Source organism: Idiotropiscis lumnitzeri, chromosome 3 (assembly GCF_059441095.1).
Source record: "Idiotropiscis lumnitzeri isolate Australia: NSW breed Sydney's pygmy pipehorse chromosome 3, RoL_Ilum_1.0, whole genome shotgun sequence".
In the NCBI taxonomy this organism is placed as follows: domain Eukaryota; kingdom Metazoa; phylum Chordata; class Actinopteri; order Syngnathiformes; family Syngnathidae; genus Idiotropiscis; species Idiotropiscis lumnitzeri.
The window spans coordinates 16417077-16991436 of record NC_142393.1 but is presented as its reverse complement, the minus strand read 5'-3'; the positions used below and the strand labels follow the sequence as shown (position 1 = coordinate 16991436).

Here is a 574360-nt window from a genome sequence, read left to right as displayed (position 1 = left end):
CAAGGGTGAAGCTGCATTTCAGGGATGGAGTGGCCGAAGGCAGCTGACAGGATTCAGAAGCGATGCGCAATTAGTCATTTCTATTTGACAAGTCACCTCTTGATTTTTAAAATTTGACAGTACATTCCATTAAATAAAAATTCAAATCGATAACAGTTTGTATTAGAGTAATATTTTATTACAATCATATCATCACGACGCGCCGGGCAATGGGTGACCGGGCCTACCCACCAAGATGCTTGAGGCAGGGATTTCTAAAAATAAATCTTTAATTAGTATTATTAGATTTTATCATGGTAGCTACTTTTGTGCTGTGAAATACTAATGTTGAGTTGCATATCATTAAATTATAAAGAATATATAAAATGTTGTACTGTAAATTACGAAAGCCGAGGACACTGAGGTAGATTGGCACTTTGGGCAGTTGTCACATCAAAAATAAATAAAAGCTTATCTTGCTTAGTATGTAAGAAAAAACACGATCACTCGTAGCCAAAATTAATGTGCAACTAGTAAATTTGGAGAAAAAAAAGTTTAGTCTGGAATAGGGGTTTAAACAGATTAAACTTAATTCAATGAATTTTAATGAGAACATTTTCTTTGGTTAATGAAGATTTTTGTTTGAGAAGTCTCGCAACGAATCAAGCTTATGAACCGAGATTCCGCTGTCTATATGAATTGTCAAATGAGTTTGACAGATTTCCAGCACATTTTTAACAAGCTATTTGTATTTAAAAAAGAGCACATGAATAAATGAAAATAAAACTTGAAGTACGGTTAAAAAATACATTTTTATAAATCAACGAGTTAGCTATATTCTCTTTACGCATAAACTCAGTCTATTTGGGATTTTACATCTTAACGCAGTGATTCTCAAACACTCAAGCGTGTCATGAGAGATCATCAAGGGTGGCATGGTAAATTATCCAAATTCACTCATTTAAAATTTACAAATCTGTTTGTTCTACATCGCATGTATAGCGATGAGCAAAATGCTCTTCAATTAGATGGAAGGACGTACAATAAACTTTTGTATCCACCGGTTGCCATTCATACCACAGAATATGTCGTGGAGGCAATTTGAGTAAAACAGAGACAACATCGTCGTTATTTCTCAAGTTGTACTTTTTGTGTTGCTTTTGTTAGATGTCCTACCATCAAGTTTTTCTAATGCAAAATCTGTACCACAGCTCAAAGTAACCATAGAATGCATATAATATTCACACACCTGTGTGTGGAGGTGGCGAGATGAGAGGAGAGTTTCAGATATTATAACTCGCGACTCCTAATCCATCAGGTCATTATGACGGGATAATTTGTGACCTGACCACCGGGCCTCTTAATTACAACAGAAAACCTCCCTGCCACTGGAACAAAAGGCCTCTGATTTTCTCGCTGACAAGTGACATGCATTAGTCAACTGGTGTGTGAGCTCTGGCTGTGGAGATCATTATCGACCTCACATCTCACCGCTTCCATTCTGCATGAAGCACACTGAAAATAACACACACTGGTTGTCGTGCACATTCCCTGTGTCGCATGGATAGAGTGTGAACGCTGCGGTTAATGAGCGCTTATTGTCAGCGAGTTGTTCTGTTTGTTCAGAAGCATGAGGTTCGTCTCCTCCTTGGGCTGATACCAAGCCCAAAGTGTCCACTTTGATTATGCAAGCATATTGATTAGCACCGTGCAAACAAATATACTGGATTAGCAGTGTTGCTAAAGTGAAAGGTCAACATCAAGTCTTCATTTGAAGTGATATACCTCCCAATAAAACGCCCCCTATGTCATCAAAGTTCATGGTGAACATGCAGGTATTGTTAATTAGCTCCACTGTCTGGAAAGAATGTGGTGGTGCATGTCACGTATGTATGTATGTATGTATGTGTATATATATATATATATATATATATATATATATATATTATTTTTTTATTTTTTTTTATTTGGTGCCTCTAAAACCAATTTGCCACTGTGTATTGCATACGGTTGGACCAATAAGTCTGGGAGAAGCTCAACAAGCACATTTCATCAGTAAGAATGCAATATTGCATTTTCTCTTATCAGGCATGTAACTGAGTGTCACTTAATTAAATATTCGTCTGCATCATGTCAAAACCATGAGCAATGAAATGAAAGCAAAGTCCATCAGGGCAACATTTGCTGTGAAATGTGTTCACTCAGATATTATACTCTGAATGGTCAATGCAAACAGTTATTCTTTGAGAAGCTCTCATCACGCCATGCAGGTGATCCTAGCGTAAAACGCACTGATAAGAGTGTTTTCAGCCAAAAACGAATAGAAGCTGTCAGTAACAGTGGAAACATAAGACGGCTGCCTTCTGAATTAAGCGGGCCTACTGTTAGTATAAGTCTATGGTGTAGGCAGGCAGATAACTACTTGGTTGTTTTGTTTTCCACTTAATATGTGGACAAGCATTCCAGAAATCCAGCTATTTGTTTTAAAACATTATTTTCCGTAGTATGCCCACTTAAATACATTGGAGTCAATTAACAAAGATTGAGGGCAATAGTTTGACCTTGGAACCAACAATTCAAAACTTAAAACAGATGGCCAAGCAACATCAAAGATTGTGTTCGTGCTTACAGGTTTCATTGATGTATTAACTTTCTGGATTACTGTATAATATTCTGATATCTGTTATTTTGTGTATGAGAAGGCCGCGTCAGTTGAGTAGTGCGTAACGTCATTGAGTGGGGACGGGATAGGTTTGGGAAGATTGGCTCGGGCAGTTAGTTTGAATGTGGAGCGTGTGTCAGCGCTATCAGCAGCTCCCGTGTAAATACGTTTTATTCGCTGTCGTTTTGGTTATTAAAACAAACAGATTGCATTATCGACAGTTTGCATCCTTGACCATTGGGACAGGCATTACAATATGCTGTGAGACAGAACCTGTCTCTGTTTCTGCAATTAGTGCTGAATTGGAGGGCCAACATTTGTTGGCTTTGCGACGCACACAATATTTGTAACAATCGTCTATGGCAGTGAAGACTAGCTCTCACCTGCCTTATTTCCACCTGACTCATTTTGTTTAGTATTGATGGCAAAAACGTGACATAGGCCTCTTTAACTTAAAAAAAAAAGCCGAGATGCCTTACCTTGTGACAGTGTTGCCATCTTGTGTCTTTACTCTACGATCATTCGACGGAGAGGATACTAAATTTTGCAAGTGACGCGAGAAACGGGTGGTTGGCTACTGCGATACGTCAGCGCGATCACCATATTGGATGTGGAAGGTCTGACACAAACTAAAGCAAGTGATGAACTTCATAAAGTGACACAACAGAAAGTGCAAGTTAATGCCTCCCGTTCTCCTACTCACACCATTAGTAATATTGTTGTTAAATAAATAAAAACATCGTACATGGATAATTTTTAAATCAAATTATCATGAATGTTTATTCGTTATATTTTAAGGATAGGCGTAACTAGTAAACAAATGTATTTTGTGAGTTAAGTCCGTTTTCATTAATGATTAAAGCTAAGAATGCTTTTAACGGTTACTGTGCTCATTTCAATATTTCATATTCAAAACCTTTTTCATTGTTGTTTAAATGCATACAAGGGAATGTAGAGCACTTTCATTGCATTTTCAACGAGTCCAATTGCTCTGTCTCACAATGTCATACTACAGTATTTCGTGAATTCATTATCCTATCTATGAAAGGTAATTCCACGCGATCTCTTCATGGCTGACGTCTTGACAAAAGACTACCACAAGATGGTAGACAGACGTATGATCAGTCAAGAGCGCCACATCTTATACATGTCTACGTCACCGATAGAATCGATTCAATGTACCGCTAATGTAGTATTTTACTTCGACCACGAGATGTCAGTGTAATGTCATTTAAATTTAAACACCAACCCCGGTGGACAGCGCACTGAAAACGCCAAGGCCACGCAGTTTTCAATTGTATACAAGGCATATTGTAATGTAAATAGTAATGCTGCGCTATCTCTTATTTTATTATATATTTCTTTTATTCTGGAAACAAACTTTGAAATTATGTACTAAGTCACAGGGTGCGTTATCGTCGTTCCTGATATGACCTACTTTCCAGTCATGTATGAATTACGACGTAGCTTTTATAATAATAATCCGGTGTATTGTTAAAACAGACATAACATCACTGTACAGTCAAATTATAGAACATCTACAGTGCTGGACAAATGTATTCGACCACCAGCAAATATAAGGTTGTGTTTGTTCAGCCACCCAATTCAGCAGCATCAGTGATTACCAAAATCCTTATGCCTCTGCAATGGTTAATTTAACAGCGCTCTTTAACCCAAATTATCTTTTATAGGTGCAATGGTATTATTGTCCTGTATTTTTAAATTCGTTTCACAATTATAGTTATTTACTTTACATTCCTGAACAGAAAAAAACGGTTTAGTGATTGAATGAGACTGACTGACGTCTCAAGTGTTTTCCTCAATAATCTCTTCCCTTATCGCTGCAGTTTGCGCAAGCCTCGCCCCACTTCTACTTTCCCGTCGTCTCATTGGATAATTTGTGCGCAGAGCGTACCGTTTCATTGGATAGTTTGAGCAGGCGACGAACGTAGATTGGTTAAAAATAGTTAGACTTGACCAGGGCTAAAAATAGCCTGGTATATAAAAGCCGCGTTCGCTAGTTTGTGGAGCCGCACACACCTCACGGGTAGGAGGAGGTGAAGGAAGAGCAGCGAGCTAAGCAAGAAGAGAGGGCGAGGCGTTTTCAGAACGAGACGGAAAAAAGAGAGTTCTTCATTATTGCTCTCTGTTTCAATCGCAGCTTGAGTGTTAGCCTCTTGGGCGTTGTGGTGCTTTTTCACTGTGTCTGACCACCGCTTTGGGTGGAGGAGGCAGTGTGACGATCTTCCTTCCGGCCTGTGGCTTCGCTCAGTCATTTTCCATAAGTACAACAGTAACAATGAGACGAGCAAAGGGGAGGCTTTAGTGTCATCGTAATATATTGTGATGGTTTTTAGTGTGTTTTAATTGATAGTGGACTATGTGGTTGCAAGTTCACCATTGAAACGCTGAGGGTGCTTTATGAATGATCATTATTCAGCAGAGTCACAGTGGCGTTTTTTATATGAGAAAGGGTGGGGTACGAAGCACTTTTAGATTTAGATCACACTTGTGGAAAACTTTTAAAATATACTCAGTTTTACTGTCATGTATATCGAGAAGAGATTGAGGGTACCAAGAAAACGAGCCACTGCATTAAAGAAGATATATGGGCTATAATACTGCAGTGAGCAGAGGCACAGCAACAGGGTGAGGCAACGTTTGCGGCAGTTTTTTTTAGTCTTCTCAAATGGAAAAAAAATAAATAGTCCGGTCCTTGCTTGTACCCAGTATTGATCATTAAAAAGATATTAATGATGTGTCTAGGTTCCGGGTGCCATTTCTGTATTTAACACATATAAGGTTCACCGTATTATTGGGCCCAAGCATGGTAAAACATGGTTGCGAAAAAATACAGGTAGCATGCATGCACGCTAAAACGTACACTAGCATTCGTGCAAGTGTTTGTTTTTAAATAGGCAACAGAAGCAAAACTGAGTTTGGTTGTACTTTTTTTGAAGCATTTAACACAACAGGTTCCCTCTCATCACTGTCAGTCAATGCGGAATTTCAGAACAGTGCAAGTAGACGCATTAGCGGCTAACGGTTAGCACAAGCATCCGCAATCCATTCACGAATTGTGGCGTAACTCACCTGGCGCTGCCTCGTCTTAGTAAAGTTGTGTTTGCCATGTGTCATCCATTGCTCGCAATGCCCTGTTAACGCTGATGTCCCACGGTTGGAGTCCCTTCATCAAGCTTTACGGAATGATGGCGAGCTCAGAATTCATTTGCTGGGGTACAGTTCCTACTTGGGGCGTCTCCTTTAGCGTCCTCATTCACATACGCATGCTGTCCTCAAGTCACGTCCGTCTTTCCTCTATATAAGCAGTGTGTCAGCACGCAATGTCGAGCAGAGCGCTCAAGAAAGTCACAACAACATTTACAGATTTTGGAACTCTGTGCACACATACGGGGTGCCGCATTAGTAGGCGCCCCGTCTACTGCGGAAAAAAATTATGAATGGAAAACTCAGAATAGGAAATTACTCCAATAATACAATCAGGACTATCAGACAGTTTATTATGGTTTGTAATATGGTACAATATTTTTGAGTCAACGCGCCAATTCTCTTTGCTGCCTACATATTTTTAAAGGAAAGCACATTCTCCAGGTGTCATCAAATCTGTTTGCATCTCCACTTGACCATGATGCCCCAGGCAAGTGGTTCCTTCCAACGTAACACCATACTTTGTTGCACACTCCCTGCCGTTTATGAATATGACCGTGCTAAATGTCCCACCATCCCACTCAGGAGAAAATTGGCTCTCCGATGCATCCCACACAAGCCCTCTCTGCTGCACAGGCATCAGTAAAGAGTGTGAAGCTGCTGCTGCTGTTGTTTCTGCTGCTGCTGCTTCAGCCGCTGCCAAGAGGGCTTGGTGTAGTATTATGCTCTCTAGGCAGAAATCATCTCACCCTGGTTTGAATAAAGCATCCACTGTGTTGACTATGAATGAGAAACTCCACTTCAAAAATGACTACACTTGGCTAGCAGGGACTTCTATTTTAAAATTGTATACAGTAGGAAACCGAGGTCACCATGACAACGGACCGCTGCAGCAAAATGGAGAATGTGTAATGTAATACTGCATCTCCAAGGCACAGTAACATGGTAAGCTAACATTATAATGTGTTTATTTTAGTCATGTCTAGTGTGTCCTTAAAACGTTACAAATTTGACGCAGCTTGAAACCAACAGTGGGTATTTTTTCTCTAGCAAAGTCACATGTACAATTAAGTCATAAATCATAGGTCTTAACTGTAAAGCTTCAAGCAAATCCCTGTATTTAAAATACATGCTTCAAAAAAGGTAATGTGCCTTGCAACCCAGTGCAGTGAAAATGTTTTACTAGGTCATTGCTTTTAAATTAAATTAAATTAAAAACACTTTATTAGGCTACAAGGGGCAATTCAACCGCTGATTCTACTGGCCAGTAAAGTGCTCTGAGCTGAATGCTAAAGTGCTATGTGGAATTAGTCAATTTCAGTTGGGACAAGTAAGCGTCATTGTTCAAGTGCTTGATTGCTCTGGGGACAAAAGCGTTCTACAACATGTACGTCGGATGGCTGCAATCTGATGGGAGTCATTTTGAAAAAAAAAAAAGAGGGGGTCATGCAGGATTCTGTGAGCCAAGAGGAGTTGAAGGTTTGTTGGTTGCAAAAAGCAGACAGAGACTGAGCTGTAATAGGGTGTCCAATCATTTTGTAGAAGACTTTGATGATACTAAATAGGTGAGTATTCTTGCGCTCCATAATATTGTCCGCATAATGGTCCATTAAATACGGTACACATGATCTGTGTGCTTTCCTTCTTTCTTTCGGGCACCTGAATAGTGGTTATACGGTGAATGTGGTGTTTTTAGATGTCATAACAAAGCAAATTACATCCACATATTATTAAAACTCATTCAATCCATAAAACATACATATACGTTTTCAAAAACAGTCCTTGCCTCCCGAAGACGTATCTATACGCCTTTTTTTTTTATTGTGTTTTTTTCGTCATAGCTCTCATTTTTTATAGCATAGAACACAATATTCTGTTGGCCTCATAAAATCAGTCAAAATCCAGAAAACCGCTGGAATTGAGGGGTTCCTCGAGTGAAAATCTCTGGGATTAAATGAGTTAACAACATTTAGAGAGAGACAATAAAAAGGATCGCTGTTGGCCAATCCTTGAGGTTCAGATATGAAAAAGTGGTATCAAGCCATCCCGAATTAAATTTTCTTAAATGGTTTTGAAAAACAGCCCAGTATTAACTATTGCTTTGCATAATCATAATAAACCTTAATCATGGAATCTTTCACCAGATCTGGTTAGCTAAATGTGACATTAACGTCACTTACCTGTCTTTGTGGGTTTTACTACACAGCGGGGGTCTTCAATCCTGTTCCAAGAGAGCCGGTGTCTTGCTGGTGGATTGTTGTTAAGATTCTGCAGACCTGTCTGATAATCTGATCATTTTGAATCAGGTGTGTTGCAGCAGGGTACGATGGAAAACAGGAAAGACAACGGTTCTCGAGGACCAAGAGTGAGGACACCTGCTATAGAGTGAAGGATAATCTTTGAGTGCAAACATAGCAAATTGAAGATTCCTATTTCCTTATTTTATCAAATACATAACATCCGTGTCCGAATATCCAACTCTTTCCCTTAGCTTCTCCCACAGCCCCCCACACACATTTCCTGGTCGCAATGCATTGTGGTCTATATTATGTCAATGCTCGTTATTTTTCCTAGTGCTTTGTAAATGTTCAAATTTACAGAGGCATGGTTTATCAAGTTATGCAGTGCAAATTAAGTATTTCATAAATTTTAGCTAAACAAGTTAAAAGTGCTAAAATCAGCGATTTAAATTCAAATTGAGTCAGATGAGACTCGAGTCCCCCACCTGATTCTTAGTCAACAAGTGCACCTGGTTTGCCAGTGGGATAAACTGATTATAAATCCCAAGTTATTCTTTGGTACGACCACAAATTCTTCGTAGCAACAAGTAGGAAGCCTTTTCCAATTAATGTACAATTAGAAATTCAGCCCATAACAGCTGCATTGTCAGCTGCTACTTTACCAAGAGAAAAAAATAAAAGTATAATCATACCTAATATACAGCGTAGTTCTAGCTGCGAACGACTCTCTGGATGTGGCAGGTGATCAGATTTATACTGAGAGGATGTTTAAAGTGTCCATATGGGGAAATAAAAGGGCTCAGTTTGAAGTCACTCATAAATGTTTTTAAACCCCGTCAAGTTACACCATTGATCCAAAATAAATACGTTGCCTCTGGTGAGGCTCTCTTTAGGCATCTTTAGTTAGCGTTCAGAGTCCACGGGGAATGTTAACAATACCACCGCCGCTTCATAAAACCTCTCATCCATCACACTCGCGTGTGCATCGATTTACTTTTAAGAGCTCTGCCCATCTCCGACTCAGAACAACAAAAAGAGCTGGGTGTTATAGAAAGTAATTTATTACACAAACCAAAGCTAGTTTACAAATACAGTTTCCAGTCCTGCGTGTGTATAGTTTAGTATGAACAAACCCATAATTCATATTTACAGACATTGCATACAGCTTGGTTTACCTGTTCTGACTTCAGCATCCAAAGTGTAAGATTTAAACATTCATTAAAAGAAGAAATAAAAATCATTTTTACATTACAAGGAGGCATTTTTGCACTCTCAATTTCATGTTTCGGATTCGAAAACACATCTTAATCCAGGGTCCAAGTATTAAAATGGCCTCTCTCCTGATTGCCGAAAACATTATTTGGTGGGACTGATTGACAGGTCGTAATCACCAATAATAAAGCCAGGTAAAGCAAGCAAAAATAGCAGTCTGATCTTGTTCTGCCTGATTTTTCTTCTTATTTTTTAATACTGACAGACAACAATACATTTAAAAAATAAAAGCAGGAAATAAAGTGTAACCCAACACTACAAGAGTAAGTTTCTGGAGCAAACTCATCCCAGTAGGCCAAGAAGAGGAACTAGAGGGGTTCTTTAATTTGAGCAAAAACTGACAGGCCACCAACGGCATTTTTTACCGTAATCAAATACCACTAATAGCAAGCAATTAACCAGGTTGTGAATTGTTTTTTTTTTTCTAGATAATGCTGAAGAACACCCTTCGTTCTATTTCCTCAAAAAGGCTGACATGCAGTTTTGTGGGTCGGCAGTTACCAACACTTAAATTATAAGGCAGAGTCAATTGTTAAACATCCTTCTCTGAAGCCTCTTTTACATAGAGAACTTACAAAACAGACGCATCTGAGCTGTAACATAAGGTGGAGCATTAAGCCCATACTGCCACATATTTGTGTGTGTGAGTGTGTTTTTGTTTTTTTTAACAGCAATGTGGCCTTCTACAATTGGACAATTGCTTCGTAACAACGTCAAGTCGGATGAATAAGAAATACTTGACAGTCGCAATAGCTTTCATCACCACATGGCAGGACTAATGAGTGCGCAGTGTTAACGTTTAGCGTGGTCCTGTCTCGGTTACAACCTCTGTAGGCAGAATCCCACATTTAACAGGCTGTGTAAAAGGGGCTTCAGATTCTGTTTAAGTCTACACACCCCACCCCACCCAAATAAAACAGAATTTAAAAACGATTATCCTCCTGGATCCAGAGATTAGTGGTGGCGTGCATGTAAACATAATACTTCCTCTCCTCTTTCTCTGTCCTGGTCTACAACCAGGAGAAGAACAGCACCAGCAGTCGCAAGCGTGGGGGAGGAATGGGGAGAAGACGAGAAGAGTTTGGCTGGCTTGAAAATCCTTCCACAGGGCCTTTTATTTTTTTTACTGGTTTTGTCATTTTTAGAAGCCTTGATATTTTTGTTGGTGGGGCTGTGCGTGTTAAAGTAGTAATTGCCGTAATCATCCTACAAGTAGTTTAAATGGTAACAGGGGGGAATGGTCAGTCAATTGTAACGCAGTACAGTACAATAATAGAGCATTGCCAGTGAGGTGAGGGCTGAGTGCATGTTCAGGCCGAGAGTCTGTAAGCACAGGATTAACCTCAGACAGACCTTCCTCACTTGAGGCTGTACATGTGAGCGCAAAACATAAGACCCTCACATCTGAAGTGAAGGGGGGTCAGATAGGGTGCACACAGGAGCAAAATGTTTCCAGACACCAGCTTACGTGTTGACTTGTATTCGAACTGTAGGCAGATCTGCATTTGACCCAAGTGAGAGATTTGGTATACAGCCTCATCACAGGGCAAATTCACTTTCCTGCAACTGCACAATCGGGTTACCTAGTCCACAGGCAGACATTATTAACTGTACTTACTGTGCCCTGACCCGTCAAGTCATCCAGGGAGGAAACTAACGTTGCCATCCAAACATAACAGTCAGCGGAAAGTTCCGCCCGCTACAAATAATCATGGATGGCTAGTTTTGAATCTAGGGCTAGGATCTCTTAATGACCTTCAGTGTTGGCCGGGGTCGAGGCAGGGACAAGCTGTATCGGGCTTTTTTTTGATAGCGTTAAACTCCCACCAAATTAAGAGTCAAATGGTTTACAAAGGTCATTATTTGCCCACATTCAATCCCTCTTCATCAAAGCTTCCCAAACAAAAGCCCCATGGTAAATTCAGTCCGACAAACAGCCATTTCATAGCGGTAGTCATTAACTGCAGTCTTTTCCTGCCCTTCCTCCCACCTATATGTCCTCTACTAATTCTTCCATCCCTCCTGCGCCCTGGCCACAGGTACAACAGGCCAGGTGCAAACAGTCCCACAATAACTGCCATGTTACAGCAGTACACATTTATTGCTCTTCTTTCCGCGGCGAGCTTGGAGCGCCGCCCTAGTGGCCATCTCAAACACCTCCCGCACACCGTCCTTGGTCTTTGCAGAGCATTCCATGTAGCCGAACGCGGCGATCCGGCCGGCCATTTCCCTACCCTCCTCAGATTTCACGGGCTCCTGTTGGATGAAAAGTTAATCAATACCTCATCTTACTTATTCAGTGGAAATTTGGTTACAAATGCGCCTTTTTATGCACAATTTGAGTTCCGCACAAATTTTCTTAGAAAATTGTAATTCTTCTCGCGCATCATTCGTGAGAGAGCATAAGTGAGACAATTAATGAATTAATGGGCCATCACCGATCTCAAAAACAAGTTTTCCCATTAAGGTCAATCATCGTCGTTTGTATGAGAGTCATAACCGTCCATTATTTTAAATATTTAAATATACACAGAATATTTTAAATGATATTTACATACTATTTAATCATGAAAGATGATGCACTGATGGCTTGCGTGATATGACGACTTAATGACCAATGTTTTTCTGGGAAATGTATACATTTAAGATGTATTTTCCAAACTCCAACTCCAAACTTGACTAGCTTTAGCTTACTCTACGGTAGGTCACAGAAGATTAAGTACCTGCTTCATTTTAGCCAGCTCCCGACGCGTGTGCTCATCGTTGCGCAAGTCTTTTTTGTTTCCGACCAGGATGATGGGAACATTGGGACAGAAGTGTTTTACCTCTGGTGTCCACTTCTCTGGAATGTTTTCTGTGTGACAAGGAGTATGAAATCATTCGTCAACACATTTATCAAGACACATTTCTTGACTATCTGAAATCAGGTTTTCCGGATATCAGATAAACCAGACAAAGGGAAAGAAATAGCTTTCATATTTGTATTGGGTGAAACCAAGCGACCGGTGAAACAGTTTTCAGTTTAGGCTGTTTGCATTCGCTGTACCACCAAAATCAAAATATAACACACCACAGTTTATGCTAATCTGTTTGTGAACACGACGACGATCATGTCTCTGGGGGTACATATGGGGTACAGCAAAGCTTCTTGAGCTTACGTGAACATAGATGTTTGTCATAAAAATACGGTTCCAAAATGGCAGCAATGTAGTGCATCAGGTCTTTTATCATCATAGTACTCACGCCTTGGTTTTATTACCAGCATATCAGGTAATTGACATCTTCTACTCTGTTAATCATGTTTATGGATGACACTTAAATTATCCAGCAATTTCATCAACTGATTTTAGATTAACCTATTTCCATAACATGAGGAAAGAGGCGTTGATAATCCTAAAAGCAGAAAGTGCATTGTGTGTAATTTTGGAGCAGGATTGCCTGCTGAAGCTTGTGCTGCAGCTATTAGCTCTAGGAGTTACTCAATGGGCGGAATTAATAACTGTCTGTTTTTTTGTTTTTTTAACTAAGTCACCCCAGAAAGTACTTATTAGGCTTTACGCAATCAAGGTTTTTGGAGAAAATGGAGCAGTATAGTATATAATTAAACAACTTGTATAGTTACTTAACACTCGACACTCGCCATAGAGAAAATGTGTTGGGGGAAGGAAAAAAAAAAACATTCAATAAAACAACACCTCCTTCTCTGACAGTAATGAAAAAAAGGGGTTAGTTCAGCTCTCAACAAGTCTATACACTGACTGACCAACTATGCTAAGTAGCCCACACCCACCTGACTGTGTTGTACAAGTCCGGGTGCCAACAGACCGCAAAGACTATTTTGTCCTACATCGCTTGTCCACTTTTTTACCTGACGTGTTTGTGTCGAAGAATCACAATCGCAAAGTCGTTTGGCTCCTGTGGAGTTGAACGAATTCGGCCCCATCCGTGCAACTATATTGACTTTATATGTAATCACGTCACCCGAATAGCTGAACTCATGTTCGGTCCGACCGCAGTATAACACAAATTCGTAACTAGTTCTTTTCTTGATGATTTCGGATGATCAATAAAAAGTCTACCTATGTTGCTCATCAAAAGGGCTCGATAGGAGAAGAGAATTAGAAAATGGATAGCTGTGAATGGTGGTGTTTGCGCTCACCCAAGCTGTCAGGGCTGTCTATGGAAAAGCACATGAGAATGACATCAGTGTCTGGATAAGAGAGTGGTCTGAGCCTATCATAGTCCTCTTGACCGGCTGTGTCCCACAGAGCCAGCTCCACCTGAAACACACACCACACATTTACAAATGGTCATTTTGATTTGATTTTCCAGACCCGATGATTACTAAAGAAGACTTGATGTGCGTGGGACTGCATGACAATACAATTATACAATAAGAATAGCGCCGACTGCTGTATCTCGACAATTCACATTGGAAGTAAACAGTTCCGTTTTGTTTACAACACGCGTTACACTTGCACAAGTGCCCAAAAGTGGCATACCATCAGTGAGTGCGATCTCTTACCTGTTTGCAATCCACTTCTATGTCGGCCACGTAGTTCTCAAACACAGTGGGGACATACACCTCGGGGAACTGGTCCTTGCTAAAGACAATCAGAAGGCAGGTCTTCCCACAAGCTCCATCGCCAACTATCACCAGCTTCTTACGGATGGCTGCCATCCCTAAAGGAGGAGGTGAAAAGAAGTACCAATAAATTAAAACAATACTGAAAGTGCTACTATAAGATCCAATTTAACAATCTCATGTGCAGCAATTACTTCATGCCGCATACTGTGAAATATTGGCAGGAAAACGAGAACGCAAAGAAGAGGGGTACCACAAAAAAAAAAAAAAAAAAAAAAAAACAACAATCACAATTCAGAACAAGTTCCAGTAACTGCGGAAGTAAGCTTGCTCAATAGAGTAAAGGGAAGTTATTGGGAAACAAAAATGTAGACAAAGGGGAAATGAAGATCGGAGTAAATGTGCGTTATTTTTTCTGTTGAACTCAATAATAATAATCATAATAATTTGCCCTTTATTAGTCCCACAATGGGGAAATTTGAGATTCGAACCCAGGCCTCCTGGGGAGACTGGGTCCTGAACGCGGCGCCTTAGACCACTCGGCCATCACTCGAATCAATTGGTACGATTATCTAAGGTTAATTAAAGAAAATAGTTGCACTAACACAGACGAAACATCATCATCAACGCACAGAAGAAATTCCAGTTACGTTCTTCCTGCCAGTCTGAGAAAACACATAGCAACACAGGCAAACGTGTAGAGAAATCGAGTTACAGCTTGACACAGCCTTCATTCTGGTGTGTCACAGATCTTTAACTGCAAACTAACTCCAATAAATATATTTTGAATAAATGCCTCTCTGATGGTGGCTATCAAAATGACACATTATTACCTTACAAAAGGCAGAATATTTAATGTAGCTTGTTAACATTTTGTGAGCGTGTTCATTATGTTGTTGCTGGTCGGCGTATCAGTTAGATATTCTAATCTTAGAATTACCCTTAAAAACAATTCACTACTGGACACGCGAAGCGCCTTGCATAGGCCTGCAAAAGCGTTACAGTTGATGCATAATCTAAGTAGGACAGTGCTGTCAAAAATATTACAGCATTCCCTCGATGACTTGAACAAGAAGAAAGGAGCGAAAAAAATGGGCCAGTGGCAGCCTGGAGGCATGTGCGTGGTCAATATATAACCCGCCACTAGGTAAAAAGTCTTGATAACAATGTGACCACCCTTTCGACAAATGCCGCCTCGCTGATGAACGGTGGGTCATTACAGACACTAATGGCTGCTCCAGCACTGATAAAAAAGCCCACGAGTATTGATCCAATGCGCACCACAAAGCATGCAGAAGGTGAATGGATATCAATGTGGGTACCCACTTATTAATAAGTGTGGCTTTTGTTCAAATAGAACAAGGACCGGAAGAGGAAAAGACCAGCAGAAAAAGGGAGACACATTAAAGAAAGGCGACACAACAGGAAAATCCCCATTAACATAACATAGAAGATTGTTGTGTCTGAACTCAAAAGCCATTTCCTTCTACTGCAATGATTTCAATCTTATCAACAAATTCGGAGCAACTTCAGTTTGAAAAATAAAAGGGAGAAAAAAAAATCAGGTCAAATTACGCACGGCTGACAAAGACCCGTCAAATCCAAATGCAAAACGAATTAAACATTTAACATTGAACCAGGCTGTTGTAGGTAACAGGATGATGAGCGCATGCGTTCATTCCAGGGAATTTTGTTGGTGATTAACAATGGCCAGAAGAATTTCAAGATTAACTGCGTGCCATGTCAGTTGACGAGCGTGATGTGACGAAACCCCTAGGAATACTGCTCTCTCTCAATTTAGCCAAGCAGTCAGCATTGAAATGTCAATTCACTGTAAATCTTGTTACTGACAAGTTGAATGGTTGAAGATGATTGCTAATGAGATGTTGGCTATTGATCTATCAGTGTCATTTTATTCCATTACGTTCAAGGTTAAACTGGCTGAAACCACCGATAAAAAGGCAGCCTTTAGCCTTTCCGTGTCTTGTTTGTATGATTACAAACATTCAAGATGGTGGCGGATTTAAGGAATATTATTAATGAAACTGAATGTTAATTGACTCACCCACCTCACATCTGTTCAACTTGCTGCATGTGAAGAATGCTGTTGCATATGAATTGAGCAGGTGAGCCAAAATGCACCGCTTCACTCCAAATGGATGCTCATTGTAATTAGCAAAGAGCAGTGTGGAAAAACATCCTCGGCAGTAGCGGACATCGACTTTAGCCTTAGCAGGATCTGGCAGCAAGTCAAAGCGTTGTCACTGCTTCATGCAAGTGGAGTTGGCAGTGCATTTTCATTTCTGTTGTTATGCATCTTACATTGAGGCAGTCCAGTTAATGTGGATTAGGCATTTCCAGGTTGGTCCTTTGACTGAATTTCCTCAATTTCCAAAAATACATATTGAGCACTATATTGTTCTTTTGGGATTGTGATTATAAAGGGAAGGAGAATTTCTCTGAATGTTTCAGAATTGCCGCCACAGCATTGATGTATCTCATCTTCTCTCACTTAAGTGTTGTTGTTTCGACCAGCAACTCTCAAAGTGTGGTACATGTACCACTTTCTCGAGTTGAATCAGTGACTATCTTCATATACAGTCAATAAATCTTTCAGAACCAGAATACTGGCAGTATTCAGGTTGCGTGAGATCACATAAACATGTGCAAAATCCAGAATATGCTTATATTTGGGTTTTCAAAAACCAGAATTTTAATTTTAAGCATATCCTTGTCTTAAAAGTTTGCACTGTGGGGTTCACAATAGAACAAAAAAATACAATACAATTCAAATCCACAGCTGAAATAAATATTTAATATACTAAATGACTTTATAAGCACGTCATCCTGGCTGACGCAACCGATTAATTTCGTGATTTTAGGTGTGTGTGCTGACAGTGTTACTTTTTGCTGTATATTATTTTATCAAGCCAATTATTCATTTACAGTACCCACTAATTTATATGTTCATACCTGATTGCGCTGCGCTTAAATGCGGTTCCTGTCAGACTTCTGTGAAAAGTGTACTCCACACAAATGTACTTTTTCTGGGGTTTGGCGACAACATTATCTTAGCTTTTAGCTTTGGCTTCTTGCGCAGTGTCGGCGGTGGTGGTACTCCTAGTACGCCTTTGGTAATAATAATGCTTATTGGAAGTTATTTGCCGCTATGGAGGTGTGGGTTAGTTACTTAGGGAAGAGGAAATGCACTGCGGGAGGATGTTTAGCCACGCAAGCTAGCAAGCGCAGTTTGTAGCATGTGCAAATAAACATGCCACTGAGCAGCATATGGAAGTGCCTCATATTCCTTCACTTTACATTGGGTTAGCCATGTTGCTACGAATGTAGCATCCGAAAGTTTCACTCTTTAGTCATGACTAACCAATTTCCAGTAAGTGCAACCATTACATTAATGTAAAAGTTTGTTTTTTTCTTGGTTTGAGTGACTACGCCAGGAGACTGGAGAGGGATGGCAGTAATGATGTTGCAACATCCCAATCCGTAAGCCACATATGTACATAAGGTCCTCCGTTTGCAGTAGAACCCAACACTGCTTCATGCAAGTGTTTGGGTTTGAGTCACGCGCAATAAACTAGTTTGCGGAGCAGTGTGAGAATATGTTGTCAGGCAGCACAAGAGCGAACGCTCAGTTACCCCAGTGCATACCGTTTTTCATTTGATTAACATTTACAATCAAGCCATTATAAGCATACAACTACGTTTGCATATCTTAATGTCAGACTTCGGCACGTTCAGAATTGCGTACAAATTCAGGGTATGTGCCACGATTGGAATTCAACCATGTCAAAAAGAATCTGAATCATCTTCATTGGCCAAGTATGCAAAGCACACAAGGAATTTTTCTCCGGCAGTATGAGCTACACTAGTATTACAGTATCAGGCAACTACGATAAAGACATGGAAAAATAAAATAAAGCGAGCATCCCCTGCATTAAATATTCTCACAAGGACGAATTTCCTCAACACACACCATATGTTACATGCCTGATCTACAAAATAAAGTACTTCAATATATTTGTCGAAATTGGATAGTTAAAGGGGAAGTCTTGCAATAATATTTTCTATGTCCCCCCACCAGTCTTAGCACAGTACTCTGATTAATATTGCATGACTGGGATATGAATTTAAGCAAGGGGGAAAAAAATAACACTTATTATCAATCTTCAGGGGCAGCAATTTTGCCCACTGCTGCCACAAGCAGTCAACTAAAACGGACGACACAGTGCCCAGGAGCTTGTCATGGCGCACATATTTTCTGGATTTGGTCATGTGCGGCCACTATTCCGCTGCTGCTGGTGCATGCATGAATGGATTAAGGATAGCGGTGATTGGGCGAGCCGAAGCTAGCGACATGAGGCTAATTCCAATTCATACTTCTTTATCCAGACAAGCGTAAACCGGTCATGTTTTTTTCCCCCCCTTGCATCATCCCAAGTTCACAACATCCTGTTTCAGCCAGGAGAGTTGTTTCGGAAATAAAAGACTTTCAGTCCCAAACCGGGAAAATGCACTTTTTGACTATTTTCAGCATTTGATTTCCGAGGGACTTCGAAATGTTTACTTGCCCCATCAGGCGGGTGTATGAATGTAGGTACTGGACGAATACAGAAGCACACTGGCACCGCACCACAGTGGACGACGAAATGTCCAGTGGAAAGAAGTCAATGATACTGTGATAAAGCATCACATAAGATGTCCTATCACAGTTTTATTTTATAACATCTCAAGAAATAGTGTTGAATTTCATTTTAGTCACTTTATTCAGTTGACACAGAGGTAATATAGCACCTGTACTGCGACCAGACTCTACATTTCTCCTCACCTCTAAAGTATGCCTTTAACATAGACCCTTGTGTTCAGATTGAGATACCACATAACTGAAATGTCATGTGTTACAGGCTATATTAAAATGAAATGTGTGGCAAGACAGCTAGAAATACATGCTGTTGGATGTTAAAATGTCAGTTATGACCAGTAGTAACTGTGTTACAGTGAATGAAATGTGTGCCATGTTTATGGAAGATTGTGTTTTGGAACGTTTTATAAAAAATAAACCAATTTCCATAAAAAAAAAAAACATCAAAATTGCAAAGTGGCATTGTCAGATTACTCAAATGTAAGTAGGCCTGAAAAATAGTGATCATCCCTTGTCATAACGGCCCAAACCGCCCTAGCACAGAGAGACAATTGTGTGTCCTTCCAACCACAGCTTCCCTGTAAAACCAGTGTTTTTAAAGGATCCTGCCACTGGGTGGGTCACCAGAAAGATGGCGTCATCTCAGAGGCAACAGATGGCTAGTGTGTCCGCAGTGGAATAACTTGTAACATATCAAATGGAAAAAAAATAATAAATCACAAAAACCCACGTTTGACGTATGATTGAAGGCAATCAAGGGAAACCAGGAAAATGTAAGCGTTACATTTAAAATGGCTCGACGTTAGGTATTTTAAAATAAATAGAGCTCCGTATTCAATAATGTACAGCGGTGAACCCCCCAAAAAGAAGACGAAATAATACGAATTTGTGGTTTGTTTGATTGCGAGCCGGTTTTGTGAAAAGTCAACGAGCCGTCTGGTCAGCCAAGGCAAGTCGAGAAGCCAGCCTCTTTGTTAGACTGCAGCCGTTTCGACAATCTAGGCTAACTGTCAATATTTCCATCTTAACACGAAATTGAATACGAGACCGTATTAGTGAAGCCGCTCTTGTGAAATTTGGCTGTGTTATTTACACCAATTAGGATTTCTACAACCAAATTAGAGTAGCTTTCAACCTGAGCTCAACTGTCTGGAAAGTGCGGAAGCGGCATTCAGCAATGGAGGTCGTTGTGGGTGGGGGGAGGGGGGATGCTTACGAAGCGAACATCGGCTAACGGAGTCAGCTTTATTAGACTAGCGCAACTTTAACACCACCTCTGTAGGCTTCAAGACAGAGGAACACATGATAAACATCGCTCCGTATTAGAGTGAAAGTACATAAAGTTAAGTTTTACCTGCGGTGCGTATGACTGGCAAGACCAGACAGTTGTGCTTGTTTGACGGGGAAGAGTCACTCGACGTTGGTCCCACCACTCCAGCCAGTCAGCGTACTACAACCGTACAATGCAACGCTTCACGGGAGCGCGCGGGCGAGGTTGGGAGGGGGAGGGGCGTCCGGCTCAAAAGCCACACCTGCCCGAGCACGTCAACGATGATCATGACAACGCGCGCACACGTTTAATAACGCTGCTGCGGGTATGTGAACGATTCCTTGAGCACCAATATATTCGTTAATGTTAAGGAAACATATCATATACCCAACTGGCACACGTGCTTAATTTTAAACGAATCACATTTTATGCACGTGATTTATTATATTGTACCGCTAGTCATGTACCCCGTCATGGAGCTCCAATTCGGATATGTCAACTTGGTGTGGAGTGGTTGTCTGAGCTAACCACCCCATCCAGTGGACAATTTGGGCAATTGCTTAAAAAAGAAAAAGTTAAGAACACGAGAAGTACATTTTCCTCTCACCCTTTATTACCATTAAATAAGTTACGAATACTCTTGCTTAAATGCATTAATTTCCATGATCTAATTTTTTTTTGTCTTTTTCTGGGTGATTCAGCTGGGCCGTTGCCTTAGCGTCTAGCGCCCTCGATTGACGAGCTACCACTGGTCAGCACACACCTACCACAGTTCAAAGCAGAATAAATTTTTATAACTAATTCAGATATTCTATTATGCTTTTCCCCACAGGCACATGGCATTCAGTGCAATCATCAAGTGGATAAAACAGCACAACAGTGACATTATATAGACGTGGACGTCCCTCAAAAACTCAGGGAAAGATGAGAAGAAAACTGGAAAATGAGCTTGCCACTAGGCCTACAGCGACATTGAAGGAGCTGCAGGAATTTCGAGCAGCTTGCTAAATAGAAAAAAAAAACAATACCAGGATGGGGAAAAAAAGAACCTGAGTAGTAAGTCAGGGGAGAAGGAAAATATTGTTACTACTTTACTAATATCACAAGGCCTGACATTTCTACATTCTACATGAGGTGCAATTGTGGCTTCGTAATAAAGTGTGCTAGAGTACAAGACAGTCCTGCCAGCAGTCCAGACTTGTGTCCCACTGAAAATGTGTGGCACATTATGATGACAGAGACACTGGACTGTTGATCAAGTGAAGTTGAACATTAAACACATTTTCTCGGTACTGTATTCAATTGAAAATGGGTTGGAAGGGATTTGCAAACTTCTTCTAGGGGTTTGTGCAATCGTTTTCTAATTGTATGAATAAATATTTGTACACTATAACGGCAAAGTGTGCAACTGATCCCTTCACAGATGATGCATCATATGGAGATCCCGTCTTAAATGGGAGTGGGGTGCAAAAGCAGGCAGTTAAAAAAAAAAAAAGGAAAAAAAACTTGAAGGGCCTTCTTTGACAACATGGTACAGCACATAATCATTCACCTCCATCGTGTTAATGTACGGGTATCCGTATGATTAACATAAACAACTATAAAATCATGTCTCTGTGCTGCTGTTGATGATCCAGCATCAAACATTGAATAAAATAATGCGGTAAACAGAACTTGATTTTGCCCATTTTTATTATTTTTTTTATATATATATATAACCAATGCAACAGTGTTGGCATTAAATGGTCATCTGTATAACAATTGGGGTATTTTATCTTTAACATTAAAAAAAAAAAAAAGGAAGATAACAGTTTGGTTTTCAGTAAAGAAAAACCCTTCATCCCACAGAAGCATAAATGACAAAATAATTGGAGCAGAACCGTTTTCCATTCAGGGCAATGTCCTGTTTTATAAACGTTTTCAAAATGTATGAAAAAATATGATGGTATAATCAAACACATTTAGTTCATAACTTATCATTTTGTCATTCCACCACCGCAAGTTGCGCACAGGGCTGGATTAAATGCTCACAAGCGGTCTTACTTTCCCCACCCTGTTCATGAGACAATTTTGGTGTCCCCCTATGCTCCTTGACGCAAATACATTTCCATCAGTCCAAATATATCAGGTTTTTTTTCTCAGTGTTTTACCCCCAAAATTTAATTTGGAATCGGTTGGACTTTGATCAAGAGTCCGCTATTAAAATCAAAACAAAGACACATACACACAAACGGATCCTCTCACACACAAGCTAAATGGACACAAAAGCATTTGAAATTGAGGTAATCGCCTAATATGTCAGGAATCATTATCTGTCCAACGCAATGATTTTTTTGGACTTCTTTCTTTTCAAAGACAGCATGTGTATACCGCAAGTTATTTTCTTTTGCCCATCTGTCAACTTCCAGGCGGATCAAATTGTTAGGGGCAAAAAAGATGAAAAAACAAAAAACTGTATTTGAATACAACAGTGGTTCCATAACCATTGTTTATATTTGCAGTTGCCCTTATTTGTTTCCATTTTAGTTCAACATCCATGAAACACAGCAATCCTTTTCATCAAATCGGACACATCAACCACATTTTCACACAATTTCTTCCTCGGTGTTTGTATCATTTGCACCGTGTTTCCTTGTTGTGTCTAATTCAATTTGCTTGCAATAATCAGACCTTTAGCCTCACAAATTTAATCCTACACTTTATCAATGGGCAATTTTAGAATTGCATATTGCTCCTCCCCCAAAAAAACAAACAATGCTGACTACCATTGCAGGTGTCCTCGGTTTATGTAGACATTTTACCCTCGGTACAATCAGGTAGGGAGAGACTATCGATACCAAACCAAAATCATCAGCAATAGTTGGAACAGTTATTGCTAACTCTTAAACAGTGAGTCAAATAGGACATGATTAGACGCCGAGTCATCCTAAAAATATCAGCCAGATCAGAGGTTATCGCAAGACATCCACAATCTGTGTCTGGAAAATTGTGTAAAGTGTTGAACAAATCTAGGGAGGGGAAAAACACAAATAAGCAGTTCTCAGTTTGACGATAGTCACAACTGGAAACCAGACCAGAATCACTATTCACAGCTGGCACTTTACTGTTAAATCCCAAAGATTTCGATTTCCCATTGCCGATCTGCCGGAACGTCTCTTCCGTCTCGAGCAACTTGTGGTGACACAACCTTTTCTGTACTTCACCTCTTCCTTATCGTGTTACCAAAGCAAAACCTTGAGAGAAAAGTGTATACAGAGTCTGTCTGGGAAGCGAGTCTGTCATCAACACACATTCTCTTGGCAAAAATCTGTGGCTGCTGTGGAAAAAAAAAATACATCCAAATTGCCATTTATTTAAAAATCAAAAACAAACAAACAAAAAAAAAGCACAGAGCTGTGGACACCGCCCAGCTCAGTTGGAATTAAATCAGGATGCAAGAGAAATGGCTGCTTAACTTGCACCTGCACGCAAGAAAGAAGCAAAGGCTCGACTGACGACACTGAGCACATCCGACACGTGCAAAGTGAAGAGACACACTAAAGCCACGTTCTGACTCGACGGTGACATTAACGGAGTGTAGGAACAGGTCCACCATCTTCCATCACTCAAGTTAGTACGCCTGCAAGCGACATGCTCATCGCGTCTATTAAATAGGTTACGATCGAGAGGGTGCGTCCTCAAAGCTGATGATGCTCGACTCCGGGTTGGCTTGTGCTCCGCCGCTCTGCATTGAGGATGACAAAGTGGCGCCCCCCGTTGCTGGTCGGGGCATTGAGGAGGGAGGGTCACGGGGGAGGAGTGGCTGCGTGTCGGTCCGGATCTCATCTACCTCGTCATCTTCCTCGTCATCCATGCTGGGCCAAGCTGACTGGTCCTCCACACGCTTTAAACGCTCATTCAGAGCCTTGAGGGCCAGTTGTCTGCAGGGGAGAAGGAAAAGATCGTTACTACTTTAGAAATACCACAAGGCCTGACAGTAAAGGCCTCCCAAGTCATTTTTTTGCTTGTTTTGGAGTTGCCTGCAATGTGTCATCCACACATTATTAACACAACAGATAGTACACTTTACATTATTTTTCCAATGATTTGTCGAGAACGTAATATTGCGCATTAATGTAAGAATCCCACATGAGGGTTGTATTGCATTCTATTCTATTTTAATGTTTTCTTTGCCTCATTTACTGCCATTGATGGCTAAAGACGTCCAAGATCCTTTTTTTTCCCACTTGGCTGGTAGTGAATGAGTTAATTTCGGAACAAACACGGACAACCTACATATTAGCAAAGTCAACTTTGTGTAGAATAATAATTTGTGGCAAAAATCAGCCTTCTCTTTACCCAAAATAAAAGACAATGACATTCAGAAATCTCACCCCCCCTAAAAATATTTTGTCAAATAAATAAAATATTTTTAAACAGTCAAATGAGCATAATTCATATTCATTATCATTGTGAGCATTAAGGGACCAAAATAGTTATTTTAATCCATCCACCCATCCATTATCTGTACCGCTTCTCCTCACTAGGGTCGCGGGGATGCTGAACCTATCCCAGCAGTCTTCGGGCAGTAGGCGGAGTACCCTAAATTGGTTGCCAGCCATTCACAGGGCACACAAAGACAAACAGCCATCGGCACGCACAATCATACCTAGGTCCAATTTAGAGCATCCAATCAACCGTGCGTGTTTTTGTATGTGTGCGGAAACCGGAGTACCCATAGAAAACCCACCTAGGTACAGGGAGGACATGCAAACTCCACACAGGAAGGCCGGAGTTGGAATCGACCCCACGACCTCTGAACTGTGAGGTGCACATGCTAACAAGTCGACCATCGTGCCGCTCTTATTAAATCAGCTACCTAAACTTTGTTTTACCAAATATTGGACACCATCACAAAAATCCATCTGTCGGGGATTGTTTTTAGTAAATAATTTGTTGAGAAATTGTTCTGTTCCTGAAAAAATATGAGATGAACACAGTTGGCTAATTTTTCCTCTTGACTCACCTTCTTCTCTCTGCATCTTGCGGGTCCGTTCCTGGCAGGCTGATTGTGATTGACGACGGCGCCCCCACATCGTACCTCTTCACCATCTTCCTGCACACCTTCACCTTCACCAGGGTGGTGTGGACCAAAGCCGCCAGCAGACCCACCGCTGGCTGCAGCGCCTCAGGGAAGAAACTCGCAAAGGCAAAGTGGTCTGACATGTCGCCACGGCCCCTGCTGTGTCTCTGGTAGAAGCGCAGGTATACCCAACCGGATAGGGCGCCATAACTGAATGCGGCCAGGGGGGCGGAGCTCACCAACAACCCTGAGAGGCGCAGCAAGGCCAGGAGAAGGAGGACCAAAGCTGGAGCTGCTTTGAGTCTTACCTAGCAATTAGAGGAGAGAGGGTTTAATTCTTGAAGGGCAAATTGTTCGGGAAGTGCTTGACAATAATTAATATTATGAATTCAATAGAGTTAGCTGTATTTTGACAATGAAATACCACAACTTAATGACAATGAACCCCTGCCTATTCCCTAATCTTATCCGCATTTCACTTTTGTCACAGTTCATGCTGTGTAACATATTTGCTGAAAGATGTATTTTCGGTTCATGACACATTTTTATTTCAGCTCTTTCTGTAATGCCCTAACACAGTACAAAGCTATAGACCTGGCCCTGAACTAAAGTTCGCGGACTAAATCCATAGCAAACACTACAATGTTAGCATACCATAAAGGACATCGTGTTAATGTGATTGTTACAAATTTACATCAAACACACACCGTAACCTGTGTGTGCTAACGACAGCTAGCTTCCAGATAGGACTGAATGCGTCAGAAATGGAAAAAAAAAGAAAGAAAAACATCAGCCACAACGTGCTTCCTTTGTCAATTATCAAGAATTCCCGCTGTGCTGCCACAAAAGGGAGGTTTGCATCTCAAGTTTTTGTGGTTGAAATGTGCCGTAATTTTAAGACTTTGTCGCTAACACCAGGCAGCCATGACGTTCCTTAACCACAACGCTTCCGTTCACACCACGGATGTGCGACCTAAACTAGCATACAGCCAGTGGGGAAAAGCGCGAGATGAGGTTGTTTCAAGAGAAAATCAATGCGCCAAATAAATAAATATATAAATAAACGACTAGTCGACTACTTGTCGACGATTTGGATTGGCAAAGTCACCGGACGATTTGGATCGGCAATGTCACCGTGATTAGTCGACTAATATAGACAGCCCTATTCTCATGATAGACACGCTTCTTCCAACTAACAAGTGCATACCAGATATTGTTAGCCTTACCTGTGGAACTCGGAGGACTGTTGTATCCCCCATGGTCTGCTTCAGTGCAACCAGTACGCCTCCCAAGAAGCCAGCCACTCCATGGACCCGGACTTCAAACAGGAAGTCCAGGTTGAAGGTGGTCACATAGGTGAGGAGGTAAGAGAGGCCTGCTAGAAGGCCTACAGATACATTTACCACGGCAAAGAAGATCAACAGTTCCAGGGCGCCCCACAAAGGCTCCAGCAGGCGACCACAGGACATCACGGTCCCAACATTGGCCACCACGCCCCATGCGTGCTGCTCCACAATCCCATGGGTGACCAGTGTCCACACCCAGAAGTTAGGAGGGAAAAGATAACCCGGGGTAACTCCCAGTGCATATGACGTGTCCACGGCCCAGGAGAGCAGGTAGAGGAGAACCACAAGCGCACTGATGGCTTTCACGACCACACTGGTGCTTGCTAGTGCAGCCAGAAAGTGCTGTCTTGCCACAGGCAGGTAACGATTCATGACGAGAAAGATCCCTCCAGAGTACGAACAGTTCTCAGACCAAGTGAAGTCGTTTTGAGGTTAATAGCAGGCCAGAGAGGTGACACTTAAAGCCACAAGCCTCATTTCTCTGGGAGCGACCTTAGAAGATAACTTCGAAAAGGCCGATGAGAGGATTTCATTACGTTCAACCGAAACACGGCACTCACTTAAAATCCGGGAATGGAGGAAATTAACGACACAAGAGATGAAGCGTCCGAAAACAATGCGAAAAAGCTGTAAGATAGATCTGGTGATTTGCTTATAAACGCGTTTACCTTCTGCCGAGGGAGAAATACGGTGAATGAGTCATTAACGTAGTGGCAAGAGCAACGTCTTTCAATATTAACGGACAAAGTGTTCCAAAGTCCCAGACTGTTGCGCTATCTTGTTCCAGTTAGCGTGTCAACACGGGTGAGCTAATGTTAGCTGGCTGGCTAACCAAAGACGCTGTGAGATGGCGTGTGCCCGCCATGGAGAAGCACAAAAACATCTTAGCTACCTTTTGATATGAGTCAGATCTCTCGCACTTTAACCTGGTCAACAAATCCCGTCCATAGAGGTCCAGTCGTGCCCCTGCACTTGTCCTCGGTACCCGGTGGCTTCTACTGGACCAGTCCGAGGATTTCCTGTAGCCAGCAACAGGCCTTCTTCTAAACAACCCCGGATGCGTTTGACAATCAGCGCCAGTGGTCAATATTAGCTAGTTAACAGCCAATATATTCTTGTCTGTTTAGTTCGTTTAAATCTCCTTTGTCCCCTGGAATGCTGGTAGAAATACAAATATTAGCATGAAGTACGCCCCCTGTCATAAACCCGACTCAACATCAGACATACGCCGCCTGCCAGGCTGCCACCACCATCTGCACCAGGGGAAAAAGCGTCAAGTCACGTAACTTTTTTTTTTAAACAGGAGCATGCTGGGAAACTGAGTTCATTTGTCACAAAGGTTTACCACAACGATTCCCAGGAATTTGCCCGTTAAAATGGGTTTTCAAATTTGAATAAATTAATCAAACAAGTAGTAAAATATGACAAAATAGTACCGCGGCATGCTTGTAAATAGTGATGCTTGAAAGTCGATCTTTATTTGGTATTTGCTTTGTCATGAATGTGTTGCATAGCAGCTCGTGAACGTATTCCGTTACCCTTGTGGGACTAAAGCAGTTGAAGAGCATTGGCAACTGCGTCGTCCTTTAAATACAATCGAGGACGTTACAAGACTCACACGATTCCATACGTAGTCGTGAAAGTCAAATGAAAACAAATCCTCAAAACTTGTTTCGGACGATGAATTACATTGCTTCGAGATAGTGTTTCCGAGTTTGTATCGTCCTGTTAATATCACGTGACCGGTAACGTCGGCAGCGTCATAAGTCACAAAACGCTTTGATGGTTGTCAGTGGTTTCAAAGGTTGCTTTGCTGATACAAATTATACAAAACAATACAAGTTTATTTATATAGCGCATTTCACAACAGCTGGAGCTGTAACAAAGTGCTTTCCATATGGTGTAATATAAATTAATAAAATTATTAAAAAAATGTATGACCAATATAGTATTATAATTTAAGAAGTATACATTTGTAATCCTTCTATACAGATAGTTTACATGCATGTTAATTCAAATATAAGGCCTTCATCACAAGAGTATTATACTGTATTAACTTTTTTTCCTATTATATATACTTGCATTATGTAATAACATAATATACACTATTTAAAAAAATCCCTAAACCGAGTTACAACTTCTGTAGATAATTATACTGTATCATCTTTTTTTTCTATTACATTAACTTGCATAATATGCACTACTTAATAAAAATATCCATAAACCGACAGTTATTACTTCTGTCGATATTAAACGGCTCTAATATCTGTAACAAGGGGTGCCTAGAAGTGTAAATTATTTCAAGGACTACTGTATAACCCAAAATAACAAAAATGCCCATTTTTTAAAACAGCATGAATATGTAAAGTTTAAAAGGTGGGAGAAACACGTGTTTACTAATAAAATGAGAAAGCACCATTTGGAACACAATTCTTTTATTGTCAAACTTCTGAAAACAAGTGAACAAAGAACTTGTCTACTCAGAGCACTGTAATTTAAGGTCATACACTCAGTCCATGGATTCACTACGCATCAGAGTTTGACCTTAGTCAGTCCTCCAGGACCAGTTTCAATCTTCTCACTGCGAATGGAATTCAGACAGACAACTCTGCTCATTGCACTTGTTTAATTCAATTAAATAAATATGCAAATTCAAGTTAAAAACGTTGTAAAATAAGTCAGTTGGTGCAGCAAATGTCAAGTTGCCATCCAAACTTTTTGCCATCAATCATTTCTGTTGCATAAACAAAAAAAGAAATAGAAATCACTTCTAACAATAATCAAGCAATCTTTCTGAATAATTAACTGTGGTTTGTGCTTTTGTGTAATGCAATCAAATGTATCCCCTTTTTGTGATACCCAATTGTGAGCAGATATTTACTACAGACCTTTCATGAAGGAATCTGTCATCAAATAGATCAAAAGATTTCATATTAAATGACAATGAACGAAAGCAAGCCCGATGACCAGTTATCCAAATTCACCTAATTTAAGAGATGATTTGTGTAACTGCCATGGAAGATAATCGTTGTAACTTTCTTTAACACTCTCCTGGCTATTAGTGATTGGTTGGTCCACAGATGTAAAAGCTGCATCCTAAATCTGATCTGCAACAGAGTGTCAGTGTTTTTTTGTTGTGTTTATTTTTTGGGAGGGGAAACCAAATGCTTTTTCCATTTTTAATAACAACAAAAGTTATACGACTGTACAAATTTAAAAAAATACAAAAAGATATTAAAAAGAATACAAATGAATAAATATTCATTGTAATAAATAACCATGGTAAATTCAAACATTGTCCAAAGAAAAATCAAACAGGTAAACTCGCAATTTCAGAATAAAGCACAAAACAATTCTCTTTCACAATTATTCTCTGCCTACGGATGTGAAGAGTTTGTTTCACATGACAAACTGAGCTGCTGGTTTTGAAAGCTCTTAGACATTGTCACATAAGCATGATGTCCACGCACACATGATTACATTATGGTCAACAGGATCAGCATAGGGATCGCAGCTCCAAGAGGAGCTTTTTTTCCCCTCTCCCTTGTCTACACGTAAATGTCTCGTAGTGCTGCATTAACTGAATAGTCAAACTATCAGATGGGCCTGTTCACTATTTATACAGCGTGTTTCCACAAATAGCAGCCAGGGCTGTTCATTTACTCAACAGCAGATGAGGGGAGGCCTTTGTTTGTACAAAATAATTTCTGGAATAATTTGACACAATATTATCAGTACCGGTAAATATTTAACATGCAACACAACTGCAGACAGTTCACCTATGTGCTTCTGTTTTGGTTAGCAACATACATACAAAGCAGTTCACCCTTTAATGTGAAGAGATAATAAGAGTTAATGCCATAGGGATGGCCATTATTTGAGGAAACACGGTAGTTGTAATTTTTGGTCACCAAAGACACAATCCCTCTACGATTGAGGTTTTAAATGTGCCGTTTTTGGCAAAGCTCTCGCCCCCAAATGTTTTCGATAAAGACCTCAGGTCAAATAAATGAGGTGCAATTAACACTGAAAAACCAGCAGAGCAAATGTTGGAACATCAACAAACCAAATCTTTTTTTTCTTACACATTTCAAATGGCAAAAAAACAGACACAGACAACAACACTAAAACTGAAACTAAGGTGTGCTCACCTTGATTCCTGTTGGCATGTACAAATACAGTATATAGGCTTGAGTGTTTTGCATCATTTGTCACTAGGCTACAGTAAGACTGTGGGTGAGATTTTATCAACTCTCTGTGCATTTCCTGTCTCACAGTTCACATTCAGAAAGATAAGCAGTAAAAGGCATTTTCCATTGGTGGTTGTTTCTCCGCTACAAACAGAGCACAGTTTTTTCCTCATTTTCTCATGGCTGTTTTTAGGCAAAGGTAAAATACAAAAAAATGCAGAAAAACTGATATTCCCATGTCACATGCCTCAGGAGTCTTTTATAAAGGCCTAGTTAGAAGGCAAATGATTAAGCATACATTCTGTTTAAGAGTTTTAAGGTTTGAACAGTTTTACCTTATCGTCCTGCGTTTCGATTTCCTTCCAAGAACAAAAAGATACAATGCTCCTCACCCGGTAAAGAAGTTCAAAATGCTTCAAAAAAGTTCTGCTTTAACATTTGTTGAAGAAATATTCAGTAGCAAGATTGGATGTGACAAACAATGGTAGGGATGAGCACATTTGTAACAGGATTAGAGTACTTCTCTGGAAATGTTCTAATTGCGTCCTTCCAGCCAGCAACTTATTAGGCAGAATGCTGCTACTGAAGAGTTGAAACATAGCAGAAGGTCTGTGTAGATGTGACGTCAAGCTCCACCTCTTTAGACACCAAAATCTAGTTGAGACTGAAGCAACAGTGCCCCTGCTGACTGCAGTCAAGTCGTTGACTCCCTTAAGTTTCAACAGGTTCAAGGCATGATCATCATTCCCACAATCAATGAAATTCTTAACTATTCTATGATTCCCATCACTCGAGACTGATACAGACATAACAACCCTTGCTACCAGTTAGCGTATCGAACAATTCCCCCCTTGGCAAATCTGCCATTTCGATTTCTCTCGGCAAAGAACATCTAGAGGCCATTTCAGTCACTGCAGTCTTTTTTTGTCCAGTGGTTTCATTTCAAAGGCAGAAGCCCGAAGCTTTATGATTTCAATTTTCCGTCATGTAAAAGATTTATCTTCTTGTTGTAACTTCAGAGATTGAGCATCAAGACATAAAACTCTGTGGAGTCGGCACAAACGGGGGACACGTCGTTCATGCCACGCCATGTTTGTTGTCCCTCGTCGGATCATGTGAATCCTATTGCGAACAAATCAAACCACGCCTCATTGTTTTCAATGGCTGTTGACCTCAATGACTTCCTCATAGTCATCCGAGCTGCCAGGGCTGCTGACATTACTGCCATTGACGATTGCTCTGGCCCTCTGGTCCTCAGAGTGTGCCGACGGGGATATGGATGAAGGGGAAGATGAGGATGAGCAGGATGAGCTGGAGCCAGCGGTTGAGGTGTATTGTGAGAGAAAGCTTGCTCCAGCTGGACCAGGAGTGGCCGCTGGACCGGGAAGCCCACCAGAGATCATTGAGCCTCGATACAAGCTGGCCAGAGATTGACTATAAGAGAGGGCGAAGCTTGGTGGCAGCATCCCCGCCATGCCTGCCAGGCTGGGGCTCAGCATGAATGGCGGCAGGCTGCCTGGAGCCAAAGTAGAAGTATTTGATGCAGAGGAGGGCTGCGATGTGGAAGATGAGACATCAGTGGTAGTAGAAGTGGACAGCGCCGAGGAGGAGGATGACGAGTAGGTGGGGACTGCGCCTAAACCAAACAGCTTCGGCATGAAACTCGGTTCGCCTAATGCACTATGAGAAGGGTTGAAAAAAGGCGGGCCTGCCCCCATATAGAGCGGGTGTCCCAGTGAGCCACCCGGCATGGCGGGGTTGAAGCCCTGAGGGAGGCCGTAGCCCCCTGTGTAGGCGAAACCCTGGGAGGCTAAAGGGGCTGTGGAGTGTTTGCCAGCAGCTGGCTGCTTTCTAGGCCGCTCATCCAGCAATGGGGTGGAGGCTTTGCGCTTGGAGATGATTCTCAAGTCTTGTGCAGCTCTGGCGTCCATATTGTGCTGGATGACATTCGCCCTGTTGGCCTCAAGGTGGCACACATTTCCGCTGCCACTGTTGCTTTGGGCCAGTTTAGCTAAAGGCAGTTGGTCCATTTTGCTGCCGTCCTCCCTTACGGGCTGCGTCCCCTCATCTGCAGCATAGCGCTGCAACTCATTGATTATCTCTGGGCTGTCGGGGGAAAGGGAGCGGGGCAAACTGTTGGGCGTGACTGGCTGTTGTTGGTCCGGCGATGGACAACCGTCACTACCGGTGGCTGGCTGCTCCTCAACGGATCCTTGGGGGTCTGAAGAGAAAAAAATTCAATTAGCTGAAGAGAAATAATCCCATTTTAATTTGGACAACACCAACATGACATCTGTTAAATGACTGGGAGAATGGCAAAACTAAGCTCTTAATGCCTAAAAATGAGGAACATTTAGAATGGTTCCAAGGAAAATAACATAAGATCAAGAAATGACACCAGAGTCACATTTTGTTTTATAGTACAGTTTTGCCTATTAGAAATGTAGCGTTGAGTTATTCCATGTCAAATAAATCTTCCAACCTTTGTGTGGTGTTGCAGTATTCTCATCTGGCATCTTAGGCTTGTTAGCTGCTCTGATAGCAAAGATTCGTCCATCTGATGTCCTGATGTAGGTCCCTGAAATCAACAAAACCAATAGTTGCCCGTCAAGTTGACGAAATTCTACCCAAATATCAACCTCAAGTGCTAAAACATAAATTCCGAGTGTTACCTTTGGTGCCTCTAATGACATGGATGCTCTCTCCTGCTGTGATTCTGGCCTTGACATCTGTTGAGCTGGTGGTGCCTGGAATCACCATATCTACAGACAAACAATATACAATATTTACAACTATGTGTATTTCGTGGAGGAAAAACTATAATGTCCCTCAGTAACAAGCAGATCTCCGCCATCGCTTAGCAAAATTCTTGCAGTGTTAACATGCTACTTTTCAATGATGTTTTGATGTTTTTATATAAGCTAATAAACCCAGCTAAACAAAAATGAGGTTGACACAACTTCCTATTTTATGCATTGCAATTGGGCTGAAAAAGGAGTCGAATCAGAACAAATAGAAAAGAAAAATCATCTACACACATTACGTCTTGCCTACCTGTAGTGGTGATGATCTTCTGCACAAACACTCCAGCTTTTTGCAAGCAGTTGACAGGAAAGCCTCCAAGGCTAGACGCCGATGAGTCTTTGGAAGTCGGAGCCGAATCTGCAGATACCTGGCCAGGTATGGCGGGAACTGGAGCAGACTGGACTGGTCGGACATTGGCCACCATTTTCTCCTCAGTGTGAGGTGGTCGCCTAAGAATAGTATTGATTTAATTTCACGGTTTGACAATGACAAAAAAAAATTCACATGTATTGCTCCAGGGACAGACCTTTTTTTAAATATTATTCTAAAGATATGTGCATCAGTTAGGATGACGAGTTTAAATTAAAAATCATTTTGATTATGGGCCACTTTGCTATTTGGACAGCTTTTTAATCAGTTGTGAATATCCAGAATTACAAACCAGTTTCTCTGGCTGAAGGCGGGGATGTTGGTGAGGCTTTGGTCACTGGCTGGGTAGTAGTGAGCGTAGGAGGGGCGAGTGTAGGGCACAGATGCCCTCTTCTCTTCCTCATAACCTTTTTTTGCAGCCTTCTTCTCAGCGGTGCTCAGCTTCAACTCTCTGCGGTCCATGAGCAGAGACTCATGAGGGAAGGGTTGCTGGAATGAATTAGAGAAATTGAGGTAAGATGTGTAATGAGGGTTATTTATTATTAACTGTAAATTTGCACGAGTTTGGACTTGTTCACACACAATTAAAATCAAAATTGGGATATAAAGAATATACCCTCTGAAACGATTACATTGTGCTATTTTAATAATTTCCTTTCAGGGGTAGAATTTAATGTCATCTTTACCACTAAAGATGTAGCCAAAATTAGCAGAGTTGGATAAAAAAAAAAATTAAGGTTGTTCATCTACCTTGGTAATGAGGTGTGGAAAGAGGCACAGCGCCTTCCCGAGGACACAATCCATGTTGTCCCGAGGTTGAAGCTGCTGTACTTGGCAGAGCTTTGGCTGCTCTTCTGCAAAGTGAAGAAGAGATTCCACTTCCCTCCTGGTGAAGGTCAGCACAGGGTTCAGATCATCCACCACACGGTCTGAATGATGGAGGAGGACAGTTAAAATGATGAAAGTGGAAAAAATAACTATTTATTATTATAACACATTTCACATGAGACTGTCGCTGTTCTGTTGATCTTTTGTTTGGCTAGATTACTGCATACAAATTTAAAAAAACTTACCGGACATGCCCTGTTTGGAGATCTGGCGGTCATATATTTTCTTCTCAAGCGTGAAATCACACACCAGCCTGTAGACGTGACACTGCTTCCTCTGACCATAGCGGTAGACACGGCAAACGGCCTGAGCATCATGGCACGGGTTCCAGGAGGCATCAAAAACCACCACACGGTTTGCTCCGATCAAGTTCACGCCCAGACAACCTGCCCTGAAACCCCGTAAAGGTGCGTAGTCCAGTTATTCAGACCTTAACACTCCATATAAGCATCACTCTGTATGAAAGTGTGCGTGTGTCTGTGTGTTACCTGGTTGACAACAGGAAGAGCCATGCTGAGGTGTTGTTGGGATCGTTGAACTGGTTAATTAATCTTTCACGCTCTGAGGTGGTTGTACTTCCATCCAGTCCTTTAAACATCACACAGCCAGAACGTAGATTTAAAACAACTCATACTGTACTTTATTATAGGATTCCTTAATATTGCTTTTTTTATGTTGGTCACTTTCAATCGAAATATACCCTTTTGCTCTTTCACATCTTATACAAAATCCAAACAAAACTCTACGCATGGTGTTGAGAAAAGTGCATTTTTGCATTTGATATTGTGGGAGGAATGAATGAACGATCTAGATGAGGTGATCCAAATTAGGCCTGCCTGTAAAGAACCAGAAGGTGGCAGTGCTCATTACAAGTACACGAAGGACAACGGCATGCATTAAAATTTAGTGCATGATTTGAGTATAAGAGCCAGAATTCTTTCTAATAACCAAAATGTAGCTCTCACACCGAAACATCAGCGTTTCATTCAAAATAAACTGCTCACTCTTCTGGTAAATATTACTCCAAAGTCCCAGACACTGAGCACAAACAGTATTAAAACAACACCACTCACTGTAATAGTGGCGATTTCGGACCCAGTTTTGGCTTGCTGTGTCTTTGCTGGAGGTGTTGGGAGAACGCGGTACTGGCCTCTTTGCCAAAAAATCCTCAATCACGGTTAGAGTTGACAAACTCTGACTGCAGGACACAGAAATGAAAGACTCGGTTATAACATCTGTACAAGGGACAAACACTTCAAGCATTCAAAATGTCATTTTCAGAGATTTATTCTTCAGCCTTTTACCTGAAAACAAGAAGTTTATCCCCTTTTGCGACACTCTCCTCAATCAGGTGGAAGAGCAGCACCATTTTTGCAGAATTCTCCAGGACGCCGGGCTTGTAATCACACATTATGTCCTTCGCCTGTGGGAGCGTTTAAGAGTCATTACATATTATTTATGAATTGTCAGTTAAGCAACTACGATTTGCTTTAAATGTTTGTTGCCATGAGACTGATTAGAGCTTGAGCAAACATGGTGATCAAAACTCATACAGTACAGTGAAACCTCGGATGACAACTGATTCTGAGGTTGTACTCGTTAGAATTAGAGTAAAATGTTGAGGGGACGCTCAGTCACACAAAAGCCCCCTCCGAAAATCATAAATGGAGCAACAAAACATGACATGCTGATGTCTCCAACTTACTTTCTGGGGCTCTGTGGGCAAATAGGTCATTTATTTTTAGCCCTAGCAAAACTTTTGAGGTTTTTGCTACCATGCACGTACACATGGGATTATGTAAAAATGACCTCATTTTTAAAATGTTTTTAACAACAACAAAAAAGGAATGCTGATTATCTAACAATTACATACTTTAATCTAAAAAAAGATAATTGTTATAAAAGATGCGGCCTCAAGGAAAAAACAAACAAAAAAAACAAACAATTCTGATGCCCATTTAGGACCTTACCCATTCATATGTGATGACCTGATTGGCCCTCTCCTGCAAATGATTGAGACTCAGTCCCCCAATTGGGTTCGGGTTTTCTAAAGGTTTTGGCTTCTGATTGTTGGCTGCAGTGGGACATCGTGTAGGTGCAGCAGAGGTTATATCGTCAAGGTCAGAGTCCTGGTCACTGGCCAGGTTTTCCTTCTGTAAGGCCTCATAGAGCACATCTGGATGGTTCCAAATCTTAAAAAGGAGGGTGAAGAAGAAGCACAGAGTAAAACGACTTCATCAGACATGCACAGGTTATTTATATTCCATTTTTCTCTCATGTGACCTCATTTAGTTTGAGGGTGATCCTTAAGCATACAATTGAAATGATATAGTTGATATTCATTTTCACCATTAACAAAAGTACATAGAGTAATATACACGACTGGCTTAAGACCCAAAGTTCCTGGAACATTAATTTCTTGGCTCCTGTAGATACTGTAACAAAAATATTCCAATCAGGTATGTGTTGCTCTGAAGACGCATTCTCCAAAGTTCCTGGAACTCTCTAAATTACAAACCCCACTTAGCATGGTCAGCCTCCAAAAGTTGCTAGCTGGAGCACATTTGGTTTCTAGGCACTCTAAACTATGCGTGAAAACGTCTTTTGCCTCACCTTGCAGCATACGCAGAAGGCTTTGAGCGGGTTGAGGCTGAGCCAGCCTGTGTTTCCCGCTTCTCTGAAGCGGTTCATGAACTCCGTGTAGAGCGCCCTTTGCAGTGGAGACAAACGCACCAGGATCACATGCTCCTCCTTAGAGGGCAGCTGGTCCTTCAGCACATCATGGCCTCGTCTAAAACGCAAGAGTCAGAATATGTTCTTTTTAAAAGGAAATGTACTTTGAGATCTGACTTTCTGTCAGTTCTTTTTATGATATTAAATTGGATTCAGTTTGATGCCAGCACATTGATGGTCGCATTAAAAAATAGCGACGCTAACTAAGTTGGAGATAACCTCGGTGCAACCAACATGTGCTCATTTTTATCGGAACATTGGACCCAATCATAGCAGTTGTTCTGCACCCACGGAATCAGCTATCTATGGATTTGTTTTCAAATATTTAGAAAAATTACGTATTTTCGGGTGGGGAGCCAACCCTCAATTCTGTGGGAAATGCTTATAGGGCGGTTTACCAGTTTCTTATTTATTTTTTTTTCAATAAAATGGGAGGGTTTAAAAAAAGTCAACATTTCTTTCAATGCATTTATAACTCTTCATCATTTCTACGCATATTTTCACTTTTGGGCCGATTACTAAGCGAATAGAGGGGGTCCACTGTATACGTGGGGGTGCAACATTTGGAAAAATTGCGTGAAATGGAAATATATGGGTACTGTATGGGAGGTCTGTGCGAGTGACTAAATTTTATTTAAACAAGGCCCTTGGGAGTGGTCCTGATGGGGAATGTGATTATTTTATTCACTGTTCATTTTTCAACGAAATAAATTGATTAAAGCTCACAACTGTCACTTTGTCATTTCCTGTTGTATATTTTTATTTCTGTGAAACTTCCATTGGAGCGTTTCTAGCAAATTTGGAAAAATTCAAACAATAATTAGTTCCAACAAGGGAATCCAATTGTAAAAAAGAATTGTTGTCGGAAGGTCCCCCCCCCCCCCTCTCTCAATGTTTGTTTACTAAGTGAGTTTGACAAATCTCATAGTGCCTGTGTGACTATTCAGGCATGGCAGCTATCTCACCTCTGCACGAAGCCCTCCAGCAGGCTGTGCAGCACGTGGCTCCTGTACCTCATCAACTGGATGTCCTGGGGTGTGCTGTCCACGCACTGTCCGTTCAGAATGGGACGCTCAAACATGTTGCTGAATTCTTGCCGTGAACCTGAAATATAGACATACATTCTGAAAAACGTTTTGCGGATCCACTCTGAATAACAACCCCAAGAATACGCAACAGAAATACAATAATAAAATAATTGATTTACCGAGGAAGTCAGGCCGAACAAAGTCAACCATGCACCAGTACTCCATCAGATTGTTCTGTAGTGGATATCCTGTCAAGACCACACGGCGCTTAGTTCGGATGTTCTTCAGGGCCAGAGAGGTGCTGGCGTGGCAGTTTTTAATGCGATGGCCCTCATCACAAATCACCACGTCAGGACCAGGCCTGGCCACGGCTCTCTCGATAGCTGGAGGAAGAGAATTTCCAATTTGAAATCATTTTATTTGATTCCGCCTCTTCATCCGCTCCCCGTTTCACCTCCCCCACCTATGAGCAACTTCTGTTGCCGGACCTCCTCATCCAGGTCATTTGCGACAGACCCCGCGGCTTTCTTGCTCTTCTTCTTCCTCCCAGACACAAAGTTCTTCTTGAGCGACAAGAGGCGGTACATCTCATAGCCCATCAGCAGAACACCCCCATCCTGGGCCCAGTTCTCCACCACCTTGGCCCTCGATGTCGTGTTTCTGGGTAAGCACAGCAAATACCGGACTTCTTTATTGCATATTGCCTTAAAACAACACCATATTCAACATTCAAATGTGGACCAAAGGTTAATGGTAGAGGAAATAAATATATGACACTGCACACGCAAGAAAAAGTCAACTTTCACCTCCCCCGACCATATACACACACACACACACCAAGAATATGTGAGCACATACACACACACACACACAATGGAAACAGCTGTACACTGTGGTAGCATCAGATGGCAGGCCAAAGGTTTGGTAACACATTCCATGCTTTTCTTTCACATTCTGCACTCGGCTCCTGACTCACTTGTGTTCGTCGTTGAGGATGTGAACCTTGAAGTTGCGAGGTCTCAACAGACGATGGTCGCTATCGGGGGGCAAGGCCTCGGCCTGTGGGACCCACATGTTAAACTCGGCCAGCCAGTTCTGCAATGTGTTCACCTGTGGGAGAAAACATGCAAGGTTGGGTGTTACATCCAGCGCAGCTTTTTGTTTCGTCCAATTAGCTTTTGCCCTCATCAGGTATTGTACATTCTTTCTGTTCCCACACCCTTTGAAGGAATGTGAGAACATACGACTTGACTCATCTATTTTTCCGCAGAAATGCTGCAGATGAAGTTTAAACCTGAATCTTAGTCATGAATTAATGGATGGATGGATGTACGATTCATTCAATATTTAAAAACTGACTCCAGAAGGTGCTTACAGGTACGATGGCGAGAACAGTGTGGGCCTTCGTATATCTGAAGAGAACGTCGATGAAGGAGATGACCTGCAGAGTTTTGCCCAGGCCCATGCTGTGGGCCAGGATGCAGCCGAAGCCGCTGCTGCTGCCAAAACGCTCCACCGACTCCACCAAGTTGTCGTACAGGAAACGAATTCCACCGATCTGAGGTGAATAACACAAACCTGAGTCGGGCTTTCCTTAGAATTCAAAAATCCAAAGTAGGGTATCAATTGGTACCTGATGAGGTTTCACTGCTCGCGCCAGCTGAGGTGACAGGAAAATATCTTTGTCTGTTGCCGGATGGTTCAAGTTGACCAGCACCCGTCCTTGGTCATCCGGGTGATTGAAGTCGTCGTTGACGTGCATGCCACTTTGCTCACGCTCTATATCATGGTGGGCGGAGTCTCTACCGATAGTGTTGTCCTCACTCTGGCTCAGATTATTCGCACCTACAAAGGAGACGGAGAGAGCCGTGAGGGAGCGAAGAAAATCTGTTCTCACTGGAATTTTGTCGGAAATTGCATGAACGGTTGAGCACTGGATTTATTTCTGAAGACGTTCTGAAGTACAAATATATGGCGATACTACATGGAGAGAGTGAAGGTTTTATTGCAAACTCAAGATAAAAAGCTTGACACAATGTTACCTTGATTTACATCTAAAACTAACTATAATAACAATTCTAATTAAATGTGAGGGCAATTATGTAACATGATTGAGCACATATCAGGAGTACCCCTAAGAACAGTAATTAGGTAAGGGAGACGACGATAACGTTGTTGTGCGTGGAGATGGGTGCGTTTGCGTGGCTACAAGATCGACATCCCCACTTAAAGAGGAAGAAGAAAAAGAACATGAAATTATTGGTATTACACAAGCTGGCAGCCTGTGAGGGCACGACGGGAAGAGGAGATGTGTGTGAGTGTGTGTCAGTATGTTAGTGTGTGTACAAAAATAAGGGCGAGCGAGAGGGCCGAGATGAAGCGAGAGAACTCGCTTATATAACTGCAATGAATGTCTGGTTATACAAGTAGGATTAGAGTAGCGGGGGGAGACTGGTTATGCAACCTTAACTAGAAATGTCACTGTGCCACGGTGGTGCGCTGCGCGTGGGGGTGTGCGTGCGTGTGTGTGCGGCTCTCCCTTTTCTGGCTCCCAACTGGGATTAGCCAGCTTTATTGCTCTGATCTACTCCTCCTATAACATCCTCCTTTAAACACTGCCCCTTCCCCTTTGTTCCTGTTGTCTTTTCTGGTTCCTAAAAACACAATTTATCTGTGTGCCACTCTCAAACTGAGTGTGCGCTAAAGTGTGTGCACATGTGCCTGTGAAATAGTGACTTTGAAAATGCGGCAAGTGTACAAAATGTACCTTGCGGACATTTGGAATAACTTCTGATGTACCGTAGTACATATGATTTCCAAGATTTCCAAAGCAAGAGCTGCATCAAATATTCACTCACTCTTTACAGAGACAATGACATTGAGAGATTTTTAATTTCAACAGTGTCCTCAGTATACTATACTGCATGGAACCAATTGAGGTATCAAAAAAGTAAAAAAAAAAGCTACAACTACAACTTATCACAAAAAAGGAATATAATCCTTGTACAACACGAACATTTGATGCAACTTTTATCAAAGTGGTCATAGTGATGTGCGCAGAAAATGTCTGCTACAATGTTAAACTTAACACAAAAAAATATTAATGTGTGCCATTAAAATGTATAAGCAAGTTATTGTGCTCAGGCTGTCACCTCTAAGGTCATTATTCTATTAAAATGTATTTGTTCAAAGGTCATTCTAGCGTCTTCATTCGCACTGAAACAACTAGATATGTTTTGCAGACTCCTATCATGTTTGTTATGCTGTGCAAAGCAATCATCTGGCCAGGCATTTCAACAATCAGCATCCGGCCCATTAAAGGATTTAAGGCGCGACAAGCATGTGCAAGATTCACATCTATCCAGTCGGAGGGATAACGTCCCAGCTGGGTGCTCCCCGCAGCTCATTCTGACCTTCTACAAGCACCTGACCTACTAGCCCACTTAACAGTCTAAGGACAAAGTGCAAAAGGTCCTTGAGGCCAACTGTCGTCGCTCAAGCTACTCCAGCAGCCTGGAATTGAAAATTTTACTGTATTTGGGGATGAGCTATGATTGAGTAAGATTCTTCACCAAGCAACTTAGCTCCCTCTCATGTCATTATAATGCTTTATTTGCGTGTCGTGCGGCGGTCCGCTCGAACGCGAGTTGAGCTATCCTCATGACGTGATTACATAAAGTCAATGAAGGCCGGCGAAAGTCACGATTGACACGTTTGAGGCGATGCGATGCGAGTGGGTGAGCTCATTCGCTCAATTTGATTAATTTAAGAGTAACACAACACAACGTATTGCGACAATTAACATGTCGACAATGTAATTACTATGCCACACACACACTGTATACACAGCATGGTAAAATAATAGTACAAAATAATCATGGGGCACTTCCAATACTGGTTTGTGACAACATTATTGTAAAAGCTCTACATGTTAACCAAATTTAAAGTCATAACAAATCGTCAGGTAACATCAAATTCATTTATATCGATTCATACCCGGTGTGCATCTCGCATAAAACACAGTTTGATACACATTACGATACATAACGTGCGATCGATACGATACATTTTAAAAATATAAAGATTCAATTCAGTTCAGATAAATTAAAATACATTTTCTGATTCTAATGGATTTTCCTGACGCAAATTGTGTAAAAAAAATAAAATAAATTGGGGATATATATATTACATATAGATTTTGGAATTACTTGTATTATTAGTCCCCAGTGACAGGCTGGCAACCTGTCTAGGGTCGACCACACCTCTCACTCAAAGTCAGCTGAGAACGTCTCGAGCTCACCTGCAGCCGTAATGAACACATCCGCGATAGCTGGACGGATAGTAATGCGGGTACAGAAAAGTAGTGGTAGCTGAGCAGTCCCGAAAGAGGGCCAGTTCCCTTTCACACTCTGCGCATGCGTGTGTGTCTCGCTGACCTGCTTTGTGTGTGCGCTCAGTGTTGGAGGCACGTATGTTGGTCTTGATGTCCTGACATGCGCCAGTGCTACTGGACTCCAAGCAGATGACGTCCTGTCTCAACTCCTGCTGCGACACTGATGATGATGATGACACATGCTTTGTTACATCACCTGAACAAAAGGATTGGCAAAAAAAAGCGCAATAGATCAATGCTTTGTATTCACATTCTTACCCAAATGTGGTCACACTTCAAAGCTTGTATGGATAATAAAATGGTGGTCGTCCATTTATGTGTAAGTTTGGTTACTGGCAATGCGAGTACTGAACATGAATGGATATAAGATTCCGGCCGAAGACACACCAGTTTGGTATTCAGGCAGCAGCGGTATGGGGAAATCTTGCTTTCTCTGGTCATCCAGGCGTCGTCTTCTCTGTAGCTCCTCCTGCTGAGCACTTTTGGTGACTGCTTCCAGCTGCTGTTCCCTCAGTAACTTCCTACGATAACAAAAGCGGAACTCAATGAGACCTTCGCCTTCAGCATTTGTCACCCAAAAATAAAATCAAAGGTGCAGTCAGAATCAGAATGCCCTTTATTGTCATTGTACTCAGTGTACAACGAGATTGGAGAGCTCCTCTCTCCAGTGGAAATATAATTTAAATTAAATGTAATGAAATATATCAATTAAATTAATTAAATTATATATATATATATATATATATATATATATATATATAGATATAAATATATATATATAGTATAATTAAATAAGAAATACATCTGAAATAAAATTAATTAAAAAACATGTTGCAGTTCTACAAGGCAAAGGTAGTCTCGCAATCTGGATTACATTGAGATGAAACTTGATTGGATGATTAACAGACATTAAATATGAGTTGCATGTCTTTCGTGGACCATGGAAACAAACAGAATGAAACCCTTGAAGTTGTTGAATGAATTTGTCGCATAATTTTTTTCCCCCTTAATACCAAAGTGTACAACCGCAGGAGACACAATGTTCAAATATTCAAGCCCAAAAATAAAGTCTCAATCAAATCAGGTACATCTCTGGAATCGAATTTGCTTACCGAATGTTACGTCTCATGTGCGAGGGTTTGGAGCTCCTCTTTCTATTTCCTGTCAGAGTGGAGGGCGGGGTTGACCTTTGGCCAGAGACCCCAGAGTGGGGTCTCGAAGCAGGCTGTGAGGAGGGAGCGTTGGCTGGCGTCCCCCCTGAAGGTGAGGTAGACGGTGGAGGGGTACGCTGCCATGTCGCCGTGTCGCCTCCCTGAGCCTCATTCTCTGAGCTGAAGGAGGCGCAGTGGGACTGATCTGAGGAACAAAAGGGGGACCACAGTTAAACATCTCTCAAGAGCATTCCCAAATGCTGTTCTCAGTATCAGTCGAGGCCACACACAGTCCTGAGACACAACATGAGTTGTATTTGTCAATTCTGTAAGCATTGTCAGATATGAGGAGGGCGTTCAAACATTAAAAGAGACTGGTTTGAATTTGAAAATAAATGCCAATTGTAGGCTAATTGAGCTCATGTTTTTTGTATTTATTTATTTTTGAAAGTATACAGGGACAGTGCATATTAATCAAACAGTTTCGCGAAAATATGCCAGATTATAGCCAATGGCTAATTTGCATCCGTTGTCCCTGTGGCAGGTTGATATTAGACTATACAATAGAAGACATAACATTAAACATTGACGCATTTCTGACATTTTTGCTTGGTGATGTCCCGTGAGGTTTTTCTAATAGATAAAATGGATGTCTTGGCATAATCAAGATTGGGATATCCCTCGTTGAGCACTCAAGTTTGTGTTTGCATTAATAAAGTCTGTTGCCAAGATCCTCACAATTGTTTAACACTCACAGTGACACACCCATTAATCAAAGCTCAGAAAAAAAGATATGAATCGTCAGAACATTTCCAAGTCAGTTGTGCCGATCCACCCGAAGCATGCAGTCAGATTTCAAAAACAGACTAAAAGCTTTTTTTTTTTTTTCCCATGCGTGATTGTTTTTGCTTCTACCTCCAACCCACCTGGAATCGATTTTCGCTTTACTTTTTCAGCGCTCGCATTTTGCTACACTCCTCCCTTTTCAGTTGGTCTTCCAGAGACACACTGTACCAGATCTCGGCTTTATGTAAGCGCGGGATCATAAATATGGACGGATTACGAAATGAAAAACAGGAAATATACACAAGAACAAGCTGTGCCCGGAATCTGCCAGGGATGACGGCACAAAATGATGTTGTGCTGCCAATACAAACAGTGTTGTTCGTCATGGCAACTTTGGATGTTTATAACACTTGGTATATTCAGTTACGGGGAGGATATATCCACATGATGATAAGAACGTGTGCAGACACTCCGTGGCAAGCTGCCTTGGAAAACAATTAGCACAAAACACATATACTGTCCATGATACATAATCAAACAGAATGCGGGCGCTTAAATAACGGCGGTCTGTCTCAGTGATGTGTGTGCGTGCGCGCATGCAGGGGGAAATGCGAATATATGCAGGCACTAGAATTTCAAACCAATTCATTAGAGAAATCCCTGTTGATAGGAAGCAAAATAAAGTAATATCAACATTAAAGTATTTTTCGACTGAATTTAATAGTGGTGATATTGAGGTTGAAATGTTTCTGTCCCGGCTGTTCTGCATAATAAAGTCAAGAGTATGATTGTGAGTACAACATGCATTGTTTAAGCTTTACTATTCATTAACAGCGGTTAATTTATTTCCACACTTGTATTAGATTTATGATTAAATGTGACTGAAAACATTGCCTGTAAACTATAGCAGTTTTATCATGACATCAGATAGATTTGGGATTTTGCGGGTGGAGAAATGCGTGACATTACTTCAGAACATGTTCTTCAAATGACAGTTACAAGTACGCTCGGAGTGGGAATGAAAGATGAGACCGCTCTTTGTGTGCACTCCGATATCGTTTCAGCAAAGGACACAGGTTTTGTTATCTCAGTCTGAGATATGGCAAAGACATAATGCGTCAGCATAAACATATCGCGCACACATTACAACGCTCTGTCAGCCCCTTGTTCCATCCTTCAGTAAAAAAATCTCTCTCTCTCTCTCTCTCTCTCTCTCTCTCTCTCTCTCTCTCTATATCTATATATATCTATATCTATATATATATCTATATATATATATATATCTATATATATATCTATATATATATATATCTATATATATATATATATAAATTAAACATCCCAGTTTTCCTGTGATGATGCGCGATGTACTTAGAGGAAACGTTACAGTTTGGTCCGCAGCTTCATCACAGGGGAGGGGTGAGGTATATGTTTAGGGTTTACGTAACTTCTCGGTAGAGGGTTGAAGAACACAAAACCACAAGTTGTGCTCTTTATGTACACATGTGTCAAACAAGTGGCTTTCACTCAAAATTGTCGGCGGAGATTGAGGGGTGTCGAGCGCTGCACTTTTTATTTCCTCGGTGGACAAAAGCTGTTGCCTTTCAAAAGCACTATTTGATTGAAACAGTTCATGTTGTGTGCATTCGCAGAAGAGATGAGTACAGATTGTAATCTGCACTGGGAGTTTCCCGAGCTGCTTCAAAAGCAGTGGAATACATACTGTGACGGGAGCGTTTGCAACCGGCTTCTTACATAACATTGAATCACAAACACATGAAAGCACTTCTTGCCATTTTTAAACGCTCCAATGTGGTTTGTTTGAAAGTTGCAACTTTCCTTTATTGTGTTATTATTTATTTTGTTTCTGCATCAATACAAGAGCATGTTTGTCTGTTTTGATGGGAAAACCCTCCACAATGTGCCAGCTGATGGTACTCTACTCCAGTCCTCGAGGTGACAGCAATGTGCATTAAAATACTATGCGTCAACTTCCACATGCAGCAGCATGTTTGTTACAACAGTTCAATATGCTGGTTCTGGAGGGTCACTGCCCCAATTGGGCGCAATCCAAGGAGGTTTTACCATCAATCCATTTTCTATAGCACTGATCCAATTCTGGGTCGCAGTGAGCCGGAGCCTTTGCCAGCTGACTCTGGGTGAAAGGCGGACTACAGTTTGGACTGCTTGCCTGGGAACATAACGAGACAAATAACCCACGCTACTTACACAGAAGTTGTCACTATGTCAGTCGCTAAAACCTTAGTGGGAAAAGTAGTTTTTAAAATTTTTTTTTTATCTTGACCAAAATTGTACTGGTTCCAAACTGTAACAAAAATGGCAATCAATACATAACTTCAAGTGAGATAGCACAAATCTACTTGATGAACATTAAGGGTTTCTTGAAAGATGCTATGTAAATATAACTTACAAAAAAAAGGTTAACAAGTGAAATCCAAATTAAGCAACAATAGGTACTAAATGAAGCTTAAAAACAGCAACTTCACTATCATGTGGACTGGCTTACAACAAGCTAAGGTGACCCCACATCACTACTTTAGTGGTCTGTAATATTAGACAAGCCAGGACATCTCTTATGTCACCACATGGAGGTCTTCAGCTTTTTGTGCACGCTTACAAATGATCGTTTATTCAAGATATCAGGTTGTCATGATCTTGTCTTTATCACTAAACAAATGTAAGTTAACCCTTGTGCCTCTACCAAAGCAGTTTAGAAGGATATTTCATTCAACTCCGATTAGACCAAACAAAAAGCCCAAACGATCCTGTACTAGTTCTTTAAATGTTTACGTTTTTTTAAACCAAGGTAATCCGGGTTGACAGGAGCCATTAGATAGACTTATTTAATAATCTCCTTGCAATCGTAGTCTTGATTCCACCCATTGAAACTATTACACAAAGTACCCTCAGGCCCCTCTTCTAACTTCCTCTCCAAAGAAAGTCGTCTCCTATTTTCTCACGAATCTCCACTTTCTCATAAGTGATGCAATACGTGGACGGTTGATTTATCTTTTTCTCAACTGCCTTTGCATAGGCAGATAATAACAGCTATTTACTAAAAATTTTTTTTTATAAATAAAATAAAACAAAAAAAAATAAACAAAACCCAGTCATTCGAAGAAGAGGAAAGGGAAATGACTGGCATAAAATACTGTAACTGGAAAATTTTTGCAATAATCAAAGTTCAATAGTTTGGTTCCAGATTGTTGGATGTAACTTGCATACTCAGATCTGTGTAATATTTATAACCAAGTAATAATCTACCAAATCATTTCCTGACTATTATGTTTAGTTCTTGGATTAAAAAAAAAAGGTACTTGTCCTTGTCCAGTTAATTCAACATACATTGTGTAACACCTGCAGAAACACTTCGGATTTGCACATCTAGTTGGACGAGCCTGCTCCAATTACAATATTTGCCAGTTTGCTGTAACGTAACATTCTAATCTCGTTTTTTTTTTTTTGTCCTCGTCTTCACTTTATGTCTATTCATCATTCCTCATTAACGCTTTGATGTTTGCATGAGGGATCAGACATCCCTTTTTTTTAAATCCAGTAAGGAGTTGGATAGACCTCTTATTTTCTGTACACTTCATCCATAATGTTGCATCTTATTAAGACATGTTGGGCAATTGTATGCTTTACTGTTCCCGGCAGGATCCATAAATACCATACAACTGAATGGTTTGAAGGAATATGAATAGAATATGAATTATGTGCTCCCTCTTACGAGTACCACTCAGAGTCAAGCAGCCGCGTTTTGAACCAACAGGAGACATGTCAGAAGAGCTTCATTCTGCATGTTAAGAGTGCATCTTCCAACTTCTTTCAAAATGCATGATTGGGCAGATTCAAGTCCATTACAGACTGCTCATACAGACCGACGTCATATTGTTAAAACTCGTCAACGTGTCATGACAAGGCATCGGTTCACAGATGAATGTGAAGGTGCTGAAGACGCCACTGTCTCCAGAGACGGCTTCACACATGAGGATGGCCTTTTGAACTTTGCGTCCTTACTGGCATTTGCGCATACATACTGTCTCACAAGTTTCAGACAGAACGGTACTCTCTTAACGCCAGCGACGCCAAGGTGGACGTGAGAGGGTGCTTATATAACTGTTGCCTGTGGCTGTTACACAACCACCGCGTTCACAAGAACTGTATGCGCATACACACACACACGCACACCATCCTGACTTTTGACACAATAAAACAGTGGCACATACTGCATGTGAGTGTGTCTTAATGTGTTCTCTTTCACACTCTTCTGTTGAAAAGTTGTCATCCAAGTCAGACTTATTTGTTGCGGTTGTTCTAAGAAGTGGATCATTTAAATTAGTAAAAAAAACAAACAAACAACAACAACGGTAAAACTAATGTTGTAAACTTGACGCACAGAGTTGCAAGGCGCTTTTAACAGAACAGGACAGGAGGCGGTTATTACTGAGACGATGACAACCACTTAACGCAATTTTAAAAAGCCTTTTAAAAATGACCTGACCCGTCAACACGGAGGTCCACAAGGGAAGTTATGTTTCTGTTTCCAACACCGTTCTTGTAAATCTGGCAAACTCCCCAATCACTACAGCAGTTATGATAAGGGAAAAAGCAATGAGCTTCGCATTAGGACTCAAGGCTACCCTTGAATTGTGTCATTTTCACCCCAAAATTTGAGACGTTTGAATACGTTTAGAATCTAGTCATGCGATGCGAGACTAGTAAATCTCTAGATTTTGTATTTTATTTTATTCCTAATATTTTTTGTTGCTGACAAAACTCTGCTCCACACGTGTGGCCATTTGACAGTATCGTGAAACTGGAAATGTGAATATTTACTTCGCAAGTTGATTTTCAGTGCATTTCCCTAAAACATGCTCATTGCAAAAATAAGTTACTGTATCGACGTTGCTTATACAATACAACCGTTGCAACGGACGCTAACCTCAGTAGTTGTCCAATTTGCATAGACCTGTTTTGTTAAAAATAGATCACGCTAATAAACTGTTGCCAAAGAAAGCCTGCCAGCCACAAACGTATGTTAGTCTGCACATTAATTTCCACCTATTAAACCGTCTAGTCAGCTCATTGTTTCTTGTTTTAATATGTATTTTTAATCATGTATTATTCATGGCTCTTAGACCTTTGACTTGGAACAGAGTTTAGGAAAGATTAAACCACAGTCATTAGCTTTTGGTACGTATGAAAGCGTTTTCTCTGATGGCAGTTGGAACGGCTTGGGGTGGGAACGTGTCTGCAACATTCTAATCAATGACAGCTTAATAAATTTGTGATTTTTAGTGAATTAAATTCATGAACTAACATGAGGTGTCGTGTTGTTGTTCGCGCACAATTGTATACGATAAAATAAGACAATGCCAACTTTATGCGCTGTTTGTTAATCAAAGCATAATTTTTGATTCCCTTAAAAGCAGTGTTTAAGGAGACAGCTACAAAAAATAGCACATAATGGATACATAAACGGGGAAGAAAATTCTAATGTGCGCTGGAAAGAAAGTGATCTGGAGTCTGTGCAGCACTGTGATTGGCCAGTCTGTAAAATCATGCTCTTGGACATACCAAGATAAAATGGGTTACGTAACTTGCCTTACGAAAGACAAAAAAAAATGCACACGCTCAAACAGACGCACACACGCACACACACAAACAAACACTTGTATAACTGCCTTTGCTCAATGAGGTATTAATTCTGCTTTTATTAGCGTGTAAGCAGGTGAGTTAAGAAATCCTCTAGCCGGGATGCATGGGTGAAGAGGCACCAGAGATTTCAACAAGAAACTCAAAACCGGAAAACGACAGAAAGACCACACGTGCACACGCGTGACAGTGTGATAGGGAGCAGGTGAAGTGAGTTGGAGCCGATTGTAGGCCAGTATGTCAGTGCTGCTGTAGGGGAGGAAGAGGAGGATGAGAGCGAGTGAGATGAGAGAATCATAGACATGCAATGCGCACACTACAATACTCAAATTAAAAGGACATTCGGGGTACCAGCAGCTGTATGATGGCAGAATGCATCTACCGCGGTGAAGTCTCATGAAAGCAGTCAGACTTCATGTGCTCCCTGCATTCAACTCAGACCGTCGCGCTGTTTTACGAATAGGACAACTTGTTCCTTCTCGGCATGCTGCAGCCAATTACAGCCAAGCTGTGTCAGAAGTGCAGCACAGATATCTCGGCGCCGCCGTTAAAAGCTCCATTTCGAACTGTGAATATTTCTTAGCCTCATACACACTTTATTATTAATGGGCAACTGCAACACACACACACACAAGTGAAAGAAAACACACACATCATCCACAATAGGTGTAAGGAGAACAGGGTGTTCTTTCATCCTTTCCTCAATACCACACACGGCGCATTAGAAACAACACTGCGGTAGACAAATGTGATTTTTATTTATTTATTTGTAAATGTAGACTTAGCGCTTGTAATTATTTCAACAAAAGGAATTGTGTGCTACATTCAGGTCAACATGAGTGACACAGTGTACAAAACAAAACGCCATTAAGTGGTCCTGAACAAAAAGTAACTTTGTATGAAGCGGAATTTCCCAAACTTGGGCTGCTCTCTATTGGGTCGAGTAAAATGCAGTTCTAATACCACATCATAGATTACAACATAGGAGCACGCTGAACAGTTTAATGTAGCATAACGCAGCATATTACATCCCATCATCCCGGATATCGTATCAAACCACACCCTATTACACCACATCATATCATACCATATTAGATCATACCAACACAATTCCATATAATATAATCCGTGAATGTCAATGCAGGTGCAATGCATGATGTATCGTTCCGTAAGTGTTAAAATTGAGCAGAAACAGGCCTGGAAAGGGGTCGACAGTACTGCAAGTGGGTAGCACGGTTGCCGACTGGTTAACACGTCAGCCTCACAATTCGGAGCTTCGGGATTGCGTCTCAACATTCCTGTGAGTTTGCATGTAGCAGGTTGTCCCTTTGTTTGTGTGGCTTTCCTCAGTCTTGTCCCACATCACAAAACCATGCAATTTAGGTTTTGTTGAACTCTTGAATTTGTCCATAGGTGGGACTGTGTGTAAACGGTTTTAAATTGAAAATGACTTGTCAATAATAATAATAATAATAATATTGCCTTTATTAGTCCCACAATGGGGAAATTCGAGATTCGAACCCAGGCCTCTTGGGGAGACTGGGACCGGAACGCGGCGCCTTAGACCACTCGGCCATCCTGGCAGCCTAATAAAGAGACATGCATCGTTGCTTTACGAAAATCCAACTGTTAAGATCTGTGAAAGCTTTTCACAAAAATGACTCTCTTTATTCATCCAAAGTAGACTTGGGCGCCCGCCGCGTGCACGCTTACCCCGCTAACCCACTGGTCTGATGAACCATGTTTTCCTGCCTTCAAAGGCGCACATTTCCAGCATGGCCCAAGCAAGCTCACAACAGCCAATCACACGCAGGCATTGCTTAAAGTAACCCTAGAAACAGCCAATCAGATCGTGGCTGTGAGAGGACAACTCGGGAGAGCCAGCCGGGTGCACGTGGGACGAGCATAAAAATCATCCGAGTAAAAAATGCCTGAAGAGGGGATAAAAAAGGAGTGTGGAGGCACTGACGAGAAAAGGAAATTGAGAGAGGGAAGGGTAAGAAGAAAAAGGTGACAGGGACGTTGAATGTTTAAGTAGATATGGATCCAGTGTTACACAACACTGTTAAGTAACTTCACGATCGTCAGCCAATTACCAAAGCATACTCTTCAGACTGCTGAGATTTTGAGGCTCTCTGTACCTGAGTGGGTTTCCCTCACCAAAACCCCTCGCAAAATACTGACATTTTTCTTGTCCCATGATAGCATTCAGATACAGCTGAGTTGCATTTGAGAAAAAAGCCTTTCAAAGTCCAAACCGGTTCGCTCATTCTGTCTTTTCAATCATTCCATAAATGCAAAATCTCATTTACCCTTCAATACTTTTCCCCTCACAAACTTGCTCCATCCCAGTCTTGCGACAAGAGTGTGACGTTCGAGTCACCTACCTGTGAACGACTCGGCTTCGTCCAGGAGCAGCATGACTTTGGAGTGAAGAAAAGGGCTGCTCTGCTCTTTGTGGCTCTTCGCCTCCTCTCCTACTTCGCTCTCTAACTCCTGCTTTAAATGCCTTGACCTGCTACCCTACAGACACAGCTAGAAGCCTTAAGAAAGTCCACAGGAGGCGTGGATGTCTGTCCGTCAGCTTGTTTTACACGGAGCCTTTCGAGAGCACTACTGCCACAGTGACTGACTGACTCACTGACTACTGGCTGGCCCACTCTGTGTGCGGCTTTCAATAACAATGTCAATATGAGGCAGAGACAGGAAGGAGGGCTGGCAGCTGAAAAACTTACATAACCCCCTCATGCTGGAGGCGGGGCCCAGTTAGGGGGGACTACTACGGCTGACCGCACATCACTCTGACCTGCCACACACCCCGAGACAGAAGGAGACGCCCACACATTCAAGTCTCTTCTTGAAAGAAAGGGTTTCGTACAAAACGCAACACTGTTTTTAGTAGAAAAAGGACATACAAGGAGTTTCAGGTTTGCTTGAAAGAATTTATAGAAGTGTAAGGAAGTAATTTCCCCCCTGTTTCATGAGTGTTTTAAATATACTGTATATATATATATATATATATATATATATGTATATATATATATATATAAAACAAACTCAAAAACATTTCAAAATGTATGCTGCTTCATTGGAAAGCAACAAGCACAAGACTTGTGGCTTGTGTAATGAAACTGTGATTTCTCTTGTTTTCATTTATTAGTGTGAAAGGGCTTCAAATAAAATAAAAATATGCTTTTTAAAATACAGTTTTGACCATTGGCCACAAATTCGCAATGCACATAACCACCACGCACAGGACTGGAGTACACCAGAATTTGGAGCTGTTCCAATTTGCATACTTAAAAAAAAATCATTAAAAAATGTATTAATTATTTCACCTTTATCCTGGTAAGGCAACTGATAAAAAAAATCTAATTAGAAATTCCGACCGGGCTGAAGAGTAAATATTTAATTTTGCGTACTGCACCCACAGTGTACACTTACAGTGTATGTAATGTATTGTTGTTAAGGCTTGGGGGATTGGTGGTCAGTTGGTTGGTGATTGATGCCCTGTGTAACTGGAATATTAAAACAAAAAAAAACATGGCTTACCACTGTGACATGTTGTAATTTGGAAAAATAAAGACTATTTTTATGACAGCCATGATTGTTTTTTGGTCTGACTCACGTGTTTTTTTCCTAGAATTTTGTCACATTCCTAGAAATGAGACCAACCATAATAATAACAATGCTTAGTTTGAGTACTTCCTACTGAATTCTACGGTAAGAATCGCATGCAGAAACAGAAACAGAAGCAAACAAAAACACTTGACTTCAGTCTTTCTTCAATTCCGCAAGATTGCACTTTGCTATGTGCGCACACAAGTGTGCAGTGTAACATGCAGCTTTACATATTTAACTGCAGGAGATAAGTGTTCTGTGGGCCAACATTAGCCTATTATATAAAAAATAAATAAATAAATATGCCACAATCGTAAACGTAAGGTCTTGCATTAAGCCACTTTTGCTTTTCACTCAGAAACGAATGAAGGCAGGTTATTGTTGCAACTGCCTGTGCTTTTACACAACAACACAGCATCTTACGATTGGACAACAGGATATGTGATGTCAGCAGCCGTACCTGGGGGGAAGCATCAAATACGGACGTTAATTGTGACGCTCAACGTAGCAGGAGAATCAAACGTGAATCGTCACCGCCATTCTGAGAGTCCCCATTTACACACGTGTGATGCAGGCTCAGTACTTTCCTCCAAAGGCAGAAAAGTTTAAGAAAGGTTTTGTCCCCACTACATTCCATGTTAGTGGCGTTTATACAGAACAGTGACCCACTAAAGGTGGTTAATTCAGGGCTCCTGACAAATAGGTTGTGTGTACTCTGCTGTTCTGATTATGTGAAGAAGTGACACGATCTCGTATGGTAAACAGAATGTACATAACTCTGGTTTTAGTGTGATGACAGTTAATATGTCCGTCACTTATTAATAATGTCACAGTTACAAAACACTTAATTGAGGCAATTGGTAAAACTTTCTTGATTTTGTTAGGTAGATTAACTCAAACATCTTTTTGGAACAAGGGCATCTATTCCGTAACAAGGCTTATGAAACCTCTGAAGTGCACTCAGTTAAGAGGTGGCACTGCACCACATTTGGGTCAGGGTGACAAACCCATCCTGCTATTCCACCTTCAACTCACGAGCAAACATAAATTGACAAGAAGATAACAGAAGAGATTAAGGGAGAGAAGGTAAGAAACAAAACAAAAGCCAGTGAAGACTCAATAAACCCGTTCTGAAAATGACACCTCCTCACCCATATCATGTGGTTTCAACTACTCAGACAAATCCATGCTTCTTCCACTTCTACTCCACACACTCTAGTTCCGTACATTCATGAGCTCGGACGGGGGTTACAAGTGTTTCCAGCCCCAAGCCTCTACCGGCAGTATTGCCACCAGGCAGAAGGCCATTGGGACAATTACAAAACCATCGGTCGCTGAAAGCGGCCCGGGCCTGCCGCGTGCAGGAAACCTCCCAGCTGGCTTCCTCCTCCTGCTGCTGCTCCCCCTACTCCCCGCCCAACGGCATACTGATACAGGGATGTGATGTCAGCAAACCACACCCACTCCAGAGACTGCCTTAGGTAACAAGGTTAAGGGTTCAAATGGGAACAGACACACACATTATATATACATATATACTAGTGCTGTCAAGTGATGAATTTCTTTTTAAGTAATTAATCACGAAAAAATCCATGATTAATCGGATTAATCACATTTTTCAACTACTATTTTTCGCAAAGCTAGTAACAGATATTTAATTGAATAATATCTTGAAATTGATGCAAAATCACCAAATATGAAGTATATTTAATTCAAAGACTGTTCTAATAGCGTTCTTTGATTCTTGAATACGATCTAAATGGAGACATGTTTACAGGCATTTCTCTCCGAAACATTTCTCAAAACTGCCTACAAACACCACACTCCAGCAGTGTTGGTTTGCAAGGCCCAGTGCTAACTTGATAACAGTGCTTGTTTTGTTCTGAGACATGCTGAAGATAAACAGCTGAAATTGCACAATGTTTGTAAAGTATGCAAATTATTTTTAAGTAAATCAAAGTAAGTTAACCGAGTTAAAATATTGAACTGAGTTAAAAAAATTTGGATTAATCACCTGAGTTAACGCTTTAATATATATATATATATATATATATACAAACACACGCACACACAAAGCGTATTGCAGTAGGGGGGAGGGGCCGCCAAGCCAGAAAGTGGAGGAAGAGGCGGTGACAACAGCAAAGTGAAGGGGGGTCGGAATGGCTGGTAAGTCATTACAGCGCACATGTTCACCTTTGCCACACTAGCACAATTATATAGCCCCGCCTCCACGAGGAAGGAGTGCTCACATTTCAATTTATGACAGCACACAAGAGATATGCACCCACACAATGAGCACATGTAACAATCTTTCGACTAACTAATAGTCAATTCCTTTCAAAAAGGGATTCATCTTTTGCCACAAAATGCCTAAACTGACTTAAATAAGGCTTTGCAAAGGACATTTCTTTTGGGTTTGGGCAGGAATGAAGGGGTGAATTTCGCTCGGTGCAGTGCAGGCCTCAGCAGACGCCAAATGGAATGGAAAGGAAAGGAGTTCACAAAAAAAAAAAAAAAAAAGCATATGGAGCGTTGTGTTTATGTTCGTTTGTTCGAGGTTACTGCTTGGTTCTTGGCGGATGGATACCAGAAGGGAGGTGAAATTATTATTATTCTGTGGAGGTGGGGTTTTCCGCTGGCACCACATTGTAGTCATACATGTCATAATGGTTGTGGGGAGAGAGTTTTTTTCCACACAATCATTCTTACATTATTTATTACATTAATTATTACAATATTATATAATATGTTATATAAATGTATATAACTTGTTATACTGTTACTTAATACTATGCCCGAAAAGTAAATGAATTGTTTCATGATGGACTTTGCATTACATAATTTCAAACGTAAGAGATGTGGAAATTTTGTTTTACAAAATGACCACATCAAATCTGAACAAAACTAATAAATGAGTCAAGGGTGAAAGATTACCATCTGATATTAAACCAACCAGCATGACAGTGATAAGTGTGACTCAATAGTAAGCATAACTGTTGATTTGATAACCGCTCTGACTGCAGCTCACACTCAAACGAACACACGCACACAGCGTGACCTGGTAGTCTGGTGTGCCAGTATGTAGACCAACTGGTGTTACTGTATCACCTCCCACTCAGCACTCAGTGCAGCTCCTTATCAACATGCATCCAGTACATCCCCTTCCAAAATTACCGGAACAGTAACGCCAACTCCAGGATCCGACACGCAACTTGGAAGACCGCATTATTAGTAACAAAACATACAGTTCCATAAATAAAGTCGGTCAGCAACTTAAACGGGACATATTTTCATTCACATTCTTAGCCAGAAATGCATTCAAGCATGTGACCCACTGTCATCTTATTGATACCTCGATACTAAATCTAGTGAAGATATTGAATTATTTTGGTCTCAATACTTTTCAGTCTCGCAGCCTGATTCAAACTAGATCGTCACGCACGCTCTTTCCAATGCTGTCGCTGCGAACAGAAACATGCGGGAAACACAGAGAAGCTGCAGTAGCTTTGAATGACTTCACCACAAGCCTCCAACCATCTTTGACGGGCAAAACCAAACCTTATCAAGCTAAAATGGCATCATCAGTGCCTGGAGGTGCTTCACAAACCATTGAACTTGATCATACAAAATGTAAAAGCGCTGTCCGGACGTACTGTACTTCGAGAACGAGGCTGGCGACTTGGGAAAGCGCACAAACTTTAAGATTTACACTTTATTTTTTGTAGTTCATTATTTTCATGGTGATAATACAGGGGTGGGCAAACCTTGAATTGGTGCCAGACCAGGAGCAGAGGGATGGAGTGTTTTGGTAACCTTGCCTCAGAGAAAAAAAATGTTGAATTTTAAATGAAAATGAACAAAAGCATTACAACAAAATATCTGTCTTTGACACACCAGAGTAGTTAGAAAATAAAACATTAACAAGCTTTAATCATTTAATTTTTTTCAAGTTTGGCGGGCCAGATTAAAAGGTTTAACGGGCCGCATTTGGCCCCCAGGCCGTAGTTTGCCCACACCTGCTTGAATATGTGCTTTTTGCACAAGTCGGATATGACTTACACAATGTATTAAAATCATTCGTGTTCTCAGTGCTTTCTAATTTTTCAGTTGTCTCCTGAAGTGTGTTGATTATTTGTTATCGGTATATTGGTTGGTGGGTTGTTGATTCACATAAATGTTCTGCATATTTTAAGAAATTTTACATCGTGTCATCTTTTACCCTTTTTGTTCCTTATTCTCCTATAATTAAATAGTTTAACTGAAATTGTGTTCCAGAACATTTTTGTACATGAGCTAATGTTTACAAAAATCTAACCAGTTAAAATTCTAATTGTTTGCACTTCTACAAAGATATGGCCAATGTTTGTGTAATGCCTTTGATTGAGTTTCCATCTTTTTTCAACCTCACAACTTGTCTTAACCTACCTGCCGGGTTTTCATTTTGGTTACACATCAAACCAGAATAGTCACAAGCAAAACTCAAACCGTTAACTGAGCGGAGAAATTCGGCACGATTTATTGTTTGAATAATCAATGTAATATGAAAAATCAATTCATGTTAAGGGGAAGTAAGAGTTACATTCTCACCCCTTGATTGATTGATTAGGCTGATAAGATCAACGTTTGCTCCTCCCGTAACTCCTTCAAGAAAACATCAAGATCAGTTTTGCGTTAAAGACCGAATGTGAAGCGAGTCCAAAGTGATAAGTTGTTAGAGACTGCACAGAAGTCGCGACTTCGCAAAACCAACAGGTGTATATGACATGGTGGGAGGAAAACATGTTATGTTCACTCACTCAGAATGCAAAAAACAGAGAGATGCTGTTCACGCCTACACACTGGGAGGGGAGCAACACGCTAATTAGCACACTCACCTCCTGCTGGGGTGTGTGCGTGTGTGTGTGTATGTAAGGACCTTACGAAAGAAATGACTAACCCTTGTGGAAACTGTGCCAAGAACCCGTGACACGCACCAAGCTCACGCACACACACACGTACACGATGTTCGCATGTACACGCAGTTCGACCTATCGATAGCAGTGATCCTAAAATGTTCTCATCCTAGGATCTAAATTGCGACCTACTTTCATCGAGGTAATAACAAAAAAACTTTGAAAACACGTACGGTGTGTGATACGTATAAACAAAACTACACATGGTTTCATGTTTAAAGTGTCTCAAAGTGAGGATGAAATCCATCCATCCATTATCTCTACTAATTCTCCTCACTAGGGTCGCGGGGAGTGCTGGAGCCGATCCCAGCTTTCTTCGGGTTGACAATCATATCTCGGGACAATTTAGAGTGCTCAACCAACTAATTGTTTGAAAAACACATCTAAGTCGTGAATATAAAACAATCAGATAAAAAATGATAAACGCGCGGGCACCTGAGCGTGCCTTTTTCTGCCACGTGACTACGTATTCTTACGCCATTCGGCAAACTAGTCCGTTGTCTGCCATTCGACACGGATGTAAATATAATAATATTTTACTAGCTTTCGGCTACCTACCCAAAATACCCAATCTTTGAGATATTCAAGGTAACATTAACATATCAATGTAATGCTTTTTTTTGTAATGAACATTTGCAACCAGCGACAAGAGTGAGTGAGTCCAACATTGGTGAAATTAATACGCAAGACTTGCTACTGGTGCAAATAAAGATGGCTAACTTGCTTTAGGTATGCGTGTACAATTTCAGAGTTAGCATTATTCGACAGATTCCAGTGATATAAGGATTTTTTCCTGTGACAAAGATGAAGAAAGTTATGACTATTAACAAGACAATGCAAAACGCACCAATTCCGGCCAGCGACTTCATGGAAAAGTCAATCGGGGGATGAGATTTTATCTATGACCCGTTTTGAAGAATGCGAGTTTCAAACTTTCATAACTTTCGTAATCTTTTCCCCGCTTTTACAGGACAGCTATAATTGGAAATCTTACTAAATACAGAAACAAACCACAAGTAACAACCGTGGTAATCTTAACTAGTTCATCAAGTAATTACAGTCACTGTGATGCAATAGGCAAATCTCAGCAGGGAAAAAAATCATAACTGGAAAAGTACAACAAAAATTAAATTTCAACCTTTTTTTTCTTTTCAGCATACAATAATCTGAAAGCCTCATTTTAGTCCGGTAATATATTGGACAACTGTTAAGTAATATGAACGTTGTAAAATACAGCAAATAAGGCAATGGTAAGTTCCAATGCACCAATTGAGTATCACAGACCAGTATAATGTACAAATATCAAGTGCATGTGCATCTTTTCTGACTTATTATCGTTCTCATAGTATGATTTATAACTTCATTTTTGTCCCCATTATTTTTTTTTTTTTTTACTGTTCTCAATTGTACATTGTGCGTGTTAAATTCATTTGAATCAATCTTAAAAACAAACAAACTCTAATTCCTATTCTTGCTGGAATCAAAAACATTTCACAAAGAGGATGAGAGATATGAGCGTATCGTGAAGGTGAAAGGACTAAAAGGGGAACAAAATGGGATGGCGAACCAAGGAGAAGAACTTTGATTGGGGGTGGCATCCTGGTGAGCCGTCATGGCAACGGCCGGACTAATGCAGGCGACGATGGCGGGTGGCGATGATGTCACAAGAGGAAAAATAGATGTGCCACGTCACCAAGGAGGAAAATACAAACGAGATCTCAAACATACTAACACTCTCGACTCACGAAGGCAGTGCTTCTCAATTATTTTCAGTTACACCCCCCCAGTGGCAAGCAGAAAACAATTCGCGCCCCCACCACACCACTCACTCTGTGCCCATCAACACTTAGTTTCCCCCATTGCCTAAAAAAAAAAAAAAAAAGAGAAGAAAATTACAATTCATACATTTTTATGAAGAAGGAAATTATTTTTACTTACTTAAATTGTCATGCGGAAAACTTTTGTACAAAACCTTTCTTCTGATTTTCTTTCTAATTAAAACTGATCAACAATTTACTACAGATTTTTTGTTAAATCAAAGATGCAAGTAACCTTTTCTAGATAAATTGTTTGCACTGATTTCATATCTTGTTTTTTTCCCACTTGCACGTGAGGTTTTCATAATTAGAACATGTAATATATCTAACAATATTTCTGAATAAAGGGTGAGGTTCAGCATGGGGGATTTTTTTTTTTTTAATATCATAGCTATAAATGACAACATATGGTAAATGGTATTGAGCAAGCTTTCTAGGTCAAAATGAAAAACAACAAAAAAACTTAAAATGTCTCAATAACCTGCTAGAATTTTATATGTAGTATTTTAATAAGTGTCCAAAATACATTTTGGGACACATGAAATCTATTTGTGATTTAATTCGCTGTTGTCAAATGTTATTTTGGTAGTAATGACGTCCAAAACATCAACCTGATTTTCCTCAAGAATCAACCTGGTCCACTAAGCACACATCACGAGTGAGACGAGAGAGGGCAGCTTTCCAACACCCTGGCAGTTCGTCACTCCTCGCCCAAGGGGTGAGTTCCCCAGAAAATTGAAGGAATGAAATGTGGTACACTTTGCTCATAGGACACCTTGTGAACCTCATGTGTCCCTCAAACATATACTTGGCTTTTACGTAGGATCTCTACTAGCAGAAAGAACGGCATCAGCAACCTCATATCCCGCAAGTGACTTGAACAGCATTTAGGCCTCAACCGCCTGCACACTCACTTGCAGGGTCAGTTATGCAAAGTGTTGCACAACTGCCGAGGTAAAATGTTTTATAAGCAAAAAGTGTCAAGATAGATACAACTCCAACCATTTTTTGTTACATGATTAATCACATTTCAAGGGTGGTGGCTTATCTACTTGTAATCTGGGGCAAAAAAAACAAAACAATATTAAGTCATCACCGAATGAACTTCTGTTCATTGATGGGGGATAAATTCGAGTCTCAGCGCTATAAGAGAATTTATCAGAGCTGATTTGAATTGAATTTTCAGAATGGAGTTGGAACTGGTCCTATCATATAGTTGTCGTCAGAGAGGAATGTTGGGATGGCACAAGTGTGAAAGGTACGTATGGGCTACATTTGAGCAGACGTCCAGATGTTTGCGTGAGGATGCAGGGAATATTTGGGCGGCTAATGAGCATTAAATTCAACATTTAAGCAGTTAGTCAATACTCCGTCTTAGCAACAAATGAAAGGGACTTTGCAAACTTGGATGTTACACCTGAGAGCCCAACTAGCTTAGCTTTACATGGGATGAGGTTGGTATAACATGACGGGGATGGATTTAGAAATGGGACCAAAGAGGGGGAAAAAAAACCCCATCCTGGATTCTACTATTGCCAGTGTACGGTATAAGTGGACTACATTTACCATTTGGAATCAAATTAAATTTTTCATTTTTTTTAGACTATGACGTGCTTTTCAGCAAAAGTGCTATTAGTAACTCATTCAGGACTCATTGATTAATGTCAAAACGAACAGCGAATGCAGATTTTGGGGCAACTCCAAGCTCGACTAAATAAATAAATAAATAAATAAATAAATTTCTTTCAACAATATTGTACTTTTATGATCAGCGCTTTGTTTCAGTTGAGGTCATTTTTTAAAGCGCTCTATCAAAAAAGTTGAGTTGATTTGAGTTGATATGTGTTCGCTACGTGCCTTTAAGAGGGGACTGGCGTGATGGTGTCGGATGTGGGCAAGACTGCATGCGAGTGTCTGAGTCTGGGATTATATTTGCTCACGGTCCACAGCAAAATTTGAGAGTAAAATATTCAGAATTAAATTGAGTGTAAAATTTACTCTGAGACTTCAACTTTATTGTTTACTGGGGCCAAATATAGTCTTCTTAACGGTAAAATGTACTCTACGAATGTTGCAGTGTGTTCTACAGGCATTTAATAAATATTTTTGATAATACGTCACAACTGTGACTCTCCTTTACCACATGCTAGCGTATAACAATAATTATAGCTATAATATAGCACAAGGTGAAGCTCCAAAATGTACTTTGTACCAAAACAAAGTAACCCATGACTGATACAAAGAAAATGGATCCTTGCAAAGAAATGCCCGGATTTTAACCCCCATTGTTGGGTGAGAGTGTAAAAAAAACATGAAAACCTATTTTAATTCTAAATAAATGCAGACAGAAGATGCAGTCAAATGCAAAATAATATCTAATGTCAAAATTCCAAATTTGACCAAAATTTTGAAAATCTGCCACTGAAATTAAAAAAAAAACAAAAAACACGCAAGCAGCCACACATCCAACAAACCGAATGAACCGTAGCAAGGTTCTCTTCAACTATTAGCAGGCCCGGACATAAACATGACTCATCTAATAGAAGCAATGGATGATTCATTGATTTATGCAACACGTTGCGAAGAAGACGAGTTTCTTTGAGATGGGTAGCAAAGTCGAGGTTTGCTTGCAAGCATTTCAATCTATCCAACTAAGATTTGCTTAATTAGGGGTGCGTGGGTGCAATTGAATTGGGTTCTCAGGTGCAGTTTGCAGGTGCTTGGATCCCATGCAACTTCAAACTTGCTGCTGAGGTTTTTCAAAAGTCATACAAAACTTCAAACAGCTGCCGTCATACATGAGAGCAGGGCGTATCTCTCGGGAAAAACTCAGTTCAGACAGCACCCAAAGGGTGAACTTTGTGCGAGTGGTTCATTTTCAAAGAATTCACTTGAAGACAGTAGACTCGCATTCAAAGCACTTAAACACAACCAGACATTCTATCACTGGTCATCCAAGTTAACCTTTGACCCATTTAACATCTTTTTACACAGGTGTGACAATTAAGTTTGTCATCAAGTGAGACTCTGCTTCTGCTATATTGAATATTATTCTAAAAAAAATGATATTAATTTCTCTGTTCTGGCTTCTTAATTCGGCATGGTGGCCGACTGGTTAGCACGATTGGCCCCACAGTGAGAGTCAGCATCGGGCGTGGGTTGAATCCCGGCTCCGGCCATCCTGTGTGGAGTTTGCATGTTCTCCCCGTGCCTGCGTGGGTTTCCTCCGGTTTCCTCCCACATTCCAAAAACATGAATGGCAGGTCGATTGGACACTCTAAATTGCCCCTATGAGTGTGAGCACGGATGGTTGTTCGTCTCTGTGTGCCCTGCAATTGGCTGGCAACCAGTTCAGGATGTCTGCCGCCTACTACCTGAAGATAGCTGGGATAGGCTCCGGCACCCCCCGCGACCCTAGTGAGGAGAAGCGATACAAAAGATGGACGGCTTCTCAATTGACAATGTAACATACCCTCGTCATGATGGATCATTCGCAAACTAACCCGATTAACTGGTAACAGATAGCTGCCCATTAGCACTTGTTACCAGCTAGGTACAGTGGGTGCCCAACTGAAGATAAATGTTTGTGATATGTGTATTTCAAATAAATGACAGAATGTATGCATCCCTGAGTCAAAAATGCCTAATAGGAAAGCAGTACTTGGTATTTTTTACAGCTTGCAAAGCAGCAACATAAATGGCAAGCCAGCATCCTTGCAATCATGGTACATTTATTAAAACTCAATCTGTAGAGTATTTATTTTCAAAGGTAATGTAATGCGAGTATGTAAGGACATTGAAGTGTGTAGGTTTTAGTCAGTTTGACCCTGGAATATATATTTTTTTACATTGCCATTCTTCACATTACACAGGAAGTGAAGCAGCATCTATGAAATTATGTCTTTTCACGGTAACTGGCTTTTAATGAAGAGGGGGGAAAAAAAATCAGTTTTTCCAGCTTTGTTGTTACTTGACCAATAGTTTAAATATGTTGAAAATGTCAGTAATCACTTGTACTCACCAGATATCTCACCGTCTTCATCATCATCTTCATTGTCCTCTGCCTCTTCGTCAGTGATGTAGCAAATTTCTGTTTGTTCTCTGGACCCATTCAGCTGCTGCTGTTCCTCTTCATCGGACATCCTGTTGTGCTACCTCAGCATCGCCGCAAGATGCCTGAAAGAAGGCAGCATGTGATTGGACGTCTGTTTGTATCCATCCATCCAGATATCAAATATGATGAACAGTTTTCTGCACCCAAGCTGCCCAGTGATTGGGCATAATGGAGGCAAGGTGCTCTCAAGAGTTTTTCGGGCACTTTAAAAGCTCTCTCAGCTGAAGGATAATGACACTCTCAGGCTTTTCTCAATAGTGTGGTTGTAATCTTTGTTTGAGAGCAAAAACAAGAGTCCATGACAATGATCTATAAAAAATATATACACACTAGGATGCTCAAGAAGGTTTCATACCAAGGAAGACAATGTTGTGCTGTCTAATGTGTGTTTTGCCTCAAAAGTGGCAATGAACAAATATGTCTGATGTTCATCATAAAAGGTCACAACTAAAACAATATTTCACCAGCAGAAATCATCCTGCTCATGTTTTGTTTGTGTGGCTGCTAGGTGTTACTCAAAGGTCAAGACACCGGATTAAAAAAAACAACAAAAAAACAAAAAACAAACTTACATTCGGCTCTTTGCTTCCTGCCATCCTTTTGTAAATACATGAAAAAAATGCCAACAAATTAGTATGTAGCTACCACTTCATATGCTAGATAGGAATTTCCCCATTGCAAGATTATCTTTACTACTTAATCTACTGCAGTTAAAAAAGGAACAGACTTAAAAAAACGAGAAAAAAAAACACTCCCATTAATATGTGGGACAAAGACAAAGCTGTATCACCTGCCAACATACCTTTCATCAAATTACACAACCAATTACACAACTGGAAATGAGATGGAAATGTATTTTTTTTAACCACCTTCATGAATCCAAACCAACTAGACAATCCAGATCCCTTTTAATCCAAGGGTTGAACCATATGAGATGCTTTTATATAATAACATACCAAGTAATTGTCTAGCATGTGGTAGGTGTGCAATAAATGTCATAATGCTGTCATTAGACAAGTGAAAATCCCTGGCTGAACCAAACGTGGGCAGCACAGTGGATTGGTCGAGGTTCGTAGCTTCAAGCCAAGCCTACTGCACTCCCCGTAAATGACGAATGTCACATTTTTTACATTTGTAAAAAAACAAAATAATAAATGAATAAATAAGTAAAATGACTTGTATGTAAATATTTAGAGGCAAATACACGCTGGTTTGGCACAAGTCTAAAATTCAACATAAGTGTAAAAAAAGGTTTTGATTGGCGGGCCACAATGTGTTCTAAAATTTGACAGAGGGGCCAGACCAGGAGCAGATGGATGGAATGTTTTGGTAACCTCACCTCATCGGAGAAAAAAAATATATTTAATTTTAAATGAAAGTGAACAAAAGCATTACAACAAAATATATATGTCTTTGAAAAACCACAGTATTTAGAAAATAAATCATTAACAAGATTTATTAATTTAATTATTTTCAAGTTCAGCGGGCCAGATTAATACATTTAATGGACCTCATGTGGCCCCCGGGCCATAGTTTGCCCATGCCTGTTCTAGATGAACAGAGTGAGCATAGATTCTAGAGCTAATACTAGAGCTAGCATCAGCACTAGCATTACGATAGTTCGTGTCAGTAAGTAGTAAAGAGGAGTCGGACACTAAAATATTAATCAAACGACCATGTCCTGGAAAGGGACAATGACTTTTATTCAATCGAAATTAGATTATTAACTTTTTATTATTAACTTTTATTTTTTTCCCATTGTGTCCATCTCATTGATTTTGCAGAGTTTATTTATACAGGAACTAAAAATGGGATATAAGACCACATCCGTGTAAAATTCAATTCTTCTCTACCTCCATTTGGTGTTGGCCCCCACAAAGAACAAACTTTGAAGATGCAATGCTGCTACAGACTAAGAAGTACAGTTGGGAAGAACACACACGCACAACTTTAAATCATCTTTATGTGTTCTTATGTAACATAAGTATGGTTGGGAAGGCTTTGAAGAAAAGGACTTTTGCGTGCCTCCAACTCCTACAACAACATGCATGTGCATATTTGTCATGCTGAAACATAAAATTAACTATTAGCTATTTGGACAGGGAATTCAACATTAAAGTTTTCCAGTTGACAGGCTGTGTTTTTGTGAAGTGCAAAAAGAGTGCCAAGAATCAATTATTGCAGGAAATGCCAGTAAGTTGTGCGAGACCGTGTTTTTCTCTGGCACTTTGGTAACGCTTGATGCAAAAGTTGAATATAGAGCAGAAGTTTGCGGAGTTAAGCGAACTGACGTTCCAAGGAAATAAGAGCTTTGTGTTTTCATTTGTACGACTATTATAAATGTTAGGAAAATAAGAAACCTAATTATGCTGCATGCATCACAGAAGTTCACACACCGTTTTTACATTTTACTAATGATGCTCATTTTTTTTGTGATTTGATGATAAACCAACAACAGCAACAACAATTCAATTCACACCAACGTTTGAAACAAATCTGGGAAAGCATGAACAGACATTCACATACTGCCAAGCGAAGGCTGAAAAAAAATCGGAGCCAATCGGAGCCTCAAGAAAGCCAGAATAAAACCTGGCAATTTAAACTTGTTTTTCACCCATAACGTGGATGGAAAATGAAACCAAAGTAAAACAACTTACCATCCACTCATGGTGTATACCGTTGGTCCTCATGAGGATTGCGAGGCAGCTGGAGCCTACACCAGCTGACTTGGGGTAAGAGGTGGGAGTTGGTCTGTTCAGCTGCCAATCGTAGGGCACATACTGCTCACACTCACATTCACACCTTTGGAAAATCCAACTCATCGTCTCCAATGAACCTAACATGAATGTATTTTGCGGAAGTCAGCGTACCAAGAGCGAATTCGCCAACTCCACACAGGAAGGCCTGAACCGAGTATAAAACCCAGGACCTCTTGACTGTGAGCCAGAGGTATGAACCACCAGAGCACCATGCTGCTATAAAACTTGGCTAGTGGACATTTGCCCAGTGAGGATAAATAAAGTTTTCCGAACCATCCAAATAAGGTATTCTAGGAACTTGAGGGTGCATCCAGAGTTTTGTGGTTCAGACTGCGAGTTAATACGGACGACGTCACAGTAGCAAGACTACAGAGCGACAAGATTAAGAGAAGTGGGGGCAGGGTTTTGATGGAGAAGCTGGGGTGAGGGAGGGACACTCTGGTCTGTCTGTCTGCTGTCCTAAAAAACAAACAAACAAACGAAAAAAAACACCCTGCCATGGGAAAGTGGGGGAGGTGCTGGTCAACCACAAATAGATGGTTTTTAGTCAATAGTACGAGTCGACCCTGGCAGCTGACTTTATGATGAGGTTGTAAATATTCCATTTGGCTGACATTACAACTACAATACAAAACCTGGATGAGAATTGGATTGTACACTGAGTGAAATTTGAAATAAAAATGAAATGTTAATTAAAATGATTTCCAGAAGATGTGTTAAGCCGTTTCGTTTTACTCAATATTGGGAACATAATCATTTCTACCTTTTTTTTTTGTAAAATTTGAGGCGGCATGTTCACTTTTCGCAACACATCGTGAAGTATCAGTGGTGCTGCCGAAGTGATTGACATGAGAACTTCCGAGACTGAAATGCTGACCAATCCCGGGACATACTTTGTATATACAAACATGCTCACGAATCCAAAATCGGCATTCTTTAAATATTGCAAGATTTGCTCCAGTTCATTTTATTATGCTTGTCTACAATTGACGACAGAACACGTATGGAGTTTTGAAATTACAGAAACATTTTGTAACACACATTCCTGTTAAACATTGATGCTCTACAATGTAGTTGAGATGATAAAAATGTTCCTACTTAAGTTATTATTGAAGTCCTCTGAGCAAACAAGGTAAACACATGAAAGAGAAAGTGGGGAGGGAAATAAAAGAAATGATTAAGGGGGGGGTGTGAACACAGCTGCTTGCATAAGACTGCTTACATAAGATCTGGCTAATAATGTCACTGTTCAGCTTACTAGAAAATAAAGTTATATAAAGGTGTGTGTCAAGCTACAAGGATGTGCCACACAAGTAACCGTCGACCATGCATGTCCTCATTTTATTCAGTTTTCCTTCCTGTCGCATCCCAAGGTGGCCACGTCAAAAGTACCAGGAAACATCTCGTTAAAAATTATAGTCACGAAAGAAATTTCACCTCCCACCCCCACCCCACTCATGGCAAAAACCTCCTAAGTTTGAATTGGTGCTCATGAAATGCATTGTATAACAAGGCCTGATGTGATAGGTTGGCTTACAACTTTCAAATCACATCCCCTGGCTTGTGTAAGAGAATTACACAATAGTGAATCCCTGCTATTGTCGATGCACACATGATTGCGAGATAGATCCAAAGTGAATTATTTCTGTAAAAATGTGCATACGACAGAGAAAGTGACGCTCACAAATGCTGTGTTGAGTATTAGCCTGGGAATAAGGAGTTGCATCATCCTATCGAAGACTTTGTAGAGTGAAAAGGAAATTGTGATACCTTACACTATGAGTGTCACCAAAAGTTACTTTTGTCCTCAGCACAATATTTATGCAATTGCGCTGATTTAAATTTCAACCTTCTTTCTGCATCACAAAAGCTCGTTTTTCCGCTCACAAAAACACTCTCAGATTTTCATGCTTGGTTATTGCATTAACCCAGATGATCATTTTTACCAGGTGAACAGTAGCCCCCAACTTAAAAGTTTCGGAGCGCTGGAAGAAGAATATTTAGGGGTACACATAAACTACTGAAGTAAATTGTGTCATTTCATGCAATTTTCACTGGATTACCGAAAAATACTTGCAGAAATTATGTTTTCAATTCCTACTTTATTGTGCAAGTGTCGACACAACATAAACCCCTCGTAAAAGTCATACAACTTAAATACCAGAGCTGGGGAACTTGAGCTATAGGACACGATTTGCTATTTTTAGGCCTTCCGACTTGCTTGCTTGCCAAAAACTCGGGAACGACTTCACTTGACATCTAAATGACTCCACTTGACTTGACAAATCATCTTGTTTCTAGTTTGAAAATCTGCATTTTAACACAACTTGCTTTTTTAGGAAGGAAAGCAAATAGGAAGGATTTCGTTTCATTCTTGCCAACCTGGCAACCCAATCATTGGTGTGAAATGGCGACACAAACACCGACAGCATTGGAGCAACTCTGAGGATCATTATTTTGAATTAAAGTATTATTTTGTGATGACGGCAATAATAGGATGGCACACGTCCAACTTCATTTGTTATTACAAAACCCCCAGACAGCTAAGCTAATGTTACAGTTTAGCTAGTGATAGGAACACTGGTTTGGGACCAGTAAAAGTGGAACAGCTAAGTAAGGCAATTATGGTCTGGGAGGGTTTGTAAAAACTACCGGATCCTCCCCATCCCTTTTATTTAATAAGGGGAAGCGATGTGCACTTTGAAAGTCGCTTCTATTCACCGATACAGACGGATGAATGCAAAAGAAGCCAAACGACGTTCTGCTAGCAGTCAACTGTGTGGCAAAAATAAGATGTGGAGACATTTTTGGATTCAATAATGGATTAGACACCATGGATACTTGAAACTACACCATTCAATACAGTTCTCGTTATTCAAGCATAGACATCAATACATAGAGTCCATACATGGGGAACTTTTCTGGCATAGATTGCGTGCAGAGTACTTTTCTTGTCGTGAGCATGTCCGCCACATTTGATGTGGCAGCATGCCTGTAAACTAATTCACCTCATCTTCAAAAGTGACATGCTATAAAGCACACAAAGTTAATGACTTTCCTTCACCCTTTTACACATGCTAGATTTGAGTAGCACTTTTTAAATCTTTATACTTGTTCCCTCTCACATTCAGCGTATTTCAGTATCCATCTCCATTCACCACATAAACTGTGTGCCACTCATCTAAATGTTAGTATAAAAAAAATAAAATGCATTCATGTAAATTTACAGTAAGCGTAGACATTCATTTCATTAGTTGTTGATATCCATCACTCTCTTGAATCTTCTAAAATCTAAAATAATTGTTCAATGTCACATTGCTTGAAGGAGATGGAAAATATTGAAATACACAAGGGTTCCCACCAAGCACTAAGATTTAGCTCTGGACTTTCAAATTATGTTTAAATGTGACCAACAAACAACAAGCATCCTTCCGACTTTTTCCAAAACACAAATTTAATTAAAAAATAAATAAATAAATAAAGTTTTTTTTTAAAAAACAAAACTATTTTATTCCATTTATTATTATTATTATTATTATTATTATTTTGCCTGAGGACTTTCCTGTAGTTGTTAAGTTAGGGTAGAAAATAAGAGTATATAAGTAAGAAATCAGCAAACCAAACTGTTGTAAAACGGCACCACCCAACTTTACAGTTGAAAATGGATTATGTGTTATAACGTACGTGTCAGCACATTTGTCTATATTAGTCCAAAGCCACGCTAAAAGTACCTGACCTAGAAAATGTGAATAAACCCACAGCCTGCTGTGTCTATTTTGAAACCACAGACAGCCCTTTAAATACTTTTACCTTGGAACCTGTAAGACGTACACATTCATGTCGGATTAACCTCCATTAAAGAATAAGGAACATGCACGCGAACATGCACGTGCACACACGTGACTTGGATCAGTCAAAAACGCTGACCGGCATTGACTTGCTTCAGAGGATATTTTTAAATAGATGATCAACTCAAGCGTCTTCTAATCTAATCCACACAAATGCCACGTTTATGTGGCAAAATAAACCAACGGTTCTGGCTCCCTTTATATACAGCAAAGATGCTGATTCATTATGATTCGACTTTCATTACAATGCCCAAAATTAGGTCAACACACCGTGTTGAGTTTCAGTCCAAAAATCTGCATTGTGAAAGTTAACAATGAGCAGCAGGTAAAGTCACGCACCCTGAGTCAACCCTCCAAGGCCATTCGGAAGTGGGGGAGGGCTCAGAAGTCATTGAAGTAAAATGCTCTGATTGGACTCTTCTGGCAGCACTCCAGCCAATCACTGATGACTCTAAGGGTTCATGGAGGTTGTTTGGGGTCGTAAAGGGACACAAGTAGGGGAAGGGTCTCCTATAGGTGTTTATTAACCCTAGAAGGAGCAACTGGTCCTTCCTGCGGCCACAAAGTGAGTGAAACAACCAATATGAAATATTACAGAAAAAGAGAAAATGAACTATAACTGAGGAAAGAAGTCATTTCCCTCTAGTGCAACGAAACAAATTTGACAGTTTTTTTTTTAATTTCTTCTTCAAATTGAACCTACACTGGAGATGCAATTACCCAAGCGACACAAACAGGGTGTGAAAATAAAATCATGGCGTTGATGCTACGTTACTTAATCTTTACTTAACTAATAATGACGTTCTTCAATTTCCCTGTCGAACAAGTCTTTTGCCACTCACTGCTCAGACCTTCTTCCCTCTCATGCCAAAAAAAACACTTTACATAATTTAAATCAGTCTGACCTTTTTTTTTGACCGAGACGCTGCTAACTTTATCTTTTGTACTCATCATTTAGCCTTATCATAACCAAAAATATCCAGTTTTATATTGTGGCGTCGAGCTGCAGCACGCTTGACTTTGCGTGTGTGCGTGCGTGAGTGTGTGGTGAATGACTTGAGTGATTTATTCAAACATTAGTTGTGCCTCTATTTGAGTCTGGCAACTGTGCCCGCTTCAAGTGGCTTTTAAATTGGCAAACGTTACTACTCAGGTCACAGTTCATAAACTACTTTTACATGCGTACAAAAAAAAATCATAAGTTTAGTACAATACCTATATATAAAAAAATGGGAAAAAAAAGGTACAATAAAGAATTGGATTTAAATAGTAGATTACGTTAACATCATTCCAATCATTTTCTATCGCGCCTGTTATCTAATGTCAGGTTATTATTAAAATTCGTCAGGCATTTGCAGTTGGAGTGCGCAAACGTGAAGGCGTGGCAGGCTGCCTGAAGACAGAAATGCAGAAATGTGTCTGCATGGCGGTGAACAACTGTTTGAAAAGCATTTGAGAGCGAAAAAAAAAATCTTGTGTTGAGTTTATGGAGCATAGGGAATGAATGTCATAAAAGTTATGCACCGATGCATTAAGATCATCTTTCTGTCGTTTATTGGACGACAAACGCCCACCATTGCTGGTAATGGACGACAGGAGCGCAAGTCCAGCCATGGGGTGAAATCCCCTCATGGACTTGTATACAAGAACAAAAAGTTAAAGTTCCTCTCGCTCTTGAGTGTCCCTCGACCTCATCAGTTGTCGTAGCCAGAGCAACCGATCATCTGCCCATCCTGTGTCGCGTTGCAGTGTCATACATCATTATATGATGTAATCTAAGTAGCACTCCTAGCCATTCCCTCAATTTCTCTCTACCCATCCCAAAATACAAAAAAAACACTCCTCATCCCCTGAACAAAGCCTTGTTTGTTATAAAGTACAAGAATATAGAAATAATACAAACTAATAACATACAAATGAGCTCCTCCCAGTGTATCATTTTATCTCAGTTGCTAAATCGTAATAGAAAAATATCCGTCAGCACTCAGCATCATCACGTCCCTCTTGTTGTTTTAAATCAGAAAGTGGTCCCACATTCTAAGATCTGACTTCACAATGCTTCTTTATGTTCAACATCTCACGAATTGCCTCCATGAAAATGAAGCGACACCTCCAACATTCAGTCTAATGAATCTGCTAGATATCATTGTGCCAATGAAATGTCACCCAACGTCAGCCGCAATCGAGCTTTGACATCCTTCTTCCATCTCTCCTGTGCCATTGTCGGCGCGTGCTTCGGGTAGTCAGCCACCTGCTGAGCTTTTTAACAGGAACACACTCGAGTGATTGAGGAAGAGGCGAGGTATCCGCTGAACGCCCGCATGTCATTTATTTGAGTTTAAAGCCAAATTTAGTTTCAACAAAGACTGCAGAGCGTCTGGCCCAATGAAAGGATGCCAAAAAGTACATAAATCAGAGGTTTTGGTAACCTTTAAAACTTCTGACAACAAAAGCAACAACTTATAAAAAGCATTATAACTTCCACAGGTGAGCCTAATTTTGACTTTTCTTAAAATTTTGACGGCACATCCAACTGCTGGTTGTTTTTTCAGTACTTTTCGCACAACTTGCTGGATTTCAATTGTGAATTTTACAACACTCTAGCACGTTTGCACAGCTGAAGCAATGTTTCACATTGAAATGAATGGAATGTTAAGTTTTGCATTCCATCCCCAGGGCAAAGTTACGTTTACCTTGGTCAGAAACAACAAGATTTCAGGTCTGCTGATAAACTTCACATCCTGGTGTGCTAACTGTGACACTCACCAAAATAAAAGACTTTCAGAAAAGGCAACGTCATGTCATCATCCACACCGCTAATCCTGTATAGGGTCACGGGAGCCTATCTAGCTGAAGCCAGGCGAGATGCGGGCTACACCCCAAACTGGTCCCCAGCCAGTCACAGACACCGACACAGAGTGGAAACCGATCCCACGCTGCCTGCACACAAGTCACGCGAGTGTACCACTACACCATCAGTGGCTCATATATGACAATTATTACCACAATTAACAGTTGTTTTCACAACCTCTTCTATAATTTCAGGTACTTGTTTGTTTGCTGATTTACAGCCAAACAAAGCAAAGACTACCTACGGTGCAAAACACATGGAGGTAATGATGTTTCGAAGGTTCCATTGTATACATACATTTGTATTATTTACAATATACTAAGCAATTAATGCACAATTTAATTAGATAAATTAATTGAAAACCAAAACGGAAAAGGTACATTTTAATCTGCAAATTTTAGGTGAAGAAACAGCTAAATTAATGCAAAAAAAAAAAAGTACACTCGAAGATGTAACAAAGTGGACCTCATGTAACCCTCAGGCCATATTTGAAAACCCTCGAGTTAGTCATGCATGTTTTTGGAAAGTGTCAGGAAGCCAGAGAACCCAAACGTAAGAACAGGAGAAGCAAACTCCACCCTGGAAGGACGGAGCATAGTTTTAAAGCCCAAACTTCAGAATAGTGAGGCAGACCTGAAAAAACACTAGCGCTCTGTCCTGCTCTCCACATACATCATCCATAATGAAATTGAAAAATCACACGGCATAAGGTTTTGCTTTAAACGGAAGAGTTAATGCAAACTGAAACGAAACTGGAAAGCGCTCGTCCAATGTTCGCTGTGCACTCAGTTGGCAACATGCCGAAAAAGTTTGACCCAAATTTAAGTTGAGTCGGGGAAAAAGTCATCAATGTTATTCAATTAATAGCAACACGAGGGATCCAACGTAGACTTGTACCTCATTTTGTTGGGCCCTCAGGAGCCTGTTAGGTAATATGGCAGACATTACTAAAGGGAGGCGATAAAAACGGCGCACACACAAGCGTGTTATGAAAAAAAAAAAAAAAGCTTACAAACAGAGAAATAGATAAAGAAAAAGAAAAGCAGCGTGCTCGCTTGTTTCATAACCCAAAAGGGAAGCTGCATCATTGCACCGCGGACTGAGGGCGCCGAGGTGGCAGCCGCTATTGTCTGCAACCTAAAAGACTCCCCAGTCCACACAACCGCGCGCACACGCGCAGACAAAACAAGCCGAATAGAAGTGCTTGCATACGGGGAAACGTCTCTCACCTGCCCTCCCGCTGCTGGTCTGCTGCAATTCTGCTCCAAACAAAAGACGAGCACACAAAGAAGGGCGTGCAAGTGTAACGACATGCAGATCTGGGAGGCTTGTGGGCTTTCAGTCATTCATCAGTTTGTTGTTACCAGAAGAGGCAGGGCAGCCCTCGTCCTCCCTGCCCTGCACTCAATCACCGGGACGAAAGTTCCGGAAGTGCACGAGCAACCAAAGACCAGCACCGAAGCCACATGGTGACATGCTTCCGTTACTTTTATTGGCCGAATGTGACTATTGTTAGTTACCATACTGAATCTCATTTTCGATCTTATTCACAATTGTGCGTGCGTGTTCAGAAATAAGGACAAGTAAATGTTCGATTTGGATTAATTTAGTTTATCACCGTGTTTCCATTTTTTTAAAGTATTTTCATGCCATTTATTTTCAAGGAGAGAGTTTTCCACGGGCAGCATGGAAAACTAGTGGTTATCACGTCCGCCTCAGGTTTTGAGGTTCAGGGTTCAAATCTCAGCTCAGGCCTTCCTGTGCATTTTGCATGGTCTCCCACTTATCTTATCTCTCCGATTTCTCCCTCAATCGTGGCACGGCTGCGAGCAAGCCTGTTCGGAAATCTGTGTCTCATTTGGGATGGCGAGCAATTACTTTAATCATAAATTATGTATTGTTGATATTGTATTTAACTATTTACAAAGTGGACTAATGCCCTCGCATGGCCAGAAACGTTTACGCAGGCAGATGGCTCTGACGTCATACCGTACAGCTCACACACTCGAGTGGGCATAGATGTGGTTTTCTATGACTAAACAGCATCCACCCACCGACCCATCTTGTTACTAGGGTCATGGATTAGTTGGATGCTACCCTATCTAACTTTGGGAACGAGGCAGTGTAGTGTCAGTGCCAGTCTAGAGGAACCTTGGACACTACATGAGTAGGTATTATTTACATACGCTGCTTTACTGTCATTTATTATCTTTTTTTTTTTATCCCTGACTGCAGCAAAAAATACACAATAGAGCGAAATAAGCTTGTGACCGCACCCTGACTCACCCTACCTGTAGATTGTAGGTACTTGTCACAGGGTTACATGCTTTTTATTGTAAACGTATTTTGTAGGTGCAAGTGTAACATTTGTGATCTAAATCTCAAGATAAAAAACACACCATTGGGATGAGATGACTGGCATCCCAGCAAACTGCAAGAGACTCGACAATAAACAAATAGTGCAGTAGAAGCCCTGGACTGCACTTGAATCGAAAATACTGGAACAGGTTTCACCTTTGTCGAGCTTCCACTTACTGCTCTAGCATTCAGACATCGCCATCTAGTGGACAAAATGTGTACAGTTACTTACATAACAGAGTCTCGGAACATTTGAACGAGACAAGTGTGACCAAGGACATATTGCTTTTTATTTGTGTTTTGTTTTGCGGTTTATGATTTTTATAACTAGATACATACTTTTTTTTTCTCAGTGACAAAATATGTACAGTAAATGGGCTAACCGCCTCAGTAGTTATACATTCTTATTGTTGCCACAGTCACATGGTGTCCAAATGGGATTTTCAACATGTTACTGTGGCAGCTGCCTCACAGTCTGGATTTCAGCTCTGGCCACCCTGTGTGGATTTTACTTGTTGTCCCTGTGCTTTTCTTTTTTTCCGGGTGCTCCGACTTCCTCTCACATCCCCAAAACACAATTAAACACGACATTGTCCATTAGTCTGAACGTGAGTGCGAAAACCTGTTTATGAGGCCTGTGACTGACTGATGACCACTCGAGGTTCTGTTGCTGCCATTCTCCACCCACATCCTGTACTGTAGGCCTACATTCATAATTCTATTCCGATTGAATCCCAATAGTACACACACACTCAACTAATTGATATAGTTCATAATTGTTGTCCTGTCTTTTGTTGCAGTTGATTTGCCATCTGCAGCTATACTCTCTACTTCTCTCCCAACTGTCTGTTATTCTTTTTTCATTTGTTTCTGACGTTCAACTCGCTATCAAAGCAGTACATCTAAACCAATAGATTTATATCATAGTGTCCCTGCAACCAGACCCTCAAGAGCAGAAAATAGCATTAAATGACAGAGCAGATTAAGTATGGATGTTTTCCTATCCGAACGCTGTGTTATTGATTAGATATCTGTGGAGCAACAGAAGAGATGGACGCCACTGGCTGCTCAGGAAATTGAAAGCGTTCAGGTTTAGACTGGCTTCTGTATTTCCTCATCTTTTATGTCTGCCTTTATCCGTCTTGCGATAGCTAAAGGAGAAATTTAAAAATCGAGCTGAACCACGTGTACATGCCAACGCTTGGTTCACAGTATTGCTACCTCCAACCAAATCCTTCATTCATCATGTGTGTGTGCAGCTAACATGAACTCATCCTGGGCCCTGACCATGCTTTGAATAATGATGACTGAATGCAATTCAAATGCAAGGAACATGAAATGACTAAAATTCAAACTGTGTAAACCACGTTTATGCACTAGATGGTGCCAATCAGCCTCAAAGGCCACATCATTACATCTATCCATCTAATTAATTCACAGGATTGATCCATGTGTATTTAAAAAAAAAAGTGAATTCAAGTTGAAATTTGCCATTCAATGGTTAAATGGCCAGAACTCACTGAAGTTGAAAGAGTCTGCATCAAAGCTTTTCTTGATGGTCTCTTCTTTCTGTACTTGCTTCCCGTAGTTCTAGTTTCTATCACCAGGAGAGCACAGAGGTGGAAAGACAGCATAATGTTGTCTTGGGCTTTATGGTAACATTACACAATCTCTGTGCGTAAGGGAAACAAAAGTCCAACGGTTCCATGCAGTTAAAGGCCAAGACATGAGATGTTACTCTTACTGTCCTTATTAGCGCTTCAGTGCCGCTTCAGTGAAACACTGACTGATCTGGGTCATGGGAGTCATCCCCTGACAAGAATTCAGAGAGCTATTAAATGGAAAAAAAATGACACCATCGTTTTTTGACAAGAATGAAAGTAATGGGCCCAAGTCATTGTTGCCAAGCACGGTTAAGTGAGGAGAGGTTTAAATGTAGAACCACTGCTTGTTTCATACAAGCACATTCAACATGTTTTATTGGAAGTTGAAGTTTTGAATTGCATAACAGCTGGAATTGCAATATTGCCACATTCTGTGATGTCACGATATGTCGAATTTTGGTAATCTGGGTCGCTAACTAGTCCTGCATCTTAGAAACTAGCCCTCTTGTAGCACTTTGATCATGCTAAAGAGTGTAATTATATATTGAAGTCCAAAGCAACCAAGAAGTCGCCTCTGTTCGACTCAATCAGAACACACATGAGACTATTTTTACAATTTTTTTTAAATAGTGAGTTATGCTGAGAAACAGATGTGGTGGAAATAATACAAACATGTTGCGGAAACAACTACACTATGCTTGAATTTCAGAAAAAAAAAATATTTTTGATTATAAAGATTGAAATGCATCAAATCAAATCATCTCATTGATATAGACCAGGCGTGGGCAAACTATGGTCCGGGGGCCACATGCGGCCCGCGAAACAACTCTAGTGTGAAACAAATGATCACATTCAAATGTATCGAATGTCAAATTTAAATATACCTGCTGCATTCTGCTATAACCGCTTCAAACAACAAGGCAGATGTAGGAATAATTTTTACATTTTGAATTATATTCAATATTTACTGTAAGTTATGTGTTCTGTTGTATTATTTCATGTTAACTGTTCTACAAAGCGCTTTGTTACAGTTGCAGCTATTGTGAAAGCGTCAAATAAATAACCATGCAGTGTAATGAATTTGTAACAAATATAATGTACTGGATTAATATTTAATTTTGTGATTCTTTTCTTTTGAGTATGATAACCAGACTTCCACGAGTGCACGACTCATACTACACTATGAGAATCACTGATTTAGGGTTTTTACTCATTATTTTTGCAATTTGGGATGGAAGGATGGAAAAATTGGTACATTTTCTTCTATTTTATGTTTAATTTTTACGTAAGAAATCCGACTAAATTGAGCACACACTCATGTTTTTTTTCCAATGATTGTTGCTCCATCACAGTTACATCAGACCAAACTTTTATCCTCATACATGATACGTGTTTCCCTACTTCACTTTAATTTTTTAAAAATCTCTCTTTCCTTCAATTTCATAGCTTCAGCCCTCAGTTCTTTCACCCGTGTCTTATTGTAGTTGAATAAAGTTTTATACTTTCGTCTGCTGCTGCCAGCCAGCAAAAGCGCTCCTTTGAGGCGTGGACACAATGCCGACAAGAACAGAATCTTTCACATCACACATTGCTGTAATTAATTTTGCATTTGGGTGGTGAAACACTGGAGATTAACTCCTTTGTGGAGAGCTGTTTGAAGGACACAAAGGCTGACACTTTTTGGGGGGGGGTCGAGATTTCCTGTGCCGCAACTGGTCAAATAGGATCTATCGTTAATTAAATGTCAACTTCATTAAGACATATCGAGAAGGTCGACATGAAAAGAGAATTAAATAAAGGTTCAAATTAGGTTCTGGTATTTTGGATATAGTGATTTCTCCTTTGATAATTTAGTTTTTGAAAGGCTTTATTTTCTTGCATTGCAGAGGAAACAGAGCCATTTTTTTTTACTTTAGATTCAATATTGCATTTGAAGAACTCTCCATTTGCATGCATTTAAAAGTTTGAAAAGGTATTTTTCTTGAACAAAGAGGAAAAATTTGAATTCGTAGTAAACTCAAAGAAAAGGACGTGACCAGTGAAAGTGCTGATGAGGTCGCTGCGAACCATCAGTCATTCAATTAAGCATTTACAATTGACCAACAGTGTTTTATGTCGCTCAGAGTGAAGTGGAAGGCTGGCACGTTGCTCATTTTTAATCTCTTTAAGTAATCGGCCCTGCAGGCGGGTCAATGAGTCCATCATGTCAAAGTGATTGACTCTACTAATAATGCCCAGGTGAGAGGTACGCTTGAGCCTTCAAGGTTGTATCAGAAAATGCCTGCGAGATTCCACCATGATCAGTTCTTTCAACATTTCAAGCTGCAGAAATGCAGCTTGGCTATTGTGTGAATTGAAGATCTGACCCTGACATTTTGAAGCCACAAAGAAGACATTGTATGCATTGTATGATTTCTGTTACGTGAGAAGCGGAATTTGGACCTAGAAGCAGACATGATGCACATGACAGCCGAGCCAACTTAAGCTAGTTTTTAACAAGTTGCCATTTAAAAAAATAAAATAATTGATGAAAGAGGGAAACTCTTTTGTGTGCAGTTTTATCTTTATCAAAACAAGCATTTTATATAGCTGTCATTTAGAAAAATAATGTTTACTTTTCTATCAAAGTATATTTTCACAGCCTACACATTTTATTTATTTTTGTTTTTATTTTTCCTGGAGTACAGGTGTCGAATCAGTATAGTCTACTTAATTTTTTTCTTTTTTTTATCTTTCTTTTCTAAGTATCTACACTTGTACTAAACATAGTAAAATATGTGTTCACCGAGTAGCCAATAGCCACCTCTCGTTTCGTCTAACATGTAATTCAAGTCCAATTGCGCACTCCTGCGCCGCCTGTTGGTTTGATTCCCCCCAGCTTGGACGGCCTAAGCGCGCTCCCGTCACACGTCAGAACCCAGCCTACTGGTGCTGAGGCTGACGGGGAGGAGGAGGAGGATGAAGACGATGGCGGTGATACAGGAGCAACGCTGAGTTCGCTCTCCCTCTTCTCTCCCCCCCACCCCTTTTTTTTTACCCCCGTCCATTCCAGTTTGGACCACATCAATTGAAAGGGCATCCTCCGACACAGAAACAGAGGCAGTTCGGACCGATCGGACGCGGTACCGCTCTTCACCGCCCCCCTGTCTCCTGAGCCGAGACCGAGATGGGGAACGAGGCGAGCATGGAGGGAGGCGGGCAGCCCGGAGAGGCCGGGATGATGGGCTCCGTGATGCCCGGAGGACCCGCGACGGGAGGGCCGGGAGGACAGCACGTGAAACCTGTCAATGGCTCGGCTGCCGGCGGAGGAATGGGAATCGGAGGCCCCGGGATGGGGATGACGAGGTAGGGCCAGCGGTTCTGCTAAATAGGTGCCTGACGTGTGTTTTGGGACGAGTGAAGAATGCATGTACTAAGTGGAAGGTTCCATGAGGAGGAAATCCTTGTTTAGGGTGAGAGTTACCATGGTGGAACTACCTGCCACCCCACCCCTAAAGAAAAAAAAAAACATTAAACCATACATTTGACATTGAATGAAAGCGTTTCCAATGGCAGCCACCACCCGAACTCCAACATTTGCCGTCGTATTCGGCAGTGTCATGTGCTGCGATGGTAGTATTTCCCCACTTGCGTGGTGCGTTGCACGGACTTGGCGTGACGAGCTGCAGAAAAACGATCGCGCGCGCTCGTGTAAGCGACCGCGCTTACTCACGCGCACGCACAGGCGAACCTCCGTGTTTGTCGTCTCCGACAAAATGCAGCATTCGCGCACGTCACTCATAAAATTATGTTTTGTGTAGTTGTTTTATTCTCGGGGTGATGGACACGTGATTCTCGTGTCGCGTGTGCGTGTGCATGTGCGCGCGCATGCTTCACGGGGCTTGCCTTGAATACGTGGGCGTGTGTTTAAGGATGTGTGTCATAGTGGTACTATTATGTTCGGGGTTAGAACCGCTAGGTTGGCTTGCACATTCTGCCAGCCTGCATGACTGATAAAGGATTTTGCAGCTCTGCGCATTTCATATATATTTGACATAATGCCCAAGCAAGCATTCACAGAAATGTATAGTAAGGTGCAATTAAAAAAACAAAAAACTCGCTGTTACACAATCAAGCTGACAATGTGCGGAAATAATTTCAGCAACAGGACAAGCATACAGTCGAGTCATGTTACACATAGGGCACGCCGTGTGCACGTTTGATTGACACTCCTCGAGAGACATATAAGAGTGACAACATGGCATATCAATCATTATATAACATAGAGACTCAGAGGAGGCATGATGACAGCTTAAGCTGCCTTCTAAAAACCGACAGCTCCGCCGAGTCATTTCAGACTGTGTTGCTTCTATATCAAATGTGTTGGAATAAAGGTTTGTGTAGCGTGCACCGCATCACATTAAGTATTGATATCGCTGGAATAAGAAGCCATGTGAACAGAATGATCACGTGCATATCGTGTTTGTCTATACAGCCCCCTCCCCTCTTCGTCTATCGTTTGCAATGCCTGCACAATCAACTCTTCCTCCCTCTCTCCATTTGAGTACCCTTTTGGAGAGAGGATGCTTAAATGTACGCTTCTGTTCTTCTTTTTTTCCATCACTCCACTCATATCCTCCCAGCTACAGTACATTTGTGTGGCCATAGAATAGGAGTATGAGATGGAAAGAGAATTATGTCGCTATTGTACTTTAGCCTATCAATCCACCCATTCATATATTTTTTTTGAATAGCCTTTTCCTCATAATGGTCACATTGAGAGCTGGAGCCAATTCCAGCTGAGTTTGGGCAATAAGTACCTGGACTGGACACCCGAGACCGGTTGCTCCAACTGTCATTACCCTCTGACCCGCATTTCACACAAAGTCGCGACCCACTTTTCTAGATGTTAACAATAAATAAATTGTATTGTTTGAAAAATAGACATCTGGGATAGGCTCCAGCAACCCCGCGACCCTCATGGGGAGAAGCGAATCCGATAATGGATGGATGTTTGGAAAATAGTCTTGAAAAATGTTTTCTGTCAGCATAACTACAAAACAGGTATTTATGTTCAGAGTGGATTTTAGTGCACACAAACACAAACCAGCTGTGTGAGGTTTTGGTGGATAGAGGGGGGGGGGGGACGCAAATGCAGGGAAGCGAGGCAAGGGCTAACTTATAGGGTATTTAATTGAAGAAAACTAAAAGGCAAACAAGAAACTCGGATATAAAAAAAACCCATCAAAGTACAAAACAACCTGGATAAAGTGATAAAATAACTCCAACCAGACTATGAAAACTAAAACACAGTGAGGAACAGACAACTTGTCAGGTGACATTGACAACTGAACCAACAAGAACTAAAAGGAAACAAGAAACTAAATACAAAAAAATTGACGAGACAACAAGGAACACCTGGACAAGACACAAAGGGTTGGAGGGAGCTGATTGGTCAACACAGCTGGACACAATAAGCATGACGAGACAGACGACGCATAGGAACGCAAGGCACAATATGAAACCCAAATCAACAAAAGCGATCATGACAAATTGAGAATCACACTTTTAGAGTCTTCGATGAATCTAACGTGATCCAGGAAGCTTGAGTACCCCGAGAAAAAAAAAACATGTACAACCAGTACACCAAAAGTAACAGAAATGGCAATGCGCCACAAACGGCTCTATGTGCAATAGAACCCCGTTGCCACTGTGTCAGACTGCAATGTGCATAGCCTCACTTCCTCCGCACCGCTGATTGTCAACCAATCACAAGCACCCTGTAAGTGACTCCACCTCTCTGCCACATTATGGGGCATGTGCAGTCCAAAGTGCAAAGATGTAAAAATGGAGGGGAGCGATGGAGATATAAAGAGAGCAGAAAGGGAACACAGGAAAAAGGGGAATGATGCTATCGAATGGACCGCTTTCTAAAGTTCAAAGAACAAGAGGAAGGTGAGTGGAAGGAACAGATTGATGTAAAGGCCATTCATTAAAAAAAAAAAAAAACGTATCATTGTAACCATTGAAAATAAAGTCTGACAAACTGTCGGGAAAATAAATATCACCCACATTGCCAATGGATGCACTGAAGTACATTTTGATGTCTAATAACACTATAGTTTTGTCTTTTTTATGTTGCGCAATTGTCTGGCGACCAGGCCTGGTTGCTCTCGCCTCAAGTCACCTGGGATAGGCTCTAGCTGCTAGAGTCTAGCACGTCCACCAGCCTAGTGAGGAGAAAAAGTCTTGAAGATAAGATTAGATTTCAACAGAATAAAGTCTCAAACGCTGTTATGTAATTTTTCATAAAGTCAAGTCATGTTTATTTGTGGAGTCCTTCCTCACAGAAGCGACTCAAAGGAGTTCACAAGCCCACAGTTGAGAGATATGAACAACATCACCTGATCGAAACATTTTTGAAACAGAAATCCACTCGACAAACATACTTGACATTCTTGGCCCAAAACACATGATAAAATCGCCTATACGCAATAATGTACTGCGATTTATTTTTTTTAGAGCATTGACATATTTTATGTATGAACGATAATGGATTAAAATGAGCACTTTATTATTACACACAAACGGAAATGACTTTCACCTGCTGCACTATGTCGTGACCTGTTCCTACTCTCATTCGAGTAAAATTTGGACACAGTACGTATATGTGAATAAAGCAGTAATTTTGGTCTCATTTCTTTTTCCTTACCCATCTACATATTCAAAATGAAATGAGCTAATCAATCAGTAGTGATTTGGGCAGAACCGAAATGTGCACAAAAGCGCAAAACAATTGAGCCCTAATTTATTGCAAAAAGGGAGCTGTGTCTGCTATAAATACATAAAAGGCACACAGAAAGAATACGAGTAGAATGTGTGAAGTCCGGATTGGTGTAGGGAGAAAATGAAGAAGGGAATGAAGAGCAATGATGTCCAGATGGCTCAATGAAAAGGACTTCGAGGGAGAGAGAGAGAGAGGAGAGGGAAAGCACATATGGAGCAGAACATTCGCTTGCTGTAGCGTCACGTGTTCATGTTCCTTCTGACTCAACTCGCACATGCCAAGCTGGTTCATGTGTACTTTTGTTGTGTGTATTCATGTATGCCCGTATGTGAGCTACTGTATATGGATGACCATCTCACTAATGTGCCAACAAATTTCCTTTAAAAAAAGAAAGGGAAAAAAACAGTCAGTCATAAGCGATAAGACTCAAATTCGCCATACTACATGGTGACATGGCACAAAACAAAAGGTGAGATTTTTGGCAAGTCACATCAGCTGTATGTTTATTGATGCACAATTGAAGGAAAAGAACAAAATGTCTACTCTTAAGGCTCATTTACATTCTGGGGCTGTTATGCTACTTCTGGCACAAATGGGATGTCGCTGGAAATAAAATTCTATATTTTAAATATAAACTCAATCATACAAATTATATGACAAATTTGCCGCTCAATGTTAGCGCTTCATAAAATCGCATTATGGGGTGACAGAGGGTTGCCGTGGATGAAAAAGATGGAAGCTTGAGAGACTAGTTTACTTCTTGTGCATTGCCACCGTGCCTTTTGCAATGCTGCACTCACAATACATACTATAACAATACATACTATATAGTAATAACATAATAATGACATAATATCAATGTTTTGGTTTAAGGGTTACATGGGCAAATTGCACATTCAAAAATTATGTCTAAAAACGGTGGTGCAGCAAAAAAATTAAATGGAAAATATGCCAAACTAATTGAACACATACCATGCAAAAAATGTCAATACTGTAACACAATACTATGCCTTGATATAGTATGGTACAAAATTGCAGTTGCAAATAGAAAACGCTTCACAGTAGTCCCTTGACGCTGGCTGTATTTGTGCACCGTATACAGTACACAAGTATCAATGAAAATCAACCAATTATGTTATGTAATACGTAAAAAAACATAATACGCACCTAAAACACTCTACCTTTTGGTCACAAGTGACAAGTACCGTTGTATCTTCAAATCACCAAACGCCGAACTGGCACAATGTAAAGTGAGAGCAGAGTGACACTTGTGCTTGCATGAAAGGCATCTTCTGTCGGCATTCTATAGGCACCTTCCTCTCTCCTGTCAGCTCCTCTTTTGCAGTTGTTGGGCTTTAGGATTAAGCCCATTGATTCAGTGGAGTCCATCATTCAATGTCATTGACAGGCATAGAAGCCAAAAATTATTTTTTTTACCTGGGCTGGCAGGGAATGACAGCGAGTGACTTTCAATAGTGAGCCACTGAAAAAAAAATTGTGATCCAAACAAAAATATCACAAGAAGTGTGAATTCTGTCATAATGATGATGACTATATTGGGAAAAAAAATACTTACCCATTGTGAAATCTGAGACTCTTGAATGAACGCAAAGCAGATATTGTCCCAAAAAGTTGTGATTGTATGAATGGCAACGGGTGGATACAAAAGCTTATTGTACCTTCTCCCATCGAAGGAATGAGCATTAAATTGTTTTCCTTTCAAGATACGTCGCTGGCAGTTGTAATTTATAAATTTTATTTTTCAGACATTTAAGTTGGATTATTTCCCGCTGGACCGTTAGTGATGTATGATGTGTGCAACCTGGTTCGGATTGATTGCTACAAAAAATGCTTGGGGCTAAAAGTGATTTACTAGGAGGGGAAAAAATAGTACAGCATATTTTAAATTGAAATAAAGCTTAGCCATTGGCCTAAGTGCAAACCCCACGACCCTAACTGAAAAAAAAAAACAAATAAAAATGAATACTGTATTATAAATTGAAAGAAAAAAAATTGAATTCCCAACCCTAACACAACATTTGTTTTGGTATTTTCTGCCATTGGCGTTTTTTAATTATTATTTTTTTTAATATAGATAAGTGTATATAATAAATATACAGTATTATTTCTCCCATGTGCTGTGCTGTCCCACATTGTCAGTCCAGCTGGTGAGGATAATGCAACTTTAAGATGATTTTCCAATGAGCGCACACACACATTGGAGGCTCACACACACCTGACAGGCTTTGTTTCAGCTCAGCTGCCTTTTCATTTTGAATGTCTAGTTCTACCGGTTAACAGTAGAACGGTCATCTGTCAGACCGTGCTAGCTAACAATGGCTAACTGCTAGCATGAGGAGCCTGTCAAGAAACACAAAGGAAGTCGTGCCACAGCTTTGAGACGTGACTGAGAATGAGAGCGTTTTGCTTTTATAAATAGACGATTGTTGAAAACTGAGAGGCAGCAAAATAAAAGCTAAGAAGCTGTGAAGATGATACAATTCAATTTCCATATACTTGTGAAGCTGTACCGCACAACAAATGTGTGGACTATTTCCCTTGTCATCAAGATTGTTGGGAATGAGGTTGGGTCTTCCCCATTGACGCTTTGCCTGTTCATTAAACTATACATTAATTGAATGTGACACCGCAACACAAAATTAAACTCCTAATTTAAAATGCTCGTTATTTTTACCATATGGAACTATTCCATCGCCCTCGTGTTCCCACGCTTTTGCACTGAATCCTGACCATGTCATGTTGACAGGTGCTATTTCAGTGCAATTATGTCGTTTGTGATTTTCTTTCCCTGCTTTACCTCAGAAAATGAACATTAGAGTGTGTTCAATTAGTCATTAGAGTGAAGTGTGTCAACTTCCCGTGACTTCCATGTTGGTTTTCAGAAGCCATTATGCTGTACTTGGCTATTTTTCTCCCCCGCTGCTGTTGTGAAGGTCATGCCGTGTTTTCTCATTATGTTGTCGACCAGAATTTGCCGCGTGTTCACATGCATGTTCGCTTTTGTTATTGCTCGGAAGCTACACAACCAACATCTCTGCTGTACTGCTTGTTGTGGTGACTCCCATTAGCCCGTAGTCTTGTATTGGTGAAGCACTTTGACGAATGAGTTTCAGACTCATCTATTTGCTTTTCCACAACATTACACTCATCTACCGCCCTGTCTGTCTCTTGTCCCTCACTGTGGTTTGCTCAAAGACGGTGGTAAAACCATCCACCGACCTCATCATCTCAATCATTTTAAAGCCACATGTCATACCTTGTATGCAATATCTTGCAGGATGAAATACAGTAAAACATTTTCTGTTCAGTTCATTTTCTCTTCTTTTGATCCTAATCAAGAAATACCCAACCCAAAATATATTTTTTCCGATTAAATCAGAAATTTAATGGATGACAATGATAAACATAGTTTCTCATTAAACATGTTATTTTTGTTAAAGATCTTCTAAATACTGTTTTATAAGTGTACTTATGTTTCATAACAGAATATTAAAAAAGATAAATGATTTTGATCATTACAACTGCTATTAATCTCAGGACAATGTGGCATAAAATTTATACTGTGAGGTATTTGAATGCATTTGTTTGTTATGCACGCTAGTATTTGAATTGTGCGTATTTTTAGTTAGATATTTTAATATATTTTAAACACACTGCATGCAAATTTTTAGGAGGTAATAAAGTAAACGCGATTGATGCAATGCTGTATGGAGCAGTGGAGTGTGGCTTCAAAACTACCATGTTTTCGGCTCATCCTAGCATAACATCGACACTTGAAGCGATACAATCCACGTAATTAATGGCCATACATGGCTTGCATGCCAAAATAACCCTGCAAGAAAAAATAGAAAAACAACCTCCTTGAGTTAGAAGCGCACAATGAAAGCTCAAACTGAGGTCAATGACAACAACAAAGAGTATTTGTGAGCACTTTGAGTTGGTCCCATAGCAGCGGAGTGACACTTCCCTCTCACAATTTCCTTTACTGTGGAAGGATTGGCACCTCCAAAGACACACAAATGGAAAGTTATTGTAGTCGGCATGGCATTGAGGGACAAAAGAGGATTTTTCAAAAATAGGTCATTTTGTCAAATGTGCTCAAAGGTTTGGGCTACGAAAATATGTCTTTCAATGTCTCCCAAGAGGGAGTGCAGCTTCATGCCGACTTGTCCGATTGTGTTAAAATGATTGACAATTCAATTCTGGTCTAACGCACACATCAATGCAAAACATCCCCCATTAAAATTAAAGAGTGAACGTGTGACTAATTTTATTTGAATGCCATAGCATAAAAATACCAAGTACTTGTTGGAGAGATACTAGTTTACTACTGGTGAGGTGCTGTCGAGCAAGGCAGCGTCCCCCCTGCCCAATTCAAAAGGTGCACCTCTGTTTGCACCCCTTCCACGCTGACATCTCTCCTTGCATGCCTTCATGAGTGTGATTTGGCTATCCGTGGCGTGTGCAGCACAAACTAAATTTATACAATCTCCCCTTGAGGAATTAAGATGAGTATAATCATAAAAACATGTAATTAAAAGGAAATGAAAGCAGAGACGCCAACCCCTATCATGGCGTCTCTGGGACACTGTAAATATTTTGTCCGAAAAATTTTGATTTGGTTAGGAACACTTGCATCTCAGCCAAAACAAATACACACCACATGAAAGACTCCAAAACAACACTAATATACTTAGTATGAAGTACTAAATGGCCATATGATGTACGTATGCTGACGTAAAATTCCAACACAATTTTAGCAAAGGCCCAAGTGGTGCCTTGGACAAAATTTTACATCCCGATATAGGTCATTTTATATCCTGATGTACAGTACCTGTATTTCCCAAAATATACTTTCTGGAAATTAATTACATTAAATGAGTGGCTATTTTCTCTGACCTTTTATTCATATATTTATAAATGCACGTTTAATGTAGAAGAAAGAAAGATAAAAGTCCAGTAAAACAAGAGTGGGAAAAAAACTATCTGATGGAACAACCACTTTTCAATCGTGTACACTGTTGTTGTGTTTGTTGTAATGTTTCCGTAAAGTAGTACCATTGCAGCCCGGCCCGGAAATATACTGGCCGTTTAGGAACATTCCCCAATTTTCTTGACATTCCCGATGGCCATCCTGACCATGAAAACAGCTAATGTTATTCAAGCGTAGACATCGATACACAGAGTCCAATTAGATGCGGATGAGTTTGAGAACCCCAACATGAATGAATCTCTCGGTCTCACAGACGGCAATCGTATTGCTCCACACTGTAACAATGGCAACGCGCCTCCAGAAATAGCTCACAATAGGCTAGTACGACTACATTTCCCATGATTCTTAGGCACAGAAGCAGGAAGGAGTCTTAGTTCCTGTATGGCGAAAAACATTTGATAGACTCTTGTTAATGATTAAATACGGATAAGAATGACAACGCAAATGTAATCGGAAGAAATTAGAATAAAAAATGACAAACTGAAAAGCCGACATTCAGCCATACAGTTCAAGGCGCACAGTGAATTCTTGAGAAAATGAAAGGATTTTAAGTGTGCCTTATGGTCCCCAAAAATACGGTAATTTAAGTGTAGACATTCATTTTAGTTATGTTTTCATTTAGTAAAATTAAATTCTTTTTTATTTAATTTTTAGAGAGTAAAGTTATATTCCATCCCAACAGATCCATTTGCTGACCCCATAAGAGGGGTCATCAACCTTTTTAAAGCTGAGAGCTCTCTCTTTGCTCTTGGTTAATGTGAAGGGCTACCAGTTTGATAAGCACACCTTCAATATTGTTATTACTGTGTTATTATTAGTTATTACTTATATTGATTTACATGAAGACACTGATCATGTTCATTATTTCTCTCAATAATTAGAAAACAGATAAATATGAATCTGCAATACTTTGTGTACATCTCTGCCAGTAGTCAAATAATCACTTCTACAGCATTCCTAGGAAATCACAATGTCCCATTAGTGGTGAGGTATTTTTAGAACGGCCCCAATGGCTACGTGTGAAGTCCATATTGGTGACCCCTCCCATATACTGACTAGCGTTAGTTGTTGAAGTTGCGCGTTTGTTCGTTCTTACCTTATCTGCAAGCCTTGCGGCACTGTTGTGCGTCCGTGTTTTTTTTTTTTTTTTTTTTTTTTTTTTCTCCGTGAGGGTGAGGGGGGACTGCGGCTCCGTCTGTTTGCTTGTCTCTGATTCTGTTTGACATCCTCGATCACACTTATAGAGAACAAAGAATGGAGGAGAGTAGTAACACTAACTGAAAAGTAGGCTGGTATCATTTCTGCACTCTATTTTTCTAGTTAAGTACATTACAGAGGATGAACATTTTAAACTTACTGAATGGGGACGTTTGCAGATTTGATCGTTGCCTCACATCACTAATCCCTCCCACCTCGAGAATCTTTCCAATACAGCGACCCTCACACACATTCTCAAACAAAAAGAATTGCTGCGGCTTATATACGGGTGCGCTTTAAAATACGGTATATGTTCTGAATAAAAGTGTGTCTGAAAGTTAACTTCATTAAAATAAATGACCAGTTGCCTCAGTGCATTTGTTGCAAAAATATTATTTTGTGCTTACTACCAATCAAACATATTCGGATGGCGATGTGGGCTAGAAATAAAAGACTTGTCAGCTTCGGTGTTAACAACGGTGACCCTGTCAGAATCTCACTTGTGCCTGTGTGTAGCATAGAAATGATGTTCTCGACTCCAATTGGCTATTGCTGACAAAGGACGAACTGGGCCCACGTGGGTGAGCTTAAAATACTGATTGGACTCACGATGCCCACCTCTGGGGGAGAGTATGCCCCCAGGTGGAACTGGATCAAGTGTCTAAGGCGAGGGAAGCCTGGGCTTCCCTGCTTAAGCTGCTGCCCCCCCGCGACTCAACCTTGGATAAGCGTAAGAGAATGGATGGCTGGACACTCAATGTGACGATGCACGGTGGCATAGAATGACAGCGATGTTGGTTTGCAAGTGTGGTGTTGCATGCCAACCGTAATCATTATTTCAGACCATGCTTCTCTTCACTCTGCTGCACTTCACTGAGATCATTTTCACACCTGCCTCCATGCCGTCAGGGCTTTTCATTTCAGGGTCCAAGGCGGTTGAGTCACTCCGCTCGTGCCCGTCTGGCTCATTCATTTTCTGTGAAAGGACGGCGAGCAAAATTGTCAGCCTGTTTGTTTGCGTTGTAAATCATCAGGCTGCAGTCAAATGCACAAATGTTGTTTTCCCAGGTAATGTAATTGCTGCCTGGATGAATGCTTGAGATGAATGTCCATGTATTATATGCAACTTCTGGTAGTTGGATCTTTTACAATGCATTTTTTCACCATTATGATTCAGAAGCTATACAGACTGAATGACCAAATGATCCTGCAAGTGCTGTTTCTATTTACTTTTCCATTTTGCCCTTTAGATTTAATTTACAGTGAGGAATGATTAAGTTTTACAATTTAGTGTTTTTTTTGGGGGGGGGGCAGTAACTTATACTTCAAGACATCATCAGCCTTTAGTTTTTCATTCAAAATGTAATTCTGTTTACCCATGTTGTGAAAACCATATACCTCTAACTAGTGATGGGTAAATGAAGCTTCAAATCTGCTTCATGAACCAGTTGTAGTATTTTTGAACTCCAGTAGATGGCACTCTCTGTTCAACATTGGGCTGAAAACACACTGACTTGCTGAGTTTTAAACCCTTTATTTAAACCAACAGTGCCATCTGTAGGACTCAAAAATACAATAACTGGTTCATGAAGCAAATTTGAAGCTTCATTTTCCCCATCACTACCTCTAAGTTTCACGCTTTAGCAAATAGTGGAGATGAAAACACCAAGCGATAAAGAAAATGCTGAGCATAAATTGCAGTCTAACTGAGCTCGTGGGTTGAGTTTTCTTTCTTATGGTATTTTGCTAGAGTTTGCGCAGGTAGAATTGCGCGGAACATGTCATTTGCGCCTTTGTGCGGCATTGTGGAATGGAAGTAGTCTTTTCCAGGCCGATCCTAGCTACATCACTCATTTGCATCAAAACTGGGGCTGTCGGAGGTGCAGTGTGCACTAGTATGCCGTGCTTGACATTGCGGGAACAGAAATAGACTCGCTGTGTGCTCCGTGCATGACATTGGCAGGTAAACTGCAAGGGGATGATGTTGTCGGTCCGGGGAGACCGCTTTGCACCAGCACGACCGTGCATCTTTATGTGAACCCCCCGCGGGTCAATAAAATTATAATTAGCTAGATGAATTGATCAATGAATTGATTTGTACAATGATTCAGAGGGATTGTCTCACCTGTGTGTCATATTCATGAATGAATACCATGACGTCCACACACGTTCAAAGAGCGCCAAATTTATTTGCCTGTGCATTGATCATCCATCCATTATCTGTACCGCTTCTCCTCACAAGGTTTGCGGTGGGTGCTGGAGCCTATCCCAGCTATCTTCGGCAGTAGGAGGGGGACACCCTAAACTGGTTGCCAGCCAATCGCAGGGCACACAGATGAACAACCAGCCGCACTCACACTCACACATCTGGGGGCAATTTAGAGTGTCCATTCAACCTGACATGCATGTTTTTTGGAATATGGGAGTACCCGGAGGAAACCCACGCAGGTATGGGGAGAACATGCAAACGCCACACAGGAAGGCCGGACCCGGAATCGAACGCACGACCTTCGCATTGTGAGGCCATCGTGCTTGCGCATTGATCAAATACACCAAAAATATGCTTTACACAGTCTGTGCTGCGAGTTAGATTGTGATACATCTTCAATGATCACTGCAAAGGTTTTAGAGTTTGAGAGGTGCAGTGTCACTACATTGAAGAAAGGCATACTGTCGACTCGATGTATAAAATTGTATCACAGACCTGAGACAAATGCAAGATTGACATTCATACATGGATTATTTCCTCCTTGGCTGTGTAACTACAGGCCAGAAGATGAATCAGCTGAAGCAGCAAAGTGAGATGGAGAAGATCAATTCAAGCAGCTGCGACGCCACTAAAGCAGATAAACATCTTGCTCATTTCCTCTCCCATTTTATACACATAGAAAAGGACAGCAAAGAGGACATCATTGTGTTTGTATGCTCACAACGAACTTGTAGCCGCTCTGAAAGCTGTGAACACAATGAAGCTCCATTGCCAAAACAATAACGACAGAATCTTTGCTCTTTGATCAGCTGTTGTATTGGATCGCACAAGGCTAGTTTTTTCCCCAATGAAAAAAAAAAATTATATATATATATATATATATATATATATATATATATATATATATATATATATATATATATATGTATGTGTGTGTGTGTGCGTGTGTGTGTGTAGCCTGTTCTGCTCCACTTTAATTGCTTGGTGCCTGTGGTTGTTTTGTTTTCCTTACCCAGCTTTCATGAGCACCCTGGACTAATTATTTTATTTTTTTTTTTCCTATACTGTCTCTGTCAGTCTGGTTGTAAGAAGATAATGGGATTGGCTACCAAACATTGACATTTTGGAATCATAATTGCTTATTCGCCCAGTGCTATGTTAAATGAATCAGTTTCCCATTCCGTTACAGAACAAACTCGAAAAAGGATTACTGCACACACATATACACACGCACACCACAGACAAACCCGAGTCTGTATGCTCTACACATTTAGTTTTAAGTCAACCACTGTGGTTTGCACTCGCACAATACATGAATGACTTTCTGGGCCCTGTTTTAATTCTCACCGCAAGTCGAGCGCAAAGTGCTGTCTAACTGTATGCAAGGATCGAGATTTCTTTCTTTTGGTGTTTTCCTAGACTTTGCACGAGCAGTAACAGGGCATGTGCGCTGTTTTGCCTTGTATGGAACTTTTTCTGGCCAATCGTGGCGGCACCCCTCTTTTGCCGTTTGGAGCGGAATCACGCCCGTGTATGCCATGCTTGCGGGAACAGATATAGACTCGCTGGAGTTTGTGCATGACATTGGCAAGTAAATTGCAAGATCTACTATTACATATGATGCACTCAGCCGTGAATGTGATGTGGGCAATTGCAGACGGCCTTGCACCTGTATGACCATACGTCCATGTATGACCCCACCCAGCCAAATCCCTGCTTCTAATTTGTGTCTTCTTTTTCTTCCTTTCTTACAGGGGACCAATGGGACAAATGGGTAGTCCGAAGCCTGGCATGCAACATGGAGTTCAAGGGGGAGGACCGATGGGAGGAATGGGTAGCATAGGAAGTGGGATGGGCGGAGGAATGGGAGGAGGCTTGGCCACTGGAGGTGGAATAGGCTCCCGAAGTGGCGAGCCCTATCGCCTGGCCACCCATGACACTCCAACCTCCCCCCGTCACATGCAGTCAGGCCAAGGGTCCGGCACAGGACAGGGCTCAGGCCACGGGATGAGTCACAGTCCAGCTGGCACCGGCATGGGAAGCCATGCAGGGCAGAGTCCCGGCCAGCATGCCTCTCGACGAAACCTGCAAGTCGACTTCAACGGTTCGGGCCGCTCCAGGACGGGCCGATCCCCCTCGGTGTCACCGGACCGCGGCATGACACCCACCTCACCCTACTCGGTGCCGCAGATCGCGCCCATGCCAAAGAGCAAACTGTGTCCGGTGTGCACCACCACAGAGCTCTCCAATCCACCAGCTGTGCCCAACTACAACATCTGCACCCAGTGTAAGGCCACTGTGTGTAACCAGTGTGGATTCAACCCCAACCCACACCTCACTGAGGTAGGCCTCGTGTATTTGTGACTTGTCGTGGTGTTTCAGAATGTGAAGTAAAATTGGGCAATTTGTCATAATAATAACAATAATAATAATCATAATAGTAAATAAAAAATATAAAAATGTATTATTATTATCCATCCAGCCAACATCCAAACCACTTCTCCTCACGATTATTATTATTATTCAAATCTACTGATTGGTCATAGTGTCATTCGGATCGAGTCATTACTGTCATATGACCTGATCTGGAGTTGTGTTGTGCTGGTTTACGTTACAGGAAATTTGATAAAAGCTTTCAGCATCTTTGTCATAGTAAAGACCCCACTTCTAATCTAATAAGTGCTACTTGCACCCATAAGCCGTCACGTCACCGCATCAGATAGCATTTAGCAGAGGCGAGTGATGCCAATTAGGGGGATCAGCCAGAGATTACACTTGTTTTAATTATGTCAGAATGCAGTTTATTAGTGACATGGGTCGCTTTTTGACCTGGAATTGTAGTTAAATACGTTATAGACAGACATGCGTGTATTACAGTTTTACATATGGAGGTTAACAACGACAATTTTGTCCACCATCAATATGAAACATTTTTGGAGCTCAACTGTGTTTTCCAGGATGCACTTGCGTCTTGTGAAACAGATGAACTACATGAACCCATTTCCATCATTGGGTGCTGCTTTTGTCAATTTATCACTTTAAATGGAGAACATTTTGCAAGAGATGCAGCTCGTATGAATTTGGATGAGGAAAACTGAAACACCCACACACGCTGATGCATTTGCGTTTCTCTTTTTTTATTGTTATTGAAAAATGACCCCTGGGAAAGATGCTTAAAAACCTTATCAGTAGAAGCTAGTCATTGAATAACTAACAGCTGGAAATGTGTGGGTGTTAACACTTTTCACTGGGAAAAGCATAGGTGCTTGAACGCCCACATACAAACGGGTGCGATGCCTCTGCATTTACCGTTTGATATTGATACTGTCACTATTCAACGTCCAATATATATGTGCAGCTGGACATAATGATGAGTTTGTAGGTTGTAATGTATTGGTGTAATTTTTAATGCTGTATTGTGATTTACAGAACAATGAACACCTACTGGCAAATATTTTATAGTTGGCCAGTATTTGAGACATGATTGTTTTTAGCTTTTCGATTGTATTCCTTAACTCATTCAATCCATTAGACGTACATATATGTTTTAAAAAATGTAGTGCCTGCCTCCCAAAGACGTATTTATGCGTCTCAGCCTTTTTTTTTTTTTTTTTTTGCGTCATAACTACGTGTTTTTATAGCATTAGAACACAGTATTTTGTTGGCCTCGCAAAATCAGTCAAAATCCAGAAAAACGCGGGAATTGAGGCGTTTCCTCTCGTGAAAAATTCTGGCATTAAATGAGTTAAGTAAAATTTGCAAAGTGACTATGGACATAATATAAAACTGTTAGATAAAAAAAAAACACTCCTGTAAAATGTTCAGGTTTATTAAAGACACTTAATTGTCCATAGGTGTGAACATGAGAGTGGGAGGTTGTCTGACTGTGATTGAGTGCACACCGCTTCCTGCCCATAGTCGGCTGTGCTTACCTTTAGCTCCCACATGACCCCTGATTAGGACAAGCGCAAAAGACAATTGATAGATGGGGAGATAACACAGAGCTACAAATTGTGTTTTAATGAGAGATGCAAGTGAACTTAATTCGATTGTTTTATTTTTGCGTTAATTTGGAATTGGCCCTGATTTTTTGTCTTTCACATTAGGTTTCTATAATAATAATAATAATAATAATAATAATAATAATAGAATTTTCTGTAACAGCGTAAATTACTGTTATAAATTACGATGCATGGTAAAATTCATATTGCACAAGCTTTTATACGTTAAACTAAAAAAAATCTAAGTTAAAAACTTGATGAGCAAGAACAAAGTAAAGCCATTTTTTAAATCCGTGTCAAAAATATATTTAGGGACACATAAAGACATTATTAAAATGTGCTTTTTGGAATTAAAAAGTAGAAGCACCACCACAAAGCAAATACATTACCTGTTTGAAATAATCACACATTAATTAGATATGCACATACACTTGGTCGTTTTTAATTCCACTTTAAATGCATTGTGCTAAAAGTATTGCGCTTATTTACAGGATATGCAAGATTTGCATGAACTACAGTCTCGACATTTTACCCAGGGATGCTGTCAGTGCTTTGTTTCCGATATTAGGTTTGACATTTGTATTTTTGTTCAGAAATGAATCTGAGCAAAAGTGAATAGTTACAACCAGGAGATTTAAGTTTGACTTCTCACTGAGCAGCATGTAAATGGAGTCGGTAATAAACGGAGCACTCACTCTGTATAAGCTAAATTGTGACCAAAGAACACTTTGAACCAGAGATGGGAAACACATTAGCAGCCTGTGGTGGTAATGCAAACTGATGACATTACATTTGTGTGTGTCTTGGGCAGCCATCGTCTTGCTGGGGAATATTAGACCCATTCCAGCAGTGAAGTCATCCCAGCAAAAATCTTGGCTGCTTTTAACCAAAGTGCCTTAAGTGTATGGAAATGGAAAGTTTGTGGATGTAGTGTTACAATAAATAAAGCATTACATGCACCCAAAAAGCACACAGACCTCCTCCAAGGCTTTATGACACTATATTCAAAAAGCAACAAAATTGTCAAATAAATACATTTTAATCAAATACAAATTGTTGACATTAGAAGGGGTGTTTTTCAAATTCAAAAACATTCTGGTTAAAGAAAAAATGTGTATCCGAACCGAAAAACTAAAGATTTGACGAACACAATTAGTAATCAAATCATGTATTATTTTTCCTGTGCAAAAGGGCTCTCTCACATAAAAAAGCAGTTTGGCACTCACAGGCTCACATGTCCACACATTTTTTTCCACAATATTTTTTCATATTTAATACTTTTCCCAGTTTAACAGGGATTTACAGTTGCCCTCCCCGGGTCTGCAATAAATACCACCCCCTCCCTCGCTATTTGCAAGTAATTGACGCCTACCCTTAAAAAATGTAATAGAATTTAAAACTAACCTTCGAACATTACTCTTACAAATACATTAACTTGGAGCCGAGTTGATTTAAAATAAAATGCTACGAAAGTGCACATGAACATGCAATGCAGCAAAGACTCTCCATGACTTCAATATGTCTTCACTCCGCTCCGATTTACAAAGCTTGGCTCTCCGTCCAGAAGCATCATTGCACCATACTTCCTTTGACCGACTACTTTCCTAATTAGGCAGCGCCTTGGCACCATCTGGTGGCATTTCAGAAATGGCACCAAAAATATTTTTTTGTGACTCATGCATGAAAAGGCTAAAGAAAATGCCGAAAGTGCCTGGGTTGTGCAGTACATACTGTTTGTGTTGCAAAAAAGAGACAATAGAAGTGTCTGAACATTCTGCGTGGCATTATCCATATTATATGACGCATTCTGACTCCATAGACAGAAATGGTTAAAATGAGCTAAAAGCAAAGAAAAATGGAATGAAATATCATTGTAATGCCATTTGTAAAGAAAAAAATGCAGCAACTCTGAAAGCATTCTTGCCATAAATCTGCTTCTGCTCTAAAACGATGCTAAAAAGCACAAACTAAATTTGGCCTTTGTGTCAATAAAGAAATGATAAAGACGATGATGCGGTCGTATCATTTGTTGCCATTTCCGACATAACTCTGTCTCTCGCTCTCACTGCCGTTTGTCATCAGACTCTTTTGCCAGCACGTCTTCTTCCCTGCAGCCTGTTTGTTGTTCAACACACTGCATGCTAATTTTAGACTCAGTGAGCACACATGGCTGCTGACAGAAATGTGTGTCTGTGTGTGTGTGCTATGCGTGAAAGAAGGGAGAGAAAAGAAGGGATTAATTGGTTTGCGCACAGAAATCTGCAGATTGAGCTTTCACTGCCTTATGTTCAAATTTGTGATTTCATTTTAACAGCAACAGTCGATGGAGCTAGCTGTAGTGCAGAGAGGAAATGGCCATCCTTAAACTGTTCCCATTAAATTGTACAATTATGCCGAAATTAATCTAAAATTGAACAATTAAGATTGGGGGATCAATAATCCAACCCCCCCATCGACTAATGAATTGATTAAGCGCCGTGATGTCTACGGCCATTTGTCACGTATCAACCTCTTAAAGGTATCATTTCTGATATAATTTGCTTTGCTATGACTGTATATTGCAGTTAAAGTCAACTAACACATGTGTAGGAAAACTACAGCCCGGGGGCCACATGCGGGCCCGTTAAACGTTTTAATCTGGCCCACCAAACTTGAAAAAAATTAAATGAATAAACCTTGTTAATGTTTTATTTTCTAAATACTGTGGTGTGTCAAAGACAGATATTTTGTTGTAATGCTTTTCTTCATTTTCATTTAATATTAAATGTATTTTTTTTTTCTCTGATGAGGTGATGTTACCAAAACACTCCATCCATCTGCTCCTGGTCCGGCCCCTCTGTCACATTGTGGCCCACCAATCAAAAAGTTTGCCCACCCCTGATCTCACATATTTTACATTTTTGAGTTGAATGTTTGTTTTTAGATATGAAAAGAAACTGTTTTATAATACAAATGAGGGAAAAAGTTCTTTGCCTTTTTTCTATTCTTTTGATTTTTTCTGGTCTAAAAAATTATCCGATCCTTGACTCGAAACTGTAATAAAAAGTGTTTAGATCCATGGCCCCTCTTGTGACAAGTGGTCCCCATCTTCATCATGAAAAAAAAAAAAATAATAATTAAAAAAAAAACAATGTGGCACAAGCTCTTCACATGTCTCTCAAATCCCCCAGAACAAGTACATTCCCGAAAAAATTATTAACTGCTAAAGTGTATGTGTTTTTACTCTTCACACTGCTTTTCTCCCCATGATCTAACATTTGTACGAGATAAGTCAAGGCAAGTGTCAACCTCTACCTCTCGGAACAATACAGAGCATTGCTCATTTGTCAAAATGTCAAAACATACTTTGTATCTTCAGTCTATGAGTGGGGCTACACTCACTAAAACCTAAAGGGGGCACTACATTAATGCTTATTGGCCCATCCGCTCTGCTTTCCTCAAGTACGCTATTAGGGTGCCCTCATGGCTCTTTATCATGATCTTCTGACTTCTTCTCCTTTCACTTATCTTCACGCCCTTCCTCGCACCCTCACTGCTTTTTCAAACTAGCCTCCGAGCTGTGTGCCAGAGATGGGGGAGGAGGATTTATCTTTCCTCTTGCATGGAGAGGATCAGGTTTATTCTGGGAAAGTAGGATGAGATGGAAGGTAAGGTGGGGGGGGGAGTGGAGTGCGAAGATGGGGAGAAGGTGAGGTAGACGAGGGCTCTCTCCTCACATGCATTAACTACGAAAAGTTCCTCTAGTCAAGCAGGACAAACCTGGACGCACACACACACACCTACAGACACACACGTACACGAATACACAAAGACTAGAAGAAACATCCATGTCATGCGTCGTTATACATGCACTTTGACAAACACACAAACATGCGTTGACTCGAACACATCCACATGTAGTGGATGCAGCTGCAAGCCCAGCAGTTCAAGCGCGGGAATTCCTAATGAGGCGTTTTAAAAAATGATGAATGCATTCTGCTGGCACTCGCATGGCTACAGATGGGAGGATGGCGCTCGGGCTTGGAGCCAGGCTGCAGCTAGACCATGAAAAAACGAAAATACAGATCATGTGACTAATAAACGGAACTACTTTGATTGTGCTCAAGTTTACTGTAAAAGTGATACATAAAACAAAAGAGAATTAAACAATGCAGATTTCAAAATGTTCAAATCAACCTTATGTGTAGTGTATAGCATGAAATGCCATAGACGGTTAAACAAAAACGTAATTTGCATTGATGTTACGGATCAGAAGCTTTCAAACAACTGCTAATTTGACACACACTGAACTGAAAAGCAACACATGCAAAAAGAACCCACAACATCAACCACAATGATGTCGTCCCCTCTGGTCTGTGGGAGCAACGACTATTACTGGAGTTTAGTTTGGAACCGTCTCTTCCTCTTCCTCTTGCTGTTCTCATTAATTGTAATTTTTTTTTCTATTCAAGTAGAGTCAAGTCAAATAGATATTTTCCGCCATTAATCACAGAGACATCTCAAAGGCGTCAGATACCCACCGTTGACAAATATTAACAACATCATCGGGTCTTAACTCACAACAGAGCAAGAAAAAAAAAAAAATGTAAACACTTTACACTAACTACTTTTAAGAATCCCTCCGTTACCGCTTATCCTCTAATAGTGTATTTATTTATTTTTACAAAAATGTTATTCCTAACTGCACCCAATGCAAATTTATAAAGAGGACTCCCACTTTTTAGCTATTTTGCAACCTTCGTCACAGATTTTTTGGGGGGGATTTTTTTTCCATTTGTAAGAAAAAAAATGAATGTTGCTTTTGATCCACTTCACCAAATATCATTTAAACAATCATCTTTTGAAAACATTCCAATATCTGCAGTATACTTAATGCTTGGCTAAGTATTGGAATTGAACCTGCATTGGCAGGCAAGGTACCTAAATATAGTGAAAATGAATTCCTCCATGGAGACATGTCACCAGAGAAGCAAAAAGTCCTTAATCGATAAAAATGACTTGCCAATCCCAAAACGCAACCTATTGCCAACATCACAGGTAAAAACAATAATGTGGGGCTGATCACACATCACAGCACACGGGGGACATGAAGGTGGCAACGAGCAGCGCAAGAGAAGCTGCGGGGAGGATTTCCAAAGGTTGGCTGGCTGCTGCCCCAGTGCGATAACGTGCTGTTTTGACTGAGCTGTGCAAACAGCTCTGCACTGGACGGCAGATGTCTTATCTCCTATTTTCCTTCAACCACACTACAGGCAGGTGGAGGCTGCTGGAGCCAAAGGCAGGAAACAACAGTAGTGAGCTAATAACACCCGTTAGCATTTGAACAAATAAAACAGAAAGAAATGTATAACCACACATGTGCTGAGCACCTGAACACGGCACGCCATGTCGGGAACAAAACAGACTTGGACTAATAACGGCGATGAGATAGCTAGCTAGCATGAACGGACGTTAGAGAGCTGATTCGCTAATACAAAAAGGCCTGGCTAATGACTTCAGTTGTAATCGATAACCAGATAAGAAGGACGGAACAATATTAATTATTACACTATTAAGCATTTACCAAATTAGGAATTAACTATGATATAATTAAAGTTACTAAATGCCCCTAATGTCAGTCACACAGATAGATGAACAAAGACCCATTAGTTTTAGTAATGAAATAATTTTCTGATGACTAAAGTAAAATTTTAGATTTTATAATTTACCAGGGCACAATGACCTCGAAAAAAATCTGTCACAGCACACTCGCAGTACAGTGGTTGAGTAAGACAGTTCTGGATTATTAAATACATATTGTTTAGATTATTAAAAATAAAAACTTATATTGAGGAAGAGCAATAAATATGGTGGAGGAAAAGAACCAATAGACGTTACAGGTTGAGCGCTCAACAAAATTATTAGCCCACCTATCAAAAAAGGCTCATGAATTGCTTTACTGCAGACACATTTAATGAATTTAATATTTTAAGGATAAGTCAAATCCCCCAAAAATACTGCCTTTACCAGTCTAAACATGGCAGTCTGTTCATTATTGCGTTTATGGAATATGATGTGGCAATTTTGTCACTTTCTGTCAACTGAAAATGACATCACAGTTGCTCAGGGCTCAGATAATGACCAATCACGCTCACTGGACACAGTATCAATCAGAATTCTGTGTTTCCATGAGTGGCCATTTTACAAACCTATCACTTGTTCTGTTCTCTCTGATTTACCACAGCATGTTTTGGTTTGCATTTACATGTAGCATTTTTCACATTCAAAGTGCCGTCAATCCAGCCCAAAATGCATTTGTCTATTCACAGTTTGCATGTCCACTCCCACTGATTGTGTGCGCATGCGGTTGGCAGGGGAGGCTGCGATCACACTGGGTTTGTTCCAAAGTGCTGAGACAGATTTTAATTAGGAAACGAGATGGCGAGATCCTAATCAATACCATTGAACCATTTGAGGTTGTACAGTGGACAGAGCGTGCGTGTTTGCGCGTAAGTCACTGTAGATGACGTGTATAACGGAGATGGGCATCCATTCATATCGTTTGTCATCGTTAAGTTTGTGGGTGAGCTGGAGCATATGCTGTGTGTGAACTTTGTGCGTGGGGTGGGCTACACCCTGAACTAATCATTATCACCTGTGGATAATTCACAGGATTTCGAGTCTTCGATAGTCATCAGTCACCATACTTCCTGATCGGAAGTATGTGTACAAATGCGGAGTAAAAAAAAATAAAAAGAAGCGATTGGTTGGTGCCAATATCATTTCCCATTTCATTCTGCTTTGCAAGCTAGTGAAGGTGCACGCACACCTGATATTGTGTGTGTGATCGTGTCATTGGCTCCTGCTGCTCGCTATTGAGGAGAGGGAAGATGGAGAGAGTGTTGCGCACACAGCTGGAGAGTGCAGCACCTGCGAGGCGCCAATTATGCTTCATTGATCGCACTTTGCCTTGCTATTATTTCAGCTATCATTTCCACGATGTGTGTGAATGTGCGTCAGGCAGCAAAGTTCACAAACATCCCAGTGTGTTTCACACATTCGAATGTGAACACACACGACTTGCAAAATCCATTTCTGTGTCTCATTATGATCGGTGTTCAATTGCTGAATGGACGTAGAAAAATGCTGGTCTGCAGTGTTTTCACCTCATCAAGGGGGTTGATGCTCTCACATAAAATTAGATGAGGGTGACTAATATATATGTGTATTGTCATAACTAGCAAGTCAATATCTGCGCTTTGTTAGATGAAAGGTTCAAGGGACGTCCTTCCAGCGTGTGGAATATTGATCAGTGCATTAGTGTGGGGCCAGTAAGACAAACTGTTCTCTTGCTGGAGTCATTCTGCATAAGAGCCTCCACTCAATGACTTCTGTCATGCACTCTCCCCGGTAGATGTACTGCATAGACAGCGTATCACAAAAGTGAGCACACCCCTCGCATCAGCCAGGTATTATTTTTATTATTAAATGTTTATTTTTGCTATAATTTTAATATTATTATTATTATTTTACTTTTTTTTTTTACTTGGTTGTTCTTTCAAGTTATATTTATAGTTTGGTTTTGGTCATTGAATGAATATGAGGAATTGAAATCAATTAATAATTTCGTTAATTAATCATGATTGCAACATCTGGAGAAAACAAATTGTGATTACTGTAATAATTTTTCCTTACCTTAATAAATATGCTTCAAAAAGGATTCTCATGAAAAAAGGTGAAAGTCTTCCGAAATGTAACACACACCTTTACATGCACTTTTCCCACAGTAATTAATATATTCCACATATTATATAGTGCATAACAATACCTCAGTCAGAGATTCAAAAAGTAAAAAATAAAATAAATAAAAAATTAAATAAGTTAAACGTGTGAACTAATTCAAGTCCTTGTCAGTCGTCTCCACATTTCTCTGCCTGTTTGTCGTCCTGAGCTCAAAAGTAATACCCAGTACTTTGATTGACAGGTCTATTAATGTAAAGGCTGTGCCCGTGTCTCCAGGTGGAGGTGACGTGCAGTGCACAACATGTGGCCAATTGCGAGTGTGGGTGCTTGAGTGTTTGTCATGCATACCGTGCGTGGGCGTGCATGCATGTGCGTGCAGTCCAGGCTCAGATTTGTACAGCATGTAACGGGCTATCGTGTTACGCTCTGGATTGCCACACTCGACCACAAACAGCTTTAACGGACGCGTTTACTTTACAATACGACACACTGAATCTTGCTTAAACCGCACCAGCCTCTTTGAACGTGAAGATAATGGAGCATTCTTTCTCCGGGCATTCCTTCTTCAGCAACCTGAACATATTCAGGGCTTGAACCAGAAAGCATATAATGCATGTGTAATGTATTTATACATAAAATCTGCAGTTTAACTTCATCTTTGTAAATCTGTGAAAAAGGTGTGATTTATTTAAAAAGTTCAGAAAATGCCATCATTTTTAGCTAGGCAAAATAGTTTTTAAATCACGTTTGGATTTTAATTATAGGTTGCAAACAACTTTATTAATACGGAGCAGTGAACTGTGCGTTTGGAGCAGTTGGGATTACTCACAATCACGTAACAATAATAGAAATTATCCATACTAGATATCAACACAATATAACAGCACACAATAGTGCCACAGACATCCTCTGGAACAGTTCAGAGTCAATATTTAGATATTACATGACAAAAACAGGGCAGGAAAATACGGACCTTATTTCAAGTCAGCTTCTGGAGCTGGCCCTTTGAAGCAAACATAAAAATCTGATTGCTTGCTGATATCGCTCAAGTTACATTGGCAGCACTGCTGATTCTGAAGGCCATGGCTAAAAATGCATCAGCAGCATACGCGTACTAAAAGCAGGGCAGCAAAGAGGAATGCGAGGAAATGAAGAGAATAACCCGTTAAATTATTGACATTTCATGGAACAAATATTATAATTTAGGTTGAACATGTGGGTAGGTGCTTGTGAGAAGGTCTTGCCAACCCCATTTGCACCCTTTGGAATTTAACATTTAAATTCAAGTTCCACCACATAACTATAGGGGGCGCCACGCAGCAGATCAAATTTAAAGCGAGCACAACCCAAGTTAGAAGACGCTCCGGTCATGTCCGCTTTGTGTCAGGCTGAGCAAACGTCAGGGAGCCCTGACATGTGTTATACATGAAATGGTGACGGGGACATTCTTGTATTGATTAAACGAGACCCTTATTTCCATTTAGAGTGCTAAGATCATCAAATTCACGTGGCTTGGCTTGGTCGAACGAACGAGGGAACCACCGCAGGATGGTTTTCATGTATGAGGAGCCATTAAAATGTGCTGAGGTGTCCTTGAAGTAAATGATTTATCATACAAATAGGACCACTACGTTTTAACAGGCATTGGACACCTTCCAGCATGTATGGCCCTTTAGAGTAAGTTAATTTCATGCTTGCTCAAAAATACACACCTCAGTGGTGCACGTAAGAGCTGCTGTGGAATTGTATGTAGAACTTGCTTTTCATGTTTGTGATGTGCCTCGTGGTTAAGGTTCAGTGTGTGTTCGCGTGTACATAACATTCTCACACTTGCAGTATTACTTCTACGCTCACCTTTAAATTGAAAAGATGAGATGTGGTCACTTTCTCCTGGCACGGGGGTGTCTGTAAAAGGGAACATCAACTTTAAATTAGGGCACAAGTGATTGCACTTGAGGCAGCATTAGAGGGTAAGCATAAATATAAAGGGCAAAGGGTCATAAAACAAAATGGAAATATGTCCAATTATTGTCACGTATTTACTGTTTTAAATTACTTAAATATAATGACATCATTCTTTGTATTAATTTTCATTAACAATGTTTCACAATCACTGTGGAACGTCTCAGGTTAAACACAAGCCGATTTTAATATAAAAATAGAATGAACCTTTATTTTAAAAAAGGCATTTTAAAAGTCATATGATAAAATTTGGGGTCACTGACGGCGTACTTGTGCACTTGCCTGATCTGTGCGCGGGCAGTGTAGGATTGGTCCCCACTAAGTGATGGTGTCTGTGTGTACCCTGCGACTGGTTGGTGACCAGTTCAGGGTGGAGTGCGTCTTTCGCCTGTAGTCTCGCTCGGTACTCATTGGTTTTCATTTGATTGTTTTATATTTATGACCTACACATATTTTTCATACAAATATATGTAATTATGACTTCATTTCCGCTTCCTTGTAGCCTAGTAATAGATGACAGCACGTTTTGATTTACATACAACTTGAGGTTACGTCGCCACCATAGGAATGTGGAAGGCAAAGAAAAAGTAAAACACACATGCAGAGGTAATCCTTTGATGCTTGCCTAACAGAGCTTCTTTTCATGTAGAAAGTGGTTCAACCGCTCAAGTGTTATGCAACTTTAGATGTTGTACAATGTTGGACTTTTCCCTATCTGGTGAGACATTCAGGGTCCATTTTGAAAAGGGAGCTCCTGGTGGGTTGGCACCAATGGTGTAATGTTTCATAACTGCAGCGACGCAACGTAGCAGTTGGCCTACATTGCTTTTCTACTTTGCATTTGCATCGATACTTGACATGACTTTCATTAGTCTATTGCCATTTGGTTAGCACTGATCAGGAAACGCGAGTTTAATTCGAGAAAATGGCTTCAAAAGAGTGAGAATAGAAGTTGTGAATTTGCCTCCATTGTGATGCGTCGGCTCTTCCATTGGCTCTTCCTCCATCCACCTCCTGTACGCTGCATATCCTTTTGTGTCTGCAGGTTAATTAATGACAAATTGGATTATAGAGTCTCGCTGAACTCTGCGCCATGGAACGTACACTCAGCCTCCGACCCCCATTCTCTGTTGGGACTCCACGATATTGCGTTCACTATTCTGACAGATATGCCAAAGCACACTTTCATTAATTAATTTGTTAGCAATACTGTGAATCTGTGGAAAGAGCATCGCTGCGAAGAAGGTGCGCGCATGTGTGCGTGCGCGTGTAAGTGTGTGTGCATGTCGGGGTGTGCATGTTTGTGTCACCCCTTTAATTTTGGCTACTTGGTCTTTGTTTTTGCTTGGGTGTGGCTAAAATGGAACAGAGTGACACATTTAGGTGTTGGACACAAGTTGCCTCTTCCCCACTATTTAAGAATTTGAGCCCCCCCCCCTAAACACACACACACACACACACACCTTTTTTTATCCAGTGCAGCTTGTTTAGTTATTGTTATCTATTAGCTCAGGAGCTAGCTAAAGGCTAGCTCCTCTCGTCTTGGTATACAAAGTCCCTCCACGACCCAATGAGATATATTCGAGTCAATGGAGGCTTTAAACAAGGTGTGGGCAAAATATGGCCCGGGGCCAAATATGGCCCGTTAAATGTTTTAATCCGGCCCACCGAACTCGCAAAAAAATTCAAGGAAAAAACCTTGTTCATGTTTTATTTTCTAAATACTGTGGTTTTTCAAAGACATATATATTGTTGTAAGGGTTTTGTTCACGTTCATTTAAAATGTGTTTTTTTTTTCCTCTGAGGTGAGGTTACCAAAACACTCCATCCATCTGCTCGTGGTCCGGCCCCTCTGTCAAATTTTAGAACCCATTGTGGCCCGCCATTCAAAATGTTTGCCCACCGCTGCTTTAAACAGATAGATTTCCACCGCTCAAGTATGTCAGGATGTGTAGACAAAAGAAAGATGCAAGAACAATTGCCTGTAGCATCCATTTCCCAGCGTGGCGTTCTCATCATATTTTTACTCTTTCTGCAGTATCATCACACACACAAAACACAGGAAGTAACCACAGTAAATAACTGGAGGCTTAGTTGAATTCAAACTTTTGAATTCAAAGTTTAGATGTCCAATTGTCTGATGGCTCGTGTGATATGCTACCATCTTGAAGGGTGAAATTGTTGCACAATTTTTGATAAGATCATTTTATTGAAAATCCAAATAATGTTATTTTAGGAGTGTTTATAGAGGTTCCACTGCATTAGAATGAATACAGGCGGATACTATGATTACATGGAATTTTTTTTTTGCAGTGAGGGAGTCCTGATAGGGTTTTATGTCCCTGTGGGAAACCCATCACAGTTAGTCCAGGATTATGTGGTTTTGGAACAGAAGTGATAGTCTTTGGGGCCCGGCTGTTAATGAAGCGCGACTTGATTCGACCACAACCAGATTAACTAACTGCTGAGTCGATTGCCTCCGAGGTTTACTTTCTCCTCATCCCGCATCCCGGGCTGTGTTTGCCATTCCTTCAAGAGCACAATGCCATGGTGGTTATACAGTATTAGTAATGTAATTCGGAATCAAGTTATTTTCCGTCCTATCTACAAATCCTCCTCCTCAACATAGCAGATGCCGCTACAGCAAAGAAAAAAAATGACTTTCAAATCATCGTCCTCTTTAGCTTTTTAAGGACCAGAACCTGATCAGTGAGCGCAAGAGGAGGAAGATAAACAGCACACGGGAAAAAAAAGTAAATGATATGGCTGTAGATGGCTACAGAAGATTAAAGTAAAGACGCCAGATGTATCGAAAAGTGAAGACTCCAGAGATTGATCATGATAAATGCTTAAAAAGAAGATGGGAAAAATCACTCAACTTTTCAATTCACTACATTTTCATGGTAATGAGAGAGAAAACGTTCATGTTTGTATTGAATTATTTTTTTTCCATTTCATTTTTCATTTATATGCTTGATGGGAATCAATTTGTCTCTCTTTCACACAATTATAAAGAATTTCATCAAACCATCATTCAATGTCAAGTTTATGCGTCACCAGCCCTTAGATAATAAGATCCAAAATAATGTTCATGATTCTGTAATGATTGATACAACAGTACGAAGACGCTCCATAAACCAATTATTAAGATGAAATATCGTGAAAATGGTAAAAATGTGCAGCGTTGGCTAGAATTAAATAATTAAAAAATAAAAAAAAATACATCATCTGATGTTTTGAACCGGTCCAATAAGTTCAGTTCAGTTTTTTTCCCCCTCCTTTATTTCAATTATCATTATTTTCCGATATAATACGAGTTAGTCTGGGGTTCCCAACCTGAGAGAGAGCTAACTCGTTAGTTACCCCACTTAGCTGTATTGCACTGGAGAGGGGAGCTCTCTAATCTCGTTGCACACTTGAGTACAATGACAATAAAGAGATTTCTGATTTTAGAAACCATTGTGGCCCAGCAATCAAAAGGTTTGCCCACCCCTGGATTAGAGGGAGTGCTACTCGATACGACCCGAATCACAGACTGCTGCAATACAGTTCCACCCTACAATAAACCACAACTATAATAATAAGCATATCGGTACAGTAAATGACGCATTATTTTTTTTTTTGCAAAGTTAGCATCTTGGTACGACACTAGCACTGGACGCAATTTGATTTGTAGACACCTTCTATATCATCCTCTCAAAGTGAATGATTGTGCTGGAGCAACACTGTGGGGGAGATTCGCTAGTGGAGGGTGGGTGTAAGATTGCTGTATATTTGCGCACTGCATTGTGGGAACGAAAGGGGATGGGAGCAACGTGAAGAGATTTACAGTGCTGTGCTCAAGCTGCAGAGATGCTAAAATCGCAGTCTGTATGGTGGCGGAGAGTTAGCGGCTGATGCAAAGCGTTGAGGATAGACGGAACACGAGCAGCTCGACATATTTTACATTGGAGGTATTCCACAGGGGAGGTTTTTTTCCAAAGTCAAAAGACATGAGCAAGGGGAAACCAGGTCTTTAATTAAGCCTCAGCTATCATCTGGAGGAAGAGGAGAGGTGATGTTGAGGGATTTTGAAGGGTGAGGCTCATTTCATAATCGTTCTCATTATATCTGGTCAGGTCTCGTTTATAACTTCCTGTGTGTGTGCCCATATGGATTTAAAATTGTTCTCAGCCAAGTTGCTATGATCTCTCGACAGCCACCTACGGCCGAGCTCAGCCTCAAATTCCGGTCAAAACTGTTTTCTGTGTTGTCGTTTTTTACAGAAATGTGTTCATTATGTGAAGTTGTCCAATTATCTGCTAGGCATTGAATTAATATGCTGTCGTCTCCTTGTGGTTTATGTTGAAGAGGATGTGTATAAGAGCCTGCGGTGGTAGTCATCATCATGTGATAAGTCTTGTGATAGTTTATATATTTTCTGTCCATCTTAGTAGACCCCCAACTACTATATCTCTTTTGTATAGCACATACAGGTTATTTGTAAATTGACTGGCTGAAATTGCCTTTGGTTAGCCGGTGGAGAATATAATTAACAGGATTTCACTGTGTAAGCAGCAGGAAAATGGTATACTTATTGCATCAGACGAGAAGCTTTATGTGTCCAACTGAATTTATAAAAACAACAAGACCAATCTCTTCCTTTCACTTCCTTTGTAAACATAGCACCAACATTTAATAGTAAATGTTTTCAGTGCAGTACGTATACCAATGCCTTTTTGTATTTTACCAAGTGAACTCAATTGCAGTAAAAACTAATGGATCAAAAGTCGAATAACTGAGAAGTTAAAATATCATTTTTGCATTCCATTTGCAGGTCCAGGAATGGCTTTGTCTTAACTGTCAGATGCAGAGAGCCCTTGGCATTGATATGACCACACCTCGTTCTAAGAGTCAGCAACAGATCCACTCGCCGTCCCACCAAGCGAAACCTCTCGTCCAGCCTCAGCAGACTACACCTCAGCCAACACAGCCGACGACTGCAGCACAGCCCAAACCTTTGGCACATAGCCAGCCCACCCAGCAACAGCAGCAGCAGCAGCAGCAACAACCGCAGAATCAACTCTATGGCCAGAATCAGTCCTACTCTCAGTCACAGCCATATCCACAGTCCCAAGCATACCCACAGTCACAGACATATTCCCAGTCCCAGTCATACCCGGCATCCCAGCAGTATCCTCAATCCCAGCAATATCCCCAGGCCCAGGAACATCCCCAATCCCAACAGCACCCCCAATCCCAACAGTATCCCCATTCCCAACAGTATCCCGAGTCCCAGCAGTATCCCCATTCGCAGCAGTACCCTCATTCCCAACAGTACCCCCAGTCCCAGCAGCATCCGCAGTCCCAGCAGTACCCTCAGTCTCAGCAGTATCCCCAGTCTCAACAGTACCATCATTCCCAGCAGCATCCGCACCCCCAGCAATATCCCCAGTCTCAACAGTATTCTCAGGCTCAGCAGCAGCCATACCAACAGTCCCAATCCGGACCCCAGGCTCAGCAGCAGCCTTACCAACAGTCCCAATCCGGACCCCAGGCTCAGCAGCAGCCTTACCAACAGTCCCAAACCGGACCCCAGGCTCAGCAGCAGCCTTACCAACAGTCCCAATCTGGACCCCAGGCTCAGCAGCAGCCTTATAAACAGTCCCTGTCTGGACCCCAGGCTCAGCAACAGCCTTACCAACAGGCCCAGTCCGGACCCCAGGCTCAGCAGCAGCCTTATCAACAGTCCCAATCCGGACCCCAGGCTCAGCAGCAGTCTTACCCAGGATCCCAGTTCGGACCCCAGGGTCAGCAGCAGCAGTCTTATCCACAGTCGCAGTCTGGACCCCTGGGTCAGCAATATCCTCAGACTCAACAGTATCCGCAGGCTCAGCAGCAGCCTTATCCACAGTCTCAGACAGGGCCCCAGACACAGCCTCATAGTTCACAAGGCTTACACAGTCACACATCTACCAGTGGCCCACAGAGCCAGACAGGTCCCTCCCATCAGGGTATGAGGCCTGACTCATATTCCCAGAAAGGTCCAAGAGCTGCGGGAGGTCCTGCGGGAGGTCCAGCAGGGGGCCCCAACCAGCCTGGTGGTCCAAGGATCCCCCACCCTGGTGCTGTACCCCTCCCTGGCTTGACAAAAGCACCTTCTCAACCAGATTTGGGTCGTGGCTCTCCCATGCACCAATCTATGGCACGGCACCATGACCACACCAGAAGCGCTGGCTCCTCTCCAGCTCACAAGACCCAGCCCCATCCTCCAGCCCAGGATGGATTGACCAAGCTATTTGGCTTTGGAGCTTCCTTGCTCAACCAAGCCAGTACTTTAATCAATGTAGACCCTTTGCCCACCTCTTCCACTCATTCCACTCCTGCTCGAGGCAAGGTGGTGTTCAGTAATGCGACCCCTGACAACAAGCAGCCACAACAAGGGGTCTCAGGTGCCAAACCATTTGGCATGGGGGGTTCTCATGGACCGACTCCAATGGGTAGTCCTCATGCACCAAATCAAATGGGCGGCCCCCATGCACCTAGCCAAATGGGGGGTTCGCACGCAGCGAGCCAGGTGGTCGGGCCGCATGCGTCAAAACCACAGCAGCAGACTGGACCCCAACAACAAGGAATGCCACAACAGCAGTCGTCCTCCCTTCCGCAAAAAGATCCACAGCAACTTCAAGGGCAGCAACACCGACAAATGCCGTCACAAGTGCAGAAGGCGGAGCTAAAGCAAGAGCCTGCGACCGCTCCCAGTGCAGCTCCGGAGCCAGTGAAGCCCAAAGTGAACTGTCCTCTGTGTAAAACAGAACTGAACATTGGCTCCGACCCACCTAACTACAACTCCTGTACACAGTGCCACACTCAAGTGTGCAACTTGTGCGGCTTCAACCCTACACCACATTTGGTTGAGGTAAGGACTGCGACACATGAATGCAATACAGCCTGCACAAAACATCCCATACACATCCCATTTGTGGTTGAAAAGGAAACGGGGAAGTAGCAAAGAAAGCAAAGGGCTACTCAAGAAAGGATGCATTCATTAAGAAAATGAAAGGCCAACATCAGCAAAAGGGTGCACCCGCAGTGTGCTATCATCAACTGAAAAAGAAAATGACTCTAAATTGAGAGAGGAAGCGTGTAACTCGTGCAGACAGGCAGATTGAAAACGACTCGTTTGCTTTGAGGCAGCATGATGCCTTCAGGGTCTTCGGGGAATACAGTTGGTCGTGTTACTGTACTGTGTCACTGCATGAAGATAGACCTTAAGAGAATGCATGGAGTTATATTTAGCCACTACTGCTGGCTGCTAATGTTATTTAGACCGGGAAAATGGTGTGCATCTGTGTGTGTCGTGTGTGCGTTCGTGTGCGTTGTATATACTGAAGAAATAGAACGAGAAGGCAGACAGCAGCTGAATGTCACAGAATTAAACTCAATTTGAGAATAAATCATCTCCTCATTGTCATTGCTCCCACGAACTCCTTTTAATATTACTTCTACTCTTCTCTGTATTTCTTCTTGATTATTTAGACCAATGCAAATGTTATTCCAAAAAGAAAAGTAACACAAAGGTCACTGGTAATTGACACAGTTCTTCCTATTTCATTTAGGATAGGGACCACCTGTGTCTTCGGACATGACCTTTGCTGTAGATAATTAGAGAAATTATATTTAAGACACAAATCTACACATGGTAGTCAAAACTGTCTAAGATAGACAGTAGCAGCATATAAGGGATGGAAAATGATTTGCATTCATTCAAAAAAAAAAAATGGTCATCAGTAAAAAAACTATAACTCTCAAAGATGACAGTGCAGAAGACTGGCAGTTTGCAAAAGACAAGAACACCGTGTGACAGCGAAACACGAAGGGTTGCACTTGATTTCTCAATAATTGATGCCGGTTTTTAAAATATAAATAGTGGGAAAGAGTAAATATTTAATAGGTGGTGGTGTCTCTCCCGAAACAGCAAAGTGAAGAGTCACCGGGTTTACTGTGTTTCGTTTGGCCGGCTTTTTCGACCTTATTCCTGACTGTAGAGTGTTTTTAGCTGTCTTATGCACTCAAACATGTAAAAAAAAAAAAAAAATTCTACTAACTTTATGGATGAGCCAAAAAGAAGACAGGATTCATTTCATTTTTGTAAACAAAACACTGCAAAAAGTATTTGCCCAAAAATAATTCATGACCTTTCATGGCACAATTCAGCGCAAGTGTAGATGCTGAAGAGATGTCAATGGAAAGATGAGTATAGATGATGACGCACACACACGCATGCGCACCCCCACACACACGCCGCATAAGCAGGTATTGGTGACTGACTGAATGAGGCCATTTGTACGGGCCGGTCTGTCTCTCCGGCTTTCACAGCTGCTGCTGGTGCCGTTTTACCGATTATTCCTGCACCAGCTCTACCTGGATGCATTCTCAATGCACGTGAACTGTATGCGACATATCTTCTCATTATTTTTGAGTGGCTGTTAAATTAAATGGAGACCAATGAATAGCATGTGGAGGCCTGTGAAGGAGTCCTGCATGGGTCAAATTTTCAAGAACCCTTCGGCCTCGTCAGGGAAAAACTATCCACAGGGGAATTCCTACACCCCGGTTCTTGAAATGTTTACAGGTGGTATTGTGTCCATCTTGATACATTTGATTTGTCTTTGAGTATTTAATATAATGAATAGGAAATACAAAAAATTGTGGACAAGCAGAACGGTAGACGGTGGATCGTACCTCCGTGTCCCGTGGAATCGGGAAGTCAGTCGCCCTTTATGAGATAAATGGTTATAAAACAGTGACAACCTCTCCTTTCCCGGAAGAGTTGCCTATTCTAAAACCTAAATTAATTAATCAGTGTCATCTGTTTCATCAGAACAGCTAATATGTGTGTGTCAGTGTGCAGCGAAAGCAGCCGCACAAGAACAAATCACGGAAGTCACTATAAAGAAGGATATTCCTTCACTACGCTGCACTTCTGGACTTCCGTCTTGGTTTTTGAGAGCATCTCTTTGGATTTAAAGTAGCCGAAGATGTGCAACTTTGACATGGGTCCAAATTAAAAACACTGAACAAAAAAAATAAAGTATCGCTTTTAACTTGAGGTAGACGTTTCAAGTCGGAATGCAGTGAATCACGCTCCTACATTTAGAAAGAAACTAGAAGAAAAAAAACAAGCAGGAGCAAGAGCAGGAACCTGCTCCTAATGGACCCAACCTTCGCTCCACTACTTCAGGACATCTTGCGGCAATTAATAATACAACGACTCCACATTCTTTCCTCTGCTTCCTTGCAACTCAACTTAACTCAACTTTATTTTAGAAAACTTAAAAAGCAAAAACAACAACCACAACTTATTACGGTACATCAGGATTGAACATAAAGCAGAATGCGATGCTCAATTTGTAATTTTGCAATTCAAGCAAGCATGGCGTCGCTCACGTTTGCTGCGGCTGACCGTAACGTAACACACACTTTTTCTTGCTATCATACAACCACTAGACATCGCATCGTTCTCTCTGCTCCGCTCTCGCATCCGTTCTCACACACATGCAAGTGCACACGTGCATACGCATGCAAGCACACACACACATGCTATGATGAGCATTGAGCCATCGGTGACACTAATATGACCAAAACAGGAAAATAAAGCAGATACAAGACGGGAAGACGCTGAAGTTTGAAAAAAGATGAGGGAGAGCTGACACTGTATCGTTTTAAAATCAAGCTCCAGATTCCTTTTCTGTGCCAATGTTATCGTTGCCTTGTTGATCAAACTAACAAACTCCAAATAAGAATATACAAAAATACATGATTATATATTTGAACGTCTCCGATCACTAGCCGCTCGTGACTGCAATGTTGATTACTCTCAACTTCCCGTCATGCGGATCATGCACTAGGTTACCTCAATCATTCCCTTTAAATTTTTTAAATTATTTTTTTAAATAAATACTTTTTTGTGAACCTGACACTGACAGGGTGCTCTAAAATGAAAAACAGGTTTCAAACTGGAAATTTTCCAACTTATACGTCACAACTCTTCTCTGAATATCTTTCTTTGCTATAATTATTTTTAATTCTATTTTTATTCCACAAATCCCCTTTTCTGCTGCCTGTTTTTGATTTCACTTCTTTCAAGAAAAGTTCACCCATACAGTCTTCCTTTCAATTGTTGCTTTTTTTCATTCCACATTAAGACTTTATACAATAGCTACTTTTCGTTGTTGTTGTTTTCTTACAAGTGATGTAGTCATCACACTCCCAGCAGTGACACAACAAAGACCCAACAGAGCAGTGGCAGATTAATTTCAGATTAAAGATCAATCATTTAACATTTTGAATGCCGTTTCGTGCTAGTTTAGGGAAACAGAGAAGTACAATTTGGTCCTGCTAACCTCAGTCTCTCACGTCACTTATGTAAATTTCTTTCCGCACTCTCAGATCCGTTGCACTATAAGTTCAAATATTTAGCATGCGTATGACGTCTGGAATTGCGTGCAAAGCCTACGTCTCAGACCTGCTCCTGCAGATGACGTGCACATGAGCAATGCACTTTATTTATTTAACGTTAGTGCTGAGCGCAAAATGTCATTTCAGGCGGCTCAAATGAGACACAAGATGGTTAAGATAAGCATTACTTGGATCGTTAAACAAAAAACAAAAAAATTGCAATATTTTAATGGTAAGTAGCAAATCCTTAAACTGGAATCTCAAGTGGACTGGGAACCAATGCAAATCGGTGAAATATCATCTTTTCTTGTCCTTGACAGAAGTCGAGCTTGCAGCATTCAGTACTAGCTGCAGGCGAAGACCACAGAGCAAAACGTTACAATAATTGAGGCGTGAAGTAACAAACGCATGGATTATTATTTCTGCATCACTAGTAGATGGAATTGTCTGAATTTTAGTGGTTTTGCAGAAAAAAACCCCACAGCTTTAATAATAGTCTTAATGTGCACTTGAAGACAGCGTTGAGTGAAATATAACAGAGAGTTTTTGTTGAACCACTTTATCGAGCGTCAGGGTGGGCTCCTTAACTAGGTGCCGATGACAAGCGGGGCCAATGATTGAGTTAAGAAGCAAAAAATTTAAAGACATCCATTGTTTAAATCTCCGCATTACATTCCAGCAATTATGCGAGTTTTTTATTTTCATTTTTTTCTTATCTTCAGCATAAAAGTGAAAATTAATGTTATATTTACGAATAATGTCACCAAGTGGAAGCATGTATATACTAAACAATAGAGGTCCAGGTACCCATGCCTGCGGGCCTCCACATGTAACATTGCACAGTTCAGAAGTCGCGTTATTATCGATTATTAGCAGCCATGTCATCATTAAACTGTTGCGCTTTGACTTCAAGAATTTTTGCAATATAGAGGACATTTGAAACTGATCTACAATTACTGAGAAACTCTGGGTTGAGGTTTGGTCGCTTAAATAGAGGTTGAACAACAGTGGTCTTAAAAGCTGCTGGTTCTGTGCCAGAGGTGAGTGATAAGGTAATGATATTTAAGATGGAGGGTCCTAAAGTTGTTTAACGAGTTTGGAAGCGGGTCGAGCACGCAAGTTGTCAGTTTTGTTTGGGTTTTGAGAGAACCTTTTTTAAAATGAGTTTGAGTTGTCAGACAATTATCTGCCGTAATACCCCTGTTAACGTCTGCAATCACGGAAGTCATATATTGAGGAATACCGCCATGGTCACGCCAGACATACGATTCCCAATTTCCCTTGATCATTAGTTACTTGTTTAATGAAGTTATGTTTAAGATATGTTTATGAATCACAGTTGTTATCATCATGTCATGTCATGACTTTTCTTAAAAAGGCTTTCTTCTGGCTTCTGATAGGTTAAAAGGCAGCCTTACCTTAGTGGAAAGTTAGAGTTACTTGTTTTAATTTTTTTTGTTATATCCATTGCCTGAAAACTTATTTGCATGTGGAAAATCATTTGAATAAAAAAAGTTATATACAGATTTTTTTTTGGTATAATCATATCAAAAATGTTTTCCAAACCTAAAAGGAACACTGAGACTTTTCTTCTTAACAAATTTTACATGCAAAACATGTACTTGAATGCATGAGCAGCTGCACTTTTGTCTATCAGAACAGGAGACGTCGTAAAAAGCTCTACAAGGTAAACAAAAACAGTTCATGGTGGCTCAAGGGCCAAAATGCACTTTCTGTGAATACGATGTGCGATGGCGAGTGTGTGCGTGCAGCAGCACCTCGAAGATGTCTACTTTTAATGTCCCACTTTTCCTCATTTCTCACCCTCCTCGTCATTTTCACTTTAAGTGGGTCACGGAGGAGAGATACCTTGGGCTATGTAGCTGATTACATGCAACACACACACACACACACACGCACACCCCCCCCCCCACAGAAATGGCAGCTCCCCACAAGAACACCTGATGTCTGATTCTGAGACAGTTGAATCCTAAAGGTGAAGGGACCATGCTGCCGAGGAATGTACTGTAGGGAATTCCCTCAATGGGAATTCTGAGGCATAAGAACTCTTTTTTTTTTTTTTTAAATGCCTGCGGTTGTTGAGTAGCCTTGACTTCATCCAATAAATGCTGATTCAGGATGCTTAATTAATCTCCTGTTTATTGGCTTTAAACTAACAGCATCCTGTAATTGCAACTGCAAATCCTGTGGGAAGAACATTAAGGTGACCCAAAATAGGTTACCGCCACCGTGGAGGATGAGCAAGTTCAAAATAAAAGCCGAATAAATACATATATATTTTGTAGAGATCATCCATAATATAGCAGAGGGATGTTTGCGTGATTTTGCCATTCAGCGAACAGCCGATATTGCCATTTACTTCCATTCATATATTCAAATAGTAGTTTGTGGATTGAACTCTACATAAGTAAAAATAAATAAATGAGGACAAATTAGAAAGACGGATCATGGGTGGGAAGGTGGACGGGAAGCTGGTGAGTCTAATCATTCCCATTCATTACATTCACTGCAACATCATGTACTTTTAATATTAGCAACAATATAGCCAATGTTATGAAATTATGTATATATATATATATATATATATATATATATAGTATGAATTGAACCATCAACTTAAACAGTTTCCCTGGCTGTGCTTTAACGCATGCCAAATCAACAGGTGGGCTCTAATTTTAAGGCCTGAAATTTGAACTGAAATTCCCAACTATTAATGACTAACTTAAAACTTTGCCCTGAATAGATGAAATAAAAATCTGGCCTGTAATCTATTCTCCACAAGTGCGTAATATCATTCAGCTACTCCACAGGGTCACCTTGCTCAGTGCCATCTCTTGGAAGACTTTGATGGCCACACTATTTTTTTTTATTTATTTATTTATTTTTTTGGGGTGATTTGCCTTGCTCAATGGCACGGCGAAGGTCAGAAACCAACTCTGGGTAGTTAATTTTCACAATGAGCTTAATATTATGCCATAAAAATTAAACAGACAGCTAATTAACACTACCAGGTTAATGAATCACTTTGTCATACCAAACAAACATGTAGTCAGAGTTTGGTGTAGGGAACCCTTTGCACTTTTAATGTTCTCTATCAGCAGGTTAGATAAAATTGTTTCAAGGAAGTTCTCGATTTGAATTTCAGGCAGGCTATGTAGCAAATTCAGCAGCTGGGGTGACTTCAAGCACCTCACTAAGCACTGTACTAAATTGTGCTTTAAAAAGAAAAAGGGACTGTGGTCTTTTGTGTCTCTGCCCCCACACAGCCTCTTCCTGTCTCCCTGCGGGTGTTCATATCAAAGAGCAACACACTGATCTGTCTTTATTCTTCTCAAAGCGGCATTGAAAGGCGGATGAATTATGTGAGTCATAACTGAAATTCTGCGTGCGTGTGTCTAAAAGGCTTCACCCATGTAGTACGTCATGCCACAAATAGGAAGCCTGATCTTTAAGTGAAAATGCACTCACAGTGGCTGACTCACAACAACGAATGAAAACGGTAAATGAGTCATGAAATCTGGCAAACAACTTAAATGTTACCCTTTCTGGTGAGAAATGGAAGTTTTAAGTGAAATTTACATACCGCGCTTATAGAATTGTAGTTTCTCCCTCTTGTAAAGATGAAAAATTTTGCTGCTCATGTTTCTACAGTGCTAATCCAGTTGTGTAGGTGCAGCTCCAACTGCTCAGCTGCTCCCACTTGCCTCTGATTAGCTGGACTGTCCCAAGGAAAAGCACAAAAACTGCCACGTTTTTCCTTGCATTAATGGCAGACATTTACCAGCCGCCTTGATGACATGGCTGCCATTTGCTTTTGTCTAAATACCTCAAAGATTAAGAATTACAGTATACGTTTCACTGCCTAATTTTGGCGTGTTGAAATTAGCGGCGTGCTGCCTGGCCTAAAGAAGCTTTGAGACTGATGACATAAGCGAGCACCTATAGAGGAGTAAAGATGGGATTTTCCCTCATCGGGGAAGTACTTCTTCACCAGGTCACCAAATTGCACTTCAGTAAAGTGCAAACTAATGTTAGTGAAAGCTAACTTGAAGCTCTGCTGACCTTTTGACTTTGCTTCTGTGGAGTCCAATGTCATGAATTCCTCGACTGCTTGAAAATGTTGCATCATATTCTGCCAAGTCACAGGCAGAAAAAAATCTGTATTAGTACGCTTTTATGTAAATTAGCATCACTGTTACCTCAAATTTTTGCTCACAGGCATTTTCAGAAACAGTCAGATGACTAAATATTCACGTGGTAATTTAGTTTCACACATTATGGGTGGGGAGACTTGAGACCCATTTGGAAACAAGCAATGTAAAAGTCAGTTCTCTATACTATGTTCCAAAGTCCAATAAAATGAAAAGTCACAAAAATCAATCGTCTTGACCAAAAGGTTTTCAATTATTTTTAATCATATCATATCTGTCAAGATATCGCCTTGCGGCGATGAGGAGGTGGACCCAAAAGGCGAGGAGGCAGGAGGTGGATAGGGTTAAGGGAATTTATTGCCACTCTCAGCAGGGACAAACAACGGGGCGTGGACAAATCAACAACAAAAGGCAACAAAAACGAGACGGGAACGAACCAGGCGGACAGGGAATGATGACACGAGCAATAACAGGAACGAAACGCGAGTTGTGAGAGTCCGTGGTGCAGCAACAGGGAGCCAAACAGGATAATGACCCGACACTGGGTTGAGGGCATGGGAGGTATAAATAGTCCGGTAATCAGGGGAGCAGATGGGGAGCAGGTGTGTGATCGTGAACTGGGAACAGGTGCGTGGCTGGTGAGAATGAAAACAATAACACAAAGCACATGGCAGGGAGGTGACGAAAACAATAACAAAAGACACATGGCAGGGAGGTGACGAAAACAATAACAAAAGGCTGTCATGCCCGACGCGTATCATGACAGTACCCCCCCTCAAGGGACGGATTCCAGCCGTCCCCAAGAATAACAAAAAAGAAAAAACCATGTCCCAAAAACAAGGGTGGGCGGAAGGGGTCGGGAGGTGGGTCAACGACCCGTGATCGAGGCCGGTCTGGCGGATGCCCGGGGGGCCAGACCAGCGAGTCCTTTCGTGGCCCTTCAGGGGGCCGTGCGGGTGGCCAGACCAGTGCGTCCCGATGGGGCCATTCAGGCGGACGTCCGGGACGACCCGAACTCCACCTTGAGTCCGCTGATGGGGCTGAGACGAGGGGCGGCGGCGGGACGCTGGGTGCTGCAGAGGACGGAGCTTGGACCGGCGTTGAGGCGGGCGCAGCCGAGGCAGGAACTTGGAGCGATGGCGGGACGTCGGACGCCGCCGAGACGGAGACGAGGCATGGTGGAACGCCGGACCCCGCCGGAGCCGGGACGAGACGTGGCGGTGGGACGTCGACCGCCGTCGAGGCAGGCACTTGGTGCGGCGGCTGGTCGTCGAACCCCGCCGAGACCGGAACATGGAGCGGCGGCTGGTCGTCGAACCCCGCCGAGACAGGAACGTGGAGCGGCGGCGGCGGCTGGTCGTCGAACCACTCCGAGACAGGAACGTGGAGCGGCGGCTGGTCCTCGAACCCCGCCGAGACAGGAACGTGGAGCGGCGGCTGGTCCTCGAACCCCGCCGAGACAGGAACGTGGAGCGGCGGCTGGTCCTCGAACCCCGCCGAGACAGGAACGTGGAGCGGCGGCTGGTCCTCGAACCCCGCCGAGACAGGAACGTGGAGCGGCGGCTGGTCCTCGAACCCCGCCGAGACAGGAACGTGGAGCGGCGGCTGGTCCTCGAACCCCGCCGAGACCGGAACGTGGAGCGGCGGCTGGTCGTCGAACCCCGCCGAGACAGGAACGTGGCATGGCGGCTGGTCCTCGAACCCTGCAGAGACAGGAAAGTGGAGCGGCGGCTGGTTGTCAAGCCCCGCCGGGACAGGAACGTGGAGTGGTGGCGGTTCGTCGGATGCCGCCGAGGCAAGGGCGGCAGGCGGCGGCTGGTCATCGTCCACCGCCGAGGCAGGAATCTGGATCTGTAGTGGATCGTCGGACGCCGGGGGCCGGCCGCACCAGAGGCCGGGACTTGGAGCAGCGGCGGGCCAGGTGCAGCGGGGACAGTGACTGGTAGCGGACGCAGGACGTGCTCCGCCGGAACAGGGACTGGTGGCGGACGCAGAGCATGCTCCGCCGGAGCCCGGACTGGTGGCGGACGCAGAACGTGCTCCGCCAGAACAGGGACTTGTGGCGGACGCGTGGCGTGCTCCGCCGGAACAGAGACTTGTGGCGGACGCAGGGCGTGCTCCGCCGGAACAGGGACCTGTGGCGGACGCCTGGAGTGCTCCGCCGGAACAGGGGCTGGTGGCGGACGCAGGACGTGCCCCGCCAGAACAGGGACTTGTGGCGGACGCAGGACGTGCTCCGCCGGAACAGGGACTGGTGGCGGGCGCAGGGCGTGCTCCGCCGGACCAGGGACTTGTGGCGGGCGCAGGGCGTGCTCCGCCGGAACAGGGACTTGTGGCGGACGCAGGACGTGCTCCGCCAGAACAGGAACTTGTGGCGGACGCAGGGCGTGCTCCGCCGGAACAGGGACTGGTGGCGGGCGCAGGGCGTGCTCCGCCGGAACAGGGACTTGTGGCGGACGCAGGGCGTGCTCCGCCGGAACAGGGGCTGGTGGCGGACGCAGGACGTGCTCCGCCAGAACAGGGACTTGTGGCGGACGCACGGCGTGCTCCGCCGGAACAGGGACTTGTAGCGGACGCACGACGTGCTCCGCCGGAACAGGGACTTGTGACGCTGGCGAGGCGCCGGAGGGGGGGTCAGCAGCTCTCGGGAGGCCAGAACGGGCCCCCCCAGCTTGGGGTGAGCCGGGACGGGGCGTATCAACTGGCGGGGAGCCGGAACGGGGTTCAGCAGCTGGCAGGAAGTCCGGACGGGACTCAACAGCTGGGGAGGAGCCGGAACAGGACTCATCTGCTGGCGGGGAGCCGGCACTTGACTCATCCGCTGGCGTGGAGCCGGAACGGGGCTCGGCAGCTGGCGGGGAGCCAGGAAGGGGCTCGGCAGCTGGCGGGGAGCCGGAACGGGGCTCGGCAGCTAGCGGGGAGCCGGAACGGGGCTCGGCAGCTAGCGGGGAGCCGAGACGGGGCTCAGCAGCGGGCAGAGCGCCGGGACGGGGCTCGGCAGCTGGCGGGGAGCCGGGAAGGGGCTCGGCAGCTGGCGGGGAGCCGGGAAGGGGCTCGGCAGCTGGCGGGGAGCCGGGAAGGGGCTCGGCAGCTGGCGGGGAGCCGGGATGGGACGCTGCGGCTGGGGGGCAGCCGGGAAGGGACGCTGCGGCTGGCGGGGAGCCGGGAAGGGACTCAGCCGCTGGCGGGCAGCCGGGAAGGGACGCTGCGGCTGGCGGGCAGCCGGGAAGGGACGCTGCGGCTGGCGGGGAGCCGGGAAGGGACTCAGCAGCTGGCGGGGAGCCGTGGCAGGGCTCAGCAGCTGGCAGGGAGTCGGGACGGGACTCAACAGCTGGCGGAGAGCCGGGACAGGGCTCAGCAGCTGGCGGGGAACCGGGACGGGTCTCAGCAGCTGGCAGGGAGTCGGGACGGGACTCAACAGCTGGCGGGGAGCCGGAACGGGGCTCATCAGCTGTCGAGGAGCCGGGACGGGGCTCAGCAGCTGGCGGGGAGTCGGAGTGGGGCTCTGGAGGCAGCGTCTGATGAGGGACCGGCACTGGAGGCTGCATGGTGTGGGCAGCTGACGGGGAGGCTACGTGGGTGGTTGCAGCTGGCATGGAGGCGTGAACCTTTTCAGCCTGCTTTAGGTCAGCCAGCTGTGCCTGCAGCGAATAATACTGCCTCATGCTCTCCACCGTCTGATCCTCCAGCGCCGCGATCTGAGCGGTCAGCTCCTGGAGAGTCTCCCGGGGTGGTGCCTCGGCGGCGCCCTTCCCCGCTATTGAGGCCACCCGCTCCGCTATCTGGGCCAGTTTTTCACTCAGCTCAGTGCGGCGGGAGTCCATCAGGTAGGCGACCCTTGCGAGCTCGTCCTCGTAAGCGGGGTAAGCTGGTAACGAGGCAGACGTGGCGCTGAGCTGTTCGGCGGGTTGGTGGGGGGGGTCCGTGCGGCGGTGTCCATGACGCCGCCGCGAGCCCCTCGCTGGGTCCTTTTTTCGTGGTCGGGTCATTCTGTCAAGATATCGCCTTGCGGCGATGAGGAGGTGGACCCAAAAGGCGAGGAGGCAGGAGGTGGATAGGGTTAAGGGAATTTATTGCCACTCTCAGCAGGGACAAACAACGGGGCGTGGACAAATCAACAACAAAAGGCAACAAAAACGAGACGGGAACGAACCAGGCGGACAGGGAATGATGACACGAGCAATAACAGGAACGAAACGCGAGTTGTGAGAGTCCGTGGTGCAGCAACAGGGAGCCAAACAGGATAATGACCCGACACTGGGTTGAGGGCATGGGAGGTATAAATAGTCCGGTAATCAGGGGAGCAGATGGGGAGCAGGTGTGTGATCGTGAACTGGGAACAGGTGCGTGGCTGGTGAGAATGAAAACAATAACACAAAGCACATGGCAGGGAGGTGACGAAAACAATAACAAAAGACACATGGCAGGGAGGTGACGAAAACAATAACAAAAGGCTGTCATGCCCGACGCGTATCATGACAATATCCTTAATTTGTCAAGCCAATTATATTTATCTGCCGGCAAGCTGCTTCTACTTCCTCATGGTGGCGCACAGCGTCCAGCATGAACACCATTTAATACGGTAAATTACCAAATATGGTTCCACAAACATTTTTGTCTTGACGTAGTTTTTAATCTGCTAGTACTGCATTGCTATGCAAGGCTGTTATGGTCACAAGGAGCACCTTTAGGGGAATACTTTGCAAATGTCAGTTGACTATACATGTAAAAACAACAACAAAAAAAAGATCTGGAACGGACTCACACTGACAGTCTGACAATGTTGTCAGTGGTTGCCAGGACGAATGCTGCCAGACTGTCTGCCAATCACCTGTCAGAACCTTTCACACTGGGTATAAATGACATTGCTGTCACACGCACACACACACACACCCACACACACACACACACAACTCCGAGAGGAAAGCATATGTTCATGTAGAGAAAACTAACATGCTGAATGGTCATACACACACACACACACACACTTGTGACAAATTTCTTTCCTTCTTTTTTTTACCCATCAGTGATTCTCATTTGTAGTATCTTTTGTATTATGCGGGCTCCCTCTAGTGGTATGAAAAAGAATCACTGAATTAAATGTGCAAAACTGTGGATAACAATAACATTAACTATACTTTTTAGGAGCAAGACATGTTCCTCGTTTTAGATGAGCTCTTGGGCCTAATACGCTCGTCAATTTTATTGCTGGTGATCATACGAGTACTTGTAGAGCCATGTCATTTCTGTGGTGTATGTTTCTACTGGGTAAATGCCACCCATTTGTTTCTCTCATCACTAAATTTGTCGGCAGCCGGCGGCCATGGAGGGAGACGAGATGGAAAGTGCAGTATTGAGAAACGAGAGAAATCAAGCGGATGACTCACACGATGACTCGACTGGGAGACACGGAGCAAATCTGATAGAGCGAGCTTCACGAATTAGGCAGTGAGTGAACGGCACAGAAAAGTTCAGAGGTCTGGCAGCGAGGGATCACTCATGAAAGAGAGAGAGAGAGATATGAACTTCAGGGGTATACCTATCTATTTCTACAATCTACTTCCTGTGTTTTTAGCTAGCTCCCTGTTGCTGCTATTTTTTGGAGTGAATGATTCATATGCTCGCTTACTGCAACAACTAAGTGTTGCTTCAATTGCTTTGATGTCCATTGACATACAATACAGTATAATGTATGGTGATATGAATATTAAAATCTCTAGCATCACCACAAAAATATTCTAACGTCTAGCCATCCATTGTCCCGTTCAGGGATGACGGGGAAAGGTGGTCAGACAACCATTCACAGTCTCATTCAAATAGTCACAGAGTAGGAAATGAACCCAAGTTGCTTACACAGAAGTCACGCAAGTGAACCGCTGCACTATCAGCAACAACATCTTATTGGCAATCTTTTCTTTTGACCTCCAAGTTTCAATTTCAATTAAATTTCCTGGATATAAACTTTATGTTCTGCGCAGGAAATGCTTAAAGTAAAATGTTGACATCTGCCTGACTGTAATACAACTCTATTAGAGTAAAACTACTCACCCTTTGAAGACGCCTGACTTAGATTTGATGGGAATTGCTACTTTTTAAAAGTGCATGTTTGTAGGCAGGCAGTGTAAGAACACACATTGAGCTAACATATTCTTGTTAAGAAATGTTTTGGGTTGACTTCCCCTTTAAGGTCAAATTATGTTTAAAAAAAAGATCAAAACAAACAAAAATCATTCATTGGTTTTGTACAATATTTACCTAAAAAAAAAAAAAAAATTCAAAAGTTTGTGGAGGACGGTTTCAAAGGCCAAGCAGGAATGTTTTAACTACTAAATGTGGAATGATAAATCAATTTTCTCTTTCTCCCATTTACACAAAATAAAACCAAAGATCAAAATTGTATCGTTAGCAAATAGGAACTTCTTTTCTCTGAGTAATCACCCAAACTAAACATAATGGTCTTTATTTTCACGACGGGTATGAATTTTACATAACGCGCAGTGCAACTTGTGCACCGAGTTGGTTTATAGACGATGTTGGCAATTTCTCAGACGAGCACAGGTTGGCAGACCAATGAGAGGGAAACCCGTGCAGCTTTATTGGTGGTTATAGCTTACTTTAATCATGGCCAGTCAAATAGGCTCCTTCCATTCCCTTTAAATGCTGCACCACAGGAGTCTCAAAATGGCGGAAGACAGCTTTTTTAAACCTTGCCCAGTGGAATGATTAATAAAAACACAATCCAATAATGCAGAAGGTTTGATTCCCATTCTTCACGTATTTATAAACGGAATACATCGCCTTAAACCTGCTGTCTTGGCACTTAGACGTGGTCTGAGCAGGTGTAAGGTTTCGAATGACTTTCTGCCACCCAATATCCCGTACGAAAGGCGCATCTCCAAAACACTCCTTCGATTGCGCCAGCCCTTCCAGTTTGGCAGAGAATGGTCTGCCAATTTGCAAACATGCGCAGAAATCCTTGCGCTGACTTGAAAATCTAAATCTGCCGACCAAATGCACTGTCTTCGAAAAACACACCCAATGGGTGAATTGTCAATAAGGTAACAACTGAAAATATGTCATATTGACGTCCATTTTTCAACTCGTCTGAGTGCCATTTAAATTTTGGAATGGGGACATCTATGATTGTAACTTTATCCTTATTTATTTTGGAAGTCGCTTGTTTAATGCACTCTCAACCAATTATAACATCCCCAAAAGACAATTAGATTAATTTGCATTTGATAAAGCAGCACCAAGTCCAACATGTTTCCCCAAAGTTTCAATAAAGTTGCAACAATAAGAAGTCCAGCCTACATGCAGGAGGAATATACTATTTAATCTTTTGAGTAAAGCATATTGAAAACAAATATGTGAGCTTGTTGTATTTTCCAGGTGGCAAAAGGGGCTGCTTTACTTACACTGCAATTCATTTGAAACAGGCAACTAATCTGTCCTGCAACAATCAGTACACAAGCACGAGAAATAATTAGGGGCAAAGTCAATGATCAATCATGCACACACTTCCTTCCATAGTTATTCAGAGTGACAAATTGAAGCAAACGCAACCCTGAGAGAGCAAGGTTGAAAAAAAAAAAGAACAAAAGGAAATATGAGAGGTGGCGGGAGTGACTGATGCTGAAAGCTACAAATAGAGCGGGCATCTCTTTTTTTAATTGAACCTTACGATGATGCGGGGGGAGCGGTTTGATGATAAATTCAATTGACTTCAGCTATTTGACTTTTATTAATTCATTCATTGTGCATGTCTGCACATATTGTGTCTTCAAAACAAAGAGAAGTGTATATAATTGAAGGGTCTCGCTTGCATCAAATCGAACCAAAAGTACATCCGGACAGGATATGTACAGCGAAATACAACCCATGACTATGCATGATCACACAGACTTCACTGGTTTGCCTCTCATTGGTGTTTTCCAGCCCTTTGGGGATGGGGGGGGGGGGGGGTGTATAAATGTGTGTCTATGAGTGTGTGTGTGTAAGTGTAGAACTAGAAAAATCCAGCTGCAGCCAGAAGCCCGGGGTTTGTATTCTACTGCTGTTCTCATCATCATCATCTCTCTCTCTCTCGCTCGCTCGCTCTCTCTCACTCTCTCTCTTTCTCGCTCGCTCTCGCTTTCTCTTGCTCTCTGTGTGCAACTCCTTATTTGGATTTTACTTCCAGCTTGACACCTGCTTCATAAAAATTCACACACACACACACATTTACACAACTTGTATTATCAATGAGATATTTACCTCCGTGTACATTCTATGCTCACTCATCCAATGCCGAACTACAGGCCAGTTCAATCTAAGAAAAGTGCAGCTGTCCTACTCTGCCTTAGACGCGATAGCTCCAGCAGTGTATTGCCTCTGTCCATGGTGCTGATGCGTGCTTGCGCAAATGATTGGACTTCGCACAGAAAGTAATGTCATACATACTTTGCAAATATCGAAAATATATGAAAATAAGCATGTACATTGCATTCTCTGTTTATGTTCTGGATACTGTATAGGATGGCCGAGTGGTCTAAGGCGCCGCGTTCAGGACCCAGTCTCCACAGGAGGCCTGGGTTCGAATCTCGAATTTCCCCATTGTGGGACTAATAAAGGGAATATTATTAAATTCATATAATAATAATAATATTATTATTATTATTATTATATGAATTTTCATCGTATATTCATTTTGATTGAAAATTCAAATTATATGTGAGGGTCATTCATTCAAACTACATTGTATATCAAAACTAATGGGCGTTTATTTAAATTTTTTTTAATTATTTAATCAATTACAGAAGAGAGGAATAGCAGAGACATCAGACTCACAGTTTTGATGTTGAGGGTTGGAATTTGGGCTCAGGCCTTCTGTAGTGTTTGTATGTTCTTGCCGTGCCTGAGTGGGTGTTCTCAGGGTACTCTGGCTTCCTCCCAGGTTCCCAAAATACCCATGATGGGACCATTATAGACTCTCAGTTGTCCTTAGGTATGAATGCTTGTTTGTTTATATGTCCCTGCTATTGGCTGGCATCCTGTCCTCCTGCTCAATGTCATCTGGGAAAGGCTTCAGCTCACCTGCAACCCGAATGAGCATAAAAAAAACATGGATCGGAGAAAAATAAATTACCACTTGCATGCATTTTTATTAATTGGTCATTTTTAGGTATAAAGATACTCTTTATTGATCCCAGAGGGTTATTTTTTGTGACTAATTAATTTGTGAATTGTGCATAGTTGACTTTATCAACTGCAGGACTTCTTCATGTTAAATTAAAAAGCGTCCCTACAATCCCACATTTACCACAACTTGGGCGGTGTGCTAATTTTGAAAATTTCAAAAAGTAAAAAGTTGCTGCTCCTTGGGCATTTTTATTGAATCCATTCTGTCATTCTAGGATTTGGACAAAGAAAAGCTCTTCTTGTCTCTTGGCTTTGCTTTGAACAAACATCAATTTCCTATAAATGAGTGACGTCTTGAGCCGCAAGTGAGCTAACGACTCTCGTAGCATCAAAGTTAATCCATCATCTTTTTTAGCGAGCCTTTCGCTTGCTGTCTAATCAAATAAACATTGCACACATTGCCCCAACACAGACTGTCAGCGTGTTTGTTATGGAGAAGAGAAACAGAAATTTCTGAGCAAACATGAAAAGCGTATCGCAGCAGGAGCCGCTGCACCTGTCAAAGTGTGGCTTGAGCCACCTACAGTATTCATTGTGGAGCGTTATATTTAGGGACAGCAGCACAATTCTCCTCGTCCACTGCTCAAATTACCATATTCTTGAGTGCGCACGGGCGTCCACTTTATTATTTGAATGCTGTCTGGAGCAGAGTATTTCTTTGGGAACAATGGATCACAATTACCCTCAAAAGGTTGTTTTTTTTTTTTTAAGTGGACCAGGCTGCATTATACTTAGCACTGTTTTGGGACTTTTACTATTCACCACTATTCCACCATTGTAGATTATGATGACACTCATGTTGCCATTTCTTGATTGTTATACCAGATGTGGAAATTTAGTTTATCACGCTGTCTTTGTGTCATACTTAATTGTGGTTGTTGTTAGAATAGAATTTTAATTTATCTTTATTGCAAAAAAAAAAAAAAATGGTGCAGCCTCGATTTCTTTACAGCTGTGCTGCGCACCTGTGAAAATAATTTGAAAAGAGTTTTGTTTCCCCTGCAAACTAAAAATACCTAGAGTACACCAGCAGTAGTAGAAACCATTTGTTATCTATTTCAGCCTTCTTGGAATTCAACTAGATTAGATTCCATCTCAAAATGACGGCGCTCTAGTGGGCACTAATCAATAAAGTGAGAGTGTTTAGCTGAAGGGTTGATGGTAGAGTCAAGAGAAGTATATACTGTCGTGGGTAATACATTGCACATTATGTATGCCTTTATGTTCATCCATATCCACAGTATTCAGCCTTTTATTTTGAATGTCACTGCATAATTTTTTTGTTTTTCTTCTTCTTTTCCGTTGTGTGTCATTTTATGTCCCGCCTTCCCCATCTCATCTCATCTTTGACCGCTCACCTCAATTCCCGCCTGTGTCGTCACAAACCATGAATGATGTTCAATGTGATTGTATACACACCGGTCCATGGACTCGGACAACTACCTTGCGGATTTGCTGGTGCAGCTAAATCACACCAGCAGCTTTTCTACGTTTGGATGATGAAAAAAGTCTGAGCAATGAGTTTGTCATTTTGACATACGAGTGGAAGTATTTCTGCTATGCCCTCAGGAAATACCCGTGCAATAATATTAGCTCAAACTAAGGGCTGCCAAAATGATTTATGTTAATTTTCTTCAGTATTATGATTATCATAAATTTTTATCAGTTCATTTATACACACCTTTGATTTAAGCCAGTGCTCCTCAAATAGAGGGGCGAGCCCCCCTGGGCGGCGGGGGGAGCGCGGTGAAAAGATGATGGGGGGGGGTGAACCAGAGGAACATGTTTTTTTTCCGCAGTACTACAATAAAGTGTAATTGTACATCCACTCCAGTAGTTGGCAGTGGCGTTCTCCTTATCCATTGTGCGCAGCGAGTATTAACTCTACAGTGTAGCTTTGTTTTGCAACGAAAATGCTATTATTTATATTTGTGGCAGAGAGTGGGTGGTGCTGGGGGGGCGCAATTTGTTTTCTTCTTGCCAGGGGTGCGTAACAGAAAATAATTGAGAAGCACTGATCTAGGCATATTTAGGGGTACACACTGAAATATATGATCCAGGTGTGAAGCGAAACCACGTTATCCACTATTAAGCTCCGCTTCCAGTTCCTAAGTGCTTTGCTCACCTTGACCTGCCTTAAGACAAAAGCAAATCAGTTTATTCTTACGTCAGGTTAATGTCTATCAATTCTCTTCTCGTTCGACACATTTCAAGGGATTGCGAGGGGCTGCTCTGATTGGCAGAGGATCAAGTCAACATCCTTTTTTTAAATGTGCCCGGCTGAGCTTGCTTGCAACTGTCTGCAAAAATACCACAACTTAGTCTTTTCCGCCCCGGCACAAATTTAGGTCACGCCTTGAGCCAGACTTGCATTGGGCACGAAAGTAGATCACTGTGTGCTTCATTCTAGCTCGTAAAAACATTTTATTTAGCCATATGCTTCGCATTCTCGTGGCCCACTTGGATATGTACTTTGCATCTCTGTGTGGTGCAAAGTTATCAAATGAACAAACAATCACAAAATAGATCGATGATTACACTTTGTATACTAAGTCAGCCTGTTTCCATGAGCATTTTGTGGGATTTTGTACAAAATATACTGACATTTTCAGTAAAATGACACTTTGTTAATTATTGAACTTCACATTTTGTATTCAACAAAACACTGAGACAAAACAACTGTTTGGATCAAGCATTTTATATCCTTTTATACTATTGTACTATACTATAACTTGAGTCACACAACAAGAACTGAACTGTAGTGCATTTCTTCAACATCTGGATATGGCCAAACTTCCCTAAACAAGCAAATGAAACCACTGAATAGTGAATGCTGAATGACCCAGATGTCGTTTGGCTGCAGCAGTTGCAAAAAGAAAGTGGGCTCATGTGTGGAGGCTGAATCAGCACACTGAGTTGGGTGTCAGGGTTACACACACGCATGCGTGCTCGCTTACAGAAGAGCGGGAGAGAGCTCAGACCTAGTAGCAAAACACTGGCGTCATGAGTCACACTGTGAAGGGCAGATGACACTGGATGATGGAGTCAAATGAGGACGTCTGACGAATAAATATGTCTACACAGACACTTATATCACAATCTCAAGAGAAAGTGGTTCATATACATGTATCGTACGATATAAAAGACACTGCCAAGGGAAGAGTAGACACCGTGAGAACAGGATAATCTAACAAGAATATTGGTGCGGGTAAAAAAATGTATTGTGGCTCTCTTGTGAAAATCTTACAGTGGCTAAAAACGGTAAAACATGGAGTGAGAGGAAGAGCTATCCTGGAAAGATCCCCTGTTAATTATAACACTTGACGCATTGAGACATTCCCGCTGAATGGAAAAAGTGCGGAATTTCTACACACACTACACACAAAGGGCCCCAAAGCAGCTTCTCAACTAGAAGTGCCAGTTTCATGAAGCAGAACTAATTCACTGCTCATTTTTGTTCCTCCGCCTCCGCTCTGTCCTTCTCTCCACTGTTCCTGTTCACATCTTTTCTCTCCACTAATTCCTTATCTTCTATGCTGTCTCCTCTGATCATGCTTCCTTCACATTCCTCACCCAATATTCCATAGCCACCATCCACCTCAAATTTACCCCCAATGTCTAACCTCCACAGCTTCACTCTCTTCTCTGCTATCTGAACTTCATCCTTTTCTTGACTGACGAGCTCCTCATCTGCAAGTATTGCGGAAGGCTTTGCCCTAAATGCTCACACATGACACAGGAAAATTGAATAGAACTAATTAAATGCAGATTTCCTCCAATGCAGGAAAAATATTTGGTGCGATACCGCATCATGTTAAAATAAGTAATGTTACACTTTCAAATGGATTATTTTTCTTTTTCCTGTTTTATGGTTGTGCAGTGGTGCGTTGAAGACAAATTTTTGTTGTTTGTTTGGAGGCTACTTGGACAGACGAGGGACTCGCAGAGTAAATACATTCCTGGAGCCACACCTCTAGCTGAGATTTTACAGCTTCTTCTGGGCACTTGTACCAGCTGTCCACAAAATTGAGTGAAATAAGTAAAGTATTGTAGTTTCGAGACACACATTTTCTTTCCAAATCTCTATGATTAATGGGATTAGGAAGGTATAAACAAGCCATGATGCCATCTAAGATTCACAATTCAAAGTTCTCCATATGTTAGACAAGAGACAACCCCTATATCTTCATCTTCACTGATGCCAGCCATCATCACAACTTCATTTGGATTTTTCAGCCTCTCTCCTCTCGTCTGTCTCATCACTTCCAAGCCTCAAAGGGGGAGTAGCAGCAGTAATGCTTCCTGCTCTTCAAAGTCCACACTTCAGCACTTCAAAGGATGCCGTCTCTCTCAGCCTTGCACCAAGGCTAATACTCTAATACCCGGCGGGGCATATACGGCAAGGCAAGAACTTCAATTTGGTCAACTATTTTCTGTTGCTGTCCCTACAAAGCTCATTTCAGGGGTAGCCCTGTGGATAAATAAAACTGGACTGATGTCAAGTCAGAAGAACAGAAGTTGTTGTTACATTTTGAGACGAAAGTACATGAAATCATTCAAGTTATTCAGGATTCACACGGGATGTCTTATTACCTGATTGGTCGAGGTCACCGTAGAGGAAATTTTACTAGCATGGTTGCCTCAGAATGCGCGGTGGCCGGCAACAATTACCCGCTTAATTTCAATGGAGCTAACAACGAAGGTAAATGGCAGACACGAGATGTCCATGTATGGGGAACTAACCAATTAGAGGAAATCTATTTTCCATATCAAATTAAGAAGCTCAGCAACCCAATTTGAGCAAATCTCATATTAAATATTAATGAGAAAATGTCTCATTTAAAAATCACTCACGTTCATGACCATTGACCGGCTCATTTCCAACATCAATGATCTTGCAAACCGATAAAAGGATGTCAAAGATTGCAAAAAAATGCTTCCGATACCTGCATAAAGCTTGTGACCCACTTTCATTACAAAATGAGATTGTACTGTTGACGACAGATTAAGGCAATTTTGCGGAATTTAGGATAAAATTGTGGGTGAGTGCTTCTGACGGCGACGGCTCATCAATGATGTTTACACTCGTAACATGAAACCACATCACAAAAAAATGATATTCTTCATTGCGTAAAGTTACCAGATGTTTGCCCTTGATTTTCATCGCCTGAACACACAAGCTGGTGCTCTTTGACTTCCCAGAAAGGTTAAATTCCAGTCGGGAAGACTTTTCCCCATCATTGCTAATATTAAAGTCAAGCTCTCTGCACTTTACACTTCACCCACACTCGTGGTATCTTTTTCCTTTTCCGTGCCATGACATGTGTGCTTGAGCACCTGCCCTACTTATTAACTCCACTTCAAGAGAGATAAACTTGCAGACTTACAATTCTGAGCATTACAGTATGAAAAAGTAACTCATTGTTACATTACTATATACAAACCAAACAGAAACTTATATTATTCGGCGAACCAGCGTGGCTTAGAATTCTACCTTCATAAATATATGTCGGTGGTATTAAGTTAACAATGTGTGAATTATTGAGGGTGGTCTGGGACACAAATTTGCGTTTTGTTGTTGTTGTTTGCTGCTCTATGAGTTTATGGAGGTGTAAATAATATTGCGACCGGTGAGTATATGTAATAAAAGTCGCAGATGGTTTTCCTCAAGTAGTGCTTTAGCATTCCAACCATATACTGAATGATTGGGGAAAGGGAAAGGTGATGATGTGGTTGCGAACCATGCTGACATTCTCCATGCTGGTCAAGTTAGCCTTTAAAAGTAAAAACTTGCTGACACACGCACACACGCAAACACACGCATGCGCTCACCCCTTGATTACCCTTATTGTGAGTTCAAACTGTCTTGAAGCAACTTTGGCACCGTAATAATCAGTAGCTGCCTGATGCCCACTTTAGCTGCAGCTCTAGTTTCTTCCTCCACTTGCTTCAGCCTCAGCAGGGAGGCACATTCTTTGAGGCAAGTGTTCAATTATTGTGTGTATGTGTGTGTGCATGCCTCACATGTACGTGTGCGATCACTCACTCGACTCTCATTGCACCTTTTAGCCTCCTCCTCTACTCCCCAGCCTCCCTGTGCTTGTCATCACTCACTTCTTGGTTAGCATTCAGCTGGACAGGCTTCCTCCATTTTGCATTGAGAGAAATATGCATGTGTGAATGTGTGTGCGTGCACGTAAGCATGAGTGTACAGTGCAGGAGAGTGCAGCCTAAAGCAACAGCTAGGATGAGGGAGATGTATGCTCAAGCAGAACAATGCAATTCTGGGTAAAAATAGCACTCACACAGTCAAAAGAAAAAAAAAAGGAGACCAGAGAGTGTGAGAGGGCTTGAAGAGAGAACGCAGAGGATGGAATGAAAGCGGTGATCATGCTCACAAGTGTGAAAAACGGAGGAAATTGCTTGCTGAGTTCTAATGAAGTTATTTAGCATAAAAGGTCGGAACAAACAAAGCCAATGTGACAAAGAGCAGCATTGTATTTTTGGATGGAATCCAAATCAAGAAAATAAGGTATACTAATGGTTTGACATGAGTGATGTCTCTGACATCAATGAGAGGGGACCATCGACAGTCACGTGAGGAAAAATGGTCATATGACATTTTGAATTTGGACCATCATCATGCTTATATTACTTGAGATTGTGATATATATATTGACTATGGGACTGTGAATATGAATAATGTCTAAAAAAAAAAAAAAAGGATTTTAGGCAATGGCACACAAATGCGAACAAAAAAATCCATTATTGTAAATATATTCAACAAAGCGATGATTTCAAAGTTTGTTGACTACAAATGTCATGATTTGTGCTGTCTTTCAGAAAAACGAGTGGCTATGTCTCAACTGCCAAACCCAGCGGCTGATGTCCGGAGGAGGTCTTGATGACCCTCCTCTCCCGGTTCCTCACCCGTCCCCAAAACATCAGCCCTCTGGGTCACCACGCCACCAGGTACCAGCCAGTCAACAAAGTCCTCTCCACAAAGCCACCAACCAGCAAGGGTCCAAGCCAGCCCAGCCACAGACACAGAAACCGCAGTCGGGAACAGGAGGAAGTGAACAGTTCGGGCCGAATGCTGCCAAGCTGCCGACAGACACCAAGAACACGATATCAGCTACATCAACTGGACCAACAGCAGAGACCCAGAAGAAGATGAAAGCCACTGACGAAAAGCTCAAGATGGAGCCTGAAAGCCAAACTGCCAAAGACAGCAAAACTGCACTCAAGAAAGGAGATCAAATCACACCAATCAAGGAAATTAAGAAGTCTAGGCATTATGATGTAAGTAACAGTAGTATTGATTACAGTGCATTGTAACAGTTGACCCTTCCGCATTCTCATTTCTTCATATCTACCCAATGCAAATCTTCGTCTTGTGTTTGTTTGTGACTTTGAATCAAAGGGAAGAAATTACTTCAGGAGAGAGACAACAATGCAACTTTGGCCTTTCATTGATATAACGTTGCGGCTAGTCAAGGCCAGTCCTACATTTTTCATTGAAAAACTATTGCGTGAACAACGCCCAAGAATACAGTACTTCTAATTCTCACAATTCTTGACGTTATTTGTCTTTGTGTGAATTGAAGGTTGCAACAGTTACTTCATCCTTCACTAATGAGTGTCTGTAGCTGTTTATTAAGCAAGCTATTGATTTCCTTTATGGCGGAATGCTGACATTGCCAAACACAGCAAAGCAGTCATGGACTATCTTTTGGATGGCGACTGAATGGGGCTTTTCTTACTTGGCTGCAGCCAACTTTGCAGCAGATATATGTTTATTTGATATACTTGAGTACATACACAACATTAAATCACTGAAGCATTTCACTGAAATAATGCAGCTGTGGGTGCTTTTGAAATGCAAGAAATTGGCAATTTAATGTTAGCAAACAGGTCAAATGAAAGATTCTCTAATGCACTGTTAAAGAGTTATTTCAACACATTAACAAGTAAGAGGTGGAATGACTATTATTACTCACCTCATGTATTACATTTCTGTTAGTAAAGTGTTCAACAATTTCAAACCTGTTTTTCCCGTCATGACTTGACATTTCCAGACCGTTGTATTTTCTGGAAATATTGGAAGGTCCATTAAACACTGAAAAATGACAGTAGTAGAATTACTATGATGTGTAGACACCATATAAAATGACAAAAAAAATGTGATTCATTATACACAATCATGTAATTCACACCATTTAATTGTTAATAGGTTTGCATCATTTGCTAATAAGATTTGCATCATCCTATTTTCTGTATTTTTCATTGTTTCAATCTTTTTGCATTTTTTTACACCAGGTTAGTTGCTCCAAGACTTCTTTGATTTGGCATGCTAATAATAAGCCACTGGTGAATTTTGATTTGTATTTACATTTATGTTGCATTTTTTCACTGCAGTCATATTTGGACCTTGAACTTAACTGAATCAAGATCCCGTTTATTTTTCTTGTTCAAACTCAAGTATGCATGCATCTGTTAAATATGGATGTTATAAATAGTAATTTAAAATGATTTTTTACACCTCATATTGATTTTTGTTAGGTCCTGTTTATTAATTTGGTAATTTCATAGTCATGAAAAATTATGGTTTTGGAGATGCAAGGATGCAATAGCAATACATTTTTCGTTAAGCTAGGCCGTTTTTGAGGCCATAAAATAAAGTTGATATCTTAACGTTAAATGTCAATAAATCTTGGTCTTGTGATGCAAATATCTGTTTTTAATATAATTACAATCTCTTGACAAATAACTTGAGAATTCTATGTTTGTAGACGAGTTTTAGAATTGGATCCAATAACATTTGTTACTGTCATGACAATCGTGAGGATAAGCGGCTCAGAAAATGTATGGCAGGATGGTGACATATAGTGCATGCAAAGCGTAGCCCGTTGAGACCTTAAAGGCTTCTTTTTTGTCTCTCTCTTTAGGAAACAAAAAACAGCACACATGACTTGTCACGCAGCCCACAGAGCCTCAGTGATACTGGTTACTCCTCTGACGGCATCTCCAGCTCCCACAGCGAAATCACTGGACTAATTCAAGAGGAGGAGATGAAACTGAGTGAGAGGGGCATCAGCGGACGGGGTTCCCCACCAAGCCCTTCAGAAATTACCAAACTGGAAAGCTCCATGAGGCCTTTGCTAGAGAAGAGCCTTTCCGAAGACAAAGTGGACAGAAAAGGAAGGAAGCACCGGGATAGAGACTTGGATGACAGAGGCAAGCAGCGCCCACGCTCTTTGTCAATCCCACCAGATGCATATGACTCGGATGAGGAACTTGAAGACATAATGGAAGAAGAAGAAGATGGCGGAGACTGGGAGGGTAAACGGAAAGAAGGGAAGGAGGAGAAGAAGGAAAAGAAGAAGAAGGAAAAGGAAGTTGAGCCCACAGAGATGACAGATGAAGAGTTCATGAGGAGACAGATAATGGAGATGAGCGCTGATGAAGGTAATGATGAGGAGGAAGAGATGGAGGAAGACGAAGATGAGGAAGATGAAGGCTACGGCTATGAGCGAAAGAAAAGCCATCATAAGCACATCATATCTGACACGGGAAAAGAGAAACGGCGCCTACAGCACCACTCTAGCAGTTTTGAGGAGGAAACAAAAAGCTCCACTGATGTTTACAAAAGTTCGGTGGAAGAGGGTGAGGAAGATCTGATGTCTCAAGGTGGTCTGAGGCGCTTTAAAACCATTGAACTCAATAACACCAACAGCTACAGCCGAGACATCGAGCTCAGTAACGAAAATGACTTGAGCCTTGATCGAGAACCCGAACTGGAGATGGAAAGTCTGACCGGCTCTCCTGAAGAGCGCTCTCGAGGAGACTACTCTTCCACTCTTCCACCAACATCCGCATCCTCTTACGGCTCAGGTCAGTCTCCCACATCCATTTCATCAATGGAAGAGGACAGTGACAGCAGCCCTAGCAGGAGACAAAGGTTGGAAGAGGCTAAGCAACAAAGAAAAGCACGCCATCGTTCTCATGGCCCTCTCCTTCCTACAATTGAAGACTCATCAGAAGAAGATGAACTGAGAGAGGAAGAGGAACTCCTGAGAGAACAGGAGAAGATGAGAGAGGTTGAACAACAAAGAATCAGAAGCACGGCACGCAAGACCAAGCGAGATAAAGAGGAGCTGAGGGCTCAACGACGTAGAGAACGATCCAAGACGCCACCCAGTAATCTTTCACCCATTGAAGATGCGTCTCCGACGGAGGAGCTGAGACAAGCTGCTGAAATGGAAGAACTCCATCGTTCCTCTGCCTCTGAATACTCCCCTCAGAGTCTGGATTCGGAAGCAGAGGGCTATGAGTCCAAACTTTACAAGTCAGGCAGTGAGTACAACCTTCCTACCTTTATGTCCCTTTACTCACCAATTGAGAAATCATCAATCACAACCACAATAGCGCCATCAAGCACTTCCAAGCCATTAAAGAGTGCTGAGGAGGTTTATGAGGAGATGATGAGGAAAGCAGAGATGCTTCAAAAGCAACAGAAACAGCAGCAGCAGCCTCCCGTCAGACATGGTCAGTACTACGAAGAAGACATTAATGGACAAGGTTATGATGACGAGTATGAATACGAACAAGATCAAACTGGATATGACAATGATGCAGTTGAGATGGAAGCTGATATTTATGAGGAGATTCGACAAACATCTCAGAACATCACAAAGATGCAGCAGGCCACTGATGAGCAAGTAGACATCGACAACTCGTACCCAGACAAGCAATTTCTCGACACGGGTTCTGCCTTTGCAAAACTCCTGGAGCAAAGCAATGCCCTTTTGACTACAGGAACCAGTCCGACCCAGATATCCGCTCCTGTCTCTTATGCTGAAACGGGAGGACGCATCCCTGATGTTAGAGTAACTCAACACTTTGTTTCAAAGGACAGACACAAAGACAAATTAAAAAACCAAACGGGCAAAAATGGAATAACACCAACAGTAGCTGCCACCACAATAGCAGCTTACGGAGTTTATGCCAGAGATGCTGTAACAATTTCTCAAACAAGTACTGGCAACACTATAACATCCACACAGTCTTCTATGTATAGCAGACACACAAGTCCGGCTACATCTTCAGCTACAGTCTCAAGTGTATGCAGCAAGATTGCGGAGATTACCCAAGCCTATAGTCAAAGAGAGGTAATCACCAGAAGAGTAGGGGAATCTCGAGGTGTAACGGGTCGAGATAGCCCAACAGCTGCTAATGAGCGAATCAATGAGCCACGCTCTCCTAAGTATACAACTTATTACAGAAGCACCAGTCCTCCACTCTCCCCATCCCCACCACCACAAAGTCCAACCCGCTCCCCCTCCAGGAGGGCTACAGCTGAGTTCTCCACACAGACTTTCAATTCAGCCCTACGAATGGACTCGGGAGGTTCCGGGCCTTCATCCCCAGTGATGGCTCAGGGAACCCAAACTTCTCATAGATCAGTCTCCCCTCGGCTCTACCGGCAACAGTCATCACAGGATGTGCCATACTCTCCACCTGCAAGTCCAGCTCGTCCAATGACTGTCAACACGGCTACGTCCCCTCTGTCTTCACCCACACGTTTTAGCCGTCAATCTACATTTGATTCTTATTCACCATGTGGTAGCCCTCCAGATACGCCACCTTACCAACATTCACCAACACGTAGCTTCTATAGAACACAAAGAATAGAAAAGGTAAATGTTGGAACAAGTATGGTTACCACGGCCAGTATTTATACAAGAGGGTCCATATCTATGGATAATATTTCCCTCTGTCGCATATCTACAGTCCCAGGCACTTCTAGGGTAGAGCAAGGCCGTATGATACAAGGTGGAAGTGTCGTGGACCTCAGGACAGCCACCAAAACTGCTCCAATCATTATGACGGATCAAGGAATGGATCTCACCTCTCTAGCCACTGAAAGCAGAAAATACCACGGTGGATCCGAAGGAAACAGACAGTCAACAATTGTACAGCCACTGATAATGAACCTGAATGCCCAGGAGACCATCACACCAACCACTGTAAGTGTAACTGTGGCGGCTTCCATGTTTATGTCCCAGCCCAGACAACCAATGGTCTATGGCGATCCCTATCAAAATAGAGTTGATTTAGGTCAAGGCATGGGTTCAGCTGTGTGTTTTACACAAAACAAGCCCCCTGTATCACCTCCAATCGACCCATCAATTCCAAAAATTGATGCGAAACTTGAAGACCTCAGTATTCAACAGAAAGAACTACAAAAACAGCAAGAGAAGTTGCAAATGCAGCAAGAGCTTCTGGAACAGCAGTTACAGCAACATCACCATATGCAACAACAACAGCAACAGGCATCTGTTTTATCGAGGTACAACCTTTCTGGCCAGGTCTCACCCGTGCTGAAAAAAGATTTGCTGGTCAGCCAGACCAGCACTGCCTCTGCTGTTGTCAGTGCTGTATCGCAAGTCATAAACCCTGAGATATATGGCACTGGGCCCATTGAGCTGAAAGGAAAGCCCAGTCCTCCCGGTATACTTACAGGTGGGAAAACACCACATAGTATGGTAGTACAGATAGATGGTGGGCAAGAGCAGCTCAGGGCAGTGACCCAGCTTATAACAGTGGAGGAAGGACAGGATGCTGCAGATCTCTCAGGAGGCCAGATTAAAGCTGACAACCAACCAGCTTGCTGCGATGTTGTATACAGACTTCCTTTTGGTGGAAGCTGTGTTGGTGCTTCAGAGAAAGAGGGTATAAGGCCTCCTTCCGCTCCACCCCTTTCCTATGATTCTGATCAAGAGAGACAGCCTAGAGGATATCGTGAATATCCAATGGAAGGACAAAAGTCCTACACATTGCCTTATCCTGGTCGGCTTCAACCCTCAATGTCTGATACAAACCTGGCTGAGGCAGGGCTACAATCCTACCATTCAAAACTAGAACCACATCAAGCCCAAGGAGAACTTGCGATGGATCTAAATGCTGTCAAACATGGTTATGGGGGGTATATTGGGATGCAGTATGGCTCATACACAGATTTGCGTCATGGTGGAGAACTCCCTGCCCCAACATTGCCGATACGGCGATACAATTCCTTGTCTAACATCAATTCGGACTATGGCTACTCTGCTCGCGACATTGCCAATTTCCAGGAAGCTAATTTAGCTCAGTACAGCGCCACAACTGCCAGAGAGATTAGTCGAATGTGTGCTGCACTCAATTCAATGGATCGCTATGGCAGCAACCCAGAGCTGGTGCAGTTTGGGAGTCTGGGGAGAGGAACCAACCCAGCAACCTCAAGGCTATCAGCTGGCCTTGCCTTGAGACAAAATCTGCTTTTTGGATTGGATGGGAAGCCATTATCGCACAACCAAGCACTTACTAACCTCATCAATGCCAGACAGGCCAGTCTGAGAGCCATGTATCCTGCAGCCATTCGCTCCTCAGATGGGATGATCTACTCCACCATTCAGACACCCATTGCCTCTACCTTACCAATCACAACTCAGCCTGCTTCTGTTCTTCGACCACTACTGAGAGGAGTTTACAGGCCTTACCCGGCCCCAAACATGACACCTGTGCCCCTATCTAGTCTCACCAGATTACCAGGGACTCCCAGAATGTCTTTATCTGGACAAGCTCCAATCCGTTACCCTGGGCCTGGTCTTCTCCAGACGACATCAACCTCTGCCACTATTGCTGATGCAATAACAACCTTAGCACCAGCGAGTGCCCCAGTATCTGTTCCCATGGCTACCCCTTCTACAGTCCAAGATGAACCAGTTTACCTTGGTAGAGGGGCTGCTGTAACCTCTTCATCTGTCGAGGTCACATCTGCTGACCCACAGCAACAACCACTAAACATGTCCCAAGCGCACCTGAACAGTCAACAACAACAGACACAAGCAACAACTGCTCAATGTTACACAACGGTCGGCCCTCCAGATTCCTCTACCAGTTTACCAGTAGCAGGGGGTCTACCTGCCTTCCCCCCACCTGGTGCTGTACACAAAGAGGGTGAAACTGAGGCTGAGAGGCTGCATCGGCAGCAGGAGCAGCTTCTGCAGATGGAACGGGAGCGCGTAGAGCTGGAGAAACTCCGGCAAGTTCGTCTCCAAGAAGAGCTGGAACGAGAAAGGATTGAGCTGAAGTTTCACAGAGAGAAGGAGCATATTCTGGTGCAGAGAGAATTACAGGAGCTGCAGAACATCAAGGAACAGGTATAAGGAAAAACAGGGAGCAGAATACATTGCAGGTGTATTGTGTTTGAAAGTTGTGTTTTTTGTTTTGCGATGTTTATAATTAAGTTTATTCAAAGGTCGTGTTTTTTGTTTTGCGATGTTTTTAATTACGTTTTTTAAGTCCATGCCACAGTACTCCATTGCATTCTAAGGTACTGTAATGTTTGTTTGCATGCAAAAAGTTAAAATATAAAGTCCCATATATATTGTCGTGTTTGTACCTTTCGGTGCGATGGCGATGTGTGGGTAGACAGAGTCACATGACAAGGAATCTTCTCAATTTTTTATATAACAGTCTCGCGATCATAAACGGTAGTCATAACATCGCGTTGCATTCACTGACCAAACATGGGCAGGGAAAAACCAAAGCACAATAGCACTGCATAGTCCTAGGCCCGTTAACAAGTTAACTGCACTACAATATATATATATATATATTATTATTTATTTTTTTTTCACAAACACCCTGATAAAAACTTTTCATTTTTACTCTGTGAAAAATGGCAATAGAATCAATATTTATTTGCAATCAATTCAAAGTCTATTAAATTGATTGCAAATAAATATTGATTGTGAAGGACTTCACATTGTTGTTCAATCAAATTATTATTACATTACACTGTTGAAATTTCATATCCTCTGTATGATTTACAATTCTCTGAACGTGTCAATGCATATGCACTAGCTTGCATGTCTAAATATGTGTGATGTGAAATGGATGTCTGTTTTTTTTTGTTTTTAAAGTTGTCCATGTGCTATAAAATCATTAATTTTGACCATGGGAAAAAAACAGACACTGGTGAAATTGTAAAATGTCTTAAATGTCACTAAATAACTGCCTTTATTACCTCCCACTAAGCTTATTACTCTGCATTCAAAGTTAACTGAAGAGCTAACTTAATTGTCTTCTTTTTTGATAGAACAAGCAGTTGAAAATCTTTCAAGTTAACTCTGTTAAACAGGTGTGGAAGCTTTGTTTGATACAAAAATCAGCAAGAGAATGTTTCTGCATCCCATAGCCTCCAGCAGCAGCAAAAATCCAAGCAATTTTATTTGCAATGGTCTGTCATTTATGCAATCAAGAAACTCCATTAAATATTTTCTTACAAGCATTACATGACTGGCACTCGCACTTACCTACAGATGCTGTTTAGGCCTGTTCTAACCCATCCAAACCTTGACTGCTTTTCGCTATAGTCTTTTTCAAACATTGTTTTATTTCATTCTTTTCTGATTAACCTCTCTCCATCACATCATTATCACACAACTGTCGTTCATAAGTACTTGTCAAATACTTTTGCTTCCCGCCCATGTATGATTGCTGCTGTTTCTACAATTTAGGTTCTACAACAGCAGCAACAAGAACGAGAGAAACAACTTGTTGTCCAGAGGGAGCAGCTAGCCCAGCAAAAGTCCCAGCTTGACCAGATCCAGTCTTTACAACAACAGCTCCAGCAGCAGCTTGTAGAACAAAAGCGGCAGAAAACAGCTGCTGCAGTCCAAAACTTGCAGGTGAAGTTCAACAACTTTGCAGAGTTACTTGAAGAACGCTCAATGAGAATTCTCATTTGTATCGCAACACTTCACTGCAACCTGTCCTGACCTTGTGAGCAAAGTCTGTGGGCATTGTGAGCCATGCATAAAGTGATGGCAAATGCCCACAATTGATTTCCTGTTGCAGATGGACGTGAATGGACAGCCTCTACATCCTTATACTGACCATCAAATTGGATCCCGCTCCCTCCCCAACTCCTCCTCAGAGATGTGTCTGAGGAGCCATGAGGATCAAGTTGAGAACCAGTGCAACATGAGAAAACACAGCTCCATGACCAGGCTGAGCAGAGACAGCTTGGACGGAGAAGGTGTTGTCTTCCACGTTTCCCCTCGCAGGAATGTGGACAGTTGTGTGCAGACAGATGATGAAGATGGGGAGGAGAGGTATATATGTCTGTGTGCTGTTCCTCACAACTACAGTTTGGATGATAAAAGTTTTTGTTTTTTTTCTCGCACTATGGAGGACTAGTAGCAGCCTCGTTGTAACTCCCTAGCACTACCTCCGTTGTCGTGGTAACAAAAGTTGGCTCAGTTGTAGAGAAGGGTTAAGGTGCTTGGTGAGCAGTGCTTAATTTGCATGTGGCAGGACGGGTTAAGTAAAACAGGTTGAGCGAAGAGGATTAAAAAAAAAAAAACGGGTGTAGAATGTTCCATTAGGCTTGATCCTTGGGGTATTCTGATGACAGACACCAAGGAACTGTCTCAAATAAAACCCAACTAAGCTTGATGAATTCTTCTCTCCTTCACAAGGTACATGATGCGTCATCGAACGAGGCGGCGCGGTCGCAGCGTGGACTGCTCAGTTCAAACAGATGATGATGAGGACAAGGCTGAAACAGGGCAGCCTGTCCGTCGAAGACGCTCTCGTTACTCTCGACATTCGGAATCCAGCGCCGCTGGCAGCGGAGCTGCCACGAGCACGGCTGCTGCTGACACGAAAACCAGCACCTCTAAGATGGTATCCTCCAGCATAGCCATCCAAACCATCAGGGAAATGTCCTGCCAAACCGAGGTGGAGCACCTCGGAAGAGTTTCCCCTGCAATCCACGTGACATTGCCAGACCCAAATAAAGTAGAGATCGTGCACTACATCTCGGGACCCGAACGGACAAAAAAGGGACAGTCGCTAGCATGCCAGACTGACCCAGAAGCTCAGTCACAAGGTGTTGTCGCACCCCAGCTCAGTATACCAACCACAGTGAGCCCGTATTCTTCCTCCACCAACAACAGCGGAACTCAACAATCTGGTTCCACTGACGTTTCAACACAGCAGCGCCAGCAGCAGCATATCACAGCGAATGCAGCCAAGTTTGAGCGCCGACGCCCTGACCCGCTCGACATAAACTACCAGCCCCATAACCACCTACACAATGAGTCCATCTCTAGCATCATCCGGCAGCAGCAGACAGTCCCAAAATCCCCACAGGTCCTCTACTCACCTGTCTCCCCGGTGTCACCTCATCGCCTGTTGGAGAATTCACTGTCAAGTGAGAGGCTGAACAAGGCCCATGTCACGCCTCAGCAGAAAGCATACACCGCGGAGTCCCCCCAGCGACATCCCTCCATGCCCAGACCAATCAAGACCACTCAAAGGTCCATGTCAGACCCCAAATCTCTTAGTCCCACTACTGATGAGCACACCAAGGCTCGGCTGTCCCTCTATCAACAACAAGCACTTCAGAACCAGGTGAAGTCACTCTCATTATGGTTAAAATAATGATGTCGGAATTTCAGACAATGCATGAAGTATAATGTATTTTACAGGGTTGTCGTTTTCTTGCACAATTCAAATGGAACAGATTAGGCCAGATATCACAATTTTCCATTATTTAGTTTTTGGATTAGAAAAAGTTTGGGTGTTTTTATATGGTATTAATCCAAAGGTCTTCATCTAATTCTGATAAAAACAAAAAATACACACATTTAAAACTCTAATTCTACCAGGTATCAACCTAAGATCACCATGTCATGTGGTTTACCGGTAAAAATCATGAAACAATATTTCCAGGAATAAAGTAGGTAGGTATAAATAAGATTTATCTTGTCGCATCAGAAGTAAATTAGGCATTGGCATTTGATGGGACTTCACCATTCAAAGCATTATTCGGATGATATTTCATTGGAGCAAGTCAGGTTGATATAATGGATTCCACAGAAAAGACCATTTATATGACAAAGTCTTTAGTACCCTTAATTTCCCTAAGAGAAGCAAGGAAGCCTAAGAAATTTGAGCTAATCTCTGACAGAGGACAAATTACAGAATGAGGTTCTGACAGCATTTTACAAAAAGGCTTCAATTATCTTGATAATCCTAATGAAACAGCAGTCAGTTTAAAAGATGTTTAATAGCTTCAGCTTTTAACTGATTGGATGGAAACATAAATATTGAAATGGGGGGGAAAACACATTGGTACAAAGAGTTATAGATCTCAAATTTTTCAATTTGAAAAAAAAATCATTCAGGCGTTCTGGATCACAGAATGATTTGTAATAGTACAATACAATACAACTTTATTTGGATAGCACATTTCATAACAGCTGCAGGTGTCACAATAATAAAGTAGTATATTATGACACAACAAAGAAAAATAAGTTTGGGCAGTTGCAGCTGTTAAATGTGATGAAAAGGGTTCTAAGAGAACTACACTGTTGCTAGGATTGTTTGATTTTCTTACTAAAAATGTTTAGACTTCCATAAAGATATTACCCAATGTAATGCTATATGGCAACTGCTGCTCGTCACTACTTTACTGTCATTATAACATTCCAGCTTTATCATTTGCAATGATACCTTTATTCTGGTAACATTATATCTTTTCTCACATCTTCTAACGCAACCCCCTTGTCTTTTCTTGTTGTCCTTGTCACCTTGTCTGTATGTCTCCCTTGTCTCCTTATATTTATTTCCCTGAACTTATTCTTCGAGTTTCCCTTCTTCCTGTACATGTGAAATCGGTTTCCCCAATTCTAATCTATCATACCATTGTAATCCATATTCCTCTAACACTCCCATTTTTATTCATTTTCTTTCTTCGTTTTCTTGGCATGCTGTTGCTACAACCCTGAACTGCGTCACATTGTTTATTTTCTGCTTCTAATTTGATCCTTTGATCCACTTGATCTCCGAATATGTTTTGCCCTATTTATCTCTTACTAAATGTAAAAAAAACTCACACCCTTTTATTCTTCCATTTTACACCTCCTTTTTGTGTTTTGTTGTCTTTGTCTACCCCATATTGTACTGCTCTTCCACCCCACCCTCTCTCTCGTCCTACAGCTGGCAGCCCTTCATCAGAGCTCGCTGCTCCGTAAGGTCAAGAGAACCCTGCCCAGCCCTCCTCCAGAAGAGACCACTACATCAGTTCATCTGCCTCTGATGACACCTGCCCTCCAACAGGTCTACTTGCCATCCGTGCCCAGCCTCAAGCCCAGCTCCAGGTGTGGCCTAGCCGCCAAAGCCAGCCTTCTCAAAGACCTCACCCATGAGCTGAAGGCAGTGGAGCAAGAATCGACAAAGCTGAGAAAGCAGCAAGCTGAACTGGAGGAGGAGGAGAAGGAGATTGACGCGAAGCTGAGATACCTCGAGCTGGGGATCCACCAAAGGAAAGAGACATTGGTGAAGGAGAGAGAGAGGAGGGATATTGCTTATCTGAGGTGTATGGGTGATGCTCGGGACTATATGTCTGATAGTGAGTTAAACAACCTACGTTTGGCAGCTGCAGCTGCATCACATGAGACCAATGGACTATTGACAACAAGACCAAGTACTGCTCCTCTCAGCCAGTTCAGCAATGATCTGAACACAGCAGCTCAGTACACCCCTACATCGTCTTTCCACTCTCAATACCCCCACAGCCAACCAGCAGCACCAACTCAATCAAGTTTACCCTTCCAGTCCTCAACATTCAACCAGGCTCCTTATCCAACAGTGTCTCAGTCCCAGGCCTTACCACAGCCAGCTCCCCTCCAGAGTCATGTTCACCCTTCGGGACCATCCTACCAATCTCAAACTTCATACTCTTCCCAAACCTACCCCCAAACTCAACCCCCATACCCACAAACAGACATAGGGTTGCCAGGCGCACCGCAACCTCAGCCCCAACCAGGGCACACAGGTTTTGGGCCTGCCCCACCCGGTCAACCTCCATACCCCACCCACAGCTCACCTTATCCCAGTGCTGTGTCCTCTTACCCCGGCCAGAGTGTCCCTTACCCTGGGCAACCTCAAACCGATATTTTGACAGTACATCAAGGAAGGCCCAGGCAAACATCGCTGGCTGATCTGGAGCACAAGATGCCCACCAATTATGAGACGATCAGCAACCCGACAGTCGTGGTTACCACCACGGCACAAGACAGCACCTATTCCAGTTCAGCTGCCTCATTTGGTCAATACACTGGAACAACAACAATGGCCAACTATGGACCCTATGGCTCAGCAACTGTGTCCAGTAGTTACGGTGGGTTTTCAACCATTCCACCTAGCACTTATGGACAGTATACATCAACCGCAGTTAATTCGTATGGCCAGTACACTACAACCACTGCTAACACATATGGCTACACAACAACAACAGCCAGCTCATATGGACAGTACACGTCGACAGTTTCCAATGCCTATGGCCATGGTGTGGATAGTCCCTCCACCTACAGTACAGCAGATGGCATATACGGGGCACCTGGTTTAGAACAAAACATCCCAAGGAACTACATGATGATAGATGATGTTAGTGAGCTGACGGCAAAAAACGGGCTGGGCACGACAACAGGGGACATGATGCATCACAGCGGCACGGGGCGTTACCCTGGCGACACCCATGGTCACAGCAGCACCATTGGCAGCACGACGCGTGGGGGAACTGGCAGCACCATGTACAGCAGGGCACCTGAGGAGGAGGCAGCGATGCAGGAAGAATTGTACGACCACCATGGCAGGGGTAAGAGCAGCTACAGGCACGGACCTCTAGGGGGCAGCAGCAGCGTGAGCACTAGCATGGGTGGGGGATCCCCCTATTACTATGACTACGACTACAAACATGGCAGCTTCCGATCTGGGGTGCAGAAATCGTCGTCCCCCAGAAGCCTTTTGGCTCCTGCTGTCATGTCCACCAAACGCAGCAAGCACAGGAAACTGGGCAGCATGGAGCAGAAAATCTCAAAATTTTCCCCCATTGAGGAGGCTCGGGATGTAGAGGCAGACCTGGCCACTTATGCTTCAGCAGCTGGTGGAGGTTACGCCTCCTCCCACATCCGCGGACGTCAGCTAATCGAAGACTATGGCTTCAAGAGGAGTACTTACGACACTGGCAGTGGCATCACCCATAGCGGTCGATACTTTGGCTCGATGGGAGAGGACGACGACCGGATTTACTACTCTTCCACTGGCCGCTCACGCTCCACTGGCTATGGCATGGACAAGATCACAGCCAGAGACTACTCTGGGTACCGCAGCAGATCCTATGAGAGGGATGACCGCTCCTACCGATCTGGCTATAGTCGGGGACGTCACCCAACCAGGCAGTACTCTGAAGAGGAGAGCCCGCTCAGTCCCCTGGGGAGATTCATGGGCTCCGGGCGATCATCAAGCTTAGGTCCCGACCCATATGACAGTCGCAGCAGTAAATACCATTACTATTATGGCCAATATGGTTCCAGTCACTCTCTGCCAGATGTGCAAGACCACATACGGGACCTACCCCGGACCCATGTCTACAAGTCGGATGATACATACATAATAGACGATTATCATTGTGCTGTGTCAGACAGTGAAGGTAATTGTGGGAGCTGAATGCCCTCGGTCTCACTACCTACTACTGCCCCCACCATTTATCTAAACGTCCCCCACCCAACCAATGGATAGGCTTAGAAAAGAGAAAGAGAAGAAAATGAGGCAGAGCTAGCTGTTGCATGCCAATGTTTTCTTCTTCCCGAGAGTCACTTGGAGCTCTCATTTCAGTGGACTGCTGTCTGTCTGTCTGCCTGCCTGTCCGTCCCTCCGCCTGTTCGTCTGGTCATCTGTTTGTCCAGTACACGCATGGTTCTCCGGCGTGGTCGTTTTCTTCGTTCGCACAACTCTGATTCCCTTGGAAGGTCTTCTTTGCACGCCACCAATGCAAATTGTTTTACAGGGTTTTATCGTAACCTAGTGTTTGTCTTTTGCATTGATATTTTATATGTTTTCATTTCTGAATTCTGATTGCACTGCAAAATAGTCTATCATCTTGGAAGGACAACCTCCGCCAAATGTAAATGTTGCATACTCAGGACACAATTTTTACCCAACATGATTGGCTAATCCTTGGTAATAAAAAGATAACGCCTTCATAGTTTTCACAGTGGACGTTTTTGCAGTGTTTATTTTATCTTCTGTAGTTACAGTCTGTACTGTGAAAGTGAAGTGAATTGTACTCTGCATGGGTATAAATGTAGTATTTTGATTTACTGTCTTCTCCTTCTTATACTTTTCTTTGGCATGTGGGTGGTCTTCCTTCTTTTTCTCAGCCTGCATGCCGCTGTCTCCAAACGACATGGAGATTGACTGTGATCTGCTTTCGGTTTCCAAAGCCTACCATCTGGGCCAGGAAGAAACAGACTGGTTTGAGAAGCCACGTTCCAGTTCTCGACACTACGGCAGCAGCCACTCTTCTGGAAGGAGTCGCCATGGTGTAAAACACACCTATCACGATTATGATGAGCCACCTGAGGAGGACCTCTGGCCTCAGGATGAGTACAGCCATGGAGGCCGACACGCTACGTCCACCCGTGACCACCGGCATCATGGCAGCTCAAGTCGGCACTCATCGTCTTCACGTCATTCAGATGAACCGAGGACCTCTAGGTCATCTAAGGGCCACCCAAAAGACCCGTCCATGCGGCACGACCCTTCAGGGCGGTCTTCATCTTCGGGAAGACGTGGCGATTCAAGGTCTGGAGCGTACCACTCATCGGACTACTCTCGGGATCCGTCAGGCCACCATCATGGTCAGAGATCTTCGAGGCAAGGGGATCCGCATCGCTCATCACGCAGCAAGTCTCAGCAACAAGTCGACATGCAAGGCCAGCCACCAGGTATATGGGGGGGTTGTGTAACCTTTACCTACTCTCTTTTCGAAAAGCGTTTCTCAGAAGAAAATTTCAGCGCTCCATTTTTAGCGTGAAATGTTTGCTAACATGTCTCTCTCAAAAAGGTTCTGAGTTTCAATCATGACTTGGACTTTTCAGTGTTTTCATGTTATCACCTATGCTTTTGAGGATTTTCTCAAAGATCGTACAGATAATGGTGGATGGATATTCCAATGAGCTACGTTAATATAAAAGTCTATAAATTATCCATAATTGTAAATGTGAGTGTTTGTTAATCTTTAATGTTTTATTTGGGTGCAGTTTGACTTTCTTTTGCAATCAAATGTCTCCATGGGGATCAACAGTTTTTAATTAAATCTATCGACCGTAACCTGTTGGAGGAATGTTTTCCCTGAGGGCATCACTGAGCCTGTATTCTTAGTCATGTTCTCGTTATAGCTCAGATTTTTCCTCATTCTCATTTTTCATGTATTTTCGTCTTCCACGGCTGCTGCTTTTGTTTGCTGCAGTGGTTTGCAATATAAAAACAAAATTCACTTTGAATCAATCAGGAATTGGCTTCAGTGAAACACATTGATTAAAATGAAACATGAGGCTTATCAGGTCTGATTTCCTTTTTTCAAATAAAACATCTAGGTACTTCCAGGTCTGGCTCTTCTTCAAGGGGACAGGGCCCTGCAGGTGGTCCAACAGGATCTGGACGACAAGTTGGCCAGGTTTCCCAGAACGACAGTGTCCCGGGACAGAGGACGCAGCTCCAACAGCAAGCACAGACTTCAACGGCAAGGCCGGGGCAGCAAGGGCCCCCAACGACCACTGGTGCTCAACAACAGCCCCCAGCCCAAGGGCAAAACATGGGGGTGGGCCAGGGCCAGGCCAAACCTGGCCAAATGGGAGCAGTGGGTGGACCTATGGGACAAGCCAGGCAGACAGGTCCCACGGGAACAACAGCAGCCCCCATGGTGAGTACAAATCAATATACTATATTAGTTGACTCCAGTCCACACACAAAAATATTCACATTTACACCACCTTTATATGGAGGACCAAAACTGCTAAAATAAAAAATAAATAAAAGTGAAAATAAAAACCCATATAAAAAATATAAAAGAAAAAGAAAAATACATTCATATGTAATAATATTTATGTATTTATTTTTGTCTTTATTTCCATATTTATTTTGCTATTTATTTTCAAATATTTTTGTATATATTTTTACTATTATTTTGTAATATATATTTTTGTTTGTTCTTATTTCCATATTTTTTCCATTAATTTTATTAATAACATTTTTTTATTTTCTTTTATTATTTTTTTTTATTTTGGCAGTTTCGGTCCTGGTCCTCCTGCACTGCAGAAGTAAATGTTATTCAAATGAGGGGGCGGTCCTAAGTGAGCCTTGGATTGAATTACTCGCCTATTTGTTGAACAACATTTCAGTGCAAAAATCTAATAGGCATGTCTTGCTTGCTGGCAAGCCACAGCAAGAGCTTAACACCACCCAACTCTCAATGGTGGAATATATGTTTTTTATTGTGGATGTTCATGTGGGTGGGCGGCAGAGGGTCGCAACGGCGGTTCAGTCACGGAAGGTAGGGTGCGTATAAATACATATCAATTTTTGCATTTTATCCACAGCGGAACTTGAATCATGACCCTTTTGTTTCAAAGCCCAAGTATGAGTTACTGCCCCCCAGCATAAAGTCAATATTGTATAATATGTTAAGTATTAGTGCAGTACAGTGAAATAAGATATCAGAAGGGCTGCGTTAAACTGCTATGTCAGGGCAGCCTGGAAAATGTGACAATACACAACACCAACAGATCTCATGACTCAGCAGACATTTTTCTGCTTTGACTTCACCTTCCATTCGCTTTCGTGGCTGTCACAACACAAGAGCCAAACAAGCAGCTTTGACTGTCATCTTCCTTCTGTCTCTTTCCACTATCTTCTTTGTTTGCATCTCTCCCCTTCTTCTCTTATCTCTCTGCTTCATCGGCCTGTGCCTGTCAAGGAGTCGATAGGTTTGAACCTGGCTGCTCTCTGCCAGCATGGTGCATATGGGAGCTGCACTATCGAGACAAAAGTCTTGACACACTGGAAATCAATTAGTTTGTCGGAAATCACTTATGTACTCCTTGACTTTGAATGTTTTTATTCAATGAAGTCATTTTGGATATGCGCCAATATGGACAAGGTCGTTCCCGCGCCAGTTCACAAAATGAGGGCCTGCTTGAATGAGTTTGGTGTGGAAAAACTTGACTTGAACCCTGACCTTTAATCCCATCAAACAGCCTTTTAAATGTTCCTCTGGAGGAATGAACAAGGAGCTGTTAATAGCTTCAATTTCCACCTCCTGTTGGGTGTAATGTTCTGACGGTACTTGGGTCCATATGGCGGCCGATATTTATCCCCTGCTGTTTTCAGCGGTGTTGCCATGTGATGAACTCTTTCTTTTGTTTTCTCTCCGCAGGCCAAGATTGAGACACCTCCAGTGACAGCCATCGGAGCAAAGGCGGCACCTGTCATGGCCTCAAAAGGAGCTCAACCGCCACTCACGGGCATAGGTGATGTACACACACACACACACACACACACACATTAACATGCTGCAGATTAATGCGGTCGAGATCAGTCTGTGAATAGTGCCATTCATCGTTTCTCTTTGTCATGAACTTATCAATCAAGAATTTAAATATAATTTGTGTAAGTAATGTTCATTGTATGTTATTCTGTATACTTATATGCTTTTCATCCTGGGAATCTGGTTGACGTCTGATTTGGAAGCAAATCTTGCCATAGTTAAATCGCTGAAAATTGTCAAACTGTCACCATCATAAAGCCTGAACTGCACATTGAATTGAAAGTTAAACAGTAGGACAAAATAACTCTTTGTCAAAGGCCGGGTGCATACGCACCAATTTTAACATCTCAAGTGATTTTTAAAATGTGAGAGACCTCACTAATTATGAAGATTGCTCTTGTGGTGTCCACGACATACCATGCATACAAAATAGATCAGACTCAGACCATGATCAATCTACTTCCCCAAACTAGATGTCTGTCATATTTCCTCAACTGACCCGTGAGAGGCATCCAGGCTGCCAGCAAATAAAAAAGAAAAGAAAAAGTGGAAGAAGATGAAGTAGTAGAAACTAGGAAAACAGTCTATGAAAATTCTTTGTGGTTGCAAACTTTTTCTTGTCATTTTTAATGTGGTAGATGACGTGAGAGACACGTTATACAAACACCCAACTCGTATACTTGTGTCGCTTCTTAATTGCTCTGTTTCACGTCAAAATCACAAAGTCTCTTTGTTGACCATACACACATACGGATTTGCAATCGGAAATATTGAACAGCTTTAAACTCTACCATTAACAGTCGACCATCATGAAGGAAAAATCACTTAAAAATCACCACTACACCACAGCAGAATCAATTCGGTGACTCTTTCAGAGACATTTGATAATCAGCCCTTTACTGACTTTATTTGGAAAAGGCTCAAATTTGGCCTGATTATTGGTATGTAACCCACTCTAAGTTTGATAACAAAGTGACAATGGGAATAATGACTTACTCATCATCCTCCATGTGTCGCTTTCTTCTTCATCTTGATCTTCCGGCAGGCTCTAAAGCTGCTCCGAGGCCCGGCGGCATCGGCAGTGCGGCAGCAGGTCAGCCGGGCATGGAGGGAGACGGCATGTTGTCCAAGATCCTGCCAGGAGGAGCTGCCGAGCAGGCTGGAAAACTAGGAGAAGGTATCCTAACTAATTCATTGCATTCTAACTCATTCATAGGCATTTGATTTGATGTCATCACTAAGTGTTCATTAAATGTTTCTTTAATCATCAGTTTAACCTATATTGTCTTCTATTATTCCCAGCTATATCCGGATTTGGCAAGAAGTTCACCTCTTTCTTCTAAAGTGCTAAATTTAAGGTGTGTATAGTTGTTTTCCCTAATTTCTTGCATGTGCACTGTTATTGGTGTTAATGCAAGGTAGTCTTTTAATCCTGTTTTGTAGGATTGTTGTTTACCCTCTGAAAATTATAATTAATGAATTCATAAATAATTGAAACTCACCCACATGCAGTATTCTTGCACTGATCTAAATCGGGAATTTCCAACCGCAGTGCTATAGCACATTCGTGTGTCATGAGAGACCATCATGTATGACGCAGCAATCGTTTTTATTTACTAGAAAACAATTAAGTAAATTTGTGCCAGTGTTGTTTTTGGCAGCCATTTTAGATTTAGTCTTTTGCAAGAAAATGCTTATTAGTTTTCGTCACATTTAGTCATTCCTATTCATGATAGTTTTAGTCTAGATTTAGTCGACGAAAACTCAAAAAGATTTAAGTCTAGTTTTAGTTGACGGAAACTCCAAAAAAAGTCTTACTTTAGTTTTCGTAAATTTAGTCGACAAAAACTCAAAAAGGTTTTAGTCCGTTTTATATAAAAATAGGCATACAAGGTTTCCACCCAATAGCAAAGACCCACTACTAAAGATTATGCATAACAGATAAAATTGGTAACAGTGGAATCAATGCTCATTGCGCCAAAATAAGCCGAACACCAAAACATTTGATTTGGCATTATTTCACTTAAAGCAACATAAATAAATTAAAAACGTGTTAACAACATAGACTTGTAGTAGACTTGTTCTAATACAGTAGCACAAGTACAAACTCTATCAAACATATTCCTTCTTTACTAGTAACAGCTTGCTATTATCAGAACCAAGCCTACCGAGTGTCACTGTCTCCATGTACCGTCAAACGAAAGCGTGTCAGTGTGTGCGAGCGGAGACAAACGACCACAGACGAGTCCGTGTTTTGTTGTGCCGATGCAAGGGACAGTGCACCTGCGGCGCATGCGCCCCGCGTGTTGCCCCGGTGGTGGGCGTGGCAAACGAGGATAGGTTGCGCTAGCATTGCATTTTTGCGAGGCGGATTCTAAGTACAATAGGAAAGGATGTCATTAAATTTGAACGTCTGACGGACCACACGCGAACAATTTCGTCCCGTCTCGTCAACGAAAATGTATTTATGGCACGTCATGTTTTCGTCATCAACGAGCCACGTTTAGCTCGTCATCTTCTCTGTATCGCCAAGAAAAAAAAGGGGGCGTTAACGAAATATATCATCATCGTCATCGTTGACAAAAACAACACTGATTGGTGCTCGGTCGTACTGATCCAAATCGACTCATACCAAAAATAAATCGTGACTTCAGAACCAGTTCTTTTTTTTCTCACCTGAAATATGTGTCAGTAAAGGAAACTCTCTTCAAAGAAAACAAAGTCAAAAGTGTTACAGCAAATGAGATATGATTAAAATAACAAAAACTACTCTTAAACAGTGCACACTTATTACAGTTATAAGAAGATGCCATATTGCAAGTCTGAAATGTGTACCAAAAACTCAAAATAGGACACAGTAGCTCTAAAAAGTCTTCTGTTGGCTGGAGGTCTCGCGGGGTGTTGTGTGGATGGTTTCCTCTTGTAGGCAGCAGAGGATCTTGAGACGGTTTCAGACAGTGTTCTCCCAAAGGACTGTGTGAGCGTTGTTTCACTGAGGCGATGTCGTGCATTTGTTCTCCTGTGTCATACTGCCTTGCACTAGTAGAAAACTTACTGTCACGAAAAAAAAAGACACCCTCTCACTCACACATATATTTGCACCTTTCTTTCTGGTCGGGCAGTATCGCGAGGTGCACTAATGGATTCCTCAAATTCAAGGTACCACTGTAATTGTCTTAATTAAACATTAACTGTCACGAGCGGGCGAGGGTAGTAGAGCAGAGCAGAGAAGCAACAAAACCTGAGGCTTCGAAGTCAAGCAAATCAGACTTGAATTATTTTGATCTCTTTTACTAATGCCTTCAGTGACCAAGCTCAGGGTGGGCAAAGTTTGGTCACATACAAACCACTTTGGTTTTTAAATAAATGGTAAATCAATGATCACTGTATAAATATATCAACAAGTTCACTTGTTTTACATGTTTTACATTTGTATTTTTTTTAACTTAATCAACAATTGATCTGGTCCATTTGTTAATTTTAAAAGTCATGTTTTTCCAACTTGATCCACATGTCCACGGACGCCAATAACATTATTTTAAGGTATCGTTACTCGTACAGGCTGCTGATACCAGACACAGATACTTGGGCAAACAAATTCTGACATAAAAAAAATTGACATTCCGCTTTTGTGCCTTTGCAGGACTATGTAAAAACTCAAAGCCATGAGACCTCGTACCAGACAAACCTGCAACGTTCCTCTTGTTCTTCATTCCCTGGCAGAGAGAAAGAGAAGGAGCGGGCAAAGTGGAGAATCAAGCATGCAAGTGAGTACTTGACTTTATTTAAATTGGATCCAGGCTTTTAGGGATTGTACATTTGGCGAGGGCACAAGGTTTAAAGCCGTTCACAGTTGTCTACATTCCTGTGTCAAACTACAAAATGGTTCAAGTCATGTATGCGGTTTGGGGGTGCTGGTTCTGTCTTATGTACAGTGCACTTCGTAATTTCTGGCACCCCTGGTTAAAATGTGTTCAAATAAATTCAATGGTTATTGTAGAAGAATTCTTTCATATTGAAAATCGTAGAAATGGTTCACCAGACACAGAATCAAGCTTCTGGCACGGCCATCTCTGTCCCCAGACCTCAACCCCCCCCCTTAAAAAGAAACCTGTGGAGTAATCTAAAGAGGAGTGGTCGAAGTTCCCTGTGAAACATTATTGGAGAAGATGCTGTTTTGTTGGCAAAAGTGGCTTGTACAAAGTATTATGGTGCTAATAATTGTGGCATACAGGTTTTGATGTTTCACAATGTTATTCTAAAAGTGGGCTATTTTGAATTCATGGTTGGATTTTCCTCTTTTTAAATAAAATATTTAGAAAAAAAATAATTTATTAGAAGCCAAAGGAAAAAAATTACCAAGGGGTGCCAATAATTATGGAAGGCTGAGTATGTCTTGTCAGCATAATTACTGGTAGAGTTGAGTCAGAGTGTGTGACAAAGCGGGCAACCTTGCATTTTTTTTACAATCCCTCTAAGTATTTCTTTTAAACTGACAAGCAAAAAAAAAAAACAGTGACTCTATGTGGTGTCTGGAAACATTGTGCCTTCCTCCAGAGCGGGAGCTGTTTGTGCTTACGTTTTATAATGTATATCAGGCAAATTGTGACATCACAAATGATTGACTTGGTTGTTTAATTTCAGACTTTACGCATGAACAGGCAGCCAACGATTCTGATGCAAACAAGACAATTTTCAATATAGCCCGTTTTAATGAATTTGGTCGCAATGCTTCACTTTGAGCCTCTCTTGTTTGAAATGTGATGCCTTTGGACATCAGTCAGTGCCTTTTTGAGTTGAAAACAGACTCAAGGCTTATTTTTGGATATTTAAAAGGATGATAGCTATTCCTGGCTTGCGCCAAAGATAGACGGCCTCAAACTGTCCTGGTCTATTTGCCTGGAGAAAACATAACTACTTTTCTTAAAGCAAAAAAAAGCTTAAGCGTACATTATACTCATTATACTAAATATTTGTTCATAACAAGCACAATCACAATCACAAACCTATTGTTGAATTAATATTTCCTTGTCAATCTTTTGAAATGCATAATTTTAATACAGCGCTTAGTTTGGACCTCATTTAATTGTGTGAGTGAGAAATTGTAACCTCACAAAGTTAACGTCTTTGAAGTTGAGCCTGAATTTTGCCACGTGCCAGTTCTATTGCAGCAAAAATTCAATCGAGACGATTCCATCCTGAATTTACTGCACTCACTACAATGTCATGTTTGAAACTCACATACCATCTAGTGGCCAACTTTTGTTTGCACAAATGTGTTTCTGTGCGAATACAATGTGATCTTCTAATCAGACTTGTAAGTACGTACGGTGAATGTGAAAAGTCTGCAGAGCACTGATTAGAGTTCAGAAGTTCTAGTAGGCTTTTCATCAGTTTTGGAAGGATGTCCAGCTTTTCCAAAAACTTTTTGAACAGGGGGTGTGTAGACTTTTGCATACACTGTATGAAATATAGCAGCATAAACAAGGTTTGAACTCGTAGTAAAATAAATGCCATATGCTTTACAATGAGGCAGAAGAATCATATTTTTTCCCAGCCCACCAATTCAAAAATGTATTGATAATGAATATGTTCTCGAATAAAAAAATATTTATGTTGCTCATAAATCACTGTACACCTCCTATAGTTCACATACTGTAGAGTAAGACAACAAAACTGCTAAACTTTTGTTTTAAACTGGAGCAGATTTCATGACATTTCAAATGAAACAAACAAAATGCCAACTACAAGCAGAAAATTCTCCAAAAGATTTTCAAATAAAAAAATATATATATTTTCTTCATTAAGGTCACGAGGGACCTGGAGCCTGACCCAGCTGACTGGCACAAGCCCGTCACAGGGCAAATATCAACTAACAATCATTCACACCTCGGAACAATTCAGTCTCAGTGAACTGAACACGCATGTTTTTGGAATTTGGGAGGAAGCTGGCGAAAAGTTATGCAAAAACAGGGGGAACAAAGAAATCCCCACATGAAGGCAGGAGCTGAGATTTGAACTCTGAACCTCAGAACTTGCTCACCGTGTTTCCCTTTGCCTAAATGACTTCTGCTTTTCCACAGATCATTCCAGGCGTCTAATCATCAATACACAAGCTCACCTTGTCTTCAGCTAACTGGTGGCAGAAGGATTATGTAAAACCAGTCAATCGCGTGTATCCGACACTGCAGCAAGCATGCCGAGGGAACGTGCAAAGTATGCAGACGACTACGACTGGGGGACTTTGGCATGCTTGGTTCTCATCCAAGAATCTTCGCTCCACTTCCTCTTCCTCTCTTCTCAAGAATTAGGAAGCAAAAGGGACGTCGAAAAATTGCAGTGCAGGTTTTTCTGGTACCGACCACCTCCTTGTTTCTTCACCTGCCCAGTTAACGGAAACGCATCACTGACGAACGTTAACGACGACGTTATGCAGGCGATCTCTTTCTCTCTACATTCCAGATTGTGACTCCTCTTCCACACTTGGTCCAATTCTGTTTTGTAATTCCCACCCCAACGTTCCTCAATTTGTCTTTCAAGAAGTCTATAGTGGAGAGGGGTGAGGGGGCAAATTTGGAATGCATGGAACTTTCTATCCAAGACCTTTACACTGTTGGTCATCATTAAGCAGAGGCCATAAAGACGCAGGCAAATGCATCGGAGCTCGACTACACAAACAAGAACAAAATGGAAATGGGATCCAAAAAAAAAAAAAAAAATCAGTTTGTATTCAGATGGAAGCTGTTTGGTTTTCAGCCATTTGGAAGCCATTAAGACATTTTCTGTCAGTTCTGTCCTACATTTCCCATGTTTGAGTTTTTAGTTGTTTTCAGTTGCCAGCACAGCCTTAATTATTTATTTATAATTTATTTTAAAGTGAAAGCGGACAATTTTTTTTTTTTTATATAACATCCGAGAACACACTTTATTCGCGTATTTCTGTCCGCTGACAGTGCGATTAATTTTATTTTTGAATCATCATTTTTTTTTTCTATTTATGTTGCCAAGCTCCCTTTGTTTATTTATTTATTTTGGTTAACACTCACAGAGTTATGAACTATATCAAAGCAATAGAATTAAGGGAGCGGAGACGGTCAAGAGCACAACGGTGTGTCATTTGAAAAAGTAGAAATGTGTTGCCTCCGTCTGTCTAAATTATCAGTGATGTGACGCTCACCAATCGGCATAATAGGAAACGTAACACCACCCCCCCCCATTCCCCATCCCTTAACTTCAACCTCTCAGTGTTTTGCTACAGCTGTGGCTCACTAATACGGTCCAACGACCTGCAACCAATCACGGTGGGACATCTCTAGCCACGAGTCACTGATGCGACCCAGAGCACTGCAGGCCAGCAGAGAGGCAGTGAAGAAGCAGACCCCGGACTTGGGGTCACTTTGGGACAATACCCCCCCCCTCACACACCCACTCTCCCACCTCCTCCCGAGCCCAGAACTCGCACTTGATCAGTATGCATCAGCATGTGTCTTCACTCAAGCCGAATGTGTACAGCGCACATGAAAGCACATTTCAAAAGGGTGTCAAAAAGGAAGGAACCAAAAATCACTTTTTTTTTTTTTTCATTTTCTATCACACCCTGACCTACAACCTCTCTCAGTTGTCATGGAAACTACTCAGGTCAGTGCGCTCCCTCCCTGCTGATGACGCTCCTGCAGTGCATTGTGGGATCCGTGCTTTGCCTATACGCCACACGACAGCAACAACAAACGTACTGTCGAGGCCTAACGTGACGAGCAGAAACCGACACTTGTGTTGTATATTGTCCGTGTGAACGCTCGCCGGGGACCTTCGCATGCTGCCCGGTGTTGACAAAAGAAAAAAAAAAAAAAAAAAAAACCTCAAATCACCTCTATATTGTTCTGTTCCTAAAATTTGTATGTATGTGTGTATGAATGTGGCACTTCTGTTCGTATGTATCCGCCAATGATGAACATCAAAAGAAAAACTGTTCAATCGCCACATGTACGGAATGGGGCTAAAAGGAACGGCGACCTCTCATCTCCACTCGTTCTATGCAATGAATCCCATTTGGTAAGAGTACAAATATAAGCAAGACAAGTGGGCAACAAAAAAAAAAAAAAAATCAACATTCTAGCCAAACGCAAGGATTTTGCCATGATTATTGAATAATAGCGACAATGCTTATTTTACTAGGTGTGTTGAGCTGGGATGGGTTCAAATTGACCCCGAGGATACAAAAATGAATTTAAAGGTAACAGAAGGGTGGGGGGAGTGGGGCTATAGAACACATGTACGCGCATTAGCGGTGGACCCGGATCAATCATTACTGGTAATGTTGCTTCAAGTCTGGCGTGACTTGGCTGAGGTATGTTTTCCATAACGGGTAGCTGGTAAGGTTGAGGTCGAAAAAAAAAAATAGAGCGAGAAAGGCAAAGCTGTTTGCAGAACATGCGGTCATTTGCAGAAAAAGAAGAAGAAAATTGAGAGGTTTACTCCAGAGATATCAGAGATATATCAAGAAATTCATATATATTGAGAGATTCTATAAAGATTACGTACGGTATATTCCCAAATGGCTGCTCAGAGGTGAAAAAGAAAGGTTCATCGCATTTGTTTTCTTCTTTTCCGATGACAAAACATGATGATACCAGAAATGTTAATGTTCCTTAATAAGCCCAACAAAAATTGTTTAGTATCTCGTTATACTAACTCAACTGCCAATTATGTACAGTATACGTTGTTTTCACACAAGCGGAGGATTCAAACCAAAACATTTGAACTTCAAAATGAGCACGTTTGACCCGTAACATAGCAGGAGGCTTAAATGTGTTATGTTAAGAACACAATTGCTATTTTTGTTGAGAGTACAAATCCGTCATTTTAAAGAAGTCTATATTTTGTGGGATATGAATGAGATTATTTATTTAAGAATTTATTTTATGATAAATGAAGGGGACGTTGCACGATTGGGGATTTCAGGAAAGAGGACATTGAATGCTTAGGTTAAAATAAATGTGATCGAGTTGAAAACAAGATTCCCTATACAACTGAATGAAGGTGAAATGTTAAATATTCAAATTGAAATGAATCTCAGTTATAGTGACTTTATTCAGTTTGTCAAAAGTCATCACATAACCGATATTCTGAACATTTGAAAACACATCGATTTTCACGTGTCTTTTCAGGAATCAATAGCTCCTAATTTGGCCAGCGTTCACATTTGCTTGTCTCAATCAGCCACTCCAGGTGACTTAAATATGCATTGCAGCAAGGGCTTTTATTCTACAGTGTAATAGTCATCGAAGAAAGCCATTGACGCAGTTGTGCTGTCTGTCTGCACTCTGTAGGTGTCTTGTCTATTTCTAGGAACGTAATAGACTCAAGTCGAAAGTGAAAATCACCAGACCACGGCATGTTTGAAGCACAAATGTAGACAACCAGACACAAATATTGCAGTTGATTCACAGTTTGACATTAAATTTAAAAAGGATCAAAAAATCTCCACAACCACGTTAACTCTGTTTTCTGCGCAAAATGAATAAATCGAACGGAAAACCGTTTGGAGTGTTTGTTACACTTTGAAGTGGTGAGCGGTCACTAACAACTTTTTTTATTTGTAATATTGTCTCTGGATAGCCTCAGCAATAAGTGAGCAGTTTTACATACAATGCATTTTAAAATAATGTTTACATTATTCCATTTTTTTAATTACCTTTCATTTTCATGATTTTACAGCCATGAAAAAGACTAAGGTAAAAGTTCCGCATTTAACAGTTTTTACCGATAGGTTTGCAGCCATGGAAAAATACAGATGTTATAAATGTCGCTCAGAGATTTTTTTTTTCCCAGTCTGTGTGAGTGGTCCAAATGTTTTTACAGTAGTACATAGGGCAGCATGACAAGAGAGAGATCTTAAAATATACTACATAATATAAATAAAGATATTTATGAAGAGATGTTTTAGGTGAGCAGGAGTCGAACCGAGACAAACTAAGACAAGCTATAAAATCGTATGGGAGGTTTCTTTTGTTTGTTAGTCCATATAAAGAATCATAAGTAAAATGGCATGCATGAATTGTCACCTGCCCCCCCAAAAAAATCCAAAAAGAGTCCACCCAACCCGCTTCCCTTGACTTTTTGAGCCTCGTCGACATTCCACCTCACGAGCTGCCATATTTTTTTTGGTTTGTTCCCAGTGTAAATAGCAGATGAGAGCCAGTCCACTTGACACAAAAATGGCTGTCGCGACATGTTTTTTTTCAACATGTAAATGTCAGCAATGATAACACAAGCGGGCACGAGTGGGGGGCCTTTTTGCACTCCACATGGCAACAAAAGATGGAGCGTATGCAAACCTGAGCCTCCTTATAGCCAAACGTGCGCTTTAATTGTGTATGAAAACAACTTCAACAAAGAGAGCTGACGATCAGTTAAATGACAAAAGACTAACATTTGCATCGTGTGTATGTGTGTGGCTGGCTCGTGCCGACTTTTTATTATCATTTGGAAGAAAAAAAAACTTGGAGTCTGATATGGAAAAAGAAAAACATATTGGTCTGTGTAGAGTTTCTATAAATGTTGTGTTTGTAAAATGAGATGTCATTCAAAACAAAAGGTGGGTTACTTTTTCTGGTTTCCATGTAAATTATGGGGGTGGGCAGATGATATTTGGAGGGGAAATGGACAATAAGTGTAAAAATCATAATTATATTTAAAAAAAAAAATGAGAAAAAAAGTAATGAAGAAATGATGAAAAAAAAGAGCCTCCTAATAACAACAACGTTCACTGTTGTAAGTGCAATGAGCTAAACTTCCTGTTCTCCCCATTGTAAAACCTTGTGTATGTTTCCGTGTGTTCCTCCTGTAAATGGGTGTAGTAAACCTGGTGCATCATGCCATGTAATGTGATGAATGACAAATTATGACCTTAAAATCCATTTCAATCAGGAAAAATAAAATACAAATACATACGAAACTGTTGTGGACATTTGATTTTGCATGTTGTTTTGTAATCACCACTGATTCAGGTTTTGAAGAAAGAACAACGTGGCTTCACATGAAAGAGTCCGAGTCGTATAGACTGGCCTGCCAGCAGTTTCTGACCTGTCTCCCATTGAAAATGTGTGATGCATTATGAAGCGCCAAATATAAAAACAGACTTGAGCAACTGTGACGGAGCAGCTCCGTCAATAAGGACAGCACAGCACAGCATGGTCCCGGAGACACAAGTGCGCACACGCATGCACCGCACATTCCCATACTGATGCATTCAATCCCATCCCGTGTAATACATACGCACCCACCTGGCACCACTTCAATACCACGTCAGTCACAGTTTTAATAGAGCGACCGAGGGTGCACACTTGGTAGTTTTATTATGAATGGAAGCATACATGGACACATACACGCGCGCATGTTCAATTGAACACTCACCAGTCACGAGACGCGGCAGATAACAGCCACGACATAGAGGAAGACCAAACCGCGGGGGAGCTTCCGCGTTTCTAAATATGTTTGTTTCGCGCAACAATTATGTCAGCTGATGCCCAAGGGGAGGGGCGAATCGTATATATAGTAAGTTGTTTGGAAAGAGAGGAAAGGAGAGGTGCTGCAGTGCAGGTAGTACTGGAGAGCGAGACAGTGACGCATTTTGCAACGTAGCTGATATGGTAGTTGTGGTTGAACTCCATTCAGTGGTTTTGTAAATATATAGATAGACACCCTTATTTTTGTAAATTACTATATTGTCACTTTTTGGTAGTGATGGGTAGATGAGGCATCCTGTATCGTTTCGACACAGTGACACAATGTATTGACACTGTGTTGACACTGTGTTGCTGAATACTGACACCTGGTGGACTTGCAGGAAACATTTGACAGGGTCATCTGACACTGATCTGTCAAACTAATTTTATCCAATTCCATTGATTAGCGACATGATGTGTTTTTATATATCCTATTTCTTATTACTTTCCATCGCACTAATTATTCTCTTATCTAATTTATATATTTAACTGAATTATTGTTGTATTGCACGGGAGAGGGGAGCTCTCTAATCTCGTTGCACACTTGAGTACAATGACAAAGGGATTTCTGATTCTGATTAGGCATTTGCTTTCACATTATTGTTACATACACGCAATTTCATAAAAAAAATCTTTGATATTCGAGACGCAGTTGATAAATTAAGAGAACATCTGTCTGAATGCCCAAGTAAAAGTGTTGTGAATGACAATGGACTCATTGTAATTAAAGATTTTTATTCCAAAAAATTAGTGTCTCCAGCGTTTTGTTATTCAGTCTATTTCTTTTTTTGAGGCAATTTCCCCCGCCTTTGAGAAGATCCTCTCACAAGGCACTGAAGAGGCCGGTGTGCACAACGCCTGTGTGGCTAATATAAATCGGTGAGGGAACGTTGCCTCCATGGACTTCCAGTATAAGAGCGAGTCTTCCGTCCGTGCAACGTGTCCTGCTGACATATAGCGCTGCACCTCTGAGTGCGCATCAACAGTGACGTCTTCCATCTTGCGGATCTTTAACGCAAAGTAACGCGCCAATAACTCGATGCTTGTTTTGAGCGTCCATCCTGTTGACAGATGCGCTTCCTTATGAACACAGTGTGGCGCGCGACCACTGTGTCGACACGATTCTGGTAGTGGTCACGTGACTTTCTCAAAGCAGTACGCGCACCGACACGGGGTTTGCCCTGGAAGCTCGGCGCGCGCATCGACGCCTCGGTGTCGTTGGACCCATCACTACTTTTTGGGTTTTTGGACTTTTGGGGGACTTTTCACTGTGTTGCACTTTGGGAGGGCTGCACAATAAACATCACTGTTGCACATATTCTGGCTACGCCATTTGTTTTGGAGGAGGTCGAAAAGGAACCCGCGAGAGCAACCCAAGTTATACGTCAAGCAAGAATGGGAAATAATTCAGGTTTTGGTTCATTTGGCGCTTCAACATTTAGTGAGCTCAGTTCTCAAAAGAAAAGTTTATGTAAAACAGTTGTAAACAGGTTCCTGTGATAGGTTTTCTGGAACATTTTTTGTGCATCAAGTAAAATAAAATAGAATATTATTTTTTAAAAAAAACTGTTTTCAACATTATATATCTTGTGTTTGCAGTATATCAATTTGGATATGAGTTGAATGGGAATTGCAAACAAGTGTATTGTGTTGTTATTGAAATATGGCGCAACAACTTCTTTGAAATTGGGGTTTGTGAAACAGACAGTTGTGAATTTGCCTTTTACATCATTGGTCCTATTCATGTGACCAACAAACAAACAAACAATTGTTTTAACTGTGTGTGGGGGGGGGAGTGTGTGTGTGTGGTTTATTAACTCATTCAATACCATTGACGGATAAATACGTCAAAATCCATTTTTTTTACTGGGCTGGTTGTGAATGAGTTAAGGACTGCTCACCCTGATAGTAAAAGGGCACAGGGGCCATTTGATGTTTTGCAACAACAGTCGTATTACAATCAAAATGTCTTTATGATTCTGATATAGGACCACTCGACTCTAATTAGTTTATATTTGACACGATGTCTTGCTGAGGCAGCAGAAGTCATCGTCATGCCATCTATAGGGTACTCAAAGCAGCCACAGCGATCCTTAAATGAAACAATGGTCTTACAGCGAAGACCTGTACAGTGTTTTGATGTGTACGCCACATCACCCCGTCTTGCTGAGGTCGCTGAAGTCAAGTCCATTCGACAGTTGAGCAGCCACAATCAAAACCTATTTTAGCAATACAGCAAAGAAAGGCCTCTAGATTTTGTTTTATACTTGACATGTCTTGCTGAGGCAGCGCAAGTCAATCACACTCATGCAGTCCATTCGGAACTCACACTCATTTATCATAGATTTATTGGATGGTTTTATTGGACCAATTAAATTGCTCTTTATGGAGCATATCATAGTTTTGATTAACTTATGGTCCAAGAGAACTTATGAAATATCACAACAGTATCATTGGAAGATGTTCGCAAGGGAAAAAGATGAGTTCTTTTACAAAAGGCATTAAATCAATTTTGATTGCTGTGAGAAAAATCTACCCAAACCTGTAAATTTCACAAATAATTTTATTCTAGTTCATAAGCTCAGTCCGAACATCCATCCATTATGTTCCGCTTCTCACAAGGATCGCGGGCGTGCTTGCGGGTAGTAGGCAGGCTACCACGAAGGTTGGAGCTGGAATCAATCCGTGCACCTCTGAAATGTGAGACCATTGTGGTAACCAGTATTTCCTGTGCCGCCCCAGTCTAAACATGTTCAATTACAGTTAAAAATAGTTAAAAAAAAAAAAAGGCACGCTATTTAATTTTGTATAACCTAGACATATACTGTGCAGAAATGTTTCAAATATTTAAAAATCAATCTCTAAAGAATAGTCTGCACCTATTTAATTTAAATCTGAAAAATAAATATTGTCTTTAAAAATGCCTAGAAAGTATTCTTTACTCTTTTTCCATTCAAAATTTTGTTTAAAAAAAAGAAAATGAGTAACCATCCAAAACTGAAATTAAGGATTTTATTAGTAGACATTCTCCTGTCCAAGACTATCAAGCTGTCCACAGTAAGCCTATACCGTCCCCCACCACAAAATAAAACATCTGGTGGTATGGTCTCACCAAAGAAAATGCTTTAAATACTATAAAAATAAATCAATTGCACAAAATAATGTGTCATTCATTTTGCGTGTGATTACTTCTGTGTAACACTTGTACACAAACAACAACAACCACATACATAGTCCAAGAGGAGGAGGCTAAAATTCAACAGAAGAATGTCGGGAGAAATAACAAAAACAAACAAAAACTGGATTTGACCTTAAAGGGGCCTGCTTGTTGGAATTCTTAATAAATGAGAGCATTGTACCGTTTTGTGTTTCATACAAATCTTTTGCATCTCAACACTGTGCCCCACATTAGTGTTTTGTCTACACATCACATAGGTTTTTCGAAAAAAAAAATAATAAAATTGTTGGCAGATGTAACAGGCACAGAGACAACAATTATAAATAAGTCCAAAGGTTGTATATGGTTAAGTGCTTTAAAAAAAAAAAAAAAAAAAAAGAATCGAGGCAAGCTATTGGGGGGAAATGGCCAAGTTTGACCACCATTCAACAGAATTCATTTGTATGCTTTTTACAATCTGCAATTGTCAAACAAAAACATCTGCAGTCCAAATATTTTCTTGATTGAGCCGTTTGGAATTTCTGCACTATTACTACAACAGTCAGCACGATAGCTGAGGTTTTTTTTTTTCTCTCACAACATTCAAGAGGAATGTAAAATAAAAACTCAATGTGCTGGTCTGCTGCAAAGCTGATCTAAATGTCGAGAATATTAACAAGGAATGTCACATTACCTTCACCTGATTGGAGTTTTTCTCTTAGTCATGTTACGATGACAATCATAAGTGTCTTTACATATCAATACAGTCACAATTTTTTTTTTTTTACACTGGAATGATTCTGGGATTTTTCAAATCGTCAACATCGTAAACATTCAGTCAGGTGTGTTTTCTTTACAGTATGGTAAACCAAGGATATATTTTACCAACACTTTCTTCTCATCATTCTGTTGTTCAAGCCCATACAAAATGTTGCATTAATGACTAAAACTACACACATTCCATCATGGGCTGTTCAGATAGTGACAGATGGAAGAAACAATAATGAGACATTTACAGGTCACACAACTAAAGTTGATGTCAAATCCTTGATGGGGAAGAAGCGAGCGAGTCAAGATGAGGCAACTGTTCATGAGGCCTCTGTAAGTCTTTCCTATCTGTGCTGAATGTGTGCAATTGTGAAGGGTTAAGTTTTTAAGGGTGTCTGTCCCTCCAAGTTATGACAAGGCGTGTGGAAGAGCTAGAAGGGGAACAGGGTGAAGGCGAGTGGTCTCATCAGTAGATATCAGGCAGGTCTTGGTAGTTCCTACTGAAGTAACCACCAGAGTAGTTCCAGTCCTGGGAGCCAGTGCATGGGTTGGTGCCCATTTGGAACCACCTTTAAAAAAAGAAAATAAAAAAATTACTAGAATAGCAGTTGACTTAAGGGGAAGTGCTGCAGCGCTTGAGAAAAATAATGTATATCGACAGTTTGTGATTGGTAGCAAGTAACAGGCTGCTTCTGCACAATTTAAAAAAAAAAAAAAAAAAAAAAAAAAAAGAATTGGTGCCGTCTAGAATCACAATTTCGATCAAAAAATTATAAATTGTTAAACTTTAGTCAGCACTTCCGAATATGGGCACACTGGCATTACATGTTTTTGTTTTTTTTAGAAAATTTCACAAAGATGGTGGCTACATGTGACATTGCTCGTTAGAGAGAAGAAAAGAGTGTCAGACAGACCGTGAGCGTTAGAGAAAGACAGCGAGTGTGTGCAAGCCAAGTCTAGCGAGAGCTCAACTAACCTCGTCGACCACTCCTCTTCATGCTTGGCTCTCTGCTTTCTGGCTGCTCGCTGTTTCTCTTCCAGCCTCTCCTTCTCCTGGCTTGCTTCCTCTGCAAAACCACAGCAGGCACAATGTGAAGCCTTTTGTGTCATTGACATGAGGCGGTTCCGGAGACAAACAGCAGATGGCGACAGCGTTTCATTATCTTAATCTCGTCCATCTTTTTCTAGTGCTTGTCTTCAAGAGGGTGGCAGGGGTGCTGGAGTCTATCGTAACTGATTTATGACTGTTGCATTTGGACATAAATCAATTAACCAATTCTGATTGTTTTTAAAATGTGGGAGGAAGCCGGAGTACCCGCAGACAACACATATAAGCACAGGAAGAACATGCAAACTCCACAAAGGAAGGCTGAAGCAAAGTTTCCAAACCAGAGTTATTTATTTTTGGTAAAATAACGGTAAACAGATGCCTCCTAAAAACACAAAGTCATTACCCATTTTGCCATTCTCCATGGCTCTGATGTCAGGTCTGAAGCGACAGTCCGTCGGGGCCAGCATGGCCTCCAAGCCTGGCTCCAGCTCATTGAGAGACATTGCAAAGTTGGTGAAGTTGTACATCTGAACATAGACAAGTACAAAGAATCTGGTCAGATTATGTGCAGATTGCTGCCTTTGTACAATGCCTGCTTTGTTTTTTTTGTTTTTTTCCCCCATGCCTGAGCTGAGTGAGCCGGTCTAGGATCTATCCTCCAGAGAAGAGTACTTCCCGGTATGACTGACACCGTCTCTTGGACCTCTGGCATATCATCAGCATCGTCGTTCTCCGATCCTTCTGGCTCCTCCTGGGGTGGATTGAGAAATCACATGATTAATCCCCACATTACACGTTCTACCGAGAATGTGCTAATGAGGAAGGCTGCATCAACACAAAACAAGAGACTGAGCACACGATCAATCAATTTACATGCTTGTGCTTCTTGTTGTCTCCTTTCTTCTCAGCCTTCTTGTGAGCCTCGTAAGACTGAGGATCAATACTCCACATGCACTCTGTCCACTTCCCATAGATGACACAAAGCTTCTTCTTACTGCACAATAACAAATACAAGACCAGAGGAGTTTCGGATTACAAAGGAAGATTTCTTGGAAAATTTACCACAATATTAGAAATCCCACTATGGGTGACAAAGTAACACAATTCTGAAGGCTAACCTTTTATCCTGGATGTATCCCTCCACTTTGTGCAGCTCTTTGCCGAACATCCCACAAGGCTTGAAATTCAACACACACTTGTCTCCAGTGCTGTGTAGACAAGAGTGTAAGCACTTAACAGCTCCATAAACTACGGTAAACTGGATCTGACCTAAATATTAAACATTGTCCTTTCACACACACCAAAAAAAAGAACAAAAAATACAATATATGCGCCAATATACAAAAAATGATTGTGATGCCCTGAAAAGCATGCATGTCACAAAGATGAACTTGATTGCAATATATTACTCTAACGATGCAGAGCTTTGAACCGTTTATGCAATCCTGGGATTACAAATTGTTTGATTAGAAGGAATTGAATTGACTTCAATTGTTTGAGAAGCATTTTGGATGGGATGTTTGCACAGCTTTTCCCATTTGGTATCGTCAATTCAGCAGGAACGACATGCCAACAAAGACGAAGATGAACGACTACATCTGTCTGCTTATCACAAGAATAACAAAGTGCGAAAATGGTGAGAAAAGTTTACCTGTGGTTGACTATTTCTACTAAGCCATACTGCTCAATCCAAAGTTTGCCCAGGATGATGTTGTGCACACAGCAGTGAGGGTTACTCCATGTGTATGCCTCATTGTGCCTTGGATAGAGAAGACATAACAGACAAACGTGAAGAAGGCATAACCTCTGCATCAAAATGGCAAAAGTTTGACTTACTTAAGTAGCTCAAGAGTGATGGTCCCTTTGGGCTCTGCCTCAACACTCTTGCCCCAGAATTTGAGTTTGGGGTATATGGAGCCATGGAATACAAAGTCTCCTGCCAGGCTCTCAGCATGGAAGGCACTCAACGGGGGATGATGGGATACCTGCTCTGCGATCAGCCGGAAGCCCTGCTCCTCTCTGAAGAGACACGGAGGAGCAGGAATGAGGAATATATAACGTTCAATATACACATGTGAAGACGTGCGCATGTGTGTGGGTGTGTACCTGGTGAGTTCATAAGTCTCCCCAAGTAGAGGGTTGAAGGGTTTTCCAGTTCGCTCCCACTGAGACGCAACCGCTGACACGGCAAATGCAGCGACGGCCTGAAGGAGCAATTACAGACAGCATGAGTGTGTTTGCTTTTTCATGTTCACGTCACTCACGTAAATGCTTTCCCAAGGGATTTGGCTCTCAGGTCTCAGGATTTAGTTGAGCTTGCAACAAAAACAGACTTATTTTACATTTAACTTTAATTCATCTGTTTTCAAATGATGTGTACATTTTATGATTATGGTGCTCTTTTAAGATGAATATGCAACTTTTTAACATGCATCACAACTGCCAATGTGTGCCACCTGGAATCAAGATTCAGAGAACCAGGGATGATTCCAAGAAAAGTTTACAAACAAAATAGAAAATTGAATGCTCAACAAATACTCACACTTCACAGATGACAGTTTACAATCATGTGTAAATATGAAGGTGGCGACTGCAGCACTTATGTACTGACGCTGTGTGCTGAAGTGCATGAGGCAAAAAAAATAAATTGATTATGAAGATAGCGCTAGGTTTGCATTTTTGCTTCACAAGAGGTGGCTCATTTATGTTTGATTTTAATTTCATGGACATGAGATGGACTTAAATAGACATTGCACATCTCATTTATATAATGAAAAAATGCGTGCTATCATAATTTTCGATCTCCAAAGTTTTTTTGCGGCTCTTCGTGTTCTTGTTTTGTGGGAGATGGTCCAAAGGGCCATTTAAGTAATAGTATCTGCTAACTTTTTTTTGTTGTTGTATTTTTGAAAGCGCCACGAATATTCACGATCACGGTTTTTGGAAAAACAAATTCCCTCAAAAAAAAAAAAAAAATTAAGTAGGAAAAATAGCATACAAAAACCTGCAAAACAGCGCGGTAAAACTGATATAGATGACGTTATGGTCACAAATAAAAACTTGTGAGCACACTGTATGCCGTTTTCCACACATTAAAACCTAGTATGTTTTGTTGTACAAAAACCAAATAAAACAAAACATGGATCAAGAATTTCATCAGACTTCTCACCCATTTTAATATCCCCGTTAAAAGCAACCAAGCTGTACCGTCTCATGTAAATGAGGACACGATTTGTAATGTGTTATTGTCCGTGCCGCCAATTCAATGTCCTCAAGGAGTCTCAGTGTCTAACCTGCATGCGCTCTATGGAGTCAGACAATGAGCAGGCTCTGTTGATGAGGTAAGTGTGTTCCATGTATTCTGTGATTCTCTGCAGGAAGCTGAGGGGCTCGTTGAAGACAACAGGCATTGTGATCTTGGAGAGTTCCTGAAAAAGGAGAAGACAAGTTTGTAGACGCAACTAACTTGCTATTTGCCCTTCAAATGTCTAGTGCAAATCATTTGGCTCGAATGACGCTTTAATACGGGTTCAATGTGTAGCTTTGCTGTTGCTGTAGTTTTCAACATTTGTATTTAGAGTACTTCTTCACACTGACAGATGACAATTTGCGACCTAACAAGTGAGTGCCAAACCGTGTGTGAAAAGTTAAGTTCCTCTGACTGGGTTAATTGTCAGCAAATTACTTCTCGTGCAGTCAGAATTTTGAAATAAATGGCAATATAGTGAAATAAGCAGCATATACAGTAGATGTAGTGAGATGGGCTCAATTCACATCCTTACCATTCCGATGCATTTCTTAAGGATACTCCAGACACTAATAGTGTTTCTGGAAAACATTGGTGCAGGTAATGTTGTCCTAGAGCGAACAAAAGAGAAATGAAATGATTATTGGTGAGTTGGGACAAAACAGATTGAAAAGATTTACCACTTGGGATCTAATCAGCATGTATAATCATTTTATAATTATAACATGTTTGAAATTATTTTTAACTGTGTGTGCAGAATATCTTGCTTTAAACAACAAAAACTAAATTTCAATAATATGTTTCTTTAAAGAAAAAAACAATTTCAAAAACAATGTAGCTTTATTAATGGAGATCGACGTGAGGGGAGATCGGACACTGGGAGCGGTGGCTAAAAAACAGCCCAAACTCAAATTTAATGAATGAACTAACATGAACACGTCACTGGGGCAGTGTTTGCTGTCCCCGATACCCACATAGATTTTGTGAATACATTATGCAATCTCTTATTGCATAATAAGGAGGATGTTAATTTTTAGGAATAAAAACACAGTTGGGCTCAATCGAATTGATAAAAATGTCTTTCCAGTCCAATGGCAAAGTTCGAGACAACAAAAGTCCAGTACTTCCCAATTTATTTTACCCTAGAAAAAGAAAGTTAACAAATTGCTCAACAAAAATGCACCTGAAGTACATGTTTCCATGCACATGCAGCAAAGACGCTCTTAACTTCTACAAACAGCCCAAGCAATTCGTTTCTAGACTGGATTTTGCGCCATCTCAAAGTTACAGAAAGAGCACCAAAAACAACCAAATTTAAAAACAAATACAAATATGAATAGCTCGTAGGTTAGTGTACATGAGCAAATGTATCTGATTGAGCATGCACAGGTGTGAAGAAACCATCGGTACAAAGGTTGGAGATAAGCAGAACATGTTGTCCAACTGGTCCGCTATCAGAAAAAGGAAGATTATTTGTCTATTAGGCGAAAAAGGAAATGGAACTGTGGACCACAACATCTACCTGCTGCTGTATTTTGGTATCTCTGGACTGAGACAGACTAGAATTAGAACAAGTGTGAACCTACACGCCTATCCATCCACCTATCCATCCTGGCCTGGTTGCAAGTCAAGTGCAAGTACAGGCCTACTCTCAAGCATCACAAAATCATCAATATCCAATCAAAGTGAATGAACAATTACTTCCTTAAAAAAAACTTTATCTTGACGTTTTTAATGTATCTTTAGCTAATTGTAACCATGTCCTAAATAGAAAGTAAAACTTGTTTGAGGGCGTGACTCATTTCTGGTGGAGTTGGATCAGCGACAAATACAGTAGCTAAATACACAAGCATTGTGTGTAAGATGTTGCAGGAATGCAGCAGTACCTGTGTTTCTTGACACCGTTCTCCTGAGGCTTTGATCCGTTGTTCTTGCTGCTATCAAACACCATTGCATCTTTGTAACTGGACTCCGACACCCCTTCATATGACTCATCCGAATCCAAGCCTGTGAAGCAGAGCACATGAGCCAGTTTTGCATTTTAAACACCTGTGAAAATATAATAACATGAGAGCAAAAAAAAAACCAAACATAAACATTAACCTGTAACGGCGTCGTAGAACTCATCCTCATTGCTCATCTTCTGAAGTCAACGCTGACAAAATCTGGCTGTTGACTGGTCAACGTCTAACACATGTTCCCTCTGATGACAACCTCGGAGTTCTTCTGGACAGAATTCTGTCGGTCAAAGTTCCTACTGGATGGTCACCACAGCAACAGCACAGTATTTGTGCTTGGTGTCCACCAAATGCTTTGGATGGAAGAACGGAGCCAGCAAATGCTATTTGACAAATACAAAAAAAAACTGGACGTTAGCTAATTATCAAGTTATTGTCCACATTGTGAGTCTTTTTGATGATGCAAATTAAAAATGTAGTGAAAGCAACATGGAGAAAGAAAATCTCTGATTTGACTAATTTCATAAGAGGAAGGAAGGAATCTTAATTTGTTTTATATTGACTCAAAATTATACACCATTTTTTTTTCATAGGATTTTCACAATTTGTCTTGATGGAACTTATTAAAAATGTCTGACATAGGCCAAGACAATCATAAAAAAATAAATAAATAAAAGCAGTTTTTCATCAAAAGGAATTGTCACACACATATCAATAGGTTTCAATGTATATATTTGTGCTTGTGTGGATAACAAACACTTTTTAACGCTCGACCAAGTTGATGTGCTTGAGTTATACTTGAAAGGTGCACTCAGCTGTTTGCTGTTGTATTGCAGCTGCAATTTTTTTTTCCATAATTCTAAAGTTACCAGTGCTGTTTTGTAATATTATTACTCACTTGTTTAAGCAGAAAATGTCATCCGGTTTACATTCTTGTGGTCAATCAGACAAGAGTGTCATGTCACATGGTTTGTTGTGACACACTTTGGTACACTTGGAATTTGTACGTTGACACCAACTGAAACTAACTGGACTCCTTACAAATCTGTCAACTGATTTGGACCTGAGGAGACCGAGACTGAGAGCATCTCACTTTTTTTAGGGTTTTGTGTTAATTAAAATTGGCCCTGCTTTCTGCTATTTACATATCCTAACATGCCAACAGTGTATATGCTTGCTGGTGGTTTATTGTTGAACTCAACACTTGCTGAATCGCTTCATGTGCACCTCAACATTTTATGGTGTGCATTTATTTTCGCCATGATCATCATTTCGATAACTGGGATATTTTGGTCACTATAATCAGGATATATTAACTGTAACGTTTCATCTCCATGTCAATCACATTCTCCCTACTTTAAGCATAATGCTCAATAGGACAAAAAAAAAAAAAAAGGCAGCATGACATTTGTATTGTGGCACAGCTCACCTGGTAAATACAAGAAATATTGACTGATACGCTGAATCATCTTTTGCCACAGATTAGAAAATGTTCTGGTACTGGTGACGCTCAAATATCGGATACATTTTAAGTCATATGATGCTTCCTTATTACTGTTAAAGAGGAGAATTCTTCATCTGATGATTCGTGTTTTGCCTAACTTTCACAGATAAACTTTGTACGGAACCTCTCTGACCACATGTTATGGTGATTGTAAAATAACGTCAATATTGTTAATTGTAATAGACAAAAGACGGGCACAAAAAGTTATCATGAGGACAAAAAAACATATTCTGGGCTGTTGATTACTAACCTAAATGACCATGACAGGATGTTCTCTCCCTTATGAAATAAATAAACAGTGTGAATGATTGTCTTGTAAAACACTTTGTGAAGTGGAAAAGTGAATAAGGTTTAACCTCAAATAGAACCCTCAAGAGACGTTATGAATGAAAAGTGATTAACACCAGGGCGCCCAAGGTTAGTCGACTAATCATGACGACCAGATACATTGACGGCTAATGTAATAGTCAATGTCATCAAGATCATTTTTGCAGTTTTGTTTTTGCTCTCAAAACAGCCTTGTCGCTTCATGTTCCTGCTGTCTGTCTATAATGCACATGCGCAGGAGTGGTCATCCATGTTAAAAACAGAAGAACCAACTAAAAATTCCAATAAATCCAGTACAGACCAAACTAGGCTTCTCTCTGTGCTGTTTAAAAAAACAAAACCAAAAAAAGTCGGCAAAAAGACGAGAGAATCAAGACACAGACAACTAAAAGAGGTACTTGAGCCAATCGTTCTTTCCTCACATGCACGCGCCGACAAACGAAGAAACGTACCACAAGTCCATCTCACATGGGCAACAAAATCACAAGATTTGTGAGGAGACAATTTAAATGTCAGTAGCCCACAAATTTTGTATGCTAGCCAGAACAAATGGCGTGGCCAAGTCTGGTCCTTGAGATCCCTTATCCAGTCGGTTTTAGATACCTGATTCAAGTCAGGATCAGTACCAGCCGTTTTCAAACCTTGCTAATGAGCTCATCATTTGAATCAAGTGTGTCGGAATCGGGATGCACCTAAAACATGCCGGATAAGGGCTCTTGAGGATTGGACTTGGGCGCCCCTGCAGTACGACATCAGGTCTTGAACCCATGATCAAGAGACTAATTGACTTGTAATTTTGGAAGACCTTTATAATCAAGAGTAAACTGGTACTTTGTGTTCAGAAAAAATCATGCAAAGATTTTGCCATGTTCCTTATCAATTTGTATATGTGGAAATAAAATATAGGAATAATTAACTTTACTCCCTTTTTAAATACACAGTCCAATTGCTACTCGATGTCAGAAAAAAGCAAAGGTATATAAGAGTTTAACTCACATGATGTGGTTTGTTAGGCAAGTTTCAAACGTAATTAGATAAAACTCCAAGCACATCCTTCCTTCCGGAAGGAACCGTGAGTTACAACCTGCATTGAACAATGAACTAATTTTGCTCAGGGTCAAAAAAGGCTGGGAAAAACACAAGAAGCAGGTTTTGTGGTCACTTTTTAAATACTATTTCAGGGAAAATTCAGATGACGGGAATTACTCCTAGATGGACTTTTTACGGAGTATGACTAAATGCTTCAAAGTAGCTCAGGGGTTTAGTCAAGTTACTTCCTTTGGCTAAAGTCATGAGTGTTACTCAGAAGGACATCCATTCATTTCGAAAAATGATGCTTACGCACACGCACGCACGCTCACACATTCGGATAGCCTCACAGAACACACTAAGTACAGAACAAGTTGGCACATACCTGCTCAAAGGTTGTAAGGAGGATTTGTTGTAGTAACAGGATTTGTGGAGATATGTAATTGGACTCAATAATCATTTATATTCAAGTAGTACAATTTAGCAGAGTGACGAAATTCTGAAACATGCAGAATACCAGTGACTAAAATGTGCTTTTCGTTCTAGAACAAAACTTTTTGGAAAAGCAAATTTCAATAAAACATTATCAATGTTGATTGAACCAGCGCAAGATTAAAGCCAGACATCCTTCAATCACAGACGCCTTTCACAACAAAAGTTGACTGGCTGAATAGATTTGATATAACATACGACATGGACTTCAGTCACACACATTCCCATTAGGCGCTGCAACATTCATATCAAATCTGTTGAAATGTAGCCTTGAGTGTGTCTGCAATTGCAAAATGTCAGCAGAATTTTAACCACGTCAACAATAATCTAAGAATAAACGCTGCACTCGAGCAGCAACCAGAGATCCAAGAACAAAGATACAATATAGAAATATATCATTCAATCACAGGGCACATGTCGAAAAAGAAATTCCCACTCACACCGACAGCCAATTAAGAGTCTTACATGAATCTTATTTGCTTATTTTTGGAATGTGGGAGGAAGTCAGAATGCTCAACTTTAGACCATTATACCGGACTTTTGTCCGGAATCTGCGGGACATGCAGTATACTGACCAATGACAATAATGTGTTATGATGATCAAGGTTCGAAATTTCATTCACAATTTGTTAGTTAAAAAAAATAAATAAAAATAATTCAATTTGCACCTCAAGCCGATATATTAAAAAAGCAAAACTACAAACGGGCATTGTTTCTAAATTATCCTTCTTGCAGGCAATAATTTGACAAAAAAAGAGCAAATAGTAGGACAGATACGGCAAAACATACAAAAACAATTTACATAAAAAGTGGGACAACTAGTTACAAACTTAATTGCTTCCATGAGCCTGTTTGTTACTGGAAACGTTCACAAATCAAGGTCATCGTTCCCATTGAAATGAATGCTTATGCAATTAATGTGTTTTTTTTAACTAATGAGTGGTCAAAAATACACATGATGCAATATATAAACAAGTGGAAACACTCACTATAAATAAATAAAACATTTAAAAAACATAACTACTTATTGCTCATTAACTTGATATGGCGAAGATCAGATTCAAGTGTTTTTTTATGTCTTTCTTTTTTAATTTATTGGTTGATCTTGGCATACCAATTCAGCGAAACTCGTCTTTTCTGGTCGAAAAATCTTTATGTGGGATGTCACACTGTCATAGAAAGATTCATTTTCTACAAATTTCTTTTGACCATTTTAATAATTTGATTGTCTCGCTCACGTTGTCACCAAGTGCTTTCTCGTTTTTGTCTAATAAAAATCACAACACCACATACATAGTCGAGTTACAAAATGCGAGAGATACAGCACAGATCTTTCTGGTCTTTTTATGACAAGCGCTTCCAATAAAACTCCCTTTAGCAGTTTCCTTTCTCTTAAAATCCATTCAGATTGTTTAGCGCTTTATTTAGATGGTTGAGAAAAGTTCAACGTGTATATCAACGCGGGACCGGCTTCTGTATTCATTCAACGAGACCACTGCTGGCATCTGTGACTGGGTGAACGTATGTTACGTAGGTGAAATTTCTGTCAAGCGACAACTAGTAGGGATGGGAATTTGACGTGAATACATGGATTGACCATTTGTTCTCTAAATAAAAAATGATGCTACATTCCAATGAATAACGTACTTTAAATATACTTTTGGGGCCGGGGTAGGAAATGAAATAATTTCAGACATCACAAACGAAACAGCATTTTTTAATTAGAAGATCATGAATTTGGAGGTGGAACTTCTGCCTACATAAGCAACAGCGTCAGCCACACAAATTTTTAGATCACAGCAATGGTTTATGCACGTTGCCAGTGATGGTTACCCAGCGGAAGAAAAATTACAACATTGATCCATCCGCTCGTCCATGCCAAGATTGTTGGTAGATCGAAAATAGAGGTTCGGTAACTTTTCGACAAACGTTTTGTACATAACACGAATTGTACGAAAAAAGGAGCATTCGTAACACAAGGTTCTACTCTAACTTTATAGAGGTGTGGTGCCAAGACCAATGAATAACCCACTTGTTTAAAATGTGGATAACAGCAGAGAGCAGATACATAAATTTATTTTAAACCCGTGGCATTACCGGATTGTTCCAGTGCCCGTTCCACAGCACCATCCACACATAACAGATGCAATAGCAAGAACAAGCTTCTAGAAATATCAACCCATCGTGCAGTGATGGATCTCTGACGTACTGTGAACCACCTAAGCGTGCAAACCAATGTGGTTCCTGAGGGGCAGATTTAGATTTTGATTGGAGGTATTCACAAATTGAGCAGGCATGGCAGCATTGCTGAGGCAGTTAAATTCCATGGGAGGTAACTTTACCCCAACACGGCGCTTTGAGATAAGAACAGCAAGATGTTCCCACGCGGATCTGCGCAAATCTGCATAAATCAATAGTACATACTGTCCCATTTCTAACTTGGGTGAGCTCCACGGCTTTATCTTACACTTGACGTTGATCGGATCAAAATGGAACCTTATATGTGTTGGGATCTGCCGACGTGAGTGTCATCATTCGATTTAGCAACAGTAGGCATTGCTACCCCTTTTCAGTGTTGCCTAAGAGCCCCCAAAAAAACTGTCCCAAATGCTGAGTTGGCTGCTATACCTAGCACGTATTGTACAACAATTGATCTGGCAAACACATCACTATTCTGAACAAACTGCAGTCGTCAACGTGAAACCAAATCCCGGCAAAAAACGTAAAGCTTTATTTCTCGTCATAACGACACAAGACACCGAAATGTCCGATCCAATGGTGACAGGACATCCTACTGACAGCTAGCCTTCATGTTAGCGTTGCGGCTAAAACTGAGAAGAGCTACCTAGCACAGAAGCCCCTCCATGAGACAACAGTCACTAAAATGTTCAGCCATTAGGGAAATAGGAACATAGCAAAGAGACACCATGAAAACATGTCTTACCTGGATAGCGTGGGCAGCGAAAACGGTGTGATAAGTTCAGAAAAAGAACTTGCAGTGGAGCTTTTGGGTTTGACACAGAAGCGGAAGTAGCTAAACTGAAGGGATGGGGAAGGAAGAATGACTGACATAATTGACAGCCAATCAAATGTGAGGGTGGGAGTACATTGTCCAATGACAATGCATGTCGTCGGCAAGAACGTTTCGAAGGGGGCGGGGTCAGCACAGTAATGTGGTGCAATATACAGTGACCAGGAGGGTACTAACCAACTCGAAGACGTTCTGTAGGGGATAATCAATATTCCAAATGATTTTTATCCCTAAAAGGAGAAGATGTACACTAGCCTTTCTAGTTGACATAATTGTTATTGTATACAGCGTTGTACGGAGTACAAATACTTCGTTACCAGTGTTCAATGGACATGTTTCTACCAAAATGTAATGCATTACATAACATCGTACCTCTTACTGAACAAAAATGATTTTTTTTAACTATACTGTAGCTGATAAAGTTAACTCGTAATGAGGATATTTAGCTATATAGTTTAGGCTATAATATTACATGTTTCGACTCGATGGTGGGAGTCTATCTTTGATCTATATTTGTATCAATTAAATTGATTTTTTAATATAATTATTAGAACTTTTTTTGTGCCACCCGGAGGTTTTTGTAGTTCAATCTCAGGCTTTAATGTTGTGTACAGTAAAGGAAATACAAACAGCGTTTTTCTTTCAACAACTGTTATATAATAACCATTAGAGTGCGATGAGAATACATGAAAGGAGAACAGAGAATGTGATGGACAGAACATTAGGCGACAAAAGAGGAATAAATGGCCCCTATTCAGCTCCATGCAGAGACTCACACAGACAAAGAGGGAGTCGCACACATTACATACAGATGCTTACACAAGCATGCACGATACACAAACACGGGTTGTACTGAAAGAACCTGCCTCAGAATAGAAATGACAACTATTCTTTGCATCATGAGTATTATCAGGAGTGACAACTAGCAGGTTTTAAGCACCTGTCTTTATATATTTGTTTGAATGTGCCTCTTAAGTGTGCCTCTTGAATATTACAGTGATTTGAAAAGCAAACCCTTTCGTCTGTAGCATATACAAATAAGTTCAAATTCATTTACTCACTGTTAATATTGAAGATCCACTGTTAATATTGAAGATCTAATATTCACCACAAGATGGAACCACAGCGGACAACACTGGCTCCAGACAAGTAATTACCCAACTACTGTGCCCCAAGTTAGGGTGTCATGAGAGGTGATCAGGTGTGTCACAGAACATTATCCAATTTCACTTGATTTCATTTAGTTACAACAAATAATGTATATTTCTTCATTTTTTTCAGGGAAAACAATTAAATATTTGTCCACTAGATGGTAGAAGATAACTTGTGCAGCCCAGTGTTGTCATTCATTCAACAGAATAATAGAATAGCTTTGTTTTCAACTAAACATGCTCAAGACAACTCCACCTTGGAATTGTTATAGGGCTACTTCAGGAAAATTAATTACAGTATTATACTTTTGGATGTGAATAACAATGTTGGTTCAGAAAAATGCCTTGGATTAAAAATCTAATTGTAACAATAAAGGCAACCTCCCTAACTCATCCTGACCCTAACAACAACCCTATACTTTAATGGAAAAAAATTGAAGCACTAAAAGCACTAAAACAAGAGAGTAAGAGAGAGAGAGAGTGCGCATGACTGGACCGAGTCACCGATCCTGCAACACTGTCACCAACACACAAACTAGTCAACCCCCTCCAAAGCCTTGAACTCTGGAATTTGTACCACTGCATGTAATATTTTTCTGACTCAAATGGTAGGAGGCCGTACTCCCATCATGCTTTGAAGACACTTATTTTCCCACGGGTATATAGATGTTATCTGGGTCCGGAATTGGTGGCTGAAATAAATCCGAAACACCCTGTGACCCTGGTTACATCACAAAAGATGTGACCACGTTACACCACAAATTGTTTTTTAGAATACTAAAATTATATACAGTAATGCAATACTTCCATTACTGGTGACTGTTGATACAATTTCTGGTGATTTATTTTTTTTGGGTGGGAGGGAGCAACGAGTACAGTTGTATATTCAAAAGACAGGATTTTAATGAGAGCAACATCTGACGACACATGACACACATGGATTATTACACAAGAGAAACGTTTATCCTAAGAATAGTTGTTTAGACCAAATAAATGTCAATCCCTCAAATTTTATAGACTTTGTGTACAGCACAATGGCCAGATAATTCATAGCGTGCCTTCTTGAGATGCAGCATTCCCAAGTTCCTCTAATCTTAACTCATTTACAGCCATTGACAGCTAAAGACGTCAATGATCCATTTTTTTTTTTTACTCGGCTGTTGGTGAATAAATTGCCTGCAAATAACGGCCAATCTAAGTCTTCAACAGCACTGTGAATTCTAAATGCTTTTCAAAAAGCCTCTGATAACACAAATGAAGTATATGATACTTTCAAAAACTGTTCAAAATAAATTTGGTGTTCCGCCATAAGCATATGGATCACCATTACATCCGTTAGCCAAAGGCTGAGCTGCACTGAATTTGTCTACGAGTAAATTAGTGGCTAAAATGCGAGGCCGCTACACTTTCTGTTGCTTAGCTTTCATGCGGGTACACCTCAGTTTTGTTGCATGAAAATTCAAGTTCGAATACATGTCATTTTTAACTAGCTGTCCTCGGCAGCCAAAATGGATACACGACCCAATTTTTTTTGTCCCTTAGTTGAGAATCATTGGTATGCAAGTGTCAGATCATGTGGAAAAACTTAAAGATTGATTTCATATTATCATCTGGAAATCATCAAACCCAACCCTTACCTACCTACTCAAACTCTAAGCCTAACCCACCCTAGAGCGCACCTGGTATTCCTCTGCAATCAGACAGAATCCCCTCAGTATCTATACGGTATATAGGCCATCATCTGCATCACCAAGGGAGGGAGCACTGAGTACAAACTTGTGTTTCCAGATAAAGCAGGCCTCATGAGACTCATCCATCTTGTGGGAGACCCATTCTCCATGAGTCACATAGACAGCTTCAGAACCCCTTGGATTTCTCTCAAAGGGAAAAAGGCGGTGCAGATGTTCAATCTGCTCCAACAACAATGCAATTAGAGGGGAAAATTATTGTCGTATGTTAATTTGCAGCAATAATTAATACATAAAAGTAACAAATTGCAAAGATGCATTGTAAATCTGAGGGACATTTTAGGGTCTGTAGAAAAAATCCCAAGAGAACAAGTCATCAAAATGACCATTTTCTAAGCCATTTATCATCACGAACGTCCTACTATATTTACTATGTCACAAGATGGATGAAAGTCGTTTCTGTCGCCACTAATTCCGTCTGTGTTTGAAAGTTTCTGTCGTTCATCATTCACACGAGGTCTTGGACTGATGGGATACAGTAAGTCAATTGCATGATTGCTTGACTGCAATTAAAGTGTAGAATGTTTTTAGTTTTCAAAGTTCATTCATTTGAAAAAAAAGACACCATTAATATCAGTAATAAAAAATCGTTAATCAAGCTCAGATGTTGCTTTTTACTTAGACATGTTCCTCCTTGATTGTGCGCGATGGGCATTGTTCTGGATGATAAATATGGCCACCCCTGACCACCCCTCATTGAGGTGTTGTGTCACCCTGGCCTCCCCACTGAAAATGTTCTGGCTACACCCCTGGCCAGTATGTACCATGTTTGCTGTTTCTGGTCGACCCATGGCAAAACCTTTGCTATGCATTATGGCATTGTTAGTCTTTGTGTCCTCCGTATTGTCCAATGTATTGTCCAGCAGTAAATTACACATGATATGCCTCGTTGGACCCATCATGAACCCATGTGTTGAAAATGTTGCTGAAAAGTGAAAGATATCAATATAGAGGTGTATTTTTCAGCTGTCATGTGCTTTTCCAGCAAAATTAATGAATTACTACTAATCAAGCCACACATCTAAAATTAAAGCCATCCTTTTTCCAAACCAAACACTTTGTTTCCCAGTCAGCCAACGTCATGGGTGGGTTGCATCAGGAAGGGCAACAGCGTAAAAACTATGCCAAACAGGTCATGCGAGTAACTGACTGTTGTGACTAAGTGACTCAGACTAAAGTCTTACAACGACAACATGTCAAGCACTTTTTGAGTCCTTCCTGTGATAAGTGTTCTTGAAAAACAGTTCACTTAGAACTAAACTTTGACTAAAGTGTGACTTACGTAATTACAAAATTTACCACTGAAGCATTATTGTAATTTGCACATATTTCTCTGCTGCATTTCAAGAACCACAATAATTGAATATTTCTGTCGCTTTTACCTTGCAGTCACCATCGCAATAATAAGTAGTCAAGTGGGTGGTAAAAACTGTCATTATTCTCACATCACTTTTATTATTGCCCATAAAATGAACTTCAAATCTTAGACAAGAGACAGAAATGAGAGTCAACCTTTAATCACATTGATGTAGCAGAGAAGGTGTTACATGATTTAAGGATGGAATATGTTGAGTATGCCAGATGCCTGGTGTGAAAATATTGTGCTACTCTAGCTCGTAGATGTTATGGGAACTGTCATTTATATATTTTTTCATCCCATGTTGTGTCAAAGTGTTGGTGAAAATGTGCAACACAAGACAAAGTGCAGCAGGCCTAGACTTTGACCGGTTGATTAAATGGCGTGTCACGATACTTTTATTCTCAATGATGTATCATGATACGTCATCCAAAGAGAACGGCAACCGCTGACTGCTTCTCTGTCTCAGAGTAGTTTATCACCATCGGAATGACTGCCGGTGCAAGTCTGACAACCAGATATTTGCGTTATCACATGGACTTGGTGCTTGGTGTTTGATGGCATGCTGACCACTCGCAACAGGAAGTAGTTGAATTAATCATGGCAGCGGAGGGTTTGGGTGTCCAAGTATGTGTACTACAGACATATTTAGCAGTAAGATAAGTTTTATTTAAAGGCAATTTCAATTTCATAAACTAAATTGTTCATGTATGAACGTGTGTCAATTTGTGAAATAATTCATAAATGTGTAATTCTATCTATCTATCTATCTATCTATCTATCTATCTATCTATCTATCTATCTATCTATCTATCTATCTATCTATCTATCTATCTATCTATCTATCTATCTATCTATCTATCTATCTATCTATCTATCTATCTATCTATCTATCTTTCTGTAGAGTCTCATAATCTTCTCCAGGTGGCGAAAGAGAGCTACAGAAATTTCCACAGAGTCGACTATCGTTACATTACCCTCAAGAGTATGTTCATTTCTAATACAAAAAAGGAATATTACTTTCGGATTTTTTGGGGGGAGATTTTTAATACAATCAACATTATTATTATTATTATTATTATTATTATTATTATTATTATTATTATTATTATTATTATTATTATTATTATTATTATTATTATTATTATTATTATTATTATTATACAAAATAACACTTGTAAGTGCTTTCTCATCTCGGAAACATTTTAACAATAACAAAATAGAACGTCCAAACACGAATTTTAACACGAATTTGTTGATTTGACTATTTGACGATTGATTTGTTACCATATATATTTTTGTGAGGTTAAAATAAAACAACAAGAAGCACCGTCAATATGCGCAGGTGTGGGATTTTTTTCACCTTGTATGCATTGTTGTTGTCGAAGCGTGTCTTTCCCTCCTGGCGCACGACCCGTTATGTGGGCGGGGAGACAAGGCGACTTCTCCGCCTCGGATTCTTCTCGCACAACTCGCGCTGGAAGGCAGACGCCGGAGGACTACAACCGCTGCGGTTTTGAAGGAATTGCATCTTTATATACGTAAAACCTTTAGATAATTTTAAGCATTACTAAACAAATAGAAGATTGCAAGATTGAAATGTGATTTTTTTATAATCTGATCCTCTCGCGTGTATTTTTCTATTTTGCTTCGCCGCGTGAGCTTTTCCCTGTAGCCACAGCGAGGATCTCGCTTCTTTTGTCTGTGCGCTGTTGTCTATTCATTTCAGTTGAACTTCTGCTTCCCACGGTGGAAAACAACCCTAAACAACAAGAGCTTTCATTTCTGTTTTCCGGGTTCGCTTCCAACGGAATGAATGACAAAGTCAAAGGAGGTTGATGTTCACAACAGCCCGGCTCATCTCTCCTTCGCCTCGCCAAAGGAACGGAGACTCCATCTCCGGCAGAAGATGGAAAGCGGAGGCGGGGGGGAGAGCTCGGACGGCGGACAGGCGCAGCACGCGGAGCTGCCTGCGCTACTATTAGCCCAAGGGGGAAAAAAGAAAATTAATCGGGCTCCGTCTCCGGCCAGACCAAAGGATGTACCCGGGTGGTCCCTCACGAAGATTCGCGGTGGTATTGGAGCCCCCAGCCTGAGCGTGAAGCCGGGAGCAATCCACCTGGGGAGCCGCATTTCCAGGCGAAGCCCCATTGGAGGTCTAGGTGGAAAAGACGTTAAAGCCGATAAAAGTGGTCAGAAACCGGCGGGCAGGTCGCCCGCTTCCCCCGCCAACGCGGCGTCCAAAAACTCGACTGCCAAGATGGCCAAAAGTAGCAGCGGTGCACGCAGGAGGGTGTCAGACGCCAGCATAGGATCGGACGACCTGTCCAAGGATTCCGGTTGCGCCCCTGGGAAGCTTTCCCCCACCGACAGCAGCTCCGAATTGTCTGACTGCGCCTCCGAGGAGCACAAACTCTCGTCAGACGCCCCCAGCAGTGACGCCGAGTCGAGGAGCAGCCGAGGTGGCGAGAACCGGAATGGAACTAACCAACACAAAGCCACTGCGAAAAGCTCCACAGAGAAGGGCAATAAGGACCGACTGTCCATTGGTGTTGATCCCGGCGACGAGAGCGTGTCTCCGGCTGAGGAACGCTCGGTCACCTCGGTGGACAGCCGGATGCCAGCCAGCACATCTCTGGCCTTCTCTGACCTCACTGAGGAGTTTGTGGATGGTATGCACGAGGAGTTTGTGAGGGAAATCGAGGAGCTCCGATCTGAGAATGATTACCTCAAAGTAAGTCACCGACTGTTAATCTGAGTTTGTTTGTTCATTTGTTGATATGGGGATTGCTTAATGTTGCTGACCAGGTTTATTTTAGCAGATGATCTTCATAAAAAGCAGCAGCATGCAATTTCCATTTTCATCACAAGGGTGCTGCTAGAGATACTGTATTAGAGCTCATCGCATAATATCATACATTGGTCATTTTGTATTATTGGCCTGTCCGTTATAAGAGATCCACACATTTATTCTGGCTTTTTTCAGGGACTTCCCTAATGTGATTGTAGGATTCAAGTTACCGTTGACTCAGACATGTGTCTTCTGTTTGGATGCAACCCAAGGCTGATGACTACACATACCAGAGCATTACTGTTTTGAGTAGTAGCACGTGAACAAACGTTGTAGATATGGAGCTGCTTTGAATGTCATTTGCATCCAGATCAAAGAGCATTTCTGTTGACCTCCAAAAGTAGTGATTTGCCACACGCCTTATTTTACACTGGATTCTATATTATTTAATAACTGGATGATAAATCACGTGTCTAATTTCAACTAAGATGTACTCATAATAGCATATTAAGGGCATCATGCTTAAGCAGAGTTTCATTCAGATATCCAAAACTCCCAGACATCAGCAAAAATCCAACATCAGTATTAGTATCGTTGAGACACAACAACAATCAGTTACATCAGGCACCTGCTATGTCTGATCGGAGGAAGGTGATTGACCCAACTACATGTATGTAGTTGAGTAATGGCAACAGTGTTTTATGTAACCATTTTGAATATGAATTAACGGGAAAGAGAGGAGTCGATTTCTGTTGTAGTTTGTGTGCCCTATTTGCTTTACATAGGCTCGTAATCACACATTCACACATTTATTCATACACCAACGTGTGGCTGCTGGCGTGCAAGTTGCTGCCAGATCCACTGGGAGCAAATTAGGGTTCAGTGTCTTTCCCAACAACACTTTGACAGCAGACAATTGGAGCCACCAAACCTCCGTTGGCCGGATGAACAATGAGCTAGAGCAGCCTCCAGTTTTTAGAACTGATTATTGATCAATCGTGACTTGAAGCAATGAGGTAAAAGCTGCGCAGAACCTGTCCCAACTCTAATTTGTGTCTGAAGAAATATGACATGTCGTCAGCGAAATTCTGAGCTACATAAACGTGGACCTCTCCTAAGGTACAATCGCTCCGATGAAAATGAGTCTGGCACAGCCTTGGAGCAGGAGTTCAGAACATTCAGCGAAAGAGTTTTAATTCCCATTAGAAATAATAATGAATAAATCGGTTCATTTATCCAAATTAATGTGATATAGTTGAAATTGTCTTGAAACCTATTAAATGGGAAAACAAAAAAAAGGTACTGGATTTTGTGTTGCACATGATTAAAATGTGTTGAACCGATATGAATAATTTGTTCATTTTTTTTTTTTAGGAAAACATGAGAAAACGACGTTGTTTTACCACATTTGAATCATGTGCGAGTGATGTTCATGTTCAATATTAGTAAATCCAAAGGATCTTTTTTTTTTTTTTGTCAGTGAACATGTATTTAGTGTTCCATGACCTTAATTTATTTATATATATTTATATAATTAATGAGTTTCTCGACCTTTCAAAAAACAACCTAGATCTTGGAAGCAATATGCGATTCATGCATTAGCCGCCCCACCCCCCCAAAAAAGCCTCATGGCAACTGTTGTTGCAGCTGTGAGGAACACCTGCTTGGCGCAAATGAACTGAGCATCAAAACCAGAGGCCTTGGATAGAATATTTATGCTATGCGTTGCTATCCCATTAAAAACATAGTCTTGTTTACTTGTAGGCGCCATAAAATCTGTATACATTCCACATGCTGACATAATAACCTCCTAAATATTTTTATTACAACGTTTCGCATAAAATCTAAAGGCTCTTTTCTCAATTTTTACATTGTAACATTATAGAGGACTGTAAATAATTTAATAATCGATGTATAATGTAATAATGTAATGATCAAATGTCTTGCTTGCGAATTGGTTCTTTTTACAGTGTAACACATTCGACATTAACATAAAGCAGCAACATGAAAAGAACATTTCCCCTTCGGCTTTGAAACTGGATAAAATGTGTCTAGAAAAGACTTGACAGAAGCGCAAACTGACACAATCCAAAATTTGGGAATCTTTACTCTGAAAGCATGACTTAATGAGACAAAAATGTTTTTTCCTCCGTGTGTACCAGCAGAACAATTACAGCAAATGTTGCTCCGCTCTAATTTTGAACGCAAGACTGCAATCTTGGCTTTGATTGGTTCATTTTCTTCTCCTGACTTACTCGCTGATCACATGACTGAGGAAACCTCATCCCTGTTGTTCTTTCTAGTTAGCTCTGAAAAGCGGGTCAGTGGAGCATTTCTCTCTCAGCACATTAACTTGTGATTCCCCAGCTCCGTGGCCTCACATCTTCGTTCTCTGTGGTCGTGTTTTCGCCACCTCACTGTCTGCACGTGTTTCATGCTCTGTTTTCCTCACCTTTTCCCCTTTTCCGTTACTGTTTATCCTTCCTATTCCCCGCCTACTATTTCCTGTTTTCGCCTTTAATTCACTTCTTCCTCTCAGTTTTTTCCAAATGGGTTGCGCTTTAGTCAGTGTGGCGCCAATTGATTCACAATAGCACCCGTCATCCCTCAGGCGCAAACTCCTGCATTCAAGTTTCTCTACAGTTTTAGCTCTGCAGCACTTCGAAAAAGTGTGAGGCCACCAAGTATTGAGGATGCAAGGCTAATGATGACAACAAAAAACACACACGCTATCGTTAGTTTACACCATTGTGCCTCAGCTTTGGATGCAGCAGAATCATACTCCACATCCCACATTCTCCACTTTGCTGCAGTACGTTGTTTTTTTTTTTTTTTAGCCAGCATCAGTCCTTCCTAATAAAATGTGTCTCCTTACCATATCTATTTGGTATATGCTGAGAATCAGAGCCTCCTTCTCCCCCTTAATTGTTTTTTTTAGTTAGCATGTGTTGAGCCTACAGATTTATTCAAGGTGCCATTTTATTTGTCATTTTCCATCGTATTATTTTGAAGTGGACTGCCCACACAGCACAGAGTAGAACTCAGTTCATACCAATCGGTACTGTGCAGTCGCCAAGTAAAACCAGAGTGGTTGCAGTATTTATTTGCAAAGTAAGGTCAGAGAATCATTTTTTCTTTTTTAATTTTCCTGTACGTATTCTAAAAAAATAAATAAATGGTGGCCTCAGACATGCACAACCTGGATGTCTTAAAGCATCAAGCTATTATTCCCACGGTGAGTCCATAAAATCCACCTAGTGATGGTGTCACAAGAGTCAAAAACGCAAACTGATCCAAATCTAAACATGTCTAGACAATATATCAGATGAGCTTTTAATTTGTTACAGTATCTTGAATCTGAGGTAACTGTTCGAGTTGCACTTTAATGTTGATGACCTAACTTCCCTCAACCTCATTATTTATATTCGAAAAGTGCCGACACACCCTGCCCAGAGCGGCTCTGTCTTTATATCTGATGATACACACACACAGACACACACAAAAAAAATGTTTTTGTTGCTGTGGTTGGATTTTAGTAGCTGTTGACCCACATTTTCCAATGTAGTGAATGATGACAGCACTATTACTACTGTAGACAATCATCTTTTTTTTTTGGCCACATACACACTGTGGGAAACACTCGACTAGTTTAACGGTGTCCCATAAACGCAAGTAACCCAATCGCTGTTGGAGCCAGGCACGCAATTTTAAACACAGTGGCCTGATATGATTAATGCTTTTCCACTGAAATGAATAATTCATTCCTATTATGTCCACGAATGTTCTCGTCTTGTCCACCCTCTGTCACATTTTATTTCATATCTAGTTTCCAGTGGAAATTCCAATCTGCTTTTCTTTGCTCTTACAGTAATTGATGCTGAAAAGATTACATTTCCCAACAGGGACTGTAAGAGTATTCCCAAATAGTATCCAATAAACTTTCGCTGACCTTTTACCTCCTTACTGGAAAGTGGAAATGCAGAAAAATCGATAAAAGAGCTCACCAAACTATCCTATGCACGTTTTTGTTACTTGAGCCAAATCATCTCTTTTATATGGCGAGTGGGAATATTACATAAACATGTACACTACGATAAAATTGCCCAGAGGTGTGAATGTGAGTGTTCTTTTCAGTATGTGCCCTCAGATAGCTCCAAATGTGTTGGCATTGGAAAAGGTTAAACAGGAGAAAATGTTGTGTTTCCAGGATGAGATGGAAGAGTTGAGATCCGAGATGCTGGAGATGAGGGACATGTACATGGAGGACGACGTCTACCAGCTGCAGGAACTGCGCCAACAGCTGGAGCAGGTGTGTATGCGTATGTGTGCGTCTGTGTGTGTGTGTGCAGGCAGGCATGACTAAATGAGAGCTCAGCCGCTCACTGAACCTCATTTTCTTTGTTCACTTACTTTGGAAACATAGGGGTGAATCGGAGAGTGCTGCAATATGCTTTTAAGCCGGGTGTATACAGTGGAAGCTCTAATTCAGTTTCAATATTTTCAGGAAAAAAATACCACATAGGTACCATGTATATGACATTGGGACAGTGACAATTTTTGTGATTTCGGAAGGTATATTTCTCGTTCAAGTTCAAAAGTATTAGATTGTATTCAATTTGTCCCTCATAATGACGTTCTGCTTTAAATTTTATTGCAATCTACTGACGACTTTCTGAAATTGTCTCTTTTACAAAATAATTCTGATAATGAGTGTGTCTTTGATGGGCAGGCGAACAAGACCTGCCGCATTTTGCAATACCGGCTGAGGAAGTCAGAGCGGCGCTCCATTCGAGTGGCCCAAACGGGGCAAGTGGATGGCGAACTGATCCGAACACTGGAGCAAGACGTCAAAGTAAGTGTTTGCTGCCAATTTTTGATTCATTCACTGAACATTTCCCAAGAGTGTTCCAATTCAGATCAGCAATACAAGTTATCCTTCAGAACTTTTGACAAATGTAATGCACAATTAGATATAAAACAGAATCAAATCAACTGCTTGGTTGAAACAAAGCTTCTCCCCAAATTCAAGAGTTTTGTTGCTCAGAACCATTGTCCACCTACTTGAACTTTGTCCAATGGTGCTTTGATAACCCGTCAAGCATAGCAAATGTCCAGTTGTTAACAAACTGTAATGTAGTATCCTCAAATAACCTTCGTCACGGATGACCTAGTTCTTCCACAGTTTAAAAGCTGTGGTGAGGTCACGATTCAAAACCTCCCCTAAAATTACTCGGTTTGATTGTCAGGCAGCCGCAAAGGACAGTGAACCACACTCTTCTGTTAAACTGACCTCAATGACATGCACATGCACACTATTACACACTTATGCACTCTCACACAACACACACACACACATGCAGAAATTTATAGCTTGAAATAAAGCACATACGAAGATAAAGGTATAGCGCACGGATATGTGTTTGTCTGTTTGCATGTGCGCGTTTGTGTATCTAACCCTGGAATGTGGATAGACCTCATCAGACTCCCCCCAACATTTTCCAAGTAATGGAGAACAAAGAAAGTTCTATACTCTAAGAGATAGTTTGTGTGTAGGCCGCACGTGGGTTTGTGTGATATCACGTCAAACCCGCCCTCTCCGCTTGCCTTTTCTGTCTGCGGCTCAGCTGCTGTCTCACCATCTGGTTGTCCTGAAAAAAGGAAAGATGGAAAGAGGAAGTGGAAGAGATGAGTGTACATCCTGTGTGTGAAGGGGGGAAAAAAAGCAAAGGGTGACTGTTTGAAAATTCAAATTAGCCACTCAGAGCGAGGGATGAAGTAGGGTGGTGGGTGGAGGAGTAAAAAGAGGAGGGAGGAAGAAAGATCGAGGGATTATCTGACTTTAATGGTGTTGATTTGAAACACGATCTGACTGTCAAGAAAAATAGACGGCTTGTTAATACCATGAAGATAAGAAGAATATGATTTTGTTTGTGCTTTTTAAATTTTCATGTGTACGCAACATGCAAAACAGTATAACAGACTTTTCGGGAAAACTGGCCAGTGTGAATACTTTCCTTAACTGTGTCTGATTCCCATATTTCACAATTAACTTTTTTCTCATGGTGCTTTTCCCACAAATTAATTTCTTCTGGGAAAGTGTATAAAAAATGTAAATACAGTGATGTGGACTGATGTGTGAGAACTTTTTCATTAAAGGGGAAGTCAACCCCAAAAGATTCTTTACGAGAATGTGTTTTATGCAGGCCCACTTGTCGAAACACGGCATTCTCGTTAATAGCGTGTTTGTGGAATATTGGTTAAGCAGTAAAATCTTCCGTTTTTTGTCCATCTCTCATTTTCAGTTGACAGAAGTGACAAAATGGCTGCCGCCTGAGATGGACAAAAATGGAGGAATTTTGTTGCTAACTCATATTCCACATATGGATTATTAATCATAATTCTGTGTTTAAACTAGTGCAGGTGCATATAGAACGCATTATTAGAACGTTTTTTTTGGGGTGTAGACTTAAACATGTACATATAGGCAGCTTTAGTTGGAGCAGCAGTGGCCTGCAGTAGAAAATACACATCATGGGTGAAAAACGACACTGGTGGGAGATACACGCTGACATCGCTGTGTGTCCCTCAACAACACATGAGTGATTGTCGCCCTGCTGCCAGGGGCGAACGCTGGCCGCGGTCAAGTTACACTGCATTGTATTGTGTGTGTCTGTGTGGGCGTGGGTGTGTGTGTGTGTGCGCGTATGTGTGTGTGTGTGCGTATGCGCGTGTGTGTGTGCGGGGGTGTGCACGTGTGTGTGCGCGTTTTTACTTGTCGTAGTCTTCAGGTAGCAATGTCATTTGCCTTACAGACACTTGCCTCTCATCACTGACGCTGTAAATGGAAAACTGGCAACACAGATTAAACTATTGCAAGGTCAGCTAAGCTATTGGCAGAATGTCTGTCAAGAATAGGAATTGCATTTCCATTTCATAAAATGAATTAAACAACAACAAGAATTACAATTTCAAAAATTGTATGTATTTATATACAGAATCACAAAAAAAGAAATCCCTAAACAAAACTGACATGCAACAAGGCAGCCTTGCAGTTTGCACAATAAATAGGCAGGAACATTAATCCTGCCAGGCGGAGTGTCGGCTATGATGTGACGCAAAACGCTCAGAGTATCTCGAAAAATAAAATACGGTTGTACTTTCTGGCCGATTCCTCGTGATGTATAATTACCAAAACGAACCCATTGCTTATTGGATTTATCGCTCGGCCAGTTAATTTGCCCCCAACATTTTTTCACATGCTACATTTTCCTGTACATTCAGCGTTCCAACACTATCAAAAATATTAAAACTATATCCGAATCCACCGATACCGAACTGTGACTGGGCAGGGGTCCACTGTACTATTTTGACATTACGTACCATTCCCTACTAAATCATTGCTGGGTGTGCTTTCCAATTAAAATGAAGTATTGAGGCACAATATTGGTGCTGTTGTACAGTCCAGTAAGCATTTTGCTTCGTCGTGGAACTTGACCTTGACTTCGTCAGCTCCACAATACTGAGCTGATCTGCTTAACAAAATTGGCTTAACTCCTGTTTATGCTTGAAGGGACTGAGTTGATAACACACACATGCACACACAAGCTCCCTTCCACCATCTTACTATTCATTTCTTGAGCCTAGCAGAGTGTGAAAAAACGTACGATAGATGCAATACGTACTTTAGATGTAGTCAGGCGACCGTTATTTTTAAACACATCACATGTCCGTTTGTTTTATAATGCGTGTCAGTGTCAGGCGCCATGTGACTTGGCAAGTGTGTTCCCAGAACAAAACAGAATCTCCTTGACATCATTTCCTGTCCCACTCACACACTGCTCTCATTCCCACAGACAGCTGCACACATCTGGACACATATACTGGATATAGACACAGGATGTAGCTCGTTACGCTGCTCATGAAGTCAACGCAGTGCAACATTTCAGAGAGTATGTATTTTAATATTCACATTGAAGCTGTCAACGATATTTTTTTATTTCCTTCGTATGTAGGCGTACCTATTATAAGGTTTGACATTGACGGTGGGCCGCTGGTACTTGGCTGGTCTGACACTGCGGTGGGCCACTTGTCTCACCCTGACTGGGCCAATACATGAATAAATATGATGAAGTCAACACATTCTTTTTACCGTAAATATTATAAATAGGGTTTGATCCTTGTTAAATCAATCAAGCACGTTGTTTGTGCATGTCAGGTTAACATTTCTCAATCATCAGTCAGAATAGGCGCACACGAAGCTTAATTAGGCAAATGCTGTTGGTGGCTGTTGAGGCTGCTGCAGAAACCCACTCCAAGTGAAATAATCTGGACTCAATATATGTACGAAACCATGTTCTAATTTAATTAAAGCATCATGTTTTCGCTGACTTGAAAATCTTCTTGTAATGATTCATTCTGTAAATAAAACTGTCACTATAATATTGTATATTAGATTAGCAATAAATTAAAAAATACATTAAACATCAAAACATAAAAAAATAAAATAAGATCTAACTTTGACACTCAAAAGTATTCACAGAGGAGTTAATTAGTTATAAATGAGCTATAAATATGAAATAATAATTCAACCTTATTATACTGTCATACCAGTACTTATTCTGACAGAACCATTACAACTTGGCTCACGGTTGCCCCACAGGGCCACCACTCAAAAAGGCTCAATAATGTTGGACTAAGAAATGTTGCGACCATTGAATGCTGTATATCAGGGGTGGGCAAACTTTTTGATTGGCGGGCCACAATGGGTTCTAAAATTTGACAGAGCGGCTGGACAAGGAGCCGTTGGATGGAGTGTTATGGTAACCTCACCTCATCGGAGAAAAAAAATACATTTAATTTTAAATGAAAGTGAGCAAAAGCATTACAACAATATGTATGTCTTTGGAAAAAACACAGTTTTTGGAAAATAAACAAGGTTTATTCATGCAATTTATTTCTAGTTTGGCGGGCCGGATTATTACATTTAATGGGCCGCATGTGCCCCCTGGGCCGTAGTTTGCCCACGCCTGCTGTATATAAATCATCATTGTGTGAATGAATGAATGAATGAAGTCACAGTTTTCTTCTTGAGACTCATTTACATACTTTCCCTATCCGCGTCCTCCTCATTTCTGTGGCTACTTTTTTCACTTTGTCCACACTAACCAGTCCCATGTCAGAGCATAAGAACTGCATATCCATAGATGAATAATATATAAATTAAAGGCAGTTCTAACTGAAGAGCCTCACCTCTTTACGTTTTTACTTTATGAGTGTTTGCAAGTACACCAATGCAGGAAGTAAAGCTTCAACATGCCTGTCAGACCTCCTGACAACAGAAAATGTTGTTCAAGTCGATAATGAGTTGCCTCTACTAGCAGTTATGAAATTAGTCATTTATTATTTGCCGTAAAGAGGATTTCTCTGGCATTGCATTCCCATTTGGGGTGTAGCAAAACATGCATAGGATTGTGAGTATTCATCACATTTTGTCAACCAGAGGATAGATGGATCAGAGGAACAGCTGTCGTGCCAGCGTCTCACTCTCTCTTTCACACATAATGGTTTTATATATAGACTTGGAGCAGATTAGTCATGATGTAACATCCTCCAAAAGGGTGTTGAGAGGACTTTGTGTTGGCCGGATGTCAAAAAGGTCAACTACCGTCACCGCTGAACATAAACACCAGAGCCGCCAATGAAACCTGGCTGTAAAACCCACAGTAGATTCGCGTGCGGTGACATTTACTGTGCAAACGCTAGGTGAGTTTTAGTGTGCACTTGACGGTAACGGCAGGTGCAAGTTTGTAAAAATATCTGTTTTCTGTGTTAGGTGCTCACTGAGCTGAAGGTGAACAATACTTGTGGTCTTGCTTGAATTCTTAATTGTACTTTAGGGTGCGGTTGGGATTCAGTGTTATTTTGCTTTATGAATTCTTACCTAAAGTATGATATGAACAGGAAAATTACCTACCAAAGTCTTAATGTTTATTTTCACAGGAAATGTTGCTATTATCAAATTGTGCATTTCTATGTTGTTGAGTATACTGCAGTTAGAAGAGAGAGAAAGAAATACAAGTAGAAAGAAGACTGACATCGTTTTCATATAAAACCCCGATTGGAGTGAAAAGTGAGTTGAGGTTTGAGCTACAAAGAGCTTTGCTGTAGTCATAGCACAAAAAAAAGCAACAATGATGCAATTCGTGGCACACGCTGGATACTGAATTACACCAACAGAAACCAAGGAAAAATATCTACACTGTCAGCCCATCGAAAACCCAAAATATCCACATCCATTCTCCAAGCAGTCATTATTTCACACGGATCATTAATGTTTCATCATCTTTTTGGGGCGAAGCCTACACTTAAGACTTCTTCGGGTTTTGTGGTAGAATTGTTGTTGATTTATTTTTTTTTGCCAGCTCAATAAATTTTCCTGCCTGCAACACATTAAAGCTTCTAGACGATTTTTTTTCTTGGCTCTTCCTATCCATTGCCATCCCCCAAGAACCCCCCAAAAAAATCAACCTAATTCCAGACACGCACATGTACACACACACACACACTCACACTCGCACTCGCACACGCCACAGGGCAAACAGCTTTCTCGGTCAACAAATGGCAGTTAGCCATCTTGTCGTCGACACTACACAATGTGTGTGTCTAACAAACAAAACTTTATTGTTTTATTTTATGTTTTTGTCCCACCAGTTATCCTTCAAGTTCTGGTACAATTAAGCCTCATTTCTATTTACAGTATCAAATCTACTCTACTAATTCTTCGTGGGTCCCAAAAAAGGAAACCCAGTTCTAAAACGTGTCTTAAATATTTTAGAGGCCAATGATTGGTTCGAGACAATCGTCTTCAATGACAAAGAGAGGAAAAAGAATTGCCTCCAATGACGAACAAAAAGGTGTTACATTGTTTTTTTGTCAGGAGTTATAGCTCTATGGTCGCTGTAACATGATGTTATTACCGAGCTGGGGAGAGGCTCCCGAGTCGCGGCAGTGGCATTGGAGACCGAGCTGAATAGATACCGTCGGTGGATGCTGGGTAGACGATGTCTATTTTCCCTTCCCCCTTGACTTCAGTCACGCACTCACTTGCTCAAACGCACTCACACACTAAATTACTAAATTCAACATGCTCCTTTCTCATCAGGAGCCTTAGTGAATGCTAATTAAATCCTATAGTAAATCTCCAATAGATGTAAATTCCATCACATTCACTTGAACACGAGGAACAAAACGGCATTTACTGATACTTGATAGCTCACAAAAGAGAAAATTCTTCGAGTGAAGAGAGAAGGAAGAAAATAGGACAATGAAATGGCTAATGAATGCGCCATTGTCATAAATACATAAAACTCTGCCAATTTGTCAATTTGATTCTATTGAGTGTATAATGCACCAAGAAAAATAATACTGTGCAACTTTTTGACCTTTTGCCACATTTTAGGCTTCAAGAATAAAGATATAAAATTGGATTTTTGGGGGGTTGAAGAACCAATACCAAGTAGGACACAATTATAAAGTGGAGTGAAATTCATAAGATTTTTTAAACAATTTTTTGTTTCGAAAGAACAAACTCATTCGAGAATTCCCCTGACGATTTGGGAATGATCCGATGTTGATCTAAATGACTGCTGACGATAAATAGACTCCACCTGCGTGTAATCTTGTCCCAGTATAAATATACTTGATCGTCTCAGAGGTCCCTAAAAGAATATTTTGAAGCAAACAGCATCAAGACGACAGAGGAACATGCCAGGTAAGGGGATAAAGTTGTGGAGAATTAAGCAAGATTAGGATATGAAAATATTTCACGAGCTTTAACATCTCACGGTGCAACGTTCAATCAATCAAATTGAAATGGGAAGAGTATAGACCACTGCAGACACAGCAAAACCCGACATCCTTGTAAACCTTCAGCCCAGACAAGGAGAGCACTAATAAGAGATGCAGCCAAGATGCCCATGATCACATTGGATGAACTGCCGAGATCCCCGGCCAAGTTGGGGACATAAATGTAACACTGGATATTAGCTTTGAAAATTAAAAATTGCTGTTGATATTGAAAGGTTATAGTATGACTGCGAATATGTGCATTGCAATCAAACACAAGAAATTAAATTGAGAGAAACTGAAAAAAAAAATGTTTACAAACACGTTTAGTATTTTAATACACACAAACACACACATACACAGCTTCCATCATAGAGGACATTTACCTTGGCCTGGCCTTCCATTAAACTTGAAAAGGTCCCCTCCATCACCAGGGGCCTTAATGATTTATGCCACCATGGCCTACGGGTACCGATCTGCTCTCAGTTGTACCTTACTGTGTTTATAGATGTATGCCCTCTGAAACACACACCCACACCAGCCTTGTGCGATCACCCGAGAAAGGACATTTATCTGCAAAAAGGCTGTAAACCTTATCACCGAGCCACAGACCAATAATGCAACCTAGCTAATCACAGCCCAGCACAGAACAGCTGTTATTGCTGGCAATCTTAGCCAGCTAAGCTAACGAAACTCGCTAGTGTATGTGGTTGCAAATCTTGAGGCCTGTTTCTTTTTGATTTTTAATTATGTACATTAAGTAGTACAGCTAGTCATCTTCACAGGAACAGTGTTACATCTCAGGGGGCGACCATTTTCCCACTTGCTGCGAACTGAAAATGACAGCACAGTTGCTCAGGGCTCAGCTAACGACCAACAGCTTCAGAAAACAGGTGTATATATGTAGATATTATTTTCTTTTTTAAGAGGTTTTTGGGGTATGGTGGGAGTTGTTTTTTTTGTATTTATTTATTTTTAAACGAATCAAAAGGCTAGGCAGTCGTCCACCCTTGCTGTACATATGGCATTGGTTCAACAATCATTCTTGTTGTAAACAGAAATGAGATACGACGTGGCATTTTTCATTAGCAATTACACCTGTGAATTTACAAAGCTATTTAACTGTATTTGCATTTTCAAATTGCAGAAAAACTAGTGACTGGCTGTCGGTCACCTATGAGAATTCGCTGTAAAACCTGCACACGCTTCAACAGTTCAGTGTGCGTTCGCCCGCATGGCTCAGAGTCCGCTGGACCTCTGTGACCTCAGCTTCACCTTAAAACTAAAGAAGCTCACTGCCACTCGCACACTTAATCAGCACTCACAGGCTTAGACAAGGAACGATGGTGAAGCCTGCATGCGCACACAACAGGACTGCGTGTGATGGACGAGTTCAGGGTGCCATTGTTTTGTGCGGGTGGTCAATTGGAGTATTGTGGCTCTCAGCTGCACACTTGCACTGGTTTACAACCCTTCATACAGTGACATACACATGTGCGTTCAACACACAGCAAGTTATTGTAGCTGCATGCTGAGATATTGGGCGAGCAGTGAGACACAAAATACTTGTCAAATGGGCACACATACACAAACAAAAACGATACAATACAGTTCACTCAGTACAAATTTGAAAACTTTTGTTGCTATTTGTGGACAGACGTAATAATGTTGAGCACCAAGTATACGGAAATCAAATTCATTCATTCATTTTTAAAGCTAATGGCTTTTACACAGTCTTACACAAGTCATTTTTTTCCACATGAGGGATTTAAATAAATGTTTAACTGTTTTGTTTTGCTTTTGATGGTTACAATCAAATAGTTGTCTGAAATTAGATTAATATTATTCTCTTTTTGTTTGCATATGTATTGCTTTGAATTTCATTTGACAAAATGACGAGCTTAAATGTCTTTAAACCCGATATCCTATCACGTAGAACATCGGGCACCCGACCGTAACTGACTGACTGACTTGACTTAACACTGTTTCTCTACTTTCTCCGTACAGTTGTGCTTTTTTCATATCTGACATCAACTTGACTATATTGCTCCACAGTTTTAGCCCTATGGAAAATATTATCAATATTCACTAAGGATCGTATTTGAATGGAGGATTTTTTTTTTCCCAGACCTAACATGAATTGAGTATTGAAAAAAGTAATGAGAATTGACTCAAAATAGAGGGTCAAATATCTGCAAGGATGAACTGGATCCCCAAATATTTAGTCTTTATTTCTAATCACCACAGTGTGTAACAAATACATGTTCACAAAAAGCCAAGAAAAAAAGCCCCAAATCCCACGACTGAGTTAAACCCTTGTTGTACATCTCACACTTCTTTCTCTCAGGTGGCGAAGGATGTGTCCATCCGTCTGCACAGTCAACTAGACAGCGGGGAGAAGAAGAGGGCCCGTCTGGAGGAGGAGAATGAGGAGCTCAGAGTGCGACTCCAGGATCTGGAGGTTGCCAGACAAGTCCTGCAGCAGGAGATTGACAAGGTAGGCCTCAATTATTCACCGTGGTCGCAACTAGCATTTGCAAAGCCTTCAAAGAGAGATTCTAGGATTTATTTCATTAAGCAAAGGGTAGAAGAGATCAAATACGTTTGTGTATGTGACGTGACAGTGGCTATAACCAAAAAAAAAAAAAGTTTTAGTCAGCCTCTTGTTGAGGCTCTTTTCTTTTATTTGATGCCTCACAAGTGACCAAATAAAACCTGGCGTTTAAAAGGAAAGGCACAATTTGATCCCCTCGCCAAGTGAAGTGAAAACTAAATTGGGCAAACAAATTAAATGACAAAATGTTTTTTGGTGTTTGTTCAGTGCTTCAAAAGTGTCACCCCTGCTGGGGTCATTCAAAGCATGCTGATCAGGCTTCTTTGTCTGTTTTCCTCCATGTTGGATTGGGCTCTCAGAGTTCTGGTCCTGGCCCAAGACCTGATGTGTGTCACGGCGGTAGCTGGCAGTGGATCGCGTCTGTGTTCCCTCAATAAAATTGGTTGTTTGTGGATGTCTGAGAGGGGGGCTCAGTGTTTTCCATCAGCCAACTATCGATTGACCGTTTGCCTGATCTCGCTGTGCTGTTGGAGGGGAGACAGAAAACTCCCATGTTGTCCTCTTCCGTCACTAATTAGATAGACCTGCGGGGGTGCATGTGTTGTACTTGACAAGTTAGTCAATTTTCCTTCCAATCGTTTGTTAATAGAAGATGATGAGCAAAATACTGCATTCCCCACTGCATCTTCATTTGGAGGCGGACGCTTGACTTTAATGCGGCTTTACTGCCGATTGATTCAATTTGCCTTTATGCCCCAGGAGGTCGGTTAAGTGAATGGAAGTGTTTTGGTTTTTTTCTCTGATGCAGATTGCCACGTTTTTGTTTTGTTTCTGATTGCTTTCAGTTTGTCTGCTTGCGTGTAACTTCCGGGCTACTTTTTGACATATCAATCAATGTGTTTGTTTTTTTATGCGTTGTTTTATATGGAATACGATCATGGGGCACTCATCACTTCGGTTGGCATCACACCAGGGGCTATAACGTTTGTTCCGATGTGTGCTTTTCTCAGCGCTCATGCGGCCGCTGAAGGATTTGAGGCTATTTGAAAATTCTCTGACTTGCTGACCTGGCTTCATGTTTGGCTGTGTTGTGATGAACTACGCCAACCCCGCTGAAAATTCTTCACATTGCAGATATGATTAAGGGAACTTAGCGTGCGCTCTTACTCACACTGGAATGCCTCGCACATCTGTATCTCGCCTTGGGTGGTATGAACAGAATTCAAGAACGGGTTATGGTCAACTATGGTCATGGAACAATTCAAGTTTTTTTCTGAATGCTTAAACTCTTAACAGTGATTCTTGTAGCACAATCTGGAAAAGTATTGATATCTGTCGCAAAACCACTCACAGTTTGCAAAAGCACAAACACTGCTTGGTAATTTTGGAAAATACACTTTGAATGCCAAGCAGTTTTTTTTGCAGAACTGCAAACACAATTAATTGTTCACACTTAATTTCCCAAATGATCAACGCTGTCCTTGCGAAACGATTCACATTTATGGTTTCTATTTACACCATTCTGCCAACTGACCGGCGACCCCATCACAGAAGAAAAACGTTTTTGAAATTAGTTCACTTTGTAATCAGCCACAGAATAATGAATGAATGCGCACAAGTCGAACCTAATTGTTTGGCACAAGAATACAATTGCTATAAAAAGGAAGGTTTTGAAGAGTTCGGCAAGACTTATGTGCTTTTGAAAGAGAACCATGATGTTTTCTTTTTTTTTTTTTTAAAGTAGTGAAACATTTTCTTATTTGTTTACCAATAAAAGCCAAAGGACGATTCCATTTCCAGGTTCAGAAACCGATGTGCTATTTAAAGACACAAGTCCACAGTCTGACCGAAAGACATTCAAAGAGAACAATTCAGGCTGTGCTGATTCAAAATAGTGATCTGTACCGTTTGATCATCATTGTGTAAGTAAGGTAAGGCACACTATGTCCTCGGCACCCACGGCAGTCACAGCATTTCAGGCCACCGTGGACACGGCAGCTTTGCAGTAAACCTACAATATTATAATATCCTATATCATAGTAATGTGTGGTTTTCCTTCACATCTATTTTCTTCCCTCTGATTTCATTTGAATTGTGTCCTAAATTTGCTTTTGAATTGAGGCCCCAAGTAATGCTGATGTGAGCATCTCTTTCCACGCTCCCTTCTCACACTTTTTCATCTCTCTGGCCTCTAACACCCCCCCCCACACCTCCTAAATCTCTGTTTCTTCATGAGTCTCCAAAATCTTCTATCCATTCCAGCTGTTTGACATTGGAAGGCAGCAAGGTCACGTGTAATTGAGGGAAGGTTATAGAGTGGAGGAGGAGAGATGAGACAAAGAGGGTGTCTGCAGTTTTTTGAGGCTAAAGATGCTCCAGGGGAGTGCATCTTCTGAGAATGTTTCATCATTTGAAGGTGAAGCAGCTTGACTGAAGTAAGAGATTGATTGATAGTGTGGAGGAGAGAAAGATGGTCCTGGGGGAGATAATGAGGCTGAGTTTGGGGGATTTGCGCTAGAGACATGCAGGGGGTGATTTGGCAAGGAAATGACTGTTCACGTGCTTCACCAACATAAACAGAACTCTCTATTGCGAGTACAGTGGACCTTGGAAATCAATTGGAATCCGTGGCAGGAGGAATTTTAAATGGATTTGCACAGAAAATGGGAATCAAATTAACTTGGGATGGTGATAGAGAAATTAATTGTTTTATTTTTCATTCTGTTTTGATTAATGAATTAATTGACAACTAATCAATGAATCAAAATGAAATGTCCTTTCTCTTTGTAAATAATTCTCAACATTTTTGCAGATCTTCTGACATGTTACGGACCAAACCAGTGAAGCTTTATTAATGTTTGTGGATTTTCTGCACCCTTAATTTGAAATGTCTTGCTTTTGAAGTTAATGAACCTGTTTTTCAAAATCAAATTCATTGATTCATCGACCCAATATTTGACATATTAGTCAATGATTAAAAGAATCTTTAGTTCCACTCCATTCCTTTCAATCTCATGGGATATGTCGTGCTGTTGTATACAACTGATTCGAGTGACACTATTGTGTCCTGTGTCGTGAAACCTTTTGTATATAGTGCCACAGAAAGCTTGACTTGCCACTCCTCAGCCTCAAGGTAACCATACACAATGCAGTAGTAGAGAAGTGGAGCGCTATCATCTAGACGGATGGGTGTATGGGTAGGGGGACGACATACAACCGCTCGATTGGCTGGCTGAAGTGGAAGAGCACCTCCAAGAAAGGAGTTGAAAATTGAGACAAGGTTGGAAACAAAGAGAAAGACATTATTTGGTGCAGGGACGGGAGACAAAAGGGGGCTGTACCAGGTGGGTTCTTGGCAGGAGGGCTGAATGATTTTAATAGGAATAATAATCCTTGATGATTAGAGAGAAAATGCGGCATATCATTTAAGGATTTTTTTCCATCCACTCTTTCTCACTCTCTCTCTGCATATGATCACCATAACTTAGCTGAAGGTCATTGAAGAAGCGTCATCCTCTGTGTGTCCTTGCATATGTGAGTGTGTGTGTCTTTGTATGTTTGTGTGTGCGTGGGTGAGAAAGCATGCATGTGGATTTAAGAAAAATCCATAGATGATGAGAAGGTCATCTTGTCCACTTGGGAAAATCACGGTATTGCCGCATTCTCTCACCATATTCCAATAATGTAACGGCCAAGAGCATTTGTGACTGATGCATCTCACTTTCTTCTCCAATCACTCCTTGTTTAAGTCAGACACAAAAAGCCCAAGGAAAAAGCAAACCATTTATGCGGTTAATTCTTTGAAACTGTCTTAAAAGAGGACTAGTTAATTGTTGTTGTTTTTTTTTCTCTGGAAAAAGTAACCTTGGAAAAGGATGGCTAATATGGCACACTGACATCTTGCATTACACCACCCATCGCCATTTAAAACAAATTTGTCTCTGAGTTCATTCTTGGATGCACTCTTATGGAGTCTTACAAAGTTGCTCATGTCTTGACCAGGCAGCTTTATCTGGAGCTTGCTTGTTTATGGGTGAGTTAGTTTTGTGTTTTGGAAATATTTCTCTTCAACCTCACCCTTTAGAATAGACTGTCACCTAGAAAGTGCGGAACCGATTTGAAAACTTCTTTTAAGCTGCTCGGATGAGCTTGATTGGTTTTCAGGGTGTGCCTTTGCACTAGGTGAATTGCCAGGTGTATGCATTTCTTATTTAAAGTGCATCTCAGCAACTTTCTTATTCCAGAAGGAAACTGCTCCTTGGTATTTCTGACCGACAGGAAGTGCTGCCTATTGTTTCGCAGCGGGTAGAGGGATGTTGGGAGAAGGTAGCTACAGACTTTGCCGTGCGCTTTTACATGATGTGATTGTGTTGATTGAATAGATGTTTGGTGGGCATGTGTTAATGAATCCAAGAATAACCCTGACAAATATTCAGACCACTTGTTTGTTTTTTCCTCTTTTTTCCGTTAACATTATTGGGTCTGCAGTAAGCAGGTCATGACACAAGTCAATTAAATCTCTGCGTTCTCTTCAGAGGCACGTTTGTTGTTAAATGGGTCAACGCATCAAAGCAGCTGAACTTAAACTGGTTTAGAGTGAGTGATTGATTAGATTAAAGGAGGTCCAATCAGAACGGAATCATGTGGCGTCAAAGTACTATAGTCCACTTTGCACCAAGTGAAATATAGATCATTATCACATGAAGACATTTTCTAGAACCCAACCGATATTGATTTCTTTTTTTTTTTTTTAGTTTAATGCCATTTTTGGCCAGAAAAAAATACGGAAGACCTATTATTCTGCCAAATAATATAAAAAAAAAAGTTCAATGCAAATAAATGACATTTACACATTTTAACAGGCATCAATTATATGCGTATTTTCGCTATTCACGAGTCGGCCTAGTACTTATTTTCATATTTAATGCATTTATGTCTAATTTATGTTGCACTGTTTTTGATTTTTTTATTTTTTATTTTTAACAAATCGTAAATTTACATTCTGTATAATATAGTTCAATTCCTTGCACAACTTGCATTGCTGATCCACACTAGGTTGTGGTATAGATTTATGTGTAATAAATAACGAGAGTACTTTTTCTCATGTACAACTGCTGTAAAGTAGCGTACATAAAGGTAAAACCAGTCGGTAAACATCGACCATTTGGCTGATTATTTTGCCCCCCCCCAAAAAAACAAAAAACAAAGAATTGGCGCCTGGTTTACTGCATGGCCTTTTAGTGGGGAATTAAAATACACAATCACAGGTTTATGTAATTATACTGATGTATGATATTGTGAAATCTGGGAACGTTTTAACTTAAACACACACACATGCACGCACACCCCTACACACGCACACACACACACACACACATACATTAATTGATAATGCACCCATTAAGATGTGATTGAGTGCAGATTACCTCACCTGTGGGAAGACAGATGGGCTCACTTAAAAGCTTCCACACTGCTCCCCTTATGGACTTATTGTGTCTGCTGGGCACACACACACGCACACACGCACACCCTAAAATGGGTTTAGCACACTTTACAGTACACTCCCTGTGTGTGAATAAAGTGATGGTCTCTTGATTGGGGTAATTATAGCCAGTATAGATCCAATTTATCCCCCTTAAGACTTCATATTGTGCCTTAGTGCTGTTGTCGTGCGTGAAATTTTGTCTTTTTGGTTTACGGAAATTTGACTGAGTCAGCACTCGACTAATCGATGTGCTATTTGCACATGACATTAATCAACGGGGTCGGTGACATGCATGTGCTGTAAATGGCATGTTCTGGAAAGGACATGATGACAGTCACTGTAGTGATTTTTTTCGGTACGGTACATCACATACAATATACACGTACAGATCTCTTTCACGCCCCCTCCCGCTTTTTGTGTGCAGACCCGGATAAAGTTGCTTAATTGCTTTTACGCAATAGCTTTATGTCATCACTGTTGGTGTTTAACAACAGAGGCCGATTTGTGTGGTTGTGGTGCTGCTTTCTCAGTGCCGCTAAACTAAGGATGATAATGCCAAAGCTGTGACTACATTTGCTGTATTTAAAAGGACAAGAGTGCTCTCTAATGTCAAGGATTCAGACCTTATAAGTGCGAGCCATAATGTGGTTCGGTGGCCAAGTGGTGGCCGTGCATGTGTTGCGCCTAATGGATCTTCATCAATTTGCAGTATAAGAATGTTTCTGGAGAATAAGCCTTTTGCAAAGCCTGGCAAGCTCAGTAGATACAATGCAGTGGAAGAGGAGCATAATTATGAAGGTACGATTTGGTGGAGGTGAAAAATGCTCAGTGTAAAATAAAGTGATACATCCCATCATTACCTTATTATTTATCATTTACAGAATGTGTGTACACTTGATTATTTGAGTTACAGCAGATAAATATAAAAACATTTGAAAGAGAAATTTAACATGAGCAATTGACTGACTTTTTTATAGGCTGTGGATGAAAAGATCCAAAAGTCCAATTATTGACGAAGATGTACCGTTGATGGATGAAGGCTCTTGTATTAGTTCTATATTGACTTTTCAAATGTCCGTCTGTCCACACTGCATTTGTTTTCCTCCCTTTTCAGTGTCTTGTGTTCCTCTTTTGTTTCCAGTCTCCCTCCTTGTTCTCTCTTATTCGCTCTTGTCGTCTTTCCCCAACTCTCCCGTCACCCCTCCCCCTCTTTTATTTTGCTCCCATCTCCTCCCCTCACTGCTGCCCTCTTCCTCGCTTCAAAAGAAAGCTGTGTGACATCATCAACACGCGTCCGTCCCTTTTCAGCAAGAGGAAGTGGAGACGTGGAAAACGAGGAGCTGGCACCTCCGGCTAATGCATGTCTGGCAGCTTCCCAGTTACTAAGACTACACCTACGGTGTCATGTGTGTGTTGCTATGGTTACCCTGCATTGTGATGTCCCACAGCAGCTGTCAGGGGGAGCGCTCGGGACTGTAAAATGATTGCTTATGCTCTTTTGGTGCGAAGTTAATCAAATTTTAAGTGAAGTCATATATCATCGTGAATTTACTTTTTAGTCAAATGAGTTCGGTTTATATTGTCCCATTGGCTCAATGAAAAGGCGGGACTTATAGACCAGCAAAGGGCAGCCCAGTCGCTGGTGTGTTCCAATGGCCTCATCATGCATAATTTCAAATTTAAATGCAATTTTGCATAATTCAGCATCCCCTTTATAATTTCTGTGGGGGTTTGGTAGATTAAATTGATGTTGTGTTTGCCACTTGTTTCGCCGTTAGCTATTTTTCAGCCAAAACCAGATGTGTTTATTGAGTTTTGGTTGTTAGTTAGCGCGATGGATGATGGGCCAATGAAGAAGCCACAAAATACTAAAAGGCGCTGACTCAGAAATGTGAACGAGATCTAGTTCTTCGTATACCTCACTGTCCAAAATCTAACCAAGCAGCACACCTGCGGGAAGTAAAAGTAGACGACAAAATGGCTTTGAGACCCAAGTAGGTGGAGCTTGTGAACGTCACATGACCCAACCCAGAAAACAGGTGAACCTGGACACTCGTTACCTCCACCCTTTGGCACCGTGATGTCATTTTCAGTCAACAGCGAGCGGCAGTACAAGGCAAAATGGCCGCTCCCTTGAACGGATTAAAGATTAAAACAGGTGGATTTTTCTGCGTAATCCATTTGCCACAAACGCAATAGTAATCCAAATACCATGTTTAGACTTGTGGGAGCACAAAGAACATATTATTGTAAAGATAATTTTTGACTTGACTTCCTGTTAGATTTGCTCTAATATCATCAGAGCAGAAGAAAAAGAAAAAGGCAAACACTACTATCGTTTATCATGAGTTTCTGGGAAAATATCGTTACAGGTTCTCATTCCTATACTTTTGTAGGTCCCAAACTTGTCCCTATTTTTTTTCCATGTAGTCCATCCGACAGCCTATCGTTCTATGTCCTAAATGTGTCTATCTACCTTGTAGGATTCCATTTGTTTCCTAATTGTTAAATTATGTAACATGGACAGAAAGAAACACACTGCTCTGTCCATGCCCCTCGTCCTCTCTTTCCGTGCTCTAACTCTCATGTCACGGATGACCAGATTATATGAAAGATGCTGAGTGGTACAGACAGTCCACTCTGATTGGATCAGGACGAAGAGCGAATGCTGGAACATTTATGGTGGATTTTTCTGTTAGGATTTGACAGTAGTCAGCAGAATATCCCAAAAATTATTCTGGACATTTGCTTGTCTCTTTTGCACAAACTCTGAAAAAGGTCTAATATGACACAGCACTTTTTTTTTGTGAAATGAAATACTTACACTATCTTTATTTTGTTCGGAATAGTAGTTTTGTTTTAACATCGAATAAAATATATTCCAGCAGTTAAATGTTCTTGAAAAAAAGGTTATTATCGTCGCAATTGACATTTACAGTATACAGAGATAGTGTGTGAGGTGTGTTGTCGATTTGCTCAGTTGAGTGGATGACTCTCTAATCCTGCAGTAAAAGAGATTTATATCCTTTCGCATGCTGGTGGAGGACATTACTGGACCATGACCACAGGTCAATTCCACCGGGATCACATTTTTAATAGTGAGACAAACTGAGATTTTAGCATTCCCACTCTGACTTTTTTTTAGGTGGACCAAAGTGATCATGATAAGAAAACTTGAAAGTCCCTGATTAAAAATGGATGGCTTGACACAAACCAAGTGGCACTCACGAGTTGTAACTGGGTCTAACGAGAATATAGTGGTTCGTGGCGGAAAAATGTTTTGCATTGAAAGATGAATAAATATCACTTTTCCTTTTCTAAATAATACATCCTATTATTCTCACAGGAAATTGTTAGAAATTGAGACTCACGTTTAATTTTTATATATTTTTTTCCTTGATTTATTGATTTTAGTTTTTCCATCTCATCTTCAGACCAAACAGTAGCTACTTCTTCTACGCTGATAATGTAAAATATTTATTTTGTCCTTTGTAGTCAAACATGATTCACCAAGTAGACAGACGACACTCTTACTTGTGCTTAATTATGCTGCTTACGTATTCAGAAGCTGTCAGTTGAGGTGCATTGTGACCATGCATGGCTAAGTTCGTTCAGAAACATTGTTACCTTTTTTTTCCCTTTGTTGCTTTTGAACAATCTCTTTTTGTTGGATGGGGAAAAACATTGTTGTGCGTATGTGTTATTGTCCCGCAGAAGAATGCGCTTGTAACTATTAAGAGCCACAAAATGTGTCTGTTAGTGTTTCTATTTAATCAAGGATGTTTTATGTGTCCCACTTTTGCAGTCTTTTCAGCAGACAGCATGTCAATACTCTGGCCCGTTGAAAGCACATTAAGTTGATTTATGCACAAACGCTCCGGTGTTGTTTTGCGTGTGGTTGCGGGCCAGCATTTGTGTTATTTTGACTCTCTGCATTTGGGCCGCAGCTAGACTCTAAGTAGGTCGGCTCAGGTCAAAGTGAGTCGTGTGTGCAACGTTTGATTTCACTCACAATTTTGATGTCATTCTCTCTTAGAGTCGGGAAAGGACTTGCCAAAAGATTAGTTGTCATTTTCATTCAGAACTACAACAGCTTTCAAATATCCAATCAGACTCAAGACATGTTGTGAAATGTGAAATAAAGTGAAGGAAAGGAAGACGGATGGCAACTATTAAAGGGACATAAACGAAGGCTAGTCCTACCTAAGCTGCACTGTTTCCTTCACAACCTGGGCCAGTGGTAACCACTGCCACACACCGCAAAGATGGGGTTGGCAGGAAAAATTAAGACAAATGCAGAAAGATTCACTCTAATTCAATTACTCATTGTTGGACAATGTATCGACATTGCGACTTACCCCATTATCTCTCACCGTGCAGCTTGGACCAGCATATAGTAACAATCCTGCAGCTGTCTGCGCTTTTGCAACAATATCAAATTTTCAGCGTAATTTTCAACAAACTGGAAACGTGTGCTTGCTTCAAGATGCTTGTCACTCTTATTAAATATGCATTTGTAGGTGAAACAAATCCATGATACACTACACCTGCCAGAAATGAACCAAACATTGGACACTAAACACCAAAACCTTCTGCCAAACCACTTAATAAAAATATGCTAGCTGAATTCTGACATATAATGCGAAACGCCATAGATGGGCTAGCAACAAATAACATCAATGTTATGGTAATTATAAAGCTTGCAGCAACTGAGCTTTAACACAATTAGGGCTGCCCCCGGGCTCCTGAGCCGCATTAATATATGTTTATTATTGCACAATCGCTATCCTGTGATACAACTATTATTGTCTGCAGTCTTATAATAATATCAAAGTATATATTGTAGATATTATTAAGGAGATATTCAGTGATTCCCGCTATATAATCGAATATACAGTGTTGAACAAATGTTTTAGCCCATCCGTCATGACGAGACCATCAGGCATCAGCAAGTGCTTAATTTGAGTCAGCTCAGGTAATCACACACATGACAGTAATTAACACAACTGGACGCTATATTGATCTCTGGTGGTGGTAGCATTTCTTGAAATTAAAGTCTCACGTCTCATAAACGCCAACGCGGGGAGTTATTTCTGTATATTTGCCTTGCTACTCGGAATCAACCTGCCAAAGCTCCTCTTGCATTGTCTATTGCCAGAAATTATGCTATGATTTATAGTTTACACCCTGTAGAAAAACAACTGGATGCTCCCTATTAAGCCTGTCGCTTCAGCTTAATTAGTATGGGAACGAACAGCATGCTCTTCCCATCGTTTCCCATAAAGCTGCCGAAGGACCCTTTGAACGAGGCATACGTGTGCCTGCGTATGTAGCGTTTGATCGGAAACAGCTCAAACACGCCCCCAAAGGTTGGCAGTGGCCTGTCAAGGCGGTCAGAGGCGCCCTTTGTTCTGCTCTCACATCATAACGTCCGACAGAAGCAGCATCTTAACAGATTGTCGTTTACAGTTTAATGGAGCACTTGGTGAATTGCAATGTCATGGATGAATTGAGTGGATGCATGGTAACATTTTGAGTGGATGCTAAAAGACGTCACTGTGGGCTAATCAGAACAAAATTGGAGCTATTACTTTTTAACATAATGTGGGAAATAGATTCAGGTTAATAAAAATGTATTATTAATTAATATACCTAAAACCAGTGACACAAAACAGAATGCACTACTTCACTGCAATCGGCAGAGGCGCTCTTAATTGATATGACATTGGCCCCAATGAAGTGATGAATATCAGATTGTGCACAACCACAGACGCATTCGCGCTTCCACGGAGCAGATGGACATTCTATGGTGTCGGAAATGCTTTTGTGGGGTGCCGATGTCTTCCCTCACGTATGGTTTGTTGGCAGCTCATGTGTCTGGCGTGATAAGAGTGGGAGTGGAGGATGATGGAAAGCATTGCAAGACAATGTTCTATTAACCACGAGAATTGAGTTGGAAATGGAAATCATATAAAAGATGTTATATTATCTTTTGCAGCAACATGAGCAGCACTGTTTACACACAAAACCACTTTGAAAACAATTTTACCATAATATGTAAGTGTTTTGTTATAACAGGGTAGTAATTGCTTTTGTATTTTCATACTCCTGTTAACTTGTCAGATGTAGGTAGTTGACATGTATGCCCATAGAAGGACATCCTTCCCAATTTATGTTCTGGATTACTTTATGAGGGCTTGATTATTCTAAGTTCTCTGTATTATGTTTCATGACGAGCGCAACAAGCTGTAGCCTACTAACCACGCCCCGTTGATCCTTCTATAATGCATCCTTTCCCTCGCCTTCCTCTCCCATCTCATTACACCCTTGCTTTTTGTCCTTCCATGTTTTTTCATTAATATGCTGCCGTTGGGTGGTTTAATGTCAGGTTTCTGATGCCGTCACCATGGCAACGTATGTGGAGCACGGCTGCTGGGGGTTTAAATGGACGCCGTTTCACACTTCCTACTCACGCATTCATTTAATTTACTTTCCTTGAGCTCATTCCTATAATTATGTATATTTTGTATATCAGAAAATATAGTAAAAGAAAAAAAAAACGAAAGACATTAAATGTAACATGTCAGCCCCACGTCTTGTCTAATAATTATATTTTTGCATAATAACACATTATGCTCTGCTTATGGCGGCATGGTGGGCGACTGGTTTGCACGATGGCCTCACAGTGCTGAGGTAGTGGAATTGAATCCGGCTCCGGCCTTCCTGTTTGGAGTTTGCATGTAATCCCCGTGTCTGCGTGGGTTTTCTGTGGGTACTCCGGTTTCCTCCCACATTCCAATGACATGCATGGTGGGTTGATTGAACACTCTAAATTGGCCGTAGGCCTGAGTGTGGGCGCGTATGGTTGTTTGTGTATGTGTGCTCTGTGATTGGCTGGCAACCAGTTCAGGGTGTACCCCGCCTACTGCCCGAAGACAGCTGGGATAAACTCCAGTGCCCCTGTGACCCTTGTGAGGAGTAGCGGCACAAATAATTGATGGATGCTCTCCTTGTTAAAACATGTGGGGATCACTGCAAACATTTAAGCTTCCAATAAGATCAACCAAAAATAAAATGTCTGAGCACATGATGAGAAACTGTGAAATCGGTTGACAAGTACTGAATATAATAAATATCAAGAACAGGTAGTATAACAAGAGAAGTGTGTGGTGGCAGGCTCTTGCTTTGAAATGTGTAGTGCCGCCACCTCCTGGGCTGGAGTGGAATAGCATCTAATGGCCTACTATGATTTCTTTATAAAACAACAAACCTTGGCGGAGGTGTTTGCCTTTTTCATTTTCAGACTGGCCACATTGCTAAATATCAAATATGATATCTAGGCCAACATTTAATTAAATCCAAAGTCATTAGGCCACTGAGACCCTGTGTAACTCTTTGCAGAACCAAGCAAACAAACTCAAATGTGTTGGTTTAGTGGACTAAACTTCCCTGCAGTGAACATCAAAATGCAATCGGACCCCGAGGTGGATAGAATAACGGCATTCTGACTCCTCATTAGCTGCCCTTATTTGTTTTGTTGGCCTAATAGCCGTACAGTAGAGGTTCACACACGAGCAAGCAAAAATCATTCACATTAAGTCTGTGTATATGAGAGACATCTTATGGAAGACACAGAGAGTATTCCGATCAATATGCAATGTCTGTTGTGGGCATGACGGTTCATTTGTGCAAGGTCACTTACTAACACAGTGCCTTATTAAGAAGTGTCTGGCGGCACACACGCATGCACACACGCAGAAGCATGTCGCTAATAAAAGTGGTTGAAAGTGAGTCGAGCTATGCTAACAAAGACCTGCAACTACTCGCGCCTCATCCTTTCTTTTGTCCCCCTCTTCCTCACCTTGCATCCTTTGTTCTGTCTCATGCTCTATTGACTCTCATTTATGTCTTTTGTTCATATTTGAGTGCTGTGGTTCTTGTGAAAGATTAAAAAAATACAATTGTGATAAGTACTGATGGTGGAAAGAGAGAAGGGACATTTAAAGGGAAACTAAAACAGACAGGATAGATGTTATGTCTGGGCGCGTGCATGCCATGTATGTCATACATGCTGTGTGGAGTGTGGGCCATGACTTTGCTTCAGAGATGTGGAGGCAGCCTAATCGATATGTTACATTATCCCATCATTTACAGTATGGTAGGTGGGTAGATACTGTAGATACTACAATAGGACTGTAATGTAAGTCTGCATATTAGGAAAGCAAAAAATATAATTGCATTGAAAAGCTTTGGAATTTCATTGGGGTTGCACTAGATCTTTGAAAGTAATATCAGTCTCAGTGAGAGAAATGAACAAACAAGTTTAAAAATAAAGCTACTTTCTTGGGGTCTTAGCCCTAAGGGTTTCTTCCTTCTACCAAATGTATAATATTGTCACTATAGGTGACATGGTTACATTTTCCAGTGAAATTGTAATTGCGGTTTCTTTAAATGGAAAGACTGAAGTGCAAAAAGTATATGTTTAAAAAAAAAAACTATCTCTGCCTTCAAATTTTGCACTGTGTGTATTTTCGCCGATGGGCAAAGTGGCATTTGCGCTGTTGTGGGTGAGAACACAGTTGACTTTCTTCCAAGCCAATAGTAGCTCTCATTGGCTTTAAATTCAATGCTGGCGAGGCATGGGGGAAGCTGAAACTGACTCTCGTCACGAAATTCTGCATTTCCTTGTGTCTGGGTATGTCCCAAGTTTTGATCCCGTTACACAGCATAGAGTGGTCTTCCAAATTTTGGCACCTTGTAATAAATCTTACAGCATGCCAACCTACAACGTACGAGTGAAAATGCAATGTAGGCTCTAATGTCCAATCCGATCGCTCTAATGTCATCCCCCAGTGGCAGATTTAGGCATGTACGACATATGCAGCCACATAGCACGGCATTGCTCGCCTGCCCCTGCCTCCAAAAAAGGTGCTCCCTGATTTAATTTTCTCCTGCACAAAGGCTGTGAAACATTGGAATTTGTGCTGGTAATTTGCGCCCCCTAGTGGATGTGCCCTGAAGGAGTTTAACATTTGTTGACCCAGTCTCCTCCAATCAGTCTTTCATAAACACTCAGGTGTTACTTACAAATTAGAATAATGGTTATCTAAACTTGAGGCGTAGTTTACATCAGAACATCCCTTCAGGGTACACTGCTGTATTGACAGCATGACAAAGCAATTTGACTGTGTTATCTGTACACAAATAACCGCGATCCATCATCCAAGCCGCTTATTCTCATGAGGGTCACGGGCGTGCTGAAGCCTATCCCGGCTGTCTTCTGGCAGTAGGGGGGTACACCTCGAACTGGTTGCCAGCCAATCACAGAGCACAAAGGGACATATTTGCATGGATTGTGGGGACTGGAGAGTTCTATTATATGCTGTTATGTGTTGAGTAGCAATAATTAAATTGTTTCTGGCGTTTTGGCTTGGAACTGCATCTGCAGGAAGTAGAATGTCCTAGTAGACAATCAGACTTTGTTGACAGTGGGGGGGGGGGCTGTTTATTGCCCACTAAAGCACAAGTAGGTTGTTCTCCCACTGTAAGCGGCATGCATGCACACGAATAAGCAGAACCAACGTGGTTTGCTGCGAATAGTGCTGCTGTTGCTTAGCAAGCTACAGCAGAGGCAACAAGCATGACACTGAATTTGCATGCAAGCAATGAAGCGTAACCTTACTGACAGACTACCCACAGATGCTTTAAAGTCTTGTCAAGTCCTATCAAGTCTTGAAACGTGCTGACAATTTGTGCTTTTGAAATTGTTCTGAAATGAAGAGTTCGCCTGTAACCAATAGGAATCTCTGCAAACATGTTTGTTAGATAGCGGATTAACATTAGGCGTCGTGATGTCCTACTGTTCTGTTATATTAAAATGTTGTTTATCGCCTCACACCTTATTAACACGATAAAGAGCAATAAGCATTTTTTGGGATGGGCACGTACCGATCATGTATCGGTATATCAGGTCAATTTCGCCCTTATTATAAGGTATCCGGTACTCGTGAAGGCAACCGATACCAAGCCGCCCTGTTGTGGCCGTTTCATTATAAGAAACAAAATTGCATGCATGGTTGACCAAGTTTTTCCAATTAAACTGCATCCATGTCAATCCTCTCATATGCTCATTAGGATGCAATTTCTGCAAGAATGGTCATAAGGTATATATTAATATTATAATGAACTTAAACATCACTATTTTATGTTAAAAAAAAACTAATGTCATGGTTTGTTTGAAAATAAAATCAAATAGAAGCAGCGCAGCATAAATCAAACAAATGTGACAGTTAAATATGACACACATTTAACTACCAGTATCACTAGCACACATATATGACAAGGATTAATGTCCGTAAATGCGATTCATTCATCGAGTGGCTTTACCATCATTACTATAGACATGACATCTCCATGAGTATTGTTTCTGAATCCCATGAGAGGAATCATGAAGCAAGAAGTGAACAAGAATAAAAGAAAAATATTCATCGTTTGTCTGCCCTTATTAATGAAATGAATCACAAATCGGTTGTCCTTTGTTAGCAGCCCTGGTGAACTAATTGAGTTCTTAACCTCTCTCATCGCCTCTGCCTTTCTCTGCGCTTCCATCCCATCCGTGTTGCGCACAGGCCGAAAATGATGGTGACACAATTTGCACACAATTGGTTATGCAACATGTTGTGAGTCGCGCTGTGCAGACTGCGCAGCGACAAGGTACGGCACTTAGCATCCACTTTTCTGACATAAATCCACACAGTCTCGGTACAAATGTTCACTCCTGATTTACCTGGTTGCCATCTGATCTTTTTATTGCGCTCAGATGAAAAAAATATGTAAAATATTCCCAAGAAATCCTCACCAAAGCTTATCCCAGCTGACTAGACAGAGGCGGACCTGGGCCCAAAATACTTTGAACTAAACTACCAAAACAAAACCAAAAACAGCTTTAAATATCTCTCAACAAGCAAAATTTCTACTTAGCGACACGACTTCATCTCCTACTGTTACGGGACTGTTAGTCCAGTGGGATACTCATAACCATAAACAGTTGTACTGTGATGACGCATGGCCAAATAGCATAAGAGAGCACCCAAGAACTGCTGGGAACTAAAAAAAAAAAAAAAAAAGGAAAAAAAATGTTAACTGGTAGTGTGTAAACGAAGCTGTCTTCATCACTTGTAGCGTAACCGCAGAACTGAAGGCAACGCGAGAACCAGCATGTGGCCGCCACTTACTAAATGTGTGTTTGTGCATTCCTGTGTGATGAATAATTAATTAAAAAAAGGCTAATAAAAATTGGAAGATCAGTGCCCAAACTGAAAATGATCTTGAATGAGATGAGGAAAGACCAGAGAAAAATGGGGATGATCTCCAAAAATGACACCTACATGGACTAAATATGTACGTGGGTAAAAGCTGAAGGAATAGGTGTATAAAAATACATCACATACAATTTAGCAAATATGAAGATATTCATATATTTTTTATATGGTAAAAGATGTGCCATAGAACATCTCATACAAAATTCAAAAGCGTCCGGTCTCTTAAAGCACCCGGATAAAATATTTTAATGACTGACTATCTACAATTTAATTCCCTATGAAAATATTAATATGCACACACGCTTTAGTTTCTGCTGCTGCACCAATTGCCCATACATGAATATTACATGATTTGCACATTCTTTGAACATGTTCTATATTTACATGTAATGTATGTAAAACTTTGCACAGTACAGTATATTGCATCTCAAATTTCCCCATTGTGGGACTAATAAAGGACATCTTTATCTTTATAATCCCTTTGAGTGCATCATAATTCTCCTTTCAAATCTTACCACTGCCAAACAATCAGGTATTCTCACAACCTCGCAAAGTTGTGCCCCACATTATCATTTGTGAGTGTCATGATATTCATTTCTTTGGATTTCTTTTCTCAAAGAGCTCAGCTTACTAGACTCGCTGCTTGAAAGTCAAAAACCGATGCGTGACATTTGGTGGGTGATGCCAGTCTTGTGTCGAGTAATGTGCCCTTCCGCTGCTCAACCGATCGAGGACTTCCGACTTCTGTTCAACTTTGAGCCACAATCGATGATTCCATTTACAGGCAGGCTTATTGATGAGCCATTTAAGTGCCATAAACTCTCTGTGCTGTGATAAATATATCGCAAAGTGGATTTGGGGGCACAGAGAGCCAGAGAACTTTGGAGAAAGGATCAGACGGGAAGGGCAGTGCAATGTGAAAATGAAAAGGTCAGCGGTGTTGCCAAAACAGTAATGACGGGTTAAGGAGAAATGAACCATCACAATGGGCAGAGAATGAGCAGCGAAGAGGGAATGGGTGGAGCTCATCAGATTTGTGGAAAAGAAAAGCATAAACAAGGCAATGCCTTAAATGCTGACAATGTAAAAGTCACACTCCTCTAACAATTATTAATCATTTTAGAAAACGCATAAGATTGCAAAAAAAATCACCTCTCATTCTTTTTTTTCAGTCATCCCCTTCCTTCCCTCCCACCATGCTCCTCTATTGTTGTTGTCCACTGCAGAGTAGCTTGTTTCCATGGAAACACACAGAGCCATGATAAACTCGCTTGGCAGCGTGTGCGTGTAGGCGCGCGTGTGGGTGTCGGTGTCGGTGTCTGCGTGTGTGTGCGTGCGTGCGTGTGCGTGTGTGTGTGTGTGCTGGAGTGAATACGAGATGATGATTTATGAGTGTGTAATATGCTGAGCAGACACAGGCTGGTGTCTCGTGAGCAGAGTAGTTCATTAGCAACGAGAACCAGATTTTTGTTGGATTTCATCAACTGCCTTTGATGTGCAATCTTTGTTGTTGTCGTATTTAATCCTTCTTCTCCTCTCCCTACTTCAAACTGTGTTAAAGCAGCGATCCAGAGGGAGGCAACTGCAATACAGCTGCAGTTCCTCCTGCTTGTGTTGTGTCATGTTATTGCTTCTAACAGTGTTGCCCTGGTGATAAACACCACCGTGGCGATGATTCTATGCATAGCAATGACGGCGGCGGCAGTGTTTGTGTTTTTGTGGCGGTGTGTTTGACTTTAACAATAAATCACTTTTTGGTAAGAGTATTTTTTTATTATTTTAAAAATATGCAATTTGATCAGTTATGTGGTGTAATTGGTTTTTGGTGCATTGGGGCCAAGTAGGACAGTGAACCAAATGAGGCTGTCGGGACAAAAGCGCCCTTGTTCTGTGTTTTGCATTACCACCACCTACAGGACTGGAGTGGAACAGTCTTGTATTCATTATGTTGTTCACGTCGTGACTTTTCACCGAGACGAGTCAGATGTTCAAAATACTGAACATTGCTGTTCATGTACAAACACATAGTCCGAGGTCTGAATGTAATTTTACCACTCTCACAAATGTGTTCCAGAACTCACAGAAGAAAAGAGGAGTGCGACCCAACAACAAGCCTGACAAGAAGCTCACCACACAGGTAGCAGGCACAAACACACTAAGACGGACATACTGCTGTTTAAACACTCAATAAACTAAATGGAGCAGGAAGACGGGCTGATTTATCGGCATGACATGAGAAGGCATGGATTGTCAATCAGTCATTCCCAGCTTTTATTTAACCGAAAATAAAACCCATACGGACTGAGGTCTCTTTTTCAAGGGTGATCATGCCAAGGAAGTGGAGAACAATTTATTACAAAGACGTCATAACAATAAAAAAATATAATGAATGATTGAAAGAGAACAGTGGACACAAACCGAAAAGTATACATTAAAGACAACAATTACAATCAGTCTGTGTGTAAAGATTATATTTATAGATATTCCCAGCAAACTTGGAGCAGATACTTTTTAACATGAAAGCTCATCAGGAATAGCCATATAAAATTAGACCGGTGCTCCAGCCCGCATGTAGCAAGTGATGACCGACCAACTAAGGAGGAAAGATTATGCCATAGATGCTGAGTTTGTAATAAATCTCAGGGTCGAGCAATGGGACACGGAAATCTCTGTGCTAAGTCATCATCAGCCATTTGTGACAGACACAGGGCCATGACCGGCTGTTTATGGGAAGAAGGAGAAAAGCTTGATGTTACAAAGAGACCAAGGGTGAAATTGAATTTCTTGATGAATTCCTTGACATGGTATTTAAAATCTCAATTGTTGTCCAGCCAAACGGAGAGATAGTGTTACGTCTCAACAAACCCAATGAATACTACTAATAAAATAATATAATAATAACAGAGCTTACTGCAAAGTAAATAAAATCAGACGAATGAAATGGAAACGAAAGGAGTGCAAAACTATCATCATCAACATAAATATGGAACTGCATGTGATTTGATATAACACCTTTTTTTGTAATTTAAATATAAAAGAAAGAAGTCGTCCTAAAATTGCACACTGTGAAATGAAGTCATTTTGTCATCAAAAGAAAATGTGGCATCAAGTTGTCAGAAAAATAGTAAGCCATTAATACATTACATTTGAGCTGGACTATTTCCCAGCCGCATGTGGATGAAAATAGCACAGGCCACTGCTTTTAATTTTAAATTCATATCCTTGGACTGATGAATTAAGCACGCCACAAAATATAGTGAACAAGCTGTCGCAATGTCTCCTGTGTTCTTTATTGTGTTTACTAAATCTCTGCCAATTTCCTGTCATTTGCCTTGTCTATGCAAGTATTTTTGCATAATTTTGGCCCACTCATTTTTTTACGGTTTTTTTTTATGGCTGAGATAAAACCAGCATTTAACGGAGATACAGACTTTACATGTAAAGACTAGAAGGAGTTGATCTCATTGGCTGTTCTCATAGACTTCTTATCCCAAGCACGGACCATAAATGGTCGTGAATGTGCTGGCCCACATCTCACTTTATGTGTTTGGAAACGCTTCACAGGCTGCAAAGCCAATACAGCCACAGTGTTGCCAGGGAGGTGTGGCTGAACCAGGTCACCTTGGGTCAAGATAAAAATGTTTCTGCATACGACAGTGGTGCTTCAAAGTTGACTTTCCAAATTCAAATTTGCATTGCGAGCAATTATTTTTGGAATCAGACTGAAATGCGCATAACAATCCAAATCAAGGAACTATCTGTAAAATTGCAGCTTGTAAAAATAATGTGATTTTAATTAAAGAGAGTCTCTTCAGACTTTCAAAAGAATTGGTATTGGACGTTTTTCAAGTGTTTGATCGATAAAGAAAAAGCTGCAGCAAGCAGCTGGGCCTTTGGGATTGAGTGCTCACTTTGTTGTGCTTGTCTTTTTCTTCCATCATCACAGGAGGACAGCTCAGACCTGAAGTGTCAGCTCCACTTCGCCAAGGAGGAATCGGCCCTGATGTGCAAGAAGCTGACCAAATTGGTGAAGGACAGCGAGGCTATGAAGGAGGAGCTGGCCAAATATAGGTCCCTTTACGGGGATGTTGATGCCTCCATCACGGTAGAAGAGGTATTTTTTACTTATATTCTCTTTTTTTAGGAAAAGAGAGATTTTGATCTATTTTTTCAAATGTATTTTACAGTATATATTAACTTGAGTTTTGATCAAATATTCTGAATGTTCATATTTGGGAAAAAAAATGACATAACCCTTTCACAAGGTCAGTTGATGAGCTCACTTTATTTGACTCGGGTCAGGTTGCCGACTCCCCCCACACCCGCGAGGCAGAGGTCAGAGTTCACCTGAAGCTTGTGGAAGAGGAAGCTAACCTGCTGAGTCGGCGAATTGTCGAGCTGGAGGTGGAGAACAGAGGTCTCCGAGCTGAGATGGACGATATGAAAGGGCCTCAAGGTAGCACTTGGTCCTACTTTCTTTTTGTAATTTGGTTTATATGCTCTTAATTCATTTACCGCCACTGACGACGAAAGACGTCTGTTTTTTTTTTTTTTACTCTGCTGGTAGTGAATGAGTTAAATTCCGCTTTCCAAAATGAACAATTATTTTTTTAAAATGACACCTAATCCATAAAGCTGTTATTCAGTAAATGATACAATACAATGTCTACTATACATGTGAATGTGGAAAAAAAAAATTATCTTGCTTGCACTTATGTCTTACACAAGAACACTCTTTTTGAATTGCATCTGAAAACTTCCATTTTCATACCGAGACTATTTTTGCTCCCTCACTGTTGCGTAACATCACTCCTGTTTTCTTTAGATGGGCCTCAAGAATTTAGTGGCATTGGAGGTGGTCCAGGGACAAGACCCGTCGTCGGTGTCGGCGCTTCATCTGAAAACGTCATGGAGCTTCAAAGACACCTCCAGTTTGTGGAGGAGGAGGCGGAGCTCCTGAGGAGGTCCCTGATGGAGATGGAAGAGCAGAACAAGCTCCTGATGAATGAAATCAATCGCTATAAATCTGAGTTGCCGCCGCCTACGGCGCCCCTTGCTTCCGGCTCGGTGACGTCGGAAAGGATGCTTCTCGATGGATCGCTTCACTCCGCGCAGGAAGGAGCTGTGCTCATCAGCCCAGATGTGTCCCCCCAGGAGGAAGAACTTCGAGTAGCACGTCTTCAGATCGGAGAGCTAGGCGGGAAGGTGAAGAAGCTGCAGTACGAGAACCGAGTGCTCCTGTCCAACTTGCAGCGCTGTGATCTTGCTTCTTACCAGCCTCCCGCCTCCTCCTCATCTTTAAGAGTGAGTCTGGAGACGGACGAAGAGGCTGGAGATTCAGCCGAGTGTCTCCCGACAAGGTAGAGTCAAAGTGACATGTATTTGAGTCTTTGAGTTTTGATTCTATTAAGTATTAGCATGTAGCAGTAATTGCAAATAATTTTTATTGCCCTTTTTGGGGCCCAAAAAAAAATGATTTTTTTTTTTAAATATGCTGAATATTTTAAAATATTTTTTTTAAAAAGTCATCAACCGTCCTTTTGCTCACTTGTCCTCTGTGTAAAAAAGCCAAAGAAAAAGCCAACTGTTACGGTTCCACTGTAAATCAAATTATTTTCAAAAAATACTGTTTGATGGAGTTCCCTTCTTTCTTTTTCCATCAGTTCACCACAGCGCAAAGAGCCATTAGGAGTGGAGAACGCCTCACTGGAGAGTACTGAACAAAACAACAAAACGGACAAAGCTGCCGGGCCAAAAGCCTCAACGTTCGGCCTCCTCGGGCTGAAGGAGCATGATGCTTTGCTCGCCATGAGGGACCAGGCTCGCCTGATTTCCACGGCGATACAGCTCCTCACCGCCCCGGAGTCCAACTGCCTACCGTCCTCGCCGTCCATCTATCACAACGTTTGCAGCAACGAGGCGGCAGAATCTTGTGACCTGGAGAAAGCGCAGTCTCACTGCCAGGTGCATCTGTTTTTTTTTGTTGTTCCACTGTAGTTTGCTTTTGTGTAAACCAAGAGGAAAAAAATCAATTCCTCCAGGCATTGAAATTGAAAATACAAAACCAGAGACACATTTTTACAATTACAGTCGTACCAAAATCACTAATGGTTTGCTCATCACTTTTGACACCATCTCTTTTGGGAAAACCTTGCCACAACTGTGTGACCCAAGTAATGAAATGAGAATTACTCGAAGGACAACGCTTGATGCCTGCAAATCGCTACATGTCCATCACATTGCAGTAATAGTTTCACACTCTTATGATGTCAACATTAACTGCCATTGTCAAATTTACCATGCCCACAGTGAAACATAAAATTGAATCCAAACCACTTTATGGAAACATGTCTTTTGATTAACAACATTTTGAGCTTCACACATAGTTATCTGTATAATTCGGTCTATTCAACCAGATTTATTAACTAAAAAAAAAAAATAAATCCAATTTTCCCCTCACAGAAACTGGATCATTTTGTTTTCTGCAGCCCCTTGTTCATTCTAAATATATCATATATCACATATCTGACTTGGCTTGCATAACAAATAATGTCATTTACATTCTGTGTTCCCAAAAGATCTCCGAGCTTTCCGACCTGGCTGACCGGCCTCTCGTTGGCGCTTTGACCAGCAGGCTCCAGGCCCTGCACAGCCAGCTGCAGGTCTTCGTGGAGCGTGTCGACAGCCTGGGTAAATCCTCACTTGGCGAGGGTCAGTCTTCCTTGACCTCGTCAGTCAACGTGTTATCCTGCGCTGAAGACCGGCATGATGCGCTCAAGACTGCAGAAGAGAAGGTACAACACATGATGTTCACGCCTTGTCATCATTTCTTTTCATTCTGTTTATTTTCTTGTTTTTTTTTTAAGCTTTTTTTCAGTTATTTTCTTTTTCCTGCACTCTGCTAATCCTACTTTCTGGGTTTAGTTGACCATTCCCAATCCCATCGTTCTTGAACTGGATTTACAATGCATGTTCAAATCTGACTCGATATCATGAAAACATTTTTTTTTTAGGATTTACCAATGTCCTAAAAAAAAAAAAAGATTTGTAAAGATCAGGAAAAAAAAGTCAGAATTGAGCTGCTACTGTAAGCCTCCCTCTGTGGCCTTTGCATGCAGTTGGATCAACGTTCTCACCCAATTGTGGACACTGCTGTGGGCCTCAAATGGAGCCTGGTTGTTCTTGCATGAAGTTGCTTTCATTTCTATTCTCGTAGTCTGAATTTGGGATTTAGGATTTTTATTATTTTGTAATTATAGTAATATAGGAATGTGTTGTCTATGAATATTGTACTCTACATGTTTCAGAGCCCTATAAAATCAACTAATGTACTGTGTGTGGCACTTAAAAAATAGACGTCAACTTCTTATAACGCATCCTGATCTGTTGCTGTTAAATGTCATTTAAAAATAGATGTAAATTCATGATAAGATTAACTGCTGTTTCTCTATTATTGTTACACATCTCCTCCGATCTCCAAAACAACTTTTCAGGAAACCCCAAAAAACAGCACGACTGTTGAGTCATTAATACTGCATTGTCAAAGATAGCAAGGAATTTTCAACTGTTTTGACAATAATTTATTTAAAAAAAATATTGGATCCACATGAGGACTAACCAATATTATATAATTGTGGAAAATATTAAATTCTCTGAATTTTGACATGGATGATTTTGTCCCAACGCCAATGATTTGTTAAGTGATGCATTCAGGGGACTTTGATCGTGTTAATAACATACAAATTTAATTATCAATTACCCGTACACTACATTTTTTTCTCTCTGACATCAAAACAATCCAGAAATATCCCATTTTTGTGCAGCGTTTTGTTGTATTTTCGGACTTTTTTTAAAATACAGTACCTTGGCGGGGAGAGTGCATGAAATTTGCTCAAAAACATTCACTTAATCACATTTCTATTTCACCTTCTTAATTGTGTTATAATATCCAGCAAAGTGAAATCATTTTAGACTCCATTAGAGGCCAATTCTGAGTCCAAACACCCCTGCCCTCCCTTTTTCTTCCTTTTCTCCCTTCTTCCTATTGTCTTTTCTCTGCATGGGCACCATAACACGTTGTCTTTCACGCCCCGCATTGCCCTTATTTTAAATCCCTCCCTCTGTGTCATTTTTCATGCCCCTTTTCATCTTTATCACACCTCACATCTCGTTTCCCCGTCTTGTTCAAACGCTTCGTGTTGTGTCCCTCGCTTTGACCTTTCACTCGTTCGCCTTCTCTCGCTGTCCTCTCTTTCTCCCTCTTCTGTGCTCTTCTGTGTCTGTATCGTCTCCCTCAGCCTTTCATTATCTCCTCTGTTTTGCTTTTCTTTTTTTTCTCCACTCTTTCCTTCTCTTCTCTGACCAAGCTCTTTTTCCTCTACATCCTTTTTTTTGTCATGTAAAAGCCACCAATTGTTATTTTTGTGTTTGTCGAGTATATGCATTTTTTTTAATCATTTGTCCCATTGTTCCTTTTTTTTAAAAATTGTTTTGTCTTGCTTTTTCACCTCACCTTTCCTTCTGTTATTTATGATTTCATCGTTCGTATGTTTGTTTTTCATTTCTTTCTCCATTGACTTGCCCACGCGTGAATGCAGCAGCCTGATTGTAGGGACCAGTTGCAGCCAGGGTTCAAAGGCGAAACAGAGGGGAGCGCTCATGCGGACGATGACAAGAAAAGAAAAAAGCACATTGAGCGAGCCGAAGAGGATGAGGAGGAGACTCAAGATGCACTGGTAAGTAACACAACAATATGATTTAGCACCGGACTCTTGTTGTGCTTGTACTTTTGCCTCTTTCACACTGCCTTTGTGCAAAATTGTGCAAAATCAGATGCATAACAGCAGCGCTGGTCTGACTTTCACTGAGTGAAAAGCACTGAACCAGAGGCGTTCCCAGGCCAGTAAGGAGAGCGAGTGCTCTATTTTCATGAACGGTCAAAGTTCTATGCTGAGCACAGCAGCGATGGTGCTACATTCTGGCTAAGAGGTGTTACAGCCCTGTCAGAAATATGTGTATTTGATATTCTAAAATGTATTCATAAATTATTTTCTAAATTATTTCTCAATCGACAGCCACCACACGTCCGTGGAATTCGGTCTGCCTGCACTCCGAACACATTCACCAAAATCACGTTAGACATACCCTGATGTGGTCTGAGCAGGTGTAGGTTTAGATTGACTTTCTGTCACCAAATTGTGACTCCACCAGCCGCGTCTCTAACGACACTTCATCAACATCTGCTGCACCGGCACTCACAGCTTGACGGAGTCCGCTCTGCCAAATGGGCAAGCAAGCTTTGTGCTGGCACAAGCATTTGTGCCCTGCCGCAAATGTGCTGTCTATGAAAATATGCCCTGATAACCTCATCAGGGAGGCGTCCAAAATGAACGCCTGAGCCACCTCATCTGGGTTCTCTTGATGCGGTGCAAAGTCTCTACTCTCATTCCCTCCCCCCAGATGACTGAGCTTCTCATCTTTGCTCTAGAGTAGAACTTGGAATCCTTCTGAATGAAATAATTTCGGCCTCTTGTATTTGCGATGTATTTATTGTGGTCACAACTCACAGTTTGTGGACACAGGAGCTTAACCGGTAAATCGATAGCTTTCCTTCGGCTCGTTTCCTTCATCACCTTGAGGGACCAATGCAGAGTTTACATCACTACAGACGCTACACCATTGCACTTGTTGGTCTCCTAATAATCATAATCGATTTTACTGCAGGGGTCACCAACCTTTTAAAAGCGGAAAACTACTTCTTGGCTAATGATGAGTGGGAAGTGCTGTCAGTTTGACACACTTTTAAAATAACAAATTTGCGCAGATTTCATTTATTATGTTATTCATATATTTTTATTTAGACGTGAGCAAAATTGTCTCACTTGGCTAAGTCGACCACAAAATTGGGTTGTCACAAAAAATTATGCCTTGAAATGATGATGATTATCTGAGCAATCGCAGGACTAATCGGTATGATTTAAAAATTTTTAAAAGATTTATAATTAATTAAATAATAATTAATGACAGTTATTTCTGTTAATGATTTCTCACAATGATAAATACCAATATGCAAAAATTTTTCTGTAAATGTTTATATTTTCAGATTTAATTGTAATTTATATAAAGTTCCTAGAAAATCACAATGCCCCTTCGCTGGTGAGCTATTTTTGGAACAGGCCTGCTGGGCAAATCATATGCTACGGCATTGGTGACCTCTGTTGTTCTGTATTTATAATGCATTTTGCAAAGTGCACAAGCTCCGCTCCACTCCCGCGTACAAGTCCCCAATAGCCTTGAACCTGAAGCGCCTCACAAAATAGATGCATAATTAATTACTTATCCTGTCATTTATAAATGTTGTATTTTGCTGAAGTTGAATCGGTGTATCACATTTGAAGATTGCAATGTTTTGAAAGTTGAGTTACTCCGACATCTTCCCGCCTCTGATGCTGCCAGCCCATTCGGAGGTTGACCGCCTATTGTAGCCATGTGCCATCAATTCAACTCACCACATCAGAGAGAAATGCACAAATACAAGCAACTCCTTTGACAAATTATCAATCGCACTGACATTTTTATTTTGCATCCTCCAGCTTTCTCACAAGACAGCATGATGGGAAAAAGCCAGCTTTGATGGGCAGTGTGGAAGGGGCTTTCGATCGCTGTTTATGTCCAATGTACTCTTCCTAGCGAGGGGCAATGACAGCAGTACAACACGAGATCAAAAAGATGTCTCGTTCTTTTTCAGAACAATATGTACTGGAAAGATGAAATTAGGTTTCTTTAGTTGTATGACAAAGTGAACAACCGCTCGTGTACCCTTGGCTTTGACCTTACAGATTTATCATTATATTTATTATTATTTATTTATTCGTTATTATGACATGTTTATTGTATTATTTTGAGTCTTTTTGGTTATTTCCATCATTCCATAAATTTTCTATTCCGATTTTACGGTCACGGGTGTGCTGAAGCCTATCCCAGCTGTCATTTGGCGGAGAGAGAGTACACCTTAGACCTATCGCCGGCCCATGGCAGGGTGCATACAGATTAACAACTCCTCACACTCACATTCACAGCTGAGGACAATTTAGAGTCCTCATGTTTTTGGCGCAAACCCAAAACTCACGCACGCACTAGGAGATCATGCAAGCTTGAGCCCCCAACCTCGGCACTACGGGGCAGACATGCGAACCACTCATTAGCACTTAGTGGTAGTTATGAATCATGTATGTGGCATGTCACTTTCAGAGGGTTCATTACTTGTTCCTCACACTCTCCTGTTGCTTCCTCCACGTGTCTATTCATTCCCCTTTGTTGCTTATCTGTCACCCTGTTTGCTTCTTTGTTCACTCCCATCATGCATCATTCTTGATTTCCCTCTAAACTCACTTCTTCCTTAAATCTGTCCAGTTCAGTGATTTCCGTGCCAAGCCGCGCGAGGCAGATGATTCCGCTCAAGCAGAGCTGGAAAAGGAGACGGATGCTCAGAGAGAAATGACACTGAAATTCTCACAGGTCAGTCATGTGTCACATAGTCACACGCTGATAAATAATTCACTGTCACGCTAAAGTGGCACTCAGACCTCCACCACGGCCAAATAACGTATCACTATTAAATTATGCGTCTTAACTGAATTTTGTCCAAATGTCAAATTCATTTTGTGCGTTCTTGGCAGTAGATGACCACAATGTATCCGATCATCATGATGTAATTGTTCGCAGTGCCGTTTGTGTGCATGCAACATGGATGTTGTTCAACAAAACAAATATTTTCTAATAAGTTCAGTTAACGACAGAATCTGATCTTTTGTCATGAAAAAGGTTCCAGATAGCTTTGAAAATCTTTGTCAATCCTTCAGCTCCACGAGGAGCAGCAGAAGGCTCTGCTGCGCCGGGACTTCCAGCTGCAGAGTTTAGGCCTCCAGGCTCGGCTTCAGCACAAGTTATGGGGCCAAGAGAGGACATTGTTGGTGCAGGAGTCGCAACACCTCAAACAAGCGCTGTTGCTGCTCAGCCTCAAGCTACGCTGCTTCCTCAAACACTGGCGACTCGGCTGCAAGAAGGACACGGAGTGGAAAGACATCCTGGAGGTACAAACTTGGGATTCTTCCGATCACATGCCACAAAAATAAAGACTGCACATTTTATGTCATTGTATGCCGAGGTAAACGATCCTGCTCTGTGTTTGGTTATCTAGATGAACAACCTAAAGGACCTCTACCTTTTATTGGAGGGGGATAACCTGACAAGCCCCGTGCACTTAGGCGGAAAAAAGGCCGATGGCGACGAACAAGAACTTGGCCCAACAATCAAAGTTGGTTGCACGTATGCAGAAACACATGCTTTCTTTTTTTCCAACACAAACTCTCAACATAGATTCATTTTTCACTCTTTAGTTGAGCGCTGTGAGCAGCACTCTGGCGGACCTGAAGGTAGCGCTGCAGGACCTGAGTGGCGAGTTGCGGCAGGAGCGGCAAGGCTCCCAGGAACTCACCCAACAGTTTGCGAAGGCCAAGGCATCATGGGAAGTGGAGAGAACCGAACTTAAAAGCCTCATCACTCAGGTGGGCAAGAGGAAGTGCTGATTATAACTCTTCATAGGGGTGTTAAAAAAGAAAAGGGCGGAGGGAAAAAATCACTTTAAAAGGGGGTAATGTGTATCGAAAAACTGTGTTATCTAGTAAAATGAAACCTCTGCTAAGAAGAAATATCTTAAAATAATTTTTAAAAATCAGAATGACTGATTGATTGATACATTATTAGAACATTATAGTCTCAAATTACAGCTTCCAAAATGCCGCTTCAAATAAATGAGCACCTCTTCAACACTCTGTTGTTGTTGTTGCAGCTGCTGTTGTTCACCCTTGCGTGTGAGCTTTAGTTGAATAAATAACACAAATTGAATTTGAGCTAAAAGGCGAGTAGCGTGTCGCTTCTCATAAACCAAAACATTGGAGTTGTTCATTTAAATGGCCTCTCTTGTTTACAGCTGGGCAGTGTTTGCATGAGGTGCTTCATTAGGCCGCCTTCAACATGAACAAATCACGCTCCGTCCCCACAGGGTTTTGTTTGTCTACATGTTCTCTGTGATTTGCAGGCGATCCCACCTCATTCTCAACACATCTTTAAAATTCTGTGATTTTTTTATTTAATTTTATTTATTTATTATTATTTTTCTTTTTACTAGCTTGAGACCAAAGCAGCCAAAGCTGCTTCTCTGTCCTCTGCCGACGCAATGGACCCACCTGACCTGAAGGTGGCACTAAAGAGGGAGCGTGAGGAACACCAGCACCTTCTGGCTGATTCCTACGCAGCTGTGATGGACTTGACCAAACAGGTAGATGTGTTTGAATGTTACCTAGATTAAACACAGTCGGTATTATTATGTCGCTCAATGATCCTCTTCTTTTTTTTTCTCTGTCCTGACAGCTTCAAATCGGGGAGAGGAACTGGGGCCGGGAGAAGCTGGAGATGTTGGAGCGGTTCAGCCAGGAAAGAGCTCAGTGGGAGCAGAAGCTGAGAGAGACCAAGGTATGCGTGCATTTGTGTGTGTGTGTGTGCATGTGGAAGAAAAATTCGAAGATAAGGGTGTATGCCTCCAGATGATGGAAGTGCATGATAGCATGCTTCCGTGATAAGCGTTTCAGAATGAGAATCAGAAGGCCCTTTATTGTCATTGTACTCGGTGTGCAACGAGATTAGATTTCCTTGGCAGTCGTTTCATCAGATGTGTTTCTGTTATGGTTCACTTCATTTCCCTGGTATATTTGATGTTTTATTATCTGAAAAAGACACTATTAGAGAGTCCTATGACTCCTTAATTAGCCTCACACTGCGACATCACTTTTAACAACTTTCATTCTTACACAGGAATTTTCAACGAGTCAATTAATTAATGGTTTATTATTCTGTAAATTGTGTGAACTGATTTAGTGGGAGCGTTTTGGGAAAGGCCCTTTTCTATTCATGCCTAGCAAAGCTCCGTGGATGTAAACTAGAAGTACCAGTTGGTTATAATGTTAAAACTAATTTCTGTGATCTGAAAAGCCACATCTTGATTGGCGTGCTTATAAAGAAAAACAAAAGGCCACATGTCAAGATGCAGACTTGTATTCCTGCCAATTCTGCTGTCCTTGACACAATTTTTGGATCTGAACACTGAATAAAAATTAAATAGAGCGACTGAAAACATTTAGGTTTGACAGCAAAAGATTTCACCGATAATTTCCAGGCATTTCCATCTGGATCAGAAACACATTTTAATCTAATAATTCATGTGTGCAAAAGCACTGGTGAATGTGACGCACGTGTGTGCTTTATTTCCAAGGTGTGTCCCTATTGCATTTATTGTTCAAACAATAGAATTTGATGATGTGACGATTTAAGGAGATGAAAAATGAATCGGAGGCATTGCACAATTATCGATTATAGCCCGTGCAAACGATTGAAGTGTTTTGAAGAAGAAAGAAATCATCGGACAGCCGTTGAAGACAAAAACATTTTAAGAGCTAATGAAGCCCCAAAGCAATTTGTGCGTATAACTTATTTAACGCCGTGCAAGCGATTGCAAACATGTGGCACAGTCTATCTTGTTAAGTCCTCAAAAGTTTATTTGAAATAATTCATCCTCAATTAATATATCACAATGTAAAATAAAAATATTGTTATTGGCTGGTCTAACGGCAGTAAAAAAATAAAAAAAATAAATAAATAATGGCAGTGAGATGCCAATGATGCATCGTGTTTTTCTTTGGTATTTCATTTTTCTCGATATTATTTGGAAAAGTATGGACCGGATCTATCATGCGAAACAGCAAAAAAAAAAAGGGGGGGGGGGTCTGTGGCAGCTAAGCGAAATAAAAGCAAAGTTGTAAGACGTCTTTAACAGTTTCTGCTGACTTTAGACAAGATGAGGGCCACCCTAAACTGGTTGCCAGCCCATCACAGCATTCAAATATCATTTCTTACAGTTTTTATTGAAGCCGCTGTCTTTTCCCCATTATGTCCACAGTCAAAGTCTTCAGGCGCTGAGTCATCTGCAGACACACTTTTCACCAATGGAACAGGATCACCAAGGTAAATACTCGGTCGTAACAATGCACGGAGAGTCTTTATGAGCATTACATTTCAATTACTACAATCTGTTTTTATGTATAGAACCAAATCCACACCAGACCTCGGTGGCCCAGACTTCCGAACCACAGCTGACCTGAAGGGCTTGGTCCACTTCCAAGCCCCGCCTCCTTTGATTTGTCCGCAGCTGAGTGCCACCAATAAGAAGAATTGGACCTGTCTCACTGATGAGGTTAATAATAACACGATTTTTCCTGGTGCTTTCACATCTCAAAGTTATTTTGCATAACCTGTGCAATGTGAACACAAAATGGGTGAGGTTGACTTTTGTGGTTTTATTAGATGTGAATAAGACTTCAACCTTTTTCAAATGAAATTGTTACATGATGAATCCAAAAAGAAGCCTGTTTTTTTGTTGGTTTACTTCAGTTCAATTGTTGAAAAAAAAAACTGTCTCTTTTAGCTGTGCAAATGGTCCATTCATCAGCGTTTGGCATATAAACCGAATCGAGGTCTCCTCAGATGGTCGCTTGATCTAAAGTAGACCAGAACGAGAGTATTTTGAGCCGTTTAGCTTTTACACGTGTATATTCCAGTATGTAAATTAAAGGTTGCAAATTTGGAGGTCCAACTAATCACATCCCCTGATATGGATCTTGTCAGACTCCAGCTGTTGGAGAAACCTGTAAAACGTGGGATGGCCCCAGCGCTAGTGTCTCCTGCGGCAACTTAATGGGGTCCCAACCCGATCTGGAATCCGTCCAGCGGAGCCACACAGCTCCAGAAAGCACCGGGATCCGGATGTATTACAGCCCCCCCGCTGTCCGACGCAAGGAGCCCCAATGGAGTAAGCGCGAGGCCAACGGGAGCTCTGCCCTCGGGCTGAGTGTCTCTGAGGCAGGCCCGGCTGAGCTCCAGCAGCCCTCGTCTTGCTTTTCATCATCTTATGAGCAGTGGCTGAGCTCGCTATCCAAGCAGCATCGCGAGCTGCTGGAGAGCAGGAGCGCATGTTCTGCCGTTTCTGTCACCGCCGCGGTCGACAATGGCTCGACTAACGGCGTGGCCGATGGGATGACCTCATCTGCGTTCCACAATTTGGAAATGGGGGAGATTTCAGCCAACTTGAGTGATGACATGAAGGAGATGACCAACTGTGTGCGCCAAGCCATTCGCTCCTCATCCCTGGAGAGGAAATCTAGCAAGGAACATGTGAGTCAACTCATTTCTACCCTATTTGAATATTACCTATGTTATTGTAGCATTTATGACACTTATTGTTTAAGGTTTTTAAACACACTTTAAAATAATGCAAACACATTGAAAAAAAATTTAGAGAACAGCAATGGATAAGACAAAAATATTGTTCAAATAGTGTACTTATTCCTCTAGATTTACAGTCAATAAATCCCATTTTTTCTCACAAAACTCAATTTATGAACTCACAATCTAAATTAACAGTCATGCAGCAAGTGCTTACTGTTGGCATAAAATGCAGGATGGGAGCAGGTTGAGATGTTAAATAATGTTTCTGATCACTTCAGCAAAAAATGAGGCTGTTCTTAAAACACAATTTTGTCTTCCTTCAAATTTTGTGTGCTGCCACCGAGTGGGCAAAAGTTGAAGTTATAGCTGGAAAAAATATCCTTTCAATTCATCTAGTAATAGACAATATAATTGACAGAATAATTCATCATCAAAAAATAATTAGTTGCAGCCCGAGATGAGATGATTGTAATGAAAAGTAAAACTGGATTAAGATTTTAGAATCCCCTCTTACTCTTTGCCTTCCTTTTTGCAGGCGGTGGGCATGTCCACCAGGTCCACGCAAACAGCTGCGCAATGCGTCAGCATCGGGCTTCAAACTGACAACCTCACCAGCGGCAGGAGCGCAGGTTTGCACGCCAAAGCCTGGTCACCCCGGCCCTCATCCACAACCACTTCACCGCTAGCGTCAGCCCGAACGAGACAGATATCAACGTCTCTCGATAAAGTTCACAGCCGAATCGATAGACCCTGTTGCTCACCCAAGTTTGGATCCCCAAAGCTCCAGCGCCGCGTGTCCTCAGGTATTTCCACTTTTTGATAAGAGTTGCATACTGTTGTCATGTTTCCTGTGACTATCAACTTTGTTTATTAAAAAAAGTATGATCCATCTTGCTTGTTTTCAGGCTCCACCTCCAGACTGGACGGGACTCCTTCATCTCGAGAGCGCAGCCTGTGGAGCCTCCAGCAGAGACCCATCGGTGGGGGTGGAGGCTCAGCCTGGGCCCGATCAACCACCACCAGGGACAGCCCTGTGCTGAGCGGTCTCACCGACGGTCTCTCCAGCCTCTTCAGTGTGGTGGAACATTCGGGAAGCACTGAGACACTCTGGAGAGGCGACGGAGGTCAAATATGCTTTTTTGACTCGAACCACAGTGATATGCATAATTAATTAGTCTAAAAAGAAAGCGGTGTTCCACAGGGATATGTTGTGAGGGCTCATACACTCTTCATCCATTACTTCCAAACTACAAATATCATGATCAAGTTTGTGAATGATAAGCAACCAATGCTCTAATTAAGGGGATAAAAAAAGACAAATGATGCTGATGTACGAAATTGTACACATCCTATTTTTTTTTTATTTAAACTCGGTTGAGGTAAAAAATAAAATTTCATTCAAGAAGGATCTAATCAAGACTAAGAGTAAAGAGCGACAAATCACCAAACAAATTAACAAAATATAATAAGATTTATTCTTTTTCACCAACTTGTCAGTCATAACTCATGAAGCTCAATTTGTTTTTAGGTGCCAGTCCTTCGCGACACCCTCACGCCGCAGGGAAACCCTCCTGCGCATCAGTCTGTGCATCGGAACCAAACGCTCAGCGCTTGGGAGGCTTCGTCCAAGAGTTCTTACAGAATGTGTGCAGCGGCCGGAGTCAAGGAGGCGTCACCATGCCGACAGACAGAATGCAAAGAGACTCCCTGATTGGAGGAGGCATGAACTGCGTGGATGAGCTCAAGCAAGAATGTCTGCCAGCTGCCGTAGGAGGTCTCGGCGCCTTGGCTGGACTGTGTGGCGGCAATGACAACCTGACCAAGATTGTTAACAAGCGCTTCATGAGACAGACGGCTGGCGATGAGATGGTCAGTATCATGGGAGGAGGAGGGAAGGACGGGATGGGCAGCGCTGGCTCTGCAGTTTCTGGGACAGAGGTGAAGGCTTTGGTTTGAACCACTTTAACAGTTTTAATATTTGCTCAAAGCATGCTACAGTGTGAAACTGAATACATTTTGGGGACTTTCAATTGGGTTAATTGTATTTTGCACAACAGACTATGACAGTTTGATATACATTTTTGTGTGATTTAATAACAACGACTGCATGTGAAATCTGTGTGCACAAGCTCCTGTTGTTCCATATTGAACCAATAGAGGGCAGCACAATAACAGAAACTGTAGTTGTCCAAGGTCTATGTAATTTTTTTTTTCCTTTCAGAGTTACAACTGATGGACTCTTGCATTGGGTTGTGAATGACAGATGTTGTTTTTATGTCTCAGGACGCACCCTGTGACTGCATTGCCCCGTCCAGTTGTCACACACGACCTTCTAGAGGCTCTCGCTCCTCGCCAGGACAGTGCAAACACCGCCCACATGAGTCTTCGGCCTCCGCTGAGGAGAAGGGAGACACTTTGACAGAGTGACATCACTGCTTCTGCCGGACACGCACGCACACACTTGATTCCTCGCAAACACTGCACACCACTGCCATGCCAACACATTCACTCCCATCTCCTAACCATGCCACATACGTGCACTGCCAAACAAAACAACATACACACTGTTCAGCACGCAAACAAACACATATTCAGGTCACATTTTTCAGTGTCAGTAGTTCTTGGGCCAGGAGGATGGGCCAACACACCCGTGTAACAGTCACACTACTACCAGCAGGACCTTCTGATAAATACCACAGTGGACCTAATGAACCCCTCAACCTCAGTTTCACGTTTCATGTTACACCACGTAGTCTTGGGGCACCGAAACAAAATATGTAGTCCCCCCCGCCCCCCACTTGCATGTGTTGCTTTGTGTGAAATAAACAGAGAGGAGACCTTTTCATGCCCAAAAGGTATTGCTCTCACTACTTAAGGCGACCCATTTGTAAAAATCCTAACATTTGAAGATCACAATGACAATACTTGGAATCCCAGGACCTTTCCTCCAAGCATGGGACCGTTGTGTTATGTAATAATTATGTCTTTGGAGATTGTAAGCAAAAACAACATCAGCTGTTAACTGCAAGAGATGTTTTGTTTTGTCTAATGTTACCACAGGTGAAGTGCCTGTTCAATTTCTTTACTGATGTCAAAACTCCAGCCAAGACGATGACAGTAATGCAGCCGCATTTTGCCAATTGTTGCTTAAGTGTAACCTCATGGGACATTCATTGGATAATACATTCATAAATCCGCTGCAGTGATTTGGTGTAAGGTTTATAAAACTGAATTGTCATGAAAACATTACGCCTTTTTCACATGATGTCAGACAATCTCCGCTGCATTTATTTTCTCAGAGTAAAGATATTCGCCGATAAGTAAATTGAAGGGGACATATTATGGAAAAATGTACTTTTTAATCGACTGCCAACAAATAACGTGGGTCTCTGGACAGGCTACAAACAACTTAAGTATGAAATTAATTACATTATTTGTTTGCTGCATTTTTCCCAATATGTGTCTGTAAACAGGTCTTAAAAATTGACAAGTGTGCTATACTTTGGCAGCTTGGTGATGAAGTGCTGCCTACATGAGTGAAAATACAGCCCATCCTAGAATGTCCGCTCGCCATTTTTCTTCACACTCTGGGCTAGTAGTAAGCATTCACCTCACTTCAAGTCTGCAGCTCCACCCCTTGTTGTCATGGTGACGAAAGCTGTACTCTGCAGTGGCCCAACGATATAGGCGGCTGGGGGAACTTTGGTTTACCTTCATGAGACAGAACCTACTCTGATATCTACTAGAGTCGATGATGAGATTAATTCTTTTTCCATGTATCCTGTATCCTCAATTTTTCAGAATACCTTTTTAATAATGACACCTGGGAAACGCTTTAAATTCTTGTTGGCTTTGGGGGAAGCATAATTTGTCTCTTTTACTAGTAACAAGTGCATGCCTACCTTAAACTGTAAAGGTATTTATTCCTTTAGTTACTGGACGAGAAAAACTGTCATTTTTATTATTTCGTATTAACAATAGTCGTATAAAAGGTGAAGTGAGGATGTGGCACTGGGGAGAATGAATTTGCTTCCAAAAAAGGAAAATAAATTGGAAAAAAACTAAAATACTCATTGAAAACAAAATACTAAACCTGCATTTTTTGCTTTAAGATCAATAAAATTAAAAATGCTAAAATTCGAATTAGCCTCTATCAAAAATACTCTAGTCCAACTTTAATAAAAAGGCCTTTCTGTCAAACAAATTCAGCAAAAAGCGTTCATGTTGAGGCATATATTCATACTGTCACTTTATTTCCCTTAATCTTCTTTTTCTTCTCTCATATACTAACAGTGTTGCGAGAGAGCATACAATTTATAAAATAACTAAAAAAGAAAATATGGACTGCAAAATATTTTACTTCAAAATACTTTACTGTACGTATTGTATCATCTCCATTGTGAAGATCAGCTGATAATATAATTGAAGTGCCTGTCACGTTGGCAGCAGACTTCATGTTGGGAAAAAAAACAAAAACCTGCAGGCCTTTTATTTCAATGACCAAGATTGTTTTTATGCACAAAAAAGCTACACTAAAGTACTGTATGTACCACAGTTGAGGGACAACAAGCAAATGGTTTACAGGATTAGGATAGAGTATTTCTAGTACACATTTTCTACCAATTATTTGTGGAAATAAATTATTTTTATTTAGTTTCTTTTTTATATATATATATATATATTATCTCTATATACAGTTTATGGGTGGCTGGTATACTATCTGGTTCTTTATATACATTATTCATCCACTTTTTGTAATTGGCCATTATTCTTCAAAGGAAAGTTTCATATCAAATTCCACCTTAGCAAATGGCGGTGCTTGGATGAATATTTAATTTAAGTACAATTAAAATACTCTTTAGTGGGATTGTTGCTAATAATGATACAGTGTTTGTTGTATGTGCTTCAGTTGCATCGCATACTTAGGAAACACATTTCGCCTTATTACACACCTTTTGCAATGTTGTCGTGCGAAAAAGACAGAAAAATAAAATGGCAAAAAAAAATACATGCTAAAAATGTTTTAATTTTTCTTTCTTATTCTAATAAATGGAACGACATGAACTGTTGGCATCAATATGCGCTACTGTTCCATTACACCATGAAGCCATTTTTATTCGTTCCGAGCAGTTTGGAAATGGTTGTGAATAACTCAACTGACTCATTCAATCAAGTGTCATCATCTTTCATTTTATAGATAATACATCCTTTTGCAAGACTCACATTTGCCCGTTGTTGAGAAAACGACCTAAAGTTTTTGTCTTCATTACATCTATCGGCAGTATGTACAATAACTTTTTAGCTGCTCATAGTATTAGCTAATATTTAGGTGTATATACCTTAAAGATTGATTGTAAATTAGCTAGAAATCTTTTGCTTGACTTTTTGAAGTAATGCCTCACGAAAAAGGACAATGCAATGAAAGCTACATTAAAGGGAAAAAAAGGAAAACAATCCCAGTGTATTGTAGCCTCAGTAGATGATTTTGTTGTTTTGAGAAAAGCTGAATGTCGACAGCTGATCTACAGAAGATGCAGGTCGCTGTGGAAATATGTAGCTGTCTCCCTTTACTGAACACACTTGAGCATTTCCTCTGTACATAGAATATACCGATTTTGAAGCGGATGAAAAAAAAAAAAAACACGCACACACAATAATAAAAAAAAAAAAAAATGGACCAGTCATCCCAAGAGGGCTTTTAAAGTTTTTTTTCTGTATTTTTTAAACCAATGTAGCTTGTATTCTAACTGCCCACTGTGTTTTGTCATAGAATTCACAAATAAATGTTTGAATTTATTCAAGCTGTCTTCTTTTGTTTAAATAAATGTCCTTATGCCAATATTGAAATCATGGCTGACTGCATGTGTCAATAAAAGTTAGAAGGGTACACACACATTTGCTTACATTTTTAAATAACCAACCAGTTCTATGTAACTTTAGTGCTCGAAAACAATCCCTTCCAGAAGTAACCACCAGAAAATTGTCACCGTGCTTTCCCCATTAACTGAGAAACAGGCTGCTGAATATACACTATTTAAAAACGATAAATTACTTTATTTCCCCCCACAAAAAGAAAACTCCACCAGTGAACTTAAAAAAAGCAAACATTGTTGACTGTAACGTGCAAGAGTAATGAAATCTATTCAGTACATTAAAACTTGTAAACATACAACAAATATATTTTTTCACAGTTAAATCTTGACCATATTCACAGTGTCGGAAAAAAACAAACAAGCAAGCACGATTTAGCTACAAAATTTCATCGGGCTACATGATGCTACTTGTGGGTTTTGGGTGCTACATTGACGAACACGACTGAATCCTAATCAAATTGGACTCCATGAAATAAAACCAGTCTTTCAATCTCAAAGTAAATTCAAAGTGAGGTCCGCGATACATTTCACAACACAACAGTAGTACACAATATTGCACAAGCCAGTCAGCATCCAGAGTAATAATCTTTCAACAGAAGACAAAACATGCATAAATATTCATAGTGTGCCAATATGAATTATTTAAGATAACCGGTCAAGACTGGTCTCAATAGTGTGGTTCTATTCACAAGGCCGCAGCAGCAGCAGGAGCAGCAAGTGGCTGAATAAAATCAAAATAAATATGCCTATAATGCAGGGGTGTCCAAATTCCAGCTAGCAAGCCCAAAGACGGTTTTTAGCAGCCGGCAAAATATATAGTGGCACCTTGACTAACCAATGGCCCAACTGATGGCGTTAAAATCCACCGCGTGGCCAAAGACTGAACATCTGAGTGTACATTAGGCACTCTGCCACGAGATGACTTCACAAAACTCTGCTATCGGTTATGTCAAAGTAATTCTCGGGGTAGAGATAAAACAAATTTGAGCTTTCTGTTCAACACTAAAGAAAGAGAGTAGAAAAAAATAAAACTATACTATTCAAGATTAAATTATGCCAACTGACACATTTGTAAAAAAAGAGACTTGAAAAGACTTGTAACTGTATCTCAGGTCGACCACATTCTCAAAGACCTGGAAGTGGATTTTTTAATCTTCTGCTGTTTCTAAATGTCTCTTTCTGACTCAAAGCGTTATTGTTCTTATTGGTTATGTTTTATTTTCAATTTGCATTTAAAGTCATGGGTTGTGTTGTTGCCTAATGGCCAGGACTCCCCTTGAGAGAGATCAGCGGCTCTCATCCATGGGATTTTCCTGTTTAAAAAAATTAAATGCAGTACAAATAACGTTGTGGCTTGTGCTTTCTGAGTTTTTGTGCAACTATTTAAAAATTTTAATTTATATTTTATAATATATTACAGTGCAATACTGTACATTGCCTTTTTTTCCCTCATAAAATGACATTAAACATGTTTTAGATGTTTTTTAGGGAGTTGGCGTAATGAATTCATTGCATTTCCATTCATTTGAATTGGAAACGTTGATTTACATACTCTAAGAAGACAAAAGGAAGACTTTTTGCTTCATCACCAGGTTCAAATGGATATAAAAAGTCTTCACACCCCGAAGCCATGTATTTGTTACATTCAAAAATTAGACCAAGATAAATTCATTTCATCACTTGAAAATATTTTTCTCTAATTGAGTTGTGCAGGTTGTGGATCATACTAATCGCGGAAAAAGTTATGAAATGATTTAGCATGGCATTTGAATAGGGGTGTGTTGACTTTTAATACACACCTAATAATATATATTGCCAATCTTTATCTGCACTGATGGATTATTTTTTGCATGTTAAAAAAATGAATGGCGCAATGTCAAAGTGGCGCTTGTATATTTGAATTTTTCTGTAAGCGGTTCATAGAAGAAAAAGTTTAGACACCCCTGCTGTAACACAAAATGTGCAAGACAAAACAAAATAACGTTCAAGCAGCCTCCATCTATTTACTGGGGGTGATCTTGTGGAGTCCTGGCCAGGCGAGGATGTAGTAACGAGGCAAGGTGCCCTCCATGAGCCTTTCCATCCACAAGCCCAAGCGGTCCAGCTTGTGGTGGATCTGCAGGGTGGACGTGCTGCGAGAGCGAGTCGATTTGCGTGGAGGGTGATCGTCACGCGACGTCGCCCTCGACCTCCTCGCCGACGTGGCCGATTCGTCCTCCGACGTTTTGCTGTCCGGGTCTTCGCCGGTGTAGACGGGCTTAAACAGACAGAAGTACTTTTTGTGGCCGTTGAGTGCCAGCACGTAGCCGGTGTAGTCCATGCTGGCGTTGGCTTCGTCGTCCTCGCATGCGAAGATTTGTGCACCGTCTTGTGCGCGTTCTAGCAGCGTGCGCATCCACTCGCTATGCTTGTCCGTATTCAGGAAGGAGAAATGCAGTGTCAGGCTCCTACAACATTGCAAAGAATCCAATTTCATGATCGGTTAGATGTGAGGACATTGGTCAAAGTTTTTACAAACAGATGAATGCGTTGCAACTGGCATGATGACAAGTCAGTGGCGGCGTCTGTGCTTCGTGTCTATTGAAAGCCAGCACATTAGAATTTTCTTCTGAGACAAAAACACCCACAAATACTTCCAGATAATATGTGAGATTGAGAAAAGAAAGAAAGAAAGAAAGACAGAACGAACGACACAATAAATGAATGAATCAAATCAAATTCCACGGACAAAAAATGACGGCTGCAACATACCCCGTGAAAGAGTAGACCTCTTTGGCAAACTTGCTGAGCAGAATGTTCTTGGAGGCATCCGTGAGCACGAGAACAATGTTCATGTGTCCCGGCCTTAGTCTCACCAGGTTGCTGATGTAGGTGATGTCTGTCAACTCGGTCACCTCCACAAAGTTCTTCTTGGGAGGCCGACTAAGAGAGAAATCATAGCTAATGGGCATCTTGCACTGGCTTTGAACATTTGTAAATCCAAATGAATATATATTACCTTGACGGACCACCACTACCTGGCGATCCGTTTTCCGTTTTTGATCCATCTTTAGCTTTTGTTTTGGGGGAGTTTTCGTCACTTGAGTCACTGAAGACACCCAAAAATAGAGAACATGATCCAGGGTGAGTCTTTGGGGAGTCACTGGTGTGGATCAGATTTGGGAGCAGAAACGAGCTCACCTGAATGCTTGGACGACCACAGTTCCAAACAGGATGAATAAGGCAGAAAAGATGAGGGAAAGCAAAGGCATCATCTCTCGCCTGCAAATTACCAGAGAGTCAAATAAACAAAAATAGGCGGTTTGGCATATAAATGGATACTAGATATAAACGACATCTGCTGTTTCTTTAAAGTACTAAAACATTTTGTTTTCTGATGACACAACATGATAAGGTCCCAAAGTAAATCTCGAGCAGCTTCTGACTCCTGTGGAAAATGTATTCAAATTGTTAAAGGAAATGGTTTGACACAAACAAATTGTCTCTGAATTTATATAAGACAAAGTTTCTAATCTTTGGCACGAGTAAAATTCAACACCAAGTCAAAATTATAGTTAATTATGCTGGAAAACAAAAATGGAAAATGATAAATGTGAAAGGATTTCCGAAAAGCATACAATAATCAACGTTGGCACACGATTCGGAAGATGTTTGAAATCATGTTATAATTTAAAAGGCCCAAGTGATTTAAAGAAATTCAAAATAAGAAAAGGTGGGTCTCTATTAAAGATGTTAATCTATGGAATAATTATTAGAATGAATTGACGGCGTAAATTCAATTATCATATGAATATCATATATAAGTCTTATAAGTATGGAACCGTAATTGTACCCCGTTGTAAAAAGTTTGAAAAACATCTACCCACCAGTTGTTGTGCAGAATATCATCCATGACTTCAGAGAGGTAATCATAAAATGCATAGATCCATTGGATAACAAAGATCTACAGAGAGAAAATAATCAGCGCTCAGTTCGCGACCAAAAATGCTTTCAACAAATTTCACAATCTCGGCTGATTTGGGCAGCCAAACAATTTCCCGGCTGAAGAGCATACGGATGCAAACTCATTGTTGAGCTCAGGCAGCATGGCGTCATGGATCAGAATGGACGGGTCCTTCTGGAGTAGCTCCAACTCCTCCACAAGGCGCTGCTTGTCTTCTTCACTGCCATTCCACGGAGTCACTGGCTTGAAAAAGGCCTTCCCGGCAGCATTGCGCCTCTCTAGGATCACCACCTGCAGAATAGGTACGCACGCACACACACACACATTTCAATATTAATATAATCTCATTCTAAAACGCCCATATAAATTGTGATCATAAATCATAAATCGGGAATCGTGGATGGGCAGAAGAAAACGGACTGGCCATCTGGAAGGCTACGTCGATTCACCGACAAGAATTGTTGAGTGGGTCATTTAGTGGACTTTCTGGATGGAAGATGAGGAGATAAGTACGGTGACAAACCTGCGGTGGCAGTGATGTTTTTGTGCTGTCCTTGCTGCTCATCAGGATGTTACAAAGCGGTTGCTGTAGTTGCTGGTAGACATAAGCAAATCGCACAACTTCCTTCGTGTTGCTGGAGGCGAAAGACAGAAAGGCTTGGTTCCGCAAAGAAAAGCTCTCGTCGTTGCCTGTAATGAGCAGCACGCAGTACCTGGCGGGAGGAGAAACAGCGGTGATGAAGCATACAGTTTGAGTGATTTCAAGGTGCAGACGAACGCGAGCCGTCTTACTTTCTTCGTCTGTGGAACTGCTTGACAGGACAGAGCTCATCGAAGAGCTTCTGATTCACCAGCCTCGGCGCCAGAAGAAATTTGTTGTTTGACATGAACTCGTCGATAATCTGCTTTTTCATTCCTTTCGTCTGCAAAGAATGAGAGCCGTATTTTATCGCTTGCTTCATTCCAAAAAGCGTCTTTATTTCGTTACAGTCTTTCACCTGTAAGATGTCAGCGGGGTTGTCTGTGTTCTCTTTGAAAACAAGCATGGTCGGGGCGTAGCTGTTGATATTAAACTGTCTCTGCAGATTGACTGTCTCCGAAAGGCCCTGGTCCACATAGCCGAACTGCATGTAGTCCTTGTACGCAAAAGCAGTCAGCTGTGAAAAGGGAGAGATTAAAACCATGGAAAACATTTGGGCCGTGAATGGAATTATGACGTGAGTCCCAGACTCACTTTATAAAGTAAGGGAACAACAGGCACTTGGTCAAACAGGAGCACGTGTGGCTTGTTGATTTGGTGCCAACTGTTCAAAAACTGCTTGTCATTCTTGTCGCTGACCTGACAAGATAAATTATGATTTCATATGAGCGCTGCTATTGGTATTCACATTGTTATCCGAAAATGGAGATACTTACCCACTCCACAAGTCTTTGTGGAAGAAGGTCTTCCACAAACTGCCTCAGGTGCTCCTTTGCTACGGCGTAATGGAAGAACGTCACTTTGCCATTGATGACGCCGAGTATGGATGGCGTGCGGTGAGCGCCGAGGTGATTGGCTAACCGTCTCTCATAGCCAACATCCACCACACCGATTCCGACGCCTGCGCAAATGAGATGTACGCCCCTTTTGACTTTCACCATTGACCTCAAAATCTCACAGCTGCTAAATATTACGTCGAGTTCCAAACCTAGCGTCTCCATTTCCTGCACCACCTCTTTCCACACAGGCTCGATGTGGATGCAGTTGAAGCACCAGTCGGAGGTGATCTTGATCAGGTACGGTTTCCTGAAGCTGTCGGGTACCACATCGTTGACATACTGGTTAAAGTGCAGCGAGTACTTGCTGTCGGAAAAGTCACGGTGGTTCTTGCTGCTGAAAGGGAAGTTGAAGAAGGACTCTTCGAAGTTGAAGTTGTTGTGGCGGTGACCACTATAGCGGCCGCTGCCATACGGCTGGGTGTCATCTGTCTGTCCGTAGCGGTCGTAATTGGCACGTTTGTCCTCACTGGATAGAATCTAAATGATGGGCAAAACATGACTATTTTCATTTTTTTTTCCTGCGACAAGAACTCTCAGTGATAGCGAGAAAACTCTCAAAAACACACATAGCCGTGTTTTTTTTTTTTAAATACTAATCAATGTGCGGTCATTTAGATTGACTTTTGACCTTCAATTGCACATGACTAACCTCATATGATTTGGTAATCCTTATAAACATATCCTCAGCTCCTGGATTTTTGTTTTTGTCAGGATGCCTTGAGAAGAACATATATATGAGACAGCTGTCAGCAACCCAATACTGCATTTGTGTTAAAGATACTCACCATTCTCGAGCGAGACGCTTGTAAACTTTCTTAATCTCAACCTGGCTTGCGCCTCGAGTGACGCCCAAGGTTTTGTAAGGGTCCAGCTCTGGTCCAGCATGAGTCGCTCCAAGCTCCAGCACAAAGACTACCACCATGACAGCCAATGGCAGAGACATCTTTAGTTCTGCCATCACTGTTACCTTAACAACATAAGAGTACCTGTCACCATCAACTGTTGCATCTCGGGATTTTGCAATTTAAATATCAAGACATACTGGGTTGCCAAACGTGCGTTCATTGTGGTCGTAGAATCACTCAGAGGGGGCTCTCAAGGGAGGGGATTATAACTGTTCTTAATGTTTAATTGCAAGGATGTAGCAGTATGCCAAAAATCATGATTTGGTATTTCAAGTAATTTTGAACATAGATCGAAGACAAATTATGGCGCTAGAATTTACAGATTAATCACACATTTTCAAATTATATTACAGAACATCTGGATATGAACTAACGCACGCGAATAGATACATCGGCCATCTGTATGGCAGCAGGCAAGACAACAAAAATATATTTTATACAAACAATATGTCACCGTATGCGCTGCCACTGTGTCACCATACTACGGTATTGGTTTACTACCGAATGCAAAATGCGCAAGCAGATAATTTGATACTGAGAGTGTTCTAATCGCACTGCTACAAAAACGGTCAGTTTCGCTGCAAATACAAAAGTCAGGCACCTCAAACAGCTGCAGTTAACCGGCACTACGCCACATTTTTACGGGCAGGTGTTGATGTTCGGCTTGGTCTTGGAGACTGATCGACGAAAATCACAAGGTGTGTTCGGCAGCATCTCCTCGCTCCTCCAGTGTACGGTTACATCTACGAATTGGCGATAAATCTAATGTACTGTTAGGAGGTTGAGTATTTCAAGGAAACAGCTCCGCGTTATGTACGTGTGATGAGTTTAGAAGTCATTGCTGCCCGACTTTTAATGTAAGCGCAGTGTATTGCTTGACGAACAGTGATTTTCTACATTTCGCTGGCATTTAAACAAATCAAGCGCACCTTTTTTTCGCAACGTCTGTTTCTAGCTGGCCAATCACAAACAAGAGTGATGTAAACAAGGAAGTTACGATGGTAATCCACGATAAACAAAATCACCAAAATGCGTGTATTTTACAATCCGACTTGACGTGGAAAGATGTTGAGATTGACTTGTTAAACAATAATTGGGGGGAAAGAATTAATATTATAACATTGCGGCGCCGATTACAGGCAGAAATCGCGCCAACCATGTTAAATCTGCCGGGAAATACTCAGAAGAAGAAGAACGATGGCGCCACCCATGGTGGTGACGTCATCCACAAAAACAAACTGAAGACCAGGAAATACAGTAGGATCCCTGGTCGGCGCTACACGCTATCTCATTTCACTTATTTATTTTCATCACAGCTTTTGTGGCAGCCGTTTAGTAATTAATGGAGAATGGAGGACGGTCACAAGGAGATTCTTCAGCGCTACAGGATAAATATTGTCACGAGTTTGGAGCCATCGAGTGTCTATGACCGCTTGCTTCAGAAAGGGGTTTTCACTCCAGATATGATCGAGAAAATAAAGGTAGGATGGCATTGTAGTTGCCACGATTGGTGACTATCAGTGATTCTTCAATTGAGGGGGGGCAAGGTTGTGGGCGGTTTGGCGGGCCAGGTCATCACGTCAATCTCACGGTTCTGAGGTTCTGGATTCGAATGTCGGTTCGAGTCTTCTCGTAAGTGAATGTTTTGGACATGCTTGATTGCTTCCAGCAACATCCCAAAACATGCATATTTGGTTAGCTGATTGCTCAAAAGTGTGAATGTAATTGTCATGTGAGCCACTGAGTACTGAGAAAATACTAATAAAAATCTTCTGTTTCTCAAGTAAAGTAATTTCACCGAATACAAATAATAAAACATAAAAAAAATAATTTGGTATATTTGACAAAATAATAGTTTTCCGAAGTTAGATTCCACCGAGCTACAAACACGGAAGCGTGACGTCATTCCAAGATAACTCTGGCAGAGCTCAGCATTGAAAGTGTATTAAGCCAGTCACAAATTGACTTACAAAGCGAAATATCAAACGTATCTGAGGGGATCCATGTATTTGAAGAATTGGAGGAAGACGAGCTTGTTGGAATTATGTTCGTTGTACCATACATGAGCGAGCCAGATGCTCAGGAGACCGAAAATATTGTGCAGTGTCAAATCAACCCCTCCAAATCTCAGTTCTTTATACAATAGTATGTGCCCTGTGATTTCGTGGCAACTAGTCCACGGTATGCCCCTCTTCTCGCCCAATGTCAGTTGGGATATGCTACACCTCACCTTTAAAAATAACAAGCACTAAAGACAATACAATACAACTTTATTTATGCAGTGCATTTAATTAGATGAATGTAAGAAAAAGGATGAGAGTTGTATTTACTCAAGTTAATCAATATATCTCAATAGAGCTCAGGAACAAGACGAGACCAAGCCAGGCAGCTGACGCGGGACCTGGCGACCCGTGGGAGTTGGGCCTTCCCTCTCTTTCTGGAATGTCTTCAGGATTCAGAGCAGCACAGTTTGGCTGAACTCCTCCGAAGTGGAGCACCTGCACTTCATGGGTCAATGTCCAACCGCATTTTGCCTGTTGTCCGGACTATTCCAGTTTGTAAGTGCACGTGTTACTCATATACAGTACATTAACTTACTGTATGTTTAGTCATGTTTATGACCTGAGCACGAGCATATTCATTGTCTTTGCTTTTTGATACAATTAATAAAACCTGTATTTGTTTTAATTGATTTTTTAATTTTGATAAAGATAATTTTTAGTTTTCTACATGAAGCCTATCCAGTTTAAGTATTCATTTTTAAACATTCCATATCAAATTAAATGCAAATGTCCTCATTGTGGGACTCAAAAAGGCCATCTTTATGCCTTTTCTTTTTTTGGCACGCCTGATATTATGCTCAATGCTAGTTCATGAGTCTGACGCAATGGAAATCTGATCTCCGAATCTATGCATCAAATACATGGAAAGAGTTACAATTAAAGCATTCTAAACCATAAACTTTCTCCTTCAGAGCATGTGTTTAAAAAAATATTTCGACTTGTATCTTGTGCAGCCTCTGCAGTAGATTTCCAGAAGGAAATAAAGGCTGCCCCTCTACATCCAATCCAGACTCCCACTCCATGTAAGATAGCGTATGTGTGTTTGCTCCTAAGCTTGTGTGATTTTCTTATTAATCGAACATGAGCGGTTGCTTTTGCCACAGTACCTGATGCGGAGAACCTACAAGCTCAGACTCGTGTCAGAATGCGCATGCAAGGCCGGACACGGCGGGACAGCCTTCAGGTAAGCACCATTTAGATGTTAGGCACTTGAATGAATTAAGGGGTTTGTAAACTATGCATTTCCATGTTAACGAGCACCAGATTTAATTTTTTTTCACCTGGCCCATCTATCTGTTTTAAAAATCAGACATTGCCTCTTAGCGTAGGTTTGACCACGCCTGCTCTTAATAGTTCTTTTATTGAAGCAAACATCCTGATGTTGTCCTTTAGTTTAGTATATGATCATCTGCAGCCACTCATGCTTAATACAGTTTGGGTATTGCGTATTAGATTATGAAGTGGAAAAGTTCTGCTGAATTTTGCTGGAATACATTCTAATGGGAATTTTAATGGTGGAATTTTGGAAATATTCCAAATTGGAAATTTTCTATGGTTAGGGATATGATATTTGGGGGTCATCTACTTAAAAGGTATCATATTCAAGCATAAAGCTAAACATCCCAAAAAATAGATAGCACTCCTTGAATATATGTTCATTTATCCATTTTCCTTCACTTCACTCGAGCGGTGCCATATTTGAAGCTTGCTCGGCAATCCCACACACACACAAAATAAAAACGTAAAAAAATCCACCATGCAAGCGGCTCATACATGTGGTCACTCTCATAACTCAAGATATTGCTATAATTGCATGAACTTTGGTTGTTTTTGTTAGGATCATGCTAAAATGTATTTCATTTTTAAATTAATTAAATTTCCCTGTTAAGAGCCAAGGGGCCAACCTTCAAATTTGTAAATTCCTGGTTTACTCACACTTTTATATTTAGTTTCATGACGCGAGGCTTAAGTCATATTGTGACCAGCCAGCGTGAAAACATTCATTGTCCTGTCGTATATAATTTCCCCTTGCATGCCAGGGCTACAAAATGGATGCCAGGCCGTGCGGACACTGCCTCATTGTCAACAACGTGGATTTCGAGCCACAGAGCGAGCTGGGTAATCGCACAGGCTCCAACATCGACTGCGACAGGTTGGAGAGACGATTCAAAGCGCTCAACTTTCTCGTGGAAGTGAGGACAAACCTCAAGCAACGAGTAAGACTCCCTTTTTGTTGGTGCTTGTTTCTGAACTAGTGGCTCTTGATACTAACAGTTGTCTCTACGTCCCAGCGGCTCAAACATGAATTATCCGATTTGTCGAAGAAAGACCATTCGCCATACGACTGCTGCGTGGTTATCATTCTGTCTCATGGGACAGAGGTAAGATGCTTTTGTATTCATAAAATAAGATAACGTCACTATGGTTATGTTATGACTACTATATGGATTTTTACTAGGGCTGTCAAAATTAAAGCATTTACTCAGGTGATTAATCAAAAAATTTTTAACTCAGTTTGATTTACTTAAAAAATAATTTGCATACTTTGCAAATATTGTGCCATATTAGCTGTCTTTAGCATGAACAAAACACTGTTTTTAAGTTACCACTGGGCCTTGCAAACCAACACTGCTGGAGTGTGGCGCTTGTGGGCAGTTTTGAAAAATGTTTCGAAGAAAAATGCATGTAAAGATGTCTCCATTTCGATCGTATTCAAGAATCAAAGAAAGCTTTTAGAACAGTCTTTGAATTAAATGTACTTCATATTGGGTGATTTTGCATCAATTCCAAGATAATGTTCAAGTAAATATCTGTTACAAGCTTCGCAAAAAAATAGTAGTTGAAAAATGTGATTAATCGTGATTAATTATGGAATTTCTTTTGTGATTAATTAGTTAAAAAATTAATCACTTGACAGCACTAATTTTTACTATTAGAATAAAATACAATATGTGCTCCAGTCACTTCAGTTGTCCCCATTTTGCTTTTGGTTGACTTGTCACACCCAAATGAGTGCTATGAATCTGTCATGAATATGCCTTGATTGCAGGTGAGTCACAGCCGCTTCCCCGGTGCGGTTTATGGTGTAGACGGCCAGTATGTTCCAGTGCAGCACATCACAAACTACCTCAACGGGAAACACTGTCCCTCCCTGCAGGGGAAACCAAAGCTTTTCTTCATCCAGGCCTGTGGAGGAGGTAACTAACAGTGAATTTTGGCTCCTTTGGCAGCGCTGGTAGTAAGAGCAAAGATTTATTTCTCTGTCATTGAGATGAAAGAGACAGCGGGTTTGAGGTACCGTCTGATGAGGCGGAAGCGTCCAGTGGCGCAGGTGATGACCAGACAGACGCCATCCCTGCGTCATCCAGCAGCGACTCACTGAGCACTTCTGACGAACCTGACGCCGGTGCCACACTGCCCACCCCGAGTGACATTCTTGTGTCCTACTCTACTTTTCCAGGTGCGCTCCATTACAGAGTTTAGAATGAGTCAAAATTTTGTGTAGCCTTTCTAGTCCACCCAGTGGAAGTTAGTGCACCTCGAGGGCATTTATTTGACCTCCACCATAGAGGTTATAATTTCATCTGTATTGGAGCATTTACGAATAAGCAGGGTAAAAATATTGACATTTAACTGGAACTCCACACCATTCTAATGTTTTCATGACCGATTGACACCACACAGGTTACGTTTCTTGGAGGGACACTCAGTCAGGTTCTTGGTACATTGAGACGCTGGACCGCATCCTTGAGGAAAATGCTGCCACTGAGGATTTGGTCACCATGTTAACGATGGTGAGCTTTTCTTCTCAGTATAGCCGTAGCCGTATTTTTAAATAAATGGAATAAATAAAGTCATTATTCTATTATGTATACGCACATGTATTTATATTTGTTATTGTTTGTTTCTAGGTTAATGATGACGTCTCCCAGAACTCTGCAAAAGGCATATATAAGCAAATGCCAGGTTCCTTTAATTTCCTTCGTAAACGTCTTTACTTTCAAACCTCAACAGTGAGACAAACTTCCTCTTAACGAGATAAAATATTACTGTACATGTTAAAGACAGTAATGTCTCGGGATAGCGGATGGATGGAATAATTGTCCATGTATTTTGCGTACCGGTGTGTTTCGACTGCAGATGGCAGTAATTCCTTGGGTCTTAATATAATTGTAGATTATCTTTTGTGAATTTGTACATTTTTGTATAATTTTTCATTTCTTTTTAGGTTTTTATAAAACATTTTTAGACTGGGAGAAATTTGTACAATATAAAAATTTGCCTCAGGTTAGTCCAACGCCTTATGTCGTTATTCGGAAGTAACATTTGGATTTCAGTGTCAGCATCTCCGTTAAAACAGGTGCTTTTTAAATATGAACACATTTTTCTGACAGATCTGGAATGTTTTTGTTTCTGTCCTGTTTGGTTTGATATTTCTTTGATTTGTTTTTCAAATAAAAACTCTCAAATGGTAACTGAATGATGGTGTTAAATGCTTAATTGTATCCCATTAATTGTAAACGCACAAATAAGTTCAACTAAATAAATGTCTACTTCATCAACGCTTCAAGCTCACGTCGCACTGATCGACTCAGCAATCAAAAGAAATCATCAATCATAAAATCAACCTCAGACTACAGCGAGTGTCTTTTTCCCCATTGTGGGACTAATAAAGGACATCTTTATCTTTACCTTGACCTTAGCTTACGGTAAACTGACACCCACCCGTTTCCGTGTTTGCTCTTATCTTCAAAGTAGTTGCAGGAAATCTCCAATTACTCTCTTGTATATTTTAAATTGTCATGTCAGAGTGATAAAACATGAGGTTGTCATTCTTTTGTCTCTTACACATGCATCCTTAATATAAATTCGATCCCATTGCCCAAATAAACCCAAAAAATATAGAGCGAGATACATTATAAATATAATTTGAAAACAAAGTAAAATTATTGCCAAATATCGTACCTTATTTTTTACCTATATTTTACCACAAAGTTGAAAAAATTGTCAATAGTTTGAATCCCCTTCATGCATGTGATTTGTATTCCAAATTATTCAGCATGGACAGCTTTTGTTCATTTTCAGTGATTTACACTAGATTTTTTTTTTTTAATGATCAAAAATTATATTAGATTCTATAGCATCCTTAAATTGGTGGGTACAGATGGCAATAACGTTACTTTTGTCCCTAATTACTTCAAACACATTGTTCCGAATTATGCACAACTTCGAACTTGCATTTCTTTCGTTAAATCAAGATGATTTAAAAAACAAACCAACATTCTATTTCAACCAAAAGCAACTATTAGGGGTGGAGCCCCTCTTAAATATCATGCTGATTTCATGCACTTACACGACTTGGCACCTACCCACCGCTACCAAAAACGGGTTAAATAACCATTATATTACTGTGATTAACATTTAACTGTCTGCAAACATGAAAGCAGTTACTAGTGTTTTTAGTCTTAATTCACATGCTTAACACGTTAAAATGCTTAATCTATCGTAGTCGTTTTTAGTGCCCCCCTTCCCTTCTCATGCGATATAAAATTACATTTTACTGCGTAGGGTATGCAGCAGACTTGTAGCAGTAAGAAACTGTTGAACCGGTCTGGCAGCGTTTGTCTTTGTAAAAACGCTCATGATAGTCAGCTGTGCATGTTTACCTAATTTCATGGCCAGTTTGAGTTCAGTGAGGAAACTATTTTAATTGTGTAACTCTTGAGTTCATTTTTCCTGATGTCACAACTGCCAATCATCAGGCCTACCAGTCAACACTCGGAAATTACATTGTGTGCTTTCTGTACACTGCATCAACATGATGGATTTTTGGTAGAGTTTTTCTAGTAAATGGCTGACAACAGCAAATTAGCATGTTGGCTACTGAACAGGTAATGCAAGTTTCTCATCTCAGCTGACTCCTTCCACCCGAATGCTGTAATAAGGAAAAGGAATGATGATGCTATGTTGTTGATGGCTGTTGTTTTATCTTGCTCTTCACCATCATTCCTGTTTTGCAACTCAGTCTGGTTTTGGAAATTCATTGCGTTCCTTCATCACAAATGATTCTCACAGTGGATATTTTAATCGATGGGGAAAACATTTAAAACACGATTGTTGTCATTTTCATTATGCAATTTATTATTGAAATCAAAAGAGGTTAAAAAAAAAGTTTGTTTCTCATTTCTTGATAATATTTATTTCTGGTGCACACGACTCAAACAAGACTTATTTTCTTACAAAGTGTTGCAATAAAACATACGAACACACAAATTTGTGCAGCGGTTATTGTAAAAATGTCTTTTTGAAACATGAAAATCTTCACAGTATTGCAGAAAATCTCCAATTCCTCTTGTATATTTAATATTGTCAAGTCAGGGTGATAAAACATGACGTTGTCATTTTTTTGTCTATTACACATGCATCTTGAAAATAAATGAGATCACTTAACTACTGTGCTGCCCCAATGAAACAAAAAATCTATATATAGAGAGAAATTGTGAATATAATTTGAAAACAAAGTAAAATTTATTCACCAAAATTTGAAATTTTAGTCAGATTTTACCAAGAATCCTGGAATTTGTTTGAACTTATTTGGCACTGCTCAAAAAGTCTAAATTTCAGCATTTTTTCTGGAGGAGTGATTTTTTTGTTTATTTGTTTATTTAATTTGTTTGTCATTGCATGCTCCTTGGTTGACAGATTGTTGGATTGCCTTGTAGTTCTGATTCAACTGAGCCATTCACGTTTGCTTGTGAGTGTTGAATATGTTAGTCAGTAATGAGGTAATGTAATGAAATCAGGTGAATTCAAAATATCAATTGATTCATTCTATATAACTATTAACTTGAGAAATCATTTATTAGGTCTTTCTCTTGACAAAGAAGAAAAAAAGCTTTGCTCATTTACGAGGATGTCATTTAAATCATTGAACAAATAATCATGCCGCTGCATTGCACTCATCTTTGCTGTCCTCTGAGCAACTCCATCCACCGTTTGAGCCCGGCAGCCGCCAAAGGATTCTCCTACTTAGGCATTTGTCAAGTCAAGAGTTTAAACTTGTGGTGCCAAGTCGTGCATTTCTCTGCAAACAGGTAACTTGGCCATAAAATCCAAAGTTCATTATTATTTGCTAAAAATCAATAAAGTTTATCACTTTGAATATTAAATATCTTGTCTTTGTCGTGTATTCAATTAAATACAGATTTTCTGTTTTTATTTGCATTTTACATGTCCCAACTTCAATGGAATTGCGGTTGCAAATGAGGTCAAGACATTAAAATCTTCTTTGTTCGTCTGGATCTTTTTCCATCCTGAAAGTGTGAAGAATTAACGGAGGTTTACAATGCTTTGTAATGGTGTGGCCTCTAAATTCTATTTTTGTTAGTGCTCCTGGCCCTGCACCTTGAGCTCCTCCCTTTTTGTGTGTGTAACCGCACGTGTAACTAACCTTCAGGGCTGACGAGACTGAGGTGCTGGGACCAGGAGCAAGCACTTCCCATAAAGAGTACTTAAACTGGGCCTTGGCTCCATTTCGTTGTTAGATCAACTCTCTCACTTACACGCTTGTACATCCAGCCAGTTTGTGTTGTATCCTAGACAAGTGATTTAGAAGACTGACCTTGCTTTGTTCCACAGATCGTCTGTACTCTGCTCATTGCCCGTATCACCTGGGACTGCTCTCACTGGACTGCCAACATTTGCTGCAACTTTTAATAAATAAAACCATGACCTTTTTTTTGCTAACCCATCTCCCTCTTTGCTCCTGGGTCCTCCACACACCCAGCAACCTAACAATTATAGCAGTTAAACCATGCACAAATTGCACCTGTCAGCTGAAAGCCTTTTAAACAATACCTACAAGTTTTAAAGTGTACTTTAGGGACACACCTATGGACTGTCATACATACCAATTGTCGTCTGGTAGCGTCTTGGTGTTTTTTTTGTTTTTTTTACACTTGGTTTTCAGATGACTTGGGTGGCTTAACTTTCGTGAAAGAATAAAACCTTTGTTTCACTTTCCTTTCACAATCAACATTTCAAAGAGAAAATGAGGAATGAAAACAACTAACCCTCACCATGGAGACAACAAAACAACTCCACAGATTTAAAACAGAACGTTGTGCAAGGGCAAATGAGATTTGATGCAAACATTGTATAATGCGATTTTTCTTTGTAGATTATTTATGATAAATACCACGTTTCACAATAGAAACAAACAGTCACTAAACTAGCAAAGCAGCACATGCGATCAATGGGAATTGGTCTAATAAAAAAAAAATCTGGTGTTTCAGAAAATATGAATGTCACTTTCTGAAAAGGAAGACTTTCTTTTACGGTATCTTCCAGACTTACATCATGAGTTCAGAAGCAAGTCTGTAATCTCACAATGTAACCTATTGTTCAAACTTCTTTTCCGGCATTAAGGGTTAAAGACTTTTCGCCGTTATTTGTGGTGGGGGTTGAGGACGTGTAGCAATCTCGATTAGAAAAAATAGCCTTGTAACATTTGCTGTCGAAAAAAAAAATAGGAGGGGGCGTGGCTTTTTCCTTACCAGTTTGGGTGGAAGCCTAGACGTTATTATCAATACAATTAAGTCATCCTCCGTTGAACATTCTGCTAAAGACCGGATCGTGTGAAACATGCCCTCCTGTTTCAGACTCAGCTCAGCATTGTGTAAGTATTGACTTTTGAAACAAATCTGTTCCCAAGTCACCTGTTGACTTCAAGAAGAAGAAACAAGACTTTGTGCATTGCTGACAAAAGTTTGGGTTGTTGATCGCTTGCTCTTTTTATAGTCCTAAAAAGAAATCTCTATCTATCTATCTATCTATCTATCTATCTATCTATCTATCTATCTATCTATCTATCTATCTATCTATCTATCTATCTATCTATCTATCTATCTATCTATCCATCTATCTATCTATCTATCTATCTATCTATCTATCTATCTATCTATCTATCTATCTATCTATCTATCTATCTATCTATCTATCTATCTATCTATCAGCAAAGGAGAAGTAAGGGTATTGAATGAATTTGGATAATTCCGGTTCCAATTCTGTATCTTTGATAATCCGATTCCAAACAAAAAAAAAAAAATCGTCTGAACTTCTCTGTTCTTTAATTTCATAAACTTTTTACTGTTTGTGAACTTACACTGAGTTACTCAAAATGCAGTGTGTGTGTGGATATAAATAAATATATATATATATATATATATATATATATATATATAGGGCTGTCAAAATTAAAGCATTAACTCAGGTGATTAATCCCAAAAATTTTAACTCAGTTAAATATTTTAACTCAGTCTGATTTACTTAAAAAATAATTTGCATACTTTGCAAATATTGTGTGCTATATTAGCTGTCGAACAAAACACTGTGTTTAAGTTACCACTGGGCCTTGCAAACCAACACTGCTGGAGTGTGGCGCTTGTGGGCAGTTTTGAGAAATGTTTCAAAAATAAATGTCTGCAAAGATGTCTCCATTTAGTTCATATTCAAGAATCCAAGAAAGCTATTAGAACAGTCTTTGAATTAAATATACTTCATATTTGGTGATTTTGCATCAATTCTAAGATATTATTCAAGTAAATATCTGTTATAAGCTTCGCAAAAAATAGTAGTTGAAAAATTTGATTAATCATGATTAATCATGGAATTTTTGGTGATTAATTAGTTAAAAAAATTAATCACTTGACATCACTAATATATATATATATATATATATATATATATATATATATATCAAATGTTATATTAATCACTATTTTTTTAAGCTTGTAACATTCACTTTTGCTTACAATAGCTTTCTTTAATTCTTGAATATGATCTAAGCGGCGTCATCTTTACAGGCATTCTTAGAAAAATGCATCATAACGGTGGGCGACTCGTTAGCACGAAGGCCTCACAGTGCAGAGCTGCATGGTACGATTCCAGCTACGGCCTTCCTGTGTGGAGTTTGCATGTTCTCCCCATGTTTGCGTGGGTTTCCTCCGGGTACTCCGGTTTCCTCCCACATTCCAAAAACATGCATTGCAGGTTTATTGGACACTCTAAATTGCCCCTTGGTGCGAGTGTGAACGCGGATGGTTGTTTGTCTACCTGTGCCCTGCGATTGGATGGCAACTAGTTCATGGTGTACCCCGCCGAATGCCCGAAGATAGCTGGGATAGGCTCCAGCACCCCCCGCGACCCTAGTGAGGAGAAGCGGTATAGATGATGGATGAATGGATGGATGTATATGTAGGGGGGATATTTCTCATTTAAAGTAGGTGTGGCAAGTGGTCTCTTATTTCCTAATATCTCCAAAATTAATAGATAAAAAAGAAAATTTCTAATTTCAGTTTCCTGAACAAAAAATACATAAGCTGAATCTTTTCATCCTTAAAGGAAAAATGTCTTTAGTGTCGTGTAGATAAGATTTAATGTAGTCTTGAGTGTAGCTAAAGTCCAAAAGTCTTTGAATTACACATTTAAAACGTGAATAAAAACAAAAGCCTAATGTTTTTATTTTGTTTAAGTGCCGAAAAGTGTATTAAGGAAAAAAAAAGCTCACTGAATGCTCGGTCAGGAAATTGCCAGCTCAATATTGCACAGGGTGGTATGAACGCAATACCTAACAGTAACAAGATGAATGAAGTAATCCAGAGAGGAAAAAAAAGTCAACGACATGTTGGGTTGCATACGGGTTCAGGCGTACTTCATGTGTGTCTCGTCAGCTGTGAATAATAAAAATGTTCTATCAATTCTAGATCGGAAATAATCCGCATTCCAAAATGAATTCATGTCTGTCTATTCATCTGCTGTGTCTAAATTGATGCTTGTTTTCCAGGGCTGATAACGACATGTTTTCTGCTCTTAGAAGGTGACTATCAAAATTCATGTCCAACATATACAGTATATTTTGCTCTTTCTTAAACTCCTGTTCATACAATCATTTTGGTTTCCTCAGTTGTGTCAGCAGAGCGAGTGACCACTTGTGATACTGACCCTTTGAACACCCATCTCCTACACTGTGGTAAAACTTCAGCCTTTCGAAAATAGTATTTCAATCCTAAACCTACACTGACTGAAATAACTTGAAGGTGTTTTATTTCTCAAAGGGAACCTTGCATTTAACAATTAAAAAGTTCAAGTGAAAGCTTTGCATTGCATGCATTGGACATCATTTTCAATGTCATCGAATTCATGATTGCTGTGTCTTTCTCTTGCCATGGGACAGAAAATGGAGTCATCAGTGTGCAGGAGTCTTTTTTCGGTCGTTCAAACCCACTGGTTTGCAATGAGGGCGATGTTTTGCAACAGCTGGCTGACACGCAGTGTGTTTACCAAGGCACTACGGAGAAGATGAGCACAAGGTATGCATTGTGCTTATTTGAAAGTGTTATTTGGTAAAATGGTTTAAAAGTGGATGAATGCAATGGTATCACAATTATATAACATTTGGCATCTGACATGGAGAGTGATTGTGTGACAGTATATTTTTTAGTAAGCACTGTAGACACACAAACCCAAAATAATATATGCAGCATCAACATGTTGGTTAGCACGTCTCAGATTCAGGCTTCCAATCTCTCCTCAGGTGTGGTGAGTGTGCGCTTGAATGTATGCTTACATTTCATGCCTCCAGCCATATCAAATCTTCTATTTGAATCATATATGATTCAACTATGTATTGTTTCCTCCCAAACTCCAAAGACATGAATCATAGCTACTCTAAATTGACCTTAGGTATGAGTGTGCGAGCAAATGGTTGTTTGTCTTGCAATTGGCTGGCAACCAGTTCAGGGTGTACCCTGCCTACCGCCCGAAGACGACTGGGATAGGCTCCAGACCACACCCGCGAATCTTGTGACGAGGACAGGAACAGATGATGGATGAGAAAATGGTTCAAAGGCCTGGTGCTTTTATTTTGGCTTAATTTTATGATGATGATGATTATTTAAAGTATATCAATGTAGTGGTTTGGACTGGTTCACATTTGTGCCTCACAGTGCATAGTTATTCATATACTTTACACAAATTGCGTTATTACAACTGACTGCCTTTTTTTACCGACTCATGCATTTATTATAATGTCTGCAGATGCAACGGGAAAAAAACATGTCTCGTGAACACTGGGGTTTTCCGCACTCCCGATCCCTGTTATGGAACTCTTAAATATTTGGAGACCAATTTCACCTGCTTTCCTGCAGGTACGTCACGTGCAAGATTATTTATGAAATAAAGACTGCATCATTTCTTATCTAATGTTTTTTATTTACTCCAAACAGTTACTGTAGTGACGTGTGAGGCATCTCTGGCACGTTTGTTTTGTGGTGAGATGAACCTTTTTTTTCCCGTGACACATTCCTGGCATGACAAACATTACATAATGTGGTTTATTATTAATAGTCTTGAATAATTCTTTGCATTTTGACAAAACAAATTTACATCACCAACCTTATTTATCTCATCTTGATGCCAGATGCAGGACAAGTTATTTCCGTCTACGGTGCTGACTATGGACGCCGCGACCGAACCACATGCGCATATAAAAGGCCTGCGATTCAAATACAAAATGTTGACTGCCTGCACCCAACTGAGCTTGTCGCCAGCAGGTATGTCGGCACACCTAGAAAGAATCAGCTCATACCGTCTCATAGCTGTGTGGCATTTTCTTAGGCCTATTATTTTTCTGGGCACTCCATTTTCTCCATTTGGGGGCGCGACAATTTTTATGAATAAAAATGAAAAAATGAAGCTTCAAATTTGCTTCATGAACCAGTTGTTGTGTGTTTTTAGTCTTGTTTATGGCACTGTTGGTTTGAATCATATGTGTCAAACTCAAGGCCCGGGGGCCAGATCTGGCCCGCAACCTCATTTTATGTGGCGCGCAAAGGGCAAATCATCTGCATCAACTTCCTGTTTCGAGCATATTTTCTTCACTTTTAACAACACTGAGATATGAGATATTGCCATTTATTTGTTACCAATCCTCCCCTTTTAAAATAAATTGAAAAATTGTTGAACAATTGCTTACTAGCTTCTGATTTCAAAACTGGCTTTCCAATCAATTTATATGGGTTCACAGTCATACTCTGAGGGAAACCACAACTACGATGTGGCCCGTCCACAAAAATGAGTTTCACACCCCTGGTTTAAATAAAGGGTTTAAAAAATGGCAAGTCAGTGTGTGTTCAGCACAATGTTGAACAAAGAGTGCCATCAACTGGAGTCCAAAAATACTGCAACTGGTTCATGTAGCAGATTTGAAGCTTCATTTACCCATCACTACCGTAGGTTCAAGGCCGGAACCGTACCAAGATCGTGGCCGGAGGACGGGGGGACTGACTGGCAAAAAAGGGTCAAGTGCCCAGCTCTGTAAACATGCAAGATAACATCTTTTTCATTTCTGGCCGATCAAGGATGCTTGGATTGTGATCTGTTTATGCTTGAGCGCTTTATTCACACAGCTGAATAAAAATCAAATTAAGCAATAATTTTTACTCAGGCATGAGCAAATACGAAGAGGTCATTCTCACCCCTGAACTGGATAAGCACAATAAAATAGATCGATGGAAAGCCTTTTCTCCATGAAACTCTCTACAAGGACAATTACATTTATCTAAAGGTGCAGACTGACAAATCGCTTGTTGCCCTCCTGGCCTGCTTGTATTGGGACCAAGTGGGGGCAGTTGCACACCAGATGCAGGAAAAGCAACGACAATGAAATATTTCCTACTTGTGGCAGTTGGTAGTTTCTTTATAATCCACATTACTTCTTGAACTCGAACTGTAGTTTCCTGACAGACTCACATTTTGGGTTTACTATTATTTGTTTGAATGGCAATATTAAGGACTGGCTTCCTCAAAATGACAGTTTGGGAGTTATTAATTGTTTTTTTTTTCAGCACAGTAATAAGACACTTTCTTCTGCATTCATAGGTGCAATGGAGAAAATGAGTGTACGATTTCAGCCAGCAACAGCGTGTTTGGAGACCCCTGTGTAGGCACATACAAGTACTTGGAGATTGCTTATACGTGCATATGTAAGTAATCACTTCTCTATTTAGCACATCCAACTAATTTTTGATGAAGGAGAAGAAACCAATGCAATATTGATATATTTTCTTGATTTACAATTGCAATCAATATTTTTCAACTATCAATGCAGATTTCATTTATTGTAATGTGTTGACATTTTTTAGTTGTGACGTAAGGTTGTACAGTACTTAAAAGTGGCCATAGATGGAAGATTTGTACATTTTGCAAATGTATAAAATGGGGTGGCGCAGCGACCGACTGGTTAGCACAATGGCCTTGCAGTTCAGCGGTGCAGGGTTCGGTTCCGGTATTCCTGTGTGGAGTTTGCGTGTTCTCCCCGTGTCAGCGTGAATTTTCTCCGGTTACTCCGGTTTCCAAAAACATGCACGGTAGGTTAATTGAACACTCCAAATGGTCCCTAGGTGTGATTGTGAGTGGCAATGGTTGTCCTGGTGTGCCCGACGGGATACTTTAGAAATGAGCAGGGTTGGAAAATTTGCAGTGCAACTATATATAATAATTCTTAAAGGATATTCGTAAAAAATAATTGCATGTATTTATTTATGCATGAAGTTATCCAAAAGCGGGACGGAACAAAAACCCACAAAAATATCTTTGAACATATTTTGCTTGCATTAACTGAGTGACAAATTTGTGCTTTTTTGCAGATCCTGAGATTGAATCCTCGTAAGGCGCACATAGTTCAACATTCTAAACAAACATGGACTACTGCCACATTTCCCGTGTGTTGCTTAGTCAATTTCTTTCTGTATTTGCAATATGTTGCTCTGCTTATTTAAATTATATCTAATCTTAATTGTAAGCGCAAATTAAGTGAGTGCCAGTGGAAAAAAAAGTGCAAAAGTGTTTGAATCAGCTGTGTTGCAGCAGGGAGAGATGGAAAACCTGCAGGACACCGGCCCCGCAGGAACAGGATTGAGGACCCCTGGACAAAAGGGTCAAGTGCCCAGCTCTGTCAACATACAAGACAATTGTGGGGCACCCCCTGAGAAATATAAAATAAAACAAAAGCAAAACTGGTTGTTCGGGGTAAAGGCTCCCCCTGGAGGAAGGGACGGGCAACACCTAGACACGCTTCTTCCAATCACAATTCTAACATTGGCCACCAGTGATTGGCGTAGCAAAGAAGATTCCCTGGATCATTTGTCTCCCGCAAAAATACACACAAGAGGAAAGCGTGACTAAGATTGGGGAAGTAAACTTTAATATGGAGCTTTTGACCTTCTCCCCGCCTCAATTAAAGATAAAGTGCAATCACCACTTCAGTGTTATATCTTTATATTTTCACATTGTGTAATTTACAAAATGGTACAATATGTATACTTCAGTGCCAGCTAGAGGTGAACTAATAGAATGCATCGAGATCAAAGCAAGCGCACAATGGTGCTCTAGAGAGACACTTAACATCCACAATTTGGCAGAGGGGCCAGCAAAATATCAATTTCTAGGATTCTTTAAAGTGCGGTCAATTTGTTACAAATTGCTGAATTCATGTTAAGGAACTATCACCAAGTTTCTCCTTGGGGTGTTTGTAGCAGAAAACATGGCAACCGCCTGTTAGGTACATGTGACCCATGCAACTTAGTTCAGCTACAAAAAAATAATTGACATTGATGCGATAACATTTGGCATTGGAAACCAGTTAGACGCCATCCCTTTAACCACACCAAGTAAAATAGAATATATTTGGGGCCCTGAACGCATTTATTCTCAATTTGGGGAGAGAAAAGAAAAATTGACATGACGGAACAGAGTTGGTAACTGGATATCAAAATTAGTTTAAATGCCACAAGCTAAGACATTCTAAAATATGCTATTAGCTTAACGGTAACACTGGTACCAGGTTCCTCAATTTAATTTTATTCCTTGCCTGTACTCAATGGAAAATTCTTTGGATCAAGGCACTTAAGTTATATGGGGTTTTGTACACTTCAGTCTCTGAAAGATAAGTAGTTTTAGTCCAACATCTAACAAAGTTGAAAATTGCAAGCTTTGTGAAAACCTCCCATTTCAGCCGTACACAGTAGAAAACAAGCAACTTCTGTTAATTAATGGTGCACACCTTAAGGTCAAGCAAAGGCTAGAGAAAAATAGTCAGTTAATATGGAAGAAAGTTTTATTTTAATACAATTACTCCATAAATATGGCAATACTGCTCATACACCATAAGGATGGCCCTGAGGATCTGCAAAGAAAACATTCAGTTAATAAAAAGGTGTACATATGCATTCTACAATTATGAAAAAAATAAAAAACCTTTACTAGTCATCTTAAAAAAAAAAAAAAAAGCCCCCTCCTCCCCACATTGCAAAACGTCAGCCTTTTATACAATTATATAACGCACACTGTTAATGCTGGAGCAGTAAAAAAAATAAATTAAAACAGATACCAGAAGAACAGCGAGAGTCTCGTGTTGAGCCGAAAGTATAAATGTGGCTTTAAACAGTTTTGAAAGTGGACAGGGTTTTCGAAGCAATTAATGCTGCCAAGTTAAAAATTACAGGTTTAGCACCCTTGAATGCAGCTAAAATAAACGCATTTCCGACAATAGGGACCACTTACATTGACACGTGTAAGAAATGACCAAGTACTTGTAGATTCTTATACAAGGGTCTCCAAACATTGAGTTGGTGGCTGCGATCCAACAGTCAACTTTTCCATTGCACCTATAAGTGTGGGGGGAAAAAGTTTTTAATGAAAAAAATAAATGTATATATTTTGAGAATGTACCTTTTGGCAACAAGGTCAGTTGAGTGCACGCAGTCGACATTTTTTAGATGATGAGGTGCCCTTCTAAACGAACACGTGGTCACGTCAGTGCGGCCGTAGTCTGCACGGTAGACTGAAATGGTGCGTCCTAAACCTGGTACCAAGATGACAGAAATAAATTTAGTTATTCAAATTCACAGTCAAAACACATTAATAGCACAGAGTTGAATCCTTAGACCCTGGATTAAAAAAAAAAAACACGCTGGCAGGGGTGACTTTAAAGGGAACACATTGTAGCAGGTGCGGGAGTCCAGTCACAGAAAGAAACGCTTGCATTGTTAGTTGAGAAATTTTCTTTTGTGTATATGCATGATGCAGTTAAAGAAAAAAACAAATCTTACCACAATACAAGTGTGCGACTGACCCCTCACATGCCACCAGAGTAACTGTTGAGTAAAAAGAAAAATTAGTTCGAGAATGCGACAAATTATTTACAGTACATAGGAGACATACTTGCTGGCAAGCAGGTGAAGTCGGTCTGCAGATATTTTAAGGTGCCAACACAGGGATCAGGTGTGCGGAAATCACTCACGCTCACTTCACATGATTTCTTGCCATTGCAACTGCGGAAAAATGTCATGACTCGGCATTAAAGAAAATAGTGTCAGGCCTTTCAAAAGTCATGACAGAAGGGCAAACCTCATGTCACATCCTCAGTGAGGGGAGTGATTTGAGATTAGCCTATACATCTTGAGTTTTAATATTGACATGTTTACTCATCCAATTAGGTTAAAGTGATGTTTAACAGTGCATGGACTGCTTAGGAGCGTCAGCAAAATGTGCGTGTGTGGGGGGGGGGGGGTCACATTTCTGTTGAGCGATTAAGTTCTTAACTTGAACCCAATGTGCGTACCTTGTCTTAATGGTCTCCTCAGCATTTGGCTGAGTGCACTTTGTGTTACTTAGCTCCTTCTGAGGTCTGCCATCAGAGCAGATCTTTGAGTCTGTGCGACCATACAACGAATTCTGCACTTGAATTATGCCGTAATCTGTCACACACAAAGAGGAGAGAGAGAGAGATAGCCATCAACATGGAAGTGTACTCAAGTTGCAGTCAAAATTATTCAAGCCTGATTGAAATTATTTATCATGTGCAACAAAGTCCAGGTTGACCTGAACAATATTAAAATGCATGATTCTCTTTGGGGAGACAAAATGTTATGTCAGTGACTGCTTCATTAAGACAGGTTTAAGTCTTACCACAGTCTAAGCGATGGACTTGCCAGTGGTTAAAATCACAGGTGGTCACTTGGTCTGCAGACTCAACAACTGAAAAAAAATACAAATATAAAATGTTTTGTGCGAAGAGGTCTTTGAGAAAATAGTTATTATCGCATATTGGACATAAACTTTGATAGTTACCGGTTGCGAGGAGCAAACATGTGGCTGTCAGCACTAGAGCACAAACACCAGGTTTGATAAATAAGGGACATTTTTGGCAGTTTAACATTTCATTCCGTTTCTTTTTTTGTTCAAAGTGGTTTGTCAATGACAACACACAGGTACACATCATTAGTCGGAGCTAGTTTTGAGAGGAAAGTTAAATCAAGCACATACAATAAACTCACCATTACGACTACAGCAGTCAAAAAACAATGTCATTGAAACACTCAACTATTTTAAAGTAAATACTCACGCATCGCTGCAGTAAGTCGGAAGGAGTAGATAGCCATCTTCTACACGACCCAGTCTGCGACACTTGTACGACTGTCAGAGGATCTCTCGTGTTTATAGTGACTTGCAAGGCTTCCACCCACTCTGCAAATCAAAAGCCACGCCTCCCAAATCGTTCTCAGGGTCCGGCTGCAGCTGGGGCGTTCGCGTCCGTCAAAAACTTGAACACTCACTAATGGCCTCATTAATGGCTGCAGCTGGACCATAGCGTTATCTTCAGCAGTCTGTCTAATTGGGAACGTTATTTAGACGGGGTGAGGGAGTGACCACTTCGAGAATCCAACTCCTTTGCCCCCTGAACCTCAACACACCAAAACTTTTGCAGCCATTAAAGCAAATTCAATTAGCCTGTACCATGTCGTTACACGTTTTTCCGAGCTGTGCTAAAGCTACCACCACACAGAAAGCAGAGGAGCGAAACAAGTTGTTAATAAAAATAATTGTTAATAATTTTTTGTGAACGTCTTCAAGAAAAACAGGACAGAAACAATATAATTTGATTCAAAAAGCTCAACTATGAAGGGTACACTTTTAATGGGATATTTCATCTGTCATATATATTTTGGAGTGTTTGGCACAAACCTGTCACAATCAGGCACCACGCCCACGAAACATATTTCAAAAGTATTGCAGAATAAATGATTTACAAATAGATATAAACTGTTACAATTCATTTTAGTTCTAATCTAATTTTTATCATTAATCAAATGTCTATGACAGGATTACAATAAACAGGGCTGAAAAACAATGCCAATGTAAGAATTTTGCTCAAGTTCATGCTAGCTGTCTTAGCCGCTTTGCTAATCGCTCAAGAACAAACTTAGCTATTTCATTGAAGAAAAAAAAAAAGGATATGTGATTTCCTGGTAATACGAGTAACAAGGTTGCTTTGGTTTGAGAAAGACTCCGTCTCGGCTGCAAATCTAATACTGAATATAAAAAATAATCACAACGCTGTACTTAATTGATTGGTCAATATAGATGAATGGATGGATGGATAGAAAGATAGATAAATAGACAGAGGTGGTGGATAAACATCAGAAGATAGCAGTCATATTCATTTTCAACTTTATTCTTCTTTTCTCACCGATCTTCAGCACACACACACACACACACACGCAGTCCTCATTCAGCAATCACAGCCGTTAGTCACACACAAGCTGTCACATTAAGCCCAACATATCACAAGGTTTTCAAAGTGGATTGTAAATACCACCTACCCTTTTGCAAACCCTTTATCATAAGCAAAACTGTTGAGAAAATAGAGATCTTCGAAGTGCTTGTGGATAATAACACTTGTTGGCACTGGCTTGAAATTGGTCAATTTACGTGCCCTAGTTTTTTGTTTTTGCCAAATAGATGCTTCCCAGAATGCAAACAATGCATCGCCACACAGCGCCGAGGCATTTCGCCGAATAACCCAACAAATATGGCAGTTGAGCAGCTCACCGGACAATAAGAAATGCAGTACAATGGCGACTGGCGACTCGTGGTTCTCTGAATGACGTAATTCCCGAAGAATACCGGAGATTGGCGAACAAAAGCATTTTCGTTGTTAGGGCGTTGCTATGGGTCTCAATATGAATCTAGGATGTTTGCCTTAAAAAAAAAAACTAATGTGGATATTCTTAAAATACATTTATCACTCAAATTATTTAAGCAATCATCTTGACTCAGGCATGAGCAAGAAATTATAACGAGGCAGGCACCCTTAAGACACAGCACGATGACACAATGGAGTTTTTAGAAAACAATGTTTTAATAAACAGAATGCACTTGGTCCTGATCTGCAATGGCCCATGAGGGGAAAAAAAAAAAAATGCACGATTGATATCTTGATTAGACACAAAACTCGATGCCTGCTCCTCAGCCGCAGCCAGAGGTTCCACTTGAACACACAATTCTAATAGCACCCGCCTCTGATTAGTGTGGTAAAGAAGATTCCCTGGATCATGTTTGTCACCCCTACTACCCTCCCCAAAAACACAGGAAAATGAGTACGATTTAGGAAGGAGACTTTAATAGGAATTATCCTTCTCCCCTAGTCACTTGAAGTTCAGGGGCAATCAGCACTCTTTGTGTGATCTCATTTTCACATGCGCTTAAAAAGGTACAATAAGTGTATTTTAGCACCAGCTATAGTTGAATAGCTTGCTATGAGATCAGCTTAAAGTGCAAGCATTTTGACGCACGCACACTACAGCGCCCCAGAAAGACACTTCAAGACTTCCACAATTTTTTCAGCAGATGTGCAAGCAAATTATCCTTATAGTATTCTCATTAGTACATTCAATTTGTTGCATATGCCATAGTCTTGTTAAGTAACCATGCATTTCCTGTGGGTATCCATGGCACAAAGACTGCAGGGAAACATGGCAGCCTCCTGTTGGGGAGGTGTGCCCCATGTAATATGTACTTCACCGACATTTTGGGGGTTATATTGATGCTATAACGTTTTTGCATTGAAATAACAGTTTAACATTAAGACACCGTCCCTTTGAAATGTGGTGATCAGAACAGATTACATCTCCATTAGGTGTGGGGGGGCTAAAGTCAGTTTAACAGGTTTCTCAATTTAATTTTATCCTCGGCCTGAACTCAATGATAAAGTGTCAATCAAGGTATTTAAGTCATATGGGGTGTTTGTACACGTTTGGGTCTCCGAAATAGTTATAGTACAACAGCTAACAAAATTGAAAATGCCAAGCGCTGTGAGTGCCAAGTTAAAACATTCAACCATGGAACTCCAACTTCAATTAACGGCAGACATCTTGAGGTCAGCAAAGGTTACAGAAAGTTGACGCCACCCAATATTCGAAGTAAGTTTTATTTTTCATTTGAATACAAAGACTCCATAAATATGGCAGTACTTCTCATACACCATAGGGATGAACCTCAGGATCTGCAAAAAACAGTCAGTTAATGCAAACTAGTAAAAATGTGTACTTTATATGCATTCATACAATTAGGTGCACAGGGCTTTCCTTACAATCAATGGTGTGGAGTTAAACATTACAGGGTTAGGACCCTTGAATGCAGCTAAAATAAACGCATTTCCTACAATAGGGACCACTTACATTGACACGTGTAAGAAATCATTAAGTACTTGTAGATGTTTTTACAAGGGTCTCCAAACAGCGAGTTGGTGGCTGTGATCCAACAGTCGACTTTTCCATTGCACCTACGAGTGTGAGGGAAATAAAATTCTTATAAGACTACAAATATATATTGTGTTACTGTACCTTTTGGCAACAAGGTCAGTTGAGTGCACACAGTCGACATTTTTTAGATGATTAGGTGCCCTTCTGAACGAACACGTGGTCATGTCACTGCGGCCGTAGTCTGCACGGTAGACTGAAATGGTGTGTCCTAAACCTGGTATCAAGATGACAGAAATAAATTTAGTGATTCAAATTCACAGTCAAAACACATTAATAGCACAGAGTTGAAGCCTTAGACCCTGGATTTAAAAAAAAATCAATTGATAAAAAAAAAAATAAAAAAAAGGACAAAGTGTCCAGTCCACAGAGAATGCTGTTCATCACTGCAGTTCCAGAATGAAAAACTAGACTAGAACAGGCCAAGACGTGCCTAGTGGTAGCCATGTTGGCAGGGGTGACTTATAAGGGAACACATTGTAGCAGGTGCAAGAGTCCAGTCAGAATGAAAAGCTTGCATTATGTTGATTGAGAAATTTTCTTATGTATATGAATGATGCAGTTAAAAAGAAAAAAAAAAAAAAAAATCTTACCACAATACAAGTGTGCAACTGACCCCTCACATGCCACCAGAGTAACTGTTGAGTAAATAGAAAATTAGTAGGAACCCTTCAATTTATTAACAGTAAATGGGAGACGTACTTGCTGGCAAGCAGGTAAAGTTGGTCTGCAGATATTTTAAGGTGCCAACACAGGGATCAGGTGTGCGGAAATCACTCATGCTCACTTCACATGATTTCTTGCCATTGCAACTGCGGACAAATTTCATGACTCGGCATTAAAGAAAATAGTGTCAGGCCTTTCAAAAGTCATGACAGAAGGGCAAACCTCATGTCACACCCTCAGCGAGGGGAGTGATTTGAGATTAGCATATACATCTTTAGTTTTAATATTGACATGTTTACTCATCCAATTAGGTTAAAGTGATGGTTTACAGTGCTTGTAGAGCAATCAGCAAAATTTTGTGGGATAAAAAAATAAGTCACATTTCTGTTGAGAAAATCAGTTCTTAACTTGAGCCCAATGCGTACCTTGTCTTGATGGTCTCCATGGCATTTGGCTGAGTGCACTTTGTGTTACTTAGCTCCTTCTGAGGTCTGCCATCAGAGCAGATCTTTGAGTCTGTGCGACCATACAACGAATTCTGCACTTGAATTATGCCATAATCTGTCACACACAAAGTGGAGAGAGAGAGAGCCAGCCATCAACATGGAAGTGTACTCGAGTTGCAGTCAAAATTATTCAAGCCTGATTGAAATTATTTATCATGCGCAACAAAGTCCAGGTTGACCTGAACAATATTAAAATGCATGATTCTCTTTGGGGAGACAAAATGTTATGTCAGTGACTGCTTCATTAAGACAGGTTTAAGTCTTACCACAATTTAAGCGATGGACTTGCCAGTGGTTAAAATCACAGCTGGTCACCTGGTTTGCAGACTCAACAACTGAAAAAAAAAAAAAGATAGATACAATGTTTTGGGCGAAGAGGTCTTTGAGAAAATCGTTATTAGCGCATATTGGACATAAACTTTGATAGTTACCGGTTGCGAGGAGCAAACATGTGGCTGTCAGCACTAGAACACAAACACCAGGTTTTATATATAAAGGGACATTTTTGGCAGTGTAACATTTCATTCCGTTTCTTTTTTTGTGCAAAGTGGTTTGTCAATGACAACACACAGGTACACATCATTAGTCGGAGCTAGTTTTGAGAGGAAAGTTAAATCAAGCACATACAATAAACTCACCATTACGACTACAGCAGTCAAAAAACAATGTCATTGAAACACTCAACTATTTTAAAGTAAATACTCACGCATCGCTGCAGTAAGTCGGGAGGAGTCGATAGCCATCTTCTACACGGCCCAGTCTGCGACACTTGTACGACTGTCAGAGGATCTCTCGTGTTTATAGTGACTTGCAAGGCTTCCACCCACTCTGCAAATCAAAAGCCACGCCTCCCAAATCATTCTCAGGGTCCGGCTGCAGCTGGGGCGTTCGCGTCCGTCAAAAACGTGAACACTCACTAATGGCCTCATTAATGGCTGCAGCTGGACCATAGCGGTCTCTTCAGCAGTCTGTCTAATTGGAAACGTTATTTAGATGGGGTGAGGGAGTGACCACTTCGAGGATCCAACTCCTTTGCCCCCTGAACCTCAACACACCAAAACTTTTGCAGCCATTAAAGCAAATTCAATTAACCTGTACCATGTCGTTACACGTTTTTCCGAGCTGTACTAAAGCTACCACCACACAGAAAGCAGAGGAGCGAAACAAGTTGTTAATAATAATAATTGTTAATAATTTTTTGTGAACGTCTTCAAGAAAAACAGGTCAGAAACAATATAATTTGATTCAAAAAGCTCAACTATGAAGGGTACACTTTTAATGGGATATTTCACCTGTCATATATATTTTGGTGTGTTTGCTCAAGTTCATGCTAGCTGTCTTAGCCGCTTTGCTAGTTGCTTAAGAACAAACTTAGCTATTTCATTGAAGAAAAAAAAAAGATATGTGATTTCCTGGTAATACGAGTAACAAGGTTGCTTTGGTTTGAGTAAGACTCAGTCCCGGCTGCAAATATAATACGAAATATAAAAAATAATCACAATGCAGTACTTAACTGATTGGTCAATATAGATGAATGGATGGATGGATGGATGGATAGATAGATAAATAGACAGATAGAGGTGGTGGATAAACATCAGAAGATAGCAGTCATATTCATTTTCAACTTTATTCCTCTTTTCTCACCGATCTTCAGCACACACACACACACACACACACCCACACCCCTCCACACACACCCCCACACACCCGCATGCACACACACAGTCCTCATTCAGCGATCACAGCCGTCAGTCATACACAAGCTGTCACATTAAGCGCAACATATCACAAGGTTTTCAAAATGGATTGTAAATACCACCTACCCTTTTGCAAACCCTTTATCATAAGCAAAACTGTTGAGAAAATAGAGATCTTCGAAGTGCTTGTGGATAATAACACTTGTTGACACTGGCTTGAAATTGGTCGATTTACGTGCCCTAGTTTTTTGTTTTTGCCACTCAAATAGATGCTTCCCAGAATGCAAACAATGCATCGCCACACAGCGCCGAGGCATTTCGCCAAATAACCCAACAACAATGGCAGTTGAGCAGCTCACCGGACAATAAGAAATGCAGTACAATGGCAACTGGCCACTCGTGGTTCTCTGAATGACGTAATTCCCGAAGAATACCGGAGATTGGCGAACAAAAGCATTTTCGTTGTTAGGGCGTTGCTATGGGTCTCAATATGAATCTAGGATGTTTGCCTTAAAAAAAAAACTAATGTGGATATTCTTAAAATACATTTATCACTCAAATTATTTAAGCAATCATCTTGACTCAGGCATGAGCAAGAAATTATAACGAGGCAGGCACCCTTAAGACACAGCACGATGACACAATGGAGTTTTTAGAAAATGTTTTAATAAACAGAACGCACTTGGTCCTGATCTGCAATGGCCCATGAGGGGAAAAAAAAAAAAATGCACGATTGATATCTTGATTAGACACAAAACTCGATGCCTGCTCCTCAGCCGCAGCCAGAGGTTCCACTTGAACACACAATTCTAATAGCACCCGCCTCTGATTAGTGTGGTAAAGAAGATTCCCTGGATCATGTTTGTCACCCCTACTACCCTCCCCAAAAACACAGGAAAATGAGTACGATTTAGGAAGGAGACTTTAATATGAAGGAATTATCCTTCTCCCCTAGTCACTTGAAGTTCAGGGGCAATCAGCACTCTTTGTGTGATCTCATTTTCACATGCGCTTAAAAAGGTACAATAAGTGTATTTTAGCACCACCTATAGTTGAATAGCTTGCTATGAGATCAGCTTAAAGTGCAAGCATTTTGACGCACGCACACTACAGCGCCCCAGAAAGACACTTCAAGACTACCACAATTTTTTCAGCAGATGTGCAAGCAAATTATCCTTATAGTATTCTCATTAGTACATTCAATTTGTTGCATATGCCATAGTCTTGTTAAGTAACCATGCATTGACTGTGGGGATCCATAGCAGAAAGACTGCAGGGAAACATGGCAGCCTCCTGTTGGGGAGGTGTGCCCCATGTTACATGTACTTCACCTATATTTCGGTGGTTATATTGATGCTATAACGTTTTTGCATTGAAATAACAGTTAAACATTAAGACACCATCCCTTTGAAATGTGGTGATCAGAACAGATTACATTTCCATTAGGTGTGGGGGGGCTAAAGTCAGTTTAACAGGTTTCTCAATTTAATTTTATCCTCGGCCTGAACTCAATGATAAAGTGTCAATCAAGGTATTTAAGTCATATGGGGTGTTTGTACACGTTTGGGTCTCCGAAATAGTTATAGTACAACAGCTAACAAAATTGAAAATGCCAAGCGCTGTGAGTGCCAAGTTAAAACATTCAACCATGGAACTCCAACTTCAATTAACGGCAGACATCTTGAGGTCAGCAAAGGTTACAGAAAGTTGACGCCACCCAATATTCGAAGTAAGTTTTATTTTTCATTTGAATACAAAGACTCCATAAATATGGCAGTACTTCTCATACACCATAGGGATGAACCTCAGGATCTGCAAAAAACAGTCAGTTAATGCAAACTAGTAAAAATGTGTACTTTATATGCATTCATACAATTAGGTGCACAGGGCTTTCCTTACAATCAATAGTGTGGAGTTAAACATTACAGGGTTAGGACCCTTGAATGCAGCTAAAATAAACGCATTTCCTATAATAGGGACCACTTACATTGACACGTGTAAGAAATCATTAAGTACTTGTAGATGTTTTTACAAGGGTCTCCAAACAGCGAGTTGGTGGCTGTGATCCAACAGTCGACTTTTCCATTGCACCTACGAGTGTGAGGGAAAAAAGAATTCTTAAAAGAACACAAATATATATTGTGTTACTGTACCTTTTGGCAACAAGGTCAGTTGAGTGCACGCAGTCGACATTTTTTAGATGATTAGGTGCCCTTCTGAACGAACAAGTGGTCGTGTCACTGCGGCCGTAGTCTGCACGGTAGACTGAAATGGTGTGTCCTAAACCTGGTATCAAGATGACAGAAATAAATTTATTCAAATTCACAGTCAAAACACATTAATAGCACAGAGTTTAAGCCTTAGACCCTGGATTTAAAAAAAATCAATTGATAAAAAAAAAAAGGACAAAGTGTCCAGTCCACAGAGAATGCTGTTCATCACTGCTGTTCCAGAATGAAAAACTAGACTAGAACAGGCCAAGACGTGCCTAGTGGTAGCCATGTTGGCAGGGGTGACTTTAAAGGGAACACATTGTAGCAGGTGCAAGAGTCCAGTCAGAATGAAAAGCTTGCATTATGTTGATTGAGAAATTTTCTTATGTATATGCATGATGATGCAGTTAAGAGAAAAAATAAATCTTACCACAATACAAGTGTGCAACTGACCCCTCACATGCCACCAGAGTAACTGTTGAGTAAATAGAAAATTAGTAGGAACCCTTCAATTTATTAACAGTAAATGGGAGACGTACTTGCTGGCAAGCAGGTAAAGTTGGTCTGCAGATATTTTAAGGTGCCAACACAGGGATCAGGTGTGCGGAAATCACTCATGCTCACTTCACATGATTTCTTGCCATTGCGGAAAAATGTCATGACTCGGCATTAATATAGTGTCAGGCCTTTCAAAAGTCATGACAGAAGGACAAACTTCATGTCACATCCTCAGTGAGGGGAGCGATTTGAGATGCGCCTATACATATTAAGTTTTAATATTGACACATTTACTCATCCAATGAGGTTAAAGTGATGTTTTACAGTGCATGGACTGCTTAGGAGCGTCAGCAAAATGTGCGTGTGTGTGTGTATGTGTGTATGTGTGTGGGGGGGGGGGGGGAGTCACATTTCTGTTGAGTGATTAAGTTCTTAACTTGAGCCCAATGCGTACCTTGTCTTGATGGTCTCCATGGCATTTGGCTGAGTGCACTTTGTGTTACTTAGCTCCTTCTGAAGTCTGCCATCCGAGCAGATCTTTGAGTCTGTGCGACCATACAACGAATTCTGCACTTGAATTATGCCGTAATCTGTCACACACAAAGAGGAGAGAGAGAGATAGCCATCAACATGGAAGTGTACTCGAGTTGCAGTCAAAATTATTAAAGTCAAATTGAAATTATTTATCATGTGCAACAAAGTCCAGGTTGACCTGAACAATATTAAAATGCATGATTCTCTTTGGGGAGACAAAATGTTATGTCAGTGACTGCTTCATTAAGACAGGTTTAAGTCTTACCACAGTTTAAGCGATGGACTTGCCAGTGGTTAAAATCACAGCTGGTCACCTGGTTTGCAGACTCAACTGCAAAAAAAAATTTTTTTTTAAATAAAAAGGTTTGGTGCGAAGAGGTCTTTGAGAAATCGGAATTAGCGCATATTGGACATAAACTTTGATAGTTACCGGCTGCGAGGAGCAAACATGTGGCTGTCAGCACTAGAACACAAACACCAGGTTTGATAAATAAGGGAAATTTTTTGGCAGTTTACCATTTCATTCAGTTTCTTTTTTTTTTGTGCAAAGTGGTTTGTCAATGACAACACACAGGTACACATCATTAGTCGGAGCTAGTTTTGAGAGGAAAGTTAAATCAAGCACATACAATAAAATCACCATTACGACTACAGCAGTCAAAAAACAATGTCATTGAAACACTCAACTATTTTAAAGTAAATACTCACGCATCGCTGCAGTAAGTCGGAAGGAGTAGATAGCCATCTTCTACACGGCCCAGTCTGCGACACTTGTACGACTGTCAGAGGATCTCTCGAGTTTATAGTGACTTGCAAGGCTTCCACCCACTCTGCAAATCAAAAGCCACGCCTCCAAAATCGTTCTCAGGGTCCGGCTGCAGCTGGGGCGTTCGCGTCCGTCAAAAACTTGAACACTCACTAATGGCCTCATTAATGGCTGCAGCTGGACCATAGCGGTATCTTCAGCAGTCTGTCTAATTGGGAACGTTATTTAGACGGGGTGAGGGAGTGACCACTTCGAGAATCCAACTCCTTTGCCCCCTGAACCTCAACACACCAAAACTTTTGCAGCCATTAAAGCAAATTCAATTAACCTGTACCATGTCGTTACACGTTTTTCCGAGCTGTGCTAAAGCTACCACCACACAGAAAGCAGAGGAGCGAAACAAGTTGTTAATAATAATAATTGTTAATAATTTTTTGTGAACGTCTTCAAGAAAAACAGGTCAGAAACAATATAATTTGATTCAAAAAGCTCCACTATGAAGGGTAGACTTTTAATGGGATATTTCACCTGTCATATATATTTTGGAGTGTTTGGCACAAACCTGTCACAATCAGGCACCACGCCCACGAAACATATTTCAAAAGTATTGCAGAATAAATGATTTACAAATAGATATAAACTGTTACAATTCATTTTAGTTCTAATCTAATTTTTATCATTAATCAAATGTCTATGACAGGATTACAATAAACAGGGCTGAAAAACAATGCGAATGTAAGAATTTTGCTCAAGTTCATGCTAGCTGTCTTAGCCGCTTTGCTAATCGCTCAAGAACAAACTTAGCTATTTCATTGAAGAAAAAAAAAAGGATATGTGATTTCCTGGTAATACGAGTAACAAGGTTGCTTTGGTTTGAGTAAGACTCCGTCTCGGCTGCAAATATAATACTGAATATAAAAAATAATCACAACGCTGTACTTAATTGATTGGTCAATATAGATGAATGGATGGATGGATAGAAAGATAGATAAATAGACAGAGGTGGTGGATAAACATCAGAAGATAGCAGTCATATTCATTTTCAACTTTATTCTTCTTTTCTCACCGATCTTCAGCACATACACACACACACACACGCAGTCCTCATTCAGCAATCACAGCCGTTAGTCACACACAAGCTGTCACATTAAGCCCAACATATCACAAGGTTTTCAAAGTGGATTGTAAATACCACCTACCCTTTTGCAAACCCTTTATCATAAGCAAAACTGTTGAGAAAATAGAGATCTTCGAAGTGCTTGTGGATAATAACACTTGTTGGCACTGGCTTGAAATTGGTCAATTTACGTGCCCTAGTTTTTTGTTTTTGCCAAATAGATGCTTCCCAGAATGCAAACAATGCATCGCCACACAGCGCCGAGGCATTTCGCCGAATAACCCAACAAATATGGCAGTTGAGCAGCTCACCGGACAATAAGAAATGCAGTACAATGGCGACTGGCGACTCGTGGTTCTCTGAATGACGTAATTCCCGAAGAATACCGGAGATTGGCAAACAAAAGCATTTTCGTTGTTAGGGCGTTGCTATGGGTCTCAATATGAAGCTAGGATGTTTGCCTTAAAAAAAAACTAACGTGGATATTCTTAAAATACATTTATCACTCAAATTATTTAAGCAATCATCTTGACTCAGGCATGAGCAAGAAATTATAACGAGGCAGGCACCCTTAAGACACAGCACGATGACACAATGGAGTTTTTAGAAAATGTTTTAATAAACAGAATGCACTTGGTCCTGATCTGCAATGGCCCATTAGGGGAAAAAAACAAAAAAATGCACGATTGATATCTTGATTAGACACAAAACTCGATGCCTGCTCCTCAGCCGCAGCCAGAAGTTCCACTTATACACACAATTTTAAGAGCACCCGCCTCTGATTAGTGTGGAAAAGAAGATTCCTGGATCATGTTTGTCACCCCTACTATCCTCCCCAAAAACACAGGAAAATGAGTACGATTTAGGAAGGAGACTTTAATAGGAATTATCCTTCTCCCCTAGTCACTTGAAGTTCAGGGGCAATCAGCACTCTTTGTGTGATCTCATTTTCACATGCACTTAAAAAGGTACAATGAGTGTATTTTAGCGCCAGCTATTGTTTAATAGCTTGCAATGAGATGAGCTTAAAGTGCAAGCATTTTGACGCACGGACACTACAGCGCCCCAGAAAGACACTTCAAGACATCCACAATTTTTTCAGCAGATGTGCAAGCAAATTATCCTTATAGTATTCTCATTAGTACATTCAATTTGTTGCATATGCCATAGTCTTGTTAAGTAACCATGCATTTCCTGTGGGTATCCATGGCACAAAGACTGCAGGGAAACATGGCAGCCTCCTGTTGGGGAGGTGTGCCCCATGTAATATGTACTTCACCGACATTTTGGGGGTTATATTGATGCTATAACGTTTTTGCATTGAAATAACAGTTTAACATTAAGACACCATCCCTTTGAAATGTGGTGATCAGAACAGATTACATCTCCATTAGGTGTGGGGGGGCTTTAGTCAGTTTAACAGGTTTCTCAATTTAATTTTATCCTCAGCCTGAACTCAAAGGTAAAGTGTCAATCAAGGCATTTAAGTCATATGGGGTGTTTGTACACTTTTGGGTCTCCGAAATAGTTCTAGTACAACAGCTAACAAAATTGAAAATGCCAAGCGCTGTGAGTGCCAAGTTAAAACACATTCAACCATGGAAATCCAACTTCAATAAACGGCTGACATCTTGAGGTCAGCAAAGGTTACAGAAAGTTGACTCCACCCAATATTTTAAGAAAGTTTTTTATTTTTCATTTGAATACAAAGACTCCATAAATATGGCAGTACTTCTCATACACCATAGGGATGAACCTCAGGATCTGCAAAAAACAGTCAGTTAATGCAAACTAGTAAAAATGTGTACTTTTGATGCATTCATACAATTAGGTGCACAGGGCTTTCCTTACAATCAATGGTGTGGAGTTAAACATTACAGGTTTAGGACCCTTGAATGCAGCTAAAATAAACACATTTCCTACAATAGGGACCACTTACATTGACACGTGTAAGAAATCATTAAGTACTTGTAGATTTTTTGACAAGGGTCTCCAAACAGCGAGTTGGTGGCTGTGATCCAACAGTCGACTTTGCCATTGCACCTACGAGTGTGAGGGAAAAAAAGAATTCTTAAAAGAACACAAATATATATTGTGTTACTGTACCTTTTGGCAACAAGGTCAGTTGAGTGCACGCAGTCGACATTTTTTAGATGATTAGGTGCCCTTCTGAACGAACACGTGGTCATGTCACTGCGGCCGTAGTCTGCACGGTAGACTGAAATGGTGCGTCCTAAACCTGGTATCAAGATGACAGAAATAAATTTAGTGATTCAAATTCACAGTCAAAACACATTAATAGCACAGTTGAAGCCATAGACCCTGGATTTAAAAAAAAAAAAAAAAAAAAAAAAAAAAAAAACAATTGATAAAAAAAAGGACAAAGTGTCCAGTCCACAGAGAATGCTGTTCATCACTGCTGTTCCAGAATGAAAAACTAGACTAGAACAGGCCAAGACGTGCCTAGTGGTAGCCATGTTGGCCGGGGTGACTTTAAAGGGAACACATTGTAGCAGGTGCAAGAGTCCAGTCAGAATGAAAAGCTTGCATTATGTTGATTGAGAAATTTTCTTATGTATATGCATGATGCAGTTAAGAGAAAAAATAAATCTTACCACAATACAAGTGTGCAACTGACCCCTCACATGCCACCAGAGTAACTGTTGAGTAAATAGAAAATTAGTAGGAACCCTTCAATTTATTAACAGTAAATGGGAGACGTACTTGCTGGCAAGCAGGTAAAGTTGGTCTGCAGATATTTTAAGGTGCCAACACAGGGATCAGGTGTGCGGAAATCACTCACGCTCACTTCACATGATTTCTTGCCATTGCAACTGCGGACAAATTTCATGACTCGGCATTTAAGAAAATAGTATCAGGCCTTTCAAAAGTCATGACAGAAGGGCAAACCTCATGTCACACCCTCAGCGAGGGGAGTGATTTGAGATTAGCATATACATCTTGAGTTTTAATATTGACATGTTTACTCATCCAATTAGGTTAAAGTGATGGTTTACGGTGCTTGTTGAGCAATCAGCAAAATTTTGTGGGATAAAAAAATAAGTCACATTTCTGTTGAGAAAATCAGTTCTTAACTTGAGCCCAATGCGTACCTTGTCTTGATGGTCTCCATGGCATTTGGCTGAGTGCACTTTGTGTTACTTAGCTCCTTCTGAGGTCTGCCATCAGAGCAGATCTTTGAGTCTGTGCGACCATACAACGAATTCTGCACTTGAATTATGCCATAATCTGTCACACACAAAGAGGAGAGAGAGAGAGCGAGAGCCTGCCATCAACATGGAAGTGTACTCGAGTTGCAGTCAAAATTATTAAAGCCTGATTGAAATTATTTAGCATGTGCAACAAAGTCCAGGTTGACCTGAACAATATTAAAATGCATGATTCTCTTTGGGGAGACAAATTGTTATGTCAGTGACTGCTTCATTAAGACAGGTTTAAGTCTTACCACAGTTTAAGCGATGGACTTGCCAGTGGTTAAAATCACAGCTGGTCACCTGGTTTGCAGACTCAACAACTGCAAAAAAAAAAAAAATAGATACAATGTTTTGGGCGAAGAGGTCTTTGAGAAAATCGTTATTAGCGCATATTGGACATAAACTTTGATAGTTACCGGTTGCGAGGAGCAAACATGTGGCTGTCAGCACTAGAACACAAACACCAGGTTTGATAAATAAGGGACATTTTTGGCAGTTTAACATTTCATTCCGTTTCTTTTTTTGTGCAAAGTGGTTTGTCAATGACAACACACAGGTACACATCATTAGTCGGAGCTAGTTTTGAGAGGAAAGTTAAATCAAGCACATACAATAAACTCACCATTACGACTACAGCAGTCAAAAAACAATGTCATTGAAACACTCAACTATTTTTAAAGTAAATACTCACGCATAGCTGCAGTAAGTCGGAAGGAGTAGATCGCCATCTTCTACACGGCCTAGTCTGCGACACTTGTACGACTGTCAGAGGATCTCTCGTGTTTATAGTGACTTGCAAGGCTTCCACCCACTCTGCAAATCAAAAGCCACGCCTCCCAAATCGTTCTCAGGGTCCGGCTGCAGCTGGGGTGTTCGCGTCCGTCAAAAACGTGAACACTCATTAATGGCCTCATTAATGGCTGCAGCTGGACCATAGCGGTCTCTTCAGCAGTCTGTCTAATTGGAAACGTTATTTAGATGGGGTGAGGGAGTGACCACTTCGAGAATCCAGCTCCTTTGCCTCCTGAACCTCAACACACCAAAACGTTTGCAGCCATTAAAGCGAATTCAATTAGCCTGTACCATGTCGTTACACGTTTTTCCGAGCTGTGCTAAAGCTACCACCACACAGAAAGCAGAGGAGCGAAACAAGTTGTTAATAATAATAATTGTTAATATTTTCTTGTGAACGTCTTCAAGAAAAACAGGTCAGAAACAATATAATTTGATTCAAAAAGCTCAACTATGAAGGGTAGACTTTTAATGGGATATTTCACCTGTCATATATATTTTGGAGTGTTTGGCACAAACCTGTCACAATCAGGCACCACGCCCACGAAACATATTTCAAAAGTATTGCAGAATAAATGATTTACAAATAGATATAAACTGTTACAATTAATTTTAGTTCTAATCTAATTTTTATCATTAATCAAATGTCTATGACAGGATTACAATAAACAGGCTGAAAAACAATGCCAATGTAAAAACTTTGCTCAAGTTCATGCTAGCTGTCTTAGCCGCTTTGCTAGTTGCTTAAGAACAAACTTAGCTATTTCATTGAAGAAAAAAAAAGATATGTGATTTCCTGGTAATACGAGTAACAAGGTTGCTTTGGTTTGAGTAAGACTCAGTCCCGGCTGCAAATATAATACGAAATATAAAAAATAATCACAACGCTGTACTTAATTGATTGGTCAATATAGATGAATGGATGGATGGATAGATAGATAAATAGACAGATAGAGGTGGTGGATAAACATCAGAAGATAGCAGTCATATTCATTTTCAACTTTATTCCTCTTTTCTCACCGATCTTCAGCACACACACACACACACACACACACACGCAGTCCTCATTCAGCGATCACAGCCGTCAGTCATACACAAGCTGTCACATTAAGCCCAACATATCACAAGGTTTTCAAAGTGGATTGTAAATACCACCTACCCTTTTGCAAACCCTTTATCATAAGCAAAACTGTTGAGAAAATAGAGATCTTCGAAGTGCTTGTGGATAATAACACTTGTTGACACTGGCTTGAAATTAGTCCATTTATGTGCCCTAGTTTTTTGTTTTTGCCACTCAAATAGATGCTTCCCAGAATGCAAACAATGCATCGCCACACAACGCCGAGGCATTTCGCCGAATAACCAAAACAAATATGGCAGTTGAGCAGCTCACCGGACAATAAGAAATGCAGTACAATGGCAACTGGCGACTCGTGGTTCTCTGAATGACGTAATTCCCGAAGAATACCGGAGATTGGCGAACAAAATCATCTTCGTTGTTAGGGCGTTGCTATGGGTCTCAATATGAATCTAGGATGTTTGCGTTAAAAAAAAAACTAACGTGGATATTCTTAAAATACATTTTTTACTCAAATTATTTAAGCAATTATATTGACTCAGGCATGAGCAAGAAATTACGAGGCAGGCACCCTTAAGACACAGCACGATGACACAATGGAGTTTTAAGAAAGCAATGTTTTAATAAACAGAATGCACTTGGTCCTGCTCTGCAATGGCCCATGAGGGAAAAACAAAAAAAAATCTTGATTAAACAAAACTCCATGCCTGCTCCTCAGCCGCAGCCAGAGGTTCCACTTAAACACAATTCTAATTCTAACAGCACCCGCCTCTGATTAGTGTGGCAAAGAAGATTCCCTGGATCTTTTGTCTCCCCCACAAAAACACAGAAAATGAGTATGATTTAGGAAGCAGACTTTAATAAGCAATTATCTTTCTCCCCTCCTCGCTTGAAGTGCAGGGGCAATCAGCACTCATTTTGTGATCTCATATTTTCACATGCATATAAGGATGGACAATTAGTGTATTTTAGTGCTAGCAAGTTTTGGATAGATTGCAATGAGATCAGCTAAAGTGCAAGCATTTTGACACGCACACTACAGCCCCCTAGAAAGACACTTCAAGACATCCACAATTTTTTCAGCAGATGTGCAAGCAAATTATCCTTATAGTATTCTCATTAGTGCATTCAATTTGTTGCATATGCCATAGTCTTGATAAGTAACCATGCATTGACTGTGGGGATCCATAGCAGAAAGACTGCAGGGAAACATGGCAGCCTCCTGTTGGGGAGGTGTGCCCCATGTTACATGTACTTCACCTATATTTCGGTTTTTATATTGATGCTATAACGTTTTTGCATTTAAACAACAGTTTAACATTAAGACACCGTCCCTTTGAAATGTGGTGATCAGAACAGATTACATCTTTATTAGGTGTGGGGGGGGAGCTAAAGTCAGTTTAACAGGTTTCTCAATTTAATTTTATCCTCAGCCTGAACTCAAAGGTAAAGTGTCAATCAAGGCATTTAAGTCATATGGGGTGTTTGTACACGTTTGGGTCTCCGAAATAGTTATAGTACAACAGCTAACAAAATTGAAAATGCCAAGCGCTGTGAGTGCCAAGTTAAAACATTCAACCATGGAACTCCAACTTCAATTAACGGCAGACATCTTGAGGTCAGCAAAGGTTACAGAAAGTTGACGCCACCTAATATTCAAAGTAAGTTTTATTTTTCATTTGAATACAAAGACTCCATAAATATGGCAGTACTTCTCATACACCATAGGGATGAACCTCAGGATCTGCAAAAAACAGTCAGTTAATGCAAACTAGTAAAAATGTGTACGTTTGATGCATTCATACAATTAGGTGCACAGGGCTTTCCTTACAATCAATGGTGTGGAGTTAAACATTACAGGGTTAGGACCCTTGAATGCAGCTAAAATAAACGCATTTCCTACAATAGGGACCACTTACATTGACACGTGTAAGAAATCATTAAGTACTTGTAGATGTTTTTACAAGGGTCTCCAAACAGCGAGTTGGTGGCTGTGATCCAACAGTCGACTTTGCCATTGCACCTACGAGTGTGAGGGAAAAAAAAAGAATTCTTAAAAGAACACAAATATATTGTGTTACTGTACCTTTTGGCAACAAGGTCAGTTGAGTGCACGCAGTCGACATTTTTTAGATGATTAGGTGCCCTTCTGAACGAACACGTGGTCATGTCACTGCGGCCGTAGTCTGCACGGTAGACTGAAATGGTGTGTCCTAAACCTGGTATCAAGATGACAGAAATAAATTTAGTTATTCAAATTCACAGTCAAAACACATTAATAGCACAGAGTTGAATCCTTAGACCCTGGATTAAAAAAAAAAACAGCACGTTGGCAGGGGTGACTTTAAAGGGAACACGTAGCAGGTGCGGGAGTCCAGTCAGAATGAAAAGCTTGCATTATGTTGATTGAGAAATTTTATGTATATGCATGATGATGCAGTTAAGAGGAAAAAAAATAAATCTTACCACAATACAAGTGTGCAACTGACCCCTCACATGCCACCAGAGTAACTGTTGAGTAAAAAGAAAATTAGTTCGAGAATGCGACAAATTATTTACAGTACATAGGAGACATACTTGCTGGCAAGCAGGTGAAGTTGGTCTGCAGATATTTTAAGGTGCCAACACAGGGATCAGGTGTGCGGAAATCACTCACGCTCACTTCACATGATTTCTTGCCATTGCAACTGCGGACAAATTTCATGACTCGGCATTAAAGAAAATAGTGTCAGGCCTTTCAAAAGTCATGACAGAAGGACAAACCTCATGTCACATCCTCAGTGAGGGGAGCGATTTGAGATGCGCCTATACATATTAAGTTTTAATATTGACACATTTACTCATCCAATGAGGTTAAAGTGATGGTTTACGGTGCTGGTAGAGCAATCAGCAAAATTTTGTGGGATAAAAAAAAAGAAGTCACATTTCTGTTGAGAAAATCAGTTCTTAACTTGAGCCCAATGCGTACCTTGTCTTGATGGTCTCCATGGCATTTGGCTGAGTGCACTTTGTGTTACTTAGCTCCTTCTCAGGTCTGCCGTCAGCGCAGATCTTAGAGTGTTTGCGACCATACAACGAATTCTGCACTTGGATTATGCCATGATCTGCCACACCGAGATAGCCATCAACATTGAAGTGTACGCTAGTTGCAGTCAAAACTATTTCATGTGCAACAAACTTCAGGTTGAACTGAAAATTAATCTTAAAATGCATGATTCTCTTTGAGTAGTCAAAATATAAAGTCAGTGACTGCATCATTAAGACAGGTTTAAGTCTTACCACAGTTTAAGCGATGCACTTGCCAGTGGTTAAAATCACAGGTGGTCACTTGATTTGCAGAATCAACAACTGAAAATAAAAAAAGGTTTGTATATAGACATCTATGAGAAAACAGAATTGCATATTGTATATGAACTTTGATAGTCACCGGCTGTGAAGAGCGAACATGTTGCCGTCAGCACTAGAACACAAACATCAGTTTGGATAAATAATAATTTTTGACAGTGTAACATTAGATACTGGTCTTTTGGTGCAAGGAGGTTTGTCAATGACAAAACACAAGTACATATCTTTAAAGTGAACTCATTCATTCATTCGCAGTCAACAACCAATGTCATTGGAACAATCAACAGTTCAAAAGCAACTACTCACGCATCGCTGCGGTGAGCCAGGAGACGCAGGTAGCCATCTTCTACACGACGTAGTCTGTGACACTTATAGGATTGCTAGAAGACCTCTCGTATTTATAGTGACTTGCAAGGCTGCCACCCACTCCGCAAATCAAAAGCCACGCCTCCCACATCGTTCTAATGGTCCGGCTGCAGCAGGTGGGGTGTTCGTGTCCGTCAAAAACGGGAACGCCCATTTGTGACTGCAGCTGGAGCGTATAGATATCTTCAGAAGTCTAATTGGCAACGTAATTTAGACGGGGCGGGGGCGTGACCTCTTCGAGAATCTAACTCCTCTGCCCCCCTAAACCCTCCCATCCCCAAACTTTTGCAGCCATTAAAGCAAATTCAATGAGCCTGTACCATGTTGATACACGTTTTTCCGAGCTACACTGAAGACACCACCACACAGAGAGCAGAGGAGCGAAAAAAGTTGTTAATTATAAAAATTGTTAATATTTTTTGTTAACCTTCAAGAAAAACAGGTCAGAAACCATATCTTTTGATTCCACCAGCTCAACCTTTTTTTCATGCAAATACTTTTCAAAATCCCTCCAGAAACCTAGGTGACACAGGGCAAAAAACTAAATGAATGTGGAATTGTCTCTGACTCAGTCCCACACTCGGTACATTTATCATCTAAGTCAGTGAACTTGGAATTTGTGTTGTTGCAAGGGCAAATGTAGTGTTGATGTATTTTTTTTCCAAGTACAGCATTTAAAGTTGACGATCTCTTATTTTACTTTAAACGGGGCATAACCACGTTTTATGCCAGTTTCTATCATCTAATTCGCCGTTCCATCAGAATTTTTTTTGAGCAGAAATACATGTTGATCTATATATTTTTAAGGCAAATATTTCCAATTAAGGGACACTGAACCAAATACTTATCATATTTTATTCATTTATGATTTCATTTCAGGGTAAGAACTGAATGATCTGTTTAACTAAGGATGCACAGTAGTTGAGTTTTGCAGAGTTGGCCAGCATTTTTTTTTGCCAAAATATGACTTGAACCATGATTTTAGGCTGTTACTTTGGCTGCCACTTTTGTGTTATATGCTGTAAAATAGACGTAACCAATTAAATACTGTTCAAAACATTTAATCAGACTGAAACTGTGAGGAGGCGTGGCTATTGATTACTGGATTGGATGGAAGCCTTGCAATAATTATAAAATAACCAGCAGCTCCTCCTGTCCACGGTTAGTGTTACGGACTGGCTCGTGCAGAAACCATGTCTCCTGGCTTAAAACTAGTGATGGGTAGATGAGGCATCCTGTATCGTTTCGACACAGTGACACAATGTATTGACACTGTGTTGACACTGTGTTGCTGAATACTGACACCTGGTGGACTTGCAGGAAACATTTGACAGGATCATCTGACACTGATCTGTCAAACTAATTTTATCCAATTCCATTGATTAGCGACATGATGTGTTTTTATATATCCTATTTCGTATTACTTTCCATCGCACTAATTATTCTCTTATTCATCTAATTTATATATTTAACTGAATTATTGTTGTATTGCACGGGAGAGGGGAGCTCTCTAATCTTATTGCACACTTGAGTACAATGACAAATTGATTTCTGATTCTGATTAGGCATTTGCTTTCACATTATTTTTACATACACGCAATTTCATAAAATAAATCTTTGATATTCGAGACGCAGTTGATAAATTAAGTGAACATCTGTCTGAATGCCCAAGTAAAAGTGTTGTGAATGACAATGGACCCATTGTAATTAAAGATTTTTATTTAAAAAAAATTAGTTTCTCCAGCGTTTTGTTATTCAGTCTTTTTCTTTTTTTGAGGCAATTTCCCCCGCCTTTGAGAAGATCCTCTCACAAAGCCGGTGTGCACAACGCCTGTGTGGCTAATATAAATAGGTGAGGGAACGTTGCCTCCATGGACTTCCAGTATAAGAGCGAGTCTTCCGTCCGTGCAACGTGTCCTGCTGACATGTAGCGCTGCACCTCTGAGTGCGCATCAACAGTGACGTCTTCCATTTTGCGGATTTTTAACGCAAAGTAACGCGCCAATAACTCGCTGCTTGTTTTGAGCGTCCATCCTGTTGACAGATGCGCTTCCTTATTAACACAGTTTGGCGCGCGACCGCTGTGTCGACACGATTCTGGTAGTGGTCACGTGACTTTCTTAAAGCGGCACGCGCACCGACACGGGGTTTGCCCTGGAAGCTCGGCGCGCGCATCGACGCCTCAGTGTCGCTGGACCATCACTACTTGTGGGTGAGTTGGGTTGCTTGCCATTTGCCACCTTAATTTTGCCTCATTACAATAACATGGAAATTGTTTCACAAGAGTTTTCCCTCGCAAGTTATCACTTATTCGCAATGTATGTGCCTCACCAGACAATTAACTGCCAACCCTTGCAGTTAAAAGGCATATTTTGGGTCCTTAGCTCCTCGATGGCAATGAATGAGTTTTATGAACACCACAGTGTGAAAGAAATGCACCAAATCAAATCTAGGAAGTTACTCTTTTTTTATACGGGCCTAAACACCCATGCACACAGTAATTGTGTCCCGTCCGTTATTTGTAAACACCATCTTCCACAAAAGAAATAATATTAGAGTATAAATATGGCCACTCTGCTGATGTAAAGTGTTTTTTTATTTGTGCAGTGCTGACAGCAATGTGTTTGCTTCTCACAGAAGGTGACTATCAAATTTTATGACCAACATAGCTTAGCCTACATTCCCTGAACAGCCTGTTCATGCATTCACATTGGTTTTTGCAGTTGATTCTACAAAGCAAGTGATCACCTGCGATTGGTATCCCTCGTACGCCCATCACCTGGCGTGTGGTAAGACTGCAGCCTTAAAGGGTGCATTTCAATTGTAAGACCTGAACAATAGTATGACTTTGTAAATAAAATCTCACATTTTAAAGTAAGCCAGGTCAACCCAAAGCTTGCTAAATCACAGAATTAATTTGCAATGGCTTCGCTTGGGTGCTACTTGAGGACAGTTTAATGTTACTTGCTGTCTCTCCCATACAGATTAAGGTGCAGCAGGCTTTGCACGGGCGCGCAAGTTCGCGAATTTGCGCCGAGGGCAAATCCCAAAAGGAACTAGCTAACGTAAGGTGTGCTCGGCTGAACACCCTGGAGAAACTCAAGACAAGGTTTATTTGGGGAGCGTTACATTAACATGCTTGTATTGGCCTAAAGGTGGATGTGTTTAACAGGATTTTGTGTCGATTAATAAGTTCAAAATCATGTTTGCAACATGACAGACAGTGTGGATGAGCAGAAAATGGTCTGAAATCACCAACGTGGTAATGGCGTATAAAAATTGAGTATGTAAGATGGGGTCGGTGCTTCTCGTGAGGCCTTTTAACGGAGTGCTGTTTCCTGCGTCTCTCTGAGTAATGCTATTTGTCTACAGTTGCAATGGAAAGAGTGTGTGTGAAGTGACCATCAATGATTTCCGCATCCCTGTGCCGACACCTTCAAATACTTGGAGACCAACTTCACCTGCGTCCATGCAAGTATGTCACCTGCGTGCCATAAAGAGTGGGTTTCATACCTAATCATTTTCATTTACTCAACAATTAGTGCTGTCGTGTGTGAAACATCAGAGGCACAATTGTATTGTGGTGAGAATGAACTTTATTTTAATTCCCATTATTCTCGGGTCATCCATATATTTTGCCTCATTACATCTCAATTACCTTTCATTGTGATGGCAGGTGCAGATCGTGTTATTTTCGTCTATGGACGCCGCGACCAGACGACGTGCACAAAAAACAGTCTCCAAAAGAGACACTAAATACCCAATGTCTGCACCCAACTGACATTGTTGCCACAAGGTATGGTTGGACATGTAGAAAGAAATGGCATCTTGTTTTCATCCAAATTGTAGCCGGTAAGATATTTTAGGAGCAGTTGCAGAATGTGGTTAGAACATCTGTTTCACTGCGTGGGCTTCGCTGAGCACTCAAGTTTGAAGACCAAATTGTGAAAATGTAAATGGATGTCTGTGCCCTTTAATTGACCCAATTCATGACGTAACTTTCTGTGTCAGCCAATAGATTCTGGTCTTTACTGTGTAGCATTTGCCACTTTCTAACACAAACCTGTAGGAGTGGAGGAAAATATTGGTCGTTTAATTTTTGCAATACTAATGGCCACTGTGTTTTGGAATACCCATTAAATTATTTGTAGCAAAACAATTGGCATCCATTCCTTAAATGCAATGGGAAACAGCTGTAGGATCACAGCCTGCAATGAAATATTTGGAGACCCCTGTGAAGGCACCTACAAGTACTTGGAAGTTGGTTACACGTGTCACTGTAAGTAGCTGCTTTTATTAGCAAAATGTTGAATAGAGTGCAACCGTTTCAAGATTTTTCTGTATACGATCATCCAACCCATTTGCTAAGCTTGACATTTTTTTTCCCTCATCCAGATCCTGGTCTGCTTCCCTAAAATGCTCTGGAAATTAGTGGCATTATGTCCAGCTGTTTCAACAATCTGAAATGATGCCAGTTGAGTCAGTGCCAGTCCGCCAAGTTTTCAAAAGGGATTTTTTTTTCTTCTTTGCCTCAATAAAAATACTTGGATGCAAGGCTTGTCAAGAGACTTATTACCACATCAATACTGTTAAGCAACACAGATCATTTGATGCTTAATCCACTCCTTTGAGCTATCAAAATTTTGCATTGTTTCATGAAGCTCTATGCATGTTTCGTATTGACGGTGCTAAACTTTCTCAAATTTACAGCAATATTCCAAATTTTAAAAAAAAGGTGACAACTTTTGTGTCTACGTTTTTTTTTTGCTAATTACGTTTGCAGCCTTTCCCACAAAACTCAACATTAAGTATACTAAACTGATCTATGAAGTTTCTACTGAATAACTGGAATCAGTATGTAAACGAGAACACCTGTCAATGTAAAGTAAACAGTGCGTTTTAGCCTAAATCAAGCATGGCGTCAGCATGTCTATAGGCACATTTGGGGAAGGGTATGAAAAGTAATTCTATAATTCGATTATGAAGGTCCCAGTGACCCCTCACCTATAAATGGAAACCGAAACTGCTGAGAATATCTAAACTGGAGTACTTTATTATATTAAACTTTCACCACAAGGGAGTTTAATTCCAGATGATTAGCATTTCTTACAATCTTGGCCTTAGCATTTAGAATAAAATTGGCCCATGAGCCAGGAAGGTTAAAAGGTTTATCTATTGACAATTTTGAAGCATGTGTGCAAAGTGTAAGATGGAAACAAGTAATTGAGCTTGCCTTGTATACAAACTTCAAAGCTTTTGTATCTTCAGTAGTACATTGACATTAATATTAGTAATAGTAAATGTAAATGTATGATGACAATTTCAGGCTTTAACTTTCAAATGTATTTATTTTTTGCCAATGTTCTGCTTCATTTTTAGAGATCAACCCTCGTGGAAAAACGGGGCATTACAGTACTACCAAATGACTGTCACATTGGCGATGTCTCTGGAGAGGTCTGTCTTGGATGGGTAGACCACCTTCAGGTTCCCGTCCTGGTCGACAGTTCGGACCTGCTGGATGATCAATTCACTGCTGGCGTCCATGCTGGCTGTCTGGCCCGATGGGGCGTCCCCTTCTCCGTCAGATCCCGCTTCCTCTTGATGTTCAACCGTAAACTTGTTCAGCTCTGCCATTTTCTGCAAGGAAGTGGGAACGGGCAAACTGAGGTCAGTCCTGCTTTGACCTTTAAGAGTAAGAATGCTATATGCTATAAGCGCTTACTGCAATCAGAGTGTCCATAACATCTTTACAGGTCTGCAGGCTGTTGGCACTAGTCACTTCCAAAAACAACTCTTTGGTCGTCTTCTTGATCTGTTGAAAGACAATCAGTAAGTTATGTAGGGCGTACTCCCCCCACATAAGGTCATTTTAACCATGCTGGACTATATCATTTTTCAAATGGCCGAGTGCGAGTAAGCCCTTTAAAAACATTTGTAAACCCTACCCAAATGATGGTATGATTGTTTTATAGGAATCACACACCTTGGTTTTCTCACTGTTCGTGATAGGCGGGAAAGAGATCACGTGACCCTCTGCATCCACAATGCAGGGATATAGCGCTTTTCCTTGCAGAAGCTGCAGATATCTAGAACAAAGTGGAAAGCATGCACTTTATACATTTACACTTTATTAAGAAACAAGGATGTGACATCTCAGTCATACTTGTGATTTTAGAGGAAAATACAAACTGTAAGAGGATAACAAATATTTTTAAATATGCTTATAGTAGATAAAAAAGCTTACTCACCCCAATAATGTCAAGTTACTGTGGAAAAAAACTCTAAGCTGTATAACTCAATTGAAATATTGAAATATAAGAAAGTATTAGAGGAGGTAAAAAAAACTAAATAATTGAGGTGTTTGCACAAGTGTACACACCCTCTTCGAATTGTGATAAGCCGGTTTTAGTGTAAACCAATCAAATTAGGAACTCACATTAAATAAAAGGCAACAAACAACGGCCTCCGTTTTGTCCCTCTGATTCAAAACATCTCAGTAGTTTATCTTTACTTCCCCTCTCGAAAAGATTCATTTTTTGCCAATTAGGTTATGCACCTTATATTTCACATTAATGATGAGAAAGGTTTTGAAATTATTTATGTCGGCTTTTAAGATTCACTGGATTACAACACTTCATTGCAATTTGCAGTTCTTTCGTAGACTTAAATTCTTTCCCCAACAGATGGAAATAGGGTGATGAACTTTCAAAACTTACTTGTGAAGACCGGTGACGTTCTGCCTCTTCTTCTGTTTCCTCAGATCGTCAGCCTCCAGTTGAAGATGTTTTATCAGCTCGACGGCTGTCATCTCCCTCCGACCCAGCGGCACGATCTAACGAGGCAGGAAAAACTATTTTGGTGAGTTTCTGCTCATCAGAATTGGACAGGGTTCAATGTTCGCGTACTTTGAGCTGCGTGGGAGGTTTTGCATCATACGCCAGTGGACCTTTGAGAAGCTGTGCATCATGAGTGGCGATGGTTGCAATGGTCCTCTTTCCACATATGTCCTCGTGAAGTTTTGTCTTGGGGGTAAAACCAAAAAATTAAAGGGGTTGACACATTTTGTTTTTTTCTATTTCATGAGTGGTAGTGACTAGACTAGAAATTCCCCTTCTACACAGCTTGTCCTCATTAGGGCCATGGGTAAAATGGAGCCTTTCCCGACTGTTTTTTGACTAGAGGCATCAACCAATCAAACAGGTCACATGTGGACAAACAGATCTGTAAATCAATGGCTGATTTAAAGCAGGGGTCACTAACATTTTTGAAACTGAGAGCTACTTAGACTGATTAATGTATTCCTCCATCAGAGGAAAATGAGAAATGAGAACAGGACGTATAGAAAATGGATGGATGTGCTCAACTTGTTTAATTTTTTTACAGAAACCTGCTTCGACAGAAAACTAATTGGAACTGAATTTGATTGCACAATTAGGTGGCTGGCAATGCCTGCCTCGACCTACCTGCGCCACCAGAAACCGCTTGAGAGAATTCCCATGCTTCAGGATCATGCCTCTGACCACACAGCACACCAAGTAAGGCCGTACATCTTTCACCTCGGCGCTCACTTTGACCGCGAGCGCCTCAGGAGCGTCGGAAACATGGAGAACCCTCACCACCGTCTTGTTGATTTCTTCTAACTCGTCTTGTTCTTCCTCCCTCTTCTTCTTTTGCTTCTTCTTCCTGTCATTTACACACCGCCCCCCTTCTACGTCACCTCTCTCCTCTCCCTGCCTTCCTTTCCCTCTGAGGTAGTCCAGAATGGACTTTGTCTGGCAGCCATTCACCATCTTCTCGAGGCGCTTGTCATTCAGCTTGTTGCCTTTGAAGTTAATCTCCTTTAGCTTGGGGCAATAGCTCAGACTGGACGGGATGTCGCTCAGCTGGTTGTTGGAGAGGTCTAGCACCTGGCGGATACAAATAGAATCACATCAAGGTCACAGATTGATTTTAGCAATTTGAAATAAAAGAGCAACTTCACCATGCTGGTAGGAATTGCACTGGAGAATTCTCATGCCACTATTAATTTACAACAAACTCAATGGTCACGCAATACTCTTACTGTAATATTGTGACTGCTATATTCTTCTAACATTGCATGACCTCTTTTTGATACTTTTTTCTTGTAATATTATGATTTACTTCTGATACTGTTACTGCTTTTTCCTCCTAAAATAATGACTTTTGCTTACAAAATCTTTTCATAAAGCATTGGCATTGTCCCCTGCAATGCAAGGAATTTATCCTCATAAAAAAATTTTGGGGGAAAAAAATTACTGAAATTATTGTTGTGAACTTCACTTTTTCAGTTTCCAACATCACTTGAAGATAAAATAATGGCTTTTCTTGTCCTTTACGATTTTTATAAGATGAAAAATAATTACTGCATATAAATATTAATTTTAAAAAGATAATGAATATATTAAATAGGTTTTCCCTTCTCCCTAGAAGAAGAATGTGAGGCAGTGATAACAACGCAGGGGATGTACGATGTTCCGTTTTCATCTTAATCTTATGGAGGCCACTATCTGTGTTATTCCTTCAAACTATTTTGGCCTGTCAGAATTATTATTACTAGTGCGATTCTTTACTTTTGCCACTAGTAGTGGGAAAAGCGTCAGCTAGTTCCTGGAGTTTAAGATGGATATCAATGATATCAAATAACTGCTTTCCATGAATCTCGAGATCTTTGACTCTTCTGTCACGGATCTATACACACATACTGTATTAACCAACCGATATTATTGTGATCGCGACAACTTTCAGTGTTTCACCTTCAGTGCTGCCAACTTTTGGATATCCGTGCTGAGCTCCACGATGGCATTGTCCGAGGCCACCAGAGTGCTGAGTAGATCCAACCGCTCCGAGTAGAGATCGCTCGGAAAGCCGGTGATGCGGTTCTTGGACATGTTGACGATGGAAAGCTTGGCGCAGTGGCTCAGTCCGTCCGGAAGAGCCTGCAAGTGATTACAGCTCACGTTCAAAGTGGTTAGCTCGCGTAGCTGCGTGATCCCATCCGGTAAAAGGCCGAGATTGTTAGCGGACAGGTCCAGAACTTTGAGGGACTTGAGGCTGCTGATGACATCTGGGATACATGCGAGTTTATTCCTGCACAGGATGAGACTCTGAAGGTTTGTCAGATGCTGGATGTCCTCGTGGAGCTCTGTCAAACTCGGGCACTGGCTTACCTCCAGGTAATTGAGCAACGTAAGGGAATAAATGGCAGACGGAAGTCCCCCGTGAGATGAAATTTTCGCGTTGGCTGTGGTACCTTGCAAAACCAGTTCACGTCTCTTTTCTACAGCTGCTTTCTCCACTTCTGGCCATGTTTTCGTGTCATCCATGTTGGTGATTCGACTGCTGCTAGCAAAAGAACAAGGAAATACATTGCTTCCGTTTAAAGCCTTCGGAATAAAAGAAAAAACTTCTGCTCATACTGATACAATCTAGTTCCAATTTGCGCCCTTCAACGGCCACACGGAGGATCAAAATATATAAAATATAACGACGGGCATGTTTATCTTGTTTAATCAATAGTGGGTAAATGTCGGATTCATTCAACTTCCCGACAGTCCACTTTGTTTACCTTTATTATGAAAGTTTAAATTTAGTATCCGGTTTACACTCGTTTAGTTAAGACGAAGACTGCAGGAAGTTACGATCGCCGATTCAGTATAAAACGACATTGACCACCTTGCATTGCGGTGCTACCGCTGTGTCATTGCGCATGCCCGCGCAGTTTATAGCTGAGTGGTGATGGGAATGAGACGCTTGTCTGAACTGTCAACGTTACGGTGATGTTCACGGTAAGCCTTATTTGAACCAACCAAATCTTACCTCTTCTGTCTTACAACTGTTTTAAACGTAAAACAGTCATACCGAAAGACATAAGTTAGTGTAATTGGTTAGAGTTGGCCAAAACAACGTCACAACACAGCTCAGCCATGTTGGTCTATGGAGTAGTTAACAGTTGGTAAATCCCCTTCTGCGCCCGCCCATCATGTAAATCAGCGTGGAGAAACAATTGTCCCACTCAACAAGTAATTCTATTTCATTAACACGTTCGGTCCCACCATTAAAAACATCTCGGACATGATTAGGCAGAGTGTTTCAGAGAGGGAATCCGTCTGCAGTGCGTTGATGTAGTCTAGTACATAGTGTATAGGTATGTGCGTAATATTCCAAAGATTTAATCGATATACATGAAGCCGGTATTATTAGACAAATCTTTTAAGGACGATTTCAGTGATAGGGGGATAATATTTTTGTGACTACGTTCAAGAAAGTTATTAGTTTAAAAGCCGGAATGCGCCAATTTCTGGCAAGCGTCTAAGTGCAAAGTGGGGAACATGCTTTTTTTCCGCCGTACTACAATAAAGTGTAATTGCACATCCACTCCAGTAGTTGGCAATGGCGCTCTCCTTGCACATTGTGCGCAGTGGGTATTAAATCTACGGTGTAGGTTTGTTTTGCAACAAAAATGCTATTTTTTATAGTTGTGGCGGAGAGTGGGTGGTGGTGGGGGGGTCGTGAATTGTTTTCTTCTTGCTGGGGGAGGGTTAACAGAAAATAATTAAGAAGCAGTGAGTTAGCTAAACAAAATTACTATCCACCTCTTTCCTACCAAGTCATACATACAGTTTGATTCTGAAGTAGTCTATTGCCGGGTTACACACGCGACAGAGGCTGGGCGTGTTTGTGTCAGTCATCAGTGAAGCTATTTCCAGTGTTGAACCACTAGATGGCAGACTATGCCCGTGAGTACAATGTTACTGCAGGGAAGGCATGTAAAAAAAAAAAAAGACTCTACAATGTTTTCGCAGTCAGCACCTCCATGCTTACGCAGAAGAGAACAGTGGTCTTTCCTTTGAAAAGAACCCATCACAACCCATCCATGCGTAGTTGACCCGCTTAGAGACGATTACAGGGACGGACGAAAACCCACTTCCGTCCTTGCTTATTCCTCCATCCCCAAAAATGGGCATCCGTCCGTGACAGAATGAAATGACCATCTCTGCTCATTACTGCTGTCAAGAAATGTATAAAATAGTTTAGTATGAAGAGCTGGCTTGAGAGTACAAGGCCCAATCATTAAATTGGTGCAGAAAGTTGAGTGTCATTATTTTATTGACTTAAAACAGCTACCCTGATATAATGTGTCGTCACTAAAAATAAATGTTTCATCTCCATTACATGTGTTATCTGTCTTGTTTGCATTTTTGCAGTATATGGTTGAAGAATGTCCAGGAAGATAAGATTTATTGTACTCAGTTCTTCCAGTCATGAGGACAACTTCGATGCTCAGGAGCTCATTGTCCATGCACCCACTGTCAGTGGTTGGAGATCAAGCAGGTAGTACATCAACACACCACTGACGGTACATCTTTAGAGGTCTGCTCTCAACTCTCAGTTTACATATCAGGATTACTAAAAGTACAAATGAAAAAAATAAATGCTATTGACCTGGATTGTATTTGCATCTTATTTTATCCTGTCCAGACATCCAAGCAGTGTCTTGACACTTAACACATTTTCCTGCTTCTCTTTATTCCTGATTTCTTTATTAGCTCCCGATGATTGTTAATGTGCAGGGAAAACCTCAAGACATGTTAGTACTGTAATTTTAGCCACACTTCTCTAGAGTTGGATAGTATCATTGTTGAATTCTGTAATATGAATAGAGAACCTTTTTCGCTTGCTAAATAAGGTTTGTGTACTGCGGAACTTTAAATGAGACATATGCGTGTTTTCAGTCCCTATGTTTTTATCAGATCGTACTGGCACTGCTGTTATCTTAATCCGTGCAAACTTTGCATCTTTACTTACCTTTTGGCTTAGGAATTATAGTGCTTCTGTGGAGTCACTGAAAATGGTGGCTCTTCGTCCAGAGGCTAAGTCACAGGTGGAGAAAATGTGTAAGGGATGGGGTATGTAAATGAGCTGAATTCTGAATCAAAATTCAGAAAAGCTCACTTACGGACAGATTTCCGGTACTAGGCAGACATTTAAAAAATGTGTTTGGCTGAGGTGTACAATAACACAAAATCTCTATTAAATAATAACATGCACACATAACCAAAAATCTTTTTTTTCTTGTTTTGGAATGACATAACAGTTTGATTTGGCTTGTTTCATGGGTCAAATGTCATGCAATTGTTCCGCAGGAAGTGTAGCTACCCGCAGCACATCACCCTACAGCTGGTGGAAAGAAGTCGGGTGAAGAAGCTGCAGCTACTGGCCCACCACTACCTGATCCCATCTAAGGTGGAGTTCCACATGGGAGACAGTCCTCCTGATCCTAGCACACCAATGTTCATTGGCCAGCTTCACAAGCTTGGGTGAGACTACTGAAGAAACTTATAAGATCATTTTTAGTTGAAGAAATATATTATACTAATACACTATGTCTAAAGAAGGCATGACTGGTAAAATAGAGTTATAGGATGACCGATTAGGTGATGATGCGATTACCGGATCTTCAACATAAACGCAGCAGAACTATTCATTTCATGTCAGAAATATTCATTTCGCAGTTGTCTATAACTTTGTTTCACATCACAAAATCGATTTCACAATAGAGATACAACTCTGACGCCCTCTCCACAGCTACGTGTCTCTTTCGGACAACGAAAAGACCGGCTTCAGAGCTCGGGAGCTGAAGTCCGTCCATGTGGATGCGGTCGGAACATACCTGAGGATAACATTCCACAGGAATCATGTTAACCGTCACAATCGTTACAATCAGGTACCATTTCTACGGCAAGTTCTGAACTTGATAGCTGTGTGGTTGAAAGCATAAATCATCTTACCTTAGGTGAATATTTGTAGATTACGCCTCACACATATTAATTTGGGATTTCAGGTTGCTTTGGTGGCCCTTAATGTGCTGGGTGAGCCCCTGGATGGGAGCACCTCTTTCACCATTGTAAGTAGCATCGGTTATTGAACTTATATTTGTACAACCGTGGGTGGCGCTGGTGCCATATAACACAGGGATCTTGCAGATTCTTATAAAGTCTTAAAAGTCATTGAATTCATGAATTTAGAAAGAAACACTTAATTGGCAATCATGTCTTGAATCCAGTTTCCAAAACTCTTTCAACAATTTTAACACATTGTAAATGTATTTTATAATTGTAAATAATCTTAAATCTTTGGAAATAAATAAACAAAAAAATAATTTATCAAATGACTTTCATGTTAGCGTCACTCAATTGTGACCGCAGAGCAAACAAAAATGTAATGTAGTTGAGACTCTTAAGAGCGGATGCATGTTAAGCATGTACTTTATTAGCTTGCGACCACATGGGACATTGTGAAGTTGGTCTGAAATTTAATTTCAAATGGAAATTAAAAAAAAAAAATTAACTTGCTTTAAATTGCAGGAACCCTGTAACATCCTTGTGAAGTTTATTTTTGTTTATTTATGTTTTTTTTTTAATTATTATTATTTATTTATTTATTTTTTTTAACTCCCGTTGTTAATTGAAGACTAAATTATAGTAGTTCAGCGTGAATGATTGCTTGTCCATATGTGTGCCCCGGTCCATAGAGTACCACGGTTTTAAGGCAGTCAGCCTCACATCCGCTACCCATGTGAGGAATATCTGTATTGAAACTGTTTGGATGGAACATGTTTTTGACCTGCAGCAGTAAACCATTAACAAATAGTAGTAGGGGTGTCCATATCTACAATATATTTGAATGATGGATGTGACAAGAATGTAGTAATGAGATACAAGGGGAAGTTCGGACGCAATCACACAGGAGCGAGGCCTTTAGTTAGTCCATGTAATTAGATAGGCCTGCAGACAGATAACTTCTGAGGTAGGGACAACACCTTTAAACACAAAGACACTGCCACACTCCCGCACAGATTCCAGTGAACAGACAGTGCTTTGTTTTTCTTGCTAATCTCACAAAGGACCTCCACCTCAGAACTGAACCCACCTGGAGGGGTTCTGTTGCTTATGTGTATCTCTTCTGTGGTCTTAAATTTATGGGACTGATGCTGTATGTGCACAGTGATATTTGTCTTCATAGCATCAATGAATATTGCATATTGGCAATGACTGCAACTATTTATTCATTTGAAATAAGATTAACAAAGAAACGTGGGCTGTCAAACTCATCCGGAGTGCCTTTTAACATGGCCGAGCTCGCAGGGTAAAAGCACTCTTGCAATTTGTAGGTAAAAACGTAACTAATTCCCATCACATATTTTATTTTTTTGCTGTTGATGACGCATATAATTGTGTCAAAATTATGTGTGCACGAGCATGTGTGTGTATGTATGTGTTACCCACGCGAGGGGGATTGAAGCTTCTTCTTTCTTTCTGTCATAACACACACTGGTCACTCGGAAAGATTCGAAAAACTTTATGAAGACAGAAAAACAAATTTCCCTCTTTTCTCTCGATGAAGTTATCTATCTTATTCATCCATCCATGTCTGTAGCATCGTGATAAATGGTTAGCACGGCTGCCTCACAGTTCTTGTACTCTGAATGTGAATTACGGGTGCTCAAGCTTCCTCCGGTATTCCAACACCATGCAACTTAAACAACCATAAAACAAAGAAGCCCAGACAAATATGTAAAAATATATATCATGCATTTTTTTGTGTTTGGCTTATTGGGTTGATAAATGAAACATTGCTGAATAGATTAATTATATACCCCATTAGAGAAGCTAATATGATGAAATAAATAGCATGAGTCAAAAGCAGCCAGCTGATGAGGAAGTATAACTAGGGCATTTCTGTCACACTTAGCAGTGCACACGGCATGAGATACAAAGACGTCAACATCCATTTCAGCAACTGGAATCTCTACCTTTGGCCAAAGTCATATTGAATATACCTTCTGTAACAAGCGCTCCCACCATATCTTATATATTTACTAGGTGACGCTGACTTTGTTGCAATGGACAGTCTTACCTTTTCATTGTGGAATATTATGAAATTTTACAATGATACATTTTGTGGAGAGTACAATTTTATCTTTTCTTTGATGTTAATGTATTCCATTTTTTAGTATTTTTAACAGATACTTAATTTTGTGGGTCATTTTCAAGCCATTAATGTCAGAAGACAACGTTTATGCGATTTGTCCATCTGTTTACCCCCAGCCAAGCGGAGTGCAGCTGATCGAACACTACCTCAACGGCACCCAGCTGGAAGCCGGCTTGGATGCGACCCTCGCAGGGTGAGACTCGGCCATTGAACCCCGGTGTCATTGTCTCGTGACAATAATACTGCACAGCAAATAGACAAGACAACCAATAAGGCATTTAAGGTCACTTGCATTTGAAGCAGGTGGTCAGAGCAGAACAGATGTTTTACAGCAGTGCCATGGCCAACTTTACATCATATTACCATGGAGCTCAACTTGCACTTCCTTAAAAAATACTTTGCTTGCTTTGATCTTCTGCATTGACTCCACTGAGTCTATTGAAAGGAGCCGCTTCCATTGGCCGGGAAGCTAGTTGACTGTGTTCACACCCACAACGATGCAAAGCAGTCTTTCTAATTGTGCTCATCTGCAAAAATGCCATAGAAATGAAAGCTCCACCCATGTGCACGATTAGACTGAGCTTTGCACTATACTTGCTCTGGGCACAAAAATAGAGACAGATTTGTGTTTATTCCTTGAATCCAGAAAATACGACACCACATCTCCCTTGGATGACCTGGCCTTCGACATGTACCAGGACCCTGAAGTGGCCGGTATCATCCGCCAACTGGATCAAAAAAAGCAGGATATGATTCACCAGGAGAGATTTGAGCAGGCCAGGTATCTGAAGCAGGCCATTGCTGATCTTCAAAAGGTAGTGTTGATGCTTTTCCAGGATATTGTGTGCCTGGAAGATTTTTCATGTGCAAAAAAAAAAAAAACACACATCCTAAATCAAGAAAGTCAGCCAACAATATGTTGCGGCTTATTGTTCATTGTGTGCAACCCACCAAGGGCTGAATTATATTGCATTTGCAATAGAATCGCAATTTTAAAAAATTCAATTTCATAATCCTTAAAGCTGCAATTTAAATGCTCATAGAGACGTATAACACTGAGGAGCCAAGGGTAGGATGGAAGCAGGCAGTTATAGATCTAATTAAAGCCTGTTTCATAGGTGCGTCTAAATATTGGTCAGTTTGCAGTCTAATGAGACTTTGCGATGAATATCTAACATGTATGATCTAGTTTGGCTCACCAGGTTAAAAAAAACATCACGTACTGTCAAAGTGATGCGTGTGTGGGAGTGGGGAACTGTTTGTGTGTGCGAGTGTGTGGCTGATAAATATGAGCGCATGTGCTAATAGATGTTTAACATTATGTGAGCAATCCCAGCTGTCTGATGTGTGTCGCACATGTGAAATGAAATAAAAGTGCCCACTTGGATTGATGAGTAGATATGTTTGCTGCTTAACAAAGGTGACCTAACAACACATCGTCTGGTCAAAAGTTTTGAAAATGGAAGCACCCTTCTAAGTTGTGCTATATTTTGTGGAGAAATAAATCTGTATTTGGCCATATGTTGCGTCGTCTGATGTCATGAATTAAAATGAATATAGACTAAATGATTATTGCTAGTCAATTATTCTACGAGGCGCATCCGCCGCTTGTAATGCATGCTGCTGTTTTTTTTAATTGCAAAATTTGATGTCATATTAGCTGGTATAATCTTACTTTCCCTTCAATTTAGCATGTGTGATTTTACTGACTGGAGAGAGACAAATTGTATTTTTCCGATATGATATGTATATTAATTTATCAATAAGTTCATCGTTTAAGAAGTGGAGTCGACTTGTTTTTAGATATTCCATATGTTGAAGTTGTAAAGCCACAGATTTGTTTGTTTTATTGTTATAATCTGCGCTATAGTCTGTTTGATTTCTTATTCATTTCGGACATGTCAAAGTATTTAGTAAGTCTCGACCTGCAATTGTCTTTCATATTAATGTTTCATTTGCATTTCATCTTAATAGCCTATTATCTATAATAGACTTGATATTGCTTTTTATTTTCATAAATATTATTTACTTGCTTTGTTTAAAAAAATACTTGAAAAAGAGCTTGGAAAAATAATTGCATAGATCGCAATCGCAATTTTTAGGAAAAGTATAGCTATTACTTAAATCAATTTCCATAATTGTTAAGCCCTAACTCCACCCTTAAAAAAAGAAAAAAAAAACACTTCAGCATTTATTGAACATTACTTGTTAAACGTTGCTCAGATTGCCATTACTGACTCGTTTGTATACAGTGTTGCCATGCACACCATGAATTCTAAAAGAGCTCAACAGCTGCGCAGACTGTCAGGTTCGTGTCCTTCCCTCCGTCTTCTTACTCAACCACACAGCTTTCTGTAACCAAATAGCAGCCACACTTGCCTTGTCAGCCGCACAGCTGTCAAAGCTGTTGCCATGGTAATCTGTGTGTATAGTTTGTGCGTAAAACAAAGCTTGCCATTAACTTCATTGTGGAGGTCCTCAACAGAAAAGCATTTTGCCGGTCAGATTGCTGCGAAGAGATGTTGCCAGGCTTAATTAGCCACAATGTTATGTCCAAGCAAATGGATTTTAACTTTGTGCTGTCCCCAAGAAAACTGGTTCAAGATAAAAACATCAGTAGTTTTGTAGCCCTGTTTGACATCCTGATGTGAACTCTGCTCGTTCTGGACAGGCTGGTGAGCATTTGGCAAAGTTTGACGTGGAGAAGCAATGTGCGATGGAAAAGGAGGAATATGACCTGGCCAAGAAAAAAAAGGAGGAAATGGATGCGTACCGGAGAAGTGTCTATCAGCAATTGGAGGTCCACAACCTTTTTGATCTAGCAATGGTCAGTCACCAAACATAAACATTGGTTCTTGAGCCGCTATTTTGTTGGAGGGTGAAATCATTTTGTAAAGTCACTTCTGCTCTTTTGCTTTATCTCAAGATCACAAGTGCATCGGAATCGTGTCCATCCGAGGAGGTTTCATCTCCTCTTTGTTCTTCAACCCACCCCTCACTCCCCACCAAGCCCTTTGACACGAAAAGGAAAGAGAAACCTCTTTCAAAAACTCCACATGGCCATCTGCCAGACTCTGACACATTTTTACCTAAATGCAGCAACCCACCTGACTCACCTTGCGCCTCGTCCGAGCTCCCAAAAAAAGATGTAAGTGCCGAATTTCGTAGCTGGGAAAAAACAGCACTTTGCAAACAGTCTCAGTTTCAGGTCTATCTTTTATTGACCATAAATGTCTCTCGCCACCTGGCAGTTTTGGAGATGCAGTAGAACCTCGAAGGGCAAACACAATTCTTTATGGTGCCTTGGTTGTCCTCCAGTTTCAAATGTAGACATTTTCCTGTATAAAACAATTAATATTCAAATGTAAAACGAACTAAACGTGGGGACCCATAACTTTGGTGGTGGGCTGTGACGTTTGCATGGTGAACCATGTACTCTTTGACATCAATTTAATTCGACAGCAGGTGGCAGTGCTGCTTAGAACTTTTTTTCTAAATGGCCATATTTTGAGTCATGTGAAAGGATTTAAGAATATGGCTTATGTACCCAAGGGGAGGAGGGTTTTGGTGAAGTCGAATGAAGGAAATATTTGTTTCCTCTCAAGAGGTCTTCATATCAGTTTGAATAATTTAAAAACTTTTAGTAGCATATCGGATATGTCTTATCCGTAGTCAACTGATCTAATCCACTTGAGGCCAGGTACATAAATGAGTACGTTTCGGCATTGTAAAGATATTTTCAATCGCCAGCACGTGTCAATAAAGGGCAAAATAGCTGCCCCCTGAAATACAAGAGAAAACTGGTGGATTTTTTTCCATGTACCACATATGCAATATTAATCAAAATACCTTGTTTCGACTTAGTGGGAGCACATAGAACATATTAGACAATTTTTGACAATCATGTCTGTGGGTAAAGCCGATGCCTCCCCGAGTCATGAGCCGTAAACTGGGACGTAAATGGAACGTAGCCAATTACAAAAGCAACCTGACTGATGTAGAAGAAGACTGAAATGTCCGACCCGATTTTCAATTTCCGTTTTCTTGGTTAAATGTGGATTATCCAGGCTGTAAGAAGTATTTTCTTGTCAACAATGCAATTTTTTAACGCTCCCACTTCTGGTCCCCTTCAGAAAAACTCAGGTAACCTCGTCGGATATCATGGAGCCTGATCTTATTTTTTGAGCGATCACGTGTGATCACACCAAATTTCTGCCTCACATGACACCACACTCAGTACAATCATATCTTTTACATCTTTTAGCTTTGTCTGTCATAGATAAGAGTCTTGTGAGATTTGAAAAATCCTTGTGTATGTGTGTGTGCACCTTTGGAGGCATGCAGGAAGATTATCCGTGGTGGGATTCTTTTTACATTTTACTCGCTACCTCCTGAGACCAGCCCCACTGCAGGTTTAAGTTTCTCTATTTAATTAAAAGTTTGCAACAGGTGACTGACTCCGGCAGTTGCCAATGTAGCTTTAAGACCTATCTTTGAGCCGGCATTAGGCAGCCGACTGCCATTTGGCCCTGCGCGCGAAGCGCAACAGGAATTACTGGGTGATACTTGGGCCGGGCGATTATGGGAACTATATTAATCACGCTTATGATGATTGATATTAAAATCAACAACCAAAACTCATACGCAAAACTCTCATCATACACACTCTTATCTCTGCACATTGAACACTTTATTCTTGAACACTATTCTTTTTGTTGTCAAGAACCAAATCACCTTGTAAATATGTGCAATTCAAGCCGCTTGCATTTTCATTCCGCTATATGCATCTTTGTGCACATTCAAGGCATGAATAAGTGTCTCCCTCTCAGTGGGTAGCACACCCGCCCTCAGACACTGGGGACTTGGAATCAAATCCCAGTAGAGCGAACGCTGTTACGCTATTCAGTTTCCCAGCCACTGTCGTAAGTGGGTTGCGTCACGAAGGCGTAAAAACTGTGCCACATCTTCTGCGATGAACTCGCTATGGCATCCCCTTCCTTAAGAGGAAAAAGCCGAATGCCAAACAACATCAGTCAAGTAACGTAACCACTGTTGTTAGTAAAAAATAAAATCTCTCAAACACAATGTTTATGATAATGCTGGGCAAAATCATTGGGGCACTGCTGGAGAATTACTGTTTTTTTTTGTTTTGTTTTTAAATAATGTCCTTATTCCCTGAAACAATTTAGAGGTTCTATTGTTTTTTTCATGGTTAAAGAAACTAACAGCAAAACCAACAAATCTAAGAATGCACAATATATCACAGTATTCTCTGCTGCTGTCCATTTCAATAAATTTCTCTTCCTAGTTTAGCAGTGTGCCTTATGATGAGAGGTACCCGCCAGCCCCGTGGAGAAAGGACCAGGCAGTGGAGGCCGTACAAAGCCCTGCAATGGAGCGGCCTGTCCTACTTGACACCCAAAGTAGTCCGCTTAGTCCTGAGGTGGGCACAGATCCAGAGCCCCTATCGGAAAAGGCTCAGAGAGAGGCTGGCCATGTAATAGAGGTGTATGGTGAGAGTCTGGTAAGAAACAAAAAAGGGGAGAAACTGCACCCACTGCAAAGTGATTGAATAGGAAAAACGATGAGCTCAAAAGTGAAGAATATGATGTCTATGTGCATCAAATCATTTAATGTCCTTGATTGCTCCTTTCCAGGTTGCAAGGGCATATTCTAAATCCTGGTCAAATAGAGAGGATGCCCTCCTGGCGGTGCACAAGAAGCTCTTGGAAGTGCCCTCCACCACTACCAAAGAGGAGCTGAGAAGCATGATAAGAGCTGCAGTCTTCTTGGTCAAGAGGGCCCTCCTAGAGAAAGTTTCGCCTGTAACTCTTTTTCTTTCTTGTCGTTGTTTTTTTTGTCAATTCCACCAAGGCTTCTACCAGTAGCAAAAGTTATTGTCAAAATATGTTCTCTGGAGCCCCGTTACAAGCAGAATTTATGCTCCTGGTTTTAAAGCATAACCTCTCACACACACGGAACAGTGTTTTCTCTGTATCGTCTGGGATCCCAACCTCCTCTCTCAGCGCTTGCTTCCTCTGTCCATCACAAAGATATCCTTGTAACATCTCTCTCTGGTCTGGATCAACAATAATTCTCAAGGTTGTTAATTTGTTACTTGAACCGTCAAAAACGTAAATACATTCATTCATACTATTCAATTTCCAATAAGGTGTTAACATATGTGCCTAAATAGATGTTATAGTGAAGTCAACCTTGTCTTGTCTTATGAGATCATATAACTGCACCCAGGTTTTGTAAATACTTTGTAATTCCCGGAACTCTTTTTTTTTTTAAATTAGTATTTATTTGGTTTTTATTTTACATTATATATATAAACAGCTAAGGCAGCTGGGGCCAGATTTTTATTTGCAATGCCAAGCTGACTTCAGAGTAAACATTACAGAATATAATCAAATGCAAATAAATACATAAACTGTACCACGTCATTATGGATGTATTAGAATTCACAGTAAACACAAAAAAATCACTAAGAATAACTTGCTTTTTGCCTGGAATTAGCTTCCATTTTGTTGTTAGGATAAAATGGTTATGTTGATATTTTGGCAAACATAAATCCCGCTGCAAAAGGATGACAACTCACTCAGTCAAAAAAAGCTGATTGTCTTCTGCCTCAACTTAGGTTTTCCAAGCCTCCTTGAAGTTGCTGTTCTTCATGTTGAGCCAGCTGATCCCAGATCTGGGCAGAGTTGAGGTGACCCACTGTTTGGAGAACACTTGGCCCACCCTACTGGCTAGGACTGGAGACCTGACCAACCACCTGCGCGTCACTGCCACAGCCTGTATCCAGGTATTGTATTCCTAACACAGCTGTAAAATCATGCATCTGCCATCTGAATACTTAGTATTAGCATTATAAGAAAAGCACTTATTAAAGTTCCGCCAGGAAGGATAGCAAAGTTTTATGAGAGCAAAACAGGTGTCGCATGTCATGAGCTAAAGCCTAAGCACCCACGACCACTGAAAATAAAGTCCAACCACAAGCAGTGGTGTATGAAACTCTTGTTAACGTAAGGCATTTTAACGTCTTTTCCTATCCTCTGTTACTTGATTGAATTTTAAATGTAGTTTGCAACAAAACTTCATTTGTAAGCGATGTTTTTGTAAGTGGCATAAATCTGCATGGTGTGAGAGCGCAACATTGCACTCCAGAAGTTGGATGTTGGTAGTATCGCAGTTGAGTGCAGACCTGCGGATCTTGAAGAAGGTGGGCTGTGCTGTTGTGGGGATGGTCTCAGAGGACTTAAATATTGGCCAATCTAGGCATCTCCTTTCATTCCCTTGAAATGCTGCACGCTGGTCTCAACATAACGGAACCACAGCTATGCCGTCTCTTTGTCATAAACATTATCCTCAATAAGTTAGGTGCGTTTCCCGTGTTTCCACATTCCAGTCACTTGATAATATGGCACAGCTGAGTTTTTCCATCTTCCATGTCGCTAATTATACACATGACTTTATTGCCAGCCAGGTTGTGTTGACGGATAAATGACAATGCGTAACTGCCCCCGGATATGACTTAACATTGGCTTGAAGTGCATTGTCTTTCTTGTTTGCTGTTTAGGAAATTGCTGTCCTAAAGGATGTTCGGGTCTTGCACTTTATCCCTGTTGAGCTGGTGAAGCCTTTCAAATCCAACTTCCCCACTCGTCTTGCGCGGAGTCGGGCCGAACTGCTTGAAAGTGTCCTGGTGGAGTTGGGTACAGACAACTCTGGATTTACCGTGGACAATGTAATGATGGTAAAGGACTTTAATTGGTTGATTAAGTGCCCCTTTTTTAAAAAAAATTTCATTGTTTTTTTTTTTTTTCTGCAGTACACTGGCAACCTTTTATTAAGCTCTTGTATTATAGTCTTGCACATAGCAGAGACCGAGCTTTGGCTGGTCGTATTTCTGCTATACAATACATATATTTATATGAATTAAAATTTTGGGGTCGAACTGTTCATTTTTCTAACCTTTACAAAAGCTTTTACACAAATCAATTAAATGATAAAAAATAATAATTACACATGTTAGAAGCCATATGCAGTCTGCAGACACAAATGAATATGTCTGTATATTAGTTCATGTTTGTCTAATTTTCCATCTCTTTTGGCTCATTTGGAATGACTATCTGAGAATGGAATTTGATCATCTTTGTTTTTGCTGACGTCATCTACTTTAGCCAAATACGTATCGCTCAGCTCCAGTCATTTTCATCCCCTTAGTTTAAAGCACTGAGCTAATATCCATGTCCAAAATGTTCGCTTGTTAACCACAGTGGACAAGCCAGTGCCTGCCTGTTTTTTTTTTACTTTATGACCTGTCAGCCCCTTTAGCCCTCTTCCTCAATCTTTTATCAGTGAGGGCAAATTGTTAGGTTTGCCTCTAACCTTTCCTCACAGGTGCCCTTTGTTTGCATGTTTGCACATGCTTGCTCGTTGCCTTTGTGTGGAACGCCTTACAAATTTGCTTGGGAAACACTTCCAGTCACGGTTGAGCTGTGACGTGTCGGGGGGTTGCTTTCCTTTGCTCATGTCACATTAAACAGTTCAACTAGCAACTTTCTGATATGGTCTGTGGTAAGACTAAGAATTCTTCATAGAAATTACTTTTTTAATCTCACAGCTATACCAGAAACAGTTGAATCAAATAAAACATAAACAACACTAACAGTGCTTAGGTTCATATCAAAACCAAACACAATCCTCTCGCACTATCACTTCCAATGTTATTACTTTCAACTTTATTTTGTACGTACGGTGCTTTCTCAAATGTTTAGTGCTCAAAACCGTCCGAGCAAGGCAACGCGCAAAACGCTTGTTTAAATATAGCGGTCTCCAATCGTTGCCAATAGCACACACAATCTGTACAGTAAATGAACATGCAATTCGGCATGCGCTTTTATGGATCTTAGTAAAACATCCCAATCGTATTGGATCCCACCCAACATGCCTATAGCGTGTGCAGTCTTTTTAGCGTGTGCGTGCAATTTAGTGCTTGCTGTACTGTATGTCATCTCAGTAAATCAGGATCATAGACATTTGAAGTGTGTCTGTGTGATAAAATGATCATCAATAATTATTTGCTAATCTTTTTATAGGCTGCTGGGTATTGTTTGTCCAGTCTTAGCATGTTAAGTTTGCTAGTTAACTATTTCTGGTTATAATGATAATAATGGCCATTGAAACCACAAATTGTATAAGAATATTAAGTTGCAGGAACTTGCTTCTACTAAATGCAATAAAACCTTAATTAATTTCATTGTTATTAAAAAAATAAATAACTTTGTTGGAACATATCATTAGATAAAAACACTCTTTTGCACAGCACTTTAATCTATATATATGTTATGTGCACATACCACAGGCCTATGCAGCTAGGACTTGAATTTGATAGCCCAAGAGTGTCAGGACAGGGATGCTTTGAACATTTTTTCCTTTTCCCACTACTGTTACCTGGGTGATCTGCCTGGTGAAATTCTGTAAGAACTCAGCTTAGGGGCCCACTATATAACAAAGTATGGGAATTGAGACGAGTTGCGGTAATGGGCGGATGGGGGGGGCACTTCTGCGTCATAGCCGACGTGTACGTGAGCAAGGCATGGAACCCGTAATTGCTTGATGGTATTTATGTACATCTCTCCCTTGAAGCACCATATTACTTACTGGTCAGTTTAATCAATGATAGTTTAAAATCGGAATTTGTTAAATCTTACTGGTAGAATTTATTCTTATTCTTCTTGTTGTATCATCGATGATATGTTCCAGCTCGGTGACCCTCAAAAGGATAAATGCGAGACAAATGACTTGATGAATGTTCTATTGTTGTCACTGGCGGCAATTATGCCCTTCTAGAAAATGTATGAGGTCGTGGGACAAAATTCAATTATTACTTTGTTAATTAAAAAAATAATTTAATCAGTCAATTTTTGTACGGAGTCTCAATTACACAATTAACTAAAATTTGAGACTTGGAGCCAGGCCCTCTCCCAGGTCACACTGAAAATCAAAATACAGAAGATCAACAAACACACTTCTGATTTATGTTTTTCAGTTCTGTATGGCAGCCTTGGAGCATGGTGCGTCTGCTGTTCGAAAGCTGGCTGTGCGCATCATCTTCTTCATGTACAAGCAGGACAGTTCGGCTGTTCTCAGCTTCTTTCCACCCCAGAATGCTGCTCGTAAGAACTTCCTTCACAAAACCTTATTTGATGGCTTTGCCAAGATCGACGGAAAGCTGGTGGAACCGCAGGCAAGACTTTCAATCTATTTTTACGGGGTGTTCTGATCAGGGTTTTATGTTGCCAATTCTGTCACTGATCTTCCATTAATGAGATCAACCGATCCAGATCATATGGATAAATTGCCCATTTCTAAATATTACAGCTGTTAACCAATGATTATTTTAATAATCAATTATTTTCTCAATCATTTTTTTCAACTAAGTGAATTATATATAAAATTTAAAAAAAAAACGTTTGAGCCAAATTCACATCATTTTATTACACAAAAACAACACATAAAGAAGCTGTCCGATTAGGATCGGTGACTGATCGATTGGCGCACCACAAATTTTTACTTATGCTGTACTTATAACAGGTATAACAACAAATTATTGCATAACTTCGAACTGTTACTCAGTATGCTGTTTGTTAAAAGGTTGGAAGCTGTTCAAGTGTAATTATTAAATGGGATGTCACTTGTATAGCGCTTTTCTACCTTTGGTACTCAAAGCTCTTGGTAGTTTTTGCATCAAACCGCTGGCCTTAGGGTGTGACGAGGGCTGTGACGATTTTGTAAAAAAAATAATTCCTGCACATTGAACAATTTAATTTTTGAACACTCTATTCTATTTGTCAAGTACAAATGACTGTAAATATGTGAAACTGAATCCTCTTGCATTTTCATTCTGCTGCATCCACACCTTTGATACCTCACATTTTTGTATACATTGAAGTCTTGAAAAACATTAGCTTTAGCTCTTTATCAGATTTATTTTATCTTGTCTTGGGACTTAGTGGGCTAACCGGGGATCTCAGGGATTTTATTTCATGCCATGTCTTGTGGAAATGTGTGTTTGTACAACAACAAAAACATATTTTTATCATTACATTTTGAGGAAAGTAACATTCCTTGAACTCAAGTTTGAATGGAATGTTCAAGGACAAGGAAAAAAATAAATGAATAAGAACGTAAATAAGCGTATACTAGAATGATAGCAATTGGAACAAATGAAACCGGCTGTTGGGCGGCATGGTGACCGACTAGTTACCACGATGGCCTCACAGTGCAGAGGTTGTAGGTTGGATTCCGGCCTTACTTTGTGGACTTTGCATGTTCTCCCCGTGCCTGCATGGGTTTCCTCCGGGTACTCCGGTTTCCTCCCACATTCCAAAAACATGCAAGGCAGGTTGATTGGACACTCTAAATTGCCCTTAGGTATGAGTGTGAGCGCGTTTGTCTTTGTGTGCCCTGCGCTTGGCTGGCAACCAGTTCAGTGTGTACCCCGCTTACTGCCCGAAGATTGCTGGGATAGGCTGCAGCACCCCCCGCGACCCGAGTGTGGACAAGCGGTAGAGATAATGAATGGATGGAAACCGGCTGTTCCTGTGCATTTTGGCCTCTTAGGGGCAGTATGGTGCTGTACGTGGATAAAGTACACACTTTGAATGAGAACAGAATAAGTTGAGTAATATAACTCGTTTTTCACGTTTTCAACAAACACTAGGAAACCGTCTTACCCTGAATTAAGTCACCAAACAAACACAAGTTAGACTTGACATAGACAATGAGCCAGCAAAGACTGTAAGAAAAGAAACTAAATACAAAGAGAGGACACAACGAGGAACAACGAAACAAGACAGAAAGTGTATAGGGGGAGTTAGGAGGAGCTAATTGGATAACACAAGTGATTGGGTTAACAAGCAAAGGTGGACGAAGCCTACTTTACTTGGACAAAGATGGCAAACAACAGCAGTTCGATGTGACAGAGACAAGTTACCAACAAAAGCGAACGGTGAAAGATGACCGAGTCTACGTAAAGAAGTATACAGCGAACGAAGTGGCGAGAAAGGCAGGGAGTGAAGTGACTTGGCTACAGGTTCAGAATGGTTTGACTTGGAAAACATGGCATTACGGAAGGAATCTACGTCGGCCACCCCACGGAGGTCCCGTGTAAATGGCCAACCGGGAACCCAATTAAGAGTCTGAAGGGTTCAGCGGTAGACACTAAGGGTACAGGTTCGGAATGTTCGAAAAAGCAAGATTACGGGAAGAACCAGAACCTTTCCTTGGGCGCCAACGTTTGCCACACCACAGAGGTCCCGTGTAAATGGCCAATCTGTCGGCCACATAAGGGTCTGAAGAGAAGGAATCTGGGGTGTACATGAAGTGATCATCAATAGAACTTGACAAAAACTGACTAGGGTTTGAATAATGACTGGGAAAGGGAAGGGTCACAACACACATCAATACTAGTTTTACACCCTGATCAAATAATCACCATTCAAGAAACTATTGCTGGTAGACTGTTATATAGCTTTATTTAAAATCCAATACTTAATACATACGATGTAGTCTCCATACATGTTGGATGACCGACCTACTGGGAGATTTTACTGTAATTCTTGTGAGTCACCCAGTGACTAAGCGTAATTTGCACCAGAATCATCCGAAAGCTAGCCCTCCCATTACCTAATTGGCACACGGTTGCGCCTCAGTCATAATACAACCTTGACGCTCGCCTGCTCCAACAGTTCACAAAGCTTCAAGATGGTAGCACACTTATAATGCAAGTAAAAGTAAACACGGATGAACACGCAATGTGAATGTGACGTACTGACGTGGTCACTAATTTATCCGGCCTATTATGTTTGGTGGTCCACAGGATGGGCAGAAGGAGAAGGAGGAGATCCACTCCCTGCAGGAGCAGCTAGCAGCCTTAAGGGACTTGACAGTAGGTGGAGTTGTCATCAGACCGCAATGACATCACACCTTTGTAGAGGCTTCATATTAACATTTATGATTCCACTTGACTCTGTCGGCTCTTTTACAAATATGACTTGTGCACTGTATTCTAACAAAAGAGGGAAATGGACGCATTCAGTCGTCAACCAAACAACTGCTTATATCAAAATCTTGTTTTGAATTCTGACCACATGTGTGTCTCTTTTGTCCAAGGAGAGAGAGAGTAAAAGTACCAAAGGACAAATGGCCAAGAAAGAAGTTCCCAAAGTTGAGAGGGGTTCTCAGAAGACTGGTAAACAAAGTATGTCAAGCCAGATCCGCTTCTGTTTCTGAGACTGCGTGCAAAATATATAAATGTTTTCATTTGACATCATTTGAATGTTCACTTCAATCTCAGGGGTTGAAAGAACTTCAAGTATCGCTGTCCTGTTGTAAGTGACATATTTCGTCTTGGATTTTCAGCAGTTCTAAAATTGTCTCAGAACAAGACAATACCTACTGTAGAAGTCCAGCAATCTATCACATACCTGGATAAGTAAGTAGCTTGTATTTAGTTGTTAGCCTCTTTAGCTGACGCTTATTAACATTTTAATTTGCAATACAGTACCGTAGATATTCCAGATTTTTGGCCGTTTTATTCTAAAACTTCCGTTGACTTTTTTTCAGCTTGTGTATATTCTGTGGCAAAACTGATGATTCTTTCACTGAAGATGGATTAGACCTTCACTACTGGAAATACTGTCCCATGCTGCGTCGCTGTGATGAATGCAGACAGGTAAAGTGACACATGAACAAAAAGTAGGACTTTGTTTAAATTGGTCTTGTTGCCTTCACAGGTAGTGGAGATCTCCAGCTTCACAGAGCACCTACTTAACGAATGTGAAAGTAGGTCCAAGTTCAGCCAGTGCCTGCGCTGCTCTGAGGCAGTGGCCATTGATGAACTGCCTCGACACATCCAGGGAACCACTTGCAAACGTGAGCCTCCCATTGGATGAATGACTGGTTGAGTGGGTGGAATGATGATTTTTAGATTAGCGTAATGTCTAAGCTTCAGGTGACTAATATGGTTCTATACTTCATTTGTCCATCCATTTTCTTTATTTTGTATCCTCATTAAAGTCGTGGCTAATTGCAGGGCACAAATAGACACGTAACTTTCTGTTCAGAGAGAATTGCACAGGTTAGGCCGGACGTATCATTATATTCTCCGACGGGGTAGCGGTTCGGCAATGTTCTTGCTTTGCAATGAAGCAACTTGCTTCTGCTTTTATAATTCGTCTTCATGAAAACCATCCCAATAAAAATGTTAAAGGAAGATAGCAAAATGATGGCCTCCACCTCTCTTATTGGTGTTTGGCAGTGCAATGTTTTGAAGTTAACGGTTGTGACGAGAATGAGATGTTTCTTCTGAGTAATGCTTTGACGCATTTTTGATCACATGTATAAAGTAATCTTTCAAAGACATGCACACACATAGAAAAACAACTTTAGGTGTCTTTAGCTGCTTGTTTAGATAGCCCCACCCCTTTAGGTTGAAGACACCCATGTTCAGGGACTTCTGGAAATTAATAAAAGGGAGGCAACGGAGAGATCTGATCAGAACGCAAAGAGACAAGCTTTCGATTCAGTCTTTCTCTTCGTTCTCCTTGCAAGCCAAATTTTGAGCGTCTTTCTCTTCAATGATGGTGTGTTTATGAAATGTCACATTGGCGAACCTGACACTTGGTCATTTTAGAACTTTCCCCTGCTTCATCTGATGGACTGTTTGGATAGTGAGAAAATACGAAAATAAATTGGATTAGATGTAGGAATCTGAAAATCTTAATATATGCATTTTAAAAAAAGGTCAGAAAACACCAAATGGGTGAATGTGGCTAAGTGATCTGATTTTGTGCTTCAGCTATTCCAAAATTAATTTATCTGGCTGCTGCTCCATTAAACATTTTACCACCAATGCTTCAGACAATTAGAGTTCTAGATTTTAAAACTGTTGCTGTCAAAGAGGTCTAGCCTCAGCTTTATTGCTTCTTACTGGATATGCTTCTACTGTTCTTAAAATAAAAACTTAGACTTTGAAAGACTGTTCGTCTGAAACCCAAACCTAATGTCAGTATTGATAATTGACAAGTGTGAGTTTTTTCGGTTTGACTTTGCTGTGTCAAAAAAGGCCATTATTCTTGACATGGTCATATTTTCTGAAATACGACCTGATGAATTGGATCCATTGTTGGAACAAAGCCAAGATTTTAAACTCCTGTCTTTCCTTTCACATTTTCATTTCCTCAGCAGTGTTTTGGGGATGTTCTCTATACCTGTAAGATAGCTTATAGGTGTCGCATTTCTGTTTCAGCCCCCATTTCAGGCAAACGCTGCAACCATTGCCCTTTGTGTCACACCAACTTTTCACCAGGAGAAGAGGTAAGCTTGAATTCACACATTTAGCATTTCCCCTCTACCATCAAACCAACACAGAAACAAATGAGTGTGGGGTGTAAAAGTAAAACAATGCAATTGATGACCCTTCTAAAGACTTCAAAAGAGGAGAGTTCTTTGTTTCTTGCTATGCTTCTTCATTCTTCCGCTAAGTTCAAGTCATTGCAAAAGGAAGTCCGAGGGGCGAAATCCCCGCACCATCTTTAATGCCGTTCAATAAAAGTAGCATAGACATCATGGAAATAATACTTGATTTTGTACAGGTAGATTATGTGCGCATACAACAATGGCACAAATGATTTACCCTTAAACTGAGATACGGAGTTGCAACTCAAGACTCCAAATAGGGGTAAAATATTTATGACTCAATGGAGTCGTGTACACATCCCTTTGTGAGCTCATTAAGATCAAGTCTGAGAGTGCTGAGGTTTTTGTATGCACAATGACTTTTGTTTTGTCTTCATCGTACTATTTCGACCTTTCTGTTAAAATATTTTTTGTTTAACAAAGCAGCAGTTGTGTATGTGGCTTGAAACTGGCTCAGCCCTAATCTATTATCCAACCCGTTTTATTATCGTTGATTGCTTACAAGCAGAATTTGGTCCGGGTGACTTGGCACAATTTGTGTAAATGTACTTTGCTGTGATCTCACTCAAAACGAAGACATGACATGCAGCTTCTTAATGCAAACACACCCTTCAAAATTGCTGGAGGGGGAAAAAAAACATTACGAGAAAGTCACGCTCTGGCTGCCAGAGCTCTGAACAGATACTATGAAAGGCTGCAGTGTTGTAGAAGGAAGGAGGGCGGCCATTCCGCCGTTGACTGGACCTACAGTTGCCCATTGCCGTCCCCGATTGAAGGCCCTCCCAGGGCAGGACTGAACTTACTGAGCTACTTTTGTACCTGTTACAGGCTTGGAAGGCTCACCTCACGGGCAGTGAGGGCTGCAAACAAAACTCACGCAGGGTCGCGGTGTCCCACAGAACCCAGCCGGCACAAGGTGAAGCATTCATACCACCTTGTCCACAGCACAGCACAGCACCCTTTGAAAGCGCATTAAAAAGTGCAACTTTTCCCAATTTGGTTTCCTAATCTAGGAGACAAGATGTACTTTGATAGCTATTAGAATACATTATTTATGTTGTATATTTTTTTAAATGTGTGAAATTTTACTTCCCATTCCTTGTTATGTAATCACAGTTGTCTGTCCAAAAAACAATGCATGGTGAAGAGCTCTTGTTGTTGCACATAACTCTAACAAAATGAACACGTCAACAATTTGCAGATCTTTTTGGATGTTCAAAGGAATTTGAAATAATTGTGCTGACATACTGTCGGCGTGACTTCCTGGGCCACAGTTGGTTTAAATTGGTTGTGCTCTTTCACAAATAGCTCTGGAAATAAATCGGTTTGGATTAAATTGTGTGTTCAAATTTTTAGTTCCAAGAAACCACGCTTCCAAATCATTTAAGCTGCATACTTTAGCTATACAAGTCCAGCATTACAACCCATATAGGGTGGTCGTACTACTGTTTGGGAAGCCTTTCAATGGAGCATTTTACTTGAAAGAGGAATCATTTGCATTTTTGTCACAATTTAAAACAGTTAGTAGTTTCTGAATGTCTTTTACATGCTTTCCCCAAAATACCTCAAAATAATGAATCGTCACCTATTTTCCAGTATTTTCCCTTACCCTCTAGTGGCGTTTAGATCAGGGGATGTTGTTATTATCTGCCGCTGCCTTGTGAAGCACTTTATGGTGATTAAGGGCTATAAAAATCAATTTGACTTGCCAGGGGCAAGTATGACTGACTGTGCAAGGTAGTGGCTAATTGTAAAGTCTAAAAAGGTGAATGCAAAGTGTGAAACACACTCTGTCCCCACAAAGGCAGCATTTTTATTTTAAACTCGTTGAGTCCGCTTTTTATCATTGAGCTGCTGAATTACACTTGTCAGTGAGTTTACAGGCCTTTGTATATACAAACACTACTGTGAGGTCACAATTCGGCACAAATAAGCATCGTTAGCTCCCAGGCACATTTTAGGAGACTACATGTAAATTTTCCATTCATACGTCCTCTTCAAGTGCACAATCCTGGTGTTCATGTTTATTACTCACTGAGCCTAAAGATGTATTTCTTTGTTTTCCTTCAAAACACAGGAACTCGCCAAATTCTAAATGACATCAGCATGTTTATACTCTTGTTATGGGAGCTGCTTTGTTTTGGTAATAAATGGAATACTAGACAAGCGTTTTACAAGTTGTGTATCTCTCCGTTTGTTTCCAGGTAGGGCTGTCGCTGGCACTAAGGTCGCGCACACCTGGTCGGTGGGAATCCGAGGTAGAGCCAGGCCTTTGGGAAGAGGCAGTCGGATCGCTTCTCTGGCACCCGCGGCTAGAGGACATACACCTGGGAAGCGGTGATAGCTGAAGAAGAAAATTGTTGTTAGGGAACAACCGTATCACTGAAAACGTCATGGTCCTACTTGTCACTGCAGAGGCACTTTTGGAAAATTCCATTTAAGTGTTATGCCATATGATTTTATCACCCTCCAGTTTGTGTGAGTTGTGATTATCATATATTGAGAAGCTTTACTAAATTCAAACGGCTAATGAATTTTAAGATGGTATCTCACTGAGCGGCCAAGGCGTGTGAATGAAACTAATTTGGGTTTTTTGTAAGTGTTGATTCTACTTGGTTGTAAAGATGGCAACGATGAGAACTGTTTGCTCTGCTCAGTGAGATCCCATCTTAAATGAGGAGCTGTCCTGCTGGTCGTTGCGACAGTGAAAAAATGGTCATGCAGAATTCAAGTTAGAGACCTTTCGTCAAAACTTGAGCAAGGGTCAACCGTAAAAAATGGCTCAGTTTGTTCACATACTCTGCACAGTTGACACCAAAATGATTCTATCCTGATCACTTTTTTTTTTCATTTAAAATGTATCATTTTGGTGAAAATTACACAAAAAGGTAGCACAAGACTTTTACAACGTTCTACTAGATTCAGACTACGTTTTGAAAACGATTCATATCCTTAATGCTAATGAATAGACGTTATGAAACAGAATAAAAGCAGAGGAGCCATTTCATGACAAACTCACTCTGGTAGATAATTGAGTGAGGTTACACTGTTGAAGTATGGCAAATAGAACCATCCGTGTCTGGCGTACACCGAGATAACCTCCGATGACATCATCCGAGTTTATTTTGTCAGTCCTCCTACTACAAGGGTCACAGATGCTACTATACAGCTGTTGACCTACTGTATGCTCTGGTGTTCTCTGCGGCGAGCGCATACACAAGAAATCTCTCTTTAGGCAACACGGTGTTGCGACATTAAGTTGACTGTGCCAGATGAGCATTTTAGCAACTCTTTGCACCATTGCTAAAGCTTTTGATGATGTCAATGTAGAGGTCTGAATAGTTTCATGTATACTCTTAGGTCCATAAAAATTGTGGAATGGACACAATCTTCAACTTTTTGGCGCTAAACAGCACCGCATTGGATTTGCAATGATACAGACGAGCTGTGCTTGTAACTACGGACTTTCATCTTTCATTTGAAGGAATTTACATCCAAATCAGGGGAGCAGTGTTGAAAATGCAACGGTTATACGTATATTGCTTGGAGCATAAGTGAAATGGATGCCCGCTCAAATTCAGGTCAGGTGACTGACTTGGTATAATTTAATGCCCTTCAATTAAAGCTGAAAGTCTACAGTTAAAAATCATCTTGTTTATTTCAAATCTGTTTTGGTGTGTTTAGAGTAAAAAGGAGTATTTTGTCCATGTCCCAATTTTTCTGGACCTAATGGTGAGTATGTAACAATTGTAATGTAGCTTTTATACCATGTACATCATCACGACAATGAATATTTTTCTCAGCAAAAGGTATCTGCATGTATTTAATTAAATGTACATTTCTAACCGGGTTTGACATACTTTATGACTGTGTATCCCAAACAGTTTTTTTTTTATTCATGTACAAACAAATTAACTTTTAATAGAGATGAACATACCTGTAGTTTTTATTTACACTCTAAAACAAACAAAAAAGGCAAAATTTCAGTTGCTTTAGGTTCTTTTTACCCTGATTTTGTTGATACTGCACTATGTTACAAATGTAAGGCACAAACAGCTACAACTGATTTGACTCTTGATCCATGAGGCTCAAATTGGAAATGGCACTGAGAATTGCACCGTAGACCTGGAAAGTGGTAGTTTCCCAAAAGCTAAGAGGACTCCAAACTGGACAGATTCACTGTAGAAATGCTTTCATTCATGGATTCATGTCATATTGAGACTCTCTGTGCACAAACCAGTTCTTCATTGTGCACGAGACTCCACATCTTGAGAAGCTCCTGGGCGCTGAGTTTGTGCACCACAATGAGATTCTTGTAAAAGCACGGCTCGCTGTTCATGGGGCTCACCCGGCGCCTGGTAATTCCGAAGGTCCTAAAGCCAGAGTGCATCTCCGGGCTCAGGCGGAGCCTCTGCAGACACATGCCCAAAAACACGTCATCAATGGGGTACAGCTCCAGGTCCTCGGAGACCACGAAAAGCCTCCTGGCCACCTGGGAGGACATGAGGAACCCCCCTCCTCCCACATAAGGAGGGTATGGCTTATCAAAGAGCTCCCTCGGGATGTAGTATTTACTCTGTCTGTTACGGATGGGAATGGCCTTTGAGATGGTGTCCCCTACAAACAGGTTGGTCACCTTGTGCTCCTCCACCTTGAAGTTGATGAGGTCCAGTAGGTTGTTGGTGTTCACAAACACATCGTCATCCCCTTTGAATATAAACTGCACGTCCGGGCAGTAGATGTCAAACCATTTGAGAAAGTTGACCTCTTTCAGGGTCAAGTTGAAGAAAGTGTCCATGAAGTCCCACTGCAAGATGTCCCCGTAGATCTGGTCTTCATACTCGATCAACTTCTGCAGGTTCTTTGTGTCTTTGCCAACGGAAGGACTCCCCAAAAGAAAAAGGGTCTTTATACTCTTCCCATCCGCAGTGAGCTCCCTTCCCCAGGTTTTGCGCACTGCCTCGCGTCGATCGTGCTGCTCAATGACGGACTTGACCACCATGAGGAGATGCACCCCTCCGTTCGTGGCCGCGCACTTCTCCGGGTGATTGATGATCATTGGGAAGTACCTGCAGTGCCGGTGCAGGACGAACTGGTGAAACCTCGGGTCCAACCTCCGAAACCAGTCCTTCGTTTTCACCGCGGCGTCCTCGCTGCAGTTAAGCACCTGCGCGTCCCAGAAAGGAGCGCTCCGGTTGGAGAGCCGCTCCGTCGCATCCTTCTGGCTCGTAAAAGTGGGCTTGTTGCCTTTCTTCGACCAGAAACACTCCCTGCACCAGCCGGCATACGTGTCGATGGTGTCCTTCTCGGGGACTTTGAGCTTGTGAATCAAGAGGAGGGAGGCGAAGAACAGAGAGAGGCTCAGAAGGGGCTTCAGCAGACCGAACCGCTTTCTCCGGAAAAACTGCTCCATGGTGCTTAGTGCTGTGAACCGCGGATCTCCAGCGCTTCACAATTGACCGCCATCGTAGTACCCCCCTCAACTTTGCGTGTCTCGTCTCCAGCACGTCATCTCTTATGATCCCCCATGGCCGCTTTGCAGACGCTTAACAGGATGCGCTGGCCCCGATGTGGCCCCGAGGCTCTTTTTGGCCATGGTGTCGCTGAAGTGGAGACGCTGGTCGGCTGTCGAGAGTGGGCAGATGCCGTGGGCTACGTCACTTGGGTCCCAAACTTCTCTACTATGGGCTGCGAACACCCTCGCGCACACACGTAGACACACCCACGCTCTACTCACTCTCCTCCTCCTTCCAAATATATCCTCCCCTTCCTCAGCATTACTTTTTGGTAACAGGTGTCAACGACAGGTTTATTGTGTACACTGAGAAAAACCTAAAGAAAAGTCCACATTTGGTATTGGACTTATTTTGTATAGTTATTTTCCCTAGCTATCAACTAAGTAAACAGTTGACTTGAAATTTAGCTTTGACTTCTGCCAATTTGCATGACTATGAATGATGTCTTTGCTGCTGTAGCCTATATTCATAGTTGTATCTCTGGCATTCCGCATTATTTGCACAAATTAATTGAATTGATCCGTAATAGCCAATTGCATTATTGCACATTTCATATTTCTAATTACTTTTATGTGTCGTGTATGTGCATCAAATATTTATTTTGTTAGGCCAGTGTCTTTTTGCAAAAGTACAAGAGTGACTTGAACTATCAAAGACAAATTCATTGTGTGCTATGCTTGCATTCCAGACATTATCCTATTCCTGATAATTAGTGCTACTGAAAGGCTACCGTGTTTTTCCGTTTACTCTATACAAATATATTTATACAATATACACGTTTACACTAAACTATCTTGAACAGATCTGATACCAGCAACGGGAATGTTTAGCTGTAAGTAATGAAAACAATAAAAGTGATATTAAAGACAGAAAATTCATTTTGTTTGGAATACATTGCTAATAAAAATGCATTTCACCGCAAAACCTGCTTTCAATCATCAACGAACAAGGAGTCAGACTTCTATTGAGATGATTTTTAGACTATCTCTGGCGTACTCTAGCGGGCATAATGTAAAATTACAACAATTTGGAACGTTTCTTTCTCGGACCCGTAAATCGCCAACCAGTGGAGTCCGGACGCTATTGAAAGAAAATGTAACGCAGTGAAAGCTACATTTATGTTCGATCCTTATGTAATGCTAATTTTTTGTCATTCAGATAATTGGGGATTTTAATTTAACCTATTCAAACTTTTTTCAAAGTTTTATTTTTGTTAAATACTTACCAGATATTTAGCCATCCCAATTTGCCCTTGACCAATGACAGATCACGTTAATGACTTAAATTGTCATCATCTTTTTGTCTTTTCATAAAACGTTTTCAAAATGCGTTGTTTTTTTCGCCTCGGACTGATTCATGCAACTCCAGAACTTTTGCGGACCCGGTGCTATATATAGTTTAATAACTGAAGAGATGAGAGAAAATAAGAAGTGCTCCTCTACTCCGAGCACACACACGTATATAAACTCTACACATACATAATAGTGCAAGAACTAATTTTGTAATTTTTTTGGGGCAATAATAAACTCACTCAAAAGTTTAATATTATTGATGTTTGTCCTACATATCGTTCCAAAAATTATGCCTATACTCACGTTGTAGTATGGGACAGTATAAGAACCAGTATACGCGCAACTGAGACATGTCTAAACTCTAGTGGTGATTGGTGGTATTACCACTTAAAAGTAGTCAACTCTCATGCATATTCAAGCCCAGTTTGCCACCTGCGGGTTTTTTTCAATAAACTTTCATGTTATGAATGTTTTCCCATTTTCCAGTGGAAAAAAATATGTTTTTGGGATAAATTAATCGAAGCTCTCCTCAAGAGTGTGGTTTGGCCAGTTCCCCATCCCTGTTCTTTTTTTTTCAGATTTTTTTTAATATTGCAAACTGCAGACAATACAACAATTTGTGAAATGTAAAAAACAGTATAGGAAGTTGAACAATTAGTCAAGATAATAATCAAAAATAGAGTGGAAATGAATAAAAATAAAGATTAAATAAATATACAGACAGAAGAAAGTTAGGGAACAACATGCTCGGGGCAAAAAGCAAACAACAAAATTATATAGCCCATCCCAGTTCTGAGAAACAAGCGTTCGTTTTCAATGACGTAATCACGTCAGCGTCTAACGTCATCACGCTATGTCCAAAACGTGAACCCCAGCTGCAGTAAATACTCGAGGGCCGAGGCGTTGACAAGCGAAGGTTTTGCGCGGACAACTATCAGAGACAGAGCCGGAAAAAAACAATAACGTCACTTTGGGAAGACGTTATCGGTCGGATGTAAAGCCAAAGTCGTAACCATTTTAGATAGCGGAAGTCGTTCCAATCGATGATGCACAAGGTAAGTGTCACTGCTTCCTTTTAGCAGCAATAGCATGTATTGTAAATAAAACGCGTAAATCGTCTCTGGGATTCAGCACAGTTTAAATCCCGTTTTAGCTTTGAGCTAATTTCATGACATTGCGTTGACATGAAATGTTTTTCAGCAATGAACGTGAAGTCTACTTTCTGGACTACACTGTTCCTAATGTAAACGCGTTAAATTTTGGCCGTTGTTTGCCATTTCCGGCCAGTTTAGTTGAGGGGGCAAGAAAAAAAACTGCACAGTTCAGTCAGCTTGATGTGAGCTCATCTTGGTCACGTGACCAGCAGTCCCACTGTATTGCCACAGCCACACGTTGAATCCAAATGCATGGTATTGCAATTGATTTTTATTTTATATCAGGGATGAGATACAAAGATAGTGTACTGATCAGGACAGCTACGGGACGGTGCTTTAGTAATGATAAATTCATTAACGACGCAAGCTAAATAACCAACTGATGATCAACTCCGAACGTATGCTTTTATTACAGATGCCTGGTCAACTCAACGACTTAAAGCACAGAAAGAGGAAGACCATCTCCGAGGCCACACACACTCAAAAGGTTGGTTTACCAGGCACACTTACTTCTTACTTCATGTTCCTGTCGGCTCTGCAGTCGTCAGTAAATCAGTTGGAGGAATCTCATCAACAAATTGTGACACTGAGTTGTCAGTAGGTGATCAGTTTACACCAAATTCAAAATGGAAAATGATGCTGGCAGAAATATTCCCTCTAATTTTCCATGTGTCTGAGCACCACGAGGCACGGTTCGTACTATCAGATGTAGATGTTATGAAAAAAAATCAAACAACCTATATATCAAAATAGAGAAGATCATTGATTAGAGATTTGTGACAGAAATAAAATCAGCCCTGGATTTTACTTTTTACTTTTGTTTCAATTCAATTAATAGTTCAGCTCTACTTTCAGGTCAGACCTTGATTTCTCAGCTGTTGAAAAAAAAAATGTCTCTGCTGATTGTGCCAACACTCAAAGCCTGGTCTTTTATCTGGGTTCAAGGGTTCTTCCACAAGGAGGAAATGTGTGAAAAGTCAGAAGACGCACTCTACAGCAGAGAGCACCTCAGCCGGTGGTGCTAACAGCAAAGCGGACGGTGACATGGAGAGGCTGTCTCGTATCAGCTGCGAGTGCCTCCAGCTCGCAGGCAGGCGGCGGTGCTCAGCATCTCCTCTGCTGGACGGTCAAGAGGGAAAAGAGAACGCGCTCACTTGCGCATGGTACGATGTACAAGACAGGCCTGAGCCTGAGGACATGGATTGTGAAGAAACAGACAAAAACATGTTCCCGGATGACGACAGCAACCAGATCCTTCCTGTGGAGCAGTTCTTTGGAAATCTGGATGCTATACAGGTAAACCATTGATGTGATGTGGAGATGTTGCCTAAATTACCATAAAATGTCTTTCACCTGGCAGGATTTTCCTCAGAGAACATTATCAACTTCTTCCCGGCACCACAAACCACACAGAAGGCGGCATTACTTTGCTCGAGAGGACAGCGATGAGGCTGACGAGGAGGCAGGACTCGAGTGCGCGCAGAAAGAGGACGGTGGCACTTTGTGAAGAGACACACCCCCGATTGACTTTTCAGCACTTAGCAAAAGCAGCCAAAAGAAATGTATTTCGTCCACTCTCCTGTCACAAGTAAAAGGTAATTTGAGCTCTTTTTTTTTTGGTACTGCAGCTGACATTTTGAGGGAAGCTCCCACTTTGACACTCAAGTATGAAGCGCTAGCCTTTTATTAGCGCTGTTGAACAGGTTGATCGGCGAACCGACCTCAAGACAAGCCAGCATTGCTTGAATAACTTTAAAAGCCTGCTGTCGATAGAAACAAAGTTGCCCTGATCATCAAGAAGTCACTGGTGATCACTGAGATGTTATTTGTGAATATTGAGCATGAAAGGATTTTGCCGTGGCATATCAAGGGCAGTTTTTTATTGATGCCATGAACACACCCGAACATGGTCACTCAGTCAGTGGCCACATTAGTTTCCACTTGATGACATCCATGACTGGAGTTGTCGCAACAATTCTACCTTTACGAATATTCTGATAATGATCAGTTTTGATTGACACTGGTACTACTTTTACAACATATTTATTGTATCACCTTAGTTTATAAGATTGTTTATTTTCTTGACTCCATGAGGGTGCAAAATTAGATCATCAGAATAAATATGCAGGGGACTCTCTTATTGTAGTTTTTTGCCATTCATGAATTCACCAGTTTGCAAAATACTGTCTGCAGTATTGTATATTTGTCTTGTAGTGACGCTTTAATTGAGACAAACAATGGTAACTGTCAGATTTAAACAGTAACAAGCAGACGATTTATTTTAGTCAGCGGGAGCGGCATTATAATATTGTTGCAACCATGTTTGCAGCAGCTGCTTAGGTTAATGATCATTTGTGACAACTCGGGTTAAATACGAGATTAAAACCAAAGGAATCCATATTGGTGACGCCCTAGCCAACGTATGTACACAACTTCGGCTAACGAAGCAGTTGCTTTTCCTACCAGCACAAGCCGTCCATGGATTGTCTTACCATGAATTCATAAATATTACTTAACGTGTTATTTTGAAAACCAGATGTGCTAGAAAAAAAAAATAGTCCAGATTCGAAATCAGTGCAAAAATTAATCTAGAAACGTTTACTTGTATTTAAAAAAAGAAATAAAGATTGGAAACATTTTTTTTTTTTTTACCAGTGTAATAATCACTTTTAGAGAAGCGTCAATTCTTTGTGGAAATATGCAATTTTTAGGTTAACTTTGGTCCAAATTTCAACAATCCATTACTATCCCTCTCATAGTGTCAATCCAAATTGAGCGTTATTCTTTTGATACATCTTTTTTATTGGATCTCACTAGATTGTGTGGTTTTACAGAATGAATTGCCAATATGGCTACTGCGCTGAGTTTACTGTATTTTTGTCTGCCAAGTTTGCGTTGAACCTTAATGCAGTGCTGGATTGAAGAAATACTCCCATAGCGTCCATGTAATTCTTTTACTGTTGTTCCCCATAATTCATCTATCCATCCATTATCCAAGCCGCTGATCCTCAACTCTGTAATTAATTAGCTAGGGAAGTACGCGTCCACAACGGCGCCGTGTGAATGTTGACATTATACTTATTCAGGTTTTCTAACGTAAAAATGCACATTATTCAAATGAAGAACTTACTGAAGGTGCTATTTTTAAGAAGCTGCCGTGCCAAGGAACTGAAAAAGTTATACATTGAGACTGCAGTCTTTAGAAGCAATGAGATTATGCCTTTATTTTACACCAGCGGCCAAACTGAGATTGTTAAAGATATAATACGGGATGATGCAATTTGAACGCAGCACCATTTCCAAGTATACAGATTGCACACTATGAATTAATAGAAAATGAATATTTAATTTTTGAAATTGATTTGGATTGTCGTGTACATTTTCCTTTCATGTAATAATGTAGGCAGCTTTAACACTGTACATCTGTGTGTATATGTTTCTATATATAAACAGATAAAATCAAACATCTTAAGGTTGCTAATTATACACTGTTGTGTGTTGTCACATTTTCAAAGTACACTTAAAACAAAAATAGCAAACTTCTGATCCAGCTGTGAGCTGCATAGCTGTTGCAAGATAATATGTGTAGCGCAGATTGATCAAAAAAAAATATGTATTTTTTATTTTTTTTTTACTTCATGCCTTATTCATGCTGAATGCTTTTCATATTGTACTATGCAACTTTCAGACTGAGTGATTGTCTCAAACTCACAAGTCCTTATAAGCATTTAATGCAGTAAACATTGCCATGCCAAAACTAACAACAAACGGGTGTTTCATGTTTTTTTGCTTCTTTTGAAGTGGCTGCAAGTGACGTCTTGTTATTTTTTGGGAAAAAGCGGAGTAGGTGATAACATTGATTTAAAAACAGGCCATCTTGTTTATTAAAAATGTTAAATTCATTTCATGCGTATCTTCTTCCCCCGGTACTTTCTTTTAAAAATCTTGTTTGGGTCACAGAGCAGGTTGTGGGCGCCCTTCTTGTGGCAGACGATGTGGACCAGTTTCAGGTTGTCCCGTGTAAACAACAATCTGTAGAAGTAGGTCAAATTGATGTCCTCGCTTGTGTGATTCTGCAGCGCTTCCAGTAGAGCAGGAATGATGGTACGCTTCTTTTCAATCCTGCATAACCAAAAGGTGAATATTTTTTTCCCCCTCAATTTTATTTGTGTTAATAAATAATAAAGATGTAGGTTAATAAGTTAAAGAAAATGCAAAATTTCAAAACCCTTTTTGATATAAAATAGTGCAAATTACTTCAAATTTAACTAGTTAATGTTGAGCATCAGTTATAAACACAAAAGAAATGATTAATTATTATATTCCCAAGGACTATAAATCCAATGTATCCCGCTTCATATCAATATTATCATTGCTTCCAGACAGCCTGTGAACACTGCACACACATTTATATTGTCTTGACATGTCTTCAGCTCTCTGGGTGGAAATAATGCAAATGTATCGTCAGTTCAGTTAAAATGTCAAACCTGTGGTCTAGATTCCAAGTGCTGAACACGATGCGGCTCTCTCTGCTGCCGTACGGGTTGATGGAGTGAAGCGACGCACACTTTGTCTGGTCAAAAGCGCCCTGGGGATGCAAAGTGTTACAAGAGGCGTTTCAGAAATTCTGCCTTTCCACAGATGACAACGCTCAGCTCGGTACCTGGCATGTGAACCAGCCCTCTTGGGTACACAGGCGATGTGTCTCCTTTTGCGTGCGGTCAAAATAGCAGCCGTTGTATTTGTCCGACTTCAGCATCTTCGAGATGCTCCCCGACGCTTGCAAACTCTCTCCTCGGACTTTGGCTTTCTGCACGGATTTAGTGGCTTCATCCAACTGTTGACAGATGAGAAACTCTTATTGTGAGGTGGCAAACGCTGGAGCCGTCAAATGCTTTGAGGCTTGACCTCTTTCATGTAGTTTCTTATCCTGCTTTCACAGGTGTACTTCAAGTAGGCAGACTTGGTCTTGAAGCGAGAATCCACACCTTTAGTGGAAAACACAATTGAGGTGACTAAAGATAATCAGATGAACATTTTTTTTTTTAAAGAATATTTCATTTACATTGTGGCGTTATTACAGGGTTTCTACATTTTAATAAATTTCAGACTTAGCAATGTCCCATATTGTCTACAGTTGCCACATTACAAAAATGACGTTACCATGGGAGTCATTCGGTAAATCATTCTTTACAAGAATGTTACCGTAATTAAACAATCATGAAATTCAATTTATCGTGTTGACATTCAAGAGTTTTGAAAACATGATTTAAGACAACGCCTTGTTTTTAGATTCATGGATTCATTGTTTTTTAAGACTTTTAATTAAGAATATGTGGGAACGTTGGAAGAAAAAAAAAATCAAATTTTCTAATCAAATGACTTTTGTAGTTGTGCAAAATAATGATAATTTAATTGGCGATTATTGGTAACGGTGTTGACCCATAAACATTTTTATTGTAACAAAAGAAAAATAAGAGTTGGCCAGAAGCAAACTGTTGAGATGCCACATCTGCAATGCACGTCTTTTGATTAATTACCCCGCAATGGTAAACAATGCTAAGCATATTATGTTGATTTTGTCTTTAGTTTTCCCTGATTCACGTAACTCCAAAGTAGATGACTTGAATTTCCATGACATGGTATGGGAAATTTGTAAAGGAAAAAAGTAGTCCTCACCTCTAAACCAGTCTTCATCCTCATCTCTGCTCTCCAACTCAGATCTATCCTCCAAGTTCTGGAGGAGGTCGTTCAAGATTTTCCGCCTCTTGGGAGACTCCTCACCTTTGAGGAGGCTCTTCGCCGCTTTGACAAGGCCTGTGGTGTGCTGATCGGAGCTCAGTAACTGGGCAATGTCGCACATAGCTGATGAGAGAGGTGTTAAGATGTCACTCATCACGTTTCACAACTAATGGAGGTCTAACGAAGCCCCAGTCACCTTTCACTTACCTCCGCCCCATGTCTGATCTTTGGTGAGGAGAACAAGTTCTGTATTGTCAGGCAAAGTTGTGAAAAATCCATTTGTCACCTTTGTACCGTCTGTATACAAACAAACATGTGCACCAGAATGTGGCAACTGCAAAAAAAAAAAAAAAATACAGAACATGGAAATCACGGTTGAATTCTTTCTCCCAATTTAACTGAGCAGGTGGTATTCTGCTAGCGATCACATACGAGGTTACGAACGGCACGCAATGACGTAGTGGATATGTGAATGTGACAAGAATGTAGTGGGTATATGCCACAGACTTTTGGTAAAACGGACTGACATTTTTAGGCACCCTACTTCCGGCTAGTCTCAATTATGAAGGTCAGTAAGAATGCTTGTGCGTTAGTGTTGACCATGCCTCACCTCACGGCCGAGCATTATACATCCAACACTTATCTGTACGGTTTCTCCTCACATGGGTCGCGGGGATCTCTGGAGTCTATCACAGCTCTCCTCGGGTTGTAGGCGGGGTACACCCTGAACTGGTTGCCAGCCAATCACAGGGCACACGTAGACAAACAAATGCGCTCACACTCATACCTAGGGGCAATTTAGAGTGTCCAATCAACCTGCCATGCATGTTTTTGGAATGTGGGAGGAAACCAGCGACACGGGGAGAACATGCGAATTCCATACTGGAAAGCCGGGCCTCCGGGCCGGAATCGGAATCGAACCCACGACCTCTGCACTGTGAGGCCATCGTGCTAACCAGTCCCCTACCGTCCCGATTCTATGTCTTCCGGAAATACTCCTGCTACTGTTTTTTGTTTGTACCTGAAGTCCTGCCTCTGCTGTGGACAGACCCCGTTACTTCTGTAGTTGCAGTTTGCAGATCAATTAGTGTCGAGAACACAAATATTTACCGTTTATGACTCAATTGTTTTCGTGCGTTAGTGACAGAATACTAAGGTTTGGATTTACGTATAATGTATTCGTCCGTCGCAAACGGAGGAGCCACCCGATTATGAAGAGAAAACTACAATTTGAGTTAATGCATGCGTGTATTTTAGTTCATAATGTTCAACTTAGGACAATCTATTTATTGGTAGCATCATGAGTGCAAGTGTGTGGCGTTTTCAGGTGTTCACAGTGACAACTTCTTATTCACTCCGAGAGGAAAATTGTCTTTACAAATACTTATGATTGCCACGTGCATAGTTTGTTAAACGGGCAAAGGTATGATTAAAATGAAACAAACGACGCTATACACAAGTTTAAAACGAAACCCAAAGAAAATTACGAACCTCTAATAAGTTGCAACCCTTTTTAAGCAATTCTTTTACGTCGCTAGCTGCAACTCCGTACTTCCTATTATCGTGTAGGCTCCTGATTTTAAAAGGTCTGATTTTCTCGAAAAGCCCAAACATTTGGCTGCTAATGTGCGCGTCTTTTTGTCCACAAGTACTCGCATTCCCCTGAACTGGTCTTCAAGCCGTTTGTGCGGAAACAAGTGAATGTCCTAGAGAAGGCTTCGGAGCCGAATTGTACGTCGCTCTATCCGCCATGTTCTATGTGGCAACGTTTTACCCAAAGCCAATTGCATTGTATTTGGCCATTACCATTTTGCGATCCGAATCTCATAACTTTGTGATTAATACAACAAATGTATTATGAACATTTAATGTCCTCTAGTAATTGGTGAATTCATGTAGATCCGTGGGGGGAAACTTATCAGAGCCAAACACGTATATACAACAAATCCAATGCCCATATCTGCATTTGAGATTTGGTTATTGACCCGGATATATATATATCATTCATATCTAAGATCCCGGTGAAAATTAATGAATGTGAAGCGCTTTGAATGCCTTAACAGGTGGTAACGCGCTATACAATTGAAAGACCATTTACCAGGACCACTTATGATATTCAGACAGTGCAAATACATACGTTCGTTTACTGCAACATTCGCCACATCCAATATGGCAAACGCACTGACGTTAACCAACTCATGATGGGTTATTCTACATAACTCTACTGGCTCCGCCCACGACTTGTTTGAATTTCCGGCTTCACGGTAACTATCCCAAGATACATTGGGTTGTTGTACAGGATAAGCGGTGTGGATAATGACATGACATGACATTGGGTTGTGTCGTCTCTCTTTCTGTCTTGTCAAATAATATATATTTTTAAAAAAAAATAATTTTTAATCGCTTCGTTTTGGAAATAACTTGAAAATTATATACTGCGCAAAAAATGCAAGACTACGTTTGATATGAAACATGACTTCATTCGAATCAAAAGATAATAATTAAAAAATAAATGAAACAGTGTACTTGGGGCGGACATTAGGACCATGCCTCTCACCCAGCAGGCATCCCGTTTGGGGGCGTATTCATGTGAATGTTTGTTGGTGCGAATTTGTGATTGTGCATTATTCTGTTGTTGGCAGTCTTGGAATAAAGACGTGTTCACAGTCAGTCGTGTGTGCTCATTTCAACTGCCACATACTAACTTTATTTTTTGTGGAAAGTTTCTAAAGCCAACACCATTATTTAACTTATTTTGGATTGACTTTAATACTTATTAGAGGGTCATTGATGGTGTAGTGGTACATCCTCCTGATTTGTGTGCGGGCAGCGTGAGATCGGTTCCGACTCGGTGACCGCGTCTATGTTGCCCTGTGACTTGGCTGGCGACCTCTTCAGCGTGTAGTGCGGCATTCGCCCGTATTCAGCTGGGATAAGCAGTGTGGATAATGACATGACATATAAGAGGGAATTCGATTTAAAAAATATATTCAGAAATCTTTGAAAACTAAGTGTCACGGATATTCTCGTTTGCAATGTGAATTATTACTAATTATTATTTTCTTTGTTTAGTATGTTTTATCTTTTAATTCACATACAACACGTAAATTGGATCGACGGAGATTGTACAAATCAAAACAAAAAATTTTCTTGTTCTGAATTATTAACATCACCTATTTACCAAGAAAATGTGCACTAATAAATTACTACTATGAATACATTATATAACTATACTACACTACTAGTACCAAAAGAACCAATGATGACGATAATTCCTAGAAATAAATAAATGAAATAAACTATCACTAATATAACATAAACTAACAAAAACTAAATCTTATGGGAAAGAGATTTGCCACAAAAAACAATGCCAAATCGTATTGCCTGTCGGTTGCCAGCATGACCACTTGAATTGGAGCGAAATTTAACAACGTGATTATTACCATAGCAACCGACGCTACGCGATAGGCGACGCCAAGTACGAGGTGTGGCAAACACACATCCATCACCAAAATTCGTTCTTTGTAACACTCAGCTATTAAATAGATCCATATCTTTTTTACATATTACGTCTTACTCTTAATCTTTAGTTTATACGTTGTCGTCGTGACTATAAATCGTAGTGTAACGTTTGATTTAATTGCTAACCCCCGTGCACAAAATGGTACGTCCCCATTTTAACATGGCGGCCCGCCTATGGCTGCTTGGTTGAATACTGGCCGCGATTGTTTTAAATAAACGTGTTCTTCCTGAGTCTCCTCCACCCCAAGTCTCTGTTGACTGGACATTTGTTAGTTTTGTAGGTGTGCAGAAAACGAGGACATGCTAAAATGTGATCCATAAAAATATTTAACGGGACAGTGTAGCTTACATGCTACGAGTATGGTAAAAACAGAGGACTCGTCGTCTATGGCAGACAGCTGGAGAGACGTGTTTGAGATGGGGCGTTTGATTCCCCCGCCCGGGCAGATGGTGCGCCAGGCTTTGGACAGCCACCTCACTCAGTCCCGCGGCATTCAACTCACCCTCAGTCGGCTCACGGCGGCGCATCTACCCAAGGTGACAAGACTCACTGCTAACACTAGCTAGCTCGCTCCAGATGTAGTGGCTGCCGCTGTAGTTGGGATGTGGTAAAACAAATGAGGTGATTACATTAAAACAAATAATAGATCAATAAAATTATTAGGGTCGCAAATGTTGGGTAGTGGAGCAACACAATCGTGGCAATGAAAGATCATTTGGACAACTGAGGTATTGCCCTGGTGGGAAGTAACAAAGTACAGATCGTGCAAAACTTGAATTGAAGGCAGTCTCATTTAAAGATGATAATAATTAACTCACACGTACGCAGTAACTAATCAATGTTCTCAATTTAATTGATAATCCAGTCATCCTAACCACCTACTTCCAAAAGAATTCCCCAATTTTAAATACATGTTTTTAACAAATAAATAATTTTTCTTTAACATGTTTCCCAACCTTTATTATTATTTTTATTTTATTTTATTATTATTGTTATTATTTTAGCCAGGACGTCCATTTACATTAGAAAAAAACTAAAGGGACACCACCAAAACAAATATCCAGGCTTGTTTAAGTGAAAACAAAGTTGATTTATAGCTTTGTTTTCGTATAAATGGCAAAAGGTGGTTGCATAAATTTATTGTACCTCCAGGCATCTAATAGAAGAGTCACATTAAGATCATTGTAAAGTTTTCAAAATCGGTATTGTAATGTAATTGACACTAAAAATACTTTTTACTTTTGATCTCATGTACATTATAGACCAGGCGTGGGCAAACTACGACCCGGGGGTCACATGCGGCCCATTAAACGTTTTAATCCGGCCCTCCGAACGTGAAAATAATTAAATGAATAAACCTTGTTAATGTTTTATTTTCTAAATACTGTGGTTTTTCAAAGACATATCTAATGTTGTAATGTGTTTGTTCACTTTCATTTAAAAAAAAAAAATAAAAAAAAAAAATATTTTTTTTTTCTCAGATGAGGTGAGATTACCAAAACACTCCATTCATCTGCTCCTGGTCCGGCCTCTCTGTCAAAATTTAGAACCCATTGTGGCCCGCCAATCAAAAAGTTTGCCCACCCCTGTTGTAGAGTGTACTACCTAACATATAATTAAGTACGGGAGTTAAATCAGTACTTTAACTTTTACTAATCATTTGTTTTTTGCACAAGAAAAAAAAGTGCTTTCACTAAAGTTCAGTTTGAGTACTTTTGCTCACCCTGCTTGTCACTTTTCTGGTTCATTGTACAGTTGTTTTGTCTGGTGAGTAGCTGTTCATCCAAGGATGAATTAAAATTTGGTCAAAATACAGTCAAAATCCAAGATGTCATTATCAACATAAAGTAAAAATTCACATCATGTAATATTTGGGCCAAACAGGGCTGTGCAATAGGATCTCAAAGTAAACTTGCAGATATTTTTTCACAAAATCAAATTTTAATTAATTTCCTCCCTTTACCTCTTGAAAAAACACAGTGACAATGCCATCGTTAAAACCCGTGTCTGCTCTGTCATGGTCTTTTTGGATGTAGATTCGTACAAATGAGGCAAAGTCACCTCAGCATAGCTTAAACGGTTTCCCACATGCTGCTAAATGGCTGCTTTAGCAACATAGACATGGACACTTAGAGAGTTGGGAAATATTCAGCACAAAGTGACCCTGATTGCCTCCCACCTAGCTCATTTTTTTGTTATATGCAAAACAAAGCTGTTATGTGCTTTGTTGCATTAATCAAAAGAAAAAAAAGTCGCTAGCACTGACTGCTTCTCTTAATTGGCCCCTCTCTGTTCACTCAAATTGATCCCCTAATCCAATCTCAGTGAACTCTTCCACTTTGTACAAAATGCGCACAATGAGAATCTGCAGCTTAATCAGGATCTGATCCATTTTGCGAACTTTGGCAGCAATTTTAAAAACAATTTAACGATTTGTCGGGTATTTGCAGTACCGCTACACAAATTTGGGGTCTTCCGCCCTCACAGGAGACGCCAGAGGCTGAATCAGATGTCACCTACCAGCTGCGAGTGACATTCTTTGACAGAAATCACCAGTACTTCTTTGGGAGAACATGGAGGAGCAGCCCACAGAAGATGAAAAACAATAAGATGACGCTCAATGAGGTAATGTTTGTTTGATTTATTGGACTGGAAAATTTGAGTACTTGACTGCTCTTGACATGCACGCACACAAATAAAAGAAATACAATCACGGTACTCAATCAGCCAGAACCAAAATTAAACTGTGCAGTTGTCCTGACGATAGTCGTTATCTTCTCCGACGGAACCAATGTCTAAGGATTATTGTTCCATTTCACCTTTATTTGTTTTGAACATCTACTCAGCTCAACTTACGCAAAAAATTGTTCTACTGGTTAGGACGTCTCATTATCCTGATTAAGGATAATGTGAAATGAGTTTGAACTGATATTTCTAAAATAGGCAATTTCTGTTGGGGTCACCAATTACTTTTTTTTTTTTTTTTTTTAAATTGTACTTTGTGCATTGACTAGCTGGACCACTTGAAGCACATAATCATATGCAGCGCGAGAGCTGTATACAATATTCTGCCGTTGCAAAAGTGATTTCTGTCCAGTTTTAATTGACAATGTCAATGAAGTATTTGTGTTTATTGTGGTTGTTTGTTGCAGTGGCGTAGATGGTAGTTACGATTGGTCTGCTAATCAGAAATGTACAAAGTGGCATATCGCACCAGCAAACAGCTGCTACTATATAACCATCATTTGCTTACGGCTAGAATTATTCAAGGTATGTACAAATTAATAAATTAAATTCTGGGCTTTATAGACAACGCTCTCATTATGATGCAAGAGAGAAAACTACAACCACAGTGATGAACATTGTTAATTGAATACCGCTCTGATAATCAATACGAAACATGATCACCTTGCAGAATATTTGACACAGCTCTTGTATTGGATGTCATTGGTGGGTGCGCAATTAATTTAAATGATTTACTGCTGATGTACTGTCTTAAGCCAGTAAACATTTATCTACACGAGCATCTGCAATCATCATACATTTAATGAGACATGCAGCACATGTTTTGTCTCATTACTTAGATATGATTAATGGTCCTCATCATAGTTGAGGTCAGCTATTTATCATAATATGTCCTTGTTACCGGAATTGTGTTGGGCGGAGGGCAACACAATTCCTTAGTTTGGTTTAGCCTTTTATTAGCTTTGAAGTTTGATCCACCTCTACAATATGATGAGATCCCATACAAGAGTTGTATCAAGCATTCTGTCTGATTATAACGTAAGTGAATTTGAGCATCACGGTCAAGTCATTCTAGCCCCCCGTCACATATGCGAATGTATTGAGATGGCATATCTGAAATGTGGTTTGATGAAAAGAGCACTGCTGAGCTCCTACAAAGAGTCCCGCTTGAATGGAAATAATATGCGGGGTAGTGCCTGGTTGTTAAATATGTGTCACACAATTTCTAAGTACTGTATACAATTCTTAGGCTGAATGATCATCGGATCTGACGAACACTCTGAGGCCTTTCGCTTATCTAGCATAATCATCATCACCTGCTTATAAGACCCGCAGCAAGCGTCTGGATTCTATTATGTGTCTAGGGATGATCGTAATAATAGAAACAGATCGTAACCTATTGGGATGATAAAGTGGGCTGGGCCCGCCTTTGTTGTGCAGCAAGAACACCTTCCCAACTGGTCTTTATGAGGGGAAAATTGCCGTTTGATATCCAAATATTATTAAAAGGGAACCTCTCACAGTCAGCTGTGATGGATTGCTTTTAATATTGGGAGAAAGGCAAACGAGAGACTGCGAAGGAAAATGTCTTAAGAGTGAGGATTTCTATTGCGTTTCTTGTCAAGCCTGGATGTTTGACGCTTTTGCTTGGTAAGAGGCCGTTTTATATGCAAGGCTGCATTTGAGGAAATTTCACAAGTCCCTTTACCCCTTTAACAATCATTCTTACTCAATCTTTGTGTTTTATTTGACTCTCCATAAATATGGTTTTGTGATGATAATAAGTACAACAAAAGGAATGATTTGCAAGCACACGGATGAGACGGAAACAGGATTTCAAGATATTTAGAAAGAGTTTTCTATTACAATTAATCCCTTAATTAATGGCAATTGATCTTTAAAATAATTTGATTTTTTTCTCTGAAAAGTTGACTCCTCTCCGTCTTTCTAATCATAACAGCATCAATAAACAGCATCATATTTTATCTATAAGTAAAAATATTGGATATACAGGTAAATGACAAATGATCCTTTGAGTTTGTCAGGAAATCCACCAAATATTAACAACATGTAAAAGACTAAACAGCAGAGGGCAATGTTGTTCCTGAAATGGCACAGAATGGCTCGAGTGAGAGCAAGAGGCCCAAAAGAAATGTGACGCTTTTCATACTATCTTTCACTGTGATCGCCTCATTTAACTGTCTTCACATGGAGGATCTGCTGATTTCTTCTCTGACCTGCGACATTGTCAGGCCGGCAGCCAAATTGTGCTACTGTCGCTGTAAACTTTGTTTTTATTGTTTTCCAAATGCTATTCGATATGAACTAAATAGAGAAAAAAAAATAATGGATGGATGTAAGGCATGTACATGTTTGTACCATTTTTCAAACCTTCGGCACACTCCCTAAAATGAACAGTGACAAGAACATATATTGGTCCGATTGGCTGCAAAATTCAACCACGCTTGTCAACAAAAGCCCCTAAACACGGCAGCATTGTTTGTTATTGTACACAGTTTTCCCCCCTCGCTTGTGTTTGGGGAACAAAATAGCTGATCCGTGCATTACACTTGGGTACTGAGTGGAGTGCGACTGTATTGTACCTTAGAGGCAAAGCTTGCCTCACAAAATGGGACTCCAAAGAACCCCAACAATGATTTACTGTTGTCAAGCCTTCTCTCACTGTGTCTTAAATGTACCATAAAAGTCTTTACTATTTCCTCAAACAGCCACGCGTTACGGCACAAAAATGCCTGATGTCCTTCCTCCACTCAATTGCTGTTTTTACACAGTTCTCATTCCTTTGTTGAATTAATTATAAGGATGGTTATTTGAAAACATTGTAATCTTAATTAAACAAAAGAAAACAAGAAGCGCGGCAGAATGGAAGAGCACGACAGTTAAATACATCAACAAACTGGAAGAGAATAAATCAACGGCAGCCAATTGATTCTTGCAACCCTTGCTATGGACGTACCGAGTTGTAGACTTATTAGTGAGTTTGAATGCAATTAATTTGGCTGTCTGTTGTTTGCCGCCAATTGTGAAATCCATTCACTTGCTTAGCTTAAAGGCGGAAAAAAAGAACTCATTTTTAATGTCCATCTCTAATTCACGGTGTCGTGACGTCGCAAAATTTGGCTAAAAAAAGAGTGCATACATTAATCATCGTCCAATTTTTCTGCCTTTGTTTAAAAAAAGGCATTCTCATGAGAATAAACCACTTTTGCAGTTAAGACGGTTCAGACTTTGTTGCAATAATGAAGTGGAGGCGCACAATAGCATTGCAAATTGGACCTGTCGGTGAATTTTTTTTTTTTTCCTATAAAAGTGAAAGTCCACAAAGCATAATACAGGCGAAGAAAAACTGCTCTCCTGACTCTGGCGCATTTTGTTGCTGTTCTCAAAGATGACTGTTTTGCCTTTTTGATTGCGAGCGTGCATGAATCACATCTGCTCAGCACCCACAATGGAGCCAGCGATGCCCTTTTCCCCCAAGTGCTAACACGAGAGGTGAGATTGATTTCTTTTCAACGCTTCCAATCACAAAAGACATTTCGAAGAGTCCTTTTGTATTTCTGTATATAATCTTGGTGTCCTAAATGACTAAATGCAAGAGAACAACTTGGAATTGAAGCGGTGTTTTCTTCCATCTATCCACCCATTTTTTTTTCCCGCTTGTGCTGGTGAGCTGGAGTCTATCCCAGCTGACTTTGGGACAGGGGTGCTGCACACCCCGGAACCCAGACTGGTCACTAGTAATCTCAAATACACTTCGAAAAGTGACAAGCAGGGTGAGCAAAAGTACTCAAACTGAACTTTAGGAAACGCACTTTTTTTTCTTGTGCAAAAAAAAAAAAAAGATTAGTAAAAGTACTGATTTAACTCCCGTACTTAATTATATGTTAGGTAGTACACTCTACAACAGGGGTGGGCAAACTTTTTGATTGGCGGGCCACAATGGGTTCTAAATTTTGACAGAGAGGCCGGACCAGGAGCAGATGGATGGAGTATTTTGGTAATCTCACCTCATCTGAGAAAAAAAAAAAAAAAATTTAAATGAAAATGAACAAAAGCATTACAACAAAATATCTGTCTTTGACACACCTCAGAAAATAAAACATTAACAAGGTTTATTAATTTTTTTTTCAACTTCAGCGGGTCGGATTAAAACGTTAATGGGCTGCATGTGGCCCCCGGGCTGTAGTTTGCTCACGCCTGCTCTAAAGGAATATTTTCTGTCATTTATTACATATTTTTTTACATGAGATTTTATTTTAAATCAAACATGGATGTAAATTTAAATTCCACAGCAAAAAAAAAAAAAGCCCAATGAATAAAATGTGTTCTAGTCATGGTTGTGTATTATTAACTCTAATTGGCTTCCTGAATTGGTCCGTTAGAGTTTGTTTGATTTTTGTAGCATGAATTGTGATCCAGCTCTGTGTAAAAGTGAAGATTGAAAAAATGTCTTCCGAGTTTGCCCCTATTACAGTCCACTTGCATTGGGCACAATTCGGTTGGTGATCCAGCAAATATGAAGAAAAAAGTTAGCTTTTGCGTGGCATTTCGCTGCTCATTTTTTAATCCAACATTTCGGAGGCATTGTGTAGCTCTACTCAATCAAATTCATTTTTTTCTTTCCTGGTGTTACCCTGAATAAGTTAACTGTTTTACATATTTACATATACATATAAGTTTACATATTTCACATAAGCAATTTGATTTTATCACACTTGATTTGAAATTTGAAAATGTTGTATGACAGACCATGCACGAGATTATGTTATCTCTTTGCAGCATTTTTTTTTTTTTTTTACCCATTTCCGCAAGTCAGGACAAATGTTTGTGCTCAGCCAATGTTATTGGGCTCACATTGTGAACCACGCACGGTGAATGTATTTGCACTTGCATTGCTGTGTTTGCCGTATATGGATGATGGTGTTGATTGTATCCGTCTATGGAGGTCTTGACAACATTTAGCCTCTTTCAGCAATTCTACAGACACACATTTTTGTTATTCATAGCTTTTTGACATTATTTTTTTTCTCTGTACCTATTTCACCTTTCAGATATTGTGCACAACCATAAACTATAGAAATGTGTTTATGTGTAAACATTTTGTATGAATAAGATGTTATTTATTGAGATGCAATTCTTCTTATAGTTAGAGAAATGACGGCGAGATGACTAAGGAATTGGTAATTGTTTTTCCCCACATTTGGTGCAGAATACTGCGACCGAGTGTAGCCATGCAAAGCCATCACTAATTAGTAGTGGGGGAAATCAGTTTAAAGTATCAGCCGGCGAAGTGTTGACATTAAAAGAAGAAGCAATGATGAGAGCTCTGAAACCAGTTATGCCCCTCCTATTGTGTTCATTTGTTTGCAAGTCTCATTGTGACTGATGCAATAGTGGCCTCTGCTTCTCTTGAGTTTTTCGTTGTGCTATTTTGAGGCAAGTGAAGCCTATCCGAGTCGTGCTGAAACTGTGCGGTAGTGACTCTTCATTTTTTTTGATTCTCAAAAGTCCTTTAAAATTATTTGGGATATTGCTTTGAAATAGATAAAAAGGGCTTTTAATTGATTTTTTTTGTGTGTGAGGCATCCTGCAATCATGTTCTTGGAAAAATGTAAAAAATATAGAAATTCACACATATTGCTCTGTTAGTGATTTTTTGTCGGTTGGCAGCTCTGCTTTTGGCAGGAGGCAGGTGCAGGGAGTGAAGTTGGAGCTACATTCAAATCTTGCAAGCAGTTGAGGTAAAGGTCTGTTGTGGTGCCAAGACTGACCTTTGAGTGGTAGCATGGTGCTACTGGGTTCTGGTCACCCTGTAGATACAAATGAGAAGACTAGTAGAGTAGAAGAAGAAATAGAAGAAGCAAGAACAACTGTTATCTGATAACCACACTGCATTTGCAACCTCTTCTCCGTATAATTTTTATTGTGGTGAATCGCCAGGATTTTTTCTCTCCTCGGGTTAAAGTGGGGGTTGACAGATACATAAGGGGGCTGAGAGAACATAAGTATTTTTTAGAATATCAAATAAAATGTTGGAGGGGCTGAACTGGGGCTACCCAAATTTCTGACACGACTAAAGCATTTTAAAATATATTTTTAAAAATCTTTTTCTTGCACTGTACTTTCTTCATGTTTCATGTCATGTCAATTTTTGTACGCTATGTTTTATTTCCGCATTTTTTTTTAAATGACATTACTTTTTTCATCTTTAAATACTTTTAAATGGCGTACTTATGCACAATATAAATAAAGTTGCCTCTACCCTGCTTTGCCCATTTAAGATGTATTTAAAGCATTTTTTAAAATTCAATATTGACAGTTTCTTTTGAAATGTTTGAGACATTAAAAAATGTTTTATTCCAATGTACGAGTTAAAATGAATTGATTTATATTATGTAATCAAGCCAATTTAATTATTTGAAATTACACAGTAAAATTTGTAGAGTTCTAAAAACAGTAAAAATTGTGAGTAAAATATTCAGCGTAAAATCCTGTGTAAAATTTACTCTGACAATTTTTGATGTAAGGTACACATAGGCTTAGTTATGTCGTCTACATGTCAACCCTTCCATTTAATGACAATGGATTGGATTAGACATCAGTGCAATGAGGCTTGTGTGTCAGAACACCTTGAAAGTTTGAAGAAAATCAGTTGTGAATTGTTTGCAAGTGTTGTCAAGAAAGTCCAATAGAAGTGGTGGAGTGCGGCCAAATCCTCGCTTTTCGGGGATTACAATTCAGAAACGGCACCAACCGTATAAAAGCAGCCAGTTGACTTGCCATCTGGTATGAAAGCTCATTAGCCCAAAACGACCTTAGAGGAGTCATGCTTTAAACTGCTAAGTGCGCCGATAGATGACCAGCAGTGCACCCGTCCGTATTGAGTGTTGTGTTTTTGTATCTTCTGTTCTTTCACAAGGTGCGACACTCCCTTCAGTAAATGTAGCGAGCCCATGAAATCCTCTGTGTGAAAAAGCCAAATGATTGATGGACAAAGGAGCCGCTATGGCAGCACAGAGAGGCTTTCCGGGTACCTCTGTGCTTAATTCCTTCTCCCAACTGGCATGCCACACACACAGCGCGAACGAGAGAGAGAGAGAGTTATACGCTTCAATTATACATGGGGATGGTGGGGGCGAAGTCTGCGAGGGCTGCTGGAGAACTGATCAATATTTCAGCTCCAAAGGGACAAAACATCTAGCGGAGCAGCTGCTGCTTAACAGCTTTACACTTTGGAGTGGCACACCCTGCACCATGCAGCTATACGCTGAGAATTGAAGAGAATTCAACGGAGCTCATGGCCAGATGTTATAGTTAGAGTGGGGGAGACATGAGTGAAGGTGTTTGAGATGTTTGTCCCTCCTAAGAACAATGATGCTATCATTGTGTGAAAGACAGGAACGGCGTTTGTTTTGCTTGTGAGAACACGGTAAAAGTACAAAAGTAGCAAGATGCGCAACGACAACAGCAGGCACAGAAACGGGCAAGTCTGCTCTCACAATTCAATATTTTTTTTCAAATTGATTTTGTTTTGTCTGTTTTTTTGAAGTGCTCTACAAATAAAGTTGAGTTGATTTGTTTTGGATTGTTGGTTTGTGTGTTTTGTACAAACTCGGTTCTAATGTCGTGGTGAAGACTCTTTGCGCAAGAATTTTGTAGGATTAGTACATGAATGACATTTTTGGGGTTGGCGGGGATTATAAATGATCGAACGACTTGACTGTTTGAAAATGATGGCAACATATATCATTCTCTTTGGCAGAGTGGCTGTTGCATCTGTTTTTATGGGTGCATGCATATTGCAGGAAAATAGTGTAATAACACAACATTATGTACAGTATGGTATATTACTCCTCATGACACCCGTTGACATTTTTTTCTTTTTCTTTTTGTATCTTGCGCATTCAATATATGTCCTTTACTACAGAGTTTAATTCCAAAATGTAGACCAATGTCTTCTACAGCAGCTGTATCCCTTTTTATTTACAGTGTAGGGTTTGTTGGAACTGTGTTCATTTAACAATATGTTAATTATTGCTGTTGTACAGATTAGTAGAACTGGTAGCTCTGTCTATTTTGTCTTCCTCATTTATTTAGAGGAGGGAGTCCAAAATTGTAGGAACGGTTAGTATGATGGATTTAGGTCAAATTTTGAATGATTTGACTTCAGAAGCATTCAACTTCAGATTTCGACTGGCCTTTGCTGCTATTTACAATCGCTTCAATGTCAACTTTTTGAGGCTGAAAATTTCCAGTGTTTCTCTTATCCTCTAAAAACCTTTCAGATTGTTGTTCTCCTCATGCATTCCCACTGCACTCACACACACACACACACACACAACCACACACAGAGCCTGCGGACTGACTGTGGGGCATTTCAGACCAACTAAATGTCAGGAGACCAAAACCTGAGACTTTTTTTTTACCAAGTGAGAACTGCAGTCTGTAGTTGGCTAAACCCTCAATGTTTCATTAAGTTGCATATGTTGTCTTTTTCTGGCCACCATGTGCAGCACTGTGCACACCAGAGGATGTAGAAATGTGTAGAATGGGAACCTGCGTCAGTGATGGCAACTATAAGTTTACTCTGTGACTGGTGCAAGGTAGCCTCGGGGAAATATTCTAATCTGTATGGCTTTCTTGTTTACTCGTCTCTACTTCAGAATGGATGGTGTTGTGATCTGTGGTGTAGTGCCTGTCAGGACTTCTGTAAGTCAAGTGTCTCACATTCCTTCTGGACTTTCAGTTTCCTTAATCATTTGTTTCTCCAAGTCACTTTTAGAGCCATCATCCATCTTTATTTGTGTCTATCTGTCCATTTGAATTCTGCTTGGCTCTGCATTCGTTTCAATTATGCGCTTAGTTCATTTGCTGATTACTTGCTTTTGATCTTACAGGGTGAAAACTGGCCGCTACGACTAATTTTATTCATCTATGATCTTTCATTGCCTAACAAACCTTGTTTCCAGTAGGGAGCGTTTGACTTGTTTGCTCGGGAGGGTCACTTGAACAGTAATTTGTAATTTGGTGCCCACATTTCCTAAAGAGAGGTTTAATCTTAAAAAAAAAGAAAGACAATACTTCTCATTTCCGTATTGTATTTTCAAATCAGATTTACAAAGCTTGAAACACAGCAATGGGATACTGGCAAAAATACACGCGGTCAGCTGAAAAACATGGTCGCTGTCAACTGAAAAGTATTGACTGACGTTAATCAGTTAATTGCCCATGCAATCACTTACTATTTGTGTTATAATATGGCCCACCTAAAGCATTTTGAGCCTGACCCATTGCAGGCACCACAAATGCCCAAACCTCAAATATCGTGTTTAAAACATGCCTCAACACGAAAGTATGATTAGCGTGAAGTTTTACACAAAAGTCCAGCTCAAAAAACATCTCAGGAATTTTCTAATCTAGTTTTGGAATTCATAATTTTTGAAACAGTCAACATTACACAGAAACCTATAAACAATCATAACTTTTTTTATTTGCTCATGCCACAAATGTTTTAAAAGGCACTTGAATAGCTAAGTCATTTCAGCATTTAAAGCTTTCTGTCCTTGCTGGGTATAAATTGACACCCTCCTCTTTCCTTGGAGTGATTTCATATACAGGTAATTGGCCTGTGAATTCAGTAATTGCTGGAGTCATCTTGTCTTTGGATGACAGATCAGTTTCTCCTTGTCCCCCCATGTGGTCTGTAAATCGTTTCCCTCCTTTCTTGATCCATAACTCATGCGAGAAGACATGCACACATTCATTGTTTTTTTCTCCAAGAAAGTAATCATTATGTCTGTAAATGAAGAAACTGTTAAGCGCTTTGAGTACTTGAAGTAAAAAAGAAGACACAAGTAAAAAGCCCCTTATTATTGCTAGAGAAAAATTTTTTATACCCATTTTTTTGGTTGATAGACTTTCTCTCTTCATTCATTCATTCATCCATCCATCCATCCATCCATCCTTTCATTCATTCATTCATTCAGTCCTTTGATCTCTGATCCAATTAAATAGACAGCAAATTCCTGAATTTCCTATGGTGATATATAAGCTGTTTTCTGTATGCCTGAGATAGTAGAGTGGTCGCCTCTCATCCCCGTAGTTGTGGGTTCAATCCCCGGCCTTTGTTTTGTGACCATGTCCAAGCGTCCTTGAGCAAGATGCTGAAGGCCCAGTTTCTCCTGATGCTGCGTCATCAGGTGAATGAGGACTCAGCGTGAAGTGCTTTGATTGTCCTGTAGTTGGAGACGCAGTACAAGTGAAAGCCTATTTACCGATCGAATGCATTTTTCATTATTTCCATATGAGATCCTGAAATAAAACTTAACACTGTACGAAAGTGTTAGCATGCAAACAGAGGAGAAAGGAGCGAGGGCGGAAGAACGTGAAATTAGGGGAATGAGATGAGCCCCTAATCAATGGAGTTCTCTCAAAGTTCTCTTGGGAGTCCGTCAGTGACAGAATGAGGATGTCTCGCCGCAAGACACTTCTTTGCGTGCTGCGCAACAGTAACTTCTTTGCGCATGAGGAGATAAATGATCACATTTTTAAATAAGTGAGGCAGAAACTCCTGTCCAACTACTTTGCACGGCAGCCACCGCTGTTTATTCGTCAGGTTTTTTGCTGTTTGTGATGCCATGGCGACGGTCGAGATGCGTCAACAAATATTCGCGTTCATTTCCCTTTGCATTTGTAACGGCGATACACAGCAACCGTCTTGTCAAGGCGATCTCTTTTCTTGCGAAATCGAAAGTGTTTCCACATAAACTAATGTATAGCTTCATTTTAAAGTCGCCTTTTCCTCGTCGACATCCATGTAAAAGTTGATTAAAAATATCATTCCAACCTGAATGAAAAATAAAAGGATTATGTTTTTTTTTAGTATGATGTTATTTCATTAATTATATCGAAACAATTAATAATTTCTGAAAATGATGTTGTGCCGATGTGAGACATAAGCTAGTCCGCCGTTTACCGATGTAGCTGGATCGCAGTGCAAACTCCTTCGATTAAATAGATGACTCGTTACATCGCTATACAGAACTATAAGCACTCAATACACACCTGCACAAAATTGTTGTTATAAACAGGTAAAAACGCTGAATGGCCCCTGAAATGACTTGAAACCAATTTTCCAAAATGCATATTGATGGGGCAAGCTTCTGTGGCCAATGTCATTTGCAGAGATGAAACCAAAGTGGAGCTTTTTGGCAAGTCAGATCAGCTCTGTGTTGACAGTCGCAAACATGAAACAAGGTTGGTTATGTGCGCTTGGTCGCATCCGGCACACAGTGTCTTGGATACAAACAAATTGGGTGCAAACAAATTGTAAGACTTAACAAGGCATTCTGGAGCAAAATGTTCTCGCTGTTCAGTGCCAGAAAACTTCTGCCGTCTCAGCAGCAGGTGATGTGCCCGCCAATTGGGAAACGCCGAAACCTGCAGTCAGTCGAGTGGAAGCGGAAGTATTTTGTTTATGACGAGTCAGGCCAAATTCAGTTTGATTGCAAATAAAAATCTCAATTTTTTTTATTTTTCATTTTTAGCCACCTCAACTTCAATACCCCCCCCATTTCTTATTACTTTTGTCATTTCAAAAGACTGTTATGTATTTTTTGTACATCAAGAATTGTGTCAATTTTTGTAATATTTGCTTTCCCAACCCATACCACTTATTGGTTCTCCCATCCATAAGATTTGAGTTGCAGTCATTTTAAAAAAAGTTCCTGTAATTTCCTTTATCCTTCATCCACACAACTCGTTCTCCAACCCAAGAATTTCACTCAATAAACTGCTGAGTTTGTGTCAATGAAATTACTTTCTTTTTACGTTATTTGCTGGCAATGCATGCCAAAACTCTTATGAATGCTCCACGGCTGAAAGTCCTCTGGAGTGAAAATCCTTGCATGTCTTCATTGAACTTTTTGTCTTTTAATAGCTAAATCTCAGGGCGTAGTCACGTGGAAGTTAACAGTGAAGTGGGAGTTTGCAGATACTCTGAATAAGCTTACATAATTCATCAAAGCTGAATTGTGTTTTTCCCCTATCAATGCTGCAAAACATCAGGCTTTAATATTAGACAAACACTTGCTTGTACAACCTGAGAAAGTCCCTGAAAATGTGTAATGTACCGTAGTTGTCATAACTGCAACCTCAGAGGCCAAAATATTCCTGTGATTGATTTATTTTCTGCAGCTCTTCAGTAATCGTATTTATAACCAACCGGTCGGAAAGTGGTGGTTTTTGATGGCATTTTTTTTCTCTGTTAAACAGAAATTGAGCAAGTTCTCCATGGGACTTATTTCGCCCACTCTCATTTCTGTTTTCTTTCTCTTTGCCAGAAATAGCAGGAGAATCAATTTGGGAATGTATCAAAACAGTGAGGGAGATGAAAAAGAAATTGGACCTTTTCACTGTAAAGAATCTGTCAGGAACAATGTCCACATCTGGATTACACTGAGTCTCTGGACTCTGGTCTGTGACTACAATGCAATTTTCCTGGTGAAACGGCAAATGACAGTGCACTGTATTTGTAAAGGTTCAACAGAAGTTCAGTCAAAGATACGGCATCTGGTTAGGGAAGGAAATTGCAAGTCTTTGAGCGGTTGGTTGTGTATAATACAAAGTACAAATAATACAGATGATAGTTATACATTCTGCATTGTTTGGATTCTTGCAATATATGTCCATTCAAGTGGGAGTGACCGTTCTACCTTAATGTGGAGAAGCAACATGAATTTACGCAGGACGGACTGAACCAGAATCTGAAAACATCTCTAAACATAAAAATGTATTTAAAGTATTTTAACGCAATGATATAGAACATGCATGCAAGATTTGGTTTCTCAATCAAAATGGATACCATAGCACAGCTCTGTGGTGACTGCTCATTGGATGTAAAGGTCCACCAGGGTGAATTGCATTATGGAAATGAAACAATCTTATTTATAGTTTTGAAGAATAACACATTACACAGGGGGCAATATCAAATGGGTTATTTGTGAATTTCATATTCAGGACTTGCTGCATATGAATGAGTGAGATTCTGTGCTGTCGGTCAGTCTATTATTTTCAGTTTGAATGAGAAAGCAGTGTGTGGAAACAATTACCACCACAACTACCTGGTACGGACTACAAAGTCTCCCAAAAGGTTTGAGTGCCCTCCTATGAATGCATGTAAAAATAGCAAGGTGAAACCTTGCTCGTCTATTTAGCACAGAGAGAGAGAACAGAGAGAGAGAGACAGAGACAGAGAGAGAGAGAGAGAGAGAGAGAGAGAGGAGAGAGAGAGAGAGAGAGAGAGAGAGAGAGAGAGAGGAGAGAGAGAGAGAGAGAGAGAGAGAGAGGAGAGAGAGAGAGAGAGAGAGAGAGAGAAGAGAGAGAGAGAGAGAGAGAGAGAGAGGAGAGAGGAGAGAGAGAGAGAGAGAGAGAGAGAGAGAGGAGAGAGAGAGAGAGAGAGAGAGAGAGAGAGAGAGAGAGAGAGAGAGAGAGAGAGAGAGAGAGAGAGAGAGAGAGAGAGAGAGAGAGAGAGAGAGAGAGAGAGAGAGAGAGAGAGAGAGAGAGAGAGAGAGAGAGAGAGAGAGAGAGAGAGAGAGAGAGTGAGAGTGAGAGTGAGAGTGAGAGTGAGAGTGAGAGTGAGAGTGGAGAGTGAGAGTGAGAGTGAGAGTGAGAGTGAGAGTGAGAGTGAGAGTGAGAGTGAGAGTGAGAGCTCTCTAGGTGCACAACATCCATTCAGTCTGTGCTTTGTTTAAGTAAACTTGATTTTACTGTGTAACGTCTCGTGTGAACCTTGGAAGACGTTACGATGTATAGCCATGTAGGCACAAAGCCTAGATTTAAGCTCTATAGCACATCTGAGGTGGCTCAATGAACCCTCAATATCTAAAAATACTACTGCCAACTACATTTCACAGAAGTGTTTTTTTTCCAAATTTGACAGACGATTTGAGCACACTAAACACACTCGGGCACCCACAAATATATTCTATCTTACCCGGCCTGTTCTGCTGGGGATGGTCAAATTAAAATGAACTTGACTTTTTCCTTAATTGGTGAGTGGTGAGTGGGAGTAAATTCTAAACCGACTTTTTATACACACTATTGAGAAAATATAAGGAGCATTTCCAATAAAAATAAATAACATTGATACATTCATTGTGGGTAAGGGTGGCAACTGGGGTGGTAAACCATTTGGTAAATTTGGAAGCTGCCACAACTTGTCAGTCAAAACCCGCCTAAGGTTGTCTTTGTTTACAGTGTTTCTAAATCGGTGTGTTTCATAGGTTAACACTCGTTAAATTGTTGAAAGCAGATGCTGCATCCTGTCAAAATGTACAATGTCCTTTTCTGTGTCCTGAGAACAAATACCGTATACTGTGTAGAATTGTATTTAGCAGCCAGATGCATTAAATGTGAATGATTTGTTTAAATTATACAAACATAAATAATGTGTTGCTATGGATACCTTGTGATTGGCTGCCTGAATTGACTCTGTCAAGCAGTTAGTTTACTCCCCTAAACAGATCAAGATCTGTGGCATTTGATCAAGTCATTTTATATTCTGAGCGAGTCCCATTTTAAAATTGTTAACAACGTTCTCCTCTCCTTCAGATCCTGTACTTCCATACGTCTTTGCGGTTGCCCAGCAACGTGTTGGTTCTGGAGCTGGTGGCATTGTCAACAAGGTCAGATGGTTCGCAACAGGCCCTGGGGCAAGGCTTCACCGTTTTGGATCTTTTCACCAACAAGACAGAGCCTCAAGGGGACAGAAGGTGATGAGTCTATCTTAGCAGTTGGTAGCAGCCAGAAATTGATGTTGTTGTCAGCAGGTGAAAGTAGGACAGGAATATTGGTGGCTACATCTTGTTTAAACTTAAATCTTTGCCATACACTGTCATACAAATACAAAGCCAAATTTACCAATCATTGCTTTTTTTTTTTCTTTCAACCTATAGACTGAATCTACTACATGGGTCACCGAGAGTTCTTCTACACCCACTGCTGAAGGATGTCGTTGACTGTAAGAATCTTTAAAAAGTTCCTGCGCATCTTTAAAGACTTAAAAGGCGTTGCATCTAAAAACAAGGCCTTAATAGTCATTAAAATGTCCGGAATCAATCTTTCAAAATTCTGATGAGTACGATTGTATGATTGTAAGTGGTCTCATATATGTAAATAATAATAATATTAATAATAATAGTGACGTTTGTTCTAATTTTTACTGCGAAGGAGTTGAGACTAACAGTGCCTCTACTGGTTGCAGCCAAGCACTGCACTCAAATTAGCCTAAACAGTCATCAATCAGTAATCCATCAACAAGCAATCAGAGCTAGGCATTGAACGTTTTTTGCCGCTCAGTCCCTCACCCTCCGGTTGCGACTTATGTATCCGTCTAGCCTCGACCCACCGGCCTTATTCCCCACGAGGGCCGGTCTAAAATCCACCTCTGGCCTTGCTTAATCGAGACCTTTTTTAAAAATGGTCAATTGTTTGAATTGGCACAAGCACACTCTTTCGAAAGGTTATGTCATCCCTGTAATCTAATGGAAATACAAATCCTTTTGGGGTTTCCTCTTAATCTCATAGTTGTTTAAAGACAGTTTGTTAAAAGTCAGACTATAAATTACAAAACGCTGTAGTGCTTAACAGTATGAATAACAATGTGTGCAGTGAGAGCACAGGGCTCCTGTCTTGGTTATCATGTCCCATGAATATTAGAAAGGCCTCTTTCAAACGGACTCTTACATGAGTTGAATTATTAACCGCACGGCTCGTTGTGGAGTCAAACGTTGCTCTTCTGTTTCAAGCGGCACGCTGCTTGCTGCCACTCTTGGTGTTTTTTAGCCCTTTTATGGCCACAGCCCTTTCCCTCCCTGACTTTTGTCTCCATCAGTGTGACAGGGAGACGCCGTGTCTTGATTTGAAACCTTTTGAAAGGCGACGTTATGGGACTGAGACAAAAAAAAAAAGAAAAAAAAAAGAATTATTTGTGCTGCTGGATGAGTGATGATATTTTGTGTTTCTGAGGTCATTGATATCCTGTTAAAAATTTCTGATGAAAATATGCACTTATATTTCGCCTTTATTCATACCCCCTGACATTATTTTGCAGAGACAAACTTTTTGGCCCTCAGACCCCCCCAAAAAATGTTGCTGCATTTAATTCCCTTCAAACTTGTCATTGGAACATGGTGTAAGAAGTTGACCAAAATGGCAGCTTTATTTATTTCCATGTCCTTTAAACAATTCTCTTTATTTAGTTTTGTGAAAGAGTATAAGGCAAGCCAGCAAACCTGAGCCCTGCCAAGTCCGGGAGTCATGCTCACATGTCTGTTAGTGTTGTGTCCGCAGAGACTTGTCTTCTGCTCGGAAGCATCTCGCAGGTGCAGTGACAACACTGACTTGCGAACATGTTGCTATGAGCTGAATTTCAAACCAGTCACTTGTTTTTCAATTATTCTTTGAAAAAAAGACTACACTTGGCATTCATGGTATAATCTCAGTATCATGAGCTACAATGCATAGAAGTGTTGTGACTGATGTCTTGGTCACTTTTTCAGTTTGTCGAGCTGCAAAAAAATAAATCCCTTCTGGGATTTGCACCTTACGTTGATTGGACTGAATTGAGCTCTAATCTAAACAGGGGTCAGCAACCCACGGCTCTTTCATTCCTCCGCTGCGGCTCCCTGTGGCCATGGAAAATAAATTGAGTATTTAATTACAATTTATTTTTGTTAGCTTTTTAAATGTAATTTGAAAAGTGAATATTGTGGTGATAATAAATAAATCATTAAATATTAAAAATAAAAAAATATATAAAACTGGTTTAAATTTTTCATAACAGCCAACGTGCGACACCACTGGCGGGCAATTTCTTGAACCTTTCAAGCCCAGGTCGGTCAACTATGGATAAATAAAAAAAAAAAGAAAAGTGTCTGAAGAAAATAGTGGGCCGAGTCGTTTGCCTTCACTGCTGACGAGACTGATTGACCAGTATGCCTAATATGCAATGAGAAACTTGCGAACAACAAAAAATCTAATGTCTCAAGACATTTCCACAATAAACACAAAGCTTTTGCTCAAAAATATCCTGATGGAGACGGGAGAAAAAAAAACGCAGTTTCGGAATTGATGCGGAAAGCTGAGCAGAGCAAAAATAATTTTACGAACTGGATGAAATCTGCTAGTTTTGTGGCCGCTCTGGAAATCGTCAGGCACGGGAAGCCCTTCACAGACGGAGAAAATATATAAGGATCATTCATTTCATTCAAGTAATATACAACGCAGTTAAAAAAACGTTAAACGTTGTGTTTTCTGAATTTTTGGGTTTGCGGCTCCCTGCAGCTTCTTTCCTCTGAAAAATGGGTCCAAATGACTCTTTAAGTCGTTCCAGTTGCCGACCCCTGATCTCGAACAAGGCTTCGGCAGAGAATAACATGAAGATAGTACCCTTCTTTTATTTGAATCAAATCCATGTAGCAAAAACCATTTGTGTGATTTTGTGAAAATGTAAAATAAAATAAAAAGTGAACAGAAAGTAGGCCTGCTAAGATTATTTCATGAAATCTGCTGTCTTGGCTTTGCACATTCCAATTCAGAGAGACTCTAAAAGAACTGAATTGCTTTCAAATGGCTTTAACTCCTCATGTATAAAGTACACTAAGTTAACTTTTAACCGTAGCCTGCCTGTCACTGCAATTCACATGGACTGTAGTTACATAGTAATAATAGCTCAGCACCAGTCTACCATTCCAGATGCTTTTCTCACTTGAAGCTGACATCCTTTCTGCAATCATCTCAATTACTTTCTTCTTTCCCACTCAACCTTCTCCCAAAAAACACTGCTAGTATTTGTCTGATGCCGAGCCATTTTTTTTTGTTTGTTTTTTTTTGCATGTGTACCTCGGATCCCTTTCGTTTTCACATCTTGTGCCAAGCTGCTGCTCTGATGACTCCGAGGCATCACATAACTCTCTCTCTCTCACTGCAGCTGTAAGGAGTCTTTTTTTAGGGCTAGTTTTCTAATCTATGCACACAGCATCAGACAGGTACTCGAGGATGATGCATAATGAATAACAAGAAATAAATGATGAAAAAGTTGTTGGCAACTGGGCGCTAGCTGTGCCAAGCAAGTTCTACTTGATACACACTGCTGTCCTTTTCTCTCCTTTTAGTTACTTCTGCATTTCGTGTTCGGGAGCGTATTTGAACTGAAAGCGGCTTTCACCGCTGGACGGTTTGTGAACCTGAAATGAAGCTGTGCTGTAACCTACCAGATTTCTCTAAGCCATTTTCTTCTTTTGGCTTTAGACATTCTTTATAACTAAGCTGTTAGGGAGAGTGAAAGGAAGAGGCGTCAGTGCAGGAGGGAACAAAGCATTTTTCGTAATACACAACTTTTATTTTTAGTTATTTATAAAATATATTCAGATCCATTTACAAATAAATAAACTTCCATTGCATGTACAAACAAGAACATCAACTATTGCGGCTCCGTGGGGCACATTATCCAATTATTATTGTAACGATTAGGCAAAGTGAAAATTTCCATGAAATTCGTGTAGTTGAAAATGATGTCACCAAACCACCATTTCCTCACCTTGCAGATGGTTTATGCCAGTGGTGGGCAAAAATCTTTGATTGGCGGGCCACAATGGGTTCTAAATTTTGACAGAGGGGCCGGACCAGGAGCAGATGGATGGAGTGTTTTGGTAACCTCACGTCATCGGAGAAAGAAAATACATTTAATTTTAAATGAAAGTGAAGAAATGCATTACAACAAAATATGTCTTTGACACACCACAGTATTCAGAAAATAAAACATTAACAAGGTTTATTGATTTAATTTTTTTTTAATTTGGAGGGCCGGATTAAAACGTTTAACGGGCCGCATGTGGCCCCCGGGCCGTAGTTTGCCCACGCCTTGTCTATGTCGTTAGTTAATGGCTGGGATTGTTGCGAGTCGCACAAGGTCGGATGGCCTGCCACAACATCAAGCTCATTGTTCAAAGCACATGCCCCTGCAGTATATCCCACGGTTGCTTTTCTGAAGGAGCATATTTTCCAATTTGAATGCTGTCATTTTGGTAAAGACCTGGACAATGATGCTGGCGATGTAAGGGCATATTGCAGTCAGGTCGTTGACAGCCAAATGGAATGTTGAAAAATGAAAGCGACTGTGTGTTGGGTGTCATGTTGACAAGAATCACACCTGAAGATATTACACTTGTGATACACCATGGGAATGGATAATTATTTCTTGGGCATATACAGGATGATTCTGCGATCTCATATGTAAACTTTTCTTTGCAAAAATCTCAAGCCAGCAGTGAAATTGTTGAGGCTAATTCCTTTTATTGTTGTGGACATCAAAAGATGAGCGAGAGACAAAAAATGAACAATTCATCCTTGATTTTTTTATGTATTTACATCTGAGTTTGATAATGTAACTGTCTTTGAGCATAGCGGCTTGTGTTTGAATGTTATGGCTTGGGCTTACACGACTCCCTCTGGAATGTGCCCACTACATAACTTATACTGGTAGCAACAGAATGAATTCTGAAGTCTAGTTTTAAACTATTTTGTCTGGCTAAATACAGAAAAATGCATCCAAACTAATTGGGAGAAGTTTCATCATGTAGCAAGACAATGACTCAAAACACGCAATTCATGAGTCCAACACAATTCATCTTTTCACCTGAAACCCAAAGGGCTTCAGTATAAACCAAAAATAAATAACTTGACGACTTACACATTTGCACCGTACTGTGTGTAACGAACGTCTTTGCTAATCTGTACATACACAAGTTAAAGTGTATCTAAATTGTTGTCTTGGCAGATAGTGATCGCCTGAAAGCTATTGATGAAACGCATTTGGAATGTGTGCTAAAAGGACACCCCGCACTTGCTGCCGTGATGCACCTCCTTCCAGAGAATGTCCTCGTATCAAGCAATGAAAATATTCCTGGGCTTGCACCTTCTCCAACAGGTAAACTTGCCTCCTTTTAAGCAATCATGTGGTGTCAAATTCACTTGGAGGTCTTGATTCTTCCGGAGTCTATATTGAAATGATTGGAATGCAAACAAAAGAACCGCAAAATTAAATTGGTAGAAAATTATAAAAGTGATGTGTCAAAGGTTACAAGGGCAAAAGCGTTTTTTAAAATAAATGAAGACAAAGTTCTATTTCTCTTTTTTTTTTTTTTTTTTTTGGCTGATCTGAACAACGATCCCATCTGTGACTCAATGACCAAATGGCCACTAACAAGAGTGTACTGGAAAATGTCTGTCCCCTTGCAACTCCAAGTGTGTAATGTATAACAATTTCCAAAAATGCAACTTTATCCATGCATTTAAACTTTTTTTTATAATTGTTATTTTATTACATTATATTTTTATATTACATTTACATTATATGTGTATATATATATATACAATAAATTAATCTAATAATTATAAGCATGAAACATTTTATTCATTAAAAGAAAAGAAAATGGCTGTAACAATACCCAGTTATTGCTTAGTAAGATTACTTCTCTCTTTTAATTTCAATGAATGCACGTGTTAAGCGCCAAGGACCTGCTTGACAAAGATCCCAAAAGTGGGCGTTAAATATTGTATTTCGGCACAATGGTAGATTGTGGCCGTTATTGGCAACAGATGTATAGAGGGCTGCAACATTGTTCTTTTTCCCCCTTCTTTCCTATCCTGGTGAGTTCACGCAGTGCTTCAGACAAGCAGCGAATTTTCCCAGGCTGACCGGCACGTTTTTATCCCAAAAGCCACTTTATCAGGGAATTGCACGCGATAAGGACCGCAGCCCGGCTTGTTGTCTCTGTGGTGATGATTTTGCACATGAAATATCCGACTGCCTGTGTGCCTTATTTAAAATTGGGTTTCACTATTTAACATTTGGCTGGAGTGGCATGTCAAGTGGCAACACACTGTGGAAAAATGGCAAATAAGGCTATCCTAAAAAAAAAAAATAAATAAAAAAAACCCCAATGATTTATGAATATTCAATATTTATCATTTTGGAGCTATTATTTGTAACATAATCAGGAAAAAGAACAAAGCTGTTTAAAATAACTAATTTTTACTGTTTGTATGGAGGACAAATAATCAGAGAATAGCAGCCTCAAAGACGATAAGTTACAAAATAGACTTCAGGAGCTGCTGGTGTTGCGTACATTTTTGACAGTTTATACCTCCAGCCTCTTCAGGAACTTTTTTTTCAATCAGAACCTGAAAAGTCGAAAGTGCTCAGGAAGTGAGCTACGCAGAGCGAATGCAATGAAGTATGTCAGTGCAGCGCTGCAATCATTGGAAGTTTGCGGAAGGTGTGGTAACAGCCTAATTCTCGTCATGTTCTGGCTCTGTGAACTAGGGAGACCTAAGCTCTCTTTTAAGACCCCGCTGGCTTGATATTTGCACCGCTTTCAAAACATTGCGCTCTCAAGACAACAGCTGCAATCAAATGCTCCATGGTTACATTTGGTGCTCCTGAAGAGATTAAAATCACAGCCTTGATCTGTTGTGTCTGAGAGGTGCCATTTTGTACTGTGTTTCTCTTTAGCCAAATGAAAACCATCACTCATTTCTGTGTTGTTTGTTTTGGAGTCGCAGGCATTGCACTGCAGTGGAGCAGTCACTCAGAATATTTTAGTATCGTACTACCTTGAATTCCCCAAAAGTAGTATGGGGGTAGGGTGTTAAATTCTCATGAGATTAAATTTCTCAGTTGTTAATAATTATGCTATTTTAAATGTGTGCCATTTGCCACGAAAGACGCAAAGAATAAAATGAAAATGCACTCTCCCTGCCTTTGTATTACTGAATGTCTATTATGTCAACCCGTTTAGAGATGAGTTCACTCAAATTTAAGTCACTATTAATTTTTACTGAGCCTGAGTGCAAATCGTGTGGCGTTGCTCTACACCAGGGGTGGGCAAACTTTTTGATTGCTGGGCAACAATGGGTTCTAAAATTTGAGAGAGGGGCCGGACCAGGAGCAGATGGATGGAGATTTTTGATAACCTCACCTCATCAGAAAACAAAAATACATTTATTTTAAATTAAAATGAACAAAAGCATAAGAACAAAATATCTCTCTTTGACACACCACAGTATTTAGAAAATAAAACTTTAACAAGCTTTATTCAATTAATTATTTTCAAACTTGGCAGTCCGGATTAAAACGTTTAACGGACCACATATGGCCCCCGGGCCGTAGTTTGCCCACACCTGCTCTAGATCGTAGCAGTATTAGGAAGAGAAATAAAAGTTCAATGGCACTTTGCTTATGTGTGAGCCACTGACCATGAAATAACATATAACGCATTACATACCGGGTCAGATCATTCTTTCAGATGTCAAATAAATTTCATTGCCTTTCGTGGTGGTTTGCTTTTTTTTAATCCCCTTGTGCCACAGCACATCTACAATCCGTTTTGCCGCATTAACTTTAGCATCAATTAATCCAATAGCTGTTGCAACATGTCATCGTGAACCAAAGTGGTTCATGTTAGACATAAAAGCAGCTGTTCTCGGCTTTAGAGCATACAAACAATGAAAGTGTCAACTTATTTTTTTTAGGTTCAAGCTGTGAACAGAATTTCATTGAAGCTTCCCTTGGGTCCATGTAAATAAGACTGCCATGACCCAGCTGGGTCTGGAAGCAAATACTAAGCATAAAAACCCATTTTCTGCTTAGTTTCTTCGATAGTGTTCACATCTAAGTTGTGCTGGCATGACTGTAACACCGCATCATGTCTTTTCGACTCTCATTCTCAACTTTATGACAGTGCAAATCGGGTTGCGCCAGGATTACGTCTCTAGGAATAAATGAGTCATAATTTACATAAAATTTCCACAAGTAACTTCCAGTTTATTTCGTAACGTTGTTTTGTATCTGCCATCCGACATAGTGGATTTGGAATTCAGTGGAAAGAGGGCAAATGCCCGAAGCGAAGCTCGAATGCTCTCCGAAGCAACGAAGGAAATCCCAGAGATGCAAATGGCATAAACATACTTTGATGCTAAGTTTTCGCTGTCAACAGGGGATGCACTTTTGAAACCTATGCTGGGCAACATGCTGCCCTTCACCCTGAGCAGACTGACAATCTGCCTCCAGCCATCCCTCGAGGCCTTCGAGAGTCAGCTGCTGCAGCTCATCAATGCCGACTGCCAGAACACGGTAAAGCCTTTTCGCCATGACATGCTTGGCCTTTATCCGCCTTTCACATGCCACATTGGTGATAACTGGAAGAAAGATCACCTATTAAATGATCTTTGGCTTGTCTTTTATTTCAGTTCATTATTTTTATTTCATGGCTTGTATACCCAAGATGAGGTTATTGATAGCAAAAATTTTGAGCTCCAAAAGACATTTGTCAACTATCAATTCCAGAAGTGAGCTAGAGAATGTTACAGAGCAATCCAACATTTTACAACAAATTGAATGGGATTTTGTATTTAAATTACCATCGTTACGACCATCAGAATGATACGTTGACCCTGACCCGGCAATCACATTTGTTTAAATGTTGGTAAAATTGGATTATTTTGTGTACGGCATCATTTTTATCAAAGTTTTATGTGTCATCAAAATATTTTCAATGACCATTGTGAGGATAAGCGGTTCAAAGTTACAATACAATACAACTTTGTATATATAGCGCATTTCAGCTGGAGCTATAACAAAGCACTTTACATATGGTGTAATATAAATGAGCTGTAACTTAGAACGCAAATGAAGACATATTTACAGTAGATATCAGAAGAACAGCGATTGTCTCACGTTGAGCCGAAAGCCAAAGAATAAAAATGTGTCTTCAAACGAGTTGCAAAAGCGGACGGAGAGGGGGCTTCCCTTACACGATCCCCACTGAGGCTCCGCCTAGTCCTCAGCACCTCCAGCAGCATTTTGTCCGCAGACCTGAGGCAGCAGGCAGTTGCGTAGGGGTGGAGGATCTCAGAGAGGTAGGCTGGGGAGAGGCCATTTAAAGACAAACAGAAGTATCTTAAAATTAACACTTAAGTGCACTGGGAGCCAGTGAAGAAAGGCCAAGATTGGGGTTATGTGCTCCGTCTTCTGAGCTGCAGTTTAAACGTGAGCAGCACCGTTTTGGACCAGTTGGAGGAACTTGAGGGAGAACTGGCTGGCTCCAAAATAAAGTGCATTATAGTAATCTAGCCAAGATGTAACGAAGGTATGGATTACTGTTTCTAAGTGCTGCTGCGAAAGAAAGGGCTTCACCTTACTTAAGACAGCTGCCGAATGGGAAAGAAACTGGATCGAACAACAGCACTGATTTGCTGATCTCATTTCAAATCACCGTATAGTTCAAAACCCAAGTCCGAGATTGACATTAGATGCCAGGGGGGCAAGGACAACAAGCTTGAAAGTGGACGGGCCACTGTCTTCTTTTCGTTAAAATTGAAGAAATTAAGTGACATCCAAGCTTTGATTTCCTCAAGACAGGACAAAAGTGTTCTAGAGGAGTGAGCGGGACATAGATCTGACTGTTATCCGCATATCAATGTTTTCTTAGTATCATAGTAGCACCGTTATATTTATTATTTATCTATCAAGACGCGTAGTGAATGTATTACTTATTATTTTGATGAACATAACTTAAGATAAAATATGTATATTAGAAGTGTTTAAGTGTGCTTCTGCGACAGTGCACGTTACTGTTCAGTATACACTGACAACAATTTAATAGTTTGGATCCGCATTTGACAAATAAAAGATAACCATGATAGCCTTGACACACCTCGACAAGGATTATTTCCTCCGTCCTAGCGCTTTTCTTTATCTCAGTCTTTATTCATGCACTCTCCAAGCACAATTCCCTTTTTTTTTTCTTTTTTTTTTAAATACAGCTGCCACTGAACATTACTTCCCAATGAAATGTGTCGTACAGTAATGTATTCTCTCCTTGATGGGGTCCAAAGAAACCGGATACTTAATCATATTTGACATCTGCAAAAGTGGCCTTGCTATTCTTGTATGACTGCAGAGTTGAGCATACATACTAATGTTATTTTGTGTCCAAGGATGTATATTTTGATTATTATTATTATTATTCTGCTCCACTTTATCGCGCTTCATGACAAGTGCCGCCAAGCCACATATTCAAATGAATGAGTATAAAAAAAAAAAAAAGGATTGCTCTTTTTTTTTTATTTCAGAAATAATGCAATCAAGGAGATGAAACACACCCTTTTACTAAAAGGCTACATTATGGAACATAAAAGTAATACAGGAAAAGATTCACATCTTCAAATGTGAAGCGTTATGCAATTAGGTATTCTTCGTCCTATCGTCTGCGGGAGTAACGTCACGTTTGTGTCGAGTCGCATTTTCAGCACGTTGACATCTCACGTGCTGCTTTCTGTTAAAATAGGAAATAAATTCTATGTTCACCGAATTGGAACACAAACGTATCCAACTAATTTACTTGGTAATGGAATCCGCCATGAAAAAGTCAATGCTACTAAACTGATCTCAAAAGTTACAAACAGCAGCATTTTCTTCCTCTACAAGCAACATTGTTTCTTTCCAGTGCATGAAAAGTTGGCTGGAGGAAAGCATTCAAGTGACAATGACACTGAAGCCTCCTGTGTCATTTCGAAATTTTACAACCCATCCAATGTGGTGTCAGAATGCTCCTGTGAGTAGAAATAAAGTAGGCCTTTGCCAGTAAGTGTTGAGTGGAGTAGACCCGAGATAGTCGCTCCACTTATGTGGCCGGCGCGGAGTTAAGCTAAAGCTAAGCACCGAATGGCTCACGCTAGACACAGATGAAGATAAAGGATCAAATATTCTCCTTAACTTCGATTTTCAGGAGACCTGTTCATGGCCACACTGTTTAAGACAGTTTGACATTCAGAATTCAGATAGACGTCTGGGCTTTTTGGACAAGATGAAGATAGGCAGGTTAAAGCTTTCCTGTACGTGATGGGCGAGAAGAGCGAAAGCATTCTCAGCATGCTACCATAATAGAAGGCTCTGTATGCGGAGGTAACAAGAGCCTTTGTGGAATATTTTGTGGGAAACTATTGTTTTTGGCAGGCATTTTAGATTTAGTCTTAGTCTTAATCTTTTAGATGAAAATGCTTAATAGTTTTCTTCACATTTAGTCATTCCGATTCGTTTAGTCTAGTTTTAGTCAACAAATACGGAAAAAAGTTTTAGCCCTTTTTTAGTTAAATATAAATTTTATTTGGCAACTGTTGTGGCTTTATTTCACTGAATAAAATAAAAATGTTTTAACAGCTCAAGACTAGTAGACTTGTTCTAATCCAGTCCCACAAGTACAAACTCTATCAAACATATGTCTTCTTTACTTGAACCAGCTTGCTCTTATCAGAAAGAAGTGGCCTACCAAGCTTGATTCACTTTTAGGAAAGCGCTTCTCTCCAAAATGACTCTTGTGGCAATGCAGAGGGCGGAGTTTGGTTGCCGTCTCCCTCTGGCTTATCGTCTCTCACTCGCTGTGTGCGACGCGTGCGCTCTACGTGCTGTCCCAGCGGTGGGCATGCCATGTCATAAATTTTGCCCCATTCTGCCGGCACTTGATGACGACACACTGACACAGTTGGCAGGGGCAGAGGTCTTCTTGAAGTTGGATGGCGACCGTAGCTGGGAAAAAAATATATACTGCAAGTAATAAAAGAAATAGATGGTCGCTGATTGCCCTCTATCACAGGCAGAAGTAGATGATCTCTCCAGAGTTCTGAGTTTGCCCCCCTCTCTATGTTAATTTTGTGTTCTTTATTTATATGTTAAAATGAAAACAAACACATGTATATGAACTAAATCATTTGATGCGTTTAACTCAAGTCTGAACACAAACATAACAGAACTACAATCCGTGAAAAGATGCGCCGCAATACAATCTCTCCGTCGTCACTGTGCGGCAACTGATACACTGACATGAATCGTCTTCTCATTCTGACATTCACAGTTTTTTCTTGCTCTTCCTTTTTGTACCATGTGCTTTGAAGGATGTCACAAGCAGCGTGCCCTGCTCACTCAGATTAGTTGGACTTTTTCATTTTTATCTGAGCACTATGACGACAATCTCGCATCTTTGAGAGGTGTTAATACGCGCAGAAGTCGCGTCGATTGCGGCTTTTAATTAAACTGCGTATGCGTGTGCATGTGTGAGAGACAAAAACATGCGGATGGAGAAAGAAAAACGGTGTGTGACCTTTTGAAGTGTGACTCCCACTGGATTGTCATCAAGCTGTCTTTGAAGTGATGCTGACGCCTTATTCGTCAACTCCCTTTTTTTAGTTGTGTGAGTGAACGTGTGTTTGTGTATTTTTGACTCCATGCCAGTGTGCAAAAATTAGGTGCGAAAAAAGGAGGAATAGGGTTGCATATAAATGTACAGCGAAGGTTGAGATGAATCCTTGATGCTTCCTGCTAGTCTGGCATACAGTCCTGGACCTCTCATAATCTCCCCATAAGTATTTCTATATTTAGTGGAGAAACTATCACACTGGCTTCTTATTACTCTTATCTTTTCTAGCACGCATCATATAGCCAGCGTCCTAGATTTTTAATGAGCACACGACTAATTTGCTGTATGCTCTTGAACCTCTGCAAACACTCACTGACCCCTGTTTTAAGAAACCAACATTAACCTTCATCTGCTCTGCAGCCTGAGTATGTCTGACCTCCGCATAGCAGAGGCCACATCATCACCTTAAACGTCCTGTCGTTCACCTACGCCTCCGATAAAATCCATTACTTTTGATAAAACGGCTCGAGATCTTGTCAGATATTTAGTAACATCTTGGCTCATGATCAAACGGAGAGCGAGAAAAGACGACGACAAAGAGGGGAGTGAGGAGCAGACGAGGACCGGTGCCTTGCCGGAGGCGGAACAAAACGCCCAAGGCTGATTTAATGAATGGAGAAAGACTGCCAACAAAGCTCCAGGAACTCTTCATTTGTCCTAAAATAGGAAAAAAAACTCCCTCAAAGTAGGACTCCCCCTGCAGATCTGCAGCTTCTATAAAATGGAACAAGGGCGTGAAAAAATCCCAGAAATAAGAGGCCGTTTCATTACGTCTGGCTCAGAATGAAAGGCATTGTGCGACTTTGTTTGTGATAGCTAGGTTTGTAAGCTTGCAAATTGACACCGCCTAAACGAGGAGTTTGACACAAAGTGATGGCACAGGGCTTCAAAGTGCAGGCCCATGAGGTGCTTTGTTGCCCTACGAATATAATTGTATTTTAACAATAATAACAAATTTGTGAAATGTGAAAAAGTGCATGGCGGCCCTGCTTCAGGACACTGTGGACAAAACGACATGGTCATGAGGAAAGTTTTCCTGACCTGATCACATCTCGCAAATTCGGGCTGATCTCGTGATTTTCATCTTCGCACAATTTTTAGTAAAAAAATATATATACATATATATAAGTAGAACAATACCATTATCAAGCATTGCAGGTTGATTGACAAAACATAAGAGGAGCTATATTGAATATAACACCTAACAAAATTATGGAAATAATCCTGAGGAATGAGCATTTAGATATTTAATTTTTGTGGCCGTAGTCCATCCTAAAAATTTCAAACTTACACCCATTTGGCTTCCAGAAACACTAACAAAAAGAAAGAACGGAAAATTGTTTTAGTCAGCCACCATATATTTTGATCTGGATGTAATTTAATATGTTTGCATCATTGTTTTGGGTGCTTGGCCCTAAATTGTGTCATTTTGCTGCTAGAATTTGAGACAGTGCAAGTACATTTTTCACCAACAAACACCTATTTGGACCAGTAAAAATGCAGATGCTTTTTTAAAATGATCGTTATTCTTGACTATTTTGTGGTGCTGATACAAACTATACTTGAGCTCATTTATCAGAAATACAGTGAAAATGAATAGAAAACTGAATATTTACTTTGCAATTCAGTTTACAGTGAGCACCTCCAAATGTTCTACTTGCGCCCCTAAAATGTCAGCTAGTTGTGTTAATCGACTAGTCACTGATGGTAGTTATCATAAGTAAATTGCAGTGTATCACACTGCAGCTTCTCTTATACAACCATCAATTCCCTACAGCCCAAATTCTTAAGGTAGGTACAGATGAATAATGAAGACAATTAAGATAACAAAACTTTGATTAAACTTTTAGGCTTGTACCAACATTCCCAACATGTTTAAAAATGTGCAATTTAAATTGAAGGTAATACTGCGGCCTTAACATTTTTATCTGTAATTGTTTACTCCAATTTAAAATGGAACCAACCACAACAGTATACTCTATGCACACTTGCTCTATGAATACTATGAATGTATCTTTTAAGGTTTTTAAATTTATGTTTTTATGTAGCCTATTTATCCAAAGCGATTTGCTTTGCTTCACTAGTGGGCCTATTTTAAAAGCAGTAAATTGCTCAACAAAATCCAAATGTGGTATGCACCCTGAAACTGGAAAAAAACCACCCCTTAGATTAGAAGTCAATTCTACAACATTTTTTTAAGCACTATAACAATACAGTATATTGTAATGAACTGGGTTATGGATGTTTTGTTGTTCTGTGATGCCGCGGGGTGGAGAGGTTGATTTCACGTCCTGTTACTTTGAGTACTTGAATTTACGAGTCAGTCCTTCAACGCACCACTGACTGCAAGTGTGGCTATATGAGAGAGAGAGTCCAAGCAAAACGGAGCAACAGAGCAAAGGTGCACTTTGTTGCAAATGTGAGTGTATTGCCATGAACCTTGGAAGACGTTACAATGTATTGTCTTCACAATATTGGTCAATATATACTCGCAGCGTGACTTAACGTAAGCGAGAGAGCGCTGCCGCGTTGTCGCAAATGGCAGCCCATTTGAATATATTGAACATAGACGAGAGCAACACAAATATAAAATAACTAACCTGACTGTCTGCGATCGTCCGGGGATGGTCAAGTTAAAATAAACTTGACCCCCCCTCTCTCCCGGTAATTGGTGGCACCGGTAGGACGCAACCATTTCTTCGTGAAAGGAGGGGAGTGGGTAGCCAGGGGCAGGTGACCCAGTGGGAGTACATTCGAAACATAGTTTTTATACACATTATGGAGACAATATAAAGAACATTTATTATTTATTTTTTTAATTTAGCATTGATAAATTCGTTTTCAATGATAGGGGTGGAAACTGGTGTGTCAAGGCTTTAGGTATATGTGGCAACTGTTGCCCTTGCCACCCTGTAAAACCGCCTATGCTTTTGTGCTATAACTGCTGCACTAGATCAGGATAAACATTGATTCAAATAAATAATACAAATTAGGACAGTTGAGATGATATTGATGCCCTATGTTTAATGCAGCTAAGACATCAGAAGTGACTAAAACTTGCAAAAAAAAATGTGGTAGGAACATCCTTAGTATTGAACCCACGCAGGGGCAGAGTAGGATAGGCAAACCCATGGGTCCCTCATTCCTGTGCATACCCAGTGAGATTTGTAAACCGTCCCAAAACATTGCCTGGTCGTCACAGTGTGGGTAAGTGACATGATTGGCCACAGTAGATTGGGTTTGAATGTGTTTGAGAATTTCCAGCAAAGGAGAAGAGTGCCACTTACGTTAAAAGCATAAACTGAGGTTGATTAGAATTTGCGGTCCCAGGGGAGATATTGTATGAGCTGCTATTAAGCCACTGTGTCTGCATTAATAATTTACACGCGGAAATTGATGTCTCACTCTCTTTGTAAGTAAATCAATCAATCTTTAAACTTTACATCTCCTTATGAAGGCACAGAAGTTTAATAACAGTTTATAAAAAATTTCCCTTGGTGTTTCAAACGATTGTCACAAGTCCATGTTTATGCTTTTAACATTAGTATTAAGGGAAGTATTGTTTTTCTTTTGTTGTTGGACCCTCAGACGCTCGCCATGAGGAACATCAGACACTGGGTTTACTAATTCTAATGGAATATTTCATGAAGTCTGATAAACAAAACAAAAAAATTATAGGAACAGTGAATATTGTATTGCATTTTTAGGAGATATAATGAAACGTCACTAACATGCATGTATGTGATAAAATATGTTTGGAAGAGAAAAAAAATGCAACGTCCGTTTCTGATTCATGGAAGTGATTCAGCAGTGGGGCAAAAGCGATTTACTCGAACCTCTGTAGCAGTTGAAATGTGTTAAGGAGTAGGGAGGTGGGAGGATGAGAGCAGCATGCTAATGATGCTGCCACTGTTTCTCGCAATGGATGACTCACGCTCAATATGGGGGCGCCGACATCCACAGTGTGGGTAGCAACACATACGTGGATGCATGTACACGAGCGCACGCCGTCTTTCAGTCTTTCTCTTTTTCCCAACTGATTGCTGTCCACTTTAACATTTCTTCAATACAGTTGTAGATGGTTTTAAAATTTGACTGAGTAGTTTATATTGTGTATGTACTGTACACACACACATATATATATATATATATATACATATATATATATACACACACATATGTTGTCACTGTACTCTTGTCACCTGATTCCAATTGGTAAACGGTTCAATAAGATGCCCACAATTGGGGCTTTAAAAGAATAACTGGGTCTTGTTAATTATCAATTCCATTTCATGATTATTCTTAAGATGTCAGTTTTATGATGTGCATTATTACCTTTTATAGCTGCAGCGTCAAGATAGGTGTCACAAATTACTGGCGCAAAAAAAGCTGGCCACCCTTTATAAGATGAGGAATTATGCTTGGTACTTGAAAAAGTCTAAATGGGCACCACACTTTTCATGATTGAGCCACCAAGAACCAGTAAAGGTCATATATTTTACTGTGTACAAAATTGTCGGTAATTGTCTTGTAATAGCTTTGTAGCTAGCATATTAGTTGGACTACTCATGAAAAGCTCTTCGTTTTTTTTCTCTGAAAATAAATGTTTATTTTTTTATTTTTTATATGGTACAGTTCCTGTGTCGTTGGAATTAAAATCATCATAATAATGATTACCCTCACATTACCCATCAGCTTGAGTAGTCTTCAGTTTTGTCGGCTGGAATAATAATCGGCATCATCAACAGTAAAAGCCTGGCCTAAAATGCACTCACATGGTTCGGAAATGGAAAAAAGAATGGCTAACAAAAAGACTCGCGAATGGATCCAATGTAATGGGAGATCATTTTGACGTGAGATAATTTGGATAATCAGAAAGAAGAGGGAACATAATATTGCTGGCTAGATAAGAAAGACAAGATGTAATTATCCTATGAGTCACAGCTTCATTTACATTTTTGGGGCGGTTTATTATTGATTTCAGCTCAAGTTCAACAAAGAGACACGCTCTTCTGAAAATGCCTTTTTTTTTTTCTCCTCAGCTTTCTGGAGTGTGTTAACGAGAAACTCCAACAACATGTCATAGCTTGAGATAACGGATGGACATCTTTGATGATTGCAAAGGCCACAAATTTTTTACGGGATTCTCTGCTTTAGTGAAACGGTCACTGTAGGGGCTACATTCCAAATATGACAAGTTGACAACTTTAGAAGAAACATTGCACTGACTCCTCAAGGCCACATCAACGCAATGACTGTCAGAGATGTTTTTGACACAGGCAAGCATTCATGAATATAGTTGGGGCACCTGCTTTTTTTTTCTCAGTTTCCATAGTTTCCTGTTTTTCAAACAGGAATTTTACGGTTTAGCAGAATTTAATTTCCCTTAAGAATGTCTACACAAGGACGACTTTTCTAATTAAGCACAAAAGAAACCCCACTATAAACTATCTCTAATGCACTTGTTTACTTGTTAACAAAACAAACCGCCTCATAAAGTCGACAAATTTGTACCGTTCAGCTTCCCTCTTTGTTTTCCTTTTAATGATACAAACAACATTTAATCACATCAGCCCCAAAGAACTTTTTCACTTTTTCCGCCTCGGCTGTCAAGTGCTCAGCCTGAACACTAAAGGGACCGCGTTGATTGGATCCACTGCTACTGACAGAAGGAGGATGTGCGTTGATATCACCAAAGCAAGAAACAACAAACTTGAATGCGTGAACGTTAAGACGAACGCAACTATTCTGGCACCTGTGTGCTCATCGCTCTGAAAAAAATCGCTCTGTTTGACGCTTGAAATGCAGTACAATTTAACTTGGGGGGGCTGTGCGTCCATTTCATTGTTCGCTTTAAGCTTCTTAGCTGTAAAATATTCATATCGCAGGCAAGGGAGGAAGAATTCAGTAACGGTTGAAGCCAGAGAGCGTCAGGAGAGACGAAAGGAGAAACGTGAAAAGTGAGGAAGATGAGTGGTGAAATAAATGAGAGGAACTAAAAAGGATTGGTGGGAACAAAATGCAGAGTGAAAGGGAGCACAAACGTTTTAATTGATGTTTTTCTATAAACTGCTTTGAATATTGCTTTCACACTAAAACACTTCTATGGTCGTTGTGTTCCATGGGTGCGAGGCAGCATTTCCTCTCATCTTCCCTATCGTTGACTAGAAAGCCACTATCCTAATTAGAATCCAGATGTCACTGGAAACACGCTTGTATGCCTCTAAAATAAGCCACACTTGTTCTAATTTTTTTTTTGCTTATTTATCAGCGTCCAATTTCCCCACAGTTTTGTGTGTAACAGTCCAAAAATGAGTCTGTGGTTTAAATCTAAATCTAAATCTAAGCGGGTTAAAAAATGAGTGACTTCATATTCAGTGACGTGACATAGATTTGGACATTAGTCATTCAAGTACCCGCTCAGTTCATAATTGCAAACCTTTGAATCCGTTGCCAACTTCAGACAACTTAAAGAATAAACTGCTTTGATTTAGTTTGGGAAAAACGCCTCAGCAAATCCGAATCACTATTGCGCTGTTCGGTAACATTTCCTGGAGGAAGGTTTCAGCAGAGTGATTTCTGGGTTGCTGCGAGGTCATGATTGGATTTCAACAAATTGCAACTGGGAACCAGCTGAGGACCGTGGCTTTGTGCTGCTCGGTCCACCTCACAGTGTTCGCTGGGCTGCCCCGAGGTGGCCTGGCTTCACCATGCAGGTCGACTTTGGGGTGCAAAAAAGGAAAGAAGGAAAACATTTCCTTCAGGTGGATTAGATTGCGCTCGCGTGGTCACCTCAGAGTGCACCGTGGCCGTCAATTTTTTCAAAATTGCTGACGACCTGCTGAATTTGAACGCCACAAATACACTCGAGAGACATAACTGATGTCCTGGCAACTTCCGTTCACACGGAAGAATTTTTCCATATCAAATTAAGGAGAACAGTATTTATACAATATATTTATTATTAATGAGAATTTCAACTATTCTATGCCAATACCAAGTAAAATGGAAAGAATATATGAATAATTGTGGTGTGGGACCTGTAATGCAGTGGTTCCAAAATATTCACATTTTGTTTCACACTAAAAGTTTAAGAACCACAGTTACACTCACTTGTTGGTTTGCTCAGAATTTCTATTGTGCATAAACCATATAGAAGCTTGTGGGAAACAAATGCAAGTTTATAAACCCATCATCCACTGATTGGGAACGGAGAAAATGATCTGTAAGTGTGAGAACCTCGATTTGCTGTCAGCACTATTCCTCGTCAGTCCTTTAATTTCACAGGACATTATGGACTGATTCAGTTTCCGCAAATATTTGAAACATACAAAATCCCTACATTTCTGCAATGGTAATGTTTTCACAAACGTGTTTTTGGGGTCTCCTGTTAAATAATGATCATGGTGGTGCAAGGATTCCACCCAAGTCAGCAACCACATCGGTTGTGCCTTCTGACTCCTCCCACTCCACGAACACAGGAAGCAATTATACATATACATGTGTGCAAACATAGCTGCGTCTTTTTGACGCACAAATTTACATCAAATGACAGGATTTATCTGACATTCTCTAATCGGTCAGAGTTGCGCTTGTGGCATTTCAAATCGCTGCATCAACCTACAGTGGCGTTGTAATCTACGTCAAACCAAAGGTGTCTATTAAGTGGATGCTGTTTTTTATGATTTGTCCCCTTAATGTCAGAAAAAAACTGTTACTGTGATGTTTTGAGTTTGTTCACATCACAAGAGGAAATTTGTGACACGATCGTTTCTTCATTTTAAGTGAGTTAATTAGGACTTTGTATCTGTTTTTAAAGTCTTTCTCCTGGAAATTGTTTCGTACTTAATTGAGAATAAATAATTAATCCAGTTGAAAATTAATTCAAATGATTATATGGCAAGATTTGAAAGTCATCACTCAACAATGGATATTAAGGAAGTGGGAAAAAAATCCAAATCAATATTTAGAATCATTCTAGAATTATTATTTTTTTTTTATCCAAAATGCCCTGATGGCTTTGATTTTTAACACTGTCTCAGCCATGTTTCTGTGGGATGAGTTCTGGCAGAATTTGTTATTGTTTTTCAATGCTAAGCTACGGCATCCTACATCTTTTCTTCCTAATACCTGTGTGGCGTACGCCTTGGGCGTTGTAAGTTGTTCATCTACCATTGTCTACCTGAGATGATTAGCAACCCTATCGGAGAGTAGGTTGAGCTGAGCTATTTTTGTATTGAAATATATGCTCTACTCTCCTGTCAGCGATCATTTTAGCTCTGGCACTTGACGTAGGTGAAAAACATTAATTGGATAGGGCCTACCCTATGTGATCCAGCTGGAACAGAGTTACGTAACACCCCCAATGCCAAATAAGAGCCGCCATGGTTTAAATAGACCAGATGTATTGTGTAGCACTGAGCTGGTGAGTCACCACATCATATAACAAAATGAAAAGACAACTCTTAACAAAACGCACCGCAGTGGCCCTGTAGACAAGGTCTGCTGGGTATTCATTATGAAACCTTGGCATATCCATTTTGATTGCCAGAATCTCTCCCTAGGCCACAGATCTTGAGATAAGAGGTGTTAACGGAAGAAGTTAAATGAAAGCATCAGTTGAGCTGATTGACAGAAGAACGAAATCCAGTGTCCCCAAAATAAGAGCAGTCTGGTCCCCTCAACTGTTGCTTATTAGTAAGACCATGAGAAGCGTTAACAAGCCAAAGCAAGTTTGTAGGAAACAGAGAGAGCAATAATGGAGACTGTCAGAGTGAATCTGTAAGTTGCACAAAAACAAGCAGTGTTTAATGTAGTTTGTACAGTAACAAGACAAACAGGACCTTGCTGTTGTTTCTTGGAGCAGACGCAGGGGGGGAAACAAAACAAAGCCGATTTGAAATGCTAATTTGATTGAGAAGATGTGGGTGGATGTGGAGAAGTATGGAGCAGCAAGAGCTAATGGCAAGAAAAGAAGGATATAGGTAGAGTGTAGGAGTAGAAGATGTGTCGAGAGGGAAGTCACTGAAGTGTAGAGAAGTAGAAGGTGAGGGAAGCTCCGTGTGTCTGTATACTCTGGGGTGAAAGGTGACAGTCTGTGAATATTTGTTTGGGAACAGAGTGGTAGCACAGTCGGGGTTTCTACTTGCACATGTCATTTCTCTTATTTTAAGCGCTTTGTCTGGAAAAACATCTTGCTAGAATTCATCTGTGTGACGCTCACACAATTTTATCCCTTGCTTTGCAAGGTCTAGGTCTCTTCCTGGAAAAAGAAAACAGTGCGTAAACACCGTATTTTGGACATAATCACATCTGATGTTTGGGAAAATGACTTTGAAAGTCCCTTTTAAGTATTGCATTGAAACTCTTAGTGAAACTTCCCACAGACAGTAACTAAACTACAAGCTAAACTCTAACTAAATGCTTGTTTGACTTTGACTTTCTATTTATTCAACCTTTATGTCAATAAATATACCCGCCATGCTTGTGTGGATGTTAGGTAATTGCTCAAATCTGAGTTTCCATTTTTTTAAATTTGTTTTTCCGATGCTGTGTGAACAGTACAATTCCGATTTTTTGTTTTTCAAATTTGACCTGGGGCTCTTTTGCATAGATATAAATCGGATAGTCTGCAGTATGAATACTCGAAAGATCGAGAGACTGCTGACATCGTACGTGAGTCTGCAAAGTTGTTTTGACCCAGAGTTATTGTCTTTAAATTTGATTTGAATTGAATCCCACACATTTGTCGTGATAGTAATAATTCAGCCACGTTGGCCGTTCATTTATTCTACGCGACACTGACGTGACGCCATCTTTAGTAGCGCTTGAGGAGCGTCACTCCATATCCTCAAAATATTTCTACATCCTCCTGCCTCGTTACTTTAGTGATATGCAAAGAAAATGAGCTGGACCATATTCACTTCCATAATTCTACTTTCATGCCATTTTTCTACAGGATGTTTTTCAGTGATGCTCATATTGTTGGAAATTAATGAACATCCTCAAATGAGAATTAGTTGAACAGCTGATGTATTTATTTGATTATGTTTGTCACTATCTACTGTCCCTATATATTTTTCAGCAACAGTCAAGCCAAGAGAGCTTACTGAAGACGGTTGTCATCCAGGAAAGAAGGCTTCATGTGGGAGTACACAATGGCTGGTGTTTCATTGATACGCCTCAGATAATGGTGCTGGAGCCACTTTCAGGGGGCAAAGGGCGGGTGGACGGCATCTCCAAACAGAGTAGTCAGACCAAGGACAGGTGAGAAAGACTTTTACATAGCATAACAGATAGGATTTCTTTGTCAGTCGAATTCCTCAATGTGCTAGAAAGTGTATCCAAACCTTTGACTGGTATTATTGATTTCCGAAAGACAAAGAGCTGAAAAAGTACTGGGAAAAAGAAAAGAGTAGCTATCAGACGACAGAGCTTTTCTGATACTTTTCAGTTTACAGATTGTTAGCTGTAAACACTCAAAAAAGGTTAGGGAAATAAAATGAGATGGCTTGGTGCTTACATTCTGTTGCATCGTAGCAATTTGCCAACAAGCTCAATGCTGGATAAATGTTGTCAATGAGGACTAGTCCACAGACTGATACTTTCTTCATCTTGATTCTCTTAGACTGAAGGCGACAGTCTAAATGTGCGCTTTTTGGGCACCAAAATGCCCCTTTTCTTTATTTAAACATGGAATTTTATGTGAAATATTAGTATTTTTAATATGGCTGTCAAAATTAAAGCGTTAACTCAAAATTGATTAATCAATTAAATATTTTAACTCAGTTAACTCAGTTTTATTTCGTAATTTGCATATCTTGCAAAGCCAAATTCAAATACTGTACCATTAGGTGTACATTTTTAGCAAATCATCTCAGAACAGAACACCCTGGTCGAGTTACCACTGGGCCTTGCAAACCAACGCTGCTGGAGTGTGGTGCTTCTGGGCGGAACTAAATGTACTGTATAAATTTGGAGAATTGTTATTTTTTTGTGATTATTTAGTCAAAAAATGTAATTGCTTGACAGCAATAATTTTTAATTCTCTTAGACTGAAGGCAACAGTCTAAATGCGCGTTCTTTGTGCACCAAAATGCCTTGTTATTTATTTAAACATTGTTATTAAGCAATATTTGTATTTGTATTCAATTTGAACGTGATTAATATCTAATCCTCAGATTATTTTTAAATTGAGTCCCGCCGGTAGTAGTCACATCATAATCTATTAGCAGCAATCTTTTATGAATAAAGCAGTATTGTCCTAATAATAGTATGTAATCCATAAAATTAATCTCATTAGTCATTACTGCTAATCTGCTGATTCCAAATATCAGAGAATGAGAAACCTTGAGGGGAAAAAAAATGATGAGGGCTACTGACATTCTGGGGATTATGTAGTGAAAAATGCAAACATTGCTTGACCCCACCTCACAGTTCGCTCTCGCTTATGAAGTATGTAAACTGTGAATGGCTAATACTACCCGCGCCGTATGCCACTTTTTTTTCCAGTGCACAGTGCACACTGATCAAACAAGTGTTAATCCCTCAGGGCATCGATTTATATGCCTTTAATGAGTGGGGCTGCATTAAATGAAGAGCCTTCTTTAATTCAGTGGTTGTGCATGATCGAGTGATCATATTTCGTCGCCCCCCCCTTAATTTTTGTGCCTGTGTGTGTGGTTGTGGTTATCTCCTCAGCTCGTCAGCATCATCGCCCCCCCAGACGCTGGGCCTTCGCAGCAACTTGGAGCTCAGGTTGATCAATCACCAAGCCATGGCGGTTGTCTTCCAGCTGGAGTATGTTTTCTCTGCTCCAATTGGCCGAGAGACAATGGTAAGAAGGATATAAAAATATATATGTCTGACACACACTTAAGGACATTACATAAGGTTACACTAGTCATTCATTTACATATTCATGTAGAGTTCGGCCAATTGATCAACCATCGGTGTCTCACCTAAGGTGTGTGTTGACAGCTAATGAAATTAGCTGCATACATTTAAGTTACATGGTTTTGCTAACACCCTAGTCATAAAACACAATATTTTGTGTACCTTGAAAGATCAGTCAGAATGCTCGAAATTGGCTGCCGCTCAAATGGTTCTCTTCTATTTGATCATGGCTGACATTAAAAGAGTTAAATTTCTTAATGTGGGAAAATGTTGACTCTTATAAATAAATGGAGCTGGATGAGTAAGCACATTTCCATATGTTGGGGTACTTGTCCAGTGTGAGTTAGTTCCAAAACTGTCCATGAGCTGTATGTCAAAATCTCATTCTCCGCTCCAAAGGAATTCATATAGTGGAGCAATTTTTGATGTGAATAAATCAACGTCAGTATCTCCCTGAAAAGGGTAGCACATGAATATCGCAACTGGCTCTAATATAGCAACTGGCATTTTAGTCCCTTAACCTTTCTCTTTCCCAGCTCACTTTTCTGAGGAAAGTCAATGTTGTAGATTTTATGAACAGCCCGAAAATTCAGGTCCACATTTTCCCCTCCTCAAAATAGGAATGGTATATGTGCAGATACATTTCAAATAAGACATTTTAGCGGGGGGGAAAGTCCTCCCATTTCAGATGGAAGTAGTAAATGATTGGCCTCAGACTTGTTCAAGTATTACGCACTCATTTTTAGTCTCTTCCTGAAGTTTAGTAAAAATAAACTTCCTGGGCAACTCTATAGCTTTTTTTAAATTTTGCAGCTGCTGCTGATTTCGAAGCTTATGTACTGACTCGTGTGCCCAAAAAGATGTCGCAATGGTTGTCCTGTGTGTCATTCAAATGAATAAAAATTATTATAGTGAGGATGGATGATTGATGATATGCTCAAGTGTATTTTTTCAATCCATGACATACCCGTACTACAACAAAATGGGCATCTCTGTATTAGAGGAGCATCTGTGTGCCTGATGTAGACACTCAAATCAGTCCGAAAGGAGAGAAAACATTTGGCGACACCAATTTTAGTGCTACCAAGTTTAGTGCAGAATCCAAATGGATATGCTCATAAGGAATTGATCTTACTGTTACTGTCTACTTGCATCGGGTCTATCCGAGGTAGTGATCCATCATATCCAGCAAAAGGATCAGTGGTGGAAAAAAATTGCAGTGTGTGGCACTTTGCATGCCACTGACATAGACGTAGGAGTTGAACGGTAGTCATATTCAAATCAAAGGTTATTTGACCCGTAGAAGTTTGGTACGATATTATGTATAATGGATTTGGTAGATGCAAGTTTAAATAAAGAGGTGTCCAATGAATATTTACTATATAGTATGTCAGAAAGTCATAGCTACAGTATATCTTGCCAGAATAGCTTGGTAAATTGTGGTTGTGTGTGTGAGCAAAAGAAGATGTTATCCCAACACATTTTAGTCCGCAACTCTGACCTTCTTTGGCCTGGACATTTGATGAAGTTACAGATGAAGTGTTTGGGTTGTGTGAATCGTTTGTATCATGTGTGTGTGTGGGTGGAGTGTTTGTGCCGCAATGCTAATCCACCTGCCTCGGGTGTTGATTGATAAGAGCCAGATAAGCGTTCTCTCCTGGAGATGACAAGAGTGATGCCTGAAATCTCACTCGTGTTGAGTTTTGCCAAAAAAGCTTGCACGGCGTCAACTGACTGCAAAAAGCGTCATGTGTCACTCAGCTACCTTGAGAAGTGTGATGGGACATTTTCCATGTCCCTGTGTTGTAACAAAGCTGTCACAGATGTGACATATCCCCCCCAGATTTTTTTTTATTTTTTAGGTTTAATAGGTACTGAACTGAGGTGTGCCCTCGGGGCAGACAGCACTTCGCGTTGCTTCAAACCCTTTTAGAATTTGGCACTAGACTGGCTCTGACTACCTCTTCAAATAGCAATCAAGGCCTTGTGGGAATGGTTTTTAAACCTCAACATTTAACACAATCTGTTTTGCAATTGTATTCTTGAAAAGGTACAATACATTCTGGCAATTCTCTTCGTTTTTGTATTCCAAGGCTCTTCAGTCAAAGTCCAATTCCTTTCATCGTGGTTATGATTATTGGCTGCTGGCTCTTATTATTTTTTTAATTGTTTGTGCTGTGTAGCTTTGAATGCAGGTACAACTAAAAAAAAAAAAAAAGACTAAAATGTACAATAAATCTCCACCAAGGCTGAGGGACTGATCAAAATATTACTGTATAGACCAGGCGTGGGCAAACTACAGCCCGGGGGCCACGTGCGGCCCGTTAAACGTTTTAATCCGGCCCGCCGAACTTAAAAAAAAAAAAAAAAAAGAATAAACTTTGTTAATGTTTTATTTTCTAACTACTGTGGTTTTTCAAAGACATATATATTGTTGTGATGCTTTTGTTCCCTTTCATTTAAAATTAAATGTATTTTTTTTTCTCAGATGAGGTGAGGTTACCAAAACACTCCATCCATCTGCTCCTGGTCCGGCCCCTCTGTCAAATTTTAGAACCCATTCAAAATGTTTGCCCACCCCTGGTATAGACCATCAGAATAGAACAGCACATAATGAAATAAAATAGATTAAGTTAGGATAAAATACATGTATTACCTCTGTGCACAGCAATACAAATAATTAACAGAATCTATATGTTTTGGTGATTTTATTAGCAAACAATCACATGAAAAACAACTAACCCACATCCACGAATATTGTACAAAATGTTGCATAGACACCTATAACAGTGTTAAAAACAAAAAGAATCCTGCACCACCCTCGTAATTCTTTGTGAAAATCCAGGTTATCTTAGAAAAGGAAACGGAATACAGTCTTTGGAAAATAATCATAAACTTGACCTAACAGTTAGCTGGAATTATTCAACCCTTAAATAAACAGTGCGATGAATAAGTATGATCCTCTTTGCAAATTCTGCCTTTTTGTTTTTTTCACTTTGCCCATTTTGTGATGAAAATCAACAAACAAATGTAAATGTCAGACAAAGGTAACACCCGAGTAAACGTAGCATTTTTATACGCGCCTTGGGTCACCCGGGGGTCACTAATGTCTTTTGTTGATATGCACTCTTGAGCTGCATGTGCATGAAGGGATATTTCATGCTTTAAGCACCACCCCTGACGGTCTGGAGGGACTTCATAGAATACAGTTTTTAAATGGAGATTGTATTTATTAAGGGAAAAATATGCTTGAAAAAAAAAAAACCTGCCTGGCTCTGCGTGAAAAAGAACCCTACTTGTTAAATAATGAATTAACTGTGGATAATCACAACGCTTTTGATAACATGTGAAGGACTCATCGACATTTATAGAAAACACTTGATTTAATTTGTTGCGGCTGAGGGTTGCCCAAGTAGCAATTAGGTTTAGGGGTAGCACACAATCACCATTTAATAACGGCATTTTACGTTTACTTGCGTTATACGTGTCGGTCGTCTGCGGATTGGGAGTCTGTCAGTGACGGATTGAGAAGAACTGTCAGGACTGACTTGGTTAGTAGCGATATCGTTGACGGGCAAAAACCCAGTCGGCCCTTAGTCCGGCAGTTTTTCGACGTTTCCCATCATTCTTCATTCGCCGGCCAACCAGGAGTCCCTCTGTGACCGACTGCCAGATTTCCCATGAGTCCCTAACCTCACATATGGTCACCTCAGACACACTGCTCATGATCAAAAGATCAAGATCTCATATAGAAGTCGGCCAAATGAGTTTTCTCTGTCGTTTGTCCGGGCTCTTCCTTAGAGATAGGGTGAGAAGCTTGGGCATCAGGGAGGGGAGAAGAGTTGAACCCCTGCTCCACCGCATTAAGTGGAGACAGATGCCTCCTGAATCCCTTGGCACGTCCCACCAGGAAGAATCCAACCCGGAACACGCTGGAGAGACTATGTTTCCCGGCTGGCCTGGGAACACCTTGGGATCCCCACGGAGCAGCTAGCGCAGTGGCTGGCGTGGGAAGTCTAGACTTTCTTAGTTAATCTGCTGCTCCCGCAACACAACCTCGGATAAGTGGAATAAAATGTAATGCCAAGCTTAGGCTACACCACTTTTGTCATTCACGACAGTCCTTGTTCATGTCTAGGACCAAGAGCACGGTCTGACGACACACGCCGGAGGTGAGAAAAAGAGGAAAAAAGTCCAGATAGCAGGGAAACTGTTTTGTGGGCATACAGAACCGTGGGACACAAGTGCCGGTCCGCTCATGTTTGCATGTCTCCTCCTATAAGGTCTTTCCAGTCTTGAAAAAAAAACATGTAAAGGTTTTATCCTTCCAGGTCAGAGCATATGATACACTCTTAGCACTTAGTGTGACAATTTGTCACTTATTTCTGCCGGAATGTTTTCCCAGTGTTCTGACGTTCCTGTCCAATTGCCTTGTCTCCACCCGTGCTTGACGCTGCGTATCAATTACATCACACAGACGAGTCACATTCGAAAGGATGGCGCTTATTTTTGTCTGCCTTGCGCATGATGACACACATTAGCCCATCACTAATGGAAACCTGGATCAATGATAAACGGTGACAGGAGGTAGTTTTGTCTTTTTGCCAAGAAACTATTTGCCAAGGGGCGAGGGGCTGGATGTAGTCATTCAAAAATTTTGACACAGGTAATAAATGCCTGGAGGTCGAAATTGTAACTAACAAAAAAAATAAACTGCTGTTTCCACGGCTCTGATTTCATTTGTTTTAAGCATAAATACAAAAGGTTATTATACATCTTCTCCAGAGTAAAACTTAAAAAGCAATTCATTGTGTAGAGATCACTTCCTTTTTTTGTTCTATTGTATTCCTTAGCATTTTCATTTTGGGCTTTTAATCCATCATACTCTTATGAAAGGTTATATGTAAAACGCCAGAGCTGGGCATTCTGTCCCGACGCCTATTTTTGGAGCAAGGGTGGAGGGGTGACAATTCTTTAAAAAAGAGCTCGGTCAAGCAAGGCCTCAGGTGGATTTTCGTTTGGCCTTTGTGTGTGTGATGTGGTCGCAAGGCAATTTTTAGGAATAAGACTGGAGGGTCGAGACCGGAAGTGTGCCCAGCTCTGTCAAACGTTATATGGATCTAGGAGAGGTGATCTGAAATAAAGCTGGACAGCTTTGTTTAGCTTGGCCTTCATTTTTTATTAGTTCTTCTTTTGCTTTCAATTTTATATCAAATTCCAAATTATTTGACTTCTTTCCCAAAGTTCCACTCCATTGCATTTCTGTCTTTTGTGATTGAGTGAAGTTCCTTCCTCAAAGCGTAATTGACAGCTCTCTCTGACACTATACTTGTGTGACAACTTTTAATGCATGTCAAATGGGTTCTTCATTTGAGCAGCAACCATTAATGACTGTGTCTGTCAAGCACATCATATATTCACCTTTAACCCTTAACTGTATTTGAAGACTGGCCCAGTGAATTTCTGTGCGTCAAAGGAAGTCTAACCATGATTGTGACCTTTGAAAGCCATCTTCATTGTGCCCTATTACTTAACTCTTATATTCTATGATAGAGATATTTGCTACTTTAGAGACAGAGAATTGAACTGGGCGGAGCAGCTCCATCATTTGTTTGCTCCATAAGGCATCATGACAATGCAAAGAAAACAGGATCATCAGTAGGCAGAATACTGGAGCTTTTTCCCCCATTCGGTGTGCTGAATAGCAAAAAGCTCATGCTCTTCTATTTCAGTCTGGTTTGATTATAAATGACAAACTCCAAGTCAGCTGTTGGGGTGGCAACAGAACATCATTTTAATATAATTGAGAGTGATTTGTGCAATGAATCAGTGTCAGAAAACGGGAGGATGTGTTGCAGCAGACATTAGGCTTCAAGGCAAGTATAAAAAAATGATATCAGCAAAATGTTTTTTTCACCGTGTGCTACAAAATGGTGTTTCAACATAAAGTGAAATAGGCCTTCCAGGAAATAAAAAAAAACGTCTATCAGTGCCTGAGAGCGCTTCATCTTCATTTTTAAATGCATAAAACAATTATAATCCTGTATGCTCGTCCATTATAACCTTTTTGTAATGTTTAAGTTAACCACATTGGCACAATAATTTTAGCAGCCAAGGAAATATTCATCCATTCACTTGTGTTGTGTTGCAGGTGTGTTCTTATTGCAATGGTTGCAGAATAATACGCACCTAGTTGATTCAAATATCTTTAAGTTTCATCCTTCCATTTCCTAACTCGCCAATTCAGGGTCATTGTTAGCTTGGAGCCTTTCCCAGGAGACCTTGGGGCAAAAGGCAGACCACATCCTGGATTGGTTGGCAGTACATCTGAGTCAGAATTGAACCAGTGAAGGCAAACGAACCACACTACAAATGTATTCGTTACACCCATGATCAAAAATATACGAGGATACAGCCATGATTAAGAATGCAGTTGAGCCTATCTGTTATCAATTTTGTAATACTCATTTATGCCATCAGACTACAGAAATGTAGCCCGACATATGTGTCGCAGACTAACGTCGTGTCTCGTAGCCGATTTTGAGTTGTGTTGAAGCATGTGTAGTGAGACATACTTAACGATCAGGGGGTTGCCGTCTGTGGATGGTAGAGAGAAAATATTAGAACGTATACGTAGCATTTCAATTCATGCTACGTTTGCCAACTACAAATCCAGTAGCTGATCATCAAACATGGTGACATTAAAAAAAAATTGTTACCTTAAATTATTTTTGGAGAATAGGCAGTCCATACTGCCCTCTTCCCACCATCCAGGAAAATCTTTTTTTTCCCCTTTTTTTTTTTTTTTTTTTTTCAACATGACAACACAGCTGCTTGTCTTGCTTCCCCAATGGACCTGCGCCGATGGACAGAACCTTGACAGACGCATGCGGTGATTGAGCGGGGTCTGGTCGGTGACAGACTTGTAGGCTGACGTCCCCCACCGTCCAAGAGACAGAACGAGTTTATCTTGTAATCTGACAGCGCGACCCTCGTGGTGAACGACAAAAAATGTGTGTAATCTCGGAAGGCCATTAGTTTTTGCACTATACGATGAGATAATAAGTAAGAAGCGATACAAAATATAAAATTAAACACTGTATTTGTTTGTCAACTAATTCCATCAAGAAATCCCGGTTCAGATGAATATATATAATACATAAAATATTTGAGCTGTTTTATTTTTTCAAATAGCTGAGATGAACTGGTTGATCGACGCATGGGTGGATATTGAGACGTTTTCGGTGACATCGCTTGCGGCTGAGTTTATTATAGGTGTTGGTGTACAGCTTCTCCTCAGGGCCACATAGATTCTCCTTTGGATTTTAATTGGCTGGCGACAAATACATGCTGTGTAGATTGTGGTGTGTGTGGTCTTGCCACTTTTCTAAACAATGAGCAGTATGTTCTCTGTTGTGTGTGTGTGTAAACACTTGTGTGCTTGCATGCGCCGTGATCGGAGGGGCCCCTGCAGGTCTTAATGATGTTTGCCGAGTGAAAAGCTCACACAATAACATGCTCATTAAAGTATCGCGTTTACTAATATGATTTTTCCCCAATCCCTGACCTCCATCTTTGTCCCGGTTTTCTTGACCACATCTCACTGCATCGGCCGCAAACCCCTCCCAATGTTGTTGACCTCATATTCAAAGAAATTTTGTGTGTCTCTGATGTGAAATGCCACGTAAATGTTAATTAAATGTTAATCAAACAGCTTAAGCACGATAATGTCATCAGGATTTGCAAGTGTTATATTTAGTTGATTTGTGGCTCATTTCTCAGCGGTCAATACTACCTCAAGGCACAATTTTTTTTTTCCTCTTGTACATCAAGAGGAAAAGTTGAGTTACAAGGCAAGCGAGGTTATATATATGCCGCAGAGACAATATTTCGCCTGCCTAATTAAAATGAATGTCAGCTCTCCCCCCACTGAGGAGTACATCAATCTCCCCTCACGATAGGCCCAGAGTGAATCGTACCCTGTCACAGTCTGCCAGCAGTGCCATCTTTCTCCAGACGGATGCATCCCCCTCCAAGCTAGACAGACAGTGGCGATAATGTTTGCACATCCAATGGCTGCTTTGTGGATGGTCACCGCACACTGAGGTCGCGCTCGCACTCTAGAGGAGCTTAAATCCCGACGTGAATGATAACGGCACTCGTACAAAGTGGCTAGTGGCGTTTTGGAACCATCTGAGGCTTGAACATCTGTCAAGGAATTAGTTTACATTGTTAATTGTCAATCTGCTTTCCCTTGTGCAGTTTTCAAGAAAAAGAATGAAAATTGAAGGCCTACTTGTGCTTTTTTTTTATTTTTCAAGTGCTGAACGAACTACTTGTGTATTTGCTTGTTAATTTCCTTGCTTTTGTACCCTGTTTATTTATTTATTTTTTTGTTTTGTGTTCGCCTAGGTTACTTTGTTGTATGGTGTTCCACAAGGTTCCGTTTTGGGGCCCTTTCTGCTTTCGTTATACTTGCTGGGTGCACCTCATGAACACATCGAATTTCCTTCCATTACCAAGTATATGTCATATCTAGTTCCCGCTGAGCAAAAAAGACACTTTCTCCTTGAGACCACTTTGGCCTGTCTAGAGGAAATCCAAATCTGGATGTCACTTCATTTCTTGAATTTCAATAAAAAGAAGACAGAAGTTATGATGTTCGGTCCCAGTGGCTCATCTACTTTCAACCCTGTTGGCCTTGGATTCCTTGCATCTTATCTAAAGCCAACAGTCTCAAACTTGGGATTTAACTGGACTGTGATTTTAAATTATATCGGCCAATCTGTTGTTTTGCCTTTTATGTTGCCGGTCCTTCCCCATGAAATGACCTCCCATTGGATGTTAGGCAAGCCTCTGTCCACTTTTAAAACTCGTTTGAAGACATTTTTATTCTTTATCTTTCGACTCAACATGAGACTTTCGCTAATTTCCCGTTAATTTATATTAAAGCTGCAGCTGTTGTTACTTGCGCTACATAAATAAAGTTGTATTGCATTGTATCGTATCATGTTAAAACTTTCATAACCTCACCATAGTCCACATAAGTCACACCTAATGGGACCCTGGTGCACTTTGTGTCCACTAAATCACTTAGTTGCTGTACTGCGTCCCTTTTTGCACAATTGCTATAATGACTCACTTGAATTAGGCAGAACGCAGGACAAAACTGGGTACAGGTGAAGACATATGACCAGCAATAAATGCGACAGGCACGTTGCACTATGCTGCTGGTAGCAAAGCAATAACAGATGACAGAAATGATACACTGCTAACTGCCACTTGAAGAACACACAGCATCAGAACAGCAGTGAGCTCCAGCTCGATTGCATTTGCAGCCGTAAAATATTTCACCTTATTTTTTTGCGCTTAAGGATACATAAATAGTGTATGCGCAGTGATTGTGGTGGCCCTTCAAACCTTAATAATATTGCATGCAATATAGAATTTTGATTAGACCAACCACTGCTACCCACATTCCAAAAAGACATTTGTCTTCATGGAGACCAGTCCAAAGTGTACCCCACCTCTTGGCCAAAATCACCTGTGGTAGGCATCTCTAATCAGGACACAGGTAAACAAAATGAACGGCTGAAAAAATATTGATGGGGCAGTTGACACAAGGGTCTAAAAAGTCTTTTTTTAGGGTTAAATGTGGTTACAGTGGCCCATAAACATTATTGGTGTAACAAATAAACAAACAGACCAACAAAAACAAGAGCTGGTGTTTAAAATAGAAATTAAAAAAAGAACTTTGATTTGTAGATAACATTTGAATAATGTATTAGTCTTTTTTTTTCTTAAAAGATCACTGGTATTTGTAGATTGTGGTGGTGGGGGGTTCATTATTTTTATTGTGGATTTTCATTTCTTTTCATATAAATAAGTTCCAAAACCTTATCAAAGATGTGCATATTCTAATGAGGTGGAAGTTAAACACGCATTGCAAGCGTGTCTCCTTGAAGCGGTGATCGAAGGCAAGGTCTAATTTTCCCAGCACAGTATAGCCTGCTGGGTTCATTTGGACTACTCATGCAGATGGATGAAAATGTGAACGGTTTAGTGCTCTTAAGTTAATGATCTCAGCGCGTGTTGGCTCCCTCCCTCCAGGGCTTCTCATTGTGGAGAGTATCCGTACAGTTGTAAGAGCTCTGGGCTGGCGCCGGCTGCAGGCTTCTGGGCTGAAATAATGACTTGAACCCAACAGACATGCGGTAATAGTAATAACTGTCAGGCCTAGTCTCCCATCAGTGCTCACATCCACCTAATTTAGGATTAATTCACGCTATGCTCTCGGAAACCCTTCGTTGCGTTGTGTCTCATCACCCCCCCCCCCAAAAAAAAATATATATATAAGTAGTTTTCTAACCGCAAACTTTTCTGCTCTCAAAAGATGCAACCCAATGTTTTATATCTAACGTTAGTGGGGTCACTTTCATGTCTGAGCAAGTCACACAGCTTTTAGGTGATGGTGAATATTGGCCTTTCTATGACTTTCTTTGCCCTTCCTCCCATTTTCAGGGATAATGGAGTTTCAGCTGTGTAAAACTTTGGATGATTTTTTCCCCCACTGTCCTTTACGTCTCCATAAGTCAGAATTTTTATTTTTTTCTATTTGCTCCAGGTGACAGACGCGAGGTCTTTATTTCCAGTGTTTCCAAGTGTTTGAAACATAGTTTTTATTTGTCTAGTGATGCTGAAACATTGTATTTTACATCTCCAACAAGGTTGATGGATTCTTCCCCTTGCAAATGTTTTGCTTGTTGGGGCAATTACGTGTGCAGTGACATTGCCTGTTATTGTATTCAGTGCAACTTTATGACAAATGTTGGTGCTTCCCTGTTTATGCCGTTGGCTATTGTTTCTATTCCGATTCCTCTGCAAGTGTACTAGTATAACAAGATTCTGCTTTCTCTGCTGAGTAAAAAGTAATGACTCCTTTAAAAAATAAATAAATAATGTATATGTATATGTGTATATATATACAGGATGGCCGAGTGGTCTAAGGCGCCGCGTTCAGGACCCAGTCTCCCCAGGAGGCCTGGGTTCGAATCTCGAATTTCCCCATTGTGGGACTAATAAAGGCAATATTATTATTATATTATTATATACATATATATATATATAATATATATATATATATATATATATATATATATATATATATAATTTTATTTTTTTAAAGTAGATGTTGCCTATTTATTAATATTATTATTTAACATTTTTATTTAAAATGTTTATTTGGGGGGGTACTTGCAACTCAATTATGCTATTTTGACCCCCCCAACATGGTTCTTAACCCTCAATCTCGTTGTACACGGAGTATAATGACAATAAAGGGCTTTCTGATTCTGATTCTAAATACTTGTTACACAACATATTTAACGTGAAAAAATACAAAATGTAGAATAAATTCCAAGCTAGGATGTGAGAGGAACGTGATCTGCAAGCGTGGTAGTGGACGATTACGATGGAACGTTGGCTAATAACTATGTTAAAGTTTTCCTTTTTTTACTTAACCTGGACACGATTGGCGAGATACAAGAAGGGAAGATGCTGGGACACTGGAACCAATCAGCTCATGGGATAAATCCACTCGTACTCTCATTGGTCTGTCTCACGCCGGGAACCAATCACGTTCCTACCCTCACCTTTGGTCATGAGCTGTGGGTCATAACTGAAAGAAAAAGATCCCGGATACAAGCAGCGGAAATGAGTTTCCGCCACAGAGTGTCCTGGTTCTCATTTAGAGTTGGCTGAGAAGCTCGGTCATCTGGGAGGAGTCAAGCCACTGCTCTTCTGCATCGAGACGAGCCAGATGAGGTGGCTCAGGTGTAGGATCAGGATGCCTCTTTGGTCAGGTGTTCCTCCAACAGTAGGAGGCCCCGGGAATAATCCAGGACATGCTGGAGAGACTTTGTTCCCCGCAGAAGAGCTGGACAAGGTGGATGTGGATTGTGAATTCTGAGCTTCCATGCTAAAGCCGCGGCCCCTGTGGCCCACCCCGTATAAGCAGAGGAAAACGATGCAGGGTCATTCACACTTTTATAGATAAGTTCCTGTTATATCAAACCGTATCTGGTATTAGAACTCAAGGAAACCCTCCCAGAAACTTTTTTTTGTGTTAAACCCTTCAAATCAGCACATGCGAGCATCAGTGAACTACCTCCTACGGTAGATTTTGTAGCTCATAATGCCATTAAACACCACCTCCACTCGCACAACTTCTCATTGTCATCCTCCAGCTTTTGTGTGTGACTAAACGTGCGCATGGATTACATGCCTGCATGTAAATTTCACCCCGTTTTTGAATGAAACTCTTATCCCCGATTGTTGACTGAAACCACAACTAAAAGAGTCCCTGTGAGATTCCTTTAATCCTGTTGTTTCATACCCCAAGCTCTCTGAGGTTTATGCAGTTCATATGTAGATCACATCATTCCGCAGTACAAAAACTAGGCGTTGAAATGGATAGCGGATTCGTGCCGCTACGAGCTTTTCTTCTCAAAGGGATATGCTGTATTTTTCCCCATTGTCTCTTCCTTTCCGTGTGGCTACGCTGCTTTTGAACAATCCCTCCAGTTGATGATGAATAAGTTATTGCTTGCTTGATCTCAGTCATGGATGTACATGAAATGCATGTTTAAAAGAGATATAGCATTGGTGGTTAAGATTAACTCACAGCCACTTTCCCCCTTCATATTCTCACTTACATTCTCTGTGCAAGTGTCGTACATGAAGCTATTCTCTCATCCCGATGATCGGGATACTGAACGTGTGCGATAAGTGTAAGGACAGATAAAAGCTCTCTCTCCAAGGCTGTAGGCATCCACGTGGAAAGGGCCCCCGATTGGTGCTTTGTCTCTCTCATTCTCTTAGAGCTCATCCAGCATTTCTGCCCCCGAATCACTCCTACACAGCACCATATTCATTGAATAATACAAGAAGGTTTGCTCATGTGCCAGACAGTCACGTTGCTCTTGCTTTCTTTTCTGCTATGCTTGAAACTCGCATGACACAATCGGCCTTCTTGGGATTTTTACCGGCTTCCCCACGTATAGAAAGACTTCAATTTTTTGGCTGGATCATATAAAAAAAAAATATATATATATATATACATACATACATACATACATACATACATACATACATATACATATACATATACATATATATATATATATATATATATATATATATTTATACATACATATATATATATATTTATACATACATATATATATATACACACACATTCATTGTCATACGAATCCCCCAACAAAGTTATTCAACATCACTGAGCCAGGTCTGCAAACTGCTTTTATGGCTGCGCTACAGTTCTGCCCTTATGATTCCGTGAAAGAGCTGTGCCTTCGCTACTTGAGGGTCAAATTAAAGTCTGAAGCGAACAGTCCCTCCATAGGAATTGAATATTGATCCGCAATTCACTGCCATTTAATTTGTGTGAAACACTGGAGAGTCTCATCAGATGTAAACAAACTGACATAATAACGGCTTAGAAATCACTGCAATGGTTTTCAATCCTTGAAATGAAGAGAATAGCTTCTCCGTCGTTTCCATGGAGACCCTGGAGCATCTATGTAATGGCCGATAATATTTCCCGACTAACTCCACCATCTTCCTTTTGCGTGAGCCTGTTTGCTTTTTGGCATCCACAAAATGAATCTGGCTTTTTAACTAGTCATTCATTAGTCATTCCTTCTTGCATGGTCTGACTGTTACTGTCATTGGCCGGCCTTTCAGTCAGTGTTCATGCAGTCATTGGGTGGTCTATTAATTTAGATGACTGACTTTTTTTCTCATGGTAGTTTATTATTGTTTGAGTGAAATCTTTGCTCTGACTTTCCTGTGTGGATTTTGCATATCCTATCCACCACCGCCCCCAAACGTTTATTTTAGGTTGTAAGACTCTTAATTCTTCATTTGTGCAAATGTGAGTGTGAATGCGTGATTAACTTATCTGCCCTTTGATGGGCTTGGTGACCAGTCCAGGATGTATCCCTCTGGATAAGGCAAAATAAAGCAAGCAAAAGAAAGTGCTGAGTATGCACCTCTTTTAAGAATCAATTTAATAGGTTTTGCGTAATCTTGCTAATTAACAAACAAATGACCATCAAATAAGCTTCTGGTTAGAGGTTTATTCCTTCGTGCTCGTTAGTTGTAACGGATGAAACATTGATAAATCGTAGCAATTTTTTAGGCTCCTACTGGCTTATATTTCACAAAGTAGATAACAGAAATGCTTAAAGGGGAAGTCAAGTCGAAAGCTTTCTTATATTTCTAATACATTCTGTGAGCTCCCACTCATCTAAATTTACTGTAGACTGAAAATTACATGGCAGTGTGTTAAGGCTCAGGTAACGACCTTCACGGCTCACCTGCTGTGGTTGGTCATGTGACCGCAAGCGCAAGGCAAAATGGCTTCTGCCCGAGAACAAAAACAACGGGTGAATTTTTTTGCTTAATTCATATCCACGAATGCAAAATTAATTAAATTACCGTTTTTAGAATAGTGGGGACGCAAAGAACATATTATTTTGTAAAGCAGATTTTGGACTAGACTCCCCTTTATGTTTTCATGTATTGACATTTTCGCTCTAAAGTTCATTGTTAAAAAAAGTCAGTAAGTTATCTAAAGCAAACAAAACACCTAATTAACTAAGTGCAGAATGTATCGAGCAGGCAAGGCAAGTTTTATTGAAATAGAACATTCCACACAAGGCAACTCAATGTGCTTCGCACAACCAATTGCACTACACAGCTAAAGACATTCGAAAGCAAAGCAAAGAGAACAAAAGTGGCTTGCTAAGAATAATTACATTAAACTAGCATACATTGACAACAAGTAAAACACATGAAATTGATTTTACATGCTTAAAAGACCGTGTCCAAAGGTATGAGGGAGAAAATAGCATAGTTTTTAACCAGAATTTAAAAGCGTTTACACTTGGGGCTGGCTGAGTGAAGTTGTGTTGGCAGCTTCTTCCACTTAAGTGGAAAAAGCTTTTACTGAGTAAACAATAAATCGTGATGTCTGCAATTTTTCAGAGACTGACAATATAAAATGCTTCTCGTCAGCTTGTCTTAACATTTTCATGCGGCGAGCTGATGCTATCTTTGCGGATTTGTAAAAAGGAGACATGCTGCCATCTATGTGTGGATCGCAGAAGTTGAAAGTGATTGCATGACATTTAGTTATGCATTTTTTTTTTTTTTAATATGACTGATAACCTGTCGGGTATGATTACGGTTTTCATGTAAAGAAATGGACTCAAGGGAATTGGAGGTATTGAGTAAACCATTATGGGTCTCACTTTGTTTTGAACAATGGGCACTATCAGGATCCTTGTGAATTCTGCGCCTTGTGTATTCTACCTGTGATTGATTAAACTTGTATGAAGCTGACCAGCTTATTAATCGATTCAGCAAAAGCTCAGGGTCCCCTGTGGAGGATCTAAAGCTAAAGGCTTTTTCCCCCCACTTTTTTTTTTTTTATACTTTCCCCAGGATTTTTTTTTATATACAAGTAGAGGTACAACATGACAGACTGTAAATCATATTCATCCACAGCAAAGCTTTCTGTAAGTCTATGTGTGACCTAGATTTTAAGTTCCCTATAGAGAGGGTGAAAGCAATGACTGAAGTTTAAAGAATTGGCTGCTTTGCTTATAAAGCCAAGGCTGTACAATGAAGTTTTATTGGGTACGTCACACTGCTTCTTTCTACGCTCCTGGAGAATGTGTAAATTAATAGAATTGCGCCAGTAAGGCATACGATTGTTTTCTCATGACGTTAGGGACTAGACGTCAACTGTTAAGTCATCAAAATGTAATGCATGCATGTTGCCATTTGGATTTACAGTGTTGTACCACACAACCCAGATTACAGCAATTTCTAAGGGTTAGGGTTGTTGCGTTTCCATGACAACAAGAGCCAATCAATCGGGGTGCGATTGAGGCGGCGCCAGTTGAACTGTACTAGGTTTTATGGTGAATCAAAATGCATATTGTGAATTGCCGTAGATGATGTGGCGATGTTGCAAAAAAACAGCCCAATAAGAGTACAGAAGCTTTCACTGAGATGAAAATCCATTTCCAGGTTCAAGCAAGCGAGACAAAGGTGCCCTGCAGAGGTGTAAAAATACAGTATATAAATGACACGTGTTGTGTTTTACAACAATACTTAATTTAAATTTTGCAATAGTGATGCTAATGGTAAAAATGTTCACATGTGTGCTGCTCGCTGGGTCAATTCACTGTCACTCGCCGGCGACCGAAGCCCTCTGGGGATCGCTGAATCTCCGGGCTGCGTCTTCCGACGCCGGGGGGGGGGTGATGACAACGAGGCGCTGATGGCAGCAACTCGAACAGGCGGCCAAGTGAAGCTTCAGATGCGAGAGGGTGACGACGACCCAGGAGTGGCAGCGACACAGCGATGTAAATTCTTAGCCACAAGCTTCACTATTTTATTCATTGTCACATACTGTATGTGATAGGAAATATGGTTAAGTATTGTTGTAAAACACAATACATGTGAACGAAACGTACTGTATTTTTATGACTTGAAGGCGGTCGGCTTTGTCTTGTTCGGTTAAATCAGGAACTGGCTGTGGCGATTGCAGCGTTCCATGTTGCATCGCTAAAGAAACTCCTACGTTTGTCATCCAATCTGATAGGAGGGACTTTGCGGCCCTACTCGGCCTGCGTCTTAGAACCACCTCATAGGAGGTTCTGAAAAACGATTTCATTTTAATCGTATGGCCCCGAAACAGCAGAATGAAAAAGTGACCACTGAAGGGTCGAACAAGGCACGGAAAAGCGGCTAATGTCTGCCTCACAGCTCTGACGAGTGACGGATATCAGCTGCCGCTTTCTTATGTGGAGTGTGTTTTTTGAAGAGGCTCCAGCCTCCAGCTTACCTGTGACCCTAACGATGCATTTGCACTACGTTCCCAGTGGCCATTTTTACTCTCCTCTTTTAAAGCTTTTTTCAAAGATGGGGCTGCTGAGTACCAACGTCTCAAAGGCACGTAACATGTCAGCCCGCGGTTTACCAGGGATGCCTATACGCTCCCTCCCGGCCTGTCAGGTTGCGATGGGGTCACGTTCTGTCGTTCGCCCTGTTCTTTCAAGGTTTTCTACAGATGAATGTGGACACCAGGCAGTTTTGATACCCGTTTGTTGCCCCAGCAGGGTTTAATGAAGGTTCCTTGCCTAGTCCAGCATGCAAAGACACATTTATACTGCTGATGAATACATTCAAACAATATTCCTGATAGTTTTCTGCCAACAACGGACTATAGACCGCTGAGAAGTTGTGATATGCTTTATTGGATCCTGTTTTTTTTTTTTTAATCAAAATTGTCACAATTTTGTGTGGTGTTTCAAATTTATAAACATTTTATTTTCACTTTATCGGGAACTATTTGGATGGTCAAAATATAGAGTTCTTGGTCGAACAATTAACTTTTTTTTCAATCAGCATGTCATCTGTGACAGCAATATCATCTTTCACACAGAATTTTGATGGCCATGTGCCACTTATATCCTGCCGTTGTACTTTCATGAAATGGAGGGAGAACTAATTGATTTCAGTGCCAGCAATATTTGTGTTCCTGTGTCTTTTCCCATTACACAGCTGTCTGCCACATCAACATCCCGGGCAGCCTTCCTGCAGTGCGTCCGTTGGGCAATGTTGTGCCCATTCCAGGAGCAGACAAACTGGAAGGGGGAAGAGACACAGCTGGTGCTGCAAGGGGGTTCAAAGCTAAACCCTCTTGGAGTCATGGTCTACAACTCAGCCATAACTCAAAGTGCTGCACCAACCTCAACTTCAGGCACAATTCAGGTAGCACATGATCGGAAAGCAATGCTAAAATAATTCCCAGGCAGGATGCGTTGAAAGTCCTAGAATATAAATTGGAACTGTATTTGTTAAGCCAAGAACAGAAGCCCACTAAACGGAGCCTCAGCAAAATTCATTCATTTTTTTCTATTTTATCTGGTAAATATTAGTAGACCCATCTCTGTCTACTTTAATGTACCAGCATTATTTTTTGACACATTTTTGACAAATTATGTGCAAAATGTTGGTACGTGTTACTTTTTGCGTGAAGAAATCACTTCATCTTATTCTTTTTTTTGTGCATTATTTAAATGTTTAACACGCTTACCTCTTAGGATATGATCAAATTTCGGCTGTCCCCCACTTCGGACAGAATGACATCCAGTCCAAAGCCAACTCTGAGAACTAAGTTGGAAGATGCATCACCACAGGGACGATCATCTTCATCGCCCACTCAAAGTAAATCTTGTCTCATTTCTAGCAGGTGTTTGAAATGTTTTCAACTCTTTTTTTCCATTGCTTAACCAATACAACTCAATTCCATTGCTTAATGACAAATGAAGTTTTGGCACAACACTCAATTCCGCATGTCCTGTAAAACAGCATCGACTGTGCAGCATCGAGGATGAGCACACTCCATGACTGAGGCCCAAGGGAACTGCAGTCAAAGTGCAAACACTTCGGCTGAACTCGATGTTGCCTTTTTCCCTCGTGCATGTCGGAGATGTCAACTGTGGCTTACTGTACATACAGCAACTATTCAAAAGTCTCACACTAGTACGGCTTGAAATTTGCATACCACTTAGTGAATTAAACCCGTGGCCTGTGTGTTGTGCTCGTCATTGCTGACATTTTGTATTTGCCATGTGGGAATGTACAAAGCATTAAACAGTTTTGTTTTAATAATCTATAAAAAAAATGTTAGAAGCAGGCATTAGAATGACATACATTGCATCACTGTTTAGTCAACATTCACAAAAAACAACTGAAGTGTGCAGATTTTTTTCTAGATTTTTAAGGTCGATATTAGCACAAACAATTCACCCATAGAGTCCTTAATTAGGACTCATTGCAAGGTCAAATTCTCCACTTTTCAGAAAATAGGGATGTCCCTAACCTGAGGACTACTTTTGCCATTTTCGCTATTTGATTAAAAAAAAAAGAATAAATACATAAACTGATTTGGACAAGGGGCTAAACATAACCACAATATCGCTAAGTTGTCAACACTCAAGACACAAGTCGTCGCTCGCCTGTACTGCCAACACACATGTACATCAAGAATTACAACTTTCAAACTGCATAATTTCCATTTTATATTGACTTTATAAACACCGTGAGGACTAGTCAGATACTTGATGGGCCTAATGAGACCTTTGGTCCATACTTTGGCCGGTTCTGACAACCGCATCTAAGCCCAACCCAATGAGCTCCAACCATCATTGGCTCGTCCTTTAATTAAAACAGGACTTTTTATTTTTGAAAAGTCACTTTTGAATCAGGTCATTTATGGTGGAGTTGTAGACAGGGGCAGACAAAATATACTGACCATCCACATCCGGGTCACCGCTCGTTCCAGCTACATCTCTCAGGTAGGCTCTATCAACACAAAAAGCTAAAAGGCCCCAATAGGTTTTTTTGTCCAGGCATCAACTCCCTAAACAGTTCACTCAAAATTCCATAATTGCATTTTGCAAATGCTTGCGAATTTTGCACATCCCTGGCTACAATATTTATTTTGGGAGCTTGAGCTCTCTACATGTTTGTGTCACTTTTTGATCAATATTTTCACACCAGTGGACACTTTTAGGTGCACAAAGACTTTCTGCATCATTGAACATTCATTGTCGTATCACAATTACAGCACTGCTGGACACTTTAAATTGCACGACAATTCTCTGCATCATCTCCACTACTCTTATTGCATTGTAATTATTGCACTACCAGTTACTTTGTTTTGCTTAATGGTGCTCCACATCACTTGCAGAGATATCAGCATTCATTACGACAGAACTAATGGACTCTAAAAGACTCTAATGTACATAAGTCACGTCCTAAATGTGTTTTTTTTTTTTTTAATAGTTGCTTGTTACTGCAATCATATGTCGGCTCATACTACCGGAGAGAAATTCCTTCTGTGTCTTTACATACTTGGCCATGATGATGATACTGATTTTTATTCTCAAAACATGAAATAACGCATTTATTTGATGCAGCACTAAAGTTTAGTCACATAAAAGTGGTTTGACGGCTGAGAATCTGAACAATAGAACAAAGCATTGTCACTGAGTTTTTTGCAGATTTTCCTGGAGGTGTACTGAGTTTATATTAACAAGCGTGGTCTTCCTATTATCCCAATTAAGAGTAATATTCCTCCGAAAATAACTCCTTAACCCCGTGTTCTAAAATCCCTATTAGATATTCTACATCCTTGGGCGCTGACGAAACGGGAGTGGACGTGTCTGGTCGAGCTCCGCTAAACTTTTATTTAAAAATGTTTCAAACAAATGAAACTCACATCTCAAGGCCCTACTCCACTGAGAATTAATGACGTCCACATTTCAACAGCTGCATGCGCACATATCTGAGCTTTTATTGGCCTTGCTTTCGCTGAATTAGCTCATTAGTCAAGAAGTAATTAATAGTCCATCTTGATGAGGTAAAACATATTGCCCACTGGCTAGGAAAATAGTGAAACGTGAACGTCATGAAGCAAAAAGTCTGCCGATATTGCAAGAGCAAGTTTTTGAGAGCGAGCCAGCATAGCTCTGTGTGCATGTTGTCTGAACAGATGGGAGCTACAGTGAGACACCCCAGGCAGACCGAGCAATTTCCAAAAGATCAGTCGAGCTCCAGCACAGAGCGCGACAAAGAGTAGGAGGAAGGACAAAGAGATGCTGGGAAACCTTTCGTTCCGCAATTACCATGGCGACCAACCAAATACCTCAGGAGGAATCATCGTTGGACTTTAAACTCACAATGACGTCTAAATCGAACTCTTTTTCAGGGTGGATACATTTGCGACTAGATTTAAATTTCTTTGGTATTCCTCACATAGTGTTTTGTACTAGCTACTCCGGTGAAATGATTACATATTGTTTATTCATTAAAGGAAAAAAGTAAATGAAGACAATGAGGTGCGGCATTTTTTTTTACATTATGCAAAACAAAACAAAAAAATCGGATAAACTTATATTTAATAATTGCAATTTGTATGCCACGACTCATATAAATTGGCACTGTACTTGGGAATTAGTGTTTTGGCTTCTGCTCATTCTAGTTTCTCAAGTCACGATCATTTATCTTTCTCCATTCAACCTGTGCGTTTTGTGCACACCCACGCTAGGATCTCGTGTCCTCCAACATTTTTTTTTGCGAGTGTTGCTGAGGGAACCTGGTTGCTCTTGTTTTGTTATTTTAACTTAGTGTCTGTGACGCAAGAGAGTTGCACAAATAAGTAGATTATCATTAAAAGAGTACCCGATTTTGGTTAGCTCACGATACAAGACATGACCTCCTCATGGAGGGAAAGATGTGAGTTCGAGTGACAGATTTAATTTTACATGGTCAGTATTTAGTTTATGATTCAGCATCTTTTTGTGCATTTATTTTGCAGGTCTAAATGACATCCAAGCAGTTTCATATTCAGAATCACCACAAGGTCCCAAGGTAAGAGACGTTGAGGTCCAGTCCATTTAACCTCTAATCTTATTTTTCTGATAGTTTGACAAAGCCTTTGGCAGAAATTGTCTAAGCTCTATATTATGTTTGACCAAGATTTTTATTTTCCAACATCAAGTGTTTATGGATGAATGTAAATGTTCTACTGTCCTCCCTGCGGCTACTGACAGTTTCAGGACCTCCTTTTAAAGGCTAACCTAAAATCATGGATTTGTTTCAAAATAGATATCTACAAAGTGTTAAACTCTTTTTCTTTTGATTTTGTGTGTATGTAGCTAAAACCGCGCCTGTGAGAATAAGACGTCCCTATCATAAAGAAATGAGAGCGACTTTGTTGGAATCAGTGGTTATACGGTTCAATTGGTCATTTTGTTGGCTGGAGCCTATCCCAGCTGTCTACGGGCTGTCGGCGGGGTACACCCTGGAGTGGTTGTCAGCCCATCGCAGGGCACACAAAGATGAAAAACCATCCACTCTCACAAACACACTCTACACTCTTCTCCACTCCGGAAGGCTGTAGAAAACTGCGGCTTATAGCTTGGTGCGGCTTGTATATTGTTGTTGGGTTTTTCCCCCCCAAAAATAATTGTTGCGGCTTATATACAGGTGCGCCTTATAGTCCGGAAAATATGGTGTGTGTGTGTGTGTGTGTATAGTTTCTATATGTACAACAGTTTGTTTCCTACCCTGAAATATACGCCAACCGCCCAGAGTCGTAAATTGCAAATAGCTCCCGGCCTGTGAAAAATCTGCAGTCATGAATCGGTCCCTGGTAGAAAAAAGGCTGAAGAGCACTGTTTTAAGGGACTTAATGGTGCTCATAATGACTTATTGAGCATACTTTTTAGGTGAATGTCAAGATTTTGCTCTTCTTCATTCTTTGTTTATGTTCATTTCAGGTAGTGTAAGCCATTGCATTATGGTCAGCTCCGAAGAGATTAGGAGATGCACACACACTTTTTATGCCACGATGTGGTGAGGGATCACTTGCAGAGGTGTGTTTGATCTAATTCTGCAAGTATGTGCCAGTTTAGAGATATGGGTGTATTTAACCTAATTTTTAATAAAGCAGCATTAGAAGTGGAATCCTCTAGGTGAATAGTTGCAAATGGTGACTGAGCATGGTAATAATGTCGTGAAGTCACTGGCTGTTGCTCAACTGTGTTTCATATGTGTAACCTGCTTCATAAAATTTTAGTTCCTGAAAAATTTGAATTACTCTACATTACTTAATCCTTAATAGACTGTACAGTATGTTAGGGTGCGGTCACACACAATCAATCTCCAAAACACTTAACTCACAAATTTTTTGACTGTTCCATTTCCATGCACAGTACACTTTCTTTCCCCGGCACGATTGAAAGTGAACTCCAGTACGACGTGATTGATATTGCACTAATACCGAGTACGCGTAATAGACACCACACAGATGCCTGCCATACTACGAACAACGCGGCTGAATGCGATTTAAGTGGGCCATTGGGAATAAATTCCAGTCTGCAGCTCTTTGCCGCACTCCGAGTGATTGAGCACTTGAACACTGCGCATTTACCGGGAGGCTGCAACATAAAAATTGCTATCGCGTATCGCAGTTTCAGGCTCCACATACCGTGTTCTGTATTGTATTATTTTCTATTGAACCACAAAGACATGGCGTAATTGTCAAGGATGAAGCCGATACATGCATAGAGAGGAAACGCGTCATAGCTGTTGACCTGTGAACCAAGAGCAATAAACAAAAATTTTATTACAACCAGTGGCCACCTGATTTATTAGCCTGAGTAGCAATGTTCATATTTTGTTCTGTAAGGGTAATTACGTCCCTTCCCTTCTCTTTGGTATGTTGTAAAAGATGCAGCTACATTCGTATCCCGTGATCAAACTATCCATTTTCAGTGCCACTCATCCACATTAGGGTTCAGGCCGAATGGATGGGAATTGATAAGAATAAAGTGATTCGGTCTCCACCTGAAGACCAAGTGAGAAGTAACTTTACAAAATGGCAAATTAAATTAGACTTGTGATAGGCAGTGTTCCAAGATGTTCATCAAAACAAACAGAAATCCTAAGACACCACACAGTTGCAATCTAAAGTGCGCTTAAAATAATTTTATTACTGAAAAGATAGTTGGACAAGTTTTCGTCACACAAGGTCTTCAATTAAATTCCTTATTGAGCCAATTCCTTATCAATTCCCTTATGAATTATAATTTGGCGAGGTAATTGAAAAATGCAAATGGTATGGATATTAATACATGAGATGTTAATAGAAAGATTCTGAAAAAGAACATTCTCATTTGCAATCGTTATTCGCGGGCAAGCTGAAGCCTATCTTAGCTGACGTTGGACGAGAGGCGGGGTACACCCTGGACCAAAGTGCCCTCAACTGGTTGTCAGCCGATTGTAGAGTACAAATCGACAGACAACCATTCACATTCACACGTAAGGTCAATATAGAGTATTTAGTTAACCTAAGAAATATGTTTTTGAAATGTGGGAGCAAGCTGAAGTACCCAGAAAAATGCCACGCAAGCACTGGGAGAACATGGAAACTCCACAAGAAGCCCTCAGCCCAGTTTCAAGCCCTGAACCTCAGAACTGTGAAGCTGATTTTATAACCAGTCGGTCACCTTACCGTCGTCTCCCACACAGTCCCCAAAATTTCAAATCCGAGCTTAGATAATAATATAATAATTTAATATTTTTTATTTGTATAACGTCTTTAAACACATGTTTACAAAGTGCTTCAGCAGACCAAATAGACCGCAAATATCTGTAAAAGTGTGTTTTAAAAAGTGATTCTAAAGATATAGTCAATTTTGCACATCTCAGATCCATAGGCAGGTCATTCCAACTGTCAAGGCACTATGATAGAAAATGCTCGATCACCTTTAATTATAAGTGTTGAAGCCCTGGAACAACCAGAAGGCCTTCACCCGAGAACCTGAGACCACAGGTTGGCTCATAGGTATTTAAAATTTCAGATAAATAGCTTGGAGGTTGACCCATACATCTTAAATCATGAAATCAATTCCAATACAGACTTGGGGTCAATCAAGTGATGCTAAAATTTGGGGTAATGTGGTACCGCCTCTTTGAGAAGCCTAGCTGCTCCATTCTGAAGCAGCTGGAAGAAAGAGTGATTTTTGAATGCTGCCGAAGAGGAGTGAGTTGCGTTAATATCAACCGGAGAAAATTGGAGCATGAATCAGCCATTCAAGGTCGGGTTTGGATTGTGCTGATTTTATCTTGGCTATGGAATGTAGATTGGGTTGCTTATTCATGTGGGTGGTGAAGATGAAATTTGATTACAAGATGACTCCCAAGTTTCTTGGGTGCGGAGGCGAACTATCAGTAAAGGAACAATGACTAGGGTTAATATTTTGCGTGGTCCAAGTATTTGGCCGGTTGAATAGTATTTGTATTAATAACTGTTGTCAGAAAGGCAGTCTTTTTCAGCAGATAGGCTTCTTGTATCCTCTGATTTAAGTGGAAGGTTTATCCATGTGTTGTCTGCATAGCAGGGAAAGGCATATATGGAGAACAAAATGGGCCTAAAATTGACCCATGCGGTACACCACTGGCAAGGGTAAAAGTGGCTGAATAGTGGTTGTCTGTGTGTTTCCTGCTGGCGACCAATTCTGGGTGTACCCTGTCTTCTGCCCGAAGACAGCTGGGATAGTCTCCGACACGCCGGCGGCCCTCGTGAGGATGAGCGTTTTGGATTATGGATGGATGAATGGGGGTGTGTGTAACAGTGAGTAGAGTCTTTGCTTACATTTTCACTGTATAACTTGAGAACATATGTCAGATGTTTTATGAGCCAACAAATGACTGAAGTGCTTACGTCTCGGTGTATAGCTCCAACATTTGTATGAACGACTGAGTAAATAAGGGTATGAAGCCTAAGTCATTATTGTTGAAGCTCCTCTGAGTGCACACCATAAATCTATTTGGCCACGTAGTCATCTATCATTTTAATGGCTCTCCAAGTCTTTGCATGGAGAGATGAAACGGGAATCAATGTGTGAACCCAAGCCATTGCTTTTGGCACCCTAAAATTCGTCTTGACTAGTTGTGCAGCAGTAGTCACAAAAGCGCTCTTTGTTTCCCGTCCCTCTGCTTTCAACGATACAGCGATAAAAATAAGTGTTTCAACCAACTAAACCCATTTCCCTTTCCTGTTCAACAAATTTCTCTTTCCTTGTCAACATGGCTGTCAAGTGCTGATTAATCAATTGCATCCTTTTCTGGGATGGCAAGCGTAAACAAGCCTTTCTCTCTAACTCTGTTGGCAGCCATTGTTTGATCTGACAACTTTCTCTTGCTTGCATACATTATTGATTTCTGGCCCTCTGTTTACTGCTGTGCAGAATCCTAATTATGCTGTGGTATTTATAGCCAATGTCTGGGTGAGCCATTGACTTTGTCCATGTTGATAATGATATCTTTCATCGGATTGTGGATGTGTTTCATGGTCATGCTTGTATTCTGTTAACCCAAGTGCTTGTGGAGTCTCCAAGCCAGGGTGAGGCTGTGTTGCACTCGGTTATCGGCACCGGCTGATCTGGCAGATGCTACTGTCTCAGTCACAACTGATTTTTGCAGATGTCTTTAATGATGAATAATTACATTGCATTTTTGTCTCGGATACCTTGACAAAGTCTTGTTTTGACTCATTTCTATTTTAGCACTGCGAGTGTTTATTGCTTTGTGCAAACACTCCTGTCATTGCTCGTCAGTGTCAAGATGCAAGGATAATGCAAATATATTCTCAACAATGTCTGTCTGTGACTGTCTAGCCGTCCATCCATACATACATCTTCCCAATGGTTAAGAGAGACAATGTTATGGTTGACCTTGCCCATCTTTATGATGATGATGATGAAGATTCAACCCAAGGTTTTGTGTGACTTCTGAGGCTTTTTTTTCTTCTAAAATCACAAATGATGCAACCATTGGCGCATGCAAATTGCAAGGTAACCATGTATTCATTTTCTTTCTGGACCACCTATAGTGCCCGTTCAACAGAGATTGATGAAACTCTATTGTATTATGAATGCCAGGTGTAGTAGTATCTTAGAAAGGAAGGCTTTCTATTGTACCACTGCCAGACCCTGTAAAATTGGCTTCCCTAAGATGCAGAGATGTAATTACACCTCTTTTCTTGAAACGAGCACAAGGCCGTGATTGCTTTTCTGCTGTGCAATCCTTTTTGTAGGATTGTAAAAGTCAGAAGCCATTTTGTTTCAACATTTGTTGAATGCAATGCAAGAAGTGTTTAATTATTCCCCCGGGAGTTGTCCTTGGTTCTGTGAAACTACAGTATGGTATTTTTGCTCCACCACATTAGACGTAACGTCATTTCTGCCATCTCAAATAGTATACATGTATAAAAAGCAGTCTTGACTTTTCAAATATGTAAAACACTCACTATTTTGGATGCAATATTCCTTGTATGTTTATGTGGTAGAGTCCTTGACGTGCAATACTTTACATTCAATCAATATGGTTATACCAGGAGTGGGCAAACATTTTGATTGGTGGGCCACCATGGGTTCTAAAATTTGACAGAGGGGCCAGACCAGGAGCAGATGGATGGAGTGTTTAATTTTAAATGAAAGTGAACAAAAGCATTACAACAATATATATGTCATTGAAAAACCGCTGCATTTAGAAAATAAAGCATTAACAAGGCTTTTTCATTTCATTTTTTTTTCAAATTCGGCTGGCCCCCAGGCCGTAGTTTGTCTACGCCTGGGTTATACTGTCCTAATCCCTGGGATTGAAAGCAATCTAAAAAATATATAGAAAATTCAGCAAGAGTATTGAAAAATCCAAAGAATTTCACCCAGTGTCTGAGTTTGAGTCATCTTAAAATGGTCTAGTTTGTAATGGTAAATGTTCACCTAATATGTGTTTCTACTGCAGGCATTGTCCTATCCTGCTAGCGTAACCAGGATGAACAAAGTAGATGAATGGATGCATGGATGGATGAAAAGATGGGTTGAGTGTCAAACACTCAATTATCACCTCTACTTAGTCTCTGTCAGCTTCAATTCCTCACACTTGGACTTGGTAGTCCCTTTCAGACACCTCGCTAATATGTTTCTTTTTTGTGCTTGACTGCCACACCTTTTGTTCTTAAAATTACACTTGTTTCGTCCTTTCCTCGTGATATCATTATGTCCCAACACTCTGAGAACATTTCAGAAGCTTTTTTTCTACAGGGCAAAGATACTTGATACACAGTAAGTAAAGGACTTTGGTCCATTCATCAAATTTCCCTGAAACTGAAAATGTGTTGTGCAATTCACATTAGTTCTCACGGCTACTAGCTGTCTGCATCAATGCGCAAGCCCTTAATCACACTTTGTGTATGTCAGCTAGCTTGCGATGTCACTGCCCCCGTGCAAGGCCGTAGTATTATCATTTGGGGCGTGGTAAATGCAACAGCGATCAGCAGCTGACAAAACAATAGAGGCGCTCTGATTAGCTGAATCAGTCAATAAAGGTCTTTTATTATGACGTGAAATGTAAACTAACAATGCCACAAAATTCTAACCAATGTTATAAACGGAAATACCACACTAACAAAAAAGAAAATTCAAGCTCCCTGTTATATTGTTTAATAATAACCCTTGCTTCCGGTCCCTGGGAAAATTCTCCTCAAATTTGGTCGATTGCTCCTCAAATGAAGTCATTGTTTAGCAAAATTGCGCCTCAAAAAAAAAAAGTAATTGTAGCCTTGTATTAGCAGTAAAGAAAGTCTTTGGATCACTGTTATTCGTGACATTTTGAAAGTGAGTATATTGAGTTTAAATGGAGTTAGCAACATTTCAGGTTACATCGCACAATTAAGCAGTCAAGTACTTGTTAATGGACATATTCGGGATCTTTAACTTTAATGATGGTTCAGTGATTGTGGCTCTTCAGCTTTTGGCGGAGAAAATTGACTGCCTCCTGCAGATATTTTACATCAGACAGTAGTTTTAAGGAGATGTTATAATCGGATTGTTTGGGTGAGATGGTGAAACAAGGAGAACAAGATTTCATTCTATGACTAAATTAGTGGAGACTCATATGGTTTCTGATGAAAAAGGACAACCTCCCCTCCCCCAGACAAGCCCAATAACATCTGTTCATGCCACAAGTTCAATCTGTTTTGGGTTTTTTATTTCCGTCTCGTCTTTACTGAATCCACTGCCTGAACATTATTTATAATGTTTTACATTCCTGTTGTCATCTGAGATTGTAGATGTACAAGGTTCTCCCTTGTTCTTCATAATAACACAATAATAACGAAACAATCAAAAGCTATAATAACAACATAATAACTATTCACCTGTGTTTCCCTTCAGCTGTCACTGTCTCAACTGACAGATACCTCACACTACCCGGCCATCAGCCATTCCAGCTCTGGGTTGCCGTGGCAACAGTCACTTCCTTCTCTTCTCCAGCCTTCCCTAACGGCGCCAGTTCACTGGCCATCACAAGTTGCAAGATCTCCTTCCCTGAGCGTTCACAGACACGCACAAAACATACATACGGATGTAAGTACACATGCATAGAGTGAGAAAGACAGCCTCGAGGCCTTCACCAAGACAACGTTGTGTACTAAACACACGGCGTGCTGCGTAATCATTTCAATGAAAGTATACATAGGCAGTCACTCACTGAGTTCAAAGATACATCTTTGCAGTGCTCCACTTGTACTGAATACACATGCAAAACTAAACTTTAGCTCCAAAACAGTCTTTGCCTGTGGAAATACTGAAGATGCTATGTGCAGCAGATTTCACCTTTTCATCTATTTTTACATTTTGGGATGCATTTCTGTATAACCTTCCGTCTCTCAAAAAGCACATTTCTGTAACTCACGAAACCAGGTCATAAATTCTTCTCTCAGCAAATTTGTCTAATTGAAACCACTTAGATCTCAAACGCGATAATGGAAAATATCTGGAGCTAACTGGGTGGAACTGCTAACCAGCTTTATGGATCTGCAAAGTCTCATCACTTCAGCCAGGGGAACGCAGAAATGAAGACATCAGCTAGACTGTGCCGCATTTAATTAGTGAATAATTTCCACAAATGAAGTAAGGCTAACCTGCTCCCCCAGTTGTGGGTATGTGCAGCACAGTATCAGCACTTTGCCTGTGAAAGCTGCCTTGTCCTTTTCTTAATTGGACCATGTTCACCTACAGGCATTAGGCATCTACACCCTGTGGACACTTCATTAAGTACACCTGCACACCTAATGAGATCCGACACGAGAGTTCCTGTATATCAATATCTTTGTGTTTACTAACAAAATGATAACGCTCAGTTTTGACAAGTCACGTTTAATTTGAATGTATTCATTATTGAAGTTGTATTAGAGCTGGGCGATATGACCTAAAATCAATATCGCGATAAATTGGGCAATTTTACCTCGATAATGATAACTGCACGATAAATTCCCCCTGAGGACCAAAATCAAAATAAATGCAGGAAATGCATATTAACTGCTTTTTTTATTGACCAACTGGTACACATTCCTTTCAATGAAAAATAAAAATACAAAAATCATTTGAATAAACATTCAAAATAGCTTGCTTTGCATGACTTGAACAATGTCACAAAGAACAGGAGAAAAAGGGTACCTCTCACAAAATCTTTTTCTGCAAATATATTGTGCTGAGATGCTGTAATGCCATTTGCAAAGGCCTAGATTTGTGTAAAGGTATCTTGTAAACAATATAAATAATGCCACGTGCAAAGGCGCTAGTCGCCTGTAAACAAAATGCTAAATAAAATGAAAAAAATGTCAATGGTATGCCAATGCCAAATAAACGCGTGTGCTTCATCAGGAAAATGTGCCGTCTCGAGTACTCTGCTGCGCGGTCGCCACTTGTCGTCTATGTACCGCACAGTCAGGCTCAAACAGGGATCCATGTTGCGACTCGACCACAAGTCGGATGTGGATGCAAAATGCTCGACATGTCTCCGCTCCCGTCCCAATGTTGTCCATATCGGGAAGTGCTGTTTGTGACAAATATTTTCGTACCTCTTGTCGGCTACGTTCATGAGGCGTTTAAATCCTGTGCGCTCCACTGTAACTAGAGGAGCTCTATCTTTAGCCATGTGCTAGGCTATCGCGTCCTCCTCTGAGACGTTCTCTCGTATGGTGTCGCCTCCGTTATGGGCTGTTGTCACTTGTCGAACCTTGCTTCTCACTTTGAACTTTTAGCACAAGCTCCAAGTCAACAGCATGGTTGTGTTGTGAGTGGTGAAACAGAAAAGGTTGGACGCGCTGTTTCAGGTGCTTACGACGCACTTTGTAGTTCATGTTCTTTTGCTCAAACATCGTCTTTATGGAACCCAAAACATTTCCAAACGACAGATGTCGAATTTCTTTTCGGGACAAGCGCGACAGGAACAATTGCAACTAACGTTACTTCGTCTGCAGCCGTGTCAGCTGCTTCAGGATTTGAATCGCCAGCTACGAACGCGTCTTCTGTTCGCCTTCTACAGCGCATGAGTCACGTGACTAGAAGCGCTGGAGCCGTCTTAAAGAGGCATGAACATCGCCGCAGACAGAAAAGACTTTTCTTTTTCTTTTTTTTTTTTTAGACACCGAATTTACCGACATGGGCAAAATGATGTCGGTCATTCTAATACATTTCGGTAAAGGTAAATTTTCGGTTTATCGCCCAGCCCTAAGTTGTATTTTCAGCGTAATTACATGCCGTTTGTCTTTAGTCCTGTTCAGGTATCAGCAGTATTGCACACCTTGGGATGGACCTTCAGCCAGTAAAGGATGTGACACATTCAGCTAAACATGAAGAAGAACAACTTCAGGAGCTCCCGTTTGCACCTGTCCATGCTCCTGTCATTACAGTGGGTGTGACTGCACCAAGGTGTGTACACAAGTAAAAGAAGTCTTTAAAAAAATACATAATTAATAGCAGCGGTGGGCATCATCAGTCCCGTCACTATGTTCCCGTCGGTATTTCAGGCGAAGCCACATGGCCCAGTCCGTCCCTCGTCGGCAACAACCAATTGACGTTGAGAACAAAATTTTCCACTTCACACGCTGGCACCACACAAGATGACACACAGCCGAATAAAGAAAAAGTAAAAATAAAAACAGACACCTGGTGTGGTCATCCGTGAAATAAAAACAATATGGGACACGTCATTGAGGTCTCTGGGATTGAAAAGTATAAAATATATATATATATTTGGCATCTATGCTGTGCATTTTCGCATTTGATTGGGAAAGTGTTAAGATTTGTTCAAAGTCTGTCTTCTTTTTGAAATACCTTGCCTTTGAGTGATTCATACTGTATACCCACACATTGCATTGCATTCTCTTTTCCTCCTTTACATGCGTCGATATTTACCCATCATCTCTGTCCCTGACCACATTTTCTGAAGTCTTCTTATCAAAAGGAGCTCTGGGTAGACTGCCAGTCACCAGACAGATAGTGTCTGGCTTACACTGCTTTCTGTCAGTGCTGCAGGCTGATAGGACATTGGTGACTAAGCACAGCTTGTGCCCGTGCATACTTTTTGTCTGGCTGGGCTTTAAAGACTACAAATAGAAGTAGGACCTACAAATCTCATCAGTTTGTCATGTTTACACTGTATATTGTATTACCAATCAACGTGATGATAATTTACCAAGAGCACATTGCCAGGAAGGTGTCAACGAGGCATCCGAAGCAGATGCATGAGCCACCTCATCTGGCTCCTCTTGATATGGAGGAGCAGTGGCGCTGCGCTGATCCCCTCCCGGATGACCAAATTGCTCACCTTGACTTTAGGCAAGAGCCAAGACACCCTGCTGGGAAAAACTCATTTCAGGGGCTCGTACCTGTGATCTTGTTCTTTTGGTCATGACCCACAGCTCGTGACCCTAGATGATGGTGGGAACGTACAGAAGATTGACTTCTAAATCGAGCTACTTCTTTCCCACAACTTAGTGATGCCAAGTCGGCATCAATGCAGACACTGGACCAATCTACCTGTTGAGCTCCCGCTGCCTTCTCCCCTCAATTGTAAACATGACCCTAAGATACTTAAACTCCTCCAATTAGAGCAGAATCTCATTCCTGCACTCATGCACTCCACCTTTTACCAACTCGGGACCATGGGTCTCAGATTCAGAGGTGCCGATTCCCTGCTTCACACCCATCTTTGCATCGCCTTTATGAATTTTTTTTTTAAAAAAAACAACTTCTTGTCCTCTGTCCCGGACGGATGGACTGTTCCCTGGGACAGGATGCCTATCTCTGACAATAACACATAGTGGTCAAAATAAAGGTTAATTATCCCAACTAATTGAAAAATGTTCCACAAATAAGGCTAAGTAAAAACACAAAAACAACACTGATTAAAACATACATATTTTATTTAATTCATTTATAGAATGCTTTCAGTCTCTGTCTCTCTCCCTCCATCTTTCTCTCTTTTTACAAGTCTAACAGAATGGTGGTAACTCCAGCAGATGCTCATGTAATGTGTTTATCCTGAGAAAGATCATTGCAACAATACATTAGTATCACTTTTTGTGCTTGTATTTTCCGAGCCGGGCACTTCGCCAATTTTCCTCGAGTAGTTGAATTTTCGAGTAGTGAATGTTTCAGTAGCATTACTCATTGTTGATCTGCCAAAGTCATCAATGAAGCCATATAAAACCCTCTTTTATGTGTCTGGGTGTGTACAGCCATTCATTAGTGCTGTAAGTCACTCTGTTGCTATCTACTACAGTATCGATCGTCTTAATAATTGACATCGGTTCTTCTGGGTAATTCAATATTATTGTTCTTGGGTGGAAGAATTCCACAAATAGCCCTTTTAAACTCTGTTATTGCTGCTCTTACTGGGGTAATGATCACAGCAGTGTTGTATTTTTTATGGAACTTCATTATTTAATCCAGCTGTAAGACAGCAAAATGCCATAGGGATGTGCCAATGGTCTAGACAGAAAGGCCCGCACCCGAAAATAATGGGCACTCTGACACAGAAACAAGATCTTGCATTAGTACAGAGAGTCTGTAAACAAGCAACTCTCATAGAAACAGCTTTCCGAGCCTGCAGTGTGGATTCGGACATGCTGCTCTTCAGTTCAGTGGGCTGCAACATCTCTGCCTCCTCTTTTGGAAGCAGAAGGTTTTTGGTGTGGAATGACTCATTTGTTTGGATTACCACCTATACCATTTTGAATCAACTCAACTTTGAATTAAAAAAAAAATGAATGACTGTGGCGATGTATGATATTGAAGCCACATCAGAGAGAGAGAGAAAATTCAATGATTCACCAACCTCAATGTTGTCACCCTAATTAGTTTGATCAAGGCTTCATTCTGTTGCACCCTGGGAATCATCTGTTTACCAACTGGGCGCAGACAACATTTTTATGGAAAGTCCAAACAATATCCAAAACATTAGCATTCATTGTCCTGTGCTCACATTTCAGCCTGCCATCTGTGTGCTGTGTTGGGTGTCACTGTTGACAGTAGAAGTTATGAATGGTGCTATGGCTGCCGCAAGACAGGTGGTTGCTATAATTAGCCATAACTGACAATTATGCGAGGAAATCCTCTGGGTGTACTTCAGTGCCCGTCTGTCTTTTCCCTGTGCTTGATGGATATTGCTGACTCGCTCATTGTAGTTTTGGGGAAAGTCAAAACTGACGTTGAAATTGATTGTAACAGAATACAATGTGTAAATTGAAATTAAGCGCTGCAAAATTATGAGCAAAAGACCAAACAAGATAGGCGCCAGCTCCCTCCTCACTTTATAGGGATATAGAAAATGATTCCATGGATGGAATGGCTTCCAAAATAAATTTTTTTTTTTTTTTAAAAATCCACTTCCCATTTTCAACTTTTGAATAACTGGCCAGCCGGGATTTCAACTTTTCCAAGCTAATACCATCTAGGTGATCTAAGAGCAGATTTGTCAATGACACATCCTTGCTTTGATGCAGCCAGAAATGCACACACCTGGTAACGTACTTTGCCGTCGCGGTAGAACTCTTTGGTCTTCTCTGGAGCAGTCTGTTTTCCTGCTTGATGCCCTCAGCCTCCATCTCATAAAATGTGTTCCCTTATTGTTTCGTGGTCATTCCGACGGATGCTTTCAATTGGCTCTTAGTTTGAAGAGGTAAACTCAATGCCCCAAACTGAAACGAGCATTGTTGAGCGGTGGAAGAGCAAAACGCTCCCGCAAATCACCCAACTGAAGCCTGAGCAGCAGGCGATCAACATATTTGTAAGATCTTTCATAGCAACATACTGCAGATTTTTGGTTAAACAATTTTTGTCGCCAGTGTTAGCCTCAATCTTCCATTGAACCCTTCTCAATCTAATGTCAAACTTCTCCTCCAAGTTTGTCCACAGTCAGTTCCAGGAGTTCACTGGCACACCTCTACTCCGCTGGCTTCCCTGATATTGTGGATTCAAGAGGGCAGGTTGCAGAAGTCTTGGACCCCACGGAGCCTGTGCCCTTTGATCCACAACTTGAAGAAATGGATCCTCTGCAGGAGAATCTTCTGGTCTTCCAGTTTCTTGCATTTACAAGGTAAAGTATGCACTGCTGTAATTTGTGATGTTATTAACAGCAGCTTGTCCACTCTCAAACTCAAATGTTGTCACATTTTGCAATATTACATACATGTAATTCATGCAACCACAATTATCTCTTCTGATTTCTGAACGAGTAGCAGAATGCTTGGAGATTAATTAATACATTTATTTTTATTTCAACCAAAAGTTTAAACACAGTAATCAAAACTTTATTTATTTTTGGTGGTATCCCGCTGTTATTTAAAAATACATTCCATACAAATATTTCCCTTTTGACACTTTTGAATATGCACTGCAAACGTGTATCCTTTCATTTATTCAATTGCATCCATGGAAAAAAAAAATCTGCCTACAGCCGAGTTTGTCTTTTTCCACCCCCCTCCTGCTGAGCCGCGGCCAAGATACAGACGCACTCAGGCATTAAGTTCTGTCAGTCATCCTCTACTCACATGTCCGCTGCATGCTCATACACCGCACGCACACATATGCTCACAATTCTCGCAAAAACACGTTTTCCTGTCAGCACAGCCTCTGTCAGCAAGCCGTCACAAAGGCCCCGGAGCCGGCACCCTCTCTGTGACAGCGGAAGATGCGTGCTGAACACACCACTCGCACTACTGTGTCCTTCTCTCTTTTTGTGTGCAATGTCAGCAGTTTAATAAGCCCGTTCTTTGTTGTACCTCATCATGCCACCATGACATGAGCATTCAGAATACATTGCCTTTTTTCAGTTTAATGTACATGCTGTTAACATAGAAATAAGCTGTGTGTATCTCATTACAGTATACCGTTGCTACTGGAGGTGAGGAAATGACAGCAGACAGAATTGTATACATTAGTTATATATAACGCACAATGAGTCCATCATCTTCATATCAATGTGATGACGTCCTATGTGAGGTTGGTTTGTCAGTTCATAAAGAAATGTGTGCGGTTACATTGAAAGCTAATTGAATTAGAAAATCAATGTCATTTAAAGCGTTATCATCTTCAAACAGTAGGGTGGAAAATGTCCGTGTTCCTCTATAAAGACACAAGAGACGCAAGGGCCACCTATTTGTCACTTACGAAACTACGACGATCGTCAAATTACTACTAGTAACAATAACAATAATAATACAACACCCTTTGTAAGTTTACAGCTATAATAAAGGGTTTTAATTCTGGATAAATATATAAAATAAATACTTAATATAATATATTCGGCCCTTCTCTGAGAAAACTGGGCATAATATTTGTTCAACATTTTTTTTATAATTCATTAAAAATAATGATGGAATACACATTTGTTTTCGAGATGGTAATCATTTCCCTTTGATTTTAATCCAAATTTAACAGGAACATCTGTTAAAACATAAATAAAAAAATATTGGAAAAATTTTAAATTGTTTGCTTATTAAAAATTGTAGACAAGACATGAACAACGGTAGACCCCCCCAAAAATTGACTTCCATCTCAGATGAATTCATGACAGATGCAATACAAACATGGTACACCGCCTTTCTCCAAAACACTGTATTGTAATGCACAAAGAAGCCCTTATAAAAAAGTAATTATACACAAGGTAGGTATATTATCATCATTATATTGTTGTTAATATGCAATCACAATAATAATATTATTCACCTTTATATTCGCGTTTAGTGAATTGTTCATTACAATATTTTAATATTAATCTGAAAGGAAATCTGTCCGCTGCGTGCAATACGCACTTTCTTTTTGATTATTGAGCAGAGAGGTGATTGCTGATTGTTAATCAAGTCAGCAGAAGTTGATTTCATTATTCAGTGTGTAATTCAGGGTAATCTCGTAAGCGCGCAATGAAGAGTAAAGGTTTTCTTTTTACAACCTGAAGTTTGTTTACCGGCAGATATGACTATGTGTGGTTGCTGTTTAAAGGACAGAGGATAGTTTCATTCACGAGAAAAATGTGCAACTTTAATTATATTTGACAAAAATGTGAAATTTATTTCTCAATTTTAAATTATTTGAATGTAAAAATTAACAATGGTTAAATTAATAATTTAACAAACGATGAAACAGTAGCGTCTACGTGTTAATGAATAATATTAATTAAGAGATGGAAATCACATTATGCGTTAATTTCTACAGAGCTAGATGAGGTAATAGTGTGAAGTGCTTTAAGTACCGCAGGTAGAAAAACGCTTTACAAGTGACAGCCCATTTACGCTAAAACGTACACTAGCATTCATGCTAGCCTATGTTTTTAAAAAGGCAACGGAGCAAAATTGAGTTTGGCTGTACTTTTTTAAAGTATTTAACGCGACAGGTTCCCTCTCGTCAGTTTCAGTCAATCTCGTTGCGGTGCGCCTCCTCAGAAATGACGACACATTCGCGGCTAACGTGGCTAACAGTTAGCCCAAGTATTCACAATCCATTCGCAAATTGTGGAGTAACTTACCCAGCGCTGCCACTCAGTCTTAGTAAAGCTGTGGCCACTATTTGTCATCCATTGCTCGCACGCCGCTCGCAACTTCACTTTGAACACCCTGTTTACGCCGATGTCAGACAGTTGGAGTTCCTTCGTCAAGTTTCCCGGAATGATGGCAAGCTCTGAGTTCATTTGCTACCGTACAGTACCTACTGGGCGTGTGCCTTTCGCGTCCTCTTTCAAATCCGCAAGCTGTCCTCAGTCACGTCTGCATTTCCTCTGTATAAGCAGTGTGTCGGCAGGCAATGTTCCCAGTCAGTCAAGCGGAGCGCTCGTCAAATTCACACATATACAGACTTTGGAACTCAGTGCACGCATAAAGAATTATTAGGCGCCCCGTCCACATTGGAGGAAATGTAAGACTTTTATTGCCACCTTGTGGTCGTGAAAATAAGGTAAATTCACATAAGGACAATTTGCTTTACAATATATGTCTCTTTCTTGTGATGTCCACGTAGTTGTGCTTCTTGAATTTTATTCATTCTAACGTTTTCTCAGAATGCCAATGGTGGGGATCGGACCTGAATGGCCTGCCAACATCTACTTCACCTTCCAGTTCTACCGTTTTCCACCCGTCACATCACAGCAGCTTCGACTACTGAAGAGTGACAAGGTGCAGCAGAAAGCAAGCGAGCTGCTTCCTTGTGTTCTAACCTCCATCAACAATGACGGCTCTGTCAACCCCGGTAATAATCCTCTTTTGCTTTGGAAAGATATGGATGATTTTCTCATGGACTGTGTTACCTTCTCTTGGAGTTTTTAGTTTGTACTAAGAATTACTAGTCAAAAACAAAACAAAAAAGGCACAATGTGCTCAGCACGCAAATTTACTAAAAATAGTTGTGCCAAAAAGGTATGCAGTTCGCCTCACTACATTGCAGCTGTTTTTGTCAATAATAGTTACTTATTTGACATGGAGCTATATTGCAAAAATGTGTATGATAATTTTTTGCGTGCGCGCGCCAACCAGCCAAATTCTTTTTTTTTTTTTAGCTCGTCACTTCACACACCACCCTACCAAGCTGTCTAATAATACAATAATACATAATTCATTTTGTGCTTGGATTAGTTTTTCAATATGTTTCAAGGTTGTGTTTTAATCAGTGTAAATGAGTGTAAAGGTCGGTGTTAAGCTATAAAAAAAAGTTGTTTTTCTCTAGCTTACTTAATTGTAAGATGCTCCTTTTGCATTCAAGGTAATGTGAAAATTATCTTGAATTAGGCAAAGTGGATGGGGTAATTTAGATTGATAGAAAGAGTTTTCCCATTGCAAAGCATTAAAAACAATAAAAGTGATACACAAACAAGTACATTTTCAGCATCCTAAAATACATGTTGCATGTGCACAAAAAGCCCCAAAATGTCAAAGCTCCATTTCTTCTGTGGACAGCCGTGGATGCAGCTCATATTGTGCGTGCAAGCTACATTGCGATTTATTTCACTCCTCTCCAGCTCGGCGTTGTCCAATCATTTCGTACAAACTACGAGCCAGTTCCGTGATGTTCTCCGATGCCACTTCCCTTTCAATCAGCCAAGCGGCCAGTGATTGATGTCTATTCATGTTGCATCTAATGAAATGGAAGAGATATTACTGCTACTGACAGAGCGTGATATTGAACACACAAACATTACCCCTCTTACCCCACAGCCCTCCTCAGACAGACATTCTGGATTAGCACTGTCAATATTTCTCGCCGCACTCTACACTATATTACCCAGTGTACTTACTCACAGCTCCTTCCATATACTGTACAGCATTCTCTCTTGCAGAACCTTTACTCCAATTTACTGGCAAAAGCTGAACTAAATCTACCCTTTTACTTTTGAAGGAGTAAGAGTTAAGGGTACGATTGAGCAGTTAGTCGGTTTATTGCCGTGGATTTAACGTACCATTCTTCTCTTGAATATCAGCACCTGTCACATCTTTCTCTCTCTCAAATGAAAATGTCGAAGTAGAATCACAGCAGAGGAGATGAAATCAACTGGAATTCATTACAAGTAGAGACTCCAGCCAAACGTAAACAGTATTTTTCGGGAGGAGACGAGCCTGTCCTGCTAACTGAGTAATACCTTGAAGGTGGATTGCCCCAAATGTTGCTCTTTTGGTGAAAATAATGTTTCATCTTGGAGGTTTGAACTGTTTGGACTCTGGATAAAAATATTTCAAATATAATTCATATAATGAGAAATTCAATCAAAATAAGTTTATGAATTTAGACCGGCAACTACAGCCAATGTTCCGTGGTGGAACATTTTAGTCGAATTTGTAATAGATAAATAAGAGTGATAGAGCATGAGGACACTGAAGAATACGTCAGTCAATTTGTTCTATTTGCCAAGAAAAATAAATGACTTCAACATTTATATAATATAGAAAACCAGAATAGGAGGGTTAATTAAATGTGTGCAAAACGTGCTGATTCAGGCCGTATGCCGCACAGGCGATGTTAATCACAAACTTGAGAACAATAGCTGAAGTCAAAACTAAGTCACTACCAAAATGTGGTTACTTGCAGTCAATCATGTTTCACTTTATTCCTGTAGGTGATCACATACGGTGGCTATTGTTGAATTCAATCCAAATGCATTTTTTGCCATAAAACACATTTCACAGTACAATGTTTTTGTTATCTTTGTCTTTCTTGTTCCAATCCATCAACCCGACGCCATCAGATTTGATGAAAAGTGTTGCCTCATAGACATGCACCAGTGTTCCACTATGCCGCAACTTGTGGCAACGGCAATTGTGTTTGTGTTCCTGCGAAACTCTTGACATGACTCACCCTTATTGGTATCAGTCGCAGCATACCCAACCCGCTTTTATTATCTCGTGTCAATCATTACAACACAATGTCGCGGCACTTGGGAACACTCACATAGTATGAGGATGTCGTTTTGGGGGGAGCTCAGTCAAAGAATGGCAGGCAGCCTGTGAGGAACGCTGAAGAAAAAAAAATGAGCAAACTTTAATGCAGCAATCAGAGGACAACAATTTATTTGAATGCCAAGAAACAAAAGCGCATTGGCAGCTGTCAGCGATGGTTTTGTTTCAGCTGTACATTTGTTCTATCTCTGTTGTGTTTTTGTTTTTATAACACATTTTCCAGCATTTGTTTGGGACATTTTGTTATGGTCCAGTGAAACCAATGATATTTTTGGGCCATAACTCCAGAAATCCTGGCGCAAAATTATCAAATATAATAAAATATATGAACTAACAATTGATTGTTTTTTATGTCAGTTAAAAATAATCATAATCAGCCCATGTTTACCGATCAAACGCCGATATATGCGGACTTTCTCATGCACCGGTAAACACCGTTTAGTGGTGCACTCAGAATGATGCACTTTTAGTCCACGAGATCTCGTCTGAATCCAATCAATACGCATATTACCTGAGACAATGATGTTTTGGCCATACACTTGTAGAGCCAAACAACAACGACAAGGCTAAAAATGAATAGACGATATAAGATAAGCTAGAGAAATAGATAGACATAGATAGATAGATCTACAACACACACACACACGCCCACACACACACACCTAGTTGTTGCCCAGCACGACTTTCAGCCTGCTTGACCTGCTGTGCACACATCAGACAATCTATCGTGGTTGTGTTGTAGTTTTGCAGGGTGAGTTGTCTCTCTGCTGGATGTCTCTCCAAGTCTGCCAACCCAAGTGCACATACACCCACATACGACCCATTGCAGCACCCCTTGGGCCAGCTATCTCAGTCCTTCCCTGCTTATGAGTACAAACACCCACAGAGTGTTATGAGGCGCCGTTCGGGACATAATTCAGGAATCGCTCTCACACTCACTAGTAGAATGCGCTCATACACATAGGTGAAATGTTTTCGCTCATACACACTAGTGAAATGCGCTCATACACATTACTGAAATGCGCTCATACACACTAGTGAAATACGCTCATACACATTACTGAAATGTGCTCATACACATGGGTGAAAATGTCGCTCATACACACTCGTGAAATGCGCTCATACACACGTGTGAAATGCGCTCATACACACGTGTGAAATCCGCTCATACACATGTGTGAAATGCGCTCATACACACGTGTGAAATGCGCTCATACACATTACTGAAATGCGCTCATATACATTACTGAAATGCGCTCATATACATTGCTGAAATGCGCTCATACACATGGGTGAAAATGTCGCTCATACACAATACTGAAATGCGCTCATACACATTACTGAAAAGTGCTCATACACACTAGTGAAATGCGCTCATACAAACAAACACTATGACAAGCTCGCTTAACAATCCAACATTTAAAAAAATAATAATTTATTTAACATTTAATGGATGGGCGCCACGGCGATCGAGTGGTTGGCACGTCTGCCTCGCAGTGCAGAGATCCAGGATTCCAATCGGGGATGCGGCCATCCTGTGTGGAGTTTGCATGTTCTCCCATGCCTGCATGGGTCCTCTCTGGGTCCTCTGGTTTCCTCCTACAGTCCCAAAAAAAAGTCTCCTACCACACCGTCGAGTTTCCTCAATGACCATGGTGCTTGGTTCTTTACGCTGGGAGGCTCGCCATCAATGCACAGGAATCTTTAATGAAGTTTTAATGCTTCCATAAGACATGACCTGTTTATTATAATTATTTATTTATACCAAGACATTTGTTTTTCGTCTCATTTCTTTAGAAAAAGCTACATTTGTCTGCAAAAAAACATTCGACGTAGAACCATTTTCGATAATAATACAATATTACACAATTTTAGGTTGCAATTTCATTTAATAAAACATTGACAATTATCTTTTGAAACACCATGTATGACTCACTTTTCATTTGTTATTCAACAAGCAAAACAGTGGCGATCAAAGTCGTGCCAACTAAATGACATCTCATATGCATCTGACTGCAATAGTATCTCACATTCAAATTTACAATTACAGGTAATGGAAATGACTACTGGTGAGCTCGATTCCACTGCATTTCAGTCAGAATACCTCAAACATCATAAAAATCAAAACGTTGTGTCTTATTTCTCATTCTAAACATCTAAAGAAATACTGTATAATGGCCTGGCGACGTTAGCATAGTTTATAGCATATAGCATAGCTCAGCTCGTCTGCATCAAGTGAGTTACGCGCTCTTTGACGCCGATACAGATCAACATAAGGCTGTCTCCGTCTCACGGTCACTTCTGCTCACCCCAACAGCCTTCCCCGTTGCCACCACATGGAGATTCGATGGGTTTTTTTATTCGCCTCTTCAAAATCATGTCCGATGGTCTTCTCTGGCTCCCGTTTTAGCCTGTCAATCAAATAACGATGTAGGCGGGACTTCCGGTTCAAAATCGATCTCAGAATTTCTCTATTTTGACATGACTTTCGTTGCAATTACATACTGTCGCATGAACAATTTGCTAACTAAAGCACTAATAATAATAATAAATTAAAAAAAGAATGCTGTAGTGCGTTGCAACAGCATATGACATTCGTGTCGGCAACTCAAGAGATGTTTGAAGGAGAAACGATACGAACAAACCTATCAGATTCCACGGTTACCAAAGACTATTGTAGAGATCTAAAGTGAAGCTTAATTCCCCTTTCCTTCTTTGCTTTTAAAATCTGCAGCGGACAACCGCGGAATCGGCTGGTCCGGTGGTGCAAGATAAATCAGAGGATTGGCATGATTGTGTGTGTTTTTTCAGCAAATGTACCATTATTTACCCTTTTTGATAAAATAGGTACAAAATTGCGACGGTCATAAACAATGCGCACACGTCGTTCTACTTTACGTAGAGTTCCCATTTCATTATACTAAAAACAGCACACCCGGGAATAAGGAACACGTAAGGTATTTACAAAAAGTAAAAAGTCCTGGGAGTTACTGACACCTAGGGGTAGAAACAGCGCACAACCCTGGTAGAAATCTGTCGAGTCCGCCTTCAGCCCACCCAGCAAATAATTTATTTATGTATGTATTTCAGTTTAGAGGGTAATGGCAGCGTGACGTCAATACGTCGGTAGCGCGTCCTCGCCAGTGTGACGAATAAATGTTATATTCATAAGTTTGTGGGAAGGAAGTCATGCTTTGTTTCACTTACTAACGGGTTCAAGCAATGTATTTTTTCGTCCAGACATTATTTTAAACAGAAACCAATTATTAATTATTTGATCCAAACTTTCTGTATAAAGTGTATTTTCAATATTGACTTTCATCCCCTTAGCGTTTTGTTCTTTGTATGAAAATTGTTGAATGTGATTTTATTTTGTTGTATATTACATGTTAAATACTTGTTTCTTTTTTCAGAAAGGGTGTCTAATTTATGTACAAGCTTGCTGACGAAAACAATTCAGTATTGTATATGGGCGCATTTCAGTCTTGTTTATGAGCAAACCAATTTTCAGTTGTGTGTTTTTTTTTTTTTTAATTTTCAGCGTTTCAGTATTGTAAATTAGTGCATTTCACTTGTATTTGGGAGCAAAACGAAATCAGTAGCACGTATGAGAGTGTTTCGTTGTGCGTATGAAAGCGTTTCAGTAGTGTGTATGTGACCATTTCAGTCGTGTGTATGGGAGGTTTTTTCACGTAGGTGTGTCAAAGGATTTCAGTAGATTGTATGCGCACGTTTCAACGTGTTGTGTGAGTGTGTTTCACTTGACTGTGTACGCGTATTTCACCATAGTGTGTGAGAGGTATTTATATATGACGTCATCGGAACTCCTTTCCTTAGTCTTTCAAAGTAAAACATGTCCGCTGACCAAAAGTCATGAAGTGGCCGAACTCAAGCAATGCCATAACTTGGTGACATACTGCATAGAATATATATATAATATAATCCATATTTGTGTTGATTATTCTCTTAAAATAACGCTTTTGCTCATTTAGTAAACATGTATGCTTTTAATTTGGAGGTTGCATTTTTTTTAAGACGATCGGGACAGCCAATAGGAAGTCGTGTAGTCGCTGGCGTTCATGTGACGTTTGAGGATGGGCATTCTTTTTTTAATTTATTATTATTATTAGTGCTTTAGTTAGCAAATTGTTCATGCGACAGTATGTAATTGCAACGAAAGTCATGTCAAAATAGAGAAATTCTGAGATCGATTTTGAACCGGAAGTCCCGCCTACATCGTTATTTGATTGACAGGCTAAAACGGGAGCCAGAGAAGACCATCGGACATGATTTTGAAGAGGCGAATAAAAAAACCCATCGAATCTCCATGTGGTGGCAACGGGGAAGGCTGTTGGGGTGAGCAGAAGTGACCGTGAGACGGAGACAGCCTTATGTTGATCTGTATCGGCGTCAAAGAGCGCGTAACTCACTTGATGCAGACGAGCTGAGCTATGCTATATGCTATAAACTATGCTAACGTCGCCAGGCCATTATACAGTATTTCTTTAGATGTTTAGAATGAGAAATAAGACACAACGTTTTGATTTTTATGATGTTTGAGGTATTCTGACTGAAATGCAGTGGAATCGAGCTCACCAGTAGTCATTTCCATTACCTGTAATTGTAAATTTGAATGTGAGATACTATTGCAGTCAGATGCATATGAGATGTCATTTAGTTGGCACGACTTTGATCGCCACTGTTTTGCTTGTTGAATAACAAATGAAAAGTGAGTCATACATGGTGTTTCAAAAGATAATTGTCAATGTTTTATTAAATGAAATTGCAACCTAAAATTGTGTAATATTGTATTATTATCGAAAATGGTTCTACGTCGATTGTTTTTTTGCAGACAAATGTAGCTTTTTCTAAAGAAATGAGACGAAAAACAAATGTCTTGGTATAAATAAATAAATAATTATAATAAACAGGTCATGTCTTATGGAAGCATTAAAACTTCATTGAAGATTCCTGTGCATTGATGGCGAGCCTCCCAGCGTAAAGAACCAAGCACCATGGTCATTGAGGAAACTCGACGGTGTGGTAGGAGACTTTTTTTTGGGACTGTAGGAGGAAACCAGAGGACCCAGAGAGGACCCATGCAGGCATGGGAGAACATGCAAACTCCACACAGGATGGCCGCATCCCCGATTGGAATCCTGGATCTCTGCACTGCGAGGCAGACGTGCCAACCACTCGATCGCCGTGGCGCCCATCCATTAAATGTTAAATAAATTATTTTTTTAAATGTTGGATTGTTAAGCGAGCTTGTCATAGTGTTTGTTTGTATGAGCGCATTTCACTAGTGTGTATGAGCACTTTTCAGTAATGTGTATGAGCGCATTTCAGTATTGTGTATGAGCGACATTTTCACCCATGTGTATGAGCGGATTTCACACGTGTGTATGAGCGCATTTCAGTATTGTGTATGAGCGACATTTTCACCCATGTGTATGAGCGCATTTCAGTAATGTGTATGAGCGCATTTCAGTAATGTGTATGAGCGCATTTCACACATGTGTATGAGCGGATTTCACACATGTGTATGAGCGCATTTCACGAGTGTGTATGAGCGACATTTTCACCCATGTGTATGAGCGCATTTCACCCAGGTGTATGAGCACATTTCAGTAATGTGTATGAGCGCATTTCAGTAATGTGTATGAGCGCATTTCACTAGTGTGTATGAGCGACAACATTTTCACCCATGTGTATGAGCGCATTTCAGTAATGTGTATGAGCGCATTTCACTAGTGTGTATGAGCGACAACATTTTCACCCATGTGTATGAGCGTATTTCACTAGTGTGTATGAGCGCATTTCAGTAATGTGTATGAGCGCATTTCACTAGTGTGTATGAGCGAAAACATTTCACCTATGTGTATGAGCGCATTCTACTAGTGAGTGTGAGAGCGATTCCTGAATTATGTCCCGAACGGCGCCTCATAGAGTGTTGTCCATCTTCCTCTTAGCTCTTCTTTTGCTCTCCCATTGGTGCAAACTCATGGCATGCGGGGAGAATTAATGGTCCAAGTGGAGACTTCCTGGGTGGTTGGGCAGATGGATAGTGAATGAATTTGCTCTGAGTCTGTTAAAAGGAAATTGTTGACATGAACATTCTTGTGGTAATGACACTCAAATCATTTGTGTTGATAGTTTTTAGCATCTTTTTTTTTTAAACAAAGAAATAGTCCAAGGTCTTGCTGCAGTCCAACATTTCAGAATCAGGAATGAGTCATTTTGCCTTCTGATTAAGATATTAATGCATCCAATGAATAGAATTGTGAGCTTAAACCCGTTTATTACCGGAATCTGTTCCAGGCACACCAGCAAAAGGTGAAAAACTGATATTGAAAGACCATACAAAACTGTTTTCTTTCTTTTAATGGTTTTCCCCATCCCACATGCTTTGAACACTTTTAAAGTGTACTGTACATGTTTCTGATGGTAATACTTGCCAGCGGTTCTCGTAAAGGGCATCATTCAAGCCGATTGACTGAGAGTGTAAGTGCTGCGCAAATAAAGTATGATGGCATCAATTAAATAAATGGAGGCAAGTAGTACTTTCTGTACAATATTAATAATATTCATTTGGGCCTGCCATACATTTCATGTACCCCCCTTAAGTCTGAGGTCTGCGGACTGGTTTGAGTGTAAAAAAACAACATAAAAACGATTTAATTATTTTTTTTTTTTTATTCTTTCAGATGGTAAAATGATATATTTTCACCTTAGTCTTTCATGTTACATTATTCATCGTTGATTATGCTACATTCAACCTGTCAATTTTATTTATTTATTTATTTTTAACAAGCATTCTCTTTCTTTATTCAGATTCTCCTGGGCTGCAGGTACAGTTCAGAGTTGATGAGAGTTTTCTAAAGCCAGGAGAGAAGCGCTGGTTCCTGCGCTACCTGGCCCTTCACACCATGCATGTTGACATCTGGGACAGTGACTCATTGCTGCTCATAGGTTCAACAGCCATTGAGCTCAAGGTAATACGCTTGGGGCATTGCGCTCTCCATTTCTAAGCAAAACCAATACCAAGTTATAGCTCTTACAGAAGAAATTCTCATTCCAATTCATGTGACATTTTAACCACTAGCGATAAAGCGTAATTTATGATGTAGACTGATATCTGTTTTCACACCCTATCATGGCATTGCAGTGCATCCATCATGGATTCATGCAGCATTTGCAGACTTGTAGATTTTATAGAGTGAGACGACATTATAGAGAATCATGTCTCGTTGCATAAAGCACACTACATCCCCAAAAACATCCATTTTGATTTCTGTTTTTCTGCCCAATTATCGAAGAATCCTTTTAGCACAATTCACAGCTTTTGTGTTTTTTTTTTTTTGGTAACATATTATGGTCATGCCACTATCAGATCAAGACCAGACTTCGACTTTGACCCCTTCCAAACCTTTTTTTATTTTGAGCCATCCGGTAGTTGACTTGCAGGTATCTATTGCATAGTAGACCTCCTGCAGAACCCAAACCTTTCGTTTAAGGCCATGAAGTGATGACCGAGCATCCTCCCTCCAGGTTTTCTGGCTAAAAAGCTGAATCTATGGATCAATCAATCACAGCAAGTCGTCCTGGTCCTGGAATAGCCAAGTAGCCCCAGACCGTCACACTACCACCACCATGTTTGACTAATTTGTACAGTGTGTTGTCCTTTTTCTGAAATGCTCTTACATTCACACCAGATGTAACGTGACACATCTCCCAATAAGTTCAACTTTTAACTCATCAGTCCTAAGAATATTCTCCCCAAATCTTGGCATTCATTTAAATGTGTTTTTCTAAAAGGTAGCTTCTTTGATTCTTTTATGGTCAGCAGTGGTTTTCACCTTGGAACACCGCCATGGGTGTCATTTTTGCCCAGTCTCTTGCTCACTGTTGAGTGAATGAACCTTAACTGAGACGACGGTCGGTAGCCGTTTATTAGATTGTCCTGGGTTCCTTTGTGACCTTCCGGTGGGTCATGACTGTCCTGTTGGGATCACTTCTGTCGGCTACTACTGGAACTACTATTCCACGGGGTAGTCTGACTGTTTGATGTGCTCTTGAATTTCTTTGGATCATGGCATTTTGTTGCAATTTTATGCATCCTTTGGATGTCTTTGTTTTGTCAGACGGGCTCAACCGTTCTAGGGGGTAGTCAGGCTTAGTTGGAGTCAGTGAAAATAAACTGAAAAATGTGATTAACCAAAGGAGGACAACTTTTGTCTGCACTGTACAATAAAAATAAATAATATGCGTGAATAAAAGGCTATTGTAATAATACATTTACCTTCATCTTATTTTATAATTTCCCTCTTTAGCTGTGTCTTTGAAATATTTTGTTGTTTGGTTTTAATACTCCAAATAGTATTTAAATGTCCTTTTTGCCTTTTAACATCCAGTACATGTTGCGGCATGGTAAAATGGCCGTGCAAGCACTCCATGAGTTGGAAGTTCTGACAACTAACTATGTGGGAGAGGAAACCTTGCAGATGGGCGACGCCTCCAACAACCCAACTATCGTCAGAGGTCGGCTGCATGTACGCACTGGAAACATTGGCAAGTATTTTGGACCATTTACCACATGAATAAACACACTACAACAACAATAATAAACCAAAATTGGGCTAGTAATGACTTAAATGTTTTTATAAAGTTCAGAGTATAAACCACAAGTTCTTTCCTTAGCGCTAACCCTTGCGGCTAAAACAAAGATGTAGCTTTTTTGCATATTCCAGGAGTATTACAAATTTGCCCATTCCTCGTGTCTCTTTTTTACACTGTTCTTGGCGAGTTCCATGTTGTATGTTAACTCTTTCTATTTTTAAATCTAATCTGCACGCATCGACACAATGAGATTATCGACTTAGAGATCTGCTGCTCAAGTGCACACCCTCATCCTGAAAATCATGCCTTCAAGTCGCAAATTGATCATATTTAAGCAGTAGCTTAGCTTTGGTTAGTTTGTCCTGTGTCCAATGTTTTTTTTCCTACGGTAATGGTGACAGTTTATTATTTTCTTTTTTTATTTTTTTTTATGTGTAATATGTGCATCTTATAACTCAGTGAAAAAGTTTTGGGGTATTTAGTATTTGTTACTTGTATAGATGAATTTTATATTAACACTTTTACGAGTGTGGAGTACTTTTGATCATTGATCTTATCCCTGCCCCCTTAAATATTTACAAAGCGCTTTTATATTCACACAATGCCCCTTACTATAAAATGTTTACTTTTATTGTTGTACATAGTTAGAAAATGACTGGAGAATCCTTAAGATTGCGTCTGCTGCTTAAATGCTACAAAGCAAACACTGTGGCACGGAAAAATATTTTAATGCAATACTTCCACTTCACCCAGCTAGGGAGCTCCTTATTTCTTCCCCTCTTTTGTACTCGTTCACTTTGGGCCGAGCAGAGCAATGGCTGCTGACAGTATCTTTTCTTTGCCATGCATCAACTGCTGAAAGATACTCCCTCTCATAAACAACGCATCATTCTACGCTGCCTTAGGAACACTGCAGAGTGCCATTGTCAGTTCTAAATATGCCAGCACTTTCTCATTGCGCTTATCACTCAAAGCAGGTTGAGAGTGCAATGGCTTATTGGATAGAAGTGGTGGTGAGGGAGCGGGAGGATTGTGTCTGCATGTAAATTCCAATCAATGCTCAGTTATCCATCAGGCAGCTTGGCGGACAGTCAGAATTGGAAAGGGAGGAGGACTCACAAGTACTTTTCTTTGTTTCTTCATCCATGTTAGCTTCTTTCCTCACATTCTCTCCCTGTTAGTTCTCACCTTTTTTTTTTTTTTTTAATTTTGCCTGCCCTCACTTCCTCAATGGCACGTCTGGGAGGAGGCAGCGAGGTGTCTTGCCATCCGGCTGCCATGAATCAACAACTCTTAATGGTCGGCTCGTAGAAGGATATGAAGGGCATTCATTAGTGCGCGGAAAGCCGAAAAGTTACACACGAATTGAGATGGATGTGCTGTGTGAAGGCTCCGACTGAGATTGGACGGGGAGGAAATCAAATGGCTCACACATGCCGAGGAGGCGAGCGCTCATGCGTCCACGCAGACATATAGACAGACAGGTGTAGCAGAGCATGGGCACCTTGTGAGATGAGGCTGGAGGATGGAAATAGTTTGCAGAAGAACACTGATATCGTGTGAGAACCTTTCCACTCTGATTTTTCTGTCTTATCTGCGGATTCTGGCAATTCTAACACGAGTAAATCCACCCTGGCTGTGATTTAAAAATACATGCAGGCCAAGCTAAAGCCGCATTTCCACTGTGCAATACCTGGCCAGCTCCACTTGGCATGGTTTTCCAATTGAAAAAAAAAAAAATGCTTCTCTTGTGGTGAGGGAATACCAAATTGACAGCGTCTGTCGGAAGGGAAACTGCAATGGAGGAGAACAAATATTTCCATCACTATAAGTTGACGCATTGAAACTGAGGGCAGCAAAAAATTTTTATTCATTATTAGTAGTCGGATTCGTATTTTTTATCTCCTCGTTTATCTCTTTGTTAAGAAATGCATAAATTGTCTTTGTAAAGACAATTAGAATAGAGTTCTGTTGGATTTCTAGGTTGTGCAGTTCCACCTAATCGAAATGCGCTGAATGTCATGTAGTTAGTTTAAATTATTACTATATGTGCTAACGTCATCTCGTTCCTTGTTACAACAGTCGTGCTTAAATATGTTTAAGTATTTAGCAGTTTTTTTTTTTTATTGAAGAAGTTTGCGCAAGCATTTCATTTTAAATGAAAAAAGATGACCAATTGATGTCCGTTTTAATTATTGCCAAGTTAGATTGGGATTGACAAGTCATTAAAATTAGCCGCTCTGGTATATGCTGACAGCCCTATTCATTAATTCTATGAATCAACCTTTAGTGAAGAATGAAGGACAAAAAAAAGAAGTCAAATGTAAATCTAAAAAATATGACAAAGTCCCACTTCTCCCATGAAACTGATTGTCTGGTCAACTTAGAGGAACTCTATTTTTGGCTTTATTGTCTTTATCTGATGAAGCAAAGTGACCCTGCGGCTGAACTGGAGGTATCCTATGTGATACATTAGAGAGACGTGTCACCTCAGCTTCAATAGCCACTTTGCGAGTACTTAATGTCGAGATTGTAATCATCAATGATGTTCACTTGGCATAATTAATCGAAGGAAGCATTCTCCTGCATTTGCTACTGTATAAGGGGAGTGGAGAGCAACGTTACATTTAACCAACCACTCTATATGTTCAACATGCATATATTATTGACACGTGAGACGCCTTTAGAGTATTTCTAATTACTAGTGTGGGTCAAATTGTATCAAAAAGGTGTTAAAGCAGCTTCCAATATCACTCATTAAAGACAGTCTTTGATATATTTTTTTTTAAATAAGATTATAATTAATTTATGTGCACACAGCCCATAGAGTTGAGCAAAACATGCTGACCTGAAAAGTACAAAAACTCCAAGGCCAGTTCCTGTATTTTTGCTTTAAAAACATTTTGGCTTGGCATCAAAAGATGCAGACAAGAGATCAACAGTTTCGCTTTTACTTCCTGGGAAATAGAAACAACTTGGCAGATAAGCATTATTTGTACCAAGACACCAACTTTTTCCACAAATGGGCTTAACAATCGACTGAGGAGAATGAAACTTAGCATTTAATTGCTGCTGTCGATCCCATCTGATTTTTCACAAGAAAGTGGCTGCCAGTCCATCACAGGCTATATACTGTTTAGACCAACAACTCCTCACACTCACTTTCACGCCTATGGAGAATTTAGAGTACCCACAGAAAAAGTGTTGTCTAGGGAGAACGTGCAAACTCCACTCCGATAAGCCAAAATTGAGATATAAACCCGGCATTTTTTAACTGTGCTGCAAGCACGCCAACCACATGCGTCATTGCGCCGCTGTAACCAAGGGCTCTCTCGTGTTAAATCAGTTTATTTCGCAACGTGAAATGCATCTATGGCATTTCTCTTGCTCTGCCAACAGACCAGGATGAGTATGCTCTCATGCACAAAAGCAAACAGAAAGTCTATATCTGTTTTTCCACCGTAGAAAAGGAGCCTTTCTCCAAACATCACATTTCTGCAGCAGCCTGATAAGCTCCTTGAGTGAGTGCTCCAGCTTGAGAGAGCACTGAAACTCCCGCTGAAAGGTGCCATAAGTGAAACAAATTGGAAGTGGAATTTACCTAACAATTAGTTGATCTTAAGGACTTCCCCAAGGGTTGATCATACATTATATGTCTTACTTATTAAAAGCTGTTTCTTTCGTCTAAAGGCCTCACTCTATCAACGTTGCTTTTAGCCCTGAGGTGACGGGGAGAATCTGCTTATTCGGAAAGGTCAGTGGCCTGAAATCGGGAGGCAGGAAAAATTGATTATTTCAGACTACTTTGAAAGTCCCTCGGTGCTTGCTTCCATTTGTTCTTGGGCCAGTAACTTGCTGGTTTGTTGTGGCCTTAACCTCAAGAACTGCCAGCAGAGCAAAGTGGAGTGGGTCAGCGGGGTGCCGCCCAATGCAATTATTGTCGTGCAACAGTGTGAAATTATCAATAAATGTGATAGGGTTCAGCCCCCTGCTATTTTGTTCCCATTACTCATTTCCACTTAGAGGAAGAACAGCTTTGCTCAGGTGTTTATAGGAAGTGATATGACAAGCCAAATATTTTGGAAACCAACATCATGATACAAGGATTAAGCAATAATTGATATTAGGAGAACGTTATCAACCATATATAACACTATCAGTGTAGCGGAAGTTGGTAACATCTGACAGTCTTACTTCACATTAAACATACAAAACAAAAGAAAGCAATTGAATACAACAAACTCTATTTGTGGTTTGCGCTATTTCAACTTTGTGTATTTTTGTGCTTTTTCTGAGACACCGAAAGATGCCACAAAATTCCGTTAATTGGAAAGTAGTAGTTGTCACGGAAGTACAGTATTATTGAAGTGACATTTTTCAGAAAAGAGCTAAATTTAGCCGTGGTTGTCAATGAAAGTTAGTCTCAGATGCATGTATATGGACATATTACTAGAGCCTGCAGCTTTGTGGAGGTTAATCCTTTCCAGGGTTTTCTTCACATCTGCTGGGGATAAACTGGAGGGTGTTGTTGTTGGGGTCCTCAAAGCGGGCGAGGAACTGGTTGAAGGCATTTGGCAGGGAAATTTCTTTTGAGCATTGTTCATTCTTGGTGTTGCCTTTCCACATGCTCCAAAGGCCACTGGAGTGAAGTGGCCCTTTCCCCGGCATGTCTTGAGATGTGGACGTAAAAGCTGAGGTGTGGGCAGCGGAGAGTTTTGTGTACTCTTGGTATGTATGTTAGTATACAAACAGTCAAGTGTGTGATGGTGTCATAGTGTTAGCATTAGCATGAACTCTGCAATCTCTGTAAACATTGGTGGCGTACAGTAAACAGCCGTAAACGTGTGAGGCAAGTATGTGGCCCGACATCAAACATCAGACATCAAATACTGTATTTCCTCAGAGCAATGACTCCCGATAAGGCTACAGTTTATTTACCAATCTTTCAGAATCCACCCTCTACATTTCTTTCTTGAACTGGAGTCACGATCTGTTCAAAAGAGCTATAGTAAGCAAGGGCACTGTAGCATTAAAACAGGCGTGGGCAAACTATGGCCCGGGGGCCACATGCGGCCCGTTAAACATTTTAATCTGGCCCGTCAAATTTGAAAAAAATTAAATGAATGAACTTTGTTCATGTTTTATTTTCTAAATACTGTGGTGTGTCAAAGACAGCTATTTTCTTCGAATGCTTTTGTTCATTTTCATTTAAAATAAATGTATTTTTATTCTCCGATGAGGTGAGGTTACCAAAACACTCCATCCATCTGCTCCTGGTCCGGCCCCTCTGTCAAATTTTAGAACCCATTGTGGCCCACCAATCAAAAGGTTTGCCCAACCCTGCATTAAAAGAAAAACCTGATTCTTTTTTTCATTAATTGCAAGTTTCCAAAAAGCTGTTATTGCCTTTAGAATTTGCATTGACATTTCCATAGTTTAATGGGGAATCTAGAACTCATAGACATCCATGTCAACTAGATGAGTATTTGATTAGGCATTATTGGTTGCGACTGTTAAATATTCTATGGAGATAGATGGCTAATTAGAATGCTTAAAAGATTAAATCAAAGGATTATAATTGGGTTCATTATTAAGCCATTTGTTTTATTGTGGGCAAATAGTACTTGATGTTCTTCATTTTGCATCCTTGCAGCCTTTCTAGCATAATTCCATCCATCACCAAAACAATCCTATGCACAAAAGGAATTAACTGAAAGGCCTATAATGAGTCATTGAGGCGTCCGTCTTGATAGTTTTATTATGGATTGGAGATGTTTAAGCAGAAGTAATGTCTTCGCGGCAGTATTTTGGGGAATAGAACTCAAACAATTACATTGTGCAGAGTGGGAAGGCGGTATAGGCTGATGGATGATGAAGGCAATGCTTTGAGACGGCAGACACCTCCACCATTAATCTACAGAACTGCTGTCTGTGTTCATGGCAACCCCAGGCTCCTATTATTCATTTAGATGTTGCCCATTATCGGTTTGTTGTTGGAGTCTGCCTCTAAAACATTTGGAGGGTGCTTTTGATGCCCCCGTTCCAACAACTCTTACATGCTCACTTAGCTAAGAGTTCTTGGTGTTAAAGCTACTTAACTGATGCCGTCACCGTATTTTATATGAAAGTGTCCTTGAAGTGCTATATGGAACCTCTTTGCAAATGATAAAACAACTTCTCTGTCAATTAAGCGGCTCCTTTGGGTATGTTTTGATAGTTCAAAGTTAAGATTTAAATTGAGGCTTTGTGTATAAGTACCCTGCATGTATCAGGCCTTTACACATAATTAGACCTTTCGTCAGCTATACAGAGTCCAATGGTGGCTTGGGTGTGTCAGAAAAATTCCAGGATTGATATCACAAATAATATTTCAAAATGATTTATAAATGTACAAACTTTTTTTATTTGAAGTATTCTGCACCTTCATGTACTCCTGCAAGGATTCTTGCTGAGTCATCCGCTGCACCTTTGTTACAGCCATCTTCATGTCATCCATGTCTTGAAAGCAGGTGCACTTGATAACCTGGTATCTCTGTCAGGATGCTCAAGGCATTGTGGGCAGGCTTGTTGTCATGGTGAAGCAGCCACCAATTGTCCTTCCTCTTCTAACGCACTAAGTGAAGCAAAGGCGGCCGCAGGAACCCTTTGAAGACCTGCCGATTGATCCTCCGGTGCAGAGTGAAGGGGAAACCTTAAAGTTAGGGTTAGAAATGTATCTTTTGTGATAGATTTAGACTTCCTGTCTAAATAAGGAGTTTTATGTTTAAGTTAGATTTCATGAATTTCCTCACATTAGATTATCTGGGGGTCAAGAAATTATGATGTTACAAGATGAATGAATCAATCAATGATTCAGTGTTCACTCCTGAGTCCAAATTTACATTTATATGCCTGAAAAATGTCATCAGGGTCTGTCGTAGAGAGCTGGAGGACTGATGATATCTTAGATGTTTTCAAATTTAGATTTATCTTAAAAAATAATCTGTGATGATGCCCCCTCCAGGAAGTAAAATGCATTTCATATCAAACCTCTTGGCTTTGCTGTGCTGTGGAAATGGCACTCGGAGAATATTCAGCATCAATCAGAAAGACGGTCATCATGTTATCAACTCTCTCTGTTCAGAATTCTCCTGTCAGTCAAAGATGCCAATTACTGTAACTCCGTCTGGCTTGTGACTATGGTATTGATCCAGCCTCGGGTGTTGGAAGCCAAGGTTGTTCCTTCAGTCTGTTCACTTTGACTAAATGGAAAGGCTTCCATAAATGAAGCTGATGGGGAAAAATGTTTACAGATTAAACACAAAAAACATTTCAGTCGTCACTCAAAATGTAACATTTTCTTTGCCTTGCTTCAGTGTTTCTACAAATTAAGGGAACCATTTTATGTCATGCATTTGTCCTCTTAAGTCGCTGACTGACTAAAAAGTAACTCCATGTCAATTCATGGAGTGAAATAATGATGAAGATGGATATGACATCACCGAGACACATCTCTGACTTTGTGGCTGTGAAGTGGGCTTGTCCTGGTTTTTCTTCTAATTCATTTTGTTTTTCCTTTAATTAAACAATAATAAATGAGCGACCAATACTTACCAACAGCTTGTCATCGCCATCTTTTTGGGCCAGTGACACCACGCACGCATCAAATGGCCGGTGGGCGGACTCATGAAAATATCGAGTTTTCTACATCTTTTTTGAGGCCTTGTCATTCCGTTTGTACTTTTAATTTAATTTGTCCATGTAAAGCTTCTTATAAAAAGTTTTCATGATAACTTTTTTTGTGTCTCATACACTTTACATCTGAAAATCATACTGCAGGTTTAGTAAAATTTTGTTCAAATCGGTTTGTAATCTAATTAGTACACAACAGATGTTTATTTCTGTTATTATTACCAGTAAAAAGCTTCATTTGTTGTCACCCCCCCCCCACCCACCACTATTAAGCGATGCCTATTATAGCTTAAGAAAAAAAAAAATCTGAGAATGGCCTAAAAATGAGAGCAACCCTCAATTGACTCTATTTTAGAAAGAGTTTTAGAAGACTTGTTTGACTTAATAGTGCATGACCTCAGTCTTCCAGGATAATTTAGTTTGATAGTTTGGGGTCAGTGCTCAATGACTGCTATGTGAACATTTGACCTTTCCAATTAAATAAAAGTCCATTTTAAAAATGAGACGACTTTGAATATCCAACTAGAAATGGTCTCTCTCCCTTAAAGGGTCCCAGGCAGATCTGAGTAGGAGAAGGACAGCAGACCGCACGCAGTTTCATTCTCACATCATCATCCCTCGTGAAGTCGCTGGTGGTTTCACAGGGGGGAGCCTGTCTACCAGGAATATTCTCCAACTTAATGGTAAGTAAGCACTTTAAACTGCAGCCGACATTCTCTGCTTGTGTCCTAACACATCTGCTTTACCTTTCAAACGCACATCGAAGTGCTTCCATGCGTGTGTATCGTAGCAATTAGCAATCAGTGTCTTTCACTGCCGGACTGCTGGCTGCCTTGATCAAGCCAACCAGATCAATTCCACATTGTGGCTGTTGGCTGCACCACTGACCCACTCAATTTTCAGCCTAATTGAGCCTGCAGAAGCATCTCTGGTGGCGAGCCACAAGCTTGCCGTGTGTGTGTGTCTGTGTGTTTTGAGTCGGTGCACGCGTGCAGTGCATAGGAGTATGTGATTGTGTGTGTTTGCTGAGTCCAAGCAAATGCACACACTGAAGGAACCACTTTTTCCTCTCACTTAAACAAGCATTGGCTAGTCAAGGGTGTAGCGTGTGATGATGCTCAGTGTGCACTGGAATGTCTAAAATGAATGATACTCCCTTAAAAGGCACTTAACGGGGCTCAGGCCTCTGCCGAGGCCTAACAGCCGCGAATATGGATTAGCCCTAAATAATGCTGAAATAATTCTCTTAAGATGCATACATTATTTCGCTGGGAAATTAGAGAAAGGTAAAAGATGTCTCATCTGCAACGTCTGCAAAAATGGAAAGGAAAAAAAGGGAACTCAATTTCAATAGCTATTTTCAAGTATTGCATTGAAATAATTTAGGTTATAACATTTAATCATACGTTTCTGTGTTGTTGCGACAAATGACATGATTCAACTGTCTTACAATGAAGTATTGTATCTGGCGTCCATTAGAATTTCTGATCAAGTTCTTGTTCCAAATGTGCTTCAATCAAATGTTGTTGAATACATACTTTGTCTCACTGGATCTAATATTGGCTATTTATTTATCTTAAGCTTTATGAGAGTATTGTCCATGTTCAGAATCAGAATAAACGTCATTGGCCAAGTATGTAAAGCTTCTTTGCCTGTGAGCTGCATATAAAAGTTCATGATGTTGCTGTCCTGTAAAATAATGAAGTATTTATTATCCATATTTTTTATTTTTTTATTTTTTTTAACAGTGGCATACTATGATTTAAAATATACAGGTAAAGTATGAGGGTTGGTTAGTATGTTCCTATATTTAGCTATGATGCGGGGCCACGTGCACTGACGTGTTGACAACTGTACACAAAGAGCGTTCACTCCTTTCATAAGATGCAAATGAAACTTGGCAGTGACGACGATGACAGCGCAAGTTGTCTATGCTGAGTTCCGACACGTTCAGTGGCATCTTGACAGCTGATGAAATATGTGAAAGGTCCTGCCCGCTTTGAGCAACTGCACCTCTGTGCTGGGCTTTCGTCTCAGATTTAATGTACACTGCAGGGCGAATTACATTTCGGTGTGAGTGCCGAAATATATTTTGATACAACTTTAGATCCGTCTTTTAATTTTTCTGGTTGCTACTCAGACATTTTTGTTCCGCATGGGAAAAACTGCTTCAAGCTTTCTCTTCAACACCCTGCTAACTTTCTATGCTACTATTTGTCTGGATTGTGGCCAATTAGACTCAGACAGTTTTAGTCCCTATGCGATTTGAACCTCGCTCACTGACTGTAACGGCACACACAACTAACTTTAATGCAGTCAGTGTGGGACTGATTAGGTCTCATGTACGTAAGAGGGGGAAGGTACGCAACTCTGGGTGGAGCAACTTTAGAAAATGTGAGCATTCCCTGTCCCTCATTCTCACGTCAACTTTAACACTTTTCCATTTACACGCTTCAGATGTTGTTGTAAGTGACATGCTCAGGGAAGGTGCGACATTATTGCATTTGAAGTTCGGATGCAGTTGCAATAAATGCCACGTGTCCATTAATACAACAATAAAAGAGACTTCCAAAAAGCTATTCAATGTATTTTAACTGCCGCACAGATTTGTTTTCTCCAGTTTTTCTTCTTATCCAGCTTGCCAACATCTGCATACAACTTTACACTGACATGAGGGCTCACTACGTTATTCAAACCAATCACCCTTGACTAGTGTTCATTATTTCAATCGTCACCTTTCTTTGTGATGTTCATGTTGTTGCTACAATGTTTTTACATGCGTTCCCAACTTATATGCGGTGAGCGTGTCAGAAGTCTGAACGGGAGAATACATTTAGATGAAAAGTGCGCAAACCGAACGCATGAAAAGGGTCTTGATAGGAATGTATATGTAAATTTTTGTCTTCCTGTATGTGCCCTGCCATTAACTCCCGACCAATCCTAGGTGTGTCTCAATGTCAGCTGGGATAGAATCCAGCTTCCCTGCAATGCTGAGCAGGATAAGCGATAGAAAATTGATGGATTTGAACCCAATTTAAATATGACTAGCTGTTGCGTGAGCTGACATACTTTGGCTAAACCCCCAGCTCACAACTCACACTTTTTTTGTGTACTGTAGCTAAAAATATGCAATGCGTAGAGGCAATGATTTGAGTAGTCCCCTGTTTCAACTTTGGCCATGTTGGAGTGTTGTGTAAAGTGCAAGATTAGGGAAATTCTCTTGTCAGAATTTTCACAGCAACATGGATGAATTGCGTGATCCTGTCCGAATCGTAATGGATTATTTGGTGACAAATGAATCCTGGCTATAATTAGGCACTTCCACTTGCGGTGGCTGCATGGCTTGGTAGGAGATTGGGGGTGTTTTGGATTGGAGCGAAGGAACGTGTGGATGTCGTGCCACGAGTAGGGCTCTGGTCCAGTTGTAGTAGTGCCAGTTGTTTGACTCCACTCATGTCTGTGCACAAGCTGTTGATTTTTGTGCTCCAAAAAATACTTTATAATTTGTTTGCGCCTCTCTCCCCTGGACATTTGGCGACATTTTCGAACATATGGTGGAGACAACAAAGAGATTAGAATTTATTCTGTTCAGTAAATACATTTCCTGCTTGCATATGGTTTCTCCTTCGCAGTGAAGAACACCGCACAAGCCCAGCGACTACAGGTACAAGAGGAACGTGGGCCAGCGTCCAGAGGCAAGATCAACAACATCACCATCTTTTCCGGTGAAAAGAACCAGCTTGACAGTGGCCATCGCAAGCTGGAGTGTATGGCCGCCGTGCACCAGAGGGAAGGAAAGAAGGATTCTTATAAAACGACTCGCGTTATGGTGAGGTCACTTTATGTTTCTGGAGTGTGCCAAATGTCAATTACAGCTCTATGCTCTGTAATGAAAACCTATAAATAGTTTTTTGTCACTTCAATATTCAGTAGGCAAAGAAACAGCTTTCCGTCTGGCTCTAAAACACTCACATGGGAGGTTTCATGGAGACATGGGGCATCTGCCATTTTACCATTGTCACGGTGGCGTGCCCTTCAAGCTCCTGTGCTTTAGTGACTGTACGAGTCGCTTTTAATTGTTCCTCTGCCTGTAGGTACAGCTTGTTCTTTCACCCACGGGTGCACATGCAAAATGTCATTTTGCCAGTATTGTGTGTCTCTCTCGCAAACGTTTTGTATATTATACTTCCTGTCTTTGGACCGGTGGTTTTATTTCGCACCGCCCTTGCACCCAATTCCCTGTAAATTATTATCGGCTTCTGCTGACAATTTCTTCAGCACGTCCTGTCTAATTTTCCCTGCCGTAAAATAAAATATACATTCAAAAGACTTTTCTGAAAATACTTTTCAATCGTTTTAACCCAAAAATGTTGATAGCGTTAATCCCTGTGCATCCACTTTGTTTCTTATTTTATTTGCTGATTTAATTTTCGACCCAAAATTGTATATCAAAATCATTTCATAATAACATGTTGGCAGTTAACAAAGGTTTGTAATAAAAAATGCATTCATACACACAATGCACAATATATTGCAAGAATGTTCTGTCATTCATAATTTTCAGTATTTTCCGACAGTTGGGGCTGATATTTTTTTCGGGAATCCAGCGAGATGGCTTTTTTTTTTGTTTTGGGCAATCTGCAGTTGTAGTGAAAAATCAAGAATAGACTCCCCGCCCCTAAACAATGAACACCGTCTAATCATTTGATTCTTTGCACTGAATAATTTGAGTTGAAAGATAATACTCATATATTGAATAATAATCTCTGTCAAATGCTTTTATTCAATTATTGTTTGGTTTTAGGATGGGACAAAAGAAGTTTCTTTGACCAAACAACCTTCCCGGAGCTCCGTCTTTGAAGACATCAACAAGGCAGAGGGCATCAACAACATGCTTTGCCATTCCATCACCACCCCGCATCAACTCTTCGCCAGCCTTGGCTCTGCTGAGTACATGGAATTTGTCCTTAAAAACCCTTTCAACTCGCCTCAGACAATCACCATCCACAGCAATGATCCTGAGCTGAGGTGAGGTTGCATCATTCACATTTGTTTTTCGCAGACAGAGAAAATGTGCCTAACTTTGTGTCCCAAATTCAGCACGCCGACTGTGAGCATGTGTTCCCATGTCGTATGTGTTTGAGTGTTAACTACGCTGACAGTGTAACACGCTTTGCCCTGAAATGAAAACATGTTCACACTTTGTGGATGTGTTCTCAAAGGTGGTGGAAAAGGGACGTAAATACTTTAGATTGCAATTTGTTAACAATGTCCACACACCCTTTCCATTGTGAAAAAGTGAAACATAAACAAACCTTTTTTTTCCATCTTTTTTTCCGAGGCTTTGGCTACAGACTGAATTTACTGTAGATGCGCTGAGAAAGCACAATCACTGCTGCAGAGGTTCGTGAAGCAACATGATCATAAATGATTGAGAGAAGAATATTTTAAGTCAGGGATGTCAAACGAAAGATAGGATTTATTTCGTAGACTAAGACAAAGAGTTACAGAATTTAAATTCAATAAAAACTGATGGGATATGATATTCTTAAAATAAATCTTAAATTTAAGAATTATTCATCAAAACAATACAAATTCAAACTATGTACATGCAAACAATCTGAAACATATTTTTTTAAAGTGCTTATCAGTACCAGGTAAAATAATAAAAGTAAACTTTCAATTTTCTTTGTTAATGCCATTTCATTGGCGCTGGATACCTTCTATATTTATACAAGTTGTCATGGGAAATGAAAGTCTATTCTCAATTGCCTTACCTGGATAAATTAAGGTTAAGGTTTGGGCTCGGGTTATCTGTTGGAGAAATTCTCAGTGTGAGGCAATTCCTATGGGAGTAGCAGCGAGCTGCTAACCGCTAATACGCGGGACTGGTGCCATTTTCATTTCATACAATTTTAAACATTGACGGTCTTTAATGAGGCAAGACAGTTTTATTTCATATTTCACACACAAGACAACAGTCAATGACATTCAGAAGCAAGGCAGAGAACAGTGTATAATTACCACCCCTTCCAAAAAAAAATAAAAATAAAATAATAATAAGCTCCTTAGCTCAGATGCTAGGCCGCATCCACATACATTCATCTCCCTTTTTAACAGTCAGCACATGTACCACTAATCTTACACGTTATGCTACATGGTTCAATTATTATGTCAACGAATTTTACTTTTGACTTTATTTTGTAATAACAACTACCAAAAAGTAACAGCTGGTCAGAGGACTTTTATCAGAATAGAAGTACGCATATATTCTACATTGGAAATGTAGTGGAGTATTAATGAGTGTTGCCAGAAATATAAATAATAATGTCAAGTACAGATATGCGTATATAATACTTACTGTACAGTAGCAAAACATTTGTACTGTGTGAAATTACAAGGCTTATTTGCACTTGTTCTTATTTTCAAATATGACTAATGGGCTTGACACTTACATTTAATGACAAGGTTGTTTGTGCAGAGTACATGAAGCAGAACGCTAAATGCCGTTCTGCAAACAAAGAGCAGTTCAGCTCAAGCGACAATCACACTCAGTTCAGCACGAGGGCAGTGCAAGAATAATGCGGGTGAGATGCTAAGTACCGTTTTTAATACAGTACACGTATAGCGGCCATTATAATGATTCCTGGATCACCCGCTTGCTAGCTTGCTCTATTTATTTCCTTTGCGTTGTTGTTAATCTGCATACACTAAATCGCCGATTAGGGATTCAGCTCAAGCCTGAGGTTCGGATTTACATACATCACATTGATCAACAAAGGTTGGAGAGCACCATGGACGATCCATTATGGAATTAGCCCATGCATCAGGTTTACCCAGTCTAATTGCGAGTCATCCGTCTTTGCATCTGTCTTCTTATAAACTATTGCTCCTTGAAGTTTCTTTATTATTATTTTTCTGAGATTTCTTAAAAATGGTATGGATGGTATGCCTTGTTTGTTGTGGTAACCATGAAAGTAAGACATTTTGGAGCACCATTGGCAATTTTTCAGAATGGGGACAATTTTTGTTTCTACCCTCATCACACAATCCATTAAATAATTTCAGACATTTTTATGCATATGGAGCATACATAAATACCACCATTACTCTATTAGAGCTTGCAGCCAATAACAAAGTTTGAATGGACTTGGATCAAATCTGGATATTGCTGCGGGGCTGCTTGGTTGGCCTCGTCGCCATTATAGAGGGTCGCAGATTGTTCGAAAATCAGTCCGGGTTGTGTGCGCTGTGGGGCCACACTTCCCCGCAGACATCATGCCCCCATGCGCAGGCTCCTGTTGCACGGTACATTTTGACAAGCCACCGCAATGTGCTCCACCTCTTCCTGCTCCACAACACGCCCGCATCAATATTCCTCCCATTGAGGAGGTTGCAGCATGTGGGTTGCAACTGCCGGCAGATGTTGATGTTCCTCCTTCCCAACCAGTGGAAGCGCAACCTCTACAGCAGCCAAGCCCGTGACACCATGCTTTACGATTGGCATCATGTTCTTTTTTTATTAGAGGCTGTGCCATTTTTAAGACAGATGTAACGGGCTGCACACCCTCCTAAAAGTTAAATTTTGACTCAACATTTCACCAAACGTCTTGAGGATCATCACGATGCTTTTTGGCAAATATGAGCTGGAGCTTTTTGTCCTTTTTGTGAGAGCAATGGTTTTTGCCTGGGAACCCTCCCACGGATGCCACTTTTGACTAGTGTCTTTCTTGTAGCGTTTTTTGTCAACACTGACCTTAACTGAGGCCAACGAGTCCTGGTGTTCTTTGGATGGTTTTCTAGGTTTTGTAACCTCCCACTTTTGAGGTAACCTCCGTTGGTCGACCACTCCTGGGAAGGTTTGCAACTGTTCCCAGTTTTCTCCATTTGCGAATGATGGCTCTGACATTGGTTCGTTGGAGCCCCACCGCCTTGGAAATGGCTTTGCAACCTTTTCCAGACTGATAGATTTCAATCACCTTTTATTAAAACATGTTTCTGTAATTTCTTTGCTTCATGACATGATGCATTTGCTTTTGAGATTTTGTAGCCTACTTCACTTTGCCTAACAGATTCTATTTAAGTGATTTCTTGAAACAAAGTTGGTGGTTGGGTGCTGCCTGTGAAATTGAACTCAGCTTCCCCAAAACTGTGGTCAGTCACAGTTGCTTGGTGCTTTGACAAAGGGGGGTAATTACTTTTTCCACATAGGGTCAGATAAGTTTGAATTGACCCCCCCCCCCCCTCGGTAAATAAAATGTCCTTGTGTTGTTTCAGTGTGACATTAAAATTGGTTTGGTGAAACGAAACCTTTGTGAGTGATGAATATGCAAAAAAAACCAAAAAAACAGAAATCAGGAAGGGGGCAAATATTTTTTCACAGCACGAGCGCCAGAATTTTCACCTTTATCTGTAGCCTTTAGCTTCTTTAGCAGCCTGTCAGCCTTTTGCTGAAAATTAATTGGTCCCCCATAACACTGAACATTGCTAATGGTGTAAAATGTAAGTTCATGGAAAAATTGTACTTCACGGCATGACGCAATTCATCCTGGTAAATCTAGTAAAGTAACACCCAGTCCCTTCTCGTAAAAACCGCCAATGTTTTAATAGGTGTTGGATAATTTACCTGGATACTGTGGAAGCAGTGAACCATTTTAAAGTTTAAAAACAATAAAAAGTAAAGATAGTTTAGAGTTGTTTTTCAGTATGAAGCTTGTGCTTGTCTGAAGATAATCAACATATAAATAAAAATGGTTCACTTCACGCATTTGTACTTAAGAGTTATTAAAATAATGGAATTATCCTCAGGAAACCATGATCTCTAAGAACAGTAAATATTGTTAAAAATGATTTTTATTGGAGAAAATAATGATATAAAAACAACATTAATAGGAATAGTTTGCATCGGCAACTTTTGGTCAATTAAACAAGCCACCGGTCTGACGAACCCAAGAACAGTAGAACAAGAGGTATAGAATAGTCAGTAGTTCTGTAATAGGGGGAAAAAAATAATCAAACCGTGTTTGAAAATCTGTGTGCTCTAGGTCTACAGTGAATGGAAAAATGTCTGACCCTCCACCTGAACTTCTGTGCCAGAAAAGTACTTGGAGCTATTGTAGTCTAACAATGTCTGAGACGTTTGAGGGTTTAGCACCCGGAGGCTCCTCGTGAACACTGAGGACACGTTGGCCACCACGTTCATGATCCATGATATTTTTCTGGACACTTCATCTTAAGAGGTTTGGCCCATGGCTGCTGGCAAACTAAAACTTTCTTCCACACTCGGTATCATTCTCATTAGCTTCCTTTTGTGTTTTATCTGCCCGCAGACATTTTTTTTTCTTGTCTTCCTAGCTCTGGACTGAGAATCTATGACACCCAAAGTAACAAAATAGAAAAGTCTCATCTAGGTATATGTAATGAGGATGTTTAGTCTGTGATTGTCGTGAAAACCAGAACTTTGAGGCATTTCTCTGATAAAATATCCACTATTTGGTTTACTGATTGGTGCTTGTCGTTCAAGACTTCTCCTAAAGTTCATCTTTTGACGCATTATGGTTTTTGCATTAAGTGCTTGACCAAGTTTGTGAAATGCATTTGTCATACATTGTGTCCCAAGGTTTCCGTATTGGCATACCGAATATTTTTGAGTGTAGCTCGGCTTTCCTATAAAGTTGTTCCATCCCTTTTCTCCATTCAAGGGGAAATGTTTAGGTTGTTAAGAAACATAAGTGGTTTCTGTTCTAAGAGTTGCAGCGCCGCAATTATCCATTGAGCAGTGCCTTTTTGCTTTCATTTTTTTAGAGTGTGCAGTGTGTAGAGTGTGTTTTGATTTGAAGGCCAACTGTATCATCCCAAACAATCCCCTTTGAGAGCCCCGTAAATGTATACTACCCAGCAGCATTTGACCAGTGAACCTTTTCCATTGTGTTGTACTTCTGAAGTTGAACCATAATGATTTGTGGAACTAAACACATTTCCAATTGAGATCACTTGTGTTTGGAACACAAATATATCTTCAAGTATCAATTGGTGTACAATTTCGTCTACAGCCAACGCTTTAGTGAAAAATGTCACAAAGTATTCGACCGTTGTTTGCTGATATCTGCCTCACCTTTTGTTAACGTCAATAAAAAAGTCAGTGAAAAGAAACTCCGCTGACCTGATTTCAGCAAGTATCAAAGGATTTTCTCTTGAAGTCTTGCCACACAGGATGAGGCGGGTGAGAACAAAAACAGTGACGTTAAATTAAATTGATTGTTATTTTTTTGTTTTGTTTTGGATTTTTACTGACTTGTTAACTTCTGCTTATACTTGTATGACAATTAAAATGTTCCCCAAATCATTGCCTGTGCCTACGTTGTTTTCTGGAGTGAATTATTCCACTACACTTGAAGCTCGATTTAATAGTTGGAGGGCTTGTCTGTTCGAGCTGATTGTCCCTTTCATTGTAATACTTTTTTTTACATGGCCTAAAAATACCCAATATACAATTAAATAATTGTTACCTACAATTTCCAGTACAGTCCAAATTGTTAAAAAAAAAAAACTTACCTCGTTGCTGTAAACGACTATCACGATTTCGAAACCGACAATACAGTGCATTTGGAAAGTATTTTTTCCCTCAAAATTCTGCACACAACACGCCATTATGACAATGTGAAAAAAACATGGTTCAGGAAGGCACACACCTCTCTGTATAAGGTCCCACAGTGTGCATGTCAGAGCACAAACCAAGCATGAAGCCAAAGGAATTGTCTGTAGATCTCCAACACAGGGTTTTTTTTTAGGCATATATTTGGGGAAGAGTACAGAATAATCTCTGCTGCTTTGAAGGTTCCAATGGGCACACTGGCCTCCATCATCGGTAAATGTAAGAGTTTGTAAATCAGCAGGACTCTTCCAAGAGCTGGCCGTCCGTCTAAACTGAGCAATTGGTGGAGGAGTTTTAGTCAGGTGACCAAGAAAGCAATGGTCACTCTGTCAGAGCTCCAGTGATCCCCTGTAGAGGGTGGAGAAGCTTCCAGAAAGACATCTCTGCAGCACTCCACCAATAAGGCCTGCATGATAGAGTGACCAAGTGGAAGCACATGGCAGCCCACCTGGAGTGAGCCAAAAGGCAACTAAAGGGGTCTCAGACCATGACAATGAAAATACTTTGGTCTGATGAGTCAAAGATTCAAGTCTCTGGCCCATGTTTGGAAGAAAACGGGCACAGTGAAGCACAGTGGTGACAGCATCATGAAGCGGGAAGTATTCCCAGTGGAAAGAACTGGGAAAGTTGTCATGAATGAGGGAACGATGAATGTAGCAATGTACAGAGACCTCCTGGATGAAAACTGGGGCGAAGGTTTGCTTTCCAATACGACTATGACTCTAAGCACGCAGCCAATAAAACGAAGGAGTGGCACTGGAAAAAGCCAGACTTAAATCTGATCGAACATATCTGGAGACATCTGAAAATGGCGGCACACTGACGGCAGGAGGTTGAGAGGTGCTGCGAAGAGTAATGGGCGAATCTGTCCGAAGATAAGCGGGCCAAGCTTGTGGCATCATATACAATATTCACACAGACTTGAGGCTGTTGTGTTAGTTTTCTTCTTTTTAACTAAGTGCAAAAAAAAAAAGTTGGAAAAACTGTTGTTAGATTGGAGTTCGTTCCTCTTTATAATGGGAAATATTGTTCAGCGGACACTGTATTTGCTATGGTGTCTATTTTATGTTTGGTTTGGCAATTCTAACGGTTGCTTCCTCAATGAAACAAAAGTGCATGTTCTAATGTCTCTTGTTTGTGATTGTCTCCATCCAGTGTCATCACCAACGTAAAAGAGTGGCAATACTTTAAAGAACTTACTAAAACACCGACTTCGCTGGAGGAGGACATGTTCCACTTGGAGGAAGGAGCTCCAGGGCCCAAAGTTTACCTCCGACCTAAGGAGAGTGTTCATATTCCGCTCAAATACCAAAGCTTCCTGTGCGACCACAATGTGACTACTCAGGTAAAGTTGAGAGCAAATGTTTCCAATTTAGATATTTGGTGTTATTCTTCTAAAACATGTCAGAACTCATTATTTGCATGGCATTTTATGACATTGGATTGTATTCATGTGTCATGTTTATTAGTTCATGAACATATTCTTGCTGGTCACAACGTAGAATGAGTCCAAATGTAAAGGCTGAATCAAAGAAATTGTGCTTTTCCAAGAATGTTGATTAAAAAGTCAAACTATGTGCAGTGCTCAATATGGAAAAAAAGGTTTCAGCAAAATCCAACTTTTTTTTTTTAAGTAATTTGTATTAACTCATTCACTACATGCCGAGTAAAAAAAAAAAAAATGGATCTTTGACGTCTTTAGCCGTCAATGGCTGTAAATGAGTTAATCATTCAAAATACGCTCAACATGTGAAAAAGGACATTCTACAGTATACCAAATATCGACAATATTATTTGGTCATTTTGAAATAATGCATTGCTTGTTGATTGTCTTTATCTCATCAAAATGCATTGAAAATATTTGAAATATTAAGATTAGTTTCACAAGTCATTCTGCCCTTTCGCAGAGGTATTTATTTAACAATGCATCAGGCTTTACTTTTTTTGTTTGCAGTGAGGTGCGTCTGCACTTCAATATAATGGTTGCTAATATTTTGCTCGGGTTCAAGACCATGCGTGGGGGGAAAACATTTTAAACAGCTCTCCGTTACCAGCACAATAATAAACACAGTGAAAAGCCGAATGCCCCTGCGGTTGTGCAGTCAACATTTCAGCATCAGGAAAAATCTGCCTCTTAAAATAAATGGATCAATACCATCATCAAGTGTGATGCCATGTGAGTCCCAAAAGCATCAAAGGATTAACGCTCTGCATGCATTTTCTCTTTTGTTTGGCTTTTTGCGGAAGGCACATGAACTAAGCAGCATCACAACATGTTATAACGTGTCAAAGTTAGTTAGTTATTTTTTTCATTTTATTATTCCTCTTAACATGGGGTAGCTTATTTTTATGTGCAGACAATGTTTCTTTTGACAGTGCATGTGTCATTAATTCAGGTAAGTTTGTTTCCAAGCAAAGTGTACTTGTTGGCCCTTAAATTATTACATTTTATAATATTAAGTGAATATCCCTGTGAGAGTAAAAACTGATGATTAATATTTTCTAGTCAGTTTTTTTTTAGTGCAGCTTTTTTAGTGAGTTGTGCAAGTGTACCTCATATTCTATCCAATTTGATTTTGCCCTTTAGGCTTTTTGATGTGAGAACCCAGTGGGAGATGGGAAGTGTAATTGAAATTCACTCATATGTCATTACAGCTTAATAAAGCTAGTAAACACGTACTGACACTCGATAGTAGATGCCAAAAGGACAAACTGGCTATCAAATCCTCATGCTCTCATCTCTTGTTTGTGATCGTTTGCGTTTCTTTTTCTCTGGCTCGAGGTGCAAAATGCAAGCTATCCGGGCGCACTCGTTCTCATTTGAGCCTGACAGATGATCAATTTTGATAAGCATTCTGTGTCTTATCATATCCTCCCAGGGGCCGAGCTTCGTACCTCCAAGCAAAAGTTCGAATGTGGCTAAGAAGATTCCGTCCAATATAGTTGCTGCCAAAACCATCAAGGTAATGCGTGTGTGCTATTGTGCTCAAGATCTTCTCGCTGCCGAGGATCATGTTTACCTCCTATCTGATTTTATTCTCAGCTGCAAGAATTCTAAGACGGAACTTCTTGCAGTGTGTTGCCTCCTCCCTCTCCTCTCCTCTCCTCTCCTCTCCGCCGCCGCTCCTGCTGCTTTGAAGTGCCAACTATTTCAAAAGTTACACTAGCAAGACAACTGAGGGTGTCGAGCAAAATTATACGCTAGAAATCAAGTTTATCTTGTTTATCTTACTGAACTTTTTACTTTTTTTTATTTTTTTTTTTTTATCTCTGACTGGAAATGACAGGCTTAAGCGTTAAAGTGCCTCTAAAAGGAGGACAGTTTGACACGTCTGGCTAATCTAGTTAAATGAAGCATGCACGCTAAGTATGGCTGAAGTTTCCCATTTCACACACCGTTAATAATACGTAAGAAGTTGAGAGGAGCCAGAAACAATGTCAATATAGTACATTTCTATTGGATGAACTTGCAATAAGACCGTGTGATTTCTTTTTTTTTAATCTTGTGATGTAATTTACTGTGCAGCCGCGTCGTGTTACTGCTGTCAGCAATAATTATTTCTGCTACATGAGATTGCATTGGAAGCTGTAGTTTATCCTGCTCTCTTAGGAAGGGGGAGCAAATTTAAGCCTGTTTCATGAGATGTTAAACGCTTAAAAAGTGTTCATATTCACCTGATGTACTAATCTGCAAACACGTTGTTTGTCTATAATGTGCCTTGTGATTGAATGGTGACCAGTTCAAAGTGGACACCGCTTCTCGGTGGCTTCTGGTCTGGCATCGACTCCAGCTCACCCATGACACTGAACCAAAAAAGCAGTTTAGAAAATGGCCGTAGTCCGAGTAGCCATATTTTTTGTGTTGAGTACGCTACCCATTCTCATTGCCCTATTCCATGAAATCATTACCCAGCTTTCCAATAGCTGCTTTGCCGTTTGTCTCGGTGTCAGAACTGCTCCACCATGCAAAGAAAAACAAACCTGAATCACGTGGGGGTGAACAAGGTCATGTCTGAGTCAAACATACGTCCTGTTCAAATTGACAGACTGTCAGGTTGCCAGCTTTGGTCCCACTGTCAGTCAGGACATCACCATCGCCTCACATGGTCAGCGCAGGCGTGCAAATCTGATACATCAGTCATTTACTCAGCTGCTGTTTGGCGATAAATCAATTGCTGTCAGTTTGAGACTCAATAACAAAATATGGAATGTCATATTTTGGTGGAAATCTTTTATCCGGCTGGGATGAAGGGCCTCCCCAAAAGCAGCATGTTATATTTGACTTCTTACTAAATGTGAATAATATGTTTCAGATATCTGCGATGCACCTGCAATGCAAACGTGCACATTGAATATAGCGTTATATCCAGAAGAAAGCCATTCGTGACATAACCGAAATACGCCAATCATTGACGTATACATAACCGCGTTAGATCAAGCCACAAAAATAAACATAATAAAAAGTAAATGTTAACCTCTGACAAACATTTAAAATGTAAAATTAGATCCTATAATAATTATTCATTCTTGGCCGACATGAGAGTACATCATTCATTAAAATATATGTTTCCAGACGGCGGCCAGTTCACTTTTGGCAAACTCAATGCATTTATTTTATTTATTTTTTTATAATTATTTTTATTTCGTTACTTTTCAATTTGCTATTATTTTTGACTCGGATGTTGTTACCTCTGCCCGATGTTGGCGCTTTTCTATTTCTTGACTCGCAGGTTGAGCGTCTGCGCACGGAAGTTGTTTCATCCGTGTAAGCAGAGTTGTGTCTGGTTTAAAACACAACTACCCTAAATTACCAAAAGGTATTTTCTTTGGCTTATTCAAAAGAGTAAAATGTCCAGAATTTACTGAAATAGAGGGCGTTGACATTGAAGCATTTTATAATGATTTCTTAAACAAAAAGTGTTGGCTGTTGAAAATATAACACACCTACACACACACACATTGTAACGAAATCAACTAACGTCATTCTTTTTCCAGGTTTCATTCAAATCCGAAAATGGTGACCCAATAGCCATCTGCCAGGTGATCGTGGAGCCATCGCCTCACATTGTCGATCAAACATTCCGACTTTATCACCCGGAACTGACTTTCCTCAAGAAGGCCATCCGCTTGCCACCCTGGCACTCACTCTCTGGTAGCAAAGATTACTCCTCAACACTTTTTAATGTATTACTGTTTACCGTCGCAATTTTCAAGTCAGTGCATTTTATGAAGCCCTTTATCGGAAAAGAAAGCATATTTAGTAACTTGAATCAGTCCTCAAAATGCATACTTGCGCACCTCACAATAAGGCAGTTAAACATATGACTGATTTTATTTGCAATTAAATTGACAAATTCTGAATTGCAACAGTTTTCAGAATGTTTATCCGGAGTTACGTTGGGTGAACATTTTACTTTTGCATATTTATTCTTGCATAATTTTGAGGCGCTATTTTAATGAATGCCCTTTAAACATTAGAGCAAAATTAACATTTCCTGTCGTGTATTTTAACTTCACGGCTGCACTTTGAGGATCTTTAACTCAAATTTGCATTACATCACACTCACAGTCCTAAGAAACAAGGCACCAGCAGTACGGAATTTTCATACAATACAATTCGAAACAACGGTGTACACTAATTCATTGTGCAGCACTGTGGAATTTAGATTGGAAAAAAAAGTACTGTGCACTCCATAATTATTGGCCGCTCTGGTTAAGATGTGTTAAACACTTAAAAATAAATTCCATTTTCATGGTAGAATCACATTCTCATACTGAAAATTGTAGAAATGGTTCACTCGACACAGAATCCCGCCTTGGACATGTCCGTCCCCAGACCACAACTCTTGCAAAACTTGCGTGCATGAGTGAGCTTAAAATGAGAGTGCAGATGAGAGGACACAGCTCGCTTGGACGATTTAGAGAGATTGCGCAAAGAGGAATGCTCGACAATTCCTCTACCTGTATTCTCCTATTATGTGAAAGGTTCTAGAAGAAAATGAGGTGCTGTTTTATTGGCAAAATGGGAATGATGCTAATAATTTCATGTGAAATAATTATTTCATTTTTTTTTCTTTTGAATTTTGGTCTGATATTATTTTGAGGGGAAAAAAAAGGTTTTTTTTTTTTTATTTTATTTTATTTTTTTTTATTTTTATTTTTTTTTAGATGCTAGTGAACACATTTTGACCAGGGGTGCCAATATTTATCGAGGGGAGTGTATATTTAGTGGAGTCAATACAGCGTCAGTTAAATTATTTCTTTGAGATCAGCTTTACATACTTTCTATTCTTTCGTTTGAGTCCTAAATGTATGTTTTAGTACTAAAGTGACTACTCTAGTCAAATTCCTTGTGTTTTTTTTTTTTTTATGATACATTGTCTATAAAGGTTGTTCTGAGTCTACACTTGTGCACTATTGTGCCGTTTTTCAAATAATCTTTCTTTTCAATGCTTGAAGCAGTTGGAGACACGGGTGCCGAGACTCACGTTTCTGTGCGCTGCAGTGACCCAAACATCATCTGTCAAATGGTGGTGAGAGAAAGACTTCCTTTCCACTTTATAGAAATGTCTCAGCCCACAATAATGTAAGCAGGGGATTAATTACTAAACTCATAGCTTCAGCACCATCCTTTGTTTAAGGGCAGAGTGCTATTCCAGCATTCTTTGTCATGAATTGAGTACCTTTTTTGAAGCACAAAGAAGGCTCGAGTCTTTACCCAGTTGAATGCTTTTAACATGCTTGTCTGTGTTTTATGGTAATTTCTGCCCGCTTATTTTCCTCCTTACTTTTACCCATTTATTAGTTTTGCTCTGTCACTTAGGTGCCAGGAGAGCCTCAGGATGTGTACTTGAAAGTACCCGGAAATCCGAGTCCCAACGTCAAAATGTTCTTTGTGATGGTTTTCACGTAAGTAATTTAAAAAATCTATATTGATATTAAAGAGTGTCTATTTTATGAATGCACTGCAAAATCAGGTTCTATTAAGACAACAATTCTCAATTGAGTTTTTTTTCACTGTCAGTGGGAAAATATGTTAACGTGTTTGCAATTGTGGTCTGACGGAGCATTTTAATCAAGTATGGTTTTAGAGAGAATGTATTGTTGCTTATTTATACATCACTGATGACTTTTGACAAGAGGTCACAAATGTATTTGAACCATGTTCACATTTTGTGTTTAAAACGAGTTGAGAAAACAAGACTAAAGGGGAGTAAGATATATTTTGAGTTTGGCTTTGAAATCTGATTTAAATAGTACCTTGGACTTCCTTATATAACTATTGAATCTATTTCATTCATTTTGTTAAAGATTCAACAGCAATCAAAAATGTCCTTTAGAATGGTCGTATTGGATCCTGATTATTTTATTGACCACCCCTCGAGTACAAATCTGCATCTCAATGCAGTGTCTTTCATGTGGAAGTTTTACGGTGGAACATTTTGAACAAAAAGGACAGTCTTGCTCAGCGTCCAAATTCCCGAATGACTTAAAGCATCTTCCAAATGAATCGGAATGCTCTTTAAGGGCTGTAGTCACGGTGCAGTGCTGAGTATGTGACTGCATCACCTCCCACTCACAGCTCTCAGTCTCAGCTCAAGCCGCTGAGACTTGAATTCCCTTCGCCTCAGCAGTGGGAGGAAGATGATGACGATGATAATGATGATGAGGATGAAGGCGGTGATGATGGTGGCAGTATTGGCTGATCATTAAAATGCAAGTGCACTCATAGATCAGCCTCCCTCATCTTTGACCTCTTCATGTCTCCGAGGAGTGAGGGTGGTGGGGATGCTTTATTTTGCCGCATTTGTTCCTGATGATGTTCTCTCGCCATAGTGATCAGTGGATGGCTGCCCCCTCGCAGATCTGGCAGGTTTACGTGCATTTCATGGAACGGGTGGATGTCAGCTGCATCACTGGCCAACGGAGTTGTCAATCAGTGGTGCTGAGGGGGAGGCAGTCTGCTCGCAAGGTCAAGTGTTTCTCATCACATCCCCAGGAGATTGAGGTACAGCGCCAGTTTGTAAATTTAGTGCCTCGAAAGTTACACTATCACTCTCATTTGACTCTGGTCCCAGTTTATTATGTGCAGTACATTGGGTTCTCTGCCTGTAATTCTTACTTAGAGCATCCGCACAGGATGATTCAAGTTCAACCTAGAAAACTTTATATTTCCCAGATATATTATATAGATTTCCGTTATTACAAACCAATATTTGGTTTTGAGTTTTATAGCTACTTCCATGTACTATTAGAAAACTACTTCGCTATGTTTAAAACTGCTTAGAAACAGCAGACGTTGGCCTTAATTCACGAACCAACACTATAACTACCGAGTGTACTATACCAAAAAAGTAAATAAGAAATCATGCACGTTAATTTGTTAGTTAAATAGTTTTTTCCTTTTTTTTTTAATTTTTTTATGGCCCTTTGTGAGCAAGTGTCAAACTCAAGGGTCGAGACCAGATTATTTTACATGGCCCGCAAAAGTAAATTATGTGCGTCAACGTTGCAAATGATCATCACTTTTACTAATGTTGAGCTATCGCAAGCATTTTTGTTACCCATCTTTTACATTTCAACAAACAATTACTAGTCTCCGATTTCAAAACTAGTTATTCATCAATTTCTTGTGTAAAGGTAGCAAAATGAATTTGCACCACTGACCTAGCGATTCCCACAAAATCATAGTAACAGCCAACGAAAAGCATCTACAGTGAACCCTCGGTTATCGCGGTTAATGGGGACCGAGACCACCCGCGAAAACTGAAAATCCGCGAAGTAGCGGCGCACCTTCAAAAATGCTTAAAAAAAAAAAGTGCGAAGTAGCGGCGCACCTTCAAAAATGCTTAAAAAAAAAATATATATATATATATATATATACGGGTAGAGAGAGAGAGAGTGAAATTCATGTTATAACAAAAAAACAAAACAAATTATTATTAAAACTTATTTTTTTATTCCCCAGCCATTATTTTTGTATTTATTCAATTACTTCTTTTTGTATTTATTTAATTACTTCGACTTTTACCTGCTGGTACGTCGTCCGGTGTGCCCTGTGAAATGAAAGGTGGCATTCTTCATTTATTTATTTATTCATTCATAACTGACAGCCTCGCGCTCCGCTCATGCCCGGGCGGAAGTTGTTCCTCTTCGGCTTAACTGCCACGCACGCCGGCCGGTCTCCTCCGGAGCTCTCGCACGGTCCCGAACGGAGCGAAATGTCGCCGCGCTCGAGCCCGGGCGGAGGTTGTTCCTCTTCGGCTTAACTGCCACGCACGCCGGCCGGAGCTCTGGTACGGTCCGAACCGCGCGAAACGTCGCCCCAAATTGTGCCCGGGGGAACGTGCTCTTCTCCGTCCACTCTCCTCTTCGCCCACGCTCTTCTTCGGCGCACGCCGGCCGTCTAACCGCTCCACCGCCCCGTCGTGCCGCTCGGCGAAACTACAATGCCCCCAAATATTTTTTAGACCCGCGAAAGGTGAACCGCGAAGTAGCGAGGGTTCACTGTATTCCCTTTCAAAACAGATTTTTAAGTTATTATCCAACTACAGTGACTGCTTTTCTTGTAAAACATCACCATATGTGTCTCAAAGTTGGTCCAGTGCAAAGTCTGCATTTTGCCACAAAAGGTCCAAATAGCCGCATGTGTGCTTGCGCCACCCGGTTGGCAATCCTGGAATAGCTTGAGCCCATGCCAAAATGGCTTCACCACCATCTTGGAGATTGTTTTTCCATTCTGACCTAAATCCACTGCCCAAAGTTTTTGGAGTGAGCTTTGAGTATCATTTGGCAGGAGAAGCCTTGCCTTGCAGCGTTTATGGTTTTGTGTCTGCGTGAGTGTGCCGAAATCCTGTGCGTCTTTGAGTAGACTGCCTACCTGTTCTCATTAAGCGGATGGTGTCTCTAGAAAATGTTTTTCAGGCAGATGGAGAGTATGAACCATGAAGCACAGTGAAAAACTGGCACGCATTGCTGCACTTTTGGACGGCAGCTGCTCATTAATAGATGGAGCATCATCACGCTGCCAGTGTTGGTGTTGTCTCTTTCTTGCGTTTCTTCTCATCAAACACGTTCTAGCCTAATTATGCGGAAATGGAGCAGATTGTGGCATTTCCTGATGCTAAAAGTTTAGTAGATCACCGGACCTGATTGTCCCGTCTTGTATCTTTCGATTACACATACCACATTGTCTAGATTTGCTCGCCGAAGCCTGAACTTTTAATATTCCCTGACAGGACTGACATCGTTTCAAATTGCAATGTTTCCAAACATGGTGGTAAAGTGTGTAGCTTGGCTGCCCTGATATTGATAGTACTGACCTATTGGGAGCTGCACACACCTCTCACCATGCAGTGCCGCAATTGTGACTGTACAAACAAGTTGCCACATTGCTGTAGATGAGTGCAATCGTAATCAGCTTTTCATACTACAGCTAATCAGAGGAATTTTGCTTATCTGCAGGGTAAAACAGGCGAATAAAACTTGATGTGCTCGAAAAAAAAATGATTGTAATTTTGGAATCAGGAGACCAATTTTAGTTTTAATCAACATAAAAATCTAACTCAACAGGATTGCTTTTTTTCCCCAAAATTGTTTCTACAGTAATAAATAACTTCTCTTTGCAGCATATCTTCCATGTTTCTGGGGTGTGTTGACATTTTGATATTTTCATGTTGTCTCTTTTCGCATTATGTTTTGGTTCCCTTCTGAACTCTAATAAGAACACTGTGCTTTAGCCGCTTTTCCTCTGCCGGAACGAGTTGCAGAGGGCAGCTTTTACATTCTGTTACAGAGGTTAGGCAAAGTTAGGTGAGGTTAGGCAGGTTAATTAGCCCAAGTGAAGTTTGTCTGAATTTGTCTCTGAAATGAAAAGTATGTATTTCATTTTTCATTTATTTAGTATTCCCAAATCACATTGTTGTTATTTTGCATTCAAATCTAAACTTTACAAAATTTGGCGATGTTTTTCGTTCTGCAATGATGCTATTTATATTATTGTTAAAATGGGTAATTAAGAGATTAGGCTTTACTGTGCAGTGATGACACTTTGATATGAGATCCTCCATCCTAATGAAATCAAAACAAAACTGCTCAATATTATCTTGCACTTTACAAACATACAAACAAAAAAGAATCAATATTTTTGCATGATTGCCTACATACCATTTGGTTTGAATAAGTCATATATTTCTCACTCCAAGCCCAAATAAATGTGTATAGCTTGTTAAAAATAAAGTCATGTGATTGAATTATCACGCATGCATCCAGCACCGATACAGGATGTATTTTCCTTGAAGAAATAGAATACGGCCTGGAAAAAAAACCAAAAAAAAAACGACAGATGTATTTTTAAAAGATTCCAGCATATGCATCACAGTGGCTGCTTTGATGTGACTCTCTGCAGGTTGAGTCGCTGTGGAACGTATCGAAGGAGTCTTATAAAACGGGATAAAACCTACCGCCTGAGAATAGTTTTGCTTTTCTCAACAGATTAAAAAGAAATAGAATGCGATGCAGTAATTCTCATACTCACATCCTGCTGCCTCTCCTTATATTTTTTTCCCTCGTTGATTATTCACCAGTTTCACTCATTGCCTGTCCTTCTTTTTTGCTCTTCCTTTATCCTGCTCATTGATTTGGTTGATTTTCAACACCGCCACTTATGTTATGTTTTTATAGGTGCTTTTTTTTTTTTTTTTTGCGGGTTTGTTTGCCTGCAATTGATTATGCAACCTGAATATTTTGTGGCATTTCCCCCAAAGATCATGTGGTTAGATTGTCCTGGTAATACGTACATTAGTGACACCATCAACATTATTAGAATATATACATATATATATATATATATATATATATATATATATATATATAATTACAATGTTATTAAACATAAACCTTTTCACGTTATAACATTTATATTATTATTCTAGTCTTTCAAATTGAATTTAATTCACTGAATTAGTATGCATTCTTATGCATCCATCCCGTTTTAATCCACATCTGCATTACTACGCTGCTACTTTTGTTTGAATGATGCTCCTCATCTCACTTCAACATATTTCTTTCTATTAAGATGCCATATGATGGAGCACAAAAACAGACAAAAAAATCTTCATAATTTTGCTATTGAGTGTTGTGCTTTTTTTTTTTTTTTTACTTTTACATTGTCCACAGGTCAACCCTGGAGGTGTTTTCCTGTTGCCCCCCGCAGGAGTGCAGGAGCTCCAGCTGAAGGTGCAACCATGGCGGGCAGGCAGTCGCTTCCTGTTTTTGAATGCAGTGGATGTGGAGCAGAGGCAGTTAGTCACCGCTTGGCTGCTATGCCTCAATGTCCACAGGCCTGTGCTGTCCAAGGTGAATTGATTAATGTAGCGTTCTTCCAGACACTCCGACAACACACCCTGCATGTTGTCCGCTTTCATCAGAAAACATGTCATCAAGTAAACATATTGACCTCATCAGATGACTGGGTCGCATTCTGTTGTTAGTTCTCAGGTTTACACAAGGATTACTCTGGAATCCGTCGAGTCAAAATGCCTTTTAAACGATGTGTACCGTTTTCGTTTAAATATTCATAGATATCCCAGAAACACGGAACACAAAGCAAACGTAGGTAATGACAGAACACAAATAAAGGAAAGAATACAGAAGATGTTGGAAAAGGGTTTGTTGACATGCTGAATATCTTTTTCTGGGTCTCTGCACTGGCAGGTAGTTTGCTGTGACTGTTCTATTAAATTCGTATGGAAAATTGTCTGTGCGTGCGTGTGCGTGTTGGTGTGTGTGCGGGGGTGTGTGTGTGTGTGTGTGTGCAGGCGTTTGAAGTATGTGTCCCAGTTAGCAGTGGTCGTGGCAGCTCCAAAAAAATCACCTACTCCAACCCTTACACCAGCAGCCGCACCTTCCTGCTACGGTCTGACCATCCGGATTTGCTCCAATTCAAAGAGGAGAAATTCCAGGTGAGATAAGGCGGGTAAATCTAGTCTGAATGGGCAAACATACCTTAAAAAAAATATTTATTTTTGCCCTATGAAATGTTTCAGATTTTAGATTATAGGCAGGGTATAAGATTAAATGCAATCTTTTGCACAATTCTTTCAATGAAAATAATCCATTCTATGATCAAACTACCAGCATTATAAAAATTGTATCAGCTGTACAGGACTTAAAAAAAAAAAAAAAAAGAGCATGAACTAAACGTAAAAAACATTACAATTTACACCAAAAGAAAAAAGCTTAATCCCAAGTGCGGTCATCATAAATGTAACAATATGTTCATGTCTTTAAAAAGGTCCATATGACATTATGTTTAGAGTCAAGCGTTTCGGTGCAACTTTGAGGTGATTTCTACAATTTTATTTAGTCCAATTCCTAATTGTACAACCTCCGGGGCCCTCCACCTTAAGAATCTTGCGTGTTTGATCTTTACCCCCCCACCTCCCAATTGTGATGCGTAATTTCCTGTCAAACCACTTCAATATTTTAACATGCATCTTTTTAATAGCGGGTCTTTGATAAGGTAGCGGTTCATTGGCGTGACTTGAGTACAGGTAGCACAGGTTGAGTTGCCACTTAGTGACATTGGGTGACATTCTGTCTCTAGATGTGAGTGTATGTTTTCTCCCTTACACCCAAAGTCAGCTGGGAGAGGCTCCAGCTCCTCTCCACCCTTAACAGCATAAGTGCTCCAGGAAATGGAGGGATGGATGGATGAATTGTCATAATAGTTAATCATCTTCATTAACATTTCTTTTAAAAACAGACATTTAACTCACTCACTGCCATTGACGGCTAAAGACGTCTAAATTTTAACTTTTTTTTTTTTTACTCGGCTGGTAGCGAATGAGTTAATAAAGACAGGACCTGATGATGTCAAGAGAATGACCGAACGTGAGTGGCAAATGCTGACAAATGCAGCAGAAAAAGATAAATAAATGACCATTTTTACTGAAAACCGAGTTGTAGTATTTCCTAACAGCGATACGTGTACAGTATATGACAGCTTCACTCCAGTTTCTAACGTTGAGTCTTCAAAAACACGGAAGCATGAAACAAATAATGATTCTCTCATTATGAAGGAAAATGAGTAAAAGCCTATTGGAGTCACACACAAGTAGGAGTCATTGCTGTTATTGCAGCCCTTTTGATGAGATGTGATAAAAGGGAAAAACAAATGACAAAACCTATTAACAATAAAACCAGTGAGATGCAATGGGAGTCTTTTCCACATAAACTATTAAGGTGCGACGCTGCTCCTGTCCAAGACCACACGGCATCATTTAGCCTGAGGGAGGGGGGTGGGCCCTTTGTTTTATTTCATATTGTTAGCAACGCTCCAGGTGTCTAATAAAGCATGAAGACCGCCAGCAGCATTTTGCAATTGTGGGGATACTTTGCTTCCCTTTTCATATGACTTGTGATAATGAAACACATTTTCTGCTGGGAAAGCGCAGCAGAGATCAATACTGATAAGCTTTTGGGGGATATAAATCCTCCAAATAGACCCATTTATCTGTCACATGATATAATACAGAAGAGAACCCGATTGATTGAATTACTGGGAAGAAGCATAAACGGAACAATGAAGGAAAATTGGGCACATGGGATTGCAGAAGTTGAAAACAAAGAAAAAAAATACTAGATGGATGGATGGATAGATAGTACCACTTATTCTCTGTCGGGTTGTGAGTCGGTGTGCTGGAGCTGACTTTGCGAAAGAGACGTGGCACACCCCGAACAGGTCGTCAGGCCACATACTTTATGGACCAGGCATGTCCGAAGTCCGGCCCGCGGGCAAATTGCGGCTCATGTTCAAAGTTCAACCAGCCCACAGCCTCTGGCGTGAAATTAATAAGGTATGGCGTGTTAGCTCTGTTAACCACGTTAGAAAATATTGCAGCATGACCCTTGTGTGACCTTTTCCAGAGCATTTCTAAAATGGAGTGTGTAGCAAAGCTATAGACTGTTAAAGCACAGTTAGGGGTGCCAGTGAGGGTTTGAAAACTCAGTTCGGGTTCCCAGCCAGGATTTTAACGACTGGAGTCAAGAGGACGAGATTTCTTTCTTTTTCCTTGTTGCAAACATTTTCACCTGAGCCAATCTGGCTCCTTTTGCAAACATTTTGGACACCCTTGACCTTTTACAAGCTGTGATTGATCAAATATGTAAATTGCATGCCGAGATCACGGTTGCAGCTCTCTCGGTTTTTTCAATCACCCACGGCTCACTTCTCATCAGTGCTTACTTTCTTCTCGACTCAGAATCTCAACCTGCAGCTGCGCAGTTTAGCAATCTAGTGATCCTTGCAGACAGTTGACTCAGCCAGCGATTTTCTCAGCATGGCCAATGTGATGTGGCACAAACATGGCGACCCCAAGGGTCCTAATTTCGTCCATCCTCACATTTTGTAGCGTGCTCGTCCTCATTAGGGTTGCAGGTGAGCATAATCTTATACTAGCTGACTTTTGGCTCTGGTCCAGAAATATTTCACTCAATGTAAATAAAGTGGTTTTCATATAAATAATAATAACAAATAAATCATAAACTAATAAATGTGATTGGGACTTCTGTCGTTGAGAAACTAATCTGAACAATCAGCAATTTAAAAGAGTGTTCTCTTGTTTTTTTTCTTTCAACTGGAAAGTTCTGCGAGAAATTATTCAGAATATGAAGTTATTTAAATGAGAAATGCTGTTTTGAAAGTCAATTCAATCCAAACTTCCGCGCCAAATCTCTTAATTTCTTTTCACGGCTAACGCTACAGACATCCTGAAAGGTTTCCTTGAAAAGCAATGAAATAGCTTTTGAGTTAGTGACGAGCGCCCAAACGAATGCAGGCGGGGGCATCTCATTCCTTTATTTCAGATTTTGTGCTTAGTGAACAAGGTGTGCCATTTTGTTGATTGCTAACTGCGACGCCTACCCAACGTACACACTACCACGTCGCCTCGGAAAGGAAGGCAGTCGGCCACTGTGTGAGGCGACCATGTGTGATATGACGGGTCCAAATGTGGAGCGTCTAGTCATCTCCGACCAGCTGTGAGAAAGTGCTGATAGTCACTCGTATGTGCGCTTCCCAGGAGCACATTTATTGCACTTTGAAAAGCGTGTGGCCCCACGTTGTACTCTCTGCTTGGAGAATCTCTCCAGTGTGTCTGAGAGTGTCAGTGCATAACCGTGTCCTTGCTCTCGCCTGCACTTTCTATTTCTGCTCTTCAAACTTAAACATCAGAGTACAGCACGCTTCTCTTGGGCCAGCCTCTTGTATTTATTGCCTCAGAGGAGGAATAAATCTTTATTTTATGTACCATTTCCTCTCTGCAATGTCACTCATTTGAAATTCAAAGTTGTTGTAGGTTTGTGAGCGCTTTACTTGTCATTCATTTTCGTGTGACGACACGACCAACAAGTATTTTAAAGGTTATATTTGCCGTGACGTGTAGTTGTCTTAACGATAGTGGATCAGCTGGTACATATATTTTTTTTTAAATGAAGTATGCTTTATAATATTTAGGTATTTCTCCCGTGATCAATTTGTCTAATTTTTTTTTCTTCGATGAGTGAATGTATTTTTATCCCACAGAGGTTTGATTATTTTAGTCGTATCAGCTACTGCTGATCTGCTTTAGTCCAAAAAACAATAGTCCAAAATGTTCAGAGTCTCCCATCCTATATATCAATTAATTGCCTGTTAATTTGCCGCATATTCAATGAAAGATGGAATTTAGTCAAATATTTTAGTCAATAATTATACCTTGACTTACAGGTGCAATTTTATTACTATTGATAGTTATGAGCTGCCAACCACTTATTCATTATTGGTTTCATTCCTCCTCTGAATGATGACTATCCTTTTAACACATCAGGAGGCGTTTCATTTCTTATGTACTGCCAACAATCATGGATTACTTGCTTGAAAAGGGAGAGAAAAGTTTTCTTTCCCTTTTGGAGAGACACAGTTTCATCAGCTCGTTGTTTGTTGTGTTTGCTGCTCAGCTTGATGGGGGAGAAAGTTACACCATCGGACTGCGCTTTGCCCCCAGCCAGAGTGCAGGTTCAGTGGAGATCCTGGTCTACGTGAACAACCTGGAGGAGAAGACGGAGGAAACTTTCTGCGTGAAGGTCATTTACTCATGAAACAGTGGTTGTGTGATATGTCTGCTCTAGTTTTTCTACCGAAAATATATAATTTTGTACTTTCTATACGGGTCTTTGTTTTCTATTGTGTATTTTTAAAAGTTGGCCAATTAGTTGCTCTACGAATGGACAAGAGTGGGATTTATTTTTGTGCTGACCTAATGAGGCTTCCTGAAATAAATCAAACCTTGACAAACGCGACTTTATCGTCTCGGCTTCACTGTCTTTGTCCCCAGCTTAGCATTTTTCCTCTTTTGAGGTGTCCGGCCATTGTGCACGACACTTCATGACAGTTCATCCCCAACCATCAGGAAGTGCGCTGAGGGTGAAAGCAATAACATTTTATCGACTTTAATTACCCGGCAAGCCCTCTTCAATGCCTCTTTATAGTCGGGTTTTAATCTAACACAAGCCAGGGGTCCGTGCCCCCCTCACCTCCCAAACAATTTATCCTCATCATGCCATTATTAGATGCACTGCCATCACGGGGGTATGATGCTTTTACGTGAGAAGAACAATGCTCCCTTCGCTCTTGCTGTGTCTTGCACAGAGAGAACGGCGTGCACATTGTGTTAGATAACAGCCCGTTACACAATCCCCTCCGCCCCCTCCTGTCTCGTTTTCTCTCTCATTAGAATGCAGGCAGCAAACTAAGCTTTGAGCGCACCAGCGAAGGCTAATAAAATGAAGATAACAGCTCAGTCGGGTACACTTCATCTTTACCTTCTCTAATATGTGGTCCGGTGCGAAATGTTCATTTTCCGATCTTTACATGGTGCTTCCACACAGTATCAAAGTTTTATGAGCAGAGAGCACTGAAGGCCTATTAGGGGTACAGTGTTTAACATAAATCATTAATCTTATTACGCACATAAATTATGATACTTCTCTAAAATAATATATGTTACAGTAAATCAGGTGAAGTTAAATCATTAGTTTAAAACTAACTAATAGGACTAGAATAAAAAAATAGACTCAAGACTGAACAGAACGCCTCCACACTTTGCATCTGAGTGACTGTTTACGGGCTTGGGTAGGTTGATTGTAATTGCATGGGGTCATTTAATTGGGGTGAGGCCCACATTTGTCTTACGGAGATTTACGGTGACCACGCATCTATTAGTAGAGGAGGAAAACATTTTTTACCATCACACATTAGACTTAGACTCACTGTTGACTCAAGAATCTCAGTAAAGCACAAAGCCCAAGTGTCTCACTGAAATGTCTCACTAAATGCAAAAACACTCAGTTCAGTGCAACAATGTAATAGTCACTGTTGACAATTTGTAATGATGTCAATATTTTCACAAAAGATAACATATTTCAAGATGACTTGTGTATTTTTTTAATCAGTTTCTATTTTTATTTGAAATTAAGGTCAAGGCTCAAAATAAGCAGTTTAGCACTGGAGTTTGAGATCCAAAATTTGCGATGTGTGGCTCATGAAATAAAACAAAAATCTTTGCTAGGCTGCATCGCTCACGTTAACTACTGCGGGTAGTTTGAGGATGACGTGCATATCGGTGCTACATATGCTACACCAGCAAGCTAGCAACAAGCTTCGGCTGGCTTCCGTTGCTGCTAAACATGTTGCAAAGTCGTTCCAAAATCAGTAATTATAGCCTCCGTGGTGGTGAATAAGCGACATTTGTGATGAGTGTCATTCTGACAAAGGGAGAAGACATCCTTATCGCTTAGCTAACTTAAGGCTAGCACATTCAGCACTGGAATTAAGTGCTTGGATGATGGATTCCATTTTTTACAGATGTCTCTCTGGAACCGTGTTGAAGCGGAGAACATCTGACCACACAATTCCAGGCAGATTCAAAAGTGGCTGGGCCGTGAAGAGAAAATATATTCGCTAAACAGAACCACAAACGGAAATGGATTACGCTCCGTTGTACGTCAGCCAGGAGAAGTGGCCTTCCTGCTTAAAAGTATATCAATATTATAAAAAATATTTATAATATCAGTCATGATATTTCTTTACTTTTAGAATAAATTCCTGAGTTTTGATTTAGACTTTTTAGGTCTGCACAATAAAATTTCTCAGAATTACATTAGAGTTGATCTTTTTTGTTTAGTTTTTTTTGTTGAAAGACAAATAAATACAATTTGCAGCTACGCACAAAGTGAAGAAATAAACACTTTTGATCCTTTAAAAATAAAAAAAGAAAACCAATTGTTCATTTGTTATAAAAACATTCCACTATTGATGACTCATACATTTTATAAATAGCAGATTAAACACTTTTATTCCCCCCGCTGACGTCATATCTGTTCTTGTTGTTGTCGCGACCAAGTTATTTCACCATGATGGATTCTACAGGTGTCTCACGCTGTCTAACACGCCCCAGACACCCAGTTTCTCAGAGGAAGAAAAAAAAAAAAAACTAAAACAAATGAAAACCGTTGCACGTGCGCACCAAGAAAGGCGTGTGCAATTTCATTTTTCGGCTGCAAGTGGCAGTCTCGATTGGAAACTGAGAGAGAGTGCAGCTTTAACCTCTAAAAAAAAATTGCCCCACAAAATTAAAAAAAGGTTGCTTCTCAAATACAGTCACTGCTCACCCCTGCAAATTCACATAGCACATTTGAAATGAACTCTTGGCCTTTTTATCTGCTCATTGAAAGTGAAATAATGAGGGAATGACATCCGTAGCCATGATACAGCAAAGTGGCCAATTGCCCAGTTGCTTTTTGGCCCTTAAAAAGGTGGAAGCGCATATAAAATGTGTTGTAATTCGGATACTGTTCACCTGATTTGGATGTAAATACCCTTATATTTTAAAGTTCAATCTCTGCACTTAAAGCACTTCTTGATTCTTTCATTTCAAATTCATTGTCGTGTTGTACCGAGCGGGAATGCTGATAATTGTGTCAATGTCCCAATATTTATGGACCTGCCCATCCATTTTCATGCTTGCCACCTGAATAACAAACCAAAAAAGAAACCGTCTACTTCCCACTAGAGCACTAGTTGCCACCAAATCCCAAGCAATGCAGAAAATAATGCTTTGTATTGAGAATACTCCACGCCCTGAAAGATGCTCAGCCACTGTTAAGCAATGCAAGTGCATTTCTGGTGATAAATGGGTTGCTGTTCTCTCTTCCAGTAGTGTTTTTTGTTGTCAAAAGCAGAGTAATTGCCTGTCCCAAAGTGCAACCCTCAGTCGCGCCAGCATGGTTGCGCTCTCAGCAAGGTCCAGGACATTTCAGATCACGTTCTAAGTGTTGCGAGTCCAGTCACTGTCTGGGAAGAGGACGGGGGCAGACTCCTTGTGTACGTTCACCCCCACCATCTTATATCAACCCCCCCCCCCCCTTCCGTATCCCCCAACTGTCTGCTCACCTTGTTAGTGCAGGGCTCCTTCCTGTCAAGCAGTACAGAGAGGAGGTGGACTGGACCGGTGCGTCTTATTGCCCTCATGCGGTGCAAAACCACACTTCACCTCCCTGATGACCTCCAGCTACCATCCAAGTACGTGCAACAAATCACACACACCCTCACACAAACACACACACACACACACGCACACAATGATTGAAGGGCATCTGAGTATGTCTAGGTGACTGCTGGCGTATGTGTGATGAGCACCCCTGCAGGTGTGGGAGAGCTTTGTAACGTGTAGCCAGCTCTGCTTCTCATTAATGCAATGAATACAAATGTTTACAAAATTTACAAAGGCTGACTTTATAAAAATCATGTTAAAGAAAAAAAAAACGAAAACAATGTGCTAGTTTTAACACATTTATTACACACATACTGACAAGAATCCTCCACCATCATGCTGCTTGACTTGATTACGCAACAAAAACGCTGCCCTAAAGTCCCCCCTATTGTGTGTTTTAAATGTAATTCCTTAACTCATTCACTACCAACTGAGTAAAAAAAAAAAAGACGTATTTAGCCGTCAATGGTATTGAATGAGTTAACAGAGGTGTGACAAGAGTATTGTTGTGTGCAGCCAGTTCCCAGCTGTCTTTGCCACTCCCATTGACAGGCAAGACATCGATCGCCATGGCGCTGATTTTTAAACATTCATTTAATACCGAGCGGCGAGGCGTGACAAAGGCACAATGTGGCCGCCTTGAAATGGCTGTGAGTTGAGCAACAAGTGGGCAGGCAACATGCTCCCTAAAGCCAAACAGTCACATCAGCTTTGAGAACTCCTACGAATACACTCTGGTTCTCTGCCTGGCAGGCCTAAGTGTTCATCAAAAATGAGGCAGAGGTTTTATTCATCCATCCATTTTCCGAACCGATAAAAAGTGTATTAATTACTGTAAGCCACGGTAACATTCTGCTTAGTTTGGACATTAACAGCGTGCTTAATATAGAACAATAAAAAGCTGTGATTAAATTGGGATTCAATTAAAATGTATGATATGAGATGATTAGTACATTGTGTAAAGGAGGTTGCACGAGATGCAGACCTGAATGGAGTGCCCCATGTTTGATGAGCTTTGAGCCTCAGCCAACAGCCTGTTTTACTTCTGTCAAATTATAATTGAGTGAGTCAGTTTACAACTAAATGGTGGGCCACTCAAATGACACCAGTTCACATTAGTTTAAAATATTTCTTTTTTTTATCCTAAGCAAGCATGTGTTCTTGTCTGCTGCTGCTCCACCGGTGGGAGAAACTTGTGAACAATTATTTACGCTAATGTGTAAGAGTATTTAGGTTTTCAAAAAAAAAAAAAAGGCAGTCTCATAGGTTGGCTATTTACTAACACTGGTTAAAATAACAACAAATAAGATAGTCAAGTTAATAAAAATTACACATTTCAAAAGGTCAGTCAGTTTCATCCAAACATAACTGGTTATTTTATTTTTAATTTTTATAGAGAGAGAAATAACACAAAGTCAAATATTTTTTCAGAATTTCGGGGGTGCCAGTAGGTTATGAGAGATGAAAACAAAGTTCTTGTCTCTGACCTTGCCAACCAGTGCAGACAAACAACACGGGCCGTGTCAAAAGTTTTTCTTGAGAGTTCAAAAGCTATGCATCAGCAAATAACATTTGAATTTTATCAAAAAGTTAAATGGTAAATGGAGTACCCTAATCTAGCACTTTACAAAGTCATATCGCAGTTGACGCAACGTATCCACTCACAAAAAGGTTTTCCGTTTCAGTTTAAAATAATTTACCTTAATCTCCATGATCCGGCGCCAATGACAGAATCTTGGATTTTTAATTTTTTTTTTGTCTTTAGTCCCATTTTAAATCCTTTCCTGTTGTGCAGTACTCGCCTCGTCCTTGCTGGTGATAAGCTAGTTTGTCCCTCAGGTCCGGCATCCAACTTTGTGAACTCCCTTTCATTTTTTGCAAGGACGCCATGAGAGAGCATCAGCGAGGCGTTGATACACTCCCAAGACGGGTTTTATTGATTGACTGCTATCAGTTGAATTTAATGCTCATGAACTGGCCAACTATTCCCAAACAGGTGCCAATACTTCCGAGTGGAATGTATTGCAAGCGCAGCTTTCATGCACGTGCACTCCACACGTCGATACAACACACGTATGGAGACGTGAGTGCAACCCCAACATTCGTCTTTGACAACGACATCCTCTGATCTGCTCGAATTCAAAAGATCCTGATTTAGAGTTTGTTTTTCAACAGGTATGGCACAACTCAAGTCGACTCAGTACCGATTCATGCACATGCCAATTTATCTGCTTCTGGAGACTAAAGGATGGATGGCTGCAATTTGGAAACTCCTAATTTAAACAATGCACACTAAAAGAATCGTAATCCAAAATCGTTTCGAACCAGAATCGAAATGAGCAACCGGGATTGTTCGAATTCATATAATGTCCAACCCGATTGAACTATACTTAACAAAGGTACTGTAATGGATACAAAAAAAATTATTTATTTTTCTCATTTTTACCATGGATTGATAAATTGTGCACTATTTACCCTTAAACAACAAATGACCACGCCCACACATCCACTGTTTCAATAAATTCTTTCTTTTTTTTTTTTCTTCATTTAATCTATCAATATATCTTAACCGCGATGAAAAAAAAAAAGTAAAAATAATCAAACATGTTGGTGAAAACAAAAAGTGAAACTGGGCGAAGAAAGCAAAACAAAGGGAGAAGCAACTGTCTTGTTTTATCTTCGAGCTGAACGGCGGTCAGATTAGACACGACGTGCAAAAATCTCCAAAACAATTGAAATTCTATTACCTTGCTACCCATCTGAGAAAGACCTCCTTTGAGGCATTCTGGGGGAAACACAATGAGTGGAATTGCTGTGAGGGAACCTGCTATTTTGCGCACAACCACAGGGTAGAGGACAGATCGCCGTTCTCAGTAAACGGCAGCAAATTTCCAACAGTCATCGACTTTATATAATTTATTTATTTTTTTGCCTCCACAGTGAATAAAGGACCAAATCAGCTGTGTTACGCTGGTGTGGGCTGAGTCATACTTAAGACCTAGAAATTACAATTCCCTTAGAAATTGTGTTTGTGTGGTTGGAGATGCTTTTGCAGGGCTGAGATGCCTCCGAACTAAGGATTTTAAGGCTTAGTGCATCACAGCATAGCATAACAATTCTCAGATGTCATGCAAATATTTCTCCTTGGGGTTGTGAGCAGTGTCAGGTGCGATGAGCTGCGGCAAAATCTATCAAATGTCATAAGCGGTAAGTGCTTGGAATGAAAAAAGTAATAATGACTTTGTAGAATTATAAAATAGGAATCATGAGAATTAGCATGACATAGATAGCACTGCTTTAAATGCTTTTTGAGTTGTTAATATGGATCTAAGAATCCTTATCGGGGTCTTGCGTTTTTTTTTTTCATGTCCAAGTGAATGTTGTCTTGTCACACAAGTGTACATTTGGAAACGATGGTTTATTCAATGAATTTATATGACCTCTGTATGGGAACAGTTTAAGAAGCTTAATGAATCTGTCGAAGTCGCTAAGGTGTTTCTGCAAAGCGACCAATCAGTGGCCATTGCCCCACCTTGTATTCTACTGCGGGGGATAATTGCATCACATACTTCAAGGTGGTCTTCCTAATAATAATTGCGTCCTTTACAAATTTCTCTCCCTACCACATGGTTCTTTATCGGAGTCGCAGCCAGCACCTGTGCTGACCTCCGTAAATGAGCTGAATCGTATGAAGGCATATGAGGTGAGAAGCACGCAGTGCCAACCGCGGTGAGAATAAAGATGTGAAACAACTCCAATAGATGGCTTTGTAAAATTAACGTGGCCATTAAAGTGTGTGTGTATTGTGGCTTTACTGGGAGGAAACTCTGCAAGCCGGCGCCTTTTGTTAAAATGTTCCGACAGTGGCTTTTATAGGAACAGGGAGAGCGAACGGTGAGGAGTTTCTAGTTTTGTGTGAAATGTATTCTTGCAAATTGTCCTTTAGAAAATATTGCATATATGTGAGATTGGAAAGTATTTGTGGGCTGTATAGTTATTTATTGCAATTGAACAATCTTGCAGTTGGCAGGAATGACCTGCTGTCGCGCTCCTTCCCGCACCGCGAACCAAGAGTGTGAAAGTCTGGCACCAATGGAGCTGCTCGGGGACTCCACCGTGTAATGCAGAGGGTGGGAATTGCCGTCCTTGATGGATGTCAGCTTGGCCGACATCCTTCTGCCCGCCATCTCCTCCATGGAGTCCAGTTGGCAGCTCCGGGCCAGAGCTCGCTTTCTGAAGCACTCGTTTAATTCTCCTTTTATCACTGCCTCCTCCACATTAAACGACGCAGAGGTCACCACAGTGTCGTAAAAGGTCCTGAGCAAGGTCCTGCTTATGTCAAAGGACCACAGTCTCCTCAGCAAGCGGGGAATCAATCAAGCCACATTTTTATTACCAACATGCATCAAGGTAGTGCTTTTTTTTATTTGATATACATATATATATATGTATAAAACACGGCTACCACCAAAAAAAGGTGAAAACAATCATTTTCGACTTAAGCTTTGTGTTTCGCAGATTTTGGTTATTATTCCATGTTTTCAAATGTTTTTTTTTTCCAATTTGAAAAAAAAAAGACATTGAGTGCACAATGGAAGATGATGACCGTAATACACCGTACGGGCTTACTTTTGTGTAAATGGAATCGAGTTGGCAAAAGGTCATATTTGCTGACAAAGCTTCACAATATAACGTTCAACTAAAACCCTTGAGTTGGTTCTGTAAATACCAACTTTTTTTTTTTTTTTTAAATAATGAGATTTTTGTCAAGTCGTGGCACATTAAAAGGTCGCACGGCATCTGCATCTCAAAAGCAAAGCATTTCTGTTCTTGCTGAGCCATACCTTGCCGCCGTTCTTGACCTCCTCCTGGGATTCAAAGGAATAATTCTTCCAAGTGTGGGAACTTTCTCGTGAACCGTTCAACATGATTGGGATGACGGATGTCAGTAGTATAAAACAGATGCACTTACGTCATGTTGCCATTGCAAGACTAAAAAAGAATATCAGGGCCACAAAAAAAAAAAAAACTGATGACGTCTTCATCGTAACACAGGAATGCATATGCGTATTGTATTAGAATTTTCTCATGCTCTGGAAATTTTGACTATTTTCTCGTAGCTTTTTTCCACTAACATATACAACAATCTTATAAGATTAATCAATTTTTCCTCAAAAATATTACTTTTTCCTCATGTTATGTTTCTTCTTCTCTTTACACCTTGACGCCTGAATTAATAAACCTTCTTTCAACTTTTTGAGATTCTTTCAGAATCATTTTTCTACCTCATGTTTAATTTTTCAATATTATACTTTTACAACTTTATTCTCAGAAAATGACTTATTCCGAAACTTGTAATTCTCAAAGGAGGAATTTTTTTTTTTTTTTACTTGGCTTTCACCCACTGACAAGGCTTTGCCGATTGAGGCATCTTGTTCGCAAATTAAAATGAAATTTAGACTGATGCTATGAAAGGGAAATTATTCAATCTGATGCAGATAGCAAGCACTCATCTGGTTGAAGGGATTTAAATTTCAAATGAGAAATCATCCACCATTTCCTAAGTTTAATCAAGTCTCTTTGAAAATCAGTCCCCAGATTTCTGATTTAATATAGTAACCGTTGAAAATGAGGGAGATGGGAAATTAAATATGGATCCCTGATTGGGCTTCATATTGCATGTTGGGTCTGTCTGAAGACTATCTGGCTGGATTGGGTTTACCTCTGACAGCAGTACATATTTTAGTTATATTTTGGACTGTGTCACTGTTTTCTCACATCTTTGTTCTAATTTTGGAAACAAACAGAAGCCTTATAGTAAAAAAAAGACGCAACAACAAGAAGCTGTAAATAGCCGCTGATAAATGCTCACTTCCAGTTGTGTGGGTGCCAGTAAAATTCATTCCCAAGTGGTGAAATGCCTAACACGAGAGAATGAAAACAATTTTATTAATTTGAATGAATGTTTTATCAGGACCATCAAAGTTATGTTTTGTCATCCACTCTGAATTGTTCTGCCTTTCCTCTCATTCACATTTGGCACGTGTTTTTGTGTGATTCTGGTTTTTAAATTGAGTCGGCCATCTTGCAAACACCTCATGCATTGAATTGTGTGCGTGTGGTGCAGGGTGGGGGTGTCGGGTACATCCAGTTCCTTCTGCATTGCTTGTGCTCATTCAGGTTATCAAGAGCAAAAGTCTTTATGACATTAACATTTTATGATTGTACTAAATCTGTTCAAAATATGAAACACATCTTGCCAGGTGACACAAGCGGCCCTATTTTGGTAGACTGTCGTCCGTGCGCTCCTCATGAAAACGGGCGAAACTTCATTTTCGTGCCAGCGTAAGTCAAGTCTAGCATCTTCAGGGCCGTGTTGCACTTTATTGGGCGTTTTGGTGATTGCCGTTATGTTCTGTCATGTTAGTTATGTTGTACACCATATACATGAACAAGCAGACAAAACATGATAAAAAAAAATACATAAAAAAAACATTGGGACATACTGTACAACAGAGAGAAAAATAAGAGCAATTTCAAGTTAATATGTTAACATCCAAACGGTTGCCTCGCTTCCAAGTCAACCAAAAATTTGGTAAAAGAAAGTAATCTGGTCTCAGCGTAATAACGGGCGTATTGTCAAAGGACTACCTCCGTGTGTTTGTGAATTTGGTCGACATGCTGCCCCCCCCCTCAAGCGCATCTGCAAGTTTGGTCACAAGTAGACTCAATTTTAGACAAATCAAATGCGACTTCATTTTCTCGTGCAATTTTGTTGTATTACATCAAGGTGGGGGTAGGGTTCGCGTTCAACTACAAACCTTGAACCTTCCGTCATCATCACACACATGCAAGCAGTTCGCTTCTTGTTATTTTTCTAACCTAAGACAAAGGGCTCTACTAAATCAGAACTACATGACAAATGACAGCGCTGATGTACAAAAAGTACAATTTTAGATACTCTGTGTTTGAGAGAAAAGATATTTAAAGGCGCATTTACTTCCCAACAGAACTGTGGTACCAGCAGCCACTTGACGTAGCTGACATACATCCCGATTGTCCCATGCAAAACACCTGTGCCATGTTCTTCTGCATTTACACTCATTTCAAATCAAGTCAAAGCTTTATAGATGCAAGCAACACAGTCGTTCTCCTGGAACAACATGGCAGCATTTTGATTCCATGTGATCGACAGCAACTGGAAAATCCAGAAGAACCTAATCAAATTAGGCACTGATAATGGGGGGGAATGCAGTTATTAACCTATGGCTTGGATTCTGATTACTCGGTGTAGTCCTATTGACCCCGGCGCACTGCTTGAGGAATATTGTAAATATTCATGAGTGGGCTTCAAGTCCACAGGAAAAAAAAAAAGTGGGTCCTTGCCTGTGAGTGCACCTGATGTATAATTTCTTGCAGTGGAGTGGAACCTTCCCTTAAAATCTAACCCAGATTAGTTGTCTTGCACCTTCATTTCCCATCCCCTGTTTCCGACCAACCACAAGATTGTATTCAGGCAAAAGAAAAAAACTAACATACAGTCGATATCGCAGTTGTTTTCTCGCTCTAGAAATTTCCAAGCCTGACTGCCATTATCAGACAATTTCTCGCCACCTAAACCTGGAGTGTTGGTCTGGTAGGGGCTGCTTAATTGATGAGTGTCTCCAGGACCGCCCGTTGTGGGCAGCACTCCTCAAAATGGTCGCAGCACTTGGTCACTAAATCTTTCCAAGTACCACACCATGAAAACAAAAGTCCCAAGGGTTCTTTTGAATCAGTGGGCCAGAGTAAACATGAGAGGAAACAATTTGATTGGCTGCACCGTTTAGGAATCAATCAATAAAGTGCTTCACTCACCGACTTTGATAGCATGAAGCTGAATTTATTAGTTGGTTGGCATGGTTGGAATAACAGCTCCAATCAGACCATAAAAATAAATAAGAATTGTTAAAAAAAAAAGAAATTGAATTAAACCCAACGTCAACTGGATGATCAACTAAAATCAGACGAAAATTTGAAATGGCTAGTGCTTTAATTGCGACAGAGAATCCCGCTGATGATAAATTGAAAAATAGTCCAGTTGGGAGAAAGAGGTAATTGAAGTTCGAATTTAATACTGTCCAATGTGTGCCGTCCTTGAGGTTTCTATTAGTTCCGAACTAACCGGCATCCATTCAGGTCAAAAGGTAAAAAAGGAGGGAATAGCTGCTAGATCAGGACAAATGGGCGCTGTTGTAAAACTCAAAGTCAGAGGGTCAGCACATGCTGACATTAGAATTATGATCTTAACAGTAGTTCACAGGACAACTAAGCAGTGATATATCTTGTGGTATTGTGTGTTACATTGCACACATTATGAGCAAATTGGTTTGGATTTATTTGTAGGTTTTTTTTTCTTACTTTTGGGCAGAACGGCGGAACTTGTGATTAGCATGTCTGCCTCTTTGTTGAGTTTCTCAGTTTTTAATCATTTATATATATTTTTTTTTCAAAATTGCTCTTTTTTAGTTACATTTGTTTTAGTTTTAGTATTTCTTTGATTTTGTTAGTTTTTCATTATAAGACATATTTGTCGAGTGCAAGGTTAGGAAAAATCAGAGAACAAAGCATTTTTATTTCATGAATGTTTTTTCAATTTTAGTTTTTGTTATTTCGTTCATTTTTGTTAGCTATAATAATCTTGCCCGAATTTTTAATGAGTACATGAATAGTTGTTGTGTCCTGCATCTACATGCCATGCACACTGCACGCCGCACCTCTCGCTGCCCAAACATTAACCCCTTCCTACAAGCGGGTCTATGTGTGACGTGGAAGGATTCATTCACAATACTTTCGACTTTTTCAATTTAACATCATCTGTCTATGGAGTTCTGCTTGCAGTTCTGTAATGCTAACGGCGACGATGAATGTGGAAGTCTCACTGTAACTAACCATATTCATATTTTTGGAACAGCAGTAGTAATTTTGAAATTTGCATTGAAAGGTGCTACTTCCGTTTTAAGCTTTGTGCTGTTATTTTGAATGCAAACTTCCTGTTTAGTACAGTTCACACGTAAGGTAACTTAACAAAGAGTACGGCCAAGAGTTTCATATTGGCGGTCAGAAAAACGAACATTTCTTTTGCTAGCACCCCCCTCCGAATAGGCAAAAGATGTGTAAATGATGTATATTAGTATTTTGTGTTTGTAAATATTGCGTGTTGAATGTAAAATATGACATCTAATTGTTTGCGTGTGTTTTGAAATGTGTTTCAGCTCATAGGGTGATTAGGTTTGAAGCTTACACGGTTATGGATAAATGTTGCTCAAAAAATAAACCGCAAAATCATCAGTAAAGTCTCATCCTTGGTCGGAGGGCATGCTACACTCACATTGACGGCACGGTGATATATGCATGCTCACAGGCAATTGTGAATTATTTTAGCATTTCTGATTTTTGTTGACCTACTCCATTTGTGTTGAGTTGGCGCTCTCGCTTTTGAACAAATTCAATTCAATGTCAGCAGTGGGCCCCCAGCAACCTCACCATCTTCTTCCTTCCGTTTCTCACTGTTTTGCACCTCTGAAAATGCCTGAGCATTTATCTCCCCGGCTTTACTGTGTAAATTAAAATGGAGGTAAATGTTTGGATTCTGGGTATTTCTTAAAAGCTTGGGCCCACAGAGACAGTATGCGGCCGTGGGCTTGGGCATGAGGCCAAACGTCACTGTCCACAGACCCGCAGCCAGCCTCCAGAGCGGCGGGTCACTGAGGGTTCACGTGGCCGTCAGACAAAGAATGATCCGATGTGTGCGGACAAGCTCACAGCTCCAGTCACATAAAAGCCTTGCTCACGGAGGGATTGTAAGAACACCATTCTGCGTTTAGCCAATGCACACAAGCAGTATTACATGTTTTGTTTTGTTTTAAGCAGACATTAGAAGGAAACAGAATGGAATAGTGGTTGGCACGTCTGCCTCAGAGTTAGTATATCTTCATTTGAATCTCTTTTGCCACATCTGGCGTTTACATATTCTTCACGTGCTTGCATATTTCCTCAGGTTTGGGCATTTTCACGCAAAAACATTCACCATAGGATAATTGAACACACATTTGCTTATAGGTGTTAATGCTTTGTCGAATGAAAATATATGAGTGGACATTTGATTTTTTAAAATACTGCCATAATAAATGCAGCCTTAGATCAGAAACTAAGCTCAATAAATCAGAAAAATACAAGAGTAGAATTTTTGTGTTGTTTGAGAGTTGATAGACACGAATGCCCTCACTTTCTGGATCATATCGGGCTTTCACACTTTTTGAATGTCGAAAGAAATCTAGGAGAGGATGACGTTCAGCCCAAAATGTGGCGTTAGGTACGCAGAAGATGGAAGGAATGGCAACCTTTATAAACAATGCCCCCGCACACACGTTCCTCCTTTCAGCAGTTGTAGCTGTAGTGTTTGCTGTCATGACTGGCTGGGAGTGGGCGTGTGATATTCAAGATTCGTGGTACCTCTGTGGTCAAGTCCGCCTCGGGTCTTGCTGCTGTCAGTGCTCCTGCATGTTCGCCTCATTGACAGCGGTCTGCATCCACTGCGTGTCACCTTACATGCTCTTGTCACTGCCTGCAAAAGGAACAGAGCAGAACAACACATTTAAAAAGTGCATGTTTGCTCTCGGAGGAACTATAACGACGGTAATGCACCACATCCAGCCTTTTCATTTGACTGCTAATACACAGAGATGGAAAAAAAGGCAAATTCATGCCGACGGATGATTCTTTATTATTTGGAGACAAGCACATTTGTTTAATGTCACATAGCCTCTCCGGGATTTCCCAGAACAAGAAATTCCACTTCTGTACTTTATGTACATGTCTTTGCCTGACTATTTCGGCTGTAATCTCGGCTATAAATATCAATCAGGCCAGAGTAAAAGGATTGAGGGCATGTTGCCATACAGCTTAGTAATCAGCGGTGTTATAAGTCATTAAAGATTTTTGTATAATTAATGCAGCATATGGTAGGACACCTGCTTTAGAGACGAGGTGGTGTTAAAAGGCCTCCTAAAAGTCGTTATGTATTCTATGCACAAGATATTAAGAGAAGCACTGTCAACTAGCATTACTTACAGACAGTAAGTTATCAGAAGCCGTTGCACTATAATTAGTTGGTCAATTTACACTTGCCTTCAAGGTTCTGCAATGCAGAAAATTACATTAACTCGTGATAAGTAATTGCATGGGTAGTTTAGAACTGTGAAGGAATGGAACCACTATGTGTTTAATTGCTTGAGTCATTAAAACAACTGTAATCATTTATTTCAACTTTATGTGCATCCACAATCAGCGGCGGCTGGTGATTTCTCAGCCCTGGAAGTACAGAGTGGGCAAATACAAAATAAATAAATATGTTATTAATATTATTACACAAATGACTCATACCTGTCTTAATCTAAGATGATGTTTAAAAAAGAGGCAGCTGAGACGAATTAACCGTTAGCCTCCAATAGAGTGTCTTATTCACTTTTCTCTGTACAGCTTTCACAGCAAGGTTCTGCTAATATGCGGGTACGTTCTCCTCTCTAAATCAGGCTGGTGCCAATTGTCAAGTCGGCCAGCTCAATGGATTTAGACAACAGGGATGACCGAAACATCTTTACTAATCATTAACTACAATGTATGCTATTTATTCTAATCATATACAAATACATACATTTCAAATGACTTCTATTTCCAGTTAGTTTTATTTTCAAGATTTACATTTTTCTCTAATCCAATGGAATTCAGTTGAGTGGTCGGGTGGCAATGTTCGGTGTAGCGCATGTCTTTAATTGACTCAGTTTATGATTAATGCATTGATCGATGAAAGCAACATTGCTCCAGAGATAAAAATTCTGTATTATATGCACGTTAATGAAAGTAGTTTTTAAAACTATGGGTCATTCCATCGTTCTGCATTTTTTTTAACTCATTTAATTCCATCCACATTCACGAGAGGAAACACCACCATCACAGCGTGGTTTTTCTGGATTTTGACTGTTTTTGCAAGGCCGACAGAATATTGTGTTCTAAAGATATAAAAACATGGAGCAATGCCGCAAAAAGAAAAAAAAGGGCAAAGACGTATAAATACGTCTTTGGGAGGCGGGGACTACAATTTTGAAAACGTATATATACGTCTTATGGATTGAATGAGTTAAGAACTAGTGTTATTGTTATTATTTCATAACATTTTCTGGAGGTCATTATAAAACCAAATGGGGGCAAAGCCATTTGTGAGCCTTTCATTCGGGGAGAGCTCATTGTGAGCAAGTATGTGGCACCAGTCCCACAATGCTCTCCGTTCCGAAGACAACTTGCCTTACAACAGACTACTTATCCGACACAGAATCAGTGAATTCTAATGTAAAAGAACCCAAGAGGATAAATGTTGGAGGTTCCACAGTACAGGAGTGTTAATGGTGCCAGTTGGTGCCTCTGTCACTGATTTTGAATGTGCTTTTGGAATTGAATGTTTCGTCCAGCTCAAGCAAATATACTGTATCCCAGGGGTTCCCATTAAGTAGGACATGAGCCACCAGTAGCTTGCGAAGGGAGTGAATCACCGCCAGCCTTCCAAGGTTTATGCTATAGATATAGCTACTTGGCACAAAATGGTTAAAGAAAAAAAAAGTAGACTCCGCCTAATATACATATATATATATATATATATATATATATATATATATATATATATATATATATATATATAACTACAGTCATTGTAGATATTGTGGCGCCTTACGTCTTCAATCCAGATTCAAGTGGCAATCTTTATATGGCATTGATAAACTATTTATGCACATGGAAATGTGTGTAAGAAGTAAATTCTTTTTTTAATACAATAAATTACATTAGATATATCGTGCTTGACAACAAAGCTAACATGAGTGCAGTAATGCTAATATGTCATCATTTGGCTAGCGGTTTGATTTACTTACAGCTCTGGGCTCTCCAGCACATTTGATTGTGGTAATTGTGCCATTTTTAATCCCCCCGCTAATCCAGTTTTGTATTGGCCAAGGTTCATCAGACAGTCCTCTGTGAAATGACAATCAGACAAACAGCTGCTGAATGGTCTGTCGCTAAGGAGGCCAGCGCCTTGACCAAGATCCTTTCCCGGTTACACTTATCGAGCATCCCACTGGCTGCTTGCAAAAGTGGGGTTGTGTATTATCTGCAGAGGTGGCATGGGTTTGGTTTTTCACTTTATGAGATACAAAAGTGAGGATCCAGTTGATTTCTTGGTTTGGGAGGGGCTGGTGCTCAGAAATTTGTGAATGGAGGAAGAAAACATTTTGTGGGTGTTTTTGGTGAGTAATTAGCATTTTTCCATGGCTAATAGATCAAAATAGTTGATGTGTTCTGTTGGAATTTAATTTTAAATCAACATAAACTCAAGTTAGCAATCTGACTCCAATTTGTGACCCAACCCAACTCTCACTCATCCAACAATATGCGTGCTCGTTCTGCAATAGAAAGGTATCAGGAAGCCGGCATTTTCACACACACGAGTGGATTTATTCCTAACACACAGATCTACTACATGAGCACCTGGGTCTCGGGTCCCTCTCAATACAACTCTGTACGCCTCTGTTGCCACCAGCAGACGTACTCTACATCCGAGTTGCCCAGTAACGATTCATACTATACAATATGCAAATGGCACAGCAACAAAGGCATCCTGGCATGATTCTATTGGCTATGTGTATCCTGCAGTTAACTTTAGCTTGCTCTTATTAGTCTTTCTTCCCCTGCAGAATCACGTGGTGGCTCCTCCTGGTTGTGCTTGAGTCGTCTCGTCTCCGCCCCCTCCTTGCAGTTATCACCGTCTGTTCTAAAACATTCCATTATTGCACCACATACCCTGTTCCGCTTCACCAGTCACACGCTCAGCACTTCACAGTCTCACACTTTCATACACAGGATGCAGCAACATCCAATGAACTACGTTAAGATCAAACTCTTATATTCATTTAGTTCCCTTCAAAATAGACTAACCTGAATATTGGAGAATCTGTAAGATCAAATGTGGAATTTGTGCAACTTGCAATGTGTTCAGGTTTCAAAATAATTTATTGTTATTTTTAAATACAATTGACATTTTGTCCAAACATGGTGAAAAGAGAGGAAAACAAAAGTGTTTCCTCTTGCAGCTGTATCTTCCACATTTCTGGGAAGACTTTCCTCAAGTGTTTGGAATTTCTTTTTCCAGAATAACACACGATGTGCAGTCACCTGAGAGACGGCTTACCATCTCTGTTTTAGTTTATCCATACAGTGTTTAATGGGTTTGAGGTCAAAGTTCTTTGTAAGCTCTTCATCAAAAACAAACACTCCTTTGAAAATTGGGCGACTAAAAATTCAGGGGAAAATATGGTGTCAAGTCCAAGTCTTGGTTGATGGAAATGTCTTACCAGAATTTTGGCTATGTGGTGAACCTTGGAGTCAGTAGAATACTGTTCAAGTACATGTTTTGTTTTGAGTTGTCAGAAGCAAGAGTCAAGAAAAGAATTTCTTCCATGGCAACGGTCTATATCATTATCATCATCATCATCATCAATATCCGCCCGTGAGTGTGACTTAGCTTGGCCTTCGTTTACTGATCCAGCAATTCTGAAGGTGAATGGAGGGCAGTCAGCAAAGACTTTGCCAGACAACATTCATTACTTTCACCTTTCCTCCCGTGAATTACACTACCTCCATGCCATCTAACGCAAATGCAGAAAAAAAATCATTGGTTTGTGCTCCCTGGATTATTGTCCGCACAATTGTGGTTTGTATTTCTTGGAGTTTGAATTGAAACACTGTTAAGTAGAACATGAATTGAGCTTCAAGCAGATTTCACGTGTCTTATGGCTTTGCACTGTATTGATTAGGTTAATTGTAATGCCTTTATCGGTCTTGAATTGTCCGCTAGTGCTCAGCCATGCTGGAAAAGAAAACAGCTCTCTCCAAACTGTTGCTGGAATTGTCCAAAATGTCTTAGCTAAGATGAATAATTAAGATTCAGAGTGCGCTAATGAGTTCAGCCAGACTCTTTATCGACTCAATAATTAAATATTTGTACGTGTTTCAATACTTTCACACACACAAGGGTACCAACTTCATCCTCAACTGTTGGACAACCCAAATGTCTTTGGTAGCGTACACGACACAGGAAGAGAGACCCTAGAAGGAAATTGACTGTAAAAGTCAGCGTTGATTTACAAAATGGATTACAGTAATCCCTTTCCCAGCCGCTGTTCTTTTGGATGTCCTCTGTTTGTATCTTGCTGCTTCTCCTCATCAATTTTTCAGAAGGAATTTTGATGAATACCTCCTTGAAAACAATTCCCATTTCACTGACAAAACCGTTCACATGTAGACAACATGCTTGCTACTCTTAGCGTTCAATGCTATCCTTTTTTTTTTATTTACATAAATAATTAAATTATTATTCATTTTAACATCCAAGAGAGACTGAGTTGTTAATAAAGGCTGTTCAATAGATTAAATTGGCTGCATCATTTTTTACGGTGCTTGATGTTGTAAACATAAAAGAGCATTTAAAAAAAAAAAAAAACACAGGTCGAAGGTGGAGTTTTTATATCAAAATTTAAACATTTCCACAGCAGAAACACAAAACTCCAAAGTGCTGGAAACTATATAAATATTCTACAGTGAACTTCTGAGATCCACCCTCAAAGCCTTCAAGTTCAAAGCAAAAAAAAAAAAAAAAAAAAACATAGCTGTCATCCTTTCTAAGCGTGTCACTTAGCATATTACATTGAAGTTGATTAGTTTGAAAACAAGCTCATTTTTCTTTGAATATTTACCCTGGACACACATCAAGATGAGCCAAAACCAAATCACGTGGGTGTGTCTAACAATGACAAAAGATATACGGCAATGCTCTACAGAAATTAACAGGCACTTTATCTTCTCCAAGGCACTCCAAAGAAGTAGCTGTATGTTAGACTAGTCCAGGACACGTGTGTCATGTGTCATCTTCAACATGGCTTACCCTGTACACCCTCATGCTTTGAGGTTCTCCTTGGTCCACCAGAACGCTTTGCTTTTTCAAAATTCCATGATATTAGACCCACTAGAAGGCTTATAATTCCCTGTTTTATTTCAAATGACCGCGCGTGTTGGGGCCATGATTTGCGTCAATCCGCTTGTCAAGTATAGTCAAGATGTCAGCACTCTTATTTAATTGTTGACGAATTAGTCGATTCAATCTGATGCCGATATTTGGTTGAGAACTCAACATTACATGCTGTTTCCTTCAGAATTGAGTGACTCCATTCTGTGGCTCGCCCCAAAAAAATGGCACTGACTACAAATATTTTTTTGCATTTTTTTTTAAAGTGCAACTACCAGAAGGGTGGCGTTTTGAAAAAAAAAAAAAAAGATTTATGCTTTTTTTTTCTCCGCCAAAATTAAACATTTAAATCAACTTCTTCCAGGACCGGCGATTCCATAACTTTTGCTATTGGTTGTAAGTTCCAACGTTAAGGTGTAGGCTCAATTTGTCAAATTTGTCAGTAAATTTTGCTTGTTATTTACAATTTTTTTGTATGCAGATAGCAAAACACTTTATTTAAACAAGATGAGAGATATAAAAACCTAAGTAAATACCAAAGCAACATCGCATTGCAGACATTTCATTGAAATTGAAAAAAAAAAGTGTTTTTGTTCAAATAGTCTTTTCAAATGTTAAACCATGTTTTGGCTTCCTTCTATTGAGTTTCTCAAGTTGCTGTTACGTCTTTTAAAAGTTCTTCAGTACCAATTAATCTTCAGTCATTTTGAGTGTCCTTTTCCTTCAATGCTTAAGGGAGACGAGTTCTGCGTTTAGAGACTTTCCAAAGTGCTTTTCACATCCATTTTAGGTCTCGGGATACTTTGGGGAGCTCAGCTTAACTGACGGTTCATAGAGTGTTTAATGTTTCCACACTAAAGAATTTGGGTTAATGCTGTCAATTACATGTGCACGGCAAAAATCTGTGAGCATAATCAAGCGTGCACACAAACTCTCCATGCTAATTCTGTTTATTTTCTTACATCCAATGTGTGACAGAATCGACAATCCCGAATGGAACTGCCAGTCAGCCGCATGAAAGAGGAGGCACTGCTTTAATATTCATACTTTTTCTTGTAATGAGTGAGTCAAATGTCAGTGTTTCACAGCGGAGGCGAAGTCCCACCTGCGATGAGCATCCAAATGAGAGCTCGCAAACAAACATGAAAAGACATGCTTGTTATATATGCGTTCCTCGGATGGCTCGGATTTGCACACTTGGGAGAAAAGACAGTGGATTGAGAAACACAATAACTAGTGACAACCGGGATTTAGGTGAAACACACACACACACTTAAAAATGTCTATATTGATGACACAAGAAATCTGTTTGCTTTCCAGATGTTCAGAGGATTTCTGGAAGTCCATTTTTTAAAATCTGCAGCCAAACGACGCTCTGTGCTTCCTTGGACCTTCTTTTTCCCAGCTATGTCACTTCATGATTTAAAGAAACAAATAGCGGCCAACTCAAGTTCTACTCCCCTTGACAGAATGCCCAAGATGGATCTTTTGGAGTGACTCCATCACAGCTGGGAGAGCAGGTGGTTAGGAGAAGCCCTGGGGGTCCTCCAGTGGAGCAGACCTGGCCTGTAGGCAGCCTCGGGTACTGCCACCATCTTGCCAGGCACCAAGACGGTTAGCTGTCTCCTCTGATAACTCCATATTTTGTCAGACGAGGAATTTGTTACATTCCAACACTTTTGCCACACAATTTGTCGATTCCTGGATTCATTGCTTTGAGTACTGCATTAACACTCGTTAGGTTCATTTTCATGAAAACAAGTCATCAATACCTCGTAGAGTTTGACTTTCTTAATATTCTCTGTGTTCTCCTCCATATACTATTATCTTCATTTGAAACATGTTTTCAAACCAAGAATGCCCTAATTATTATTTTTTTGCTTTAATCTCTGTTGAAAATTGAATAATGAACAACATTTTTCAGCCCAAGATTTTTTAGCCTTTTTAAGGCATGGGCATCGTCACGTGTGATTTTCACCGAAGTTGGAATTACTGTTAATGGATGTTTGTTTCAATATAGAATAGATAGACAGAAAGATTCATCCCATGAGGGAAATTCAACTGTCACAGCCCCAATAGTCACAATTTTGCCACTAAAAGAGCAAACATCAGAATGAAGAATAAACAAAATACATATATAATCTGAGTCAGGGAATTCGACAGCCATAGCCTATGTCATGCAAACATCTGTCTACGGTGGTTTGGGGTGCACTTAAATGAGCCTCAATCCACTCCTGATCAAGCTCTCCCAGATTTGTGATCTGCCGTTGCTTGACAGTCCTCTTAAGGCCGCAGTCATTCTCGTTCGTCACTTGTGTACCTTTTCCGGCCCCCTTCCTCTTAACAGTCTTTTCATGTACATGTTGATACAGCGCTCTGTGGGCATCCAGCGTCTTATGCAATTTCTCAGTGAGACTTTTTCTCTGTATGGAGGGGGTCAATGTTGGTTTTCTGCACAACCGTCAGCAGTCTGCTTCATGATACCGAATGAAGCCTACTAAACTAGACTCAGACCATTTGAAGGCTGAGGAAATTATTTGCAGTTGGAATTCTACAATGTTGAACTTTGTCATAATGTTCAAATTTTGAGGAACACTTGATTTGTATTTTTTTTTATTATACTTTTGTCATTCAAACGCCCCAGTAGGCTATCTGTTTACCACACAGAGAACCGAATAATATGCTGTATGTATACAAAATATATTTCACGTTGAATAATGTTGATAGCATATGTAAAAAAAAAAAAAAAAACAGTCCATGATTGCACAGTGCGCAAGAGTATCTTTGTCATACCCATTGGAAAATTATTTTACAGGTGAATGCTGAATGATTTGAATGATTATCTGAATTGTGTTTTTCCAGCAGTGAAGCTGAATAAGACTGTCATGGAGAGGATGTGAACGAGGGTCTAAGAGGAAGAGAAATTTGCTCGGCTCCCACAATGAATTAAATGTCTCCATATTTAGTCCCATTTTGTCACCAGGCTTCTTGATGGGTTTATTGATGCTTTTTAGGTCCTTGGCACTGACGCTACCCCAGCAGACCAGAGAAGCCACTTCCTACCACACTGGCAGAACATCTCCAACATCTTGCTGAAGGATCTGAGATTCCCCGGGAAATACAGTTTTCTCATTCACTTGAGCACAGTCATTTCAATATAGTCCAAAATATTTCAATATTTTGTAGAATAGTGATCCCCAACATACGGGCCACAGCCGAACAGATGTAAGAAAAAAAAACACACTTGCAGAACTTCTAGTTTATTTATTACTCGAGACAAAAAAATATTTCCTTTTGAAAAGTGACCGTCTTCTCTCCTTTACATCCATCGATACTCCATGTCAAGATGCTACTTGTCCAGGTCGTGTTACGCTAATATTAAAATGCGAATGGTTCTTATAACGCATTTTGGTGAGTTATATATATTCATACGCTTGTTCTGTGGTGCCTTATGTTGGCATATTTCAGTTGAACATTGCTTATATGGTTCGATAAATATGTGGATTGACGTTTATTGTAATATCTACAAAATACCCTCTTTTTTGTGATCCTCGTTCATTATGGTTGTTCTGTGGTGTCTGTCGCGTTCCAAGAGTGACCATGTTAAGTTAGCTAAACATACACAGTAGATTTGCCTTCTTTGTCGGAGCATTTTATGAGTCAGCCAACAAGAACCCCTCTCACCCCGTTTGCCGCTCCACAAAAGCTATAGACTAGTATGCTCCGGTCCGCGGCGGGAGAAAAAACGTTGGCGACCAGAGCTGTCAAACACATCCTGGAGTTTCTGTCCTCTACACTCAATACAGGATGTTATGTTTTACAAAACAAAGTAAGTGCACAGTAACTTGCTGAATATCTTTCAATATAGAATAAAATGAACTGTGCCTCTTGTATTCTATATTAAAACATATTCAGAAAGTTACTGTGCACTAGCAGTCGTGTTTCAACATGTCGGTTAATTGATAAAAAGGCAAAGTGACTTTCAAACAATCCCACACTACTCCTATTAAAACTGGTCTTTCATATTTTCTATTGTATCCCCCAGGACGGGAACATTGGTAAGAAAAAAAATCTTTCTGGAAATTTCCTGTGACTTGTCCCACTTTCACTGTCACTTTGTAAGGCCTTTAAAATCCATTTAATTCACAAATCTGATATCACTTCTTCTGTCCTGTTATCTTTCTACATGCTCTTTCAGAGCTTATCAGTCCCTGGCTAGCATCCTGGATCACAGCACTTTTTGCTATTCCCTATGATGGAGCTGGCTATGTCTCCAGGCCCGAGTCCAACAGCAGCAGCGTGTTCGCCTCAAGGGGATCCTGATCACAACCCTTTTCTTCCTTCTGAAGACGTCAGACATTTGCTGTTTGCTCAAGCTCAACCTTCTCTTCTTTATTTTTTTTTTCTTCTTGGAGCCAGTTGGTTTTATTTGTGGAGTAACCCAATTCACATTTTTTTTTTGTCACACAATCTGTGATGAAATCTGTGTTGTAAAATTCTAGCAAAAAAAGACGGAATATTTGTGATACTGCAGCTCCCTTCCTGGAGCAGAGCCTATCACAGGGGCATGTCTGGATATAAATCTGCACCCCAGCACCCATTTTAGTCGAATAAGATCATTTCAAGGCAACTGTTTGAATATACAGTCAGAACGACTACAGTTTATCCCCTTTTTTTGTATTATGAAAATTATAGTCTTTGGTTGCACACTGTACATTCTCTTGAAGGACACTTCAGATTAAAAGCCATTGCAAACATAGAAAAAAAATAATGAATTAAATTTTGTATTTTCTTTTTGCTAATATGTTGGTGTCCTTTCATGAAGTAATAGCTAAATCTAGATACAGAACTCCAATTGAACCATAATGTTCAGTCTTGATGTAGAAAGAACCAAATGTATTAAGAAGTTTTACTTCAAAGATTGAACAGATGAACCACTAATTTTGAAACACTTGCACAGATTAAATACAGTTGAAAATAATCCATTCCAGGATTACGCTGTCATTCACAAAAAGTCTTCAAACTCACACACTCATTTTTACACCTTCATGATGCAGGAACTGAACCCATGCATCCTGCAACAGTCGGGCAAAGTGTACCACGAGTCCCAGACACCTTCAGTTATGCATGTTTTAGATTTAAAAGCTTTTTTTTTTAAATAACAAAAATGTGTTGCCAAATGTTGACTACTACAACCATAGTGAACATAACTTGAGAGGTTCCACTAGTTGTTCATAGGCTAAGAAATAGCTAAGAAAAGTTTTATTTGGTCCTGCTAAAGTTGGTTGTGTAGTTTATGAGGAGCCAGGTCTGGTCTTTGATGAGAAGAACAAGTCACCTTTACGATGTTAAAACTGTTTTTTTGGGGTGGGGGGGGGGGGGGGGATTGACCTTAGCTGATGTATTTCTGTCTGAGAATTTAACATTGATTTAACCATAAAGTTCGAGTAAAATTGTCCTCATCTGAATATTATCATCTATCTCCATAACCAGTATAATACAAAACACATCCAGCAGTGTACAAATATCGCTGGAGGTTAGGATAAGAACCGCACAATTACATTTGTCATACAATTCACTGTTGGGGTCTTTTATGTCATTTTCGCCACCCTGCTGATGCTTTCATTTTGTAGTAGCACTACCATTACGGGCATAATTGCTTCTTCAAACTGCCTGGAGATACACTTTTGTTGCAAAATTCCATTAGCGCACCACAACACTGCCTCAGGGATGAATGAGGCGCGTGAGGGTCTCTGAGTCTTGGTATTATTCTTTGAGTGTAAATAAAAACTGGACACGTTCCTGCTCTAAGCTTTACGTTCAGTGATGGGCATGCCAAGGCGAAAAGGCTTTGTACAAGTACAAATACAAGAGCCTCCCCGAAAAAAACCGAAGGATCACATTTAACTAACAATTTCATAGATTATTCCCGTGCTTCCCAACTGAGGTGTTATGAGAGAGGCGTGCCACGGAAAATTATCCAATTCATTTCATGTGTTTGAAATAATCTATTAATTACAAATATGTAATTTATCTATGCCAAAGATGTATAGCGACACGCCCAACAATATAAATTGTCTTCCATCAGATGGCTGAAGGCACAATAAACCTTTCTATCCACATGAGCAGTGTTGCCGCAGTAACCTTGAGAAAGTATTTTACATACTTTACTTATTAGTTGATTTTAAAGGTGTTTTTTTAAATCGTTGATCGTTTCATTGTTAATTGAATCCCCATTAACTCTTGTAATAGAAAAAAGTTAATCTTCCCCGGCCGGCTAACTGTGATTACTTTACTGATTGATGAAAAGTAAGTTAGATTACAAATTGCTTCATTATTATCTTTCAGCAGGTGCTGAAAACCCCGTACAACATAAAATTATATTGTTTATTAAATAAATATATCATATATAGTATGAAAATATAATATTCTATTAAAAAGATCGTATGAAGGAAGCCCTTTTGACTTGACCTTGGAAAACTTGACTTGACTTGAAAAAATGTTTAAAATATTTTTTTTCTGGATTTCACTGTGCACAAATGGTCTATTTTTTTTTATTTAAAAAGACTTTACAGACTCTATTTAAAAAGTCGTTTTTTTAAGCATATACCTTAAAATAAAGGCAATCTTTTCTAATTTTACATATATAACTGCTAATGGTAAAACATGTTAGGGTTTCCAACTAGGGCTAGGATTTCCGACTAGGGTTAGGGTTTCCAATTAGGGTTAGGGTTTCCAATTAGGGTTAGGGTTTCCAGCTAGGGTTAGGGTTTCCAACTAGGTTTAGGGTTAGGGCTGGGCGATATCACCTCAAATCAATATTGCGATAAATTGAGCAATTTTACCTCGATAATGATAAATGCCCGATAAATTCCCCCCGTGGACCAAAATCAAAATAAATGCATAATAACTGCTTTTTTTTATTGACCAACTGGTACACATTACTTTCAATGAAAAATAAAAATACAAAAATCATTTGTATAAACATTCCACATCGCTTGCTTTGCATGACTTGAACAATGTCACAAAGAACAGGAGAGAAAGGGTCCCTCGTAAAATATTTTTCTGCAAATAGATTGCGCCAAGATCCTGTAATGATATGTGCAAAGCCCTAGATTGGTGTAGTCTCGTGTAAACAATATATATAATGCCAAATACAAAAATGCTTAATAAAATGTCAATAAAAGCCAAATAAACAAGCGTGCATCATCGGGAAAATGTGCCGTCTCGAGTACTCTGGTGCGCGGTCGCCATTTGTCGTCTATGTAGTGCACAGTCAGGCTCAAACAGGGATCCATGTTGCGACTCGACCCCAAGTCGGATGTGGATGCAAAATGCTTGACATGTCTAAACTCCCGTCCCGATGTTGTCCATATCGGGAAGTACGGTTTGCGACAAATATTTTCGTACCTCTTGCCGGCTACTTTCATGAGGCATTTAAATCCTGTGCGTGCCACTGTAACTGGAGGAGCTAAATCTTTCGCTACGTCCACCTCTGAGACGTTCTCTCGTATGGTGTCGCCTCCGTTAATGGGCTGTTTTCACTTGTTGAACCTTGCTTCATGGTTGTCTTGTGGGTGGTGAAAAAAAAAAGGTTGGACGTGCTGTTTTGGATGCTTACGACGCACTTTGTAGTTCGTGTTCTTTTGCTCAGACATCGTCTTTATGGAATCCAAAACATTTCCAAACGACAGATGTCGAATTTCTTTTCGGGACAAGCGCGACAGGAAAAACTTCGACTAATGTTACTTCGTCTTCAACCGTGTCAGCCGCTTCTTGATTTGAATCGCCAGCTATGACCGCGTCGTCTGCACTCTTTCTTGTTCTGATGGGTGGAGTCACGTGACTAGACGGGCTGTCGCCGTCTTAAAGGGGCATGTACATTGCTGCTGACAGAAAAGACTTTTCTTTTCATTTTTTCATAAACACCAAATTTACCGACATGGGCAAAATGATGTTGGTCATTGTAATAAATTTCGGTAACGATAAATTTTCGGTTTATTGCCCAGCCCTAACATGTATAATGCACTTACATTACTAATTACAAAAATTCAAGGACCTGCATTATTCACAGCTCTACTTCACACAAATTGTTAGAACTTCCATCCATCCATTATCCAAGCCGCTTGGCCACACATAGACGAACAACCATTCAAATGCTTACATGTATTGTGTTACAACATCGTGTTTTTTCTATCCCACATCTTATATATTCTTTTCGTGAAGCAAGCTTTATCCATGCTAGCTTAAAAGAAATTCCTGTAATTTACCATGCGTCTCCCTGGAGAAAGCCACCACTTGCTCTCTGTCTCAATTCTTTTCTAGCTCCATCCCACACTGGCCTATATAATGTGTTATGTAACGTAGACACACCACCTGAGGGCAACGGTTCTCCCAGCGACAGGGGAGACCTCATAAGCTACCATGCAGTCTTAGATTGTTGTTTATTATTTTTTTTTATTTTAACACAGAGATGGATAAAACTCGAGGCGAAGCTCTGGATTATTACAAGACCTCAAGCACAATATGATAAACTGCAATAAATCTCCAAATCTGTCACTTTAGTAGCAGAACTGGGAAGACCTTTTTGTCGTTTTAGGGGTTAATTCACAGGATTATTTATATGTCACATAATTGAACATACATAATCATTTCTAACAGGATAATAGATTCAATTGTTCAATTCCAGGACAGTAAACCATAATTGTATCGAACCTTGTTTTTGCTTTTTTTCATTCCCATATATATTTTTTGAGGAGTCTGCCTACGGTTTGGAGCTGTAAATAACACGAAAGTCCAAAGTCCTCAACATGGATGTTTGGGATAGGTTGACAAAAAAGACGTCTTTTTGACAACTGGTTTCAATGGGATTACTCAACAATGTTTTACCAATTCAGAGATGCAAGTAAACTTTACTAGATGGATTTTTGCACTGATTCCAAATCTGCCCTTGTATTTTCTTTTCAACATAGTATGATTTTTATGTATTAAGGGATAGGTTCAGCACCCAAAGCCATCTCTGATTAAAATTTGCAGTTGATCGGTGTATTATTATCTTATCATGTAAACACACTCAAGAGAAGACAACTATTAAAATGAAATTATGAATTAGTGTGTGGGGTGTCTGTTGGTGGACATTAGGACCATACATCTCATCCAACAGGCATGTAGAGGGGGCATGCTTGGAGACTATTGGCACGAGAGGTCTTTTGCCGCATTAGTAGTATTAAAAAAAAAAAATTAGTGTGTAGCTATATTCATGGTTGAGTTTACATCCAAATTTTCGAAATTCTGATCCATTGTCACAACACATGAAAACTATTCATGCTTGCCTGCATCTGCATGCCCCTTCAGCTACTTGATTTAAAAAAATGGCCACAAATGAAGGCTGAAAAAAACGGAATTGTGTTGCTTTGTTGTAGAAATTATTTTCACCATTAGGGTTTTTATAGTTTGCATGACAGGTGCACGCACACCTGTAACCAATTCCTACATGATTTACAGCCAGGTTTTTACCAATCGTAACACAAGGAGGTACAGTGTACGATCCAAGATTCAAAATATCTAATATCAAAATTGGTGAAGGGTTCTAAGTGCGATAGTTGTGAGTTGAGCTAGGTACAATCCATTGATTAGACAACAGAAAAATTGGACCTTCAGGAACTGTCTGGTAATACATGCACACAATTTAGAAATAATTAAAACCCTGAGAGAAAAGGATATTGGCAGCAAACAGCACAACAATGTGCTTTGTTGAATGCAATGGCAGGTTATTTTGCTGGTGCCGATGATTAAATATAGCACACCTCCAGAACAAAAAGTCACTGGGAAGTCGCCTTGACACACTGTGCAGCGAACGGAATGTAATGCCATATGTGGTAATGGCAGTAAGTCCAGAGAACACTAAATAAGTCATATGAATGTCTATATGGCCTCTTGGCTGTTAGGTTTGTAAGTAGACACACACACACACACACACATAGTAACGTGGGTGGTTCAGTCTGCCTTGTCGGGAGAACCCAGTGCTTCAGGAACAGCTGTTGACTGGTGTCCCTTGTGGCCTTCTGCCAGTAAAATGTGTGCATCAACCGACGACCACATGGATCCACCAAGCATGCAAAAACACCAATGAGTAAAAAAATATGTTTTTAAAAAAAAAAAATATTTAACAGATTCCCAAGAGCATAAACCTCTGAAGTATTCAAAGATTGAATAAAGGAAGGTTGCTGAAAGGCGCATCCATTCCAAACAAAGGATTATGAGAACATAAGCTGCTTGCATGACAGCATAAATCAGCGGGAAGCATTCTTCTCTATAATTGAAAGCCGGGGTCGATAAGTGAGTACCATAATCAATCATAGCACCAGAGCTGCCACCATATTGACAAGGCACCAAACAAACAATATCAGGGATGAGGTCGAAGGGCTATTCCCAAATTGAAGACATTGTTGATAATTACGCATGCCAATATCACCAGGGACCAAAGTGAGTTATTGAACATGCAAGTGAGCGTTGTTAATTAGGAATGTTGTGAAAGCATTCCTCTTCTCCCAGAATGGTCACTATATCATTCATGTGTTGTACAGTGGAAATTACAGAAGGATCATCGCCTACAAATATGCGTTGTCGTCATGCAATCTCCCCGGTTGCTGCTCTAAATGGTCTCAATTTGGTGGCCCGTGTTGTTTTGTACAATTTGACTTTGGGCGGAGGTTGTTTGAATGCAAGGATGTTTTAGAGTGCTGATAAGAAAATTTCTTTCTCAAATCACACTGAAGAATTTTGGATTATCCCAGCACAAGGACAGAATGGAACTTGGTACCGACCTCTAACGAGGCAGAAGGAAGAGTGAAAAGTGAAATAAATATTTTATCATATATACACATCTAATTGCCTCAAAATTAAATTAAGAAAATAGACTAAAATCACTACACCAGGGAGAATGCAATTTGGTTAAATGCGTATTGACAAACCTCAAAGAGCTGCCCCTAGATCTGCGTTTGGTTTCTTCAATCTTATTTTTACGGCCAAAAGACACATGTATCAAAGGGCGCAGCACCAGTTGAGGGCACTATTTCTGTATTTAATAGTTAGACTGGGCGCATTGCACTACGAGGCGCATGTTAGCTTGCACATGCTAGCTCGCTCGCGCAGCATTCATACGAATAAGGGATCGCTGTCAGCAGCAGCACCTCAGACCAATGAGAGATGTCATGGCATCACATCCAATCATCAACGCCAGGGGAGGGATTTCACTGGTCACCACACTTCTTAGAGTCACGGTTTAAAATCAAAACTAAAAATATCTCTGAACAGCATACAAGCGAACAAAGAAATAAAATGAACACAAAACATGTATCTCTCATGTCATTCATATCCCCAAAAGAAATAAAAATAACACGAAAACAGTACTGATGCATTCTGGGAGCCTTAGCCTCAGCTAATCAGATGACTGGTTAGAGAGATGTGAGTGGTGTGCTTTGGGCAGTGTGTTTTTATCTATTTTGTTATTTTTTGCAGTCCGTTGTCTAAACCTGTGATGTTTCTTGCTTGCAATAACATGAACGATAAGACAGACTACGACATTGTGGACGGCTGCCCTTTTGTCCAGCTTTCTCCTGCACCATCACCGACGTAAAACGTATTCACATAATGTATTTGTCACAGTCAATTGGAAGCATAGATATACCAGACTTTGGCCAGCAGGGTGTGCGATCATGCACTCTGAAATACCTCAAGGGGATCATGGCCGATGGTCGTGCGAGTTGCTCAGCTTATATATTTGGCGTGTCGCATTACAAGGCGCCTCGATTGTTTTGGGGAAGATTTGGGAGTTTAAAGAGGCTTTATGGTTGCGAAAATACGGTAATTGAAATGTATGAGTATCAAGATATTTTTGTGCTAAACGTGCTTTCAGAAAGCTTTGGCCCAGTTTAAGTATCCTTTTGAAATTATTCTGTTGCACTACAATTGCTACTCATGTCAATTTTAAGTTATTACAATGACCAACACTGGAAATGTTACCTTTGTACGACTACTTGCTGGTTTGAGGGTATTTTAGGGCATGAAACTCTTGGAATGGATAGACAATGCCAATTACAGATGACAGTGACTCCAATGGCCAAAAGTGTCAGTAAATCCCTCGATCCGCACCAAATTGGAATGGGTTCTTGACTGACGATGCGCGATCTCACCACAAACTTTCCTTGAAATCAGTTAAGCAGCTTTTGCATAATCCTGCCAGATAATTAAATCACTAACAAATGGTGATTGCTACATTACGTCCTCTTAAGCTTTTGCAGAGGTAATTAAATTGAACATCACAAGTAAGACTAAGAGGTTTATAGCTTGTTGGAACTTTTAAACCTTTTCAAGCTCCTAACAAATAAACCCCCCAAAAATCAGTGTAAAGAGACTACATACAATGTATGCAGATATCTGTACATACGCCTAACGATGACAAATTTACCTACTGATCCAAATAACAAATAGAATTGAGTTCATTTCCCTTTCATATTGGCTTTTCTGACAAAGAAAATCACACAGATGCATGCAATCATCCAAAACCTATTGGGAAAAAAATATACAGATTACAGACCCAGTTTCCGACATCCTTGGTCATTCCTGACATGTCTCTGCTTTGTCCACCCCAGCAATGCAAATCATTGCTCATTGTACAAGTAGTAAAATTAGACCGAAACCATGCACAAATGCAGATGTAACCTTGCGTCGCTGGAATGGGATTGTTATTCAAATCCTTTTAGCGGTTAGAAACCCCTGTTATTGGTTTAGAGGAATTTTCTAGAACATCTCTGTTCTCATACCTTGCTTTGAATTCACATCTTTCACTCACTGAGTAATGTTACGATGATCTATGGATTATGATATTCACACATTTTTTTGATTCTGTTGCTCGGTCTGCCTTGATGGCAAGAGGGACGCAATATTTCTTGATGCTTCTATGTGTGGTGAAATGTGGCAAGAATAGGTGAGACACGTTCAACTGCTGTTGTTATCTCAGAAGGAGAATTTCTTCTTCCTCTGTCCTCAAATACTATTCTAAGACACCGTTGTGTAACAGCCATATGGAAATAGAAACTGCAGAGAAAGTATGACTATAAACTAGAAAAAATAAACTTAAAAAAAACAAACAAACAAAAAAATGCTGCTAATATTCCCGAATTGGTTCATAAAAAATCATTTGACTTCTCTTGGCTTAGATCAGTCTGTCACTCTGTCTCTCTGTGCATTGTCCTGTTTTGTGGACTATAATTCTCCTCAAAAGTAGAGCACTCCAAAAATGAAAACGGGTCAGGCCTGTGAGCAAAAACAGTACAGTTTTTGGATAATACATGGCAAATACATCACCGTTTATGAACTAAATAATGATCTGCATAAAGGAATTATTAAGCACTGACATGTATAGTAAGTTTTTTAGACCACCTTAGCTGCTCTAAAATAACAATAGTAGTCATTTCAAAAATCTTTATTATACATCTACAATCTATTTAAAAATGTATTTCTATTAATAAATGTTGAAAACGCTTTGCTTTCCAGATCATACCATTACGTTATAGCCAGTAAGTAGTACTAATGGCAAAAATCCAAGTACTTCCAAAACTAGAAATAGAAAATAAGAATATAACACTGCATTAATTTAGCAATCTCTGCTGCAATAGCCTTGTTTGTGGCATTGCCTGTGACTAGCACCGGATCTTTGTCCTTAAAGTCCCACTTATCTATCAACTCAAGCAGTAACTGGTTTGGGGTATGTATGAAACTATTTCCGATTCAGCAAAAAAGTGGTGGCATGTTAGCGTCGTGTTGGATTGTGTTGCCCTATATGTCCACTTGTCACAAGTAATGGCTACTCAGTGGGCATCTGATGTCAATTCAACAATTCAGAATCAGAATCAGAAATCCCTTTATTGTCATTGTAGTCAAGTGTGCAACGATAAATAAGAGAATAGTTAGTGCAATGGAAAATAATACTGAATAGGATATATAATATATATATATAATATATATTCAACATCAATATGACATCCATTGAATGATTTGAATGTCATATTGACATTGAATTGCCATTGGATGTCCACTGGCTACTCTGCATTTATATGAAATTGGAAATGGAATCCATTACATGTTGTTTTACTTGAGGCAAAGCTTTAAAAAAAAGTGACAAGTAGGCCTTGACTAGCGTGGCTCACATTCCTCAGCTAGCTCTCGAAGGCTTCATGTTCAACTGAACTATACGGGCATAAGTCGTTGTACAAGTCTGACACATGCACCAGTAGCTTTTGTTGATTTCAAGGGAAATGTTGACTTAATATCTTCAGTGAGAAGTTATTTATGCAATCGTGCTACTACTAGCATTCATTGCTAGTGGCACATCGGCGTGATGTCGGCTTACGAGAAGGTACAGATTTGTGGTGTTACTGTGGTACTTAACTTTCATTTGTGTGCTTGGTTACTTGCAAACCATGAATGAAAAATGTGAGAATGTGAAGAATGGTTCAAATAATCGGCCTGTAGCTCTCTGAAACCATCTTTGCTGATATCTTCTTCGAGTCAAAAGGTTAATGACTTTATGCTTTGTCAATCAGATTCATTATCTGAGCATGGATTAATTTCTCAGCATTGTGCAGTCCATTAAAGCACAACCAAAAGCAAAGCCTTAATTGGAGGGAAGTTAATTGCGGTGATTAGCAGCCTCCTCTTGAGGCGTTGTAATTGGGCGGATGAACAGAGATCGCCAGCAATTTACGAAATTACACAAACGATGAGGGATGGCGTAACGAGAAGTCATACATTGAGGTGCAATATGAGCCACACCCTCTTCCATATTTCCGATCCCAATCCCAAATCTCCTTAATCCCTTTGGACAGTCTGTTCAACTTTTTAAACTAATTGCTCAAATGTTTACATGATATTCAGTGTGGGAAATAACATAAAATATGAATCATTTAGACTGGAAGCGAGAACATTACTTGATTGAGAAGACTGGAAATCTGCTATTGGATTTAAGGGCAGTGTGGAGATAACAATGCCAGAAGCATGTTACCTTATCTCAACCTCTGCTCAACCTTGCCGATCCCTGGGCTGAATCCACATGCTCTTTCAGTTATATGCACCAGGTATAGTGTTTTGGGAAAGCTAGGGAAACTGTAAGGCATAGAGCAGTTGGTGAGACTTGACAACCATTTTGCTCACCGGACATTATGGCTACTGGTTTCTCATGAGGGTTATTTGCCAATCAGCATTTTCACTAGCCACAATTGTTTTTGTTGGATAATACGGGGTTATGCACAACTAATCTCCACATTCGTTAAAACACGGCCAACTACTTATTTGACATTGGCTTGCAGATGACTGGCTAAGCCCTACGGAACAAGACGGGGAAAAGCAACTGTAGAAATATTAAGCGGTTTTTCTTTTACACAAGGTCTTTACAGCAAATAATTAATGTCCGATGTCACTGTATTTACATTTACATGCCCAAAATCCATGTATACAACTGCAGTCAATTTACGGTGCAGACCCCAAATTGTTTATGCGTTTCCATTAACAGTCAATTATATATAATGATTCATGTGTTTTTATATTATATTTGCATACAAGAGACACAAAGAAAAAACTGACCCGAGACTCTCCATGGAGAGCTTAAATTCAAGCATATTCCAGTGGCCCATTGATATACAAATGAAAGGCAGCAAATTGTCAGTGATTGAATTGTTCATTTCAAACCAGCATTGGCATAGCGCTGGTAGAGCTGAGGGGGTCAGGAAATCCTGGGAGCTTTCGTGTTAACTACTCTAGAATCGAGTATATGAATACGGTAGGCCAAATAGTTATTCTATTTCCAAGAAGTGTTTTTGTGTGCGTGTGTGTGTGTTCGGGGCTGATAAAATAGCATTAGGATAGAGCACGTTCCTGCAATCTGAATCCTTTGCTTCATACTCGAGAAGTTTAACTTCATCTTAATTCCTACATTGTGTGTGGTCCATATCGATTTAGGTTGTGTGAGGCGATCCATCTTCCACTAAAGAGCCCGGACACCCTCCGCTTGTGAGCCGTAGCTAAGTGAAATGAGGCAGTTGATAGCTATCGCATGACACAACGGCGTGATTGCGGACAGTCGAGCATAATTCATGAGTTTGACTGCAGCCAGTGGCCAGCTGTAATTAAGATGGCTTAGTCGCGGATTTAAAGTTGGTGCGCTGGAGGTCCTGGAGGTCTTAGAGATCCCTAGAGATAAGCGGAGGTGGATGTGTGTGTGGGTGGTGGTGGAAGAGAGGAATTTTTAGCACAGGCAGGTCAGGTTTTTCCTCAGTGGAAAACATGTCAAGTTATATTTAATCAGCACAGTGAAAGTTAAGTTCCAGAATTTGCCGTTGCTTCTTCTTCAAATGTACATTTTCTCGCAGAGCTACATTCTGCCAGTCTGTTTATTCAGTTCACTGTCGTCAAATCCTCCACATCCTTCCTTGTATCACATCATCAAATTGCTTTCATGGACTCTTTGCCACTTTGGGTCTGAAGCTTTTATCGAAACACAACAATAATTTAACCCTATGTTGAGTCTATGGAAGTAAATGTGTCATCTGGAGAGGTTGAAGGAAAATGTATATTTAAAAAAAAAAATTGTCATTTCAATCCAATAATCTACAGACACACATACATTTGTTTACTCCAAACTACACAAATATGTCGGCTCCAAGGTTGCTGAACAAATATATCATCTTATGTCATCTTTACCTTCAATTTAATCTGTAGCCTCAATTTACTTATGTTTCCTCTCGATTCAGAAATCTCTACTCTCAGTTTAGCTTGTTCATAAAACATGAAGATCACACGCAGGGAAGAAAGGTATTGTCATAATAAATGCATAGGGTTTAATAGCGCTCTGTGCAAAACAGTTAACAAAGTGAATAGAAAATAAATCCAGTCTGATTCTTGAGAATACTGCACTGACCAAACCCAACTGTTCAGAACATTAGAACTTATAGCAGGGGCCAGCATGCTGTACAAAGTGTAATAATTCTAAAGAGTTTGGGCGATGAATCCAACTGCTTATGTATAGTGCACAGGACCTGCGAAGCACTTTTGATCTAATCAGTAATTTGCAAACTTGTACAGTACTGTGTTTAACTCCCACAATCGATTCAATTGCCAGGAATGAAAAGTAAATTGAGAGATACTTTCATTTTCTATTAAACGATGGATGTCAATATCAATCTGCTCTTTGCACATAATGCTGTGAGGTCCTAATATGACAAATACCTATTCGTAGCCTCAGAATGAAAAACGTGACTCAGCCTTAAATAAGAAACTGATTTTTTTTTTTTTTTTTTTTTGGAGGGGGGGGGGGTATTCACCACGGGTGGCAGCACAGTGGACGACTGGTTAGCACGTCCGCCTCACAGCACAGGGGTCGAGGTTCTGAATCAGGCTCTGGCTTTCCTTTGTGGAGTATTCATATTCTCCATGTGGCTGAGTATGTTTTCTGCGGGTACTCCGATTTCAGACATCCTAAAATCATGCATGCTAGGTTGATTGAACACCAAGTTGTCCCAAGGTGGGATTATGAATGGTTGTCATGTTGGCAACCAGTTCAGGGTGTACACCATCTACTCCCAGAGGACAGGTGGGATGGTCTCTTGGCTCTCACCGGCTTGGATGGATGGCTGGAGTAACGGATGTTCCATTATAGAGCTCATTGATCATGTAACCCTGAATGGCTGATACAGGCAGACCTGCTGTGGGAGGCCATAGGGACTTGACTTCTTGGTTATGAGACAATAGGGGTCACACTGATACATAAAACGGGTGGAGCCATTGGATTGTGGTTTCGTTGAGTACTGTGAGATCCACGTTGCCATCGTGGAGCCGCTGAATAGGACAGTTGTGTAGTTTGAGGTACAGGGCCAGCGTCACAGGCTGGCAATTCGAGGAGGCACCAGCAAAATATGATGCTGTTGAAGATGCCAACCGCAGTTTAAGGAAGGTTCAGTCTCACGAGTCTTTTTGAGGCAGTCCTGAGCCAGACGGGGCTTCGATGTTTGGGTGTACCGTGAACTGGTCTGGTCTGGTCTTACAAAGTGCTAATTCCATCTTGCAAGATGTTAAAATGGGAATTATAGAGGCCTTTAGGCATAGCAAGAGAAGGATCGACAGGATTTCAATCTCTGGGGGCTCTGGCCATCTGATTTAAGAGTTTGTTTTTATCCAGCACAGATTTTTGAGTAAAATGGTAGGAAATATTTTCCTCGCACAAGCTGTTTGGGGGGGATGCTTGATAGTACCAGGAGGTCAGTGGGGGTAGGGTGCAGACATTATTATTCTCATGGTGTTGTTGAGGGTGAGATCGACCTTGTTGGCATGTACACTGCGGCACCACACTGATGTATAGTACATAGTGCAGAACCCAGAGATTTGCAAAAGAACAGATTATTAAATTAGGCTACAGCAGTTGTCCCAACTCTTCGATTTGAGGTATTTAGTACTGGTTTGCTTAGAGACAGACAAAAAAAAGAAAAAGTATCAACAACCTTCCAAAGGGTAATATATTGTAACTAGGGCTGAGTGACTCTATGATTGAGAATCCTGACCAGGTGCAAGCATTTAGCATAATTACTCCATCAGATGCGACGGAAATGTACGCGACTGCAGCCAATAAGTGTCCAGCTTCTCCTTCTACTTTTGTTAAACAAGTTGAAGTAAACAGAATCTGTCAATAAATGAAAGGAGAAGCAGTAAACAAAAAGTAACAGCAACAAAAATCAAACGTGCTGCTAAACGCGCAGCTGATGAGTTTGGCGTAATCTGATTAAGCTATTTTGACAAATGAGTTTCCTTTCCATTGCTTGTATGGCGGTATATCTCCACAAGAGCAACGTAGAGGACATCGTTGTGCAAAGTATTGTCGTTTACAAGTTTTTATAATATCCAATCAATAACTTTTGTCATTTTTCTGTCTTCCACTCAGGGTGTGTCAGGAATTCTCCTATTCAGGGTCACAGGAGCCTATCCCATCTGACTTTGGGTGAAAGGCGGACCACACCCTGAACTGGTCGCCAGCCAGTTGCAGGGCACGCACAGACACCATCAATGAGCGGGAACCAATCTCACACTGCCCATGCGAGTCAGGCAGGTGCACCACTACACCATCAGCGACGTCTGAGGAATTAGGAGAAGATAAAGACTAATGTTTTGTGATTCAGTTATGGCCACCTGAATCGTGGGCATGCTATAACACTACTGTAATATTTATAGGTGAGGAACTCTTGAGATGAATTGAAGTAAAAAGGAAGCGCCTCCTCAATACCCCGATGTCGACAAATTTCTTTGTTTTGTTTTTAGACATTGCTAACTAATTCTAATTTGAAGTGTTTTTTCTAATGCAGACATTTTAGCGCTTTTCTAGCAATGCTCAGTGAGAACTCAGAAACCGAGTTATATATGTGCTCGTTTTTAAGGCAGGTGGATCACATACATGAGTAACACCAAAGTGTCATGTTGAAAAATCTCACTGCGAAATGTCAAGGATGAAGCTTGTCCTACTTTCTTCTCCACTGTGTCAAATAGCCTTTCATGTGCCAGCACCTCAGTGTGTCTGGTTGTGATGCCCTAGCATTTTTTTTTTACATCCTATCAGGTCAACTGACATCAGTCAAGTGTCTGCATAAATGAACGTTCTCCAGTCTGCAAGCCATTTTGTCAAAGTAGTCTGGTACAGGCGACTGGTTAGCATGATGGCCTCTCACTGCAGAGATCATGGCTTTCCTGTTTGCATGTTCTCGTCCTCAAGCAGCAGCCAATAAAATAAGAAATAAGATAAGATGACGAGGAGACGAGTTTGCGTGTGTCTTTGAGTCGAACGGCTCACCTGCTCTCACACCAAACTGAAACGTTTGGGAAAAAGTGATTTCTGTTTCATAGTTGAAAAGAAATGTATAGAGTATACAGAAATTACTGTAAACTGGGTTGAATACACATCAATAATTCAATCCACAAATCCACTTTAGAAGATTGCAACTTGGCAAACAAGGTATACTCGCTTCATTTAATTAGGGTGCATGTATGAATGCATGTAAGTTTAGAAGGGTAATCCTGCACTGCACTTATTGTAATTCAAAGGCTGTGGTCTGTTAAACTGTACCTTGTATTATCTAAATCAGAGGTAAAACAATTTCTTCCAATTAAAAGGTCCGAACCAAAGTCCAACTTCCCGAAGCCCATGTTCACATTTTTATATAGTTACAATATTTAGTCATTTTCAACAGAGCGCACTTATATCCGAAATATTTAGCAATGTTCCCATTAAACACCTTTGCCAGTCAAACAAATATAAGGCGTTTATTTCACATTCAAGAAAATGTGGCTCCAGGAATTTAAGGGTGCCACTTCCAGAAAAAACAGTAAAATATCTCCTGCGGAAATATATCAAGTGCTAAGCATTGAGTTAACATCTTTTACCTTTTTTTTCTTAAATCAAAGAGTTATCAGCCTAAAAAAAACGGAAAGCCTAATTATCCAAGTAAAACAGGTCAACATGTTCAGTGCGCAATCAATAAAAATGGCTGTCCTCATGAAAAACTAATTCAAAATGAGCTTTGACACCACTTTTTCTTTTGAATATTTTTTAACATCTCTTAATGAGAAAAATGAGTTTGTGACTGCCCTGCCAGTGACTTAAATCTGGGTTGGAACGGAGTCAGGGCCATTGGGATTTGGTAGATTATTTCACACATCTGGGCTTTGTGTTTTCTTTTAAATAATGTTTGTGCTACCGCATTTAAGCACTCCTTTGCAACTTCCCCATCACTGAATGTTTTTTTATGTTTGCCCCAAATCCATGATACTTTTAGCGAACATTCGTTTGCATGCCGCTGGGCTGTAAACGAAAACGTAAACATCTGTTATACTGCACTCGAAGTTCAATGTTTTTCCATGCGCTCACCTCAAACTTCAGCGGATAACTTTGCAAAAAAGGGCGGTGCTTTGTTTCGTAGTGGCGCTTCAAAATGTTGCGACGGTTTCGGAGCATATGATGCACACTGATTTTGAATCGGCTGCAGCCAGAACGAAACTAAATGTCTCCGTCCATTCATTTAAAACAAGACGCATCGACCTCGCTAACTTTTTAGCAAGGCATACTGTCAGCAGCACTCTCTTCCGGTCTGCTGCGCAATTGGCAGTGGATCGTAAACAAAAGATTTGATTGGCTCAAATCAGTGACGCCTTTTCCGTATTCACTAGAATTGCAGCGCCAACGTTTGCGAATGCGCCCTGAAAAAAATTCATCATAGCTTGGTCATGGGTCCGGTCCGAACCATCGCGCGGTCCGCCATTTGGTGATGCCTGATCTGTTTTAAAGATAATATTTTTGTTAAACAAAAAAAAACGTTTCTGCATTGATCTTCCAACATTCTTCTTTATATATAATGATAATGTCATCTTTAAAATTGTTTTGAAGTGTATGGAAAATGTTTGGACAATCTTCCCGGTGAACTCCAACATTTACAATTTAAGGGCATTTCAACTTCATGGTACACCCTCACAACTGATCACTAAATATTTACTTTTTGACAGTCACTAGATCAAGTTGGCTGTTAAGATTTTTTTAAATGTCACCTGTCACACAAAATAACAATGAACACGAATAAGCTGTGTGCATTTATCGAGCTCACCTTGTCTTATCAATCTGCCATTTGTCTGATAAGACCAAAGCATGCTTTCTTGATCCAAACAAATAGTCTCCTGTCTGAGATGAGGATGTTTTCTGTGCACAAAGGTCGGCAAACAAATCGGAACAATTACTGCTTATGGAGGAGTTTTTATCTTACAGACTAAAGATGAATAAGTAGATTATGTATATTATGTGTACATTATTCGAAGTAGGGTGGCATGCTCTCTTCTCCAGACCAGTTCCAGATAAGTGATTCTACAAGGCTATTTGCAGTTGGGAAGGTCACGAGCATGTTTACAGCGAGGCTGAAGGAAATAGCTCCTGTGTATCTACATCTCTTCTGAGCCTCGTTTGGCCACGTAATTAAGTAGCTGGCACAGTGATCAATCACAGACCAAATTGGATTTGCGCAGTTTTTGGAGCAGCATATATGACTTTGACCATGACATTCGAAATAACTTCTGACGAGAGTAAAATAAAGATACAATGCCTGCTTTTAAGCAACAAGAATGCAAAAGCTGTCCTTGAAATGTTACTGACCATTCTAAGAGGGCCTCTTTTCTTAATGTACATTTTTCCCAGTTTGGAGTATACTATCTATAAATACTATATTTGCAATAAAACTTGCATTTGCATTTTTTTTTTTGATGTATTTTCAACTCAGTTTCCTTGCGCAGCAACAATGTAAAGCTAAGTTCAGTTTCTTTTTCTTTCTTCGTTTTTGAAACTTATTCTTGAACTAACATCTTCAAATGTTAATTACCTCTGCCAACAACCTTTGCATTGTGCAGCCTGCTGATATTAACCTACATCACATTTTGTTCTGGTAAACCTGTAGAGTTTTCCTCTCCTAGATCGAGGCTATTTCGCGCACTGATAAACTCCTCGTGGTGCTCTTGTTCATTATCGTTGTTGTTGTTCAATGTCAGACAGAGAACTATTGATTATTTATTAAGGAGTGAATTGTGCCAACAACACCTGTTTAAATCTGACTGTGAGCACCCGATAGCCTAACAGAGTAAAACTTCTAACCACTCTTTTTTAGTTTAAAATGGTCCACCTTAAGGTGGTAGTAAAGCACGAAAAGTATTTGCTGACCACCAAAAGAAAATAGAAGAAGAAAAGAAAATGGAAAATGAAGAAAACGAAGTCATGGCAACTCACATGTTATGTTTATGGCAAGCTAACTCGTTTAGCATGCTGCATTCGCCACAACAAGGATTTACAGTACCAAATGGCGAGACCAGGATTCTTCCTGGCCACCACAATGTGACACAAGATTCTACTTAAGTTATGAAATTTTAAACTAAAAAGAATAACTTTTCCATAGTTTGAGGCAGAAATTTCAAATCCAAACTGGAAATTGTTTCTGTAATGTGGATTTTTGGGTGCGTTTGTGAGCGGTTCTTAGTCTCAGTTTTATTCAAATAAATTTCCCCCAAAATTAAACTTATACTCAGGAAAGACATATACAAGTTGGCCTGTATATTTTTTTCGTCTTCATGATCTATTTTCTGACCAGTGCGATTTACAATCCGGAGCGAATTATAGTCCGCAAACGTTGCCGAAGCACATATTGTTTACTACACGTTGAGCAAAGAGACAAACATTCTGCACTTCGTTATCTCTAAATTTGGACACTAAAGATAAAAAATGGAACATTTCAACAGTCTGTCTCCCACATTTTTTGGAATAGCCTCACATGTTATGGCAACAAGGACAAGATGCTTTTTGCATCACGCTTCCTGGTGCGCGCACACACGCACACACACACACCCCCACACACACACACACAAAATTAATAGAATGTGGCAGCATGCTTACCGTATAAGTGCTTTCCCCCAATTCAATTCACGGACAGGAGATAACAAGATAATGGATGGCAGTCTCTCTACGCGAGGTGTATGGGCTGCCGCAGGCTTTAATTTCTATTCACACTGCTGATAGGCGGCCATCTTCAAAGTTGTTATTTTTGCTGTCAGATGTGAAGGAGGATAAAGCGCAGAGAGAAAGACAGATTCACAAAAGGTTTTGTTAATCTTACGTACACAGTGAAAAGAAAACCGTACGTGAAGCGGACGTTAGCGCCCAGTAGTACAAGTTGTGTTGTTACGTTGACGACCATTGTCAGGAGTTTTTGAATTCCTTGCTATCTTGGTTGCATGTCACTTTGGCTGAGTGAGTGGAGAGGCTTTTGGATGATGGATGTTGGTGTGAGCAAACACAGTTGCTCCAGGCTGCCTCTGCCTCAGTGTGCATAGGCAACAGGGTTAATTAGGGAACCCACTTTGCTCATACTTTTCAAAGGATGAAATGAAAAATTAACCAACAGCCCTTTCAGACCAGTGGGAAGTCATGGTGGATAGACAAGGAGAACAAGCCGTCCTGGTTAGAGGATCGCAAAGAAACTTATTTGGCTGTTCCCTTGATATAACAAGGAACAGTGTACTTCAGAGCAGATGCTGTGATCAAAGAGGAGCGTCTACTCAGGGTCTCGAAAATTGCCTGCTGAATGTATGAAATTTTCCCTTTGATGGCCTTTAAGGATAGGCTTCTCGTAAATGTAGTGAGCCATGAGTCAAGGAAGTTTTACGACAATCCAAAACTTTGGCACGGTTGCAAGGTATGGAACGATACGATCAAGCTTGTGCTTTAGAAGGTCCATGAAGAATTCTGCATTCCCAGCAGCCCTCCTGGATTAGAATATGTTCAAACTACCGCTACAAGTTTGGTTTGAATAAAACAAGTACTAGTGCGATTGCGCCACTAGTGACTGATATAGAGATTATTCAAGATGTCAAAGGGACGTTATTGGACAAGTGGAAGTGCAAATTGTAAAAGACAGTCACGTTCTTAAACTTTCACAGCCGATTCATTGACATTATGGGGTGATATAATGGAGTTCATTTAGCAGGGTTAATTGTATAAACAGATGGCGATAAGGGCTAATTGAAAGGTAATGACATTATTGATTATATTGACATCAGCAAGTGGGCTAATGGAAGGCGCAACTCTGAATAGTAATCACAAGTAATTGGAAAATAGATTTTAAAAAAAAATGAAAACACCAAAAAACAGGACTATAGTTGAAAAGATATACTCTGTATATTCAGTGTTTAATAATTTCTACTGTAGACCACAATTGTGATTTCAGTGACGTCTCGACATTTTTCCATCTTGAACAGGAATGAGGAATTTCGACTTCTTATTTTATTTTATTTTTTTACACCCTAATGAAGAGGCTCACTGTGCTTCTCTGAGAAGGCAGACATTTGTCAAGCAACCACATTGAACTAAATGAATGGAATGGTTGAAGTTTTTTTTTTTAGATATTTTTTATATGTATCCATCTAAAAAAACACACACACATTTAAAAGATCAAGTGATGAACATTCAAAATATTTCCATCTTCACTGCAGATAGATTTGTCTGTAGGGGGAATACGCTGTAAAACAAGCAAGACCAGTGCTGAGAGAGAGTGCAGACTCAGGGAAAAGCTCGTGTACGCATGACCAAAGTGCAATCATTTGCCCTATGTCGAAATATTGATTAGTACCACATTTTAAGATACCCAAGAGTGGGTCATGAGCAGTTCCTATTGCCTAGTAAACCGAAATAGACACAAGAAAGCTGTGTCAACAAAAGATAAAAGGGCTGTAGTCCTGTGAACAACATCAGAGGTCAAACAATGTGGATATGGAGTCATACACAAAAAGCATGTCACATATGGCAGGCAAAGCATGTTGTTACACTACCACTAATGGCGTGCTGAATCTATATGACATGTTACACTTTTCATCCTGTGATGCAGACCCGGTTTGCTATCGTCTTCTTGAATCAGGTCACCATTACAACCTCAACCTGTCATATACCAAGGGGCCTCTGTGTAATATTTGCATTCTTCAAGTAATTGTAGGATTAACTCGGCTTTGTTTTATTTGTCTTTTCTTTTTAAAAATTTCCAAAAGAAGTGACTGATGGTGTAGTGGTACATCCGCCTGGGATCGGTTCCCACGCTGTGATGGTGTCTGCGACTGGCTAGCGACCAGTTCGGGGTGTAGCATACCTCTCGCCCGTAGTCAGTTGAAATAGGCCCCAGCACCTCCAGCAACCCCGTACGGGATAAGCGGTGTGGATGATGATACATTTTCAAAAGGAGCTGTCTCAACAAGGGCAGGTATGCGATGAAAAAAGAAGAATTTACGTTGAAACAAGAAAACACGCGAGCCACTTTCATTGGCCAGAAGAAAGTCAGGGACCGCTCTCTCTCTCTCTCGCGCTCTCTCTCAAGGGAATTATTAGGTTTTGGGTGTTGAAAGGTTCATGATTAATCTTGAAAGTAGTTTGTCTAGCAGAAAAAGTCTGGAAAAATCTGTTATCTCTATTTGAACATGGCTTTTTAAAATTTCAATTAATTCACCTCTGATGGTTCAGTGGTGTAATCTGATCTATATTATTTACTTGAAATGTAAACACCTAAATAAATAAACATATACTAATTTGGCGCAGGAGAAGCCCACAGGAGACCTGTCCTCTAAATAATTCAACTTTTATTAAAAGTTTACATTAAATATGTATGCCATGCATGGACATCTGGCAAGCATTTGTGATCACCACTTCGGGAAATGATAATAACTGACAGCTATTATCCTCCTGTTTCCTCATGTGTTCCTTCAGAGTGAGACTCAGGACTCAGTTTTTTTTTGTAGCTGGGCACACATGCACTTGATGCAAAAACTAGTGGATTTTCAATTTCTTGCCAGGGCTAGTCTAGTTTGGGAATTTGGGAGACCCTGTGGCGCGGACCACAGCCGTTTTCAGTTACAGACACATTTTAAAGTTATATCAAGCAAGGGGTCCTATATTAACATGCAACTAGGCCTGTTTATTCAAGTTATTTCAATCAAAAATATTTTATTTAATCCGATTTTATAATACTACAAATTCACCATTGGAACATTTTGAGTTCTTTATTGGCCGTAAGATATCTTGAAATGTTATTGTGCTTTATGATTTGGAACAGTAGACTTTGTGTTATCGATTGTATTTATTTATTGTGAAAATAGTTATTTGGGGATTTATTCCATGAAATTTGAGATAAACTCTATCGGCTGATGACTTGAAAATTATAGTAAGTGACATTTGCGTCAATTATTCATGAAAAATTGGGGAAAATGTACTTTTCTAAATAATTTGGAACACAGTGTAATACAGCATTCTAATTAATTAACCGTGAAAAAAACGAGGAACTCAGGAACTGAATTTGCATCAGATAGTTTTTTTGTCCCAAACAAACATGTGACCCATGTCCTTGGGACTAAACTTGTGTCAGTTCTGTTTTTATTTATTTATTTTTTTCATTTTCAAGACCTTGGACTGAATCCATCACCCCTTTCAGCAGAATTATTTTTTTCTCAGGCATTTTTTTTTCTTTTTGACCTGAGCCATTTGGGCACTATGTGTAAATTTGGGCACATTTGGGCACTATGTGTAAACCACTGACAGCCAGTTGGGCCTCCCCACCGTTCCTTAAGTGACCCTCAACTCAAACAATTACCGTACTTTCCTGTGAGGAGTAGCGTGTTAAAAACGTGTAAGCTCAGCACGGTGCGGAACATGAGCTATCATGTTGAGAAGCATAAGTCAGGACAATTATCTCTATAGGGCTTCGACTGTAAACATGCCACCCACTGACACCACCACCTGCATTCCCACCACCTACTCTGAAAGCGTTTCATAACTGTACTTGCCAACGTCCGATTAAATGTGACTGGCATTCATCTGCTGCCGTGTCATTGGCCTCCACCGAGGAGATTGTTTTCATAACCCCTTTGTTTGCTTGGAAATTATCTGAATAAAAATGCAGGCAACAGATGTTTATTATTACAATTATGATTAACAATTACAATCAAGAATGCTGCCGATGTCTTACTGCCACTGCAGATTTGATTGTTACAGAAAAGATTTGCATGTACGCATTGAGTGACATCAGTAATCGCTGGTTCTGATAAAATGATTGGCAGGTGAACCGCCCATTCATGATGACATGAGCAGTGACTGCAACCAATCAAATTATAGTCAGACTGTGCTGAAATGTGCCGTTGAAATGTGAGTCATGTCGACAGGTGAGGAAAGCTCCGCCAGATGCTTTCGGCAGGTTCAAACCGCAATCCTGTAAAAAGAAGAAATCTAGTTACTAATGTTTGGATTTCATTTAGAGGATTGCGCAAAACTACTCATGGGGCATGGGTGAAGGAAGAACCAGTCCATTCTGAAAGGTTAAAAATATTGCTGTGCAATGAAAGTGTTGCAAATTAGATGCCCCTGTCGGAACTCTATTTAGATGTTATTAATAAGCATCTTCATTTGCTGCCACAACTCTCCTTGAAAAGAAGAATTTTTGTTTTGCGTTGACAACGAAGTCGTTAACCACGATTTCGTTTTCATTAGCCAAATGTGAACAGCCTCCCCGCGACCCTAGTGAGGAGAAGCGGTACAGAAGATGGATGGATGAACAGCCTTGGATTAGCATCCTAATGTCTGATTGGCATGAATGAAACACTTCTAAGTGTTGAAATCTATCAATATCGTTGCAAATTGAGTTTGCAGCAGTGTTGCAGAATATAAGCGACTCGTAAATTTCAGCTTGAGATGACCTAGCCGTAAACATGGAAGTTATGAGTATCCATCCATCCACTATCTGAGCCGCTTATAATTTTCATTTTGCACGTTACAAAATAAAAAAAAAGAGGTGGGCATTCCGTCAATACTGACACAAGTGACAAATGACGGGAAATTAAAATAAAATGACGGACTAAGCACTGATGGACGCCCGTTTTGCTGACGACTGACAGAAACACCCATTTTTGCTTCTTGTACAGTCGGCAACGGTACGCACAATACAATTGTAATCCGCCAATGAATCAAGAAGGAGGAACAACAACGAGCGTTTATAGACAAGATTAGGAGTGCAGGAGCTACTTGGCTGCAATGAGGGGAGATATTCTGGTTAAGGTAAGCCATGTTAAACTTGAAATTGAAACTTTTTTTTAAAACCATTCTTAGGAGTTAAAACAGCTGCAGGCAGCCACCAGCGCACTCCCGCTGAACTAAACAGTTGGTTAGATTTGCAAATAAGTGTGTATGAAATGCATGCGTGTGGAATGCTCTTCGGGCAGCCACCGTATGATGGAGATACACTGATTTATAGTGCAGTCGATTTACCAGTTTAATCAAATTGGATTTGTCATCTGTTGGACTGTTACGTGTTTTTGTTAGGGCGTGGGGGCGGACTGATGGACTGGTGAAAGGCAAACTGGTGGACCGGTGAATTTTACTGACGGAAACGCTGTTAAAATAACATGATGGCCTGACTGAATGATGATTACAATTTGGTTCGGCTTGACAAAATAATGGAGTGAAGATGACGGACGGCAAAATTTTGCACTTCAAAAAAATTATGAAAATAAATAAATAAATCAATAAAATATATAGGACGCTATCGTTAATACGTTAACACGGACTGAGAGGAGACGTGAGGATGATCAGCTGATGTCAAATTTGTGAAGTTCTGGATTATATTTTACTTGAAATGAGGTTGAATTCCTAGTTGCTGACTGCCAAACCATTCGAGTGCAGAGGGTTGAAAAAAATCTAAGTGAGACCATTCAGTTCCTGACAAGAAAACTACACACACTCCAGCTAAGTGTCATATCAAATAGATGCCATTTTACTTGGAGCTCTTGAAGCAAAACTTTACAGTTTGATTCCCCTGATGTTGTCAAGTGAACCCAAATGCTCACGACTCTTAGGACTCCAGACGACACTGAGTGGTGGATAACGTTGATAATGGCTCGTCACACTCAAACAAAGCAATATATTGGACAAACCTGCACTCCCGACCGTGACAATAGTTTGACCTTGCGCTGTCACTTCAGAAATCAGTTTCCCGTCACAGCTTTGTGTCCAGATCTGACCCTCGTGTTCATGTCCCGCAGTCGACTGTCTACTTGTTAGTGCTTCTATTCTGTGAGCAGCAACATCCCACCTGGGAACAGCTGGCTGCAGGGGAGGTAGGGAGGAAATATTGATCGCAATAAGCCCGGCAAATGACCTCTGGAGTATTTTTAGACTGGAGCCAAATTACTCAGGAGGAAGTGGGCCATTTCCATGAATGAGGAATGAGCCGGTCTTTCTCTCACGCAGGATGACCCCCATTGGGATGTAGGAGTGTATGCAAAACACTCTCCTGAGAATTTGTTAATTATTCAACCCCAATATCCAATGTCTGAGCCCCCCCCCCTCAGTATCCCATGTGCCCTTTACAAGAACACACCGGTGAGTGATTGAATTGTCCGCTGATGAAACAATCCTCACCAACTTGAGGTCAAAAGTCACATATCATAAATCAAAGTAAACAGCACAGCCACCTGAGTGATTAATGCGATTTCATTTCCTCATGTAAATGTCTGATTTCAAGGCTGACACACATACATACGTGATTATGCTTCAGGATTATATTTATGATAAATAAGGAAAATATTTTTATGGCCTTGTCGCATTAACTTATTGTATTTACCATTACTACTAGTGTTGTTCCGATACAGACATCTGTATCGGTACCGATACTACCTTAAAACACTGGTATCGGATCGGCGAGTACCAACCAGTATGGTCTCGATACTGGCTATTGACATTGGTATCATGCTTCAAACGCTCCAAATTATATTTTTAATAAAATTAGCTTTGCTATGGGACAATGATTTTATTGTCATATTCTGACATCTAAGTACATTAGTACGAAATGTAAAATGTTTGGGGGTTTAAAAAATGCATTTTCATATACACAATTACACATAAATATGCTTCAAATTACAATCAAATGTAATCTTATGACCCAGTGTACATAAAAAAGAAAACCATAACTGGTATGAAGTGATCAGAGCATGTATGTTGTAATGGTGTTAGGTGGTCTTGTTGAACATTTGGCAGCCTTTGTGCCCATGGTGAATGAATAATTTTACATCCAAGTGAGTATAAAATTCTTTAGAATTACAGGAACATTTGGGCTTATATTTGGATTTTTCAAAAGTATCTGTACGGGATCGGTATCGGCCGATACTTACAGCCAGGGGACCCAAAGAGTGGTATCGGAACAACACTAATTATTACCATATAATTTCCCATCTGTTTAAATTTACAGATAGAAAAACTATTGAAGAATGTAAAGTGAGCTTTTTTTCTGGAGTGTTTCACACTTAGAAAATCGTCATTCCTTATAAAGCCAAACAATGTTTGAACCTGGTTTTGTTTTCTGATCATTCATGTGCAACGAGCTACCGGTCTCGCAATTTTTTTTGTATAATATATCGTTGTAATCTATAATGCATGCTCCAACTGTCCCGAACTGCACTGCATCGGACTAAGAAGTGTTTCTAATACAGTGGTAAACCATCGTAAACTTACTATTAGACATCTGATTCATCTCTGATATTGTTAAAACTAGTTTATTATATGCTAATTTCATAGCATTCTCAACTCAAAACGCTAAACAAGTGTCCATAATATAATGCGAAGGGCATTACATTACGTTTTGTTACAGATACACATCATGTGCCCACAACGTTCTAATGATATTCCTTTTTTTCTGAAAAGGCTGACCCAAGGCTGCCTGATTGGCAGTCTTCTTTCTGTTCCCAAAGTGTTCCAGGAAAGCACATTTCATTTTGATTGACACCAAATGTGGGCGTTCACACGTTTGTGAGATCTGCATCTTCACAACTAATTCCTCCAGAACAAAAAGAGGCTTGCCTGCTTCCTGCGGGGTGCACCCACTCCTCTAATCCACCACTGCATTCCTCTAATGACTCAAATTAGACAACAAAACAGTGATATATAATCCCCAGATAGGGATTTCAATTCAAAACCTTGGGTGTAACAAGCTTTAGTCTAATGTTGAACTCGTCAGGTTTTAGGTCTTGGAGTAAGTCTAGTAAATCCATCATGGGGGATAATTCTATTTGAAAGCGAATGTGATCTCAACTTTAACTATTGGAGATACAATGATAAGCATTGGTCTGATCAAATTTGGATTGTAAGGGAGCTACAGCAACCAAGTGTTTTTGTTGTTGTTGTTGTTTTAAGAACCATTTAACCATCATTGAGAAAGTGTCTCTGTAGAAATAAGTAATTTAGAATGCTGAGCATACTCCCTCGCCCTCATCATTTGTGATCGTCACGAATTGGGACCATTTGTGCACGATATGCCCAAATAGAGACTAAGCAGCATGAAATGATATGCAAGAACTGTACACAAATTAAATTATTTTGAAAATAAATTAATGACGTAGTCAGATTGCTCCCCCATGCTTAGATAAGGGTATTTATTACCTTTCTGCCTCTTCCAAAGAGTAAAAATGTGTAGCGGGCTAGAAATGTTAATAAATATGCAGAAAACGTCCAATTTCTGCCTATTCAGTATTTCATTTGCAATTGAATGATGATTTGACACACTAACGCTAGAATTTACCTTGGAAGAATGTCGGGTTAAAAGCATCTCTTTGCTGATCCACCAACATCATAAGCCACCAAGCAGGTGCATTCGTAATGACAGCGATATTTCTTGTCTTATGTTATGACCCAATCTACCAATTTGAAGTTGATAGATTAAGGTGACACTACATTATATTGTTGCTTTAAATAATCCACCTGGCTCAATCGAATGGGATGTGTGTTCACGTCACTTTAATGGCTGTCCTTTTTTCTCTCTGAATGATATCAGAGAAGCGACCTCCTTTGCAGTAACTCTTAAACTGCCGCCAGGATGTGAGACAGCCCAGCCAATGAGAACGGGGCGCTGTGGAACCAACCGATTCCTCCTGGCAGGGCAAAGCAAAACCTTATCACTCCACAGATGCTTCCGAAGTAAATGGGGAAGGGTGGTTAGTAATGGTGGCGGTGGAGGAGGTTGCTCTGATGGGATTTTCTTCCCAGGATTTTGCTGCGTTCACAGCTTGTATCAAGAAAGCTGTCTTAAATTGTCTAATTGTATTCTGTAAGTTGCCAGATCAAGAGGCATTTGGAAAGCTGCCTGTGTTGTGGGCTGGATGGACTTTATGGGTCCCGGACTTCAAATGCTTGCTATACCTACTACTAGCATATATTATTACTTTCAAGTATTTCTTGTCTGCATTATCTCTGAATCCTGCTTCCACTGAAGAAAAAAAAAAGTCTCACCATCATGGGGAGCAAAGCATTCAGCCGCGCTGCTCCCCGTCTCTGGAATTTGCACCCCAACTCAGAAGCACAGATTATTTGACATATTTCAAGTAGAAACTGAAAACACTTTTAAAACTGTCAACGCAAACTAATGTCTTTCGTCCTGGCTCTTCCTGTCGTTTTAAATTGATTTCTTTTATTAAACTATTTATTGTTATTTTAGTTAAATGTAATGTAATATATTGTGTGTAATTCATAAGAAATTGTCAAAAATCGTGTAGTCCAAGATGTATTTGACAGAGGCCTCAAGAATGTATTAGCATATTACTAAAACATTGCCTGAACTGTTATTAGAGAATATGTCATGGAGACACTTAGCCCAAGAAACTGAGTACAGTGAACCCTCGGTTATCGCGGTTAATGGGGACCGAGACCACCCGCGAAAACTGAAAATCCGCGAAGTAGCGGCGCACCTTCAAAAATGCTTAAAAAAAAATATATATATATATATATATATATACGGGTAGAGAGAGTGAAATTCATGTTATAACAAAAAAAAAAAATATTATTAAAACTTATTTTTGTATTTATTCAATTACTTCTTTTTGTATTTATTTAATTACTTCGACTTTTACCTGCTGGTACGCCGTCCGGTGTGCCCTGTGAAATGAAAGGTGGCATTCTTCATTTATTTATTTATTCATTTATTCATTCATAACTGACAGCCTCGCGCTCCGCTCATGCCCGGGCGGAAGTTGTGACTCTTCAGCTTAACTGCCACGCACGCCGGCCGGCTTCCTCCGGAGCTCTCGCACGGTCCCGAGCGAAGCGAAATGTCGCCCCGCTAGTGCCCGGGCGGAAGTTGTTCCTCTACGGCTTAACTGCCACGCACGCCGGCCTCCTCCGAAGCTCTGGTACGGTCTGAACCGCGCGAAACGTCGCCCCAAATCGTGCCCGGGGGAACGTGCTCTTCTTCGTCCACTCTCTTCTTCGTCCACTCTCCTCTTCGGCGCACGCCGGCCATCTAACCGCTCCAGCGCCCCCTCGTGCCGCTCGGCGAAACTACAATGCCCCCGAATATTTTTTAGACCCGCGAAGCACTGAAGCAGCGAAAGGTGAAGCGCGAAGTAGCGAGGGTTCACTGTACTGCATTTATATTGTCATTATTGCTGATGGGAAAATGGTATAAATATATGTATTGTGTGAGAAGTTCCTTTCTTGCTTAATCTGGCCCACATATTGACTACTTCACCCCTGATGTTCCCTCACGAGTAAACGCTTGTGGACTCGAGCAAAGAAAATTACAAAAAGCCTTTGAAGGAGCAGAGACTTCAAGCATTAGTGAGTTCAGGGTGGGCCGCCATCTGCCTTGTTGTGTTCACGGAGGAAAAGAGTGGAGTGAGAGGAAAGAGCAATGACACAGCGTCGTGTGAATAATAATCAAATGCAGGTTCGACCTCACATCAGTGACGAACCTGTCAGGCTTGGTCTGTCTTTGCATATCTGGTTTGAAATAAGTCCCCCCTCATGTGAATGGGTGTGCTTTTTCAGCTTAAAAATTTTAAACAAATGTGGACAGCATATTACTAAAAAATATATATATAACGAAGACAGCATGTGTATTGACCTTTTCAGGATTGATTCGCCACTGAATGCTGAAAAAAAAGAAAGAAACATCAATGTGAAGGTGCAACACGAGTAATCAGTCTGCAGAGACCTTCACATTTCCGTAGCAACCATGCGGTTCATGGGACTCTCAAATTCAATATGAAATGAGCCATACGGAAACATATTCGGGAAGTCAGTATGCTATTGATTGCATTACCCTGCAAGGGCTTGTGTCAAATGTGAAGATGAAAGCAGAATGTCCATGCAAATGCATCATCCTGTTTATTAATTATTGCGGCTCAATACTGGATGTGTCAACGTGCTCGTTGTTCCGTCACCTACCGGAACACATGAGCCTGCCTCACTGATTTCCTCGCAACACAATGATGAATTGTATGTGCTTTGTGAATGGATGCATTTCTCTTAGTTTTTAGCAAGGAGAAAGGCGTAACGGCCACTTTATGATGCAGGCTGTTAAAAATAACAGCTAGGAAAGGGCGATAAGGGAGATTCATTCCTGGGGACACTGGGTCTTGAAAGTTGACTGTACAGTAATGACGTCTCCTGAGGATCCAGGATTGTAGAGTTTCCAAACAAGGGGAGAAAGAGAGGAGCTGGAGGCTGAGGAACTTCAAGCTTAGAAGGCGTTGCTCAGCATGGGGTGGAGTGACTTGCAATATGCTATTATTAATTATCTGCAGTGATTAGGTGAGATCAGAATAAATATGAATGTGATGAAGGAAAGTCCATTAGTTAACATTTCTGCCACACAGTCAAGAAATTCTGGGTTCAAATCCTTCCTGAGTGGAGTTTGCATGTTCTTTGCCGTTTTATTCCTGGGTGCCGTATTTCATACCAAACATGAGATTAACACAAACTCAACAACTCCCGGACATTGTTTGTGATGCTATGTATTCTTGACGGGGATTGGCTATCGCAACGCAGCATCATGCAAATTTGTGGCTCAACCTGGAACATTTCTACTTCAACAACTCTGCGAAAAATCAAAGTTTTGCGCGTTAACCTGACCAACTTTCAGATTGCCCGACATCAATTTGCCCCAATTCATTCATTTGCATTGACGTTACATTTGTTAACACAGCGAGAATAGCGAAATTTTTGGAATCATTCAAATTAGATCCCCTCTCTCACTCTGCATCTCTTCTACAGAAGGTCACTTCACAGGACAATGATTGAAATATGACATTGCATTTTTTTTCTTTTATTACGCGCTCCCGACCTAAGCAATGTTGCTCTGTGTGGTCCCACGTAATGGACATGCCAGAAACTGGATTTGACTAACGAAAAGGTCCAAAAGGAAAAACCTAGTTTACAGTATTATACGAGGGCTGTAAAGATTCTCCTGTGATCTTTTTTGTCGTTATTCTAGTGAAAATGAAGATGACGACCACGAGAGTGAAAAAGTTGAATAAAATGCTCAGCTTTTGAGTGAGGCAGCACATTATGACATCTAAAAGCAACTTTTATACATATTCAACGCAAAAGATGCAAGCTTGTGGTTTGTATGATAATCGATGTGAAATGAATCCCGCATAAACACAGAAGCACCATTTTGAGTATGTTTATTCGACACAGCAAGCTTTCAGCTTATGCAAATGCGACCCCTTTTGCATCCACATAAGAAGCAGTCATCTTGTAATGTCAATATGCAGCGCGCCATTTGCAATTGCTCGTTTTATGAGGTGGTTACATCAACTGTTTTTATTGGCATTGAGGAGAGACTTCAAACTTCGAATAGGTCAAATGTTTTATTTCTTCACTACACTTTCATGTTAAGCCTGGTTGAAATAGGGGAATCCCGACCAGCTTTGAGAGGTAACAGTTTGGATAAGTTGAACTTGTCAGAGTAGTTTTAATGCAACATACTTTCGACCTGAATATTTTTGTTCAGAGGGTACTTTATTTCGACTTTTGTCGCATGACATTCTTTCGCCATTTCAACGTCACCATGAGAAACATTTGACTCCATTCCACCAATCAAAAGAAGCCAGGCGGTCACATCAGCCGATACGGTCTCAAGAAGACTCATTCACGTGAAACATGGTGGGAATATATTTTTACCTTACAAATCGGCTCCAGAGTGAGGCAAAGCGGCACTTCGTGTTTGCCTTGAATGTCAGCATTTCAGTTTAAGAAGAAGCATACAAAAGGCTGTCCCAATTTGCCTTTGCAAATTTTAATAGGAAGAAATATGACTATGTTCACATTGTAGGAATGAGTCACAATTTGGATTTTTTCTTTATATGTACTTGTTTACATTATCCCCCCCCCCCCAAAAAAAAAACATTTCTAATGTGAACAGAGTATTTTTCTGTGACATGATAGACATCCCCAAAAAACACGACATTGAGTAATATGTACATGCACAAACCCTCACGTGACACAGTGTTTCCAGAAGGAAATATGTTCTGGTTGGGACTCATTTCAGACTGACAGCGGAACGAGGTCGGAGGAGGTCTAAATATTTTGAGGAAATGATACGACGATCCTCGAACCCCTCATTTGGTGGAGACTTCTGCTAAAGAAGATGTCCCATCTTAGCCATGTGGCTGAATAATTACCATTACCACAAATGTTCACTTAATTCTTGTCTTTAAAGTGGGATTTGATTCTAATAAATTCAATAACAAGATAACTAATGTGTTTATTTTTCAGCAAGGGAAAGTAATCTCTTCTCTCACTGAAAATACTTCTTGCTACAAAGAAATTGTGTGGGTTTTTTTTTCTTCTTTTCCATTGCTACAGTTGCTTCAAGTGAGGCCTGGAGAACCTTTGAAGCAAATGTTGAATATTCTTTTGATTATCTTCTGTCACTTTTGGTTCTATCAAGTTGGGATGGCATCAGTTGTCGAAAGTGCACAATGACTGAGCACGGGTAAATCAATTGATTCCCTTCCATTTAAATGCACAGTTCCTTTGCACAAGAGATTTAATCCGACTCAATGTGCTTGACTTGGGGCCTGGTTTGTGGGTGGAACCTAGTCATTTAATTTGCATTTAAATAAACACAACTGAATTGACCAAAGTAATTTGCTCGTGAGTGTTCTGCAGTGTTTAATTTGTCTTGCGTGCGTGCGTGCGTGCGCATGTGTGTTTCATTCTTACTGCTCCCTTGCGTGTTGTTATTATTGTTTCATTGCGTGATGAGAATCCTTCCCTCTTGATTTCCAGGTATACGGCAAGGTCACATGGAAGAGATGCCGACGTGATGCAAATGGGCACAAAGGCTCATTTCTACACTTGATGGCTGTCGAAGCGTAACATTCATTTGAGCAGATGAATTGGCAGTCACTGTGTGAAATCAACCTCTTAAACTGTTTGGATCTCAACCAAAGACTTGCTGTTGTCCCGTTATTATGGGACCATTATCATTGGCTTCAAAATGGCTATTGGGCTTTGCTAATGACTACTTAGGGTGGTGATTGATGTGACGTGAGCATAGTTATTACAGCCAGGTGAGCTATATATCGACTGCGTTTATCCAGCATGACATCGACAAAGAAACGCATGCCTGAATGCAAATTTCAACTTGGTGTAGTTTCTTCCCGATGTTGAAATTCAAGTGTGGCACTTCATTTCAAACGAGGGTTTATGCATGTGGGTGCACAATTCCGCTCTTCTTGAATCGGCTGCACAATAACCTGACCGTGTTTCACTGAACTCATTTTTTATTTGGTTTGGTATTGTTTCGGGTTGTAGGGAATTTGCCAAGACCTTCCCAGTGGACAAGAAGATCCAATGAATGGAAAGCGTGATATCTACAAAGGTCTGGTCAAAATTGAACCTTCACAACTGATTGCCAGACGGGAGCATCATCTCATTTCGAAGCCGGCCGCCTTGTCCTGACAGGAAAATGGTAAAATGCAAGTGCAAATTTTAATTTGCTGAGGACAAATAAATAGTGACAGAAAATACAAAGGGGTGCTTGGCGAATGATAATAATAATTTATTGTCTTGTGCACTCTGAGTAGAAGGGCATCATGTTCTCGGGAGCGTGCGCTTTTTGCATGCCTTCATACCTTCGTCTTTTATCCTTTCGTCCATTTTGACGTAGTTGAGGCAGTAGTTTAGAATTGCACTTTTGTAATAAACGTATATTTCGAATGGTTTAGTAATCTTGTGCAATTGCAGGTGATATTAAAAATACAGTCCATAGTATGATAGACGCAGTATGGTCTTTGATTTATGTTTTATTGGTGTCTCTTTTTAATACAGCTCTTGTACTTGGCAAGTGTAACTACTAAAGTGACCAGACTGTGAAAATTCAGCAGTAGGTCGGAAGTCAACATTAATTTAATTCGCCTGGCTTTGAACCTGAAGGAATGTAACAGACAGAATAAGATCAACGATGAAGCCACAAAACACAAGGTTAGACGCATGTTAAGGTTTTAGATTCTAAGTTACCCTAAATAATTTAATGACTTAAGGAAGGGACATCCCACCGACCTAAAAACAAAAATCCACTAACAAGTGCTTACTGCCGACCATGGATTTCAGATTCAGAATAAATAAAAGCTAGAAAATAAGTTAGTGACGCATGAGCGATACTGCACGTGGGCTGTGAGAGGTCAAATATTATATATTAGCTCCCTATTGATGTACAAGGGCAAAATGAGACCACTTGAGTCTTCAAAACATTTGTCAAAGGACGGACAGCTTTCAGAAAAGCCCCTTTAGCAACCTTGAGGATGCAAACAAGAAACGATTGTACAAGTAATCACAAAGACAAAGAGTAAAAGATATGGGAGAATAAATCTCTTACTAATAGTTTGCCTCAACTGAATAAAAAAAAAAGTGGTTGAAAAACCTTACAGCTGTCAGGCCATTTGACTGATTAGAACACTACCTACTGCAACAACCGAGCCTCTGAAACAAGAGGAGCGCATGTTGTGGGATTTTTGCCCTGTGTGGCTGTTCACTGACTGCTTACAGGATTGAAAAATAAAAAAAATTTTTTTTAAATCGGTCTGAATTTGGTCGGATCTCACAGGGAAATATCAGTGACATTTCAATTTTAAAAATTAAATATCCAAGACCCATTGCAAAGCTTCTTTCATATGTACGACAATTATTAATAGTAATAGTAGTACCCAAACTTCAACCACAATTTGTTCTGTGATGTATTCCCCCCCCCCAAAAAAAAACAGCATCTTGCCGGTGTCACCATTAAGACCAGCAGCAAAAGCGCCAAACCTTCAGACACTAGACAACCTGCTCTACGAACTGAGCCACAGCCGCCCAGCAGGCCCTGCATGATGCCAGTTTTACCAGCTACCCGCAGGGCAACAACTGTAAGTTGGTCTTACGTTCACACACACAGCGCAAGATAGCGTCCATTACCTTGGATTAGCTCTGCTATGCTAACCTAGCATCATAGAATTTCACTATCTAGGCATAACTGATCAGTTTAGGGTTTTCTTTTTCATTCTTTGTTTGAGTGGTAATGGCTGAAGAGAGACTGAGGGATTCTTCTTTTCCTTTGTCAAATACATTACTTATTGTTGGAGTTAGTGCATTAGCATATGTTGATGGATATTATGAATATTTGCAAATGATGGATCCAAACAGCCAGAGACTGAGAGTCAGTAAACACAGAGGAGATAACTGCAATCAAAACGTCATTACATTGGATAGAACAGGTTAGATCATCGAGGGCCACTCTCACTCTGCGCATTGAATAGTTTAAATTATAATACAGAAAGAGGAAGTAAGTAAGTGTAATAGTGATGATGTTATTTAGGATCAGAAATGTTAGTATACACGTTACATTTAATTTGGTTTCTGCTCACGTTGGAATTATGGGAAATTAATTGGCAAATTTTTATGCCAAGCATGCGCTGAAAAAGGATACCATTAATATTCACGCCTCTATAGCAAGCGTGCGCAAACTACGGCCCGGGGGCCACATGCGGCCTGTTAAACATTTTAATCCGGCCCGCCGAACTAGAAAAATATTTAATGAATAAATCTTGTTAATGTTTTATTTTCTAAATAATGTGGTGTTTCAAACACAGATATTTTGTTGTAATGCTTTTGTTCACTTTCATTTAAAATTAAATGTATTTTTTTTTTAGCTCTGATGAGGTGAGGTTACCAAAACACTCCATCCATCTGCTCCTGGTCCAGTCCCTCTGACAAATTTTAGAACCCATTGTGGCCCGCCAATCAAAATGTTTGCCCACCCCTGCTCTATAGGAAAAGCGGAAGTTAGATCATGATTTAAGAAATAAATCATGGTGATCTAGCAACCCCAATGAAAAAAAAGAGGGTAAGTCAAATTATTTTCGGTGTGTTTTTCTAAAGAAAAGAAGAATGGATACAAATACTGTTATAGTCAAGGCTTGATAAGCAGCATTATTAAGAGTTGTATTATCATTAAAATTTTAACAATACCCACTCTATCTATGAATGAAATATGATGACAACCCCCACACATATCCAGCGTGTATAATCTGTTTGCCTGTGCCCTGACAGAATTCGCCAAAATTGTGTTAAACATTCTCCACCAGTAGTGAGATACGGTTTGAGCATGAAAAAAGTTTAGTTGACTTTCAGCCAACAAATTGGCACAATGCCCTTGGTTACGGCGAAACACCAAGGATGGCGCAGAACCATCTACCAGCAGTTTTTACACCCGAGCGCACTTGCGCTTCCTATGAATATAGAGCACTTGATGTAACCACGCACACATTTAAACCGCATCCCCCCCAAACAACAACAAAAAAAATACATGAAATCAACCGCTAATGAAATGTATGGGTGAATTTTGACCAATATTTTTTATTCCTGAAAATGAAGAGTCTGCATTAAAACACTCCATAATGCTGCATGTTCTTTGGCTCAAACAGTCTCATTTGTCTAATTATTAGAAACGATGATAATGACATCACAAATCAAAGATAATTGTATTATTTGAAATGAAGTTATCATTTAAATGCATTAAAAATGGTGCAATTTAAAATAATTAGATGTTTTAAAAAATGCACTAAATTTGAGTGCTTGTACCATAGTTAAATGTGCATAATGAAGGACTATGTTTGTAAGAAGCAAAAGCTTTTACTCTTGTCACTTGTCAAAGCTTGCAAAAGGTCTAAATTATGTTGCCGTCAAATCAGAAGGAAGGATTGTTTCTTCAAAGAATGACTGCATTTGAATGATTAGTGAAACAAGTTGGGTGTTCAGTAAGTACATGTTCTTTTTCAGTGGAGCAGGTTTAGAGTTTTCAAGTATGAGTATAGATGGCTCTCCTTGACATTTTGATATGAGTTCTGAGAATGCATCCAGATATGTTGTGCCCGGTAAACATGAACTACATGACCATATCAGTATTCCGCCAGTGTTCATACAGCAGGAGGCAGCAGGTCAGCGTGTTCTGGAAGTGTCGAGCCTGTATTAATGTTGTCAGCAGTCAGTGCAACTTTTGTAAGCCACCCAGTGCTGACACAACCTCAAGAACACCTTATCACACTGTAATGAGTGAGTGTGCGTTTCGGCTTGCAATTTTAATTATTGATTGTACCAAAGCAGCGTATGAGGTTCATTCTGATAAAAATAATAACCTATGTAGAAATGTATTTTTTTTAACTCATTCACTAAAAGCCGAGTTAAAAAAAAAAAGGATCTTTGACGTCTTCAGCCGTCAATGGCAGTAAATGAGTTACACATCTTTCCAACTGTCTAGTCACTGACCTTCATATTTCTTTCAAATAAGTAACTACGTCAACATTACAAGACATACATACATATATATATATACATATATATATATACACATATATATATATACATATATATATGTATATATATATATATATACATTTGGATTTAACAGCACCAAATGAAATCAAAACTTCGTTAGAGACAAACATAGTTTAGCAGTTGCATCTAAATTATATGGAGTGAAATGACGCCAAGAACCGACTTCATTTGGGTTCACCTCAGCGATCTGAAATCAATGTCACTAAAGGGTTTTAAATTGTCACTCTGCTTGCCCTCCTACTTCCTCCCCCGTCAGACGATGCCATGCTTCCCGTAGTGCCAGTTGATTAAAAAGACATTTGAAAAGCAAAGTGGGAAAAAAAATACAGTCTCGCAGTCGTCCTTGACAATATCTCACATTCACTTTGTGGACTGTGAGACAGCAGGGGAATTTGGAGGGAAATGTGTTAATTCCAATAACATCTGTCATCTTTCTGATTGGATAGCTGCGCCATAAGCAACGTTAGCGGCTTGCGTGAAGATCCACTGTGAGGTAATTATTATTCTAAAACTGCATTGAGCTTTGAATCTTCACCAAGAGGTCGCCTGCGATGAAGACAGACTCCGTTGAAGAGAGTGCTTCTGACATCTGGGAATGTATTAAGGAGGACTGTTTTTATTTTATCTTCAGTGAAGGCAAAACAAGTGACTGGAAAGACATCAAGTCGATTTATCATAGCCACGATTGAAATACCCGAGCAAAACCGCACTTGTCGTCATATATCCCTTTTGGGGGAATAAAAAAAAAAAGGATAACATCATTTCGTCTGACACAGATGACTGAAATGTGTGGTCAAAAAGGCTTTTCAGATATGAATGACCAATCTATAATACACTGGGGCTCAATGAACTTTCTTTCACAATTTCAATTGAATCTGGATTTCCAGTACAAAATGCGTAATTCCAATTAAATGTATGTATCCGATCATTATTTGTGTACTTTTTTCAGATTTCAAGTGGCAAAAATGCACTTCCATAACTACTTAACTAATCTTCTGATTTGCATCCACATTTGGATGCCGAATAATGAATTTGTCTGCCTTTCCATGTTGGAACAGTTCTTCTCCGCAACAGGGGAGTTTGGAATACTGCCACTGAGGTTGTTTATACAGCATGGTGATATTTTTTTGAAAAATGGCCTGTGAGGAGACAGACAGAAATAAAAGAAAGAAGTGTGCAGAACAACAAAATAAATAAATAAAAATACAAAGCCAGAGCAGAGAAACATGGTGCATGAATATTATAACGATAGATACTGCAGGCTGAACGTATACCGCCTCGTGTGAGGAGGATTTTACGTAAACTTAGCATCAGGTGAGGTGTCAGCAGACATCACTTACTTTCAGCCAGCACTTAAAGATGACTGCGTGTGGTATTTGCTTTTTTGATTAAATCTTTTGGTCACATTTTTTCTGAAAAAAATAAATAAATAAATGAGACGAATGGAATAGAAATGTTTCGAAATGTTTTGAGCTAATTTTGTGAAAATGCACAGAACAAGCATTCAACTTATGCCCGTTTCCATTCATCATTATTTTACGAATAATGAGAGCAGCCGTGAACGTGACATAGACAGATTGCTGATCGAGCTTTTGATATTTGGGAAGACTGGTCACATTTATGTCAGAATTCACCGCATACCGAGCCATCACGTCGGCAGGTGGGTTCCCACCTAACTCTCGCTTTTTAACTCCAAAAATAGTATATATTATATTTCTTCAGCCCCCAAACATACTTTAATTGTTTGTCTGACTACAATTTCTATGTGTGATGTAATATCCGCTTCCAAACATGCAAAGTGGTCCCTAGTCCTGTCATCATTTATATGCCAAACCTGCTTTGTGAAGCGAAAATTTGCATTTTCCTTTTATCGATACATTGAAATACCCCATCCCCCCTTTTTATTTTTTTTTTTTTAATTTCTGGTGTGAGACAAATATCCACGGTACAGTAGGGCTGCGCAATACTGGAAAAATATGCAATATATTTATTGAACATACTGACTTTGCCTCTGACTGCTCAGATAAGAGTGTACAATTCCATGAGAAAATTATTGCATGTTTTTGCGATATGCACATTGCGTATCCCGATATCAATATTTTCTCAATATTGTGCAGCCCTACTGTAAAGCCATTTTTTTTTAAACTCTCGCTTAGTGTGAAGGTGTTGTGTGAAAAAGTGAAATGACGACAGCGCCTCAGTGGCCACCTTTCCCATATTTAGAAGTGCTGACATAGCATGCTCCCAGGGAGTAAACTGGTTTGGATGAAAAGCTTGACAAGATGTATCTTTTATTGTTGCAAAAGAAAGGCTTTGCTCATTTAAGGAAGGAGGACGAGGATGAGATGCAGAAAAGTGAATGGGTTCATCCTTTACTAATGGCTGGGCGGGAACTTGGATAGCTTAATCTCAATTGTGAGCAACAGTTCCAACGAGACTGCTTCGAGGCATATTTCAGACTGAGCAAAGGGCAGTGTCTTCTTAAACACACCACTGCATCTCTTCTGTGTCCCAAAGCTCGGGACACTGAGACACTGCATTTATTAAGGCTTCCTCTATTGTCTTCATGCCATTACCTGTAAATAAGGCCACCAAAATAACACTCAATCACTATGCCAGCCCCTTTTCTATTGGGGGTGCTTGTCTGATGCTGCCCTCGAATACAACATTTATTAATTCAAGGTGCCTTGCCATCGCGGCCGACATCCGCTTGTCACACTGCCCAACAACTCCCCATTCCGTTGCGCCCTCACGTCACCTTATACACAATGAATAGGTGTGTCGACTGTACACTGCGGCCTGCTAAGTGCAGTGTGAAAAGGGTTTAAGTTACCAAAGTGTTCTAGAATTTGCAACCTTGAAGGAAAATACTGTAGTTTTATTTAATTAGTAACTCCCTTTCGCTCAATTTAGCTCAAAACCTTTTTTTGGGTTACTGCAGTTTGTCACTGTTACAGGTTTCTTCAAAAGTATTTGGACGTTTGACCAGACAATTTGCCAGGTTGATATGAGGCATTGGGTTGACATTTGGAAACGAGTAATACGGTGTATTAGCTCGCTATGCAGAACTAAAAACATAAAAATCCCCAAGAGCAAAAGCATAAACCTTAGATGTGGCCAAAACAACAAAATCATCCCAAGCTCTGGCGAGCTCAGCAATACCAAAATACCTCCAAGACCATTGAGGTTCCATCTCTTTGTGAAGAAAAAAAAATAACCTTCACAATACCAACAAATATCATGAATAGTAAATGTTAGCATTTCATCAAAATTTACAAGGGATGTATTATAACAAAGTGCAAACCAGTTACACCATTCATGCGGGAAAGACCAAAAAAAAAAGCTTCCAAATGCCTGGACTCTAATACTTTTGACGTTTTTTTAAAGAACACACGATCAATTTGATTTAGAATGATGTGACTAAAAAACTACTGAAAAAAAAAAGATTAGATCCAAAGCACAGTGCATAATTTTTCAAACATGAATAGAGTTGTTAAGGCAGAGGTTTCAGTCATGAGCACATGTGGCTGATAAAGGCGCACTGGAGTTTAATGAGGATGTGAGATCATTCATACTAAAAAACGGAAGATATTATTGAATATTGTCATTGCCGGTGACCTGATGTCAAGTCAATGGAGAGTTCATTTCACTTCAAGCGGAGGACACACATACTGACAGTTGTGCCAAATTTGAGCATTTTCATTTTTTGGATGTCTCTAAAAGTTTCCCCTTAATAAGTATTCTGTGATGTTTAAAAATTGTTGCATGAAGCCCACTTAAGTGAAAACCATCGTGAAGGCAGTATGAGCGACAACTAAAGGTAGTTGCAGTGATGGTCTGTCAAACAGTCTTCAGGGAGGATTTGCTTTTTGCAAATACTTTTGGGCGCCTGGAAATGGAGAGACACTACTCAGGGGTCTTCATTCCTCTTCCTCGAGGGCCGGTGTCCTGCCCGTTTTCCACCTCTCCCTGGTGCAACACACCTGAGCAATCGTTATTTTGCTTCTGCAGACCTTGCTGATTATCTGATCATTTGAATCAGCTGTGTTGCAGCAGGGAGAGATGGAAAACCTGCAGGACACCGGCCCTCGAGGAACAGGATTGAGGACCCCTGCACTACATCAAAGGGCTCGTCATTTGCAATGGTGGACACAATATTGTTGTGAAACATCTTAAAGTCTTCACAACAATCCCAATCTTGATTGTTCTGCACATAAAAACACCATAAATCCTATTAGAATCCTGAGTGACTTTGAAGTCCATTAAAACTATAAACTAAACCACGGCAAGGCGATCATAACTTTCTATAAGAAAGTTACTCTTATTTCTCCTAGGTTTGATTTATCATGTGTCTCGTCTTCCCTCAGGCAGCACACTGAATCTGCCAAGATACATTACAGGAAAACTGGTTCAGTGTACCAGTTTTAAGACCTTAATAATAACCTACAAAGACAGAGCGAAATTCATTACAGCATGTCGCAATTGTCGGGAAATGTACTTGAAAAGCAAGTCTACATTACACAGTCATTACAATGTAATACATCATCGATTGACAGCTTGTATGATATATGAAACCACCATTTGATCAAAATTATGTCATTGTTAAAATACATCAGCGAGAAAAATATGAATTCAAATTTGTCATTGTTTTTCAGATTCAGGACACAGTGCCATATTTGCAACATTATCCAGTTTGTACATTAAGCAAAGCCAAAAGCTACCAGGCGGGCAGACATGACCGGCCAGAATGAACAAGGAGTGTAGGTGAACAGAGACCATTGAGGGACAAACAGTGGAATTTGAAAGACGTGGAGCCGCTTCAGCCAAATGGATAGCCTGACGTCCAGCTGGAGTCCCGGTGGGAGCAGTTAGGACAGAGAAAAAAAGGAAACAAGAGGGAGCAAAGAGGAGGAAATTCATTATGTGCAGCAGTGGACATGTCATGACATTTGCCTGTGGGAGAACAAATCAAGACAGCAGCAAATGGAAACATGAAGAGAGATGGGAGAGGTGTGAGCTTGAAAACATTAACGACTTCAATGGATGGGAGTGGCCTCAGATAAAGAGAGCGAGAGATTTATTGCATTTGTTCATGGTTAATGTTAAAGATTCCTCTTAAATTCAACTTTCATGGGTGTCGTGAAGTGCTGCTGCTGAATTCAAACATTGAAAGCCAAACTGCAAATGTTCTTATCGTTGTATATTGCAGTCCACATTCAATGAGCATCTTTGCTCTTTTGTCTGACAAAGTAACATTGATGACAAGAAGCGGTGGGGGGTGGGGGGGGTTAACAAACTGTTCCACAAAAGGTTCCTTCTCTGTCTGTCTTCAAAGCACTTATCCTTGATTTAGCATCATATCCAGTCAATTGTACAATCATTGTTTTAAGTGACGTTACCACACAACAGATTTCATTTCTGACATCTTTGCTTTCAATAAGTGAGCGGTGATAGAAGCAAAGCATTTCCTCTGGGAAGTTTAATGATGTCCTCTTATGGGGACAATCAGTGACATAATCACTCATTGTGAAATTATACAGCTCATAGTTTTGGCCCGAAGTAGCATTTGAGTGGTGCAGACCAATAAGACAAATAATTGGTGAAGTTGACTCATGCAGTCTGTGTCTGCAGGTTGCTTCGCGTGTCCAGTGAATGTAAACACTGAAATTGAATATGAGTCACGTGGAAGAAAGCTAAAGTGCATTTTTTTTTTTTTTTAAATATCATCGCTTAAATTATAGACATGGGAAGAATCAAGAATCTGCACTCGTCTGTCACATTTTGGCCATTTGTTAGCATGTTAGTACATGTGTAACGTACATGTATTACGTTCATACGACCACTCTTTCATGTTGCAATGTTTCCACTGACTTGTGCTACAACCATCATTAGCAGATATTATCACGATCATCCATGCAAGCAATTTGATGGCCAGCCAACTCGATTCAAAAATGCAACCACTGAGGCTTCGCTTTCCTTCTTTGAAGATGGGAAAGGATTTGCGACCCACAGCGAGGGGGGGGGGGGGGGGCTATGCTTTCGAATAATTATGATGTCGTATCGCTATAAGTGTGATCTACGTGTCAACACAGCATCCATTTCCCTCTACGCTTGCTGCGTACATATGCACCAATTAGAACAGCCGACAGATACAACATAAGCAATTAGGTTTTCGCTTGTTTTTATTAACTACGGGGATTGTCTACGATTACTTCCCTCCCTCATTTATATATATATAAACTTATTTAGTTAAATTGTTGTACAAGTAGTTGCTAACAAGAGAAGCACAGTCATTATCTTCGTCAAGTGTTTGTGGCCCAATCTTGCTTCATCAGAACAGGCGTGTCAGCCTTTTTAAAACCACCCACTGTTCAACATTGACACAATCCCTTCTTCTCTAGCATTTATGAATTAAAGTTTTCCATTTTTTGCGGAAAAAAAACGGTTTCACTTGGAAACAATAAAAAAAAAAAGGTAGTTATTAGGGACGTGCAACTTTCCACAAAAGACGATTCGATAGGGTTTTGAATACGTGGGGTGCAAAAGGATTCTGGGATGGTTTGACTCAGTGGGATTGCCGCACACCTGACATGCAACCAAATAAATCAAAAAATAAAACTGTTTTATTCCTTTGAGTCCCACATATGCTCCACAATGGTCGATGCCCCATATTGTGTTTATTTCACTGATCACCACACTGCATGTTTGCGTGTCTGTTGTTTCTATTTTAGTTTTTCTCTTTATTTGGATGGATGTCTGTTTGCGCCTCACCTGAGTATGAAAAGTGTTAAACACACAAGCAAATGTGTAATTTATCAATGTAAATTTTGCGTGTCAGAAGAAGATGCAAAACATTTTGGGTACTACTCGTTGGTACTATTTTTAAGAAGTTAATTATTTTAATTAATTTAGCTGAGGATAAACTGTTATACATGTTTATTTTGGAGAAATTAAATCGCACTGCAAATAAATAACGTAAATGGGCACCTACACCACACATTCAGAAGGTTGCCAGCAAACAATTTCCAGACTCTGGATGTCTACCACGCTCTCATAGCAAGATTAAAGTCAAGTCAAGTTTATTTGAATAGCCCTTAATCACAAAAGAGTCTCACAGTTGACAAAGATTAGCAAAATCGCCTGATCTAAAACCACCAACCGGGAAAGGGAAAAACTCAAGAAGAAACTTTGAGACGGGACCACAGATTGAGGGATTCCCCTTCCAGGATGAACAAGTGGCAATGGATGCAGTACAGGCAATATTTAACACAAAGTATGGCGCTATAGAATTTGAACTCAGCTCCTCATCCAAGTTACCCTGATCCACCGGTTCTTTGCAGTATATTTAAATGAAAAACAATGGTATCACAAATCTGTTGAACCTTTTTCCCTCCCATTTTCTATTTTCTGTCTCATAAAAATTTTATTCAAGCACTTATGGATGCTCGGTTTCCAAGGCAACCAAATTCACCCACGAGTATTAAGTGCCTGAGCCCCGAAGCTCGTACTATATTGCTTGACTTTTTAGCCCCATCTCTATGACTTTCATTTCGCGATATTGCCACAGTAAACCTTATCCGATGACATCACAGTCACCGTGTTTATCAATTTTACCCTCATGCTCAAGAACTGCATGAATTACTGTACTAAATATAAAACACATCCATACATTCATTTCACATAGGCTACCGCTTTTCTTTGCTCGGGTCTGGGGTGAACTGGAGCCATACCAGCTGACTTAAGGCGAGGGAAAGACTATACCCTGCACTGGTTGGCAGTCACACAAGACAAACAAACATTCCCACTCACAGTTGCACGCAAGGACTGAACTTAGTCTTCAATGAAGTCAACATGCATGTTTTTGGATAGTGGGAGGAAGCCGGACTACAGAGAGAAAACCCACACAAGCGAGTTGGTTGCAAATGTTTGTGCACTTGTCACAGCTGTATATCGTCTTTCACTTTGGTCTAACGAATTGGTTGTGGTGCACTTAGCCGCCCCCTAAGTCCTGCAACATAGTAAAACCTTCACTTAAATAGACCGCATGTAGCACTTATGCCACTGGCTGTAAGTTACGAGTCAAACTAGCAGAAAACTCGGTGTGAGTCCTTTTCACCGCGTGAATGTGAAGCTGAGAAAGCACAAAAAGCACTCTCGGGCTCTCCTTTGCATGTCCCTTGAAAACATTCGCGCAGCCCACTCTTACACCTTAATTAGGAGCACAATTTGACACGCTGGTGGTCCTGAGAGACACTGAAAAAAACAAGGGGGGGGGGCAAACAAGCCGTATGAAAGTCAATTGCATCTGAATGCTGTCCGACTTGCACTCTACTTCAGCATAACACTTTAGGACGTGTCGGAAAAATCTAAAATGCAGCCAGACTGACGACTGCAGATGGTTGTGTCTGTAAAGTACATCGAGAGCTGCCTGTAAAGTACATTTGCTGCAAGGCCCGAAAGTAAAAAAAAAAAAAAATGTATTTTGTATTAAATGAATTTGAAGACCATCACTTAAAAAGCATATGCGAAAAAAAAATCTAAATAAAAAGCATAGAGTGAAACAATTTTGAATACAGTAGAGCCACTTCTGTCAACCAATCAGAAAATATATTTGGCATGGTCAAAGAAATTGCATGAAATCGATGTTTTATTAATTCTATTGCTCACGCTGTACTGAAAAGCGCTTGTACGGTTTTCCTAGCACCCCTCATTTTAAGTTGAACACTTAGTAATAGTCATATCTGCTATCCTTTTGTGTTGGCACCCCGAAATAGTAAAATGGATTACAACCACATTATAGTAAATCATACTACTATACAATTATGATCAATATAATAAATCGATCCATTTTCTATCGCTCATCCCGATCAGGTTTACAGAGGACCTGGATCTTATCCAAGTTACCTGATTGCCTGTCAATGACAAGACAACATAGAATGATTGGGGAGGAAGACGAAAAAAAATAAAAAGGTAGCGTTATTACTGTAAAAACTATATGGATGAGTTCCCGAAATCGGATCAATGAATGAAAGCACCAGAAAAACTGGAGCTCATAATGAACATTCTAAAGTAACAAATCTCTTGAATAATTGAAGCTGCAAGCAGCAATGAACAGGCCCGAATATCCCAACACTTGTCAGGGGGGAACAAAACCTTCATTAACATTTGAACCGGTTCTGACATTGTGGAGTTGCATTATATGGCAATTCCTCAATTTTTGCTGCCCGACGTTCATTTCACCAGCGGAGACTGACCAGTCCAGCAAATGTGATTGAAATTTGATTTAGAAAATAAAAAGCGGAGAAATTGACTTGGCAAGTTTGTTCCCAAGGAAATGGCCAAAATAGCTTCCTCTCTTTTGGGGTCCTTGAGACATTTTGCATGGGTCCAATCATGTTAGAGGCGCCAATTTAGATCAATATTTCAACTTGTTTTTTTCTTTAATCACCATTTTTCCTGGAGTAATGCCAATAAATGTCTTTTAGCTTCCATTATACAACAACCAGGCTATTATTTCTGCCTCCAAAAATATTCCTTGCCTGAACCCCGCAATCAAACATCATCCCACACCCCCCTCTGACAATATTTGTTAGTGTGGCGGAAAGCTGGAATGAATCCAAATCCAAACCCATGCCAAGTAAGCATCAGGATAGATGCACCATATGTAAGAAATTGTCCAATTGAGACGACTAAACATTGTGAACTCGCTTCCATTGCATGGAGCTTTCACAGCTTGGAAAAAAACTAATCCCCTCCTGCACTTTGCGTGCATCATTTTGGTGAAAGGGATTATTTTCATTTGTATTGTTTTGTGTGTATTTAGACATTAAGTTAAAGAGTCAAAGACAAGCAGGGGATTTGAAAGGGTTTTCTTTTCAACATTTGTTGTTTATCCAGCGGCAGACAAAGCAGAATACAGATTGCTTTGTAGAAACTAACAAAATCCAAAGTGGTTCGTTCTACCGCACGAGGCTGATTGGTGAGGCTCTTCAACTCAGCGTTCACTCGGCAATATGAAGACACTTTCCTGTTGGAGAAAATGAAATAGTCTGGGCGATTTTAATTCCAATTTAATTGACTTTAACGACGGAGCCATTGAGACAGTACCATTTTAGTTGACAAAAGCATCCACAAGGTTTTTGGGGAGCTTCACCCAGGAGTGCCAAACTGCTCACTGGAGAATATATTTCATACACCAAGTAAATTTTAATGTGATAGACCATTTAAATACAAGTGTGAAAAAAAAAATCATTTAGGGGATCTCTGCACTCGTGCAGAATGACAGTAAAGTCATGCTGACAAAAATGAAATATTTTTACTACTACTAATCAATAAGATGCTCCAATATTTGTCATTCTTCATAAATAATTGCTTTTTTTTTTTTTTTTTTTTTTTGTTTAACGACAATGACATCGTTCTTCTGTTGTTGTTGTCGTCGCTGGACTGAAAGGCCTGTTGAAGAAACGCATGAGTCAGGACTTCCATGCCCTGCTGACGTAGTGACACTACAGTAATAGTGGGTTACTACGTTTTGTGTATTTAATTAAATTTTGTCAAAATAGAGATTGTAGCGACAACATGAGAATAAAAGCAAGCATTTACAGTATTTTCCGGACAACAAGTCGCTCCGGAGTATAAGTCAAACCAGACCAAAAATGCATAATGGGGTACAAAAAAACCCCCAAATAATTCACACTGGAGTACAAATCACATTTTTTGCGGGTCAGTTATTTGACAAAATATGAGATCAAAAACAGACATTTCACCTTGGAAGGCAAGTTAGAATATTGATAAAAAAAATAAAATAAAGAACGGGCTTAATCAGACTAACATAATGAAGACTGTTTAGCGACAACAAACATATGTTCGTGCTATGATCGAGAGGCAGTTACGAAGCACCAAAAGGTCCTCCCTCTTAGTCCTTTTTATTCATCGCCTTGGCAACGACCTGAGCGTGGAGAGGTACTGTAACTGCACCGTTGACAAGACTCTCCCACAGCACTTTGTTTAAGCAGCCACTGGCAAACTCGTTCCTCTCGCTGAGGCCATCTAGCTTGTGTTGTGGTCAATTACCTGCTGATTTTTGCTATTTGGAGCAGAGCTCATCTCCGGATAACGGTGGAACACTGGATGTTCTTTTTCCTCACATTGTTCTGCTATTATTCTCTTTGGGAATATGAGTTTGAAAAAAAAAAAACATTCCACTGTGGGTGCATCACAGTTTTTAAAAATAGTATTACTGTTATCATAATGTATTTTTTTTTGTAAAAAAAACAATTATATGTTGGTTGCATTGATAAATGTTTCTGGTGGAAATTGTTCAGAGGAGGTGGCGTAATTGTTTGTGACAAATGATACCATGTAATTGACCATATAAGCGAGTCCGAACCGAGTGATGGCTCCATGTTTGAAAGACCCCCAGGAGACTGTGGACAAGCCAAAATGTCTGCAGCTGGAAGGAGTCGCAGCCATTGCCCTGGTGAAATGTTGACATTTGTACGGTCCTGCTCCGTGGCCAAGCCTTTTGCAAATGCTACAACTCAACACTCCATCTTTCATCCCATCTTATGTATTAGCAAATACTAAACTCGTTGACGTCATTAATGGTGCATGGCCGATTCTCTAATAGAGCAGAATGTTCTTTGGCAATCTTTGTGATATTTGTGGGGGAAACAATATATTACTAGTATCTTTCACACCCAATGTAATAATTTCGCCACCCCGCGAACACCTTTTTTTTTTGACATACAATAAACAACGGGCCTGTTTAATCTAAATAAATTAGGCCCAGTTGGAGGCAGTAATAATGGAACACAAAAGCAATAAGCTGCTGTCTCAAAACAAAATGAAAGCAGTAAATATCCTGTCTGCTGCAAGCGCTGCCCTCCTTCATTGTGGGGAGAAACAGGTTCCCTTCTGCACGTTGAACGCATTAAGTTTAATTTAAAAACGGTGATATAAGTTTTGGTCAAAATACAATGTAATTGCATTTAAGGAACAGTGGCTTCCTATGATAACCTAATTCTATATGCTGGCCTTTGTTTCGGAAGATGACAAGCACAGAGGCAGCTTTCTTCAGTTTTCCCTTTGAGGCACACAAATATGACAGCCAATACAGGAGATGGCATCTTGTTATCTCAAAACAACTTCAATATTTTTGCTATCTTGTGTAATTATGTGTGCAAAGATACACAGTGTGTTGCTCTTCCCAGTCAGACGTTAGTGGCGCCAATAATAATGAAAATAGCAACAACAATAATGTATAGACGACATTATATTGTGTATATACACAAACGTGTCTTTCCCTCATTGTTAAATGTCAGAGTCAAGTATAACTTTGTTATCCCAAACATGTTATGGTGTTGCCTTTCTTCAGCAAGGATAGTTAAACGGGTCAGAGTTGATGGAAAGACGGATGGAGCTAAATACAGGGCAATCCTGGAAGAAAATGCTGGAGGCTCCTTAACACTTCATTTTCATTTTTGAAGAACTATTCTCGACAATACGCTGACGTTCCAGCCCAACACATAACATTTTGAGGGGCAATCGGTGGCCACAATGAGCAACAATTTCTGTGTGCAGATGATGACGCAACGCGGCTGAATAAAATGCACATCACATATTTTAGAGTTTTATCGGCCTGAACATTTTCAAACTGTATAATTTCTACCCCCTTTATAATTATGTGCTGTTTTGTGTTGGTCATATAACATCTTAATAAAATTTTAAAAAATGTAAAAAAAAACAAAGCGTGATGAGTCCGCTCTATTTAAACTGCACAAGTGAAGTAAGAACAAGAGTGGGAAAATAAAAGAAAACTAAAGCTGAACTACAAGTACAGCAAACTAGTGGCAAGGAAAACTTCAAGAACACCAGAAAATACGAGCAACGACAAACTCGATGGGTATGAATTGGCCCAAGACAAGTGACAAGTGTAAAAATAGTCGAGTGACTTCTCTGGTGCTTGAAAGCTTGGCAGATTGCAATACAGCTCAGGTGTGTGCCAGAAGCTCCGCCCATTCCTCATAGGGCCGGAAAAACAAAAAAATACGCACAGCACAAGGAAGTAACATAACATTAAGGTTTGTTGTTGTCAGGCGACAAAACGTGAAAACGTTCAAGCGGTATGAATAACCGTTTCACAGCACTAAGGGTGCTCTTGCAGCCAATCAAATCAACCATAAAATAAATAAGGTGATATTGATCTGATTCACCTCTCCCTCTTTTCATCTCAGACAGTTAAGACAAATGCGTCGCGTATGATCGCTGCATATTGACGATGCAGCTCGGTTGCCCCGGCATGAGCGGATCTTTTACACATGACAGCGAGGCGGAAAAGTTGTATTCTCACATTCTGCGAGCGCGAAGGAGAGCGCGACGGCAGAAGTGACAGCAAACGGCAGCCGAGGCTAATGTTATCTACTCCTCACCACGCACACACATCCTCATGCTGAACTTACCATTTGAGGAAAAAAAAAAAAAAACATAGTACGCTTTTGGCTGCCTACTTTCACCCTTCCCTTTTTCTCCCCATTTTCTGGCGGACTGCTTTATAGGAAACATAATGCAGTGGCGCTCGGAGTCGCTTAGTGAAATCAGAAACCCTTTAAGCATCTTTCCTGCAGGAGGATTGGGATATAAATGCTTGACATTTTTTGCACTGCGGGCGTAGGCAGTCTCAGACAATCTTAATTTGATTAAAGCAGCCTTTTTGTCAAACATCCATCCATTCTTTGTACTGCTTATCCTCACTTGGGATGCAGGTGTATTGGAGCGGCACGGACTCATGTAGGAATAGACAAACAACTGGCTCTTCGTGGCTGCACTTGGTTGCCAGCCAATGGCACAGACCAACATTGACAAACAACGACCTCTGAAATGGGAGACAGATGTGTTAGTCGGTAATTATTGAGCATTTACCATAAAATGGCCATTGTAATATTTAGAGAAATCAAAAAAAAAATAAACATCTTTCAAAATGTCACGAAAAAAAACAAAGCCCCTCCCTGTTTGTGGCGTTCCTAAAACATTTTTCCCCCCACTCTGATGCCCCTGCTTGCTTCTAGTGCTGATAACAACATGAAAAATGACATTTCTAGTTGACCCAAGGCCTCAGTCAAGGTGATTGGCGAACAGAGTGGACAGTGGTCAACTCAGTCATGTGCATCTTTCTTCTGGCCTTGAGAACCAGCAAAAAAATAAATAAATAAATACATAAAACACATCTACTTGCTTAAAAACTCAACAAACTGACAATGTTCACTGTTACTCTCAGGTAAGAGGTTTCGTTATTATAAATGTGCATTTTTTTTCTTCTTTGGCAGGCCTCGGGCAGGGCAAATGCAATTATACAGCAATGCTTTGTGCAAGGTTATTTAGCTTGGCTGTAACACTGAGACATATTTGGCCACGGCTGCTCTGTGGGCTTTGTGTACCGTGCGTGTGTGTGTGTGTGTGTGTGGGTGCGTGCGCACGTGGGTGTGTGTCCACAGGGCAGCTGGATGCGGATGTTAAAACACTTTTGGAGAGTTCACTTTTACCGATCAACATGCCACCAGGTGATTGAGAATGTCTCTTGTGGGCCAGTAGTGCTCTCCCCTTATGCAACTAAACAGACAACAAAACTAGCTTGCATAAAACCCATGCAGGCACGGGGAGAACATGCAAACTCCACACAGAAAGGCCATCATGCCAACCACTCAACCACCGGGTCGACCCAGCAAAGAGTCCAGGTTTGCCTTTCCCAAACATATTAAGCCACACACTCCCTTGAAGAGAACTTACAATTTAGGCATTGGCATTTTAAGTGTGGCAAATTCACAATGAATTTCAAACCAAGTGCTGCAAATGGATGTATAGTGAGTGTTGCTGTGGACCCTCAAATTATGCTCTTAGTAAGTTTTGCAAGCACTTTGGTTACCTGAAATGTTCATAAATCAAGGATTGTGTTCCATTAAAATGAATGGAAAGGTAATTAATCCAATTGAGCCCCAAAATTAAGTTACACATAGCATATTAGTAAAAGAAGGTAACAAAAACAAATACTAGGCAATATAGAAATAAGCACAAACACTATTAGAAACAAATAAAACACTTTAAAAAAAATCCCTCCATTGAAGAAGAAAAATAAGATGCAGAGTGCAATGAACAAAATAATTTAACAAAAACGCTAGCAGAGGTACTGCATAAGACTCAAGTCAAAATCAACAAAGTCCTCAAAATCAAAACATAGGGGCGCAAAAACGCTGACCGGGAGACCAACTAACGTCTTGAAACGGCCACAGCAACTTTGACCTGACCAAGAAAGCAGGCCATGAAATACAACCAAACTGACGAGACAATGACCAACACCTGGGATGACAAGCACAGGTGGTCACAATCTAACGAGCCACACAAACATACCAAGTGGAACTTCTGCCTCTTTTTACAGTTCGATTACTATTGTCTGATAAGTAACAAACTTTTGTGCCTGGCCAGTGTTGCCCTTGATGCAAATTCCTCCTCTTATGCCTGTTACATTATTCACATCTGGCCTCCTAATTAACGCAAAGCACTTGTTCTCATTCCACAATATTTAAAATGACAAAAAGTTTCCTTCCGTCATTGTTAAATGTCAGAGGCTTGCATAACTTTGCGCTGCTTAGTTATTCCAACAACAAGTATTGAGACTATCCAAATAAACATGAATCAGAAATTCTGTTGTAGCGGCATCTCAAGATCATTAACCTTTTAATTAACCTTTTGATTCTGGCTGCGGCTGTGTCTTGGAACACGTGGCTGATGGAAGTGGACTAATATTTTATATTCATAAAATGCTGATGGATAAAATAACATGGTGGTGGTAATGTGAAAGAGATCAGATGGAAAATGAAGTTTTATTCCAACAATGAATGCTGAATATTTAAAGGCATAACACAAAATAGATGCTGACAACAAGCATTCCCACTAAGTGTGAGCAGAAAATTTACATTTCCTGTTTCAATTGTTTTCAACGCGCCTCATGACATGTGTAATTTCAAATTCTTAAACAACAAAATGCTTTACAACCCAAACACTCAAGGTTTCCCGAATCAATGACGTCATGGCACGTCAAAGCATTTGCTCGGCAATCAATCACTTTACTATGAGTTCATCTGTATCCTGCTCACAAACCCAAGGTGGAATTTTTCTTTGATGTCTGCAAATTGTGATGATCTTTGGTGATATTTTAACCAATAATAAAGTCCTCAATTGATTTCTTAAGTGTGACTTCTGAGGTTTACTCTTTTAAACGTCCTTCCTAAAATATAAGTCATGTAATTTATCAGTAAAATCTATGAACAAATTATATTTTAAAAGATAATGGTTACTTAATGTTATGTTTTATGAGGTTAAAAATAAAATACGATAAAATATTGGAACAGAAACAATTTGGCAAAATTGTAATCGTTATTGTATGGAATCAAAATTGTCTGGTTTTGCCCATCATGGATGGATACATCAAAAACTCACAGGGGATATTTTCACTTCGCGTAAGAGATACTTTCTCCTGTGAAACTATTGTGTGCATTTCAAGTCACACAACTGTCACGCGTAAACATGCAGTTTGTCATGATTACATATGAAAAAGAATTTGAACAATTTGGCGTCCCGCGGCACATGTGGGATGACCCATGGAACTGTACCACATAATTCGTACAAGGAGGGCAGTTGAACTCCCCGAATGATGTAATCCAACAGCGTCGGTCCCTCTGCGATGAGGTCCGACGTTGGAGTGATTGTTTTGTGTTGCATCACGCTGGCCAGCTGTTGTTTTTATTGCATGCATTCCATCTTCTGCAATCATATCTGGGCAAAAAAGATCAAAGTCTTTCATCTCTGAATGGCTGCGTAACCAATATTCTATCAAAAGGTTAGTTTTAAGAATTCATCTAACACAGCACAAAGGTCCAGAGCAGAATAGATTAAAAATAGTGACAAGCGTTCCAAGGCTCTTTTGTGCAACAATTTGCAGCTTGATCCATTTCGTCATTCTCAGTCATTGCTGTTGGTGCACTGATGGTGTGAATGTCAAAATGTGTATAATTAGATTGCATCACATCATACGGTACACCCTGCAATTGACTGGCGACCAGTCAATTACAATGTTGCGCCCCACCTTGGTAGCATCGATTTAATTGAAGAAGAGATCCTGTGAATTTCAAACCTTTACCCTAACCTGGAAAAATGTCATGAAATCAGACGACATAGGTGAACAAAACAACTTGACTGAAACACTATTTAAAAAAAAAAACATGTAGGGTTAAGTGGCTGCTCCTAGGCCATACAATCAGAATTGATTGAAAAATCATTTGTGGTAATGTTCCACTCCAGTCCTAGAGGTGGTGGTAATGAGCTTCGTAACGTGGTTAACTGCCCCACACACTTATTTTTTTTCTTTCTTCAGCTCCATCACACGACTTGGCCACAATGTAAGCGGCTGGAAGCCATTAATATTGTCGATTGTCCTCAAGGTGACAAAGAGCTCTATTTTGGTCTTCCAATTACTTTCATCGAATTGAATAGTGACACATCTAAACATTATCTTAAACAGCCACTTTAGGTTTTAAGTTGATGCCACTTACTGCTCCCTGATGTCATGACCTCCACACAAACGTCAACACTTTTCAATCACTTCCAAACCGCGTGAGAGTAACGATGTGTCGCTATGTTTTGTTCACCGTGCTGAAGGTCAGTCACATTTATTGTATTCAAATTATCATCTGTGGTAAATTTGAAATCCATGTGATGAGAATCTACAAATGCCAGCACTATGACGATATGCAGTAGCTATAAGAAGTCTTCACACCTCTGTTGAATACATTCCATTCAGTCAATCATCTACTCATTATCCCCGAATGTCAAACAAAGTAAGAGGTATAGCGGCCTGCCATTGATTGTCTTGACCAATGTTCCCTCTAAGCTGCGCGCGTGCGCAATCGCGCACTGCTTGCACACACTCAGCGCACAAGAACGTCTATGCAGCGCACAAAATAAAATAAAACAGAAACGCATTACTTAATATCTAATTTTAGAACTGATATAATCTAGTTAATTAGACCAGTTATATATATATATTTTGTACCATTTTGCAATGTAACTTAATGAGTGACAGGTGTCCAGCCAATAATGCCGTACAGTTCGTGTACGGCTACGCAGCCAATCGGAGCAGAACGTCGCGAATGTGCCCTGCCCATATGCGCCGTGCAGGTTAGCTAGCTAACAACAGTGCAGCGGAGTTAAGAGACGCAGATGCTAACCCCTTATCATGGCGAAACGAACGGTCAGTGACGCATCCACTCATCAAGCCAAAGTAAAAAAGAAATGTGGTTCTTTTAAGATGGAATGGCTGTCGGAGTATGTGAAAATAGAAGAACAAGCGGTGAAACTGAGTGAGATTTTTTCCTTTTCGAGTGAGAAAGGTTTACTCTGCAAAACCAAAGTAGCAAATGAGTTTTCCGAGGGAAAAATGTGGACTGAATGGAAGTTGGACTACCTTAAGCGTCACATTCAGCAGAAATGTCATTTGAAAGCTGTTGGAATCAGCTGATTGTCTAAATACTGGTGAGATTACCTTTTTCATTACCAAGCTCGTTGATCACATGGATGCTCGTTTTCCAGAGGATGAATTCAAGGAGTGGTCTGCATTTGACATTGAAGCACTGAGCTCAGACATCAATTTTGACTATGGATCAGCAGACATTGCCACACTGGCAAAGAAGTATAAGACCATTCTCCACCACCCGCATCATATTGACATTAACAGTCAATATGCTGAATTCAAGTATATAATGAAGCAAAAACTTAAACAGGGGTCAATCAACACATTCTCAGATATGGTTGCTGCAACACTGAGATGTGAGGAGCTAAAGGAGATCTCACAGCTTGTGGATATTTGTGCTACATTTCAAGCTTCCAGTGCAGATTGTGAAAGAGGATTCAGTTTAATGAATCACATCAAAACAGCATCCAGAAATCGTCTTGAAGTGGCACATTTGGACCAGCTGATGCGCATAAAGTCAATGCAAGTAGCAGAGGAAGTCATCAACCTGGACAATGTGTACAAGCATTGGAGAAGCAAGAAGGACAGACAGGGACAATAAGGTAAAATTTAAATCAGATTTGTGCATATTCTAGTGACATATATTAATCATTAAATGCTGTTACTCTTAGATAATTTATGGGCAGGGTTTCCACTACATCATGTAATCCAGGCGTGATACTGGTGTGTGGCCACAGCGTGCACATCTGATGTTGCTCAGGGAGCTTGTGTGTCTGCTCAGACACATGAAAAATTAGAGGGAACATTGGTCTTGACTAAAAAGATAAGAAAATATAATTGAGTACAATTTTAAAAGACGGTTCTGGCATTGATAGTACAACACGATACAAAACAACTTTATTTATATAACGCATTTCGCAAGAGCTGGAGCTCTAAAAAAGATCTTTCCATATGGTGTGATATGAATTAGCAGGAAATTAGAACACAAATTAAAACACATAAACAACAGTAGATAAGAAAAACAGCGACAGACTCATGACAGAAAAGGTGCAATCCCCCTGAGGCTCCACCTAGTCCTCAGCCCCTCCAGCCGCATTTGGCCTGCAGACCTGAGACAACGGGCAGGTACGTAGGGGTGGAGGAGCTCGGAGAGCTACACGGGGGTGGGGCCATTTAACGATTTAAAGACAAACAGAAGTATCTTAAAGCGAACTCTAAAGTGCCCTGGACGCCACTGAAGAGAAGCCAAGATTGGGGTTATGTGATCCATTTTACGAGCTCCAGTTAAAAGACGAGCAGCTGCAATTTGAACCAGTTGAAGGTGCTTGAGGGAGAGCTGGCTGACTCCAAACTAAAGTGCATTATATTAATCCAGCCCAGATGTAACAAAGGCATTACTGTTTCTAAGTGCTGCTGAGAAAGAAAGGGCTTGAATGACATGTGACATTTACCACTAAAACGTTATTTCCGCTCAGAAATACAAATAAATAACCATCATTTGACATCTTTATTGAGAAATAATAACATTATGCGCTTGTCTATTTTCTTCACAATAAATGCGAAACTTCATGAATAGCTACAGTGAATGATGAACTTTGACTTTAGAGTTGACCAATGTCTGTATTTTGGGACATTTCATCCCCCACGCAAGTATTTTATAAAACGTACATTGCTTCCATGACTTTATTTTAGGTGACAAAGAATGGAATCCTCGCGTCTGTCTCATGTTATCACGCTGCAGAGAAACAAAGTTCACGTGTAGTTCACAGATTTGTTAGCTTCTGGCAAAAATAGATAGAAAAGTTACTCATTCAGATGATCTCTTGGCACAAAAAGGGGAAGAGGATTAGAAAAAGCACAAGCATGCCCATGTTAGTGTGTCTTAGTTGAAGACTATTCTGCTCCACAGTGGTTTGACATCACCCTCAGTAACTTGTCACACAGCAGATAACACGCCGGGTCTTGGCAGAATTTTAATGCCTCTGTTTAAGTGCTTGTTGCACTGCAGTGCTGCCAACTTTACACAATTGCCAAGAAAGTTGTTCCAAAGCTTTTTTTTCTTTCTCCTTCAAACATCAAGCAGTGTTGTTATCTTATATTCTTATATTACCGTGTGAATAATCAATCTGCATTTACAATCCATTCCGGACATGGGCGGTTTTACCAAATGCTTTGCCACCACCACTGGTGGCCATGAATATATCAATACTCAGCTCAAAATGGAATTAGAAATGCTCTTTAGATAGTCTCCATAGTTTGTATACAAGTTTTAATCACCAGTTTAGCGTTCAGAGCAGGGGTATCTAAGTTAGGTCCTCGGGGAGCCTCCATGCAGCCTGTTTGACATGAACACCTGATTCAAATGATCAGCGCATCAGTAAGCGTTGCAGAAGCCTGATAACGATTCTGATCATTTCAATCAGGTGTGTTGGAGGAGAGATACAGGCGGATAGGGGCTATCTAAACTAGACTTGGTAGCCCTGCATTAGAGTGCTAAAAATATATGGTCCACCTACTCTTTTAGGGTTGTTTTCATCCCGTTTCAGGTGCATTGCTCACTTTATTTTTGTCGATCACTTTAATTTTGAAGGGAAGCAAAACTGTCTTGGATTAAAAAAAAAAAAATTTACTTAAAAATATATAGCTGCTCTGTTTTTTGTTTAGTTTTTTTTATTTGTGGCGAAACATGTCAACTTCCTGTAAGGTGCGGTGTTACCCATCTATTAACATTAGAGATTACTAGACCAACAATTGCCGTACATTCCCGAGTAAATGGACGGAGCTCCTTATCATTTGACGTGCCTTATTTGTGCACCCAGTTGCAAAATCAGTAAATTTTGTGTGACTTTGATGGACGATGTCGATGACGTCATGATGATATATATTAAAAAAAAATGAAAAAAAAAAGATGTGAAGGATATTGCAGGTTTTGGCGATGAGGAAATTGCTCCCATTGATTGACTATTGTTTGGTTTAGAGTAAAAAAAAAAAAATCAGAGCATCACACAGTGGATCTCGATCGATTGCTTCAAGTTGCTGCGAACGGCAGCCCAGACAGTGGGGCACTCGTTCTTTGAGGTTCACTGGTGGAGGAGGAAGCAGAGTCACTGGAAGGCAAGACATAAAAAAAAAAGCAAAGAACACAGACAGGGAGGTGGTGAGTGAGTCCAGCAAGCGTTGTCATCTCTACATCTGAATTTTGACAGCTACCCTCAAGACAAAATGTTTCACTGTAAGAGTGGACACAGTGAAAATTGAATACATTTTTGAAAAGACAAAAGGGGAATATAGGTAGTGAGGTTTTTTTTGGGAGGGATTCTGACATTTCCCTTTAGGGATTTCAAAACATGCTCAAACTGTCTATCCGTAGATACAAAGTACAAGAAATTCGCCTGCTGCAACATGGGCAGCTGTGGGTTGAAGAATGGAGCATGTGAATGAAGTGCCTCAGGTTAAAATATCCGCAGCTAAGCATAAAGATGGTGTCGCTGACCAATGAAAAGCATGACACCTTTTCTATATGGATGCCGTCCCCTGTCTGACTTTTTTAACAATCAGAGTTGTCTTGCATGTGCCGTAAAAAAGTTCGCAGATCACCAGTAAAAAAGGTTTTATATTGCACTATATTGAGCAAGTTTTGTTTTCGCTTATGTTTACTTCCAGTCTGATTTTTTTCCCAAAGCCAGCTGGGATAGTGTCCAGTTCCCTGCCAAATCTCAACAGGATACATGGTGATAGAAAATGAGAAAAATGTGCAGAAACGCTGTTAAAATTTTCTTTTTTCAGTACACCTAATATATATATATATATATATATATATATATATATATATATGAAAAAAAAATAAATAAAAAAATACGAATGCTAAGGGTTCAATAAGCAAATTGTAATAATGCCACTAGACCGCCACTATTTTCCTTCTTACTTCTTAAGTTAGGGTACCATGAGAGTTTTTAAAGATGTGATCTTTTTACGAGTGAATGATTACATATTTCATCTTTAATATCTTAATGTCTTCGAACTGACAAATGCTGTTTCCTTCAGATTAGTATTCATTTATTTATTTTTCTTGCCATATGCAGCCTCAAGCTAAGATTGCAGAGATATGAGACCAAGCAGAATGACTCATTTGTTTATAAAAAAAAAAAAAAAGAAAGAAAGATGCCGACAGTCTGCCACAGATCTGTCAGTCGTCATGATCAAAGAAGAAGCAGACTAATCGTGAATAACTCAATTTCCCGACAGAGACGTCTGTGGCAAGGGTACTGTTTTTTTCCACTGAGAACATGATGCGCAGGGTTTGACCTCCGTGCTAAATCACCATTAATGTGTGATGTCATAGTAGGTACTGGATTTGACTTTTTTTTTTTTTTTTGTGATGTCCGTGTTAGTTGTAGTAATTTTTTAACCTGGAATTAATAGTTCTTTTACAGTGTCTTTCTGGTTTTGTTCTACTGTCTCTACTGTTAGCGTTGAATTTCGTAATGCTCGCTTTTGGATGGATGATGCAAAAATATATATATTTTTTTCCAAATAAAAAACTGTTTTAGATCATTAACTATGCCAACCACCACATACCAATAACAGGTAACTCAATCAAATGGTCATAGAAGACTGCTGATAATGAAAATACAGGAAAAAAAACAACTTTTTTTTCCTAGCGAAAAGAGTGTTGCAATGAATTGAAATGGTTTTGCACTGCAGGTAGCACTGGTGGTTTATCACCACTGAAAATTAAGGAGAGCACAAAATTAAGTTTGAAGTGAATTAATCGAAATTGTCAGTCAAAGCCAAATGGCTACAGAAAAGAATTCTATTGCCATGACAACTTGAGGGAAATCCGCAAGCTCAGATTCAACTTGCCCCACATACTTTATATGTGCTTTCGGGGGTTAACTATTTCCATTTTGTGTCATCGACACAACGGTGATGATTGTCGACTTTTCATTTCTATATTTTTTGATTTGTCAAATCGCTATGCACGCAGCAATTAGCCTCCAAATAGAAGCATACGCATAGAAATATGCTACCCGTCAACATCATCCCAACATTCAGAAAGCTTCACTGCCCTCCAGACAGCCAGTACCCTCACAATTCCAGCACAACTGGCTACCGTACTATAATTTGTCGCTTTTAATTACAGGAGGAGGGAAAGCTTTACAATAATGTACTGTAGTGACCCTGCTATCGATTGTGTTTTCTGTGGATTCTTGCCAAAATTCTACAAGCTTCAACTGTCCGCAAGGCAGTGAAGGTCCCTGTGCGTGCTTTGGGATTGGATGAATGAATCGAAGGTGATGTGACTTGAAGGTGGGGGGAAATAGCCTACTCTCTGCGTGATATTGACAATTAAGAGATTGTTGATTGAGTAAATGTGACAGTGTATTGTGGAATGATTATGTCGACCTCTTATGTGAATTGGATCAAGAATCACAAATCGTGTATTGCCATGTTCTGATATGACACGACGCAAAATAAGGATTGCGTATTGGCCTACATACATCGCTTTTCACAAATAGTGCAGATCAGACAGCACAGTGAAAACACTTAACCGTAATGGTAATGGGAAAAAGAGCAAGTGCCAAGGTGCAGTTCAGTCAAATTTTAGAAAGTAGAAGGTTTCAGTCTTGTGTGGATATCATTGGGAATATCAGACCATCCTGTGTAACATTACATCGAAAACTTGGGACGGCGCATTAGAAACACGACCAGCACCAATTGGGACCGTGCTCTAAAATGACCCAAATGCAAGAAAATTAGAATTTGAAAGTTTTTTTGTGATGGACTTGACTCCTTCTTGTGACTGGCTCCAAATCCAAAGCTCCAAAATGGAATTGCTGAATAGATTATGTAAGTTCATTTTTGTTTGTGGCATTTCTTAAATGTTTGCTGAAAAATGTTCACCTCCGCCTCTCATTTTTGCAAATCATCCCAAATTTGATAACTCATATTGTGAATGATCAATTTATCTGTTGGTATATGCTCCTCCCGTAATGAGCAAATTAAGGTGCAAACCTGTTAGTAGATCAGCTTCCACATCTGTTTGTGCCAGTTTTTGCTCAAGCAGACCCTTAAAACAGTTCCTTGGAGCTCCTTACACGAGAAGATAATTCAAGGTAGAGCGGCATTATCTTTGCTGAGTGACTCAATCTAAATCTCAGGGATTTAACTATGACTGTTATGAATTTAGATTAAATCGCCTTCCAAATGCAAACGTTGCAGAGTTGACAGCGATTGACAATTACCCAGATTTGATTTGACCTTTTCTCAAATGTATAGACTCAAAATTGTTCCCATTGGACCAAGAATACACTCGTATCTCTGCACATTACCTAATGTTGGTGGGCATTGTTTATCGGCTGAGGTCATTGTTTTCGGAACATTTTATAAAATACTTTTAGGATGAGATTGCTGGAAGTGTTACTGTTTTAACAATAATTTCGGAGGCAGCACGGTTTGGGGAGTTGAGAGAATGTCTCCCTGCCCCAAAGTTTGCGAGTTAGATCCTGAGTGATCCAGCGACAGTGGGTGGATGAGCAGCCAGTGCTAAAAAAGGAATATGAATTCATTCACCATTTATAATATGGCAACAGAACGCACATCAGGTGGACCTTCAATAATTGGAAAAAAAAACTTTAGGGATCATGCAAGTATTCAGCATGGAGCATGTGACTTATCTTTACATGTCTTTGGTTGCAATGGCAGTGGGGGTGCATTGACCCAGAGAAACATTTTTATTTTTATTTTTTTTGCTGTACTAAAGTGTAATTACACATCCACTACAGTCTGTGGCAGAGGCACTCTCATTTAAAATTTTCTTTTAAATTTCAAATATTTTCTTTCTCTACAGACTAATGAGTTATTATTTGTTGTAAGTTGATCTACATTTCTTCTTTTTCAGTTTTTTTTTTTAAAGTTACGGCTAAATTGTTATGCAGAGATGTAATCAAAGCAATTTTATAGACAAATTATATTATCTGTCGTCGTGGCGGAGAGGAGGGTGTGTGAAATGTTTTCTTCTTCCTGAGGAGGCAAAACAGAAAATAATTGAGACGTAACACCTTATGACTAATACAGTGTATTAAAATGCTTATAAATTTTAACCTGAAAGACCTAAGGCTCCTCACAATTATGACAAAAATGATTGACTCACTCCACAGACAGCATTCTTTAACCTTTACATTAATTTGTCATAACTGACTACATTCTCAACATCTTGCAGGTTTGTCACCTCACCAAGCTTGTTGATTGATTTCCTCTTTTTTTTTTTTACTCTACAGCAGGCTGTGCATCAAGGCCACAATGACACTGCTTGGTGACAGTTTAACTTGCACGCTACATAATGCTTCAAAAGCAACATATTTTCATCTACCTATATACAGTATATAAAACAAAGGCGCAAAATATCGTCTGATATTAATATCGTGCTTTTACTCCCACTACATGACAAATGTTGCCGTATCAGCTGCTTCAATTGGCCTCATTTATTGTTGCCAAATGACCTTCGCTGATATTACTGACTGTAATATATTAACGTGTGGAGATGGATGGTAGTCAGACTCCACTAAAGGTCACTTTAAACAAGGCAGAAAAAAAGCAGTACGGTGACACCAAGTAGCCCCCACACACAAAAATGGAACCGATCAGTTAGAATCATTTTTGGGGTATGCCAAAAGGTCTTTAAAGGAGGCCAGATGGTTACTTCGTCGCTATTTCTCTTTACTGTATGCTAAATGCACATTACATAAACGTAACTTGTTCATCTTGTCTATATTCAGGTCACTGTGTGCGTGGAAAACATAATTTACATCCATATGCCGGCCAGAGATGTGAGTTCATTCTCGCCAGTTGGCCCATCAGCTGAGTTTAGCAGGAAGCAAAGAAAAATTTGATTTGATCGGAGATGTTAGAAAATGTAGGATGCATAATTGGGTGTAGGTCCATGCTGTGTGCTAGAAACACGCCAGGAACAGCAGGCCCATGCGCTCTTGCTGAGGCAACTAGCAGAGAGGTGGGAACCCAAAAAATGAAAGAACAAAAACAACAACCCAATCATCATTTGTTATAAAATTGCGCTTACAATACCTTCATTCCAGGTTCGATTGTGAAAAGCAACCCATGCCTAATCAACCCACTCGATTAGCTAGTTAAGTGCACTTTGAATTTCAATTTAAACAGTGACCATCTACTAGAGGTCCAGACAAACCTGATATTGTTTGAGCAAATACAATTATACATCATCCTATATAATTTCATCCAAAGATAATATAGATGATTTTTGTGACGTTAATATCTTCTGCAGTAATTAATCAACCATCCATTTTCTCGACAGGCGCGGGTGAGGTGGAAAGTATACAAGCTGGTTTTGGCCATAAGCGCAGTACAACTTGGGCTGGTTGCCAGGGCATTTATTGACAAAAAATCAAAAATATTCACACACGTTCACACCCATGGAAAATTTCATCTTCAATTACCTCACATGGATGTTTTTGGGACATTGTTGCATGCTCTGTTTTTGGGGCTGTTTTTCCCGCCAGAGGCTAAGGTCCCAAAATAGGCCTTGTACAAATTGTGAATAATGGAACCTAGATTGATTTTTATTAAGTCATAATGAAGTCGCCAGAAGTGTGCTCTGCAGTGACAACAGCAAGTTTGTGTCGTCAATAAAGTATCTTGACTATTCATGGACTTGTACCACCTTCAATACTTCAATACAATGGTTTTGTCCGTTGCGCGGAATACTTAATGGAAAAGCTCTTATTTGGAGTCAAAAGGCATTATTGTGGGCTTATGTACACACTCACAGACGACACGCTCAAGATGATCCCAAATGCGTTGCAGCAAATTACAGTTATTGTAGTGCACGTTTTGGGGCGTCGTGCCGTATATATTATTTTAAATGTAGTGAGAATCAGGCAAATAAAGCTTGCCAGGCCACAAAACAGAGGACAAGCAATTTTATTCTAAATTTGATTACTACAACAACCACAGAGTGCATTTGTATTAGTGTAAACAGAGTGCAAATGTGACTTTAGGAGGTGAGTGGAGACTTAAAAACGAATGACAATGAAAAATATGGAATTGTGTCAAAATATACCTTCAATCCAATTTCTACTGACTAAAGCAAACAGCCAAACACCAATACAACAATGCAGAACCGACACATTTGATTAAGACATTAATAAAAAAATCCAAAGCCCAAAGGAATGTGAATAAAAGTGCTTGTTGGATGGATGACAACAGAGATTGTGGAAAGGAGGAATAACAGACATGAGAAGTGAAAACATGACCTACTTGCACAAAGTAATCAAGTAGCAAGTACGATGAGTGAAGCACAAATGAAAATACGATATTCTGTGGATGTTGCGCCTTGGGGGGGGGGGAAACATCACTTACAGACTACTGCAGTGCAATCTTTACAGCTCATGTGTGAGGAAATTTGGGTTTATATAAACCTCCAAGCACAGTTTAGCCCACAAAGGTTCGTTATTATGGTTGAAATTCAAATACATCTTTGTATACTATGGAATTGAGTTAAGCGGCAGTAAAATGTGAAACGACACATTTACATACTGTGGTGATTTCCAAAGCAACGCGGCACAGTATCTCATGCTTTAACACAAAAACACACCACGATCAAACGTACAGAGTTGGGGAAAAAATTTTGCCGGTCCACCATTCGTCATTTGTCAGCAGCCAGGGCGCCATTCCGTCATGATATTTTTACCGCCCTTCTGTCAGTTTTTCCTTTTTTTAAAGATTTCTGCATTTTGATGGGCAAATAGATTTAACTTGTTGCAGGTATTTTTGGGCCTTTTTATTCACTTTCCTGTGCAAATGCGCAGGAAACATCTGTGCATGTTTCTGTCAGCAAAATGGCCGTTCGTAATTGATGGCTTGAGGGGGCTGTCTTCACTTGACCCGTTTAGTGATGACGACACTGACGGATGAAATTCCACTTCCGTCAGTGCTTAGTATGTCATTTTTGGGAACTTCGCTGTCAATCATTCATCGTTGGCATGGACGTCTGTCAGTGACAGATTGATGGCTCAGTCTGATGCAATGCCCACCCCTGGGAACTAATATGTCCTCCTTTGTACATTATACTGAATATAGTTTGTTACACAATGGGATATTACTTTATCTGCTGGAATCACTTTACTACACTCTCAATATTTTCCATTATTAGTTATTTAAAGGTTAATACCATGACAGTGATACTAATGTGTTAGCCCATCTATGGCATTTTACAAGTTAACAGATTATTTCAGAATGAGAATGCCCTTTATTGTCATATTACTCAATGTACGAGATTTCTAAGAGGAAGCTATGTGTCTGATTAAATATGCAAGATATTTTGTGTTGATTTTAGACGAAAATTCAACGAGGAGAGTCACTGAACAGCTTGAAGGAAGCACACATGGACACTTTTTAAAGAACTGTTCTGGAGCTGCCAAACTGCACAACACACGCTCAGGGGTGGGCAGAATTGTAACGTCAAGATGGTAAAATGTTATCAGTGTCATCGTATCTGAGCATTTTTATGAAAATGATATGACTATAGATGTATCGGATCTGCACCAATTCAGTTCGTCATATAATGTTAAAAAAAGAAGTGCGTTGAATTTTATTACGTTCTTGTGTCAACACATTTGCTGTACTGAAAATGGGTTGGCTTTCAAATATTGTAATTCATCCGAGGGGAAAATCAGAAGTATAATTTCATTCATCATCTTTTTCTACTTTGATTGACATTAATGTAAGTCTTATAGCTGGGCCTCAGTGTTCATCTCGCCCTCTTCCCAACACCAGCTGACACCTCCATGCAGCAAAGGACAGCACACATTGTCTCTGACTTTGCTATTTCTTGCAGTGGAAAGAGAAGAGGTGGCAGCTTCTCTGACCAGCCGAGCTCTGTCGCTGTAATTGGGGGGTTGTCTCGGTAGTGAGACTGCTGGGCTTTAATTGGACAGCAGAAAAGAACTTGTGGGGATGGTTGTGTAAGTATTTTCCCCACCAATCTCAATTACTTCCCTGCTGCAAAAGCTCCTTGCCGTCAGAAGGTACACACAACAACTTCTATTCCTGTCTCAAAGCTGTACATGTTTTCGTGTGTGTTTTAAATTTAGAACGGGCGTTGTATCAAATGAGATGCATCGTGTGAATATATATATATATATATATATATATATATATATATATTTTTTATAAATATAATTTTTTTCTTTTACATATAATTAAATCCGGTCCTTGAACTTGATTTATTTAAAAATTATTCTGTGTTCATAATCATAAGTCCTTTGTTCTTCCTGACCATCTTATAGGTTAACATTTTTCCTGTGGGAGTCAACTTTACCTTTAATCACAGGATTTAAAGAGTCATACTAAGAAGACTGTTATTCTCCCCAATGTGGCTCTACCCAAACTGAACAAGACGCGCGACAGGCTAAAGCTTTCACTGAAAAGAGGTTAAGCAAGAACAACAGTGGTAACATGCTGATTTATTGACGGCTTTGGCACCCCTCTCAGGTTTGATCGGGACATTGAGCTGACCAGCAAATCACATGGTCTTTATGTAAACACTCCCTAAGTGCACGACTGTGACAGTGTGAACGGAACCGTATAATACGGACTTTGAGCTGTGGACTGTCTCACTTTGCCGCCTTCGGTTTTCCTTTTCCATTACTCTTTAAAGAGTTCTTGTAGCTTTTGTCATTTCTGTGTATATCCACCATGGAACAAATACTCTCCACATTAAACAACGTAGAACACATTTTACCAGACACATGCACCCAAACCCATCCAAAATTCTCAGCAGTGGCGGCTTTACCTGAGGTGGCAGGAGGGATCGTTAGAAGCACCTCGACAACACGCCCTAAGCTTGCCATCGTCACTCGCTTTCCGATCACTCCACGTTGTTGTAATTTTCGATGTTCAATAGAGTGTCAGCGGCATGTAATAAGACGCATCACTAAAACCACCAAAGAAATAGTTTAACAAAAAAAAAAAAGATTATAAAAGTAAAATTTTTTTTGTGTCATCTGCAAATGCACGCATTCACAGAACCTCCAAAACACCTCTATAAACTATTCTGAGCTGAGATTCAAACCCACAACCTCTGATTATGAACCCTTAAAAATAAATTTTCTCCAAGTGAGAGTGCACTTTTTGGACAAAATTCTATCCTCATGACATTATTTTGACCTTATATTCCCAACAGCGGCCACTTTTTTTTTTTTTTTTAACGAAGTATGAAGCTGACATTTGCACTTAATGGGCCCTTCATGTGTTACTTGGGCTTCTCACAGCTTTCCGGGCGGATGGTTTAAGGGTAAGAAGAGTGGCCATCCAAAATCTAAAAGATGTTAAGTGTGACATGGCTGAGTGCACATCCTTAATTGTTATCTCACAGCCTCCTTAGCTCACCTCACACCGTCCACGTATTTAAAACACCGTTTAATGATGCATGGCAATTGCTTTAATCTGTTTAAAACAAGAATATCCTTGATTGGGAATACTTTTTTTTTCTGGTGCTAAGAATACGTGACAGGTAATTAGTGAAGTGGATGACAACTATGAAGGGGGAAAAACTGGAACAGGAAAAAAAACAAGATCCACTTACAAATGCACCACATGGTGTTCAGCATTGAAGTTCAGAGAAAATGAAAGCAATGGGGAGGGGGGGGGTAGTGGGACGACTTAATTCACATTTTATTGCTGGATTAAAACATACATGTTCCTCTACAATTTATGAAGCCAAACAACAAGAAGCGAAAAAGACGATTGCCCATTTGACACACCAAGAATTTCCTCATTTCAAGCCTTAACTTGGGGCCCGACTGGAGCAAACAAGATTATTCGAGTACTCCACTAATTTGGTTTCATGAACACACAGGAAGCACATATTTACTCTCATTGTTTCAATCATGGGGAACGCACAACATACACTGATATACCCCAAATATCAGATGTAAACCCGTGGACCCCCCCTCTCCCTACAGAATTCATTTAACACTCACTTTGGACAGTTAAGAGGAAAAGCTCTCTTGTGAATCGGTTTCCTTCATTGGGAGATGTATTGCATTTTCTGCGTCAGGAAATCAGCATCATCAGTGGCAATACTTGCTGGTTAACTGACAGGACATACAATATAACTTTATTTATATGGTGCATTTCACAACATCTGGAGCCGTAACAAAGCGGTTTCCATATCGTGTAATATAAATTAGTGGGAAATTAAAACCCAAATTAAAACACAAACCCTTATACTATAGATACCAGCAGAACAGCGACAGTCTCATGATAAGTTGAAAGCTAAACAATAATAATGTGTCTTCAAACAGGTTTTAAAAGTGGACAGAGAGGGGTCTTGCCTAACATTCAGTGGGAGGTCATTCCATAGAGAAGGACTGGGGGCAGGTGCGTAGGGGTGGAGGAGCTCGGAGAGGGACGCTGAGGGTGGGGCCATTTAATGAACAGAAGTATCGAACGAACTCTAAAGTACACAGGGCGCCAGTGAAGAGAAGCCAAGATGGGGTTTATGTGCTCCATCTTACGAGCTCCAGTTAAAAGACGAGCATCAGTATTTTGGACCAGTTGGAGACACTTGAGGGAGGACTGGCTGACTCCAAAGTGCAGTGCATTACAGTAATCTAGCCTAGACATGGAAAAAGATTGGGCTGGGTCCCAAATGTCAGAATTGTGAGGCAGACGTGCTAAGAATTATTCCATGTCACTATTTGTTTTGTGAAGAAATTTTTTCAGCAGATTCAATGATATTTCTGCAAACTAGTGTGACTCGTGCCTGCAGTGCAACCGTCTTTGGCAATATTTCGGTCTACTTCACAGCGACAGAAGCAGGCAGACTTTCCTGGCATGTAAAGGTGAACTATTTATCACTCTGACGTCCTGGTGCCACATCCCTTTTGGAGTCAACTCGAGAGGAAGACAGAGAGAGGGGATGTGCTCGTCTGGCATTGTTTCAGGGATCTGTAGCGCGTGTGCCCGTTTCATTTACATTACACATGTCTTTATGTAGCCGGGCTCTCTGTCCAAGTAAATTTCAAACTTGAGTTCAAGCTTACAACACCAGCCAAGGCTTGTGGCGAAGGGAATACAAACGAAGGGCTTATCGGCCGGCCGCATGCATCCGGCTGGCTCTCCGTAAGGCTGGCGAGTGGCGAGATGCCAGCAGAAGACGTCAAGGTCCCTTCGACTGCTAATGCACATTCTGGAAAACATTTTAGTGCGGGTTTTATTTACCGGCACCACAAGTGTTTTAAGAAAAACTTACTCAATATTACCACCTTCAATCTGTGGTTTTGTTCCGATGATGATCACCAATCGATTCACCACCTTAACATAGTCATACTGGGAAATGTAACTTCAGGCAATGAGGACAACCCAGGCCCATTTTTCTTTTATGATGGTCATGTTCAGTTTTTGTCCGCCGTAACCCGAGCGGCTGAAAGTGACTTAATGACTGTATTATTTTAAAACAATATACCTATATAGGCGGTCCTCAGGTTACGAACGAGTTCCGTTCCGACACTGGAGACAGATCCCCAATTTCCACGTAAATCGGAATTAATCCTTTGAAATCTCCTAAATCTCTAAACAAATATCCCAATTTTTTGTTGTAGTCTTGCTTATCTCTTTTGATGATATCCTACTTCAGTTGCACCATAATGGCTTTTTTCTTGGCTGGATCAGCATTGCTAGAAGATCCAACTGGCTTGTTTAGACACACACTTTGGGGCAGGAGAAAAAAAATGGAAGACAAGACTCAGGCGTCATAAAGTCGAAACGGTGCAGGTCAAGTACCTCGTAACCCGAAAACCGCCTGTACTGGATTACGTAGTACGGCTGGCTGAGTGTCACATAAAGAAAAAAATGGTGGCATATTTGTTCCACCTGTGACACTTTTCAATGCTGATTGTAAATGGGATGGCAGGAAAAACAGAGGCTGCCGAATGCCGCACCCTGCGCCACAGTTCATTCGGATTCGGTTGAGTTGCCTCATTTGAGGTGTGACTAACCAAATGAAAAAATGAGACTAAAATAAAGAAAATTCATACTTTATGATTTATGAATGATGACATTTTAATGCTAAAATATAATTTGTAATCAGTGAATTTTTAAATGCACTGTATAATAAAAAATATTAAAGCACATTTTATTAGGTCGATTGGTTAACGTGATGCATGTGAAGAGGTCTAGTGAGAAATTCCTCATTCTTCAAATGATTTAACGTAATTGACAAAGTCAGAAATAAATAACTACTTGATGATGCTAGATTGTGATAAATAGAGTAGGATGTGCTGAGCCAGTCAATTTGTTAAACCCTGTAGATCATCTTAAATCAACCGAAAATTGTATGTAGTTATGGCATCTTTTCAACTGCAACAGCAGGCAAAATGAAATGTCGCTCTGAGGAATTTATTGTGAGGAAATAGTTCAATATATGAATAAGAGTGCTATGCTCCTTGAATAGAAAATGCCTTTTTCCGCATGTATCTCTAATGACTCCGGGTTAGATATATTGAAGCAGCACCATGATAAACAAAGAAATCTACCAAGCAATTCAGTGCCCCAGATTGTATCCTGACCAAGCAATCTAAAGTCCTGCTAAAGCAAGTCTCCTTGTTTTTGTAAATATATACAGTGGATTCCAAACCAATATCACTATTGTGCTCGGTGAGAACATGAAGAAAACACTCAATTTAAAAATTGCACAAACATGCTGGCCACACACCGAGTGGGTTTACAGCTACATTACATTGTAATAACATGCTATTTTATTGAATGGAGGAACTGGAAATGGAGAAAGTCTGGAGGTGGTTGTTTCTTCTGGAAAGACTTCTCGCTACCTCTTGTGGCTGAATTTACCCTAATTTATTATATTTTATTTGTTTTTTGGATTTTAATTTATTATATATTAGGAAAAACCACATAGATTATTTATCATGTGTATACAAGTTACCAGTAATGAAAATTGTCCATCTTGCGTTTACCCAGGTAGAGTTTTTGAAATACCGTACTACAAATTCTTCGTTAAAAAAATCCGGGTGCTATTCCCTTCACCACAATAGCTGGTGACCTCCCACAAACAAATTCTATAAGGCCTTCAAAAAGCCCCAAAGGGTCCCCATCTGCCCACACTGGAAGCCCCGACCGACTCTTAAACCATCTGCAAAATTTGTCTGTCTTGCCTCTTCTGAATGATTTCGATGTTAATGTTTAATACAGGACGGCCAGTTCATTATTTACTCTGTATAAATTAAGGTCAGATCCAATTGATTAAACACATCCGACTCAGCGCGCTGCCCTTTAGCTGCATATCCGCTCTGGGCTAAACGATATTTACTAGACGAGTCTACGCTCCTCTGTCAAGCTTGTGGCAAAAGTCAGGCAGGAAAATAGAGCGCTGAAAGTGAGCAGGGGAAGCAGTCAAAGAATCAGACGGCAGCTGTTCAATCAGGATGATTAAATCAGCAACTTGTGCTCCAAAATGTGTATGACGGGGCTGGGACTGTTTTGAGAATTGGTTTTGGGAATAAAGGCTTCTATCGTTCTTTAAAACCATCTCAAGCTTGAGGCTTCGGTGTACCACTTTAGGTATTTTCCCGGCTTTGACAAATCAAAGTGGCACAAGTAAGAACACACACACACAAACACACACAAAGACAATTTTAATGAATGTAATGGCCTGAATAATTACTGTATTTTTGTGACAAATTTTCCAGTGCAAAGTAGACCATTATGATAACGCGCCTTACATTTAAGTTTTTAAAAGCAGATTAGATATATTTGGAATCTTCTTCTGGAACAATCATTAACATCTCAATTCCACCTCAAAGTATTAACCATGCATCCAATGAGGGCTCACTCACATTTTGATTATTTTTGCCTCAATATGTACGGATGTGACTGTGGTATATTGCATATGGTAATGTAGGAGATTATATTCATAATCTCTACACGAGATCTGTTGAAACAATTTGTGGTTGTTGGGGGAATTTTGCCATAATTGAGGAGGACCTTGAAAGCGATTTAATGCACAGTTAACACTTCGAAGCTTTGGCATATTTATCAAGGAATTCCTCAATCGGAGATGTATACTGTTTATTTTCTCATCTTACACACCTTTTAGAATCAAATGGAACCTCTTAAAGCTCGTTACTAATACCAAGAGCACCTTGAGGTTTTCATGTGCAATTATTATAGAGTGGATATTTTTAGTATAGTGCGGCTACAATATTCTTTAAATCATTGTAACCTTTAAGTCCCGTTGATTGTATGCAGTTTTTTTTTTTTAACTCATTCGGTTCCAGCCGAGTAAAAAAAAAAAAATGGATCTTTGACGTCTTTAGCCGTCAATGGTAATAAACGAGTTAATAAAGAGAATAGGGTGTCTTTGTTGCCATGGTGATGCCAGATTACCTAAATTAGTGGCGAGCTCCCATTACTGTTCAGAGCTGTGTGCACTGAAAGCCCAAACTTTACCACAAACTAAATTTCCAATTCCAAGTAGTCAGAACAAGTTACTGATGTCACTTGACCTCTTTTCAGCCAGCATCAAAGGATTAAGGGTGCAATGTTCTGCCGCTCCCGTTTGCATTATGTGACACCTTTTATTTTATTTTTCTGAAAGTGCAATGGTGAGAAGTGTAGTCAAAGAATGTGAGATGAAAAGAACAATATGCACCAGATGTTTCCATGATGTAAGCAGAGTCACATTTTTTTTTTAGAAAAGACTGCAGTGATGTCTAAGTGCTTTTGATTTGGCCAATAAGTGCCATGCTATCAAGTGTTCTTTCTATTAAGCGATGTTTAATGCCATTAGTTTGAGCCGGAACGCCCATGAGGCGATTCAGGCAGATGCTAAGGATGCCAGGGACATTAGTTTCTATTAACTTTTAAAATGGAAGAGATAGTTATCCCATAGATTTTCCATAAATTCCAAATAAATCCTTATGACGACTCACCAGATCCCCTTCCCAAATACGTACTTCCCGATGGCGCTATCATGTCGCTCTTACTCTTAAAGACATAAATAATATAATAACGCTTTCCTTTTTATTTTTATGTGGAACATGCCAATTAATTTTTATCTGTCATCCTTTTCATGGTTATATGATTAAATGTCACATCACGCATTGTCTGCATGCCTCGTATTTCAAAGCGGAGGCAAATAGTTTCTTCGCCTTTCACTTTGAAGAGACCGTTAGTGTCTCCTTCCTCTCTTCTGCTAGATGGATGCAATTTTATTGTGAATTACAACAGAGACTTCTTATTGCCTCCATGAAGCAAATGTACTTTTGAATGAATAGATTGAACATATAATTTGTGCTACATGTTCATAATGAAATGACTTTATTATGCTTCTCTACCTTTGGTGCCCCAATAGAGGCTGTAATAAAACCAAACTCAGGCAAGTCTCACGTGGATCCTGAAGACCAGCTGCTTTGTTCAGCTTACAAGCTTGTGAATTCTCTTTTTGCATGCCAGTTAAGTTTTATTGCGATGTTCGACTTGTACTACTTCAGCACTTAAGGCCGAATGTTTCACCGTAGATTTCCAAAACATACGACTTATTACCCCTAATGTCGTTCGCCTTTGAATTGGGAGGTTACGATTTAAATCTGCCAACATCTCAAGGCCGTTAACTCTACGAGTGGATCTTGTGTGGAAGTCCGATTTGTAAATATCCAATGCATCATTCATTAAAGATCAATGAACGGAGGAAGCTGAAGAGTTGTTAACATATAAATATTGTAGAAAGCTGATTCCTGATCTAAGTGTATTGCATAAACATTGCACATCAGGATCTTTCGTCTCACTTGTAAAAGCTTCATATTATTCACAACTGTGAGATGCGTTCATGGACCAAATGGTGTATAATATACATGGAAATTGGGCAGCTAAGATATTACATTTAGATTTCGTCCGGAAGCACCCACAAATACAATTGCAATATTTTCATTACACAACCAGAACTATTAGTATTGTGTATTCTAAATCACACAAAGCATGAAAATTAATACCATTTGCGTTTTTTTTTGTTTTTTTTAAAGATGTTGGTATGAATAAATTGCTATTGGTAAATATTTTATGAGCAATAGGATTTGTTTCATTTAAAAGGTTAAACGGAACAAACGGTATCAGAATAAAGCCATGGTATTATATACTTATTTGTGACATTGAAAGACAAATAAAAAAAACGCAAAAGGCAATAATGTTGAAAGTTTAAGAGAATAACACTATGATATTATACACTTGTGGTTTGTTCAGTCATTAGGCAGAAGTGTTTTTAACAAATATTTCATGAAAACCTACTTAAAATATAGTAGGTGTCTTGAAAGAGACATTTCAGCCTTTGCGACTCACTTAATTATTACATAAGTGACTTGAGCTAGGTGGTTGTATCTCAATGACCTTCTCGAGCTGGGCGTTCTGCACCTTTCCCCATCTATTTATTCACACTTAAGAGTATCTGCCAGGTAGGCGTGGAGGTTGAGGAAGAGGAGGAACTTAAAGAGGTTTTTAATTGACTAAAAGAAAGACAAACAAGGAACTTGGAAAAAAAAAAATAGCAAAAAGTGCAAAAACAACAGGGACCAGCGAAACACAATGACTTGACTTGACTTAACTTGGCGAGACAGGTAGGAAGAAAACGGACATGGACACTGACAGGGCCATCTGACGAGGACAATGCACCGACAAGAACTGAAAGCAAACAGGGGAAACTAAATACAAACAAATTAACGAGACAACGAGGAGCACCTGTACAAGACACAAAGGGTTGGAAGGAGCAGATTTGTTAACACTTGGACTTGGGTAAATGAACACAGGTGGACACAATATACATGACAAGACAGAAGACCAAACATGAAACTATAAAGTCAAAAACCTCAATCAGCAAACAGACGTGACAGTATCAGTTGAAAACTGTTAAGACCGTGGCGTTACACATAGAAACATTCCACCTCTTGCTAAGAAAGTGAAAGGATAGGATTTAATTTGAAAACATTACAATGAAATGGACCACAGGTTTGTGTTTCATTCTTCTTGGCATCATTAAATAGTCTAGATGGGGAAAATACAATCTTCTGGTAGTCAATGTTAGTATAGAGAGCATTAAAGATAAAATAACTTCATTAGTATTTACATCCCAACCTGAAGTTACTAACATGCCAAATTACACTGACTCCCGTTTATACATTATATTGAGGACACTGATGATTTTAAAATCATCATCCGACATTTTTGGTACATCCCAAAAAGGCATTCCCAGGGTAAAGTAAAAAAAAAAAAAGTGGGTCAAGCAACAGTGAGTGCATATGTGCAATAACCACAGAGATTTGAAATTCCCACTTTAGTTTGACGGCAAGGTATCCATTTTATCCAGATGGATGGGAAATACGAACCCACACTCTAAAATAGATTTTGTCACAGGGTTCAGCAGGTTTGAATCGTGAAGTAGTTCTAATTTTGAGGAACATAATACAACGACTAAAACATTTAAATCCATGCGTGGGTGGACTAGATGGTTGAGTCGGCCTTTGTGGAAACAGAAGCCACCAAATTGGAGCTGAACAGCTGAATGCATTTTGTTCCTCCTTCACAAGGTTATTATTGTAAACGAAAACGAACAAAATAATGAAAATTAAACTTAAAAAAACCTTTTTGTGAACAAAATAAAATAAAAAACTCGAATGTTTTGGGAAAAACGACTATCGTATTTTTACGGCCAAAAGACGCGCTGTATCAAAGGGCGCAGCACCAGTTGAGGGTGCTATATCTGTATTTAATACTTATACTGGTCGGGCCGCACTATGAGGTGCATGCTAGCTCGCCGTATGCTAGCTCGCCGCATGCTAGCTCACCGCATGCTAGCTCGCCGTATGCGAATAAACGATTGCTGTTAGCAGCAGCACCTCAGACCAATGAGAGATGTCATGGCAAATTTCCCTAACACGTGGCACATGGGCAGATGAATCCATGGCTGAACCTTTTGGCTAGATTTAGTAAAGGCATGTTGAGCACAAACGCAACACTGCTCCTCACTAAAGAACATCAGACCTGAAACATGGTGTGGCAGCATCATGTTTCAGGGGGCCTGGTTTTCTTTTGCTGAGACTGGAACCAATTATAAACACGACTATATACCCAATTATAAGATTGTATGCACACTGCACACTTGTGCAGTCATTAATCTGTGTTTTTACTTCCCCTCTCCAAAAAGTTTTCCTTTTTTTTCAATTGAGTATTTGGTCAGGTTAATAGCAGAGTAACTTTTAAAATGATTTAATTTGGTGTCATTTTTAATGTCACAAAAAATGTCATCGCAAAGAGGGTGCATAGCTATTACCACAAAGTTTAGCAACATTTGCAGTATGTTACGTGTCTCATCTTGACTTTAGAAGCAGCATTAATGCACTGCACTTTTCTTGGACTTCTTGAACATAAGTTTAAGTGAACAGTAATGTTTTATATGTTAATGGTTATTCAGAAGTATTGTTAGTAAGCTAGTAACATTTTCAAATGTTATATTTATTGGAGTTTTTAATGAGCAATACTTACCTTTAAAAAAATAAATCACACCTGACAAATACACCACATTACAAAAAAACTAAAAGTAAGAAAAACTCATCTAAAACTAAGCCTTTTAAAATAAAATAAAACTAATGAAAACTAACAAATCTATTCTGAAAACTAATTAAAACTAACTGAATTATAAATAATAATAAAAAAAACTAAAATAATGTAAAAATTCTAAAGCTATAATAACACTGCTCCATCATCATTTTTTGGATACAAGAAACGTCCCACAAAAAGAGTTTCGTGTTATGATGTAGAGCCTCAAGTGTTATGAGTATTAGTGGAATGTGATTGTCTCACTTACTTTTTGAGACTTTTGAGTTTTCTATTCTGGCTGGGAGGGATATCTTGAGTTTGATAACTCGGCACAGCATCGCATAGTCACCTTGTCAATGATGAAAAGAGCAAGTGAACCTTCAGATGGCGGCGAGAATATTAAGCTGTCACCTCCCATGAGCTGTTGACTTCCTAGTGAGCAACTTCATCATGACTGTGAGCTGCACATTACAGTGCTCAATGACAGATTTCCGCATAGCCAACCTCTTTGTCAAGATCCCGTATTTGGACTTTAGCGTTCAGAAAGTCAATACAGAAGAGGAATAACCCCATTTACTTGGAAAGTGGAGAACACCTAATGTGCCAATCACAGCATTGACAGACAGATGCAGAATTTATACCTTCAGTAAATATAAATGTTCCCTGTTCATATGCTGGATTTTTGTGCACTGAAAAGAAAAATCATAAATTTATTATGATTTCACAACTTTTTCCACCATTGTGACTTGCATAACTCAACACAAACCTCATCAGAAATATTGATCGTATGTAACCTGACATGAATGTTTGCCTTTGTTGAAAGAAGCTGGAGTACCTCAAAACAACTCACACCAGAGAATAAAAAGTCCAAACTAGAAGGCCCAAGCCAAAATTGAAACCCAGATTCCGACATGGTTGTTGTTGTAGCAGTAGTGATAATTAATGCTTTATTATTCTGAAGACTTGTCTGATGTTCCAGGGACCGACCCCTTGCTGCAGGGCTTTTTCCCTTATTTTTCAAAAACACAAAAGAAAGCAAATATTTGGTGAAATAAAAGGATGTTTATTACCGCCGCAAAGCACTGGTGAGAGATCATCTCTTTACGATTCCAGGTTTATTTATCTGTTTGTTTGCTGGCAGTATAACGCCATAATTACTTGGCGGGCAAAGGCATCGGCCAATGTAGAAGCCATTCACATTTGGTGCAGACCAGATAGCAGATCTGCAATTTCAACTGTCGGTCATGCTGAATCATTTAGCAGAAAAGGCAAACAAAAGATAGATGATCTGGGTCACTGCCACAATACGGTAAGAAGAAAAAAAAAAATCACACCAGGAAAACAACGCGGAAAACAGAAACGCTTGCAAAAGGCAAGGAACAAAAACCGAACGAAAATCGCTTTCCACCAAAGGGTAAGATGAGCCAATTGGCGAGCAAACACGGCCGAGAAGGACAAAGGCTGGGTGCATAGTCAATGGGCGGAAACGAGGTCGAGAAACACGTAAAGCAGTTAACAAGAATGGCGAGAGTAAACACTTGGAACATGGACATGAGCACAAGGGAATAATCCGACGCCGAGACGTCAGCGCGGCGCGTTTAAATAGCAAGGTAATCATGGTATCAATGGGCAACAGGTGCGTGGCAGGTGGGCGCGTCTCTCCAGCCGTGACGACAAGACAAGAAACAGGTGCTGGAGTGAACGCCCCCACGTCAGCTGAGCAGACAACAACAAAAACATGAGGCATGACAGAAACGGATCATGACATTGTGTTGGACGACGTCGGCCACAGTAATCCATCATCATGGTCATTAGTCAATCGCGTGATAAATAAAATAAAATAATAAATAAAATAAAATAAAATGTGCTGTAAATTGAATTAATACGACAAGGCAAACACCAAAGCGTGCATAATGGCACACGTGCAACGCAAGTGTCATTCTTTCAACGTCATTCAACATTTGGAGAAGCAAATGACAACGCTAACAAGGCCGCCGAGGCTGATTGGAAGTTGAGCACAGACCTTCGCCAGTGTAAAAAGATTGCGGTGTGCAAATCAACAGTAAGCATTCCTCGCAAAGCACACTTTTTTTTCCAAATTATTATATCGTTATGTACGTATAAAGGTAAAAATATATTCAGCAAGATCAAATTCTGACACTCAAGGAGCCATTATAAACAAAGCAAACACTCTATTTTCCGCTACTTTTTTCCTCGATTTTGAACCACGCAGCTAATACAACGGTGTGCTAGGGGCACTCTATATTTCAGAAAATACGCTAAATAAATTTAGATTTTTTTTCTCCTGCGTGTGTCCTGTTTTAATTAGCAAAGTTGTTGCCGTGTTAAAGGCCAATCTGTTTATGTTCTGTACATGCTGTAAACAACAATTATTTTTCAACATAGAAAACTGCGGCTTATAGTTTGATGCGGCTTGGATGCCATTATTTGGGGGAGGTTGGGAGCTTATATACAGGTGCGCCTTATATTCCGTAAACTACTGTTTTACAAATTTAAAATCTCCCCAAATGTAGAGATGGGAGGTGCTGTGTGAGAGAGCCAAAAGTAGCAGACCGGGAAGATCATAACTCCACTGGCTTTGCATGAATAGCAGACAATGGAGCACGGCCCAGAATAGTTTTCTTTGTCTTTTTGCCAAGAAACGGTGGAACACTCAGAAGACACAAAAATGTCAAAAATCATCCTGAGGTTGTATTTTGTTGTTATTTTCACTTTATGCTGCTAAATTGAATCAATGTACTATAGTTAGTTGAACTTACATACAAATAAGGGATAATCGTATTTTATTTGTCAGTCACTTGTGAGAGGGTATTTTCCAACTCTGTGGAGAGTGACAGCTGAAGGAAGCATAGGTCAAAAAAGACACAGTGAAAATATGTCTTGTCTTCAAATAAAAGCATTTTTGTAAAAAGAAAATACACAATGCTCTTTCTCTGGCGGTCCAAATCGAATGCAATGCCTAATCCTGCAATGAAAACAATGAAAATATGTCCTGCCTTGACACACCCGAAAAGGAGTGCACCAAGAACCAGACCCCTTCCTTTCACTTCATTTGAAGCTTGACTGACCCCAGCTACTCTACTAAGCAGAGCACACACACACACAAAAGACATACAGCATTGTAAAGCCTTGTACGAGGGCCGAGGGAGGCAGATGGGACTCAGAGGAGAGAAAATGAATGGCATGTGATAGAGTGGAAAACGTCTAAAAGACACTTAGAAAGAGGCTAAAGGCGGCATCACGGGGGCGGTATGTGAGACTAAAACAGCATGAAAACGCTACATTAGCTCCCTCTCTCCCACTGCTGGTGGAGGCACTGGCCTCCACGATTTGCAACTCTAATGGCAGTTTGGTGATGAGAGCTAATGGATACCGTCATAGGAAATTAAAAGGATTCAACTCCTCCAGTTTCCCCTCCAGCCCCATCCCCCTTTTTCATGTTCTTGATTGATAGTCTACCAGACGTTGCTCTACATTTAGATGTAATCAGGACTGTCTTATCAGAACAGATGAAAGTCCTCTCTATTCCGGGGTTCATTCCATTTATACGCCACATATGATACAGCCACTTCATCTATCAGTGACACAACTCAGCGCCACAATTGTTGGAAAGTGACGCCCTGATGGAATTTGATCTACTGCATGTATTATCTAATGTTGTTATGTACTGTGTAACACGCAGGTTCATATCGGAACCCATCGATTGTGACAGTTGCATGTAAATCAGACCTTGCAATGGCAGGAAAGGCATTTTTATTCTTTTGATTCCAATGTTGCCTTGACTGCCTTACTTTATCATTTGTTTCTTTTTTTGGGTTATTTAATTTCAATCCAATCATTTTTAGGAAGGGGAGTGAAACAATTGCGCCAAAACACAATAGTCACGAGGAAGGGGCGGGTTGCTCAACATGGACTGAAATGGTTCCAGAAACTCCCAAAATTATGGACGCCCTGTCGGTGTACGATTTAGAATATGAATACAGTATGTACTGTAGATGTGGTTTATGGTGATACTTGCCTGTGGCGTCATAAAGGAAGCCATCTGCTTTACATTTGTGTGACAGCCTTGCACAACCAGAGTGTGTGGGTGTCCAAAGCCGGTCCTCGAGGGCCACAATCTTGCTTATTTTAGATGTGTCCTGTCTTGCACAGGGCTAAGGAAACGAGTAATCATAGCTCATCTTCAGAAAACAGGTGAGCCGTGATTGGTCATTTCATGAGCAACTGTGATGTAATTTTCAGTCGACAGAAGCGACAAAATTACAAAGTCTGAAATTGCTAAATATGGGTGGATTTTGCTGCTTTACTCATACCCCACGGATGAAATATTAATCAGAATGCACATAGATTATTGTTTTGTAAATATTTTTGGGGGGTTGACTTCCCTTTAAGACTGAGATCTGGCGAAGATTCTGCATAACATGCAAGAAAAGCTGACTGGCAGAATGAAATACAGACTGTTAGTGTTTGGCGCACGTTACAGTAAATTAACTATTTATTAAAGTAGAGAATGGATGGGTGGATGAATAATTAAACCCAATAGTGTCTAATCTGGCAGCAGGTTTTTCTTTATATCTAAAATAATTGAAGCCTGACAACACTCCAAATAAAGACATCAACAACATGTTTATCTAATGGAGACCTTGGCTGCCGTTCACATTTTCAAAGTCAATTTTCTTCACACGTGTCGGGATTTGACATTCCCTCAAGGGCTTTGGTGATCCGTGTGCTAGCCATTCCAAAGAAGTGATTTAAGCTGCCAACACCTTGTAATTAGGACAAGAGAAAATATAAGAAAAAGGAAATGAAAATAAAAAACAATGAATAAGCTCACGATGTGCATCTACGCATGTTGAGTGAAAAGCAGCTGGCACAACCTACAATAGATATTAATTACCTTTTGCATATATTGACAGCAAAGAATCTGATTTATTGGCATGATTACGCTATGATTTGCATAATTCTTCGGCATACTCTACTTGAAAAATGACAAAGGACCTCAATCGACCAAATTTCAGGCAAATTTGACAGGATTAATTTTGGATGTGTGCTGTTCCAAACTTTAAATAAAAGACTTTGATTTGAAGTGAAGTTGGTGTGGCTGGCCTGCAGACAAGAAGGTGCACTCACTGAATATGCAGACTGCTGAATTAGAGTAGTTTCTCTCACGGGCTGTTAACTGGTTCGCTGCCATACACTTGTGAAGATCCGGGTGTTATTTCTTAATGTCGTAGACAGGATTAGTGGTTGATTTAATTTTATATCTAATGGCAAATTAACAGTTGTCATTTTGCCAATGCACTGCACCCACCATTTTTAAACATTGAATGAAATCAACCACAAATGTTGTCATGACATACTTTAACAAACTCGCTAGTATTTTGACGATGAATGTAAATCAGATGGCGCCAATCCATTTTAAAATTCAATGTTAGTCAGTTCAGCTTCTGGCTGCGAGCCAACAGTATTGGAAACAAAACAGGAAGAAGAAAGCCACCGAAACAAAACCAGTAACAACACTAAGCATCATTTAACGTAGGGGGACCCTTTACGTCGATTCGGCGCTTGCCGAGGGACTGTGGATCAATACTATGTCGTTAACTTGCCTCTTTGTTGACTACAATTGAAATGTACAATAGCTGCCTGTCGACAGCTCAAAATTAGTATTAAAAAGTAGATGAGTGATGATTATCATCACCACCATTTTCATCAGTTTCAAACTTTGTCACTTGACTGACATAAAGAGTAGCCAGCATGCACTTCGTTATATGTCCCAAAACTCTTAGCAAACGAGCCAGTATGCCAAGTATTTCTATGCACAGAGTGGGAGGAGGACCTTTTCCCCACTTCACTGTGTTTTTGAAATTCGTTTACCTATGGCTTTTCCAAAAAAGTGAAATACATTTTTGGGCTGTTGATAAAAACATCAAGTCCTAGTACGGCTCCACCATGACTGATGATCGTTCGGAAGTGTGCATGCGGCTCGCTATCAGCAGCTGCATGCCTGGTTGATTCCATTATTTTATTTATAGTTTATTTGAATGCAGTTATGCAAGCTACACCAACTTATATTGCACATAAAAAGAAGTCTCAATGTTTTCATAAATATATGTTTAGCATTTTTATCGTTGATAGATCATTTTGGCTTGCTCATTTTATACGGTAAGTAGCTCGCGTACTGAAAAAGTGTGGGCAGCGCTGACTTAAGAGAACTCACACTTTTTACACCCACAGAGTGACTTGCAAAAATCTGTGACTACAATGACACTGAAACACCTGCTTGTACTTCCTGCTCCGATTGCGGGTATGCCTCTGGGCTCCAGATGGCCCATCGATGGTTGCATT

At 40.3% G+C, this 574360-nt stretch overlaps 20 protein-coding genes and 1 pseudogene across 36 annotated transcripts; 8 read left to right on the top strand and 13 right to left on the bottom strand.

Moving 5' to 3' along the window:
- Positions 1 to 9088: 9088 nt before the first annotated feature.
- rhoab (ras homolog gene family, member Ab) lies at positions 9089 to 20089 on the bottom strand. Its single transcript, XM_088291650.1, has 5 exons — positions 19918 to 20089; positions 13847 to 14004; positions 13481 to 13601; positions 12045 to 12175; positions 9089 to 11577 (listed from the first exon to the last, which is right to left on the bottom strand). Exons 2-5 carry the CDS (start codon positions 14000 to 14002, stop codon positions 11404 to 11406), a joined length of 582 nt encoding a protein of 193 aa, XP_088147776.1. The 5' UTR covers positions 14003 to 14004; positions 19918 to 20089; the 3' UTR covers positions 9089 to 11403.
- Positions 20090 to 23165: 3076 nt separating this feature from the next.
- Positions 23166 to 27525, bottom strand: tmem115 (transmembrane protein 115). The gene is made up of 3 exons (XM_088291649.1): positions 26122 to 27525; positions 24839 to 25203; positions 23166 to 23753 (listed from the first exon to the last, which is right to left on the bottom strand). The coding sequence occupies exons 1-3, from the start codon at positions 26611 to 26613 to the stop codon at positions 23489 to 23491; spliced, it is 1122 nt and encodes a 373-aa protein (XP_088147775.1). The 5' UTR covers positions 26614 to 27525; the 3' UTR covers positions 23166 to 23488.
- Positions 27526 to 28659: 1134 nt separating this feature from the next.
- On the bottom strand, positions 28660 to 75615 carry LOC148340155 (helicase ARIP4-like). Of its 3 annotated transcripts, none has more exons than XM_088289843.1 (23): positions 75455 to 75615; positions 64675 to 64829; positions 43760 to 44003; positions 43035 to 43168; positions 42691 to 42843; positions 39888 to 40099; positions 39630 to 39812; positions 39231 to 39364; positions 38718 to 38914; positions 38434 to 38637; positions 38192 to 38330; positions 37107 to 37284; positions 36464 to 36685; positions 35798 to 35916; positions 35567 to 35691; positions 34982 to 35081; positions 34679 to 34884; positions 34356 to 34534; positions 33898 to 34094; positions 33486 to 33685; positions 33104 to 33193; positions 32914 to 33009; positions 28660 to 32652 (listed from the first exon to the last, which is right to left on the bottom strand). In XM_088289843.1, the coding sequence occupies exons 2-23, from the start codon at positions 64793 to 64795 to the stop codon at positions 31589 to 31591; spliced, it is 4497 nt and encodes a 1498-aa protein (XP_088145969.1). In that variant the 5' UTR covers positions 64796 to 64829; positions 75455 to 75615; the 3' UTR covers positions 28660 to 31588. The 3 variants fall into 3 exon arrangements, with proteins under 3 accessions (XP_088145969.1, XP_088145970.1, XP_088145971.1); XM_088289844.1 differs by having other exon boundaries at positions 28660 to 32643; XM_088289845.1 differs by lacking the exons at positions 64675 to 64829; positions 75455 to 75615 and adding an exon at positions 52651 to 52954.
- A 5547-nt stretch (positions 75616 to 81162) lies between these two features.
- On the top strand, positions 81163 to 167254 carry bsna (bassoon presynaptic cytomatrix protein a). Of its 4 annotated transcripts, none has more exons than XM_088289841.1 (16): positions 81163 to 81532; positions 95128 to 95716; positions 111875 to 113956; positions 137694 to 138152; positions 139799 to 145054; positions 146417 to 146587; positions 146757 to 147013; positions 147380 to 148316; positions 149907 to 151566; positions 153194 to 153697; positions 154349 to 154674; positions 156187 to 156280; positions 157343 to 157474; positions 157600 to 157655; positions 159941 to 160064; positions 162381 to 167254. In XM_088289841.1, the coding sequence occupies exons 1-14, from the start codon at positions 81354 to 81356 to the stop codon at positions 157638 to 157640; spliced, it is 12687 nt and encodes a 4228-aa protein (XP_088145967.1). In that variant the 5' UTR covers positions 81163 to 81353; the 3' UTR covers positions 157641 to 157655; positions 159941 to 160064; positions 162381 to 167254. The 4 variants fall into 4 exon arrangements, with proteins under 4 accessions (XP_088145967.1, XP_088145965.1, XP_088145964.1 ...); XM_088289839.1 differs by having other exon boundaries at positions 153131 to 153697; XM_088289838.1 differs by having other exon boundaries at positions 149907 to 152400.
- Positions 167255 to 171975: 4721 nt separating this feature from the next.
- Positions 171976 to 184424, bottom strand: LOC148340153 (oxysterol-binding protein-related protein 2-like). Its single transcript, XM_088291661.1, has 14 exons — positions 184282 to 184424; positions 178131 to 178368; positions 177914 to 178034; positions 176563 to 176638; positions 176074 to 176208; positions 174887 to 174984; positions 174617 to 174799; positions 174432 to 174539; positions 173899 to 173988; positions 173654 to 173774; positions 173406 to 173531; positions 173184 to 173307; positions 172706 to 172796; positions 171976 to 172298 (listed from the first exon to the last, which is right to left on the bottom strand). Exons 2-14 carry the CDS (start codon positions 178165 to 178167, stop codon positions 172196 to 172198), a joined length of 1413 nt encoding a protein of 470 aa, XP_088147787.1. The 5' UTR covers positions 178168 to 178368; positions 184282 to 184424; the 3' UTR covers positions 171976 to 172195.
- Positions 184425 to 190046: 5622 nt separating this feature from the next.
- mtcl2 (microtubule crosslinking factor 2) lies at positions 190047 to 244606 on the top strand. Of its 3 annotated transcripts, none has more exons than XM_088289590.1 (24): positions 190047 to 191358; positions 195623 to 195724; positions 196145 to 196267; positions 205607 to 205756; positions 224694 to 224756; positions 226566 to 226733; positions 226922 to 227075; positions 227445 to 227979; positions 228283 to 228583; positions 229198 to 229413; positions 231220 to 231354; positions 234032 to 234136; positions 234481 to 234711; positions 234819 to 234935; positions 235018 to 235185; positions 235809 to 235958; positions 236051 to 236152; positions 237633 to 237697; positions 237779 to 237926; positions 238358 to 238903; positions 239493 to 239760; positions 239863 to 240081; positions 240486 to 240895; positions 241241 to 244606. In XM_088289590.1, the coding sequence occupies exons 1-24, from the start codon at positions 190441 to 190443 to the stop codon at positions 241382 to 241384; spliced, it is 5538 nt and encodes a 1845-aa protein (XP_088145716.1). In that variant the 5' UTR covers positions 190047 to 190440; the 3' UTR covers positions 241385 to 244606. The 3 variants fall into 3 exon arrangements, with proteins under 3 accessions (XP_088145716.1, XP_088145715.1, XP_088145717.1); XM_088289589.1 differs by having other exon boundaries at positions 190049 to 191358; positions 231217 to 231354; XM_088289591.1 differs by having other exon boundaries at positions 190051 to 191358; positions 231217 to 231354; positions 240486 to 240826.
- Positions 244127 to 252086, bottom strand: LOC148340151 (dnaJ homolog subfamily C member 16-like). 4 transcript variants are annotated; one of them, XM_088289592.1, is made up of 15 exons: positions 251819 to 252086; positions 251098 to 251279; positions 250962 to 251028; positions 250462 to 250789; positions 250190 to 250374; positions 250008 to 250112; positions 249772 to 249930; positions 249566 to 249696; positions 249297 to 249486; positions 248885 to 249064; positions 248697 to 248773; positions 248011 to 248091; positions 247829 to 247918; positions 247582 to 247752; positions 244127 to 247277 (listed from the first exon to the last, which is right to left on the bottom strand). In XM_088289592.1, the coding sequence occupies exons 2-15, from the start codon at positions 251268 to 251270 to the stop codon at positions 246830 to 246832; spliced, it is 2385 nt and encodes a 794-aa protein (XP_088145718.1). In that variant the 5' UTR covers positions 251271 to 251279; positions 251819 to 252086; the 3' UTR covers positions 244127 to 246829. The 4 variants fall into 4 exon arrangements, with proteins under 4 accessions (XP_088145718.1, XP_088145720.1, XP_088145719.1 ...); XM_088289594.1 differs by having other exon boundaries at positions 251098 to 251272; XM_088289593.1 differs by lacking the exon at positions 251819 to 252086 and adding an exon at positions 251355 to 251797.
- Positions 252087 to 252316: 230 nt separating this feature from the next.
- casp9 (caspase 9, apoptosis-related cysteine peptidase) lies at positions 252317 to 257760 on the top strand. The gene is made up of 10 exons (XM_088291764.1): positions 252317 to 252698; positions 253574 to 253775; positions 254234 to 254302; positions 254384 to 254463; positions 255320 to 255496; positions 255572 to 255661; positions 256330 to 256477; positions 256552 to 256740; positions 256965 to 257074; positions 257192 to 257760. The coding sequence occupies exons 1-10, from the start codon at positions 252567 to 252569 to the stop codon at positions 257312 to 257314; spliced, it is 1320 nt and encodes a 439-aa protein (XP_088147890.1). The 5' UTR covers positions 252317 to 252566; the 3' UTR covers positions 257315 to 257760.
- A 4041-nt stretch (positions 257761 to 261801) lies between these two features.
- LOC148340149 (L-rhamnose-binding lectin SML-like) lies at positions 261802 to 267330 on the top strand. Its single transcript, XM_088290855.1, has 8 exons — positions 261802 to 261957; positions 264124 to 264156; positions 264244 to 264309; positions 264514 to 264649; positions 265377 to 265486; positions 265565 to 265609; positions 265759 to 265891; positions 267219 to 267330. Exons 1-8 carry the CDS (start codon positions 261924 to 261926, stop codon positions 267328 to 267330), a joined length of 669 nt encoding a protein of 222 aa, XP_088146981.1. The 5' UTR covers positions 261802 to 261923.
- Positions 267331 to 269440: 2110 nt separating this feature from the next.
- Positions 269441 to 271890, bottom strand: LOC148340148 (L-rhamnose-binding lectin SML-like). Its single transcript, XM_088289181.1, has 9 exons — positions 271744 to 271890; positions 271470 to 271502; positions 271308 to 271376; positions 270961 to 271096; positions 270561 to 270670; positions 270449 to 270493; positions 270069 to 270201; positions 269901 to 270004; positions 269441 to 269523 (listed from the first exon to the last, which is right to left on the bottom strand). The coding sequence occupies exons 1-9, from the start codon at positions 271778 to 271780 to the stop codon at positions 269495 to 269497; spliced, it is 696 nt and encodes a 231-aa protein (XP_088145307.1). The 5' UTR covers positions 271781 to 271890; the 3' UTR covers positions 269441 to 269494.
- Positions 271891 to 274592: 2702 nt separating this feature from the next.
- On the bottom strand, positions 274593 to 276973 carry LOC148340147 (L-rhamnose-binding lectin SML-like). Its single transcript, XM_088289180.1, has 9 exons — positions 276818 to 276973; positions 276543 to 276575; positions 276378 to 276446; positions 276031 to 276166; positions 275642 to 275751; positions 275533 to 275577; positions 275024 to 275156; positions 274859 to 274962; positions 274593 to 274683 (listed from the first exon to the last, which is right to left on the bottom strand). Exons 1-9 carry the CDS (start codon positions 276852 to 276854, stop codon positions 274655 to 274657), a joined length of 696 nt encoding a protein of 231 aa, XP_088145306.1. The 5' UTR covers positions 276855 to 276973; the 3' UTR covers positions 274593 to 274654.
- Positions 276974 to 279529: 2556 nt separating this feature from the next.
- LOC148340146 (L-rhamnose-binding lectin SML-like) lies at positions 279530 to 281922 on the bottom strand. Its single transcript, XM_088289186.1, has 9 exons — positions 281762 to 281922; positions 281484 to 281516; positions 281319 to 281384; positions 280972 to 281109; positions 280561 to 280668; positions 280452 to 280496; positions 279962 to 280094; positions 279796 to 279899; positions 279530 to 279620 (listed from the first exon to the last, which is right to left on the bottom strand). The coding sequence occupies exons 1-9, from the start codon at positions 281796 to 281798 to the stop codon at positions 279592 to 279594; spliced, it is 693 nt and encodes a 230-aa protein (XP_088145312.1). The 5' UTR covers positions 281799 to 281922; the 3' UTR covers positions 279530 to 279591.
- Positions 281923 to 284607: 2685 nt separating this feature from the next.
- On the bottom strand, positions 284608 to 286807 carry LOC148340145 (L-rhamnose-binding lectin SML-like). Its single transcript, XM_088289185.1, has 9 exons — positions 286774 to 286807; positions 286568 to 286600; positions 286403 to 286471; positions 286050 to 286185; positions 285661 to 285770; positions 285552 to 285596; positions 285043 to 285175; positions 284876 to 284979; positions 284608 to 284700 (listed from the first exon to the last, which is right to left on the bottom strand). Exons 1-9 carry the CDS (start codon positions 286805 to 286807, stop codon positions 284672 to 284674), a joined length of 693 nt encoding a protein of 230 aa, XP_088145311.1. The 3' UTR covers positions 284608 to 284671.
- Positions 286808 to 289674: 2867 nt separating this feature from the next.
- Positions 289675 to 291747, bottom strand: LOC148340144 (L-rhamnose-binding lectin SML-like). Of its 2 annotated transcripts, XM_088289183.1 has the most exons (9): positions 291673 to 291747; positions 291449 to 291481; positions 291301 to 291369; positions 290990 to 291125; positions 290599 to 290708; positions 290488 to 290532; positions 290108 to 290240; positions 289941 to 290044; positions 289675 to 289765 (listed from the first exon to the last, which is right to left on the bottom strand). In XM_088289183.1, the coding sequence occupies exons 1-9, from the start codon at positions 291707 to 291709 to the stop codon at positions 289737 to 289739; spliced, it is 696 nt and encodes a 231-aa protein (XP_088145309.1). In that variant the 5' UTR covers positions 291710 to 291747; the 3' UTR covers positions 289675 to 289736. The 2 variants fall into 2 exon arrangements, with proteins under 2 accessions (XP_088145309.1, XP_088145310.1); XM_088289184.1 differs by lacking the exon at positions 289675 to 289765 and having other exon boundaries at positions 289921 to 290044.
- A 1178-nt stretch (positions 291748 to 292925) lies between these two features.
- Positions 292926 to 296457, top strand: LOC148340143 (L-rhamnose-binding lectin SML-like; annotated as a pseudogene).
- A 603-nt stretch (positions 296458 to 297060) lies between these two features.
- lrrc47 (leucine rich repeat containing 47) lies at positions 297061 to 301125 on the bottom strand. Its single transcript, XM_088289179.1, has 7 exons — positions 300507 to 301125; positions 299196 to 299639; positions 298638 to 298754; positions 298449 to 298564; positions 297716 to 297818; positions 297455 to 297544; positions 297061 to 297369 (listed from the first exon to the last, which is right to left on the bottom strand). Exons 1-7 carry the CDS (start codon positions 301074 to 301076, stop codon positions 297148 to 297150), a joined length of 1662 nt encoding a protein of 553 aa, XP_088145305.1. The 5' UTR covers positions 301077 to 301125; the 3' UTR covers positions 297061 to 297147.
- A 287-nt stretch (positions 301126 to 301412) lies between these two features.
- cep104 (centrosomal protein 104) lies at positions 301413 to 326178 on the top strand. Of its 2 annotated transcripts, XM_088290925.1 has the most exons (22): positions 301413 to 301538; positions 302958 to 303084; positions 303897 to 304070; positions 304339 to 304477; positions 304595 to 304657; positions 306861 to 306937; positions 307391 to 307559; positions 309416 to 309571; positions 309671 to 309892; positions 312053 to 312268; positions 312402 to 312569; positions 313388 to 313555; positions 314330 to 314506; positions 316805 to 317002; positions 319637 to 319705; positions 319930 to 320017; positions 320179 to 320251; positions 320383 to 320491; positions 320553 to 320691; positions 322067 to 322134; positions 323065 to 323152; positions 324441 to 326178. In XM_088290925.1, exons 2-22 carry the CDS (start codon positions 302972 to 302974, stop codon positions 324575 to 324577), a joined length of 2811 nt encoding a protein of 936 aa, XP_088147051.1. In that variant the 5' UTR covers positions 301413 to 301538; positions 302958 to 302971; the 3' UTR covers positions 324578 to 326178. The 2 variants fall into 2 exon arrangements, with proteins under 2 accessions (XP_088147051.1, XP_088147052.1); XM_088290926.1 differs by lacking the exons at positions 309416 to 309571; positions 309671 to 309892.
- b3gnt7l (UDP-GlcNAc:betaGal beta-1,3-N-acetylglucosaminyltransferase 7, like) lies at positions 325922 to 327948 on the bottom strand. The gene has a single exon (XM_088290928.1). It carries the CDS (start codon positions 327647 to 327649, stop codon positions 326447 to 326449), a length of 1203 nt encoding a protein of 400 aa, XP_088147054.1. The 5' UTR covers positions 327650 to 327948; the 3' UTR covers positions 325922 to 326446.
- A 1930-nt stretch (positions 327949 to 329878) lies between these two features.
- On the top strand, positions 329879 to 333670 carry c3h1orf174 (chromosome 3 C1orf174 homolog). Its single transcript, XM_088291531.1, has 4 exons — positions 329879 to 330099; positions 330614 to 330685; positions 331144 to 331494; positions 331559 to 333670. Exons 1-4 carry the CDS (start codon positions 330088 to 330090, stop codon positions 331703 to 331705), a joined length of 582 nt encoding a protein of 193 aa, XP_088147657.1. The 5' UTR covers positions 329879 to 330087; the 3' UTR covers positions 331706 to 333670.
- On the bottom strand, positions 333482 to 337650 carry dffb (DNA fragmentation factor, beta polypeptide (caspase-activated DNase)). Of its 2 annotated transcripts, none has more exons than XM_088291530.1 (7): positions 336551 to 337423; positions 336148 to 336274; positions 335878 to 336063; positions 335107 to 335186; positions 334862 to 335035; positions 334686 to 334786; positions 333482 to 334320 (listed from the first exon to the last, which is right to left on the bottom strand). In XM_088291530.1, the coding sequence occupies exons 1-7, from the start codon at positions 336563 to 336565 to the stop codon at positions 334098 to 334100; spliced, it is 906 nt and encodes a 301-aa protein (XP_088147656.1). In that variant the 5' UTR covers positions 336566 to 337423; the 3' UTR covers positions 333482 to 334097. The 2 variants fall into 2 exon arrangements, with proteins under 2 accessions (XP_088147656.1, XP_088147655.1); XM_088291529.1 differs by lacking the exon at positions 336551 to 337423 and adding an exon at positions 337432 to 337650 and having other exon boundaries at positions 333485 to 334320.
- Positions 337651 to 339605: 1955 nt separating this feature from the next.
- Positions 339606 to 466181, top strand: nphp4 (nephronophthisis 4). Of its 4 annotated transcripts, none has more exons than XM_088291419.1 (29): positions 339606 to 339999; positions 341951 to 342088; positions 356840 to 357000; positions 357184 to 357248; positions 362067 to 362216; positions 365287 to 365423; positions 379628 to 379809; positions 381244 to 381379; positions 399097 to 399306; positions 399639 to 399762; positions 402920 to 402972; positions 410346 to 410537; positions 412729 to 412886; positions 416365 to 416556; positions 419512 to 419699; positions 428732 to 428892; positions 430312 to 430468; positions 438736 to 438870; positions 441820 to 442016; positions 442992 to 443215; positions 449997 to 450186; positions 451721 to 451804; positions 453837 to 453993; positions 455304 to 455371; positions 455665 to 455750; positions 456678 to 456849; positions 461019 to 461198; positions 461660 to 461803; positions 465840 to 466181. In XM_088291419.1, the coding sequence occupies exons 1-29, from the start codon at positions 339823 to 339825 to the stop codon at positions 465978 to 465980; spliced, it is 4359 nt and encodes a 1452-aa protein (XP_088147545.1). In that variant the 5' UTR covers positions 339606 to 339822; the 3' UTR covers positions 465981 to 466181. The 4 variants fall into 4 exon arrangements, with proteins under 4 accessions (XP_088147545.1, XP_088147543.1, XP_088147544.1 ...); XM_088291417.1 differs by having other exon boundaries at positions 455304 to 455374; XM_088291418.1 differs by having other exon boundaries at positions 455301 to 455371.
- Positions 466182 to 574360: the final 108179 nt, after the last annotated feature.

Bases quoted from the DNA above. Each gene is read 5' to 3' on its own strand.
- lrrc47 (XM_088289179.1), bottom strand. From the start codon at position 301,076: ATGGATGACACGAAAACATGGCCAGAAGTGGAGAAAGCAGCTGTAGAA. The intron at 298,565-298,637 runs GTACGCGAACAT...CTGCCTCGTTAG, and splicing joins AACCTCCCACGCAGCTCAAA to ATCGTGCCGCTGGGTCGGAG. The intron at 297,819-298,448 runs GTAAGTTTTGAA...ACTTTGTTCTAG, and splicing joins AACGTCACCGGTCTTCACAA to ATATCTGCAGCTTCTGCAAG.
- LOC148340147 (XM_088289180.1), bottom strand. From the start codon at position 276,854: ATGGCTATCGACTCCTCCCGACTTACTGCAGCGATGC. The intron at 276,576-276,817 runs GTGAGTATTTAC...TTTGTGTTCTAG, and splicing joins CCGACTTACTGCAGCGATGC to TGCTGACAGCCACATGTTTG. The intron at 276,447-276,542 runs GTAACTATCAAA...TTTTTTTTTCAG, and splicing joins ATGTTTGCTCCTCGCAACCG to TTGTTGAGTCTGCAAACCAG.
- nphp4 (XM_088291416.1), top strand. From the start codon at position 339,823: ATGGTAAAAACAGAGGACTCGTCGTCTATGGCAGACAGCTGGAGAGAC. The intron at 412,887-416,364 runs GTGTGTACACAA...TTCTCCTCCAAG, and splicing joins GTGGGTGTGACTGCACCAAG to TTTGTCCACAGTCAGTTCCA. The intron at 430,469-438,735 runs GCAAGTATTTTG...TCTCCCTTAAAG, and splicing joins TGTACGCACTGGAAACATTG to GGTCCCAGGCAGATCTGAGT.
- dffb (XM_088291529.1), bottom strand. From the start codon at position 337,554: ATGTTTGGGCTTTTCGAGAAAATCAGACCTTTTAAAATCAGGAGCCTA. The intron at 335,187-335,877 runs GTGAGGACTACT...TTTCCACTAAAG, and splicing joins GGATGAAGACTGGTTTAGAG to GTGTGGATTCTCGCTTCAAG. The intron at 334,787-334,861 runs GTACCGAGCTGA...TTGCATCCCCAG, and splicing joins AGGGCTGGTTCACATGCCAG to GGCGCTTTTGACCAGACAAA.
- cep104 (XM_088290925.1), top strand. From the start codon at position 302,972: ATGTCCAGGAAGATAAGATTTATTGTACTCAGTTCTTCCAGTCATGAG. The intron at 319,706-319,929 runs GTAGGTGGAGTT...CTTTTGTCCAAG, and splicing joins CAGCCTTAAGGGACTTGACA to GAGAGAGAGAGTAAAAGTAC. The intron at 323,153-324,440 runs GTGAAGCATTCA...GTTTGTTTCCAG, and splicing joins CAGAACCCAGCCGGCACAAG to GTAGGGCTGTCGCTGGCACT.
- LOC148340151 (XM_088289595.1), bottom strand. From the start codon at position 251,270: ATGGCAGAACTAAAGATGTCTCTGCCATTGGCTGTCATGGTGGTAGTC. The intron at 250,113-250,189 runs GTAAGTATCTCC...TTATCTTGTCAG, and splicing joins CACAAAGACTTGTGGAGTGG to GTCAGCGACAAGAATGACAA. The intron at 249,931-250,007 runs GTGAGTCTGGGA...CCCTTTTCACAG, and splicing joins TTGTTCCCTTACTTTATAAA to CTGACTGCTTTTGCGTACAA.
- LOC148340145 (XM_088289185.1), bottom strand. From the start codon at position 286,807: ATGACATTGTTTTTTGACTGCTGTAGTCGTAATG. The intron at 285,771-286,049 runs GTACGCATTGGG...ATTTGTCCGCAG, and splicing joins ATGGAGACCATCAAGACAAG to TTGCAATGGCAAGAAATCAT. The intron at 285,597-285,660 runs GTACGTCTCCCA...TTTACTCAACAG, and splicing joins CTTTACCTGCTTGCCAGCAA to TTACTCTGGTGGCATGTGAG.
- tmem115 (XM_088291649.1), bottom strand. From the start codon at position 26,613: ATGAATCGTTACCTGCCTGTGGCAAGACAGCACTTTCTGGCTGCACTA. The intron at 25,204-26,121 runs GTAAGGCTAACA...TCTAATTGCTAG, and splicing joins CAGTCCTCCGAGTTCCACAG to GTAAGACTCAAAGCAGCTCC. The intron at 23,754-24,838 runs GTGAGTCAAGAG...TCTCCCCTGCAG, and splicing joins CAAGATGCAGAGAGAAGAAG to ACAACTGGCCCTCAAGGCTC.
- LOC148340149 (XM_088290855.1), top strand. From the start codon at position 261,924: ATGCCCTCCTGTTTCAGACTCAGCTCAGCATTGT. The intron at 264,650-265,376 runs GTATGCATTGTG...TAATGTCTGCAG, and splicing joins ACGGAGAAGATGAGCACAAG to ATGCAACGGGAAAAAAACAT. The intron at 265,610-265,758 runs GTGAGATGAACC...TCTTGATGCCAG, and splicing joins TCTGGCACGTTTGTTTTGTG to ATGCAGGACAAGTTATTTCC.
- bsna (XM_088289842.1), top strand. From the start codon at position 81,354: ATGGGGAACGAGGCGAGCATGGAGGGAGGCGGGCAGCCCGGAGAGGCC. The intron at 95,717-111,874 runs GTAGGCCTCGTG...TTCCATTTGCAG, and splicing joins CCAACCCACACCTCACTGAG to GTCCAGGAATGGCTTTGTCT. The intron at 147,014-147,379 runs GTATATATGTCT...CTCCTTCACAAG, and splicing joins GATGAAGATGGGGAGGAGAG to GTACATGATGCGTCATCGAA.
- LOC148340148 (XM_088289181.1), bottom strand. From the start codon at position 271,780: ATGGCTATCTACTCCTTCCGACTTACTGCAGCGATGC. The intron at 270,494-270,560 runs GTATGTCTCCTA...TTTACTCAACAG, and splicing joins CTTCACCTGCTTGCCAGCAA to TTACTCTGGTGGCATGTGAG. The intron at 270,202-270,448 runs GTAAGATTTGTT...TCTTGGTACCAG, and splicing joins AGTCGCACACTTGTATTGTG to GTTTAGGACGCACCATTTCA.
- LOC148340153 (XM_088291661.1), bottom strand. From the start codon at position 178,167: ATGAGCAATGAGGATGAGTTCTACGACGCCGTTACAG. The intron at 178,035-178,130 runs GTTAATGTTTAT...TCTGCTTCACAG, and splicing joins GTTCTACGACGCCGTTACAG to GCTTGGATTCGGATGAGTCA. The intron at 176,639-177,913 runs GTACTGCTGCAT...TGTTCGCTCTAG, and splicing joins AACGGTGTCAAGAAACACAG to GACAACATTACCTGCACCAA.
- LOC148340144 (XM_088289183.1), bottom strand. From the start codon at position 291,709: ATGGCTACCTGCGTCTCCTGGCTCACCGCAGCGATGC. The intron at 291,482-291,672 runs GTGAGTAGTTGC...TTTGTGTTCTAG, and splicing joins CTGGCTCACCGCAGCGATGC to TGCTGACGGCAACATGTTCG. The intron at 290,709-290,989 runs GTACGCATTGGG...ATTTGTCCGCAG, and splicing joins ATGGAGACCATCAAGACAAG to TTGCAATGGCAAGAAATCAT.
- LOC148340146 (XM_088289186.1), bottom strand. From the start codon at position 281,798: ATGGCTATCTACTCCTTCCGACTTACTGCAGCGATGC. The intron at 281,517-281,761 runs GTGAGTATTTAC...TTTGTGTTCTAG, and splicing joins CCGACTTACTGCAGCGATGC to TGCTGACAGCCACATGTTTG. The intron at 280,669-280,971 runs ACGCATTGGGCT...TGACATTTTTCC, and splicing joins GGAGACCATCAAGACAAGGT to GCAATGGCAAGAAATCATGT.
- LOC148340155 (XM_088289843.1), bottom strand. From the start codon at position 64,795: ATGTCCGATGAAGAGGAACAGCAGCAGCTGAATGGGTCCAGAGAACAA. The intron at 38,915-39,230 runs GTGAGTCAGGAG...GTGCTTACCCAG, and splicing joins ATCCTCAACGACGAACACAA to AAACACGACATCGAGGGCCA. The intron at 38,331-38,433 runs GTAAATCAATTA...TCTATATTTCAG, and splicing joins TGTTCGGCCTGACTTCCTCG to GTTCACGGCAAGAATTCAGC.
- casp9 (XM_088291764.1), top strand. From the start codon at position 252,567: ATGGAGGACGGTCACAAGGAGATTCTTCAGCGCTACAGGATAAATATT. The intron at 254,464-255,319 runs GTAAGCACCATT...CTTGCATGCCAG, and splicing joins CACGGCGGGACAGCCTTCAG to GGCTACAAAATGGATGCCAG. The intron at 256,478-256,551 runs GTAACTAACAGT...TCTGTCATTGAG, and splicing joins CATCCAGGCCTGTGGAGGAG to ATGAAAGAGACAGCGGGTTT.
- b3gnt7l (XM_088290928.1), bottom strand. From the start codon at position 327,649: ATGGAGCAGTTTTTCCGGAGAAAGCGGTTCGGTCTGCTGAAGCCCCTT.
- mtcl2 (XM_088289589.1), top strand. From the start codon at position 190,441: ATGACAAAGTCAAAGGAGGTTGATGTTCACAACAGCCCGGCTCATCTC. The intron at 228,584-229,197 runs GTGCATCTGTTT...TGTTCCCAAAAG, and splicing joins AAGCGCAGTCTCACTGCCAG to ATCTCCGAGCTTTCCGACCT. The intron at 237,698-237,778 runs GTAAATACTCGG...TTTTATGTATAG, and splicing joins AATGGAACAGGATCACCAAG to AACCAAATCCACACCAGACC.
- rhoab (XM_088291650.1), bottom strand. From the start codon at position 14,002: ATGGCAGCCATCCGTAAGAAGCTGGTGATAGTTGGCGATGGAGCTTGT. The intron at 13,602-13,846 runs GTAAGAGATCGC...TGTGTGTTTCAG, and splicing joins TAGAAGTGGATTGCAAACAG to GTGGAGCTGGCTCTGTGGGA. The intron at 12,176-13,480 runs GTGAGCGCAAAC...CTTGTCACACAG, and splicing joins AGACAGCCCTGACAGCTTGG to AAAACATTCCAGAGAAGTGG.
- c3h1orf174 (XM_088291531.1), top strand. The intron at 330,686-331,143 runs GTTGGTTTACCA...TCTGGGTTCAAG, and splicing joins AGGCCACACACACTCAAAAG to GGTTCTTCCACAAGGAGGAA. The intron at 331,495-331,558 runs GTAAACCATTGA...TTCACCTGGCAG, and splicing joins GAAATCTGGATGCTATACAG to GATTTTCCTCAGAGAACATT.